A 559,012-nucleotide genomic window follows, 5' to 3' on the forward strand; every position below is an offset into this window, starting at 1 on the left:
CTCGAAGCCCCCCCTTCCCCCCTCCCCCTCTTCTGGCGTGGGTTCTGGGTGCTCCAGTGTTGTGGGGGTGAGTGCAGGATACAGTTCTTCCCCCGCGGTGTGCCTCCAGCCGGTTAGATCCGGCCAGTCCTTAACGGGCTCGTCGACGTCGATCTCCTCAGCTTCCATCTCTCTGCCGGTGTGTTTGAACCCCGGATCCTCCCCCAACACGTCCATGACTCCCTCTCCCCCTGTCGCCTGGGGTGACGCTGCGTGCGCGGGCCCGCTTGGCAGTTCTCTGCGCGACCCCACCTCAGGTTGATCTTCCCACCAATAAGAGCCGCCTGTGCCAAACCCTGAGAGGGACCCCTCTGGGGAGCTAGTCTCCGGCGCCGTGTCCTCATCTGAAGAGAAACGTGCTGGCTGAAAGTGTGGGTGTGAAAAGATATTTGTCGAAATAACCCTCCGGCATGGGCCTGTGTGGGAAGAGTGTGTGGAACTCGTCTTTGAGGTAATGCTCCTACACCGCATAGTACGGTACCCAGCTGTTGGCGCTGGCCGGGGTACCTTCCCTGGCGAGGAGATATTCAACCCCCTCTTCCCCCCATCTTGAGTCCAAATTCTCCGTGACCTCGGTGAGCGGCTCCGCCCTCGGCGACCCCCGTGTCGTGGGTGCGTCTCTAAGCGGGCTAGGAGCTGTCCCTGGCGCCTGAAACCTGTGAGGTGCCTTGTAGGGCGTTAGCACCGATCTATGAAAGACCGGGTGCATTCTGGATCCCTCCGGTAGTGTCAACCGGAAGGCCACTGGGTTGATCTGTGCCTCGACTAGGTAAGGGCCTAGCTGCTTGTGTCCGAGCTTCTTCTTAGCTAAGGATCTGGCCGGCACTGCCTGGACTGCTAACCAGAACCAGTCCCCTACCCGTATGTCCTCCCCAACTCTCCTGTGTCTGTCTGCCTGCATCTTGTACACGTGTTTTGCTAGCTCTAACTGCCTTCAGAGCTGTTCATGGACCTCCTGTAACTCCTCTGCCAATGCCTCTGCTCCCTGCGGCTCCCCTTCCCCTCTTTCTCTAAGCCCGGGAAGGTCCTGGGATGTCGCCCATTGTTGGCGAAAAACGGTGTCACCCCCGTGGACACGTGTTTGGTGTTGTTGTAGGTAAACTCGGCCAGCGGTAGGTAGTCCACCCAGGTCGAGGGCTGCTGGTTCGCGTAGCATCTCAGGTACTGCTGCATGATGGCGTTGACCCTCTCCGCTTGTCCGTTGGTCTGCGGGTGTCTTGCCGACGCTAGGTTGACCTTGACGTTCAGGATTCCCATCAGCTTCTGCCAGAAACTCGAGATGAACTGGCGCCCCCGGTCAGACAGGATAGACCGTGGCAGGCCGTGCACCTTGAACACGTGGTCTATGAACAGCTTGGCTGTCTGTTCCCCTGTAGCCACCTTCGCGCAAGGAATGAAGTGCGCCATCTTGGTGAACATGTCGACTACCACGAGTACTGCTGTTTTGCCCCTCGAGCTGGGCAGATCAGTGACAAAGTCCAAGGCCACCCTCTCCCACGGTTCGGATGGGGTCTGTAGCGGTTCCAACAGTCCCGCCGGCGGTCTGTGTACTGGCTTGGCCCTTTGGCATGTGTCGCACCTCGTGACGTAATCCGCGACTTCTCCCCGCATCTTGGGCCACCAGAAGTCTCTGGCTACTAATTCCACCGTCTTGTCGTTGCCGAAATGTCCGGCGCTGGGTGCGTCGTGTAGCTGTTGCAGTACTGTCACGCGGAGTTCATCTCCCGGCACGTAGATGGCCCCCTTGCGGAGGAGCAGCAGCGGCACTAGCAGAAGCCCAGGCCTTAGAGGCTCAGGCTGCGGAGGCACCAGCAGCAGCGGCCCAGGCAGTAGAGGCTCTGGCGGCGGAAGTACCAGCGGCAAGGGCCCAGGCAGTAGAGGCTCAGGCTGCGGAGGCACAAGCGGAATCGGTAGAAGCCCAGGCGGTAGAGGATGTGGCAGCGGAAGCACCAGCGGCAAGGGCCCAGTCAGTAGAGGCTCTGGTGGCGGAGGCACAAGTGGCACCGGCAGAGGCCCAGGCGGTAGAGGCTCGGGCTGCAGAGGCAGCAGCGGCAGCGGCTCAGGCAGTAGTGGCACCAGCGGCAAGCGCCCAGGCGGTAGAGACTCAGGTTGAGGAGGCACCAGTGGCACCGGCAGAGGCGGCGGAAGTACTAGCGGCAGCAGAGGCAGCAGCAGTAGCGCAGGCGGGCTTGGCTGAGGCGGCATAGGCCCAGCCAAGTGGAGGCCTAGGCGGTAAAGGCTCGGGCTGTGCAGGCAACAGCGGCACCGGCAGAGGCCCAGGCGGTAGAGGCTCAGGTTGTGGAGGCACCAGCGGCAACGGCAGTGGCCCAGGCGGTAGAGACTCTGGCGGCGGAGGCACCAGCCGCAGTGGTAGAGGCCCAGTCTGTAGAGGCTCTGGCTGCAGTCACCAGCGGCACCGGCAGAGGCCCAGGCGGTAGAGCCTGTGGAGGCGGAAGCACCAGCGGCAAGGGCCCAGGCAGTAGAGGCTCTGGTGTCGGAGGCACCAGCGGCACCGGCAGAGGTCCAAGCAGTAGAGGCTCTGGTGGCGGAGGCACCAGCGGCAAGGGCCCAGGCAGTAGAGGCTTGGGCTGCGGAGTCACCAGCGGCATTGACAGAGGCCTAGGCGGTAGAGGCTATGGAGGCAGAAGCACCAGCAGCAAGGGCCCAGTCAGTAGAGGCTCTGGTGGCGGAGGTACCAGTGGCATCGGCAGAGGCCCAGGCGGTAGAGGCTTGTGCTGCGGAGGCAGCAGCGGCACCAGTAGAGGTCCAGGCGGTAGAGGCTCAGGCTGCAGAGGAACCAGCGGCAGCGGCTCAGGCAGTAGAGGCACCAGCGGCAAGGGCCCAGGCGGTAGACGCTTGGGCTCTTGAGTAACCAGCGGCATCGGCAGAGGCCCAGGCGGTAGAGGCTGTGGAGGCGGAAGCACCAGCAGCAAGGGCCCAGGCAGTAGAGGCTCTGGTGGAGGAGGCACCAGGGGCACTGGCAGAGTCCCAGGCGGTAGAGGTTCAGGCTGCGGAGGAAGCAGTGGCAGCGGCAGAGGCCCAGGCAGTAGAGGCTCTGGCGGCGGAAGCACCAGGGCGGTGGCAAGGGCCCAGGTCGTATAGGCTCTGGTGGCGGAAGCACTAGCTGCAGCGGCCCAGGCAGTGGAGGCTCAGGCTGTGGAGGCACCAGCGGCACCGGCAGAGGCCCAAGCGGTAGAGGCTCTGGCGGCGCAGGGACGCGTGTAAGCGGCAAAGGCCCAAGCGGTAGAGACTCAGGCTGGGGACGCACAAGCGGCACCGGCAGAGCCCAAGTGGTAGAGGCTCGGGCTGCGGAGGCACCACCGGCACCGGCAGAGGCCCAGGCAGTAGAGGCTCAGGCTGCAGAGGCACCAGCGACACCGGCAGAGGCCCAGGTGGTAAAGGCTGTGGTGGCGGTAGCACCAGCACCAGCGGCAATGGCAATGGCAAGGGCCCAGGCGGTAGAGGCTCTGGTGGCAGAGGCAGCAGCGGCAGTGCAGAGGCAGAGGCGGTAGAGACTCAGGCTGCAGAGGCAGCAGTGGTACCGGTAGAGGCTTGGGCTGCGGAGTCACCAGCGGCAGCAGCAGAGGAATAGGCGGTAGAGGTACTAGCAGCAGCGGGAAGGGCCCAGGCGGTAGAGGCTCTGGCGCCGGAGGCAGCAGTGGCAGTGGCAGAGGCCCAGGCTGTAGAGACTCAAGTTGAAGAGGCACTAGCTGCAGCGGCAAGGGCCCAGGCGGTAGAGGCTCAGGCTGTGGAGGCACCAGTGGCACCGGCAAATGCCGAGGCGGTAGAGGCTTGGGCTGCGGAGGCGGCAGCGGCAGCGGCAGAGGACCAGGCGATAGAGGCTCTGGCGGCAGAGGCACCAGCAGCAGCTACAGAGACCCAGGTGGCAGAGGCTCTGGCAGCAAAGGCACCAGCCGCAGTGGTAGAGGCCCAGTTGGTATAGGCTCAGGCTGCAGAGGCACCAGCGGCACCGGCAGAAGCCCAGGTGGTAGAGGTTCAGGCTGCGAAGGCAGCAGCGGCAAAGGCCCAGGTGGTAAAGGCTGCGGCGGCGGAAGCACCAGCACCAGCAGCAATGGCAAGGGCCCAGGTGGTAGAGGCTGTGGCGGCGGAGGCACCAGCCACAGAGGCAGGGGCGTTAAAGAGTCAGGCTGTGGAGGCAGCAACGGCACCGGTAGCGGCCAAGGCAGTAGAAGCTCGAGCTGCAGAGGAAGCAGCAGCAAGGGCCCAGGCGGTAGAGGCTCAGGGTGCAGCGGCACCAGCGGCACCGGCATAGGCACTGGCGGTAGAGTGGCACAGGCAGTGGCAGAGGCCCAGGCAGTAGAGGCTTAGGCTGCGGAGGCAGCAGCGGCACCAGTAGAGGTCCAGGCGGTAGAGACTCAGGCTGCGGAGGCGGCAGCGGCAGCGGCGGAGGCACCAACGGCAAGGGCCCAGGCGGTAGAGGCTCTGGCAGCGAAGGCGACAGTGGCAGAGGCAGAAGCGGTATAGACACAGGCTGCGTAGGAAGAACGGCACCGGTAGAGGCCAAGGCAGTAGAGGCTCGGGCTCCGGAAACACCAGCGGCTGCGGCAGAGGACCAGGCGGTGGAGGGTTTGACGGCAGAGGCACCAACAGCAGCTACAGAGGCCTAGGCGGTAGAGGCTCGGGCTGCGGAGGCAGCAGTGGCAGTGGCAGCGGCACCGGCAGAGGCCCAAGCGGTAGAGGCTCTGGCGGAGTAGGCACCAGCGGCACCGGCAGAGGCCCAGGCAGTAGAGGCTCAGGCTGCAGAGGCACCAGCGACACTGGCAGAGGCCCAGGTGGTAAAGGCTGTGGCGGTGGAAGCACAGGGACCAGCGACAATGGCAAGGGCCCAGGCGGTAGAGGCTCAGGTGGCAGAGGCAGCAGCGGCAGTGCAGAGGCGGTAGAGACTCAGGCTCTGGAGGCAGCAGTGGCACCGGTATTTTATTTTATTTTTTAATTTCTTTTTATTGAGTTTCTCTTACAACATACACACAAGAAAAATAAATTAAAAGAAAAATACAACTACACATCGTACAAAAAAGAAGATAAGAAAAAGAAAAAAGAAAAAAGAAAGAACAACTAATGTACATAACAAATTTAAGTACATAGTTTAAATACACAAACTGACCTCCTTCCCTGCTGATTTCGGGTTTCTTAATTTAAAAATTTCATCTTCTACAGCTGGTATTTATTACTGATTTATACATCGTAAGTTTTATAACAGATCTGCTATAGTTGGTGTCAGAGCTGCCTTGAGGTCCCAGCTCACAGAGGACCAACGCTAGGCTGTAGTTATGTACAAAAGTCTTTATTGAGGTTCAGTTTCCATTTTAAAGCCGCAGCGCGCAGCTCTACGTCTCGACCTTAGACCGGCGAAGTCCCGTCTGAGTCTCCTCCCCTTCCACACCAGTTTAAGACTCTCGCCTTGCTCCACCTCTTCCTAAGTTCCTTTCTCCTCTGGGCCCTCCTGCCCGCTAGGGTTTCATCCTTTCTGGACTCCTCTGACGCTGACCCTGATGATTCTTCCCCCTCCTTCCGGTGGGCTTTAGGACCTGGTTCCCTATCCGGGCTACCTTCTGTGCCGCTCGCCTGTACATTTGAACTTGGCGCGCGCGCCCAGCCTGCAGCTTTCCTCTTGACCGTTCCCTCGCTCTCCGATGGAGGCGTGGCCAACCCTGACTCATCTGCTCTCGCTGGTGGTACATATGTGGGCTCTGATACCTGGGACTCCTCCCCCCCCACTACGCTCTGGTGGGGAAGCTGGTCCTGACTTCCAACTGCTGCTCTGGGAGTCCCCGCTGGCCCCTTGCTTCTGGGGTGTCCCCCTTGGGTCCCCCCTTGCCCTGCCCATCGGCGCCCCCTTCTGCGAATCTTCCGATTCGCTGGAGAGGCTCATGGAATCTATCGGGCTGCTGTCATCTTCTCCTACGCTGCCCTCAGATTGCTCCCCCTCGCTCTCCATCTCCTCTCCTCCCTGCGCTCCCGCTGAGTCCCTGACATCCATCCCCCCTCGAAGCCCCCCTTCCCCCCTCCCCCTCTTCTGGCGTGGGTTCCGGGTGCTCCAATGCTGTGGGGGTACATGCCGGATACAGTTCTTCCCCCCCTGGCATGCTGCCAGTCCGTGACGGGTACATCGACGTCGCTCTCCTCCGCTTCCATCTCGTTGCCTGTGTGCTCGAACCCAGGGTCCTCCCCCAACCCGTCCATGCCCCCTTGTTCCCCCATTTCCTCTGGGGAGTCTGCGTGCCAGGGCCCTCTGAGCAGTCTCCTGCGCCACTCCTCCTCAGGTTGAGTGTCCCACCAATAAGAGCGTTCTGCACCCAAGTCTGACATCGACCCCTCCGGCGAGGTAGTCTCTGGAGCCGTTTCCTCAGCCGAGGAGAACCCCTGAAACGTACTGGCTGAGAGTGTGGGGGTGAAAAGATATTCGTCAAAATAATCCTCCGGCATGGGCCTGTGTGGGAAGAGTGCGTGGAACTCGTCTTTGAGGTAGTGCTCCTCCACCGCATAGTACGGCACCCAGCTTTTGGCGCTGGCCGGGGCACCTTCCCTTGCGATGAGATATTCGACCCCCTCTTCCCCCCATCTCGAGTCCAAAATCTCCGTTACCTCATTGAGTGGCTCCGCCCTCGGCGACCCCCCTGTCATGGGTGCATCTCTAAGCGGACTGGGAGCTGTCCCTGGCTCCTGAAACCTGTGAGGTGCCTTGTAGGGCGTTAGCACCGATCTATGAAAGACCGGGTGCATTCTGGAACCCTCCGGTAGTGTCAAACGGAAGGCCACTGGGTTGATCTGTGCCTCGACTAGGTAAGGGCCTAGCTGCTTGTGTCCTAGCTTCTTCTTAGCTAAGGATCTGGCCGGCACTGCCTGGGCCGCTAACCAGACCCAGTCCCCTACCCGTATGTCCTCCCCCACTCTTCTGTGTTTGTCTGCTTGCATCTTGTATACGTGTTTTGCTAGGTCTAACTGCCTACGGAGCTGTTCATGGACCTCCTGTAACTCCTCTGCCAATGCCTCTGCTCCCTGCGGCTCCCCCTCCCCCTCTTTCTCTAAGCCCGGGAAGGTCCTGGGATGTCGCCCGTTGTTGGCGAAAAACGGTGTCACCCCCGTGGACACGTGTTGTGTGTTGTTGTAGGCAAACTCAGCCAGGGGCAGGTAGTCCACCCAGGTCGAGGGCTGCTGGTTGGCGTAGCATCTCAGGTACTGCTGCATGATGGCGTTGACCCTCTCCGCTTGTCCGTTGGTCTGCGGGTGTCTTGCCGACGCTAGGTTGACCTTGACGTTCAGGATTCCCATCAGCTTCTGCCAGAAACTCGAGATGAACTGGCGCCCCCGGTCGGACAGGATAGACCGTGGCAGGCTGTGCACCTTGAACACGTGGTCTATGAACAGCTTGGCTGTCTGTTCCGCTGTGGCCACCTTCGCGCAAGGAATGAAGTGCGCCATCTTGGTGAACATGTCGACTACCACGAGTACTGCTGTTTTGCCCCTCGAGCTGGGCAGATCAGTGACAAAGTCCAAGGCCACCCTCTCCCACGGTTCGGATGGGGTCTGTAGCGGTTCCAACAGTCCCGCCGGCGGTCTGTGTACTGGCTTGGCCCTTTGGCATGTGTCGCACCTCGTGACGTAATCCGCGACTTCTCCCCGCATCTTGGGCCACCAAAAGTCTCTGGCTACTAATTCCACCGTCTTGTCCTTGCCGAAATGTCCGGCGCTGGGTGCGTCGTGTAGCTGTTGCAGTACTCTCGCGCGGAGTTCATCTCCCGGCACGTAGATGGCCCCTTTGCGGAGGAGCAGTCTGTCGCGTATCTGGAACTCGTCGTCCTTCGCTCCGCCGCTGCGCACCTCCTCCATCTTGGATCGTGCGAAGGAATCTGTTTGAAGCTCGCGCCGTATTGCTTCCAGGTCCACGGTGGCCGAAGCACATCTCCCGGGAGATGTCAGTTTGTGTATTTAAACTATGTACTTAAATTTGTTATGTACATTAGTTGTTCTTTCTTTTTTCTTTTTTCTTTTTCTTATCTTCTTTTTTGTACGATGTGTTTTAATTTATTTTTCTTGTGTGTATGTTGTAAGAGAAACTCAATAAAAAGAAATTAAAAAATAAAATAAAATACCGGTGCCACTGCTGCCTCCAGAGCCTGAGTCTCTACCGCCTCTGCACTGCCGCTGCTGCCTCCGCCACCTGAGCCTCTACCGCCTGGGCCCTTGCCATTGTCGCTGGTCCCTGTGCTTCCGCCGCCACAGCCTTTACCACCTGGGCCTCTGCCAGTGTCGCTGGTGCCTCTGCAGCCTGAGCCTCTACTGCCTGGGCCTCTGCCGGTGCCGCTGGTGCCTACTCCGCCAGAGCCTCTACCGCTTGGGCCTCTGCCGGTGCCGCTGCCACTGCCACTGCTGCCTCCGCAGCCCGAGCCTCTACCGCCTAGGCCTCTGTAGCTGCTGTTGGTGCCTCTGCCGTCAAACCCTCCACCGCCTGGTCCTCTGCCGCAGCCGCTGGTGTTTCCGGAGCCCGAGCCTCTACTGCCTTGGCCTCTACCGGTGCCGTTCTTCCCACGCAGCCTGTGTCTATACCGCCTCTGCCTCTGCCACTGTCGCCTTCGCTGCCAGAGCCTCTACCGCCTGGGCCCTTGCCGTTGGTGCCTCCGCCAGGGACGGAGGGTGTCTGGGACTCTACCGCCTGGGACAAACCTCTGGACCTCCTTCCGATTGCGCGGGCTTTTCCAGTCCAGTACCGAGCATACCTTGGCGCTGTCCATGGCGAGTCCCTTGTCGGACAGCTTGTAGCCCAGGAAATCCACCTCTGTCATGTCGAACTGGCACTTCTCCAGTTTGGCGTAAAGTCTGTGCTCCCGTAGTCTCTGCAGGACTTCCTTGACATCTCTCTCATGAGCCTCTTGCGATTCCGAGAAGATCAGAATGTCGTCCAGGAAGCAGACGCACTTCTTGTAGAGGAGCCCCGCTAACACGTGATGCATGAAGGCTTGGAAGCAGTGGGAGCCATTTTGTAAACCGAACGGCATAACCCTATATTCATAGGTGCCCAAGGGCGTAAACATAGCCGTCTTCCACTCGTCGCCCTCCCGCATGCGTATAAGATTGTACGCCCCTCGTAGATCCAACGTGGTGAAGATGCGTCCTTTCCTCACCGTCGCGAGCAAGTCGTCGATCTTGGGTATCGGGAACGCCGTGGGCTTGGTTTTCGAATTTAAAATTCTGAAATCAACTACCAACCTCTTTTGGGGTGTGTCTTTTTTCTTCACGAAGAACACAGGACTGCCCCCCACTGCTTTGGATTCCCAGATGAATCCCCGCTTCAAGTTGTGATCTATGAACTCCCTGAGCTCTTGCAGTTCGTCTTTAGACATGGAATACAGTTTTCCCGTCGGCAGCATCGCCCCTGGCAGGAGGTCAATCTTGCAGTCGTATGGTCTGTGGGGGGGCAGTTTGTCCGCCTCCTTCTCGCAGAAGACCTCCAAAAACCCTCTGTACTTGTCGGGTACCACTTGCAACACGCTCAAGTGTAACTGCGGTCCATCTTCTTGCCCCTCATCTTCCTGGGTAGGCAGTATGCAGTTTGCTGCGCAGTAGGAGGAGCCGAAGGTCAATTGGCGCTGGTACCATGCTAATGCCGGACTGTGCCTGTCCAACCAACTCATGCCCAACACTATGGGGGTGTCCGACAGTTGGGTGACGTTGAAGCTGATGACTTCGCGGTGATTTCCAATTTGCATCACCATTGGCGGTGTTTGCTGTACCACTTGTCCTCCCAGTAGCTCTCTGCCATCGACCGTGACAACGTGCAGGGGCACCGTGGCCGGCAGGAGTGCTACGCTATGTTGCTTGACAAAGTCCACTCCTACAAAGTCCGCATTACTACCAGAATCAATGGTGATAGGAACTTCCATGGTTAGTCCATTGGGTAGCAGGAGTGGTGCAGTGAGTTGCACCACCGGTTTGGGCGGGAGGGGGTCTGTGGGCTGTAAGATCTCTGGGGACTTCTTCATTGACTCGTCTGACTGGGCCCCAGTGCCTGTGCCTCCAGCCAGACTCCGTCGTTTCCGTGCAGTGGTTCCTCCTGGTGAACTGTTCCCTTTACTGTTGCTGAGGCTGCAGTGTGCTTGTGGAGCCTCTGGGGACACTCTTTCGCCATGTGCTGAGCACTGTCACAGACGTAACACTTCCTGTTCCCTCTAGGAGCCTTCGTTTTGACTGCTCCCGGTGTGAGGGCTCTGGCTGCTGACTGAGCCCTGGCACCACCTATCTCCATCGGCTCCTCTCCCCCTCCCAGTGGAGGCGTGGACTGAACGCGCACTGTTTCTTCGGGAAAGAAAGGAGGTGATCTAGCTGGCCGCGTCCCCAACGCCCTTCGTCCTTGCTCCCAGGACGTTCTTCCAGCCTCACTCCAATCGCCAGCGCTTTCTGGACCACTTCTTTAGTGCTCTGGGGTCTCTCCCCCCTTGCAATTTCGTCTTTCACAGCCCCATTTAGCCCCTCCCAGAACAGGTCCCGGACGGCAGCTGAGTCTTTCTCCCATCCCAGCGCGTTGACCAATGCAAAAAAGCGGGAGTGATATTGTCTTACCGTGGCTTTGCCTTGTCTCAGTCCATGTATCTCTCTTCTGGCGACATCTACATCTACTGCTGATAAAAAACAAGCGTCCATCGCCTTAATAAAGGCATCCGCATTTCTGAGGGCTGGGTCATTATCTCGCCACAGATTGCGCAGCCACGCTTTTGCTTCTCCATGGAGATGAGTTAGTATGAAGCCCACTTTTTCCTCCTCATCTCTAAAGTCCTTCTGCAGTAACTTGAGCGCATAAACTACGTCTGCTCTGAAGTTAGGATACTGCTGCAGGCTCCCATCGAAATGAGACACGAGGCTTCCTCCCCTCTTTCCTAGACCAATCCCCTCTGGTCTGGCACCCGGTAGCCCCTGTTTGGTCAACATTTCCAACCTGGTTTGCAGATCCCGGCAGGCAGCGGCTGCTTCGTCTTCTCTCTTTCTGGATGCTAATATCTCCATGTTAAGCCTTGTCACTGCGTCTTGCAGGGCTGCCATTTGTTCTTCGGTCGTCATCCTGTCCTGCTTCCGTGAGCTCGCAAAGCACCAATCTTCGCCCCTCGCTTCGTCCACTCACGGTGCGAGGTATAGAGGAGACGGGACTTACTGTCAGAACTGTCTCCAGGTCCCAGCTCACAGAGGACCAACGCTAGGCTGTCGTAATGTACAAAAGTCTTTATTGAAGTTCAATTTCCATTTCAAAGCTGCAGCGCGCAGCCCTACATCTTAAACCCTAGATCGGCGAAGTCCCGTCTGAGTCTCCTCCCCTATGACACCAGTTTAAGATCCTAGCCCTGCTCCACCTTTTACGCTGCTCTCTCCTCCTCTGGGTCCTCCTGCCCGCTGGGGCATTGCCCTTTCTGGACTCTTCCGACGCTGAGTCGCTTAGCTCCTCCCCCTCCCTCCGGCGGGCTTTAGGACCCGGTTCCCAATCCTCATTCTCTGCTGTCCCGCGCTCCTGTACATTTGAACTTGCCTCTCGCGCCAACCCAGTGACCTTTCTCCTAACCGTTACACTAATTCGGTCACTGCTTCCCTCTTCCGGGATACTGGCCGGATCTGACCTCCCCTCCGTTGTCCGACTTTCTGATGGAGGCGTGGTCAGCCCTGCCTCATCTTCTCTCCCTGGTGGGGAATGCACTGGCCCCGATCCTTGGGACTCTTCCCCCCCCCCCACTCTGCTCTGGTGGGGAAGCTGGTCCTGATTTCCAACTACTGCTCTGGGAGTCCCTGCTGCCCCCTTGCTCCTGGGTCGTTCCCCTTGGGAACCCCCTACCCCTGGCCACTGGCGCCCCCTTCTGTGAATCTTCCGATTCGCTGGAGAGGCTCATGGAATCCCTCTTCTCCTACGCTCCTCTCGGATTCTTCCCCTTCGCTCTCCATCTCCTCTCTTCCCTGTGCCTCTGCTCCTGAGCCCCTGACAATAATAATAATAATAATAATAATAATAATAATAATAGGTGCCTCTTATCGCTCCGTCCAAGGAAACAAGCCATGGATCTTGCTGCCTCGCAGGAAAGGCATCCGCCTCACCATCGCCGAGGAGCAAGACGAGCGGCCGGTGGCCAAACAGAGCAGCGGATGAAGACGTGCGCGGAGGAATGAGGAAAGCAGAATTATTTTTCGCCAATAAAAGCATCCTGCAATGTGGCTCTGGGGCTCCTCTTCTTTTGAGTGGCTTTATTCTTATTTCTGCCTAGAAACATTTGGGGCTGGCTCGAATAATAATTTCAATTATTACAATAACGGTCGCAGTTATTACAATAATGGTGGCAGGTATTATTACAAAAATAATTGCATAAAATAACGATTGCCATTATTATCGCAGTAATGATCACCATTAGTACTACAATGATGGTTCCCATTATTGCAATAATTGCAGTTATTATACAGTAACTATTGCAATGGCACCGGCAGAGGCCCAGGGAGTAGATGCTCGCGCTGGGGAGGCACCAGCGGCAGCGGCAGAGGCCAGGCAGTAGAGGCTCGGGCTGGGGAGGAACCAACGGCAGAGGCCCAGGCAGTAGAGGCTCTGGCGGCGGAAGTACCAGCGAAAGCAGCAAGGGCCCAGGCGGTAGTGGCTCTGGTGGCGGAGGCATCAGCGGCAGCAGCAGAGGGCCAGCCGGTAGAGGCTCTGGCGGCGGAGGCACCAGCAGCAGACGCCCAGGCAGTAGAGGCTCTGGCGGTGGAAGCGGCAGTGGCAGCGGCAGAGGACCAGGCGGTAGAGGCTTTGACGGCAGAGGCACCAGCAGCAACTACCGAGACCCAGGTGGCAGAGGCGATGGCGGCGGAGGCACCAGTGGCAATGGCAGAGGCCCAGGCAGTAGAGGTTCGGGCTGCAGAGGCACCAGCGGCAGTGGCAGAGGCCCAGGCGGTAGAGGCTGAGCCTGTGGAGGGACCAGCGGCACCGGCAGAGGCCTTGGCGGTAGAGGATTTGACGGCAGAGGCACCAGCGGCAGAAGCTCAGGTGGTACAGATTCGGGCAATGGAGGCACCAGCGGCAGCAGCAGTGGCGCAGGCGGGCTTGGCTGAGGCGGCATAGGCCCAGGCGGTAGAAACTTGGGAAGTGGAGGCAACAGCGCCAGAGGCCTAGGCGGTAAAGGCTCGGGCTGCGGAGGCACCAGCGGCAGTGGCAGAGGCCCAGGCGGTAGAGGCTGAGACTGCTGAGGAAACAGCGGCAGCAGCAAAGGCCCAGGCGGTACAGGCTCAGGCGGCGGAGGCACCAGCGGCAGCGGCAGATGCTCAGGTGGTACAGATACGTGCAACGGAAGCACCAGCATCAGCAGCAGTGTCGCAGATGGCATTGGCTGAGGCGACACAAACTCTGGAAGCAGTGGCACCAGCGGCAGAGGACCAGGCGGTAGAGGCTCTGATGGCGGAGGCACCAACAGCAACTACAGAGACCCAGGTGGTAGAGGCTCTGGCGGCAGAGGCACCAGTGGCAGTGACAGAGGCACAGGCGGTAGAGGCTCAGGCTGTGGAGGCACCAATGGCACCGGCAGGGTCCCAGGGAGTAGATGCTCGCGGTGAGGAGGCACCAGCGGCAGTGGCAGAGACCAGGCAGTAGAGGCTCGGGCTGTGGAGGCACCAACGGCAGAGGCCCAGGCAGTAGAGGCTCTAGCGGCGGAAGCACCAACGGAAGCAGCAAGGGCCCAGGAAGTAGTGGCTCTGGCGGCAGAGGCACCAGTGGCAGAGGACCAGGCGGTAGAGGCTCTGATGGCAGAGGCACCAGCAGCAGCTACCAAGACCCAGGTGGCAGAGGCAATGGCGGCGGAGGCACCAGCGGCAACGGCAGAGGCCCAGGTGGTAGAGGTTCGGGCTGCGGAGTCACCAGTGGCAGTGGCAGAGGCCCAGGCGGTAGAGGATCTGACGGCGGAGGCACAAGCGGCAGAAGCTCAGGTGGTACAGATTCGAGCAACGGAGGCACCAGCGGCAGCAGCAGTGGTGCAGGCGGCCTTGGCTGAGGCGGCATAGGCCCAGACGGAAGAGACTTGGGAAGTGGATGCACCAGTGCCAGAGGCCCAGGCGGTAAAGGCTTGGGCTGTGGAGGCACCAGCAGCAGTGGCAGAGGCCCAGGCAGTAGTGGCTCTTGCGGCGGAAGCAGCAGTGGCAGTGGCAAGGGCCCAGGCGGTAGAGGCTCAAGCTGCGGAGGCACCAGCGAAATCAGCAGAGGCCCAGGCAGTAGAGGCTGTGGCGGCGGAAGCACCAGCGTCAGCGTCAAGGGTCCAGGCAGTAGAGGCTCTGGTGGCAGAGGCACCAGCGACACTGGCAGTGGCCAAGGTGGTAAAGGCTATGACTGCGGAAGCACCAGTGGCAGCGGCAAGGGCCCAGGCGGTAGAGGCTCTGGCGGCGGAGGCAGCCGCGGCACTAGCAGAAGCCCAGGCCTTAGAGGCTCAGGCTGCGGAGGCACCAGCGGCAGCGGCCCAGGCAGTAGAGGCTCTGGCGGCGGAAGTACCAGCGGCAAGGGCCCAGGCAGTAGAGGCTTGGGCTGCGGAGTCACCAGTCGCACTGGCAGAGGCCCAGGCGGTAGAGGCTGTGGAGGCAGAAGCACCAGCGGCAAGGGCCCAGGCAGTAGAGGCTCTGGTGGCGGAGGCACCAGTGGCACCGGCAGAGGCCCTGGCGGTAGAGGCTCGGGCTGCGGAGGCAGCAGCGGCACCGGTAGAGGTTCAGGCGGTAGAGGCTCAGGCTGCGGAGACACCAGCGGCAGCGGCTCAGGCAGTAGTGGCACCAGCGGCAAGCGCCCAGGCGGTAGAGGCTTGGGTTGCTGAGTCACCAGCGGCATCGGCCAAGGCCCAGGCGGTAGAGGCTGTGGAGGCGGAAGCACCAGTGACAAGGGCCCAGGCGGTAGAGACTTGGGAAGTGGAGGCACCAGAGCCAGAGGCCCAGGTGGTAAAGGCTTGGGCTGCAGAGGCACCAGCGGTAGTGGCAGAGGCCCAGGCGGTAGAGGCTCAGGCTGTGGAGGCTCAGGCTGTGGAGGCACCAGCGCCAGAGGAACTGGGGGTAGAGGTTCTGACGGCGGAGGCACCAGCAGCAGCGACAGAGACCCCGGTGGCAGAGGCTCAGGCTGTGGAGGCACGAAGGGCACTGGCAGAGGCCCAGGCGGTAGAGGTTCGGGCTGCGGAGGCCGGCACTAGCGGCGCCGGCAGAGGCCCAGGCAATAGAGGCTCATGCTGCAGAGGCACCAGCGACACTGGCAGTGGCCAAGGTGGTAAGGGCTATGACGGCGGCAGCGGCAAGGGCCCAGGCGGTAGAGGCTCTGGCAGCGGAGGCAGCAGCAGCAAGGGCCTAGGCAGTAGAGGCTTGGGCTGCGGAGTGACCAGCGGAACCGGCAGAGGCCCAGGCGGTAGAGGCTGTGGAGGCGGAAGCACCAGCGGCAAGGGCCCAGGCAGTAGAGGCCCTGGTGGCGGAGGCACCAGCGGCAGTGTCAGAGGCCCAGGCGGTAGAGGCTCAGGCTGCGGAGGCAGCAGCGGCAGCGGCAGATGCTCAGGTGGTACAGATACGTGCAACGGAAGCACCAGGATCAGCATCAGCAGCAGTGTCGCAGATGGCATTGGCTGAGGCGACACAAGCCCAGGCGATACAGACTCTGGAAGCAGAGGCACCAGCGGCAGAGGACCAGGCGGTAGAGGCTATGATGGCGGAGGCACCAGCAGCAACTACAGAGACCCAGGTGGTAGAGGCTGTGGCAGCAGATGCACCAGTGGCAGTGACAGAGGCACAGGCGGTAGAGGCTCTGACGGCGGAGGCACTAGCGGCAGTGGCAGGGGCCCAGGCGGTAGAGGCTCAGGCTGTGGAGGCACCAATGGCACCGGCAGAGGCCCAGGGAGTAGATGCTCGCAGTGAGGAGGCACCAGCGGCAGTGGCAGAGACCAGGCAGTAGAGGCTCGGGCTGTGGAGGCACCAACTGCAGAGGCACCAGCGACACCGGCAGAGGCCCAGGTGGTAAAGGCTGTGGCGGCGGAAGCACCGGCACCAGTGGCAATGGCAAGGGCCCAGGCGGTAGAGGCTCTGGCTGCAGAGGCACCAGCGGCACCGGCAGAAGCCCAGGTTGTAAAGGCTGTGGCGGCGGAAGCACCAGCACCAGCGGCAATGGCAAGGGCCCAGCTGGTAGAGGCTCTGGCGGCGGAGTCAGCAGCGGCAGAGGAAGAGGCGTTAAAGAGTCAGGCTGTGGAGGCAGCAGTGGCAGTAGAGGCTCGGGCTGCGAAGGCAGCAGCGGCAGAGGCCTAGGCAGTAGAGTCTCTGGCGGCGGAGGCACCAGCGGCAGTGGCAGAGGCAGAGGCGGTAGAGACTCAGGCTGCGGAGGCAGCAGTGGCACCGGTAGAGGCCATGGCAGTAGAGGCTCGAGCTGCGGAGGCGGCAGCGGCAGAGGCCCAGGCAGTAGAGGCTGTGGCGGCGGAAGCACCAGCGGCAGAGGCTCAGGCTTCGGAGGCTCCAGCGGAATCGGTAGAAGCCCAGGCGGTAGAGGATGTGGCGGCGGAAGCACCAGCGGCAAGGGCCCAGTCAGTAGAGGCTCTGGTGGCGGAGGCACCAGCGGCAGGGCCCAGGCGGTAGAGGCTTGGGCTGCAGAGTCACCAGCGGCATCGGCAGAGGCCCAGGTGGTAGAGACTGTGCAGGCGGAAACACCAGCAGCAAGGGCCCAGTCAGTAGAGGCTCTGGTGGTGGAGGCACCAGTGGGACCGGCAGAGGCCCAGGCGGTAGAGGCTCGGGCTGCGGAGGCAGCAGCGGCACCGGTAGAGGTCCAGGCAGTAGAGACTCAGGCTGCGGAGGCACCAGCGAAATCAGCAGAGGCCCAGGCAGTAGAGGCTGTGGCGGCGGAAGCACCAGCGTCAGCTTCAAGGGTTCAGGCAGTAGAGGCTCTGGTGGCAGAGACACCAGCGACACTGGCAGTGTCCAAGGTGGTAAAGGCTATGACTGCGGAAGCACCAGCGGCAGCGGCAAGGGCCCAGGCGGTAGAGGCTCTGGCGGCGGAGGCAGCAGCGGCACTAGCAGAAGCCCAGGCCTTAGAGGCTCAGGCTGCGGAGGCACCAGCGGCAGCGGCCCAGGCAGTAGAGGCTCTGGCGGCGGAAGTACCAGCGGCAAGGGCCCAGGCAGTAGAGGCTTGGGCTGCGGAGTCCCCAGCGGCACTGGCAGAGGCCCAGGCGGTAGAGGCTGTGGAGGCAGAAGCACCAGCGGCAAGGGCCCAGGCAGTAGAGGCTCTGGTGGCGGAGGGACCAGCGGCAGTGGCAGAGGCCCAGGCAGTAGAGACTTAGGCTGCGGAGGCAACAGCGGCACCGCCAGAGGCCCAGGCGGTAGAGGCTTTGACGGCAGAGGCACCAGCAGCAGCTACCGAGACCCAGGTGGCAGAGGCGATGGCGGCGGAGGCACCAGTGGCAATGGCAGAGGCCCAGGCGGTAGAGGCTTGGGCTGTTGAGTCACCAGCGGCATCGGCAGAGGCCCAGGTGATAGAGGCTGTGGAGGCGGAAGCACCAGCAGCAAGGGCCCAGGCAGTAGAGGCTCTGGTGGCGGAGGCACCAGGGGCACCGGCAGAGTCCCAGGCGGTAGAGGTTCGGGCTGCGGAGGAAGCAGTGGCAGCGGCAGAGGCCCAGGCGGTAGAGGCTGTTGAGGTGGAACCACCAGTGGCAAGGGCCAAGGCAGTAGAGGCTCTGGCCGCGGAAGCATCAGCGGCAGCGGCAAGGGCCCAGGTCGTAGAGGCTCTGGCGGTGGAAGCAGCAGCGGCAGAGGCACAGGCAGTAGAGGCTCAGGCTGTGGAGGCACCAGCAGCACCGGCAGAGGCCCAAGCGGTAGAGGCTCTGGCGGAGCAGGGACGATTGTAAGCGGCAAGGGCCCAGGCGGTAGACTCAGGCTGAGGAGGCACCAGCGGCACCAGCAGAGGCCCAGGTGGTAAAGGCTGTGGCGGCGGAAGCACCAGCGGCAATGGCAAGGGCCCAGGCGGTAGAGGCTCTGGCGGCGGAGGCAGCAGCAGCAGTGCAGAGGCAGAGGCGGTAGAGACTCAGGCTGCGGAGGCAGCAGTGGCACCGGTAGAGGCCATGGCAGTAGAGGCTTGGGGTGCGGAGGCGGCAGCGGCAGAGGCCCAGGGAGTAGAGGCTCTGGCGGCGGAAGCACCAGCGGCAGCGGAAAGGGCTCATGCGGTAGAGGCACCAGCAGAATCGGTAGAAGCTCAGGCGGTAGAGGATGTGGCGGCTGAAGCACCAGCGGCAAGGGCCCAGTCAGTAGAGGCTCTGGTGGCGGAGGCACCAGCGGCAGGGCCCAGGCAGTAGAGGCTTGGGCTGCGGAGTCACCAGCGGCATTGGCAGAGGCCCAGGTGGTAGAGACTGTGCAGGCGGAAACACCAGCAGCAAGGGCCCAGTCAGTAGCGGCTCTGGTGGCGGAGGCACCAGTGGCACCGGCAGAGCCCAGGCGGTAGAGGCTCGGGCTGCGGAGGCAGCAGCGGCACCGGTAGAGGTCCAGGCGGTAGAGGCTCAGGCTGCGGAGGCACCAGCGGCAGCGGCTCAGGCATTAGTGGTACCAGCGGCAAGCGCCCAGGCTCTAGAGGCTGTGGAGGCGGAAGCACCAGCAGCAAAGGGCCAGGCGGTAGAGGCCCTGGCGGCGGAGGCACCAGGGCAGTGGCAAGGGCCAAGGCAGTAGAGGCTCTGGCCGCGGAAGCATCAGCGGCAAGGGCCCAGGTCGTAGTGGCTCTGGCGGCGGTGGCACCATTGGCAGAGGCCCAGGCAGTAGAGGCTCAGGCTGTGGAGGCACCAGCGGCACTGGCAGAGGCCCAAGCGGTAGAGGCTCTGGCGGCGCAGGGACGAGTGTAAGCGCCAAGGGCCCAGGCGGTAGAGACTCAGGTTGAGGAGGCACCAGTGGCACCGGCAGAGGCGGCGGAAGTACTAGCGGCAGCAGAGGCAGCAGCAGTGGCGCAGGCGGGCTTGGCTGAGGCGGCATAGGCCCAGCCAAGTGGAGGCAACAGCACCAGAGGCCTAGGCGGTAAAGGCTCGGGCTGTGGAGGCAACAGTGGCACCGGCAGAGGCCCAGGCGGTAGAGGCTCAGGTTGTGGAGGCACCAGCGGCAACGGCAGTGGCCCAGGCGGTAGAGACTCTGGCGGCGGAGGCACCAGTGGCAAGGGCCCAGGCAGTAGAGGCTCTGGTGGCGGAGGGACCAGCGGCAGTGGCAGAGGCCCAGGCAGTAGAGGCTTAGGCTGCGGAGGCAACAGCGGCACCGCCAGAGGCCCAGGCGGTAGAGGATCTGACGGCGGATGCACCAGCGGCAGAACCTCAGTTGGTACAGATTCAGGCAATGGAGGCACCAGCGGCAGCAGCAGTGGCGCAGGCGGCCTTGGTTGATGTGGCATAGGCCCAGGCGGTAGAGACTTGGGAAGTGGAGGCACCAGAGCCAGAGGCCCAGGCGGTAAAGGCTTGGGCTGCAGAGGCACCAGCGGTAGTGGCAGAGGCCCAGGTGGTAGAGGCTCAGGCTGTGGAGGCTCAGGCTGTGGAGGCACCAGCGCCAGAGGAACTGGGGGTAGAGGTTCTGACGGCGGAGGCACCAGCAGCAGCGACAGAGACCCCGGTGGCAGAGGCACGAGCGGCACTGGCAGAGGCCCAGGCGGTAGAGGTTCGGGCTGCGGAGGCCGGCACTAGCGGCGCCGGCAGAGGCCCAGGCAATAGAGGCTCATGCTGCAGAGGCACCAGCGACACTGGCAGTGGCCAAGGTGGTAAGGGCTATGACGGCGGCAGCGGCAAGGGCCCAGGCGGTAGAGGCTCTGGCAGCGGAGGCAGCAGCGGCAAGGGCCTAGGCAGTATAGGCTTGGGCTGCGGAGTCACCAGCGGAACCGGCAGAGGCCCAGGTGGTAGAGGCTGTGGAGGCGGAAGCACCAGCGGCAAGGGCCCAGGCAGTAGAGGCCCTGGTGGCGGAGGCACCTGCAGCAGTGTCAGAGGCCCAGGCGGTAGAGGCTCAGGCTGCGGAGGCAGCAGCGGCAGATATTCAGGTGGTACAGATACGTGCAACGGAAGCACCAGGATCAGCATCAGCAGCAGTGTCGCAGATAGCATTGGCTGAGGCGACACAAGCCCAGGCGATAAAGACTCTGGAAGCAGAGGCACCAGCGGCAGAGGACCAGGCGGTAGAGGCTATGATGGCGGAGGCACCAGTGGCAGCGTCTCAGGCAGTAGAGGCACCAGCGGCAAGGGCCCAGGCGGTAGAGGCTTGGGCTGTTGAGTCACCAGCGGCATCGGCAGAGGCCCAGGTGATAGAGGCTGTGGAGGCGGAAGCACCAGCAGCAAGGGCCCAGGCAGTAGAGGCTCTGGTGGTGGAGGCACCAGGGGCACCGGCAGAGTCCCAGGCGGTAGAGGTTTGTGGCTGCGGAGGAAGCAGTGGCAGCGGCAGAGGCCCAGGCGGTAGAGGCTGTTGAGGTGGAACCACCAGTGGCAAGGGCCAAGGCAGTAGAGGCTCTGGCCGCGGAAGCATCAACGGCAGCGGCAAGGGCCCAGGTCGTAGAGGCTCTGGCGGTGCAAGCAGCAGCGGCAGAGGCACAGGCAGTAGAGGCTCAGGCTGTGGAGGCACCAGCAGCACCGGCAGAGGCCCAAGCGGTAGAGGCTCTGGCGGAGCAGGGACGAGTGTAAGCGGCAAGGGCCCAGGCGGTAGAGACTCAGGCTGAGGAGGCACCAGCGGCACCAGCAGAGGCCCAGGTGGTAAAGGCTGTGGTGGCGGAAGCACCAGCGGCAATGGCAAGGGCCCAGGCGGTAGAGGCTCTGGCGGCGGAGGCAGCAGCGGCAGTGCAGAGGCAGAGGCGGTAGAGACTCAGGCTGCGGAGGCAGCAGTGGCACCGGTAGAGGCCATGGCAGTAGAGGCTCGAGCTGCGGAGGCGGCAGCGGCAGAGGCCCAGGCAGTAGAGGCTGTGGCGGCGGAAGCACCAGCGGCAGAGGCTCAGGCTGCGGAGGCACCAGCTGAATCGGTAGAAGCCCAGGCGGTAGAGGATGTGGCGGCGGAAGCACCAGCGGCAAGGGCCCAGTCAGTAGAGGCTCTGGTGGCGGAGGCACCAGCGGCAGGGCCCAGGCGGTAGAGGCTTGGGCTGCGGAGTCACCAGCGGCATCGGCAGAGGCCCAGGTGGTAGAGACTGTGCAGGCGGAAACACCAGCAGCAAGGGCCCAGTCAGTAGAGGCTCTGGTGGTGGAGGCACCAGTGGGACCGGCAGAGGCCCAGGCGGTAGAGGCTCGGGCTGCGGAGGCAGCAGCGGCACCGGTAGAGGTCCAGGCAGTAGAGGCTCAGGCTGCGGAGGCACCAGCGAAATCAGCAGAGGCCCAGGCAGTAGAGGATGTGGCGGCGGAAGCACCAGCGTCAGCTTCAAGGGTCCAGGCAGTAGAGGCTCTGGTGGCAGAGGCACCAGCGACACTGGCAGTGTCCAAGGTGGTAAAGGCTATGACTGCGGAAGCACCAGCGGCAGCGGCAAGGGCCCAGGCGGTAGAGGCTCTGGCGGCGGAGGCAGCAGCGGCACTAGCAGAAGCCCAGGCCTTAGAGGCTCAGGCTGCGGAGGCACCAGCGGCAGCGGCCCAGGCAGTAGAGGCTCTGGCGGCGGAAGTACCAGCGGCAAGGGCCCAGGCAGTAGAGGCTTGGGCTGCGGAGTCCCCAGCGGCACTGGCTGAGGCCCAGGCGGTAGAGGCTGTGGAGGCAGAAGCACCAGCGGCAAGGGCCCAGGCAGTAGAGGCTCTGGTGGCGGAGGGACCAGCGGCAGTGGCAGAGGCCCAGGCAGTAGAGACTTAGGCTGCGGAGGCAACAGCGGCACCGCCAGAGGCCCAGGCGGTAGAGGCTTTGACGGCAGAGGCACCAGCAGCAGCTACCGAGACCCAGGTGGCAGAGGCGATGGCGGCGGAGGCACCAGTGGCAATGGCAGAGGCCCAGGCGGTAGAGGCTTAGGCTGTTGAGTCACCAGCGGCATCGGCAGAGGCCCAGGTGATAGAGGCTGTGGAGGCGGAAGCACCAGCAGCAAGGGCCCAGGCAGTAGAGGCTCTGGTGGCGGAGGCACCAGGGGCACCGGCAGAGTCCCAGGCGGTAGAGGTTTGGGCTGCGGAGGAAGCAGTGGCAGCGGCAGAGGCCCAGGCGGTAGAGGCTGTTGAGGTGGAACCACCAGTGGCAAGGGCCAAGGCAGTAGAGGCTCTGGCCACGGAAGCATCAGCGGCAGCGGCAAGGGCCCAGGTCGTAGAGGCTCTGGCGGTGCAAGCAGCAGCGGCAGAGGCACAGGCAGTAGAGGCTCAGGCTGTGGAGGCACCAGCAGCACCGGCAGAGGCCCAAGCGGTAGAGGCTCTGGCGGCGCAGGGACGAGTGTAAGCGCCAAGGGCCCAGGCGGTAGAGACTCAGGTTGAGGAGGCACCAGTGGCACCGGCAGAGGCGGCGGAAGTACTAGCGGCAGCAGAGGCAGCAGCAGTGGCGCAGGCGGGCTTGGCTGAGGCGGCATAGGCCCAGCCAAGTGGAGGCAACAGCACCAGAGGCCTAGGCGGTAAAGGCTCGGGCTGTGGAGGCAACAGTGGCACCGGCAGAGGCCCAGGCGGTAGAGGCTCAGGTTGTGGAGGCACCAGCGGCAACGGCAGTGGCCCAGGCGGTAGAGACTCTGGCGGCGGAGGCACCAGTGGCAAGGGCCCAGGCAGTAGAGGCTCTGGTGGCGGAGGGACCAGCGGCAGTGGCAGAGGCCCAGGCAGTAGAGGCTTAGGCTGCGGAGGCAACAGCGGCACCGCCAGAGGCCCAGGCGGTAGAGGATCTGACGGCGGATGCACCAGCGGCAGAACCTCAGTTGGTACAGATTCAGGCAATGGAGGCACCAGCGGCAGCAGCAGTGGCGCAGGCGGCCTTGGTTGATGTGGCATAGGCCCAGGCGGTAGAGACTTGGGAAGTGGAGGCACCAGAGCCAGAGGCCCAGGCGGTAAAGGCTTGGGCTGCAGAGGCACCAGCGGTAGTGGCAGAGGCCCAGGTGGTAGAGGCTCAGGCTGTGGAGGCTCAGGCTGTGGAGGCACCAGTGCCAGAGGAACTGGGGGTAGAGGTTCTGACGGCGGAGGCACCAGCAGCAGCGACAGAGACCCCGGTGGCAGAGGCACGAGCGGCACTGGCAGAGGCCCAGGCGGTAGAGGTTCGGGCTGCGGAGGCCGGCACTAGCGGCGCCGGCAGAGGCCCAGGCAATAGAGGCTCATGCTGCAGAGGCACCAGCGACACTGGCAGTGGCCAAGGTGGTAAGGGCTATGACGGCGGCAGCGGCAAGGGACCAGGCGGTAGAGGCTCTGGCAGCGGAGGCAGCAGCGGCAGAGGACCAGGCGGTAGAGGCTGTGGCGGCAGAGGCACCAGTGGCAGTGACAGAGGCACAGGCGGTAGAGGCTCTGAGGGCGGAGGCACTAGCGGCAGTGGCAGGGGCCCAGGCGGTAGAGGCTCAGGCTGTGGAGGCACCACAGGGAGTAGATGCTCGCGGTGAGGAGGCACCAGCGGCAGCGGCAGAGGCCCATGTGGTAAAGGCTGTGGCGGCGGAAGCACCGGCACCACTGGCAATGGCAAGGGCCCAGGCGGTAGAGGCTCTGGCTGCAGAGGCACCAGCGGCACCGGCAGAAGCCCAGGCGGTAGAGGTTCAGGCTGCGAAGGCACCAGCGGCAGCGGCAAAGGCCCAGGTTGTAAAGGCTGTGGCGGCGGAAGCACCAGCACCAGCGGCAATGGCAAGGGCCCAGGTGGTAGAGGCTCTGGCAGCGGAGTCAGCAGCGGCAGAGGAAGAGGCGTTAAAGAGTCAGGCTGTGGAGGCATCAGTGGCAGTAGAGGCTCGGGCTGCGAAGGCAGCAGCGGCAGAGGCCTAGGCAGTAGAGTCTCTGGCGGCGGAGGCACCAGCGGCAGTGGCAGAGGCCCAGGCGGTAGAGGCTCTGATGGCGAAGGCACCAGCGGCAGCGGCCCAGGCAGTACAGGCTCTGGCGGTGGAAGCACCAGCGGCAAGGGCCCAGGCGGTAGAGGCTGTGGAGGCGGAAGCACCAGCATCAAGGGCCCAGTCAGTAGAGGCTCTGGTGGTGGAGGAACCAGTGGGACCGGCAGAGGCCCAGGCGGTAGAGGCTCGGGATGCGAAGGCAGCAGCGGCACCAGTAGAGGTCCAGGCGGTAGAGGCTCAGGCTGCGGAGGCACCAGTGGCAGCGGCTCAGGCAGTAGAGGCACCAGCGGCAAGGGCCCAGGCGGTAGAGGCTTGGGCTGTTGAGTCACCAGCGGCTTCGGCAGAGGCCCAGGTGATAGAGGCTGTGGAGGCGGAAGCACCAGCAGCAAGGGCCTAGGCAGTAGAGGCTCTGGTTGCGGAGGCACCAGGGGCACCGGCAGAGTCCCAGGCGGTAGAGGTTCGGGCTGCGGAGGAAGCAGTGGCAGCGGCAGAGGCCCAGGCGGTAGAGGCTGTTGAGGTGGAACCACCAGTGGCAAGGGCCAAGGCAGTAGAGGCTCTCTCCGTGGAAGCATCAGCGGCAGCGGCAAGGGCCCAGGTCGTAGAGGCTCTGGCGGTGCAAGCAGCAGCGGCAGAGGCACAGGCAGTAGAGGCTCAGGCTGTGGAGGCACCAGCAGCACCGGCAGAGGCCCAAGCGGTAGAGGCTCTGGCGGAGCAGGGACGAGTGTAAGCGGCAAGGGACCAGGCGGTAGAGACTCAGGCTGAGGAGGCACCAGCGGCACCAGCAGAGGCCCAGGTGGTAAATGCTGTGGCGGCGGAAGCACCAGCGGCAATGGCAAGGGCCCAGGCGGTAGAGGCTCTGGCGGCGGAGGCAGCAGCGGCAGTGCAGAGGCAGAGGCGGTAGAGACTCAGGCTGCGGAGGCAGCAGTGGCACCGGTAGAGGCCATGGCAGTAGAGGCTCGAGCTGCGGAGGCGGCAGCGGCAGAGGCCCAGGCAGTAGAGGCTCTGGCGGCGGAAGCACCAGCGGCAGAAGCTCAGGCTGCGGAGGCACCAGCGGAATCGGTAGAAGCCCAGGCGGTAGAGGATGTGGCGGCGGAAGCACCAGCGGCAAGGGCCCAGTCAGTAGAGGCTCTGGTGGCGGAGTCACCAGCGGCAGGGCCCAGGCGGTAGAGGCTTGGGCTGCGGAGTCACCAGCGGCATCGGCAGAGGCCCAGGTGGTAGAGACTGTGCAGGCGGAAACACCAGCAGCAAGGGCCCAGTCAGTAGAGGCTCTGGTGGCGGAGGCACCAGTGGCACTGGCAGAGGCCCAGGCGGTAGAGGCTCGGGCTGCGGAGGCAGCAGCGGCACCGGTAGAGGTCCAGGCGGTAGAGGCTCGGGCTGCGGAGGCACCAGTGGCACCGGCAGAGGCCCAGGCGGTAGAGGGTCGGGCTGCGGAGGCAGCAGCGGCACCGGTAGAGGTCCAGGCGGTAGAGGCTCAGGCTGCGGAGGCACCAGCAGCGGCTCAGGCAGTAGTGGCACCAGCGGCAAGCGCCCAGGCGGTAGAGGCTTGGGCTGTTGAGTCACCAGCGGCATCGGCCAAGGCCCAGGCGGTAGAGGCTGTGGAGGCGGAAGCACCAGCAGCAAAGGGCCAGGCGATAGAGGCTCCGGCGGCGGAGGCACCAGGGCAGTGGCAAGGGCCAAGGCAGTAGAGGCTCTGGCCGCGGAAGCATCAGTGGCAAGGGCCCAGGTCGTAGAGGCTCTGGCGGCGGAGGCAACATCGGCAGAGGCCCAAGCAGTAGAGGCTCAGGCTGTGGAGGCACCAGCGGCACTGGCAGAGGCCCAAGCGGTAGAGGCTCTGGCGGCGCAGGGACGTGTGTAAGCGCCAAGGGCCCAGGCGGTAGAGACTCAGGTTGAGGAGGCACCAGTGGCACCGGCAGTGGCGCAGGCGGGCTTGGCTGAGGCGGCATAGGCCCAGCCAAGTGGAGGCACCAGAGCCAGAGGCCCAGGCGGTAAAGGCTCGGGCTGTGGAGGCAACAGCGGCACCGGCAGAGGCCCAGGCGGTAGAGGCTCAGGTTGTGGAGGCACCAGCGGCAACGGCAGTGGCCCAGGCGGTAGAGACTCTGGCGGCGGAGGCACCAGCCGCAGTGGTAGAGGCCCAGTCTGTAGAGGCTCTGGCTGCGGAGTCACCAGCGGCACCGGCAGAGGCCCAGGCGGTAGAGCCTGTGGAGGCGGAAGCACCAGTGGCAAGGGCCCAGGCAGTAGAGGCTCTGGTGTCGGAGGCACCAGCGGCACCGGCAGAGGTCCAAGCAGTAGAGGCTCTGGCGGCGGAGACAGCAGCGGCAAGGGCCCAGGCGGTAGACGCTTGGGCTCTTGAGTAACCAGCGGCATCGGCAGAGGCCCAGGCGGTAGAGGCTGTGGAGGTGGAAGCACCAGAAGCAAGGGCCCAGTCAGTAGAGGCTCTGGTGGCGGAAGTACCAGTGGCATCGGCAGAGGCCCAGGCGGTAGAGGCTTGTGCTGCGGAGGCAGCAGCGGCACCAGTAGAGGCTCAGGCTGCGGAGGAACCAGCGGCAGCGGCCCAGGCAGTAGAGGCACCAGCGGCAAGGGCCCAGGCGGTAGACGCTTGGGCTCTTGAGTAACCAGCGGCATCGGCAGAGGCCCAGGCGGTAGAGGCTGTGGAGGCGGAAGCACCAGCAGCAACGGCCCAGGCAGTAGAGGCTCTGGTGGAGGAGGCACCAGGGGCACTGGCAGAGTCCCAGGCGGTAGAGGTTCAGGCTGCGGAGGAAGCAGTGGCAGCGGCAGAGGCCCAGGCAGTAGAGGCTCTGGCGGCAGAAGCACCAGCGGCAGAGGCCCAGTCAGTGGAGGCTCAGGCTGTGGAGGCACCAGCGGCACCGGCAGAGGCCCAAGCGGTAGAGGCTCTGGCGGCGCAGGGACGCGTGTAAGCGGCAAGGGCCCAGGCCTTAGAGATTCAGGCTGGGGACGCACAAGCGGCACCGGCAGAGCCCAAGCGGTAGAGGCTCGGGCTGCGGAGGCACCACCGGCGCCGGCAGAGGCCCAGGCAGTAGAGGCTCAGGCTGCAGAGGCACCAACGACACCGGCAGAGGCCCAGGTGGTAAAGGCTGTGGTGGCGGAAGCACCAGCACCAGCGGCAATGGCAATGGCAAGGGCCCAGGTGGTAGAGGCTCTGGTGGCGGAGGCAGCAGCGGCAGTGCAGAGGCAGAGGCGGTAGAGACTCAGGCTGCAGAGGCAGCAGTGGTACCGGTAGAGGCTTGGGCTGCGGAGTCACCAGCGGCAGCATCAGAGGAATAGGCGGTAGAGGTACTAGCAGCAGCGGGAAGGGCCCAGGCGGTAGAGGCTCTGGCGCCGGAGGCAGCAGTGGCAGTGGCAGAGGCCCAGGCTGTAGAGACTCAGGTTGAAGAGGCACCAGCTGCAGCGGTAAGGGCCCAGGCGGTAGAGGCTCAGGCAGTGGAGGCACCAGTGGCACCGGCACATGCCGAGGCGGTAGAGGTTTGGGCTGCGGAGGCGGCAGCGGCAGCGGCAGAGGACCAGGCGATAGAGGCTCTGGCGGCAGAGGCACCAGCAGCAGCTACAGAGACCCAGGTGGCAGAGGCTCTGGCAGCGAAGGCACCAGCCGCAGTGGTAGAGGCCCAGTTGGTATAGGCTCAGGCTGCAGAGGCACCAGCGGCACCGGCAGAAGCCCAGGTGGTAGAGGTTCAGGCTGCGAAGGCACCAGCGGCAGCGGCAAAGGCCCGGGTGGTAAAGGCTGTGGCGACGGAAGCACCAGCACCAGCAGCAATGGCAAGGGCCCAGGCGGTAGAGACTCAGGCTGCGGAGGCGGCAGCAGCAGCGGTGGAGGCACCAACGGCAAGGGCCCAGGCGGTAGAGGCTCTGGCAGCGAAGGCGACAGTGGCAGAGGCAGAGGCGGTATAGAGACATGCTGCGTAGGAAGAATGGCACCAGTAGAGGCCAAGGCAGTAGAGGCTCGGGCTCCGGAAACACCAGCGGCTGCGGCAGAGGACCAGGCGGTGGAGGGTTTGACGGCAGAGGCACCAACAGCAGCTACAGAGGCCTAGGCGGTAGAGGCTCGGGCTGCGGAGGCAGCAGTGGCAGTGGCAGCGGCACCGGCAGAGGCCCAAGCGGTAGAGGCTCTGGCGGAGTAGGCACCAGCGGCACCAGCAGAGGCCCAGGCAGTAGAGGCTCAGGCTGCAGAGGCACCAGCGACACTGGCAGAGGCCCAGGTGGTAAAGGCTGTGGCGGCGGAAGCACAGGGACCAGCGACAATGGCAAGGGCCCAGGCGGTAGAGGCTCAGGCTCTGGAGGCAGCAGTGGCACCGGTATTTTATTTTATTTTTTAATTTCTTTTTATTGAGTTTCTCTTACAACATACACACAAGAAAAATAAATTAAAACACATCGTACAAAAAAGAAGATAAGAAAAAGAAAAAAGAAAAAAGAAAGAACAACTAATGTACATAACAAATTTAAGTACATAGTTTAAATACACAAACTGACCTCCTTCCCTGCTGATTTCGGGTTTCTTAATTTAAAAATTTCATCTTCTACAGCTGGTATTGATTACTGATTTATACATCGTAAGTTTTATAACAGATCTGCTATAGTTGGTATGTTTCTATAATTTCCTTCAATATAGACCATAAATTTATTCCAATCATCAATTAACTTTGTATTTTTTTGATTTCTAATTTTTTGCGTCATTTTTGCAAATTCGACAAATTCAAATAATTTTGTTTGCCAATCCCTCACCGTTGGTATATTTGTGCTTTTCCAGTTTTTTGCAATTAATATTCTGGCCGCTGCTGTTGAATATTGAAACAGGGTTTTATCTTCTTTCCTTATTTCTTCTCCAATGATACCTCTGGCTTTTTAGGGAATGTGTACTTGAATATTTTTTTTAATTCGTTGTAAATCAAATTCCAGAATTTCTTGACCTCCTCGCATGTCCACCACATCTGTATGTGTCAGAACTGCCTCTAGGTCCCAGCTCACAGAGGACCAACGCTAGGCTGTAGTAATGTACAAAAGTCTTTATTGAAGTTCAGTTTCCATTTCAAAGCCACAGCGTGCAGCCCTACGTCTTAAACCCTAGATCGGCGAAGTCCCGTCTGAGTCTCCTCCCCTATGACACCAGTTTAAGATCCTAGCCCTGCTCCACCTTTTACGCTGCTCTCTCCTCCTCTGGGTCCTCCTGCCCGCTGGGGCATTGCCCTTTCTGGACTCTTCCGACGCTGAGTCGCTTAGCTCCTCCCCCTCCCTCCGGCGGGCTTTAGGACCCGGTTCCCACTCCTCATTCTCTGCTGTCCCGCACTCCTGTACATTTGAACTTGCCTCTCGCGCCAACCCAGTGACCTTTCTCCTAACCGTTACACTACTTCGGTCACTGCTTCCCTCTTCCGGGACACTGGCCGGATCTGACCTCCCTTCCGTTGTCTGACTCTCCGATGGAGGTGTGGTCAGCCCTGCCTTATCTTCTCTCCCTGGTGGGGAATGCACTGGCCCCGATCCTTGGGACTCTTCCCCCCCACTCTGCTCTGGTGGGGAAGCTGGTCCTGATTTCCAGCTACTGCTCTGGCAGTCCCTGCTGCCCCCTTGCTCCTGGGGCGTTCCCCTTGGAAACCCCCTACCCCTGGCCACTGGCGCCCCCTTCTGTGAATCTTCCGATTCGCTGGAGAGGCTCATGGAATCCCTCGGTCCACTGTCCTCTTCTCCTACGCTCCCCTCGGATTCTTCCCCTTCGCTCTCCATCTCCTCTCTTCCCTGTGCCTCTGCTCCTGAGCCCCTGACATCCACCCCCCTCGAAGCCCCCCCTTCCCCCCTCCCCCTCTTCTGGCGTGGGTTCTGGGTGCTCCAGTGTTGTGGGGGTGAGTGCAGGATACAGTTCTTCCCCCGCGGTGTGCCTCCAGCCGGTTAGATCCGGCCAGTCCTTAACGGGCTCGTCGACGTCGATCTCCTCAGCTTCCATCTCTCTGCCGGTGTGTTCGAACCCCGGATCCTCCCCCAACACGTCCATGACTCCCTCTCCCCCTGTCGCCTGGGGTGACGCTGCGTGCGCGGGCCCGCTTGGCAGTTCTCTGCGCCACCCCACCTCAGGTTGATCTTCCCACCAATAAGAGCCGCCTGTGCCAAACCCTGAGAGGGACCCCTCTGGGGAGCTAGTCTCCGGCGCCGTGTCCTCATCTGAAGAGAAACGTGCTGGCTGAAAGTGTGGGTGTGAAAAGATATTTGTCGAAATAACCCTCCGGCATGGGCCTGTGTGGGAAGAGTGCGTGGAACTCGTCTTTGAGGTAATGCTCCTCCACCGCATAGTACGGTACCCAGCTGTTGGCGCTGGCCGGGGTACCTTCCCTGGCGAGGAGATATTCAACCCCCTCTTCCCCCCATCTTGAGTCCAAAATCTCCGTGACCTCGTTGAGCGGCTCCGCCCTCGGCGACCCCCCTGTCGTGGGTGCGTCTCTAAGCGGGCTAGGAGCTGTCCCTGGCGCCTGAAACCTGTGAGGTGCCTTGTAGGGCGTTAGCACCGATCTATGAAAGACCGGGTGCATTCTGGATCCCTCCGGTAGTGTCAACCGGAAGGCCACTGGGTTGATCTGTGCCTCGACTAGGTAAGGGCCTAGCTCCTTGTGTCCGAGCTTCTTCTTAGCTAAGGATCTGGCCGGCACTGCCTGGACTGCTAACCAGACCCAGTCCCCTACCCGTATGTCCTCCCCAACTCTCCTGTGTCTGTCTGCCTGCATCTTGTACATGTGTTTTGCTAGCTCTAACTGCCTTCAGAGCTGTTCATGGACCTCCTGTAACTCCTCTGCCAATGCCTCTGCTCCCTGCGGCTCCCCTTCCCCTCTTTCTCTAAGCCCGGGAAGGTCCTGGGATGTCGCCCATTGTTGGCGAAAAACGGTGTCACCCCCGTGGACACGTGTTTGGTGTTGTTGTAGGCAAACTCGGCCAGCGGTAGGTAGTCCACCCAGGTCGAGGGCTGCTGGTTCGCGTAGCATCTCAGGTACTGCTGCATGATGGCGTTGACCCTCTCCGCTTGTCCGTTGGTCTGCGGGTGTCTTGCCGACGCTAGGTTGACCTTGACGTTCAGGATTCCCATCAGCTTCTGCCAGAAACTCGAGATGAACTGGCGCCCCCGGTCAGACAGGATAGACCGTGGCAGGCCGTGCACCTTGAACACGTGGTCTATGAACAGCTTGGCTGTCTGTTCCCCTGTAGCCACCTTCGCGCAAGGAATGAAGTGCGCCATCTTGGTGAACATGTCGACTACCACGAGTACTGCTGTTTTGCCCCTCGAGCTGGGCAGATCAGTGACAAAGTCCAAGGCCACCCTCTCCCACGGTTCGGATGGGGTCTGTAGCGGTTCCAACAGTCCCGCCGGCGGTCTGTGTACTGGCTTGGCCCTTTGGCATGTGTCGCACCTCGTGACGTAATCCGCGACTTCTCCCCGCATCTTGGGCCACCAGAAGTCTCTGGCTACTAATTCCACCGTCTTGTCGTTGCCGAAATGTCCGGCGCTGGGTGCGTCGTGTAGCTGTTGCAGTACTGTCACGCGGAGTTCATCTCCCGGCAGGTAGATGGCCCCCTTGCGGAGGAGCAGCAGCGGCACTAGCAGAAGCCCAGGCCTTAGAGGCTCAGGCTGCGGAGGCACCAGCAGCAGCGGCCCAGGCAGTAGAGGCTCTGGCGGTGGAAGTACCAGCGGCAAGGGCCCAGGCAGTAGAGGCTCAGGCTGCGGAGGCACAAGCGGAATCGGTAGAAGCCCAGGCGGTAGAGGATGTGGCAGCGGAAGCACCAGCGGCAAGGGCCCAGTCAGTAGAGGCTCTGGTGGCGGAGGCACAAGTGGCACCGGCAGAGGCCCAGACGGTAGAGGCTCGGGCTGCAGAGGCAGCAGCGGCAGCGGCTCAGGCAGTAGTGGCACCAGCGGCAAGCGCCCAGGCGGTAGAGGCTTGGGCTGTTGAGTCACCAGCGGCATCGGCCAAGGCGGAAGGACCAGCAGCAAAGGGCCAGGCGATAGAGGCTCTGGCGGCGGAGGCACCAGGGCAGTGGCAAGGGCCAAGGCAGTAGAGGCTCTGGCCACGGAAGCATCAGCGGCAAGGGCCCAGGTCGTAGAGGCTCTGGCGGCGGAGGCACCATCGGCAGAGGCCCAGGCAGTAGAGGCTCAGGCTGTGAAGGCACCAGCGGCACTGGCAGAGGCCCAAGCGGTAGAGGCTCTGGCGGCGCAGGGACGAGTGTAAGCGCCAAGGGCCCAGGCGGTAGAGACTCAGGTTGAGGAGGCACCAGTGGCACCGGCAGAGGCGGCGGAAGTACTAGCGGCAGCAGAGGCAGCAGCAGTAGCGCAGGCGGGCTTGGCTGAGGCGGCATAGGCCCAGCCAAGTGGAGGCCTAGGCGGTAAAGGCTCGGGCTGTGGAGGCAACAGCGGCACCGGCAGAGGCCCAGGCGGTAGAGGCTCAGGTTGTGGAGGCACCAGCGGCAACGGCAGTGGCCCAGGCGGTAGAGACTCTGGCGGCGGAGGCACCAGCCGCAGTGGTAGAGGCCCAGTCTGTAGAGGCTCTGGCTGCAGTCACCAGCGGCACCGGCAGAGGCCCAGGCGGTAGAGCCTGTGGAGGCGGAAGCACCAGCGGCAAGGGCCCAGGCAGTAGAGGCTCTGGTGTCGGAGGCACCAGCGGCACCGGCAGAGGTCCAAGCAGTAGAGGCTCTGGCGGCGGAGGCACCAGCGGCAAGGGCCCAGGCAGTAGAGGCTTGGGCTGCGGAGTCACCAGCGGCATTGACAGAGGCCTAGGCGGTAGAGGCTATGGAGGCAGAAGCACCAGCAGCAAGGGCCCAGTCAGTAGAGGCTCTGGTGGCGGAGGTACCAGTGGCATCGGCAGAGGCCCAGGCGGTAGAGGCTTGTGCTGCGGAGGCAGCAGCAGCACCAGTAGAGGTCCAGGCGGTAGAGGCTCAGGCTGCGGAGGAACCAGCGGCAGCGGCTCAGGCAGTAGAGGCACCTGCGGCAAGGGCCCAGGCGGTAGACGCTTGGGCTCTTGAGTAACCAGCGGCATCGGCAGAGGCCCAGGCGGTAGAGGCTGTGGAGGCGGAAGCACCAGCAGCAAGGGCCCAGGCAGTAGAGGCTCTGGTGGAGGAAGCACCAGGGGCACTGGCAGAGTCCCAGGCGGTAGAGGTTCAGGCTGCGGAGGAAGCAGTGGCAGCGGCAGAGGCCCAGGCAGTAGAGGCTCTGGCGGCGGAAGCACCAGGGCGGTGGCAAGGGCCCAGGTCGTATAGGCTCTGGCGGCGGAAGCACTAGCTGCAGCGGCCCAGGCAGTGGAGGCTCAGGCTGTGGAGGCACCAGCGGCACCGGCAGAGGCCCAAGCGGTAGAGGCTCTGGCGGCGCAGGGACGCGTGTAAGCGGCAAAGGCCCAAGCGGTAGAGACTCAGGCTGGGGACGCACAAGCGGCACCGGCAGAGCCCAAGTGGTAGAGGCTCGGGCTGCGGAGGCACCACCGGCACCGGCAGAGGCCCAGGCAGTAGAGGCTCAGGCTGCAGAGGCACCAGCGACACCGGCAGAGGCCCAGGTGGTAAAGGCTGTGGTGGCGGTAGCACCAGCACCAGCGGCAATGGCAATGGCAAGGGCCCAGGCGGTAGAGGCTCTGGTGGCAGAGGCAGCAGCGGCAGTGCAGAGGCAGAGGCGGTAGAGACTCAGGCTGCAGAGGCAGCAGTGGTACCGGTAGAGGCTTGGGCTGCGGAGTCACCAGCGGCAGCAGCAGAGGAATAGGCGGTAGAGGTACTAGCAGCAGCGGGAAGGGCCCAGGCGGTAGAGGCTCTGGCGCCGGAGGCAGCAGTGGCAGTGGCAGAGGCCCAGGCTGTAGAGACTCAAGTTGAAGAGGCACTAGCTGCAGCGGCAAGGGCCCAGGCGGTAGAGGCTCAGGCTGTGGAGGCACCAGTGGCACCGGCAAATGCCGAGGCGGTAGAGGCTTGGGCTGCGGAGGCGGCAGCGGCAGCGGCAGAGGACCAGGCGATAGAGGCTCTGGCGGCAGAGGCACCAGCAGCAGCTACAGAGACCCAGGTGGCAGAGGCTCTGGCAGCAAAGGCACCAGCCGCAGTGGTAGAGGCCCAGTTGGTATAGGCTCAGGCTGCAGAGGCACCAGCGGCACCGGCAGAAGCCCAGGTGGTAGAGGTTCAGGCTGCGAAGGCAGCAGCGGCAAAGGCCCAGGTGGTAAAGGCTGCGGCGGCGGAAGCACCAGCACCAGCAGCAATGGCAAGGGCCCAGGTGGTAGAGGCTGTGGCGGCGGAGGCACCAGCCACAGAGGCAGGGGCGTTAAAGAGTCAGGCTGTGGAGGCAGCAACGGCACCGGTAGCGGCCAAGGCAGTAGAAGCTCGAGCTGCAGAGGAAGCAGCAGCAAGGGCCCAGGCGGTAGAGGCTCAGGGTGCAGCGGCACCAGCTTCTTCTTCTTGGAGCTGAGGGTGTCTGTGATGGACCTGAGGGTGGCCTCCGCCACCAGAGCCTCTACTGACTGGGCCCTTGCTGCTGGTGTTTCCTCCTGCACAGTCTCTACTACCTGGGCCTCTGCCGATGCCGCTGGTGACTCCGCAGCCCAAGCCTCTACCACCTGGGCCCTGCCGCTGGTGCCTCCGCCACCAGAGCCTCTACTGACTGGGCCCTTGCCGCTGGTGCTTCCGCCGCCACATCGTCTACCGCCTGGGCTTCTACCGATTCCGCTGGTGCCTCTGCAGCCTGAGCCTCTACTGCATGAGCCCTTTCCGCTGCCGCTGGTGCTTCCGCCGCCAGAGCCTCTACTGCCTGGGCCTCTGCCGCTGCCGCCTCCGCAGCCCGAGCCTCTACTGCCATGGCCTCTACCGGTGCCACTGCTGCCTCCGCAGCCTGAGACTCTACCGCCTCTGCCTCTGCACTGCCACTGCTGCCTCCGCCGCCAGAGGCTCTACCGCCTGGGCCCTTGCCATTGCCGCTGGTGCTGGTGCTTCCGCCGCCACAGCCTTTACCACCTGGGCCTCTGCTGGTGCCGCTGGTGCCTCCTCAGCCTGAGTCTCTACCGCCTGGGCCCTTGCCGCTTACACTCGTCCCTGCTCCGCCAGAGCCTCTACCACTTGGGCCTCTGCCGCTGCTGCTTGCACCGCCAGAGCCTCTACGACCTGGGCCCTTGCCGCTGACGCTGATGCTTCCGCGGCCAGAGCCTCTACTGCCTTGGCCCTTGCCACTGGTGGTTCCACCTCAACAGGCTCTACCGCCTGGGCCTGTGCCGCTGCCACTGCTTCCTCCGCAGCCCGAACCTCTACCGCCTGGGACTCTGCCGGTGCCCCTGGTGCCTCCGCCACCAGAGCGTCTACTGCCTGGGCCCTTGCTGCTGGTGCTTCCGCCTCCACATCCTCTACCGCCTGGGCCTTGGCCGATGCCGCTGGTGACTCAACAGCCCAAGCCTCTACCGCCTGGGCGCTTGCCGCTGGTGCCACTACTGCCTGAGCCGCTGCCGCTGGTGCCTCCGCAGCCTGAGCCTCTACCGCCTGGACCTCTACCGGTGCCGCTGCTGCCTCCGCAGCCCGAGCCTCTACCGCCTGGGCCTCTGCCGGTGCCACTGGTGCCTCCGCCACCAGAGCCTCTACTGACTGGGCCCTTGCTGCTGGTGTTTCCTCCTGCACAGTCTCTACCACCTGGGCCTCTGCCGATGCCGCTGGTGACTCCGCAGCCCAAGCCTCTACCGCCGGGGCCCTGCCGCTGGTGCCTCCGCTACCAGAGCCTCTACTGACTGGGCCCCTGCCGCTGGTGCTTCCGCCGCCACATCCTCTACCGCCTGGGCTTCTACCGATTCCGCTGGTGCCTCCGCAGCCTGAGCCTCTACCGCATGAGCCCTTTCCGCTGCCGCTGCCGCCTCTGCATCCCGAGCCTCTACTGCCATGGCCTCCACCGGTGCCACTGCTGCCTCCGCAGCCTGAGTCTCTACCGCCTCTGCCTCTGCACTGCCGCTGCTGCCTCCGCCGCCACAGCTTCTACCGCCTGGGCCCTTGCCATTGCCGCTGGTGCTGGTGCTTCCGCCGCCACAGCCTTTACCACCTGGGCCTCTGCTGGTGCCGCTGGTGCCTCCTCAGCCTGAGTCTCTACCGCCTGGGCCCTTGCCGCTTACACTCGTCCCTGCTCCGCCAGAGCCTCTACCGCTTGGGCCTTGTCACTGGTGGTTCCACCTCAACAGCCTCTACCGCCTGGGCCTCTGCCGCTGCCACTTCTTCCTCCGCAGCCTGAACCTCTACCGCCTGGGACTCTGCTGGTGCCCCTGGTGCCTCCGCCACCAGAGCCTCAACTGCCTGGGCCCTTGCTGCTGGTGCTTCCGCCTCCACAGCCTTTATCGCCTGGGCCTCTGCCAATGCCGCTGGTGACTCAACAGCCCAAGCCTCTACCGCCTGGGCTCTTGCCGCTGGTGCCTCTACTGCCTGAGCCGCTGCCACTGGTGCCTCCACAGCCTGAGCCTCTACCGCCTGGACCTCTACTGGTGCCGCTGCTGCCTTCGCATCCCGAGCCTCTACCGCCTGGGCCTCTGCCGGTCCCACTGGTGCCTCCACCACCAGAGCCTCTACTGACTGGGCCCTTGCTGCTGGTGCTTCCGCCGCCAGAGCCTGTACTGCCTGGGCCGCTGCCGCTGGTGCCTTCGCCACCAGAGCCTCTACCGCCTGGGCCTCTGCCACTGCCGCTGGTGCCTCCGCCACCAGAGCCTCTACTGCCTAGGCCTCTGCCGCTGCTGCCTTCGCAGCCCGAGCCTCTACTGCCACTGCTACCTCCACAGCCTGACTCTTTAACGCCTCTTCCTCTGCCGCTGCTGACTCCGCCGCCAGAGCCTCTACCACCTGGGCCCTTGCCATTGCCGCTGGTGCTTCCGCCGCCACAGCCTTTACAACCTGGGCCTTTGCCGCTGCCGCTGGTGCCTTCGCAGCCTGAACCTTTACCGCCTGGGCTTCTGCCGGTGCCGCTGGTGCCTCTGCAGCCAGAGCCTCTACCACCTGGACCCTTGCCATTGCCGCTGGTGCTGGTGCTTCCGCCGCCACAGCCTTTACAACCTGGGCCTTTGCCGCTGCCGCTGGTGCCTTCGCAGTCTGAACCTCTACCGCCTGGGCTTCTGCCGGTCCCGCTGGTGCCTCTGCAGCCAGAGCCTCTACCGCCTGGGCCCTTGCCATTGCCACTGGTGCCGGTGCTTCCGCCGCTACAGCCTTTACCACCTGGGCCTCTGCCGGTGTCGCTGGTGCCTCTGCAGTTGGTGCCTCCACAGCCCGAGCCTCTACTGCCTGGTCTCTGCCGCTGCCGCTGGTGCCTCCTCACCGCGAGCATCTACTCCCTGGGCCTCTGCCGGTGCCATTGGTGCCTCCACAGCCTGAGCCTCTACCGCCTGGGCCCCTGCCACTGCCGCTAGTGCCTCCGCCCTCAGAGCCTCTACCGCCTGTGCCTCTGTCACTGCCACTGGTGCCTCTGCCGCCACAGCCTCTACCGCCTGGTCCTCTGCCGCTGGTGCCTCTGCTTCCAGAGTCTGTATCGCCTGGGCTTGTGTCGCCTCAGCCAATGCCATCTGCGACACTGCTGCTGATCCTGATCCTGGTGCTTCCGTTGCACGTATCTGTACCACCTGAGCATCTGCCGCTGCTGCCTCCGCAGCCTGAGCCTCTACCGCCTGGGCCTCTGACACTGCCGCTGGTGCCTCCGCCACCAGGGCCTCTACTGCCTGGGCCCTTGCCGCTGGTGCTTCCGCCTCCACAGCCTCTACCGCCTGGGCCTCTGCCGGTTCCGCTGGTGACTCCGCAGCCCAAGCCTCTACTGCCTAGGCCCTTGCCGCTGCTGCCTCCGCTGCCAGAGCCTCTACCGCCTGGGCCCTTGCCGCTGCCGCCGTCATAGCCCTTACCACCTTGGCCAATGCCAGTGTCGCTGGTGCCTCTGCAGCATGAGCCTCTATTGCCTGGGCCTCTGCCGGCGCCGCTAGTGCCGGCCTCCGCAGCCCGAACCTCTACCGCCTGGGCCTCTGCCAGTGCCGCTCGTGCCTCCACAGCCTGAGCCTCTGCCACCGGGGTCTCTGTCGCTGCTGCTGGTGCCTCCGCCGTCAGAACCTCTACCCCCAGTTCCTCTGCCACTGGTGCCTCCACAGCCTGAGCCTCCACAGCCTGAGCCTCTACCACCTGGGCCTCTGCCACTACCGCTGGTTCCTCTGCAGCCCAAGCCTTTACCGCCTGGGCCTCTGGCTCTGGTGCCTCCACTTCCCAAGTCTCTACCGCCTGGGCCTATGCCACCTCAACCAAGGCCGCCTGCGCCACTGCTGCTGCCGCTGGTGCCTCCATTGCCCGAATCTGTACCACCTGAGGTTCTGCCGCTGGTGCCTCCGCCGTCAGATCCTCTACCGCCTGGGCCTCTGGCGGTGCCGCTGTTGCCTCCGCAGCCTAAGCCTCTACTGCCTGGGCCTCTGCCACTGCCGCTGGTCCCTCCGCCACCAGAGCCTCTACTGCCTGGGCCCTTGCCGCTGGTGCTTCTGCCTTCACAGCCTCTACCGCCTGGGCCTCTGCCAGTGCCGCTGGTGACTCCGCAGCCCAAGCCTCTACTGCCTGGGCCCTTGCCGCTGGTACTTCCGCCGCCAGAGCCTCTACTGCCTGGGCCGCTGCCGCTGGTGCCTCCGCAGCCTGAGCCTCTAAGGCCTGGGCTTCTGCTAGTGCCGCTGCTGCCTCCGCCGCCAGAGCCTCTACCGCCTGGGCCCTTGCCGCTGCCGCTGGTGCTTCCGCCGCCACAGCCTTTACCACCTGGGCCTCTGCCAGTGTCGCTGGTGCCTCTGCAGCCTGAGCCTCTACTGCCTGGGCCTCTGCTGGTGCCGCTGGTGCCTACTCCGCCAGAGCCTCTACCGCTTGGGCCTCTGCCGGTGCCGCTGCCACTGCCACTGCTGCCTCCGCAGCCCGAGCCTCTACCGCCTAGGCCTCTGTAGCTGCTGTTGGTGCCTCTGCCGTCAAACCCTCCACCGCCTGGTCCTCTGCCGCAGCCGCTGGTGTTTCCGGAGCCCGAGCCTCTACTGCCTTGGCCTCTACCGGTGCCGTTCTTCCCACGCAGCCTGTGTCTATACCGCCTCTGCCTCTGCCACTGTCGCCTTCGCTGCCAGAGCCTCTACCGCCTGGGCCCTTGCCGTTGGTGCCTCCGCCAGGGACGGAGGGTGTCTGGGACTCTACCGCCTGGGACAAACCTCTGGACCTCCTTCCGATTGCGCGGGCTTTTCCAGTCCAGTACCGAGCATACCTTGGCGCTGTCCATGGCGAGTCCCTTGTCGGACAGCTTGTAGCCCAGGAAATCCACCTCCGTCATGTCGAACTGGCACTTCTCCAGTTTGGCGTAAAGTCTGTGCTCCCGTAGTCTCTGCAGGACTTCCTTGACATCTCTCTCATGAGCCTCTTGCGATTCCGAGAAGATCAGAATGTCGTCCAGGAAGCAGACGCACTTCTTGTAGAGGAGCCCCGCTAACACGTGATGCATGAAGGCTTGGAAGCAGTGGGAGCCATTTTGTAAACCGAACGGCATAACCCTATATTCATAGGTGCCCAAGGGCGTAAACATAGCCGTCTTCCACTCGTCGCCCTCCCGCATGCGTATAAGATTGTACGCCCCTCGTAGATCCAACGTGGTGAAGATGCGTCCTTTCCTCACCGTCGCGAGCAAGTCGTCGATCTTGGGTATCGGGAACGCCGTGGGCTTGGTTTTCGAATTTAAAATTCTGAAATCAACTACCAACCTCTTTTGGGGTGTGTCTTTTTTCTTCACGAAGAACACAGGACTGCCCCCCACTGCTTTGGATTCCCAGATGAATCCCCGCTTCAAGTTGTGATCTATGAACTCCCTGAGCTCTTGCAGTTCGTCTTTAGACATGGAATACAGTTTTCCCGTCGGCAGCATCGCCCCTGGCAGGAGGTCAATCTTGCAGTCGTATGGTCTGTGGGGGGGCAGTTTGTCCGCCTCCTTCTCGCAGAAGACCTCCAAAAACCCTCTGTACTTGTCGGGTACCACTTGCAACACGCTCAAGTGTAACTGCGGTCCATCTTCTTGCCCCTCATCTTCCTGGGTAGGCAGTATGCAGTTTGCTGCGCAGTAGGAGGAGCCGAAGGTCAATTGGCGCTGGTACCATGCTAATGCCGGACTGTGCCTGTCCAACCAACTCATGCCCAACACTATGGGGGTGTCCGACAGTTGGGTGACGTTGAAGCTGATGACTTCGCGGTGATTTCCAATTTGCATCACCATTGGCGGTGTTTGCTGTACCACTTGTCCTCCCAGTAGCTCTCTGCCATCGACCGTGACAACGTGCAGGGGCACCGTGGCCGGCAGGAGTGCTACGCTATGTTGCTTGACAAAGTCCACTCCTACAAAGTCCGCATTACTACCAGAATCAATGGTGATAGGAACTTCCATGGTTAGTCCATTGGGTAGCTGGAGTGATGCAGTGAGTTGCACCACCGGTTTGGGCGGGAGGGGGTCTGTGGGCTGTAAGATCTCTGGGGACTTCTTCATTGACTCGTCTGACTGGGCCCCAGTGCCTGTGCCTCCAGCCAGACTCCGTCGTTTCCGTGCAGTGGTTCCTCCTGGTGAACTGTTCCCTTTACTGTTGCTGAGGCTGCAGTGTGCTTGTGGAGCCTCTGGGGACACTCTTTCGCCATGTGCTGAGCACTGTCACAGACGTAACACTTCCTGTTCCCTCTAGGAGCCTTCGTTTTGACTGCTCCCGGTGTGAGGGCTCTGGCTGCTGACTGAGCCCTGGCACCACCTATCTCCATCGGCTCCTCTCCCCCTCCCAGTGGAGGCGTGGACTGAACGCGCACTGTTTCTTCGGGAAAGAAAGGAGGTGATCTAGCTGGCCGCGTCCCCAACGCCCTTCGTCCTTGCTCCCAGGACGTTCTTCCAGCCTCACTCCAATCGCCAGCGCTTTCTGGACCACTTCTTTAGTGCTCTGGGGTCTCTCCCCCCTTGCAATTTCGTCTTTCACAGCCCCATTTAGCCCCTCCCAGAACAGGTCCCGGACGGCAGCTGAGTCTTTCTCCCATCCCAGCGCGTTGACCAATGCAAAAAAGCGGGAGTGATATTGTCTTACCGTGGCTTTGCCTTGTCTCAGTCCATGTATCTCTCTTCTGGCGACATCTACATCTACTGCTGATAAAAAACAAGCGTCCATCGCCTTAATAAAGGCATCCGCATTTCTGAGGGCTGGGTCATTATCTCGCCACAGATTGCGCAGCCACGCTTTTGCTTCTCCATGGAGATGAGTTAGTATGAAGCCCACTTTTTCCTCCTCATCTCTAAAGTCCTTCTGCAGTAACTTGAGCGCATAAACTACGTCTGCTCTGAAGTTAGGATACTGCTGCAGGCTCCCATCGAAATGAGACACGAGGCTTCCTCCCCTCTTTCCTAGACCAATCCCCTCTGGTCTGGCACCCGGTAGCCCCTGTTTGGTCAACATTTCCAACCTGGTTTGCAGATCCCGGCAGGCAGCGGCTGCTTCGTCTTCTCTCTTTCTGGATGCTAATATCTCCATGTTAAGCCTTGTCACTGCGTCTTGCAGGGCTGCCATTTGTTCTTCGGTCGTCATCCTGTCCTGCTTCCGTGAGCTCGCAAAGCACCAATCTTCGCCCCTCGCTGCGTCCACTCACGTTGCGAGGTATAGAGGAGACGGGACTTACTGTCAGAACTGCCTCCAGGTCCCAGCTCACAGAGGACCAACGCTAGGCTGTCGTAATGTACAAAAGTCTTTATTGAAGTTCAATTTCCATTTCAAAGCTGCAGCGCGCAGCCCTACATCTTAAACCCTAGATCGGCGAAGTCCCGTCTGAGTCTCCTCCCCTATGACACCAGTTTAAGATCCTAGCCCTGCTCCACCTTTTACGCTGCTCTCTCCTCCTCTGGGTCCTCCTGCCCGCTGGACTCTTCCGACGCTGAGTCGCTTAGCTCCTCCCCCTCCCTCCGGCGGGCTTTAGGACCCGGTTCCCAATCCTCATTCTCTGCTGTCCCGCGCTCCTGTACATTTGAACTTGCCTCTCGCGCCAACCCAGTGACCTTTCTCCTAACCGTTACACTACTTCGGTCACTGTTTCCCTCTTCCGGGATACTGGCCGGATCTGACCTCCCCTCCGTTGTCCGACTTTCTGATGGAGGCGTGGTCAGCCCTGCCTCATCTTCTCTCCCTGGTGGGGAATGCACTGGCCCCGATCCTTGGGACTCTTCCCCCCCCCACTCTGCTCTGGTGGGGAAGCTGGTCCTGATTTCCAACTACTGCTTTGGGAGTCCCTGCTGCCCCCTTGCTCCTGGGTCGTTCCCCTTGGGAACCCCCTACCCCTGGCCACTGGCGCCCCCTTCTGTGAATCTTCCGATTCGCTGGAGAGGCTCATGGAATCCCTCTTCTCCTACGCTCCCCTCGGATTCTTCCCCTTCGCTCTCCATCTCCTCTCTTCCCTGTGCCTCTGCTCCTGAGCCCCTGACAATAATAATAATAATAATAATAATAATAATAATAGGTGCCTCTTATCGCTCCGTCCAAGGAAACAAGCCATGGATCTTGCTGCCTCGCAGGAAAGGCATCCGCCTCACCATCGCCGAGGAGCAAGACGAGCGGCCGGTGGCCAAACAGAGCAGCGGATGAAGACGTGCGCGGAGGAATGAGGAAAGCAGAATTATTTTTCGCCAATAAAAGCATCCTGCAATGTGGCTCTGGGGCTCCTCTTCTTTTGAGTGGCTTTATTCTTATTTCTGCCTAGAAACATTTGGGGCTGGCTCGAATAATAATTTCAATTATTACAATAACGGTCGCAGTTATTACAATAATGGTGGCAGGTATTATTACAAAAATAATTGCATAAAATAACGATTGCCATTATTATCGCAGTAATGATCACCATTAGTACTACAATGATGGTTCCCATTATTGCAATAATTGCAGTTATTATACAGTAACTATTGCAATGGCACCGGCAGAGGCCCAGGGAGTAGATGCTCGCGCTGGGGAGGCACCAGCAGCAGCGGCAGAGGCCAGGCAGTAGAGGCTCGGGCTGGGTAGGCACCAACGGCAGAGGCCCAGGCAGTAGAGGCTCTGGCGGCGGAAGTACCAGCGGAAGCAGCAAGGGCCCAGGCGGTAGTGGCTCTGGTGGCGGAGGCACCAGCAGCTACTACCGAGACCCAGGTGGCAGAGGCGATGGCGGCGGAGGCACCAGTGGCAATGGCAGAGGCCCAGGCAGTAGAGGCTGAGCCTGTGGAGGGACCAGCGGCACCGGCAGAGGCCTTGGCGGTAGAGGATTTGACGGCAGAGGCACCAGCGGCAGAAGCTCAGGTGGTACAGATTCGGGCAATGGAGGCACCAGCGGCAGCAGCAGTGGCGCAGGCGGGCTTGGCTGAGGCGGCATAGGCCCAGGCGGTAGAAACTTGGGAAGTGGAGGCAACAGCGCCAGAGGCCTAGGCGGTAAAGGCTCGGGCTGCGGAGGCACCAGCGGCAGTGGCAGAGGCCCAGGCGGTAGAGGCTCGGGTGGTAGAGGCACCAGCGGCACTGGCAGCGGCACAGGTGGTATAGGCTCTGGCGGCATAAGCACCAGTGGCAGCGGCAAAGGCCCAGGCGGTAGAGGCTGAGACTGCTGAGGAAACAGCGGCAGCAGCAAAGGCCCAGGCGGTACAGGCTCAGGCGGCGAGGGCACCAGCGGCAGCGGCAGATGCTCAGGTGGTACAGATACGTGCAACGGAAGCACCAGCATCAGCAGCAGTGTTGCAGATGGCATTGGCTGAGGCGACACAAACTCTGGAAGCAGAGGCACCAGCGGCAGAGGACCAGGCGGTAGAGGCTCTGATAGCGGAGGCACCAACAGCAACTACAGAGACCCAGGTGGTAGAGGCTCTGGCGGCAGAGGCACCAGTGGCAGTGACAGAGGCACAGGCGGTAGAGGCTCAGGCTGTGGAGGCACCAATGGCACCGGCAGGGTCCCAGGGAGTAGATGCTCGCGGTGAGGAGGCACCAGCGGCAGTGGCAGAGACCAGGCAGTAGAGGCTCGGGCTGTGGAGGCACCAACGGCAGAGGCCCAGGCAGTAGAGGCTCTAGCGGCGGAAGCACCAACGGAAGCAGCAAGGGCCCAGGAAGTAGTGGCTCTGGCGGCAGAGGCACCAGTGGCAGAGGACCAGGCGGTAGAGGCTCTGATGGCAGAGGCACCAGCAGCAGCTACCAAGACCCAGGTGGCAGAGGCAATGGCGGCGGAGGCACCAGCGGCAACGGCAGAGGCCCAGGTGGTAGAGGTTCGGGCTGCGGAGTCACCAGTGGCAGTGGCAGAGGCCCAGGCGGTAGAGGATCTGACGGCGGAGGCACAAGCGGCAGAAGCTCAGGTGGTACAGATTCGAGCAACGGAGGCACCAGCGGCAGCAGCAGTGGCGCAGGCGGCCTTGGCTGAGGCGGCATAGGCCCAGACGGAAGAGACTTGGGAAGTGGATGCACCAGTGCCAGAGGCCCAGGCGGTAAAGGCTTGGGCTGTGGAGGCACCAGCAGCAGTGGCAGAGGCCCAGGCAGTAGTGGCTCTTGCGGCGGAAGCAGCAGCGGCAGTGGCAAGGGCCCAGGCGGTAGAGGCTCAGGCTGCGGAGGCACCAGCGGAATCGGCAGAGGCCCAGGCAGTAGAGGCTGTGGCGGCGGAAGCACCAGCGTCAGCGTCAAGGGTCCAGGCAGTAGAGGCTCTGGTGGCAGAGGCACCAGCGACACTGGCAGTGGCCAAGGTGGTAAAGGCTATGACTGCGGAAGCACCAGCGGCAGCGGCAAGGGCCCAGGCGGTAGAGGCTCTGGCGGCGGAGGCAGCAGCGGCACTAGCAGAAGCCCAGGCCTTAGAGGCTCAGGCTGCGGAGGCACCAGCGGCAGCGGCCCAGGCAGTAGAGGCTCTGGCGGTGGAAGTACCAGCGGCAAGGGCCCAGGCAGTAGAGGCTTGGGCTGCGGAGTCACCAGTGGCACTGGCAGAGGCCCAGGCGGTAGAGGCTGTGGAGGCAGAAGCACCAGCGGCAAGGGCCCAGGCAGTAGAGGCTCTGGTGGCGGAGGCACCAGTGGCACCGGCAGAGGCCCTGGCGGTAGAGGCTCGGGCTGCGGAGGCAGCAGCGGCACCGGTAGAGGTTCAGGCGGTAGAGGCTCAGGCTGCGGAGACACCAGCGGCAGCGGCTCAGGCAGTAGTGGCACCAGCGGCAAGCGCCCAGGCGGTAGAGGCTTGGGTTGTTGAGTCACCAGCGGCATCGGCCAAGGCCCAGGCGGTAGAGGCTGTGGAGGCGGAAGCACCAGTGACAAGGGCCCAGGCGGTAGAGACTTGGGAAGTGGAGGCACCAGAGCCAGAGGCCCAGGTGGTAAAGGCTTGGGCTGCAGAGGCACCAGCGGTAGTGGCAGAGGCCCAGGCGGTAGAGGCTCAGGCTGTGGAGGCTCAGGCTGTGGAGGCACCAGCGCCAGAGGAACTGGGGGTAGAGGTTCTGACGGCAGAGGCACCAGCAGCAGCGACAGAGACCCCGGTGGCAGAGGCTCAGGCTGTGGAGGCACGAGCGGCACTGGCAGAGGCCCAGGCGGTAGAGGTTCGGGCTGCGGAGGCCGGCACTAGCGGCGCCGGCAGAGGCCCAGGCAATAGAGGCTCATGCTGCAGAGGCACCAGCGACACTGGCAGTGGCCAAGGTGGTAAGGGCTATGACGGCGGCAGCGGCAAGGGCCCAGGCGGTAGAGGCTCTGGCAGCGGAGGCAGCAGCGGCAAGGGCCTAGGCAGTAGAGGCTTGGGCTGCGGAGTCACCAGCGGAACCGGCAGAGGCCCAGGCGGTAGAGGCTGTGGAGGCGGAAGCACCAGCGGCAAGGGCCCAGGCAGTAGAGGCCCTGGTGGCGGAGGCACCAGCGGCAGTGTCAGAGGCCCAGGCGGTAGAGGCTCAGGCTGCGGAGGCAGCAGCGACAGCGGCAGATGCTCAGGTGGTACAGATACGTGCAACGGAAGCACCAGGATCAGCATCAGCAGCAGTGTCACAGATGGCATTGGCTGAGGCGACACAAGCCCAGGCGATACAGACTCTGGAAGCAGAGGCACCAGCGGCAGAGGACCAGGCGGTAGAGGCTATGATGGCGGAGGCACCAGCAGCAACTACAGAGACCCAGGTGGTAGAGGCTGTGGCAGCAGATGCACCAGTGGCAGTGACAGAGGCACAGGCGGTAGAGGCTCTGAGGGCGGAGGCACTAGCGGCAGTGGCAGGGGCCCAGGCGGTAGAGGCTCAGGCTGTGGAGGCACCAATGGCACCGGCAGAGGCCCAGGGAGTAGATGCTCGCAGTGAGGAGGCACCAGCGGCAGTGGCAGAGACCAGGCAGTAGAGGCTCGGGCTGTGGAGGCACCAACTGCAGAGGCACCAGCGACACCGGCCGAGGCCCAGGTGGTAAAGGCTGTGGCGGCGGAAGCACCGGCACCAGTGGCAATGGCAAGGGCCCAGGCGGTAGAGGCTCTGGCTGCAGAGGCACCAGCGGCACCGGCAGAAGCCCAGGTTGTAAAGGCTGTGGCGGCGGAAGCACCAGCACCAGCGGCAATGGCAAGGGCCCAGCTGGTAGAGGCTCTGGCGGCGGAGTCAGCAGCGGCAGAGGAAGAGGCGTTAAAGAGTCAGGCTGTGGAGGCAGCAGTGGCAGTAGAGGCTCGGGCTGCGAAGGCAGCAGCGGCAGAGGCCTAGGCAGTAGAGTCTCTGGCGGCGGAGGCACCAGCGGCAGTGGCAGAGGCCCAGGCGGTAGAGGCTCTGATGGCGAAGGCACCAGCATCAGCGGCCCAGGCAGTACAGGCTCTGGCGGCGGAAGCACCAGCGGCAAGGGCCCAGGCGGTAGAGGCTGTGGAGGCGGAAGCACCAGCATCAAGGTCCCAGTCAGTAGAGGCTCTGGTGGTGTAGGCACCAGTGGGACCGGCAGAGGCCCAGGCGGTAGAGGCTCAGGCTGCGGAGGCACCAGTGGCAGCGGCTCAGGCAGTAGAGGCACCAGCGGCAAGGGCCAAGGCGGTAGAGGCTTGGGCTGTTGAGTCACCAGCGGCATCGGCAGAGGCCCAGGTGATAGAGGCTGTGGAGGCGGAAGCACCAGCAGCAAGGGCCCAGGCAGTAGAGGCTCTGGTGGCGGAGGCACCAGGGGCACCGGCAGAGTCCCAGGCGGTAGAGGTTTGGGGCTGCGGAGGAAGCAGTGGCAGCGGCAGAGGCCCAGGCGGTAGAGGCTGTTGAGGTGGAACCACCAGTGGCAAGGGCCAAGGCAGTAGAGGCTCTGGCCGCGGAAGCATCAATGGCAGCGGCAAGGGCCCAGGTCGTAGAGGCTCTGGCGGTGCAAGCAGCAGCGGCAGAGGCACAGGCAGTAGAGGCTCAGGCTGTGGAGGCACCAGCAGCACCGGCAGAGGCCCAAGCGGTAGAGGCTCTGGCGGAGCAGGGACGAGTGTAAGCGGCAAGGGCCCAGGCGGTAGAGACTCAGGCTGAGGAGGCACCAGCGGCACCAGCAGAGGCCCAGGTGGTAAAGGCTGTGGCGGCGGAAGCACCAGCGGCAATGGCAAGGGCCCAGGCGGTAGAGGCTCTGGCGGCGGAGGCAGCAGCGGCAGTGCAGAGGCAGAGGCGGTAGAGACTCAGGCTGCGGAGACAGCAGTGGCACCGGTAGAGGCCATGGCAGTAGAGGCTCGAGCTGCGGAGGCGGCAGCGGCAGAGACCCAGGCAGTAGAGGCTGTGGCGGCGGAAGCACCAGCGGCAGAGGCTCAGGCTTCGGAGGCACCAGCGGAATCGGTAGAAGCCCAGGCGGTAGAGGATGTGGCGGCGGAAGCACCAGCGGCAAGGGCCCAGTCAGTAGAGGCTCTGGTGGCGGAGGCACCAGCGGCAGGGCCCAGGCGGTAGAGGCTTGGGCTGCGGAGTCACCAGCGGCATCGGCAGAGGCCCAGGTGGTAGAGACTGTGCAGGCGGAAACACCAGCAGCAAGGGCCCAGTCAGTAGAGGCTCTGGTGGTGGAGGCACCAGTGGGACCGGCAGAGGCCCAGGCGGTAGAGGCTCGGGCTGCGGAGGCAGCAGCGGCACCGGTAGAGGTCCAGGCAGTAGAGACTCAGGCTGCGGAGGCACCAGCGAAATCAGCAGAGGCCCAGGCAGTAGAGGCTGTGGCGGCGGAAGCACCAGCGTCAGCTTCAAGGGTTCAGGCAGTAGAGGCTCTGGTGGCAGAGGCACCAGCGACACTGGCAGTGTCCAAGGTGGTAAAGGCTATGACTGCGGAAGCACCAGTGGCAGCGGCAAGGGCCCAGGCGGTAGAGGCTCTGGCGGCGGAGGCAGCCGCGGCACTAGCAGAAGCCCAGGCCTTAGAGGCTCAGGCTGCGGAGGCACCAGCGGCAGCGGCCCAGGCAGTAGAGGCTCTGGCGGCGGAAGTACCAGCGGCAAGGGCCCAGGCAGTAGAGGCTTGGGCTGCGGAGTCACCAGCGGCACTGGCAGAGGCCCAGGCGGTAGAGGCTGTGGAGGCAGAAGCACCAGCGGCAAGGGCCCAGGCAGTAGAGGCTCTGGTGGCGGAGGGACCAGCGGCAGTGGCAGAGGCCCAAGCAGTAGAGACTTAGGCTGCGGAGGCAACAGCGGCACCGCCAGAGGCCCAGGCGGTAGAGGCTTTGACGGCAGAGGCACCAGCAGCAGCTACCGAGACCCAGGTGGCAGAGGCGATGGCGGCGGAGGCACCAGTGGCAATGGCAGAGGCCCAGGCGGTAGAGGCTTGGGCTGTTGAGTCACCAGCGGCATCGGCAGAGGCCCAGGTGATAGAGGCTGTGGAGGCGGAAGCACCAGCAGCAAGGGCCCAGGCAGTAGAGGCTCTGGTGGCGGAGGCACCAGGGGCACCGGCAGAGTCCCAGGCGGTAGAGGTTCGGGCTGCGGAGGAAGCAGTGGCAGCGGCAGAGGCCCAGGTGGTAGAGGCTGTTGAGGTGGAACCACCAGTGGCAAGGGCCAAGGCAGTAGAGGCTCTGGCCGCGGAAGCATCAGCGGCAGCGGCAAGGGCCCAGGTCGTAGAGGCTCTGGCGGTGCAAGCAGCAGCGGCAGAGGCACAGGCAGTAGAGGCTCAGGCTGTGGAGGCACCAGCAGCACCGGCAGAGGCCCAAGCGGTAGAGGCTCTGGCGGAGCAGGGACGATTGTAAGCGGCAAGGGCCCAGGCGGTAGACTCAGGCTGAGGAGGCACCAGCGGCACCAGCAGAGGCCCAGGTGGTAAAGGCTGTGGCGGCGGAAGCACCAGCGGCAATGGCAAGGGCCCAGGCGGTAGAGGCTCTGGCGGCGGAGGCAGCAGCAGCAGTGCAGAGGCAGAGGCGGTAGAGACTCAGGCTGCGGAGGCAGCAGTGGCACCGGTAGAGGCCATGGCAGTAGAGGCTTGGGGTGCGGAGGCGGCAGCGGCAGAGGCCCAGGGAGTAGAGGCTCTGGCGGCGGAAGCACCAGCGGCAGCGGAAAGGGCTCATGCGGTAGAGGCACCAGCAGAATCGGTAGAAGCTCAGGCGGTAGAGGATGTGGCGGCTGAAGCACCAGCGGCAAGGGCCCAGTCAGTAGAGGCTCTGGTGGCGGAGGCACCAGCGGCAGGGCCCAGGCAGTAGAGGCTTGGGCTGCGGAGTCACCAGCGGCATTGGCAGAGGCCCAGGTGGTAGAGACTGTGCAGGCGGAAACACCAGCAGCAAGGGCCCAGTCAGTAGCGGCTCTGGTGGCGGAGGCACCAGTGGCACCGGCAGAGCCCAGGCGGTAGAGGCTCGGGCTGCGGAGGCAGCAGCGGCACCGGTAGAGGTCCAGGCGGTAGAGGCTCAGGCTGCGGAGGCACCAGCGGCAGCGGCTCAGGCATTAGTGGTACCAGCGGCAAGCGCCCAGGCTGTAGAGGCTGTGGAGGCGGAAGCACCAGCAGCAAAGGGCCAGGCGGTAGAGGCCCTGGCGGCGGAGGCACCAGGGCAGTGGCAAGGGCCAAGGCAGTAGAGGCTCTGGCCGCGGAAGCATCAGCGGCAAGGGCCCAGGTCGTAGTGGCTCTGGCGGCGGTGGCACCATTGGCAGAGGCCCAGGCAGTAGAGGCTCAGGCTGTGGAGGCACCAGCGGCACTGGCAGAGGCCCAAGCGGTAGAGGCTCTGGCGGTGCAGGGACGAGTGTAAGCGCCAAGGGCCCAGGCGGTAGAGACTCAGGTTGAGGAGGCACCAGTGGCACCGGCAGAGGCGGCGGAAGTACTAGCGGCAGCAGAGGCAGCAGCAGTGGCGCAGGCGGGCTTGGCTGAGGCGGCATAGGCCCAGCCAAGTGGAGGCAACAGCACCAGAGGCCTAGGCGGTAAAGGCTCGGGCTGTGGAGGCAACAGTGGCACCGGCAGAGGCCCAGGCGGTAGAGGCTCAGGTTGTGGAGGCACCAGCGGCAACGGCAGTGGCCCAGGCGGTAGAGACTCTGGCGGCGGAGGCACCAGTGGCAAGGGCCCAGGCAGTAGAGGCTCTGGTGGCGGAGGGACCAGTGGCTGTGGCAGAGGCCCAGGCAGTAGAGGCTTAGGCTGCGGAGGCAACAGCGGCACCGCCAGAGGCCCAGGCGGTAGAGGATCTGACGGCGGATGCACCAGCGGCAGAACCTCAGTTGGTACAGATTCAGGCAATGGAGGCACCAGCGGCAGCAGCAGTGGCGCAGGCGGCCTTGGTTGATGTGGCATAGGCCCAGGCGGTAGAGACTTGGGAAGTGGAGGCACCAGAGCCAGAGGCCCAGGCGGTAAAGGCTTGGGCTGCAGAGGCACCAGCGGTAGTGGCAGAGGCCCAGGTGGTAGAGGCTCAGGCTGTGGAGGCTCAGGCTGTGGAGGCACCAGCGCCAGAGGAACTGGGGGTAGAGGTTCTGACGGCGGAGGCACCAGCAGCAGCGACAGAGACCCCGGTGGCAGAGGCACGAGCGGCACTGGCAGAGGCCCAGGCGGTAGAAGTTCGGGCTGCGGAGGCCGGCACTAGCGGCGCCGGCAGAGGCCCAGGCAATAGAGGCTCATGCTGCAGAGGCACCAGCGACACTGGCAGTGGCCAAGGTGGTAAGGGCTATGACGGCGGCAGCGGCAAGGGCCCAGGCGGTAGAGGCTCTGGCAGCGGAGGCAGCAGCGGCAGAGGACCAGGCGGTAGAGGCTATGATGGCGGAGGCACCAGCAGCAACTACAGAGACCCAGGTGGTAGAGGCTGTGGCGGCAGAGGCACCAGTGGCAGTGACAGAGGCACAGGCGGTAAAGGCTCTGAGGGCGGAGGCACTAGCGGCAGTGGCAGGGGCCCAGGCGGTAGAGGCTCAGGCTGTGGAGGCACCACAGGGAGTAGATGCTCGCGGTGAGGAGGCACCAGCGGCAGCGGCAGAGGCCCATGTGGTAAAGGCTGTGGCGGCGGAAGCACCGGCACCACTGGCAATGGCAAGGGCCCAGGCGGTAGAGGCTCTGGCTGCAGAGGCACCAGCGGCACCAGCAGAAGCCCAGGCGGTAGAGGTTCAGGCTGCGAAGGCACCAGCGGCAGCGGCAAAGGCCCAGGTTGTAAAGGCTGTGGCGGCGGAAGCACCAGCACCAGCGGCAATGGCAAGGGCCCAGGTGGTAGAGGCTCTGGCAGCGGAGTCAGCAGCGGCAGAGGAAGAGGCGTTAAAGAGTCAGGCTGTGGAGGCATCAGTGGCAGTAGAGGCTCGGGCTGCGAAGGCAGCAGCGGCAGAGACCTAGGCAGTAGAGGCTCTGGCGGCGGAGGCACCAGCGGCAGTGGCAGAGGCCCAGGCGGTAGAGGCTCTGATGGCGAAGGCACCAGCGGCAGCGGCCCAGGCAGTACAGGCTCTGGCGGTGGAAGCACCAGCGGCAAGGGCCCAGGCGGTAGAGGCTGTGGAGGCGGAAGCACCAGCATCAAGGGCCCAGTCAGTAGAGGCTCTGGTGGTGGAGGAACCAGTGGGACCGGCAGAGGCCCAGGCGGTAGAGGCTCGGGATGCGAAGGCAGCAGCGGCACCAGTAGAGGTCCAGGCGGTAGAGGCTCAGGCTGCGGAGGCACCAGTGGCAGCGGCTCAGGCAGTAGAGGCACCAGCGGCAAGGGCCCAGGCGGTAGAGGCTTGGGCTGTTGAGTCACCAGCGGCATCGGCAGAGGCCCAGGTGATAGAGGCTGTGGAGGCGGAAGCACCAGCAGCAAGGGCCTAGGCAGTAGAGGCTCTGGTTGCGGAGGCACCAGGGGCACCGGCAGAGTCCCAGGCGGTAGAGGTTCGGGCTGCGGAGGAAGCAGTGGCAGCGGCAGAGGCCCAGGCGGTAGAGGCTGTTGAGGTGGAACCACCAGTGGCAAGGGCCAAGGCAGTAGAGGCTCTCTCCGTGGAAGCATCAGCGGCAGCGGCAAGGGCCCAGGTCGTAGAGGCTCTGGCGGTGCAAGCAGCAGCGGCAGAGGCACAGGCAGTAGAGGCTCAGGCTGTGGAGGCACCAGCAGCACCGGCAGAGGCCCAAGCGGTAGAGGCTCTGGCGGAGCAGGGACGAGTGTAAGCGGCAAGGGACCAGGCGGTAGAGACTCAGGCTGAGGAGGCACCAGCGGCACCAGCAGAGGCCCAGGTGGTAAATGCTGTGGCGGCGGAAGCACCAGCGGCAATGGCAAGGGCCCAGGCGGTAGAGGCTCTGGCGGCGGAGGCAGCAGCGGCAGTGCAGAGGCAGAGGCGGTAGAGACTCAGGCTGCAGAGGCAGCAGTGGCACCGGTAGAGGCCATGGCAGTAGAGGCTCGAGCTGCGGAGGCGGCAGCGGCAGAGGCCCAGGCAGTAGAGGCTCTGGCGGCGGAAGCACCAGCGGCAGAAGCTCAGGCTGCGGAGGCACCAGCGGAATCGGTAGAAGCCCAGGCGGTAGAGGATGTGGCGGCGGAAGCACCAGCGGCAAGGGCCCAGTCAGTAGAGGCTCTGGTGGCGGAGTCACCAGCGGCAGGGCCCAGGCGGTAGAGGCTTGGGCTGCGGAGTCACCAGCGGCATCGGCAGAGGCCCAGGTGGTAGAGACTGTGCAGGCGGAAACACCAGCAGCAAGGGCCCAGTCAGTAGAGGCTCTGGTGGCGGAGGCACCAGTGGCACTGGCAGAGGCCCAGGCGGTAGAGGCTCGGGCTGCGGAGGCAGCAGCGGCACCGGTAGAGGTCCAGGCGGTAGAGGCTCGGGCTGCGGAGGCACCAGTGGCACCGGCAGAGGCCCAGGCGGTAGAGGGTCGGGCTGCGGAGGCAGCAGCGGCACCGGTAGAGGTCCAGGCGGTAGAGGCTCAGGCTGCGGAGGCACCAGCAGCGGCTCAGGCAGTAGTGGCACCAGTGGCAAGCGCCCAGGCGGTAGAGGCTTGGGCTGTTGAGTCACCAGCGGCATCGGCCAAGGCCCAGGCGGTAGAGGCTGTGGAGGCGGAAGCACCAGCAGCAAAGGGCCAGGCGATAGAGGCTCCGGCGGCGGAGGCACCAGGGCAGTGGCAAGGGCCAAGGCAGTAGAGGCTCTGGCCGCGGAAGCATCAGCGGCAAGGGCCCAGGTCGTAGAGGCTCTGGCGGCGGAGGCAACATCGGCAGAGGCCCAAGCAGTAGAGGCTCAGGCTGTGGAGGCACCAGCGGCACTGGCAGAGGCCCAAGCGGTAGAGGCTCTGGCGGCGCAGGGACGTGTGTAAGCGCCAAGGGCCCAGGCGGTAGAGACTCAGGTTGAGGAGGCACCAGTGGCACCGGCAGTGGCGCAGGCGGGCTTGGCTGAGGCGGCATAGGCCCAGCCAAGTGGAGGCAACAGCTCCAGAGGCCTAGGCGGTAAAGGCTCGGGCTGTGGAGGCAACAGCGGCACCGGCAGAGGCCCAGGCGGTAGAGGCTCAGGTTGTGGAGGCACCAGCGGCAACGGCAGTGGCCCAGGCGGTAGAGACTCTGGCGGCGGAGTCACCAGCGGCACCGGCAGAGGCCCAGGCGGTAGATCCTGTGGAGGCGGAAGCACCAGTGGCAAGGGCCCAGGCAGTAGAGGCTCTGGTGTCGGAGGCACCAGCGGCACCGTCAGAGGTCCAAGCAGTAGAGGCTCTGGCGGCGGAGGCAGCAGCGGCAAGGGCCCAGGCGGTAGACGCTTGGGCTCTTGAGTAACCAGCGGCATCGGCAGAGGCCCAGGCGGTAGAGGCTGTGGAGGCGGAAGCACCAGAAGCAAGGGCCCAGTCAGTAGAGGCTCTGGTGGCGGAGGTACCAGTGGCATCGGCAGAGGCCCAGGCGGTAGAGGCTTGTGCTGCGGAGGCAGCAGCGGCACCAGTAGAGGTCCAGGCGGTAGAGGCTCAGGCTGCGGAGGAACCAGCGGCAGCGGCTCAGGCAGTAGAGGCACCAGTGGCAAGGGCCCAGGCGGTAGACGCTTGGGCTCTTGAGTAACCAGCGGCATCGGCAGAGGCCCAGGCGGTAGAGGCTGTGGAGGCGGAAGCACCAGCAGCAAGGGCCCAGGCAGTAGAGGCTCTGGTGGAGGAGGCACCAGGGGCACTGGCAGAGTCCCAGGCGGTAGAGGTTCAGGCTGCGGAGGAAGCAGTGGCAGCGGCAGAGGCCCAGGCAGTAGAGGCTCTGGCGGCAGAAGCACCAGCGGCAGAGGCCCAGTCAGTGGAGGCTCAGGCTGTGGAGGCACCAGCGGCACCGGCAGAGGCCCAAGCGGTAGAGGCTCTGGCGGCGCAGGGACGCGTGTAAGCGGCAAGGGCCCAGGCCTTAGAGACTCAGGCTGGGGACGCACAAGCGGCACCGGCAGAGCCCAAGCGGTAGAGGCTCGGGCTGCGGAGGCACCACCGGCGCCGGCAGAGGCCCAGGCAGTAGAGGCTCAGGCTGCAGAGGCACCAGCGACACCGGCAGAGGCCCAGGTGGTAAAGGCTGTGGTGGCGGTAGCACCAGCACCAGCGGCAATGGCAATGGCAAGGGCCCAGGTGGTAGAGGCTCTGGTGGCGGAGGCAGCAGCGGCAGTGCAGAGGCAGAGGCGGTAGAGACTCAGGCTGCAGAGGCAGCAGTGGTACCGGTAGAGGCTTGGGCTGCGGAGTCACCAGCGGCAGCATCAGAGGAATAGGCGGTAGAGGTACTAGCAGCAGCGGGAAGGGCCCAGGCGGTAGAGGCTCTGGCGCCGGAGGCAGCAGTGGCAGTGGCAGAGGCCCAGGCTGTAGAGACTCAGGTTGAAGAGGCACCAGCTGCAGCGGTAAGGGCCCAGGCGGTAGAGGCTCAGGCAGTGGAGGCACCAGTGGCACCGGCACATGCCGAGGCGGTAGAGGTTTGGGCTGCGGAGGCGGCAGCGGCAGCGGCAGAGGACCAGGCGATAGAGGCTCTGGCGGCAGAGGCACCAGCAGCAGCTACAGAGACCCAGGTGGCAGAGGCTCTGGCAGCGAAGGCACCAGCCGCAGTGGTAGAGGCCCAGTTGGTATAGGCTCAGGCTGCAGAGGCACCAGCGGCACCGGCAGAAGCCCAGGTGGTAGAGGTTCAGGCTGCGAAGGCACCAGCGGCAGCGGCAAAGGCCCGGGTGGTAAAGGCTGTGGCGACGGAAGCACCAGCACCAGCAGCAATGGCAAGGGCCCAGGCGGTAGAGACTCAGGCTGCGGAGGCGGCAGCAGCAGCGGTGGAGGCACCAACGGCAAGGGCCCAGGCGGTAGAGGCTCTGGCAGCGAAGGCGACAGTGGCAGAGGCAGAGGCGGTATAGAGACATGCTGCGTAGGAAGAATGGCACCAGTAGAGGCCAAGGCAGTAGAGGCTCGGGCTCCGGAAACACCAGCGGCTGCGGCAGAGGACCAGGCGGTGGAGGGTTTGACGGCAGAGGCACCAACAGCAGCTACAGAGGCCTAGGCGGTAGAGGCTCGGGCTGCGGAGGCAGCAGTGGCAGTGGCAGCGGCACCGGCAGAGGCCCAAGCGGTAGAGGCTCTGGCGGAGTAGGCACCAGCGGCACCAGCAGAGGCCCAGGCAGTAGAGGCTCAGGCTGCAGAGGCACCAGCGACACTGGCAGAGGCCCAGGTGGTAAAGGCTGTGGCGGCGGAAGCACAGGGACCAGCGACAATGGCAAGGGCCCAGGCGGTAGAGGCTCAGGCTCTGGAGGCAGCAGTGGCACCGGTATTTTATTTTATTTTTTAATTTCTTTTTATTGAGTTTCTCTTACAACATACACACAAGAAAAATAAATTAAAACACATCGTACAAAAAAGAAGATAAGAAAAAGAAAAAAGAAAAAAGAAAGAACAACTAATGTACATAACAAATTTAAGTACATAGTTTAAATACACAAACTGACCTCCTTCCCTGCTGATTTCGGGTTTCTTAATTTAAAAATTTCATCTTCTACAGCTGGTATTGATTACTGATTTATACATCGTAAGTTTTATAACAGATCTGCTATAGTTGGTATGTTTCTATAATTTCCTTCAATATAGACCATAAATTTATTCCAATCATCAATTAACTTTGTATTTTTTTGATTTCTAATTTTTTGCGTCATTTTTGCAAATTCGACAAATTCAAATAATTTTGTTTGCCAATCCCTCACCGTTGGTATATTTGTGCTTTTCCAGTTTTTTGCAATTAATATTCTGGCCGCTGCTGTTGAATATTGAAACAGGGTTTTATCTTCTTTCCTTATTTCTTCTCCAATGATACCTCTGGCTTTTTAGGGAATGTGTACTTGAATATTTTTTTTAATTCGTTGTAAATCAAATTCCAGAATTTATTGACCTCCTCGCATGTCCACCACATCTGTATGTGTCAGAACTGCCTCTAGGTCCCAGCTCACAGAGGACCAACGCTAGGCTGTAGTAATGTACAAAAGTCTTTATTGAAGTTCAGTTTCCATTTCAAAGCCACAGCGTGCAGCCCTACGTCTTAAACCCTAGATCGGCGAAGTCCCGTCTGAGTCTCCTCCCCTATGACACCAGTTTAAGATCCTAGCCCTGCTCCACCTTTTACGCTGCTCTCTCCTCCTCTGGGTCCTCCTGCCCGCTGGGGCATTGCCCTTTCTGGACTCTTCCGACGCTGAGTCGCTTAGCTCCTCCCCCTCCCTCCGGCGGGCTTTAGGACCCGGTTCCCACTCCTCATTCTCTGCTGTCCCGCGCTCCTGTACATTTGAACATGCCTCTCGCGCCAACCCAGTGACCTTTCTCCTAAACGTTACACTACTTCGGTCACTGCTTCCCTCTTCCGGGACACTGGCCGGATCTGACCTCTCCTCCGTTGTCCGACTTTCTGATGGAGGCGTGGTCAGCCCTGCCTTATTTTCTCTCCCTGGTGGGGAATGCACTGGCCCCGATCCTTGGGACTCTTCCCCCCCACTCTGCTCTGGTGGGGAAGCTGGTCCTGATTTCCAGCTACTGCTCTGGGAGTCCCTGCTGCCCCCTTGCTCCTGGGGCGTTCCCCTTGGGAACCCCCTACCCCTGGCCACTGGCGCCCCCTTCTGTGAATCTTCCGATTCGCTGGAGAGGCTCATGGAATCCCTCGGTCCACTGTCCTCTTCTCCTACGCTCCCCTCGGATTCTTCCCCTTCGCTCTCCATCTCCTCTCTTCCCTGTGCCTCTGCTCCTGAGCCCCTGACATCCACCCCCCTCGAAGCCCCCCCTTCCCCCCTCCCCCTCTTCTGGCGTGGGTTCTGGGTGCTCCAGTGTTGTGGGGGTGAGTGCAGGATACAGTTCTTCCCCCGCGGTGTGCCTCCAGCCGGTTAGATCCGGCCAGTCCTTAACGGGCTCGTCGACGTCGATCTCCTCAGCTTCCATCTCTCTGCCGGTGTGTTTGAACCCCGGATCCTCCCCCAACACGTCCATGACTCCCTCTCCCCCTGTCGCCTGGGGTGACGCTGCGTGCGCGGGCCCGCTTGGCAGTTCTCTGCGCCACCCCACCTCAGGTTGATCTTCCCACCAATAAGAGCCGCCTGTGCCAAACCCTGAGAGGGACCCCTCTGGGGAGCTAGTCTCCGGCGCCGTGTCCTCATCTGAAGAGAAACGTGCTGGCTGAAAGTGTGGGTGTGAAAAGATATTTGTCGAAATAACCCTCCGGCATGGGCCTGTGTGGGAAGAGTGTGTGGAACTCGTCTTTGAGGTAATGCTCCTACACCGCATAGTACGGTACCCAGCTGTTGGCGCTGGCCGGGGTACCTTCCCTGGCGAGGAGATATTCAACCCCCTCTTCCCCCCATCTTGAGTCCAAATTCTCCGTGACCTCGGTGAGCGGCTCCGCCCTCGGCGACCCCCGTGTCGTGGGTGCGTCTCTAAGCGGGCTAGGAGCTGTCCCTGGCGCCTGAAACCTGTGAGGTGCCTTGTAGGGCGTTAGCACCGATCTATGAAAGACCGGGTGCATTCTGGATCCCTCCGGTAGTGTCAACCGGAAGGCCACTGGGTTGATCTGTGCCTCGACTAGGTAAGGGCCTAGCTGCTTGTGTCCGAGCTTCTTCTTAGCTAAGGATCTGGCCGGCACTGCCTGGACTGCTAACCAGAACCAGTCCCCTACCCGTATGTCCTCCCCAACTCTCCTGTGTCTGTCTGCCTGCATCTTGTACACGTGTTTTGCTAGCTCTAACTGCCTTCAGAGCTGTTCATGGACCTCCTGTAACTCCTCTGCCAATGCCTCTGCTCCCTGCGGCTCCCCTTCCCCTCTTTCTCTAAGCCCGGGAAGGTCCTGGGATGTCGCCCATTGTTGGCGAAAAACGGTGTCACCCCCGTGGACACGTGTTTGGTGTTGTTGTAGGTAAACTCGGCCAGCGGTAGGTAGTCCACCCAGGTCGAGGGCTGCTGGTTCGCGTAGCATCTCAGGTACTGCTGCATGATGGCGTTGACCCTCTCCGCTTGTCCGTTGGTCTGCGGGTGTCTTGCCGACGCTAGGTTGACCTTGACGTTCAGGATTCCCATCAGCTTCTGCCAGAAACTCGAGATGAACTGGCGCCCCCGGTCAGACAGGATAGACCGTGGCAGGCCGTGCACCTTGAACACGTGGTCTATGAACAGCTTGGCTGTCTGTTCCCCTGTAGCCACCTTCGCGCAAGGAATGAAGTGCGCCATCTTGGTGAACATGTCGACTACCACGAGTACTGCTGTTTTGCCCCTCGAGCTGGGCAGATCAGTGACAAAGTCCAAGGCCACCCTCTCCCACGGTTCGGATGGGGTCTGTAGCGGTTCCAACAGTCCCGCCGGCGGTCTGTGTACTGGCTTGGCCCTTTGGCATGTGTCGCACCTCGTGACGTAATCCGCGACTTCTCCCCGCATCTTGGGCCACCAGAAGTCTCTGGCTACTAATTCCACCGTCTTGTCGTTGCCGAAATGTCCGGCGCTGGGTGCGTCGTGTAGCTGTTGCAGTACTGTCACGCGGAGTTCATCTCCCGGCACGTAGATGGCCCCCTTGCGGAGGAGCAGCAGCGGCACTAGCAGAAGCCCAGGCCTTAGAGGCTCAGGCTGCGGAGGCACCAGCAGCAGCGGCCCAGGCAGTAGAGGCTCTGGCGGCGGAAGTACCAGCGGCAAGGGCCCAGGCAGTAGAGGCTCAGGCTGCGGAGGCACAAGCGGAATCGGTAGAAGCCCAGGCGGTAGAGGATGTGGCAGCGGAAGCACCAGCGGCAAGGGCCCAGTCAGTAGAGGCTCTGGTGGCGGAGGCACAAGTGGCACCGGCAGAGGCCCAGGCGGTAGAGGCTCGGGCTGCAGAGGCAGCAGCGGCAGCGGCTCAGGCAGTAGTGGCACCAGCGGCAAGCGCCCAGGCGGTAGAGACTCAGGTTGAGGAGGCACCAGTGGCACCGGCAGAGGCGGCGGAAGTACTAGCGGCAGCAGAGGCAGCAGCAGTAGCGCAGGCGGGCTTGGCTCTGGCGGCATAGGCCCAGCCAAGTGGAGGCCTAGGCGGTAAAGGCTCGGGCTGTGCAGGCAACAGCGGCACCGGCAGAGGCCCAGGCGGTAGAGGCTCAGGTTGTGGAGGCACCAGCGGCAACGGCAGTGGCCCAGGCGGTAGAGACTCTGGCGGCGGAGGCACCAGCCGCAGTGGTAGAGGCCCAGTCTGTAGAGGCTCTGGCTGCAGTCACCAGCGGCACCGGCAGAGGCCCAGGCGGTAGAGCCTGTGGAGGCGGAAGCACCAGCGGCAAGGGCCCAGGCAGTAGAGGCTCTGGTGTCGGAGGCACCAGCGGCACCGGCAGAGGTCCAAGCAGTAGAGGCTCTGGCGGCGGAGGCACCAGCGGCAAGGGCCCAGGCAGTAGAGGCTTGGGCTGCGGAGTCACCAGCGGCATTGACAGAGGCCTAGGCGGTAGAGGCTATGGAGGCAGAAGCACCAGCAGCAAGGGCCCAGTCAGTAGAGGCTCTGGTGGCGGAGGTACCAGTGGCATCGGCAGAGGCCCAGGCGGTAGAGGCTTGTGCTGCGGAGGCAGCAGCGGCACCAGTAGAGGTCCAGGCGGTAGAGGCTCAGGCTGCAGAGGAACCAGCGGCAGCGGCTCAGGCAGTAGAGGCACCAGCGGCAAGGGCCCAGGCGGTAGACGCTTGGGCTCTTGAGTAACCAGCGGCATCGGCAGAGGCCCAGGCGGTAGAGGCTGTGGAGGCGGAAGCACCAGCAGCAAGGGCCCAGGCAGTAGAGGCTCTGGTGGAGGAGGCACCAGGGGCACTGGCAGAGTCCCAGGCGGTAGAGGTTCAGGCTGCGGAGGAAGCAGTGGCAGCGGCAGAGGCCCAGGCAGTAGAGGCTCTGGCGGCGGAAGCACCAGGGCGGTGGCAAGGGCCCAGGTCGTATAGGCTCTGGCGGCGGAAGCACTAGCTGCAGCGGCCCAGGCAGTGGAGGCTCAGGCTGTGGAGGCACCAGCGGCACCGGCAGAGGCCCAAGCGGTAGAGGCTCTGGCGGCGCAGGGACGCGTGTAAGCGGCAAAGGCCCAAGCGGTAGAGACTCAGGCTGGGGACGCACAAGCGGCACCGGCAGAGCCCAAGTGGTAGAGGCTCGGGCTGCGGAGGCACCACCGGCACCGGCAGAGGCCCAGGCAGTAGAGGCTCAGGCTGCAGAGGCACCAGCGACACCGGCAGAGGCCCAGGTGGTAAAGGCTGTGGTGGCGGTAGCACCAGCACCAGCGGCAATGGCAATGGCAAGGGCCCAGGCGGTAGAGGCTCTGGTGGCAGAGGCAGCAGCGGCAGTGCAGAGGCAGAGGCGGTAGAGACTCAGGCTGCAGAGGCAGCAGTGGTACCGGTAGAGGCTTGGGCTGCGGAGTCACCAGCGGCAGCAGCAGAGGAATAGGCGGTAGAGGTACTAGCAGCAGCGGGAAGGGCCCAGGCGGTAGAGGCTCTGGCGCCGGAGGCAGCAGTGGCAGTGGCAGAGGCCCAGGCTGTAGAGACTCAAGTTGAAGAGGCACTAGCTGCAGCGGCAAGGGCCCAGGCGGTAGAGGCTCAGGCTGTGGAGGCACCAGTGGCACCGGCAAATGCCGAGGCGGTAGAGGCTTGGGCTGCGGAGGCGGCAGCGGCAGCGGCAGAGGACCAGGCGATAGAGGCTCTGGCGGCAGAGGCACCAGCAGCAGCTACAGAGACCCAGGTGGCAGAGGCTCTGGCAGCAAAGGCACCAGCCGCAGTGGTAGAGGCCCAGTTGGTATAGGCTCAGGCTGCAGAGGCACCAGCGGCACCGGCAGAAGCCCAGGTGGTAGAGGTTCAGGCTGCGAAGGCAGCAGCGGCAAAGGCCCAGGTGGTAAAGGCTGCGGCGGCGGAAGCACCAGCACCAGCAGCAATGGCAAGGGCCCAGGTGGTAGAGGCTGTGGCGGCGGAGGCACCAGCCACAGAGGCAGGGGCGTTAAAGAGTCAGGCTGTGGAGGCAGCAACGGCACCGGTAGCGGCCAAGGCAGTAGAAGCTCGAGCTGCAGAGGAAGCAGCAGCAAGGGCCCAGGCGGTAGAGGCTCAGGGTGCAGCGGCACCAGCGGCACCGGCATAGGCACTGGCGGTAGAGTGGCACAGGCAGTGGCAGAGGCCCAGGCAGTAGAGGCTCAGGCTGCAGAGGCACCAGCGACACTGGCAGAGGCCCAGGTGGTAAAGGCTGTGGCGGTGGAAGCACAGGGACCAGCGACAATGGCAAGGGCCCAGGCGGTAGAGGCTCAGGTGGCAGAGGCAGCAGCGGCAGTGCAGAGGCGGTAGAGACTCAGGCTCTGGAGGCAGCAGTGGCACCGGTATTTTATTTTATTTTTTAATTTCTTTTTATTGAGTTTCTCTTACAACATACACACAAGAAAAATAAATTAAAAGAAAAATACAACTACACATCGTACAAAAAAGAAGATAAGAAAAAGAAAAAAGAAAAAAGAAAGAACAACTAATGTACATAACAAATTTAAGTACATAGTTTAAATACACAAACTGACCTCCTTCCCTGCTGATTTCGGGTTTCTTAATTTAAAAATTTCATCTTCTACAGCTGGTATTTATTACTGATTTATACATCGTAAGTTTTATAACAGATCTGCTATAGTTGGTGTCAGAGCTGCCTTGAGGTCCCAGCTCACAGAGGACCAACGCTAGGCTGTAGTTATGTACAAAAGTCTTTATTGAGGTTCAGTTTCCATTTTAAAGCCGCAGCGCGCAGCTCTACGTCTCGACCTTAGACCGGCGAAGTCCCGTCTGAGTCTCCTCCCCTTCCACACCAGTTTAAGACTCTCGCCTTGCTCCACCTCTTCCTAAGTTCCTTTCTCCTCTGGGCCCTCCTGCCCGCTAGGGTTTCATCCTTTCTGGACTCCTCTGACGCTGACCCTGATGATTCTTCCCCCTCCTTCCGGTGGGCTTTAGGACCTGGTTCCCTATCCGGGCTACCTTCTGTGCCGCTCGCCTGTACATTTGAACTTGGCGCGCGCGCCCAGCCTGCAGCTTTCCTCTTGACCGTTCCCTCGCTCTCCGATGGAGGCGTGGCCAACCCTGACTCATCTGCTCTCGCTGGTGGTACATATGTGGGCTCTGATACCTGGGACTCCTCCCCCCCCACTACGCTCTGGTGGGGAAGCTGGTCCTGACTTCCAACTGCTGCTCTGGGAGTCCCCGCTGGCCCCTTGCTTCTGGGGTGTCCCCCTTGGGTCCCCCCTTGCCCTGCCCATCGGCGCCCCCTTCTGCGAATCTTCCGATTCGCTGGAGAGGCTCATGGAATCTATCGGGCTGCTGTCATCTTCTCCTACGCTGCCCTCAGATTGCTCCCCCTCGCTCTCCATCTCCTCTCCTCCCTGCGCTCCCGCTGAGTCCCTGACATCCATCCCCCCTCGAAGCCCCCCTTCCCCCCTCCCCCTCTTCTGGCGTGGGTTCCGGGTGCTCCAATGCTGTGGGGGTACATGCCGGATACAGTTCTTCCCCCCCTGGCATGCTGCCAGTCCGTGACGGGTACATCGACGTCGCTCTCCTCCGCTTCCATCTCGTTGCCTGTGTGCTCGAACCCAGGGTCCTCCCCCAACCCGTCCATGCCCCCTTGTTCCCCCATTTCCTCTGGGGAGTCTGCGTGCCAGGGCCCTCTGAGCAGTCTCCTGCGCCACTCCTCCTCAGGTTGAGTGTCCCACCAATAAGAGCGTTCTGCACCCAAGTCTGACATCGACCCCTCCGGCGAGGTAGTCTCTGGAGCCGTTTCCTCAGCCGAGGAGAACCCCTGAAACGTACTGGCTGAGAGTGTGGGGGTGAAAAGATATTCGTCAAAATAATCCTCCGGCATGGGCCTGTGTGGGAAGAGTGCGTGGAACTCGTCTTTGAGGTAGTGCTCCTCCACCGCATAGTACGGCACCCAGCTTTTGGCGCTGGCCGGGGCACCTTCCCTTGCGATGAGATATTCGACCCCCTCTTCCCCCCATCTCGAGTCCAAAATCTCCGTTACCTCATTGAGTGGCTCCGCCCTCGGCGACCCCCCTGTCATGGGTGCATCTCTAAGCGGACTGGGAGCTGTCCCTGGCTCCTGAAACCTGTGAGGTGCCTTGTAGGGCGTTAGCACCGATCTATGAAAGACCGGGTGCATTCTGGAACCCTCCGGTAGTGTCAAACGGAAGGCCACTGGGTTGATCTGTGCCTCGACTAGGTAAGGGCCTAGCTGCTTGTGTCCTAGCTTCTTCTTAGCTAAGGATCTGGCCGGCACTGCCTGGGCCGCTAACCAGACCCAGTCCCCTACCCGTATGTCCTCCCCCACTCTTCTGTGTTTGTCTGCTTGCATCTTGTATACGTGTTTTGCTAGGTCTAACTGCCTACGGAGCTGTTCATGGACCTCCTGTAACTCCTCTGCCAATGCCTCTGCTCCCTGCGGCTCCCCCTCCCCCTCTTTCTCTAAGCCCGGGAAGGTCCTGGGATGTCGCCCGTTGTTGGCGAAAAACGGTGTCACCCCCGTGGACACGTGTTGTGTGTTGTTGTAGGCAAACTCAGCCAGGGGCAGGTAGTCCACCCAGGTCGAGGGCTGCTGGTTGGCGTAGCATCTTAGGTACTGCTGCATGATGGCGTTGACCCTCTCCGCTTGTCCGTTGGTCTGCGGGTGTCTTGCCGACGCTAGGTTGACCTTGACGTTCAGGATTCCCATCAGCTTCTGCCAGAAACTCGAGATGAACTGGCGCCCCCGGTCGGACAGGATAGACCGTGGCAGGCTGTGCACCTTGAACACGTGGTCTATGAACAGCTTGGCTGTCTGTTCCGCTGTGGCCACCTTCGCGCAAGGAATGAAGTGCGCCATCTTGGTGAACATGTCGACTACCACGAGTACTGCTGTTTTGCCCCTCGAGCTGGGCAGATCAGTGACAAAGTCCAAGGCCACCCTCTCCCACGGTTCGGACGGGGTCTGTAGCGGTTCCAACAGTCCCGCCGGCGGTCTGTGTACTGGCTTGGCCCTTTGGCATGTGTCGCACCTCGTGACGTAATCCGCGACTTCTCCCCGCATCTTGGGCCACCAAAAGTCTCTGGCTACTAATTCCACCGTCTTGTCCTTGCCGAAATGTCCGGCGCTGGGTGCGTCGTGTAGCTGTTGCAGTACTCTCGCGCGGAGTTCATCTCCCGGCACGTAGATGGCCCCTTTGCGGAGGAGCAGTCTGTCGCGTATCTGGAACTCGTCGTCCTTCGCTCCGCCGCTGCGCACCTCCTCCATCTTGGATCGTGCGAAGGAATCTGTTTGAAGCTCGCGCCGTATTGCTTCCAGGTCCACGGTGGCCGAAGCACATCTCCCGGGAGATGTCAGTTTGTGTATTTAAACTATGTACTTAAATTTGTTATGTACATTAGTTGTTCTTTCTTTTTTCTTTTTTCTTTTTCTTATCTTCTTTTTTGTACGATGTGTTTTAATTTATTTTTCTTGTGTGTATGTTGTAAGAGAAACTCAATAAAAAGAAATTAAAAAATAAAATAAAATACCGGTGCCACTGCTGCCTCCAGAGCCTGAGTCTCTACCGCCTCTGCACTGCCGCTGCTGCCTCCGCCACCTGAGCCTCTACCGCCTGGGCCCTTGCCATTGTCGCTGGTCCCTGTGCTTCCGCCGCCACAGCCTTTACCACCTGGGCCTCTGCCAGTGTCGCTGGTGCCTCTGCAGCCTGAGCCTCTACTGCCTGGGCCTCTGCCGGTGCCGCTGGTGCCTACTCCGCCAGAGCCTCTACCGCTTGGGCCTCTGCCGGTGCCGCTGCCACTGCCACTGCTGCCTCCGCAGCCCGAGCCTCTACCGCCTAGGCCTCTGTAGCTGCTGTTGGTGCCTCTGCCGTCAAACCCTCCACCGCCTGGTCCTCTGCCGCAGCCGCTGGTGTTTCCGGAGCCCGAGCCTCTACTGCCTTGGCCTCTACCGGTGCCGTTCTTCCCACGCAGCCTGTGTCTATACCGCCTCTGCCTCTGCCACTGTCGCCTTCGCTGCCAGAGCCTCTACCGCCTGGGCCCTTGCCGTTGGTGCCTCCGCCAGGGACGGAGGGTGTCTGGGACTCTACCGCCTGGGACAAACCTCTGGACCTCCTTCCGATTGCGCGGGCTTTTCCAGTCCAGTACCGAGCATACCTTGGCGCTGTCCATGGCGAGTCCCTTGTCGGACAGCTTGTAGCCCAGGAAATCCACCTCTGTCATGTCGAACTGGCACTTCTCCAGTTTGGCGTAAAGTCTGTGCTCCCGTAGTCTCTGCAGGACTTCCTTGACATCTCTCTCATGAGCCTCTTGCGATTCCGAGAAGATCAGAATGTCGTCCAGGAAGCAGACGCACTTCTTGTAGAGGAGCCCCGCTAACACGTGATGCATGAAGGCTTGGAAGCAGTGGGAGCCATTTTGTAAACCGAACGGCATAACCCTATATTCATAGGTGCCCAAGGGCGTAAACATAGCCGTCTTCCACTCGTCGCCCTCCCGCATGCGTATAAGATTGTACGCCCCTCGTAGATCCAACGTGGTGAAGATGCGTCCTTTCCTCACCGTCGCGAGCAAGTCGTCGATCTTGGGTATCGGGAACGCCGTGGGCTTGGTTTTCGAATTTAAAATTCTGAAATCAACTACCAACCTCTTTTGGGGTGTGTCTTTTTTCTTCACGAAGAACACAGGACTGCCCCCCACTGCTTTGGATTCCCAGATGAATCCCCGCTTCAAGTTGTGATCTATGAACTCCCTGAGCTCTTGCAGTTCGTCTTTAGACATGGAATACAGTTTTCCCGTCGGCAGCATCGCCCCTGGCAGGAGGTCAATCTTGCAGTCGTATGGTCTGTGGGGGGGCAGTTTGTCCGCCTCCTTCTCGCAGAAGACCTCCAAAAACCCTCTGTACTTGTCGGGTACCACTTGCAACACGCTCAAGTGTAACTGCGGTCCATCTTCTTGCCCCTCATCTTCCTGGGTAGGCAGTATGCAGTTTGCTGCGCAGTAGGAGGAGCCGAAGGTCAATTGGCGCTGGTACCATGCTAATGCCGGACTGTGCCTGTCCAACCAACTCATGCCCAACACTATGGGGGTGTCCGACAGTTGGGTGACGTTGAAGCTGATGACTTCGCGGTGATTTCCAATTTGCATCACCATTGGCGGTGTTTGCTGTACCACTTGTCCTCCCAGTAGCTCTCTGCCATCGACCGTGACAACGTGCAGGGGCACCGTGGCCGGCAGGAGTGCTACGCTATGTTGCTTGACAAAGTCCACTCCTACAAAGTCCGCATTACTACCAGAATCAATGGTGATAGGAACTTCCATGGTTAGTCCATTGGGTAGCAGGAGTGGTGCAGTGAGTTGCACCACCGGTTTGGGCGGGAGGGGGTCTGTGGGCTGTAAGATCTCTGGGGACTTCTTCATTGACTCGTCTGACTGGGCCCCAGTGCCTGTGCCTCCAGCCAGACTCCGTCGTTTCCGTGCAGTGGTTCCTCCTGGTGAACTGTTCCCTTTACTGTTGCTGAGGCTGCAGTGTGCTTGTGGAGCCTCTGGGGACACTCTTTCGCCATGTGCTGAGCACTGTCACAGACGTAACACTTCCTGTTCCCTCTAGGAGCCTTCGTTTTGACTGCTCCCGGTGTGAGGGCTCTGGCTGCTGACTGAGCCCTGGCACCACCTATCTCCATCGGCTCCTCTCCCCCTCCCAGTGGAGGCGTGGACTGAACGCGCACTGTTTCTTCGGGAAAGAAAGGAGGTGATCTAGCTGGCCGCGTCCCCAACGCCCTTCGTCCTTGCTCCCAGGACGTTCTTCCAGCCTCACTCCAATCGCCAGCGCTTTCTGGACCACTTCTTTAGTGCTCTGGGGTCTCTCCCCCCTTGCAATTTCGTCTTTCACAGCCCCATTTAGCCCCTCCCAGAACAGGTCCCGGACGGCAGCTGAGTCTTTCTCCCATCCCAGCGCGTTGACCAATGCAAAAAAGCGGGAGTGATATTGTCTTACCGTGGCTTTGCCTTGTCTCAGTCCATGTATCTCTCTTCTGGCGACATCTACATCTACTGCTGATAAAAAACAAGCGTCCATCGCCTTAATAAAGGCATCCGCATTTCTGAGGGCTGGGTCATTATCTCGCCACAGATTGCGCAGCCACGCTTTTGCTTCTCCATGGAGATGAGTTAGTATGAAGCCCACTTTTTCCTCCTCATCTCTAAAGTCCTTCTGCAGTAACTTGAGCGCATAAACTACGTCTGCTCTGAAGTTAGGATACTGCTGCAGGCTCCCATCGAAATGAGACACGAGGCTTCCTCCCCTCTTTCCTAGACCAATCCCCTCTGGTCTGGCACCCGGTAGCCCCTGTTTGGTCAACATTTCCAACCTGGTTTGCAGATCCCGGCAGGCAGCGGCTGCTTCGTCTTCTCTCTTTCTGGATGCTAATATCTCCATGTTAAGCCTTGTCACTGCGTCTTGCAGGGCTGCCATTTGTTCTTCGGTCGTCATCCTGTCCTGCTTCCGTGAGCTCGCAAAGCACCAATCTTCGCCCCTCGCTTCGTCCACTCACGGTGCGAGGTATAGAGGAGACGGGACTTACTGTCAGAACTGTCTCCAGGTCCCAGCTCACAGAGGACCAACGCTAGGCTGTCGTAATGTACAAAAGTCTTTATTGAAGTTCAATTTCCATTTCAAAGCTGCAGCGCGCAGCCCTACATCTTAAACCCTAGATCGGCGAAGTCCCGTCTGAGTCTCCTCCCCTATGACACCAGTTTAAGATCCTAGCCCTGCTCCACCTTTTACGCTGCTCTCTCCTCCTCTGGGTCCTCCTGCCCGCTGGGGCATTGCCCTTTCTGGACTCTTCCGACGCTGAGTCGCTTAGCTCCTCCCCCTCCCTCCGGCGGGCTTTAGGACCCGGTTCCCAATCCTCATTCTCTGCTGTCCCGCGCTCCTGTACATTTGAACTTGCCTCTCGCGCCAACCCAGTGACCTTTCTCCTAACCGTTACACTAATTCGGTCACTGCTTCCCTCTTCCGGGATACTGGCCGGATCTGACCTCCCCTCCGTTGTCCGACTTTCTGATGGAGGCGTGGTCAGCCCTGCCTCATCTTCTCTCCCTGGTGGGGAATGCACTGGCCCCGATCCTTGGGACTCTTCCCCCCCCCCCACTCTGCTCTGGTGGGGAAGCTGGTCCTGATTTCCAACTACTGCTCTGGGAGTCCCTGCTGCCCCCTTGCTCCTGGGTCGTTCCCCTTGGGAACCCCCTACCCCTGGCCACTGGCGCCCCCTTCTGTGAATCTTCCGATTCGCTGGAGAGGCTCATGGAATCCCTCTTCTCCTACGCTCCTCTCGGATTCTTCCCCTTCGCTCTCCATCTCCTCTCTTCCCTGTGCCTCTGCTCCTGAGCCCCTGACAATAATAATAATAATAATAATAATAATAATAATAATAATAGGTGCCTCTTATCGCTCCGTCCAAGGAAACAAGCCATGGATCTTGCTGCCTCGCAGGAAAGGCATCCGCCTCACCATCGCCGAGGAGCAAGACGAGCGGCCGGTGGCCAAACAGAGCAGCGGATGAAGACGTGCGCGGAGGAATGAGGAAAGCAGAATTATTTTTCGCCAATAAAAGCATCCTGCAATGTGGCTCTGGGGCTCCTCTTCTTTTGAGTGGCTTTATTCTTATTTCTGCCTAGAAACATTTGGGGCTGGCTCGAATAATAATTTCAATTATTACAATAACGGTCGCAGTTATTACAATAATGGTGGCAGGTATTATTACAAAAATAATTGCATAAAATAACGATTGCCATTATTATCGCAGTAATGATCACCATTAGTACTACAATGATGGTTCCCATTATTGCAATAATTGCAGTTATTATACAGTAACTATTGCAATGGCACCGGCAGAGGCCCAGGGAGTAGATGCTCGCGCTGGGGAGGCACCAGCGGCAGCGGCAGAGGCCAGGCAGTAGAGGCTCGGGCTGGGGAGGAACCAACGGCAGAGGCCCAGGCAGTAGAGGCTCTGGCGGCGGAAGTACCAGCGAAAGCAGCAAGGGCCCAGGCGGTAGTGGCTCTGGTGGCGGAGGCATCAGCGGCAGCAGCAGAGGGCCAGCCGGTAGAGGCTCTGGCGGCGGAGGCACCAGCAGCAGACGCCCAGGCAGTAGAGGCTCTGGCGGTGGAAGCGGCAGTGGCAGCGGCAGAGGACCAGGCGGTAGAGGCTTTGACGGCAGAGGCACCAGCAGCAACTACCGAGACCCAGGTGGCAGAGGCGATGGCGGCGGAGGCACCAGTGGCAATGGCAGAGGCCCAGGCAGTAGAGGTTCGGGCTGCAGAGGCACCAGCGGCAGTGGCAGAGGCCCAGGCGGTAGAGGCTGAGCCTGTGGAGGGACCAGCGGCACCGGCAGAGGCCTTGGCGGTAGAGGATTTGACGGCAGAGGCACCAGCGGCAGAAGCTCAGGTGGTACAGATTCGGGCAATGGAGGCACCAGCGGCAGCAGCAGTGGCGCAGGCGGGCTTGGCTGAGGCGGCATAGGCCCAGGCGGTAGAAACTTGGGAAGTGGAGGCAACAGCGCCAGAGGCCTAGGCGGTAAAGGCTCGGGCTGCGGAGGCACCAGCGGCAGTGGCAGAGGCCCAGGCGGTAGAGGCTGAGACTGCTGAGGAAACAGCGGCAGCAGCAAAGGCCCAGGCGGTACAGGCTCAGGCGGCGGAGGCACCAGCGGCAGCGGCAGATGCTCAGGTGGTACAGATACGTGCAACGGAAGCACCAGCATCAGCAGCAGTGTCGCAGATGGCATTGGCTGAGGCGACACAAACTCTGGAAGCAGTGGCACCAGCGGCAGAGGACCAGGCGGTAGAGGCTCTGATGGCGGAGGCACCAACAGCAACTACAGAGACCCAGGTGGTAGAGGCTCTGGCGGCAGAGGCACCAGTGGCAGTGACAGAGGCACAGGCGGTAGAGGCTCAGGCTGTGGAGGCACCAATGGCACCGGCAGGGTCCCAGGGAGTAGATGCTCGCGGTGAGGAGGCACCAGCGGCAGTGGCAGAGACCAGGCAGTAGAGGCTCGGGCTGTGGAGGCACCAACGGCAGAGGCCCAGGCAGTAGAGGCTCTAGCGGCGGAAGCACCAACGGAAGCAGCAAGGGCCCAGGAAGTAGTGGCTCTGGCGGCAGAGGCACCAGTGGCAGAGGACCAGGCGGTAGAGGCTCTGATGGCAGAGGCACCAGCAGCAGCTACCAAGACCCAGGTGGCAGAGGCAATGGCGGCGGAGGCACCAGCGGCAACGGCAGAGGCCCAGGTGGTAGAGGTTCGGGCTGCGGAGTCACCAGTGGCAGTGGCAGAGGCCCAGGCGGTAGAGGATCTGACGGCGGAGGCACAAGCGGCAGAAGCTCAGGTGGTACAGATTCGAGCAACGGAGGCACCAGCGGCAGCAGCAGTGGTGCAGGCGGCCTTGGCTGAGGCGGCATAGGCCCAGACGGAAGAGACTTGGGAAGTGGATGCACCAGTGCCAGAGGCCCAGGCGGTAAAGGCTTGGGCTGTGGAGGCACCAGCAGCAGTGGCAGAGGCCCAGGCAGTAGTGGCTCTTGCGGCGGAAGCAGCAGCGGCAGTGGCAAGGGCCCAGGCGGTAGAGGCTCAAGCTGCGGAGGCACCAGCGAAATCAGCAGAGGCCCAGGCAGTAGAGGCTGTGGCGGCGGAAGCACCAGCGTCAGCGTCAAGGGTCCAGGCAGTAGAGGCTCTGGTGGCAGAGGCACCAGCGACACTGGCAGTGGCCAAGGTGGTAAAGGCTATGACTGCGGAAGCACCAGTGGCAGCGGCAAGGGCCCAGGCGGTAGAGGCTCTGGCGGCGGAGGCAGCCGCGGCACTAGCAGAAGCCCAGGCCTTAGAGGCTCAGGCTGCGGAGGCACCAGCGGCAGCGGCCCAGGCAGTAGAGGCTCTGGCGGCGGAAGTACCAGCGGCAAGGGCCCAGGCAGTAGAGGCTTGGGCTGCGGAGTCACCAGTGGCACTGGCAGAGGCCCAGGCGGTAGAGGCTGTGGAGGCAGAAGCACCAGCGGCAAGGGCCCAGGCAGTAGAGGCTCTGGTGGCGGAGGCACCAGTGGCACCGGCAGAGGCCCTGGCGGTAGAGGCTCGGGCTGCGGAGGCAGCAGCGGCACCGGTAGAGGTTCAGGCGGTAGAGGCTCAGGCTGCGGAGACACCAGCGGCAGCGGCTCAGGCAGTAGTGGCACCAGCGGCAAGCGCCCAGGCGGTAGAGGCTTGGGTTGCTGAGTCACCAGCGGCATCGGCCAAGGCCCAGGCGGTAGAGGCTGTGGAGGCGGAAGCACCAGTGACAAGGGCCCAGGCGGTAGAGACTTGGGAAGTGGAGGCACCAGAGCCAGAGGCCCAGGTGGTAAAGGCTTGGGCTGCAGAGGCACCAGCGGTAGTGGCAGAGGCCCAGGCGGTAGAGGCTCAGGCTGTGGAGGCTCAGGCTGTGGAGGCACCAGCGCCAGAGGAACTGGGGGTAGAGGTTCTGACGGCGGAGGCACCAGCAGCAGCGACAGAGACCCCGGTGGCAGAGGCTCAGGCTGTGGAGGCACGAAGGGCACTGGCAGAGGCCCAGGCGGTAGAGGTTCGGGCTGCGGAGGCCGGCACTAGCGGCGCCGGCAGAGGCCCAGGCAATAGAGGCTCATGCTGCAGAGGCACCAGCGACACTGGCAGTGGCCAAGGTGGTAAGGGCTATGACGGCGGCAGCGGCAAGGGCCCAGGCGGTAGAGGCTCTGGCAGCGGAGGCAGCAGCAGCAAGGGCCTAGGCAGTAGAGGCTTGGGCTGCGGAGTGACCAGCGGAACCGGCAGAGGCCCAGGCGGTAGAGGCTGTGGAGGCGGAAGCACCAGCGGCAAGGGCCCAGGCAGTAGAGGCCCTGGTGGCGGAGGCACCAGCGGCAGTGTCAGAGGCCCAGGCGGTAGAGGCTCAGGCTGCGGAGGCAGCAGCGGCAGCGGCAGATGCTCAGGTGGTACAGATACGTGCAACGGAAGCACCAGGATCAGCATCAGCAGCAGTGTCGCAGATGGCATTGGCTGAGGCGACACAAGCCCAGGCGATACAGACTCTGGAAGCAGAGGCACCAGCGGCAGAGGACCAGGCGGTAGAGGCTATGATGGCGGAGGCACCAGCAGCAACTACAGAGACCCAGGTGGTAGAGGCTGTGGCAGCAGATGCACCAGTGGCAGTGACAGAGGCACAGGCGGTAGAGGCTCTGACGGCGGAGGCACTAGCGGCAGTGGCAGGGGCCCAGGCGGTAGAGGCTCAGGCTGTGGAGGCACCAATGGCACCGGCAGAGGCCCAGGGAGTAGATGCTCGCAGTGAGGAGGCACCAGCGGCAGTGGCAGAGACCAGGCAGTAGAGGCTCGGGCTGTGGAGGCACCAACTGCAGAGGCACCAGCGACACCGGCAGAGGCCCAGGTGGTAAAGGCTGTGGCGGCGGAAGCACCGGCACCAGTGGCAATGGCAAGGGCCCAGGCGGTAGAGGCTCTGGCTGCAGAGGCACCAGCGGCACCGGCAGAAGCCCAGGTTGTAAAGGCTGTGGCGGCGGAAGCACCAGCACCAGCGGCAATGGCAAGGGCCCAGCTGGTAGAGGCTCTGGCGGCGGAGTCAGCAGCGGCAGAGGAAGAGGCGTTAAAGAGTCAGGCTGTGGAGGCAGCAGTGGCAGTAGAGGCTCGGGCTGCGAAGGCAGCAGCGGCAGAGGCCTAGGCAGTAGAGTCTCTGGCGGCGGAGGCACCAGCGGCAGTGGCAGAGGCAGAGGCGGTAGAGACTCAGGCTGCGGAGGCAGCAGTGGCACCGGTAGAGGCCATGGCAGTAGAGGCTCGAGCTGCGGAGGCGGCAGCGGCAGAGGCCCAGGCAGTAGAGGCTGTGGCGGCGGAAGCACCAGCGGCAGAGGCTCAGGCTTCGGAGGCTCCAGCGGAATCGGTAGAAGCCCAGGCGGTAGAGGATGTGGCGGCGGAAGCACCAGCGGCAAGGGCCCAGTCAGTAGAGGCTCTGGTGGCGGAGGCACCAGCGGCAGGGCCCAGGCGGTAGAGGCTTGGGCTGCAGAGTCACCAGCGGCATCGGCAGAGGCCCAGGTGGTAGAGACTGTGCAGGCGGAAACACCAGCAGCAAGGGCCCAGTCAGTAGAGGCTCTGGTGGTGGAGGCACCAGTGGGACCGGCAGAGGCCCAGGCGGTAGAGGCTCGGGCTGCGGAGGCAGCAGCGGCACCGGTAGAGGTCCAGGCAGTAGAGACTCAGGCTGCGGAGGCACCAGCGAAATCAGCAGAGGCCCAGGCAGTAGAGGCTGTGGCGGCGGAAGCACCAGCGTCAGCTTCAAGGGTTCAGGCAGTAGAGGCTCTGGTGGCAGAGACACCAGCGACACTGGCAGTGTCCAAGGTGGTAAAGGCTATGACTGCGGAAGCACCAGCGGCAGCGGCAAGGGCCCAGGCGGTAGAGGCTCTGGCGGCGGAGGCAGCAGCGGCACTAGCAGAAGCCCAGGCCTTAGAGGCTCAGGCTGCGGAGGCACCAGCGGCAGCGGCCCAGGCAGTAGAGGCTCTGGCGGCGGAAGTACCAGCGGCAAGGGCCCAGGCAGTAGAGGCTTGGGCTGCGGAGTCCCCAGCGGCACTGGCAGAGGCCCAGGCGGTAGAGGCTGTGGAGGCAGAAGCACCAGCGGCAAGGGCCCAGGCAGTAGAGGCTCTGGTGGCGGAGGGACCAGCGGCAGTGGCAGAGGCCCAGGCAGTAGAGACTTAGGCTGCGGAGGCAACAGCGGCACCGCCAGAGGCCCAGGCGGTAGAGGCTTTGACGGCAGAGGCACCAGCAGCAGCTACCGAGACCCAGGTGGCAGAGGCGATGGCGGCGGAGGCACCAGTGGCAATGGCAGAGGCCCAGGCGGTAGAGGCTTGGGCTGTTGAGTCACCAGCGGCATCGGCAGAGGCCCAGGTGATAGAGGCTGTGGAGGCGGAAGCACCAGCAGCAAGGGCCCAGGCAGTAGAGGCTCTGGTGGCGGAGGCACCAGGGGCACCGGCAGAGTCCCAGGCGGTAGAGGTTCGGGCTGCGGAGGAAGCAGTGGCAGCGGCAGAGGCCCAGGCGGTAGAGGCTGTTGAGGTGGAACCACCAGTGGCAAGGGCCAAGGCAGTAGAGGCTCTGGCCGCGGAAGCATCAGCGGCAGCGGCAAGGGCCCAGGTCGTAGAGGCTCTGGCGGTGGAAGCAGCAGCGGCAGAGGCACAGGCAGTAGAGGCTCAGGCTGTGGAGGCACCAGCAGCACCGGCAGAGGCCCAAGCGGTAGAGGCTCTGGCGGAGCAGGGACGATTGTAAGCGGCAAGGGCCCAGGCGGTAGACTCAGGCTGAGGAGGCACCAGCGGCACCAGCAGAGGCCCAGGTGGTAAAGGCTGTGGCGGCGGAAGCACCAGCGGCAATGGCAAGGGCCCAGGCGGTAGAGGCTCTGGCGGCGGAGGCAGCAGCAGCAGTGCAGAGGCAGAGGCGGTAGAGACTCAGGCTGCGGAGGCAGCAGTGGCACCGGTAGAGGCCATGGCAGTAGAGGCTTGGGGTGCGGAGGCGGCAGCGGCAGAGGCCCAGGGAGTAGAGGCTCTGGCGGCGGAAGCACCAGCGGCAGCGGAAAGGGCTCATGCGGTAGAGGCACCAGCAGAATCGGTAGAAGCTCAGGCGGTAGAGGATGTGGCGGCTGAAGCACCAGCGGCAAGGGCCCAGTCAGTAGAGGCTCTGGTGGCGGAGGCACCAGCGGCAGGGCCCAGGCAGTAGAGGCTTGGGCTGCGGAGTCACCAGCGGCATTGGCAGAGGCCCAGGTGGTAGAGACTGTGTAGGCGGAAACACCAGCAGCAAGGGCCCAGTCAGTAGCGGCTCTGGTGGCGGAGGCACCAGTGGCACCGGCAGAGCCCAGGCGGTAGAGGCTCGGGCTGCGGAGGCAGCAGCGGCACCGGTAGAGGTCCAGGCGGTAGAGGCTCAGGCTGCGGAGGCACCAGCGGCAGCGGCTCAGGCATTAGTGGTACCAGCGGCAAGCGCCCAGGCTCTAGAGGCTGTGGAGGCGGAAGCACCAGCAGCAAAGGGCCAGGCGGTAGAGGCCCTGGCGGCGGAGGCACCAGGGCAGTGGCAAGGGCCAAGGCAGTAGAGGCTCTGGCCGCGGAAGCATCAGCGGCAAGGGCCCAGGTCGTAGTGGCTCTGGCGGCGGTGGCACCATTGGCAGAGGCCCAGGCAGTAGAGGCTCAGGCTGTGGAGGCACCAGCGGCACTGGCAGAGGCCCAAGCGGTAGAGGCTCTGGCGGCGCAGGGACGAGTGTAAGCGCCAAGGGCCCAGGCGGTAGAGACTCAGGTTGAGGAGGCACCAGTGGCACCGGCAGAGGCGGCGGAAGTACTAGCGGCAGCAGAGGCAGCAGCAGTGGCGCAGGCGGGCTTGGCTGAGGCGGCATAGGCCCAGCCAAGTGGAGGCAACAGCACCAGAGGCCTAGGCGGTAAAGGCTCGGGCTGTGGAGGCAACAGTGGCACCGGCAGAGGCCCAGGCGGTAGAGGCTCAGGTTGTGGAGGCACCAGCGGCAACGGCAGTGGCCCAGGCGGTAGAGACTCTGGCGGCGGAGGCACCAGTGGCAAGGGCCCAGGCAGTAGAGGCTCTGGTGGCGGAGGGACCAGCGGCAGTGGCAGAGGCCCAGGCAGTAGAGGCTTAGGCTGCGGAGGCAACAGCGGCACCGCCAGAGGCCCAGGCGGTAGAGGATCTGACGGCGGATGCACCAGCGGCAGAACCTCAGTTGGTACAGATTCAGGCAATGGAGGCACCAGCGGCAGCAGCAGTGGCGCAGGCGGCCTTGGTTGATGTGGCATAGGCCCAGGCGGTAGAGACTTGGGAAGTGGAGGCACCAGAGCCAGAGGCCCAGGCGGTAAAGGCTTGGGCTGCAGAGGCACCAGCGGTAGTGGCAGAGGCCCAGGTGGTAGAGGCTCAGGCTGTGGAGGCTCAGGCTGTGGAGGCACCAGCGCCAGAGGAACTGGGGGTAGAGGTTCTGACGGCGGAGGCACCAGCAGCAGCGACAGAGACCCCGGTGGCAGAGGCACGAGCGGCACTGGCAGAGGCCCAGGCGGTAGAGGTTCGGGCTGCGGAGGCCGGCACTAGCGGCGCCGGCAGAGGCCCAGGCAATAGAGGCTCATGCTGCAGAGGCACCAGCGACACTGGCAGTGGCCAAGGTGGTAAGGGCTATGACGGCGGCAGCGGCAAGGGCCCAGGCGGTAGAGGCTCTGGCAGCGGAGGCAGCAGCGGCAAGGGCCTAGGCAGTATAGGCTTGGGCTGCGGAGTCACCAGCGGAACCGGCAGAGGCCCAGGTGGTAGAGGCTGTGGAGGCGGAAGCACCAGCGGCAAGGGCCCAGGCAGTAGAGGCCCTGGTGGCGGAGGCACCTGCAGCAGTGTCAGAGGCCCAGGCGGTAGAGGCTCAGGCTGCGGAGGCAGCAGCGGCAGATATTCAGGTGGTACAGATACGTGCAACGGAAGCACCAGGATCAGCATCAGCAGCAGTGTCGCAGATAGCATTGGCTGAGGCGACACAAGCCCAGGCGATAAAGACTCTGGAAGCAGAGGCACCAGCGGCAGAGGACCAGGCGGTAGAGGCTATGATGGCGGAGGCACCAGTGGCAGCGTCTCAGGCAGTAGAGGCACCAGCGGCAAGGGCCCAGGCGGTAGAGGCTTGGGCTGTTGAGTCACCAGCGGCATCGGCAGAGGCCCAGGTGATAGAGGCTGTGGAGGCGGAAGCACCAGCAGCAAGGGCCCAGGCAGTAGAGGCTCTGGTGGTGGAGGCACCAGGGGCACCGGCAGAGTCCCAGGCGGTAGAGGTTTGTGGCTGCGGAGGAAGCAGTGGCAGCGGCAGAGGCCCAGGCGGTAGAGGCTGTTGAGGTGGAACCACCAGTGGCAAGGGCCAAGGCAGTAGAGGCTCTGGCCGCGGAAGCATCAACGGCAGCGGCAAGGGCCCAGGTCGTAGAGGCTCTGGCGGTGCAAGCAGCAGCGGCAGAGGCACAGGCAGTAGAGGCTCAGGCTGTGGAGGCACCAGCAGCACCGGCAGAGGCCCAAGCGGTAGAGGCTCTGGCGGAGCAGGGACGAGTGTAAGCGGCAAGGGCCCAGGCGGTAGAGACTCAGGCTGAGGAGGCACCAGCGGCACCAGCAGAGGCCCAGGTGGTAAAGGCTGTGGTGGCGGAAGCACCAGCGGCAATGGCAAGGGCCCAGGCGGTAGAGGCTCTGGCGGCGGAGGCAGCAGCGGCAGTGCAGAGGCAGAGGCGGTAGAGACTCAGGCTGCGGAGGCAGCAGTGGCACCGGTAGAGGCCATGGCAGTAGAGGCTCGAGCTGCGGAGGCGGCAGCGGCAGAGGCCCAGGCAGTAGAGGCTGTGGCGGCGGAAGCACCAGCGGCAGAGGCTCAGGCTGCGGAGGCACCAGCTGAATCGGTAGAAGCCCAGGCGGTAGAGGATGTGGCGGCGGAAGCACCAGCGGCAAGGGCCCAGTCAGTAGAGGCTCTGGTGGCGGAGGCACCAGCGGCAGGGCCCAGGCGGTAGAGGCTTGGGCTGCGGAGTCACCAGCGGCATCGGCAGAGGCCCAGGTGGTAGAGACTGTGCAGGCGGAAACACCAGCAGCAAGGGCCCAGTCAGTAGAGGCTCTGGTGGTGGAGGCACCAGTGGGACCGGCAGAGGCCCAGGCGGTAGAGGCTCGGGCTGCGGAGGCAGCAGCGGCACCGGTAGAGGTCCAGGCAGTAGAGGCTCAGGCTGCGGAGGCACCAGCGAAATCAGCAGAGGCCCAGGCAGTAGAGGATGTGGCGGCGGAAGCACCAGCGTCAGCTTCAAGGGTCCAGGCAGTAGAGGCTCTGGTGGCAGAGGCACCAGCGACACTGGCAGTGTCCAAGGTGGTAAAGGCTATGACTGCGGAAGCACCAGCGGCAGCGGCAAGGGCCCAGGCGGTAGAGGCTCTGGCGGCGGAGGCAGCAGCGGCACTAGCAGAAGCCCAGGCCTTAGAGGCTCAGGCTGCGGAGGCACCAGCGGCAGCGGCCCAGGCAGTAGAGGCTCTGGCGGCGGAAGTACCAGCGGCAAGGGCCCAGGCAGTAGAGGCTTGGGCTGCGGAGTCCCCAGCGGCACTGGCTGAGGCCCAGGCGGTAGAGGCTGTGGAGGCAGAAGCACCAGCGGCAAGGGCCCAGGCAGTAGAGGCTCTGGTGGCGGAGGGACCAGCGGCAGTGGCAGAGGCCCAGGCAGTAGAGACTTAGGCTGCGGAGGCAACAGCGGCACCGCCAGAGGCCCAGGCGGTAGAGGCTTTGACGGCAGAGGCACCAGCAGCAGCTACCGAGACCCAGGTGGCAGAGGCGATGGCGGCGGAGGCACCAGTGGCAATGGCAGAGGCCCAGGCGGTAGAGGCTTAGGCTGTTGAGTCACCAGCGGCATCGGCAGAGGCCCAGGTGATAGAGGCTGTGGAGGCGGAAGCACCAGCAGCAAGGGCCCAGGCAGTAGAGGCTCTGGTGGCGGAGGCACCAGGGGCACCGGCAGAGTCCCAGGCGGTAGAGGTTTGGGCTGCGGAGGAAGCAGTGGCAGCGGCAGAGGCCCAGGCGGTAGAGGCTGTTGAGGTGGAACCACCAGTGGCAAGGGCCAAGGCAGTAGAGGCTCTGGCCACGGAAGCATCAGCGGCAGCGGCAAGGGCCCAGGTCGTAGAGGCTCTGGCGGTGCAAGCAGCAGCGGCAGAGGCACAGGCAGTAGAGGCTCAGGCTGTGGAGGCACCAGCAGCACCGGCAGAGGCCCAAGCGGTAGAGGCTCTGGCGGCGCAGGGACGAGTGTAAGCGCCAAGGGCCCAGGCGGTAGAGACTCAGGTTGAGGAGGCACCAGTGGCACCGGCAGAGGCGGCGGAAGTACTAGCGGCAGCAGAGGCAGCAGCAGTGGCGCAGGCGGGCTTGGCTGAGGCGGCATAGGCCCAGCCAAGTGGAGGCAACAGCACCAGAGGCCTAGGCGGTAAAGGCTCGGGCTGTGGAGGCAACAGTGGCACCGGCAGAGGCCCAGGCGGTAGAGGCTCAGGTTGTGGAGGCACCAGCGGCAACGGCAGTGGCCCAGGCGGTAGAGACTCTGGCGGCGGAGGCACCAGTGGCAAGGGCCCAGGCAGTAGAGGCTCTGGTGGCGGAGGGACCAGCGGCAGTGGCAGAGGCCCAGGCAGTAGAGGCTTAGGCTGCGGAGGCAACAGCGGCACCGCCAGAGGCCCAGGCGGTAGAGGATCTGACGGCGGATGCACCAGCGGCAGAACCTCAGTTGGTACAGATTCAGGCAATGGAGGCACCAGCGGCAGCAGCAGTGGCGCAGGCGGCCTTGGTTGATGTGGCATAGGCCCAGGCGGTAGAGACTTGGGAAGTGGAGGCACCAGAGCCAGAGGCCCAGGCGGTAAAGGCTTGGGCTGCAGAGGCACCAGCGGTAGTGGCAGAGGCCCAGGTGGTAGAGGCTCAGGCTGTGGAGGCTCAGGCTGTGGAGGCACCAGTGCCAGAGGAACTGGGGGTAGAGGTTCTGACGGCGGAGGCACCAGCAGCAGCGACAGAGACCCCGGTGGCAGAGGCACGAGCGGCACTGGCAGAGGCCCAGGCGGTAGAGGTTCGGGCTGCGGAGGCCGGCACTAGCGGCGCCGGCAGAGGCCCAGGCAATAGAGGCTCATGCTGCAGAGGCACCAGCGACACTGGCAGTGGCCAAGGTGGTAAGGGCTATGACGGCGGCAGCGGCAAGGGACCAGGCGGTAGAGGCTCTGGCAGCGGAGGCAGCAGCGGCAGAGGACCAGGCGGTAGAGGCTGTGGCGGCAGAGGCACCAGTGGCAGTGACAGAGGCACAGGCGGTAGAGGCTCTGAGGGCGGAGGCACTAGCGGCAGTGGCAGGGGCCCAGGCGGTAGAGGCTCAGGCTGTGGAGGCACCACAGGGAGTAGATGCTCGCGGTGAGGAGGCACCAGCGGCAGCGGCAGAGGCCCATGTGGTAAAGGCTGTGGCGGCGGAAGCACCGGCACCACTGGCAATGGCAAGGGCCCAGGCGGTAGAGGCTCTGGCTGCAGAGGCACCAGCGGCACCGGCAGAAGCCCAGGCGGTAGAGGTTCAGGCTGCGAAGGCACCAGCGGCAGCGGCAAAGGCCCAGGTTGTAAAGGCTGTGGCGGCGGAAGCACCAGCACCAGCGGCAATGGCAAGGGCCCAGGTGGTAGAGGCTCTGGCAGCGGAGTCAGCAGCGGCAGAGGAAGAGGCGTTAAAGAGTCAGGCTGTGGAGGCATCAGTGGCAGTAGAGGCTCGGGCTGCGAAGGCAGCAGCGGCAGAGGCCTAGGCAGTAGAGTCTCTGGCGGCGGAGGCACCAGCGGCAGTGGCAGAGGCCCAGGCGGTAGAGGCTCTGATGGCGAAGGCACCAGCGGCAGCGGCCCAGGCAGTACAGGCTCTGGCGGTGGAAGCACCAGCGGCAAGGGCCCAGGCGGTAGAGGCTGTGGAGGCGGAAGCACCAGCATCAAGGGCCCAGTCAGTAGAGGCTCTGGTGGTGGAGGAACCAGTGGGACCGGCAGAGGCCCAGGCGGTAGAGGCTCGGGATGCGAAGGCAGCAGCGGCACCAGTAGAGGTCCAGGCGGTAGAGGCTCAGGCTGCGGAGGCACCAGTGGCAGCGGCTCAGGCAGTAGAGGCACCAGCGGCAAGGGCCCAGGCGGTAGAGGCTTGGGCTGTTGAGTCACCAGCGGCTTCGGCAGAGGCCCAGGTGATAGAGGCTGTGGAGGCGGAAGCACCAGCAGCAAGGGCCTAGGCAGTAGAGGCTCTGGTTGCGGAGGCACCAGGGGCACCGGCAGAGTCCCAGGCGGTAGAGGTTCGGGCTGCGGAGGAAGCAGTGGCAGCGGCAGAGGCCCAGGCGGTAGAGGCTGTTGAGGTGGAACCACCAGTGGCAAGGGCCAAGGCAGTAGAGGCTCTCTCCGTGGAAGCATCAGCGGCAGCGGCAAGGGCCCAGGTCGTAGAGGCTCTGGCGGTGCAAGCAGCAGCGGCAGAGGCACAGGCAGTAGAGGCTCAGGCTGTGGAGGCACCAGCAGCACCGGCAGAGGCCCAAGCGGTAGAGGCTCTGGCGGAGCAGGGACGAGTGTAAGCGGCAAGGGACCAGGCGGTAGAGACTCAGGCTGAGGAGGCACCAGCGGCACCAGCAGAGGCCCAGGTGGTAAATGCTGTGGCGGCGGAAGCACCAGCGGCAATGGCAAGGGCCCAGGCGGTAGAGGCTCTGGCGGCGGAGGCAGCAGCGGCAGTGCAGAGGCAGAGGCGGTAGAGACTCAGGCTGCGGAGGCAGCAGTGGCACCGGTAGAGGCCATGGCAGTAGAGGCTCGAGCTGCGGAGGCGGCAGCGGCAGAGGCCCAGGCAGTAGAGGCTCTGGCGGCGGAAGCACCAGCGGCAGAAGCTCAGGCTGCGGAGGCACCAGCGGAATCGGTAGAAGCCCAGGCGGTAGAGGATGTGGCGGCGGAAGCACCAGCGGCAAGGGCCCAGTCAGTAGAGGCTCTGGTGGCGGAGTCACCAGCGGCAGGGCCCAGGCGGTAGAGGCTTGGGCTGCGGAGTCACCAGCGGCATCGGCAGAGGCCCAGGTGGTAGAGACTGTGCAGGCGGAAACACCAGCAGCAAGGGCCCAGTCAGTAGAGGCTCTGGTGGCGGAGGCACCAGTGGCACTGGCAGAGGCCCAGGCGGTAGAGGCTCGGGCTGCGGAGGCAGCAGCGGCACCGGTAGAGGTCCAGGCGGTAGAGGCTCGGGCTGCGGAGGCACCAGTGGCACCGGCAGAGGCCCAGGCGGTAGAGGGTCGGGCTGCGGAGGCAGCAGCGGCACCGGTAGAGGTCCAGGCGGTAGAGGCTCAGGCTGCGGAGGCACCAGCAGCGGCTCAGGCAGTAGTGGCACCAGCGGCAAGCGCCCAGGCGGTAGAGGCTTGGGCTGTTGAGTCACCAGCGGCATCGGCCAAGGCCCAGGCGGTAGAGGCTGTGGAGGCGGAAGCACCAGCAGCAAAGGGCCAGGCGATAGAGGCTCCGGCGGCGGAGGCACCAGGGCAGTGGCAAGGGCCAAGGCAGTAGAGGCTCTGGCCGCGGAAGCATCAGTGGCAAGGGCCCAGGTCGTAGAGGCTCTGGCGGCGGAGGCAACATCGGCAGAGGCCCAAGCAGTAGAGGCTCAGGCTGTGGAGGCACCAGCGGCACTGGCAGAGGCCCAAGCGGTAGAGGCTCTGGCGGCGCAGGGACGTGTGTAAGCGCCAAGGGCCCAGGCGGTAGAGACTCAGGTTGAGGAGGCACCAGTGGCACCGGCAGTGGCGCAGGCGGGCTTGGCTGAGGCGGCATAGGCCCAGCCAAGTGGAGGCACCAGAGCCAGAGGCCCAGGCGGTAAAGGCTCGGGCTGTGGAGGCAACAGCGGCACCGGCAGAGGCCCAGGCGGTAGAGGCTCAGGTTGTGGAGGCACCAGCGGCAACGGCAGTGGCCCAGGCGGTAGAGACTCTGGCGGCGGAGGCACCAGCCGCAGTGGTAGAGGCCCAGTCTGTAGAGGCTCTGGCTGCGGAGTCACCAGCGGCACCGGCAGAGGCCCAGGCGGTAGAGCCTGTGGAGGCGGAAGCACCAGTGGCAAGGGCCCAGGCAGTAGAGGCTCTGGTGTCGGAGGCACCAGCGGCACCGGCAGAGGTCCAAGCAGTAGAGGCTCTGGCGGCGGAGACAGCAGCGGCAAGGGCCCAGGCGGTAGACGCTTGGGCTCTTGAGTAACCAGCGGCATCGGCAGAGGCCCAGGCGGTAGAGGCTGTGGAGGTGGAAGCACCAGAAGCAAGGGCCCAGTCAGTAGAGGCTCTGGTGGCGGAAGTACCAGTGGCATCGGCAGAGGCCCAGGCGGTAGAGGCTTGTGCTGCGGAGGCAGCAGCGGCACCAGTAGAGGCTCAGGCTGCGGAGGAACCAGCGGCAGCGGCCCAGGCAGTAGAGGCACCAGCGGCAAGGGCCCAGGCGGTAGACGCTTGGGCTCTTGAGTAACCAGCGGCATCGGCAGAGGCCCAGGCGGTAGAGGCTGTGGAGGCGGAAGCACCAGCAGCAACGGCCCAGGCAGTAGAGGCTCTGGTGGAGGAGGCACCAGGGGCACTGGCAGAGTCCCAGGCGGTAGAGGTTCAGGCTGCGGAGGAAGCAGTGGCAGCGGCAGAGGCCCAGGCAGTAGAGGCTCTGGCGGCAGAAGCACCAGCGGCAGAGGCCCAGTCAGTGGAGGCTCAGGCTGTGGAGGCACCAGCGGCACCGGCAGAGGCCCAAGCGGTAGAGGCTCTGGCGGCGCAGGGACGCGTGTAAGCGGCAAGGGCCCAGGCCTTAGAGATTCAGGCTGGGGACGCACAAGCGGCACCGGCAGAGCCCAAGCGGTAGAGGCTCGGGCTGCGGAGGCACCACCGGCGCCGGCAGAGGCCCAGGCAGTAGAGGCTCAGGCTGCAGAGGCACCAACGACACCGGCAGAGGCCCAGGTGGTAAAGGCTGTGGTGGCGGAAGCACCAGCACCAGCGGCAATGGCAATGGCAAGGGCCCAGGTGGTAGAGGCTCTGGTGGCGGAGGCAGCAGCGGCAGTGCAGAGGCAGAGGCGGTAGAGACTCAGGCTGCAGAGGCAGCAGTGGTACCGGTAGAGGCTTGGGCTGCGGAGTCACCAGCGGCAGCATCAGAGGAATAGGCGGTAGAGGTACTAGCAGCAGCGGGAAGGGCCCAGGCGGTAGAGGCTCTGGCGCCGGAGGCAGCAGTGGCAGTGGCAGAGGCCCAGGCTGTAGAGACTCAGGTTGAAGAGGCACCAGCTGCAGCGGTAAGGGCCCAGGCGGTAGAGGCTCAGGCAGTGGAGGCACCAGTGGCACCGGCACATGCCGAGGCGGTAGAGGTTTGGGCTGCGGAGGCGGCAGCGGCAGCGGCAGAGGACCAGGCGATAGAGGCTCTGGCGGCAGAGGCACCAGCAGCAGCTACAGAGACCCAGGTGGCAGAGGCTCTGGCAGCGAAGGCACCAGCCGCAGTGGTAGAGGCCCAGTTGGTATAGGCTCAGGCTGCAGAGGCACCAGCGGCACCGGCAGAAGCCCAGGTGGTAGAGGTTCAGGCTGCGAAGGCACCAGCGGCAGCGGCAAAGGCCCGGGTGGTAAAGGCTGTGGCGACGGAAGCACCAGCACCAGCAGCAATGGCAAGGGCCCAGGCGGTAGAGACTCAGGCTGCGGAGGCGGCAGCAGCAGCGGTGGAGGCACCAACGGCAAGGGCCCAGGCGGTAGAGGCTCTGGCAGCGAAGGCGACAGTGGCAGAGGCAGAGGCGGTATAGAGACATGCTGCGTAGGAAGAATGGCACCAGTAGAGGCCAAGGCAGTAGAGGCTCGGGCTCCGGAAACACCAGCGGCTGCGACAGAGGACCAGGCGGTGGAGGGTTTGACGGCAGAGGCACCAACAGCAGCTACAGAGGCCTAGGCGGTAGAGGCTCGGGCTGCGGAGGCAGCAGTGGCAGTGGCAGCGGCACCGGCAGAGGCCCAAGCGGTAGAGGCTCTGGCGGAGTAGGCACCAGCGGCACCAGCAGAGGCCCAGGCAGTAGAGGCTCAGGCTGCAGAGGCACCAGCGACACTGGCAGAGGCCCAGGTGGTAAAGGCTGTGGCGGCGGAAGCACAGGGACCAGCGACAATGGCAAGGGCCCAGGCGGTAGAGGCTCAGGCTCTGGAGGCAGCAGTGGCACCGGTATTTTATTTTATTTTTTAATTTCTTTTTATTGAGTTTCTCTTACAACATACACACAAGAAAAATAAATTAAAACACATCGTACAAAAAAGAAGATAAGAAAAAGAAAAAAGAAAAAAGAAAGAACAACTAATGTACATAACAAATTTAAGTACATAGTTTAAATACACAAACTGACCTCCTTCCCTGCTGATTTCGGGTTTCTTAATTTAAAAATTTCATCTTCTACAGCTGGTATTGATTACTGATTTATACATCGTAAGTTTTATAACAGATCTGCTATAGTTGGTATGTTTCTATAATTTCCTTCAATATAGACCATAAATTTATTCCAATCATCAATTAACTTTGTATTTTTTTGATTTCTAATTTTTTGCGTCATTTTTGCAAATTCGACAAATTCAAATAATTTTGTTTGCCAATCCCTCACCGTTGGTATATTTGTGCTTTTCCAGTTTTTTGCAATTAATATTCTGGCCGCTGCTGTTGAATATTGAAACAGGGTTTTATCTTCTTTCCTTATTTCTTCTCCAATGATACCTCTGGCTTTTTAGGGAATGTGTACTTGAATATTTTTTTTAATTCGTTGTAAATCAAATTCCAGAATTTCTTGACCTCCTCGCATGTCCACCACATCTGTATGTGTCAGAACTGCCTCTAGGTCCCAGCTCACAGAGGACCAACGCTAGGCTGTAGTAATGTACAAAAGTCTTTATTGAAGTTCAGTTTCCATTTCAAAGCCACAGCGTGCAGCCCTACGTCTTAAACCCTAGATCGGCGAAGTCCCGTCTGAGTCTCCTCCCCTATGACACCAGTTTAAGATCCTAGCCCTGCTCCACCTTTTACGCTGCTCTCTCCTCCTCTGGGTCCTCCTGCCCGCTGGGGCATTGCCCTTTCTGGACTCTTCCGACGCTGAGTCGCTTAGCTCCTCCCCCTCCCTCCGGCGGGCTTTAGGACCCGGTTCCCACTCCTCATTCTCTGCTGTCCCGCACTCCTGTACATTTGAACTTGCCTCTCGCGCCAACCCAGTGACCTTTCTCCTAACCGTTACACTACTTCGGTCACTGCTTCCCTCTTCCGGGACACTGGCCGGATCTGACCTCCCTTCCGTTGTCTGACTCTCCGATGGAGGTGTGGTCAGCCCTGCCTTATCTTCTCTCCCTGGTGGGGAATGCACTGGCCCCGATCCTTGGGACTCTTCCCCCCCACTCTGCTCTGGTGGGGAAGCTGGTCCTGATTTCCAGCTACTGCTCTGGCAGTCCCTGCTGCCCCCTTGCTCCTGGGGCGTTCCCCTTGGAAACCCCCTACCCCTGGCCACTGGCGCCCCCTTCTGTGAATCTTCCGATTCGCTGGAGAGGCTCATGGAATCCCTCGGTCCACTGTCCTCTTCTCCTACGCTCCCCTCGGATTCTTCCCCTTCGCTCTCCATCTCCTCTCTTCCCTGTGCCTCTGCTCCTGAGCCCCTGACATCCACCCCCCTCGAAGCCCCCCCTTCCCCCCTCCCCCTCTTCTGGCGTGGGTTCTGGGTGCTCCAGTGTTGTGGGGGTGAGTGCAGGATACAGTTCTTCCCCCGCGGTGTGCCTCCAGCCGGTTAGATCCGGCCAGTCCTTAACGGGCTCGTCGACGTCGATCTCCTCAGCTTCCATCTCTCTGCCGGTGTGTTCGAACCCCGGATCCTCCCCCAACACGTCCATGACTCCCTCTCCCCCTGTCGCCTGGGGTGACGCTGCGTGCGCGGGCCCGCTTGGCAGTTCTCTGCGCCACCCCACCTCAGGTTGATCTTCCCACCAATAAGAGCCGCCTGTGCCAAACCCTGAGAGGGACCCCTCTGGGGAGCTAGTCTCCGGCGCCGTGTCCTCATCTGAAGAGAAACGTGCTGGCTGAAAGTGTGGGTGTGAAAAGATATTTGTCGAAATAACCCTCCGGCATGGGCCTGTGTGGGAAGAGTGCGTGGAACTCGTCTTTGAGGTAATGCTCCTCCACCGCATAGTACGGTACCCAGCTGTTGGCGCTGGCCGGGGTACCTTCCCTGGCGAGGAGATATTCAACCCCCTCTTCCCCCCATCTTGAGTCCAAAATCTCCGTGACCTCGTTGAGCGGCTCCGCCCTCGGCGACCCCCCTGTCGTGGGTGCGTCTCTAAGCGGGCTAGGAGCTGTCCCTGGCGCCTGAAACCTGTGAGGTGCCTTGTAGGGCGTTAGCACCGATCTATGAAAGACCGGGTGCATTCTGGATCCCTCCGGTAGTGTCAACCGGAAGGCCACTGGGTTGATCTGTGCCTCGACTAGGTAAGGGCCTAGCTCCTTGTGTCCGAGCTTCTTCTTAGCTAAGGATCTGGCCGGCACTGCCTGGACTGCTAACCAGACCCAGTCCCCTACCCGTATGTCCTCCCCAACTCTCCTGTGTCTGTCTGCCTGCATCTTGTACATGTGTTTTGCTAGCTCTAACTGCCTTCAGAGCTGTTCATGGACCTCCTGTAACTCCTCTGCCAATGCCTCTGCTCCCTGCGGCTCCCCTTCCCCTCTTTCTCTAAGCCCGGGAAGGTCCTGGGATGTCGCCCATTGTTGGCGAAAAACGGTGTCACCCCCGTGGACACGTGTTTGGTGTTGTTGTAGGCAAACTCGGCCAGCGGTAGGTAGTCCACCCAGGTCGAGGGCTGCTGGTTCGCGTAGCATCTCAGGTACTGCTGCATGATGGCGTTGACCCTCTCCGCTTGTCCGTTGGTCTGCGGGTGTCTTGCCGACGCTAGGTTGACCTTGACGTTCAGGATTCCCATCAGCTTCTGCCAGAAACTCGAGATGAACTGGCGCCCCCGGTCAGACAGGATAGACCGTGGCAGGCCGTGCACCTTGAACACGTGGTCTATGAACAGCTTGGCTGTCTGTTCCCCTGTAGCCACCTTCGCGCAAGGAATGAAGTGCGCCATCTTGGTGAACATGTCGACTACCACGAGTACTGCTGTTTTGCCCCTCGAGCTGGGCAGATCAGTGACAAAGTCCAAGGCCACCCTCTCCCACGGTTCGGATGGGGTCTGTAGCGGTTCCAACAGTCCCGCCGGCGGTCTGTGTACTGGCTTGGCCCTTTGGCATGTGTCGCACCTCGTGACGTAATCCGCGACTTCTCCCCGCATCTTGGGCCACCAGAAGTCTCTGGCTACTAATTCCACCGTCTTGTCGTTGCCGAAATGTCCGGCGCTGGGTGCGTCGTGTAGCTGTTGCAGTACTGTCACGCGGAGTTCATCTCCCGGCAGGTAGATGGCCCCCTTGCGGAGGAGCAGCAGCGGCACTAGCAGAAGCCCAGGCCTTAGAGGCTCAGGCTGCGGAGGCACCAGCAGCAGCGGCCCAGGCAGTAGAGGCTCTGGCGGTGGAAGTACCAGCGGCAAGGGCCCAGGCAGTAGAGGCTCAGGCTGCGGAGGCACAAGCGGAATCGGTAGAAGCCCAGGCGGTAGAGGATGTGGCAGCGGAAGCACCAGCGGCAAGGGCCCAGTCAGTAGAGGCTCTGGTGGCGGAGGCACAAGTGGCACCGGCAGAGGCCCAGACGGTAGAGGCTCGGGCTGCAGAGGCAGCAGCGGCAGCGGCTCAGGCAGTAGTGGCACCAGCGGCAAGCGCCCAGGCGGTAGAGGCTTGGGCTGTTGAGTCACCAGCGGCATCGGCCAAGGCGGAAGGACCAGCAGCAAAGGGCCAGGCGATAGAGGCTCTGGCGGCGGAGGCACCAGGGCAGTGGCAAGGGCCAAGGCAGTAGAGGCTCTGGCCACGGAAGCATCAGCGGCAAGGGCCCAGGTCGTAGAGGCTCTGGCGGCGGAGGCACCATCGGCAGAGGCCCAGGCAGTAGAGGCTCAGGCTGTGAAGGCACCAGCGGCACTGGCAGAGGCCCAAGCGGTAGAGGCTCTGGCGGCGCAGGGACGAGTGTAAGCGCCAAGGGCCCAGGCGGTAGAGACTCAGGTTGAGGAGGCACCAGTGGCACCGGCAGAGGCGGCGGAAGTACTAGCGGCAGCAGAGGCAGCAGCAGTAGCGCAGGCGGGCTTGGCTGAGGCGGCATAGGCCCAGCCAAGTGGAGGCCTAGGCGGTAAAGGCTCGGGCTGTGGAGGCAACAGCGGCACCGGCAGAGGCCCAGGCGGTAGAGGCTCAGGTTGTGGAGGCACCAGCGGCAACGGCAGTGGCCCAGGCGGTAGAGACTCTGGCGGCGGAGGCACCAGCCGCAGTGGTAGAGGCCCAGTCTGTAGAGGCTCTGGCTGCAGTCACCAGCGGCACCGGCAGAGGCCCAGGCGGTAGAGCCTGTGGAGGCGGAAGCACCAGCGGCAAGGGCCCAGGCAGTAGAGGCTCTGGTGTCGGAGGCACCAGCGGCACCGGCAGAGGTCCAAGCAGTAGAGGCTCTGGCGGCGGAGGCACCAGCGGCAAGGGCCCAGGCAGTAGAGGCTTGGGCTGCGGAGTCACCAGCGGCATTGACAGAGGCCTAGGCGGTAGAGGCTATGGAGGCAGAAGCACCAGCAGCAAGGGCCCAGTCAGTAGAGGCTCTGGTGGCGGAGGTACCAGTGGCATCGGCAGAGGCCCAGGCGGTAGAGGCTTGTGCTGCGGAGGCAGCAGCAGCACCAGTAGAGGTCCAGGCGGTAGAGGCTCAGGCTGCGGAGGAACCAGCGGCAGCGGCTCAGGCAGTAGAGGCACCTGCGGCAAGGGCCCAGGCGGTAGACGCTTGGGCTCTTGAGTAACCAGCGGCATCGGCAGAGGCCCAGGCGGTAGAGGCTGTGGAGGCGGAAGCACCAGCAGCAAGGGCCCAGGCAGTAGAGGCTCTGGTGGAGGAAGCACCAGGGGCACTGGCAGAGTCCCAGGCGGTAGAGGTTCAGGCTGCAGAGGAAGCAGTGGCAGCGGCAGAGGCCCAGGCAGTAGAGGCTCTGGCGGCGGAAGCACCAGGGCGGTGGCAAGGGCCCAGGTCGTATAGGCTCTGGCGGCGGAAGCACTAGCTGCAGCGGCCCAGGCAGTGGAGGCTCAGGCTGTGGAGGCACCAGCGGCACCGGCAGAGGCCCAAGCGGTAGAGGCTCTGGCGGCGCAGGGACGCGTGTAAGCGGCAAAGGCCCAAGCGGTAGAGACTCAGGCTGGGGACGCACAAGCGGCACCGGCAGAGCCCAAGTGGTAGAGGCTCGGGCTGCGGAGGCACCACCGGCACCGGCAGAGGCCCAGGCAGTAGAGGCTCAGGCTGCAGAGGCACCAGCGACACCGGCAGAGGCCCAGGTGGTAAAGGCTGTGGTGGCGGTAGCACCAGCACCAGCGGCAATGGCAATGGCAAGGGCCCAGGCGGTAGAGGCTCTGGTGGCAGAGGCAGCAGCGGCAGTGCAGAGGCAGAGGCGGTAGAGACTCAGGCTGCAGAGGCAGCAGTGGTACCGGTAGAGGCTTGGGCTGCGGAGTCACCAGCGGCAGCAGCAGAGGAATAGGCGGTAGAGGTACTAGCAGCAGCGGGAAGGGCCCAGGCGGTAGAGGCTCTGGCGCCGGAGGCAGCAGTGGCAGTGGCAGAGGCCCAGGCTGTAGAGACTCAAGTTGAAGAGGCACTAGCTGCAGCGGCAAGGGCCCAGGCGGTAGAGGCTCAGGCTGTGGAGGCACCAGTGGCACCGGCAAATGCCGAGGCGGTAGAGGCTTGGGCTGCGGAGGCGGCAGCGGCAGCGGCAGAGGACCAGGCGATAGAGGCTCTGGCGGCAGAGGCACCAGCAGCAGCTACAGAGACCCAGGTGGCAGAGGCTCTGGCAGCAAAGGCACCAGCCGCAGTGGTAGAGGCCCAGTTGGTATAGGCTCAGGCTGCAGAGGCACCAGCGGCACCGGCAGAAGCCCAGGTGGTAGAGGTTCAGGCTGCGAAGGCAGCAGCGGCAAAGGCCCAGGTGGTAAAGGCTGCGGCGGCGGAAGCACCAGCACCAGCAGCAATGGCAAGGGCCCAGGTGGTAGAGGCTGTGGCGGCGGAGGCACCAGCCACAGAGGCAGGGGCGTTAAAGAGTCAGGCTGTGGAGGCAGCAACGGCACCGGTAGCGGCCAAGGCAGTAGAAGCTCGAGCTGCAGAGGAAGCAGCAGCAAGGGCCCAGGCGGTAGAGGCTCAGGGTGCAGCGGCACCAGCTTCTTCTTCTTGGAGCTGAGGGTGTCTGTGATGGACCTGAGGGTGGCCTCCGCCACCAGAGCCTCTACTGACTGGGCCCTTGCTGCTGGTGTTTCCTCCTGCACAGTCTCTACTACCTGGGCCTCTGCCGATGCCGCTGGTGACTCCGCAGCCCAAGCCTCTACCACCTGGGCCCTGCCGCTGGTGCCTCCGCCACCAGAGCCTCTACTGACTGGGCCCTTGCCGCTGGTGCTTCCGCCGCCACATCGTCTACCGCCTGGGCTTCTACCGATTCCGCTGGTGCCTCTGCAGCCTGAGCCTCTACTGCATGAGCCCTTTCCGCTGCCGCTGGTGCTTCCGCCGCCAGAGCCTCTACTGCCTGGGCCTCTGCCGCTGCCGCCTCCGCAGCCCGAGCCTCTACTGCCATGGCCTCTACCGGTGCCACTGCTGCCTCCGCAGCCTGAGACTCTACCGCCTCTGCCTCTGCACTGCCACTGCTGCCTCCGCCGCCAGAGGCTCTACCGCCTGGGCCCTTGCCATTGCCGCTGGTGCTGGTGCTTCCGCCGCCACAGCCTTTACCACCTGGGCCTCTGCTGGTGCCGCTGGTGCCTCCTCAGCCTGAGTCTCTACCGCCTGGGCCCTTGCCGCTTACACTCGTCCCTGCTCCGCCAGAGCCTCTACCACTTGGGCCTCTGCCGCTGCTGCTTGCACCGCCAGAGCCTCTACGACCTGGGCCCTTGCCGCTGACGCTGATGCTTCCGCGGCCAGAGCCTCTACTGCCTTGGCCCTTGCCACTGGTGGTTCCACCTCAACAGGCTCTACCGCCTGGGCCTGTGCCGCTGCCACTGCTTCCTCCGCAGCCCGAACCTCTACCGCCTGGGACTCTGCCGGTGCCCCTGGTGCCTCCGCCACCAGAGCGTCTACTGCCTGGGCCCTTGCTGCTGGTGCTTCCGCCTCCACATCCTCTACCGCCTGGGCCTTGGCCGATGCCGCTGGTGACTCAACAGCCCAAGCCTCTACCGCCTGGGCGCTTGCCGCTGGTGCCACTACTGCCTGAGCCGCTGCCGCTGGTGCCTCCGCAGCCTGAGCCTCTACCGCCTGGACCTCTACCGGTGCCGCTGCTGCCTCCGCAGCCCGAGCCTCTACCGCCTGGGCCTCTGCCGGTGCCACTGGTGCCTCCGCCACCAGAGCCTCTACTGACTGGGCCCTTGCTGCTGGTGTTTCCTCCTGCACAGTCTCTACCACCTGGGCCTCTGCCGATGCCGCTGGTGACTCCGCAGCCCAAGCCTCTACCGCCGGGGCCCTGCCGCTGGTGCCTCCGCTACCAGAGCCTCTACTGACTGGGCCCCTGCCGCTGGTGCTTCCGCCGCCACATCCTCTACCGCCTGGGCTTCTACCGATTCCGCTGGTGCCTCCGCAGCCTGAGCCTCTACCGCATGAGCCCTTTCCGCTGCCGCTGCCGCCTCTGCATCCCGAGCCTCTACTGCCATGGCCTCCACCGGTGCCACTGCTGCCTCCGCAGCCTGAGTCTCTACCGCCTCTGCCTCTGCACTGCCGCTGCTGCCTCCGCCGCCACAGCTTCTACCGCCTGGGCCCTTGCCATTGCCGCTGGTGCTGGTGCTTCCGCCGCCACAGCCTTTACCACCTGGGCCTCTGCTGGTGCCGCTGGTGCCTCCTCAGCCTGAGTCTCTACCGCCTGGGCCCTTGCCGCTTACACTCGTCCCTGCTCCGCCAGAGCCTCTACCGCTTGGGCCTTGTCACTGGTGGTTCCACCTCAACAGCCTCTACCGCCTGGGCCTCTGCCGCTGCCACTTCTTCCTCCGCAGCCTGAACCTCTACCGCCTGGGACTCTGCTGGTGCCCCTGGTGCCTCCGCCACCAGAGCCTCAACTGCCTGGGCCCTTGCTGCTGGTGCTTCCGCCTCCACAGCCTTTATCGCCTGGGCCTCTGCCAATGCCGCTGGTGACTCAACAGCCCAAGCCTCTACCGCCTGGGCTCTTGCCGCTGGTGCCTCTACTGCCTGAGCCGCTGCCACTGGTGCCTCCACAGCCTGAGCCTCTACCGCCTGGACCTCTACTGGTGCCGCTGCTGCCTTCGCATCCCGAGCCTCTACCGCCTGGGCCTCTGCCGGTCCCACTGGTGCCTCCACCACCAGAGCCTCTACTGACTGGGCCCTTGCTGCTGGTGCTTCCGCCGCCAGAGCCTGTACTGCCTGGGCCGCTGCCGCTGGTGCCTTCGCCACCAGAGCCTCTACCGCCTGGGCCTCTGCCACTGCCGCTGGTGCCTCCGCCACCAGAGCCTCTACTGCCTAGGCCTCTGCCGCTGCTGCCTTCGCAGCCCGAGCCTCTACTGCCACTGCTACCTCCACAGCCTGACTCTTTAACGCCTCTTCCTCTGCCGCTGCTGACTCCGCCGCCAGAGCCTCTACCACCTGGGCCCTTGCCATTGCCGCTGGTGCTTCCGCCGCCACAGCCTTTACAACCTGGGCCTTTGCCGCTGCCGCTGGTGCCTTCGCAGCCTGAACCTTTACCGCCTGGGCTTCTGCCGGTGCCGCTGGTGCCTCTGCAGCCAGAGCCTCTACCACCTGGACCCTTGCCATTGCCGCTGGTGCTGGTGCTTCCGCCGCCACAGCCTTTACAACCTGGGCCTTTGCCGCTGCCGCTGGTGCCTTCGCAGTCTGAACCTCTACCGCCTGGGCTTCTGCCGGTCCCGCTGGTGCCTCTGCAGCCAGAGCCTCTACCGCCTGGGCCCTTGCCATTGCCACTGGTGCCGGTGCTTCCGCCGCTACAGCCTTTACCACCTGGGCCTCTGCCGGTGTCGCTGGTGCCTCTGCAGTTGGTGCCTCCACAGCCCGAGCCTCTACTGCCTGGTCTCTGCCGCTGCCGCTGGTGCCTCCTCACCGCGAGCATCTACTCCCTGGGCCTCTGCCGGTGCCATTGGTGCCTCCACAGCCTGAGCCTCTACCGCCTGGGCCCCTGCCACTGCCGCTAGTGCCTCCGCCCTCAGAGCCTCTACCGCCTGTGCCTCTGTCACTGCCACTGGTGCCTCTGCCGCCACAGCCTCTACCGCCTGGTCCTCTGCCGCTGGTGCCTCTGCTTCCAGAGTCTGTATCGCCTGGGCTTGTGTCGCCTCAGCCAATGCCATCTGCGACACTGCTGCTGATCCTGATCCTGGTGCTTCCGTTGCACGTATCTGTACCACCTGAGCATCTGCCGCTGCTGCCTCCGCAGCCTGAGCCTCTACCGCCTGGGCCTCTGACACTGCCGCTGGTGCCTCCGCCACCAGGGCCTCTACTGCCTGGGCCCTTGCCGCTGGTGCTTCCGCCTCCACAGCCTCTACCGCCTGGGCCTCTGCCGGTTCCGCTGGTGACTCCGCAGCCCAAGCCTCTACTGCCTAGGCCCTTGCCGCTGCTGCCTCCGCTGCCAGAGCCTCTACCGCCTGGGCCCTTGCCGCTGCCGCCGTCATAGCCCTTACCACCTTGGCCAATGCCAGTGTCGCTGGTGCCTCTGCAGCATGAGCCTCTATTGCCTGGGCCTCTGCCGGCGCCGCTAGTGCCGGCCTCCGCAGCCCGAACCTCTACCGCCTGGGCCTCTGCCAGTGCCGCTCGTGCCTCCACAGCCTGAGCCTCTGCCACCGGGGTCTCTGTCGCTGCTGCTGGTGCCTCCGCCGTCAGAACCTCTACCCCCAGTTCCTCTGCCACTGGTGCCTCCACAGCCTGAGCCTCCACAGCCTGAGCCTCTACCACCTGGGCCTCTGCCACTACCGCTGGTTCCTCTGCAGCCCAAGCCTTTACCGCCTGGGCCTCTGGCTCTGGTGCCTCCACTTCCCAAGTCTCTACCGCCTGGGCCTATGCCACCTCAACCAAGGCCGCCTGCGCCACTGCTGCTGCCGCTGGTGCCTCCATTGCCCGAATCTGTACCACCTGAGGTTCTGCCGCTGGTGCCTCCGCCGTCAGATCCTCTACCGCCTGGGCCTCTGGCGGTGCCGCTGTTGCCTCCGCAGCCTAAGCCTCTACTGCCTGGGCCTCTGCCACTGCCGCTGGTCCCTCCGCCACCAGAGCCTCTACTGCCTGGGCCCTTGCCGCTGGTGCTTCTGCCTTCACAGCCTCTACCGCCTGGGCCTCTGCCAGTGCCGCTGGTGACTCCGCAGCCCAAGCCTCTACTGCCTGGGCCCTTGCCGCTGGTACTTCCGCCGCCAGAGCCTCTACTGCCTGGGCCGCTGCCGCTGGTGCCTCCGCAGCCTGAGCCTCTAAGGCCTGGGCTTCTGCTAGTGCCGCTGCTGCCTCCGCCGCCAGAGCCTCTACCGCCTGGGCCCTTGCCGCTGCCGCTGGTGCTTCCGCAGTCATAGCCTTTACCACCTTGGCCACTGCCAGTGTCGCTGGTGCCTCTGCCACCAGAGCCTCTACTGCCTGGACCCTTGACGCTGACGCTGGTGCTTCCGCCGCCACAGCCTCTACTGCATGGGCCTCTGCCGATTCCGCTGGTGCCTCCGCAGCCTGAGCCTCTACCGCCTGGGCCCTTGCCGCTGCCGCTGCTGCTTCCGCCGCAAGAGCCACTACTGCCTGGGCCTCTGCCACTGCTGCTGGTGCCTCCGCCGCCATTGCCTCTGGTGCCTCCGCAGCCCGAACCTCTACTGCCTGGGCCTCTGCCGTTGCCGCTGGTGCCTCCGCCGCCATTGCCTCTGCCACCTGGGTCTTGGTAGCTGCTGCTGGTGCCTCTGCCATCAGAGCCTCTACCGCCTGGTCCTCTGCCACTGGTGCCTCTGCCGCCAGAGCCACTACCGCCTGGGCCCTTGCTGCTTCCGTTGGTGCTTCCGCCGCCAGAGCCTCTACTGCCTGGGCCTCTGCCGTTGGTGCCTCCACAGCCCGAGCCTCTACTGCCTGGTCTCTGCCACTGCCGCTGGTGCCTCCTCACCGCGAGCATCTACTCCCAGGGACCCTGCCGGTGCCATTGGTGCCTCCACAGCCTGAGCCTCTACCGCCTGGGCCTCTGTCACGGCCACTGGTGCCTCTACCGCCTGAGCCTCTGCCGTTGCCGCTGGTGCCTCCGCCGCCATTGCCTCTGCCACCTGGGTCTTGGTAGCTGCTGCTGGTGCCTCTGCCGTCAGAGCCTCTACCACCTGGGTCTCTGTAGTTGCTGTTGGTGCCTCCGCCATCAGAGCCTCTACCGCCTGGTCCTCTGCCGCTGGTGCCTCTGCTTCCAGAGTTTGTGTCGCCTCAGCCAATGCCATCTGCGACACTGCTGCTGATGCTGGTGCTTCCGTTGCACGTATCTGTACCACCTGAGCATCTGCCGCTGCCGCTGGTGCCTCCGCCGCCTGAGCCTGTACCGCCTGGGCCTTTGCTGCTGCCGCTGTTTCCTCAGCAGTCTCAGCCTCTACCGCCTGGGCCTTTGCCGCTGCCACTGGTGCTTATGCCGCCAGAGCCTATACCACCTGTGCCGCTGCCAGTGCCGCTGGTGCCTCTACCGCCTGAGCCTCTACCGCCTGGGCCTCTGCCACTGCCGCTGGTGCCTCCGCAGCCCGAGCCTTTACCGCCTAGGCCTCTGGCGCTGTTGCCTCCACTTCCCAAGTTTCTACCGCCTGGGCCTATGCCGCCTCAGCCAAGCCCGCCTGCGCCACTGCTGCTGCCGCTGGTGCCTCCATTGCCCGAATCTGTACCACCTGAGCTTCTGCCGCTGGTGCCTCTGCCGTCAAATCCTCTACCGCCAAGGCCTCTGCCGGTGCCGCTGGTCCCTCCACAGGCTCAGCCTCTACCGCCTGGGCCTCTGCCACTGCCGCTGGTGCCTCCGCAGCCCGAACCTCTACTGCCTGGGCCTCTGCCATTGCCACTGGTGCCTCCGCCGCCATCGCCTCTGCCACCTGGGTCTCGGTAGTTGCTGCTGGTGCCTCTGCCGTCAAAGCCTCTACCGCCTGGTCCTCTGCCGCTGCCACTGCCGCTTCCACCGCCAGAGCCTCTACTGCCTGGGCGTCTGCTGCTGGTGCCTCCGCCGCCAGAGCCTCTACCGGCTGGCCCTCTGCCGCTGCCGCTGATGCCTCCGCCACCAGAGCCACTACCGCCTGGGCCCTTGCTGCTTCCGCTGGTACTTCCGCCGCCAGAGCCTCTACTGCCTGGGCCTCTGCCGTTGGTTCCTCCCCAGCCCGAGCCTCTACTGCCTGGCCTCTGCCGCTGCCGCTGGTGCCTCCCCAGCGCGAGCATCTACTCCCTGGGCCTCTGCCGGTGCCATTGCAATAGTTACTGTATAATAACTGCAATTATTGCAATAATGGGAACCATCATTGTAGTACTAATGGTGATCATTACTGCGATAATAATGGCAATCGTTATTTTATGCAATTATTTTTGTAATAATACCTGCCACCATTATTGTTGACTTCAGGATAGAATATATCCCCGGAGACAACAACATCATGGCTGATGCGCTATCCAGGAAGCCGCAGTATCTGGAGGAAGCAGCACCGGTAGCGGCCAAACACATTTTCGCACCCAAGGCGTGGGCATGCGCTTCAGCCACCACAGACATGGAAGCGATACAACGCGAGCTGCGAACAGATTCCTTCGCGCGATCCAAGATGGAGGAGGTGCGCAGCGGCACGGCGAAGGATGACGAGTTCCAGATACGCGACGGACTGCTCCTCCGCAAGGGGGCCATCTACGTACCGGGAGATGAACTCCGCGCGACAGTACTGCAACAGCTACACGACGCACCCAGCGCTGGACATTTCGGCAAGGAAAAGACGGTGGAATTGGTAGCCAGAGACTTTTGGTGGCCCAAGATGCGGGGAGAAGTCGCGGATTACGTCACGAGGTGCGACACATGCCAAAGGGCCAAACCAGTACACAGATCGCCGGCAGGACTGTTAGAACCGCTACAGACCCCGTCCGAACCGTGGGAGAGGGTGGCCTTGGACCTTGTCACTGACCTGCCCAGCTCGAGGGGCAAAACAGCAGTACTCGTGGTAGTCGACATGTTCACCAAGATGGCGCACTTCATTCCTTGCGCGAAGGTGGCCACAGCGGAACAGACAGCCAAGCTGTTCATAGACCACGTGTTCAAGGTGCATGGCCTGCCACGGTCTATCCTGTCCGACCGGGGGCGCCAGTTCATCTCGAGTTTCTGGCAGAAGCTGATGGGAATCCTGAACGTCAAGGTCAACCTAGCGTCGGCAAGACACCCGCAGACCAACGGACAAGCGGAGAGGGTCAACGCCATCATGCAGCAGTACCTGAGATGCTACGCTAACCAGCAGCCCTCGACTTGGGTGGACTACCTGCCCCTGGCCGAGTTTGCCTACAACAACACACAACATGTGTCCACGGGGGTGACACCGTTTTTCGCCAACAACGGGCGACATCCCAGGACCTTCCCGGGCTTAGAGAAAGAGGGGGAGGGGGAGCCGCAGGGAGCAGAGGCATTGGCAGAGGAGTTACAGGAGGTCCATGAACAGCTCCGTAGACAGTTAGACCTAGCAAAACACGCATACAAGGTGCAAGCAGACAAACACAGAAGAGTGGGGGAGGACATACAGGTAGGGGACTGGGTCTGGTTAGCGGCCCAGGCAGTGCCGGCCAGATCCTTAGCTAAGAAGAAGCTAGGACACAAGCAGCTGGGCCCTTACCTAGTCGAGGCACAGATCAACCCAGTGGCTTTCCGTTTGACACTACCGGAGGGTTCCAGAATGCACCCGGTCTTTCATAGATCGGTGCTAACGCCCTACAAGGCACCTCACAGGTTTCAGGAGCCAGGGACGGCTCCCAGTCCGCTTAGTGACGCACCCAGGACAGGGGGGTCGCCGAGGGCGGGGCCACTCAACGAGGTGACGGAGATTTTGGACTCGAGATGGGGGGAAGAGGGGGTCGAATATCTCATCGCAAGGGAAGGTGCCCCGGCCAGCGCCAACAGCTGGGTGCCGTACTATGCGGTGGAGGAGCACTACCTCAAAGACGAGTTCCACGCACTCTTCCCACACAGGCCCATGCCGGAGGATTATTTTGACGAATATCTTTTCACCCCCACACTCTCAACCAGTACGTTTCAGGGGTTCTCCTCGGCTGAGGAGACGGTTCCAGAGACTACCTCGCCGGAGGGGTCGGTCTCAGACTTGGGTGCGGAACGCTCTTATTGGTGGGATACTCAACCCGAGGAGGAGTGGCGCAGGGGACTGCTCAGAGGGCCCTGGCACGCAGACTCCCCAGAGGAAATGGGGGAACAAGGGGGCATGGACGGGTTGGGGGAGGATCCTGGGTTCGAGCACGCCGGCAACGAGATGGAAGCGGAGGAGAGCGACGTCGATGTACCCGTCACGGACTGGCAGCATGCCAGGGGGAAAGACCGGTATCCGGCATGCACCCCGACAGCATTGGAGCACCCGGAACCCACGCCAGAAGAGAGGGAGGGGGGAAGGGGGGGCTTCGAGGGGGGATGGATGTCAGGGACTCAGCGGGAGCGCAGGGAGGAGAAGAGATGGAGAGCGAGGGGGAGCAATCCGAGGGCAGCGTAGGAGAATATGACAGCAGCCCGAGAGATTCCATGAGCCTCTCCAGTGAATCGGAAGATTCACAGAAGGGGGCGCCGATGGGCAGGGCAAGGGGTGAGCCAAGGGGGACACCCCAGAAGCAAGGGGCCAGCGGGGACTCCCAGAGCAGCAGTTGGAAATCAGGACCAGCTTCCCCACCAGAGCGCAGTGGGGGGGAGGAGTTCCAGGTGTCAGAGCCCACATATGCACCACCAGTGAGAGAAGATGAGTCAGGGTTGACCACGCCTCCATCGGAGAGCGAGTTAACGGTCAAGAGGAAAGTTGCAGGCTGGGCGCGCGCGCCAAGTTCAAAGGTACAGGCGAGCGGCACAGAAGGTAGCCCGGATAGGGAACCAGGTCCTAAAGCCCGCCGGAAGGAGGGGGAAGAATCGTCAGGGTCAGCGTCAGAGGAGTCCAGGAAAGATGAGACCCTAGCGGGCAGGAGGGCCCAGAGGAGAAAGGAACTTAGGAAGAGGTGGAGCAAGGCGAGGGTCTTAAACTGGTGTGGAAGGGGAGGAGACTCAGACGGGACTTCGCCGGTCTAAGGTCGGGACGTAGAGCTGCACGCTGCGGCTTTAAAATGGAAACTGAATCTCAATAAAGACTTTTGTACATAACTACAGCCTAGCGTTGGTCCTCTGTGAGCTGGGACCTGGAGGCAGCTCTGACAATTGTAATAACTGCGACCGTTATTGTAATAATTGAAATTATTATTCGAGCCAGCCCCAAATGTTTCTAGGCAGAAATAAGAATAAAGCCACTCAAAAGAAGAGGAGCCCCAGAGCCACATTGCAAGATGCTTTTATTGGTGAAATATAATTCTGCTTTCCTCATTCCTCTGCGCACGTCTTCATCCGCTGCTCTGTTTGGCCACCGGCCGCTCGTCTTGATCCTCGGCGATGGTGAGGCGGATGCCTTTCCCGCGAGGCAGCAAGATCCATGGCTTGTTTCCTTGGACGGAGCGATAAGAGGCACCTATTATTATTATTATTATTGTCAGGGGCTCAGGAGCAGAGGCACAGGGAAGAGAGGAGATGGAGAGCGAAAGGGAAGAATCCGAGAGGAGCGTAGGAGAAGAGGACAGTGGACCGAGGGATTCCATGAGCCTCTCCAGCGAATCGGAAGATTCACAGAAGGGGGCGCCAGTGGCCAGGGGTAGGGGGTTCCCAAGGGGAACGACCCAGGAGCAAGGGGGCAGCAGGGACTCCCAGAGCAGTAGTTGGAAATCAGGACCAGCTTCCCCACCAGAGCAGAGTGGGGGGGAAGAGTCCCAAGGATCGGGGCCAGTGCATTCCCCACCAGGGAGAGAAGATGAGGCAGGGCTGACCACGCCTCCATCAGAAAGTCGGACAACGGAGGGGAGGTCAGATCCGGCCAGTATCCCGGAAGAGGGAAGCAGTGACCGAAGTAGTGTAACGGTTAGGAGAAAGGTCACTGGGTTGGCGCGAGAGGCATGTTCAAATGTACAGGAGCGCGGGACAGCAGAGAATGAGGATTGGGAACCGGGTCCTAAAGCCCGCAGGAGGCAGGGGGAGGAGCTAAGCGACTCAGCGTCGGAAGAGTCCAGAAAGGGCAATGCCCCAGCGGGCAGGAGGACCCAGAAGAGGAGAGAGCAGCGGAAAAGGTGGAGCAGGGCTAGGATCTTAAACTGGTGTCAGAGGGGAGGAGACTCAGACGGGACTTCGCCGATCTAGGGTTTAAGATGTAGGGCTGCGCGCTGCGGCTTTGAAATGGAAATTGAACTTCAATAAAGACTTTTGTACATTACGACAGCCTAGCGTTGGTCCTCTGTGAGCTGGGACCTAGAGGCAGCTCTGACAGTAAGTCCCGTCTCCTCTATACCTCGCAACGTGAGTGGACGCAGCGAGGGGCGAAGATTGGTGCTTCGCGAGCTCACGGAAGCAGGACAGGATGACGACCGAAGAACAAATGGCAGCCCTGCAAGACGCAGTGACAAGGCTTAACATGGAGATATTAGCATCCAGAAAGAGAGAAGACGAAGCAGCCGCTGCCTGCCGGGATCTGCAAACCAGGTTGGAAATGTTGACCAAACAGGGGCTACCGGGTGCCAGACCAGAGGGGATTGGTCTAGGAAAGAGGGGAGGAAGCCTCGTGTCTCATTTCGATGGGAGCCTGCAGCAGTATCCTAACTTCAGAGCAGACGTAGTTTATGCGCTCAAGTTACTGCAGAAGGACTTTAGAGATGAGGAGGAAAAAGTGGGCTTCATACTAACTCATCTCCATGGAGAAGCAAAAGCGTGGCTGCGCAATCTGTGGCGAGATAATGACCCAGCCCTCAGAAATGCGGATGCCTTTATTAAGGCGATGGACGCTTGTTTTTTATCAGCAGTAGATGTAGATGTCGCCAGAAGAGAGATACATGGACTGAGACAAGGCAAAGCCACGGTAAGACAATATCACTCCCGCTTTTTTGCATTGGTCAACGCGCTGGGATGGGAGAAAGACTCAGCTGCCGTCCGGGACCTGTTCTGGGAGGGGCTAAATGGGGCTGTGAAAGACGAAATTGCAAGGGGGGAGAGACCCCAGAGCACTAAAGAAGTGGTCCAGAAAGCGCTGGCGATTGGAGTGAGGCTGGAAGAACGTCCTGGGAGCAAGGACGAAGGGCGTTGGGGACGCGGCCAGCTAGATCACCTCCTTTCTTTCCCGAAGAAACAGCTCGCGCTCAGTCCACGCCTCCACTGGGAGGGGGAGAGCAGCCGATGGAGATAGGTGGTGCCAGGGCTCAGTCAGCAGCCAGAGCCCTCACACCGGGAGCAGTCAAAACGAAGGCTCCTAGAGGGAACAGGAAGTGTTACGTCTGTGACAGTGCTCAGCACATGGCGAAAGAGTGTCCCCAGAGGCTCCACAAGCACACTGCAGCCTCAGCAACAGTAAAGGGAACAGTTCACCAGGAGGAACCACTGCAGGGAAACGACGGAGTCTGGCTGGAGGCACAGGCACTGGGGCCCAGTCAGACGAGTCAATGAAGAAGTCCCCAGAGATCTTACAGCCCACAGACCCCCTCCCACCCAAACCGGTGGTGCAACTCACTGCATCACTCCAGCTACCCAATGGACTAACCATGGAAGTTCCTATCACCATTGATTCTGGTAGTAATGCGGACTTTGTAGGAGTGGACTTTGTCAAGCAACATAGCGTAGCACTCCTGCCGGCCACGGTGCCCCTGCACGTTGTCACATAGCATAGCGCTCCTGCCTGCCACGATGCCCCTAAAAGTAGTGACAGTCGATGGAAGAGAATTGCTGGGGGGGACAGGTGGTACAGCAAACGCCGCCAATGGTGATGAGAATTGGAAATCACCGCGAAGTCATCAGCTTCAATGTCACCCACCTGTCCGACACGCCCATAGTATTGGGCATGAGCTGGTTGGACAGGCACAGCCCGGCATTGGCATGGTACCAGCGTAAATTGACCTTCTGCTCCTCCTACTGCGCAGAACATTGCATCATGACTAACCAGGAAGACGAGGGGCAAGAGGATGACCCACAGCTACAACTGGGCATGCTACAAGCGGTACCTGACAAGTACAAGGCGTTTTTGGAGGTCATCTGCGAGAAGGAAGCGGACAAGCTGCCTCCACACAGACCCTACGACTGCAAGATTGACCTCCTGCCGGGGGTGACGCTGCCGACGGGAAAACTGTATTCCATGTCTGAAGACGAACTGCAAGAGCTCAGGGAGTTCATAGATCACAACTTGAAGCGGGGATTCATCTGGGAATCCAAAGCAGTGGGGGGGGCAGTCCTGTGTTCTTCGTGAAGAAAAAAGACACGCCCCAAAAGAGGTTGGTAGTTGATTTCAGAATTTTAAATTCGAAAACCAAGCCCACGGCGTTCCCGATGCCCAAGATCGACGACTTGCTCGCGACGGTGAGGAAGGGACGCATCTTCACCAAGTTGGATCTACGAGGGGCGTACAATCTTATACGCATGCGGGAGGGCGACGAGTGGAAGACGGCCATGTTTACGCCCTTGGGCACCTATGAATATAGGGTTATGCCGTTCGGTTTACAAAATGGCTCCCACTGCTTCCAAGCCTTCATGCATCACATGTTAGCGGGGCTCCTCTACAAGAAGTGCGTCTGCTTCCTGGACGACATTCTGATCTTCTCGGAATCGCAAGAGGCTCATGAGAGAGATGTCAAGGAAGTCCTGCAGAGACTACGGGAGCACAGACTTTACGCCAAACTGGAGAAGTGCCAGTTCGACATGACGGAGGTGGATTTCCTGGGCTACAAGCTGTCCGACAAGGGACTCGCCATGGACAGCGCCAAGGTACGCTCGGTACTGGACTGGAAAAGCCCGCGCAATCGGAAGGAGGTCCAGAAGTTTGTCGGCTTTGCCAACTTTTATCGCAAGTTTATCAAGGGTTTCGCTATGCAGACGGCGGCCATCACAGACACCCTCAGCTCCAAGAAGAAGAAGTTCATCTGGACGGAGCAGGCGGAGCAGTCCTTTCAGAAACTCAAGCGTCTCTTCGCTTCCGAAGAACAACTGCTACATGTGAACCCCAGCAGACCCATGAGGGTTGAGACGGATGCCTCCGACAGAGCCGTGGGGGCAATCCTGTTGCAGCAAGACCCGCAAGGGGATTGGAGGCCGTGTGCTTTCTACTCCAGGAAACTCAGCAAGTCGGAGCAGAACTACACCATCTGGGACAGAGAGTTGCTGGCCATTCATGCAGCCTTCAAGGCGTGGCGGCACTTCCTCATCGGAGCCAAACACACAGTGCAAGTTCAAACGGACCATAAGAACCTGGAATACTGGCGCACGGCGCGGTTCCTGAACCAGAGACACATCCGCTGGGCGGAGTTCTTTGCGGATTTCGACTTCAGGATAGAATATATCCCCGGAGACAACAACATCATGGCTGATGCGCTATCCAGGAAGCCGCAGTATCTGGAGGAAGCAGCACCGGTAGCGGCCAAACACATTTTCGCACCTAAGGCGTGGGCATGTGCTTCGGCCACCGTGGACCTGGAAGCAATACGGCGCGAGCTTCAAACAGATTCCTTCGCACGATCCAAGATGGAGGAGGTGCGCAGCGGCGGAGCGAAGGACGACGAGTTCCAGATACGCGACAGACTGCTCCTCCGCAAAGGGGCCATCTACGTGCCGGGAGAAGGCAACAGGCTTTACGCCAAACTGGAGAAGTGCCAGTTCGACATGACGGAGGTGGATTTCCTGGGCTACCAGCTGTCTGACAAGGGACTCGCCATGGACAGCGCCAAGGTCCGCTTGGTGTTGGACTGGAAGAGCCCGCGCAATCGGAAGGAGGTCCAGAAGTTCGTCGGTTTCGCCAACTTTTATCGCAAGTTCATCAAGGGGTTCGCGATGGAGACGGCGGCCATCACAGACACCCTCAGCTCCAAGAAGAAGAAATACACCTGGACGGACCAGGCGGAGCAGTCCTTTCAGAGACTCAAGCGTCTCTTCGCATCCAAAGAACAGCTGCTACACGTCAACCCCAGCAAACCAATGAGGGTGGAAACGGACGCCTCGGACAGAGCGGTGGGGGCGGTCCTGTTGCAGCAAGATCCACAAGGGGACTGGAGGCCGTGCGCATTCTACTCCAGGAAACTCAGCAAGTCGGAACAGAACTACACCATCTGGGACAGGGAGTTGCTGGCCATCCATGCAGCCTTCAAGGCGTGGCGGCACTTCCTCATCGGAGCCAAACACACAGTGCAGGTCCGCACGGACCATAAGAACCTGGAGTACTGGCGCACGGCGCGGTTCCTGAACCAGAGACACATCCGCTGGGCGGAGTTCTTTGCGGATTTCGACTTCTGGATAGAATACATCCCAGGAGACAACAACGTCATGGCGAATGCGCTATCCAGGAAGCCGCAGTATCTCGAGGAAGCGGCACCGGTGGCGGCCAAACACATTTTCGCATCGAAAGCGTGGGCGTGCGCTTCAGCCACCGTGGACCTGGACGCGGTACGTCGCGCGCTGCAGACGGATTCGTTCGCACAATCCAAGATGGAGGAGGTGCAAAGAGGCACAGCGAAGGACGACGAGTTCCAGATATGCGACGGACTGCTCATCTGCAAAGGGGCCCTCTACGTGCCGGGAGACGAATTCCGCGCGAAAGTACTGCAGCAGTTACACGATGCGCCCAGCGCCGGGCACTTCGGCAAGGACAAGACGGCGGAATTAGTGGCCAGAGACTTTTGGTGGCCCAAGATGAGGGGAGAAGTCGCGGATTACGTCACTAGGTGTGACACATGCCAAAGGGCCAAACCAGTACACAGACCGCCGGCGGGACTGCTGAAACCGCTACAGACGCCGCTCGAGCCATGCGAGAAAGTGGCCCTGCACTTTGTCACTGATCTGCCCAGCTCGCGGGGCAAAACAGCGGTACTCGTGGTCGTAGACCTGTTCACCAAGATGGCGCACTTCATTCTTTGCGCGAAGGTGGCCACAGCGGAACAGACAGCCAAGCTGTTCATAGACCACGTGTTCAAAGTTCACGGCTGTCAGAGCTGCCTCTAGGTCCCAGCTCACAGAGGACCAACGCTAGGCTGTCGTAATGTACAAAAGTCTTTATTGAAGTTCAATTTCCATTTCAAAGCCGCAGCACGCAGCCCTACGTCTTAAACCCTAGATCGGCGAAGTCCCGTCTGAGTCTCCTCTCCTCTGACACCAGTTTAAGATCCTAGCCCTGCTCCACCTTTTCCGCTGCTCTCTCCTCCTCTGGGTCCTCCTGCCCGCTGGGGCATTGCCCTTTCTGGACTCTTCCGACGCTGAGTCGCTTAGCTCCTCCCCCTGCCTCCTGCGGGCTTTAGGACCCGGTTCCCAATCCTCATTCTCTGCTGTCCCGCGCTCCTGTACATTTGAACTTGCCTCTCGCGCCAACCCAGTGACCTTTCTCCTAACCGTTACACTACTTCGGTCACTGCTTCCCTCTTCCGGGACACTGGCCGGATCTGACCTCCCCTCCGTTGTCCGACTTTCTGATGGAGGCGTGGTCAGCCCTGCCTTATCTTCTCTCCCTAGTGGGGAATGCACTGGCCCCGATCCTTGGGACTCTTCCCCCCCACTCTGCTCTGGTGGGGAAGCTGGTCCTGATTTCCAACTACTGCTCTGGGAGTCCCTGCTGCCCCCTTGCTCCTGGGGCGTTCCCCTTGGGAACCCCCTACCCCTGGCCACTGGCGCCCCCTTCTGTGAATCTTCCGATTCGCTGGAGAGGCTCATGGAATCCCTCGGTCCACTGTCCTCTTCTCCTACGCTCCCCTCGGATTCTTCCCCTTCGCTCTCCATCTCCTCTCTTCCCTGTGCCTCTGCTCCTGAGCCCCTGACATCCATCCCCCCTCGAAGCCCCCCTTCCCCCCTCCCCCTCTTCTGGCGTGGGTTCTGGGTGCTCCAGTGTTGTGGGGGTGAGTGCAGGATACAGTTCTTCCCCCGTGGTGTGCCGCCAGCCGGTTAGATCCGGCCAGTCCTCAACGGGCTCATCGACGTCGATCTCCTCAGCTTCCATCTCTCTGCCGGTGTGTTCGAACCCCGGATCCTCCCCCAACACGTCCATGACCCCCTCTCCCCCTGTCGCCTGGGGTGACGCTGCGTGCGCGGGCCCGCTCGACAGTTCTCTGCGCCACCCCATCTCAGGTTGATCTTCCCACCAATAAGAAACGCCTGTGCCAAACCCTGAGAGGGATCCCTCTGGGGAGCTAGTCTCCGGTGCCGTGTCCTCAGCTGAAGAGAAACCCCGGAATGTGCTGGCTGAAAGTGTGGGTGTGAAAAGATATTCGTCGAAATAATCCGCTGGCATGGGCCTGTGTGGGAAAAGTGCGTGGAACTCGTCTCTGAGGTAGTGCTCCTCCACCACATAGTACGGTACCCAGCTGTTGGCGCTGGCCGGGGTACCTTCCCTGGCGAGGAGATATTCAACCCCCTCTTCCCCCCATCTTGAGTCCAAAATCTCCGTGACCTCCTTGAGCGGCTCCGCCCTCGGCGACCCCCCTGTCGTGGGTGCGTCTCTGAGCGGGCTAGGAGCTGTCCCTGGTGCCTGAAACCTGTGAGGTGCCTTGTAGGGCGTGAGCACCGACCTATGAAAGACCGGGTGCATTCTGGATCCCTCCGGTAGTGTCAACCAAAAGGCCACTGGGTTGATCTGTGCCTCGACTTGGTAAGGGCCTAGCTGCTTGTGTCCGAGCTTCTTCTTAGCTAACGATCTGGCCGGCACTGCCTGGGCTACGAACCAGACCCAGTCCCCTACCCGTATGTCCTCCCCAACTCTCCTGTGTCTGTGTGCCAGCATCTTGTAAGCGTGTTTTGCTAGCTCTAACTGCCTTCGGAGCTGTTCGTGGACCTCCTGTAACTGCGCTGCCAATGCCTCTGCTCCCTGCGGCTCCCCCTCCCCCACTTTCTCTAAGCCCGGGAAGGTCCTGGGATGTCGCCCATTGTTGGCGAAAAACGGTGTCACCCCCGTGGACACGTGTTTCATGTTGTTGTAGGCAAACTCGGCCAGCGGTAGGTAGTCCACCCAGGTCGAGGGCTGCTGGTTCGCGTAGCATCTCAGGTACTGCTGCATGATGGCGTTGACCCTCTCCGCTTGTCCGTTGGCCTGCGGGTGTCTTGCCGATGCTAGGTTGACCTTGACGTTCAGGATGCCCATCAGCTTCTGCCAGAAACTCGAGATGAACTGGCGCCCCCAGTCGGACAGGATAGACCGTGGTAGGCCGTGCACCTTGAACACGTGGTCTATGAACAGCTTGGCTGTCTGTTCCGCTGTGGCCACCTTCGCGCAAGGAATGAAGTGCGCCATCTTGGTGAACATGTCTACTACCACGAGTACTGCTGTTTTGCCCCTCGAGCTGGGCAGATCAGTGACAAAGTCCAAGGCCACCCTCTCCCACGGTTCGAACGGGTTCTGTAGCAGGTCCAACAGTCCCGCCGGCGGTCTGTGTACTGGCTTGGCCCTTTGGCATGTGTCGCACCTAGTGACGTAATCTGCGACTTCTCCCCGCATCTTGGGCCACCAAAAGTCTCTGGCTACTAATTCCTCCGTCTTGTCCTTGCCGAAATGTCCGGCGCTGGGTGCGTCGTGTAACTGTTGCAGTACTCTCGCGCGGAGGTCGTCTCCCGGCACGTAGATGGCCCCTTTGCGGAGGAGCAGTCCGTCGCGTATCTGGAACTCGTCGTCCTTCGCTGTGCCGCTGTGCACTTCCTCCATCTTGGATCGTGCGAAGGAATCCGTTCGCAGCGCGCGACGTATTGCTTCCAGGTCCACGGTTGCCGAAGCGCATGCCCACGCCTTAGGTGCGAAAATGTTTTTGGCCGCCACCGGTGCTGCTTCCTCCAGATACTGCGGCTTCCTGGATAGCGCATCAGCCATGATGTTGTTGTCTCCGGGGATATATTCTATCCTGAAGTCGAAATCCGCAAAGAACTCCGCCCAGCGGATCTGTCTCTGGTTCAGGAACCGCGCCGTGCGCCAGTACTCCAGGTTCTTATGATCCATGCGAACTTGCACTGTGTGTTTGGCTCCAATGAGGAAGTGCCGACACGCCTTGAAGGCTGCATGAATGGCCAGCAACTCTCTGTCCCAGATGGTGTAGTTCTGCTCCGACTTGCTGAGTTTCCTGGAGTAGAAAGCGCACGGCCTCCAGTCCCCTTGCGGATCTTGCTGAAACAGGACTGCCCCCACGGCTCTGTCGGAGGCATCCGTCTCAACCCTCATGGGTTTGCTGGGGTTCACATGTAGCAGTTGTTCTTCGGACGCGAAGAGACGCTTGAGTTTCTGAAAGGACTGCTCCGCCTGCTCCGTCCAGATGAACTTCTTCTTCTTGGAGCTGAGGGTGTCCGTGATGGCCGCCGTCTGCATAGTGAAACCCTTGATAAACTTGCGATAAAATTTGGCAAAGCCGACAAACTTCTGGACCTCCTTCCGATTGCGCGGGCTTTTCCAGTCCAGTACCGAGCGTACCTTGGCACTGTCCATGGCGATTCCCTTGTCGGACAGCTTGTAGCCCAGGAAATCCACCTCCGTCATGTCGAACTGGCACTTCTCCAGTTTGGCATAAAGCCTGTGCTCCCGTAGTCTTTGCAGGACTTCCTTGACATCTCTCTCATGAGCCTCCTGCGATTCCGAGAAGATCAGAATGTCGTCCAGGAAGCAGACGCACTTCTTGTAGAGGAGCCCCGCTAACACGTGATGCATGAAGGCTTGGAAGCAGTGGGAGCCATTTTGTAAACTGAACGGCATAACCCTATATTCATAGGTGCCCAAGGGCGTAAACATGGCCGTCTTCCACTCGTCGCCCTCCCGCATGCGTATAAGATTGTACGCCCCTCGTAGATCCAACTTGGTGAAGATGCGTCTCTTCCTCACCGTCGCGAGCAAGTCGTCGATCTTGGGCATCGGGAAAGCCGTGGGCTTGGTTTTCGAGTTCAAGATTCTGAAATCAACTACCAACCTCTTTTGGGGCGTGTCTTTTTTCTTCACGAAGAACACAGGACTGCCCCCCACTGCTTTGGATTCCCGGATGAATCCCCGCTTCAAGTTGTGATCTATGAACTCCCTGAGCTCTTGCAGTTCGTCTTCAGACATGGAATACAGTTTTCCCGTCGGCAGCGTCGCCCCCGGCAGGAGGTCAATCTTGCAGTCGTAGGGTCTGTGGGGAGGCAGCTTGTCCGCTTCCTTCTCGCAGAAGACCTCCAAAAACGCCTTGTACTTGTCGGGTACCGCTTGCAGCATGCCCAGTTGTAGCTGTGGGTCATCCTCTTGCCCCTCGTCTTCCTGGTTAGTCATGATGCAATGTTCTGTGCAGTAGGAGGAGCAGAAGGTCAATTTACGCTGGTACCATGCCAATGCCGGGCTGTGCCTGTCCAACCAGCTCATGCCCAATACTATGGGCGTGTCTGACAGGTGGGTGACATTGAAGCTGATGACTTCGCGGTGATTTCCAATTCGCATCACCATTGGCGGCGTTTGCTGTACCACCTGTCCCCCCAGCAATTCTCTTCCATCGACTGTCACTACTTTTAGGGGCATCTTGGCAGGCAGGAGTGCTATGCTATGTTGCTTGATGAAATCCACTCCTATAAAGTCTGCATTGCTACCTGAGTCAATGGTAATAGGGACTTCCATGGTGAGCCCATTGGGAAGCTGGAGTGCTGCGGTGAGCTGCACCACTGGTTTGGGCGGGAGGGGGTCTGTGGGCTGTAAGATTCCTGGGGACTGCTTCACTGACTCGTCTGGCTGGGCCCCAGTGGCTCTGCTTCCAGCCAGACTCCGTCGTTTCCCTGCAGTGGTTCCTCCTGGTGAACTGTTCCCTTTACTGTTGCTGAGGCTGCAGTGTGCTTGTGGAGCCTCTGGGGGCACTCTTTTGCCATGTGCTGTGCACTGTCGCAGATGTAACACTTCCTGTTCCCTCTAGGAGGCTTCACTTTGGCTGCTCCCGGTGTTAGGGCTCTGGTTGCTGACTGAGCCTTGGCACCACCTATCTCCATCGGCTCCTCTCCCCCTCCCAGTGGAGGCGTGGATTGAGCGCGCGCTGAGTCCCTGGGAAAGAAGGGAGGTGCTCTCGCTGGTGTGTGTCCCCAACGCCCTTCGTCTTTGCTCCAGGGACGTTCTTCCAGACGCACCCTAATCATCAGCGCTCTCTGGACAACTTCTTGAGTGCTCTGGGGTCTCTCCCCCCTTGCGATTTCGTCTTTCACAGCCCCGTTCAGCCCCTCCCAGAACAGGTCCCTGACGGCCGCTGAATCTTTTTCCCATCCCAGCGCGTTGACCAATGCAAAAAAGCGGGAGTGATATTGCCTCACAGTGGCTCTGCCTTGTTTCAATCCAAGTATCTCTTTTCTGGCGACATCCACATCTATCGCTGATAAAAAACAAGCATCCATTGCCTTAATGAAGGCATTCGCGTTTTGGAGGGCTGGATCATTATCTCTCCACAGATTGCGCAACCACGCTTTAGCTTCTCCATGGAGATGCGTTAGTATGAAGCCTACTTTCTCCTGCTCATCTCTAAAGTCCTTCTCCAGTAACTTTAGCGCAAAAACCACGTCTGCTCTGAAGTTAGGATAGTGCTGCAGACTCCCATCAAAATGAGACACAAGGCTGCCTCCTCTCTTTCCCAGCCCAATCCCCTCTGGTCTGGCTCCCGGTTGCCCCTGTTTAGTCAACATTTCCAACCTGGCTTGCAGATCCTTGCAGACAGCAGCTGATTCCTCTTCTCTCCTCCTGGACGCTAGTATTTCTGCGTTAAGTTGTGTCACTGCGTTTTGCAGGGCTGCCATTTGTTCTTCGGTAGTCATCTTGTGCTGCTTTCGTGAGCTCGCAAAGTACCAATCTTCGCCCCTCGCTGCGTCAACTCACGTTGCGAGGTTTTTAGAGAGAGCTGCCTCTAGGTCCCAGCTCACAGAGGACCAACGCTAGGCTGTAGTAATGTACAAAAGTCTTTATTGAAGTTCAGTTTCCATTTCAAAACCACAGCGTGCAGCCCTACGTCTTAAACCCTAGATCGGCGAAGTCCCGTCTGAGTCTCCTCCCCTATGACACCAGTTTAAGATCCTAGCCCTGCTCCACCTTTTACGCTGCTCTCTCCTCCTCTGGGTCCTCCTGCCCGCTGGGGCATTGCCCTTTCTGGACTTTTCCAACGCTGAGTCGCTTAGCTCCTCCCCCTCCCTCCGGCGGGCTTTAGGACCTGGTTCCCAATCCTCATTCTCTGCTGTCCCGCGCTCCTGTACATTTGAACTTGCCTCTCGCACCAGCCCAGTGACCTTTCTCCTAACTGTTACATTACTTTGGTCACTGCTTCCCTCTTCCAGGACACTGGCCGGATCTGACCTCCCCTCCGTTGTCCGACTTTCTGATGGAGGCGCGGTCAGCCCTGCCTCATCTTCTCTCCCTGGTGGGGAATGCCCTGGCCCCGGTCCTTGGGACTCTTCCCCCCCACTCTGCTCTGGTGGGGAAGCTGGTCCTGATTTCCAACTACTGCTCTGGGAGTCCCTGCTGCCCCCTTGCTCCTGGGGCGTTCCCCTTGGGAACCCCCTACCCCTGGCCCCTGGCGCCCCCTTCTGTGAATCTTCCGATTCGCTGGAGAGGCTCATGGAATCCCTCGGTCCACTGTCCTCTTCTCCTACGCTCCCCTCGGATTCTTCCCCTTCGCTCTCCATCTCCTCTCTTCCCTGTGCCTCTGCTCCTGAGCCCCTGACAACTGGCGACCCCAGTCGGACAGGATGGACCGCGGTAAGCCGTGCACTTTGAACACGTGGTCTATGAACCACCGCCACCTGAGCCTCTTCCACCTGGGCCTCTGCCACTGCAGCTGGTGCCTCCGCCCCCTGAGCCTCTTCCGCCTGGGCCTCTGCCACTGCCGCTGGTTTTCTGCAGCCTGAGCCTCTACCGCCTGCGACTCTGCCACTGCCGCTGGTGCCTATGCCGCCAGAGCCTCTACCGCCTGTGCCCTTGCTGCTGCCGCTGCTGCTTCCGCCGCAAGAGCCACTACTGCCTGGGCCTCTGCCACTGCTGCTGGTTCCTCTGCAGCCCGAGCCTTTGCCGTCTGGGCCTCTGGCGCTGGTGCCTCCACTTCCCAAGTCTCTACCATCTGGGCCTATGCCGCCTCAGCCACGGCCGCCTGCGCCACTGCTGTTGCCGCTGGTGTCTCCGTTGCTCGAAACTGTACCACCTGAGCTTCTGCCGCTGGTGCCTCCGGCGTCAGATCCTCTACCGCCTAGGCCTCTGCGGGTGCCGCTGGTGCCTCCGCAGCCTGAGTCTCTACCCCTGGGCCCCTGCCAGTGCCGCTGCCGTCTCCCCCACCAGAGCCTCTACCGCCTAGGCCTCGGCCGGTGCCGCTGGTGCCTCCACAGCCTGAGTCTCTACCGCCTCTGCATCTGCCACTGCTGCCTTAGCCACCAGAACCTCTTCCACCTGGGCCCTTGCCGCTGCCGCTGCCGCTTGCACGGCCAAAGCCTCTACTGCCTGGGCCTTGCTACCGCCACTGGTGCTTCCGCCGCCACAGCCTTTACCGCCTGGGCATCTGACGCTGGTGCCTCTGCAGCCTGAGCCTCAACCGCCTGGGCCCCTGCCACTGCTGCCTCCACAGCCCAAGCCTCTACCGCCTGGGCCTGTGTCGGTGCCGCTGGTGCCTCAGCCGCCAGAGCCTCTACCGCCTGGGCCCTTGCTGCTGCCCCTGATGCTTCTGCGGCCAAAGCCTCTACTGCCTGGGCTCTTAACCGCTGGTGCTTGCGCCGCTAGAGCCTCTACTGCTTGGGCCATTGCCACTGGTGGTTCCGCCTCCACAGCCGCTACGGTCTGGGCCTCTGCCATTGGTGCCTCCACGGCCCGAGACTCTACCACATGTCCCTCTGCCGCTGGCGCTGGTAACTCCTCACCCTGAGCCGGCGCTGGTAACTCCTGACCCTCAGCCTCTATTGCCTGGGTCTCTGCCACTGCCGTTGGTGCCTCCGCAGCCCGAACCTCTACCGCCTGGGACTCTGCCGGTGCCCCTGGTGCCACCGCCACCTGAGCCTCTTCCACCTGGGCCTCTGCCACTGCAGCTGGTGCCTCCGCCCCCTGAGCCTCTTCCGCCTGGGCCTCTGCCACTGCCGCTGGTTTTCTGCAGCCTGAGCCTCTACCGCCTGCGACTCTGCCACTGCCGCTGGTGCCTATGCCGCCAGAGCCTCTACCGCCTGTGCCCTTGCTGCTGCCGCTACTGCTTCCGCTGCAAGAGCCACTACTGCCTGGGCCTCTGCCACTGCTGCTGGTTCCTCCGCAGCCCGAGCCTTTGCCGTCTGGCCTCTGGCGCTGGTGCCTCCACTTCCCAAGTCTCTACCATCTGGGCCTATGCCGCCTCAGCCACGGCCGCCTGCGCCACTGCTGTTGCTGCTGGTGTCTCCGTTGCTCGAATCTGTACCACCTGAGCCTCTGCCGCTGGTGCCTCCGGCGTCAGATCCTCTACCGCCTAGGCCTCTGCGGGTGCCGCTGGTGCCTCCGCAGCCTGAGTCTCTACCCCTGGGCCCCTGCCAGTGCCGCTGCCGTCTCCCCCACCAGAGCCTCTACCGCCTAGGCCTCGGCCGGTGCCGCTGGTGCCTCCACAGCCTGAGTCTCTACCGCCTCTGCATCTGCCACTGCTGCCTTAGCCACCAGAACCTCTTCCGCCTGGGCCCTTGCCGCTGCCGCTGCCGCTTGCACGGCCAAAGCCTCTACTGCCTGGGCCTTGCTACCGCCACTGGTGCTTCCGCCGCCACAGCCTTTACCGCCTGGGCATCTGACGCTGGTGCCTCTGCAGCCTGAGCCTCAACCGCCTGGGCCCCTGCCACTGCTGCCTCCACAGCCCAAGCCTCTACCGCCTGGGCCTGTGTCGGTGCCGCTGGTGCCTCAGCCGCCAGAGCCTCTACCGCCTGGGCCCTTGCTGCTGCCCCTGATGCTTCTGCGGCCAAAGCCTCTACTGCTTGGGCCCTTGCCACTGGTGGTTCCGCCTCCACAGCCGCTACGGTCTGGGCCTCTGCCATTGGTGCCTCCACGGCCCGAGACTCTACCACATGTCCCTCTGCCGCTGGGGCTGGTAACTCCTCACCCTGAGCCGGCGCTGGTAACTCACCCTGAGCCTCTACTGCCTGGGTCTCTGCTGCTGCCGCTGGTGCCAACTCAGCGCGAGCATCTACTCCCTGGGCCTCTGCCACTGGTTCCTCCGGAGCCCGAGCCTCTACCGCCTTGGCCTCTACCGGTGCCGCTGGTGCCTCCGCCACCAGAGCCTCTACCGCCTTGGCCCTTGTCGATGCCGCTGTTGCTTCCGCCGCCAGAGCCTGTACTGCCTTGGCCTCTACCGGTGTCGCTGGTGCCTCTGGAGCCTGAGTCTCTACCACCTCTGCCTCTGCCACTGCAGCTGCTGCCACCGCAGCCTGAGCCTCTACCGCCTGGGCCTCTTGCACTGCTGCCTCTGCAGCCCGAGTCTCTACTGCCTCTGCCTCTGCCACTGCCGCCTTTGCTGCCAGAGCCTCTACCGCCTCGGCCTTTCCCGGTACCACTAGTGCCTCCGCAGCCTGAGCCTCTACCGCCTGGGCCCTTCCCGCAGCCGCTTCTGCTGCCTCTACCGCCTAGGCCTCTGCTGCTGCCACTGGTGACTCCGCAGCCCAAGCCTTTACCGCCTGGGCCCTTGCCGCTACGGCTGGTGCTTCCGCCGCCAGAGCCTCTACTGCCAAGGCCTCTGCTGCTGCTGCCTCCGCAGCCCGAGCCTCTACTGCCTTGGCCTCTACCGGTGCCACTGCTGCCTCCACAGCCTGACTACTTAACGCCTCTGCCCCTGCGGCGGCTGCCGCCGCCGCCAGAGCCTCTACCACCTGGGCCCTTGCCATTGCCGCTGGTGCTGGTGCTTCCGCCGCCACAGCCTTTACCACCTGGGCCTTTGCCGGTGCCGCTGGTGTCTCCGCAGCCCGAGCCTCCACCGCCTGGGCACCTGCCAGTGCCGCTGGTGCCGCCGCACCCTGAGCCTCTACTGCCTGGGCCCTTGCCTCTGCTGCCTCTGCTGCCCGAGCTTCTATTGCCTTGGCCTCTACCAGTGCCGCCTGAGTCTCTACCGCCTCTGCCTCTGCCACTGCTGCCTCCGCCGCCAGAGCCTCTACCGCCTATTCCACTGCCGCTGGTGCTTCCGCCGCCACAGCCTTTGCCACCTGGGCCTCTACCGGTGTCGCTGGTGCCTCTGGAGCCTGAGGCTATACTGACTAGGCCTCTACTACTATGGCTGGTGCATGGGCCGCTGCCGGTGACGCTGGTGCCTCCGCAGCCCGAGCCTCTACCGCCTGGGCCTCTGTCGGTGCCACTAGTGCCTCCGCAGACTGAGGCTATACCGACTAGGCCTCTACTACTATGGCTGGTGCATTCGCTGCCAGAGCCTCTGCCACCTGGGTCTCTGTAGCTGCTGCTGGTGCCTCTGCCGCCAGAGCCTCTACCGTCTGGTCCTCTGCCGCTGCCGCCTCCGCAGCCCGAGCCTCTACCGCCTCGGCCTTTGCTGGTGCCACTGGTGCCTCCGCAGCCTGAGCCTCTCCCGCCTGGGCCCTTGCCGCAGCAGCTGGGGCCTCTGCAGCCTGGGTCTCTAACGCCTGGGCCTTTGCCACTGCTGCCTCCGCCGCCAGAGCCTCTACCGCCTGGGCCCTTCCCGCTGCCGCTGGTGCTTCCGCCGCCTCAGCCGCCTACTCCTCTGCTGCTGCCGCTGGTGACTCCGCAGCCCAAGCCTCTAACACCTGGGCCCTTGCCGCTGCCGCTGGTCCTTCCGCCGCCAGAGCCTCTACTGGCTGGGCCTCTGCCGGTGCCAGTGGTGCCTCCACAGCCTGAGCCTCTACCACCTGAGCCTCTGCCGCTGGTGTCTCCGCCGCCAGAGCCTCTACTGCCTGGGCCCTTGCTGCTGGTGCTTCCGCCTCCACATCCTTTACCGCCTGGGCCTCTGCCTGTGCCGCTGGTGACTCCGCAGCCCAAGCCTCTACTGCCTAGGCCCTTGCCGCTGCTGCCTCCACTGCCAGAGCCTCTACCGCCTGGGCCTGTGCTGCTGCTGGTGCCTCCACCGTGAGATCCTCTATCGCCTGGTCCTCTGCCGCTGCCGCTGTTGCCTCCGCCACCAGAGCCCGTACCGCCTGGGCCCTTGTCGATGCCGCTGTTGCTTCCGCAACTGAGCCTCTACCACTGCGGCTGGTGCCTCCGCCGCCAGAGCCTCTGCCACCTGGGTCTCTGTAGCTGCTGCTGGTGCCTCTGCCGTCAGAGCCTCTACCGCCTGGTCCTCTGCCGCAGCCGCTGGTGCCTCTGCAGCCCGAGCCTCTACTGCCTTGGCCACTGCTGCCTCCGCAGCCTGAATCTCTACTGCCTCTGCCTCTGCCACTGCTGCCTTCACTGCCAGAGCCTCTACCCCCTGGGCCCTTATCGCTGCCACTGGTGCTTCCGCCACCACAGCCTTTACCACCTGGGCCTCTACCGGTGTCGCTGGTGCCTCCGCAGCCCGAGCCTCTACTGCCTTGGCCGCTGATGCCTTCGATGCCAGAGCCTCTACCGCCTGGGCCCTTACTGCTGCCACTGCTGCTTCTGCCACCACAGCCTTTACCACCTGGGCCTCTACCGGTGTCGCTGGTGCTTCTGGAGCCTGACTCTCTACCACCTCTGCCTCTGCCTCTGCCACTGCAGCTGCTGCCTCCGCAGCCCGAGCCTCTACCGCCTGGGCCTCTGCCGGTGCCGATGGTGCCTCCACAGCCCGAGCCTCTACCGCCTGAGCCTCTGTCGGTGCCGCTGGTGCCTCCGCAGCCTGAGCCTCTACGGACTGAGCCTCTACTACTGCGGCTGGTGCCTCCGCCGCCAGAGCCTCTGCCACCTGGGTCTCTGTAGCTGCTGCTGGTGCCTCTGCCGTCAGAGCCTTTACCGGCTGGTCCTCTGCTGCAGCCGCTGGTGCCTCCGCAGCCCGAGCCTCTACTGCCTTAGCCGCTGCTGCCTCCGCAGCCTGAATCTCTACCGCCTCTGCTTCTGCCGCTGCTGCCTTCGCTGCCAGAGGCTCTACCGCCTGGGCCCTTACCCCAGCCGCTGGTGCTTCCGCCGCCACAGCCTTTACCACCAGGGCCTCTATCGGTGTCGCTGGTGCCTCGGCAGCCTGAGCCTGTACCGCGTGAGCCTCTACCACTGCGGCTGGTGCCTCCGCCGCCAGAGCCTCTGCCACCTGGGTCTCTGTAGCTGCTGCTGGTGCCTCTGCCGTCAGAACCTCTACCGCCTGGTCCTCTGCCGCAGCCGCTGGTGCCTCCTCAGCCCGAGCCTCTACTGCCTTGGCCACTGCTGCCTCCGCAACCTGAATCTCTACCGCCTCTGCCTTTGCTGCCTTCACTTCTACCGCCTGGGCCCTTACTGCTGCCACTGGTGCTTCCGCCACCACAGCCTTTACCACCTGGGCCTCTACCGGTGTCGCTGGTGCCTCCGCAGCCCGAGCCTCTACTGCCATAGCCGCTGTCAGGGCTGCCCAAGGTCCCAGCTCACAAAGGACCAACGCCAGTCCGTTGTTATATACAAAAGTCTTTATTGAAACGCAGTTTCGATTTCAAAGCCGCGGCGTGCAGCCCTACGTCTTAAACTCTAGACCGCTGAAGCTCCGTCTGAATCTCCACCCCCCAGACACCAGTTTAAGACTCTAGCCTTGCTCCACCTCTTCCTTTGCTCTTTCCTCCTCTGGGTCCACCTGTCCGCTGGGGTCTTGTCCTTTCTAGACTCTTCTGACGCTGAGTCTGGGCCGCAGCCGCTGGTGCCTCCGCAGCCTGAGCCTCTACAAGTGCCGCTGCTGCCTCCGCAGCCTGAGCCTCTACCGCCTGGGCATCTGCTGCTGCGGCTGGTGCTTCCGCCGCCATCGCCTCTGCCACCTGGGTCTCTGTAGCTGCTGCCTAGGCCTCTACCACTGCTGCCTCCGCAGCCTGAGCCTCTACTGCCTTGGCCTCTACCGGTGCCACTGCTGCCTCCACAGCCTGACTCTTTAATGCCTCTTCCTCTGCCGCTGCTGCCTCCGCCGCCAGAGCCTCTACCAACTGGGCCCTTGCCATTGCCTCTGGTGCTGGTGCTTCCGCCGCCACAGCCTTTACCACCTGGGCCTTTGCCAGTGCCGCTGGTGCCTTCGCAGCCTGAACCTCTACTGCCTGGGCCTCTGCCATTGCCACTGGTGCCTCCGCCGCCATCGCCTCTGCCACCTGGGTCTCGGTAGTTGCTGCTGGTGCCTCTGCCGCCAGAGCCTCTACCACCTGGTCCTCTGCCGCTACCGCTGCTGCCTCTGCAGCCTCAGCCTCTACCGCCTTGGCCTTTGCCAGTGCCACTGGTGCCTCCACAGCCTGAGCCTCTACCGCCTGGGCCCTTGCCGTTGCAGCTGGTGCCTCTTCAGCCTGAGTCTCTACCGCCTGGGCCTCTGCCACTGCTGCCTCCGCCGCCAGAGCCTCTACCGCCTGGGCCCTTCCCGCTGCCGCTGGTGCTTCCGCCGCCTCTACCGCCTATTCCTCTGCTGCTGCCGCTGTTGACTCCGCAGCCCAAGCCTCTACCGCCTGGGCCCTTGCCGCTGCCGCTGGTGCTTCCGCCGCCAGAGCCTCTACTGCCCGGAACCTCTACAAGCCTCTACCGGTGCCACTGCTGCCTCCAGAGCCTGAGTCTCTACTGCCTCTGCCTCTGCACTGCCGCTGCTGCCTCTGCCACCAGAGCCTAACCGCCTGGGCCCTTCCCGCTGCCACTGGTGCTTCCGCCGCCTCTACCGCCTATTCCTCTGCTGCTGCCACTGATGACTCCGCAGCCCAAGCCTCTACCGGTGCCACTGCTGCCTCCGCAGTCTGAGTCTCTACCGCCTCTGTCTCTGCACTGCCGCTGCTGCCTCTGCAGCCTGAGCCTATACCGACTGGGCCTCTACCACTGCGGCTGGTGCCTTCGCTGCCAGAGCCTCTGCCACCTGGGTCTCTGTTGCTGCTGCTGGTGCCTCTGCCGCCAGAGCCTCTATCGCCTGGTCCCCTGCCGCTGCTGCTGCCGCCTCCGCAGCCCAAGCCTCTACCGCCTCGGCCTTTGCCGGTGCCACTGGTGCCTCCACAGCCTGAGCCTCTACCGCCTGGGCCCTTGCCGCTGCAGCTGGTGCCTCTTCAGCCTGAGTCTCTACAGCCTGGGCCTCTGCCACTGCTGCCTCCGGCGCCAGAGCCTCTACCGCCTGGGCCCTTCCCGCTGCCGCTAGTACCTCTCCCGCCTATTCCTCTGCTGCTGCCGCTGGTGACTCCACAGTCCAAGCCTCTACCGGTGCCACTGCTGCCTCCGCAGCCTGAGTCTCTACCGCCTCTGCCTCTGCACTGCCGCTGCTGCCTCCGCCACCAGAGCCTCTACCGCCTGGGCCCTTGCCATTGCCGCTGGTGCTGGTGCTACCGCCACCACAGCCTTTACCACCTGGGCCTCTGCCGGTGTCGCTGGTGCTTCTGCAGCCTGAGCCTCTACTGCCTGGGCCTCTGCCGGTGCCGGTGGTGCCTCCGCAGCCCGAGCCTCTACCGCTTGGGCCTCTGCCGCTGCCGCTTGTGCGTCCCCAGCCTGAGTCTCTACCGCCTGGGCCCTTGCCGCTTACACGCTGTCAGAGCTGCCCAAGGTCCCAGCTCACAGAGGACCAACGCCAGGTCGTCGTTATATACAAAAGTCTTTATTGAAGTTCAGTTTCCATTCCAAAGCTGTAGCGTGCAGCTCTACGTCTTAAACCCTAGACCGCCGAAGCTCCATCTGAATCTCCTCCCCCTCGACCCCAGTTCAAGACCCTAGCCTTGCTCCACCTCCTCCTTTGCTCCTTTCTCCTCTGGGTCCTTCTGCCCGCTGGGGTGTCGCCCTTTCTGGACTCTTCTGATGCTGATTCCCCGGATTCTTCCCCCTGCTTCTGGTGTGCTTTAGGACCTGGCTCCCAATCCGACCTCCCTGCTGTCCTGTGCTCCTGTACATTTGAACTTGGCGCGCGCGCCCAGCCGGCAACCTTCCTCCTGACCGTTACACTGCTCCTGTCACTGCTTCCCCCTTCGGGGGGGGGGGTTAGCTAGGTCTGACTTCCCCTCCGTTCCCTCACTCAGCGATAGAGGCGTGGTCAGCCCTGCCTCATCTTCTCTCCCCACTGGAGTGGAAGCCGGCCCTGACACATGGGACTCTTCTCCCCCACTACGCCCTGGTGGGGAAGCTGGTCCCGATCTCCAGCTGCTGCTTTGGGAGTCGCCGCTGGCCCCTTGCTTCTGGTGCATCCCCCTTGGGACCCCCCTTGCCCTGGCCATCGGCGCCCCCTTCTGGGAATCTTCTGAATCGCTGGAGAGGCTCATGGAATCTCTCGGGCCACTGTCATATTCTCCTACGCTGCCCTCAGATTCTTCCCCGTCGCTCTCCATCTCCCCTCTTCCCTGTGCTTCTGCTCCTGAGCCCCTGACATCCATCCCCCCGTCGAAGCCCCCCCTTCCCCCCTCCCCCTCTTCTGGTGTGGGTTCCGGGTGCTCCAGTGTTGTGGGGGTGAGTGCAGGATACAGTTCATCTCCCCTGGTATGCAGCCAGCCGGCTGGCTCCTGCCAGTCCGTGACGGGCTCGTCGACGTCGATCTCCTCTGCTTCCATTTCTCTGCAGGTGTGCTCGAACCCAGGATCCTCCCCCAACACATGCATGAAACTCGTCTTTGAGGTAGTGCTCCTCCACGGCATAGTACGGTACCCACCTGTTGGCGCTGGCCGGGGTACCTTCCCTGGCGAGGAGATATTCAACCCCCTCCTCCCCCAATCTCGAGTCTAAAATCTCTGTGACCTCGTTGAGTGGCTCTGCTCTCGGTGACCCCCCCTTCGTGGGCGCCTCGCTGAGCGGGCCTGGTGCGGTCCCTGGCGCCTGAAACCTGTGGGGTGCCTTGTAGGGTGTGAGCACTGACAGGCAGACAGGCAGCGGCTGCTTCGTCTTCTCTCTTTCTGGATGCTAATATCTCCATGTTAAGCCTTGTCACTGCATCTTGCAGGGCTGCCATTTGTTCTTTGGTAGTCATCATGTCCTGCTTCCGTGAGCTCGCGAAGCACCAATCTTCGCCCCTCGCTGCGTCCACTCACGTTGCGAGGTATAGTGGAGACGGGACTTACTGTCAGAGCTGCCTCTAGGTCCCAGCTCACAGAGGACCAACGCTAGACTGTCGTAATGTACAAAAGTCTTTATTTAAGTTCAATTTCCATTTCAAAGCCGCAGCGCGCAGCCCTACATCTTAAACCCTAGATCGGCAAAGTCCCGTCTGAGTCTCCTCCCCTCTGACACCAGTTTAAGATCCTAGCCCTGCTCCACCTTTTCCGCTGCTCTCTCCTCTTCTGGGTCCTCCTGCCCGCTGGGGCATTGCCCTTTCTGGACTCTTCCGACGCTGAGTCGCTTAGCTCCTCCCCCTGCCTCCTGCGGGCTTTAGGACCCGGTTCCCAATCCTCATTCTCTGCTGTCCCGCGCTCCTGTACATTTGAACTTGCCTCTCGCGCCAACCCAGTGACCTTTCTCCTAACTGTTACACTACTTCGGTCACTGCTTCCCTCTTCCAGGATACTGGCCGGATCTGACCTCCCCTCCGTTGTCCGACTTTCTGTTGGAGGCGTGGTCAGCCCTGCCTCATCTTCTCTCCCTGGTGGGGAATGCACTGGCCCCGATCCTTGGGACTCTTCCCCCCCACTCTGCTCTGGTGGGGAAGCTGGTCCTGATTTCCAACAACTGCTCTGGGAGTCCCTGCTGCCCCCTTGCTCCTGGGGTGTTCCCCTTGGGAACCCCCTACCCCTGGCCACTGGCGCCCCCTTCTGTGAATCTTCTGATTCACTGGAGAGGCTCATGGAATCCCTCGGTCCACTGTCCTCTTCTCCTACGCTCCCCTCAGATTCTTCCCCTTCGCTCTCCATCTCCTCTCTTCCCTGTGCCTCTGCTCCTGAGCCCCTGACATCCATCCCCCCCTCGAAGCCCCCCTCCCCCCTCCCCCTCTTCTGGCGTGGGTTCTGGGTGCTGCAGTGTTGTGGGGGTGAGTGCAGGATACAGTTCTAATAATAATAATAATAATAATAATAATAATAATTTATTATTTATACCCCGCCCATCTGGCTGAGTTTCCCCAGCCACTCTGGGCGGCTCCCAATCAGTGTTAAAAACAGTACAGCATTACATATTAAAAACTTCCCTGAACAGGGCTGCCTTAAGATGTCTTCTGAATGTCAGGTAATTCTTTATCTCTTTGACATCTGATGGGAGGGCGTTCCACAGGGTGGGCGCCACTACCGAGAAGGCCCTCTGTCTGGTTCCCTGTAGCCTCACTTCTCGCAATGAGGGAACCGCCAGAAGGCCCTCGGCGCTGGATCTCAGTGTCCGGGCTGAACGATGGGGGTGGAGATGCTCCTTCAGGTATACAGGACCGAGGCCGTTTAGGGCTTTAAAGGTCAGCACCAACACTTTGAATCGTGCTCAGAAACGTACTGGGAGCCAGTGCAGATCTCTCAGAACCGGTGTTATGTGGTCCCAGCGGCCACTCCCAGTCACCAGTCTAGCTGCCGCATTCTGGATTAATTGCAGTTTCCGGGTCACCTTCAAAGGTAGCCCCACGTAGAGCGCGTTGCAGTAGTCCAAGCGTGAGATAACCAGAGCATGCACCACTCTGGTGAGACAGTCCGCGGGGAGGTAGGGTCTTAGCCTGCGTACCAGGTGGAGCTGGTAGACAGCTGCCCTGGACACAGAGTTAACCTGCGCCTCCATGGACAGCTGTGAGTCCAAAATGACTCCCAGGCTGCGCACCTGGTCCTTCAGGGGCACAGTTACCCCATTCAGGACCAGGGAATCCTCCACACCTGCCCGCCTCCTGTCCCCCAAAAACAGTACTTCTGTCTTGTCAGGATTCAACCTCAATCTGTTAGCCGCTGTCAGGGGTTCAGGAGCAGAGGCACAGGGAAGAGAGGAGATGGAGAGCGAAGGGGAAGAATCCGAGGGGAGCGTAGGAGAAGAGGACAGTGGACCGAGGGATTCCATGAGCCTCTCCAGCGAATCGGAAGATTCACAGAAGGGGGCGCCAGTGGCCAGGGGTAGGGGGTTCCCAAGGGGAACGCCCCAGGAGCAAGGGGGCAGCAGGGACTCCCAGAGCAGTAGTTGGAAATCAGGACCAGCTTCCCCACCAGAGCAGAGTGGGGGGGAAGAGTCCCAAGGATCGGGGCCAGTGCATTCCCCACCAGGGAGAGAAGATAAGGCAGGGCTGACCACACCTCCATCGGAGAATCAGACAACGGAGGGGAGGTCAGATCCGGCCAGTATCCTGGAAGAGGGAAGCAGTGACAGAAGTAGTGTAACGGTTAGGAGAAAGGTCACTGGGTTGGCGCGAGAGGCAAGTTCAAATGTACAGGAGCGCGGGACAGCAGAGAATGAGGATTGGGAACCGGGTCCTAAAGCCCGCCGGAGGGAGGGGGAGGAGCTAAGCGACTCAGCGTCAGAGGAGTCCAGAAAGGGCAATGCCCCAGCGGGCAGGAGGACCCAGAAGAGGAGAGAGCAGCGTAAAAGGTGGAGCAGGGCTAGTATCTTAAACTGGTGTCATAGGGGAGGAGACTCAGACGGTACTTCGCCGGTCTAGGGTTAAGACGTAGAGCTGCGCGCTGCGGCTTTGAAATGGAAACTAAACCTCAATAATGACTTTTGTACATAACGACAGCCTCGCGTTGGTCCTCTGTGAGCTGGGACCTAGGGGCAGCTCTGACAGTAAGTACCGTCCCACTAAAAAACCTCGCAACGTGAGTGGACGCAGCGAGGGGCGAAGATTGTTACTTCGCGAGCTCACGAAAGCAGCACAAGATGACTACCGAAGAACAAATGGCAGCCCTGCGAAACGCAGTGACACAACTTAACGCAGAAATACTAGCGTCCAGGAGGAGAGAAGAGGAAGCAGCTGCTGTCTGCAAGGATCTGCAAGCCAGGTTGGAAATGTTGACTAAACAGGGGCAACCGGGAGCCAGACCAGAGGGGATTGGGCTGGGAAAGAGAGGAGGCAGCCTTGTGTCTCATTTCGATGGGAGTCTGCAGCACTATCCTAACTTCAGAGCAGACGTGGTTTTTGCGCTAAAGTTACAGGAGAAGGACTTTAGAGATGAGCAGGAGAAAGTAGGCTTCATACTAACGCATCTCCATGGAGAAGCTAAAGCGTGGTTGCGCAATCTGTGGAGAGATAATGATCCAGCCCTCCAAAACGCGACTGCCTTCATTAAGGCAATGGATGCTTGTTTTTTTATCAGCGATAGATGTAGATGTCGCCAGAAAGGAGATACATGGATTGAAACAAGGCAGAGCCACTGTGAGGCAATATCACTCCCGCTTTTTTGCATTGGTCAACGCGCTGGGATGGGAAAAAGATTCAGCGGCCGTCAGGGACCTGTTCTGGGAGGGGCTGAACGGGGCTGTGAAAGACGAAATCGCAAGGGGGGAGAGACCCCAGAGCACTCAAGAAGTTGTCCAGAGAGCGCTGACGATTGGGGTGCGTCTGGAAGAACGTCCCTGGAACAAAGACGAAGGGCGTTGGGGACGCACACCAGCGAGAGCACCTCCCTTCTTTCCCAGGGACTCAGCGCGCACTCAATCCACGCCTCCACTGGGAGGGGGAGAGGAGCCGATGGAGATAGGTGGTGCCAAGGCTCAGTCAGCAACCAGAGCCCTAACACCGGGAGCAGCCAAAGTGAAGCCTCCTAGAGGGAACAGGAAGTGTTACATCTGCGACAGTGCACAGCACATGGCAAAAGAGTGCCCCCAGAGGCTCCACAAGCACACTGCAGCCTCAGCAACAGTAACAGAAGCAGTTCAGCAGAGAGAACCACAGCAGGGAAGCGACGAAGTCTGGCTGGAAGCAGAGCCACTGGGGCCCAGCCAGACGAGTCAGTGAAGCAGTCCCCAGGAATCTTACAGCCCACAGACCCCCTCCCGCCCAAACCAGTGGTGCAGCTCACCGCAGCACTCCAGCTTCCCAATGGGCTCACCATGGAAGTTCCTATTACCATTGACTCTGGTAGCAATGCAGACTTTATAGGAGTGGATTTCATCAAGCAACATAGCATAGCGCTCCTGCCTGCCACGATGCCCCTAAAAGTAGTGACAGTCGATGGAAGAGAATTGCTGGGGGGACAGGTGGTACAGCAAACGCCGCCAATGGTGATGCGAATTGGAAATCACCGCGAAGTCATCAGCTTCAATGTCACCCACCTGTCAGACACGCCCATAGTATTGGGCATGAGCTGGTTGGACAGGCACAGCCCGGCATTGGCATGGTACCAGCGTAAATTGACCTTCAGCTCCTCCTACTGCGCAAAACATTGCATCATGACTAACCAGGAAGACGAGGGGCAAGAGGATGACCCACAGCTACAACTGGGCATGCTGCAAGCGGTACCCGACAAGTACAAGGCGTTTTTGGAGGTCTTCTGTGAGAAGGAAGCGGACAAGCTGCCTCCCCACAGACCCAACAACTGCAAGATTGACCTCCTGCCGGGGGCGACACTGCCGACGGGAAAACTGTATTCCATGTCTGAAGACGAACTGCAAGAGCTCCGGGAGTTCATAGATCACAACTTGAAGCGGGGATTCATCCGGGAATCCAAAGCAGTGGGGGGCAGTCCTATGAATATAGGGTTATGCCGTTCAGTTTACAAAATGGCTCCCACTGCTTCCAAGCCTTCATGCATCACGTGTTAGCGGGGCTCCTCTACAAGAAGTGCGTCTGCTTCCTGGACGACATTCTGATCTTCTCGGAATCGCAGGAGGCTCACGAGAGAGATGTCAAGGAAGTCCTGCAAAGACTACGGGAGCACAGGCTTTACGCCAAACTGGAGAAGTGCCAGTTCGACATGACGGAGGTGGATTTCCTGGGCTACAAGCTGCCCGACAAGGGAATCGCCATGGACAGCGCCAAGGTACGCTCGGTACTGGACTGGAAAAGCCTGCGCAATCGGAAGGAGGTCCAGAAGTTTGTCGGCTTTGCCAACTTTTATCGCAAGTTTATCAAGGGTTTCGCTATGCAGACAGCGGCCATCACGGACACCCTCAGCTCCAAGAAGAAGAAGTTCATCTGGACGGAGCAGGCGGAGCAGTCCTTTCAGAAACTCAAGCGTCTCTTCGCTTCCGAAGAACAACTGCTACATGTGAACCCCAGCAAACCCATGAGGGTTGAGACGGATGCCTCTGATAGAGCCGTGGGGGCAGTCCTGTTGCAGCAAGACCCGCAAGGGGATTGGAGGCCGTGTGCTTTCTACTCCAGGAAACTCAGCAAGTCGGAGCAGAACTACACCATCTGGGACAGAGAGTTGCTGGCCATTCATGCAGCCTTCAAGGCATGGCGGCACTTCCTCATTGGAGCCAAACACACAGTGCAGGTTCGCACGGACCATAAGAACCTGGAGTACTGGCGCACGGCGCGGTTCCTGAACCAGAGACACATCCGCTGGGTGGAGTTCTTTGCAGATTTCGACTTCAGGATAGAATATATCCCCGGAGACAACAACATCATGGCTGATGCGCTATCCAGGAAGCCGCAGTATCTGGAGGAAGCAGCACCGGTAGCGGCCAAACACATTTTCGCACCTAAGGCGTGGGCATGTGCTTCGGCCACCGTGGACCTTGAAGCAATACGGCGCGAGCTTCGAACGGATTCCTTCGCACGATCCAAGATGGAGGAGGTGCGCAGCGGCGGAGTGAAGGACGAGGAGTTCCAGATACGCGATGGACTGCTCCTCCGCAAAGGGGCCATCTACGCAAAGGGGCCGGCAGGACTGTTGGAACCGCTACAGACCCCATCCGAACCGTGGGAGAGGGTGGCCTTGGACTTTGTCACTGATCTGCCCAGCTCGAGGGGCAAAACAGCAGTACTCGTGGTAGTCGACATGTTCACCAAGATGGCGCACTTCATTCCTTGCGCGAAGGTGGCCACAGCGGAACAGACAGCCAAGCTGTTCATAGACCACGTGTTCAAGGTGCACGGCCTGCCACGGTCTATCCTGTCCGACCGGGGGCGCCAGTTCATCTCGAGTTTCTGGCAGAAGCTGATGGGGATCCTGAACGTCAAGGTCAACCTAGCGTCGGCAAGACACCCGCAGACCAACGGACAAGCGGAGAGGGTCAACGCCATCATGCAGCAGTACCTGAGATGCTACGTGAACCAGCAGCCCTCGACCTGGGTGGATTACCTACCGCTGGCCGAGTTTGCCTACAACAACACCAAACACGTGTCTACGGGGGTGGCACCATTTTTCGCCAACAATGGGCGACATCCCAGGACCTTCCCGGGCTTAGAGAAAGAGGGGGAAGGGGAGCCGCAGGGAGCAGAGGCATTGGGAGAGGAGTTACAGGAGGTCCATGAACAGTTCAGAAGGCAGTTGGAGCTAGCAAACACGTGTACAAGATGCAGGCAGACAGACACAGGAGAGTTGGGGAGGACATACGGGTAGGGGACTGGGTCTGGTTAGCAGCCCAGGCAGTGCCGGCCAGATCCTTAGCTAAGAAGAAGCTCGGACACAAGCAGCTAGGCCCTTACCTAGTCGAGGCACAGATCAACCCAGTGGCCTTCCGGTTGACATTACCGGAGGGATCCAGAATGCACCCGGTCTTTCATAGATCAGTGCTCACGCCCTACAAGGCACCTCACAGGTTTCAGGCGCCAGGGACAGCTCCTAGCCCGCTTATAGATGCACCCACGACAGGGGGGTCACCGAGGGCGGAGCCGCTCAAGGAGGTCACGGAGATTTTGGACTCAAGATGGGGGGAAGAGGGGGTTGAATATCTCCTCGCCAGGGAAGGTACCCCGGCCAGCGCCAACAGCTGGGTACCGTACTATGCGGTGGAGGAGCATTACCTCAAAGACGAGTTCCACGCACTCTTCCCACACAGGCCCATGCCGGAGGGTTATTTCGACGAATATCTTTTCACACCCACACTTTCAGCCAGATGAGGACACGGTGCCGGAGACTAGCTCCCCAGAGGGGTCCCTCTCAGGGTTTGGCACAGGCGGCTCTGCTGCCTCCGCTGCCAGAGCCTCTACCGCCTGGGCCCTTGCCGCTACCGCCGTCATAGCCCTTACCACCTTGGCCACTGCCAGTGTCGCTGGTGCCTCTGCAGCCTGAGCCTCTATTGCCTGGGCCTCTGCCGGCGCCGCTAGTGCCGGCCTCCGCAGCCCGAACCTCTACCGCCTGGGCCTCTGCCAGTGCTGCTCGTGCCTCCACAGCCTGAGCCTCTGCCACCGGGGTCCCTGTCGCTGCTGCTGGTGCCTCCGCCGTCAGAACCTCTACCCCCAGTTCCTCTGGCGCTGGTGCCTCCACAGCCTGAGCCTCCACAGCCTGAGCCTCTACCGCCTGGGCCTCTGCCACTACCGCTGGTGCCTCTGCAGCCCAAGCCTTTACCGCCTGGGCCTCTGGCTCTGGTGCCTCCACTTCCCAAGTCTCTACCGCCTGGGCCTATGCCACATCAACCAAGGCCGCCTGCGCCACTGCTGCTGCCGCTGGTGCCTCCATTGCCCGAATCTGTACCACCTGAGGTTCTGCCGCTGGTGCCTCCGCCGTCAGATCCTCTACCGCCTGGGCCTCTGGCGGTGCCGCTGTTACCTCCGCAGCCTAAGCCTCTACTGCCTGGGCCTCTGCCACTGCCGCTGGTCCCTCCGCCACCAGAGCCTCTACTGCCTGGGCCCTTGCCGCTGGTGCTTCTGCCTCCACAGCCTCTACCGCCTGGGCCTCTGCCAGTGCCGCTGGTGACTCCGCAGCCCAAGCCTCTACTGCCTGGGCCCTTGCCGCTGGTACTTCCGCCGCCAGAGCCTCTACTGCCTGGGCCGTTGCCGCTGGTGCCTCCGCAGCCTGAGCCTCTAAGGCCTGGGCTTCTGCTAGTGCCGCTGCTGCCTCCGCCGCCAGAGCCTCTACCGCCTGGGCCCTTGCCGCTGCCGCTGGTGCTTCTGCAGTCATAGCCTTTACCACCTTGGCCACTGCCAGTGTCGCTGGTGCCTCTGCCACCAGAGCCTCTACTGCCTGGACCCTTGACGCTGACGCTGGTGCTTCCGCCGCCAGGGCCTCTACTACCTGGGCCCTTGCCACTGGTGCTTCCGCCTCCACAGCCTCTACTGCCTGGGCCTCTGCCGATTCCGCTGGTGCCTCCGCAGCCTGAGCCTCTACCGCCTGGGCCCTTGCCGCTGCCGCTGCTGCTTCCGCCGCAAGAGCCACTACTGCCTGGGCCTCTGCCACTGCTGCTGGTGCCTCCACAGCCCAAGCCTTTACCGCCTGGGCCTCTGGCACTGGTGCATCCACTTCCCAAGTCTCTTCCGTCTGGGCCTATGCCGCCTCAGCCAAGGCCGCCTGCGCCACTGCTGCTGCCGCTGGTGCCTCCGTTGCTCGAATCTGTACCACCTGAGCTTCTGCCGCTTGTGCCTCCGCCATCAGATCCTCTACCGCCTGGGCCTCTGCCACTGCCACTGGTGACTCCGCAGCCCGAACCTCTACCACCTGGGCCTCTGCCGTTGCCGCTGGTGCCTCCGCCGCCATTGCCTCTGCCACCTGGGTCTTGGTAGCTGCTGCTGGTGCCTCTGCCGTCAGAGCCTCTACCGCCTGGTCCTCTGCCACTGGTGCCTCTGCCGCCAGAGCCACTACCGCCTGGGCCCTTGCTGCTTCCGTTGGTGCTTCCGCCGCTAGAGCCTCTACTGCCTGGGCCTCTGCCATTGGTGCCTCCACAGCCCGAGCCTCTACTGCCTGGTCTCTGCCACTGCCGCTGGTGCCTCCTCACCGCGAGCATCTACTCCCTGGGACCCTGCCGGTGCCATTGGTGCCTCCACAGCCTGAGCCTCTACCGCCTGTGCCTCTGTCACTGCCACTGGTGCCTCTGCCGCCAGAGCCTCTACCACCTGGGTCTCTGTAGTTGCTGTTGGTGCCTCCGCCATCAGAGCCTCTACCGCCTGGTCCTCTGCCGCTGGTGCCTCTGCTTCCAGAGTTTGTGTCGCCTCAGCCAATGCCATCTGCGACACTGCTGCTGATGCTGGTGCTTCCGTTGCACGTATCTGTACCACCTGAGCATCTGCCGCTGCCACTGGTGCCTCCGCCGCCTGAGCCTGTACCGCCTGGGCCTTTGCTGCTGCCGCTGTTTCCTCAGCAGTCTCAGCCTCTACCGCCTGGGCCCTTGCCGCTGCCACTGGTGCTTCCGCCGCCAGAGCCTATACCACCTGTGCCGCTGCCAGTGCCGCTGGTGCCTCTACCGCCTGAGCCTCTACCGCCTGGGCCTCTGCCACTGCCGCTGGTGCCTCCGCAGCCCGAGCCTTTACCGCCTAGGCCTCTGGCGCTGTTGCCTCCACTTCCCAAGTTTCTACCGCCTGGGCCTATGCCGCCTCAGCCAAGCCCGCCTGCGCCACTGCTGCTGCCGCTGGTGCCTCCATTGCCCGAATCTGTACCACCTGAGCTTCTGCCGCTGGTGCCTCTGCCGTCAAATCCTCTACCGCCAAGGCTTCTGCCGGTGCCGCAGGTCCCTCCACAGGCTCAGCCTCTACCGCCTGGGCCTCTGCCACTGCCGCTGGTGCCTCCGCAGCCCGAACCTCTACTGCCTGGGCCTCTGCCATTGCCACTGGTGCCTCCGCCGCCATCGCCTCTGCCACCTGGGTCTCGGTAGCTGCTGCTGGTGCCTCTGCCGTCAAAGCCTCTACCACCTGGTTCTCTGCCGCTGCCACTGCCGCTTCCACCGCCAGAGCCTCTACTGCCTGGGCCTCTGCCGCTGGTGCCTCCGCCGCCAGAGCCTCTACCGGCTGGCCCGCTGCCGCTGCCGCTGATACCTCCGCCACCAGAGCCACTACCGCCTGGGCCCTTGCTGCTTCCGCTGGTACTTCCGCCGCCAGAGCCTCTACTGCCTGGGCCTCTGCCATTGGTGCCTCCCCAGCCCGAGCCTCTACTGCCTGGCCTCTGCCGCTGCCGCTGGTGCCTCCCCAGCGCGAGCATCTACTCCCTGGGCCTCTGCCGGTGCCATTGCAATAGTTACTGTATAATAACTGCAATTATTGCAATAATGGGAACCATCATTGTAGTACTAATGGTGATCATTACTGCGATAATAATGGCAATCGTTATTTTATGCAATTATTTTTGTAATAATACCTGCCACCATTATTGTAATAACTGCGACGGTTATTGTAATAATTGAAATTATTATTCGAGCCAGCCCCAAATGTTTCTAGGCAGAAATAAGAATAAAGCCACTCAAAAGAAGAGGAGCCCCAGAGCCACATCGCAAGATGCTTTTATTGGCGAAAAATAATTCTGCTTTCCTCATTCCTCTGCGCACGTCTTCATCCGCTGCTCTGTTTGGCCACCGGCTGCTCGTCTTGCTCCTCGGCGATGGTGAGGCGGATGCCTTTCCCGCGAGGCAGCAAGATCCATGGCTTGTTTCCTTGGACGGAGCGATAAGAGGCACCTATTATTATTATTATTATTATTATTATTATTACTATTATTATTATTATTATTATTGAAAGGGGCTCAGGAACAGAGGCACAGGGAGGAGAGGAGATGGAGAGCGAGGGGGAGGAATCCGAGGGGAGCATAGGAGAAGAGGACAGTGGACCGAGGGATTCCATGAGCCTCTCCAGCGAATCGGAAGATTCACAGAAGGGGGCGCCAGTGGCCAGGGGTAGGGGGTTCCCAAGGGGAACGCCCCAGGAGCAAGGGGGCAGCAGGGACTCCCAGAGCAGTAGCTGGAAATCAGGACCAGCTTCCCCACCAGAGCAGAGTGGGGGGGAAGAGTCCCAAGGATCGGGGCCAGTGCATTCCCCACCAGGGAGAGAAGATAAGGCAGGGCTGACCACACCTCCATCGGAGAATCAGACAACGGAGGGGAGGTCAGATCCGGCCAGTATCCTGGAAGAGGGAAGCAGTGACAGAAGTAGTGTAACGGTTAGGAGAAAGGTCACTGGGTTGGCGCGAGAGGCAAGTTCAAATGTACAGGAGCGCGGGACAGCAGAGAATGAGGATTGGGAACCGGGTCCTAAAGCCCGCCGGAGGGAGGGGGAGGAGCTAAGCGACTCAGCGTCAGAGGAGTCCAGAAAGGGCAATGCCCCAGCGGGCAGGAGGACCCAGAAGAGGAGAGAGCAGCGTAAAAGGTGGAGCAGGGCTAGTATCTTAAACTGGTGTCATAGGGGAGGAGACTCAGACGGTACTTCGCCGGTCTAGGGTTAAGACGTAGAGCTGCGCGCTGCGGCTTTGAAATGGAAACTAAACCTCAATAATGACTTTTGTACATAACGACAGCCTCGCGTTGGTCCTCTGTGAGCTGGGACCTAGGGGCAGCTCTGACAGTAAGTACCGTCCCACTAAAAAACCTCGCAACGTGAGTGGACGCAGCGAGGGGCGAAGATTGTTACTTCGCGAGCTCACGAAAGCAGCACAAGATGACTACCGAAGAACAAATGGCAGCCCTGCGAAACGCAGTGACACAACTTAACGCAGAAATACTAGCGTCCAGGAGGAGAGAAGAGGAAGCAGCTGCTGTCTGCAAGGATCTGCAAGCCAGGTTGGAAATGTTGACTAAACAGGGGCAACCGGGAGCCAGACCAGAGGGGATTGGGCTGGGAAAGAGAGGAGGCAGCCTTGTGTCTCATTTCGATGGGAGTCTGCAGCACTATCCTAACTTCAGAGCAGACGTGGTTTTTGCGCTAAAGTTACAGGAGAAGGACTTTAGAGATGAGCAGGAGAAAGTAGGCTTCATACTAACGCATCTCCATGGAGAAGCTAAAGCGTGGTTGCGCAATCTGTGGAGAGATAATGATCCAGCCCTCCAAAACGCGACTGCCTTCATTAAGGCAATGGATGCTTGTTTTTTTATCAGCGATAGATGTAGATGTCGCCAGAAAGGAGATACATGGATTGAAACAAGGCAGAGCCACTGTGAGGCAATATCACTCCCGCTTTTTTGCATTGGTCAACGCGCTGGGATGGGAAAAAGATTCAGCGGCCGTCAGGGACCTGTTCTGGGAGGGGCTGAACGGGGCTGTGAAAGACGAAATCGCAAGGGGGGAGAGACCCCAGAGCACTCAAGAAGTTGTCCAGAGAGCGCTGACGATTGGGGTGCGTCTGGAAGAACGTCCCTGGAACAAAGACGAAGGGCGTTGGGGACGCACACCAGCGAGAGCACCTCCCTTCTTTCCCAGGGACTCAGCGCGCACTCAATCCACGCCTCCACTGGGAGGGGGAGAGGAGCCGATGGAGATAGGTGGTGCCAAGGCTCAGTCAGCAACCAGAGCCCTAACACCGGGAGCAGCCAAAGTGAAGCCTCCTAGAGGGAACAGGAAGTGTTACATCTGCGACAGTGCTCAGCACATGGCAAAAGAGTGCCCCCAGAGGCTCCACAAGCACACTGCAGCCTCAGCAACAGTAACAGAAGCAGTTCAGCAGAGAGAACCACAGCAGGGAAGCGACGAAGTCTGGCTGGAAGCAGAGCCACTGGGGCCCAGCCAGACGAGTCAGTGAAGCAGTCCCCAGGAATCTTACAGCCCACAGACCCCCTCCCGCCCAAACCAGTGGTGCAGCTCACCGCAGCACTCCAGCTTCCCAATGGGCTCACCATGGAAGTTCCTATTACCATTGACTCTGGTAGCAATGCAGACTTTATAGGAGTGGATTTCATCAAGCAACATAGCATAGCGCTCCTGCCTGCCACGATGCCCCTAAAAGTAGTGACAGTCGATGGAAGAGAATTGCTGGGGGGACAGGTGGTACAGCAAACGCCGCCAATGGTGATGCGAATTGGAAATCACCGCGAAGTCATCAGCTTCAATGTCACCCACCTGTCAGACACGCCCATAGTATTGGGCATGAGCTGGTTGGACAGGCACAGCCCGGCATTGGCATGGTACCAGCGTAAATTGACCTTCAGCTCCTCCTACTGCGCAAAACATTGCATCATGACTAACCAGGAAGACGAGGGGCAAGAGGATGACCCACAGCTACAACTGGGCATGCTGCAAGCGGTACCCGACAAGTACAAGGCGTTTTTGGAGGTCTTCTGTGAGAAGGAAGCGGACAAGCTGCCTCCCCACAGACCCAACAACTGCAAGATTGACCTCCTGCCGGGGGCGACACTGCCGACGGGAAAACTGTATTCCATGTCTGAAGACGAACTGCAAGAGCTCCGGGAGTTCATAGATCACAACTTGAAGCGGGGATTCATCCGGGAATCCAAAGCAGTGGGGGGCAGTCCTATGAATATAGGGTTATGCCGTTCAGTTTACAAAATGGCTCCCACTGCTTCCAAGCCTTCATGCATCACGTGTTAGCGGGGCTCCTCTACAAGAAGTGCGTCTGCTTCCTGGACGACATTCTGATCTTCTCGGAATCGCAGGAGGCTCACGAGAGAGATGTCAAGGAAGTCCTGCAAAGACTACGGGAGCACAGGCTTTACGCCAAACTGGAGAAGTGCCAGTTCGACATGACGGAGGTGGATTTCCTGGGCTACAAGCTGCCCGACAAGGGAATCGCCATGGACAGCGCCAAGGTACGCTCGGTACTGGACTGGAAAAGCCTGCGCAATCGGAAGGAGGTCCAGAAGTTTGTCGGCTTTGCCAACTTTTATCGCAAGTTTATCAAGGGTTTCGCTATGCAGACAGCGGCCATCACGGACACCCTCAGCTCCAAGAAGAAGAAGTTCATCTGGACGGAGCAGGCGGAGCAGTCCTTTCAGAAACTCAAGCGTCTCTTCGCTTCCGAAGAACAACTGCTACATGTGAACCCCAGCAAACCCATGAGGGTTGAGACGGATGCCTCTGATAGAGCCGTGGGGGCAGTCCTGTTGCAGCAAGACCCGCAAGGGGATTGGAGGCCGTGTGCTTTCTACTCCAGGAAACTCAGCAAGTCGGAGCAGAACTACACCATCTGGGACAGAGAGTTGCTGGCCATTCATGCAGCCTTCAAGGCATGGCGGCACTTCCTCATTGGAGCCAAACACACAGTGCAGGTTCGCACGGACCATAAGAACCTGGAGTACTGGCGCACGGCGCGGTTCCTGAACCAGAGACACATCCGCTGGGTGGAGTTCTTTGCAGATTTCGACTTCAGGATAGAATATATCCCCGGAGACAACAACATCATGGCTGATGCGCTATCCAGGAAGCCGCAGTATCTGGAGGAAGCAGCACCGGTAGCGGCCAAACACATTTTCGCACCTAAGGCGTGGGCATGTGCTTCGGCCACCGTGGACCTTGAAGCAATACGGCGCGAGCTTCGAACGGATTCCTTCGCACGATCCAAGATGGAGGAGGTGCGCAGCGGCGGAGTGAAGGACGAGGAGTTCCAGATACGCGATGGACTGCTCCTCCGCAAAGGGGCCATCTACGCAAAGGGGCCGGCAGGACTGTTGGAACCGCTACAGACCCCATCCGAACCGTGGGAGAGGGTGGCCTTGGACTTTGTCACTGATCTGCCCAGCTCGAGGGGCAAAACAGCAGTACTCGTGGTAGTCGACATGTTCACCAAGATGGCGCACTTCATTCCTTGCGCGAAGGTGGCCACAGCGGAACAGACAGCCAAGCTGTTCATAGACCACGTGTTCAAGGTGCACGGCCTGCCACGGTCTATCCTGTCCGACCGGGGGCGCCAGTTCATCTCGAGTTTCTGGCAGAAGCTGATGGGGATCCTGAACGTCAAGGTCAACCTAGCGTCGGCAAGACACCCGCAGACCAACGGACAAGCGGAGAGGGTCAACGCCATCATGCAGCAGTACCTGAGATGCTACGTGAACCAGCAGCCCTCGACCTGGGTGGATTACCTACCGCTGGCCGAGTTTGCCTACAACAACACCAAACACGTGTCTACGGGGGTGGCACCATTTTTCGCCAACAATGGGCGACATCCCAGGACCTTCCCGGGCTTAGAGAAGGAGGGGGAAGGGGAGCCGCAGGGAGCAGAGGCATTGGGAGAGGAGTTACAGGAGGTCCATGAACAGTTCAGAAGGCAGTTGGAGCTAGCAAACACGTGTACAAGATGCAGGCAGACAGACACAGGAGAGTTGGGGAGGACATACGGGTAGGGGACTGGGTCTGGTTAGCAGCCCAGGCAGTGCTGGCCAGATCCTTAGCTAAGAAGAAGCTCGGACACAAGCAGCTAGGCCCTTACCTAGTCGAGGCACAGATCAACCCAGTGGCCTTCCGGTTGACATTACCGGAGGGATCCAGAATGCACCCGGTCTTTCATAGATCAGTGCTCACGCCCTACAAGGCACCTCACAGGTTTCAGGCGCCAGGGACAGCTCCTAGCCCGCTTATAGATGCACCCACGACAGGGGGGTCACCGAGGGCGGAGCCGCTCAAGGAGGTCACGGAGATTTTGGACTCAAGATGGGGGGAAGAGGGGGTTGAATATCTCCTCGCCAGGGAAGGTACCCCGGCCAGCGCCAACAGCTGGGTACCGTACTATGCGGTGGAGGAGCATTACCTCAAAGACGAGTTCCACGCACTCTTCCCACACAGGCCCATGCCGGAGGGTTATTTCGACGAATATCTTTTCACACCCACACTTTCAGCCAGATGAGGACACGGTGCCGGAGACTAGCTCCCCAGAGGGGTCCCTCTCAGGGTTTGGCACAGGCGGCTCTGCTGCCTCCGCTGCCAGAGCCTCTACCGCCTGGGCCCTTGCCGCTACCGCCGTCATAGCCCTTACCACCTTGGCCACTGCCAGTGTCGCTGGTGCCTCTGCAGCCTGAGCCTCTATTGCCTGGGCCTCTGCCGGCGCCGCTAGTGCCGGCCTCCGCAGCCCGAACCTCTACCGCCTGGGCCTCTGCCAGTGCCGCTCGTGCCTCCACAGCCTGAGCCTCTGCCACCGGGGTCCCTGTCGCTGCTGCTGGTGCCTCCGCCGTCAGAACCTCTACCCCCAGTTCCTCTGGCGCTGGTGCCTCCACAGCCTGAGCCTCCACAGCCTGAGCCTCTACCGCCTGGGCCTCTGCCACTACCGCTGGTGCCTCTGCAGCCCAAGCCTTTACCGCCTGGGCCTCTGGCTCTGGTGCCTCCACTTCCCAAGTCTCTACCGCCTGGGCCTATGCCACCTCAACCAAGGCCGCCTGCGCCACTGCTGCTGCCGCTGGTGCCTCCATTGCCCGAATCTGTACCACCTGAGGTTCTGCCGCTGGTGCCTCCGCCGTCAGATCCTCTACCGCCTGGGCCTCTGGCGGTGCCGCTGTTACCTCCGCAGCCTAAGCCTCTACTGCCTGGGCCTCTGCCACTGCCGCTGGTCCCTCCGCCACCAGAGCCTCTACTGCCTGGGCCCTTGCCGCTGGTGCTTCTGCCTCCACAGCCTCTACCGCCTGGGCCTCTGCCAGTGCCGCTGGTGACTCCGCAGCCCAAGCCTCTACTGCCTGGGCCCTTGCCGCTGGTACTTCCGCCGCCAGAGCCTCTACTGCCTGGGCCGTTGCCGCTGGTGCCTCCGCAGCCTGAGCCTCTAAGGCCTGGGCTTCTGCTAGTGCCGCTGCTGCCTCCGCCGCCAGAGCCTCTACCGCCTGGGCCCTTGCCGCTGCCGCTGGTGCTTCTGCAGTCATAGCCTTTACCACCTTGGCCACTGCCAGTGTCGCTGGTGCCTCTGCCACCAGAGCCTCTACTGCCTGGACCCTTGACGCTGACGCTGGTGCTTCCGCCGCCAGGGCCTCTACTACCTGGGCCCTTGCCACTGGTGCTTCCGCCTCCACAGCCTCTACTGCCTGGGCCTCTGCCGATTCCGCTGGTGCCTCCGCAGCCTGAGCCTCTACCGCCTGGGCCCTTGCCGCTGCCGCTGCTGCTTCCGCCGCAAGAGCCACTACTGCCTGGGCCTCTGCCACTGCTGCTGGTGCCTCCACAGCCCAAGCCTTTACCGCCTGGGCCTCTGGCACTGGTGCATCCACTTCCCAAGTCTCTTCCGTCTGGGCCTATGCCGCCTCAGCCAAGGCCGCCTGCGCCACTGCTGCTGCCGCTGGTGCCTCCGTTGCTCGAATCTGTACCACCTGAGCTTCTGCCGCTTGTGCCTCCGCCATCAGATCCTCTACCGCCTGGGCCTCTGCCACTGCCACTGGTGACTCCGCAGCCCGAACCTCTACCACCTGGGCCTCTGCCGTTGCCGCTGGTGCCTCCGCCGCCATTGCCTCTGCCACCTGGGTCTTGGTAGCTGCTGCTGGTGCCTCTGCCGTCAGAGCCTCTACCGCCTGGTCCTCTGCCACTGGTGCCTCTGCCGCCAGAGCCACTACCGCCTGGGCCCTTGCTGCTTCCGTTGGTGCTTCCGCCGCTAGAGCCTCTACTGCCTGGGCCTCTGCCATTGGTGCCTCCACAGCCCGAGCCTCTACTGCCTGGTCTCTGCCACTGCCGCTGGTGCCTCCTCACCGCGAGCATCTACTCCCTGGGACCCTGCCGGTGCCATTGGTGCCTCCACAGCCTGAGCCTCTACCGCCTGTGCCTCTGTCACTGCCACTGGTGCCTCTGCCGCCAGAGCCTCTACCACCTGGGTCTCTGTAGTTGCTGTTGGTGCCTCCGCCATCAGAGCCTCTACCGCCTGGTCCTCTGCCGCTGGTGCCTCTGCTTCCAGAGTTTGTGTCGCCTCAGCCAATGCCATCTGCGACACTGCTGCTGATGCTGGTGCTTCCGTTGCACGTATCTGTACCACCTGAGCATCTGCCGCTGCCACTGGTGCCTCCGCCGCCTGAGCCTGTACCGCCTGGGCCTTTGCTGCTGCCGCTGTTTCCTCAGCAGTCTCAGCCTCTACCGCCTGGGCCTTTGCCGCTGCCACTGGTGCTTCCGCCGCCAGAGCCTATACCACCTGTGCCGCTGCCAGTGCCGCTGGTGCCTCTACCGCCTGAGCCTCTACCGCCTGGGCCTCTGCCACTGCCGCTGGTGCCTCCGCAGCCCGAGCCTTTACCGCCTAGGCCTCTGGCGCTGTTGCCTCCACTTCCCAAGTTTCTACCGCCTGGGCCTATGCCGCCTCAGCCAAGCCCGCCTGCGCCACTGCTGCTGCCGCTGGTGCCTCCATTGCCCGAATCTGTACCACCTGAGCTTCTGCCGCTGGTGCCTCTGCCGTCAAATCCTCTACCGCCAAGGCTTCTGCCGGTGCCGCAGGTCCCTCCACAGGCTCAGCCTCTACCGCCTGGGCCTCTGCCACTGCCGCTGGTGCCTCCGCAGCCCGAACCTCTACTGCCTGGGCCTCTGCCATTGCCACTGGTGCCTCCGCCGCCATCGCCTCTGCCACCTGGGTCTCGGTAGCTGCTGCTGGTGCCTCTGCCGTCAAAGCCTCTACCACCTGGTTCTCTGCCGCTGCCACTGCCGCTTCCACCGCCAGAGTCTCTACTGCCTGGGCCTCTGCCGCTGGTGCCTCCGCCGCCAGAGCCTCTACCGGCTGGCCCGCTGCCGCTGCCGCTGATACCTCCGCCACCAGAGCCACTACCGCCTGGGCCCTTGCTGCTTCCGCTGGTACTTCCGCCGCCAGAGCCTCTACTGCCTGGGCCTCTGCCATTGGTGCCTCCCCAGCCCGAGCCTCTACTGCCTGGCCTCTGCCGCTGCCGCTGGTGCCTCCCCAGCGCGAGCATCTACTCCCTGGGCCTCTGCTGGTGCCATTGCAATAGTTACTGTATAATAACTGCAATTATTGCAATAATGGGAACCATCATTGTAGTACTAATGGTGATCATTACTGCGATAATAATGGCAATCGTTATTTTATGCAATTATTTTTGTAATAATACCTGCCACCATTATTGTAATAACTGCGACGGTTATTGTAATAATTGAAATTATTATTCGAGCCAGCCCCAAATGTTTCTAGGCAGAAATAAGAATAAAGCCACTCAAAAGAAGAGGAGCCCCAGAGCCACATCGCAAGATGCTTTTATTGGCGAAAAATAATTCTGCTTTCCTCATTCCTCTGCGCACGTCTTCATCCGCTGCTCTGTTTGGCCACCGGCTGCTCGTCTTGCTCCTCGGCGATGGTGAGGCGGATGCCTTTCCCGCGAGGCAGCAAGATCCATGGCTTGTTTCCTTGGACGGAGCGATAAGAGGCACCTATTATTATTATTATTATTATTATTATTATTACTATTATTATTATTATTATTATTGAAAGGGGCTCAGGAACAGAGGCACAGGGAGGAGAGGAGATGGAGAGCGAGGGGGAGGAATCCGAGGGGAGCATAGGAGAAGAGGACAGTGGACCGAGGGATTCCATGAGCCTCTCCAGCGAATCGGAAGATTCACAGAAGGGGGCGCCAGTGGCCAGGGGTAGGGGGTTCCCAAGGGGAACGCCCCAGGAGCAAGGGGGCAGCAGGGACTCCCAGAGCAGTAGCTGGAAATCAGGACCAGCTTCCCCACCAGAGCAGAGTGGGGGGGAAGAGTCCCAAGGATCGGGGCCAGTGCATTCCCCACCAGGGAGAGAAGATAAGGCAGGGCTGACCACGCCTCCATCAGAAAGTCGGACAACGGAAGAGAGGTCAGATCCGGCCAGTGTCCCGGAAGAGGGAAGCAGTGACCGAAGTAGTGTAACGGTTAGGAGAAAGGTCACTGGGTTGGCGCGAGAGGCAAGTTCAAATGTACAGGAGCGCGGGACAGCAGAGAATGAGGATTGGGAACCGGTTCCTAAAGCCCGCAGGAGGCAGGGGGAGGAGCTAAGCGACTCAGCGTCGGAAGAGTCCAGAAAGGGCAATGCCCCAGCGGGCAGGAGGACCCAGAGGAGGAGAGAGCAGCGGAAAAGGTGGAGCAGGGCTAGGATCTTAAACTGGTGTCAGAGGGGAGGAGACTCAGACGGGACTTCGCCGATCTAGGGTTTAAGACGTAGGGCTGCACGCTGTGGCTTTGAAATGGAAACTGAACTTCAATAAAGACTTTTGTACATTACTACAGCCTAGCGTTGGTCCTCTGTGAGCTGGGACCTAGAGGCAGTTCTGACACATACATATGTGGTGGACATGCGAGGAGGTCAAGAAATTATGGAATTTGATTTACAACGAATTAAAAAAAATATTCAAGTACACATTCCCTAAAAAGCCAGAGGTATCATTGGAGAAGAAATAAGGAAAGAAGATAAAACCCTGTTTCAATATTCAACAGCAGCGGCCAGAATATTAATTGCAAGAAACTGGAAAAGCACAAATATACCAACGGTGAGGGATTGGCAAACAAAATTATTTGAATTTGTCGAATTGGCACAAATGACGCAAAAAATTAGAAATCAAAAAAATACAAAGTTAATTGATGATTGGAATAAATTTATGGTCTATATTGAAGGAAATTATAGAAACATACCAACTGTCAGGGACTCAGCGGGAGCGCAGGGAGGAGAGGAGATGGAGAGCGAGGGGGAGCAATCCGAGGGCAGCGTAGGAGAAGATGACAGCAGCCCGATAGATTCCATGAGCCTCTCCAGCGAATCGGAAGATTCACAGAAGGGGGCGCCGATGGGCAGGGCAAGGGGGGACCCAAGGGGGACACCCCAGAAGCAAGGGGCCAGCGGGGACTCCCAGAGCAGCAGTTGGAAATCAGGACCAGCTTCCCCACCAGAGCGTAGTGGGGGGGGAGGAGTCCCAGGTATCAGAGCCCACATATGTACCACCAGCGAGAGAAGATGAGTCAGGGTTGGCCACGCCTCCATCGGAGAGCGAGGGAACGGTCAAGAGGAAAGCTGCAGGCTGGGCGCGCGTGCCAAGTTCAAATGTACAGGCGAGCGGCACAGAAGGTAGCCCGGATAGGGAACCAGGTCCTAAAGCCCGCCGGAAGGAGGGGGAAGAATCATCAGGGTCAGCGTCAGAGGAGTCCAGAAAGGATGAAACCCTAGCGGGCAGGAGGGCCCAGAGGAGAAAGGAACTTAGGAAGAGGTGGAGCAAGGCGAGAGTCTTAAACTGGTGTGGAAGGGGAGGAGACTCAGACGGGACTTCGCCGGTCTAAGGTCGAGATGTAGAGCTGCGCGCTGCGGCTTTAAAATGGAAACTGAACCTCAATAAAGACTTTGGTACATAACTACAGCCTAGCGTTGGTCCTCTGTGAGCTGGGACCTGGAGGCAGCTCTGACACCTGTGCTCCCGCAGTCTCTGCAGGACCTCCTTGACGTCTCTCTCGTGAGCCTCCTGCGATTCCGAGAAGATCAGGATGTCGTCCAGGAAGCAGACGCACTTCTTGTAGAGGAGTCCCGCTAACACGTGGTGCATGAAGGCTTGGAAACAATGGGAGCCATTTTGCAAACCAAACGGCATAACTCGATATACATAGGTGCCTAAAGGCGTGAACATGGCCGTCTTCCACTCATCGCCCTCCCGCATGCGTATAAGGTTGTAGGCCCCTCGAAGATCCAACTTGGTGAAGATGCGTCCTTTCCTCACCGTCGCGAGCAGGTCGTCGATCTTCGGCATGGGGAATGCTGTGGGCTTTGTCCTGGAATTGATGATTCTATAATCAACTACCAACCTCCGTTGGGGCCTGTCTTTCTTCTTCACGAAAAACACGGGACTGCCCCCCACTGCTTTGGATTCTTGGATGAATCCCCGCTTCAAATTGTGATCTATGAACTCCCTGAGTTCTTGCAGCTCGTCTTCCGACATGGAATACAGTTTTCCAGTCGGCAGAGTCACCCCCGGCAGGTCAATCTTGCTTTCGTAGGGCCTGTGGGGAGGCAGCTTGTCCACTTCCTTCTTGCAGAAGACTTCCAAAAACGCCTTGTACTTGTTGGGTACCGCTTGCAGCATGCCTAAGTGTAGCCGTGGTTCATCCTCTTGCCCCTCATCTTCCTGGCTGGGTAGGATGCAGTGTTCTGCGCAGTAGGAGGAGCAGAAGGTCAATTGACGCTGGTATCATGGTAATGCCGGGCTGTGCCTATCCAGCCAACTCATGCCCAACACTATGGGCGTGTCCGACAGGTGGGTGACGTTGAAGCTGATGACCTTGCGGTGATTTCCAATTTGCATCACCATTGGCGGTGTTTGCTGTACCACCTGTCCTCCCAGTAGCTCTCTGCCATCGACCGTGACGACGTTTAGGGGCATCGTGGCTGGTAGGAGCGCTATGCGATGTTGCTTGATGAAATCCACTCCTACAAAGTCTGCATTACTACCACAGTCAATGGTAATAGGGACTTCCAGGGTGAGTCCATTGGGCAGCTGGAGCGATGCGGTGAGTTGCACCACTGGTTTGGGCGGGAGGGGGTCTGTGGGCTGTAAAATCTCTGGGGGCTGCTTCACTGACTCGCCTGGCTGGGCCCCAGTGCCTCTGCCTCCAACCAGGCTTCGTCGTTTCCCTGCAGCTGTTCCCCCTGCTGAACTGCTCCCCTTACTGTTGCTGAGGCTGCAGTTTGCCTCTGGAGCCTCTGGGGACACTCTTTGGCCATGTGCTGTGCACTGTCACAGATATAACACTTCCTGTTCCCTCTAGGAACCTTCGTCTTGACTGCTCCTGGTGTTTGGGCTCTGGTTGCTGTCTGAGCCCTGGCACCACCTATCTCCATCGGCTCTTCTCCCCCCCCCCCCCAGTGGAGGCGTGGATTGCGCGCGCGCTGTCTCTCTAGGTAGGAAAGGAGTTGTTCTGGCTGGTGTGCGTCCCATACGTCCCTCATCCCTGCTCCAAGGACGTTCTTCCAGGCGCACCCCTATCGCCAGCACTCTTTGGATGACTTCTGTGGTGCTGTTGGGTTTTTCCCCCCTCACCAGCTCATCTTTCACTGTCCCATTCAGCCCCTCCCAGAACAGATCCCTGACGGCAGCGGAGTCCTTCTCCCAGCCCAGCACATTTACTAATGCAAAAAAGCGGGAGTGATATTGTCTCACAGTGGCTTTGCCCTGCTTCAGCCCATGCATTTCCCTCCTGGTCACATCCACATCTACCGTTGATTTAAAGCAATCGTCCATAGCCTTGATAAAGGCTTTAGAATCTTGGGGGGCGGGGTCATTTTCGCGCCATAAATTGCGCAGCCACGATTTTGCTTCCCCATGCAGATGCGTTATTATGAAGCCTACTTTCTCCTCCTCATCTCTAAAGTCTTTCCGAAGCAAATTGAGCGTGAAAACTATGTCTGCTCTGAAGTTAGGATACTGCTGCAGGCTCCCTCCCCTCTTCCCGAGGCCGACTCCCTCCGGCTTGGGTCCTGGCATCCCCTCTTTGCCCAAACGTTCCAACCTGGTTTGCAGATCCTGGCAGAGCGCTGTTGCTTCTTCCTCTCTCTTTCTGGAAGCTGCTACTTCTGTGTAAAGCGCCGAGACTGCTTCTTGCAGCTGCTTCACCTTGTCCTCTGTGGTCATCTTTGCCGATTTTCGTGAGCTCGCAAAACACCAAGTTTTGCACCTCGCTGCGCCAACTCACGCTGCGAGGGTTCAATGGAGCTGCCCGAGGTCCCAGCTCACAAAGGACCAACGCCAGTTCTTGTTATATACAAAAGTCTTTATTGAAGATCAGTTTCGATTTCAAAGCCGTGGCGCGCAGCTCTACGTCTTTAACCCTAGACCGCTGAAGCTCCGTCTGAATCTCCTCCCCCCAGACACCTGTTTAAGACTCTAGCCTTGCTCCACCTCTTCCTTTGCTCTTTCCTCCTCTGGGTCCTTCTGCCCGCTGGGGTGTCGCCCTTTCTGGACTCTTCTGATGCTGATTCCCCGGATTCTTCCCCCTGCTTCCGGCGGGCTTTAGGACCTGGTTCCCAATTCGGGCTTTCTGCTGTCCCGCACGCCTGTACATTTGAACTTGGCGCGTGCGTCCAGCCGGCCACCTTTCTCCTGACCGTTACACTGCTCCTGTCACTGCTTCCCCCTTCAGGGGGCTAGTTGGATCTGACTTCCCCTCCGTTCCCTCACACTGCGATGGAGGCGTGGTCAGCCCTGACTCATCTTCTCTCCCTACTGGAGGGGACGCTGGCCCTGATACATGGGACTCTTCCCCCCCACTACGCTCTGGTGGGGAAACTGGTCCTGATTTCCAGCTGCTGCTTTGGGAGTCTCCGCTGGCCCCTTGCTTCTGGTGCATCCCCCCTGGGACCCCCCTTGCCCTGGCCATCGGCGCCCCCTTCTGGGAATCTCCTGAATCGCTGGAGAAGCTCATGTCATCTCTCGGGCCACTGTCATACTCCCCTACACTGCCCTCAGATTCTTCCCCTTCGCTCTCCGTTTCCTCTCTCCCCTGTGCCTCTGCTCCTGAGCCCCTGACAAATGTTAACTCAGTTAAAAGTTCTTTAGATAGCCACCCTGGCTTCTTTAGGCACCTTCCATGTTTCCGTCTCATTGGTATTGCCTGAAGTTGTGCTTTTACTATCTCCCTCTTAACAAACTCCCAGCCATCATGAACTCCCTTTCCTTTTAGTATTACTGTCCATGGATCTCACCCAGCACTTCCCTAAGTTTTATGAAGTCGGCTTTCTTAAAGTCAAGAAATTGAGTCCTAGTATGCTTGGCTGCTCCTTTCCGCTGTATAGTAAACTTCAGAAGAGCATGATCACTTGCGCCTAATGATCCTTCCACTTCTACCCCACTAACCAGGTCATCAACATTGGTTAGGACCAGATCTAAAATGGCTGTTCCTCTTGTTGCTTCTCCCACTTTCTGGACAACGAAGTTGTCTTCAAGGCCAGTGAGGAATCTGTTTGACCTTATGCTCTTGGCTGAGTTTGACATCCAGCAAATATCCGGGTAATTACTATTTTCTCCCTTCTTTTGCATACTTGGCCATCTGTTCCAGGAAGGCTTCATCTATGTCCTCCGTTTGGCTTGGGGATCTATAGTAAACTCCCGCAGAGGCTCGGGCTGCGGAGGAAGCAGTGGCAGCGGCAGAGGACCAGGCAGTAAAGGCTGTTGAGGGGGAACCACAAGTGTCAAGGGCCCAGGCAGTAGAGGCTCTGGCGGTGGAAGCACCAGCGGCGATGGCAATGGCCCAGGCAGTAGAGGCTCTGGCTGCGGAAGCATCAGCGGCAGCGGCAAGGGCCCAGGTCACAGAGGCTCTGGTGGCGGAGGCACCAGCGGCAGAGGCCCAGGCAGTAGAGGCTCAGGCGGTGGCAGCACCAGCGGCACCGGCAGAGGCCCAAGCGATAGAGGCTCTGGCGGCGCAGGCACGAGCGTAAGCGGCAAGGGCCCAGGTGGTAGATACTCAGGCTGAGGAGGCACCAGCGGCACCGGCAGAGGCCCAAGCGGTAGAGGCTTTGGCATCGCAGGCACCAGCAGCACCGGCAGAGCCCCAGGCAGTAGAGGCTCAGGCTGCGGAGGCAGCAGAGGCAGAGGCGGTAGAGGCTCTGGCGTCAGAAGCAACAGCGGCATCGGCGGAAGCACCAGTGGCAAGGGCCCAGGCAGTAGAGGCTCTAGCAGCGGAAGCACCAGCGGCGGCGGCGGCAAGGGCCTAGGCAGTAGGGGCTCTGGCCGTGGAAGCATCAGCGGCAGCGGCAAGGGCCGAGGTCGTAGAGGCTCTCGCGGCGGAGGCACCAGCGGCAGAGGCCCAGGCAGTAGAGGCTCAGGCGGTGGCGGCACCAGCGGCACCGGCAGAGGCCCAAGCGATAGAGGCTCTGGCGGCGCAGGCACGAGCGTAAGCGGCAAGGGCCCAGGTGGTAGATACTCAGGCTGAGGAGGCACCAGCAGCACCGGCAGAGGCCCAAGCGGTAGAGGCTTTGGCATCGCAGGCACCAGCAGCACCGGCAGAGCCCCAGGCAGTAGAGGCTCAGGCTGCGGAGGCAGCAGAGGCATAGGCGGTAGAGGCTCTGGCGTCAGAAGCAACAGCGGCATCGGCGGAAGCACCAGTGGCAAGGGCCCAGACAGTAGAGGCTCTAGCAGCGGAAGCACCAGCGGCGGCGGCGGCAAGGGCCTAGGCAGTAGGGGCTCTGGCCGTGGAAGCATCAGCGGCAGCGGCAAGGGCCGAGGTCGTAGAGGCTCTCGCGGCGGAGGCACCAGCGGCAGTGGCAGAAGCCCAGTCGGTAGAGGCTCAGGCTACGGAGGCACCAGCGGCAGCGGGAGATGCAATGGTGGTAGAGGCTCGGGCTGCGGAGGCACCAGCGGCAGCGGCAAGGCCCCAGGCAGTAGAGGCTCTGGTGGCGGAGTCACCAGCGGCACCGGCAGGGCCCCAGACGGTAGAGGCTCAGGCTGTGGAGGAACAAGCGGCACCGGCAGAGGCCCAGGCGGTAGAGATTCGGGCTGTGGAGGAACCAGTGGTAGCGGTAGAGGCCCAGGCGGTAGAGACTGTTGAGGCGGAACCACCAGCGGCAAGGGCCCAAGCAGTAGAGACTCTGGTGGCGCAAGCACCAGCGGCGGTGGCAAGGGCCCAGGTCGTAGAGGCTCTGGTGGCGGAGGCACCAGCGGTGGTGGCAGAGGGCCAGTCGGTAGAGGCTCAGGCTGCGGAGGTACCAGCGACAGTCGTAGAGGCAATGGGGGTAGAGGCTCGGGCTGCGGAGGCACCAGCGGCAGCAGGAGAGACCCGAGCGGTAAAGGCTCGGGCTGCGGAGGCACCAACGGCACCGGCAGAGGCCCAACTCGTAGAGGCTCTGGCAGTTGAGGCACCAGCTGCAGCGGCAAGGGCCCAGGCGGTAGAGGCTCAGGCTGCAGAGGCACCAGCGGCAGCGGCAGAGGCCGAGGCGGTAGAGGATCTGGCTGAGGAGGCACCAGCGGCAGCGGCAGAGGACCAGGCGGTAGAGACTCTGGCGGCAGAGGCACCAGCAGCAGCAAGAGATCCAGGTGGCAGAGGCTCTGGCGGCGGAGGCACCAGCCTCAGTGGCAGAGGCACAGTTGGTAGAGGCTCAGGCTGCAGAGGCTCTGGCTGCGGAAGCATCAGCTTCAGCAGCAGCGGCAAGGGCCCAGGTCGTAGAGGCTCTGGCGGCGGAGGCACCAGCGGCAGTGGTAGGCAATGGCGGTAGAGGCTCTAGCCGCGGAAGCAGCAGAGGCAGCGGCAAGGGCCCAGGCGGTAGAGGCTCAGGGTGAGGAGTTACCAGCGCCAGCAGCAGAGGGCCAGGTTCAGGCTGTGGAGGCACCAATGGCAGATGCCCAGGCAGTACAGGCTCTGGCAGCGCAAGTACCAGCGGCAGCGGCAAGGGCCCAGGGGGTCCAGACTAGGGACTGGAGGCACTAGCGCCAGAGGACCAGGCGGTAGAGGCTCGGGCTGCGGAGGCACCAGCAGCAGAGGCCCAGGCAGTAGAGGCTCTGTCGGCAGAGGCAGCAGTTGCAGCGGCAAGGGCCCAGGCAGTAGAGGCTCAGGCTGTGGAGGCACCAGCTGCAGCTACAGAGACCCAGGTGGCAGAGGCTCTGGCGTCGGAGGCACAAGTGGCAGTGGCAGAGGCCCAGGCGGTAGAGGCTCAGGCTGCGGAGGCAGCAGCGGCACCGGTAGAGGCCCAGGTGGTAAAGGCTGTGGTGGCGGAAGCACCAACGGCAGCGGCAAGGGCCCAGGCGGTAGAGGCTCTGGTGGCAGAGGCAGCAGCGGCAGAGGCAGAGGCAGAGGTGGTAGAGACTCAGGCTGCGGTGGCAGCAGCGGCACCAGTAGAGGCCAAGGCAGTAGAGGCTCCGTCTGCGGAGGCACCATCGGCAGCGGCATAGGCCGAAGCAGTAGAGGCTCTGGCGGTGGAAGCAACAGCGGTATCGGCAAGGGCACAGGCGGTAGAGGTTTGCGGCAGCAGCGGCAGTGGCAGAGGCAGAGGTGGTAGAGACTCAGGCTCCAGAGGCGGTAGAGGCTGTGGAGGGGGAAGCACCAGCAGTAAGGGCCCAGGCAGTAGAGGCTCGGGTGGCAGAGGCACCAGCGGCACCGGCAGAGGCCCAGGCGGTAGAGGCTCGGGCTGCGGAGGAACCAGTGGCACCGGCAGAGGCCCAAGCGGTAGAGGCTCTGGCGGCGCAGGCACGAGCGTAAGCGGCAAGGGCCCAGGCGGTAGAGACTCAGGCTGAGGAGGCACCAGTGGCACCGGCAGAGGCCCAGGCAGTAGAGGCTCAGGCTGCAGAGGCACCAGCGACACCGGCAGAGGCCCAGGTGGTAAAGGCTGTGGCGACGGAAGCACCAGCGGCAGCGGCAAGGGCCCAGGCGGTAGAGGCTCTGGCGGCGGAGGGAGCAGCGGCAGAGGCAGAGGCGGTAGAGACTCTGCCTGCGGAGGCAGCAGTGGCACCGGTAGAGGCCAAGTCAGTAGAGGCTCGGGCTGCGGAGGCAGCAGCGGCAGAGGCCCAGGCAGTAGAGGCTATGGCGGCGGAAGCACCAGCGGCAGCGGCAAGGTCCCAGGCGGTAGAGGCTTGGGCTGCGGAGTCACCAGCGGCAGCAGCAGAGGCCTAGGCGGTAGAGGCGGCGGAAGCACCAGCGGCAGTGGGAAGGGCCCAGGCGGTAGAGGCTCTGGTGGCGGAGGCAGCAGTGGTAGTGGCAGAGGCCCAGGCGGTAGAGACTCAGGCTGCGGAGGCACCACCTGCAACGGCAAGGGCCCAGGCGGTAGAGGCTCAGGCTACGGAGGCACCAGTGGCACCAGCAGAGGTCCAAGCGGTAGAGGCTCTGGCGGCGTAGCAACCAGCGTCACCGGCAGGGGCCCAGGCATTAAAGGCTCAGGCTCCAGAGGCACCAGCGACACCGGTACAGGCCCAGGTGGTAAAGGCTGTGGCGGCGGAAGCACCAGCGGCAGTGGCAGAGGCCCAGGCGGTAGAGGCTAAGGCTGCGGAGGCACCAGCGGCAGCGGCCCAGGCAGTAGAGGCTCTGGCGGTGGAAGCACCAGCGGCAGCGGCAGAGGACCAGGCGGTAGAGGATCTGACGGTGGAGGCACCAGCAGCAGCGACGGACCCAGGTGGCAGAGGCTCTGGTTGTGGAGGCAACAGCGGCAGCAGCACAGGCCCAGGCGGAAGAGTCTCAGGCGGCGGAGGCACCAGCAGCAGTGGCAGAGGTCCAGACAGAAGAGGCTCAGGTGGCGGCAGAGGCTCAGGTGGTACAGATTTGGGCAACAGAGGCACCACCAGCAGCAGCAGTGGTGCAGGCGGCATTGGCTGTGGCAGTAGTGGCCGAGGCAGTAGAGACTCTGGAAGTGGAGGCACCAGCACCTCTACTGGTGGTAGAGGTTCTGACGGCGGAGGCACCAGCAGCAGCGACAGAGACCCCGGCGGCAGAGGTTCTGGCGGCGCAGGCACCAGCGGCAGTGCCAGAGGCCCAGGTGGCCAAGGCTCTGGCGGCGGAGGCAACAGCGGCAGCAGCAAAGGCCAAGTCAGTAGAGGCTCAGGCTGCGGAGGCAGCAGCGGCAGAGGCCCAGGCAGTAGAGGCTCTGGCGGCGGAAGCACCAGCGGCAGCGGCAAGGTCCCAGGCGGTAGAGGCTTGGGCTGCGGAGTCACCAGCGGCAGCAGCAGAGGCCTAGGCGGTAGAGGCGGCGGAAGCACCAGCGGCAGCGGGAAGGGCCCAGGCGGTAGAGGCTCTGGTGGCGGAGGCAGCAGTGGTAGTGGCAGAGGCCCAGGCGGTAGAGACTCAGGCTGCGGAGGCACCACCTGCAACGGCAAGGGCCCAGGCGGTAGAGGCTCAGGCTACGGAGGCACCAGTGGCACCAGCAGAGGTCCAAGCGGTAGAGGCTCTGGCGGCGTAGCGACCAGCGTCACCGGCAGGGGCCCAGGCATTAAAGGCTCAGGCTCCAGAGGCACCAGCGACACCGGTAGAGGCCCAGGCAGTAGAGGCTCTGGCGGTGGAAGCACCAGCGGCAGCACCAGAGGAACTGGCGGTAGAGGTTCTGACGGCGGAGGCACCAGCAGCAGCGACAGAGACCCCGGCGGCAGAGGTTCTGGCGGCGCAGGCACCAGTGGCAGTGCCAGAGGCCCAGGTGGCCAAGGCTCTGGCGGCGGAGGCAACAGCGGCAGCAGCAAAGGCCCAGGCGGTAGAGGCTTTGGCGGCGGAAGCACCAGCGGCAGCGGCAGAGGACCAGGCGGAGGAGGCTCTGGCGGCGGAAGCACCAGCGGCAGCAGCAGCGACAGAGACCCGGCGGCAGAGGCTCTTGCGGTGCAGGCACCAGCGGCACTGCCAAAGGCCCAGGAGGTAGAGGCTCTGGCGGCGGAGGCACCAGCGGCAGTGGCAGAGGCCCAGGTGGTAGAGGCTCAGGCTGTGGAGGCACCAGCGGCACTGGCTGAGGTCCAGGCAGTAGATGCTCAGGCTGTGGAGGCACGAGCGGCACTGGCAGAGGCCCAGGCGGTAGAGGTTCAGGCCGCGGAGGCAGGCACCAGCGGCACTGGCAGAGGCCCAGGCAGTAGAGGCTCAGGCTGCAGAGGCACCAGCGACACTGGCAGTGGACAAGGTGGTAAAGGCTATGACGGCGGAAGCGGCAGCGGCAAAGGCCCAGGCGGTAGAGGCTGTGGAGGCGGAAGCACCAGCGGCAAGGGCCCAGGCTGTAGGGGCTCTGGTAGTGGAGGCACCAGTGGCAGTGGCAGAGGCCCAGGCGGTAGAGGCTCAGGCTGCGGAGGCACCAGCGACACCGGCAGAGGTCCAGGCAGTAGATGCTCAGGCTGTGGAGGCACGAGCGGCACTGGCAAAGGCCCAGGCAGTAGAGGTTCGGGCCACGGAGGCAGGCACCAGCGGCACTGGCAGAGGCCCAGGCAGTAGAGGCTCAGGCTGCAGAGGCACCAGCGACACTGGCAGTGGCCAAGGTCGTAAAGGCTATGACGGCAGAAGCGGCAGCGGCAAAGGCCCAGGCGGTAGAGGCTGTGGAGGTGGAAGCACCAGCGGCAAGGGCCCAGGCAGTATGGGCTCTGGTAGTGGAGGCACCAGCGGCAGTGGCAGAGGCCCAGGTGGTAGAGGCTCAGGCTGCGGAGGCAGCAGCGGCACTGGTAGAGGTCCAGGCGGTAGAGGCTCAGGCTGCAGAGGCACCAGCGACACTGGCAGAGGCCCAGGTGGTAGAGGCTGTGGCCGGGAAGCACCAGCGGCAATGGCAAGGGCCCAGGCGGTAGAGGCTCTGGCAGCGGAGGCAGCAGCGGCAGAGGCGGTAGAGACTCAGGCTCTGGAGGCAGCAGTGGCACCGGTAGAGGCTTGGGCTGCGGAGTTACCAGCGGCAGCAGCAGAGGAATAGGCGGTAGAGGCGGCGGAAGCACCAGCGCAGCGGGAAGGGCCCAGGCGGTAGAGGCTCTGGCGGCGGAGGCAGCAGTGGCAGAGGCCCAGGCAGTAGAGGCTCAGGCTGCGGAGGCACCAGCGACACCGGCAGAGGCCCAGGTGGTAGAGGCTGTGGCCGGGAAGCACCAGCGGCAATGGCAAGGGCCCAGGCGGTAGAGGCTCTGGTGGCGGAGGCAGCAGCGGCAGAGGCAGAGGCGGTAGAGACTCAGGCTGCGGAGGCAGTAGTAGCACCGGTAGAGGCAAAGGCAGTAGAGGCTCGGGCTGCGGAGGCAGCAGCGGCAGAGGCCCAGGCAGTAGAGGCTCTGGCGGCGGAAGCACCAGCGGCAGCGGCAAGGGCCCAGGCGGTAGAGGCTTGGGCTGCGGGGTCACCAACAGCATCAGCAGAGGCCTAGGCGGTAGAGGCGGCGGAAGCACCAGCGGCAGCGGGAACGGCCCAGGCGGTAGAGGCTCTGGCGGCGGAGGCAGCAGTGGTAGTGGCAGAGGCCCAGGCGGTAGAGACTCAGGCTGCGGAGGCACCAGCTGCAGCGGCAAGGGCCCAGGCGGTAGAGGCTCAGGCGGCGGAGGCACCAGTGGCACTGGCAGAGGCCCAAGTGGTAGAGGCTCTGGCAGCGCAGGCACCAGCGTCACCGGCAGGGGCCCAGGCAGTAAAGGCTCAGGCTCCAGAGGCACCAGCGACACCTTTAGAGGCCCAGGTGGTAAAGGCTGTGGCGGCGGAAGCACCAGCGGCAGGGGTAAGGGCCCAGGCAGTAGAGGCTCTGGCAGCGAAGGCAGCAGCAGCACCGGTAGAGGCCAAACCAGTAGAGGCTCGGGCTGCGGAGGCACCAGCGGCTGCGGCAGAGGACCAGGCGGTAGAGGCTCTGACGGCAGAGGCACCACCAGCAGCTACAGAGATCCAGGAGGCAGAGGCTCTGGCGGCGGAGGCACCAGCCGCAGTGGTAGAGGCTCAGTCCGTAGAGGCTCAGGCTGCGGAGGCATCAGCGGCACCGACAGAGGCCCAGGCGGTAGAGGCTCGGGCTGTGGAGGCACCATCGGCACCGGCAGAGGCCCAGGCGGTAGAGGCTCGGGCTGCGGAGGCAGCAGCTGCAGTGGCAGAGGCAGCAGCTGCAGTGGCAGAGGCAGCAGCTGCAGTGGCAGAGGCAGAGGCAGAGGTGGTAGAGAGTCAGGCTGCAGAGGCACCAGCGACACCGGTAGAGGCCCAGGTGGTAAAGGCTGTGGCGGCGAAGGCAGCAGTGGCAGAGGCAGAGGCGGTAGAGACTCAGGCTGCGGAGACACCAGCGGCAGAGGCGGTAGAGGCTCTGGAGGCGGAAGCACCAGCGGCAAGGGCCCAAGGAGTAGAGGCTCTGGTGGTGAAGGCACCAGCAGCACCGGCAGAAGCCCAGGCGGTAGAGGTTCAGGCTGTGGAGACACCAGTGCATGTAATGCCTTAAGAGAGAATATTATGAAAATGATTTACAGGTGGTACATGACCCCAGTCAAGCTTGCAAAAAATTATCATTTGCCCGATAACAAATGCTGGAAATGTAAAGAGTCTGAAGGTACATTCTTTCACCTTTGGTGGACGTGCCCAAGGAATAAGGCTTTCTGGGAAATGATTTATAATGAAATGAAAAAGGTATTTGTCAGAGCTGCCTACAGGGCCCAGCTCACAGAGGACCAACGCTAGGCTGTAGTTATGTACAAAAGTCTTTATTGAGATTCAGTTTCCATTTTAAAGCCGCAGCGTGCAGCTCTACGTCTCGACCTTAGACCGGCGAAGTCCCGTCTGAGTCTCCTCCCCTTCCACACCAGTTTAAGACCCTCGCCTTGCTCCACCTCTTCCTAAGTTCCTTTCTCCTCTGGGCCCTCCTGCCCGCTAGGGTCTCATCCTTCCTGGACTCCTCTGACGCTGACCCTGACGATTCTTGCCCCTCCTTCCGGCGGGCTTTAGGACCTGGTTCCCTATCCGGGCTACCTTCTGTGCCGCTCGCCTGTACCTTTGAACTTGGCGCACGCGCCCAGCCTGCAACCTTCCTCTTGACTGTTAACTCGCTCTCCGATGGAGGCGTGGTCAACCCTGACTCATCTTCTCTCGCTGGTGGTGCATATGTGGGCTCTGACACCTGGAACTCCTCCCCCCCACTACGCTCTGGTGGGGAAGCTGGTCCTGATTTCCAACTGCTGCTCTGGGAGTCCCCGCTGGCCCCTTGCTTCTGGGGTGTCCCCCTTGGGTCGCCCCTTGCCCTGCCCATCGGCGCCCCCTTCTGTGAATCTTCCAATTCGCTGGAGAGGCTCATGGAATCTATCGGGCTGCTGTCATATTCTCCTACGCTACCCTCGGATTGCTCCCCCTCGCTCTCCATCTCCTCTCCTCCCTGCGCTCCTGCTGAGTCCCTGACAGTATTTAAGTATACCTTCTGGAAGAAACCAGAGGCCTTTCTCCTGGGCATGGTCGGCCAATGGTGCCAAAGAAGGACAGAACATTCTTTATGTATGCGACAACAGCAGCAAGAATACTCATCGCAAAATATTGGATCTACCCACTCTAGAAGAATGGCAGATGAAGATGATCGACTACATGGGACTGGCGGAAATGTTATGTTGTTATGTATTAACCATGAAAATCTTAACAAATATTTATTATTTAAAAAAAAGAGACACCAGTGCCACCGGCAGAGGCCCAGGCGGTAGAGGCTCAGGGTCAGGAGTTACCAGCGCCGGCTCAGGGTGAGGAGTTACCAGCGCCAGCGGCAGAGGGACATGTGGTAGAGGCTTGGGCTGTGGAGGCACCAACGGCAGAGGCCCAGGCGGTAGAGGCTGTTGAGGCGGAACCACCAGCGGCAAGGGCCCAAGCAGTAGAGGGTCTGGCGGCGCAAGCACCAGGGGCGGTGGCAAGGGCCCAGGCAGTAGAGGCTTTGGCCACGGAAGCATCAGCGGCAGCGGCAAGGGCCCAGGCGGTAGAGGCTCTGGCGGCGCAGGCACCAGCGGCACCGACAGAGGCCCAGGCGGTAGAGGCTTGGGCTGCGGAGGCAGCAGTGGCAGGGGCCCAGGCGGAAGAGGCGCAGGCTGTGGAGACACCAGCGGTGTTGGCAGAGGCCCAAGCTGTAGAGGCTCAGGCTGAAGAGGCACCAGCGACCCTGATAGAGGCCCAGGTGGTAAAGGCTGTGGCAGCGGAAGCAGCAGCGGCGGTAGCAAGGCCCAGGCAGTAGAGGCTCGGCCTGCGGGGGAACCAGTGGCAGCAGCAGAGGCCCAGGCGGTAGAGGCTGTTGAGGCAGAACCACCAGCAGCAGCAGCCCAGGCAGTAGAGGCTCTGGCGGCGGAAGCACCAGCGGCGGTGGCAAGGGCCCAGGTAGAGGCTCTGGCCACGGAAGCAGCAGCGGCAAGGGCCTAGGCGGTAGAGGCTCTGGTGGCGGAGACACCAGCGGCAGTGGCAGGGGCCCAGGGGGTAGAGGCTCAGGCTGTGGAGGCACCAGCGGCACCAGCAGAGGCCCAGGGAGTAGATGCTCGCGCTGAGGAGGCACCAGCGGCAGCGGCAGAGACCCAGGCGGTAGAGGCTCAGGGTGAGGAGTTACCAGCGGCAGAGGGACATGTGGTAGAGGCTCAGGCTGTGGAGGCACCAATGGCAGATGCCCAGGCAGTAGAGGCTCTGGCGGCGGAAGTACCAGCGACACTGGCAGTGGCCATGGTGGTAAAGGCTATGAGGGCGGAAGCACCAGCGGCAGCGGCATGGGCCCAGGCGGTAGAGGCTCTGGCAGCGGAGGCAGCAGCGGCACCAGTAAAGGCCCAGGCGGTAGAGGCTCAGGCTGCGGAGGCACCAGCGGCAGCGGCCCAGGCAGTAGAGGCTCTGGCGGTGGAAGCACCAGCGGCAGCGGCAGAGGACCAGGCGGTAGAGGATCTGGCTGAGGAGGCACCATCAACAGCTACCGAGACCCAGGTGACAGAGGCGATGGCGGCGGAGGCACCAGCGGCAATGGCTGAAGCCCAGGCGGTAGAGGTTCAGGTTGTGGAGTCACCAGCGGCAGTGGCAGAGGCCTAGGCGGTAGACGCTCAGGCTGTGGAGGAACCAGTGGCAGTGGTAGAGGCCCAGGCTGTATAGGGACTGGCGGCGGAAGCAACAGCGGCAGCGGTAAGGGCCCTGGCAGTAGAGGCTCTGGCGGCAAGCCACCAGCGGTAGTTGCAGAGGCCCAGGCGTTAGTTGCTCCGGCTGCGGAGGCACCAGAGGTACTGGCAGAGGCCCAGGCGGTAGAGGCTCAGGCTGCAGAGGCACCAGCTGCAGCGGCAAAAGCTCAGGTGGTACAGATTTGGCCAATGGGGGCACTAGCGAGAGCAGCAGTGACGCAGGCGGCATTGGCTGAGGCGGTAGAGGCACAGGCGGTCGAGACTCGGGAAGTGGAGGCACCAACGGCAGAGGACCAGGCAGTGGAGGCTCTGACGGCGGAGGCACCAGCAGCAGCTACAGAGACCCAGGTGGCAGAGGCTCTGGCGGACGAGCCACCAGCGGCAGTTGCAGAGGCCCAGGCGGTAGAGGCTCTGGCGACGGAACCACCAGTGGCAGCGGCAGAGGCCCAGGAGGTAGAGTCTCAGGCGGCGGAGGCACCAGCGGCAGTGGCAGAGGTCCAGACGGAAGAGGCTCAGGTGGCGGAGGCGGCAGCGGCGGCAGCGGCAGAGGCTTAGGTGGTACAGATTCGAGCAACGGAGGCAGCAGCGGCACCGGCAGAGGCCAAGGCAGTAGAGGCTCTGGCGGCGGAAGCAACAGCGGCCTCGGAAAGCGCCCAGTCCGTAGAGGCTTGGGCTGCGGAGTCACCAGCGGCAGCAGCAGAGGCTTAGGTGGTACAGATTCGGGCAACGGAGGCAGCAGCAGCATCGGCAGAGGCCAAGGCAGTAGAGGCTCTGGCGGCGGAAGCAACAGCGGCCTCGGCAAGCACCCAGGCCGTAGAGGCTGTGGCGGCGGAAGCACCAGCAGCAGCAGGAAGAGCCCAGGCGGTAGAGGCGGTGGTGGGGGAGGCACCAGCGGCAATGGCAGAGGCCCAGGCGGTAGAGGTTCGGGCAGCGGAGTAACCAGCCGCACCGGTAGAGGCCAAGGCAGTAAAGGCTCAGGCTGCGGAGGCACCAGCAGCAGTGGCAGAGGCCCAGGAGATAGAGGCTCAGGCTGTGGAGGTACCAGTGACACCAGCAGAGGCAGAGGTGGTAGAGACTCAAGCTCCAGAGGCACCAGCGACACTGGTAGAGGCCCAGGTGGTAAAGGCTGTGGCCGCAGAAGCACCAGCGGCAGCGGCAAGAGCCCAGGCGGTAGAGGCTCTGGCGGCGAAGGCAGCAGTGGCAGTGGCAGAGGCGGTAGAGATTCGGGCTGCGGAGGCAGCAGCGGCACCGGTAGAGGCCAAGGCAGTAGAGCCTCGGGCTACGGAGGCACCAGCAGGAGCGGCAGAGGCTGAGGCAGTAGAGGCTCTGGCGGCGGAAGCAACAGCGACATCGGCAAAGGCCCAGGCAGTAGAGGCTTGGGCTGCGGAGTCACCAGCGGCAGCGGCATAGGCTGTAGTGGCTGTGGAGGCGGAAGCACCAGCGGCAAGGGCCCAAGGAGTAGAGGCTCTGGTGGCGGAGGCACCAGCGGCACCGGCAGAAGCCCAGGCGGTAGAGGTTCAGGCTGTGGAGGCACCAGCGCCACCGGCAGAGGCCCAGGCGGTAGAGGCTCGGGCTGCAGAGGAACCAGTGGCAGCGGCAGAGGCCAAGGGAGTAGCTGCTCGCTCTCAGAGCTGCACGAGGTCCCAGCTCACAAAGGACCAACACCAGTTCGTTGTTATATACAAAAGTCTGTATTGAAGTTCAGTTTCGATTTCAAAGCCTCGGCGCGCAGCTCTACGTCCCAAACTCAAGACCGCTGAAGCTCCATCTGAATCTCCTCCCCCCAGACACCAGTTTAAGACTCTAGCCTTGCTCCACCTCTTCCTTTGTTCTTTCCTCCTCTGGGTCCGCCTGTCCGCTGGGGTCTTGTCCTTTCTAGACTCTTCTGACGCTGAGTCCCCTGAGTCTTCCCCCTGCCTCCGGCGGGCTTTAGGACCTGGTTCCCAATCCGGGTTTTCTGCTGTCCCGCGCACCTGTACATTCGAACTTGGCGCGCGCGCCCAGCCGGCAACCTTTCTCCTGACCGTTACACTGCTCCTGTCACTGCTTCCCCCTTCGGGGATGCTAGCTGGACCTGACTTCCCCTCCGTTCCCTCACTCTCCGATAGAGGCGTGGTCAGTCCTGACTCATCTTCTCTCCCTACTGGAGGAGACGCTGGCCCTGATACATGGGACTCTTCCCCCCCACTACGCTCTGGTGGGGGAGCTGGTCCTGATCTCCCGCTGATGCTTTGGGAGTCCCCGCTGGCCCCTTGCTTCTGGTGCATCCCCCCTGGGACCCCCCTTGCCCTGGCCCTCGGCGCCCCCCTCTGGGAATCTTCTGATTCGCTGGAGAAGTTCATGGAATCTCTCGTGCCACTGTCACACTCCCCTACGCTGCCCTCAGATTCTTCCCCTTCGCTCTCCATTTCCTCTCTCCCCTGTGCCTCTGCTCCTGAGCCCCTGACAGCAACACATTCATTTTAATCACTGATATTTTTCCTAACATTGAGAGATTCATTCTGCTCCATATTTCTAAATTTCTTTTTACCTCAAGCCAATTTTTTTCATAGTTATTTTTAAATTTCTAATTCTTGATGTTAAGCAAATCCCTAAATATTTAAACATTTTATGGACTTCTATCTCAATATTTTGTTCTAATTCGGTTCTTCTTCCTTCATGTTTTTAACTAATAATTTAGTTTTATTCCTATTTAGCTTAAATCCTGCCACTTCCCCAAAATTCAGAATTTTTTCTATTACTTTAGGGAGTGAAGTTTTAGGTTCTTCCACTGTTATCACTAAGTCATCTGCATACGCTTTTAATCTGGCGCTGGTGCCTCCGCCGCCAGAGCCTCTACCACCTGGGCCTCTACCGTTGCCGCTGGTGCCTCCACCGCCAGAGCCTCTGCAGTAGAATGTCTAACACCTGTGCTTCTGCCGCTGGTTCCTGCTGCTGCCACTTCCGCTGGTGCCTCCGTCGCCAAAGTCTCTACCGCCTGGGCCTCTGCCGGTGCCGCTGGTGCCTCCACAGCCTGAGCCTCTACCGCCTGGGCCTCTGCCACTGCCGCTGCTGCCTCCGCCGCCAGAGCCTCTGCAGTAGAATGTCTAACACCTGTGCTTCTGCCGCTGGTTCCTGCTGCTTCCACTTCCGCTGGTGCCTCCATCGCCAAAGTCTCTACCGCCTGGGCCTCTGCCGCTGGCGCCTCCATCGCCTGAATCTCTACCACCTATGTTTCTGCCGCTGGTGTCTCCGCCACCTGAGCCTCTAAAACCTGGGCCTCTGCCGCTGGTGCCTCCTTCACCTTAGCCCCTACCGCCTGGGCCTCTGCCGCTGCTGCTGGTGCCTCTGCCGCCAGAACCTCTTCCGCCTGGGCCTCTGCCGCTGCCGCCTCTGCGGCCAAAGTCTCTTCTGCCTGGGCCTCTGCCGCTGGTGCCTCCGTCTCCCGAATCCCTACCACCTGCGTTTCTGCCGCTGGTTCCTACCGCTACCGCTGGTGCCTCCGCCGCCTGAGCCTCTACCGCCTTGGCTTCTGCTGCTGCCGTTGGTGCATCCTCGCACTGAGCCTCTGCCGCTGCTGCCTCTGCCACCTGAGCCTGTACCACTTGCGCCTCTGCTGCTGCCGTTGTTGCCTCCGCCAGAGCCTCTACCACCCGTGCCTCTGCCACTGCCTCTGGTCCCTCCACCACCTGAGCCTGTACCACCTGCGCCTCTGCCTCTGCTGCTGGTGCCTCCACAGCCTCTGCCTCTACCACCTCTGTCTCTACCACTGCCTCGGGTGCCTCTGCCACCTCTGCTGCTTGAATCTCTACCGCCTGCATTTCTGCCGCTGGTTCCTACCGCTACCGCTGGTGCCTCCGCTGCCTGAGCCTCTGCCACCTGGGCCTCTGCCGCTGCCGCTGATGCCCCTTCACCTTAGCCCCTACCGCCTGCGCCTCTGCCACTGCCGCTGGTGCCTCCACCGCCAAAATCTCTAACGTCTGGGCCTCCTCTGCTGCCGCTGTACAACCGCAGCCTCAGCCTTTTCCACCTGGGCATCTGACGCTGGTGCCTCTGCCGCCTCCGTCACCTCAGCCTCTGTCGCCTGGGCCTCTGCCGCTGCTGCTGGTTTTCCGCCTCCTGAGCCTCTACCACCTGGGCCTCTGCCACTGCCGCTGGTGCCTCCTCAACCCGAGCCTCTACCGCCTGGGCCTATGCCACTGCCGCTGGTGCCTCCGCCGTCGGAGCCTCTGCCACTGGGCCCTTGCAGCTGTCGCTGGTGCTTCTGCTGCCAGAGACTCTACCGCCTGGGCCTCTGCCACTACCGCTGGTGCCTCTGCCACCAGATCAGGAGGGGGAGGCACCAGCGGCAGCGGCAGAAGTCCAGACAGAAGCAGCTCAGGTGGAGGAGGCACCAGCGGCAGCGGCAGAGGCCCAGGCACTAGAGGCTCTGGCGGAAGAGGCACTAGCGGCACCGGTATAAGCCCAGGCGGTAGAGGCTCGGGCTGCGGAGGGACCAGCAGTAGCGGTAGAGGCCCAGGCAGTAGGGGCTCTGGCGGCAGAGCCACCAGCAGCAGCAGCAGATGTGCAGGTGGTATAGGCTCAGGCCACGGAGGCAGCAGCAACAGCATCAGAGGCGCAGGTGGTAGAGGCTCAGGTGGTGGAGGCACCAACAGCAGCAGCAGAGGAGCAGGTGGTAGAGGCTCAGTTGGTGGAGGCGGCAGCGGCAGCGGCTCAGGCCACAGAGGCACAAGCGGCAGCAGCTGATGCACATGTGGTAGAGGCTCAGGCGGCGGAGGCACCAGCGGCAGCGGTAGAGACAGAGGTGGTAGAGGCTGAGGCTGTGGAGGCACCAGAGGCAGAGACGCAGATGGTAGAGGCTCAGGCGGTAGAGGGACCAGAGGCAGAGGCAGAGGCGCAGGTAGTAGAAGCTCACCACCTGTACCTCTACCACCTGTGCCTCTGCCGCCTGTGCCTCTGCCTCTGCCTCTTGTGCTTCCACCACCTGTGCCTCTGCCACTTATGCCTCTACCACCTGTGCCGTTGCCGTTTGTGCTGCTGCCGCTTGTGCTTCCACCGCCTGTGCTTCTACTGCCTGTACTGCTGCCCACCTGTTTATCTACTGCCTCTGCATCTGCCACTCCCACCTCTGCCTCTGCCACTGCCGCTGATGCTTCCACCGCATGTGCCTCTACTGTCTGTACCGCTGCCACTGCCATCTTTGCATCTACCGCCTGTGCATCTACCGCCTCTCCCACCTTCACCTCTCCCACCTGTGCTGCTGCTTCTTGTGCTTCCAGCGCCTGTGCCTCTACTACGTTTACCACTGCCACTGCCACTGCCACCGCCTGTGCATCTGCCTCTCCCGCCTGTGCCTCTGCCACTGCCACTGATGCGTCCACCGCCTGTACCTCTACCAAATGCCTCCACTGCCTGTGCCTCTGCCGCCTGTGCCGCTACCCGCCTATGTCTCTTCTGTCTGAGCTGCTGCCACTGCCACCTATGCCTCTCCTGCCTCTGCCACTGCCTCTTGTGCTTCCACCACCTGTACCTCTAGTGCCTGTGCCTGTACTGCCTGTGCCGCTGCCGCTGGTACCTCTACCACCTGTGCCTAAGCCTAAGCCTATGCCACTGCTGCTGATGCATCTACCTCCTGTACCTATACTGCTACCACAGCTGCTGATGCCTCCACCGCCTGTTCCTCTACACCTACCGCTGCCGCTGATGCCTCTACTGCCTAAGCCTATTCAGCAGCCGCTGATGCCTCTACTGAAAGTGCTTATACTGCTGCTGCTGCTACTGCCGCTGATGCCTCTACCGCCTGTGCCTATACTGCTGCTGCCGCTGCTGCTGCTGGTGCCTCTACCCCCTATGCCTATGCCTATGCCGCTGCCACTGGTTCCTCTACCACTTGTGGCTATGCTGCGTGTTCCTTTTATGCCTGTGCCTATGCCTATGCTGCTGCTGCTGCTGTCACTGATGCCTCTACTGCCTAAGCATATGCCGCTGATGCCTCTACTGCCTAAGCCTATGCAGCAGCTGCAGGTGCCTCTACTAACAGTGCTTATACCGCTGCTACTACCACTGAGGCCTCTACTGCCTGTGCATATGCCGCTACTGCTGCCGCTGGTGCCTTTACTGCCTGTACCTATATTACTGCCTCTGCTGCTGGTACCTCTACCGCCTGTGCCTAAGCCTATGCTGCTGCCGCTGGTGCCTCTACTTGCTGTGCCTATACTGTTGCCAGAACCGCTGTTGTCTCGACTGCCTGTGCCTCTACCACCTGTGCCGCTGCCACCTGTTCCTCTGGCATTGCCACCTGTACCTCTACCACTGAAGCTAATGCTTCTACTGCCTGTGCCTCTACCGCCTGAGACTCCACTGCCTGTGCCGCTGCCGCTTGTATCTCTACCACCTCTGCCTCTGCCACTGCTGTTGATGCCTCCACCACCTGTGCCTCTACCAAATGCCTCTACCAAATGCCTCTATCACTTGTGCCTCTACCACCTATGCCTCTACCGCCTGTGCTGCTGCCGCCGCTGCCTCTTCTGTCTGAGCTGCTGCAACTGCTACCTGTGCCTCTGCCGTTTATGTTTCCACTGCCTATGCCTCTACTGCCAGTGCCTCTGCCGCTTATGTCTCTGCTGCTGCTGCTTGTGCTTCCACTACCTGTTCCTTCACCACCTGTGCCTCTACCACTTGTGCTGCCGCGTCCACTGCCTGTGCCTCTACCACCCGTGCTACTGCCTGTGCCGCTTCCTCTGCTGCCTGTACCTCTACTGCCTATGCCTCTACTGCCTGTGCCTATACTGCTGCCACTGCTGTTGATGCCTCTATTGCCTGTGTCTATACTGTTATCACAGTACATGCCTCGACTGTATGTACCTCGACCGCCTATGCCACTGTCAGTACCGTTGATGCCTTCACTGCCTGTGCCTCCAGAGCCTGTGCCACTGCCGCTGCTGCTTGTGCTTCCACTGCCTGTGCCTCTACCACATGTGCCTCTAGCGCCTCTGCCACTGCCACTGATGCCTCCACCACCTGTGCCTATGCTGCTACCACAGCTGCTGATTTCTTGACCGCCTGTGCCTGTACCACCGATGCTGATGCCGCTTGTGGTTCCACCGCCTGTACCTCTACTGCTTGTACCGCTGCCACTTCCGCCTGTGCCTCTACCACCTTTGCTGCTGCCACTGCCGCTGATGCCTCTGCCACCTGTGCCTATGCCTCTACTGATGGTGCCTTTTATGCCTGTGCCTATGCTGCTGCTGCTGCTGGTGGTGGTGCCTCTACAGCTTGTGCCTCTGCCACTGCTGCTGATGCCTCTACTGCCTGTGCCTCTACTACCTTTGCCGCTGCCACTACCGCTTGTGCTTCCTGTTGAATGGTCTCTTTAAATTTGAAGGTTCATTATTGTTCCACAAGATGTGTATTTCATAGAATCATAGAATCATAGAGTTGGAAGAGACCACAAGGGCCATCGAGTCCAACCCCCTGCCAAACAGGAAACACCATCAGAGCACTCCTGACATATGGTTGTCAAGCCTCTGCTTAAAGACCTCCAAAGAAGGAGACTCCACCACACTCCTTGGCAGCAAATTCCACTGTCAAACAGCTCTTACTGTCAGGAAGTTCTTCCTAATGTTTAGGTGGAATCTTCTTTCTTGTAGTTTGGAACCATTGCTCCTTGTCCGCTTCTCTGGAGCAGCAGAAAACAACCTTTCTCCCTCCTCTATGTGGCATCCTTTTATATATTTGAACATGGCTATCATATCACCCCTTAACCTCCTCTTCTCCAGGCTAAACATGCCCAGCTCCCTTAGCCATTCCTCATAAGGCATCGTTTCCAGGGCTTTGACAATTTTGGTTGCCCTCCTCTGGACACGTTCCAGTTTGTCAGTGTCCTTCTTGAACTGTGGTGCCCAGAACTGGACACAGTACTCCAGGTGAGGTCTGACCAGAGCAGAATACAGTGGCACTATTACTCCCCTTGATCTAGATGCTATACTCCTATTGATGCAGCCCAGAATTGCATTGGCTTTTTTAGCTGCCGCGTCACACTGTTGTCTCATGTCAAGTTTGTGGTCAACCAAGACTCCTAGATCCTTTTCACATGTACTGCTCTCAAGCCAGGTGTCACCCATCTTGTATTTGTGCCTCTCATTCTTTTTGCCCAAGTACAATACTTTACATTTCTCCCTGTTAAAATTCATCTTGTTTGTTTTGGCCCAGTTCTCTAATCTGTCAAGGTCGTTTTGAAGTGTGATCCTGTCCTCTGGGGTGTTAGCCACCCCTCCCAGTTTGGTGTTGTCAGGGGTTCGGGAGCAGAGGCACAGGGGAGAGAGGAGGCGGAGAGCGAAGGGGAACAATCCGAGGGCAGCGTAGGAGAATATGACAGTGGGCCGAGAGATTCCATGAGCTTCTCCAGCGATTCGGAAGATTCCCAGAAGGGGGCACCGATGGCCAGGGCAAGGGGGGTCCCGGGAGGGACGCACCAGAAGCAAGGGGCCAGCGGCGACTCCCAAAGCAGCAGCTGGAGATCGGGACCAGCTTCCCCACCAGAGCGTAGCAGGGAGGAAGAGTCCCACGTGTCAGGGCCGGGTTCCCCTCCAGTGGGGAGAGAAGATGAGTCAGGGCTGACCACGCCCCTATCGCTGAGTGAGGGAACGGGGGGGGGGGGAGTCAGACCCAGCTAGCCCCCCTGAAGGGGGAAGCAGTGACAGGAGCAGTGTAACGGTCAGGAGGAAGGTTGCCGGCTGGGCGCGCGCGCCAAGTTCAAATGTACAGGCGCGCGGGACAGCAGGGAGCTCGGATTGGGAGCCAGGTCCTAAAGCACGCCGGAAGCAGGGGGAAGAATCCGGGGAATCAGCATCAGAAGAGTCCAGAAAGGGCGACACCCCAGCGGGCAGAAGGACCCAGAGGAGAAAGGAGCAGAGGAGGAGGTGGAGCAAGGCTAGGGTCTTGAACTGGTGTCGAGGGGGAGGAGATTCAGATGGAGCTTCAGTGGTCTAGGGTTGGGACGTAGAGCTGCACGCCACGGCTTTGAAATGGAAACTGAACCTTAATAAAGACTTTTGTATATAGCAAGAACTGGCGTTGGTCCTTTGTGAGCTGGGACCTTGGGCAGCTCTGACAGGTGCCATCTGCAAATTTGATCAGGATGCCCTTGAGTCCATCATCCAAGTCGTTGATAGAGATGTTGAATAAGACCGGGCCCAAGACAGAACCCAGTGGCACCCCACTAGTCACTTTTCTCCAGGATGAAGAGGAACCATTGATGAGCACCCTTTGGGTTCGGTCAGTCACCCAGTTACAAATCCACTGAGTGGTAGCATAGTCAAGTCCGCATTTTACCAGCTTCTTTACAAGAATATCATGGGGCACCTTGTCAAATGCCTTGCTGAAATCAAGGTAGGCTACATCCACTGCATTCCCTTCATCTACCAGGCTTGGTCAAAAAACGAGATCAGGTTCGTCTGACATGACTTATTTTTCAGAAATCCTCATAGTCTCTTTAAGAGCAAATATTTATTTCTTTAAGAGCAAATAACCTGACCTAGTTTTACAGCTGTGAGGCAGGTACTGTTAAGTTGTGGTGATTAAGCAGTTGGGTATAGTATATAAAGAGCAGCACGTAGCTCTCTCAGTACCCTGGTGGTTGGGTTGGTGGTCGGGCCATGCTTATTGATATAATTAATGTAAAAGGAGTTTTTGTTATTGAAACCTAGCAAAAGTTATTCTTGCGTTCCTTGTAATGTGTAGTCTCCCCAGCACGCCTTCTGTAGCGCAACTAATCTGCAAATAGCCAAAACTTACACCCCCTGTGCCTCTACCTCCTGTGCTGCTGCTACTGCCACTGATTCCTCTACTGCCTGTTCCTATGCCGCTACCGCTGGTGCCTTTTATGCCTGTGCCTATGCCGCTGGTGCCGCCGCTGCCTGTGCCTCTATCACCTCTGTCACTGCCGCTGATGCCTCCACCGCCTGTGCCTCTACTGCCTGTTCCGCTGCTGCCGCTGGTGCCACTAGCACTGCTGCCCAGAGGCAGATTCTACTTCCTGTGCCTCTGCCCCTACTGACTGTGTCTCTGCTGTCTGTGCTGCTTCCTCTACCATCTGTGCTGCTGTCACCTGTGCCTGTGCCACTGCGACTGATGCCTACACCACCTATACCTCTAATGCCTGTACCTCTGCCACTGCCACCTGTGCCTCTAGCACCTGCACCTCTGCCACTTCCACCTCTGTGTGTGCCATCGCCGCTGATGCCTCTGCAGCCTGTGCCTCTGCCACAGCTGCTGCTGACTTCATCGCCTGTCCATCTACCACCTGTGCCACTGCCGCTGCCTTCTGTGCCTTTACAGCCTGTGTCGCTTCTACTTCTGCCTGTAACTCCACCACCTGTGCCTCTACCACCTATGCCGCTGCCACCTGTGCCTCTTTCACCTGTGCCTCCACCACCTGTGCCTCTACTGCCTGCTGGTGCCTCTACCGCCTGTAGCTATACTGCTACCATTGCCACTGTTGCCTCTACCGCCTATTCCTATGCCGCTGCCGCTGCCACTGCTGCTGGTGCCTCTACTGTCTTTGCCTATGTTCCTGCCGCTGGTGCCCCTAGCGTCTATGCCTCTGCCTCTGGTGCCTTTACCGCCTGTACTTATACTGCTGCCTCTTTTGCTCGTACCTCTACTGCCTGTGTCTAAGCCTATGCAGCGGTGTAGCATGGGTTGTCAGCACCCGGAACAAGGCAAGTAATTTGCGCCCCCTAACCCATAGCCTGCCACCGCTGCCAGCTTCTTCTTGCTGCTGCCTGGGCTGGGGTATTTACGGTAAGGTAGCCACGGTGGCGGTGGCGGGTCCGTGTCAGGTGATCAGAGGCGAGTTGCCGCTGGCGCTGCCGCCCAAACGACGCCGCTTGCCCGGAGGAGGAGGGCAGAAAGGCGAGGAAAATGCAACATGGCCCAGCAGCTGCAGCAGCAGCAGCGGGGCTGTGAGGAGGGGCTGTCTGGCGCGCCCTCCGTGGCCCTGACGCGCGGGGACCGCGGCAAGCGCTGAGAGCCGCTGCCTGCCAGACGCCTTCAGCCCGGACGCGTGCACAGCTCGTCGGTTTCGCGAGTGTCAGAGCTGCCCGAGGTCCCAGCTCACAAAGGACCAACGCCAGTTCTTGTTATATACAAAAGTCTTTATTGAAGATCAGTTTCGATTTCAAAGCCGTGGCGCGCAGCTCTACGTCTTAAACTCTAGACCGCTGAAGCTCCGTCTGAATCTCCTCCCCCCAGACACGAGTTTAAGACTCTAGCCTTGCTCCACCTCTTCCTTTGCACTTTCCTCCTCTGGGTCCGCCTGTCCACTGGGGTCTTGCCCTTTCTAGACTCTTCTGACGCTGAATCCCCTGAGTCTTCCCCCTGCCTCCGGCGGGCTTTAGGACCTGGTTCCCAATTCGGGCTTTCTGCTGTCCCGCGCGCCTGTACATTCGAACTTGGCGCGCGCGCCCAGCCGGCCACCTTTCTCCTGACCATTACACTGCTCCTGTCACTGCTTCCCCCTTCGGGGGGGGCTAGTTGGATCTGACTTCCCCTCCGTTCCCTCACTCTGCGATGGAGGCATGGTCAGCCCTGACTCATCTTCTCTCCCTACTGGAGGGGACGCTGGCCCTGATACATGGGACTCTTCCCCCCGCTACGCTCTGGTGGGGAAACTGGTCCTGATTTCCAGCTGCTGCTTTGGGAGTCCCCGCTGGCCCCTTGCTTCTGGTGCGTCCCTCCCGGGACCCCCCTTGCCCTGGCCATCGGTGCCCCCTTCTGGGAATCTCCTGAATCGCTGGAGAAGCTCATGGAATCTCTCGGGCCACTGTCATACTCCCCTACGCTGCCCTCAGATTCTTCTCCTTCGCTCTCTGTTTCCTCTCTCCCCTGTGCCTCTGCTCCTGAGCCCCTGACAGCGAGACATGGGGCTCTGCTACAGCCTGCGCCTGAGGCTCTTCGGCAACTCCGGAGGCGGCGAGCGCGCCCCCCCAGATGTTGGGCCCGGTGCGGCAGGCCCCCCTGCACCCCCACGCTACGCCACTGAGCCTATGCAGCAGCTGTTGGTGACTCCACCACCTGTGCCTATGCCACTGCCATCTGCCACTGCCGCCTGTACCTCTGCCATTGCTGCTGATGCCTTTACCACCTGTGCCTCCACCATCTCTGCCGCTGCCGCTTTTGCCTCTATCAACTGTCCTGCTGCCTCCACATGTGCCGCTGCCGCCTATGCCTTTACCACGTATGCCTCTGCCACAGCTGCTGATGCCTCCATCACCTGTGCCTCTACTGCCTGTGCCACTACCGCCCGTGCCGCCTATGTCGCTGTAGTAGATGAAGCTGGGTGAAGGGCAGGGAGTCGGGTGAAGTCAGGGACAAGCATGCAAGCAGGGAGCCAGGGCGGGTCAGGAGGTCAGGCAAGTAAGCAGGACAGGGTTCAGGCAGGAAGTAGCAACCAACAATGTTGCTCCCGCAACTTGGGACTGGCCGGCTTTTATCTGCCCCGAGGCTTAGGGCAGCCCCGATCCTCTGGTGACTCGCCTCTCCTGGCCTGGAGGTGAGCACTCCTCCTGCAGGAAGTTAGTTCCCTCCACCTCTCTGCAGCTCAGGAGAGGCTGGAGGGTTACCGGACCCAGAGGCAACCTCAGCTTCCTCTGACGGGGCTGAGAGTGGAGCACCTGCAGGCAATGGGTCCTCCATCACCTCAGGAGCCAGAGCAGACTCAGCTGGTGCCTGCTCATCCAGCACAGGTGAGGACCCTTCAGGCTCATGCCCCAGCCCCGGCTCAGCTGGTTCTGGAAGCAGGGACTCCTGTGCAGGCTGGGATCCCTCAAGTTCAGCATCCAAGTCTGAATCCCAGGCCATCACACCACCCTTGCCTCTACTGTCTGTGCTGCTGCTGCCTGTGCTGCTACCACTGCTGCCTCTGCCTCTACCGACTGTGCCTCTGCCCCTAGCAACTGTGCCTCTACAGCCTGTGCTGCTGTGCTTCTATTGCCTGTGCCTCTGCCACTGCCGCTGGTGCCTCCACGGCGTGTGCCTCTACTGCCTGTGCCGCTGCCACTGATGCCTCTATCACCTGTGTCACTGCCACTGCCGCTGATGTCTCCACCCCTGTGCCTCTACGGTCTGTGTAGCTGCAGCTGCCACCTTTGCATTTACCGCCTCTGCATCTGCCTCTCCTGCCTGTGCCTCTGCCACTGCTGCTGATGCCTCCACTGCCTGTGCCTCTACTGCCTGTGCCGCTATCGCTGCCACCTGTGCCTCTACCACTAATGCCGATGCCGCTCGTGGTTCTACCACCTGTACCTCTACTGCCTGTACCGCTTCTGCTTCCGCCTGTGCCTCTACCGCCTGTGGTGCTGCTGCTGCCTCTACTGCCTGTGCCTTTAATGCTGCCGCCGCCGCTGATACCTCTACTGCCTATGCCGCTGCCGCTGGTGCCTCTACCACCTGTACCTCTGCCACTGCCACTGGTGACTCCACTGCCTGTGCCTATTCTGCAGCCGCTGCTGCCTCTACTGCCTGTGCCTCTACCACCTATGCCACTGCCGCTTGTGCCTATACTGCCTGTGCCTCTGGCACTGCCGCCTGTACCTCTACCATTGCTGTGAATGCATTTACTGCCTGTGCCTTTATCGCCTGTGCCTCCACCGTCTGTGCCTCTGCCGACTGTGCCTGTACCGTCTGTGCTGCTGCCCTGGCCTCTTCTGCCTCCACCGCCTATGCCTCTACTGCCTGTGCCGCTGCCGCCTGTGCCTCTACCACGTATGCCTCTGCCACAGCTGCTGATGCCTCTACTGCCTGTGCCCGTACCGCTGCCGCCTGTGCCTCTACCACCTGTGCCTCTGCCTCTGCCTCTGATGCCTCCATCGCCTGTGCCTCTACTGCCTGTGCCACTGCTGCCTGTGCCGCCTGTCTCTCCCCTCACAGTTCTTCCTCCAGGAACTTATGAGGACTCTAGGGCCGGAGGGTGAGGCAAGGCAGGTGGAAGGAGGCCTTGCCTGATGGAGTCTCTCCCCTCCACTGATGCCTCCACTGCCTGTGCCTCTACTGCCTGTGCCGCTGCCACTGTGCCTCTGCCACCCCTGCCACTACCAATGCCTCCTCTGCCTCCTGTGCCTCTACCCGTCCCTCTACCACCTTTGCCGCTGCTACCGCCTGTGCCTCTATCAACTGTGCCTCTGCTGTCAGTGCTGCTGCTGCCTGTGCCGCTACCGCCTGTACCTGTGCCACTGATGCCTCCACCACCTGTACCTCTAATGCCTGTACCTCTGTGTGCTACTGCCACTGATGACTTCATCTCCTGTCCCTCTACCACTTGTGCTGCTGCCACTGCCTCCTGTGCCTCTACCGCCTATGCTGCTGCGACCTGTGCCTCTACAGTCTGTGCCTCCACCGCATGTGCCGCTGCCACCTGTGCCTCTACCTACGGCCTGTGCCACTTTCACTGCTGCTGATGCCTCTACCGCCAATTCCTATGCCGCCGCCGCCGATACCTCTACTGCCTTTGCCTATGCCGCTGGTGCCTTTACCTCCTGTACCTATACTGTCTTTGCGGCCTGTCCCTTTGCGGCCTGTGCCTATGCCGCTGCCTCTACCTCCTGTGCTTATATTGCTGCCGCTGCCGCCTCTACTGCCTTTTCCTATACTGCTGCTGCTACCACTGAAGATATCTAATACGGGAGTCTGTTGCTAGCATATAATGTGGTTTATCCAGGTACTAAAAGACCTCGATTTGCCCATCCAAATGTATGAAGATAGTCAATCGTGCACTGCATTAGTGAGCTTGGAAATAATGAAATCCGCATCAAAACAAACACGTGTACAGAATGGGGTAATCAATCACAAGATAATACTTCGGGTTACAGACGCTTCAGGTTACAGACGCTTCAGATTACAGACTCCGCTAACCCAGAAATAGCACCTCGGGTTAAGAACTGTGCTTCAGGATGAGAACAGAAATTGCGCGGTGGCAGCAGGAGGCCCCATTAGCTAAAGTGGTACCTCAGGTTAAGAACAGTTTCAGGTTAAGAACGGACCTCCAGAACAAATTAAGTTCTTAACCTGAGGTACCACTGTATTGATTTGTTTACCAAGCCGTTGCCAGGAACATGCCATAATGAATTGATGACAAAACTGGGTTTATGCATATAAGAAACAGAAGGGGTGTCATGGCTTAAAATTAGTCAATGCATGCATATTCACCCAAAAAATGCAAAATGAAGTGAAATAAGCCCAAAACAAAACACGTGTTTTTTGGGTTAATATGCATAGAAAGAAGACGAATTAGCTTATTTCACTCCATTTCGTGTTTTTTGGGTGTGCATGCATATTCACCCCAAAATACAGTAAGCCCAAACAAAGCAAAGCACGTGTTTTTTGGGTAAATATGCATAGATCGAGCACAAATAAGCTTTGTTTGTGCTTATTTCACTTTGTTTCGTGTTTTTTGAGTGTGCATGCATATTCACCCCAAAAATGCAAAACGAAGTGAAGTAAGCCCAAAAAAAGCAAAATGTGTTTTTGGGTCAACATGCATAGAAAGAAGACAAGTAAGCTTTGTTTGAGCTTATTTCACTTCATTTAGCGTTAACACAAAACTAAGTGAAATAAACCAAAAGAAACCAAACAAGTGTTTTGAGAGGAACAGCCACTTCGTGTCCCTCTCACCAGGAATGAAATGACCCAAGACATTTTGGCACCTGAGGTGAACCACAAGATGGCGCCTCCCCACCAGGAAACAAGGCAGGAGTGAAGATTTCCATCGGGAAGAAGTGGGAGAATCAAATCACCCTCATCTTTTGGTTGAAGGGGGACTCAAGGGCCTCATCTTTTGTAGGTAAGGGGTCCACTCTGAATCATGCGAGGCGGGTGCAGACCCCTGGAGACCCTAGAGAGCAGTTCCTGCCATTTCCTCCTTAAGGGGGAGAGGACACCAGCAGCACCTTTCCCCCCAAGAGGCTGCATGGGGGACAGAGGGTGCTGCGGTGGAGGAGGAATGTTCAGCCTCCATGGAGCGCACTGCAGCTGTCACTTTTATTGTGGCGGCAGCAGTGGGTGATGGTGCAGAATTTTCAACCTTTTGCTCTCTTGGCAAACTGTATTCTTTCTGTGGCATCAATGTCAGGAGTCCCGCTTCCCAGCTTGATCACACAGTAAGCGTAGGTGATTAAAAAGGAGGATTTATTACCAAAACGAACCGCTATCTCCAGATGCTCCAACGAAGCGTCTTGTACCATCAATCTCCTGATTTTGAGGTGTCAACAATTTTGGTCAGCCCTCATGCATTTTTCCTTCATGAAATCCAGCCCTCTTTGGGCACCCCTATTGTAGGCTCTCTGCCGAATGCTTTGCTGGGCAGTCAACTCTAAATGCTCTATCCCTATCCCTAACGCCAACTGTCAGAGCTGCCCGAGGTCCCAGCTCACAAAGGACCAACGCCAGTCCGTTGTTATGTACAAAAGTCTTTATTGAAATGTAGTTTCGATTTCAAAGCCGCGGCGTGCAGTCCTACGTCTTAAACCCTAGACCGCTGAAGCTCCGTCTGAATCTCCTCCCCCCAGACACCAGTTTAAGACTCTAGCCTTGCTCCACCTCTTCCTTTGCTCTTTCCTCCTCTGGGTCCTCCTGTCCGCTGGGGTCTTGTCCTTTCTAGACTCTTCTGACGCTGAGTCCCCTGAGTCTTCCCCCTCCCTCCGGCGGGCTTTAGGACCTGGTTCCCAATCCGGGTTACCTGCTGTACATTCAAACTTGGCGCGCGCGCCCAGCCGGCAACCTTCCTCCTGTCCGTTACACTGCTCCTGTCACTGCTTCCCCCTTCGGAGAGGCTAGCTGGACCTGACCTCCCCTCCGTTCCCTCACTCTGCGATGGAGGCGTGGCCAGCCCTGATTCATCTTCTCTCCCTGCTGGAGGAGAAGCTGGTCCTGATACATGGGACTCTTCCCCCCCACTACGCTCTGGTGGAGGAGCTGGTCCTGATCTCTCGCTGCTGCTTTGGGAGTCCCCTCTGGCCCCTTGCTTCTGGTGTGTCCCCCCTGGGACCCCCCTTGCCCTGGCCGTCGGCGCCCCCCTCTGGGAATCTTCTGATTCGCTGGAGAAGCTCATGGAATCTCTCGGGTCACTCTCATACTCCCCTACGCTGCCCTCAGATTCTTCCCCTTCGCTCTCCATTTCCTCTCTCCCCTGTGCCTCTGCTCCTGAGCCCCTGACACCAACCTTAAACTTAACCCCTAACCCTAGCTGCAGCCCTAGCCCTAACTTTCGTTCTAACCCTAACCCAGGGGTCAGCAAGGTTTACCTCGCCTGGGCTGGTTCACTCCAGCGATCCCTCTGTGGGCTGGATTGCGTACGCATGTGAGCACACACGCACGCCTGCGATTTCCAGCAGACATTTCTGGTGTCTGAACAGACATGATTTTTGCACTGCAGGAGTACCCAAACATTGATTTCTAAGGGACAAGGGGGTTGTGTTTAAATCCTTGTACCGACAGCATAACAGTATTTCTAGTCCTAATCACCTCAATTTCCAGACTGCTGGATCATGTGCTCCCCTTGTTGCTGGATCAGGCTGAAGAACGGTGCGCACAGAACCAGTTTGCATGCAATGCTGCTCTGCTGGCCAGGGATATTCCTACGTGTGCATGGTAAACCCTTGCCATTCAAACCCATCCAAGCTGGACAGAAACCTTTCTTGCTCACCACTCCTTTGTGGAGAAATTGGCTTTTGGTACAGCAGTTTGAAGCCACCAATGAGTAATTTTTATTTACGGCCATAGGCCCATACAGGTAAAAACGACACATAAATAACAACTTGTGCACGTGGGGAAAGCAGCCACTAAAGCACCGCTATAACAATAAAATACTATAGAATAGAATGGCATACTACGCCTTAGTTAGCTTGTAGTGCTCCTTGGTGTCGCTTTTGGGTAAGGACAGCGACCAGGAACCTTGCCACTTTCAGGGTCGTATGAGTATCCTTATCCTGCAAGATTTGGGCAAGGTGGAATTTTGGTGGGGTGCCCTCTAGTTTCTGTATGATTGATCCCAACAAATTTGCCCGTGGCACATTAAACAGGGGGCAAGTGAACATAATGTGCTGGAGCGACTCCGGTGTCTCCTTATCACATTTGCACATGGCGGGGGCTTGGCCCTTTCAGAATCTATGTCTCAGGACGTTGGAGGGAAAAACGTTGAACCTCGCTTTGGTGAAGGCCAGTCTATGGGCAACAGTCTAAAAGGGAGGAGAGGTATGATGGAACGCAGTAAGTTAATGTGATACCAATGTTCTGAGGCGAACAAACACCTCCCCCCAGCATATAATTTCGCTGTAGATCGATGTCATCCAGTCTTTGAAGCCACAAAGACATTTGGTGGCTGTGAGTTAGCCCGTCTCTCTGAGGCTCAGCTTCCCTAACATCATAACCTATATGTCAGGGAACTGCCATCAGAGCTAGAGGAGGAGGGAAGGCTCCAGAGCAATGCCGGAGAGGGCCCCAGCAGGGGGAGAGGCAGCCCAGCTGCTGGGGAAGGAAATCAGCATAACACCAGGAGAGAAGGGGGGCAGATGGGGGAATCGGAGAAAAGGCTCCAGGACTCTTCAACGGAGACTAGTGGGGAGGGCACGAGTACTCCACTGCCCACACCCTCCCTGCGCAGAAGACTTCCGCGCAGGGAGAGTAGGAGGAGACTTGGCGTCAAATAACTTTTTTGCGGGAAGAAGTTTAAGAAACGCCCACTGACGGATTCTGCCAGCGACTGAGACAGCCACAAAGTGAAGGGCTGTCCAGACAGAAAGGGTTCAACCAGGCAACCAAGCCAAGAGTGGTGGCAACTTACGCATGAGCAACCCCTAGAACCATCACACTATACTAGTAAAACCTTTGCCTCACAGGAGTTTACCACAATGACACCAGGTAAAAATGCAAAACATTTATTGGAGTGTTTCGTACAAAAGGTTTCCAGTCAGAAAAGGTATATTACAAATCCTTGAAAAAGACAATTTGGCATGCATATCCATAATAAAGCAAAACAAATTTGAAATGCTAACGTCTAGATCAGTTTCCTCCAAAGGATGGGCAACGCCAACGCCATCTCTTCTGCAGCATGCACTCCGAGTCTTTCCTGCAGAACAGCTGCTTCATGAACAAAACCTGCAAGTCAGAAATCCACTCTACAAAAATAAAAGTTATAATAAGGAAATCCTTTCTGAATGAAGAGAGGCAAAGTTTGCAACACTTCTTTAGAGTTTCAAATAGATTATTGCTTGTGGATTTAGTGTCAATTGACAGGGCATGGGGCAGGCAGGTGTGTTTCGCCCACAGAGCAGTCTGCTCAAGACATCAGGAAGTGGAAACATGCTCAGTCATCCTACTGCTATGGTGATAAGCAAAGATTCACCCCCACCCCCCAGCAAGCAACCCAGAGGTTTTCCACATCTTTTTAAGGGTTTGCTCTCTAGACTTTAGCATTTCAAGGCATTAAAATTTTCTAATAACCATATGTGAATAACAGCTCAGAGAGAATATAAATTTGCTTTTTCTAAGGGCAACCCCGCCCCCGAACATTCTGTCTCTCAGGTTGCAGCCCAACACCTCCACTCCCCAGTGGGAGCAAACAGAGTGGAAACTGAGGCTGGGAGGGAACTGGCCTCTCAGATGGGCTCCCACCTAGAGACAGAAAGTGGGATTTGGGGACCACTGGATTGGTGGGACAAGATCCATCCGGGCTGAACAGAGCTCAAAGTGAGGTGAGGGACATCAACCTTGTGGGACCCTAGCCAAGGTCGTCCTGATTGTAAAGGCTGGATGCTGCTGGGCTCGGCCCTTTGAAGGCTTTTCACAGCGCTCAGCTCCTGGTTCTGGTTCTGCACTCCCTGACACAGCCCGAGCCCGAGGGAGACAGTGCAAGGAGCGGTTGACACTGGCCTTGGCATTTTCACAGCAACTGTTCTGGAATGGCAGTTTGGGGGGGGTGTTCAGGGAGACCAAGAGGAGGGTGCCCTCCACAGCCGGTGGCCACCCTAAGTGCATGGCAAACAGCAGCACTTGGGGACTCTGCTCAGGTCCCTGACTCAGCTTTGCAGAGCAGTCAGGAACCCCCCTCCTCCTCCCCTCTGGCTCAGGCCAGCACAAGAGCAGCCTGCTTAGCCCAGTAGCACATTTGCACCTTCACATCTTTAGTATTCACAGGAACAAGGAGACTGGCCTTGGAAGAGCAGCTGTGAGCACAGCAGGTGGCCAAGAAGCTTGTAAGCCAGACCTGAGAAACAGAATTCAGAGGGACAAGAGAGCAATGTCTATGGCAAACACCCTCAGCCCCCTGGTCAAGCTGAGCAGAAGGAGCGTCATGCGGTAGAGGGGGAGGCAGAAGCCATACTTCCAAAAGGAATGCTTTCCACAAGTGGCTCCATGAAACAGAGTTCAACTTCTAAATCTAATATGCTTCTCTACCAAGTGGCATCATTAAAATACCTGTGGAATATAAGCACCTCTGGTTTTTTTGTTTTTATTTTTAAATATAAAGTAGGACATTTTGTTCCCCAACCCATCTGTTCCCACCCAACTTGCTCTGCACCAAAGCCTTGCCCAGCAACCCTCCCACCCTCCCCACAAGACCCTATGAACCAGAATATCTGCAGGGCTGTATCTCCTCTCTGTACACGTGCCATCATGGGCTGAGCCAGAGCCCTGGGGTCCCAGGAGTGGGTGGCAGGAGCTCTGACCCCTCACTGCTGCTTGCTGGCACCACTAACTCTGCCCCAGATGCAGCCCTGCTTGCCCCTCAAGGGGATCCAGGGCTGCCAGGAGATCACACACCACCTTTGGACAGGTGCTGAGCCAAGGCAGCTTCTTTGGTGGAGAACAGCTGTGCCAAGGATTCTGCAAGACCAAGGGTGGGGTGGGGAGAAGCTGAGCTGCCCTAGGAGGGGGTCACTGCCCACCTGCTCCAAATACTTATCACCTACCTGCCCATACCTTGTCCTCTCACTCTGGGAGGTGGTGCAGATCAGGGCAGAGTAAGCAGCGGCAGCATCTTCCGTAAACTCCCCTTACAAACAAAGCACCCTGGAACTTGCAAGGCTGCCCAATGGGAGGGACCCATTGAGGCATGGGGCAACACTGCTCACAGTGCAACACTGAACTTGCCTCTGTCCCCTCTGGGCAGTGTGGAGCGAGCTGCAAGGAAGAGGGACTCGGCAGAAGACGTCCCACATCCCCACCCACCACTGGTCTCCAGTGGCAAGACAAGCAGACAAGTCGCTTCTGGTTTTTTACTGCAGAGGATGGAGCAACACAGACCTCCAAGTGGAATCTCAGCATCCAACACGTCTTGTGTGAGGGCTCAACTCTGGATTTTGAGGGCAGAAACAGTTCCCACAAAATCTAGACTTCGTAAGGGCTGGCCTTCAAGTGAGTTGCATCCATTGGATTCAGTGGGCCTTTGACTTGATTTGATATAACCCTGTTTCTAGGGTCATTCCGCAAGGAAGCAGCAATCTTAACCTCACTTGGGGAGTAAGCCCCACTGAAATCAACAAGACCTACTTCTGAGTAGACATGGTTAGGATTGTTCCCTGCTTGAAAGCATGGCAGCAGAACTTAGGCAGAGGAAGTTCTGCAATGACTTCAAACAAGCCTTGCCTTGAATCAGTGCTTCTCACTTCATCTCAGCTTCTGAGACCTCCATGCTCCACAGAGCTGCCCAAACTGTTTCAAGAGTCATTCTGTCCTAGGAGCTCCAGGCCTTCTGAGGCACACCTAGGGTCAATGGCATGAAAATATCATTAATCCTCACATTTGCCACCTGGTTTTATCTGCACAATCACTGGGGTTGCCCCTGAGGGCACAGGCAGGTTTACACCCAGGGTCACCGCTTGACCACCTCCCCCAGTACAAGAACAGGAGGGCCACAGAAGCAGACTGTCCACTCCAGAGTGACAACTTCAGCCATGCTTTCTCTTCCCTGGAAACTCCTGGAGCTGCATCACTCTTTGGCTTGCAAGTAAGACAACAAAGTAGACCATAGGCATTGCAAAGGGAAAGCAAATCTTCAAAAGATGGTGGCAGTTCTGGCTGATTCAAGTTCTCTCTTTAAGAAGTTTACTAAGGAACCATCTCCAAGAAAGAAAGAAAAAAAAAAGGAGTGATCATATGCAATGTATAAAAATAGTTTCAGTGACTCTGGGCAGAGTCCCTGGGCAGAGCAAAAAAAGGGAAGAAGATGAGCAGTCGGTTTCCCTTCCTCTCACATGACGGTGCAGCCCCTGGAGGTGGTCCTGGGATCCCCCTGGAGATAGAGAAGGAAGGAGGGGCATCAGGAAGCTCCCCAGGTGGCCCTGGCAGAACCCTCTCTCCTGCCCTGGCTAAAGATCAGAGAGGCAACTTGGATAGAGCTCAGCCTAGCTGTCCTCTTAGCAGCTTCTACCACTTGGGGACCGACCACCCTAGAGAGAGGCAGGGTGTGTGTGCCACAGCCAGTTGGGTGCAGGAAGGAAAGAAGAGCAGCTCCTGGGCACCACCCACAGCAGAGATGAGCAGCTGGGAGTCCCTCCCTCCAAGAATCTACCCTCACAAGTCCTCCCCTTTTCAAAGTGAGTCAGGACCCAGGAACACTCCCTCTGCCACCCCAGGGAGGAAGAGACTCCTGACTTGGCTAATTTCTTCACTTTCCCTTCTTGAGCAGAGTCAACTCCCAACTCCTTTAGTTACCTTTGATAACTAAAAGGCTGGGCCTAAGCTGCTCAGCCTCGCTGTGTGTGTGTGTGTGTGTGTGTGTGTGTGAGAGAGAGAGAGAGAGAGAGAGAGAGAGCGCAGCTGCCCCTTGAGAGAGACCAAGGTACCCCGTTGTCCCCTTGGAACCACCCCCAAACCATGGCTGCAGTCAGGCCCCAATCAATTCAACCCTTGGTGGGTGGGTGGAAGTGTTTTTTCTTCCAGCTACCTGCTGGTGAAAGAGGTCTTCCTCCCTAAACTCTGCCTCCTCATCTTCCTCCCCGTTGTTCTGCAGCACAGCAGACGACTGAGTCAAACTCCTCACAGCAACTTCCTGAGAAGAAGTAGGAGAAACACAGCTCATGTTGAGTGTAGCAGGTGCTCAGTGAATGCTCAAAGGCGGCTTCTTTGTCATGTCCTTGCATCAAAAGCAAGGCAACCTTTTCTTCACTATTTGGCTTCTCCAGCACCTCCACCCCCCACCCCTTCGGAGGACCTACCTCTCCATCAGAGTTCACCAGGTAGGTGCAGACACTGGTCCCGGTGCCCCAACTGGTCTGGTGCTTCCACACAAGGACAGAAGGTGGGCTGTGGGCCACCCCAGCATCAGCTGCCCAGATCTAGCAAGAAAGAGACTCCCTCATTCACAGGCAGGGCACCCTTGATCCTTCACCATGCCAGAGGGAGCAGCAATCCAAGCTGACCCCAATGGCCAGCCCTCCAAGTGGCAGAGGCATCTGGGCTTCCTGCAGGGAGCCTTTTCTCCACAGGCTGCAGAACCAAGGAGGTTCTGCGTCGGGCACGGAAGGTGGGCAGAGCGTGATCAGGTCTCTGGATACTGGGCAACCAATACCCTCCCTTCCAATGAGGAGGCCTTTTCTCCCGAGGAAAGAGCCATGACTTACTGTGACCGCCTGCCCAGCCCGGAGGACATATTTTGGGGTAAATTTGTAAGCCACCTCTTCTCCCTCGCCAATCTTTTTCTTCAGCCTCCAGTTCCCAAGAGATTGATCCTGAAGAAGAAGCAGCGGGACTCAGGGAGCAGCAAAACCAGCCCCAGGGCCAGGCCAGTCAAGGAGGGAAGCCTGAAGGCCCCAACAGTGCTTCTGAGCCAAACCTCTTTTCCCGCAGCCTACCTTGTCAGAGCAGTTCTTCAGCTGAACATACTTCCCCTCTGGGTCCACGTCCTCGATGCTGATGCTGCCCTTGGCAGAAGCCTGCTGGGAAGTCTGGAAGGCGCTGCTACTGCTGGCACTGCTGCTCCAGGTGCCCAACCCGCTGGAGCCACTGCCAGAGAGCTCCTCTGCTATTTCCAGGCGCTTCCGCTTCCCCCGGGAGGAGCGGGTGGCGGAAATGCCGCTGCTGGACGAGGAGGTGGCCCGCGAGACAGTGATACGGGCTGAGGGGCTGGGGGACAGCTTCAGCCTGGAGGGGAAAGGCAGGCGAGGGTCAGTGGGCAAGAGCAGTGAGGGAAGGGCCTGCAGCCCAGCCAGCCAAAGAACCAAGCTGCTGGCGCCACTGCCCAACACAGAGGAGCACCCATGTGCGCTCTGCTCCTCCTTCCTCCCTCCATACCTCTCCTCTTCCCCTTCGAGGAGCTTCCGGTAGGCGCTGATCTCCATGTCCAGGGCCAGCTTGACATCCAGGAGCTCCTGGTACTCCATCAGCTGCTGCTGCATCTGGTCCCGCATCTCTGTCATCTCCCTCTCCTTGGCGTCCAGCATCTTCCGGAACTTCTCTCGCTCACCAGCCATCAGCTCCTCCAGCTCCCGTATCCGGTCTTCTGCGGCGTTCGCCTGCATGAGAAAGAATAGCGCTGGCCTGGGACCCTGAGAGAGAAAGCCTCCCAGATGGAAGGGCACTGTGAAATGAAAGGGGGGCTAGGGCCAAAGCACTGTGCAAGCACCCCCTCCCTCACCCAGCCCAAGGGCAGGGCCAACCCCACAGGGAAGGCCTGGCTCAGAAACAATCAACTGGAAAGGAACACTTGAACAATCCTATACGAGAAACACCTGTCCTGAGCTGAAAGGAGTTACTACAAATAAACACAGGAGCTTCTCCGGGAGGTATAAAAGGGCACACGTAGTACAAGGTAGCTTTGTGAGACCAGGACAGCCCCGGGCAGTCCAGAGCTGAGACTGGAAGGCAGAAGGGGGTGTGAGAGGCTGCCTTTACCTCACCTGCTTCTGCAGCCCTGAAAGCTGGTAGCTGAGGGATTCAATCCTCACGCGGGCCTCCTTCAGCTCCTCCCGAGCAGCACTGGCAGCTTTGTCGTTCTGATCGGAGCAGAGTTTGGCATTCTCCAGCTGAAGGGAGATGGAGGAAAGCGTCAGGCTGCTCCCAGGGCTCTTCTGCCTGGAGATCTGCTGTACAAGGCACTGGGCACTCCCCAGCCCCCAACACCAAGGAGCACCACAGAGAGCAACAGATTCCAGGAGGAGGGAGCTCCTGAAGCACAGAGCTGCCCAGAAGCACTCCTGGCCGCTGACGTGGAAGGAGTGCAAGGCCAAATGGACAGCAGCCCCCTCCCACGTCAAGCCTTTCCCAGCCCCCTCAGCATCTGCCTCCTCCCTCACCTTGGCCTGGTAGGTCTGCTCCACCTCCAGCTTGTAGAGCCGGACCTGCTCGTCATGCTGCCGGCGAAGGTCTTCTAGCGTCTGGGAGAGTTTGGACTCGCACTCCTGCTGGCGGCTGCTATCCACCTCCACCAACTGGCGCTCGTGCCGCTTCCGTGTCTCCCGCACCTCCTGCGAGTGGGGAGCAAACCCAGGCCAGGGCTCAGACTCGCAAGACCCCTTGCAGGAACCAAGGCCCTCAAGGCCCCCGTCCAGGAAACACCAGCCCAAACACAACAGGAAGACTGAGAGGTACATCATCACACTCACTTTCTCACGCCCATTCGGTGTGGAGAGTGCTGGCAAATGCCTATTCCAGGAAGATTCATAAAATGCAGGGAAACCTCAAGAGGGAATGGGGTGGTAGGAGAGGTCTCCTGCCTCCCAGCCCCAAAGCAGCAGGTCCCAAGGGTGGGCATGACCCACTGCAGACATCCAGGAAATCCAGTCATCAGGTGCCACCGTCCCCACTTCACATCCAGCCCCAAGATCTGGGCTGGGGAGTGATCTGGGTGCTGGACCAAGCCTGCCCTTTGCACCTCTGAGCTGCCAGTACAGGGTCACACGAGTGCCTCCAGCATAAGAGAGGGACTTGGAGGAAAGGAATGAAGCTCCTTGGGTGCACACCCTGCTCCCTGGTGACCAGAGCAAAAAAGGCATCAGGGAAAACGCTCCTGGTGGGGACAAATGTGAGGAACACCAACAGCAGGATAGGTGGCTACTTTTCCCTGGCATGCTCAAAGGGACCCGACCCTTCTCCTTCACAGCTCAAACCCAGCAGGACCGTGATGGAGAAGGGGGCCCTGTCTCCTCTCCCTCCCTGCCTACTCACCCCACCCCACCCAATGGCAGCCACAGCCCAAGCAACCCAGCAGCAGCAGCAGCAGCAGCAGCAGCAGCAGCAGCAGGTTCTACCTCTTCAAAAATGTTCTTCCTGAAGTCAAGCTCCTCTTGCAGACTCTGGCAGCGATTCTCCAGGTCCACCCGCATCAGAGTCTCCTTCTCCAGCTGCTTCTTTGCCACAGCGTGACCATCTTCTGACTGGAAAAGGCATTGAAGGCAGAGAGTGTGAAAGGGGAGCAAGTGTCCAAATGTCCAGGGGAGTCGTGCTGGAGATGGGTCCTGCACACTTCCCACTGCCTGCCCAACCTCTTGGCTCAACACAAGACATGGTCAGCCTCAACTCACACATGCTTTTCTAGCAGCTGCATTGGGGCCTAATTCTGACTGTGCCTTTTCCAAGCCCATTCAGAGCCAAGGCCTCTGCAGCCTTGCTGGATGCAACCAAGCAGGGTGGCTGGGGGCTCTGAGAAGGCACTTCGCACAGCACCTTATGCTGTTGGCAGCACTGCCGCAGACTGGCCTCCCAATTTAGACATGCAAATACTGACTATGAGTACTCCTTGTGGAAGGAGTTACACTTCAACCATGTAGGCGGAGGGAGTCCCAGATAGTGTGCTTCCACCCCCAAAACAGACACCAGCAGTCAGCAACTCCTAGAGAAGTCCTGTCCCCGTCCAAGATGAGCCTCATGTGGCACATTAGCACCATCAGAGCAAACAGGAGGACAAATTTCAGCACCTGACAAAGAATAATTTGGTCCAGAGAGGAACAGCTTCCACACAGCTCCTGGAGTGAGAAATGGTGGGGGGGAGGGATGAAACCTGCCAACGTGTCCCTTCGGCTACAGGCAGGTGCTGAAACGCCAGCATTTCTTGGGCCTTGTTCAAGTTTCTTAGGCCTTGTTCAAGTCCCCAAGGACTCAGCCAAGGACTCCCATGGTTCCAAGTAGGCCATGAGGGAAACAGCCTCTGGCTTCCTCAGGCTGCCAGACTACTGGAGCCAAGGAACCTGGTGCCAGGACTTCATTTTGGCATCTTAGCATCAGCAAGAGACTCAAAGCGGCAGGAGCTCAGCCCAGAGACAAGCTGACCCGCAGCCGGGCTATTCTGGGATCAGGAAATCGGGAACCAGGGATGAAGATGACTGCAGACGGCCCCTTCCCTGCTGCTTCTCAGGATGCTCTCTGCCTCTGCTGTGGTAACCCCCCCTTTACCTTGGCTAGCTGTGCACGCAGGTCGGCCACCTCCACCTCCAGGTTGCGCTTCTCTGTCAGGGTTGCCGTGAGTTCTGCTTCGCTCCGATGGAAGAGGACTTCCAGCTCCTTGATGCGGCCCTGAGATGTGGACCACTCCCCATCTTTCTTTTTGTAGCTAAGGAAGGAAAGAAAGGAAGACTCAAAAGCAGCTTCCGCTGTCATCCGAGTCGTAACAAACTCCTGCAAGATCTGGCCCCTCCTCACCCTGGGGCTATGGGCAGAGCACCTCCTCAAAGCATTGCAGCACCAGGTCGTTCTGCCTCTAGCAATCAGAGCCGAACTGACAGACAGCAAGGGAAGTGTTCCTGCATAGCAAACATGTGACCTCTGTGTCTTTCGCGTGCATATATACACGCACACAAAGGGAGACAGGAAAACTACCGCCTAGATTTGTGGGGAACGGCTACATTTGGAAATTACCGGGGGGTTTTTTCCAATAGATTTTTATTAAGATTTTAAAAATGACATGAGTAAAAAAAGAATAAAAAAGACCCAGTTAAACAAAAAAGAAAGCAAAAAAATGCGTAAAAACAAATCACATCACAAAAAAGTAAGAAAAACAGACAAAAAAAGAACAAATCAAACCTTTACATAACTTTCTTTCTTTAGCTTTTTTCCTTGACCTCCTCACACCTCCCCTCTTTGTATTCTATTTTTTTAAAAAATACATTTTTATTAAGATTTTAAAGGTTACAAAAAAGAATAAAAAAGACAATCAAAGAAAAAACAAAGAAAAAACAATGCATATAAAAAGAACATCATCAAAAAACAGAAAAAAGAAAAAGAAGAAGTAAAAAACAAGTTAAACCTTTAACTCACTTGCATGCTGTAATGGGATAAGGGGTTGCTTGTGCGTAAGCGCTAAAACGCTCCCAGTTTTGTAGTTAGTTTTAAATTCTCCCTAACCGGACAGCCATAAGTGCGTGGCTGCCTTAATCACTGGCAGAATCCGTCAGTGGGCGTTTGCTGAATTTCCTCCAACATAAAAGTTCTTTGACAGAAAGTCTCCTCCTTGATTCCCTGCGCGACAGCTTTCTGCGCAGAGTGGGCGTTCCAAGGGGAGGTCCTGAGCTCTCACCACTGGTCTCGCTTGAAGCGTCTCTGAGCCTCACCTCCGACGCTGTCTCCTCCTTCCCTCCTTCTTCAGCGGAAACTCTCCCTCTCCCCCTGCTGGTTCCCTCCTCAGCATCCGAGGGTCTCCCAGCATCCGAGAGCCTCTCCACCACCCTGAGCTCCGATGGCAGTTCCCTGACACATACATTCACTTATTTCCTTGACTTCCTCACACCTCCCATTTTTGTATTCTAATTCAATTTGGATATTTCAGCAAATCCTTCCAACTTTGTTTTTATCCTACTAATTTATCTTAACATACTATAATTCCCCTCGTTATATTCTAATTCATATAAATATTTCAACAAATCCTTCACCTTGATTTTATCCTTATATCTTATCTTAAAATACTGTAATTTTCCATTCTTTCTTTCACCAAATAACCATCCCTTTTACTTTATTTAATCTTATTTCTCATTAAAACTGTACTTATTCTTAACACATTTCCCCTAGGGTCAAAGGAAGATTCAATTCCACGATTTCCCCATCTCTCTTTAAAAAAACAAAACAAAACAAAACAAAACAAAACAAAACAAAACAAAATTATATTGTATACACTTTAAATTCCCCATTTTTCATCCACCAGATCCCCTCCCCGGTTTCAGCCTCTAGCAATAGTTCCATAAATCTCAGAAAACCATCAACCCGGAGATCTTAAATCCGAAGCTCTTAAGTCTCTTTTGTGTCCCCTCTGCCGATCTTTTTGATAGTCTTTGATGTTGAAAAACAAATCTCGGGGGAGCTCCAACCCAACGGTAATCATGTTCTTTCCTACCAAACTTCCATAGTTAAGGATAGGGCCTGTAAAATATTCCAAATCTTGTTTCACACATTTTTCAAATCCAAAGGCCCCCAACGCTCCAACCTTCACCTGGCTCAGCTTTATATCCCAAAGGTCATTTGATCTCCACATAGGATGATCTTTCCATCTTTCATTTTGTAAACCGAGCCAGGCTTCCATCTCCAAAAATTTGCTTCTCTTAGTTGCCATCATGTTGGGCCTCAAGTTGTAATCCACCATTTGCCTCTGTAGGGTTACGGCTCCCCCTTTCATCTCTTTACTCACAACAAGGTTCTCCTTCTCAAATTTTCCAGTCTGTTCAATTGGAAGAGGTTCCTGTGCCGAGTTCTTGTCAACTTCTTTTCCAGTACCCATCTTTGTTTCCAAAATTATTACATTCGTAGCCATAACATTTATCTGGACTTGCAATTTCCCCAAAAGATAAAATGCCCTGTTCAGCTCACATTGAATTTCCTTCCCAACTGCCATCCTTAAACAGTCCAAGGTCAAAGACTAGTTTCTCAGGGTTTTTATCTTTAAAAATAATTTCCCAGCTGCATCCTTACGACAATATCCCAAAGCTCCCTCTAGAGTGATTCTGGGTTTTTTTCACTCCTTCCAGCACGGACCCAAAGGTCCCATACGTTAAATTGTAACAAATCCTTCTTTCCTTTTAGACGTAAGATTATAACAAAGACAAACAGTAGATTGTAGCAAAAACAAACAGTAGAAAAAAGTCCTTCTTTTATATCTTGACAGCTGTCAAGTTTATCTATTCACCGTCAGCGAGCTCTCACAGACCACTCCCGGGTTTGGGGAAGTGGCACTTCAATTCCCAAATTAGCCTTCTCCTGCAGGCTCCCCTGCTTCCACAGAAAATATGATGGTAATTGCAATCAGTGGAATTTAAGTCCTTTACATAAAAATCTCCACAACCTTAGTTAACAGGTTCTTTGCTTCAGTTTATATACAGAAAGGGGAGGCGGACTTCCTGTTTAGACCTTCCCCGACAAGTGCCAATTAAAAAAATTTTTTATAGTACTTTAAAAGTCCAATTTCCGTTTACTCACGGGTTGTTGTTTCAAATCCAATTGTCCACAAGAAAAAGTCAGCGCTCTCCGGCAACGGCTACGCGGCTTCACTCCGTAAAAAATAGCGGTCGATTCAAAACACCGCGTCGCTCACCCGTCACTTCGGAACCCCAAAAAAGGGGTTTCCCTGTGGGTAGGGGGGCGCTCCTGGTGTCAGCCGAATCCCATGTTCCCAGGCTTCCTCCGCCTGGGATTTTTAAAGGGTCTCCGCCTTTGCCGCAGCGGCACGACCCGAATTCCATGGAGCGGGTTCCTCTCAGTCAGAGGAACGCCGCCATTGCCGATGGCGCTAACCCAGAAGTCCCCCTCTTTGTATTCTAATTCAGACAGATATTTCAGCAAATCCTTCATCTTTGTTTTTATCCTAATAATTTCTCTTAATATACTGTAATTTTACATTCTCTTCTTTCACCAATTAGCCATCCATTTTTACTTTATTTAATCTTACTCCTCCTTAAAAATGATATATTTGAACTTAATCTCTTAAGACATTTCCCCTAGGGTCATAAAAATTTCATTCCACTATTTTTCCAACTCTCATCAATTTTTTTTTCTTTTTTAAAGATCTCCATATATACATTTTAAATTCCCAATTTTCTTCCACCGTTCCCCCTCCCCGGTCTCGGCCCCTGCCGTCAGTTCCATCAACCTCCAACAGTCCATCAACCTGGAGATCTCATGTCCGAGGCTCCTAACTCTTCTTCATGTCCCATCTGCCAATCTTCTTGATAATCTTTGGTGCTAAAAAGCAGATCTTGGGGGAGCTCCAACCCATCGGTGCACATATTCCTTTTTATCAGATCTGCCAGATTTCCATAGTTAAGGCTAGGGCCCATAAAGTATTCCAAATCTTGTTTCACAGTTCTTCCAAATCCAAAGGCCCCAAAAGCTCCAATCTCCTCCTGGCTCAAATTCATATCCCAAAAGCCATTTGATCCCCGTATAAGGGGATCTCTCCACCTTTCATTTTCCAAATCAGGCCAGGTTCCCATCTTCAATAACTGGCTTCTCCTATTTACAGTCATATAAAGCCTCATCTTGTAATCCTCCATTTGCCTCAGTAGGGTTAAGGCTCCCCCTTGTATTGCAACAGCAACTTTCTCCTTTTCTAATTCATCAATTTGCTCAATTAAGAAAGATTCCTGTGCCGGGTTCTTGTCAACTTCTATGCTGATGCCCACTTTTGTTCCCAAAATATCAATACTGGTAGCCATAGCATCCATCTGTTTATGCAGCTTTCCCAACAGATAAAACGTCCTATTCAGTACAGACGCTACTTCTTCCTTAGCCGACATTCTTGATATGTTCAAGGTCAAAGCTAGTTTCTCACGGTCTATCTTTAACTTAAAGTCAATATCCTAGCTGCACTCTTGTAACAATGTCCCAAAACCCCCTCTAGAGGGAAACAGTCTCCATTTATCAATCCTTTCCAGCACAGTTCCAAAAGTAAAATAGTAACAGTTCCATTTACCTTTTCTTCTTTTTTAAACGCAGAAGCGGATGATAGAAACAATGTCTTTCTTTTATGTCTTGACAGCTAGCTGTCAAATTTATCCTGTTTACCGTCAATGGACTTTTTACAGACCGTTCCGAGGTTCAGAGATGTGGTGCTTCAATTTTTAATTTTTCACCTTCTCCTGCAGACTTCCCCTGCTTCCAAGGGGAGTAGTAATAAAAGTTTCAATCAGTGGAGTTTTAATCCTTTGCGTAAGACTTTCCAAGACCTTAGTTAACAACTTCTTTGCTTCAGTTTATTTACAGAAAGGGAAGGTGGACTTCCTGTTTAAACCTTCCCCGTTCGATGCAAGATTAAATTATTTTAGGAGTCCAATTTCCCGTTCTACTCACGGGTTGTTGTTTAAAATCCAATTGTCCACAAAAAGAAGTCAGTGCTCTCCGACAGCGGCAATGCGGCTTTGCTCCGTGCAAAAAGTGGTCAATTCAAAGCACCGTGCCGCTCACCACCACGTCGCTCTGGATTCCCAATACCGGGTCTCCTCGCAAGTAGGGGGCGCAAAAGGTGCCAGCCGAATCCCAGGTTCACAGGCTTCTCCACCTGTGATTTCTAAGGGTCTCCGCCTTCGCCGGAGGCGGTCAGACCCTGTTTTTCACGGAACCGGTTCCTCCGCTCGGGAGGAGCTCCGCCATTGCTGGAGGCGCTAACCCAGAAGTCCGGAAAATTACCGTATTTTTCGCCCTATAGGGCACACTGGCCCATAGGACGCACCTCGGGTTTTTTTGGGGGGGATGAATAAAAAAAAATTATTCCCCCCCAGCCGCGGGGCTGGTGTGGGGGAAGCCTGAGCTTCCCCCGACCCCAGAACAGACTGCTATCCGCAAGCCTTGCGAGCCCGGGACCTCCCACCGGGTACGGAAGGCTTGTGGACATCTGGATATAATATACAGTTTAATGACTGGGTTAAGGTATGGAAGGAAAATTTAAATTTACAGCATGTACTGCATTAAATGAAAATGGTATGAAAATGGTATACAGATGGTACATTACACCGGCAAAATTAGCGAAAATGTTTAAGACATGTAATAAAGTAAAGAAAAAGAAGGGACATTCTATCATATGTGGTGGGATTGTAAGAAAGTGAATGGCTTCTGGGAGACGATATATAATGAATTGAAAAAGATGTTAAAATATACATTTGTAAAGAAACCAGAGGCTTTTATTTTAGGAATGGTAGGAAATGAAATAAATAGAAAGGACTGTAAACTTTTCCAATACGCAGTAACAGCAGCAAGAATATTATTGGCCCAAAAATGGAAACAGGAGGAATTACCGACGCTCGAAGAATGGAGAATGAAACTGATAGGACTATGCAGAACTCGACAAATTAACTGGGAAGATCAGATATCTACGTGACCAAAAGTTCATCGAGGACTGGGGAAAATTTGTCGAGTATCTGAAAAGTATATGTGATGAGCAAACAACGCTGGTGGGGTTTCAAGAAGTTCTGTGAAATTTGAGGAGTATTGTCAAAATGAAATATGATTGGGAGGGTATACAGTGGTGCCTCGCAAGACGAAATTAATCCGTTCTGCGAGTCTCTTCGTCTAGTGGTTTTTTCGTCTTGCAAAGCACGGATATTAGCGGCTATTAGCGGCTTAGAAAAAGGGGGGGAAGGAAAAAAACTCGCAAGACGTTTTCGTCTTGCGAAGCAAGCCCATAGGGAAATTCGTCTTGCGAAGCACCTCAAAAATGGAAAACCCTTTTGTCTAGCGAGTTTTTTGTTTTGCGAGGCATTCATCTTGCGGGGCACCACTGTACTTAAAGGCAATACTAAATAAGGGAATGTGTAATCAAAAATTAAATATGGATGATTGTCTGAGAAGCTGAAGGAAGTCCAAAAGAGATAAGTTTGTGAAAAATTTTGATATGGAATTAGATGTATATTTGAAAATCAATAAAAATTTGTATAAAAAAAGAAAGGAGAGCCTGTGTGTCGGTCTGTTTTTGAAGGGGGAGCCCTTTCTCCCCCCCCACCCCCTCCTTTAAAACAAAAATTTTCCCCACACCACTGCCACAGCTAGTTACCTCTCCCTCCCTACCCCCTCTTCTTCTTCCCATGTCTCCTCTTCCTTCTCTCTTTTTCTCTCCCCCTCCCTCTCTACATCCCCGCCCCCTTTCCCCCTCTCTTTAAAGAAAACATACACTCTTACACACATACCACTGTAGTATACTTTCCTCTCTCATACTATAGCTAAATCACTGCAATCTACAACCACTGTTATTACTCTACTTTCTCTTCTTCTCTCTTTCTTTCCCCCTTTCTGTCTTCCCCCTCCCTTTTATTTTACTCTAATCTCCCCTTCTTTTCTTTTTCTTTGTTTCTTCTCTCTTTTCTCTTCTTTCTCTTTTCCCTCCACCCTTTGCCTATATTCTGTTTTGTCTGGTCCTGTTCCTGTTCTTAACCCCGCCTTCCACCTTCACTGAACCCTAGTATCCCTTTAGCATATGTAAGTGTGCAGGTGTGTACACATGGGTGCACCCACAAATAACCCCCCTCAAACACACTTTTCCCTTGGCCCACTCCTCTGGTCTCTCGCATCTCTGTCTGTTAACCCACCCCCTTTTTATGCGACTGTCTGTCTGTTGGTCTACACGCCTGTCGGTTTACCTACCCCCCACTCTGGTGGCACTGCTGAGGTGACCACGTGAACCCCAGAAAAGTTCTTAAAACACAGCCTAGACTCGACACAAACGGCCCGAGCGCTCTGTAAAAGCCACCAGTCAACACCTGTTCAGCTCAGCAACCCAACAACATCCAGGAACCATCACCACCACAACTCCTAACTGCAACACACCCTACTCCAAGAGGATGCCAAGTAGACTCAAACCAAAACCATTAGGGAGATTGAGAGGACACCAACCAGGGAGATGGCAAATAGCGCTGAGACTGCAACACCCCTTCAAGATGATGACCACCCAGCAACTAAACGAGATTTGAGGGAAATGGAAGCGAGATTAGCAGAAACACTGAAGGCCACAGTGGCTCCCCTGCAGATATTAAGCAACAATCTAACCTCCAAAATGAAAGCTCTAGAGAACAAGAACCAAATGCAAGAAAGAATAGAGCAATACTGGGAGGAGAACGCATGCATCAATAAGAAATTGGATGAACTGGTAAGCCACCTGGAAATAGAAAGCAGAGAGATGAGAATCAAACAAGCAGACATTGAAGATTGCGACAGACATTTGTTACAGAACGGAAGGGGGGACATATTGATGAGGTCTTACTTCCAAGGATGACTTTGGAGGGCTTGAGGCAATGACTTCAAGGACACCCTGCCCTGCAGAGATCCCCTAATCCCTTCACTGTATTGCACCAAGCACCACACGAAACCCAAGCCCTGAAAATAAATGTGTCTTTTCCCTCCCTGCGCCCCATTCTTTCAATGAGTAGACAGGATAAACAGCCAGTGTATTTTGTGAATGAACATTCTATTTACATGAGGATGCGTTCTAACCAATCAGACCACGCCGAATGCAGCCTCCAGCCAATCAATGTAATGCTTTGGTTCTGCAGAAGCAGCTCACCTCGAGCTCTTGCACGCCTCATTTGCTCTCTGATAAGCTGTTGACAGCTCCCCGCTGAGAGAACAATGGACTGAATCTATTGAAACCTCATAACCTTGTTAATCCAATCAAACTTGATACAGCATAACCAGTCATTTCTGAATGGACAGCTATCATATTTAAAAGCCTAAAAAACACATAGAAATTCATAGAAAATCACTAGTTTCACCAATTCTTTCGCTTCCACCGCCAATCTGCTTTATTATCCGAGGACTTGGAAACCACCTGGTACTCGCCATAATCCCCAAAGTGAGAGAACACGTACACACAGGAAAGACCCTATTGATGCCAAATTCACCAGCCAAGCCCTTCCTCCGCGCTTGCAAACCAAGTTCCTATTGTTTTCTTATTGTAGGTACTTAGAATGTGTTTCTCAATACATATTCTGTTTTTGCATATTTTCCCCTCGTACCCCATATGTTAATCATGTTTAACCCTCCCCTTTTCTGATGTAGTGATGATGTAATAGCGATGATGTTTTTCAAACTGTATCTTGGGAGATAGTGTGAAGTTTTAAAAAGTCCTTGTCACCCCATCCTTGAGGTTCAATCTCCTTTTGAACCTGTTGCTCAGTAAATGTGTATCTTCACCAATTTGCTCCGGTTGTTGGCTGAGCTCCTTCTTTGCTCCGCAGGGACCCACGGGCTCTGCCCGACGAGCTAGATGGCTGACCAGCCTCGCACCTAGATTTTTCCATAACAGTTTGGCACCCAATGTGGGGCTGCGGTTCTCCTGTGTGGCTGAAATCTTCATCCGGCACCGGGCCCCTTTTGCCTGGGAAGATCCCTTTGGACCCCCGGCCATCTTCAGGGGCGGTAATCAATTAGCCTCGAGAGGCCAAACCAGGGAGCAAAGGGAGATCCGGCTGGCTTATTCATCAATCCCGGGATCACAACAGAAGACGTGTGAGTATAGGTTAAAATCCAGTGCACTGGTGGGAAGGGGGTGGTGATCTCCTGGCAACTGAATTCTCTGCCCTCTTATCTATCGTTCTTCCTCACCTTTCTCTTGGTACAGTTTGTGAGAGAGACCATGGACCACTGCTCAACTCGAGGGGGGAGTTCTGAGCTCCATCTCTTTATCTTAAAACCTCCAGCCAGCCGCACCAATCGAGAGCCCAAAAGTAAGACGGAGAGGACTGGCTCAAAAACCCACCTCACCGCAATGGGCATCTCATTGAAAGCAAGGGGCTGGAGCTCTTTTTCTGAACTTTCAGCCAGCTGCCCCATTAGGAGCCTGAAAATAAGACGGAGAGGACCGGCTCAAAAACCTACCTCTCTGCAAACGGGTGTCCTATTGAAAGCAAGGGGCTCGAAGGGACTGCCTTTTCTGTCTGAACCCCAGCCGCACCAGTCGTGCCATGTAACGTGTCTCATGCATGAGCCTGCTTCTGAAAGCAAGGGGGGTATTCCGGATCAAAAATCCATCCAGGGGTTGCCAGAGCTGGCACCGCAAGGCGCGGGCATCCAGTAAGGTCCCTTTTCTTAAGCTTGCAATGATAGGTAGGAGATTACCAGGAGGGATAACCTGGGAGGAACTGGGCAGGACAGGGCAGAGTGAGAAAACACCCTGGGAATAAGGAAAAAGGAAAGATGAGTGCCGAAGGTCTGGGGAAGAGGCCAGATAGCTCAGGACTCGAGGGAAACCCTGTGAAACTTGTTAGTTAATGGAGGATAGAATAATCAGTGAGAAAACCCCTATACAGGTTAACTGGAGCCCTTACCGACCCCCTTTTCTTTTCTCCTTTCTATCCTAGACATGCATGAATTAAGAAATGGGTACCCAAGCTTCCAAACATGAGTGGGCTCCCTCCAGGAGGAAGGCTTCACGGAAGCCATCCCAATCCCAGAGGGACCCTGACTCCCCTCTTGAATTTGTACTAACTTATTGGAAATTGATACTGGGACATAGGCTATTGTCTAAGCAGAAGTTAGAAGATCTATGCAGAGTCCAGGCCCACCGGTATAGCCTCCACGAAACCCGAACTGCACTGGCCACAGGATGGATCCTTTAACAGGGACCACTTAAATTCCCCAAGGAAGCACTTGATGGAAGAGAAACCTTGCCAACTAGAGTACCTAGCCGCCTTTGAGGCAGTTAGAGGAATACTTCAGGCTCCTCACGAAGCTCCATCACTACAACTATCCTGCTAAAACCAGAAAAACCTTCCCCCCCCACGAGGGACTCCTGACCGATGACTCCATCGAACAGGCTCTGATCCCCTTTTATTACCAAGGGGCAGCACCATCAGCCCCTACCGATGACTCAGACAGTGACCCTGAACAAAGGGGAGGAGGAGCATGGGGCACCAGCAAGGTACTCACTTGCTAACAAACCAAGGCAAAAAAGGGTGCCACGCCAGAAAACCTTATCCAATGAGAAGAACCAATTGAGCCACCGGGAACCTCTAGCCAGGCAGCGGTTCAGATGCCTCTAAAGGCACTACCAATCCCACCTTTAGAAGCTAACGGACCTCCTTGAATGGTATATACACACCACCCCTTTTATACTGCAGACCTAGTCACCTGGTCAAACCAAATGCCCTCCTTAAGAGACGACCCAGATAAATGCCACCGGCAAGTGAGCACCATCTTCTCCACTCATAAACCCATGTGGCCAGACGTTCATGTTCTCTTGAACGCTCTCTTTAATGAAGCTGAGAAGGCAGACATCCTAACAAAGGCAGGAGAGGCACTAGAACTCCCAGACTATCAGACAAACCGACCCCAAGGGGTGAAGGCACTCATGACTCAAGTTCTGCGAAATGAGCCAACCTGGGACTACAACACTGAAAATGGGATCTGGTGTTTAAAGGTAAAGGTAAAGGTACCCCTGCCCGTACGGGCCAGTCTTGACAGACTCTGGGGTTGTGCGCCCATCTCACTTAAGAGGCCAGGGGCCAGCGCTGTCCGGAGACACTTCCAGGTCACGTGGCCAGCGTGACATCGCTGCTCTGGCGAGAGCCAGAGCCAGAGCCAGAGCCAGAGCCGCACACGGAAACGCCGTTTACCTTCCCGCTGGTAAGCGGTCCCTATTTATCTACTTGCACCCGGAGGTGCTTTCGAACTGCTAGGTTGGCAGGCGCTGGGACCGAGCAGCGGGAGCACACCCCGCCACAGGGATTCGAACCGCCGACCTTTCGATCGGCAAGCCCTAGGCGCTGAGGCTTTAACCCACAGCGCCACCTGCGTCCCCTATCTGGTGTTTAGATATCTCCCAAAAAAACTATATTAGACAGTAAAAAGCTGTTGGGCAGCATACTGTCAATTGGACCAATGTCCAATCCGTCCTACAAGGACCAAATGAACATCCCTCTGACTATTATACGAGGCTTGTATCAGCTATTAAGACTTGGGGATGAATAGACCCGGAAAACTCCCAGCATGAAGTCATAGTGAAGGGTTTCTTCAAAGATCAAGCCAACACAGATATTAGAAAGGCTCTCAACCTGCAGATTGGCTACGATGGAAAAACTATAAGCGAGATTCCATCTATCAATAGCAAAATCTATCTTTAACACCCGCAACGAGAGAAAAAGAGCCCAAGCAGGAGAGTGAACATGTGCTAGCCCTGAGCATGGAACCCACTTCCTACTAGGGTAGGGGTACCAGACGATGGAGAGGGACGAGGAGAACCCCCTAGTATACACAGATCCTGAGGCCCTTCCGGAGGGGGTTGCTATCATTGCCAAGAAGAGGGACACGTAAATAAGTTCTGCCCATACCTCAACACAGGAAACTTCCGGGGCAGGAATTTAAATCTCCCTATGAGAGGCAATAATTATGCCTCTTTCCCATCCTGTCCTCATACCACTCAGGGATACGGAGGCCATTCGGCTGCACCCTATCACCAACAAGCATCTCCATTCCCAGATCTGCCACCTCCTCCTTTCGATATAATGAGGAGAGTTTTATTGATAATTAGCGGGGTATCCCAACTGAACCCAAACCATCTGCCCCATCTGTGCACTATCACCTGAAGACCCTATTTGCACGATTGAGATCAATGGGCATCCCTACGAATGGCTGCTGGATACGGGAACCACATACTCAACCCTAGCAAACAGTCACCTTGAACCTGAATTGGAGACCAGGAAGGTTATGGGGCTGGACGGGATACCCTGCACGTGTCCACTCTCCCACCCAGCAAAGGTTACTTTGGGAACCTTACTAGCGGAACACACCTTCCTTCTAACCAGTAGCCTGGTAAACCTCCTTGGCAGAGAATTACTTGACTCAACTTAAATCAACTTGTAATACGCCACCTGCTGTTGGGCAACCCAAATTCCCTCCTAAATGCCATCCAAGCAGGAACCACATTGTACAGCGCTGCTGATCTATGTTCTGCATTCTTCAATATCCCTCTAGCCCCTGAAAGTCAATTCCTCTTCACCTTCACCTCGGGGCCAAGCCAATTGACCTGGACAAGACTACCCCAAGGGTATGCAGAATCACCCGCTATATTTTCCGCAATATTACACCAAGATCTACAGGGCGTACTTCTGCCTGCTGGGTCCACGTATCTATTGTATGTAGATGATAGTTTATTATGTTCTAACAGTGAGGAAGCATGCAAATTAGACACTAAACACCTCTTCATAGAGCTAGCATACAAAGGACATAACGTGTCCCCCAAGAAGTTACAATACTGCAAGCAAGAAATAAAATATATCGGACATATCCTGGGGGTAGGCACCCGAAGCCTAGTAACCGATAGGATAGAAGCTGTCACCAAGATTCCCCTCCCCAAGACAAAAGAGTCAATTGCAGGGCTTCCTTGGTAAGGCAGGTTTCTGCAGGGTGTGGATTGCTGGCTACAGTGAGATAACCAAGCCCCTGTCTGCTATAACACAAGATCATCCTGATGAATTAGTCGGGGAAGAGAAAGCATACCAGTCCTTTGAACGTCTTAAGAGGGAATTACGATCTGCCCCCGCCTTAGGCCTCCCAGATTATTGTATTCCTTTCAATCTATTCATCCACAAGCAAATGGGGGTAGCCTCAGGGGTCCTCACCCAGCCCTTCCAGGATCAGGAAAGACCAGTGGCCTATTACAGCTTACAACTTGATAATACGGCAAAGGGGGCAGTGATTTGTTTGAGAGCCATCGCTGCTGCTGCAATCCTTCTCCAAAAGGCACAAGAGATAGTATTGGGACACGAGAGCACAATCCATGTCCCTCATGCTGTCTCCACTCCTCTAACCTTAAGAGGCTGCCACCACTTTTCAAATCCATGTCTAAATCATTATGAAGCCCTCCTGTTAACCCCATCCAATGTCACCACTAAAAGAATCAATTCGCTAAATCCGGCAACCCTGTTACCTCTGCAAGAGGCTGGCACCCCACACCACGATTGTGCAAAGATAGTCCGACAAGATGAGAAACCCCGAGAAGATTTAGACCACCTCCCTCTGGAAAACCTTGATCTCATACATTACACAGACGAGAGATCCAAGGTAATAAACGGGGAAAGGAAAACCGGATATGCTGTAGTCTCTGACTTTAACGTGCTAGAAGCCAATCCCATAAACCCTCAATAGAGTGCCCAGGCAGCGGAATTGCCCTCATCAGGGCTTGTGAGATTAGTGAAGGACAAAGGGCATCCATTTATACTGATAGTAAATATTGCTTCGGATTAGTACATACTACTGGGAAGATTTGGCTTCAGATAGGCTTCCTGACCGCAGCCGGCTCAGATTTCCCACACCACCCTAGTGGAGAGATTATTAACAGCCATCCACATGCCCAAAGCAATAGCGGTTGTCCATTGCAAAGCACCTACAAAGGGGAGGGACCCAGTCTCCAAAGGGAACAGACGAGCAGACAGGGCAGCTCAAATGGCTGCAATACGCCCCCAGGGGATGAAACTGAGTTTCAAGGCATAGAGCTCCTTGTCAACATTGACTTTGAACAAATGTACCAATCAGCCACCAAAGAGGAAAAATCGGTGTGGGAATCCATTGGCGTTAGCAAAACGGGCAGGATTGGTTCCTCCCAGACGGCAGAGCCGTCATGCCAAAGGCCTGGATTCCAAAATTTGTGAGGGTCCTCCACCAGCGAACCCATTGGGGAAAGGGGAGACTAATAGACTATGTCCAAAGGTGCTGGTATGCTCCAGAAACAGCTACTGTGGCCACAGCGGCTTCAAAGAACTGTATAGCATGCCAAAACTTCAACCACAAACATGAGCCAGTGCCAAGGGCTCAAACAAGCTCTAATCAGAGACTTCCGGGTTAGCGCTATCGGCAATGGCGGAATTCCTCTGATTCAGAGGAACCCGCTCCGCGAAAATCGGGTCGTGCCGCCACGGTGAAGGCGGAGACCCTTTAAAAATCCCAGGCGGAGGAAGCCTGGGAACGTGGGATTCGGCTGACACCAGGAGCGCCCCCCACCCACCCACAGGGAAACCCCTTTTCGGGGGTTCCGAAGTGACATGGGGTGAGCGGCGCGGTGTTTCGAATCGACCGCTATTTTTTCGGAGTGAAGCTGCGTAGCCGTTGCCAGAGAGTGCTGACTTTTTCTTGTGGACAATTGGATTTCAAACAACAACCCGTGAGTAGAACGGAAATTGGACTTTTAAAGTATTCTTAAATTGGCACCGATCGGGGAAGGTCCAAACAGGAAGTCCGCCTCTCCTTTCTGTAAATAAACTGAAGCAAAAAACCTGTTAACTAAGGTCGTGGAGAGTTTTATGTAAAGGATTTTAATTCTACTGATTGAAATTACCATAAATTTTTCTTCGAAGCAGGAGAGCCTGCAGGAGAAGAACAAAATTTGGGATTTGATGTGCCACTTCCCTGGACCCGGGAGTGGTCCGTGAGAGCCCATTGACGATGAATAGATCAATTTGACAGCTGTCAGCTAGCTGTCAAGATACAAAAGAGGACTTTGTTTCTATTGTCTATCTTTGTTACAAGCTTATGTTTAAAACGAAGGAAGGACTGTTACAATTTAACGTATGGGACTTTTGGGTCTGTGCTGAAAGGAGTGAAAAGGAACTTGAATCCCTCTAGAGGGAGCTTTGGGACATTGTTTTAAGGACCAGCTGGGAAATTGTTTTTTGACCTTGGATTGTTTAAGGATGGCGGTCGGGAAGGAAATTGAGTCTGAACTGAACAGGACATTCTTTCTCTTGGGAAAGCTTGCAAGACCAGATGAATGTTTTGACTACTAATGTTATAACTTTGGGAACAAGAGTGGGTATTAGTAAAGAACTCGATAAGAATTTGGCACAGGAACCTCCTTTAATTGAACAAACCGGAAAATTTGAGAATTATGTTGTTATTGAAGCGAAGAAAGGGGGAGCCGTAACCCTACAGGTGCAAATGGTGAACTACAATTTGAGGCCTGACATGATGGCAACAAGGAGAAGCAAATTTTTGAAGATGGAAGCCTGGCCTGGATTGGAAAATGATAGGAGAGATCACCTTATGTGGAGATCAGATGACCGTTGGATTACAAATCTCACCCAGGAGGAGGTTGGAGTTCTGGGGACCTTTGGATTTGAAAGGAGTGTGAAACAAGATTTGGAATATCTTATAGGCCCTATTTTTAACCATGGAGGTTTGGTAGGAAGGAATGTGGTTGCCGTTGGTTTGGAGCTTCCCCGAGGTCTGGTTTTCAACACCAAAGACTATCAAAAAGACCGGCAGAGGGGACATGAAAGAGACTTAAGAGCCTCGGATTTAAGATCTCTGGGTTGATGTCTTTACGAGATTGATGGACTTTTGCTGGGGACCAAAACCGGGGAGGGAATCTGGTGGAATGGAAATTGGGAATTTAAAGTGTATATAATATAATTTGTTTTTTGTTTTCTTAATGAGAGATGGGAAATTCGTGGAATGGAATCTTTTTTGACCTTAGGGAAACGTCTTAAGAATAAGTATAGATATATAGGTTTGGATGAGAGTTAAGACTGGATAAAGTAAAAGTGGTCTTTAAAAATATTGTAAAATTAAGGATTGTTAGAAAGATGTTGGAAAAAGAAAATTATGTGGTTTTGGCAGAAATGACATAAAGGATTAAGTAAAAAGGAATTGATGAAAGAGAGAACGTAAAATTATAGTATATTAAGACAAATTATTAAGATAAAAACAAGGTTGGAAGGATTTCCTGAAATAACAATTTGAATTAGAATACAAAAATGGGAGGTGTGAGGAGGTCAAGGAAATAAGTAAAGGAAAGAAAGCTATGTAAAGGTTTGATTTGTTCCTTTTCTTTTCTTTTTTAAATTGACTGTATTTTTTCTGTATTTTTTATTTTTCTTTTTTTTCTTCTTTTTTTGTAACCTTTAAAATTTGAATAAATATTATTTTTTTAAAAAACCAAACAAGCTCTAATCATAGTGGATAAGTTCTCTTCCTGGGATTCCCTTGCAGGAAAGCAACCGCTTCAATAGTCACCAGGGCCCTTTTACAGAACATCATTCCCCGATATGGGGTACCCCATCGACTGGACAGCGACAGAGGAACCCACTTTACTGCAGAAGTAATCCAACAGGTGGCCTGAACTCTTGGGATAAAGCGGGAGCTCCATACACCCTACCACTCAGCCTCATCAGTGCAAGTAGAGTGCATGAACCAGGAGGTAAAGGTTCAACTGGAAAACCTTTGTAGTACCACCGGACTAAAATGGGTTAATGCGCTCCCACTAGTTCTCCATACTATTTGGAGCGCTCCCACGTAACCTTTGAAACTATCCCCATTTGAACTCTTGTTTGGGAGACCCTCCCCTGTTTTGCTGTTGTTGTTGTTTAGTCGTTTAGTCGTGTCCGACTCTTCGTGACCCCATGGACTAGAGCATGCCAGGCACTCCTGTTTTCCACTGCCTCCTGCAGTCTGGTCAAACTCATGCTGGTAGCTTCGAGAACACTGTCCCACCATCTTCTCCTCTGTCACCCTCTTCTCCTTGTGCCCTCCATATTTCCCAACATCAGGGTCTTTTCCAGGGAATCTTCTCTTCTCATGAGGTGGCCAAAGTATTGGAGTCTCAGCTTCAGGATCTGTCCTTCCAGTGGGCACTCAGGGCTGCTTTCCTTCAGAATGGAGAGGTTTGATCTTGCAGTCCATGGGACTCTCAAGTGTCTCCTTCAGCACCATAATTCAAAACCATCAATTCTTCAGCGATCAGCCTTCTTTATGGTCCAGCTTTCACTTCCATCCATCACTACTGGGAAAACCATAGCTTTTACTATACGGACCTTTGTTGGCAAGGTCTCCCCTGTTTATAACACGCTATTTCCCCTCTCATAACTTGATGTGGGGGAAGCAGAACTTAGAATCATAGAATTATAGAGTTGGAAGAGACCACAAGGGCCATCAAGTCCAACCCCCCGCCAAGCAGGAAACACCATCAGAGCACTCCTGACATATGGTTGTCAAGCCTCTGCTTAAAGACCTCCAAAGAAGGAGACTCCACCACACTCCTTGGCAGCAAATTTCACTGTCGAACAGCTCTTACTGTCAGGAAGTTCTTCCTAATGAAGAACTTATTAATTATTATGTTCAGCTTAAGAAATGGTTGCAACATCTCCACAAGTATGCTGCCGCAGAGGGACAGAATCAATCGACGTCCCAGAACACTCCTTCCACCCAGGGGACTGGATCCTGGTAAAGGTGTACCAGAAGCTATTTTGGGAGGGTCCGTTCCAAGTGCTTCTTACCACACCCACTGCCGTGAAGGTTGGAGAAAAAAACGCTTCGCTACACAACACGAGGTGCAAGGCAGCCCAACCACCCCAGGAGGTGCAGGAGAGCCAGGGAGAAGACTACACCTTTGTCACCCCGCCTCCTGCTGCAACCTCCTAGACAAGAAGGAAGAGACCGGACCAGGTTGGGGTCAAGATCGGGCCCTACAGATGAGACCAGATACCACCTCCGAGCCCATCAGGACCTCCAAAGTTGTCCCAGACACGACTGCGATCAAGCTACGCCTCAAACGCCAGTGACAGCTCGCCGCTTCGTTTGCTTCATTTGACAGCTGCTTCGCTTGACAGCTTACCGCTTCATTTCCCCGCTTTGTTCTGACAACTCGCCGCTGCATTTCCCTTGTTTGACAGCTTACCACTTCGTTTTGACAGCTGCATCGGTTGACCGGTCGCCACTCCATTCTCCTTGCCTTGCCAGCTAAACGAACATGGAACTGATCCTCGGCCTTTTAATCAGATTCAGAGGACAAATCCAATCCTGACTGAATGGGGGACTTTGCCTTCTGTCTCCCTGAATCACAAACTCTGTTGCGCCACTCATTACTACCCAAACTTAGTAGTACCCAGTACTGGGAACTCTTTATACAGGGGTCTGCCATTCTCACCCTTGACCATCAGTATTACCACCTGAGGTGCACCAACGGGACCTATCTACTTTATGGTCAGGGGGAGATCTCCAAACACCCGAATTGGACTAAGGTTGAAACCGGAGGGGCTACCCACGCTTATACAGATTCTCACCACCCCTCCAAAAATCTGATCTTTGGCTTCCAATGCCTTTATATGACCCCTGAACTAAGGAAACCTCAGCTGCAAGGACTTTGCCTAAGACGATTCTGTTGCTTATGGAATCTCGGACTTACTCAGGACTGGAAAGGGGCAGAGTACTTAGAGGGCTGATACCACCCCATAACAAATGACAAATGGTGGAGGAAAAGGAGAAAGCTGTTGTTTTTGAACCTAAAGTAACACAAGCGGGATCCTTAATTTTACAGAAGCAAATTGAGGACTATAAATTGAGGCCTTTTATGTTTGAATCTAGAAAAAGTCAGATTTTGAGGATTGGATCCCGGCTTGGACTGAAGAAGGAAAGTTGGAATGATCCCTCTATCCAGGGATTAACTGACTTCTGGGACATGGATTTGGAGGAGATTGAAGTTTTGGGGGCCTTTGGATTTGGAGGAATCTTGAAATACATCCTGAAACACTTTATGGACCCCAGCCTCAACTATGGAAATTTGGCTGAACTGTCCAGAAGGAATAAAAGTATTGTTAGGTTGGAGTTTTCCCGAGATTTGCTCTCTAGCATTAAAGAATATGAAGAAGATCTGCAGAAGGGACCTGGAAAAGAGTTAAGAGCCTCGGTCATAAGATCTCCAGGTTGATGGACTATATGGAATAGGAGTTAAGCATATATGAGTATTTTAGTTATAATGGAAAATAAGGTTAAAATATATTATTTATAATATGATAGAGAATAGAGAAAGATGGAAAGGATTTGCTGAAATAATTAGTAGAAGTGGGATACAAAAAGGGATGTGGGAGGAGGTCGAAGAAACAAGGGAATGAAAGAAAGAGTATCGAAAAGGGGGGTGTATGTTTTTAAATTGTTTTTGTTTTGTTTTATTTAGGGTTAGGGAGTGGGTTTTGTTTAGTTTAGTTTAATGTGTTTAGGTTGTGTTTGTATTGTCTATATATTGTATTGTATTGTCTTTTTTCCCTTTTGTTTTCTCTCTTTTGTCTTCTTTCCTTTTAAAAAGTAATAAATATTATTTTTTAAAAAAAATAGAGGGCTGGTACCACCCCATAAGCCCCTCCCACACACCTGTGTAGGACAATGCTGGCCCTTTGAGGTATGGGGGAATTGCTAAGGACAGACACCTCCTGAACACCACCGACGCATTACACCCAAATGAATCATAGAATCATAGAGTTGGAAGAGACCACAAGGGCCATCGAGTCCAACTCCCTGCCAAGCAGGAAACACCATCAGAGCACTCCTGACATATGGCTGTCAAGCCTCTGCTTAAAGACCTCCAAAGAAGGAGACTCCACCACACTCCTTGGCAGCAAATTCCACTGTCCAACAGCTCTTACTGTCAGGAAGTTCTTCCTAATGTTTTGGTGGAATCTCCTTTCTTGTAGTTTGGAACCATTGCTCCGTGTCCGCTTCTCTGGAGCAGCAGAAAACAACCTTTCTCCCTCCTCTATGTGACATCCTTTTATATATTTGAACATGGCTATCACATGCCCAGCTCCCTTAGCCGTTCCTCATAAGGCATCGTTTCCAGGCCTTTGACAATTTTGGTTGCCCTCCTCTGGACACGTTCCAGTTTGTCAGTGTCCTTCTTGAACTGTGGTGCCCAGAACTGGACACAGTACTCCAGGTGAGGTCTGACCAGAGCAGAATACAGTGGCACTATTACTTCTCTTGATCTAGATGCTATACTCCTATTGATGCAGCCCAGAATTGCATTGGCTTTTTTAGCTGCCGCGTCACACTGTTGTCTCATGTCAAGTTTGTGGTCAACCAAGACTCCTAGATCCTTTTCACATGTACTGCTCTCAAGCCAGGTGTCACCCATCTTGTATTTGTGCCTCTCATTTTTTTTGCCCAAGTGCAATACTTTACATTTCTCCCTGTTAAAATTCATCTTGTTTGTTTTGGCCCAGTTCTCTAATCTGTCAAGGTCGTTTTGAAGTGTGATCCTGTCCTCTGGGGTGTTAGCCACCCCTCCCAGTTTGGTGTCATCTGCAAATTTGATCAGGATGCCCTTGAGTCCATCATCCAAGTCGTTGATAAAGATGTTGAATAAGACCGGGCCCAAGACAGAACCCAGTGGCACCCCACTAGTCACTCTTCTCCAGGATGAAGAGGAACCATTGATGAGCACCCTTTGGGTTCGGTCAGTCAGCCAGTTACAAATCCACTGAGTGGTAGCATAGTCAAGACCGCATTTTACCAGCTTCTTTACAAGAATATCATGGGGCACCTTGTCAAATGCCTTGCTGAAATCAAGGTAGGCTACATCCACTGCATTCCCTTCATCTACCAGGCTTGTAATTCTGTCAAAAAATGAGATCAGGTTAGTCTGACATGACTTATTTTTCAGAAATCCATGCTGACTATTGGTGATCACAGTATTCCTTTCTAGGTGCTCACAGACTGTTTGCTTAATGATCTGCTCCAGAATCTTCCCTGGTTTTGATGTCAGACTGACTGGGCAGTAATTATTTGGGTCCTCTCTTTTCCCCTTTTTGAAAATAGGGACAACATTTGCCCTCCTCCAGTCTGCCGGGACTTCGCCTGTTCTCCAGGAATTCTCAAAGATGACTGCCAGTGGTTCTGAGATCACATCTGCCAGTTCTTTTAATACTCTTGGATGCAGTTCATCTGGCCCTGGAGACTTGAATACATCTAAACTAGCCAAGTATTCTTGAGATAGTTCCTCAGTTATTCTGGGCTGTGTTTCCTCTGCTGAATCATTTGCTCCAAATTCTTCAGGTCGGGCATTGTTTTCTTTATCGGAGAAGACTGAGGCAAAGATGACATTGAGGAGTTCAGCCATTTCTGTGTCCCCTGTTTGCATTTCACCATCTTCTCCTCTGACTGACCCCACTGTTTCTTTGTTCTTCCTTTTGCTACGAACATACCCATAAAAGCCTTTTTTGTTGCTTTTAACCTCTCTAGCAAGCCTGAGTTCATTCTGTGCTCTAGCTTTTCTGACTTTGTGTCTACTCGTGCTGGCTATTTGTTTGAATTCCTCTTTGGTGGTTTCCCCCTTTTCCATTTTTTGTACACACCCTTTTTTAATCTTAACTCAGTTAAAAGTTCTTTAGATAACCACCCTAGCTTCTTTAGGCACCTTCCATGTTTCCGTCTCATTGGGATTGCCTGAAGTTGTGCTTTTACTATCTCCCTCTTAACAAACTCCCAGCCATCATGAACTCCCTTTCCTTTTAGTATTACTGTCCATGGGATCTCACCCAGCACTTCCCTAAGTTTTATGAAGTCGGCTTTCTTAAAGTCAAGAAATTGAGTCCTAGTATGCTTGCCAGCTCCTTTCCGCTGTATAGTAAACTTCAGAAGAGCATGATCACTTGCGCCTAATGATCCTTCCACTTCTACCCCACTAACCAGGTCATCAACATTGGTTAGGACCAGACCTAAAATAGCTGTTCCTCTTGTTGCTTCTCCCACTTTCTGGATAACGAAGTTGTCTGCAAGGCCAGTGAGGAATCTGTTTGACCTTATGCTCTTGGCTGAGTTTGACATCCAGCAAATATCCGGGTAATTGAAGTCCCCCATTACTACTATCTCCCTTCCTTTTGCATGCTTGGCCATCTGTTCCAGGAAGGCATCATCTATGTCCTCCGTTTGGCTTGGGGATCTATAGTAAACTCCCACAATGAGGTCACTGTTATTCTTCTCTCCCTTAATTTTGACCCAAATGCTCTCACTTTGGCTTTGAGGTCCTAAATCTTGGATCTCTTCACAGGTATACACATCCCTGACATATAACGCCACACCTCCTCCTTTCTTGTCTGGTCTGTTTCTCTGAAATAGATTGTATCCCTCCATTATTACATTCCAGTCGTGGGACTTATCCCACCAGGTTTCAGTGATGCCTATTATGTCATATTTAGTTTGCTGTACCAAGAGCTCACTGCACCTTGACAACTTGGCGCTGACCCTTCTTTCCTAGGGCAAGACCTCCTTTCGTCCTGGAAACAGAACGCCTACATCCAACTTCTTGGTCAGGTGGCTAAGGAAACTCCCTACCAGAACTGTTGGATCTGCGCTCACGCACCCAGCCACCTCCAACAAAGTCTTCCGCTAGTACCAGTAGCTGTAATGGTGGAACAATACCGCTCCGGGTTAGCGCCATCGGCAATGGCGGCATTCCTCTGATTGAGAGGAACCCGCTCCGTGGAATTCGGGTCGTGCCGCCGCGGCGAAGGCGGAGACCCTTTAAAAATCCCAGGCGGAGGAAGCCTGGGAACGTGGGATTCGGCTCACACCAAGAGCGCCCCCCCTACCCGCAGGGAAACCCCTTTTTGGGGGTTCCGAAGTGACGTGGGGTGAGCGGCGCGGTGTTTTGAATCGACCGCTATTTTTACGGAGTGAAGCCGCGTAGCCGTTGCCGGAGAGCACTGACTTTTTCTTGTGGACAATTGGATCTCAAACAACAACCCGTGAGTAGAACGGAAATTGAATCTTCAAAGTACTTAAAGTATTTTTAAATTGACACCGATCGGGGAAGGTCTAAACAGGAAGTCCGCCTCCCCTTTCTGTAAATAAACTGAAGCAAAGAACCAGTTAACTAAGGTCGTGGAGAGTTTTATGTACAGGACTTAAATTCCACTGATTGAAGCTACCATCAATATTCTTTTTGGAAGCAGGGGAACCTGCAGGAGAAGGTTAAAATTCGGGAATTGGAGCACCACTTCCCCAAACCCGGGAGTGGTCTGTGAGAGCCCGCTGACGGTGAATAGATAAATTTGACAGCTGTCAAGTTAGCTGTCAAGATACAAAAGAAGGACTTTGTCTCTACTGTCTGTTTTTGTTACAACCTTACGTTTAAAAGGAAGGAAGGAACTGTTACAATTTAACGTATGGGACCTTTGGGTCTGTGCTGGAAGGAGCGAAAAGGAACTTGAATCCCTCTAGAGGGAGCTTTGGGATATTGTCGTAAGGATGCAGCTGGGAAATGGCTTTTAAAGATAAAAGCCCTGAGAAACTAGTCTTTGACCTTGGACTGTTTAAGGATGGCAGTTGGGAAGGAAATTCAATGTCAGCTGAACAGGACATTTTATCTTTTGGGGAAATTGCAAGTCCAGATAAATGTTATGGCTACGAATGTAGTAATTTTGGAAACAAAGATGGGTACTGGAACCGTAACCCTACAGAGGCAAATGGCGGACTACACCTTGAGGCATTACATGATGGCAACTAGGAGAAGCAAATTTTTGGAGATGGAAGCCTGGCTTGGTCTGGAAAATGAAAGATGGAGAGATCACCCTATGCGGAGATCAAACGACCTTTGGGATACAAATCCGAGCCAGGTGGACGTTGGAGCTTCGGGGGCCTCTGGATTTGAAAAGAGTGTGAAACAAGATTTAGAATATTCTATGGGCCCTATCTTTAACTATGGAAGTTTGGCAGGAAGGAATATGATTACTGTTGGGTTGGAGCTTCCCCGAGATCTGGTTTTCAATACCAAAGACTATCAAAAAGATCGGCAGAGGGGACATGAAAGAGACTTAAGAGCCTCGGACTTAAGATCTCCGGGTTGATGGTTTTCCGAGATTGATGGAACTATTGCTAGGGGCCAAAACCGGGGAGGGGGTCTGGTGGAAGAAAATTGGGAATTTAAAGTGTATATAATATATTTTTTTTAATTATTTTTTTCTCTTTTAATGAGAGATGGGAAAATCGTGGAATGGAATCTTTTTTTTGACCCTAGGGGAAATGTCTTAAGAATAAGTACAGATATATAAGTTTTAATGGGAAATAAGATTAAATAAAGTAAAAGTGGATGGTTATTTGGTGAAAGAAAGAATGGAAAATCACAGTATATTAAGGTAAGATATAAAGATAAAATTAAGATGAAGGATTTGTTGAAATATCTATATGAATTAGAATACAGGGGAATTATAGTATGTTAAGATAAATTATTAGGATAAAAACAAAGTTGGAAGGATTTGTTGGAATATCTAATTGAATTAGAATACAAAAATGGGAGGTGTGAGGAAGTCAACGAAATAAGTGAATGTAAGTAAGTGAGTTAAAGGTTTGACTTGTCTTTTTTTTCTTTTTTTCTTTTTCTTTTCTTTTTTCAGTTTTTTGATGATATGTACTGTTGTTGTTTTTCTTCGATTGTTTTCCTTTTATTTTTCTGTAACCTTTAAAATCTTAATAAAAAATTATTTTTTTAAAAAAAGAGAGATTGCCTCCTGGAACTAACTGCTTTGAACCTTACTCACCAATACTCACCTAACAGGTCCAACAAAAGGACCTCTTTGCCGCCGCTTCACCGGAAAGGGGACCTCCACAGAAACTAGTACCTGTAACATCAACCTTGAGATCCTAGCTACTGGGAAAAGTAACTGTCGCCGACCCAACAGATTCCCAGACCTTTCCAAACCTCACCCTCACCTGGGCTGCCACAGTGGGTCACCCATCCCCATGGAGGCCAGAGCACTCGGACCTTATGCTTTTACAGACTTTTGCATCTGGTAGAATAGTGTCATTCCTCAGTAGTTTGTTCTGGGTGTGTGGACATAGAGTATATACAGTGCTACCTCGGGTTAAGTACTTAATTCATTCTGGAGGTCCGTTCTTAACCTAAAACACCGCTTTAGCTAATGGGGCCTCTTGTTGCCATTGCACTGCCGGAGCACGATTTCTGTTCTCATCCTGAAGCAAGGTTCTTAACCCGAGGTACCACCGTACCTCGATAAGTCCACACGTGTCAGGATCCTGCTTTGTGGGGTACATTGTCCAAGAGAAGGCAGGGTCCTGCTGGATAGTGGAAGGATCCCGAGTGAGAAGCAGGGAAGGGAAGACCTCCCAAGGTCAAAGACTGTCCCTTAGAGGGTGTAAGAGAACTTATGATAATCCTGAAGGACTTTAAAGAGGGGTCAGGATTGGGAGTAAATCTGGAGAAGTCTGAAATTTTATTTTGGAATGTAAATAAAGAGAAGGAAATTGCAAAAATGAGAAAGATGGATATCAATAGGGGGGAAATTAAATACTTGGGGGTAAATATTATTAAAAATATTACAAGGATTTCAGATGTAAATTACAAAAAAGCGTGGAGGAAGATCAAGAAGGATATAAAATCATGGCAAAATAAGAATTTATATATTCTAGGTAGGGTTAGAGCAGTTAAAATCTTTCTGGTACCGAAATTATTATATTTATTTCAAGTAATTACACTACCCATTAGGAAAATATGGTTCAAAACATAGAATAAGGTATTTAAAAATTGGAATTTTGGAAGTAAAAGAGTTAGAACCTCAGACATAGTAAATTATTCATCTCAAGAAGAGATGGGATGGGGAATACCGAACTTAAGAATTTTACTATGAAACGTTCCAATTGAAAAATCTAATAGATATTGGATATAAGAATGGGATTAAATGGATAAGGCTAGAGAATGAAATAAATGAAGGAATAGGAAGAGAAGGGATATTTAATAGAGATATTAAAGCGGCTTTTAAGAAGACAATAGGACCAAGGAAAACTGGGTTAGGAATCTGGAAGAACCGGAATATGAAATGCATGCCAACATACTCAAGGTGGATGCTGTTAAAATATATGCAGGGGTGTTATATAAACTGATGATAGGCGGCAAAGAATGAAAAGGATAATTCAGATTAAATGGGGGCAGGAAGGTATGAGCCATCCAAACAAGGCCCAAGAACTGATGAAGAATATAAATATTAAAATAGAAAAGTATAAAGTATAGAACTCCAGCAGGAATGGTGTATACAGTGGTGCCCCGCAAACTCGCTAGACGAAAGAGTTTTCCGTTTTTCAGGTGCTTCGCAAGACGAATTTCCCTATGGGCTTGCTTCGCAAGACGAAAACGTCTTGCGAGTTCTTGCGAGTTTCCCCCCCTTTTTTTCCTTTTTCTAAGCCGCTAATAGCCGCTAAGCCGCTAATAGCGCTAATCCGCTAATGGCCATGCTTCGCAAGACGAAAAAACTGCTAGACGAAGAGACTCGCGGAACAAATTATTTTCGTCTTGCGAGGCACCACTGTATAGTGAAAGGGTTTAGTCCCGAATGATGGCATTGTGATTTTGATTTTGTTATGTAAGCCTTTTTTCAGAAACCATATATATTAACGTTATGTAGTTATGCACTGTAGTATGAATTTTGTTTTATATTCTTAGTCTTATAGAATATATATAATAATGTTACGTTACAAAGCAAATTTAATAAAACAGGTTAAAATTTAAAATGCTGGAGGAGACTCTTGAGAGTCCCATGGACTGCAAGAAGATCAAACCTCTCCATTCTGAAGGAAATCAGCCCTGAGTGCTCACTGGAAGGACAGATTGTGAAGCTGAGGCTCCAGTACTTTGGCCACCTCATGAGAAGAGAAGACTCCCTGGAGAAGACCCTGATGTTGGGAAAGATGGAGGGCACAAGGAGAAGGGGGCGACAGAGGACGAGATGGTTGGATAGTGTTTTCGAGGTTACCAGCATGAGTCTGACCAAGCTGCGGGGGGCAGTGGAGGACAGGAGTGCCTGGCGTTCTCTGGTCCATGGGGTCACGAAGAGTCGGACACGACTAAACGACTAAACAACAACAAAATTTTAAAAAAAATTCAGGTAAAAGATTGTGAGAAGCAAAGCTCTCGGGGGCAAGCTGGGAAGGCTGCTCACTTTCTGTGTGAGACAAGAGTTAAGGGTTGATTTTGAGAAAGGACACTGTGATTTCTTTCCCCTTTCTGTTTTGTTCTTATTTAGATTAGGTTCTTTTATCTTAATGTATTTTTTAAAACTATTATTAAAATCTTATTTTTTTAGAAAAGGAAGGCAGGATCCCATCAGAGGACTGACTTGGAAGGACCTGGCAAGTAACATGTGCATCATTTTTAAAGTGCATGTTTCTTTGTTTAAAGGGCAGAAAACCTCGTTCTTCCTCCAACCAATATCTGATCTGAGTCCCAGGCAGTGCAAGGCAGAGGGCAAAGTATTTGGAGCCTCATTCCAGGTTTGCAGAAAGCAAGACCTTGATATGCTAAGCATCTGGCAGCTGACCAGAGCAGAATTTCACTTTCAGATGCAGCAGCAAACCACTGAACGAGCGCAGGATTTTAAAAGCTCATATCCAGGACAGTAAAAATGGCACTGGCCACAAGCAGAGCAGCCAAACTTACACATCAGGGAGAAGTCAATGGTTTGTCAGCAACTCAGTTTTATTCAGAGGAGACCCACGACCAAAGTCAGCCATGTCTTTTACTTTCAGTGGGTCTACTCTAAGCAACACTAACCCTGGATAAACCCTAGCGTCCATGCTCCATTGTCTTGCAACTTTAGCTCCAAGCAGAGAATGTTTCATTCAACGTGGAATCCTGAAAGAAACAGGAAGATCTGCACCCACTGGGTCCCAAATCTATTCACCATGTCAGAATGAAGGCTGGCTAACGAACTCACCAAGAGCTTGTGAGCACTTTGGTCCTAACTTCATGTCACACGCAAAAGGTGTGCAGCAAACAGTTCCAGAGAGCCACACCTTCTGCAGGGAAGCAGCTCCTGGAATGGGGGTGTAATTTGGAGCAAAAAACAGTGTATGTGCGGGGTGGTGGGCTCTTAGCATCCTTTTCTCCAGCCTGCTTCCCCCCCCCCCCCCGCCCACCAGATTCTTTCCACAATATTTAAGGAGAGGGAATGCTTTCCTGCTGGAAAGCAGCAGGCAGGGAAAGCAGATAGCCTCAAGACCAGCCTTGGGAAGCCTGCAGCCTGGGGTCCAAATTCAGCCCTCCAGATCTCTCTCTGTGTCCCTTGGGAATCTCTCCCTGGGTGGCCAGCCCCTCCCACCACAGGCGGCTCCCTCAGAAGGTGGTTTGTGGCCTGAAAAGGGTTTTCCACCCTGCTTCCTTCCCCTGAAGCTGGTGGGCGGGGACAAGCACATCACAGTAGCTTGTGTGCAACACGTGTTCCGGCCCAGACATGCTCACTCCTAAGCATCTTGGCAGCATGGCTTCCCTTACCTCTTGGCAAGCTCATCAAGTTCTGCTCGCAGCTTCCCAATTTCAATCTGCAGCTTGGCCCTCTCTCTGGCCGTCTCATCAAGAACTCTCCGGGCATCCGCCAACTCTGACTCATAGAGGGCCTTGATGCCGGTCACCTGCACAGAGGGGAGAATCAGGTACCCCCACCAGCCTCTGGGGAATATACAGAGCAGCAGAAGGGTGGGTGCCATTTGCCCCCCTCCAAAGCATGGAGAAGAGCCCCCCCCCCCCAGGCCACAGCAGGAAAGGGGCAAAAGAGGCCAAGGCCACAGCAGAAGAGCAGTGTGGAAGCCACTTTCTCCTCCCAGAGCAGCAACATCTATTAGCTTCATCCTCCTGCCCCTATTTCTCCAGAAATGCTTTTTCCTGCTCCTTTCTGAACAGCCTACCTCTCAGCAACTCTGCCATTTTGGGGGGTCCTGCCCATAGAATGATTCAGTGTCATTAGAAGCAACATAAAGCGCTCAGCCAACCACTAAAAAGAAATGTTGCCCTAGCAATAGGATTGGGTCCTTATTTGGCGCTTTGGACGCCTCGGGAAAAGCATACCAAGCGAGAGTGCTGTCCATATTCCAGCCACTCTGGAAGGGAGGCCAAGGACATCCCTGCGCAGAACTGAAGCTCTGAAATGGCGCAGTTCAAGACTGCCCCAGGAAACAGGACACTTTGCCACAAGGCTTTGTCCACAGCCAGAGGAGCGGGAAGCCCAGCCCCACCTGCAGGGCCTTTGGGTCCCCATCTCTGCTCAAGCAGGAAGCTGGAAGGAAGGCAAGGGAGCAGCTGAGCTAGGGGCATGCAGGCGATGACAGATGCCTCCCGACAAAGGAGGCAGCGGCTTCTTCTTTTCTTGTTCCACTAGGCTTTCCGAAGTTTTTGAAGGGACCAGCACCGAAAAGGCTCTGGGAGGCCGCTGGGGTAAGAGGGGCCTCCCAAGCGCTTTCGACCAGCTCTCTCACCCAAGCCCCGAGGCAGGAGGGGGGAAGAAAAGAGCTAGAGCGGAGCGGAGCAACAAGAGGCAGCAGCTTCTCTGGCGGCAAGAAGCCGGGAGGGAGCGGCTGAGAGGGAGCGGCAGCGGGGAGAAACCGACGCGAGGGGAGATCCTGCGATCCCCGAGGACAGCACACATGCACACCCACGCCCCCCCCTTAGGAAACCGCCAGAAGGTTCCGCCCCTTCTGCTCCTGGGACTCCCGGGGTGAGCTAGATGCCAGCAATGGAGAGCCGCCTGGCGTGGCGAAGCGAGGCTGCCGGGGCGGCGGCTCTTCCCGCCCCCACCGCCGGGCTGTCGCGACCCGCTGGATGGCCGAGGTCGCCCTCGCGAACCCCTCCCGAGGCGCGACAGCCCCGCGAGGTGGGCCGCCAGAGGGGCGGGACTCTCTCGCACAACAGCCCGGCCAGGTAGGCCGCCCCTCCTCCCTCCGTGGCGCACCTCTCTCGTGACCACCTCCTCCTTCTCGGAGACGCGCAGCAGCAGCCGGTCGTTCTCGAGCTCGAGGGCGCGCACCCGCTCGATGTAGTGGGCCAGGCGGTCGTTGAGGTGCCGCAGCTCCTCCTTCTCCTGCAGCCGCGAGATGCGCGTCGGCGACAGGGGGGTTCCGGCCGGCGGCGGCGCTCTGGGGGTGCCCAGGGAGGGGGCCGGAGGGGCGGCCGAAGGCGGAGAGGAGGACATGGCGGCGACTCCTCATTCAATCCGCCCGGGACTTGGCAGGAAGGCGAGAGCGAGGGCGGCACAAAATGGCGGGCCCGCGCGCCAAGCTCGGAGGAGTCACCGCCTCATGCGGTGCACCACGGGAAATCGAGTCATCCGCTCGGGCCAATCGGAGGCGGCGGTGGAGCTTCGCGGGCCTTCCGCAAAGCACCCTGGGGAACGTAGTCCTCTCCCTCATGGCCCTCGCAGCCGCCATTTTGTCGCCTGGAGGCGGTTTTGTGTGTTTTCTCCTCGCGCGCTCGCCTCGAAACGCGTTTGTTTGTTTCGGTACGTAAGTTTAAGAGACACGCTATGGCGCAATGAAAGTGGTCTGTTGGTGGAGATGAAGTTTCCCGCCTTCCCCGGAAAGAGCGAGCGAGGCTGGCTCCTCCTCCCGTGCCTCCTCTTTGGGCGCCCTTCTCCACGTTGTCCCTCAGGCACGGGCTCCGCTGGAGGGGCCTCCTATCCAGCCTCCTGGTGAGGGAGCTGGCCTGGGGCCGAGTAGAGAATCCGGCGGACTTTCCTGGGGGAGCCGCTCATAGAATCCCCTGCGGAGCAGCCGCGGCTCTTCCGCCCAAAGGAGGCTCCGCAGGCGAGGCGGGAATGGCGGCCCCGATCCCGCTTGACCCGTGGAGCTCGCAAGGAGGAGGGAGGGACTCCCGAGGCCGCGTCTGGCCCAGCCGAGAGAAGGGCCGGAGCTCGCGGGGACGGCGGCGCCTCCGCTCCCTTTTATGTTTTTTTTTTTTAGCAAAGTAATAACAATAAATAAATGGAAATGTGCACCCCACCCCGAGACCATTCCATGGTAATTATTCATCCTCCCAAAATTTCAGCAGTTCTTGCGATGGCCCCTTACCGGTTTAACAGCACAAATTCTACAGACACCTTCCATGGGCTACTTTTAAAATTGCATTTTAACCTGTATTTTAAATTGGTTTGTTTTTTCCTATTATGTTTTTACTGTAATTTTACTGGTGTTAGCCGTCCTGAGCCCGGCTCTGGCCTGGGAGGGCGGGGTATAAATAAAATTTATTTATTATTATTATTATATCTCCTCCGCCCTGCGGCCTCTGAATCGCTCAGGCTCACCCACTTTAGCTTGGGGAGGACAGGCGGAGCCGCCTAGCGCCTGGTGGGTGTGACACTGAGGAGCAGAGGGAGCTCCTTGGTCCAGGATCTGCCCTCCAGACAAGGAGTTTGTACAGGTCCGAAAGAAGAAGTCCTGGGGACAGAGGCGCTTGGGTTGCATTTGCCAAGGAGAGCAGTGCATGGTGAATGCCGGCTCTGCTTGCCAACCTGCCCTGAAAAGAGACCTAACAATTTAACCCCCGTGTTGCAAACAATAGTCAGTAATCTCCAAGGCAACACGATGACTAAAGACAATGATACAATATCAATATACACTCTTTATATAGTAAGAAATCACATAAACAGAAAACTTATGAATCTCTGAAAGTCACAAAATATCACTCTTAATGGATTCTCTTGAAAACATAAAACCTTATCTGGTGAAAACTTTCATAAACTAAGCTGTACAACCTGTTTTCACCAGATAAGAATCTGATACATTGCTGCTTTCAGAGTTGCATAGTCTTCAAAGACTTTTGGAGACTTATAAGACATGTTTATTTGGTTTTATTTCCTATTATATAAAGAGTGTATATTGATATCATATCTTTGCATTTGGTTATCGTGTTGCCTTGGAGATTACTGATTGAAAAGAGACCTGGCAGAGCAGTCATGTCCCCAAGAGGAGTGCTGTGCAAAAGGTCCCTCTGGTCTTGTGCAGAGGACAGCACCCCCAGAGTCCATCCCCACAGTTTTGCCTGCCAAAGCTCCGTCTGCTGCTTCAAGACAGCAAAAGGGAGCTGAGTGCGCAGCAAAATTCCACATGGTGCCTGATGGGCACCAACCTAGGCCTGTTTCCCCACCCCAAAGTCTGCAAGAGCCGCTTTCTGTTTCTCCTGGGCAAGGCAGGCTTATGCCACGGGTTGGCTAGTCTTGGTGTGCAAATTGTGCTTTTCGCAACAGTTTCACAGGCTGCACGGGGGTGGGTGGTTCCTGGTGGGGACCAGGCTCACTGTCCCGCAGTTGGGCTCCTCCATAAGGAAGAAGCCTTCGGTGGCGGCTTCCTGCCATGTTGGGCCAAGCAAAGACATCCGCTTTCCTCTGCTTTCCATGCCAGCATTTGACCTCCCTGCTTGACATTTGGCTCCACACCTGCTTTTCCTAGGCTATCAGGGGCGAGGGAGCTTTCTTGGGGGGGGGGGCATCTGCAGCTGGACATCAAAGGTGCCCCCCCAACTAGTCCAACATTGAGAGTGCCACTGGGGCCAACTAGATGCACACAAGCATAGCAGCGTAGCAGCATCAACTCTCCCCCCACTCAACTTATATAAATCTCTGTAATCTTTGTGCAGTTGCCTTTGGCACCAGATAGCGTCAACCCTTGTGGCCAGGAGGCATTGGTAGCCTTTTGGATTTGCCAAAGCGCAGCTTAAAGCAGTTCTCCAAATTGCTCCTGGTCATTTCTGGCTGTTGGAGAAGCAAATTCTAGCATTTCACCATGTGCTGCAGCATGTGCACAGGACAGGGGGGCTGCAACATGTGCAAAGGGCAGGGGGGCAGCTGTCCCACCCCATCAAGTACAGTAAAACAATAGAAATACTTAACTAACTAACCAATCACCCCTAACAAAAGTCCTCCCAACCAAGTAACACCCCCCCCCCGCAAAAATCCTGACTATGCCCATGTGTTGCAATATATCTGCCCTGAATCCCCCAACATTCAGTTTCACTGGGTGCGGTTTGCAAGGAAGGGAGATGCAGCCCCCTTTCTCCAGCCACACGCCCTGAGGCACTTTCCGGTCCTCCTGGTCCCTCTGCCATCCCTTGCCTTCCTTCTAAGCTATCGTAATTTACTCCTGTCTTCAGGCCCCATCCAGGCTTTCCTCTGCAGTTGGGTGCTTTGGCTTGTACCCACCATTGAAATTAATGGACCATAGTCATGTCCGTTATTTCCAATGGGTCTACTCAGAGTAGGGCTAACACTGGCTAAACCTCCTTGGCTCAGTGTCTTATCAAAGCTGAATGATGCCAAACCATCACAGCCTCTTGAGCAGCCTTATTTTAAGTTGGAGCACACATTTGTCCAAAGGTCAGGCCAGCGAGGTAACCGTTCAAGGCTGCTAAGGGTGACTGGGGCGGAGTCCTGTATAGAACAGAAGTCGAGGGCTTGCAGCTCCAGCCCAGTGCAAGAGGCAGGCTCTCCTCAGTGCTGGCCCCACTCCTCTCTGGGGAGTGACGCAGAGCCTTTGCCCTCTCTGCTTTCTCTGTTGAATGGTCTCTGTAAAATGTAAAGGTTCATTATTGTTTCACAAGTTGTGTATATCTTTCAGGGCCAGGGCCAGGGCCAGGGCAAATAACGGGACCCAGTCTTGCAGCTGTGAAACATAGCAGGTGCTGCTGAGTTGTGTTAATCAAGCTGTGTCAGCAATTGGGTATAGTATATAAAGAGCAGCACCTAGCTCTCTCATCACCCTGGGGGATGGGTTGGTGGTGTGGTTGGGTCTGGTTTGTTGTTGTTATCTTTAGTGTAAAGGGAGTTTTTGTTATTAAAACCTTGTTAAAGTTATTTTTTAGTTCCTTGTCATGCATGGTTTTCCCAGCAAGCTCTCTGCAGCGCTACTAACCTGCAAATAGCCAATATTCTCCACTTGCTGCCCCCCCCCCCCGCTCCAGCATCTGACCACGTGCCATTCTTTGTAAATAGCAGCCTGTCTGGGCAGCAGAGGCTCCTTGAGCCTTGTGGTGGCTGCTGCACACCGAGGCAGCTGGGGTTCTGAGCTTTGGGGCTGAATGACTGTGGGGTGTAGTTGGGGGTGTGAAGGCTGAGCTGGAATTGATCACCAGACATGAAACCAGACAGGGCTTCCTGTTTCCATGGCACAAAAGTCAGTACCTGTGTCCTTGACTGACAGCTTCTATGCTTCTGTGCAGCATCTGCATGTGGCTTAAACCATAGATGGGGACTCGTTGCACCCCTTCCCACTGTGAAAATTACCTCCAGTTTGGGATTCTGTGACCAGGGCTGTGTGCTCTGGGCAGCTGTGAAGAAATAATTGTGGCTGCGCTGCTGCGAGAGGCCTCTGGGCAGAGCCCAGGGAGGCCAGAGACCAAGCTGCTCCAGTCCCACCGGCCTGTGTTTTCTGAAACCAGCTTTCAGTTGAGCCTTTCTCCCTCGCCCTTGCCAACAGTTGGGACAAAGGCCTCTCTTACTGACTGGGGAGGCAGAGGGAGCAGCTGAAGGCCCTGTCAGACAAGGGGCAACAAAAGGAGCACAAAGTTCATGTGCCTCCTTTTAAAGAGGCAATTTATCAAGGCAGAAGCTTTCATGGGCCAGAGCCCACTTCCTCAGACACACATAGGGCAAGTTGGCATTGGACTCCAGGCCTCTGATGTTCCTACATAAGACATTTGTAAGGTGCCCTGACTCTGCTGGCTTCCCTCGTCATCCTCGGGATGGTGCCCTTGCCTCACACAGAAGGCATGGATGCTCCAGATCCACTGCCATTCAGCAAAGGTTGTGTGTGTGTGTGTGCGCGTGTGTGTGAGCGTGAGAGAGAAGTGGCATCCAAAGGGGGGTGCCAGGGGGTATTCACAGGAATGTCTGTAGCAGGGAATTGCATCAGGAACCCACCTCCTTCCTTCTCTCCTCTCCACACCCACCCACCCCATAGGCAGGGTCTGATCCTTTCACATAGACATGCAAAAACACACAGCCTGTGTGCTTGGCGGTGGCTGGTATTCTTTTTGTAGAACGTGCTAGCAGAGGAAGGCCCGGCTCAGGTGCTGTGAATCTGCCTAAATAATAAATAGCGTTTAGATCTCTCAGCCAGCACAGCTTATACAAGCCCACATGGCTGACTGAGAGAGACTCCCACTTCCACAAAGGGGCTCAGATTGTGCAAAGGATTCTGTTCTCATCATCATATAACTGAGAAGAGGCACCAAAGCATAAAACAAACAGGAGACGGAGGCGATTATGTGATACATTGCTGAATTGTACATGCAGTCATACATATTAAAAAATGTGCACATTCTGTATAAACAAGGTATTCCATGGGGACAGTGAATGACTTTCCCACTCTTGGTTTTTTGAGCATCCACCACCCCAAACTCCAGCAAATTTCATCCACCCTCAAAATCAGTGCTGGGCTCCTTTCCTACTTCTTGGGCGGGGGGAAGAATGAAATAGTTTCATGGTTGTGATTTCCCCCTTGCCCCTTCCCTGTGTAAGATCTTACATCTCTGTCCAGTGTTATTCCACCAAAATGGAAGGAAGGGCCAAGTGATTGGGACTGTTGGAGAAGTTGTTTTTGAAGTGAGCAGGGTGCGGTGGAGAGGAGTCCAGAAGATGCAGAGGGGGAAGATGCAGAGGGGGCCTCCAACTCAGAGATCCAGAGAGCCAAAGGCTACTCTGCCCAAAGCTGACTGCTCCCCCCCCCTTTTGTCAAACACATTATTGGAGCTCAAATCTTTGTGGTCTGATGCAAGTGGTCTCTAGACGCCAAGAGCCAACGTTGTGTGGTGTTTAAAGAGCCACAGACTGGGCAGATACAGTTTCAGCCCGCTTGGCCAAACTCCACCTCTGAGCCTAGCCTACTTTCACAGTGTTGGTGAGGATAAAATCGGTGTGGGGAGAAACATGTACACAGTTTGGACCTCCCTGGCCAGGCAATAAATAAATGTCATAAATTAATTGGTCTATGGAAACTCATGCCACACTAAATCTTGATCTTTAAGGTGCCTCCAGACACATACAGTCCATGGCTGCTCAGTGCCCTCGGGCCAGCACTGCAAAGGAAGCCACTTTTGGACTCTCCGCTTGGCAGTCCACAAGCCAGGATTTAGCTATGTATTCAGCACTCCTAGTCACACTTGTGTTGGCCCTCAAAATAGCTACATGAATTAGCTGCTGTTGCCATTTTACAGGTGGGTGAGAGGAAGAGGGCCAAATGTTTGAGGGCCAGGCAAACACACCCGAGAGCTTGGAGAGGTCCCTATTGCCAAGAGGTCACGGGGAGCAGGCTGAATTTCCCCTGCAAAATCTTTCTCTAGCCAAGCTTCTGTCTTTTCAGCATGCCCTTCAGTGGCGCACTGTCCCGACCCCAACTTTCACGCCTTGTGCTACCCTTTAGAGCAGACCAGGTGGTGGGAGGAGGAACAGACGGAGCGGAACTGAGTGGCAGCCTTCCCTCTATTTTATTAGCATTGATCCAGCAGCATCTCTGAGGAGTTCTGGCTGACAGACGCCTCCACATCTCTTGCCCTGGAAGGTCCAATCAGCACCATCCCAGCAAGCAAATGCGCACTTCTCCATCGCTGACCTGCCTTGCTCTCTAAAATACTAATTTCCTGTTGTCAGGACGATCCCAGTCTTCCCTGCCAGTTGGTGTTTTCATTGGAAACGAAAACAGATGCCAGTAAGTATGTCAGCCAAAACCTCGTTTAGCAGAAATAATACATTATCATCAACAAGCATAATCTTCTAGCTCATGCGTGGATGGATGTGCAACCACACACACATACCACTTCCCTTGGCAGGCAGAGCCTCGGAAGATTCTCCTCTCCTGTGCGGCAGGCAGGGAAGGCGCAAAAGGGACCCTGTTCTTGGGATTTGCTGTAAAGCGCCAGCGGCTCCTGACTGCTCAGGCTTCTTTTGCAGCTGGGATCTGCCAGCCAAGGAGGGGAAGGGGAAGGTGACCCAACTGGAACCTGCCATGGGGCTGTGCCTATTTGGGAGAATCAGCCCCAGAACACATCCATCAGGGCCCTGGGCCAGCCACCTTCTTGCAACCTTGCCCACTTCACAGGAAGGTTGTAGGGATGGCAAAAAGCACTTTGTACACATCCCTAACTGGGGCAGCTCAACCCCTTGCTCTGCCTTGGCCTTGGTCCAGCCACCCTTGGCCTTCCTCAGAGTTCACCTCAAGCCACCAGGACTTAGAATCATAGAATCATAGAACTGTAGAGTTGGAAGGGACCCTGAGGATCATCTAGTCCAACCCCCTGCAATGCAGAAATATGCAGCTGGTCCATACAGGGATCGAACCTGCAACCTTGGTGTTATTAGCACCATGGTCTAACCAACTGAACTATCCAGGCTCATCACTTGTAGTGGGGCCCTTGGTGGGGCTCAAAGGTGGCAATGGATTCTTTCTGTCCAGAGTGTTCCTTCCCCCACTAAACCAGCTAACACTCCTCCAAGTGGCTTCTAGCCTTATTCAATGAAAAGAAGAGGGCAGCCAACATTTCACTTTACCTCTCTCTCTCTCTCTCTCTCTCTCTCTCTCTTTCTCTCATCTACACACTCAAAGCTTGGCTCTCCCTTGGGGAGAGTGCAGGACAGTGCACAGCGCAGGAGCTCAGCCTTCTTGGGTCCGTGTACTGGGCCCTATCCTAGCCAGCCAAGTGGAAGAAGCAGGTTATTGCTTTGTTGAGGAGGGTCTCGGCACAGAGGGCAGTTGTCTGCCAACATACTCCTCATTATTATTAAAAATGTTAGACAGGGTTCTTACAAGGCACTGCGTCTCCCCCACCATAGCCTCCACCTTGCTGGCTCTGGTCTGGCGGGCAAAGGTGGGTTGGTCTCCCTCTTCCCTCCCTGCACAGGGAGTCCTCAGCCGCACAGGAAGATGCCTCTGACAGGCGTGCATATAAATGGTTTAAAAACAAGCACTCAGCTCAACAGAGATTTCCAAATATGTCACTTAGAAAAATGAGAGAGAGGCAAGGTTCTTTAAAGCCCAAGAGTAATGCTCCCGTTACTTGAAAGATGCATAGTTGATGAAACAAAGGACAAAAGTCAGCTACAGCAAAAAGACCTGAACAGCCCCCTGTGTTGTTTTTGTGGAGCACGTTGTCCATGGGGGATAGAAGCCCAGAGACAGGAAGAAAAAGAGAGAGACAGAAGCCCCTGGCCAGGGCTGCCCTTCAGCCTGGGGGAAGTCGCATGCAGTGCAGTGCCTGCCAGTGAACAGTGCAGGCTGTGGCACTGAGTGGAGGAGCTCCCAGCTCACTCGGCATGTGGATGGTGCTAACCAAACCCACCCTGCTAATGATGCCGCTCCCATCCACATGCGAGCATCAGGACCAGGGCGGTGCTAGGTGGCCACTTGGTGCTTTCCAGGCGAGCTGGAGCTCTGTCCGGTGCTGCTACCACCCGGCCGAGCCGCATCAGGAGGCTCTGCTGGCAGCAGCAGGCTCTGCCAGGGTGCCAGGGTCTTCCCCACCTTGCTGGGTGCTGGCACTGGGCCAGCCACGATGGGCAATGCTGCCACTAGGTTCATGGCACCCTTGGCAAGTGTGGTGTGACAGAGGTCCCTCAGCACGGTCACTGCTTGCCTGGTCTAAGCCCTTGAAGTTGAACTGAACTGATGGCAGAGGAGGGGCAGCAGCACCCACAGCCCACTTGGTTCTCCTTGCGGGTGCTCCCAGCAGGGCCCCCCTCCCAGCCTGCCAGCAGTTCAGATCATCTTCATGTTGAACTTCCTGGCGCCCCCTTGCCCAGCCGCTGTGGTTGGGCCGTCCACCTTGCGGAAAGAGTACTCCACAGAGAAGTGGTTCTTGTGCTGCCCACGGCCTCGACTCCAGACAAAGAGGAGGAGGAAGCAGAAGAGCACCACGCCCAGGAAGGTGATGCACCCCATGGCAGTGGACACCAGGATAGTCTTGAGGTCAAGTGTGAACTTCAAGAAGACCTGTGTGCTGTTGTGCAAAGTGTCGTTGAAGTCACTGAGGTGCAGGGTCTGGTTTGCATAAAGGGCTCCGTTGGCCAAGTGCCCCTTGATGGTCAGCGTGGCAAAGTATGTGTCGTTGCCACCAGCATTGCTGGCGATGCAGATGTAGGTCCCACTGTCTTGGACCTGTGTGTAGCGGATCTCCAGCGTCCCACTGGGCAAGACGGCAACTCGCCCAGTGTTCCTGGTAGTGATCATCCGATGCTGAGGAGAAACCCAGACAATGGAGGGGGTGGGCTCTCCGTCCGCCCGGCACAGGAAGGACACAGCCTGCCCTTCGTAAGCAGTGATGTGCTGGAGCTTCCGGTCCCTGATTTTTGGCTTTTGGCAGGTGAAGTACTCAAAGAGCACAGAGTCTGGGAAGTCGCGCAGGGCGTCACCCTGGATCTCGGGTGGTGACGAACACATTGGCGGTTGGCCATTGAAGTTGAGCGTCTTCCGGCGCTGGAGGATCCAGAGGAGGCGGCAGTCGCAGACTAAGGGGTTCTGGTCCACCCTGAGTGTCTCCAGAGTGTTGACAGAGTGGAAGCTGCTTTCCTCCAAAGTGGACAAGTAATTGTTGGAGAGATTGAGAAGGCGGATTTGCCTCAAGCCATACAGTGCCTGGGGCTCTACCAAGGCCAACAAGGCACCCACCATGTGGAGCTCTCTGAGCCGGATGAGGTCCCGGAAGGCGCCCTTGGGGACTGTGCTGATGGGGTTGTAGGAGAGGTTCAGGTACAGGAGATGCCCCAGGTTCCTCAAGGCAGCTGTTGGGACAGCAGTGATGTTTGTGTACGTGATTGAGAGTGAGGTGAGGTTGAGTCCTTGGAAGCCATTTGGTGATATGTCCTCCAGGAATGGCCAGTTGTCAATTTCTAGCTGCCAGAGGTTGCAAAGCTTTTTGAAGTTTTGGTCTTCCACTGTGGCAATGCTCAGGTGCCTGAGCCGGAGGGCCTGTAGGTTCTGGAGGCGAGAGAGCGACTCTGCGGAGATGTCTGTCAGGTTGCATTTTTCAATTGTCAGCTGCTGCAGGCCCAGGAGGCCGGAGAAGGCCTTCCGAGAGACATAAACCAGGTCATTGTCCCCAAGGTCCAGGATCCTGAGGCTCCTCAGGTCTTGAAATGTGTAGTCCAGGAGGATGACAATCTTGTTCTCGCTGATGTCCAGGACGGTGAGGTTGGAGAGCTTGGTGAAGACGCCCGGGGGGAGCAGCTTGAGCTGGTTGCCACGAAGACGCAAGACCTGCAGGTTCAGGAGGTTGCTGAAGGCACCCGGCTCTACACTGCCGATGATGTTCTCACTGAAGTCCAGCTCCTCCAATAGTGGAAATGGGGACAGGTCCCCCGAGTTCAGGCAGCGGATGCGGTTCTTGTTAAGCTCCAAGATCTTGGTCTCCGTGGGAATCCCCTCAGGGATTGCGGTGAGGCGCTTGCGGTGGCAGCTGACAGACTTGATCTGGGGGATGCAGTCACAGCGTGCTGGGCAAGCCGCCACTGAGGCTGTATTCAGGAGGACACAGTGAAAAACCAAAACCAGAAAACAGCAGCAGCATGTCATGGTGCAGTGCATGGTCCTACGGACATCCTACCATCTTCCCACACACCTGCAAGAGAGAGGGAGAGGAGGGAGTTACAGACATAGATGCAGCTGCTCTGGCAGGCCTCTGCCATGGGAGCCCCTGCCCCCCCCACTGGCAATTGCACCAAGGCCATTGGCATAGCCAGGATTTTTGTTATGGGAGGCAGGACTTACTTAGGTGGGGCAGGACTTTTCTGGTGGGTGGCAGAACCAATGGGATTGGGCAGTGAAATATTTCTTTTGTTTTACTTGATCTAGGGGGCAGTTGCCCCTCTGACCCCCTTGGCTACTGAGACACATAGCAGCAAACAGGCCATGGAGGAGCAAGGAAAGGCAGGTGAGTTGGTGGGGATGAGACCAAGCTGAGTAATATGAATCATTAAAACTAAAGTGTGCATGAGGCCCAGGCGAGAAGAGAAGAGCCTTCTTTAGCCTACCAGTTTCACTTCCTTTGAGGAAGAAGCCCCTCCCCCCCGGGCTCTCGAGAGGGGAGCTGCCCTTGCCCTGTTCTGCAAGTCCCTTTGCATATGGGTGTGCCATGGCCTTGGGATGACAGCCACTCTCCCCACAGGCAGAGCAGAGAAGATGGGAGGTGCCTTGGGGCAGAGACCCTCCTTTCCTTTGCTTGTGCCCTGTACAAGCAACCTAGCTTACACACACAGCCGCTGTACAATGCTGGCTTTGCTCTTCTGGAAGAAGCAAAGACTTTGCAGGTGTGTGTGTGAGAGAGAGAGAGACACACCATAATTGGGATGCCCACCTGCGTGTTGAAGAGCCCCCCCCCCCCATCTTGCCCCCTCCCCAGAACAGAACCAAACACTTGCACGTTTACATGTAGCAAAGAGGATTTTCCTTTTCCTGCAGATCACAAAATATCCTTGGCAGATTTCACATTTAAAAAACTGGTGATTGCAGAATCCATTCTTTGTAGATTATGGATTAATAGCAGCAAGAGCAGCAGCAGCAGCAGCAGCAGCTCACCCTTGAGGAATAATAATGCAAAGCCCCCTCTTTAGGCAGCTAAAAATAAATTGGACTCATTTTTTCTTCTCTTTTCAGGGAGGGGAAGAGAAGCAGGAATTTGTTTTGCAGCCATTTAATTTCCTCCTCCCTTTCTTATATAATAACTTAGTGTACACTGAGGTCTTGAGGGTGGGAAGCAGAGGGGACTCAGGTGGTTCTGACTCAAGTGCAGTCCCTGTGGCAGAAGGGAGGACCCCTCCCCAAAGAATCTCACTGAGTTACCCTAGAAAAGTATCTCTCTTCCTCAGTGGTCCTCTAATGTAAAATCAAAGGGCAGGAACTGATCTCCCAGCACTGCATATTGGCTCCCACACTCTTAAACTTTTACATAAATTATATGGCACCACACGTAGCACTGGTGCAATCCCCTACCCCATCGATTAGCAATAGGAAAATACCTTGTCTGCTGTATGCCAATGATGTGGTGCTCCTATCACTCCCAATTAGGTCTTAACAATCTGCTTAGCATTATTGCAAGCAGGAAGACCTCGCCATGAATTACCCCAAGACCCAAATTATGGTCTTTGGGAAGCGTAGTCCCAGATTCAAATGGAAAATGGATCAGCAGGATCTGGAGCAAACACACTCCTTCAGATATCTGGGAGTTCTCTTCACTGAGACGCTATCGTGGAAGGGGCACATTGAGGCTACGAAACTCAAAGCTCAGAAAGCTTGTGGCCAGTTACTAGAACTGTGCTGAAAATCTTTGCCAGCAAAGTGGTTTCCCAGATGCTCCATGGAGTAGCGATATGGGGCATGGACCTAAAGGCTAACAAAGCCTTAGAAATAGTGCATAACAAATTCCTCAAGAAAGTGTTCTCACTCCCCAACGGGACCCCAGCTGCTGCTCTTCTTTGTGCTAAAGCTGACATGACAACAATACAGGCTAGAATTGCGTAAATTTGCCTAAATTATGTGAAAAGACTTCAGTCTCTTTCGGAGGAGAGATTCCCCGCTATGTCTTACACAGAACGGGAACAGACCAAATGCTGGAAGGTTGGCATCCAATGCCTCTTGTCCCAATATCAATTACAAATCTTCAGGTGACCACAAAGATGGATAAGAGGCACTTAAGAGACTGTCTCCTTAGGTCCGATGCAGAAAGCAATCTAACCATGATTGCTTCTACCAAGAGCTCACCATGGTTTCCACTTATCAAAACCGAGCATGCCTGAGCCAGATACCTGACAAAGTTCCCACTTGCTGTACTAAGAATCACTTTTACAGAACTACGATTCCAATCGATGCCCTCGGTGGTGTTGAATGGGTGGTACGGCAAAGTACATTATGAAGAGAGATTCTATCCATGTGGACAACCCTGCGTCGAGGACCTGTGCCATTATTTATTGCAGTGCCCGTTATACATAGACCCAAGAGACCGATTTATAAAACCTGTTTACGAATGGAAGACATTTGAATAGGTTGGAAAGGGTGAAATAGCTGCTGAGTGACACCAACGACTTTGTTACCTATAAAGCAGCACTTTATGTGCTGGCAGCTAAGAAGATCAGGAGGAAGGAACTAGACACAATAGCGATCAACTGCAAAGGGGATTCGGATATTTAATTTGGCACATCTTAGCTGAGAATCTTCTGCTATTCTATTCCATTTAATGCAACAAATAATTTTAGTAGCCATGACCATGGTTTTATTGTATATCAGTGCCTGAATATTTTTATGGTTATTGGTGTGTGTGTGTGTGTTTCGTTCTCCTTCTGAATGATGCCATGGCCTATGGCTAATGCAATAAAAAGTTTAATTGGAGATCTCCCAGCAAGAGCATCAGAGATGGGAGAGACTTCTAAGGGGGGGGGGGGTCAAGAAGAGCCCAGGAACACGAGACGGGGTGTGTGTGTCAAGGGCCAGGAGCAACTAGATGTTATGCACTTGCCCCAAGGTGACTGGCTTCCTGCCTCTACCCCCTGATGTGGCTGAAGGATGGTGGGGAAGAGCTTGGTGTTGTGCACTTGGGCCTTAGTTGTTGTCAGACAGTGTGGGGGGTTGTTAACGACTCACAATATCTTTCTCTTTCCTTCATTGCCTGCATTTAAGCTGCCAAATCTCCCTCTACCACCCCACACAACTGTGTTTTCCTAGGAATGGTAAAAAGTGTTGCAAATACAGACTGGAAGCTGCAGAATTCCTCTGCAGATGATTTGGCTGCTAGAGCCATGAATATTAGTCTTTAAAATAAATCTTATGACTAATTTTCTGAGCTCCAACCAGGGTAGTTGCCACAAACACTGCATTTCTGGCCCCATCACCTCCTGGCAAATAGAAGGGGAAGAAATGGAGGCAGTGAGAGATTTTACTTTCTTGGGCTCCATGATCACTGCAGATGGTGACAGCAGCCACAAAATTAAAAGACGCCTGCTTCTTGGGAGAAAAGCAATGACAAACCTAGACAGCATCTTAAAAAGCAGAGATATCACCTTGCTGACAAAGGTCCGTATAGTTAAAGCTATGGTTTTCCCAGTAGTGATGTATGGAAGTGAGAGCTGGACCATAAAGAAGGCTGATCGCCAAAGAATTGTTGCTTTTGAATTATGGTGCTGAAGGAGACTCTTGAGAGTCCCATGGACTGCAAGAAGATCAAACCTATCCATTCTTAAGGAAATCAGCCCTGAGTGCTCACTGGAAGGACAGATCCTGAAGCTGAGACTCCAATACTTTGGCCACCTCATGAGAAGAGAAGATTCCCTGGAAAAGACCCTGATGTTGGGAAAGATCGAGAGCACAAGGAGAAGGGGACGACAGAGGATGAGATGGTTGGATAGTGTTCTCGAAGCTACCAGCATGAGTTTGACCAAACTGCAGGAGGCAGATGAGAGGAGTGCCTGGCGTGCTCTGGTCCATGGGGTCATGAAGAGTCAGATACAACTAAACAACAACAATGGGACAACAAACATACATGCCCAGGTCATTATGGCCAATGAAAGGATCCTGGATCTGCATTTGAATTGAGGTTGGCTGCTGTCCCATGAAACTAATGCTCCGGAGATGCTTTAAAGAGGAATTGCAGGAAGGGGTGTCATTAGCAGTTTTCGGGGTTACCAGCATGAGTCTGACCAAGCTGCGGGGGGCAGTGGAGGACAGGAGTGCCTGGCGTTCTCTGGTCCATGGGGTCACGAAGAGTCGGACACGACTAAACGACTAAACAACAACAACAACCCATCAGAGTACCGTACTTAGCTGCCCTTTTGCAGAACAGCCACTTCTTTGGTTAGGAGCCATGGCAGTCAGAACAGGTTCAAAGGCAGATTCAATTTGTTTTGGCCACCTCAGAAGGACTCAAATCGAAGGATCCCCAAAGGCAAAGCATTATTCTTGAACAAAGGAGGTGTCTATTTGCTTCTCTGGTAATAGGGAAATTCCCCCCCCCAACCTCATTTCCTCCTCCTTCTCCTCACCCACAGCCTGCTCATCTGTTCTACTCTTGGTTTTGAGCTCTCCAAGCATGTAATATGTTCAAGAGAATTGGTCCTCCGGGGTCAACAACACTTTGCTTCCAACAGAATGTGCTTTTCTGCCTTTTAATTCATATTAACATTTCTCTTGGTGTCCAGGCAAGAAAAGGCCCTTAGGGGCTTCCTGGCCAGTGGGAAGAGGGGCTGGAATTTGAGCGGGGGGGGGCAGTTGGGGAGGCTTCTCAGCCCCACAGGCTCTTCTGCCTTTTATCTGCACCAAGTATCTGGTGGGGGAGGAGCAGGGAGGGAGAAAGCAAGGGAATGCACCTAAGCAAAATTTTCTGTCGCAAAAACAAAACGAACCCCCCCACTAGGTACAGATGTCCTTCCTGCTTCTTAAGTGCAGCCTTGTGCTTACATTTTGCTGACTTCCTGGAAGGAATCCCAAGGTGGGTCCACCTTTTCCAAGGCAGGGTGAATGTCAGCTAGCTTGATAGGCTAGGCTTAAGTAGAGGAAGAGGATGTGGCTCAGCAGTTACCAGATCTGGAGCGAGCCTCTGTGGGCCCTCCCTCCCTGGGATTCCCTCCCTGTTGAAGCCCTCGTCTCCCATAGGTGTCTATCCTAAAGGTGGAGAGTGAGGACCAGGAAGGCATCCTGCATTTGTCATCCAGAGGGGCTCAGGTCCCAAATGCTGCCAAGGGGGCTGCACTCCAGGTGGAATGGGCTGTGGTGCCTGAAGGAGCGCACCCCCCCCCCCGAGCCCTCATAGCACCTGGTAATGCAGGCCTTTATCCAGCAAGTGAATGATGGGGGGGGGGGGTTGTGCCCCCTGGATCTTTGCTGGAAGGAAACAAAAGTGGGCTCAAGTTCTAGAAAGTCACCCTTTGATCACCCCTTCAACTCCTAGCCAGGGACTCTCACATTCTTGGCTGAGACTGGAAGCTGTTGCTTTCATTGCCCCCCCTCTTTGGAGTTCTGAGACGGGAAGGGTCTTGCCTCTCGCACTATGATTTGGGTTCTGGAGGACCTTGCAAGCAGCAAAAGCCCCTTGGGCAAGCAGTGATGGTTCCTGGCATTATTCCTGTGGCCACCATCTGGGACCCGGGTGCTGCATTTGTGGAGACACCCCACCCCGTCTCTTGAATCAAAGATGGATATACGGAATTTGCTTTGCTTCCCCTGCAGCTCCTCCTCCGCTGCCATTTTACAGTACTGTTGCTTCTTATGTATTTAATGTTTCTTTTAATTATTTGGTTTTATATTGCTAGCAGTTTGCTTCTCAAATTCCTCCTCTGTCACTGTAACACACACTCTTCTTAATGGTGCCCTCGGGTCTCATTAAAAAGTATTTAGCTTATTTGTTCCATTTGTCATACAGCTGAGCAAAGCAGTGAGAAAGAAAACCAGAAGCAGGGAAATGGAGCCAGGCTGCTTCCTGGAGCAGCAAACTTTCTTGTGTCCAAGCACTCAAGTCTGCTCCTTTCCCCACTGGGAAGCCTCAGAGCAGAGACCCAACCAGGCCCTTGGGCTCCCTGGAAAGCCCCCCCCCCGCCCAAACTGGGGACGGGCTCCTGTCCCCTCCAGCTGCCTCCTCCTCTCATGCACACAATGAGGCAGCACCCCATTGACAGCTCCAGCTCTTTGGGGGCGTCCTGTCTCTAGCTCCCTCCACTCCCTCTCTGTCTCCTTAGCCTTCTTTTTGACACACCACAAATACCTCCCTGGGTCATATTTAATGGAAAAAGCAACCGCGTCCCCCTTTCTTTGGGCAGGACATTCCGCAGCTCACATTACGGCTAAACAAGGCGAAGGAATTGAATTAGGAGGCCGGCTGCTCTGGGAAGGGGCTTTGCGGGCGGCAGGGATTCTTTGCAAAGCCTCCACTGAGCCTTCATTGATTAAAAGCTAAAAGAGGGGATGGTCCGCCTGCCTTCGGCCAGGCTGCTCCTGATCCCGGGGCGGAGGGAGGGGGCCAAAAGCCGTGGCGCCTCCCCACCAAGCCTCTATATTCTGCGCTTGTCAGGCTTGGCTGCTGGCCTGGCAACGGACTCAAGAGACCAGCCGTGGCGGCGCTGGAGGGCTGGTCTGGGGCCCGAGAGAAGCCTCGGAGAGTTCTCGCTGGGTTGACCTCGCAGCCTGGGCTACCCTGCGGGGCTGTTGTGAAAGGCGAAGGCGAGCGGCAGCGTGGCTCGCAGCGGAGCAAAGGGCACGACCACGGTGGCGGGACGTGCCCTTTGCTTGTGCCCCTTTGCTGGGTAGGCTGAGAAGGGCGCCCCTTTGCTGCGCTCCTTTGCGGGTCCCCGTCGGAAGGTCCCCCGGGAGCAGAGCCCGCCGCCTGCGCTGGCAAGGAGGATGAGCCCAGCTGGCAGGCCGGCCAGAGAGGAGCCTCGCGGGCAGCGAGTGGCTGGCTCCTTGCGGGCGGCGGCGGCGGCGGCAGCGCAACTCCCTCCGGCCGCGAGAGGCGGGCAGCAGCCGGGCCTCGGACCTGCGGCCAGGAGCGCTGCCTCTTCCCGCGCCCAGCAACCCGGGGAAAGCGCCGCACCACCTGTGGGCCCGCCGCCTCGCATCCGCTCACCTTAGTCGCCTCGCATCCGCCTCGCATCCGCCGGCCAGGCCCTGGGGCGGGGGCCGCTCCCTGGTTCCACCACTGGCCCCTGAACCCCAAGGCTGGGGCTCATGGCGCGCACCCCGCCTTGCAGCTCCTCCGCCGCCCTTCCAGTGGGGCAGCGGCGCGCAGGGAAGAGCAGGCGCGCTCTCTGTCCCTAGTCGAAGCCGAGGGGGGCTTCTGGTAGCCCCGGGGCGGGCGGGCGGCGGAGGGGGGTCGCTGGCTGCAGCCGCCTCGCCTCGCCTCTGTTCTCCTCTCGAATCAGACACAGACGGCTGCTGACAGCGAGGAGAAGCGGCGGAGGCGGAGAAGCGCGGCGTGGGCAGCGGGAGGCGGCTGGGGGGGGGGGGCTCGCAAGAGAAGCGCGCCCCGCGGGACTGAACCAGGTGCCTCTCCTCGGCTCCCGCAAGGCGACATGCCCGTCTTGTGCTCTCCGCAAAAGGCGCCAGATCAAAGCGGCGAATGGTACAGATCCACGCCACGCCCCCCGCGGAACAGTCGTGCCCCCCACATCACAGGCAGCTCAGAGTTAAAGTCTGGAACTAACTCCCTCCCACAGGAGGCAGCGATAGCCACCAATCTGGATGGATAAATTCATGGAGGGGGAAGAGGGTTATCGAGGGCTTCTAGCCACAGTTGTCTCTGCCCTACATCCAGTTTGAGGCAGCAAAACTTCCAAACACCATTTGCTGGAAACCACAGGAGGGATTCCCTTGCGAGCATCTGGTTGGTCCCTATGAGAACAGGATGCTGGACCAGGTGACCCCTCTTTGGCCTGATCCCGTAAGCGCTTCCAACGTTCTTGTGCCCCAGAAGTGTCACACACACCCTCTGTAATATGGACTCTGCGTTTGTGAGCAGGGGCTGGGCGGTCTGGATTTACTGGGTGATTTTGGAGTAGGTTAGGACGACTCCCACTTGTTGAACAAGAGGAACTGTTCGCAGCACACACACGTTCCAGATTGTGCTGCTGAAAATAAGAAAGTTTCATGGAGTCAGAAGTGGAAGGAACAGGGGATTCCGATTGTCAGGCTCTTAATGCTAAATGTATAGTGTTAGTCCTACTCTGAGTAGACCCATTGAAATTAATGGGCACGGCCTGGAGATTGTTTCAGAAAAGAAAACTGAGCCATTGCTTCTTCAGGTAGCTGTTCCATGGCTGTGCAAAGCGAAACACAGGATTCCTCTGGGGTGACCCAGAACTTAGCTCAGACATCAGTGCTTCTTCCTTCCTCCTCATCCTGGACCATTTTTCTCCATTTACTGCCAGAAACATGGAAGTTGGGTCCAAGCATGGCAGGTGCCTGGGGCAGAAGCACTGAGGATGTAGCTGTGGGCTGCTCTGGCCTGGCAGGGGCCTCCACACAAGACAGCTTTGTATTCTGGATGTCTGACATCCCTCCTGCCATGTAGCATCTTGTTCTCATGCTGTGACAAACCCAGGGAAATCATTTTGAATTGAGCCCCAGCTCCTGGGAGGCCCAAACAGCAGCTGCTCCCCATATGGTCCGGACCACTGATGGGTCGATGATCCTTTCCAGTCAAATGTGGTGGGACACATTCCTTGAAGGGATGCCACAGGCCCCTCAAGAGCAGTCATCTTGCAGCACTTCTTAGGTCTCTCCCCATCACACACACCTTTGCCAACTTGATGCTGGCCATCTGCTACACTGGCTGTTTGCACATTAGATCTGAACTCTACAGCAGTAGAAATTTAACAGTTTATTGCAATGAATATACACAGAGTAGGTGACGTCTTCTAAAGAGACACATTTCAGGAGGGATCAGCACTAAAACCAGAAGCAGTGGCAGATCAGGGGAATGAATCATAAAGATCTGTCATCTCAAGCACTTTAGCTGAAGCAGCAGCAAGGAGGAGAGACAGATTGACAAGGCCAGGCAAGGGAAGGCTCCCTCATTTGTAACCCTGAAATGCTGGGCTTGGCTGCAGCCTGAGGTGGCCTTGAAAACATCAGCACTTGCCCCCTAGAGCCCCGCCCCACAAAGACCACTGTGCATAGGAGACCAGGAACTCAGAGCAAGACAGTGATGGCTAGGAGGGGTCCTATGATAGTTGCCCTCTGCTTCTGCTGAGTCTGGAAGGGAAGAAATTGAAGGGTGGATCTCTCCCAACACCTCACCTTGGTGTGCCAACAAACTCTTGGCTGAAGTGGTGATGGCGGAAGCTGGAGTAGAGTTACGGCAGTTCATCCATTATGCAGACACCAGAACTTGGCACATGGCAGGACAGAGGGAAGGCAGAGAGGTCCCTCATTACGCTCTCCTTGTAATGGAGACCATTGGAAGGGAGCCCAGCAGGTTCTTCGGCAGAGAGAACAAGCAGCTCTTGCAACGTGTGCAGAGCAGGGAGCGAGTGTCCACCTAGGCACAGCCGTGCATGCTTGAATCTTTGGGAACAGGAAAGAATCCAATGTACAAATACCATTATTGTCATCACCCACTGTGCTTTCGCTGGGGCATGGACCAGAATTTAGCACCTTGAGAAACTCAGCGTTTGCATTTCACAAAGAACATTTAGAAATTCACCAATTTCCCAGCCCTCACGACTGTAGAGAAACAAGCCGGAAACTTCAGCTGTGTGAGATCACAAGGTGGATATCCATGTGCATGTGTTTTTGATGCCCAGAAAGCCAAAGCAGCGTCACACCAAGTGGAGTGCAGACTCCTTGGGGGAATGGCAAAGAGCCACCAAAGAACAGCCAAGCCATCCTTGGCCACAGGCACTGAGGCTCACAGTCTTGGAGGCTGTCTCCCCGCTCCCGTCCAAGCCAGCCTCAGCAAGTCATGTTCCTTCTCCCTCCTGCCATGAGCAAAAGTCAAGGGGAGATGAGAGGGTCCAAGACCACAATAACAGACTACCAAGTGAGGAAAACATCCTTGTGGACAGGGAATGTTTGAACAGGACACCCTTAACACGCTGAATGATTTTTTTTTCTTCTTTCTGTTTTATTAAATTTACTTAGTAACATAACATTAATATATATTATATATATTCTATAAAACAAAGAATACAGAACTACAATGCCTAATTACATAACATTAATATATATGGTTTCTGAAAAAAAAGGCTTACATAACAAAATCAATTCAAAAATACCATCCAGTTTACTTTTTCTTTTTTTCTTTTCTTTTTTCTTTCCCCTCCCTCCTCACTCCAGCCCTCCCCACCCCGTCAGGCCTTCCTTCTTCATATCTTTATCCTTGTACACAGTCTGTTTATTCAAGCTTGTATGTTAGGGTTGGCTTCCCCTCTTTCTATCCAGTTCCTGTAAAATGCCCATTTATTTGTGATTCTTTGGCATTTACTTTCCCATCTATCCTCTACCACTATCTGTGCGAATATTTCTGACTGTACGTATTCAAAAACATAATCATTCCATTTTTCCATATTCCAATTGGCCTTTTCTTTCCATTCCAAAGCAATAACTGCCATTCCAGCTAGAATCATAATCTTGTACAATTCTTGCTTATTACTCTTTACTTTGTTATTTCCCAGTATTCCCGAAAATAACAAATCCCTATTAACTTCTATGTTTATTTGAAATAGTCCAGAAATTACCTTTATAACCTTTTGCCAATATTCCTATATTCCACATGTGTGAATATAGTCCTTTTTCCTGACCACAATGCCAGCATTTGGGACTAAACCCTTTCACTATATACGCCATTTGTGCCAGAGTTCTATACCATTTTAATAAAAATTTTCTACTTAATTCTTTATACTTTTCTATTTTAATATTGTTTATATTCTTCATCAGTTCTTGAGCCGTGTTTGGAAGGATCGTACCTTCCTGCTCCCATTTAATCTGGATTATCCTTATCATTTTTTCTTTGTCGCTTATCATCAGTTTATATAACACCCCTGCTATCCCTTTCTCCGTTATTTGTCTTTTATTCAGCACCATATCTATTTTCATTTCTGTCCTCATCGTTTCCTCTATTCTTTCCGTTTTTATTAAATCATAAAGTCGTTGCACTTTCAGGCAATTTTGTTTTCCTATTTTTTCTAAAAAAACTTTTTTTGTAATCAAATTCCCTTCTTCATCAAACATATCTTTTAATTTATAAAATCCCTGATCTTCTAATTTCTTCCACCAACCCTTTGACTCTCCTGCATATATTTTAATGGCATCCACCTTGAGTATGTTGGCATCCATTTTGTTTTCCAATTCTTCCAAATTCCTAACAGAGTTTTCCTTGGTCCTATTGTCTTCTTAAAAGCCATATTAATATCTCTATTAAATATCCCTTCTCTTCCTATTCCTTCAATTATTTCATTCTCCAGCCTTATCCATTTAATCCGATCCTTATATCCAATATCTATTAGATTTTTCAATTGGAATGTTTCATAATAAAATTCTAAATTCGGTATTCCCCATCCCATCTCTTCTTGAGATGAATAATTTACTATGTCTGAGGTTCTAACTCTTTTGCTTCCAAAAATCCAATTTTTAAATACCTTATTCCATGTTTTGAACCATATTTTCCTAATGGGTAGTGTAATTACTTGAAATAAATATAATATTTTTTAAAAAAATAAATTTTTATTAAGATTTTAAAGGTTACAGAAAAAAATAAAAAGAAAACAATCAAAGAAAAAAAAGAAAAAACAGTACATCAAAAAACATCATCAAAAAACAGAAAAAAGAAAAAGAAGTAAAAAACAAGTCAAACCTTTAACTCACTTACTTACATTCACTTAATTCCTTGACTTCCTCATGCCTCCCATTTTTGTATTCTAATTCAATTAGATATTCCAGCAAATCCTTCCAACTTTGTTTTTATCCTAATAATTTATCTTAACATACTATAATTCCCCTCTTTGTATTCTAATTCATATAGATATTTCAGCAAATCCTTCATCTTATTTTTATCCTTATATCTTATCTTAATATACTATAATTTTCCATTCTTTCTTTCACCAAATAACCATCCACTTTTACTTTATTTAATCTTATTTCTCATTAAAACTTATATATCTGTACTTATTCTTAAGACGTTTCCCCTAGGGTCAAAAAAGATTCCATTCCACGATTTTCCCATCTCTCATTAAAAGAAAAGCAAAAAATAAATTATATTATATACACTTTAAATTCCCAATTTTCTTCCACCAGATCCCCTCCCCGGTTTCGGCCCCTAGCAATAGTTCCATCAAGCTCCAACCCAACGGTAATCATATTCCTTCCTTCCAAACTTCCATGGTTAAAAATAGGGCCTATAGGATATTCCAAATCTTGTTTCACACTCCTTTCAAATCCATAGGCCCCCAAAGCTCCAACCTCCACCTGGCTCAGATTTGTATCCCAAAGGTCATTTGATCTCCACATAGGGTGATCTCTCCATCTTTCATTTTCCAGACCAAGCCAGGCTTCCATCTCCAAAAATTTGCTTCTCCTTGTTGCCATCATGTAAGGCCTCAAATTGTAGTCCACCATTTGCCTCTGTAGGGTTACGGCTCCCCCTTTCATCACTTTAATCACAACATGATTCCCCTTTTCAAATTTTTCAATTTGTTCAGTTGGAAGAGGTTCCTGTGCCGAGCTCTTGTCAACTTCTTTACTAATACCCACTTTTGTTCCCAAGATTACAACATTAGTAGCCATAACATTTATCTGGTCTTGCAGCTTTCCCAAGAGATAAAATGTCCTGTTCAGTTCACACTCGATTTCCTTCCCAACCGCCATCCTTTAAACAGTCCAAGGTCAAAAACTAGTTTCTCAGGGCTTTTATCTTTAAAAGCCATTTCCCAGCTGCTTCCTTACGATAATATCCCAAAGCTCCCTCTAGAGGGATTCAAGTTCCTTTTCACTCCTTCCAGCACAGACCCAAAGGTCCCATACGTTAAATTGTAACAGTTCCTTCCTTCATTTTAAACGTAAGCTTGTAACAAAAACGGACAGTAGAAACAAAGTCCTTCTTTTGTATCTTGACAGCTAACTTAACAGCTGTCAAATTTATCTATTCACCGTCAGCGGGCTCTCACAGACCACTCCCGGGTTTAGGGAAGTGGCGCTTCAATTCCCGAATTTTAACCTTCTCCAGCAGGCTCCCCTGCCTCCAAAAAGAATATTGATGGTAGTTTCAATCAGTGGAATTTAAATCCTTTACATAAGACTCTCCACGACCTTAGTTAACTGGTTCTTTGCTTCAGTTTATTTACAGAAAGGGGAGGCGGACTTCCTGTTTAGACCTTCCCCGATTGGTGCCAATTTAAAAATACTTTAAAAATCCAATTTCCATTCTACTCACGGGTTGTTGTTTGAAATCCAATTGTCCACAAGAAAAAGTCAGCGCTCTCCGGCAACGGCTACGCGGCTACATTCCATAAAAATAGCGGTCGATTCAAAACACCGCGCCGCTCACCCCACGTCACTTTGGAACCCCTGAAAAGGGGTTTCCCCGTGGGTAGGGGGGGGCGCTCCTGGTGTCAGCCGAATCCCACGTTCCCAGGCTTCATCCGCCTGGGATTTCTAAAGGGTCTCTGCCTTCGCCGCGGTGGCACGACCCGAATTCCACGAAGCGGGTTCCTCTCAGTCAGAGGAACGCCGCCATTGCCAATGGCGCTAACCCGGAAGTCTTCAAATAAATATAATAATTTGGGTACCAGAAAGATTTTAACTGCTCTAATCCTACCTAGAATTGATAAATTCTTATTTTCCCATGATTTTATGTCCTTCTTGATCTTCCTCCATGCTTCTTTGTAATTTACATCTGGAATCTTAGCAATCTTTTTAATAATATTTACCCCCAAGTATTTAATTTTTTTCCTATTGATATCCATCTTTCTCATTTTTGCAATTTCCTTCTCTTTATTTACATCCCAAAATAAAATTTAAGAGTTCTCCAGATTTACTCCCAATCCCGACTCCTCTTTAAAGTCCTTCAAGATTATCATAAGTTCTCTTACACCCTCTAAGGGGTTTGTAAATAATAATAATAATCCTTTCTTATATCCTTTTATCCTTACTGAGTTTCGTATTCTATCTGCCAAGCACTCCATACCCAATACAAATAGTAGTGGTGAGAGTGAACATCCTTGTTTAACTCCTCTTTGTATATTGAATTGATCTGAAACCCCCTCATTCACTCTGACCACAGCCTTCCCTTCTCTAAACAATTCCTGGATTGCTTCCACAAAGTTCTCTCCTAATCCTACCTCCCACATAATATTCCATAAGAAGGCCTTATACACATCCAATTTTAAGACCACCGATTTTCCTTTTACCCTGCTTGTTAATTCGTTTAGCACATTTCTTATAGGATGGCCTATGTATCTTCCCTTAACAAATCCACATTGATCTTCCTTAATTATTTTAGGTAGTACCTTTTCCAGTCGCCTTGCCAGGATCTTTGTAAATATCTTATAGTCTTGATTTAATAGGCTAATTGGTCTGTATGACCCCACCTCTGTAGGGTCCTTTTGCGGTTTTTCAATCACTACTATTTCCGCTAGTTTCCAAGTGTCTGGGGCTTCCCCCCCTTCTAAGATATTATTAAATACTTTTTTAAGTTCTGAGCCCAGGATATCAGTTGTTTCTTTATAACACACTGAATGATGTGCCCCATTTCCAGTCAGATTTCCAGTGGGTCTGAGTGGCCAGGAGAGAACCTGGCAGGGATTGAAGGAGCTTCAGAGCTGCTCTGGGGCACAAAGAGAGAGGCATCTTCCTGTGACACCTCACGCCTGGGCCTTTGATTCTGTGGCCAGGCTACAGCATCAGACGGCAGATTCCAGCAGAGAAATCCAGCAACTGACAAATTAAGTGGGTCTCTCTGCCCCGGGCTTCCCTTTCAAAATAGATTGCCAGTCCCTTTCTGGCTAATGAGGGAAGCACCCTGGGGGTGATTTGCTCTGGAAACCAAGCAGGGCGGGGGAGCTCCTCTGACACATCTGCTGCGGTTTCTGATAACCTCATTAAAGGTAAAGGTACCCCTGCCCGTACGGGCCAGTCTTGACAGACTCTGGGGTTGTGCGCCCATCTCACTTAAGAGGCCAGGGGCCAGTGCTGTCCAGAGACACTTCTGGGTCACGTGGCCAGCGTGACATCGCTGCTCTGGCGAGCCAGAGCCGCACACGGAAACGCCGTTTACCTTCCCGCCGGTAAGCGGTCCCTATTTATCTACTTGCATCCGGAGGTGCTTTCAAACTGCTAGGTTGGCAGGCGCTGGGACCGAGCAGCGGGAGCGCACCCCACCGCAGGGATTCGAACCACGACCTTTCGATCGGCAAGTCCTAGGCGCTGAGGCTTTAACCTTTAGCGCCACCTCATTACCCAGCTGTTATTAAGGCTCCTCTTGCTTCAGGAGAGCAACCAATGCACACTGGCTTTCTATCTGGTCCCCCAGTGCTTAATAACAACCACCACAAGAGGGTGCCTTGGAAACCACACCAAGCCACAACCAGGAAGCAGAGCTATGGAGATCCCTGCCACCTCTTCCTCCCGCTGATAGACAGGAAACAACTGGCAACTTGTGGCAGCTGCAGCAACCTTCTTGCTCAGCACAGATCCCTAGGCCAACCCTATCCCTTAGGGAAGAGTCTGGTTCAGAAGCAGGTCACCTGCTTTGTATGCAGAAGTCCTGGGTTCAATCCCCAACAGCACCTCCAGGTGGGGTTTGGAGAAACCCCCTCTCAGAAACCCCAGAGAGTTGGTTGCGCTGAGCTGGGTGGACCAGTAGTTTGGTTCTGTTTCTATGCTCCCTTCAGGCAGTGGCTCCTTGAAGGACATCAGAGGGCAGCATCTGCCTAATTTTACACAACTCTCACCTTTTTTTTGTCAAAAGTAAAAAAAACAAACCGTTTCCAGAATGAGATGTGCTGGAGCTGCAGCCAATGCTGGAAACATTCTCAGCCCTACCTAGAGATGCCGGGGGTTGATGCTCTCCACCCCAACCCTTTGTCCTAGAACCCCAAACATGCACATGCTCAGAAGGCCTTTGTTGCATTCGCTCACAGCTGAGCCGGACTGCAGAAATAGGCTGATCTAGTGAGCATAGATGGCATCTTTATTTTGATGGAGAGATGCTTCCCCTCCCCTTTCTGATTTAGAAATGGAGGAGGAAGAGAATTAAATTACACTGGCAGCAAGAGGTCCAGAGTTGCTTAGCAACCAGAGGTTGTGGGTCTGTGATGCTAGAGCAACAGGCACCTTCTCCCACCAGGTGAGCACTGGGTGGGTACAAGGAAGAGGCAGGCATTTTTACCTGGTGCATCACTCTGTGACCAACAAGTTTCTGTGGATGGCCCATTTGAGTGCCTGCTGTCCCCTGGGATACTTACAAGGCAAATGCCATGCAATTACACCCCCACCCCTCACCGATATACCACCCTAGATTCACAGAAGGCCAGTCTCACACCAAACCCAAATCCCATGCAGTCAGCTTTCTCTATGATCATATCCAGGTACAAACAGGTCATGGAAACCAAACCAAACCTATTATTCCAAACAAAAGGAGACTTCCGGTGAGGCAGCATGGCGGCTGCAACAGCAGAAAAGAACTCCTGAAGCCAGCCAGAGTAAAAGGCTCTGTCTGGCCGACTCCCGGACTCCCAGGACTGCTGCCGCCAGCACTGCCAGCGGAGAGGAATTGGGGGTGCCCGGGGGGTCTATCAAAGGAGCCAAAACACCCCCCACAACCTTGATTGAGCCGGAAAGGCACCCGACCACCCCCCCAAACAGCCGAGAGGAGCTCCAAAACCAGGAGGACAGTGGAGCTAACGCAGAGAGGGAGAAAAAGAAAAGGGGGAAAGAAGAAAAAGAAAGAAAGAAAAAGGAGCCCCAACTTTACCGCTGCTGCCCCCATCTCTGCCGACGGGAAAGAAGAGGAGAGGTAGGTGAGCACGGGAAGGCAAAAAAGGCTCCAAAAAAACACGATGGCACAGTGGCTGAGCCGACGACGGGAGCCTACCCCTCCAGTGGCAAGGAAAACAGAGGAAAGCCGCATGACAAAGGAGATCGCAGAAAGGAAGAAACTACCCTTCCCCCCTTTTTTAAAAAAATAATAATCCTTTTTTTAACCCCTTCCTCCCCCTCTCTCTTTTTTAAAAAAAAATAATTCCTTTTTTATTCCCCCCCCCCAATATACCTACTTTTATCATTTTTCTTTTTAAAAGAGGGGCCACTGCTGCAGCAGCCTTTTTTACAAACAAAAAAAATTAATAATAATTAGGGGGAAATAGTTTTTTTAAAAAAACAAAACAAAACACAATCCCCCCCTCTCTTTTTAAAGCCCTTTCTATTCTATTTGTTAGCTTGTTCTTGAGGGGGGAATCTTTCACCCCCAGCTACGACCACCACTCTATTTGTAAACAAAAATTTCCTCCATATCACTGCTATTGCTATTGATACTCTCCCCCCCCCGTTTATTTTTCTCTCCCTTTTTGCTCTCCTCTCTCTCTCCCTTCACCCCCCTTATTTTTTCCTTTTATCCCACCTTTCCACTTTCCATCCCCAATTTTGTTTTCTATCCCCTTTATTTTTTAAAATCAACTCCCCCTTTTTAGCCTGTTCGTCAGTTTGTTTTTGAGGGGGGAGCCCTATCCCCCCACCCCCTCTTTTAAAATAAGACTTTCCCCCCATACCATTGCCACAGCTCACCCTCCCCCCTCCCTTCTCTCCACCTCTCTTTTCTTCTCCTTCCTTTTCCCACCCTTCCCCCTCCTCCTCTCCTTTTCTCTCCCTCCTCCCTCTCTCCATCCCCCCCTTCCCCTAAAGGAAACACATACACACATTCATATCACCATATCATACTTTGCCCCCCTCATACTATAACTAAAACTACTGCTGCAATCTAATACCGCCGATATTACTGTACTATCTCTCCTCTCTCTTTCAACTCTCTTTTTGTCTCTCTCTCTCTCTCTCTCTCTCTCTCTCTCTCTCTCTCTCTCTCTCTCCTCTTTTACTCCAATCTCCCCTCTCCCCCCATCTCCCCCCTTCTTCTTTCTTTCTTCTTCTTCCTTTTTCTCCCTCCACCCTTTACATATAGCCTATTTGTCTGTCTCTGTTTCTGAGCGCACTCCCAACCCCAACCTCAACCTTAACTGGACCCCAATACCCCTTTTGGGTATATACAACCCCCTCCTAAACACATATTTCCCCTGGCCCCACGCCTCTAATCTCTTGCATCTCTACCTGCTAACCCCCCCCCTTATATGAACTGTCTGTCCGTTAGTCTACCCATCTCTGCTTACCTGCCCCCCCCCCCGCTTTGGCGGCACCGCTGAGGCAACTACAGAAACCCTAGAGAAGTTCTTAAAACAGAGGCTAGAAGTGACACAAATGACCACTTAATCCAAACGCTCTGTAAAAGCCACCAGCCAGCAACGCCTGATCAGCCCAGCAACACAACAATACCCAGGAACCACCACTGCCACAACTCCTAACCACCGCTCTACTCCAAGAGGATGCCAAGCCAACCTCAAACCAAAACCATTAGGGAGACTGAGATGACACCAACCAGGGAGATGGCAAACAATGCTAAGACCATAACTCCCCTCCAAGATGATGACCACCCAGTAACGAAACGAGATCTGAGGGAAATGGAAGCAAGATTAGAAGCACGATTAGAAGAAACACTGAAGGCCACAATGGCTCCCATGCAGGTACTAATCAACAATCTAACCTCCAAAGTGGAAGCTCTAGAGAACAAGAACCAAATGCAAGAAAGAATAATAGAGTAATACCGGGAGGAGAACGCACGTGCGAACAAGAAACTGGACGAACTGGTAAACCAAATGGAAGCAGAACACAGAGAGATGAAAATTAAGCAAGCCGACCTTGATTTTTTTTTTTATAGTAATTTTTATTGTTATACATTTTATAAATTTCCATCCAATTTTTCATTTAATCCCGCATACAACAAATCATAGTTATTTTTTGACTTCCTTCAGCGTCTCTGACAATCATCCGTGGTTATACCTTTAATACACATTCCCTTCTTTCGTATTGCCATTTTTCCTCCTTACTCCCATTATTTCTAATAAACAATACTTATTTTCTTTTTTTACAGTGCCTCTTTAAATCCCACTAGCGTTGTATTCACACCACATATATTTTTCAGATAATCCACAAATTTCCCCCAGTCTTCGATGAACTTTTGGTCTTTAGTATATCTGATTTTCCCAGTTAATTTGTCCAGTTCTGCATAGTCTGTCATTTTTAATCTCCATTCTTCTATCGTCGGTATTTCCTCTTGTTTCCACTTCTGGGCCAACAGGATTCTGGCTGCCGTTACCGCATACTGGAAAAGCTTACAGTCCTTTCTTCTGATGTCCTTTCCTACCATACCTAAGAGAAAAGCTTCGGGTTTTTTCACAAAAGTATACCTTAACATTTTTTTCAACTCATTATATATCATTTCCAAAAAACTTTTCACTTTCTTACATTCCCACCACTGATGAAAGAATGTCCCTTCCTTGTCTTTACACTTCCAACATTTGTTATCAACCTTATACATCTTTGCTAATTTTACAGGTGTCATATACCATCTATAAAACATTTTCATCACATTCTCCCTCAGTGTTGTACATGCCGTAAATTTTAAATGCTCTTTCCACAGTTTTTCCCAATCTTCAAATTGAATATTGTACCCAAAATCCTTTGCCCACTGTATCATTACCGATTTAACCTCTTCATCTTTCGTATTCCATTCCAGCAATATCTTATACATTTTTGACAGAGTTTTATACTCATTATTTATAATGTCCTTTTGGAAACTTGATTCTTTTTCCACATAACCCTTTTCCTTCAGATCTTTTTTAAATATTTCATTTACTTGGTAGTGGTGCAACCAATCATAAACTAAATCTTTAACTTGTTCATATGGCTTCAATGTCCATTTTCCTCCCTCATTAGTTATCAATTCCCCATAGGTGGCCCATTTGTTTCTCATATTAGTCTTCTTCACACTTATTACCTCTAACGGGGACAGCCAGTGTGGAACTTTTGGTTCCAGTATATTTTTGTATCTCTCCCAAACCTCTATTAATGAACCCCTGAAGATGTGGTTTCCAAATCCTTTGTGAACCCTCTTTTTGTCACACCAAAGGTATGCGTGCCACCCAAATCTGTTATCAAATCCTTCAAGATCTAATAATTCATTATTTTCTAACTTTATCCATTCTTTTAACCAACATAGACAGGCTGCTTCATAATACAGTCTCATATCTGGCAGGGCGAAGCCTCCTCTTTCTTTTACATCCGTCAGTAATTTAAATTTTATTCTAGGCTTCTTCCCCTGCCAGATATACCTTGAAATCACTTTTTGCCATTCTTTAAAAATTCCTATACCCTTTAGTATGGGTATGGTCTGAAATAAAAATAACATCTTAGGTAGCACCGTCATTTTTATCGTAGAAATTCTTCCCCAAAATGATAATTTCATTCTGGCCCACACCTCCAGATCCTTCTTTATTCCCTTCCAAACCGGGATATAATTATTTTGGTATAAACCAATATTCTTGGCTGTTACCCAAATTCCCAAATATTTAACCTTTTTCACCACCTCTATCTCTGTTCGTTGTTGCATTAATTCAATCATATTTTGATCCATATTTTTTACAATCATTTTTGTCTTTCTTTTGTTCAATCTGAATCCTGCCACCATACCAAATTGGTCCATCTCATCCAATACCTCCTCTATACTTTCTGTTGGTTCTTCCATAGTCAGTACCAAATCGTCGGCAAAGGCTTTAACTTTGTACTCATTTTGACCTACTGTTACCCCCTTTATTTGCTTGTTTTGTCTAATTGCATTTAAGAAGACTTCCAGAACCGTTATAAATAACAATGGCGATAGTGGACAACCTTGTCTTGTTCCTTTAGATATTTTTATATCTTCAGTAATGACATTGTTCACTATTAATTTTGCTCTCTGTTCTGTATAGATTGCCTTTATGCCATTGAAAAACTCTTGTCCAACCTCCATATGTTCTAAATTTTTCAACATAAATTCCCAAATTATATTGTCGAAGGCCTTTTCTGCATCCACAAACATTAAAGTCGCTGGTTTATCACACCTATCAGACAGATATTCTATGACATTAATTATATTTCTTATGTTATCTCTCAGTTGTCTGCCTGGTAGGAAACCTGCTTGGTCTTTGTGAATAATCTTTATTAATATCTTTTTCAATCTCTTCGCTAGGATTCCTGCAAAGATCTTATAATCTGTATTCAGAAGTGAGATAGGCCTGTAATTTTTAACTTGTGTTAAATCAGAGTCTTGTTTTGGGATTAATGTTATATATGCTTCTTTCCACGTTTCTGGAATGTCTCTTTCTTTTAAGATATTGTTCATAACGGTGGTCAATGGGGTCGTCAGCACCTCTTTCATTTCTTTATAATAACTAGATGTGAACCCGTCCGGGCCTGGGGCTTTCCCTCTTTTCAATTCCTTTATCGCTTCTTTTACTTCTTCTTTTTCTATTGGGGCATTCACCTTGTCTTTTTGGTCTGTCGGGATCTTTTGCACCATTTTCTTTCTTAGATATTGTCAGAGCTGCCCGAGGTCCCAGCTCACAAAGGACCAACGCCAGTCCGTTGTTATATATAAAAGTCTTTATTGAAGTGCAGTTTCGATTTAAAAGCCGCGGCGCGCAGCTCTACGTCTTAAACTCTAGACCGCTGAAGCTCCGTCTGAATCTCCTCCCCCCAGACACCAGTTTAGGACTCTAGCCTTGCTCCACCTCTTCCTTTGCTCTTTCCTCCTCTGGGTCCGCCTGTCCGCTGGGGTCTTGCCCTTTCTAGACTCTTCTGACGCTGAGTCCCCTGAGTCTTCCCCCTGCCTCCGGCGGGCTTTAGGACCTGGTTCCCAATCCGGGTTTCCTGCTGTGCCGCGCGCCTGTACATTTGAACTTGGCGCGTGCGCCCAACCGGCAACCTTCCTCCTGACCGTTACACTGCTCCTGTCACTGCTTCCCCCTTCGGAGAGGCTAGCTGGACCTGACTTCCCCTCCGTTCCCTCACTCTGCGATGGAGGCGTGGCCAGCCCTGATTCATCTTCTCTCCCTGCTGGAGGAGAAGCTGGTCCTGATACATGGGATTCTTCCCCCCCCCCACTATGCTCTGGTGGAGGAGCTGGTCCTGATCTCCCGCTGCTGCTTTGGGAGTCCCCGCTGGCCCCTTGCTTCTGGTGCGTCCCCCCTGGGACCCCCTTGCCCTGGCCATCGGCGCCCCCCTCTGGGAATCTTCTGATTCGCTGGAGAAGCTCATAGAATCTCTCGGGCCACTTTCATACTCCCCTACACTGCCCTCAGATTCTTCCCCTTCGCTCTCCATTTCCTCTCTCCCCTGTGCCTCTGCTCCTGAGCCCCTGACATCCATCCCCCCCTCGAAGCCCCCCCTTCCCCCCTCCCCCTCTTCGGGTGCGGGTTCCGGGTGCTCCAGTGCTGTGGGGGTGAGTGCGGGATACAGGTCTTCCCCCCTGGTGTGCAGCCCGCCAGCTGGATCTGGCCAGTCCGTAATGGGCTCGTCGACGTCGATCTCTTCTGCTTCCATCTCTCTGCAGCTGTGCTCGAACCCAGGATCCTCCCCCAACACGTCCATGTTCCTCTCTCCCCCTGTTGCCTCGGGTGATGCTGCGTGTAAGGGCCCCCTCAGTAGTTCCCTGCTCCACCCCACCTCTGGTTGATTGTCCCACCAGTAAGAGCGGTCTGTGGCAAACCCCGAGAGTGATCCCTCTGGGGAGCTGGTTTCTGGCGCCGTTTCCTCAGCTGATGAGAACCCCTGGAACGTGCTGGCTGAAAGTGTGGGTGTGAAAAGATAGTCGTCGAAATAATCTGCCAGCATAGGTCTGTGTGGGAAGAGTGCATGGAACTCATCTTTGAGGTAGTGCTCCTCCACGGCATAGTACGGTACCCACCTGTTGGCGCTGGCCGGGGTACCTTCCCTGGTTAGGAGATATTCAACCCCCTCTTCCCCCCATCTCGAGTCTAAAATCTCCGTGACCTCGTTGAGTGGTGCCGCCCTCGGTAACCCCCCCCTGTTGGCGATTTGCGGGGTGGGTCTGGTGCGTTCCCTGGCGCCTGAAACCTGTGGGGTTCCTTGTAGGGTGTGAGCACTGATCTATGAAAGACCGGGTGCATTCTGGAGTCCTCCGGGAGTGTCAACCGGAAGGCTACCGGATTGATTTGTGCCTCGACTTGGTAAGGCCCTAGCTGCTTGTGTCTGAGCTTCTTCGTAGCTAACGTTCTGGCCGGCACTGCCTTGGCTGCTAACCAGACCCAGTCCCCCACTTGGATGTCTTCCCCAACTCTCCTGTGTCTGTCTGCCTGCAGTTTGTAGGCGTGTTTTGCTAGTTCCAAGTGCCTTCGGAGTTGCTCATGGACCTCCTGTAATTCCGCTGCCAAGGCCTCTGCTCCCTGTGGCTCCCCCTCCCCCACTTTCTCTAATCCCAGGAAGGTTCTGGGATGCCGCCCATTGTTGGTGAAGAACGGTGTCACCCCCGTGGACATGTGCTTCGTGTTGTTGTAGGCAAACTCGGCCAGCGGTAGGTAGTCTACCCAGGTCGAGGGCTGTTGATTCGCGTAGCATCTCAGGTACTGCTGCATGATGGCGTTGACCCTCTCCGCTTGTCCGTTGGTCTGCGGGTGTCGTGCCGACACTAAGTTGATCTTGACGTTCAGGATGCCCAGCAGCCTCTGCAAGAAGTTTGAGATGAATTGGTGACCCCGGTCGGACAGGATGGACCGCGGTAAGCCGTGAACCTTGAACACGTGGTCTATGAACAGCTTGGCAGTCTGTTCCGCTGTGGCCACCTTCGCGCAAGGAATGAAGTGCGCCATCTTGGTGAACAGGTCTACGACCACGAGTACCGCTGTTTTGCCTCGCGAGCTGGGCAAATCTGTGACAAAGTCCAGGGCCACTTTCTCCCACGGCTCAAGCGGCGTCTGTAGCGGTTCCAGCAGTCCCGCTGGCGGCCTGTGTACTGGTTTGGCCCTTTGGCATGTGTCACACCTAGTGACGTAATCCGCGACTTCTCCCCTCATCTTGGGCCACCAAAAGTCTCTGGCTACTAATTCCGCCATCTTGTCCTTGCCGAAGTGCCCAGCGCTGGGCGCGTCGTGTAACTGCTGCAGTACTTTCACGCGGAGGTCGTCTCCCGGCACGTAGAGGGCCCCTTTGCGGATGAGCAGTCTGTCGCATATCTGGAACTCGTCGTCCTTCGCTGTGCCTCTTCGCACCTCCTCCATCTTGGATTGAGCGAACGAATCCGTCTGCAGCGCGCGACGTACGGCGTCCAGGTCCACGGTGGCTGAAGCACACGCCCACGCTTTCCGTGCGAAAATGTGTTTGGCTGCTACCGGTGCCGCTTCCTCCAGATACTGCGGCTTCCTGGACAGTGCATCCGCCATGACTTTGTTGTCTCCTGGGATGTATTCTATCCGGAAGTCGAAATCCGTAAAGAACTCCGCCCAGCGGATGTGTCTCTGGTTCAGGAACCACGCCGTGCGCCAGTACTCCAGGTTCTTATGGTCCGTGCGGACCTGCACTGTGTGTTTGGCTCCGATGAGGAGGTGCCGCCACGCCTTGAAGGCTGCGTGAATGGCCAGCAACTCCCTGTCCCAGATGGTGTAGTTCTGTTCCGACTTGCTGAGTTTCCTGGAGTAGAATGCGCATGGCCTCCAGTCCCCTTGCGGATCTTGCTGCAACAGGACCGCCCCCACCGCTCTGTCCGAGGCGTCCATTTCCACCCTCATTGGTTTGCTGGGGTTTACGTGTAGCAGCTGTTCTTCGGACGCGAAGAGACGCTTGAGTCTCTGAAAGGACTGCTCCGCCTGGTCCGTCCAGGTGAACTATTTCTTCTTGGAGCTGAGGGTGTCCGTGATGGCCGCCGTCTCCATCGCGAACCCCTTGATGAACGTGCGATAAAAGTTGGCGAAGCCGACAAACTTCTGGACCTCCTTCCAATTGCGCGGGCTCTTCCAGTCCAACACCGAGCGGACCTTGGCGCTGTCCATGGCGAGTCCCTTGTCGGACAGCTTGTAGCCCAGGAAATCCACCTCCATCATGTCGAACTGGCACTTCTCCAGTTTGGCGTAAAGTCTGTGCTCCCGCAGTCTCTGCAGGACCTCCTTGACGTCTCTCTCGTGAGCCTCCTGCGATTCCGAGAAGATCAGGATGTCGTCTAGGAAGCAGACGCACTTCTTGTAGACTAGTCCCGCTAACACGTGGTGCATGAAGGCTTGGAAACAATGGGAGCCATTTTGCAAACCAAACAGCATAACTCGATATTCATAGGTGCCTAAAGGTGTAAACATGGCCGTCTTCCACTCATCGCCCTCCCGCATGCGTATAAGGTTGTACGCCCCTCGAAGATCCAACTTGGTGAAGATGCGTCCCTTCCTCACCGTTGCGAGCAGGTCATCGATCTTGGGCATGGGGAATGCTGTGGGCTTTGATCTGGAATTGATGATTCTATAATCAACTACCAACCTCCGTTGGGGCGTGTCTTTCTTCTTCACGAAAAACACGGGACTGCCCCCCACTGCTTTGGATTCTTGGATGAATCCCCGCTTCAAATTGTGATCTATGAACTCCCTGGGTTCTTGCAGTTCGTCTTCAGACATGGAATACAGTTTTCCAGTCGGCAGCGTCACCCCCGGCAGGTGGTCAATCTTGCAGTCGTAGGGCCTGTGGGGAGGCAGCTTGTCCACTTCCTTCTCGCAGAAGACTTCCAAAAACGCCTTGTACTTGTTGGGTACCGCTTGCACCATGTCTAAGTGTAGCCGTAGTTCATCCTCTTGCCCATCATCTTCCTGGCTGGTCAGGATGCAGTGTTCTGCGCAGTAGGAAGAGCAAAAGGTCAATTGACGCTGGTACCACGCTAATGCCGGGCTGTGCCTATCCAGCCAACTCATGCTATGGGCGTGTCCGACAGGTGGGTGACGTTGAAGCTGATGACTTCGTGGTGATTTCCAATTTGCATCACCATTGGCGGTGTTTGCTGTACCACCTGTCCTCCCAGTAGCTCTCTGCCATCGACCGTGACGACGTTTAGGGGCATCGTGGCTGGTAGGAGCGCTATGCGATGTTGCTTGATGAAATCCACTCCTACAAAGTCTGCATTACTACCACAGTCAATGGTAATAGGGACTTCCAGGGTGAGTCCATTGGGCAGCTGGAGTGATGCGGTGAGTTGCACCACTGGTTTGGGCGGGAGGGGGTCTGTGGGCTGTAAAATCTCTGGGAGCTGCTTCACTGACTCGCCTGGCTGGGCCCCAGTGCCTCTGCCTCCAACCAGGCTTCGTCGTTTCCCTGCAGCTGTTCCCCCTGCTGAACTGCTCCCCTTACTGTTGCTGAGGCTGCAGTTTGCCTCTGGAGCCTCTGGGGACACTCTTTGGCCATGTGCTGTGCACTGTCGCAGATATAACACTTCCTGTTCCCTTTAGGAGCCTTTGCCTTGACTGCTCCTGGTGTTTGGGCTATTGACTGTCTGGCTCCGAAGCGCCCTCTCCGATTGCATGGAGCCCGGACAGCCCCGTGGTTCTCCCCGGAGCTGAGGGTGATGAAACAATCGTTGAGACGGCTAGAGCGCCGGTGGCGGAAAACTCATTCTGAATCAGACCGGACACGGGTTAGAGCTCAACGTCGAGCCTACCAAGTGGCAATGGCGACGGCGAAGAGGGCCTTCTTCGCCGCCTCCATTGCATCTGCAGAAAACAGCAGCAGGAGACTTTTTCAGGTGGTTCGCAGTTTATCGGAACCACCTGTACCACCGGGGCCTGGTAGGGACCCCAAGATCTCCTGCAATGCTTTTGCAAAGTTTTTTGCAGATAAAATCGCTCAGATTCAGAAGGAAGTAGACTCCACAGTGGGAGCAGGGCCAGGGCGGGAGAGTGCTAGAGTTCTGTCTGGTCCTGTTATATGGGATCAATTCCAATCTGTTACCTCCGAGGATGTGGACAGGCTGCTTGGACGAGTGAAACCGACCACCTGTCTTCTTCATCCTTGCCCATCCTGGCTGATAAAAGCGAGCCGGGAAGGGCTGGGCGATGGGCTTTGCGGGGTGGTGAATGCTTCCCTCTGTGAGGGAGCCTTCCCAGACCCGCTGAAAGAGGCGGTCATTAAACCGCTTCTTAAAAAAACATCTTTAGACCCGGCCAATTTGGCCAACTATCGCCCAGTCTCAAATCTTCCATTCTTGGGCAAGGTGATTGAGCGGGTGGTTGCTGAACAACTCCAAGCACGCCTGGAGGAAACGGACCATTTGGATCCCTTCCAATCGGGATTCAGGCCTCACCATGGGACTGAAACTGCCTTGGTCGCGCTGGTTGATGATCTCCGGCGGGCTAGGGACAAAGGTGAGAGCTGTTTCCTAGTTCTGCTGGATCTCTCAGCGGCCTTTGACACCATCGACCATAACATCCTTCTGGACCGTCTAGAGGGGCTGGGAGCTGGGGGCACTGTTATACAGTGGTTCCGCTCCTTCCTCCTGGGCCGTGTTCAGAAAGTGGTGGTGGGGGATGAGTGTTCAGACCCTTGGGCCCTCACTTGTGGGGTACCTCAGGGTTCCGTCCTCTCCCCCATGCTTTTTAACATCTATATGAAGCCGCTGGGAGAGATCATCAGGGGGTTTGGACTGGGTGTTCATCAGTATGCAGATGACACCCAGCTCTACCTCTCCTTTAAATCAGAACCAGTGAAGGCGGTGAAGGTCCTGTGTGAGTGCCTGGAGGCGGTTGGAGGTTGGATGGCGGCTAACAGATTGAGGTTGAATCCTGACAAGACAGAAGTACTGTTTTTGGGGGACAGGAGGCGGGCAGGTGTGGAGGATTCCCTGGTCCTGAATGGGGTAACTGTGCCCCTGAAGGACCAGGTGCGCAGCCTGGGAGTCATTTTGGACTCACAGCTGTCCATGGAGGCGCAGGTTAAATCTGTGTCCAGGGCAGCTGTCTACCAGCTCCACCTGGTACGCAGGCTAAGACCCTACCTTCCCGCGGACTGTCTCGCCAGAGTGGTGCATGCTCTGGTTATCTCACGCTTGGACTACTGCAACGCGCTCTACGTGGGGCTACCTTTGAAGGTGACCCGGAAACTGCAATTAATCCAGAATGCGGCAGCTAGACTGGTGACTGGGAGTGGCCGCCGGGACCACATAACACCGGTTCTGAGAGATCTGCACTGGCTCCCAGTACGTTTCCGAGCACGATTCAAAGTGTTGGTGCTGACCTTTAAAGCCCTAAACGGCCTCGGTCCTGTATACCTGAAGGAGCATCTCCACCCCCATCGTTCAGCCCGGACACTGAGATCCAGCGCCGAGGGCCTTCTGGCGGTTCCCTCATTGCGAGAAGTGAGGCTACAGGGAACCAGGCAGAGGGCCTTCTCGGTAGTGGCGCCCGACCTGTGGAACGCCCTCCCATCAGATGTCAAAGAGATAAAGAATTACCTGACATTCAGAAGACATCTTAAGGCAGCCCTGTTCAGGGAAGTTTTTAATATGTAATGCTGTATTGTTTTTAACTCTGATTGGGAGCCGCCCAGAGTGGCTGGGGAAACTCAGCCAGATGGGCGGGGTATAAATAATAAATTATTATTATTATTATTATTATTATTACTGGTTGCTGTCTGAGCCCTGGCACCACCTATCTCCATTGGCTCTTCTCCCCCCCCCCAGTGGAGGCGTGGACTGCGCGTGCGCTGTCTCTCTGGGTAGGAAAGGAGTTGTTCTGGCTGGTGTACGTCCCATACGTCCCTCATCCCTGCTCCAAGGGCGTTCTTCCAGGCGCACCCCTATCGCCAGCGCTCTTTGGATGACTTCTGTGGTGCTGTTGGGTCTTTCCCCCCTCGCCAGCTCATCTTTCACTGCCCCATTCAGCCCCTCCCAGAACAGATCCCTGACGGCAGCGGAGTCCTTCTCCCAGCCCAGCACATTTACTAACGCAAAAAAGCGGGAGTGATGTTGTCTCAGTGGCTTTACCCTGCTTCAGCCCATGCATTTCCCTCCTGGCCACATCCACATCTACCGTTGATTTAAAACAATCGTCCATAGCCTTGATAAAGGCTTTTGAATCTTGGAGGGCGGGGTCATTTTCGCACCATAAATTGCGCAGCCACGATTTAGCTTCCCCATGCAGATGAGTTATTATGAAGCCTACTTTCTCCTCCTCATCTCTAAAGTCTTTCCGAAGCAAATTGAGCGCGAAAACTATGTCTGCTCTGAAGTTAGGATACTGCTGCAGGTTCCCGTCGAAGTGGGCTACGATGCTGCCCCCCTCTTCCCGAGGCCAACTCCCTCCGGCTTGGGTCCCAGCAGTCCCTCTTTGCCCAAACGTTCCCACCTGTTTTGCAGATCCTGGCAGAGCGCTACTGCTTCTTCCTCTCTCTTTCTGGATGCTGCTACTTCTGCGTAAAGCGTTGAGACTGCTTCTTGCAGCTCTTTCACCTTGTCCTCTGTAGTCATCTTTGCCTATCTTCGTGAGCTCGCAAAACACCAAGTTTTGCCCCTCGCTGCGTCAACTCACACTGCGAGGGTTCAATTTTATGGAGACGGAGCTTACTGTCAGAGCTGCCCGAGGTCCCAGCTCACAAAGGACCAACGCCAGTCCGTTGTTATATATAAAAGTCTCTATTGAAGTGCAGTTTCGATTTCAAAGCCGCGGCGCGCAGCTCTACGTCTTAAACTCTAGACCGCTGAAGCTCCGTCTGAATCTCCTCCCCCCAGACACCAGTTTAAGACTCTAGCCTTGCTCCACCTCTTCCTTTGCTCTTTCCTCCTCTGGGTCCGCCTGTCCGCTGGGGTCTTGTCCTTTCTAGACTCTTCTGACGCTGAGTCCCCTGAGTCTTCCCCCTGCCTCCGGCGGGCTTTAGGACCTGGTTCCCAATCCGGGTTTCCTGCTGTGCCGCGCGCCTGTACATTTGAACTTGGCGTGCGTGCCCAACCGGTAACCTTCCTCCTGACCGTTACACTGCTCCTGTCACTGCTTCCCCCTTCGGAGAGGCTAGCTGGACCTGACTTCCCCTCCGTTCCCTCACTCTGCAATGGAGGCGTGGCCAGCCCTGATTCATCTTCTCTCCCTGCTGGAGGAGAAGCTGGCCCTGATACATGGGACTCTTCCCACCCACTACGCTCTGGTGGAGGAGCTGGTCCTGATCTCCCGCTGCTGCTTTGGGAGTCCCCGCTGGCCCCTTGCTTCTGGTGTGTCCCCCCTGGGACCCCCCTTGCCCTGGCCATCGGCGCCCCCCTCTGGGAATCTTCTGATTCGCTGGAGAAGCTCATGGAATCTCTCGGGTCACTCTCATACTCCCCTACGCTGCCCTAAGATTCTTCCCCTTCACTCTCCATTTCCTCTCTCCCCTGTGCCTCTGCTCCTGAGCCCCTGACAGATATCTTTCTATTTTCTTCTTATTGTTCCTTTCTTTATTTTTATATAATTGCTTATAAAAGTCCAAGAATCCTTTTCTTATTTCTTTTGGGTCGGCTGTCTCTTCTCCATTTATCTTGATTTTGTTAATTGTGTTCTGCTCCTTTCTTTTTTTCAGTTGCCACGCAAGCCATTTTCCTGATTTATTTGCTGATTCAAAGTTTTTCTGTCTTAACCTTTTAATGTTCCACTCAACTTCTTTGTTTATTATCATCGCAAATTGTGTTTGTAAAGTCTTTATTTCCTGCTTTATTTTCAAATTGTTGGGTTTTTTGATCAGTTTTTGCTCATAGTCCATGATCTGTCTTGAGATTTCTTTTATCCTTTTTTCCTTATTGTTTTTCTTCAATGCATTCTGTTGAATCAGTAAACCTCTCATTACTGCTTAAGCAAGCCGACCTTGAAGACCGCAATAGACGTTGTAACATCCGCTTCTGCAACTTTCCTGAAAAAACAGAGGAGAAAAGCCCAGCAGACCTAATTATACGCTGGCTGAAAAACACAATCCCAAGCCTGAAACTTGAGGCCGATGACTTGGAGAGGGCTCACAGAGCCCTAAAACCTATGCCAAAACCCAGCGCGCCCCCAAGAGACATCATTGTATGCTTCACACGCTACAAAAAGAAGGAAGAGGTATGGAACAACCTCAGAAACTCAACCAACCTTCGATATGGAGAAACCCCCATACTGGCCTTACAGGACTTATCCCAGGATACCCTAAACTGGAGGAAAAGCCTGCGCCCATTCACCCAGCGTCTCCAACAAGCAGGGATCAAATACCGATGGGGCTTCCCCTTCCGTCTCATTGTAACAACCAATACAACACAACACATGGCTACCAACATACCTGAGGCCCTGCAACTACTAAAGAACCTTGAACTCGACCTCCCACCGGAATGGCAACCGACAAACCCACCAAGTGACAGCCCCAACCACGAGGAAACAACAGCAAACAACTGGACGACGGTACAGAAGAAAAAGAAACAACAGAAGCGGCACAACAAGGCAAACCAATACAGACAAGCATCATGCTCAGAACCGTCCCACTGGCCATACGACACAAGGAACCAGACCAAGATTAACCAAACCAATTCATCGCAGATGGACAACCCTACAACAACAACAACCGCAGCTTAATGAAGCAACCAGGAAAAAACCACAAACTGAAGGACTGGTGATTCCCCCCCCCCCCGTTCCCCCTCTCCCCCCAAAAAACATAGGTTTAGTTAACACCATCAACATCCCCCCCAGCCCCGCACCCCCCAGAAAACCCCCACCCCAACACCAGTCCAGACGACCTCAACCACATTCCCCACCTTCAACATCCCCACACTCCATACTAAGGAAAAACAACTCCTCCAACCTCAATAACACAACCCACAATCAGGCTAAAATCTGATACCCAACCAGCACTATGGTGGCACCAGAGCGTACCAGCACCCACATCCCCACCCCAACACACCAACAATGTTGCTCATAACATTGGCAACATTGCTTATGAACCTTATACTTGACAGCGACGTTACAAAGTCACTTCACACTGTCTCACTGATCTCCCCCTATCGCAAACAACAGGGGGGATGGCCTGTCCTTGAACACGGCCTTCCACACCAGCTGAGACCTAGGACCAACCGGCTAAATGCCAGATGGCCTAAAATACCCCAAACAAACACCTATATGACTACATATAGGAAACTCTCTACAACTTACCCCCTACTCTTTAACCCAAATCTTACTCTAATCCCATTAGCCCCCCACCCACCACACCCTGGGTCAGCACAACCCCACTGGTTCTTTAAACAACACAAAGAGAGAGACACAAGACAACCCGAACAGGTTGGCAGGGAATCGCCCCACATAATAGATAAGCAAGATGGCTAACCTAAAAGCAATTACATTAAACGTGAGGGGGCTGGGAAACCCCATCAAAAGAAAACGCATCACCTCATACATAAACACCATGAAACCACACATCACCTTCCTACAAGAAATACACAACCCACCCAAAGGCAGCAAACTCCTGAGCGACCCCCGCTTCAGTCAGCAGTGGGTCGCACGAGGCTCAGGGAAAGCTCGCGGTGTAGCCATAATACTCAGTAGAGACCTGAACTTCACTGCCACAACAGTGAACCAAACCAAATTAGAGAGAGTCTCACAAAAACCCTCCAAAACTACTTCAAGGAAAACAATGTAGACAATATAACAACCCCCCTCCTATGGGACACAATGAAAGCGGTCACCAGAGGAGCTTGCATAAAAGAGAAAACATTCCTTAAAAAACAAACCTCCTCAAAAATTAGCAGAATAGAACAAGACATCACAGCCCTCTCAACACGCTACAAACAAACAGGACCTAAAAAACTCCTTAAACTTATAGAACAAAAAAGGAGAGAACTAGACTCCCTAGAAATTAACAAAACAATGATCAACATTCTATATTCTAAACAACGTTTCTATGAATATGGAGGGAAAAACTCCAGATTACTAGCAAATAGATGTAGGAAAAAAGCACTCAAAACAAGAATACACTGCATCACCAAAAAAGACGGCAACATAACATTCTTCCCTGAAGAAATAACCTCAGAATTTGCAGAATTCTACTCCAACCTCCCATAACCCACCAGAGAAGGAAATCAGAACATTTCTAGCAGGACTGACCATGCCTACCCTGATGAGGAACAGGAATTCATGGACAGCCCTATCACCCCAGAGGAAATAGATGTGGTCCTCAAAAACCTGAAACCACACAAAGCCCCAGGCCCAGATGGCTTCACAGCAGAATTCTATAGGAAATTCAAAGAACCCTTGATGCCCTACATGACCCGCCTATTCAATGACATCATAAAAGGGGGCCCCATCCCCAAAACCTGGACCCACTCCAAAATAGTCTCCATCCCAAAACCACTAAAAGACAGCCTCAAAGTAGAATCATACCGCCCAATCTCATTAATAAACCAAGACTACAAGATATTCACATCAATCTTGGCCAACCGCCTAAAAATCTTCCTACACAAGTTAATAGCCCCAGACCAGACTGGCTTTGTCCCTGGCCGCAATATAACAGACCCCATCAGGAAACTACTGAACCTGATCAAACACAGCAAGGCAACAAAACTCCCGTTGACAATTATGTCCCTAGACATCCTCAAAGCCTTTGATTGCTTAGAGTGGAAATACATATTAGCAGTACTAACTAACATGAGATTTGGCCCCAACTTCCTACAAATCCTCAAACAAATATACTCCCAAGCCTCAGCAAGATGCAGAACTAATAATATGGATTCTAATACTATAGCTATCCAAAGAGGCACGAAACAAGGATGCCCATTGTCTCCCTTCTTATTTATCCTGGCTCTGGAACCATTAGCAATCCACATCCGAGCAGCCACAGACATCAAGGGAGTGGAAATAAAAGGCAGAACCTATAAATTAGGGCTCTTTGCAGATGACCTAATGGTCACAACACCAGACCCCATAAGCACAGCAACCTCCCTAATCAGAGAACGCAACACATTTCCAATGGTGTCGGGCCTACAGGTAAATTTTACAAAGTCAGAAGCTATGTGCTTCAACACCCCTCCTCACACCCAAAAAGAACTCACGAAGGTCACCAAAATAAAACTTTGCCACACCAAGTTCAGATACCTAGGGGTACAAATAACCAGAAACCTCAATAAATTGTACCTCCACAACTACAAGCCCCTGTGGCGACAAATTAACAAAGACCTAAAGAGATGGAATAACATGAATTTCACTGTCTCAGACAAAATAGCCATGATCAAAATGATCACACTCCCAAAACTAACCTACCTATTCCAAACCCTCCCAATCTGGATCCCCTCAACCCAACTCCGCAGTTGGCAGAGAAAACTACACTCTTTCATCTTCTCACATAAAAAATCAAGAATAAGCTCCAAATACCAGCACCTCCCCACCTCAGAAGGAGGATGGGGAATCCCCAACATAGAAGCATATTACATTGCCAACCAAATATGCCATATAATCCCATATATACTAGAAGATGAGACAAAACAATGGGTACACCTAGAGAGGGACACAATTGAAAATACCTGCACCACAACATACCCACTCCTCCCAAACAAACTAAAGAAAATTCCCACAACACTTAACAGGTACACACAGACCATGCTCAAAGCATGGAAAACACAAATAGGCAAACTATCCCCAACCCCATCCCCACTAATCCCCCTGGTGTACCACCCATTATTCCACCATGCAGCACAAAACCTCCAGATAAAAACCTGGCGAACCAAAGGCTTATATCGCCCAATAGACTTTTATAAAAATAACAAACCCTTGTCAACACAAGAAATACAAGACAAACTAGAAGACACCCAAATGCCCTGGTTAACACAACACCAACTACATGCCCTCTTAAACAACCCAACAGTAAAATCAGCAGCAACTAGGCCCCTGACAAGCTTTGAAAACCTCCTCCTAACAAAGGGAAACGGTAAAGGGACGGTATCCACAATATACAAAATACTACTCCAAAATCCCGCAAATCCCCTAGATGCAATCAAAAAACAATGGGAGAATGACATAGGCTATGAGATTAACCCCACTCAATGGACCAGAATGTGGTCTAAACCCCCCTTTAAATCCATATCAACGAAAAGAAAAGAACTCACACTGAAACTCACCTACAGGTGGTACCTAACACCAAGGAAACTAGCGCTAATACACCCAGGAACCTCACCAAAATGCTGGAGAGGGTGCACCTCCACAGGCACATACCTCCACATGTGGTGGGAGTGTCCCAAAATCCAACTATTCTGGACAACAGCCATACAAGAAATATGTAAAATAACTAAGCAAGTATTAGACTTCACCCCAGAATTGGCCCTACTAAACATCTTCCAAGACAACAATGCCTATTTTCACCACAAAGAACTCATAACCCACCTTCTTTCAGCAGCCAGAAACACCATAACCAGACACTGGAGGGACCTAGAATCATAGAATCATAGAATCCTAGAGTTGGAAGAGACCACAAGGGTCATCGAGTCCAACCCCCTGCCAAGCAGGAAACACCATCAGAGCACTCCTGACATATGGTTGTCAAGACTCTGCTTAAAGACCTCCAAAGAAGGAGACTCCACCACACTCCTTGGCAGCAAATTCCACTGCCAAACAGCTCTTACTGTCAGGAAGTTCTTCCTAATGTTTAGGTGGAATCTTCTTTCTTGTAGTTTGGAGCCATTGCTCCGTGTCCGCTTTTCTGGAGCAGCAGAAAACAACCTTTCTCCCTCCTCTATGTGGCATCCTTTTATATATTTGAACATGGCTATCATATCACCCCTTAACCTCCTCTTCTCCAGGCTAAACATGCCCAGCTCCCTTAGTCGTTCTTCATAAGGCATCGACCTGTCAGGAGTAAGCATGGATCAATGGTACCAAATAGTATGGGAAACAGCCCTACTAGAAAAATTAACTAATAAACTGAAACTGGCACGAGGACAAACAGAAGAAGACACCTTCACCCCGGTATGGCTCCCCTTTATCACATACACAGCCCAACAGGACAATGACAATAATCCACCAGCAGCATACAAATCAATATGGCTAACCTGATCCAAAACACCCACCCACCTCACTCACACACGAAAACAAAGATCACCACAGCCAATCACAAACAAACAATCACACTCTAGGCCAACCCCAACCTCTCTCACCACCAAAGGAACACAAGTGAACAACACAAGCACGCTGACACCAAACTCTACATACATTAAGCATAATAGAAACACCGCTACCCGACCCCACCCCCATCCATCTCCCCTCCCTCCACCCCCTTTCTTTTTTTCTTTTATTTTTTTCTTCTTCTCCCCCTAATGCCTCAACAAATGAAACGGATTTGTAAAAATGTTACATGGAGAAAAAAAATACGAGGCATTACACTCACACTATAAAACAAGAAAACCCTTAATAAAATATTATTCCAAACAAAACCAGCCTTGCTGAAAAAACAATTTACAGATCAAACAGCCCCAAATTCATCCAAACAAAAGGGCAAGTGTTCTGGATGAGCAATGATGCTGTAACTGTTAGAAAATCAGGAGTCTGTGACTCTTGCTTGGTCAGTTTAAAATACTTCTGTTGCCCACAGTGAGGCAAAGAAAGATTAAACTGCAGAGCAGACCCTGCAAGCCTGGATCCAGCCCATGCGTGCCCGGCTGAAAATCGGCTGCCCAGATAAATTTGTGAACATCTTTCAGCTCCTCCATGATAATATGACACCAACAACTAAAGATTACAATGGCTCTCAGTGATCAATTCACAGTGAGATCAAGTGTTAAACAGGGTTGTATTATTGCCCCAACTCTATTTTTTATCTTCATTGCCATGATCCTACACATTGTTGAAGGGAAACTCCTCACTGGGGTAGAAATCATATATCAAACAGATGGAAAGCTCTTGAGTAGGCTGAAAGCAAAGAGTAAGGTTACCATAACTTCTGTCATAGAGCTTCAATATGCTGATGACAACATAGTGTGTGCACACTCAGAGGATGACCTCCAAACCATCCTAAATATCTTCGCAGACGCTTATGAAAAGCTTGGCCTATCGCTCAATATCCAAAAAACCAAAGTGCTGCACCAACAAGCACAAAACAACCCCTCTGCAGCGCCAGAAATCCAGCTCAATGGTGTAACACTGGAAAACGTCAATCACTTCACCTACCTGGGCAGTTACTTTTCCACAAGGGCCGACACTGATGCCAAAATCCAGCAGTGCCAGAGCTCTGCAAGTGCAGTTTTCTTCTGATTGAAGTGCAGAGTGCTTGAGGGACATTTGCAGGGAAACCAAAATGCTTATTTACAAACAAAGCAAACTAACAACCTTACTGTATGCTAGTGAAACATGAAACTTATAAATGCCATCTCCAACTTCTTGAAAGATTCCATCAACAGTGTCTCCAAAAATTTTTACACATCACTTGGAAAGACAGGCAAACTTGGAAAGACAGTGTGCTGGAAGAAGCAAAGATCACCAGCATCAAAGCAATGTTTCTTCAACATCAGCTTCGTTGGACTGGTCATGTTGTTCGGATGCCTGATGATTGTCTTCCAAAGCAACTACTTTATTCTGAACTTAAAAATGGAAAGTATAATGCTGGTGTTCAACAAAAGAGGTTTAAAGACTCAAGGCAAATCTTAAAACATGTAGAATAAACACCGACAATTGGGAAACACTGGCCTGCGAGTGATCCAGTTGGACAACAGCCTTTACCAAAGGTGTCATAGACTTTGAAGACACTTGAACTCAGGACGAAAGGGAGAAACAAGCTAAGAAGAAGACACGCTTGGCAAACCCACACCGTAATCAACTCCGACCCAGAAACCAATGTCCCCACTGTAGAAGGACATGTGGATCCAGAATTGGCCTCCACAGTTACTTATGGACTCACTCGGCTATGAGTGATCGCCGAAGAAGTTGCTTTCTCCATGAAAATCAAAAGAAACATTTGCAGATCAGCTTTGTTCATCCAAACAATGCAATCAAAAGCCAGTTTTAGTTAACCCTTTCATCAGGATAAATGAAATGGTTGCAATAGTAGTGAGCTCTTATTTCTGCTTGTTGTTAAGCAGAAACAACAAACTGGTGGAGGCTTCTGGCCTCTTATCATCATGAGAAGAGACTTTGCCAAATAAAGGCAGCATCAAAAACTGCTGGGTCAGAGGAAAAGCATTGGCTGCGCCCACTGAAAATATAAAAATCAGGCAGTTCATTGAACTTGTCTCCAACACACCCAGGTGGGGATGCTTGGAGAAACATAGGCATCAGTGGCGTAGCGTGGGTTGTCAGCACCTGGGGCAAGGCAAGTAATTTGCGCCCCCTAACCCATGGATTTGCACCCCCTAACCCGTGGATTTGTGCCCCCTAACCCTAACCCCCAGATGTTGTGGCCGGTGCGGCTGGCCCCCCCCTGCACCCCCCACGCTACGCCACTGATAGGCATTCAAGGACCAGGCAGACCTTTCAGCTCCACCCAATGGAAGCCTCCAATTTCCCTCCCTCCTGTCCCCTTTGAAATCTGATGTTGCACACTTTTCGCTTTGAGAGGTTCAACTCCTTTTAGGGAAGGAAGTGCAGGATTGGCACACAGGAAGACTCACCTTTTGTTGCATTCTCCAAGTGGAAGTTTTCATCTTAGGAAAGCAGGATGACAGAAGGGAAGGAAGGAGAGATGTGTTGGGAAGATTTCTGAATTGGTTTTCTTTAAAAAATGAAATCAGAGATGTTTTGCATGTAGGACACTTCCACGTCTGGGCCACAAAAGATACATGCCTCTTTGCCATCACAAAGTATCATTCTCAGGGTCTGTGAGCTGCCCCCCCCTCCCGCATCACTAAAAGGAAGATAGCAAAGCCCTCAAATGACTCTACAAGCTGCAGGCGAGAACAGATGTTCTGCCTGGGAGGTTTAACATGCCTGGAACTGATACATAAAATAGGAATGTATTGCCAGGTCAGCAAAGCAGGTTGAGCTCCGTGGAGCGAATGGGCTGAAGCAGCCATGGACAGGCTTGTGAAATGGAGTCTGCATGGAATTATGAGTTAAGGCAGAGGGGCTCTCTGGGTGAATGGAGATCTTGAGCCAAGCCATTCAGGCGGACAGCTGCCTGCTCTGCACCTCCCTGTCATGCAGGATTTGCCCAGCCAGAGCACAGGGCGGAAGTAGCACCACCAGCATGCTCATCACGTACCACCCCAGCCCAGGCGCATGGAGACGTATTTGGCGCATGGGCCTCTTTCTCCACATGCACCCCACTAGCCACCCTAACTGGGTTGTGCAAATTGCCCGATAGCAAATGCAATCAGCTTCCACCACTTATGTGAGAGGAGGAATTTGCTTTGCAAGCCAGCCTGAGCATCCAACACCTCTCTTCTGAAAACACTCACCGCTGAACTGACCAAACATTTTATCCGCTTGACCACATACAGAGGAGCCCTAAAGCCAGATGAGGGAGAGGGTGCCTTTCTTTTTCCTATGCATCACAATCATTTATCCAGTCACTATAAAAAGAAAGGAAAGTAAGACAACTCTGTGCTTATTTTCCATGCTTGGGGGTGGGGTGGGGGAGGCAGCCAATGTCTGCCAACCTCCAGTAAGGAAGAAAGGCAGCAGACTGAGAAGTTGGAGGAGGATTTGCATAAATCCATGCAAGAGCCAGCCTCAGATTTATGCTTTGGAGACAGCGCCATGGGAAAAGGCTGACTGAAATCAGGACAAGTCTTTTGGGAGTGAGGGATCCAGGCACTGCTTCTTCCCACCACCACTCTGATAAGAAAGCTCTGCAGCTTCAAACTGGAACCATCACTGAGGCACCAGAGATCCATATTGATCAGGATGTTTGAAGGGTGGGGAGGAGAACTAGGCTTCCAGTGGCCTACTTGTCGCTGGATTTTGAAAACCTGCAAAGACACAACAGCCCTTCAAATTAGGCATGTGCTTTTTACAAAAATGCTTCCTTAAGTTTTTCTCTGCTCTGCTACATCAGGAAGCCCCCAGTTCTGATCTTGGTTCTGTCGCTAGGTGGCTGTGGGTTCAGCCCTTCCCTCTGCAATATGGGGGTAACATAACCCTGACCCACATTACAGAAAGGGGGAAATAGAGGAAGGTTTAAGCAAGGGCTAGTGGTGGGGTCCTCTCTGACAGGAGTGCCCAGCCAATTTAAGACACTGCTTCTGAGTTGCTGCTTTAATGGAAGGGTGTGTGTGTGTGCTCATGTGCCTTTCAGAGAAGCTGTGCCTTACTGACCAAGAATAGGACATTGAGCGCTCTCCTTTCCGCTTGTTGCAAGACTTCACACACACAAAACCACAAAGCCTTCCAGGCAGATGCCACCTTGGTACTTCTGGAGTGATGGAAGCAGGCAGCACAAAGGTGGCCACTTTGAGAGACCTGGATGGAGATCTTGGCCCTGGCAGGCCATGTTCCCCAGCTCAGCCAAGCCCCATGGCTACTTTCCTTTGTGGGCAAGCACATCCTTCCAGGATGTGGGGTCAAAAGGGCCTCCCTACCCAGAGCTACTGGCTGACATCTCCCAGCTGTGACCAGCAATGTTTCCAGAAAGTTGTGTTTGGGAGCCCCTAAGGTTGGAACTACATGCACTGCATAGTTTTCACCCACAGAAGCGGATGCCAGGACATCCCGGACGAGTCAGCTGGCCACCCCTCAGGAAAGCAACACTCAGGAGATTCTTCACTGGCTGATAGTTCTGGGAGGGGAGGAGGGTATATTTAATGCTAAGCATTCCAAAATACATTTGGCAGCCCAAGGGCACCTTTAAAGAGAGGTTTGCTTCTTATTCCCAGAATGCAACAAAATGTTGCCAGTTTCCCTAAGAATTGTTATCTGTGCTGGATAACACATATATAGGCGATGGCTGATATAGCCTCAGCAGGTACCTCTGGTCAGGAGAAGAGCCTCCCCCAACAGAGCCATCAACTTGCAAGGAGGGGGTCCAAGGGGCAGAAAGGGGTGTACTTAGGAGAGGGTGAATTTGGGAGCCAAGTTCAGCAGCTTCTGTGCTCCATTTCCTTCTGGAATGCTCTGCTTGACTACTAAAATAAAAGTTATCACCCACCTTTTGACTGCAAAGTCTCCAAAGGTAGAAAGCAAACATGCCAAAATTTCATGAACTCCAGTAAGAACTACTGTATTTTTCGCTCTATAACACGCACCAGACCATAACACGCACGTAGTTTTTAGAGGAGGAAAACAAGAAAAAAATATTCTAAACGAAATAGTGATTTTTGTGGTTCATGCTGTGGCCACAGACATGTGATCTGACAGTGAGTTTGGAGTAGCCCAATGCAAAAATCCTGAGGATCCTTGTGGATCCATGCTTTGTAACCACAGAGGAGGGAAGGAAGGGGAACCATGGATCCTCTGCTCACGACTGCAGCAGATCCCCCCCGCCACCCGCAGGCATTCGCTCCATAACACGCACAGACATTTCCCCTTACTTTCTAGGAGGAAAAAAGTGAGTGTTATGGTGCAAAAAAATACGGTAATTGGAGCAAGGGGGGGATGGCTCTGTGGTCCTCTAGATGCTGTTCAACTACACTCTCAAAGCAGTGATTTTACATAAAGCAGTACAAATTATGCCTAGGCCCTAGATTTGGACTCCCTGGCCTTTATGACCACCCGGATGACAAGAACCAGGCAGCTGGTTGCTGTTGCTTGAGTCAAGGAAGCAGCACATTAAGCGTGGCACATTTACTAACTTTGCCTGCAACACTGAATACTCTGCAGGCTCAAAAAGATTATTGATCATTAGCTCAAGCTAAAGGCACCACAGAATTGCGGGACCCTGGCAAGGGTCTCCTGCCATGGGGAGGAGTCTTCAAGAAGTCCCAGCCAGTCTAACTGTTAAACTCTGCAGTTTGGGCCTTGGGTGTGCAGCCACTGGGGGCCAAGCCTCCTGCCCAGGTTCCACCTTTTTCCTGCAATGCAAGATTCTGCTCTCACTTCACTGACCTGATCCTGCATCAAAAGCCAAAAAGGGGCGCAGCAAATCCAGGTCAGGGCAAAGGTCCTGGCGCAGCATTGCACACATCGGATGTTAGTGAAAAGAAGCAGCCTTTGTCCTCCCCTTGCAAATGCCCATGGTTAGGGAGTCCTACCCACCCCACCCCCAGCACTGCAACTCAACAGCAGCCAAGGCCCACAACTCAGCAGGGCCCTCTCCGAAAGCCCACCCCAGGTCAAATGGCCAGTCTCAGCCATCCAGAATAAGCCTAATCCCTGGAGGCAGAGAGCTGGCCTGAGATAACGAATGGTTCACACCACAGCAAGCCTCATACAGCCCACCCCACAAACAGCCTTCCTGCTACCCCCACAGCAAAATGCTCTAAGCCCTGAACTATTACTGGGAGCTATTACTGAGGGAACAGCGTGCAAAAACACATTCTGGATTTCCAGGTCTCTCTTCAAGCACGAGGAGCCACTCCTGGTGTCCCAAGCCATCCTTGCAATTTCCTGGCAGCCATGGTGGGATGGCGGGGGGGGGGAGCAGTTTCTTCCCCTGCTGCCTGTGCAGGAGCTCTTTTTTTGTCCCCAAAGAACACTGGCTGCTGGTGGCCTGCTAGCTGCCGTCTCCAAGTGAGGCAGGGAGCCCAGAGGAGAGCCAGGAGGAGCATCCATAAGCAAGCAGTTTACAGCTCCTGATACTGTTAGTCGAGGCAGCGTGCTTTTCCACAGGCCTGCCGGCAGCTGTGCCTCCATGGATGTTTTGCAACTCCAAGGGTTCTGTCTTATTCAACATCTTTATCAACGACTTGGATGATGGACTCAAGGGCATCCTGATCAAATTTGCAGATGACACCAAACTGGGAGGGGTGGCTAACACCCCAGAGGACAAGATCACATTTCAAAACGACCTTGACAGATTAGAGAACTGGGCCAAAACAAACAAGATGAATTTTAACAGTGAGAAATGTAAAGTATTGCACTTGGGCAAAAAAAATGAGAGGCACAAATACAAGATGGGTGACACCTGGCTTGAGAGCAGTACATGTGAAAAGGATCTAGGAGTCTTGGTTGACCACAAACTTGACATGAGCCAACAGTGTGACGCGGCAGCTAAAAAAGCCAATGCAATTCTGGGCTGCATCCATAGGAGTATAGCATCTAGATCAAGGGAAGTAATAGTGCCACTGTATTCTGCTCTGGTCAGACCTCACCTGGAGTACTGTGTCCAGTTCTGGGCACCACAGTTCAAGAAGGACACTGAGAAACTGGAACGTGTCCAGAGGAGGGCAACCAAAATGGTCAAAGGCCTGGAAACGATGCCTTATGAGGAACGGCTAAGGGAGCTGGGCATGTTTAGCCTGGAGAAGAGGAGGTTAAGGGGTGATATGATAGCCATGTTCAAATATATAAAAGGATGTCACATAGAGGAGGGAGAAAGGTTGTTTTCTGCTGCTCCAGAGAAGCGGACACGGAGCAATGGTTCCAAACTACAAGAAAGAAGATTCCACCTAAACATTAGGAAGAACTTCCTGACAGTAAGAGCTGTTTGACAGTGGAGTGTGGTGGAGTCTCCTTCTTTGGAGGTCTTTAAGCAGAGGCTTGACAACCATATGTCAGGAGTGCTCTGATGGTGTTTCCTGCTTGGCAGGGGGTTGGACTCGATGGCCCTTGTGGTCTCTTCCAACTCTAGGATTCTATGATTCTAAGAGCATGATGGGAGAAGGTTTGGGCTCCTCCCACCAAGCTCAAGCTGTCCCCATTTCTTTCTCCAAGCCATTTCTAGGCTGTTTCTCAGGATCGCTGATCCAAAGAGACTTACATCGTAAAAAAAGACAAGCGGCAACCACAAGGCATAGGTAACTATAAAGTCAATTAGAAAAAAGAAAGGGAGAAAAGGGCAGTTGCTGAAACCATGGCAGATATCACAGACAAGCCCCTCAGAGGACAGCAGCTGACCCCACAGAAGACCCCGGGGATCAGCCTCTCCTGGCTCTACCATCTCCTCAGATAAAGGTCTGAGCCACCAGTCAGAGCATTTGAGGGGGGGTTGTGGGGAGGCAGAGGACTATGCAGCTCATGGCCAAAATAGTCACAGCTCCACACACATTGCACACACCTGCGAGAGGCACCTGGATGCATCACGACCCAAGGACTGCCCGAGCCCTTGGAAGCCCACCACTGCCAAGGCCTGTGGCTCGGCTTGTCTTGCTCAGCTCCATTTTCTACTTCTTGCTTCCAGTGCTTCAAAGAGGCACCGCTGGTTCCCTGCCTGCTTTCCACATTTCAGCTCCCACCTGAAAACTGTCTCTCCTGCCACCGCTTCCTCTGGGAACATTCATCTGGAGGTGGCAGTTAATACCCAGCCTGCAATCAAAGGTGGAGTAAGAGGCATCACAATGAATCACAGAGCAATGGCTTCTGCCTCATAACACACACACACACACACACACACACACACACCAACATCCCTCCCCATCTCCCTTAGGGAATCCAAGCCTAATTGCTTTATGGGGAGGATCTCTGATACCAACTCTGGACTCTCCTTCCACTGCCGCCACCATCCGCCCTGCCAGAAAATGTCTGCTTCAGCTGTGCTCCCCCCCCCCCCCAGCAAGTCCCAGGCAGGCAATGCATCAGAAAGACCTGATTCAGGGGTTCAGCCAAGGAGATGAATGGGCTGGACAGGTGGGCTGGCTCTTTGGACTACCCCTTGGAGTGGTTGGGCCAGTCCTAAGGCCACTACTCAAGTCCCCTCCATCACTGGAAAGATGGCAGCTGAACTGCCTCTCCCAAGGAATAGCACAGGCCTTGGGGAGGGGGACACTATTGCCTTGCAAGGCTTGCAGTGAATGAAGTGAACCTCCCAGAGTTCACACCCACCATTTTCCAGAGGTGTAGCCATGTTGGTCTATTGCAGCAAAAGCACCAGGAGCCACGGAGGCTCCCTCCCAACCATGGGGCACCTGCAGGGCCCCCCACCCCAGTCTCAGCACCCCCTGCACATCCTCAGCGCTGACCAGATAAGCCACATCAATGCTGACATTTCCACAGCAGTACCTGAAAGACCAACCAGTTTAACAAATCAGCTTTTGGCGGGGGATGAAGGTTTTCCGACAGCTGGCAAGTATTTGTTTCATACATTTATTTACTGCAAATAAATGTAAAATACTTGGGAGTGCAAAGGATTCCAGGGTGTATACACATAGGTGTAGCATGAAGGAGGAAATTAAAAGGAACTGACATACAAAAAATACAATCTGTCACCATTCACAAACCATCTAGCTAATTAACATCCAAAAACTGGAATAAAACCTGCTATCCTGATTCAGGCAGTGGGTGATAGGACTTCAGTCTTGCAATTCAAGCCCCTGAAGTGATGCCCTCCCAAAGATTTGCTAGTCTTTCAGGAGTCAAGGCAAAACTCTTGCCTGACTCAGCCTGCCCCCAAGGGCTGCTCATCATGAACATCTCTGGGCTGCTCCAAACTGCTTGGCGTAATGCTAGCTGGTTCTGGTGCTGCAAAGACTTGACTCCGGGCAGGAGGAGGAGGAGCCCGCCCCCTGCCATCCCTCAGCCTGTGAGGGGAACATGGAAGGGGAAATGGAGACCAGAATAGCATCATCCAGTGACAGAAAGTATATTTGGTTTTTCAGAAGCGTTTCTTCAGGTGGGTGTCAGCTTGACAGGCTCAGTGTGGCAGGGAGGGAGGGAGGGAGGGAGGGAGGGAGGGAAGGAAGGAAGGAAGGAAGGAAGGAAGGAAGGAAGGAAGGAAGGAGAAGAAGAAAGGGGATGCTTGTTTGGCAGCAGACCCAGGGCCTCTTCCCTGTACCTGCTGCCACAAACTGCCGAGAGAGGAGACGTGGCAGCAGGACCCATGCTCTTTGAGGGGGGCAGGAGCCCCTCTGCCCACCTCCAGCTCCTGCAAAGCAGCTGATCTGTCTGCCTGCCTCCCCTTTCACCTTGCAGGAATCTGTAAGAAATGCGACTTGACAGGCAGTGTTCCAGCATGGAAGAGCTGCTCTCCTCAGGCCTGGGGGGGTGTCTTTGTGGGGCTCCAAGGGAAGTGCACTGATGTGATCAGAACAGAAAGGCGGAGAGAAGGCAGTGGGGGAGGCTGTGACGGTGCAGGCTAGAGGCCTGGCTGTTGGGCAAAGGGAGGGCGGAAGTGTGAGGAGCTCGTTCTACTCTCGAGTAGGACCCTGGCAGAGACACATGCCCGACTGGCATGTTCCCTCCCTCCTGGTCAATCGTTCGGGAGCTTCAAAAGCTTTCTTCTGCCCAAACATCACAACGACTGATGCCAACAGACACCGGCACAGGGATCCGCAGAGTTCTTGCAGTCTGTGTAACAGACCTCAGTAACTCAGCATTTTGGCTAACCTACTTTATTTACAGGGACGCGGGTGGCGCTGTGGTTTAAACCACAGAGCCTAGGACATGCTGATCAGGTCGGCGGTTCGAATCCCCGCAACGGGGTGAGCTCCCGTTGCTCGGTCCCTGCTCCTGCCAACCTAGCAGTTCAAAAGTACGTCAAAGTGCAAGTAGATAAATAGGTACTGCTCCGGCGGGAAGGTAAACGGCATTTCTGTGCACTGCTCTGGTTCGCCAGAAGCAGCTTAGTCATGCTGGCCACATGACCCGGAAGCTGTATGCCGGCTCCCTCGGCCAATAAAGTGAGATGAGTGCAGCAACCTCAGAGTCGGTCACGACTGGACCTAATGGTCAGGGGTCCCTTTACCATTACCTTTACTTTATTTACATATAAACACACACAGAGCACTGGAACACAGTAACACAAACATCCTGTCTCCGATCTCTTCCCACACTGTGGAGTCAAAACCTACACCGTCATGTGATAGACAACAATCCCATGACTGCAATCATGAAGCAGGAATTCTAACAAGGTCCTTAGCCCTTGGATGAGAATACCAAGCGTGGGGTGGGGGGCAGACACCGTTCCTTCCACGCTCATGGGTCAGTGAGGGGGGAGGGTTGGCATCCTGAGACTAAGGACTCCACATGCCAAGACAGTGGGAATCCAGGGCCCAGACTTAAGAGGGGCAGAACCGTGACCTCCCTGCCAATTTAGATACAGTGACTGAACTGGAGGCCCCTCGTCTGACTTCAGGTCCAGTGTTGGACCATTTCGATCGGATACTCCCTGCTGATGTGGATAGATTCCTCCAAGTTGGTAGGCCCACCACCTGCCTCCTTGATCCGTGCCCATCTTGGCTGATTAGGGAGTGTCCAGATGTTGCGCGGGCCCCCCCCAGGTTGAAATTATCAATTTGTCTGGCTTCATTATTATCAAATAAGGGAGGTTTATAATTTGGACAAGAAAATTGGCTTTCAGGTGGAAAAATCGAAATTGGAAACAGAATTGTTAGATCCTAAAACTAAGAATTTATCAAGAATGTATAACTTGCTGTTGAAATGGAATACACAAGATGAAACGGTTAAATCTGTTATGATTAAATGGGCACAAGATCTCGGACACAACATTATGATGGCTGACTGGGAAAAGTTATGGACCACAGGTATTAAGTTTACGGCGTGTAATGCCTTAAGAGAGAATATAATGAAAATGATCTACAGGTGGTACTTAACCCCAGTCAAGCTGGCAAAAATTTATCATTTGCCCGATAATAAATGTTGGAAATGTAAAGAGATTGAAGGTACATTCTTTCACCTTTGGTGGACATGCCCAAAGATTAAGACCTTCTGGGAGATGATCTATAATGAAATGAAAAAGGTATTTAAATATACCTTCCAGAAGAAACCAGAGGCCTTTCTCTTGGGCATGGTCGACCAATTGGTGCGAAAGGAGGATAGAACTTTTTTTATGTATGCTACAACAGCAGCAAGAATACTCATCACAAAGCATTGGAAAACACAAGATCTACCCACCCGGGAAGAATGGCAGACGAAGGTGATGGAATATATGGAATTGGCTGAGATGACTGGCAGAATACGGGACCAAGGAGAAGAGTCGGTGGAAGAAGATTGGAAAAAATTTATTTTTTATTTTTTTATAATATTTATTAAATTTTAATTTAACAATAAAATACATAGATAATAACACAATCTTTTCCAATTCCACATTTCATATTCATCTTTGGACTTCCTCACAACCCTTGTTCCTGCTTTCTAAACTCATAAATTTTACCAGCAAATTATTAACTTGGTTTAATTCATATAATATAATTTTCCAATATTAATATCTCAAATTTTGGGATTTAACATACTCTTATTGAAACTTAATCATAAAATATTACTTATCCAAAATTTATCTTTTCGTCTTCCAATTAAATTTAAATTTATATTCTTTATAACTAGTTTGTTGAAGCCATGTTTTTGCTAATCTTACATCTTTCTTAACATTCATACAATTTACAATATTTTTGTAGATAGTCCTTAAATTTCTTCCAGTCTTCCTCCACCAGTTCTTCTCCCAGGTCTTGGATTCTGCCAGTCATCTCCGCCAATTCCATATAGTCTATCAGTTGCATCTGCCATTCTTCCAGTGTGGGTAATTCTTGAGTTTTCCAGCTTTTAGCGATGAGTATCCTTGCTGCTGTTGTAGCATACATAAAAAAGATTCGATCCTTCTTTTGCACGCTCTGATCAACAATGCCTAAGAGAAAGGCCTCTGGTTTCTTAAGGAAGAAGATTGGAAAAAATTTAAAGTATATCTTCAAAAATATTGTAAAATTAAGGATTGTTAGAAAGATGCTGGAAAAAGAAAATTATATGGTTTTGGTAGAAATGATAAATTATTAAGTTAAAAACAAGGTTGGAAGAACTTGCTGAAATAACAATTTGAACTAGAATACAAAAATGGGAGGTGTGAGGAGGTCAAGGCAATAAGTAAAGGAAGAAAGTTAAGTTAAGGTTTAATTTGTTTGTTTTTTTGTTTTTTTAATGATTGTATTTTCTCTTTGTAATTTTTTTTCTGTTTTTTGTATTTTTCTTTTTTCTTTTTGTAATTCTTAAATTCTGAATAAATATTATATATATATATAAAATATTTAAAGAAATTATCAATTTGTCCCTTGGTACGGGGACATTCCCAGGGGAACTGAAGGAAGCAGTGGTGTGTCCACTTAAAGAAAATTTCATTAGATCCCTTAGACCTATCCAATTACCGCCCAGTTTCAAATCTTCCATATCTGGGTAAGGTAATTGAGAGAGTGGTTGCTGAACAGCTTGGTAGGTTTCTGGAGGAAACATCGGCATTAGATCCATTTCAGTCTGGTTTCCGTCCTGGTTTTGGGACGGAGACGGCTCTGGTTGCCCTAACAGATGATCTCCGTAGACAACTGGATCGAGGCGGGTCAGGACTGATCCTTTTAGATTTGTCAGCAGCCTTTGACATGGTCGATCATGATCTTCTGGACCACCGCCTCGCAGACGTGGGGATACAGGGCATAGGCCGTAACTGGTTGTGCTCTTTTATCTCTGGTCGGGGACAGAGGGTGGCACTAGGGAGGGAAATGTTGTCGCGCCACTCCTTGGTGTGTGGAGTGCTGCAGGGTGCAATCCTATCCCCGATGCTTTTTAACATCTTTATGCGCCCCCTTGCCCAGATTATCCGGAGCTTTGGGCTGGGCTGTCACCAATATGCTGATGACACTCAGCTCTATCTGCTGATGGATGGCCACACTGACTCGACCCCGGACACACTGACCAGATGCTTGGAAGCTGTGGCTGGATGGTTTCGTGGGAGCCGATTGAAACTAAATCCTTCGAAGACAGAGGTCCTATGGCTGGGTCGGGATGGCATGGGGATGAGGGACCAACTTCCCTCTCTTGCGGGGGCCCAATTAGTGCCATTGCCTTCCGTTAAGAGTTTGGGTGTAATTCTTGACACCTCCCTGGCTCCCGGTAGAGTACAGGGCCAGATTTAAGGTGCTGCTTTTGACCTTTAAAGCCTTTTAAACCCTTCACGGCCTAGGACCCTCGTACCTAGGGGACCGCCTCTCCCGGTCGGCCCCACGGAGAGCCTCAAGGTCCATAAATAGCAACACCCTAGTGGTCCCGGGCCCTAAGGAAGCTAGATTGGCTTCAACCAGAGCCAGGGCCTTTTCAACTCTGGCTCCAGCCTGGTGGAACGCTCTGCCTCATGAGACCAGGGCCCTGCAGGATCTGATTTCTTTCCTCAGGGCCTGTAAGACAGAGTTGTTCCACCTGGCCTTCGGCTTGGAGCCAATTTGATTCCCTCCCTCTCTTTCTTTTTTCCTTTCCTTCTCCTCCTGCAATGAGGCTACATTTTAATATTTTAATGTTTCAATATTTTAATGTTTCAATATTTTAATTTTGTTTTTAAGTTGTAATCATTCAACTTGTTTTTATTATTGCTTGTAAGCCGCTCTGAACCCGGCCTTGGCTGGGGAGGGCGGGGTATAAATAAAAATTATTATTATTATTATTATTAGAAGCCTGGCGAAAGGTGGATTTTGGGGAGCAGCTAAGAAAAGAAAGTAAGTTCATTGGTCCTGTTCCAGAGCCACAGGCATGGCTGCCTGCTGGGGGTGCAGCTGTGGGCCAGATGGGCGCAGGGGGGGGGCTCTGTGTCCCACGGGGACTCCTGCATCTTTTGCATGCCGGAAACTGGCACCTCCTGTTTCAAAGGCTGAGAAAGGAGGTGTCTCTGCCCTCCTCCCCCACAGAGACTGGCAGCTGCCTATTCCCAAAATGGTACGAGTGGGGTGGATGGAACAGTGGAAGCAGCACCTCTAAGGGGTCTTTGGGGCCTCTGCTCAGGTGATGGTGGGAGAGATGCTCTTGAGAGTGGGGGCCCAAAGGCATGGCTGGGTGCTAGATGGCTCACGGATTCAGAGAAGTCACCCAGGGGGAGACCCTTGAGGGACACCATTGAATTGGTACTTTGTGCTCTGTGAAGGAAGGAGACTCTTTGCCATTTGGGATTGGGTGCCAAAGCCTGGGTTGCAAAATGGTTGGTTTTTGCTTTAGCAGTGGAGAAAGGATTCTGAGCAACGGTTTGCAAGCACTACGCTGAAAGGAGAGCTTGCAATCTCTATCACATTTGCCCTTCCAACAACCTGGTGAGGTAGACCATTAACCAACATCTCCACTTGGCCCATGAAGAAAAGGAGGCTGCCCCATGCACAGCATCCAGGTCCCACTTGCTCCCAGTAGAGCAGGCTGGGGATCAAAGCCTCTCAGAGAGGAAACAGGGTGAAGTTCACAAGTAACTCAGAGCTCTTTGTCATGGCTAGCAGGGCAACACTTTGGGAAATTGCCATGCTGAAGTACAGTGGTACCTTGGGTTACATAAGCTTCAGGTTACATATGCTTCAGGTTACAGACTCCACTAAGCCAGAAATAGTACCTCGGGTTAAGAACTTTGCTTCAGGATGAGAATAGAAATCGTGCGGCGGCGGCAGCAGGAGGCCCCATTAGCTAAAGTGGTGCTTCAGGTTAAGAACAGTTTCAGGTTAAGAACGGACCTCCGGAACGAATCAAGTACTTAACCTGAGGTACCACTGTATTTGTTTTGTCAGAAGAGGTAAACTGCAGATAAACACTTTAAAAATAGCCTTCCATAAAGCTTAGGCAGTCATGGCCAGAAGTCAATTTGATGTTCTCAGCTGAGCCATCCATCCCATCCCTCCCCTCCCCTTTTTTGCAGCACTTTCACCTGATGTGATGCTTTCACTGCTGCTCTAAGCAGAGATTTGAAAGAGATATCAAGTGAATATGAAATCTAGTCTGTTTCCATCTCCCCTACTTCCAAGACACTTACACTCGCTGGTCTCTTCCCAGACTTCTTGTTTTTCAGAATACATTTTTTAAAAAAGACATAATACTTGGACAAAAGCATAGGTCAAGAGAGCCGGTGTACAGCTTCTGGGTCATGTGGCCAGCATGACTAAGCCGCTTCTGGCAAACCAGAGCAGCGCACGGAAACGCCGTTTACCTTCCCACCAGAGCGGTACCTATTTATCTACTTGCACTTTCATAAAATCATAGAATCATAGAGTTGGAAGAGACCACAAGGGTCATCGAGTCCAACCCCCTGCCAAGCAGGAAACACCATCAGAGCACTCCTGACATATGGTTGTCAAGCCTCTGCTTAAAGACCTCCAAAGAAGGAGACTCCACCACACTCCTTGGCAGCAAATTCCACTGTCAAACAGCTCTTACTGTCAGGAAGTTCTTCCGAATGTTTAGGTGGAATCTTCTTTCTTGTAGTTTGGAACCATTGCTCCGTGTCCGCTTCTCTGGAGCAGCAGAAAACAACCTTTCTCCCTCCTCTATGTGACATCCTTTTATATATTTGAACATGGCTATCATATCACCCCTTAACCTCCTCTTCTCCAGGCTAAACATGCCCAGCTCCCTTAGCCGTTCCTCATAAGGCATCGTTTCCAGGCCTTTGACCATTTTGGTTGCCCTCCTCTGGACACGTTCCAGTTTCTCAGTGTCCTTCTTGAACTGTGGTGCCCAGAATTCATGCTTTCGAACTGCTAGGTTGGAAGGAGCAGGGACCAAGCAATGGGAGCTCACCCTGTCACGGGGATTCGAACCGCCAACCTTCTGATCAGCAAGTCCTAGGCTCTGTGGTTTAACCCACAGCACCACCCAACAAAAGCATAGAGGTCTTTAAAAAGTGCAAGACAAATTCATGGGGCAAGCAGGTCAGCCAGTGCTGACGTCAGCTGAAACAAGAGACTCCCAATTCAGGGAGAGCCTAAAACTTCATGGCGAACCAACAACAAAGCAATCCATCTTCCTTTGGCCCACCATGATTTCTGCCAAGGCAAGTGCAGGGCAAATTGGGTCTTGGTTCTAAACCAGGAAGGAGCTGGTGTTCTCCCCACTCCTTGGTTCCTTGGCCAACTGAGATATCCCCCATCAGAGGGGGCTGTACTGGTCTAGGCAGACCCTCACTCAGATGGTGTCCACCACTGTGGTCTCCTTTATTCCTCTCCTCCACCAGCTGCCAGCTGTCCTGGGTGAGGTTCACTGGTGTTGCCCATGGCTCTTAGGAATAACGGAAGTGGCCTTATTCCAAGTCCATCTTGCTCAGCACTGCCAAAACTGACCGGCGGCAGCTCTGCTGGTTTTCAGCACTGAAAATCTCACCATCAGGATTGAATCTGGGATCTCCTGCATGCAAAGCAGAATGCCCCCCTGATTTGGATGCTTTAGCTGTGATTTCTGCATTGCAGGGAGTGGACTAGATGACTCTTGCGGTCCCTCCCAATTCTACAATTCTATTATTCGAAGACAGAATGAAGTACAAACAAGCAGGAAATGGCCTCCTCCTCCTTTGTGGCCCCAGAGCTGCAAGCCGGCTTCCATACAGAGGAGGCCCTAAAGCTGCCCACTGTGGGGGTCCTATAACAGGCTTGCCTCTGCATTTCCTCATTTCTCCAGACCAAAAGATTTCCCAAAAAGCAGAAGCAAGTCCTCCAGACTGCGAGGAGCACAAACCAGCCATGAAAAAGACCTCACCGGAAGGATCCACTCAAGCCCTCACTCTCTCCTGCTTCTAAATACCAAACACAACTTCATCCAGACAGGCCTGTCTCTTTCCAGGCTTACAAATTAAAAGGGAACTTCTCAGCAATGGGACACCCAAGAAACAGAAATGTGTCCAGAAATGATTAGCGAGCAAAAAACGATGCTGGGGTCCAAACAAAAAAGCCACAAAGCATCTCAGGGAGGAGGTGACAGGAATCAGAGGAGAAGATGTGGCAAGCGATGGGCTGCACCTCACAACGGTTGGGAGGAATGTTTTTGCCAAAAATCTCAGAAACCTCATCAGGAGGGCTTTAAACTGACTAATGTGGGGGAGGAAGACAGTGCTCCTGAAGGTAGGAGTCTATCAATTGATGAACATGATCATCCAAATGTCATAGACCAAATGGAGCAAACAGCACGCAGACCTAGTGGTGGGAGGAAAAAATCCTTAAATAAGAGACACGGGGGAATGATTAATGGACTTCAATGTCTGTACACTAATGCGCAAAGCATGGGAAATAAACAAGATGAGCTTGAGCTCTTGGTACAGCAAACTAAATATGACATAATAGGCATCACTGAAACCTGGTGGGGTAAGTCCCACGACTGGAATGTAATAATGGAGGGATACAATCTATTTCAGAGAAACAGACCAGACAAGAAAGTAGGAGGAGTGGTGTTATATGTCAGGGATGTGTATACCTGTGAAGAGATCCAAGATTTAGAACCTCAAAGCCAAAGTGAGAGCATTTGGGTCAAAATTAAGGGAGAGAAGAATAACAGTGACCTCAGTGTGGGAGTTTACTATAGATCCCCAAGCCAAACGGAGGACATAGATGATGCCTTCCTGGAACAGATGGCCAAGCATGCAAAAGGAAGGGAGATAGTAGTAATGGGGGACTTCAATTACACGGATATTTGCTGGATGTCAAACTCAGCCAAGAGCATAAGGTCAAACAGATTCCTCACTGGCCTTGCAGACAACTTCATTGTCCAGAAAGTGGGAGAAGCAACAAGAGGAACAGCCATTTTAGGTCTGGTCCTAACCAATGTTGATGACCTGGTTAGTGGGGTAGAAGTGGAAGGATCATTAGGCGCAAGTGATCATGCTCTTCTGAAGTTTACTATACAGCGGAAAGGAGCTGGCAAGCATACTAGGACTCAATTTCTTGACTTTAAGAAAGCCGACTTCATAAAACTTAGGGAAGTGCTGGGTGAGATCCCATGGACAGTAATACTAAAAGGAAAGGGAGTTCATGATGGCTGGGAGTTTGTTAAGAGGGAGATAGTAAAAGCACAACTTCAGGCAATACCAATGAGACAGAAACATGGAAGGTGCCTAAAGAAGCCAGGGTGGCTATCTAAAGAACTTTCAACTGAGTTAACATTAAAAAAGGATGTGTACAAAAAATGGAAAAGGGGGAAACAAATAGCCAGCACGTGTAGACACAAAGTAAGAAAAGCTAAAGCACAGAATGAACTCAGGCTTGCTACAGAGGTTAAAAGCAACAAAAAAGGCTTTTATGGGTATGCTCGTAGCAAAAGGAAGAACAAAGAAACAGTGGGGTCACTCAGAGGAGAAGATGGTGAAAATGCAAACAGGGGACACAGAAAGGGCTGAACTCCTCAATGCCTTCTTTGCCTCAGTCTTCTCCGATAAAGAAAACAATGCCCGACCTGAAGAATTTGGAGCAAATGATTCAGCAGAGCAAACACAGCCCAGAATAACTAAGGAGATAGTAGAAGAATACTTGGCTAGTCTAGATGTATTCAAGTCTCCAGGGCCAGATGAACTGCATCCAAGAGTATTAAAAGAACTGGCAGATGTGATCTCAGAACCACTGGCAGTCATCTTTGAGAATTCCTGGAGAACAGGCGAAGTCCCGGCAGACTGGAGAAGGGCAAATGTTGTCACTATTTTCAAAAAGGGGAAAAGAGAGGACCCAAATAATTACCGCCCAGTCAGTCTGACATCAATACCAGGGAAGATTCTGGAGCAAATCATTAAGCAAACAGTCTGTGAGCACCTAGAAAGGAATGCTGTGATCACCAATAGTCAGCATGGATTTCTGAAAAATAAGTCACGTCAGACTAACCTGATCTCGTTTTTTGACAGAATTACAAGCCTGGTAAATGAAGGGAACGCAGTGGATGTAGCCTACCTTGATTTCAGCAAGGCATTTGACAAGGTGCCCCATGATATTCTTGTAAAGAAGCTGGTAAAATGCGGTCTTGACTATGCTACCACTCACTGGATTTGTAACTGGCTGACTGACCGAACCCAAAGGGTGCTCATCAATGGTTCCTCTTCATCTGGACATCTTTATCAACGACTTGGATGATGGACTCAAGGGCATCCTGATCAAATTTGCAGATGACACCAAACTGGGAGCGGTGGCTAACACCCCAGAGGACAGGATCACACTTCAAAACGACCTTGACAGATTAGAGAACTGGGCCAAAACAAATAAGATGAATTTTAGCAGGGAGAAATGTAAAGTATTGCACTTGTGATATTTTGTGATAATCTGTGATAATTTTAGTGTATTTTGGGTTTCTATGGAAGCCGCCCAGAGTGGCTGGGGAAACCCAGCCAGATGGGCGGGGTACAAATAATAAATTATTATTATTATTATTATTATTATTATTATTATTGGGCAAAAAAAATGAGAGGCACAAATACAAGATGGGTGAGACCTGGCTTGAGAGCAGTACATGTGAAAAGGATCTAGGAGTCTTGGTTGACCACAAACTTGACATGAGCCAACAGTGTGACGCGGCAGCTAAAAAAGCCAATGCAATTCTGGGCTGCATCCATAGGAATATAGCATCTAGATCAAGGGAAGTAATAGTGCCACTGTATTCTGCTCTGGTCAGACCTCACCTGGAGTACTGTGTCCAGTTCTGGGCACCACAGTTCAAGAAGGACACTGAGAAACTGGAACGTGTCCAGAGGAGGGCAGCCAAAATGGTCAAAGCCCTGGAAATGATGCCTTATGAGGAACGGCTAAGGGAGCTGGGCATGTTTAGCCTGGAGAAGAGGAGAATAAGGGGTGATATGATAGCCGTGTTCAAATATATAAAAGGATGTCACATAGAGGAGGGAGAAAGCTTGTTTTCTGCTGCTCCAGAGAAGCGGACACGGAGCAGTGGTTCCAAACTACAAGAAAGAAGATTCCACCTAAACATTCGGAAGAACTTCCTGACAGTAAGAGCTGTTTGACAGTGGAATTTGCTGCCAAGGAGTGTGGTGGAGTCTCCTTCTTTGGAGGTCTTTAAGCAGAGGCTTGACAACCATATGTCAGGAGTGCTCTGATGGTGTTTCCTGCTTGGCAGGAGGTTGGACTCGATGGCCCTTGTGGTCTCTTCCAACTCTATGATTCTATGATTCTAAGAGGCCGTCTCTGTAGCAAAAGCCTAAGGGGGCAAAGGAAGGCTGCTCACAGCACTTCCTTGGAGATCAGACACAACTCAGGCAATCTGCAGTGAGGGCTCTGGAGGGTTCCCCTGCCCCAACTCCGCCATGGGTTCTCCCAATCTCCACCAGAGCAGTAGCTCTGAGGAAGGGGTGCTGAAGCCACACACAGCATCCTGAACAGCTCTTTGCACACCAAATGCAGCATCTTATCACCAACAGTAACACTCAGGCTTGGAGTCAACAAGCTCTCCTGGAAGAGAAGTGCTTGCTCATTTCAGCTGAATCAGTTTCCAAAGGAAGCTGCCAAAATAACCTGGAAAGCTGGACAAGTTGCCAAATGAGAAACAAACCCAAGGCCATCTTCTCACCATTAGAGCAGGTTGGCAGCCCTCAACACTGGAAGGTGCTAGTCCAGGACCACTGGATGTGGAAAGGAAGCCAGAGGAAGCACTTGGCCAGGTAAGGCCATCCAAGAGGCAGGAAACGAAGACCCTGAGCAAGAACAGTGACAGCAGCAGCATCTACCAAAAGGCCAGAAGGCACAAATATTCTCCACTGGGGAACAGGAAACCAAACATCTGTTCCAGCCTTCAGTTAGACTGTGTGGGGGTAGGTAGGTAGGTTGGAAGGTATGTATAGATGCAGAATAAAAAAGCAGCCATAAATATCTTTATCAAGGCATCTTAAAATGAAACTTGGAGGGAACCATCTGTCCCCTAATTCACAATTTGCATGCCTCACAAGACTGTCTTGCAGCTCTTTATAACTCACAGGGATTCACAGGGACTCTCACACATGCACCAACCCCTCCAAAAACAACAACTGTTAAGCACACTTGTGGCCTGTTTTATGGCACTTCCTGGTGTACTAACTGTTTTGGGTCCTTCAAAATTCAGTCTTAAATGAAGAAGGGAAGCCACCAGGACCCATGAACATCAGCAATTCAAACTCGACCAGAGGGTCTGATGACTTCCTAGTTCAAGTTATTCTAATTGCAGAAAATGCCACAATCACCAAGAGGCTTGTGGCAGGCAGTTCAGGATGACTGATACACTGCAGGAGAGGGATTATGGGCTGTATGGGGAGGGGCACGTCCTGCTCCTTTTGGGGGTTATTGTCCACTTTTGGTCGTCGTCGTCATCGTCCCCCCGCTCTCAGCTCTCACCTGTGGCTTCTGGCAGGTGTCTGCATGTGACAGAGGTCACAATTCCAAGAACGGCCTAGGGAACACAGTGGGACTTAGGGAGGCAAGCATGCAAGCAAGCAAGCAAGCAAGCACCATGTTGATGATATTGGGAGAGTCTGGATCAGGGCAGATTGTGCCCAGCTGTGACCCCCTCAGTGCACAATTAAAAGAGGTTCCACACAGATTAGAAACTGTTACTGAAGAAAAGTGTGCGCGTGTGTGCGCTCACCCCGCGCACAAGGGGAGAGCTCCCCTTTCACGTCCGCAGCGCAGACTTGCTCAAGATGAGTCAGGAGCAGGACCCAGGAGTTCTGTCTCTCCTCTCCCCTCCCCATCACACCATGTGCATTGGAGCGCACGAGACGCCACAGAGAACAACCATCTGTGTGCAGGGAGAGAAAAGACCAAGTATTTGCAAGGGGAAGGGGGGGAGCACTCAAAGGAGGCAAGAGGGTCCTCCGTCTGAACAAATGGCAGGGAGAATCTGGAAGACCAGAAGAGCCCTGCAGCAACCGAATGAGGCCAAAGGAGGCCCACTTCGGCCAGCACCCTTCATCTCCCCATGGCAAATCACTGGGACGCCTACAAGCAGACACGAGGGCAGCAGAGGCGCGGGCAGGCGGCCCTTTCCTCCCTGCGGTTGCGCAGTCGCCTCTCCTCAGATGAGCGCCCCCTTTGAAGCGTGGTGACGCTGCTCAGGATTGCACCATTTAAAAAGAGCAGGAGAAATGAGCGCCAGATCTGCGTTGCTCGACCAGAAGACCAAGGAGCAGTGGCGTAGCGTGGGTTGTCAGCACCCGGGGCAAGGCAAGTAATTTGCGCCCCCTAACCCGTGGATTTGCGCCCCCTAACCCTAACCCCCAGATGTTGTGCCCGGTGCGGCCGGCCCCCCCTGCACCCCCCACGCTACGCCACTGCCAAGGAGGAGGCCTCACCAAGTCGCAGGGACGCCGATTCCCGACTGAGGTCCCTGGGAACCCTCACCGATCACCAGGGAAAGCAGCTCTCCGAGCACATGCGAACGAGGAGCCGGCACAAAGCGAGGCCTGGACAAGGCACCACGCCAGTGGCGTAGCGTGGGGGGGGGCAGGGGGGCCCGGCCGCACCGGGCGCAACATCTGGGGGTTAGGGTTAGGGGGCGCAAATCCACGGGTTAGGGGGCGCAAATTCCTTGCCTTGCCCCGGGTGCTGACAACCCACGCTACGCCACTGCACCACGCTCCCCGCTCTCGCCGCATCGGGGCTTTTCTCCTCCAGGCCGCTTTCTAAGTCCGCTTCAGCGGTCCAAAGAGCCGGAGCCGCTGCTTCCAGGCCCTGTCCGAGGCCCGAGTTGTGGCCTCACTTCGAGGAGCGCCTGTTGCGGGAAGGGGCTGCATCCCCCTCCGCCGCCTCGCTTCCTTCCAGGAGACCCCCTCGTGCGCCCCCGCCCGGCTCGGCCCTACCTGGGCGGCTGCTCCCCGCCGGCGCCCCCGAGCCCGGCCGGCCTGGCCCTCCGCGTCGCGCTCCACGCCGGGCGGCTGCAGCAGGGGCTGCGCGGGGGCGCGCGGCGGCCCGGCTGAGCGCGCCCCGGAGCCGCCGCGCCGTCGCTCGCTGGCGAGTCCCTCCGAGAGCCCAGGGAAGGGGCGGCTTCCCACAAACACGACGCTCCGGAGCAGGTTTGAGGGGAGCGAAAAGAGCACAGCAGAGCGCGCGCCCCGGAGGACTTGCTTGGGGGGGGGGTCTATAGGGCATCAGTGGCATTCAGAATTCTGCCCGCCCCTCACCCCGCTTGCTCCAGATTTAGCCTCTGGGGAGAACGAGCCTCGTCGGCAGGAGCCCAAGCCCCGCCCAGCAGGGGGCGCCCTCGCTCCGTCCTACAGAAAGCAAACCCATTGCAGCGGGTTGGACTAGATGACGCTCGAGGTGGTTGACCTATGCCCCTGCCTTCCCAGCCCCCCAAGTTGACTTCCTGTGGGCCTGTGCTGAGAAGTGGAAGCAAGCTTTAGGTAGAGGGGGCCAAGCTAGGTGTGCCCTGCAATTTAAAATCCATTTTGGGGCTCAATCCGGGTCCTGTGGCAGTTTATGTCTTGGGATCAAATCCCAAAAAAAGCAGCTCAACAACTTGAATCCCCCAAAAGTTCAGCAACTTTGGGGTAAAATCATAAAAAAAGCTCAACAACTGCAACCCTAAAAAAACTCAACAATTTTGGTCTGCCCTCACTCATGTTCACGTAATCCAAAGTTTGGCCACCCCTGCTTTAGGAGAACTGGGTCCTAGTCAGCCCCACACCTGGGCACAGTGCCATGACAGGGAGGACTTACAGGGGCACCGCCCACTGCTTGGCTGAGTCGCCCCCAGGGCTTGTGTAGTGGGCAAGGTGCCCTTGCCCCCAGACCAAGCCAGATGAAGGGATGCAGGCATCACCCTGCTGGTGGTGCACGGGGAATGAACAAAGTTAGGTTGGGGGCAGGTGATAGGGCAGGCCTGAACCAAACTGTGCTGAGAAAGAAGCCCTGCCCTCTGAAAACAGACGCTTGGCCGCTTCTCCCTGACATGCTGGATTTCTACAAGAAGGGACCTTTCCCCTCTTGCACAGGGGAGCATTTAGGTGGAGGCCCAGGGAACCTCTTCCAGTTGAGCCCAAGGCCTCGTGCTGCTCGTGAAAGTGGGGTGTGTGTGGTCTCTGTGGATAGCAGGGGAGACATTCCCACCCCGTTTCTGCAGATTTTGGGACTGGCTTTGTTTTTAAGGGTAGCTGGGAGAAAGAATCTTTGTTTGCGTAGCACAAAATCCCCAGCACACACCAAACTCCACAAAGGGGTTTGTTTAATTGTCCGTTGCTCTGGCCTCCTCCGAGCGCTTCTCTTGCTCACTTTGCACAGAGAAGGCTTGAGGCCACCCCACATCCAGCCCTTCGGCACAAGGCAGAGCCCCCCACCCAGGGGCCAAGCTATGGCGGGAAGGGAAGTCGAGGCAGTGTCTCTGGCCAGACTGTCCAAGGGAAACGCTTTCTTCCTGAGGCAAGGATCCCTGTCTGTCCATCCGTCCTTCAGCCTGTGTCCCCAAGAGGCGGCTCGGGGTCACCTGCCCTCCCTTCCACGAGGGCCATGGCCAGAGATCATGGGGTGATAGAGTGGACAGGCCAGGAGATGAAGGGGGAACCTCCTCCTGCCTTTTTGTGAAGTCCAAGTGAGGCAGGCGAGCCTCTTTATTCAGAGAAAACATGTTCTAAAAGTGTTTCTGTTGGTTTATAAGGCATAGGGTCTTCCAAAGGAGAGTTGCTTTCCGTCTCCCGGCCAGGCCCCACTTCCCTGCCTCTTCCCCGAGTCACGCCTTGAGGTTCTGCGCAATCCAGCCCCGCACGGCTGTCACTCGGGCGTAGACCCCCGGGAAGTAAGGGCGGGCACAGCCGTAGCCCCAGCTGGTGATGCCTGCCAGGAACCACCTTCCCGAAGCCTCTTTGCAGGCCAGGGGGCCGCCAGCATCACCCTGCAGAGGAGGGAGAAGGCACTGAGTGTCCTTGGGAGCAGGGACGGGGCTCTGGGGCAAGGGGACCCCCCAGGCCCTGCAAACTGCCTTTCTCCCTCCTCCCCTCTCATAAGCACCCCCAGCTCCAGCCATTTCTGGCCAGCTGTGGGCTTCCCTCCCATCCCACCTGATGTAGCCAGGGCTGAGGGGGAGGTGGTGTGGGCCCTCCAGGAGGGGCGCCCAAGACTCACAGAGCAGCTGTCAACGGACCCCTGCAGGAACCCGGCGCAGACCATCCGGCTGCTGATCTGGACGGGGTAGAAGCGGCGGCAGTCCTGCTCCGCGATGAGGTTGACGGACGCCTTCTGCAGCTGCCTCGCCATCAGCCCTGCAAGGGAGGGCAGAGTGGAATTGGGCTTCCCGGCAGCGAGAGGGGGCAGGAGACTCACAGCAAGGAAGGCCCAGGGCCCAAACCTGCCCTTTGCCTGTGGGCACCCCATAGAGCCAGCCAGCTGATCTGAGGCTGCTTGGCTGTCTGGGTTTTGAGGGAAGCCAGAGTGGTCCGAGGGCCAGAGCTCCCCCACCCAGCCAGGAAGAGGTTCCCTCCTACCTCCCTCCTTGGTGGAGCCCCAGCCAGTGATGACGCAGCGGGCGCCCTGGCCGAAGAGGTGGGCGTGGTCTGGCAGGCAGATAGGCTTGACGGTGCTGGTGAAGCTCAGCGGGGAGGCCAGCTCCAGCAGCGCCACATCGTAATCCAGTGTGTAGATGTTGTAGAAGGGGTGCTTGTGGATCTGGAACACCTTCTCCACCCGCCCGTCCAGGCCGCTCAGGAAGGGTGTCCCCAGGACGGCCACCCACATCTTGGGGTCGCTGTAGCTGAGAAGGATGGTGCACCTGGGACCCTTGGCCAGCCCAAGGCCTGCCCCGTCTCCCCAATCTCCAGGGAAAAGGGGGGCAGGGCTGGCCCAAGACATTTTGGCACCTGAGGAGAACCACCCAGTGGCTCCCTCCACTTCCCAGCCAGGAGTAAAGATCTACATCAGGAGCAAGGGTGGGAGGAGACCAGCAGCCCCTCCCCTTCACCTTGGTGCATTCCTTGCAGACTGCACCTGCTGCCCCAATGGATCCTGCCACCTGAGGCAGTTGCCTCATCTCACCTCTTGAGTGCACTGGCCTTGGTTGGGGGCTCACAGGAAAGGGGGTGCCTGGGATCCAAAGGGAGGGAGGTCTGGCAGTGCCCTCCTGTGCTATGAAAACATTGCTGGCTTGGGGAGGCACAGAGGATGGGGTCCTCTTCTTCACCAGCAAGGAGCTTGTTCCTGGAGCAGGGGAGCAATGGCTGCAGAAAGACCCCCTCCCCCCCGACTCACATGCCACCTCTCCCCACCCCCAGCGCTCATCCCAGCCCCCCAACTCACACATCAAAGCAGTGGGCAGCCGAGAGAAGCCAGCGGTCAGCCACCACCACTGCCCCACACTTGTGCTCCTTCCTCCGCAGCCACAGGCTCGCTTGCCACGGCCACTCCCCTCGTGCTGCGCCACTGCCCCCCACGATCTTGCTGAAGGCCAAAGCTGAGGTTGAGCCACAGTCTAGGTGGGTGGGAAGAGAAGCAGGCTGAGAGGACACCCTTGTGAGCCCCCTGCCACGCTGCTTGCCCCCCACACCGTCTGGTTGGGGGTGAGCAGAGCTAAATGTGGACTAGGGGAGAGGGGAGGTCACTTACTGCAGTTGGCCTCGTCCCTGCCGTTGCTGCAGTCCATGACGCCGTCACATTCGGGGTTCGCTTTCCCAATGCAGACTTTGCCAGAGCACTTGAAGGTGGATGGGGTGCAGGGCACAGCTGGGTGCAGGGAGGGTGGGGAGCAAGTTAATGGGGGAGCTGAGACCCTCCACCCTCTTGGCCTGCACAGGGGTCCCCCAGCTCGCTGGGCACAGCTGTGTGGGCCACAAAAGGGCTGGGCACAGTGACAGGCCCAGCCCAAAGGAGAGGCTTCCCAGTGGGGCAGCGGCCATGTTTAGTCTCTCACAGAAGAAAGATGACCCCTGCAGTGTCCTGCACCCCATGCCTTGGAGGGCAGGCTCCTGAGGGCATCAGCCTTCACCTGGCACCCTGCTAATAATCACAATAATTTATTATTTATATGCTCAGCCTCTGCCCATTTGTGTCCTCGCCATGTACCTGCAAACTGGGTGGCTCTCGGTGTGTTGGTTGGTGGCCTGGCTGTGCTGGGGGTGACCCTGAGGCTGGCCTGGGTGGTCCTTTGACTAGCCAAAGACAGGCTGGGGGAGGAGGAGGCGCTGCCACTGGTTGTGGCCTTGGTTGTGGTGCTGGATGTGGTCGCGGCCTTGGTTGTGGTGCTGGGACATGGTGAGATAGTTTCCAGGATCCAGGCCTTGAGCTTGGTGATGCGGGCATAGACACCGGGTCTCCTGGCCTGCGCACAGCCGACCCCCCAACTGACCAGCCCTGCCAGGTAGAACACACCTGGCGTCTCCTCACAGGCCAGGGGCCCCCCCGAGTCGCCCTGTGGGGAGAGATGGGAGCAACCAACTCAGCAAGGGCTAACAAAGCTTCCCAGACAGGAGAAGCTCCCTCTGGAGTCTTACAGCGGTCTCTTCTCAACTCCGCCCTCACCAAGTCCCAGAGGCAAAGTGGCCCCTAGTGTGTCTGGAAAAGAGCCCTGGGGCCCCCAAAAAAGGTCCTTTTAACCAGAGTGGCCCGCTCTGCAGGGGGAATGTTACACTTCAAAACAGGGGCCTTCCAATGAGCACCCAGCTCTGTGATCAGGTGCACTTTGGAAGCTGAGTGGGAATGGGGCATCCCAGGCTGGCCACCCTCAGTCACCCTCACCTGACAGGAGTCAACCTTCCCGTCCAGGAACCCAGCACAGATCATCTGCTCTGTCAGGGAGAAGTTGTAGAGGACGTTGCAGGTTTTCTGGTCAATTATTCCCACAGAGGCTCTCTGGAGGTTCTCTGGCTTGGAGGCTGCAGGGAGGGGAGGAGCAAAGGTCAGACCAGGGGGCAGAGCAGTGTCCAGTAGCTCCTGGAGGGAAGTTTCCCGGACACCCATGAAAGGAAGAGGGAAGAAATATGGGGGTGGCCATCTTCAAATATCTGAAGGACTGCTGCATGGAAGGTGGAGCCAGCTTGTTTTCTGCAGCTCTGAGGGGCAGGACTCGAACTGACAGGTTCAGCTTGCAGGGAAGGCAATTCTGACTAAACATTAGGAAGAACTTTTTGAAGACATGAGCCATTTGATGGTGGAACAGACTCCCTTGGAAGGCGGTGGAGGTTTTTGATCAGGGATCTGTCAGGGATGCTTGAGTTGAGATTCCTGCATTGCAAGGGGCTGGACTAGTGGCATGCCTCAGAACCTCTTCCAACTCTACAATTCTGTGAAACGGCCTGGGTAGACTGCTCCTGCACATGGAGGATCCACATGCAAAAGTGCGTGTCTGACAGCGTGTGTTGTTTTTAAAGCTGAACATTCTGGAATATCCCTTCCCTACTAGCTCAGCAGCCTGATTTGCATGCAGAAAGGTTCAGTCATGGAAGGAAGGGACCCTGAGGGTCATCTAGTGCAATTCTGTGCAATGCAGGAATCTTTTGCCCAATATGCGGCTCAAACCCATGAACCTGAGATTCAGAGTCTCATGCTCCACCCACTGAGCTATTTGTCCTCTGCAGCATCTCCAAGCGGGGTTTGGAAAAGGCTCCCTGCTTGAAACTGCTGCTACCAGTCAGTGTAGACTGCAGGGAGCTAGATGGATCCAACGGCCTTGGCTCCTGCGCTGCCTGCAAGGGGGAGGGGGAAGTGCTTACCATTGCCTTCCTGGAGGCTCCCCCAGCCGGAGATCATGCACTTCCTGCCCACGGGGAACTTGTGGACGGCCAGAGGGAGGCAGATGGGCTGGATGACCTTGCCGAAGGGGAGGGGGCGCTCCAGCTCCAGGACGGCCACGTCAAAGTCCAGCAGGGCCGGGTTGTAGGAGGGGTGCAGCACCACCTGCCTTACGCTCACCTTCACAGAGCTGCTGTCTGCTGCCGACAGCCAGATGGTGCCTGCAAAGGCTGTCAGGTACTCCACCTTGGTGCTACCAGCAGGAGCAGAAACGAGACACAGGCGCAGACATACCATTAGTGGCAGCCAGGCCAGGGGCAGGTGGGTGAATGGGGAGGCTCATCTCTGGGGGTCACCATGCTCACAAAGGGGTCTCTCCCCCACCCAGCTCCTTCCTCTCCTCCCGAGTCACAACAGCCTGTCAGTCAGTAATCAGCCAGTTCAAAGTTGGAGAGAACTCTTTCTTTGCAAAAACACAACCTCCACAAACTTGGCTGAACAGGATCCCAGTGGTCTCACTGCATGAAAATCAGTTGCCAAGACTGAAAGTCCCCACAGCTTTCAAGCAATTGGAAATTGCCCACTAAGCCGCCTCCACCCAACCCAGGACCCTCTTGCCGTGGGTGGAATTTCTCCTGGTTCTGGGGAAATGGGTGGTTTGGTGTCCCCCAGTGCCAACCAATAGTGCGGATTGGTGACATCAATTGCCCTTAAGGTGCCACACTAAGCTACAACCATTACAGCACCTGAGTCCCCATTTGCAGAAGTTCCCAGGATCCATTTCCCAATTTCGGAGAGCGGAGGGCGCTGATTGGAAAGTGGGGCACCCTTCTTCCTCCTTTTAAGCAGAGAGTGGGCAGGCATGGAAACCCAGAACTGTAGAGCTGGAAGGGACCCTGCTCCTCTATGCCAACCCCCTGCAATGTAGGAAGAGGCAACTGTCCCAAACGGGGATCAAACCTGCAACCTTAGTGTTGTCTGGGATTCTTTAGCTGCAGTTCCTACATTGCAGGGGGTTGGCCTGGGTGGCTCCTGGGGGTCCCCTTCGAACTCTACAATTTGGACCTGAGGCAACCACCTTTCTCCCTACTTACTGGTTGAAGCAGTGGGCAGCTGAAAGGAGCCACCGTTCCCCGATGATGGTGGCCCCACAGAAGTGGTGCAGCCCCTCCTTCAGGCTGACCTGCCAGGGGACCTCCCCGCGAGAGGCATCCAGGCCCCCCACAATCTTGATGGGCTTGGAGAAGCCGGGCCGGTGGCCGCACTCTGCACAAAGAAAAAGATGGGTGAGCTTGTGACGGCTGTGCCCCAAGCCCCAGGAGCAGTCCAGTTGGGCCCTGTGCAGGGCAGGGGGCTTTCTACCTTGGGGCCATGGTACCGTGGCAGCTGGCCTGCCCCCGGCTGTGGTGGTGGTGGTGCCCTTGGTGGACGCCAGAGGCAGGAGGGTGGTAGAGGCCGTCGAGGGGAGGGTGAGGCCTGGTGGGGCCGTGAACGTGGTCATGGTGTCGTGGATCCAGTTCCGCAGCCTGGTGACCCGGGCATAGACCCCTGGGCGCTTGGCCTCCGCACAGCCGATGCCCCAGCTGACGATTCCGGCCAGGAAGAAGCGGCCTGAGGGCTCCTCACAGACCAGTGGGCCCCCAGAATCCCCCTGTAGGTGAGAAGAGGAGAGAAGAAGGGCACTGTGGCATGCCAGAGGCCTCTTCCCGGAGCTCCCGCTGCAGCCCGACACACCCTCTCCCAGAGGCTGCTTCTGGCCATACCTGGCAGGAGTCAACCTTGCCCTCCAGGTAGCCGGCACACAGCATCCGGTCGGTGAGGGCGTTTCTGTACAGGCTGGCGCATAGTGTCTGGTCCAACAGCTCCACCGCGGCCTTCTGCAGCAGCTCTGGCTTCACCACTGAGGAGAGAGGGAAGGTGGAGCCCAGTGGCAAGGCCTGAGGGCAATTCAGGTGGACACATCCTGACAGTTCCAGGCACCCTGAGCTCTCCAGGGCAGGGCAGCTGAGGGGCAGGCACTGAACTGAATGGCCATGGGGTTGTTGAATTGCATTCCACACAGGTCCCACTATCAGAATGCACAGCATTCTCACGAAATCATTTGCTAGGTCTGCGTTTGCATAACAAGGCAATGATTTTCATCAGTTCCTATGGGTTCATTTCTAATTTTGACCCAAAAATCATTAGAAAACGCAGTAGGAAATCCTGAAACTTTGCAAAAGGCAAACAAGGAAGCAGGAAATGCTCTCTTTAAATCCACACCATGTTTTCTGATGGAATGGCTGCTGTGGACAAGCAAGACAAAAGAAGTCAGGATTCTTTAAGGCTGCTTGTTTCCTTGAAGTACAAAATGCAGCTCTGGCTGTTTGGATATTTGAATCCACAGCTTGTATGGTTGAGGTTTTGGTATGAATTTGTCACGTTTGGACAAGGATTTTTTTTTACTTTTTTTTGTCTGAAGGAGAGTTTGGATAACTGGACCTGTGTGTAATTCTTCTGATGAACTTGTTGCTGCTCTTCTTTTCAAAATGTTGCTGTGCTTTCCCTTATAGTAATTGCAATGTCTGTTCACTCGCTTTTTAAAATGCTGCTGCTATTGCGAGCTCCACATTTCTTGCTGGGAAAGGAGAAGAACAATCTTAAACCAAACCAAATCTGTGCTAAGGGTTGGCTGGTATCTCAGGATTAACAGAGAAAATGGGGGTGCTCAGTTCCTCCTGCCCCAAACAATGTTCCTTTGGGTGAAGCTGGCCAGGGGCAACGAGAGGGAAGAGGAGGTGGGGAAGGAGGTGGAGCAGCAGCAACTTCAACCTTTGTGCAGAAAAGCAACCTTAAGGTCCCCACCTGCCCCCCAGTAGGGAGCAGCACACTGAGGGAACAACTGAGGCTGGAGTGCTCAACCACACCAAGGCTCACCTTTACCTCCCTGCCTGTGGCAAAACTATCCACCGTACAATGCTGTCTGTGAAGCCAAGGAGAGCTCCTCCTCAGATGGATCCCTCAGGGGGACAGTTGCCCAATTCAGTGCAGAGCTCAGCCCCTTTTGCCCCCTGTAGTAGCCCTGCCTGAGCCACACCACCCCCATCTCCACAGGAGCCCGGTGAGGTAGGTTCAGCTGAGCCATGGCCCCCACTCCTTCTTCCACTTTTGCCTCGCCAAAGGTGGTGCTTACAAAAGTCCTCCTTGAGGTAACCCCAGCCAGAGATGGAGCACTTCTTGCCAGAGGGGAAGATATGGCTGGAGGCCGGCAGGCAGGCGGGCTGGATGTACTTGCCGAAGGGCAAAGGCTCAGAGAGCGCCAGCAGCGCCACATCATAGTCGGCCGTGTCTGTGTCATAGGAGGGGTGCTTGAGGATGTGGCTCACACCAGTCTTCACTGCACTGCTCTCGCTGCCGCTCAGCCAGACGGTGCCTGCATGGGCCGTCCAGGTGCCCGGATCCTGGAACCTGTTGGCAGCAGGAGAGCTTCAGGGCACATCAATGAACTCCTTGCACCCTTCCGTCTGCCAATAGACTGATATTGATTCAATGGGGAGATTTTGACATGGGCCACTTTGAACAATGGATAGGAGATGGCAGCTCTTGCAGATACTGTGTGGATAAATACAAATATATCTGGAATGTGTTTATTAAAAGCACCGTGACGTTTCTGTTGAGGCGGGTGATTAGCTGTGGGAGGAGCTTATCAGAGCTTGCAGGGCAGCGGCGCACACCTAGCGGCGCACGCAGTTTGATCCATCTTTTAGATTTAGGAGAGCTAGTCTCATACGTTTGTTGGGGGAGACCTATGGTTTTTTTTTGGGGGGGGTTATTTGTCCTGTCTGCACGCTTCTTATGATGGAGGACCGCTGTAGCCACCCCCAACGACACATTCTCAAGATGGAGGGTGAGGGAAGAGCTGCAGTCGCCTGCGGAATTTTAACAGGGAGAAATGTAAAGTATTGCACTTGGGCAAAAAAAATGAGAGGCACAAATACAAGATGGGTGACACCTGGCTTGAGAGCAGTACATGTGAAAAGGATCTAGGAGTCTTGGTTGACCACAAACTTGACATGAGCCAACAGTGTGACGTGGCAGCTTAAAAAGCCAATGCAATTCTGGGCTGCATCAATAGGAGTATAGCATCTAGATCAAGGGAAGTAATAGTGCCACTGTATTCTGCTCTGGTCAGACCTCACCTGGAGTACTGTGTCCAGTTCTGGGCACCACAGTTCAAGAAGGACACTGAGAAACTGGAACGTGTCCAGAGGAGGGCAACCAAAATGGTCAAAGGCCTGGAAACGATGCCTTATGAGGAACGGCTAAGGGAGCTGGGCATGTTTAGCCTGGAGAAGAGGAGGTTAAGGGGTGATATGATAGCCATGTTCAAATATATAAAAGGATGTCACATAGAGGAGGGAGAAAGGTTTTCTGTTGCTCCAGAGAAGCGGACACGGAGCAATGGATCCAAACTACAAGAAAGAAGATTCCACCTAAACATTCGGAAGAACTTCCTGATAGTAAGAGCTGTTGGACAGTGGAATTTGCTGCCAAGGAGTGTGGTGGAGTCTCCTTCTTTGGAGGTCTTTAAGCAGAGGCTTGACAACCATGTGTCAGGAGTGCTCTGATGGTGTTTCCTGCTTGGCAGGGGGTTGGACTCAATGGCCCTTGTGGTCTCTTCCAACTCTATGATTCTATGATTCTATGAATAGCCACACTTCCCTCACCGGAACAGGCAGAACCTGCCTTCTTGGCTGCTGGACCCACACTCGGTCTCATCTGCTCTGTCCATTGGAGTCTGTCTTTGCATGCAGGGTGAGCCCCTGACACACCAAAGGCCTGAGACCCAGCAGCTGCCCCACGTGCCACCCACCCACCTCCAGTCTCTTTCCCTAACCCTGCAAGGTTCTCAGCACCAGAGAGCTGCCCACTTGCCACAACCCAGCAAGGCATGGTGCACTCAGTCTCTTGCGGGAGAAGCAAAGAAATGGGTCCGGCCGGGCTTACTCGTTGAAGCAGTGTGCTGCAGACACCAGCCACTTGGCAGCCAGGATTGTGGCCCCACAGAAGTGCTCGTTGTTCTCCCACAGACTGACTTGCCAGGGGAACTCCCCCCGAGTGGCCTCCGACCCCCCGACAATCCGGTTGGCTGCTTGCATGGCCGGCCGAGACCCACAGTCTGCAAAAGACAAGGGGGGGTTGTCAGCAGTCCCCACTCAGGGGTAGAAATGGTCTGCAGTAACTCCAACATGCCACCAGGTAGCAGCAGAATGGTTAAAAAGAGGCTGCAGGTACAATTATCTGCCCCCAGGTGGCAGCAGTAAGCAGAGGGATTCAGAACCCATAGAAAGAAAATCCTTCACTTGGTGAAACTATGGACTGCGGCCGCCAGCTTGGACGGCTGTCAAAGGGCTGTTCTTATGTTCATTGATACAAGGAGGTGCCAGCAGCAGGCAGTAAGAAGCATTCTCCTGGATGGGGAGTCCGTTTCTGAGATGGCAGCTCCCACCTGGCACTTCCAGTGTTCATCTTAACGCCTTCCTTTTTGCACATTTAATTGTTTAATGCAGGGGTCAGCAACCTAAGGCCCATTGGCCAGAAGCAGCCTGCAGAGGTCGTTTGACAGGTCCACGAGCTGCCCGCTCACATGCTGCGCTAAACTGGCGCAGCACAGTGCAGGGACTCGCTTCCACGGTGCCGAAAATTGCATCTGCGCAATTGTGGGTGCATGTCCTCATGCACACGCACGATCCAGCCCACAGAGGGATCTCTGCAGGACCAATCTGGCCCAGGCAAGGTAAACCTTGCTGACCCCTGGTTTAATGCAACCACCAAAGTGGCCCCTTTGCTTCACCCTTGAAACCATGTGGGGGAAATCCCCGCCAGGATATGGAATGAAGAGAGAGACCCAGGGGAGACCACCCCTGGATGGGAATGTCCCAGCACCCCTAGAAGAAGGAGGGGCAAAGGAGGAAGGAGAAGACTAGGACCCACCGCACTCTGCCTCATCGGAGCCGTCCAGGCAGTCACTCCGGTCATCGCACTCCACGTTCTCATGTGGCACACACTGGCCGCTGTGGCAGGTGAAGGCTGTCCCTGGGCAGGTGCCTGCAAGGGTGGTAGCAGGATGGGTCCCAGCCTCTTTCCCCCGAGGCAGCTGCTCTTTGGGGAGGGCCAAGGTCCTCGGGGGAGCCCTGTGGAAGCTGGACCTCGCCTTGCCATGGGAATCCCCAAGCAGGTCCTGAGCACAACAGCCTTTTCTCCTGCCTGCTTAAGATGCCCAGCAACTGGCCGTCTGCTTCCCGCAGAGCCAGCATGGCCAGAAGCCACAGATAGCCCCTTCCTACTCCTCCCCCATGGCTTTGCAGAGAATAAAACTGTTTTGCTCTCCACCCACGTCCTGAGCTCACAAAATGTTAAAAGAAGCCTACCTGATTTCAGTCCTGTTCCTGAAGGGGAGTCGCTGCTCAGCCCTGTGTGAGAGAGCGGGGGGTGAAGAACGGGGGGTGAAGAATGGGGGCTGGTCTCCAAAAGCCCATTTAGGCCACTCCGGCCCAGAACTGGGACCCCTCCTCTCCTGAAATCCCCAGCAAGTCTCTTGAACCCACAGGGCTCTGGACCCATGCCTGACCCCTTAGAGTACATGGCTCCCTGCCCCCCCAAATCCTGGGAGCTGTAATTTAAGGAGGCTGGGGTTGTACCTCCATGAGAAACAAACTGTAGTTCCTGGGTTCCTTTGGGGGACAACTTGTGCTTAAGGGGAGATTATTGGGTTGTCTTGGTTTTTACTTTTATCATGTATTCTGTGTTTTTATATTGTAACTTTATCTTGTGCACTGCCCTGAGAAGTATAGGGCAGTATACAAATATTTAACAATATCATGATGAGGAAAGGTGTGTGTGTGTGTGTGTACAAAGCCCCCGCATTCATTGCCACGGCTCCCCCTACACAGAGTGCAAAGATTTTCTAAGCTCCCTCTGGTCCAGCAAGGCCAAACCTTTTGGCTACCATCCAATGAGGAAGCCTCAGGTCTCCCCTCACCTTCCTTGCTGAGATGCAAAAGCTGCCATCTCACCCCCAGGGTGAGAAGGTTGCAGTGACTGGCAGGAGGAGTAGGAGTTTCTGCACTCAGGCAGGGACTGATCTTGCTTGCATCCTAGCCTACCTCACAGGGGGGTGATGAGAAGGCGGCGAGGCCACCTGCATGCCTGCCCTCCCTACCTCTGGACAATGGGCGAGGGATGATGCCATGCTACCTGTGAGAGAGGCTGCCCAGATGGTGCCGTAGGAGGGCAGGGCGATTCCTCCATTGCCCAGCGCAGCTGCGAGGCCCCTCTCCAGCGCCTGCTCTTCTGCGTCTGGGCTGAGCGGCTGCGAGGAGAACCATAGGCGGAAGTGGACCAGGATGCTGGCATTGCCCTTCCTGCCAAGTGGAGACACAAGCGCAGGAGGTGGGGGCCAGGCTGCTACTCCTCACCTGCAGCACCAGGGCAGGGCGGGGCCGGACACACTTCATGGCTTAGCCTACCTGTATTGCAAGACGGAGCACCTGTCACAGGTCCCTTCCAGGGCTGAGTTCTGAAAGCTGCTTTTAAACTGAGACGGGACAGAAAAGGGGGGGGGCAAACGGGTGACTGTCATGAACTGGTTGAATGCAGAGGAATGGTGGGAGGAACCAGCTGGGGGAACCCCCAAGAAAGAAGGCCCAGAGCCTGGGGGGACGAGGACGAGGTAGAAGAGGGAGAAGACGAGGAAGAGGTAACAGGGCTTTGTGAGCGGGGAGAGTCTGTGGCAGAGAGGAGTCCAGAATTGGAGGCAGAAGCTGAAACAGGAGAGGAAGGAGGCCAAGAGGCAGGAAGGAGGCCAAGAGGCAGGGAGGAGTCTGTCTGGGAAGTCAGGGGGGGTGCCAACAAGCTCCCCTCCCCGCTGTTCTCCCAGAACAAGAAGAGGCATGAAGAGGGCAGGGGAGAGGTTGGCTGCATGCAGGTACAGTCTCTGATTGCTTGGGGGAAACCCTGGGGTGGAGGAGGTTTAGATAGATGTGGGGAGATGGGGACCTTTAGCCTCAGCAACCGCTTCATGGGAGCAAGACCTACCAGAGGTGAGCTGCTGTGTTCATTAGGCCTGACACTTCTGTTTTTGCTAAGAGAGCATGAACTCCAGCTTGCTAAGTGTGATTTACAGCTGGCTCCACACTGTCAGCGAACCTCCCCCCTGCACCCCCAGCAGGAAAAAGTGGTGATATGGCGCCCTGTGCAAGGCCAAAATTTGGCGCCCCCACATGGATCTTATCAGTGATTGATGTTTTCAATTTTGTGTTGCCTCGCTTGCAGCCCCCTAAATCCAGTATTGCTCCTGCCTTGAAGGGATCAAAGCCTGCCATGGCCACCCCAAACCCCCAGCTCCTCCAGTGCTTCATCTGCAGAACCACCCACCCACCCACACCCCACAGGGGCTCTTCTCTCTGCCCTCACCAGCCTCTCCAGGACGGGGGTCAAGGTGCGGCGATAGTTGGAGCTCGGGCACTGCAGGCTGCTCTCATAACGGAGGCCCTGCAGCTCCACCAGGTGATCTGCCAGGAACTCCTGCTTCACCAGGAAGGCTGCAGAGAGGAAGAGGCACAGGGTGGGTTGGTGTAAAAGCACCAGCGTTGGGGGGGGCAGAAGCCAGGACAGAAGCACCCCAATCTGCACCTGTTGGATAGGCTGCCAAGCAGCACAAACATTACAAAATGAATGAAGTACAGTGGACACTTGGGTTGCGATCCATGCTGGAGGCAAGTTTGCAACCCACAGCATTCGCAACCCGCAGGGTCTGCACACGCGCAGGTTGTGATTCGGTGCTTCTGCGCATGTGCGACTGCCAAAACCCAGAAGTAACCCGCTCCAGTACTTCCGGGTTTCAGTGCGTCCATAACCCGAAAAAACACAACCTGAAGTGTCTGTAACCCGAGGTATGACTGTAATGCTAATGAGATATTGCAATGAATTCAGGTGTAAACGCCTGACAAAGAAGGGAAGCAGGGTACACAAATTTAAGAAAGTAAGGCAAGTTTGAGAAATAAATCAAATTTCCGCAGGGATGGACTCACCCATCAGGATCCCACCACAGCTGGCCGTGATGGCACCCAGGAGGATGGAGACCAGGGTCAGCCTGCAGCGGGTGCTGCCTCCCCCAGCAACAGGGCGGCACTTCTCTCCCCCCAGCACTGGTTTCCCAGCAGGGACTACTGGCGGCTCCATGCTTGTGCTGCAGACTGCAGAAGTTCTACATTGGGGGAAGAAAACAGGCTAAAATGGTTTTGGCAAGGGATTCTTGACCCTTTCAGATTTCAAGTATTCAGATTTCTGGAAGATTTGGTTAGACACTGTGTCCCTCCCACTTAGGTCCACCTTCCCCTTCCCGTTTTGGACACATGCCAGTAAGACATGTGGAAAGGATCCTGGGGTCTAAAGTGGACCACGAGTCCACAGGGTGATGCAGCAGCAAAAAAAAAGCCCTAACATTACTCTAGGCTGCATACGCAGAATACAGTGGTACCTCGGGTTAAGTACTTTATTCATTCCGGAGGTCCGTACTTAACCTGAAACTGTTCTTAACCTGAAGCACCACTTTAGCTAACAGGGCCTCCTGCTACTGCCGCGCCGCCAGAGCAGTTTCTGTTCTCATCCTTAAGCAAAGTTTTTAACCTGAAGCACTATTTCTGGGTTAGCGGAGTCTGTAACCTGAAGCATATGTAACCTGAAGCATATGTAACCCAAGGTACCACTGTAGTGTCCAGATCAAGGGAAGTCCTAGTGCCGCTCTGTTCTGCCTTGGTCAGACCACACCTGGAGTCCTGTGTCCAGTTCTGGGCACCACAATTTAAGAAGGATGTTGACAAGCGGGAAGGTGTGCACAGGAGGGTGACGAAGATGATCAAGGATCTGGAAACCAAGCCTTATGAGGAATGGTTGGAGGAGCTAGGTATGTTTAGCGTAGAGGGGTCTGAGAGGAGATAGGAGAGCAATCTTCAAATATCTAAAGGGCTGTTCCATGGAAGAGGGAGCAAGTTTGTTTTCTGCTGCTCTGGAAGGGAGGACCTGAACTATTGGCTTCAAGTTACAAGAAAGGAGATTCTGACTCAATATCAGAAGATGCGGTGCTGACCTGGTTGCATCTCAATGAGCCGCTTGGCGCTCAGCCCTTCGGTTCAGCCCTTCTCTTGTCCCTGGGAGAATCTGCAGGTGCTGCCTGGGGATGGGGAGCCTTGGGATTGGGGCCCCTGACAAGGCAGCCGAGGAACAATTCTCCTTGAGCCATTTCTTGTGGAAAGCAAAGGAGAAATGGAACAAAAGCCGTCCTGATCATTGGCTGCTGCAGCCGTTACTTGGGGCTGAGAAGAATTCGCTTCTTCGGAAACTGTGGGGTTGTTATCCTGCACTTTCATTGTGAAAGGGTTGGGGAAATGCTTCTACTTCTGGGAAGATACTGGGATTTCATGGGGGGGGCTGCTTTCAACTAAATGACACAAACAGACAACTGCAGTTTGGGACTAATCCTTGGGAGAGCCTCCAACTCCTAGGGGCTGTGGGGGCTTCAGCCCCCACAATAGAATATTTCAGGGAGCTGGGCCCCCACAAAGTGGATGGGCATTCCTACTCAGATGGTGTGCACACACTGCATCATGTGGGGAGGGGCTTACCTGGGTCCCCACAATATTTTACTCAAGTTGGCACCCCTGCCTCCAACACATGACAAGCTTGCTGGATCAGGCCAAAGGGGGCCCATCTAGCCACCGGCCACAGCAGCCAAATACCCCGAAAGACCTGGAAGTTCAGATGTTACATAAGGACATCAGAAGAGCCTGGCTGCTGGATCAGGCCAAAGGGGGCCTGTCTAGCCCAGTATCCTGTTCTCACAGTGGCTGACCAGGTGCCCAAAGGGAAATCTGCAAGCAGGAGCCAAGCACAAGAGCAACTCTCCCCTCCTGCGGTTTCCAGCAACGGGCACTCAGGAGCCCCCCAGAGCCCTCTCCTCCTCCATGAACTTGTCCAGTTCCTCTTTTAAAGACAGCCAGATTGGTGCCATCCTTCTCTCCTGTGGGAGGGAGTTCCAGAGTTTAACACTACGAGAATGGCCTTTTCTTGAGTGTGAGATTGAGGAGCTGTCGGAAAGCGGACCCTCCTCACCCACAGCTCCCTGCATCTAAGGGGAGGGACCCAATGTGAGATGGGGGGGGGGGATCAGAAGGAATCAGAGCCCCCAGGGGAAACTTGGGGAAGGCTGGGAGGGCATACCCTCCAATGAAACAACATCTGAAGGCAGCCCTGTTTAGGGAGATTTTTAATGTTTTATTGTGTTTTTAATATACTGTAGGGAGCCGCTCAGAGTTGCTGGGGAAACCCAGACAGATGGGCGAGGTATAAGTAATAAATTATTATTTATTCTTATTCTTATTAGAGACATCCTATTCCATAACAACAGCAACAATACCCGCCTATCTGACTGGGCTGCCCCAGCCACACCGAGCGGCTTTCAACATATATAAAAACATAAAAAGGTAAAGGTACCCCTGCCCATACGGGCCAGTCTTGACAGACTCTGGGGTTGTGCGCCCATCTCACTTAAGAGGCCAGGGGCCAGCGCTGTCCGGAGACACTTCCGGGTCACGTGGCCAGCGTGACATCGCTGCTCTGGCGAGCCAGAGCCGCACACGGAAACGCCGTTTACCTTCCCGCCGGTAAGCAGTCCCTATTTATCTACTTGCACTCGGAGGTGCTTTCGAACTGCTAGGTTGGCAGGCGCTGGGACCGAGCAGCGGGAGCGCACCCCGCCGCAGGGATTCGAACCGCCGACCTTTCGACCTTTTTATTATGTTTTATATAAAAACATAAGACATTAAACATTTAAAAAACATCTCTAGACAGGGCTGCCTTCAAATGTTTTCTAAAGGTTGTATTATCTCCTTGGCTCAGGGCTCACATAACTAATCATACCCTCCAACATTTCTCTGTTGAAAATAGGGACGTCCTAAGGAAAAGCGGGATATCCCAGGATCAAATTAGAAACCAGGACGGCGTCTGTATATCTGGGATGTCCCTGGAAAATAGGGGCACTTGGAGGGTCTTTGAGGCCAGGCAAATGGAAGCGCTCAAACATCCTCTGGCACCTGCAAAGTAAGCGCAGAGGATCCCTGGGCACCGTCTGGAACTCTGGTAGTGAAACAGCCCTCTCTGTGTGCAGGCCTCTTGGCCTCCCCCAGGTTTAGCTCCATCAGCGCCAGAAGAAAGGCCTCTCTGATTTCTCTGCCCAGCCCTGCCAGGGATCTCCCCAGAGAACAAAGCCTTTGTGGTTTCTGCTTTGTGAGAAGCAGCAGTTTCGGCCAGAGCAGACTGCTTGGCATGTGAAGGCTGGCCAGAGGGCGGAGTGGGCAGCCCCGCTCTTGCTTTTGCCTCCATCTTCCAGATCTGCCAGGTGGGGCTGGCGATGCCCCTGCAAGGGGCGCTGGAGGCACTTCTTGGCGTACGCTCCCTGAACTGACTGCCAAACAGCCATGGCCCTCCTGGGTTTGGAAAGCCCTTTGGGCAGCAAAGCATCCCTTCATGAAAACCAACTTGCCATTGCCAGGAGGCATGGGAGGTCGCTAGTAGTTTAACGTGCAAATGAGTGTGCCTGCATGCATCCCCACCAGGTGGGATCCCCTGTCCCAATTCATAATCTACAGTCACACCCCAACTCTAGCCTTTTGCCTCCCCTTGCTAAAATTCCTCCTGGCCAGCTATATGGCTCAGTTGCTTTTGCATCAGCACAGCAAGTTTTGTGGACCCTGATCTGTGCTCAGATTCTTCCCCCACGTTCCAGGGGCTTCTTCCTGACCCTTCAGGTACTGAGTCCATTACCTTGATGGACTTTACCCTACTAGGTAAGGTAATAGCTCTGGTCCAAGATGAGTCCAGAGTCAGGGTCACAAGGATGTCAGGAGAGCCCTGCAGAAGCAGCAAGCAGCTGGATCAGCCCCAAAGTGGGGTCGGCTGCTCCAGCACCCTATTTTTGCACACAGTGGCCACCCAGTGCCCTCCAAGGGGAAGAAGCCCCCAAGCAAGGCCTGAGCGCAGCAAAAAACCCCATGTGTGGCTTGCAATAATAGATGGAAGGATATTTTGAACTTTTAGAACACTGTGACGTTCAGGAAGGTTTTTGATTTTAAGTAGTGGGTCTTGGCAGGAAGAGCTGGATATAAAGTCAACCAGCAAACAAACATTGTTTGCAATGAGGCTGACTAGCTTGGCTGCCCTTTTGGAAACTGTCCTGGACTGGAGCAAAGCACCGTCTGTCTCTGTCTCAAAATGTTAGTTTCCTGATTTGCCATCAAGAACAGTAGAGTCTGACGATCCACCCACTGTTCTCTCTTGCAACCATCCTTCAAGCTTTTGGGAAGGTGAGAGCCTTCTAAGGCAACGGAAACAATTCCTGGCTTCTGATGAAATGTCTGAAGGCACCACCAACAGCTGGATCAGGCCACAGGAGGCCCCTCTGTTCCCGCACCGTTTTCACAGTCACTGGCCAACCAGTTACCTCTTCTGGGAAGCCCCCAAGAGCAGTAACTCTCCCCCCAGCTACGATTTCCAGAAACTGGGATTCCACAGGCTTTGGCACTTAGAGTCCTCCTGGCTAGTAGCCACCAATAGCCTTAGGCCCCATGAATCTGTCTGAGTGTCAGAAGTTGGTGGCCATCGTTGCGTGAAGATAGACTTCCTTTGGCCTGTCCTGAGTCTCCATGCCAGGCATCGTGTCATGCCAGCGGTTCTCCCAGGGTGTGGCACGAGAGGATGGCAAGTGTGACAGCAAGATTCCAGGCCAATCCAAGAAACACTGAAACTTTTCTGTGTACGACGGTATCAAAATAATTTTGTTTGCTCTACAGAGAGAAACAGGATCCATGCCTCTTGTCAAAAGCATTGACTATTCTTCCACAGTTCTCCGCAGCATATTGCTGGAAACAAGAATTTCCAATTCTGACAACTATGCAAGGTCAGAGATGAGAAAGGCTTCTTTGTGTTGACAAGAGGAGAGCTTGCTAGTCTCAAATTAGACCTGATATAAGTGAGATTGCCTAGCCAAAGGAAGCTCACACTGAGTTTGTATTCACACTTAAAGCACACCTGTAAGAGGCTGGTTTATAACTGCATTAGGGGAAAGGTTCTTGTTCTTATGTAGCCACGTTGTTTTTTTACTTTCTGGATGTGCCATGATCATGTTATAAAGAAGTTGCGTTCTAGGTTATAAATCAAGCACTGCTAGTTGATACGCTGGAAAACAAAACTAAGCAGAAATAATTTCTGTGGCGCGAGCAAATTGTTATTCTGAAAGTGGCCCAGAGAGAAAAGTTTGAGAACCACCAGATTCTGAGGCAATTCTCTCCTGCCTCTGCTTCCTCGCCTTTCCTTTCAGCTGAAAAGCCCCCCAAAGGGGCAACTTTTCCTTGAAGGGGAAATCAACCAGAGGTCCTTGCCGTACATTTCTGTCTCTCTTGGGCGCACCGCCCCTCCCCCCACCCCCATGAGCCTCCCCAGCACCCAAGGGTGGTCTTTAAGGGAGTGAGGCAGGACGCCCTCAGGTCGGGGACTCACCTGCCTGGCCCAGGGCGGTCGTTTCAGCAGAGCTCACCTGGCTGCAGCCACCGGCCATGCTCCATCCGCTCCCCTCTGCCTCTGTCTCTGTCTCTGTCGGGGAGGTTTTGTTGGGCAGGGAAGGTGAGAGGAGGAGGGGGAGGGGGAGGGGGAGGGGGAGGGAGGTGTGGGTGGGGGAGCTTAAAGGTACAGGCCAAAAAGAGCAGAGCAGCAGATCCCAGGTGAGGATCCTTCCCTGGCAGCGCCTGGCCACGTGGGGTGCCATCTGCAGAGCGCAAGTCCATGGGGCTGCTGCAGCTGCTGCTTCCAAAACACCTTTGTTCTCCTGAGCATTGATTATGGAATTTCCCATGCTCAAGGAGGATGGAGGGACAGTTTTCCCTCAAGGGAGGGCTGAAGATTCTTGAGTGCTTCATTTGGGGATAGGGATGGAGTTTGCGAAGGAGGGTGGGGCGGGGAAGGAGCCACTACAGAAGGTCCCAGTTTCAGTCCCCACTGGCATCTCCAGGTCAGGCTGGGAAACCCTGGAGAGCCTCTGCCAGTCAAGGAATCCTAGAACTGTGGAGTTGGAAGGGAGCACCAAAGGTCATCCAGTCCAACCCCCTGCAATGCAGAAATCTTTTGCCCAACATGGGGCTCTAAACCATGGCCCTGAGATTAAGAGACTTACGCTCTACTGACTGAGCTATCTTACCAGCATAGACAATGCTGAGCTAGATGGACACTGTGGTCTGGCTTGAACCAAGGCAGCATCCTAGGTTCTTGTTTCAACCAGTCTTTTGTTCAGAACCATGATGACTAGAATCTTTCTCTCCTATAATTCTATTTCAGGAGAGTTATAGTCCACTTGATTGCAAAAAACCCTCTTCAAGTCTTTGCCTGCATCATGTGTGGACTGGGGGCTGCCCTGCCCTGCACTTCGTATCAGCACCCACTCACTCACTATATCATCACCTTGTCGTGGGGAGTGGGCTTGCACGTTTCTAGGACCCTTGTGAGTGCAGCCATCAGGAGTCTCATACTCCCAGCAGGGTCACCCAAGGCAGTAAGGGAAGGAGCTAGATAAAGCATGATCCAAGAAGTCCTCAATGGCAGAACAGGCAGAAGATAACAAGTGGTATGTTATAAAGGTTGTGAAGGCAGATGGAGGCTGCAGCAGAGGTCGTCATGATCCTCATGCCATCAGAACAGAGCCTTACTGTGCGTTGGTCAGTGTGCACTGATCTACACACACAAAACAAATTCACACACAGGCATCTTCCAAAAACTCATCCCAAACCCAAACCCCAAAAGTCCCATGGCGATTGGCAAATGGTAACGAGGGCAGGACTGTGAAGTCTGGAAGCCCCAAGTCATGAACCTTAAGGAATGAGACAGTTGAGCAGCTTGGCAGCTTTATCCACGACTGAGCAGCCCTATTTAGGACCAACTCTGCTCACCCCAAAAAGGGGGATGGGCTAGAAAAGTTGCCCTAAACACAGTCTGCCTCCCTTTTTCCCTGACTGGATTACTGCACCCAGTGAGGTCACCACCCAGAGGTTATAAAAGACAATTGAACTTTGGAACATGGAATATACAGATAATGAGCATCTCAAACGCAGAACTGCTATCATTGCACGAGAGCTGCAATGTTTTAACATCGATATTGCAGCACTTCAAGAAACTCAAAAAGCAGGTGAGGGACAACTGAAGGAAGAAAAAGGAGGGTACACTTTCTTCTAAATACATGGAGCAGGCATTGCTATCAAAAATGATCTTGTGAAGCTCTTGTCAGCATTAATGAGTGACTTTCAACTCTTTGAATAAAACTCACCAAAAACCAGCAGGCAACTATTCTAAGCACTTATGCACCAACACTGGATGCTGACGAAAACATTAAAGAAAAAAATTACTCTCAGCTGCATACCATCCTATCCGAGATGCCTAAGGAGGATAAAATTACCCTCCTGGGTGATTTTAATGCAAGAGTTGGGCGAGATTTTGATCTGTGGCCTGGGACTATTGGGAAAGAAGGAATTGGCAACAGCAACCAGAACGGAATCTTACTTTTGACAATATGTGCAGCACACAACCTGGTTATTGCCAACACACTCTTTCGACAAACAAATAAATTAAAAACATCATGGAGGCATTCTCAGTCAAACCACTGGCACCTCTTAGACTATTTAATTGTCCAAGCTGAAGATTGCCGTGATGTGCTCCTTACCAGGGCTATGATGAATGCTGACAACTGCTAGACAGATCACAGATTAATACACTCCACGATGGCTATCAATATTATACCTCAATACAGGCTTCAAGGAAGGAAACCAAGACTCAAAATGAACACTCAAGCCCTTCAAGATCCCATTAAGCGGGATTGTTTCCACACAACCCATAAAGACCATCTGCTTTCAGATTTCCCAGATAAAATTGAGGAACCAAGCTAAAAACATCCATTATTGCAGCCTGTGAACAAACTATTGGTTACCAAACCAAGAAACACCAGGACTGGTTCGATGAGAATGACGATGAGATTGAACACATTATTGACAAGAAAAGGAAGGCCTTTCAGATCTGGCAAAGAGATAGAAACTGTGCCACTAAGGAAAAAAACCAATGCTAAGGTTGAGGTTCAAAGAACCAGACAACTGAAAAAACACCTGGTGGATAAAAAAAGCTCAAGAGTGCTTAGCCGACACTCATGATGCACAGTTTCTTTAAAACCAGAAAGACCATCTATGGGCCAATAAATCATGGCATATGCCCCCTATGCCCAGCAGACACTACCACACTTCTAAAAGATAATGAAACTATTGCACTGCGCTGGAAAGAACATTACCAACATCTCCTTAACCGCAACTCCCCTGTAGCTGCTGAGGTCCTCTCAAAAATTCTGCAAAAAAATTAAAATAGAGATGAGCTTGCAGTATCTCCAAATCTGGAGAGTTGTGTACAGCTATTAACCAAATGAAAAACAACAAAGCCAGCGGACCTGATGGGATACCTGCCCAAGTCTTCACAACAACTTCACATGCTCATCGAAAAAATATGGGAGAAGAGATCCCAGCAGACTTTAGGGATGCCAATATTATCAATCTCTTTACAAAAGGAGACAGATTGTGGAAACTATTGAGGCATATCTCTACGGCTTGCAAAATTTTTGCAAGGATTTTAGCAAACCATCTCTTAACAATATCCGAGGCGACCCTTCCTGAATCCCAAAATGGTTTTAGACCTTCTAGGGGGACAGTGGACATGATTTTCACCACTTGACAGCTTCAAGAAAAATTCAGAGAGCAAAACCAACCCCCATATATGGTGTTTATTGACCTGACTAAGGCCTTCAACACTGTAAATCACACTGCCCTGTGGTCTCTCCTTCTGAAAATAAATTTGTGAACATCCTTTGGCTCCTCCGTGATATGACAGGCAGATTCACAGATAACAATGACTCTCAAAGTGAACAATTCACAGTAGGATCAGGTTTTAAACAGGGTTGTGTTATCACCCCAGCTCTATTTATTATTTTAATTGCCATGATCCTACACTTTGTCAAAGGGAAACTCCCCACGAGAATAGAAATCATACCATATTGGCCCAAATATAAGCCGCACTCGAATATAAGCCACACCTTTAAAATTGGAGGGGGGGAATAAAAAAAGGGGGGACCCAAATATAAGCCGCTCCATTCCTCACTGCTCCCGGCTGCATACTGGGGGTGGGGTGGGGAGTCATGCTGTGTTGCCGTCAGCCTTTCCCCTTCCTTGCTCTCTCCCTTCTCTGGAGGACTACCAACGGGGTGGGAGCCGCTTTGCCGAGCTGCTGGCACTGTTTGCTCCGCACTCCTGGCTGTATACTGTAACGTCGTGAATATAAGCTGCACTTTACCTTTTCGCAGTCAGAATTTCAGAAAAAAGTGAGGGTTATATTCAGGCCAATACGGTATATTGAACAGATGAAAAGCAACTTGAGTAGGCTGAAAGCAAAGAGTAAGGTTACCATAACTTCTGTTATAGAGCTTCAATATGCTGCTGCTGATGCATACTGAGAAGACAACCTCCAAACCATCCTAAGTATCTTCGCAGAAGCTTACAAAAAGCTTGGCTCATCGCTCAGCATCCAAAAACCCAACGTGCTGCACCAACAACTACAAAACAACCCCTCTGCAGCACCACAAAACCAACTCAATGGTGTAACATTGAAAAGTGTTAATCACTTCTCCAATCTGGGCAGTTATATTTCCACAAGGGCTGACATTGAAGCCAAAATCCAGCTTCGCCTAAACTCGGCGAGTACAGCTTTCTCCTGATTAAAGTGCAGAGCGCTTGAGGACCGGGACATTCGCAGGGAAACCAAAATGCTTGTTTACAAAGCTATTGTACTACCAACCTTACTGTATGCTTATGAAGCATGGACCACATATAAGTGCCATCTCCAACTCCTCGAAAGATCCCATCAACAGTGTCTCTGAAAAAATTGACACATCACTTAGGAAGACAGGCAAACTAATGCCAGTGTACTGGAAGAAGCAAAGATCACTAGCAATGATTCTTCAGCGTCAACTTTGCTGGACAGGTCATGTTGTGCGGATGCCTGATTATTGTCTTCCAAAGCAACTACTCTATTCTGAACTTAAAAATGGAAAGTGTAATGCTGTGGTGTTCAACAATAAAGGTTTAAAGACTTTCTCATAGCAAATCTTTAAAAAAAAATAATGCAGTATAAGCATGGATGATTGAGAAACATTAGCCTGAGAGAGCTCCAATTGGAGAACAGCCTTTACCAAAGGTGTCATGGACTTTGAAGACACTCGAACTCGGGACAAAAGGGAGAAACATGTTAAGAGGAAAGCATGCTTGGCAAACCCTCACCATGAACAACTCCTGTCCGGAAACCAATGTCCCCACTGTGGAAGGACCTGTGGATCCAGAACTGGCTTCCACAGTCACTTACAGACTCACTGTTAAAACCATGTTCATGGAAAACAATCTTCCTTAGCTACAAGGGACTGTCAAAGTACTGTAGGTCAGCACCCACTGGTTGATCCCCCTTCCTTTCCTTACTATGGCTGGAGCTGAGTCAGGGTCTCCAGCCTCCAGGATGCTGCTATTTTGCAGAGGAATCCAAGCACAACTGGGCACAATGCAAGCAACCTGAAGCACCTGTCACTTGAGCAGAGCCAATTCCCTTTATCTGTCCTTTAAAGAAACCGCGAAAACCAGTTTGGAAAGTCGAATGCCCTGGGAAGTGTGGGGTGAGCTGCTGATTTGATCAGAAGATGGAGAACCGCCCTGTAATTGGATGGAGAAGGGTCATTGTGAAAAAGATGGTTTTGAGCAAGTAGGCATCAGCTGGTGCAGAGGGAGGAGGATGTGCCCCCCCCAAAGAGCCTCTTGCTGCCAGAGCAGAGACAGAGGCCACCTGTGTTACCTGCTTATCATTATGGATGAGAACAAGAGATCATTGTCATCCGGCAGCCTTTGATTCTCTGCAGCTGAGATGAGTCACATTCAGGTTCCACCAGTGGAGCCTTTGAACTGGCTGGGATGGGAGCCCCCCCCCCACCCTCTCTGGGCGCCCTGCCAGGCCACCCATTGTCCATTTCCATTTCGCTGCCAGAAAAGGGACCCAGCAGCCCCGAGGAGCCCAGGAGGCTCCCTGAAGAGTTGTAGCACCAATAGCTGAACACTGGGAGCAAGACAGAAGTGCCCCCCCCAGAGGGAGGAAGGGCCCCCTGGATGCACTAGGCCAGGATCGGGGGGAAACCTCACAAAAAAGAAAGCCATGCTTCTGCAAATAAGCAATTTCCTGGCATGGGAGAAGTGGTTGAAGGTGCTGCTGTCTGAATGTGGAACCTTCTGCTGGCAACATAGTCCTCTCCCCAGGGCCACAGGACGTCACCACATCCTTGTCCAGGAACTCACAAACCTGCAAGCCTGGGTCACAGCTTTCATCTGTGAAGCTCTCAGGAGTGCATTTTGGGGTGCGGTGATTTGTTTCTCCAGAAACCTGTATCAATGCTGGCTCCTTTCCAAATCTCCTGCGGACACCCCCACCTGCAAACAACACTGTGCTCCATGGCTCTGATAAGCAGCTAGGCCTGAAAGAGGAAGTGGAAGATGGCAGACAAGTCCCTAGCTGAGTGTTGCCGTTTCCCCCTCCCTGGACCCTTCCTTCTCCTGCAAAACTGGCATTTCTGGTTTCAGGGCTCCCCTGGGCCATGGCGGTACCAGTGGGGCTGCCCTGAACATCCCATTCAAAAGCCAGGCAGTAACCCAAGAAGAGAGCTCAGCTTTGCGGAGCTGCTGCCTAGAGCCAGATTTGAGAGGTGGCGGCGGGACGGGGAGCACAGCGTGTACCAAAGGACAGCTGCAGTCACGTAGCACCCTCCCTGGGACGAACGGGATCTTTCTCCGGGGTTCCCCCTTAAACCTGGGCTGTGGTTGCCACAATAGAATGCCTACTCGCCATTATTGCCCCAGTGAAATTTTTTGTTGTTGAATTCAGGGCTTCCTGAGCAGGAATAAATGGGGCCCAGAGAAGACGCTGCCGTGGGGAATCCCAGCAGAAGAGGCAGCTGCTGGATGAGGCCAAGGGGGGTCCTGCCTCACCCAGCGGCCGACCAGGTGCTTCAATGGGAACCCTTCCAGCAGGATCAGAGCCACTGCTCTCCTGTGACTTCCAGGGATTATTAGGTTGTCTTTGTTCTCATTTCTATTCTGTACTTTGTTTGTTTAAATGGCAATTTTATATTGTGAACAGCCCTGCAATCTACAGGTACAGGTCAATAGACAAATTTGGCCAAGAGTTAAAATAAAAAATGCAGCTCCCCTTTGCCAGTCAAGGCAGGGGGGAATTGAGTGGGCAGGGGGGAATTGAGTGGGCAGGGGGTAATTGAGTGGGAAGGGGTCCCAAAGGCCAACGCACTAAGACCACTTGCCCTTGTGGGAAAACTCCACCCCCCTCCCATTTGCAGAGGCCAACGTCCCCTCCCTGCCTGACGCAGGAGAGGGGGCCTCTGCCTGCGTGGCGCCTGGGGGTGTCCCAGCAGCCTAGACCACCCCCTCCACCTCCCTAGGAGATGCTGAGAGGAGCTTCAAGAACCAGAAGACCCCCAGATGGGATGGAGGGGGTGAACAAACAGACTCCGGAGCCCAGACTGTGTCCACGACTGATGCTTTGTCAAGTTTATTCTCCCAACCGGCTTTTGTAAAATAAAAGTCCCATATACGTTATTTATAAAATGGCTTAAATTAAGGCATAATCCTGCAGTGTCTAAGACAAGCGTCCATCATTCTGCACAAGCAAAAGGGGAGGGGAAGGAAGCCCCCCCTCCAGACCCAGGAAGGGGGAGGTGGTGGCTGCAGCCCCCCTGAGATGTGCTCTGCAGAAGCCGGGAGATGTGGCAGAGCTGCTGTGTCTGAGTCCAGAAAACAAAAAAGGGTCACCAACAACACGCGACGCGATATAATAGGAGGGGAGAGAGATACACAGAAAGACCCACAGAGGGGAAAGGGCCCCCCCAAAAGAGACCCAGATAGGAGGGAGGGGGTATCCACACACGATCAGCCCCCTCCTTCCCCAGGGCTGGGCTGCCCTGTTGCCAAGGGTGGGAGAGGGGGGTGTCCCACGCAGAAGATTCCCAGAGCAGCTCCAGAGTGGACCAGCGCCCCCCACAGCACAAGCTCTGAGGTGGTGCCCCCAAAAGAAGGTGGAGCAGACCCTTCCCAGTGGCCTTTGCTCCTTGGCGCATTTGTAGCCAAAGTGTGCGATGGGAGGGCAAATGAAGCAAAGCAAATGGCAGAAACCAGAGATCCTTGGGGGGGGGGGGAGAGAAGCTCTTTTGGAAGCAACAGAATCCAGCCCAGACACGGCCAGAAAAGAAGCAGGAAGTGGGGTGGGGGTCCCCTCCTCTCTTCACCACCCAGTGATCCTAAAGCAATGCCAGCACAATCCGTCCCCCCAAGCTCAAAATACTGCCTATGTTTTCCTAGGAAAAGTTATCTGAATACTATCCCAGCATCATGAAACAGGAAGGGAAAGGCGTCTGCTATTTTGCTTTTAAACTATCGCTGAAATTCTAACCGGGACCTTCATTAAGCACCATATTTGGGGAAGGGGGGGATGCCAGAAGAGAAGCGCCTCTCCTCTTCTTCGCACGCAGTTTCCCGGCGCTCGATGGCCAAAGGGACGTGGTGCGCGTCGGTGCTGGGTGCGAAAGGCGGCAGAGTCCGTCTCATAGTTAGTCTCAAGTTAGTCTGTGATGGGGAAGGGAGGGAGGGATGGGGGCGAAAGGGGTCTCCTAGTCAGAGGGGCTCTTGATCCCGTCCTCCCAAGCGCCAGGCTCTTCTATATGGGGCGGCTGTGGGGAAGCCTCTGTGGGCTCAGTCTGTGCAGCTACCGCCTTCTCCTGCTCCTCTCCCAGGAAGGGGACAGAGCCAGACGCCTCTCCTCCGTCGTCCGCGGGGCTGCCGCCACCGACCATCTCTTCCACGGGAGTCGGGGTGGCTGGTTGGTCCTTGGCTTCTGGGCGAGACGACAGAGAAGCCTCCTCCTTGGGGGCCGCAGGGCAGCTGACTGGGGAGATCACCAAGGGGGGCTGAAGTAGGTCTTTCTATAAGCAGGAGCAGTCCCACATTACAGGGGAGGGGGGGGAGGGGAGAGAGAGAGAGAGAGAGAGAGAGAGAGAGAGAGAGAAGGGTAACTACAACACAGCCGTGCTTTTGTACAGATGCTCCCCTCATCCAGCCCAGGACACCCAGGAGTGTCCAGCTCCCCTCTAGACTGGCCCAAATGGAACCAGGGGGGCTGCCAGGATAGGCCTGAGATCATGCAGTTCACCTAGGCCAACCCCATCTCCACTTCCAAGCCTGACACCAGCCTTTTGAGGGCATCTGAGGAGTCCAGTGGCTGGATCCTGCCCCAGGCCCACCCAGCTGAGCATTCAGTCCCGCCCCCCAGAGGAAGCCCCCCTCCCCCCCGTGTGACAGCAGCAACTCTCCCCACATGGGAGCCCTGGGCAGTGGAACTACAGAGGCAGCTGGACTCTGGAAGGCGGAAGGGCTCCTGCTTGCGGGCTTCCCTTGCGGGCTTCCCTTGCGGGCTTCCCTTGGGGGCATCCAGCTGGGCTCAGGGGGAGCCCTCAGGCCTGATCCAGCAACACCCATGAATGCCTCTTGCCCCTTTCCAAGACGGCACCCCTCTGCCCCCTGCCTGAGTGACAGAGAAGAACTGTGGAGCTGGAAAGGGACCCTGAGGGTCGTCTAGTCCAACTGCATGCAATGCAGGAATCACGACATGTGGGGAGGAAAGCTGGTCATTTGTGGCTTCTCTGCCCCCCGTGCCATCCTCCCTCACCCCCAGCCATGAATGGTGGCCTCCTTTTTGGGGGAGGAGGGAGGTCTGCAAAAGCCACTTCCAAAAAACTCCCTTTTGGGGGGTGGAGGATAATGCCAACAAGAGTTTTACTCAACTTTAATTCTAGTTAGGGGGCTTTTATCCTAACACTGGCCTTTTCTGGAGGAGACTCATATCAAAGTGGTATTCACCGCAAATCCGCTGCCCGTCCAGAACATGGGCAGCTCCTTGCGCCAGAGCGCCACCACGAAGCTGGTGAGGAGTGTGGACGGCACCAGGTACAGCAGCGCCGGCTGCCCCTTCTGCATCAGAGCGAGCGCCACAAATGTCACCAGGAGGCCCAGGCCGTAGGCTGCAGTGGGAGACAGGGGAGAGAAGGCGGGGGCTCCTTTTCAGCTGGCAGTCACCCAGAAAGTGCCCCCCTGTCTTTCTCATCTCATCTCATCTGTGGGTAAATTCTCACATGGGAATAAACACCTCTGCCCCTTCCAGCTCTGCTTCAAGGATTTATGGAACATAATAAATTATAATGGAAAAGGCAGGAAAACTCAGCACAGAGAATCGTTCCTCCTCTCTGCTCTTCAGCCATCTGGGCAGAGGAGCAGTTAGGGCTGGGCAATATTTGGCTTTCAATTTTGTGATGTATCACCAGCTAAATATTGTGACAGACTGATGTGTTATGATGTCTGAAATGAGGATGGAGCTACGGAGAGGCTTCGGCTGGTTTTACAGTTTTTCCCCCATCAGGATTTTTTGCATAGCTATGCTATGCATACACCCACATCATGATTTGTAATATATTGCCAGGTCAAAAATTATGGAACCGATATCACGAGAAGAATGTCAAGCTGATTTTGGATGTTATATCAATTATCACCCAGCCTATAACAGTCACCGGCTCGCTGGTCGGCTCGTTGGTCTAGGGGTATGATGTTGGTCGGCTCGTTGGTCTAGGGGTATGATTCTCACTTAGGGTGCGAGAGGTCCTGGGTTCAAATCCCAGACGAGCCCTGTTTTTCCCTTCATGGATCACTGCCTTGCCGTGGCGAAGGGGCTTGAATAACTCAGAGAAGCTATGAACTATGCCTAGCAGGGCACCCAAGATGAACAGGTCATAGTGGAGAGTTTTGACCAAACGTGATCCACCTGGAGGAGGAACCGGCAAGCCACTCCAGTATACCTGCCAAGAAAACTCCATGGACAAAGACAATAGGCATATAAAAGTTATGACGCTGGAAGATGAGCCCCTCAGGTTGGAAGGCGTCCAACATGCTACTGGGGAAGAGCGGAGGACAAGTACAAGTAGATCCAGAGCTGATGAAGCGGCTGGGCCAAAGCCGAAAGGACGCTCAGCTGCGGATATGCCTGGAAGCGAAAGGAAAGTCCAATGCTGTAAAGAAAAATATTGCATAGGAACCTGGAATGTAAGAACCATGAACCTGGGTAAGTTGGATGTGGTAAAAAATGAGATGGCAAGAATAAATATTGATATCCTGGGCATCAGTGAACTAAAATGGACGGGAATGGGCAAATTCAGTTCGGATGACCATCGTATCTACTACTGTGGGCAAGAAACCCGTAAAAGAAATGGAGTGGCCCTCATAGTCAACAAAAGAGTGGCGAAAGCTGTACTGGGATGCAATCCCAAAAATGATAGAATGATCTCGATACGAATCCAAGGCAGACCTTTTAACATCACAGTAATCCAAGTTTATGCACCAACTACTGGTGCTGAAGAAACTGAAATTGACAAATTCTATGAAGACTTACAACACCTTATAGAAGTGACACCAAAGAAGGATGTTCTTCTCATTATAGGGGATTGGAATGCTAAAGTAGGGAATCAAGAGATAAAAGGAACAACTGGCAAGTTTGGCCTTGGAGATCAAAACGAAGCAGGGCAAAGGCTAATAGAGTTCTGTCAAGAGAACAAGCTGGTCATCACAAACACGCTTTTCCAACAACACAAGAGACGACTCTACACGTGGACATCACCAGATGGGCAGCATCAAAATCAGATTGATTATATTCTCTGCAGCCAAAGATGGAGAAGCTCTATACAGTCAGCAAAAACAAGACCTGGAGCTGACTGTGGCTCAGATCATCAGCTTCTTATAGCAAAATTCCAGCTTAAACTGAAGAAAGTAGGAAAAACCACTGGGCCGGTAAGATACAATCTGAATCAAATCCCTTATGAATACACAGTGGAAGTGAGGAACAGGTTTAAGGATTTAAATTTGCTGGACAGAGTGCCTGAAGAACTATGGGTGGAGGCTCGCAACATTATACAGGAGGCAGCAACGAAAACCATCCCAATGAAAAGGAAATGCAAGAAAGCAAAGTGGCTGTCCAACGAGGCCTTACAAATAGCAGGCGAGAGAAGGCAAGCAAAATGCAAGGGAGATCGTGAAACATACAGGAAATTGAATGCAGATTTCCAAAGAATAGCAAGGAGAGACAAGAAGACCTTCTTAAACAAGCAATGCAAAGAAATAGAGGAAAACAACAGAATGGGAAGAACCAGAGATCTGTTCAAGAAAATTGGAGATATGAAAGGAACATTTCGTACAAAGATTACCATAATAAAGGACAAAAGTGGTAAGGACCTAACAGAAGCAGAAGACATCAAGAAGAGGTGGCAAGAATACACAGAGGAATTATACCAGAAAGAAACAGATGTCTCATATACCCCAGGTAGTGTGGTTGCTGACCTTGAGCCAGACATCCTGGAGAGTGAAGTCAAATGGGCCTTAGAAGGCACTGCTAATAACAAGGCCAGTGGAAGTGATGATATTCCAGTTGAACTATTTAAAATTTTAAAAGATGATGCTGTTAAGGTGCTACACTCAATATGCCAGCAAATTTGGAAAACTCAGCAGTGGCCAGAGGATTGGAGAAGATCAGTCTACATCCCAATCCCAATGAAGGGCAGTGTCAAAGAATGCTCCAACTACCGCACAATTGCACTCACTTCACACGCTAGCAAGGTTATGCTTAAAATTCTACAAGGCAGACTTAAGCAGTATGTGGACCGAGAACTCCCAGAAGTGCAAGCTGGATTTCGAAGGGGCAGAGGAACCAGAGACCAAATTGCAAACATGCACTGGATTATGCAGAAAGCTAGAGAGTTCCAGAAAGACATCTACTTCTGCTTCATTGACTATGCAAAAGCCTTTGACCGTGTCGACCACAGCAAACTATGGCAAGTTCTTAAAGAAATGGGAGTGCCTGATCACCTCATCTGTCTCCTGAGAAATCTCTATGTGGGACAAGAAGCTACAGTTAGAACTGGATATGATTGGTTCAAAATTGGGAAAGGAGTACGGCAAGGCTGCATATTGTCTCCCTGCTTATTTAACTTATATGCAGAATTCATCATGCGAAAGGCTGGGCTGGATGAATCCCAAGCCGGAATTAAGATTGCCAGAAGAAATATCAACAACCTCAGATATGCAGATGACACAACCTTGATGGCAGAAAGTGAGGAGGAATTAAAGAACCTTTTAATGAGGGTGAAAGAGGAGAGCGCAAAATATGGTCTGAAGCTCAACATCAAAAAAACCGGAGGCAGTGAGAGATTTTACTTTCTTGGGCTCCATGATCACTGCAGATGGTGACAGCAGTCACGAAATTAAAAGACGCCTGCTCCTTGGGAGAAAGGCGATGGCAAACCTAGACAGCGTCTTAAAAAGCAGAGACATCACCTTGCCAACAAAGGTCCGTATAGTTAAAGCCATGGTTTTCCCAGTAGTGATGTATGGAAGTGAGAGCTGGACCATCAAGAAGGCTGATCGCTGAAGAATTGATGCTTTTGAATTATGGTGCTGGAGGAGACTCTTGAGAGTCCCATGGACTGCAAGAAGACCAAACGTATCCATTCTTAAGGAAATCAGCCCTGAGTGCTCACTGGAAGGACAAATCGTGAAGCTGAGGCTCCAATACTTTGGCCACCTCATGAGAAGAGAAGTCTCCCTGGAGAAGACCCTGATGTTGGGAAAGATGGAGGGCACAAGGAGAAGGGGGCGACAGAGGACGAGATGGTTGGATAGTGTTCTCGAAGCTACAAACATGAGTCTGACCAAACTGCGGGAGGCAGTGGAAGACAGGAGTGCCTGGCGTGCTCTGGTCCATGGGGTCACGGAAGAGTCGGACACGACTAAACGACTAAACAACAACAACAACAACATAACAGTCACCACCCTTCTCTCCTTCAGAGCCTAATAAAGAAGTCTGATGCTATGGGAACCCCGTTGCTGGGAGAAAACTTGCTGCTAGGGGCAAAACAATGCAGGGATCCTTTCCAGACTGCACTAACACTGTCAGTCCTGTTGCACACGTGGAGATGGGCTCCCAGAGGGCTCCCAAGGGACCTGATCCACCCACAAGAGAGCCACTTCTCAGGACAAGAGCTGAAAGGCGGCACTATCGCTGAATTTACTGGCAGGCTCTGCAGTTTGAGGCTCTGCACAGCTGCTGCTTTCAGCACAGCTCATGGCAGGAACGTGGCACATAAATGAACTCCGCCAGTCCAGGGTGGGGCGAGAGGTAAGAAGAAGGGACTGCTGGGTTTCCCAAGGGTGGAGGAGGAGGCAGGTGATGGCAAGGATGGGGGGGGGGAGCCAGACATACCAATGGTGCAAGCGACAAAATAGACCCGGGAGGACTGGACCTGGATGTCAAAGCGATGGCAGTAGGCTACCAGGAGCCCTGGGGAGGAAAGAGGAGGGAGCCTGAGGCAAGGGAAGGATTGACAAGGCCAAGCAGGGACACTCCCTGGAGGCCCCCCCCCCAGCATCCTCCAAGTGGGGCAGCAGGGAGGCTGTGTCCCTCTGGCCTGGCCCTCAAAGGTAGACTGCCTCTAGGGGCAGCTGTTCCCTTGAGCTGCCTCAAGGGGGAGGGCAGCATCCCCACTGGACCAGCCCCAAGGGACCCTGCCCTCTCCTCTGCCAGTCCTTCTCTTAGGGCCAGGCTGAGGGGCTCTTCTTTGCCTTCTGCAGGCCGAGCGGGGGCTCAGCCCCAAAGCCACGTCGCCCCCCAGCAAGGTGGGAAGGGAGAGGGCCTACCTGGAACCAGAATGTCCCCGAATCCCAGGAGGGAGAAGGGTCGGTCACACAGTGCCAGCGGAGAGAAGTTGAGTCGGGGCACCTTCAGCACCATCGGAAGCTGCCGGGGGAAGGGGGTCCATCCATCCAGGTCAACAAGCAGCACCTCTGCTGTCCCAAATGGGGCCAAAGCTCCCACAAGCCCTTGCCCCACAGAGGAGGGTATCTGGCATTTGAGGCAAGGAGGGGGCGACAGGGGATGGCACAACCCAAAGCCCCCCAGGCATGGGGAAAGCACCCTGCGCCCAAGGAGAAAGATGGAGGAACCCCAGAAGTGCCTCTTCTCAGGCCTGACCAGAACCCAAAACTGAACCTGCCTGCTCTCCAGGGGGGCTTCCCGACACCTCTTCCCTCATGGCTGAGGAGTCTCTGGGCCATTCTGGCTCTAGATCCGACGGGGTGGGGATATCCTGGACCCACTACATGTTTGGACCATGACCCCCCCGACCCCTGGGCTTCTCCCAGGCTCATCCTGCATCACCTCCATTTTGACCAACCAAGAAGAGGCCATCTCCCCCTACCAAAACCCGGGACGCTCTGGCAGCCCCTCACCTTTTCGTGAGTGGCGGAGTCTGTTGGGCCAGCAGCCACTTCCACCATGATGCTCTCTCCTGTCTGGAAGGAAAATGTGAGGAGGGGCAAGAGGACAAAAAAAAGAAAGAGGCCTGGGGAAAGAGGAATGTTTTTGCCTGGTGCCTGAAGACATGCAATGAGGGTATCAGGGGAGCCTCTCTGGGGAAAGAATCCCCATCGGAGAATCGGGAAGGGGCTTCCGATGGCCCCAGTGGAAAGACCCAGCCCAACTCTGACTCCTCCCGATCAGCCCCGCACCCCCATTTGCAATGCCCACCCTGTCAGGCCAATTATGCACCTTCGTCAAGTATGGCGTGATGAAAACGAAGAAGACGTCGTAGACAAAGAGGACCAGGAGGAGCAGCGTGCAGCCCTGGGGGGCAGGAGGGAAAGGGAGGGGTGTCATTCCCAGAGGCTCACTGTTGATTCTGCCTTCCCCCCTCACCCAGGTTGGCTTTCTTCTGGCTCTTGAGTCGCAGAGTACATTGAGAGGTAGCCTCAGGCCAAGCCAGGAGGCCCATGTCAGCCTCCCTCCCCACCATCCTGGGGATGAGCCCCCCCCCAAGCTCCCCCCCCCAAGGCCTTACCTTGAAGGTGGGCAAGCGGATGGTCTTGAGCATGTAAAGGCAGAAGGCAACTCCCAGGGCGTCCTGCAGAATCCAGGCCCACCTGGGGGAGGAATGGCCATGGCTCAGGGCAGAGGGCAAATAGCCCTACCCCCTCCAACAGCCGAGGGAGAAGGGTCAAGCCACTTCCCCTTGGGCTCTCTCCGGTCGCCCTTCCTCCCCCCATCCCACTTCCTCCCAAGAAAGAGTCCCCATGGCCAGCTGGGGTGGGGGGTTCTGGACATTCCCTCTGCCCTGCGACACCTCCCATTTCGCCCTGTGCCCAAGAGGACACTGCAGAGCTGGAGAAGGGGAAGAGCAGAGGAGGAAGTTGCTTTCTGGAGCAACTGATGCAGCTGAGGGGTGCAAAATAGCATGGGGGTGGGCTCTTCGAAGGGACAGGTGCCCCACCACCACCAAGGGGAAAGCACGAAAAGCACCGAATCACTCACTGGTCCTCATTGCGGAAGATGCCCCAGACCAGGCTGACGGCGACGCAGAAGACAGCCAGGAGCAACATGCGCACTTGGGGGCGCTTGTGGAAGTAGGGCAGGTTGTTGTCGGGGACCCTGAGGACAAGAGGCGGGGTGAGAGGCCTGCACCCCACTTGGCAAGTGGGAGAGGGACCTCTTGGAGCCTCCACCCCAGAGAGCTGCCTAACGCCGAGTCAGGCCTGCTCCATCGAGCGCAGATCTGCCCCCACAGGCTGGCAGCAGCAGGTCTCCAGGGAAGGAGTCTTTGCTCAGCCTGAGTTGGAGATGCTACTACTGGGGAGCCTGACACCTTTTGCATGCCAAGCAGGTGCTCCATGCCCACGGGCAGTCTCCAGGGGAGGAGGTGCTGGGGAAAAGCCTTCCCTGCCCGAGAGCTGCTGTCAGTCAAGGTCACCAAGCCAAGGTCACCAAACTCAGCAGACAGACTATTTTTTTCTATTCTATGGGCTCAGGGATGCTTAAAAAAGACGACCTTCCTTCCTCTTAAGTTGCTCAGTGCCACCCACTCAACCCCCCTCCCCCCACGCTTGGTGTGGAGGCTTTTGAAAACCAAAGGAAAAGGGGTTGGGGGCCAAATCCAGAAGCCCCCACAAACAGCTCTGACGTCTGCAGATATAGGGCAATACACACATTTAATAAATAATAATAAATTGCTGCGCTCAGGGTTCATGCCCTTCATTTTTTGTCCTGGGGCAGGACTTTCAGCTCTTCTACGTAGCTCAGAACAGCCCCCACCACTCTCTTTGTCTGACCTGTGCAAGAAAAAGCCAAAAAGATCTCAGAGTTCCCCGCAGAAGGAAGCAAATACAGCCAGACCTGCCTTGCACCGATTCAAAACCCCACAAGTCAACTGCTCTTGGAAAGGGCATTTGTGCACTTGCAATACGCAGAGGGTGGGTTTTCTGCCTGATTGCCAGGGGCGAGATCTGATGAGGCACTGTCTTTCATTGCTTTCATCTTTCTGCAGTGGAAGTGAGGACCTTTCTACAACAACAAGGTCCCTTTTCTTGTCCAGATGAGTCAGCTGAGAGTCGGGAGGGAGCCCAGAGAGCCACGGAAGAGGGGATCCCGCCCTGCCCCACATCTACAAGGAGGAGCAAGAGATCCACGTCTTGCCCATCTAATGCATTTAAGAATTCAGAGCTTGTTTCCTAGATACTGGCTGCTAAACAAGACCAGCAGCAACAAAAACCAACAGCCCACACACATTAATATTTTGCAGCCCAGGAAAATAAAAATATATCGGAGAGGGAAGGATAAAGCACAGCTGCTCCCAAGTCCCAAAGGAGGAGGGTTTGGGGTTCTGTCCAGCCCCCCACTAGCATTCATGCTCTGATAACCTGATTCTTTCCACGGGGGGGGGGGGGTGTCTATGGCCAGGCAGGATTTGAACCCAGTCCACTGGCCCCCGCAAGCTTCATGTGCCAGGGCCACTTAGCCAAAGGTGGCAAAGCAAGACTGTCTTCTGCCTCCTACCTGCATTTCCCCAGAGGAAACCTTCGGACAAACGGGGAGAGGCAGCTGTAGAGGCCGATGGAAGCCGCCAGGCAGAAAATCCCAATGATGGCATACACTGCAGGGGGGAAAGGGGACAAGGAAAGATGAATGAAGACAAGGGGCTGGAGAGAGGCTGAACAGCACCGAGAAGCCAGTGCAAGTACCTAGGTGGTCGTAGAAGTAATAGAGCAGGACGAGCATTGAGCAGCACATGACCACGAAGACGCAGATCATGATGGGGGTGACGTCCACTGTCTCGTCCTCGTGCTTCTCCACTCCGTCATCCCGTTTGTGCTTCATGTACCGCCTGCAAGGGAGATGAGACGAGGTCATCCGAGGCTGGAGGCGCTTGCTGGTACTGCAACACTCATGGAGGGGCCAACTGACAAGAGGGGAGGCATCCTACAAGGGCTCAGCAACCCTAAAATGATGTTCAGGGCTGCCGGCCTCTCTCTCCTCTCCCCCCCCCCCCCAGCAAAGCAGGGCCTGTCTCCACGCTTCATGAAATCATTTGCAGCCATGAGATGTGGATGGTAGCCAATGGCTCCATGGGAAACACATGGAGGAGGCAACCTATCAGGCTATTTGAGAAGTCATGAGAGGAACACCTAGCAGTGACTCCCTCCAAGAGCTCAATGATTGGGCATGGATGCAAGGAATCCTACGAATCCTGGATCCTGTGCTGCCTCGACCGCACCAAACACCTGGTGCCTTGGACTTAGCAGGTGGCAGCTTCTTCAGAGGTCCCCCATGTTTTGATTCCAGAGAGAGCAGCTCTGAACAGCCAAGAATGCAGGATGAGCCCCATGGCACTGCAGGGAGCTGGGCTGGATGACCCTCAGGGGCTTTTACTGGCCCCCTGCCCCAACTCACTTCTTGACATCCCTGCTCCCTGCCCAGTAGCCTCCGACGGCCACTGTCCCCACAGCCATCACGAAGATGATCACCATGTTGTAGTCCAGGACTGGCTCGTTGGGGGCATACATGGCCACCTTGACCGAGGGCCCAAAGCTCTGAGGAAGAGGGAGAGAGAGAAGGGAGCTCAGCTGACCCTAAAAAAGAGTTGCCCCAGGAAAGAGCTACCCTCCGGGGAACAGGACGTCCTCCAGGAAATGCCAGTGTGTGACCAGCCTTGGGGGCCCCAAAAGCAGTGCTGCCCCCAATGCCCCTGTGACCCTGACTGGGAACGCGGACGGGGTCTCACCCTGCCAATATCCAGCATGTCCGCGTAGCTCAGCAGAGCCACTGGGATGTCGATCTCCTCATACTGACTGCGGTTGCCGGCCGGCGGAACCTGGAGGGAATGAGGGGGAAGAGCAAAGTGATGCCACACACGCCCCACCCTCCCAGCCTGCCCATCCCCAAAGCCAAATGGTGTGTCAAACTCAGAAGTGCATGCAGGCCCCAATCCTCCTCTCTTTACCCCAGGCCACCCAGCTCACATGACTCCTCCCCAGCCTAGCGCATCAATGGCTGCTGCGCATTTGGGGGCAAAACGCATCACAAGAGCAGCAACAGCAGGAGGGGGGAGGGTGCCTCCCAGCCCCAGAAGAGGAGATGAACGGCTTCCTTAGAACTCTTGATTGTGCAGAAAAGATTTTGGGTTTTTTTAAGGTTTTTTTTATAATAATATTTATTAAAGTTTCAAAAGAATTACAAAAATGAAAGAAAAAGAAAACAAAAAATACAAAATACAAAATAAGTATAAAAAACAATTAAAAACATTTCAATCTTTCCATATCTTATCTTTCTTTTACTTATTTCCCTGACCTCCTCACACCTCCCTCTTTTGTATTCTAGTTCAATTGTTGTTTCAGCAAGTTGTTTTTTGCATTTATCTTGATACCTTATGGTAATATATTATAGCTTTGCATTTTTACATGTTAACAATCCATTTTTACATACCCCTTAACCACCTTATTGCTAAAACCACTTAGCTTCATTCCAACCTCCCTCTAACAAGTTCAGAAAAGATTTTGAAGGGGGACATTAATCTCAGAAGAAGGGACATCATGCAGAAAGCGAAGAAAATTAAAAAGGAAAGTCAGATGAGTAGAACCGCACAGCCAAGGACAAGGCAGAGATGGAGCTGAATGCCCAGGAGGGGGCAGAATGCCTGCCAAGCCAGGGATGGGAGATGCACTTGCAACCTGAAGAAGGGCTTCAGAAAATAAGAAACTAGGCCAAGAATTTGTCTCCTCAGGTATTAAAAAGAAACTATATGGGATGCAGGTAAAGCCTTCATAAGAGGTTTTTATGAAGCACTCAGCCAGTATCGTAACACATGGCTACAATACTACCAAATTGATCACCTATTCAAGAAGGATAAAATCATTGGATTTGGCAAAGAATAATCAAAATTACAAACAGAATTACTAAAAAATCCCCAAAAAGGTATTATATAAAATATACAATTTGTCATTAGAATGGGAATTAAAAGATGAAAAGGTGAAGGAAGTTATGATTAAGTGGGCCAGAGACAAAGGCCACAGGATCCGATTAGACCAATGGGAGAAATTATGGAGAAATGACATCAAATTCACAGCTTGCTTCACAATCAGAGAAAATATAATGAAAATGATGTATCAGTGGTATTTACCGTATTTTTCGCCCTATAGGGCGCACTGGCCCATAGGGCGCACCTCGTTTTTTTGGGGGGAAATGAATAAAAAAATTTATTCCCCCCCCCCCAGCCCCCAGAACAGGCTGCTATCTGCAAGCCTTGCGAGCCTGGCGGCAACTCCCGCCGGGCTCGCAAGGCTTGCGGATAGCTTCCTGAAGCCTGGAGAGTGAGAGGGGCCGGTGCGCAACCGACCCCTCTCGCTCTCCAGGCTTCAGCGAAAGCCTGCATTCGCCCCATAGGAGGCACACACATTTCCCCTTCATTTTTGGAGGGGGGAAAGTGCATCCTATAGGGCAAAAAATACGATAACTCCGGTCAAATTGGCAAAAATTTATAAATCAAAATCTAATTTGTACTGGAGATGCAAAACAGAAATAGGAACAATGTATCATATGTGGTGGGAGTACATGTATATCAAACAATTTTGGAGTAACATCCAAGAGAAATTTTTAAAAATGCTTAAAATATCATGTAATAAAAAAGGGCTTCCTCTTGGGAATTATATTGACTGACATTCCTGCTGCTAGGAAAAAAGTTTTCTTATATGCAACTGCTGCTGCCAGAATTATTACAGCAAATAATTTGAAGGAAGAAAAAAAAACCTCAATAAGAGAATGGCAAATAAAATTTTGTGAATACATAGAACTGGCAAGACTTACAGCAGTGATAAGAGGACAATCAGATCAAAAACTGATAGATGAGTGGATCTGTGTGAAGGAGTTCTGGTATAATTCTGGTATAAATATATCAATACACAATGAATGAAATTTATAGAGTAAAGGACAAAGAAGAAATGGACATAAGAGGAGGTAGTTAAAAATAATACTGATAGCACAGCGAAAAGAAGAAAAGAAATAAAGGAAGTCACACACGAGTGGAGGGGAGTCAAGATTTATGTATTCATGTTTAGTTTGTTTTGTAATTTAAGTTGATTTTTTTGTTATTGTATGTTTAATTGTTTTCTTTTTTAGGTATTAAGTAGCTGTATGTATAATAGGTTTGTTTTGTGTTTGTGAGTATTGCATTTACCAATAAAAAATCTATCTATATTTATATATAAAAGCAATTGCAACCTGACTGGGCAGGGGAGGTGAGAAGGAATAGTGCAGGGGGTGGGCAGGGGTCCTAGCCACAAGCCTCAGGCCATGGCAGCTAACAGAGCCTCCAGCTTCAGAGGCAGAATGCCTGGGGGCAGCAGAAAGCTGCTGCCTTCGCTCTCATCTGAGGCACGGAAGTAAGAGGGTGCTTGAGTAGATTCTGAGCACAATTCAAAGTGTTGGTGCTGACCTTTCAAGCCCTAAGTGGCCTCAGCCCTGTAGACCTGAAGGAGTATCTCCACCCCCATCATCCAGCCTGGACACTGAGATCTTCTGGGGGTTCCCTCACTGCAATTAAGTGAAGCCACGGGGAGCCAGTGGTTGGATAGTTTCGCGAAGCTACCAGCATGAGTTTGACCAAACTGCGGGAGGCACTGGAAGACAGAAGTGCCTGGCATGCTCTGGTCCAGGGGGTCACGAAGAGTCGGACACGACTAAACGACAACAACAACGGGGAGCCAGGCAGAGGGCCTACTGAGTTGTGGCGCCCACCCTGTAGAACACCCTCCTGTCAGATGTCAAGGGAATAACTACACAACATCTGAAGGCAGCCCTGTATCGGGAAGATTTTAATGTTTTATTGGTTGGGATCCGCCCAGAGTGGCTGGGGAAACTCAACCAGATGGGCGGGTACAAAGAAGAAGAAGAAGGAGGAGGAGGAGGAGGAGGAGGAGGAGGAGGAGGAGGAGAAGAAATGGGTCCCATTAGGAGGAAAGGTGGAAAGAATGCCCTAATTCCCGCCAGGCTGGCAGCAGGAAGAAGTGTCGCCTTCTCTCCCCGCCCCTCCCCGGGGACTCACCAGCCTCTCTCGACTGACGATCAGCAGCCCCCTTGCCCCGTTGATCTGGGCCAGCCGGACTTTCTCATAGAAGGTGCAGTTGCCCCGCATGACCATGGGGATGGTGCTGCTGAAGCCGCCGTCGGGAACGTCTGAAGGAGCACACAGGACGGAGACCGTCTGGTCCTGCAGCTGCAGCAGAGACTGGAGGAGGAAAGGAGGAAGAGAACATGAGGAGAGGAAAACGGAGCCCTCTAAGCTGCTCCTCGCCTTCAGAGGAACAACAAAGGAAGCTCAGAATGCCCAAAATGCAACAAAACAGCTCCAACAGGCCTGAGCAAAGAAAGGTGATTCACCCCAGGGCCAAAATGATCACGAAGCAGGCGCCAGCTGAGGCCCAAGGGGAGGGTGCTCTGATTCATGGAGTTGGTGCTAGCCTACAAACTCCTAAATGACTTAGGAGGCTAATCCTTGAAGGACCAGCTCCTGCCACATCAGGAAGCACGTGTGCCAAGATCTGCAAGGGAGAAATTGAATTTGACTGAAATGATCACTAGTGTTTTTTGTCCAAAATTAATGCTACTGAACTGTTTTTATGATAGATTGCCAGAAGAATTGGTCCCATATAGGATTTTGGCAGATCGAATTGTCATTGCAACTTAATGGAAAACAATCCTAATTCTTACACTATGTGCTTGGCACCTCTCTGGTATATCACGTGTAATTTGAGATTTCAGTGAGGACTAGCATCTTCAGACACTTTCAATATGATTTGGCATTCCTTTATTATGCATGTACAACGGAATCATCATTTTCAAGGCAACCCTCATCCCCAGGCATGCAAATCTTGAACTAGGCTTAATAATCTGATAACATTGTGATAGTCTTCACTTGGACTTTGTTACTTTAACCCATGGGCAATGGGACTCATCCTACATGGCTGCTTTGTAGTTTGGATTCTCACCTTTCAATTTTCATCTCTTGTTATAATTGTTCTCCGACAAAACGAAATAATATGTTTACACAAACACACAAAAGGTTTTCAAAGTTATGTGTGGCACTGCATGTGACTCTTAATCTCAGAGTTACTGAGTTGGAAGGGACCTTGAGGGGCTGGCTTTCAACCTGTGTGCTGTGGCACCCTGGGGTGCCTTGAAGGTTGGTTAGGGGTGCCTTCCCTCCTTCCTATGATGCCCTCTTGCATCCCTGTCTCCCAAAAATTGGACAGCTGTTTGCTGCAGCAGCTCTGGCAACAAGTTCCCCAGGTGAATGGTGCCTCTGGGGCTGGTTCCTTGTGGGGCGGGGGGGCAGCTCAAGAGACCAGGGGCGGCAGCTGTTTCTGCCCAGAGGACTCCCGAGCAGAGGGGGCTGAGGGAACACTCCATAAGGGAGGGTGTTTGATAAAGGGTGAGAGGTTGCCCGCTCAGCAGGCAAGGGGTGACACAACTGGGCTCCTGAGCCCCACAGGGGTGCTACAGAAAGAATGTAGTTGGTCAAGGGAACTGTGGACTCAAAAAGGTTGAAAACCTCTGGACTAGATGACTCTTGCAGTCCCTCCCAACTCTGTACTTCTATGACTTTCTGTGACTAATCATTAACTTGACCAAGGATGGGCTAGAGATGTAAACAGTGATAAGAAGGGCAGGTGCCACCCTGGCAGCTGAGGTGCCGCAGGAGCCACTCACCGCCTTGCCCAGGTCATGGGGCAGATGAGCCCATTGGGAGTTGAAGAGAATGCAGTAGTCCTTCCCCTTGGAACTCCCCTTCTCGGAGAAGACGCGGACCATGCCAAACTCACAGGAGACCTGGAAAACAGAGGGAGAAGACTTGTTTCCCATCACTCCGGCAGCATCCGGGCTCACTTCCCATAAGAATGAAAGAAAAGCCTCCAAAGGCCAAAGGGAAACCAGCAAGCAAGATTCAAGCACAAGAGCCCTCTTTTGTGGCTTCCAGCAACTGGGATGAAGAAGCATTTCTGCCTCCAACCCCAGAGGTTGGCTAACAGCCATTTATAACCTTATTCTCCTCCATGAATTTGTCTAATCCTCTTTCAAGGTCATCTAAGTTTGGTGGCCATCACTACCTCCTAGGTAAGGGAGTTCTACAGATGGTGTGAATAAGTCCTGTCTTTCACCTGCCTGAATTTTCCAACATTCAGCTTCATGGGAGGCCCACAAGTCCTAGTGTTACAAGGGAGAAAACTCTCGGCACAGGACTGAATGAAAACCCAAAAGGGGCCAGAACTAGGCAGCAAGAGGAAAGCGAGGGGGTGTTGCACATCACTCCAACTTCCCATCAACTTTGCAGGCTCCCAGGTGCCCACACGATCTGGATGCAGGATGCTTTTGAAACTTCCCACACTGCTGCCCACCAGGATTCATGGGCAGACCCCCCGTCAGCCAAGAGGGGGGGTGCAAGGACATCGTGACCGGAGTTGGCAACTTGGGCTGGGAATCTATCTCTCCTTCACTAGGGAAGAACCGGCCACTCAACTGCTGTGGGTGTAAGATTAGAGGGCTCAGGTCTTCGTCTCCATCTGGAGGAAGGGAGAGTCAGAAAGTCACTCCCAAAAGCACCACAAGCGACAAAGCCTGGCTCACCAGAGCTGGATGCTGCAGGGAATCCCTTGAGGGCAGGGCCCCATCCCGCTGGGGTCTTCCAAGGCATGCCGTTTCTGCAGCCACTGCACCCGAGGTGCACGATCCTGTCTCTCAGGGGGCTTCAATACTCTACCCACTGCCTGCTCTCCAACAACCGGGGGGGAAGGGGGCCCTTTGGGATGCGTGACTTTGTGGTGGTTGCTATCACACCCTTCTCTCCTGAGATTCTTTGAGGCGGCTCAGTTCTTCGACCACACCTTACCTGGCGCCAGTAGGGATATCACCAGTTCTCTTCTCACCCTAGCAAAGTATCTACTTGCCAAGAGGGTCACAACAGCAGCTGCAAAGGACTTTGAATGTCCTGAATGAGGTTTTTGTTTTGCAGAAGAGGCTGTTTAACTACAGGTGAGGGCAGTCACTGGCACATGCTGGCACCCCTAAACAGCTGGATGGGGGATCCCTACCAGTTGCTAAATGCAAAAAGGCAAATTAAGTTCATTGCAGCAAAAAGGCCAGCTTTCCCCTCAAGCATCCCCCACAAGATTAAGTCCTACCACCACCTTTCCTGGGAAGGTGTATCCAGGATGGGTGGCCATGGCAGCGTTCTCATGACCCAGGAGGGCCACTAGGCTAGCTAACAATTCACAGGAACAACAATTTTAAACAGAGTGTCTTCCCCCACCCAAGACAAAGATTAGGTGTTTTTATTTTTGCTTTTATCTAGCTTTTAACTTTCTTTGATGCTATTTGGTTCCACTTATATTGTCACAAACCACTGTGGTATAAGTTTATGAAACAACGGTATATAGTTTTAATAAATTATTAAGTAAGAGGGCAAGGGACAAAAATAGGTTCTCTCCTTGCCTAAGGAGCCTCCCTGGGGCGTCTCCTGGAGAAAGCGGCTGTGTTCACCTTCTGCCAGTGCAGAAACAAGATTTTTGGGCTGAGCAACCCATTTGGGCTGACCCTGCAGACCTCTTCCTAGTGCGCTGAGGCTGTGACAGCAGCAGCAGCACCATCACCAAGGCACAGGGCACAGGCCAACCTGCATCATTGGGGCAGCAAGTCAGTTCATACACTTGTCAACACCCAAGCACTATGTCCTATTTCTTTCTCTCTCTCTCTCTCTGAATATGTTTCACACTTCCCTCCCTCCTGGTCAAAGCATTTGCCAGCAGACTTTTCCACACAGCAACTCCTAAGCCCATTACTGCTGGGGACCTAACAAAAAATGACCCTCAAACCCCAAAAGCTACCTCACCAACAGCAGGGAAGGACTGCATCCCAATGATGGCATGCTTGCTGTGCATGCAGGATCCAGAATCAGTCCTTCCTGGAGAGCCATTGGCTGCCAGCCTGTGCGGAGGTGATGCTGAGCTGGGGACTAGCAGCCCTCTTTGTTTCAAAGGGAAAGGTCCTGCAGCTCAGCAGGGCAGAGCGCCCTGGCTCCACACCCAAAGACTGAGCATAGCAAACCAGCTTCCTGCACAACTGTTTTCATGGAGTTGCAAGGGACCAACCCTCTGCAGCACAGGAATATGACGCTGTCGAAGCGGGGATCAAACCTGCAACCTTGCCGTTATCAGCACCAGGCTCTAAGAAACTTGGCTTTCTAAGCCGTCTTGTGCATTAGCTAGAGGACTAGCGCTCCGCTTTGCTCCAAGGGAAGTGGTGTAGCATGCGAAGCCAATCTGGGGATCCCGGGCCAAGAGATTCCTGCCTTGCAGGGGGTTGGGCTGGAAGACCCTCGGGGGTCCCTAGCACCCCAGGTGGAAATGGCCCGCTTCCTACGCCTCTGGGGCGCCGCGGAGAGCGAGGCGGCGGGGCCTCGGCCCATTTCGCGGAGGGGGCAACTGAGACGCCCCCCCCGGGAAGAAGCCCCGCCTCCCACTGTGGAAGAAGGGCAGCCGAAGAGCCGAGCCCCAACCCCGCCTCTCGGACCCGAGGGAGGACTGGAGAGGAGGAGCCCCACCCCCTGCATGAGAAGAGCCTCCTCTTCCTCCTCCTCACCTGGACCGCCAGGAGCAGCCACGACCCGAGCAGGGCTCTCCGCCCCAGAGAAGCCGCCGCCGCCGCCGCCATCGCCGCCTTTTGTCCTCCCTGGAACCCGGGGGGGGGGCGAGAGGGGAGGGAGGAGGTTCTGCATCCGGTACACACCGGAAGTTAGCGCCCGGTTACCCAGCAACCCGGAAAGGAAGCCGCTCTCTCCCTCGCGCTCTCTTTCTCTGGGCGCATAGGGATGGCGGGAGCGGAGAGTCACACAACCACGTTATAGACAGGGACGTTTAAAAAGCGCCGAAAGGTAACTTGGCGCCCTCAGGGCCGCTCGCGAGAGACCCTTCCGACGCTCCAGCCCGGTCTCCGCTCGCGGCGGGCGACACTTCCGGTCTGGGGCGGAAATAGGCTATCGAAATCCCCGCCTCCCTCTCGCTCTTAGGGCGACAAAGGAGTGGAGTCGGGAGCCCGAGGTCTAGAGTGGCAAGACAGCGCCAGCAGGAAGAGGCGGGGCTCGCGGGTTGGTTTCTTGCCGCTACCATTGGAGGAGCGCTGAGGCGGGGCCTGTTTGAAAGCGGCCGGAAGTGGCGCGGAAGCGGGATGCCTGTGGAAAGCAAGATGGCGGTGAGTAGAGCGGAGGGGATGGGGGGGGAGAGGGAATGTATGCAGATTTATGCAGGCGGCGCAACGACCAGGTGGGCGAATGAGGCGCTGACGTCATGCAGGCGAGGCCCGCCATCATCCAGCGGGCCGGATAGGCTGCGCCTGAAGCGGGAGGCTCCATCGCGGCTCCTCTCCTCGTGCGGGGGAAGAGCAGGTGTCGCAGGCCGAGGCCCGGGGGCTGGAGATCCCGCGTCGTTCGCCTCTCGGGCCCTTGGAAGAGCCGCTGCCGGCCAGCGAGGACGCAGGCGGAATAGAGCCGCAGAGTTGGGGGGCCCCCAGGGGTCATCCAGCAGAACCGCCCTCGAGGCAGGAATCGCAGCAGCTGAAGAAACGCTGAGAGGCGCCCAGATCCAGATTCTCCTTGAGAACCTCCCAGGAAGTCCTGCCTAGGCCTCTGGAGCAGCAGCAGACCGGCCTTTCCGATGTGGCCAGTGGCTCTCCAGTCTGAACACCCTGGACTCCTCCTGTGTTCAGAGCAGCTGGGCAAAGCCGGCAGGGTTGTTTTAAGGTCAGGAGGAGGCAAAGTGCGGAGGCGTCTCTTGCCTGGGCCTCCTCCCTTTGGTGCACCCACTTGGTGGGAGTTTCCCAAGGCAGGCAGGATGAGAAGTGGCCCAGTGCAGGAAGGCTTTTGGCTCTGGCACACTGTGGCAAGGAGGACGGGGAGGAAATCAGAAAGTGTTGGTTTCGGCTCTGGCCCCACTCACTGGCTGGCCAGTCCTGATGAACACCCACTTCCTCTGTCCCAGCTAGCTCAGTACTGTTGACTGGCAGCTGCCCTCCAGCATTTTAAGCAGGGAGCATTCGCAGCCCAACCCGGCGATGCCATGGGGAGGGGGTTAAACCTGAGCCCTCAGTGGGCTAAAATGATGACTGTTTGATTCCCCCAATTTACTTTAAAACAAGCTGGAAACTGAGTTCACCTGAGCCCCCATTTCTCCCACCTTCATTTAGGACAAAGAGAAGAAGAAGAAAGAAAGTATATTGGATCTGTCTAAGTACATTGATAAAACCATCCGTGTGAAGTTCCAGGGTGGCCGGGAAGGTAAGCAGAGTCTCCATAGCACCTCTGCTATTGGGGACCCGACACTGTGCCTGTCACCACCTCTTCATGATTCAGGTCTGAGGACGGATCTGTTCTCCTTTGCGGCCAGATTACATCGCTGGTGTGCTTCGTCCCTGGCATAATCCTGCTTGCTAGGGAATCACCACTGTAATATGCAGAATGTAACTGTAACATCACAGCTTTCTGCGTTCAGTCTTGGCGTGGTTCCCGATGGCTCCTGACTGTTTTTCCTTGTTTTCCCACAGCTAGCGGTGTCTTGAAAGGATTTGACCCCCTTCTAAACCTGGTGCTGGATGGGACCATTGAGTATATGAGAGGTGCGTTTAAGACCCCATGACCCCCCTGTCAGAAGTTCAGCCTACACCCGACTGGCATGTTCCCTCTCTTCTGGTTGATCATTCGAGAGCTTCATAAGCTTTCTTCAGCCCAAACATCACAGCGACTGATGCCAACAGACATTGGCACACTTATGGATCCACAGAGTTATCGCAGCATACACGGGACAGACCCCAGCAATTCAGCATGTTGGCTAATCTAATTTATTTACATATAAACACACACGGAGCATTGCAACATGGCTCCCTCTTTCTCTAGCATCAGACAGCAAAGAGAAAAGAACAAAGGACAATAGTCCCACTTCACGGAACACAGTAACACAAGCATCCTGTCTTCTTCACTTCCCACTCTGTGGAGTCAAAACACACTGTCATGTGATAGACAACAATCCCATGACTGCAATCATGGAGCAGGAATTCTAACACCCCCCACAGCAAGCAGGTGACAGGAAAGGAGCAGGCTCTTCTCCATGAATTTTCCTCATCTTCTGCAGGATCAGGCCATGGTCCTGCTCCCCCTTTTCTGTCATGGCCAACTAGATGCGCCAACAGACAGGAGAACAAAGGCTCCCAACTAACTGGGCTGGTTCTGTGTATCACCCATGGCTAACAATCAAGGAGACCTGTCCAGTCACAGGTTCTGTTCTCCACCTGCTCCTACTCAGAGTAGACCCACTGCGATTCAAGGGCACAGCTGGCTTGGGCCCAGTAATTTCTGTAGTTCTGAGTGGGATACAGCCTAGCGCTGCTGCCACAGCTGATCCCAGGGGGCCCTTGTCTTGCTGAGGGATGTTGAGCCTTGGCTCCTGTCTCTGGCTGCCACCTGGCTCCCGGGTCTGAGTTCCAGACACTGACTTTGGTGCAGAAAAGCACCCCCAAGGCTTGAGAGCAGGATAGCTGGCAGGACCCAGTGTTGTAGCTATTTCTGGGCTTTTTCCTTTGCAGATCCAGATGACCAATACAAGCTCACAGAGGACACCCGTCAGCTGGGACTGGTGGTCTGCCGAGGGACCTCGGTGGTCCTCATCTGTCCCCAGGATGGGATGGAAGCCATTCCCAACCCCTTCATTCAGCAGCAAGACGGCTAAGCCACTCTGGGCTCTTTCTGCAGCTAAAATCTTGAGAGGACTCGGAGGGCCAGCCCTCGCTGACAAGAATGGACTTTCCTGCAAGGGGAACATATTTTTGTATGCTATGTTTATACTGGCAAAGGACCTTGTTAACTTATGTAAGGTGGTTGTTACTGCGTTTTAGTTATCTCCCCCCCCCCCCATTTTGACACTGTGTCTCACAAGGAAGAAGGCGTTTTGTCAGGAGATGCCCTGAAAACTATTTCAGAAAATAACCTTGTTTTGCTGTGAACTTTTGACTCCAGTCTAGAGCCACTGAAATAGTGTGCTGTGTTTATGTAAAATATTACACAGGAAGATGAGGTTTTTTGTTGTTGTTCCTTTTACCTCTTTGGCAAAGGCCACAGCTGTTCCTACATTGGCTTGCTGTTCTGTTCTCAGAGCTTTGGAGGGGACTGCCCAGGAGGGGTCAAGCGCTTTGCCAAATGTCAAGAACTGTAATGACACCTGTGTCCAACTCCTCTTAATTTCCAGGCGGCGACTCTTTCCTTTTTAGGAGAATTCCTGAAAATCCATGAATAAAAAGCTATCAAAAACTGACCTAGAATTTGTTAGACTCTTCTGCTTTGAAATGTGATACCAAAACTCAGAACGACAAAGCAAGTTTATTTGGGAGAGGATGGGAGCCATCTTTAACCTATCACCAATCTCTTTGAATTGAGTGTAGATGCCTGACGTGCAGCCACAATGAAAATGTAGCAACTACTTCATTCTCTGCTTAAGCAGCACTTCCCTTTACTTGGCTTCTTTAGTTGCAGACATCAGTAGCACAGCAAGGAGACCTATGAGGAGTGAGTGTGTACCCCAGGAATGAAGACGTCCGAAGATACTGCAGGATCAGGCCCATCTAGCCCAGCTTCCTGTCTTTGCAGTGGTCAAGCTTCCCTAAGAACCCAGGAATCCAGACAAGGCAGCAATGCTTCTGAATACCAGTTGCTGGAAATCACAGGAGGGGAGAGCTGCTCTCTTGCTTGGATCCTGCTTACAGGTTTCCCACCTGGTTGGCCACTATGAGAAGAGTAGGCTGGGATAGATGGACCTGATCCAGCAGCCAGGCTTTTCCAATGCTGCTGTGGAATATCCAGTTTCAGAGGATCCCTAGGTTTTTTGGGGCACCTATGACATGGTCTGGCACCCACACTCTTCAGACATTCTTGTGGAACCCCCAGGTGCAGGGAAAGAGGGACGTTGGGCTTGGCCTGATCCAGCAGCTCTTCTTACATCCTGACAATGCCTCACTAGCTGCCTGGGCAGCTGAGGGAGCCAGAAGGGAGGGATCTATTTTTAGGGGCTGAGTTGCTGCTATATCCGTCTTGGCTGCCTGGCCAAAGCCCTCCTGCGCAGCCCAAAGTGTGGCCTGCTTGCACCCAGTGAACATGGCTGGCCTGGAGGGGGCGTCTTCTGGGGCCCAGTCAGGAGGCCACGTGGTCCTGGAGGTGGGCGACAGGCAGTTCCCTGTCGAGCGCTGGGCGTTGGCCCGCTACAGTTGCTACTTCGAGGCCATGTTCTTTGGGGGCACACGAGAGCGCACAGCCCCTCGGATCCGGATCCAGGGCCTGGACCCCACTGCCTTCCAGGCCCTGCTGGCCTTCACACAGACGGGCAGCCTCCTCCTTGACCGCAACAATGTCACAGAGCTGCTGGAGGCAGCTGACTTCCTGCAGCTGGACTGCGCCAAGCGGCTCTGTGAGGCATTTCTGGAGAGGGAGCTGCACGTCTCCAACTGCCTTGGTTTCCTGGCCTACGCGCAATGCTTCTCCTGCACCCACCTGCAGGCGGCTGCACTCTCTGTGGTGCTCTCACACTGGGCCGAAGTGGCTTCCGGCGAGGAGTTCATGGAGGCCCCTGCAGAGATGCTGCGGGTGCTGCTGCGGAGCGACGATCTCTTTGTGAGCCGCGAGGAGGCAGCCTTTGAGGCGCTGCTGCAGTGGGCAACTGCCGACCCTGCTGGGCGGGAAGCAGTCTTCCTGGAGCTGGCAGGCCTCATCCGCGGACCCTTCCTGAGCCTGCCCTTCCTGGAGCAGCTGGTGCGGCGATGCAAGAGCCCCCCAGGGCAGGACACCTCGGGACAGCTGCTGCAAAAGCTGGATGCTTGTCTGCCTGCCAGCTGGAGACAGGCAGGCCTCTCACCTTGTGTGGGGCGCAGCCATGAGGTCCTCTTTGTCCTGGCTGGCAAACACGACCAAGAGCAGCAGGAGCTTTTCCAATTCCAACCAAAGACGGAGGTGTGGCAGACCCGGGCGCCCCTCCGGCGCAAGAACCTCACCCAGTATGCTGTGGCTGCCATCGGTAACTCTTCTGGCTTCTGAGCATGCACAGAGTGCGAGCCAGCCTGCAGGTGGCTGGCATTTTCCCCATGCCATTGAGAGTGTGCTCTCTGCTTTGGTGCCCTCTGGGTTGGTGTGGGCGGGCAGAGGGTTTCACCTTGAAGTTTGCGTCTAGTGGAATGCTAGGTGGGAGAGAGTGCCAGCTGTGGCTACCTGGTGCCAGGAGGTTTGGCTGCACCCTGCACATGCTCAGAGGTTCCCTTTTCTTTATAATTGCTTCCTGCTTTGTAAGAAGCCTGGGGGGGAAAGCTTCTACAAAGTGTACTGCTGTGCCATGGCCTTGCCTGATGTGGGTGGTGCTGCAGTCTAAACCACTCAGCTTCTTGGGCTTGCCAATCAGAAGGTCAGCAGTTCGAATCCCTGTGATGGGGTCCTGTTGCTCTGTCCCAGCTCCTGCCAACCTAGCAGTTCAAAAGCAAGCTGGTGCAAGTAGATACAGTAAATGGGTACCACTGTGGCAGGAAGGTAAATGACATTTCTGTGTGCTCTGGTTTCTGTGACAGCGTCCCGTTGCACCAGAAACAGTTTAGACCCAGAAATAATAATAACTATAATGATGATGCTCCTGTAACTGGGTTACCCCGGCCACTCTGGGTGGCTTCCAACAAAATGCTAAAACACAGAAGTCTCCAAACTCCCTGTTTATTTCCTAGTCATGTCTCCTTCAGCCTCAATTCGCCCTGTCTCATACCTCTTTGGGGCATCAGGGAACCCCAATGGAAATGGGGGCAGAAATAGCCATTGTCCCCCAGTTCTATGTAAGCAGTTGGTTGTCCCCACCTCATCCTTGTTGCTTTTGCTTCACACCGAAACAAATGCAGGATGTGAAATATCACCCCTTGGAGACTAACTGCTTTGCTTTCATCAGGAGGCAATGTGCAGTGGAAGCGAAGCCTCTGTGTGGTGGGACCATGGTGGAAGGGGAAACGGCATCTCTTGCGCTCTCTCCACAGGCAACTTCCTCTTTGTGACGGGCGGCTACTTCCGCGAGGAGTTCTCCTGGTGCAGCGTGGACTGGGTGCTGATCTACAACAGCTGGGACGACAACTGGCTGGATGGCCCGGCCATGAAGACGGCACGCCACAGCCACTGTGCTGTGGGGGTGGGCTTCCACCTCTACGTGATGGGTGGCAGCACTGAGGAGGGGGCTGTCACGCCTAAGGTGGAGCGCCTGGCGCCCACAGACTCTTCCTGGGAGAGCACCAGCCCCCTGGCCCACCCCGTGGAGAGGGCCGGAGCGGTTAGTGTGGGGACTCGTGTCTACGTCGTCTGTGGCCTAGACGAGAATGGAGATGTCTGCCATGCTGTCCAGCGGCTGGACGTGGAAACAGACATCTGGGATGTGGTCTCCTTTTCGCCTCTCCCTAGGTGAGGTGGCTCTGGCGGTTGGGATGTTAGAGGTGCTCCTTGCCCCCCCCCCCCCCCCGCACTCAGCTCCCACCTGTGGCTCCTAGAAGCTTCTCCTAGGCTTCTCCTGCATGTGAAGACAGGCTTTGGTGGGCAGAGCGGACATGACCAAGAGGGGATCCAACGGACAAGCAGGCAATTTCTGCACATGCTGTAGAGAGAAGTGAGGGGCCGGCGGAGCTCGTCCTCCTGGGAAGGAAGCCCATTGGGAAGGAAAACTCTGGTCCTCATCCTCCGCTGTGTTGTTAATGGGGCAGGAGATCTGGAAAATAATTCACATCTGGCAACCAATGCGCCGTTTTGTTTTCAGATAGTAAATGGGGTAAAGGTAAAGGGACCCCTGACCATTAGGTCCAGTCGTGACCGACTCTGGGGTTGCGGCGCTCATCTTGCTTTACTGGCCAAGGCAGCCGGCGTACAGCTTCCGGGTCATGTGGCCAGCATGACTAAGCCACTTCTGGCGAACTAGAGCAGCGCACAGAAACGCCGTTTACCTTCCCGCCAGAGCAGTACCTATTTATCTACTTGCACTTGGACGTGCTTTCGAACTGCTAGGTTGGCAGGAGCAACGACCGAGCAACGACCTTCTGATCAGCAAGTCCTAGGCTCTGTGGTATAACCCACAGCGCCACCCGTGTCCCTAGTAAATGGGGTAGACAAGTCCAAAAAGCCCAGGACACAAATTTTCATGGCCCCCTCGCAGCTGTGGTTGCTCATGTTTAAACTTATCTATCCACGTACTTGTATCTGAAACCAAAGAGGCCCATTGGTTGTCAGGTGGGAAAAATATTGGCTTTACAGTGGTACCTCAGGTTACATACGCTTCAGGTTACATACACTTCAGGTTACAGACTCCGGTAACCCAGAAATATTACCTCGGGTTAAGAACTTTGCTTCAGGTTGAGAACAGAAATCGTGCTTCTGCGTCGCGGCAGCAGCGGGAGGCCCCATTAGCTAAAGTGGTGCTTCAGGTTAAAAACAGTATCAGGCTAAGAACGGACCTCCGGAATGAATTAAGTTCTTAACCCGAGGTTCCACTGTACTGTATTTTCAGCTCTCTGAATGCAATACGTGGAATATCTTCATAACCCTCTACAAATCCAGAGCAGAGCCCCTAAGGTGGTTGGATGGCACCTGGTATGCTTCCTTCTGGCAATCTGAAAATTCAAAAGAAAAATCTTAACTTTAATAATCGAAATAGAAAATGTTAAGATAACCAAAATAATTGAACAGAAAATAATCAAACTCTGCAGTTGTTGTCCTCTCGCTGATGCCTTCCTCACCTGCCTCTGCCCCAGAGACCTGCAATGGGCGCCTGCGCTTTGGGGCTTTCACCCTGATTGTGACAGCCTCCCCCCCTTGACCCTGGGCCAAGACGGCCTCTTCTGAGCCACGATGCGCCTTCAGAACTTGGAGGCACCTGCTGTCCGTCTGCAGATTTGCCAGTCATCCCTCACACTGTCCATTCCCCCATTTCTCCATCAAATTTGGCTCTTCCTCAGCGCCTAGGACTTGCCGATCGAAAGGTCGGCGGTTCGAATCCCTGCGGCGGGGTGCGCTCCCGCTGCTCGGTCCCAGCGCCTGCCAACCTAGCAGTTCGAAAGCACCTCCGGGTGCAAGTAGATAAATAGGGACCGCTTACCAGCGGGAAGGTAAACGGCGTTTCCGTGTGCGGCTCTGGCTCGCCAGATGCAGCTTTGTCACGCTGGCCACGTGACCCGGAAGCGTCTCCGGACAGCGCTGGCCCCCGGCCTCTTAAGTGAGATGGGCCCACAACCCCAGAGTCTGTCAAGACTGGCCCGTACGGGCAGGGGTACCTTTACCTTTACCTTTTACCCCATTCCCAAAGGGAGCCCAGTCTCCTTCTAAATGCAGCAGTAAACTCGCGACTGCCTAGGCTGAGGGATGTCCAGAGCTGCTTTGCACCTGGGACACCTCCAGGCAGGCAAGCCCAAAACATTTGGGCACCTGAGGCATCTCCCCAAATGGCACACACCCCACTCCCCACCAGAGGCAGGGGAAGATTTGCCTCAGGAGGAGGAGAAGGAAGATCTGCCTTGGGATCAGCTGCCCCCTGGCAGTCACCTCCCCATGCCTCCTGAGGTGTAGGCATCTGCCTGATGCTCTCCTCTCTCCATCCCCAGGTATGACCTCTGCGTTGTGGCTCTGAATGGGGCCATCTACACCGTGGGAGGGGGCGCCTTCCGCTTTGATGTGGACTCGGGAGAGTGGACACCGGTGGAGGAGGAGTGCCTGGCGCGACGGTTCTTCACAGGGTGCAGCGCAGCCAATGGCAGGATCTATCTCCTGGCGCAGAGACAGGGCAACACTGCACTCCCCAACATGGTTCTCTTGGACCCTTACCTGGAGATGTGCCAGGAGGTGGACAGCAAGCTCCCCTGCCCACTGCCCATCCACGGGACAGCCTCCGTGCGGAGATTTGACATTTGCGCATAACGTGGTATGCCAACACCCTCCAAGGCAGCAGTGTGGGAGACGGAGAGCGGGAAAAGTTGGCTGCCCTGTTCTTTTTCTCTCCTTCATTTTGGAACGAAAGAGACCGTTTGGGTATCCAGCCATCTGTGGTGAAGCCTCGCCCACCGCAGGAGTGGAGTGCAGATAGCCTGCTCCTGCAGAGGGGGCTCAGTGGGACTGGGCCTCCCCTCTTTGTATGGCGGAGGCAGAGCTGCACACCACCTACTGGCCAGCGCTCCTGTTCCTGGCAAAGCTGCCTCTCTGCTCCCTCTCTGAGCTGATTTCAAATGACAGGGAGAGGAACTTGAACATAATAAGAGTAAATGCAAGTTGCCAACCAGCACATTGATGGGATCAATCAGTGAGTTTGGGGAAAATGAGTGAAACGAAGTCAGGATGTTGGAGACATGTGAGATGGCAGTGATACTGATGTGGCCATCGGGTTTCAGTCCTGATCCAGATTGTGGTGTGTCAGGGCCAAGGTAGGGGTGGGGGCTGCATGGGGGTCATTTTGCAGCAAATCCCTCCAACTTCTGTTTCCTTGCCTGAAAGCACAGCTGGAGGGGGGGAGGAATCTGGGCAGGTGGCCCACGTGGAAGGGAATGTGGTGGAGATGGGGGTCCCCAAAACTGCCCCCATTGTGGGGGTCCCTATGCTCCTCCTACCTGTGAAGATATCCTATTTATTAGTTGCATTTACTGCTCTCCCTCACCTGGACTAGGCTACAGAGCGTTTGCAAGTTCTCCAAGTAAATCATCGGGCTGCCTCACGCTTCGCAATGCACCTCCCCAGGGACCCCGAGGGACTTCTTTTCCAACCCCCTGCAATGCAGGAATCACAGCAATGGAATCCCTAACAGATGGCCATCCAACCTCTGCTTAAAAACCTCCAAAGGAGGAGAATCTACCTTCTTCTGAGGACAACAGAGCAGTCAAACAAACCTAAATTTGGCATTGGACTCCTTCCTGCAAAATACTAACCCCACCATAATTGCTGCACCACAATTGTCCAGGAGAGGGAGCCATAGGCTGCCTGTAGCCTGGATAAATGGAGGATGAGGCAGGATGGTTTGGGGAGTGTGGGGTGAGCTGCCTTCCCCTGAGGCCATGGACACATTAGCACCTTAAAAAGCACCAAGGTCCTTTCCACACACACCCTCTTCTCCCCACTGCTGCATTGTAAGTCGCCCCTTGCTGTCCATATCTGCAATCACTGCCCATCACTCCTGCTCACAAGTTGGCGTCTCTGCATGTGTAAAGACTGTGTCAAATGTTTGCTTTGCTGAAGCTAGTTTGAGGGTGGCTTGGGAAGTTTATGTGTGTCATTAGAGAGCCAGAGTGTTGGATTGGGACCTGTGAGACCTAAGTTCAAATCCTCCTACCTCGCCCCTAGAAAGCTCCCTAGGTGGCCTTGGAGGCCAGGCGCTGCCTCTCAGCCGATATCCCAGTGTGGTTTTGCCATGTGCACCATGTTACACTCCCAGGAGATATAAACACAATCAATGAATGAATCAATGCAGCATGTCAGACCGTAGAATACCTTTACTGGTTTTGAGGAGCAGAAATGAAGACTGAGCTTACGAGGCCAGAGGGACTCTGTATATGCCCCAGAGTCCTCTTGCAGGCAGCGTCCTCTGAGATCTTGGGCAGAGTCAGCCATGGTGGCGCTGTGGCTTAATGTGTCCGGGAGATGGGTGGAAGTGCAAGTCAGGCCACCAATGCCCAGGCGATCTTGGCCTCCTGATTTTGGCAAGGGGAAGGAGAGCATAGCCATTGGGGGCAACCCACCATGCCAGTAGCTGCATCTGTCGTGAATTCTCTTTCAGAGCAGATGAGCGGCTGCCACTGCAGGGAGTTCCACAGCTTAACACAACCCCCTCTGTGAGAAGAAGACCTTTCTTTTGTCCTCCCTGAATCTTCCAATGTTTTCAGTCAAAACCTGAGCATGGCAGGGAAGGGGATCCTAGGAGCAACTGTTAGGGAGACGCAGAATCCCACCCCCCTGGGACTGAATGAAGGCAAAAGCGCTCGAGCTCAGATCTCCCTGGCCAATCACGTTGTGGGAGAAGAAGAGTCTCCCTTCCCTTGAATTCGCCCTCGTTCGCAGACGGCAGCTGCGAAAGATCCGTGTGGCGCACCCGGAGGTCCGCAGAGGGTCCGGACTCCCGGCCGTTTTCACGGCACTCCGGTGGTAGGACGGTGGACGCGGCAGAGACAGGGACCCCCACCTTAGGACGGGGTCCCACCCCGGGAGCAGTGCTTGGGGGCGTCCCTGAGCTGCAGGTCCTCGTGGGGCGTCCAGGGCCTGGCGTAGCCGCCCCGGGGCAGCAGCAGGCGGTTGAGGGTGTGCTCGTAGTTGACGTGGCGCCGGGCCATCAGGACGTACTCGCGCTGCTCGGCCAGCAGCGGGCAGTCGCAGGCGTCGGGCACCCAGACGAACTCGCGGCGCACGACGGGGAAGCGGTTGCGGTAGGTGTGCAACACCTGCACGTCGTAGCGCGTCTCCTGCCCCACCCGGCGCTTGGAGAGGATTCGGGCGCGGAAGACTGCGCAGGCAGGGGAGAAAGGAGGTCAGGAGGGGGGCTCTCCTGCAGCGGCCCCCCAGGGGAAGAGCCCCTCGAGGGAGGGCTCTCCTCATCCAGCTCCCCTCTCCACCCGCAACAACATCCCAAGAACTCAGGAGCTTCGGGGATAACAGGAAAGGGGGTGGGGGTTCCTTGGCATGGGACCCTCTACGCTCCTCCCCACCTTGGCCCTGGAGGGAGGAGGGAGACTGCGGCAGTTTGGACTAGATGACCCTTGAGGTTCCCTTCCATGCGGAGGGGCCACGTACCAAAGTCGCTGTTGCAGTAGTGGTGGATGCGCTGGGATTTTCCCCTGGGAGAGTCGCACGCCCCGCACAGCCCTGCAGGATGAGGAGAAAGCATTTTGTGGGGGGAAGGGGGGCACTGACCGCCTTCTATTTTATGAGTAGTCCTTCCTACACTTCAACCCAGCCCTCTTTCCCCCTACAAGTGCGGGGCGGCGTCTGGGGCTCTGGCAAAAGCCCTGCGAAGTAAGTCCGGCCGAGAGGTGGTGGCTGGTGGGATTTGGAGAGTTGCATGTGGCCTGGAAACCCAGTTCCAGGCAAGAGGCATGCACACAAGCCCACCCACCCCGCCCCCCAAAGAATCCTGGGAACTGTAGTTTGCACAGCGCTGAGCTACAGTTCCCAATACCTGGGGTTCTGGTCAGGGGCTTCTCCTACTCCTCAGGCTTTTCTTTTGCTGGGTTGGGGGGAGAAGAGGTGGCTCTGCCTGGGCTTGGAGGTATCTTCCTGCGACATCAAAGGCTGCCAGAAACCAGCCTGGGCTTTGTGGGTTCTGTGGCAAAATGTTGCACTAATGAACTCACAAGCTGGGGAGCTGCCTGCGCAGGCCGAGAGCCAGGAATCCCACCTCAAATTATGGGGTGGGAGCAGCCCAGGGCTCCCAGGGGGCCTGGAGGGTGCGAGCTGCTGAAAGGAGCAGAATCTGTGGAGAAATTTATTCATTTCATGGTACTTCTATCCACCTCTTCCTCCAAGCAGCTCCAGGAGGCTCCTGTGGCCCTGACCCCCCTTCTCATTTAAATCCCACACCAGCCCTGTGAGGTAGGCAAGACAGAGAGAGGCAGGGACTGGCCCCCAAGGTCACCCAGGGCGCTTGGGTAGCTCAGTCATTCCTCCATCGCTGGGGGTTGGGCTAGATGACCCTTGGGGTCTCTTCCAACTCTACAGTTCTATGATTCTATGAAAACAGGACATTGGAGCTGGAGGAGAGGGAAAGCAAGGGGACGGCAGACATGGGATCAGGGTCTGCATGGGTGGGTACCTTGGAACAAATGCTACCAAATCCCTCAAATCTCCTAGATTTCCAACAAGAAAATGTTTCTTTCTAAGAGCACTCCACTCCTGCACCCTGAAACTATTGTGGGGGTGAAGGAAGGAGAGATGGACAGAGAATGGGGGGGAGAGAGATAGATTTGAGGATACCTGAGCTCCCTGGGGGCACTTTGGCTGGCAAGGGCATTCCCTCCCGCTGAGGCGTCTTCCTGGCGATGTCGTTTTGGGAGGGCGGGGCTGGCAGGATGGCTGGGTGCTCCCTTGGTGAGCCATCCCCGACTTCCCTGGGCTGGGGCTGGCGAAGGGGGCTGGCGTCACTCTGGATGGGGTGGAAGTGCTTTTTCGGGAGCCAGAACTGGAATTCAATGCCCGCGTTGGGCTCCTGGAAAAGGACCTGAGGCAAGAAACAGGCATTGGGTGCATGGGCGAGACCCAGTTAATATCCTTTGCACCCAGGTGGAAAACCCCCAAACAATTCCCTGGCCCATCTCACCATGACCAGCAAGTCCTCCTGGGTGGGTCCGGCTGCCTCAAGGCTCTCGTGGGCGTCCGCTGTGCGAGTGTAGCGGACTTGGGTGCCTGCTGCCTCGTACATCCCTGGCCGGTCAATGGCCCAGTCACCGTTGATGACGTAGCGCTGGTTTGCAGTCATTAGAGCTGGGGAGGGGAAGGAAGGACGTTTGGGGGAAGCTTTTGGGGGGAGTTTTTGGCTGGCCCCCTCCTCCCCAGCCAACCACCCCAGAACCCCCAAGGGAGCCTCTGGGTGACTCCAGTTTCAGAGGAGGCGTGGGGAGCTTCCACAGGCAGGGCCTGCTTGGGGGTGGCCCCTCAGGGCAATGCCACTGTCCTTGGAGCTCAAGAGGGGTATTTGTGCAGAAAGTAGCTGTTCAGCAGCCGAACTCTCTTGGAAGGTGGTGGGCTCTCCTTCCTTGGAGGCTTTTAAAGAGAAGTTGGGTGTCCATCTGTCAGGGATGCTTTTGTTGCAATTGCTGCATCACAGGGGGTTGGGCTAGATGACCCTTGGGGGGCCCTTGCAATGCTTCTAGGATTCATGAGAGGTTTTTAAATGGAAGATGGGTGGCCACCTGCCAGGGTTCCTGAATGTGTGTCCATTTTGTAAAAGTGCAGTTTCAAAATAGGCAGTTGGTAGGATGCAATTCTTGGGGCCCCCACCACCACAAGGCGTCAGCAACAGGCATGGGGGTGGGAATAGGAACCTGCCCAGCAGCCCCTCCTACCGAGGTAATTGCGGCTGCTGTCTGTCACCTTGATGTGTCTGGCGCCTGCCGGGATCTGAGTGACATTCTGGTAGCCAAAGTAACCTGTGAAGCAATCAGAGGAGAGCAGGTCAAGTGCAGGGGGGAGAGAGAGAGACCACTGGGGAGGGAGGGGGAGGGGCTGCCCAGGGGGAGGCAGCCAGGGGGTGAAGGGGAACTGCATGTTTTTTTAGGGGGGAGGCTCAGAGTGTGACGTGCAGCGCTGGACAGAGGGCTTCCTCAGACATACTACTTGAAATGTCAGGAGTTGGATGGACACCTGTCAGAGATGCTCTAGCTGAGATTGCTGCCCTGCAGGGGGTTGGGCTGGATGACCCCCAATTCTGCTATTCTGTGATCTCATGCTTTTCAGTGATTTTGGGATAATTTTGGGATCTAACAATTCTGTTTCCAATTTTGATTTTTCCACCTGGAAGCCAACTTTTTTATCCAAGTTATATGCCTCCATTATTTGGTAATAAGGAAGCCAATCTCACACTTTGTTTTTTAATTTTTCAAAGCTCTGCAGTTTTACTCTGTCTCCATCTTGTTCCAAAATTTCCCAATATTTCGGCCATTTGGCCTCCATATTGAGTTTTTTCTGTGCCTTCGCTTCCATTGGTGACAACCATCTTGGCGTTTTATTTTCTAACAAATCCTTATATCTTATCTAAACATTAAACAATGCTTTTCTAACAATATGGTTTTTAAATGCTTTATGTGCTTTTACCTTATCATACCACAAATATGCATGCCAACCAAATACATTGTTAAAACCTTCTAAATCCAGCACATCAGTGTTTTCAAGAAGCAGCCATTCTTTCAGCCAGCAAAAAGCAGCTGATTCATAGTAAAGTTTAAGGTCTGGCAGGGCAAATCCACCTCTTTCTTTAGCATCAGTTAATATCTTAAATTTTATTCGAGGCTTCTTGCCCTGCCAGACAAATCTGGAAATATCTCTCTGCCACTTCTTGAAACAGTCCGTCTTGTCTATAATTTGCAATGTTTGAAACAAGAACAACATCCTTGGCAATACATTCATTTTTATCGCAGCAATTTGACCTAACAATGATAACTTCAAATTTAACCATATTTCTAAGTCCTAAATTCCCTTTTTTTATTTCTTTCCATGTAACAATTTAGGAACTTTCACCACTTTTTACTGCCTGTGCCACTTTCATGAATCTGACCTTTGGAGAGTTAGTAAGTAAATCAACTTTTAACTCACCAAAGGGAACTTGGGAACTCACTGAGAAGGGCATAATTTGAAGGAATCACAGTCCACATTTCCATGCTTTACTTTGCTGCGTAGTTTGTGATTTTAAATCTATGCTTGGGTCCCCTCACCAAAGAGAACTTGCCCCAAACTTGGATCTTGGCAGCCAGGGAATTCTCTTCCTACATAGATTTTGATCCAACAGGAAATGTATGTATATGTGTGTGTGTGTGTGTGTGTGTGTGTATATATATATATATATATATATATATATATATATATATGTGTGTGTGTGTGTGTGTGTGTGTGTGTATATATATATATAGTTCCTACAGTGTTGGCAGGGGAAATCAAGAGTGGCTTGTGAGAGCTGGAGCAACCAGCTGAAACCTCTTTGCACTTTGAGCTTCTCAGCAGGATGGAGACCCGAGCTCTTCCCAAGGGGAGTGGAAGTGGTCCTAGCTAAGTGTGGACTCTGTGGTATTACTCCCTTCGTGTGTTGATTAGACTTAAGCCTGTTGGTTATAGGAGGCTGGTTACCTCACCATTTTGTCTGCACTTTCCTAGCTGCAAAAAAGGACACCTCTTTTCTTTGTTGTTGCTCTGGGGCAACCACTTCTGTTCTGCTGACTTCAATCCCTGACAAAGTGGCATGTGCGTTTGCCCAAAGCGGGGAAGGTGCTGGGGAGGGGGGGAGGAGGAGGAGGAGGTGCTTGGGGTGAGGAGGAAGAGCATGAAAAGCCAAAAGCCAAAGCATTCACCCACGGAGAACGTCAGGGCATTGAATCACCAGAGCTGGGAAAGGCTGCCCGGAAGACATGGTGCACCAGGACGCACGACTCGTTCCTGCCTCCGCAGACACCGCAGGCATCCGCCTGAGACTCTGAGCCCAGCAGCCCATCGCAGCCGGCTCTCTGGAAGGGAGACCAAGAGGGGGGAGCATCAGGCACCAGATTGGGGGTGGGGGATTTGATAAATCTGTGCATCTCCAGCAGAAGTCTAGCACAGAGTGGCTGGGGAAACTCAGCCAGATGGCCGGGGTATAAATAATAAATAAATAAAAATTATTATTATTATTATTATTATTACTACTACTACTACTACTATTCAGAAAGCAATCAGAGCATAAAATTACCCTGGACGCTGGATACCCCAAAGGGATCCCCCCAGCTAGCATCCCTGTGCACCCCTTATGTGCCCACCTGACTGTCATGTTACTGGTACCACATAAGACCCATTTTCCACATTAGGGTGGCAGCACCTACACTTTGGAACTCACTGACTATTGATATCAGGCAGCTGCCTTCCCTGGACTCTTTTGGGATCCTGCTGAGAAACATTCCTGTTTAGACAAGTCTACCTGCATGTTTGGAAAGTTGAAGTGAGTTTTAATCTGCTTTCAGTCTATTCTTGTTTCAGCTTTTGGGGTTTGCCTCAGGCCCTGACCCAAATCTGACTGGACTTACCAAACAACGGCCGCTGATGCAGAGGTCCCGGGAGTCTGGGCTGCAGCGGGTCCCATCCAGGACCCTCCCAAAGGTGTAGTAGAAATTGTGCCCTACAGCCAGGCAGTTCAGGTCGCAGAGGTTGGGGGCTGGCAAAAAGGGAAGAGGAGGAAGGGGGTCAGCTGAGACACAGAGATCCAGCTCCAAGGGTCTTCTGGCGATTCCCTCACTGTGAGAAGTGAAGTTGCAGAGAACCAGGCAGAGGGCCTTCTTGGTGGTGGCGCCCGCCCTGTGGAACGCCCTCCCATCTGATGTCAAGGAGATACCATATTTTTCGCTCTATAGGACGCACTTTTTCCCCTCCAAATATGAAAGGGGGAAAGTGTGTGCGTCCTATGGAGCGAATGTAGGCTTTTGCTGAAGCCTGGAGAGTGAGAGGGGTCGGTTGGGAACTCCCTCTGGGCTCCGCAGGCTTGCGGATAGCTGCCTGCAGCCCGAAGCCCGGGGAGCGTGGTGCTGCGCACCCCTGGCTTCAGGCAGCTCTCCGCAGGCCTGTGGAGCCCGCGGGAGTTCCCGCCGGGCTCTGCAGGCTTGCGGACAGCTGCCTACAGCCTGAAGCTGTTCTAGCTTCGGGATGGCTGCGGAAAGCCTCCGCAGGGCGGCAGGGTGAAGGCACCCCAACGCCCTGCGGAGGCCTGAAAGGCTGTCCCCAAAGCTGCGCTCCAAAGGCTTCAGGGATCTTAGAGGTTGGTGGTGGGGGAAAGCAGCGCTTCCCCCCCACCGCCAGCTCCACAAGCTTGGGGGCAGCGGCAAGGCTGCGCGCAGCCTTTGCGCTGTTCCCCGACCTGCTCTTGAACGCACCTTGTTTTTGAGAGGGAGAACAAATCTCCCCCCCCCCCCCCGTTCTCCCTCTCCTATTGTCCGGTGCATCCTATAGAGCGAAAACTACGGTAACCTATTACATGACTTTCCAAAGACACCTGAAGGCAGACCTGTATGGGAAAATTTTTTATGTGTTGTGTTTTACAGTGGTTTTATAATTTGTTGGGAGCCACCCAGTAATAATAGTAATAGTTGCTGTTGTTGTTAATGAGTACTATCAGGGGAAAACACCCACTTGCCCCCAATTCACACTCACCAGAGCAATAAAATGAACCGGAATGCAGCTAATTTGCACTTCTATGAATTTTTCAATGCCATTTCTCGACAACCCTCCCCAAACCCAAAATGCATATTTTGTAGGAGGGGAAATGTGAATTAAAATAATATATTCATGAAAATACCATGTAGAAATACATTGTATAATAGGGGGAATTGCTTGATTGGGTATTTGCACTAAAATCCTGCCAAATTTTTGTGAGGATAGATAGATGTGTGAGTGTTGTGAGATTATGAAATGGAAATGGGAAGATTTGTTCCCCAACTCCTTAAAGGACAGCACAAGAGGGGGAAACCCCAAAACCTCCCCTTGGGCTTTGGACTGAGCTCACCTCCATGGAAGGGGACCCATTGGTAAGGTGTCTGGCTGTCCAGGACAGGCTTGCCGTCGTAGAGGGAGCACTGGACAGCCCGGAAGGGGACGGATCCAGGAAGGCACTCCTGCAAGAGAGGAGGAAAGCCACAGTGTGAAAGGACAATGAGATGCAAGGAAACGGAGATCCAGCCTAAACTCTCTGGCCACTGCCAGAATTGGGGCCCTGATGTCACCCATGGGGGGCAGGGCTTGCACAAGAGGGCTGGAAAGATCTGGCTTTCAATAATAACTTTCACTTCACCACCCACAGTAGAGCCACCTCTGCCTTTCAGCCAAATGCTGGTGACAACTGCTAGGTGATGCTGGACTTCCTTCCCAGCCCATTGGTGGTTGCTAGGCAATGCCAGCCCTTGACCCCCACTCCCCAAAGCATCCCTTGACAGTGGTCCAAAGCAGGGACCCTCAAACCTCTCTGCATTTTTAGGACCCCTGCTCCTTATTTTTGCAGTTGTAGATTGCTTTCAGCTCTTTTTTTACCATTTTGCATTCATTATTTTCATTATGTATTCTATGTTTTGTATACAGTGGTACCTTGGTTCTCGAACTTAATCCGTTCTGGGAGTCCGTTCAACTCCTGAAACTGTTTAAAACCAAGGAGCGGCTTCTGGTTGGCTGCAGGAGCTTCCTGCACTCAAATGGAAGCCTGTCGGATGTTTGGCTTTCAAAAAGCATTTGCAGACTTTACTTCCGGGTTTGCAGCGTTCGGGAACCTATTTGTTTGACAACTAAACTGTTTGAGAACCAAAGTACCACTGTATTTTAATGTTATGTTGTGAACCACCCTGAGATTTACAGGTTTAGGGTGGCATGAAAATAAATAATAAATAGTATTGTAAATGAATTGTAACCAGCCCTGGGACTTTAGGGTGAAGGGCAGGTAATTAATAATCACTCATCATCAGTAATAACAATGAAGAATAGGGAGCAGGAGTGCAAGGCAAGCTGAAGATTATATTTATTGCTGTGTTGGGAGTCCACCTCCTTTCCTCCACAAAGCTCAAGCGTAATTCTCCCCACCTCTGTATATCATCCTATATCAGTCCAAGGGATACAGAGGCTGGAGACTCTTCCAAATGGCTGATTTGAACCCTGGCTCGACCCTTTAACCTGGACCTGATACAAATGCAACCTCGAACACAAACCCCGCAATAAGTGTGTGCAGCACTTTATTCTTTGACAAGGCAAGTACTCACATCCAGTTCACACACCCGGTACTGCCTGAGAGGCCCCTTGCACATTTCCTCCTCAGGGAACCTGTACGTGAAGAGGAAACACCTCCTTGAGAGATTCATCCTATGCAGAAGGAAGCCCCTTTGGGTGCAGCAGGGCTTACTCCCAGGTAAGCAGCAAGAGGATTGCTGGGCATGCATTCTCAAGGTGCTGGGGCTATATACTGGTGAAATGTTATATTGGCAAAGCATGGCTAAGGCAGTTTCCTGATGAATTCAGCCTTTTGGCTCAAAAGGTGGCACAGAGGTATTTTCTTATACAGTCATACTTCATGTTACATTTGCTTCATGTTACGTTCTTTCAGGTTATGTCCCGCGGCGACCCAGAAGTACCGGAAAGGGTTACTTCTGGGTTTCACTGCTCGCGCATGCGCAGAAGCACTAAATCACGCAGCACACCTGCACAGATATGGTGCTTCAGGTTGCGCTCTTTTCATGTTGCGAATGGGCCTCCGGAAAGGATCCCGTTCACAACCAGAGGTACCACTGTACATGCTACCGAAAGGCATCTATGAGCCAAGCAAAGAAGAAAAAACACCCTCCCATTTTCCAGGGACAGTCCCAGAATTACAGAAGCCATACTGATTTGATCCCGAAATATCCCAATTTTCTTTTCTCCTCCCTGTCTCGGAGAACAATTAAAAGTGGTGTGTGAAGGTTCAAAAACTGAGTCCTGTTTATCCTGAAAATAAAATCCCTGCACCAAATGAAGGAAACGATGACGCTGGCATACAAAGCCCTTCCTACAATTTTGAAGGAAAAGATCACCAATCCACTTTCAAGTCTTTCATTGCGATGCTTCCGCAGCTAGCCAATTCTTAGAAAATGTGGGGAGTGTTTATTCCTTTATTGTCAATGGAGCCTGGCACTGCCTACTCAGAAGTAAGTCCCACTGTAGTCAATGGAGCTTACTCCCAGGTAACTGGATCAAGACAGTTCAGCCTTACTCTGAGCTCTTGAGTTAATAATTAACTATTGGTTTTCTGCTAGGTAACACATGAGTGTTTAACCTTCAAAGGTGGACAATTGAATTGCCAGTTTGCCATCTTGGAAGGGTGATGCCTGTTTCTCCGGCTCTGTGAGGATGTAAATGAAGCTCTCCAGGAAAACAGCTCCAGGAGAAATGGATGCTGTCAAGATAGGCAGACATCTGCTTCTAGGTCTGTTGGGATCATTTCATATTTTGTAAAATGCTGAGTCTGTTTCAGTCCACAGGTTAGTTTTGAAGAAAGTTCTGCAAGTAAGTGTCAATTAAACTTATAGGCCTTGTTTTCATTCCAAAAAGGAGTCTATTTTTATGTGTCCAGTTGCTTCAAATGGAGCAATATTAATATCGGCAATATTCCAATGTGGGAGAGCCTCCAGGTTGGCCGCCAGGGGAGACCGAAAGCAACTGCTGTGATTTGAACCCAGGTCTCCCCCACCTGAAGCCCAGCAGGCCAACCACAACCCCTATGCTAGCACCCCCGGTGTTATGTAGTGAAGTTTCACCCTGGGCCAGCAGGGGGATACTGTATATAGTTTTCACTCAGGTCTGTAGATAGTTTTCACTCAGGTCCACATCAGTTATTTTAGGCGGGAAACGCTGGGCTGTTGTTGCTACAGTGTTGACAGCCGGCTGCCTATAAAAGCAGGCCGGCTGAGCTGTTTGCAGTCAGTTCTATTCCAGCTTACAAAATAAAGAGCTACTTGGAGAAATCGCTGTGTCGTCTGCTATGTCAACCCACAACTTAACACTGGCGACGAAGGTGGGATCGATGGACATCAGAGCACAGCCAGATGTGGCCAGCCTCTGAACTGAGCTGAATCACTGAGCTGAATCACAGAGCGAAATCACTGAGCGAAATCACTGGACAGAACCAATTCAGAGCTGACTGTTCTGGCTAAGAGCACTGTGTTCCATCCATCGCCCTTCACGCCGGCATCGGAATCATGGCTTCACTTGTGCCTCTACCGCCGTTTGTGCCAGCCTCTGAATCATGGGACTCCTACCTCGCTCGGTTCGACTGCTACCTCCAAGCCAACGAGCTGACAGCAGTATCAAAGGATCGGAAGCGGGGCCTATTCCTCAGCCTCTGTGGGCCTGAGGTGTTTGAGACGGCCCGAGCATTGGTTGCGCCTGAAGCAGTCCAGGCAACACCATGGGACACGATCCAAGAGAAGCTCCGCAACCACTACGCACCAAAGCCGTCCAAGATTGCTGCCCGCCATGCGTTCTACCACCGGAACCAGGCAGAGGGGGAGTCAATCAACAACTACACCACCGCCCTGCGACAGGCTGCAATGCACTGTGAGTTCCGAGACTTAGACGATGCCCTGATGGATCGAATCGTCTGTGGGGTCCGGGACATCCATCTGCAACAGCGTCTCCTCGCCAAGCCAGACCTCACGCTACAGAAAGCCATTGAGGAGGCTGTGGCCTCAGAAGCTGCTGAACGCTCCGCCCAGGAGATCCGCAAGTCCAGCAGCCCGCGTCTTGCTAGGGAGCCAGTTCCGGTGCATTATGAAGAAGCCAGCAGTGATGAGGCATCCTCCAGAGAAGACGATGACGTGCACCAGACAAAGCGGGAGCGCAGGAAGTTCCAACAGAAGTCCAAGGGCCAACCGGAATGTGCCGGCTGCGGAAGCAACCATTCCCGTGCCAAGTGTCGATTCAGAGACGCCATCTGTAGGAAGTGTTCCAGAAGGGGCCACATCGCTAAGGTCTGCCGATCGGCTCCGTCTGACAACCCCCCTTCATCGACTCGCAAGTCCAAGTCTTCACTCCAGTCTGCCAAGGAAAGTTTTTTCGCTCTCACCAACTGCCGCTGCCCGTCTGGAACCACGATTGGCCAAACCAACTCGCCTACGCGACGCAAGCTGAACGTCATGGTGCTCATTGAAGGAGCTCCATGTGACATGGAGATCGACACCGGGTCTGCCCTGTCCATCGTGTCATGGAGCACCATCAAAAGACTGGTACCCAGAGTGTCCAAAAGGCAACTCGACTCTCACCGCGTACACCTGAGAGACTACCAGGGAAACGACATTCCCGTGGTAGGCGTTGGCCGGTTCCGGATTGCCTTCAAGGATTTTTCGGGCCTGCTCCGGTTGGTGGTGGTCGAAGGTCAGCGGCCAAGCCTCCTAGGGCTAGACTGGTTTGATGCCCTCGGCCTGGAAGTCACCGGCATCAACTGCATCTCTAACGCAGAGACTGAGGGTCTGGTCAAAGACTTTGCCGAGGTTTTCGACGGCACCTTGGGGCAATATACAGGTACGCCCATCTCCTTTAGCCTTGATCCACAAGTCGCCCCCATCAAGCTAAAGCCACGCCAGGTTCCCTTTGCTCTCAAGGCTAAGGTGGACGAACAACTGGACAAACTGATCGCCCAAGGAGTTTTGGAGCCGGTTGACCACGCCAAGTGGGAAACCCCCATCGTCACGCCTGTCAAGCCAGATGGGTCAGTGAGAATCTGCGCTGACTACAAGTGCACGATCAACAAGGCACTTCAGCAGCACGCTTATCCGGTTCCTGTTGTCCAACACCTGCTGCATTCCCTGGGTGAGGGTAAGGTCTTCGCTAAGCTGGACCTTGCCCAAGCCTATCAACAACTGCCCATCGATGATGCCACTGCTGAAGCCCAGACGATCGTCACCCACCAGGGGGCATTCCGTTGCCGCCGGTTGCAGTTCGGGGTGAGTGTGGCTCCTGGCATCTTCCAAAGCCTTATGGAGCGTCTCCTGCAAGGGCTTCTGGGCGTGGTACCATATTTTGATGACGTCTTGGTGTCTGCAGACTCACAGCAGCAGCTGTTCGAGCGCCTCCGTGCCGTGCTGACCAGGTTCCAAGAGGCTGGGCTCAAGGTAAAGAGGGAAAAGTGCCAGATAGCCGTTCCACAGGTAGAGTTCCTGGGCTATCTTATTGATGCCTCCGGCCTTCACCCGACCACATCCAAGATCCGCGCTATCCAGCAGGCCCCCACCCCAAAGAACAAGACGGAGTTGCAGGCGTTCCTGGGGCTGCTGAACTTTTATAACATGTGTCAGGGGCTCAGGAGCAGAGGCACAGGGGAGAGAGGAAATGGAGAGCGAAGGGGAAGAATCTGAGGACAGCGTAGGGGAGTATGAGAGTGGCCCGAGAGATTCCATAAGCTTCTCCAGCGAATCAGAAGATTCCCAGAGGGGGGCGCCGATGGCCAGGGCAAGGGTGGTCCCAGGGGGGACACACCAGAAGCAAGGGGCCAGCGGGGACTCCCAAAGCAGCAGCGAGAGATCAGGACCGGCTCCTCCACCAGAGCGTAGTGGGGGGGAAGAATCTCATGTATCAGGACCAGCTTCTCCCCCAGCAGGGAGAGAAGATGAATCAGGGCTGGCCACGCCTCCATCGCAGAGTGAGGGAATGGAGGGGAAGTCAGGTCCAGCTAGCCTCTCCGAAGGGGGAAGCAGTGACAGGAGCAGTGTAACGGTCAGGAGGAAGGTTGCCGGCTGGGCGCGCGTGCCAAGTTCAAATGTACAGGCGCGCGGCACAGCAGGAAACCCGGATTGGGAACCAGGTCCTAAAGCCCGCCGGAGGGAGGGGGAAGACTCAGGGGACTCAGCGTCAGAAGAGTCTAGAAAGGACAAGACCCCAGCGGACAGGCGGACCCAGAGGAGGAAAGAGCAAAGGAAGAGGTGGAGCAAGGCTAGAGTCTTAAACTGGTGTCTGGGGGGTGGAGATTCAGACGGAGCTTCAGCGGTCTAGGGTTTAAGACGTAGGGCTGCACGCCGTGGCTTTGAAATCGAAACTGCGTTTCAATAAAGACTCTTGTATATAACAACGGACTGGCGTTGGTCCTTGGTGAGCTGGGACCTCGGGCAGCCCTGACAGTAAGCTCCGTCTCAACTGAACCCTCGCAGCGTGAGTTGGCGCAGCGAGGTGCAAAACTTGGTGTTTTGCGAGCTCACAATAATCGGCAAGGATGACTACGGAGGAGAAGGTGAAGCAGCTGCAAGAAGCAGTCTCGGCGCTTTACACAGAAGTAGCAGCGTCCAGAAAGAGAGAGGAAGAAGCAACAGCGCTCTGCCAGGATCTGCAAACCAGGCTGGAATGTTTGGGCAAAGAGGGGATGCCAGGACCCAAGCCGGAGGGAGTTGGCCTCGGGAAGAGGGGGGGGAGCATCGTAGCCCACTTCGACGGGAACCTGCAGCAGTATCCTAACTTCAGAGCAGACATAGTTTACGCGCTCAATTTGCTTCGGAAAGACTTTAGAGATGAGGAGGAGAAAGTAGGCTTCATAATAACTCATCTGCATGGGGAGGCTAAATCGTGGCTGCGCAATTTATGGCGCGAAAATGACCCCGCCCTCAAAGATTCAAACGCCTTTATTAAGGCTATGGACAATTGTTTTAAATCAACAGTAGATGTGGATGTCGCCAGGAGGGAAATGCATGGGCTGAAGCAGGGCAAAGCCACTGTGAGACAATATCACTCCCGCTTTTTTGCGTTAGTAAATGTGCTGGGCTGGGAGAAGGACTCCGCTGCCGTCCGGGATCTGTTCTGGGAGGGGCTGAATGGAGCTGTGAAAGACGAACTAGCGAGAGGGGAAAGACCCAACAGCACTACAGAAGTCGTCCAAAGAGCGTTGGCGATAGGGGTGCGCCTGGAAGAACGTCCTTGGAGCAGGGATGAGGGACGTATGGGGAGCACACAAGCCAGAAGAACTCCTTTCCTACCCAGAGAGACAGCGCGCGCGCAGTCCACGCCTCCACTGGAAGGGGGAGAAGAGCCGATGGAGATAGGTGGTGCCAGGGCTCAGACAGCAACCAGAGCCCAGACACCAGGAGCAGTAAAGGTGAAGCCTCCTAGAGGGAGCAAGAAGTGTTATATCTGCGACAGTGCACAGCACATGGCCAAAGAGTGTCCCCAGAGGCTCCAGAGGCAAACTGCAGCCTCAGCAACAGTAAAGGGAGCAGTTCAGCAGGGGGAACAGCTGCAGGGAAACGACGAAGCCTGGTTGGAGGCAGAGGCACTGGGGCCCAGCCAGGCGAGTCAGTGAAGCAGTCCCCAGAGATTTTACAGCCCACAGACCCCCTCCCGCCCAAACCAGTGGTGCAACTCACAGCATCACTCCAGCTGCCCAATGGACTCACCCTGGAAGTCCCTATTACCATTGACTGTGGTAGTAATGCAGACTTTGTAGGAGTGGATTTCATCAAGCAACATCGCATAGCGCTCCTACCAGCCACGATGCCCCTAAACGTCGTCACGGTCGATGGCAGAGAGCTACTGGGAGGACAGGTGGTACAGCAAACACCGCCAATGGTGATGCAAATTGGAAATCACCGCGAAGTCATCAGCTTCAACGTCACCCACCTGTCGGACACGCCCATAGTGTTGGGCATGAGTTGGCTGGATAGGCACAGCCCAGCATTAGCGTGGTACCAGCGTCAATTAACCTTCTGCTCTTCCTACTGCGCAGAGCACTGCATTCTGACCGGCCAGGAAGCTGAGGGGCAAGAGGATGAACTACGGCTACACTTAGGCATGGTGCAAGCGGTACCCAACAAGTACAAGGCGTTTTTGGAGGTCTTCTGTGAGAAGGAAGCGGACAAGCTGCCTCCCCACAGGCCCTACGACTGCAAGATTGACCTCCTGCCGGGGGCGACGCTGCCGACTGGGAAACTGTATTCCATGTCTGAAGACGAACTGCAGGAACTCAGGGAGTTCATAGATCACAATTTGAAGTGGGGATTCATCCAAGAATCCAAAGCAGTGGGGGGCAGTGTTTTTCGTGAAGAAGAAAGACACGCCCCAACGGAGGTTGGTAGTTGATTACCGGATCCTCAACTCCAGGACAAAGCCCACAGCATTCCCCATGCCCAAGATCGACGACCTGCTCGCGACGGTGAGGAAGGGACGCATCTTCACCAAGTTGGATCTACGAGGGGCGTACAACCTTATACACATGCGGGAGGGCGATGAGTGGAAGACGGCCATGTTTACACCTTTAGGCACCTATGAATATCGAGTTATGCCGTTTGGTTTGCAAAATGGCTCCCATTGTTTCCAAGCCTTCATGCACCACGTGTTAGCGGGACTCCTCTACAAGAAGTGCGTCTGCTTCCTAGATGACATCCTGATCTTCTCGGAATCGCAGGAGGCTCACGAGAGAGACGTCAAGGAGATCCTGCAGAGACTACGGGAGCACAGACTTTACGCCAAACTGGAGAAGTGCCAGTTCGACATGACGGAGGTGGATTTCCTGGGCTACAAGCTGTCCGACAAGGGACTCGCCATGGACAGCGCCAAGGTCCGCTCGGTGTTGGACTGGAAGAGCCCGCGCAATCGGAAGGAGGTCCAGAAGTTTGTCGGCTTCGCCAACATTTATCGCAAGTTCATCAAGGGGTTCGCGATGGAGACGGCGGCCATCACGGACACCCTCAGCTCCAAGAAGAAGAAATTCACCTGGACGGACCAGGCGGAGCAGTCCTTTCAGAGACTCAAGCGTCTCTTCGCGTCCGAAGAACAGCTGCTACACGTAAACCCCAGCAAACCAATGAGGGTGGAGACAGGCGCCTCGGACAGAGCGGTGGGGGCGATCCTGTTGCAGCAAGATCCGCAAGGGGACTGGAGGCCGTGCGCATTCTACTCCAGGAAGCTCAGCAAGTCGGAACAGAACTACACCATCTGGGACAGGGAGTTGCTGGCCATCCATGCAGCCTTCAAGGCGTGGCGGCACTTCCTCATCGGAGCCAAGCACACAGTGCAAGTCCGCACAGACCATAAGAACCTGGAGTACTGGCGCACAGCGCGGTTCCTGAACCAGAGACACATCCGCTGGGCGGAGTTCTTTGCGGATTTCGACTTCCGGATAGAATACATCCCGGGAGACAACAATGTCATGGCGGATGCACTGTCCAGGAAGCCGCAGTATCTCGAGGAAGCGCCACCGGTGGCAGCCAAACACATTTTCGCACCGAAGGCGTGGGCGTGTGCCTCAGCCACCGTGGACCTGGACGCAGTACGTCGCGCGCTGCAGACGGATTCATTTGCACAATCCAAGATGGAGGAGGTGCGAAGGGGCACAGCGAAGGACGACGAGTTCCAGATACGCGACGGACTGCTCATCCGCAAAGGGGCCCTCTACGTGCCGGGAGACGACCTCCGCGCGAAAGTACTGCAGCAGTTACACGACGCGCCCAGCGCTGGGCACTTCGGCAAGGACAAGACGGCGGAACTAGTAGCCAGAGACTTTTGGTGGCCCAAGATGAGGGCAGAAGTCGCGGATTACGTCACTAGGTGTGACACATGCCAGAGGGCCAAACCAGTACACAGACCGCCAGCGGGACTGCTGGAACCGTTGCAGACGCCGCTAGAGCCGTGGGAGAAAGTGGCCCTGGACTTTGTCACAGATCTGCCCAGCTCGCGGGGCAAAACAGCGGTACTCGTAGACCTGTTCACCAAGATGGCGCACTTCATTCCTTGCACGAAGGTGGCCACAGCGGAACAGACCGCCAAACTGTTCATAGATCACGTGTTCAAGGTTCACGGCTTGCCGCGGTCCATCCTGACCGGGGTCGCCAATTCATCTCGAGCTTCTGGCAGAAGCTGCTAGGCATCCTGAACGTCAAGATCAACTTAGCGTCAGCACGACACCCGCAGACCAACGGACAAGCGGAGAGGGTCAACGCCATCATGCAGCAGTGCCTGAGATGCTACGCGAATCAACAGCCCTCGACCTGGGTGGACTACCTACCGCTGGCCGAGTTTGCCTACAACAACACGAAGCACGTGTCCACGGGGGTGACACAGTTCTTCGCCAACAATGGGCGGCATCCCAGAACCTTCCCGGGATTAGAGAAAGTGGGGGAGGGGGAGACACAGGGAGCAGAGGCCTTGGCAGCGGAATTACAGGAGGTCCACGAGCAGCTCCGAAGGCACTTAGAACTAGCAAAACACGCCTACAAAGTACAGGCAGACAGGCACAGGAGAGTCGGGGAAGACATCCAAGTGGGGGACTGGGTCTGGTTAGCAGCCCAGGCAGTGCCGGCCAGAACGTTAGCTAAGAAGAAGCTTGGACACAAGCAGCTAGGGCCTTACCAAGTCGAGGCACAAATCAATCCGGTAGCCTTCCGGTTGACACTCCCGGAGGGCTCCAGAATGCACCCGGTCTTTCATAGGTCAGTGCTTACACCATACAAGGAACCCCACAGGTTTCAGGCGCCAGGGAAAGCACCAGACCCACCCCGCAAATCGCCAACAAGGGGGGGGTCACCGAGGGCGGCGCCACCCAACGAGGTCACGGAGATTTTAGACTCGAGATGGGGGGAAGAGGGGGTTGAATATCTCCTCGCCAGGGAAGGTACCCCGGCCAGCGCCAACAGGTGGGTACCGTACTATGCCGTGGAGGAGCACTACCTCAAAGACGAGTTCCATGCACTCTTCCCACACAGACCTATGCCGGCGGACTTTTTCAACGACTATCTTTTCACACCCACACTTTCAGCCAGCACGTTCCAGGGGTTCTCATCAGCTGAGGAAACGGCGCCAGAAACAAGCTCCCCAGAGGGATCACTCTCGGGGTTTGCCACAGACCACTCTTACTGGTGGGACAATCAACCAGAAGTGGGGTGGAGCAGGGAACTGCTGAGGGGGCCCTTACACGCAGCATCACCCGAGGCAACGGGGAGAGAGGGACATGGACGCGTTGGGGGAGGATCCTGGGTTCGAGCACAGCTGCAGAGAGATGGAAGCAGAGGAGATCAACGTCGATGAGCCCATTACGGACTGGCCAGATCCAGCTGGCGGGCTGCACACCAGGGGGGAAGAACTGTATCCCGCACTCACCCCCACAGCACTGGAGCAACCGGAACCCGCACCCGAAGAGGGGGAGGGGGGAAGGGGGGCTTCGAGGGGGGGATGGATGTCAGGGGCTCAGGAGCAGAGGCACAGGGGAGAGAGGAAATGGAGAGCAAAGGGGAAGAATCTGAGGACAGCGTAGGGGAGTATGAGAGTGGCCCGAGAGATTCCATAAGCTTCTCCAGCGAATCAGAAGATTCCCAGAGGGGGCGCCAACAGCCAGTGCAAGGGTGGTCCCAGGGGGGACACACCAGAAGCAAGGGTCCAGCGGGGACTCCCAAAGCAGCAGCGAGAGATCAGGACCGGCTCCTCCACCAGAGCGTAGTGGGGGGGAAGAATCTCATGTATCAGGACCAGCTTCTCCTCCAGCAGGGAGAGAAGATGAATCAGGGCTGGCCACGCCTCCATCGCAGAGTGAGGGAACGGAGGGGAAGTCAGGTCCAGCTAGCCTCCCTGAAGGGGGAAGCAGTGACAGGAGCAGTGTAACGGTCAGGAGGAAGGTTGCCAGCTGGGCGCGCGCGCCAAGTTCAAATGTACAGGCGCGCGGGACAGCAGGAAGCACGGATTGGGAACCAGGTCCTAAAGCCCGCCGGAGGGAGGGGGAAGACTCAGGGGACTCAGCGTCAGAAGAGTCTAGAAAGGACAAGACCCCAGCGGACAGGCGGACCCAGAGGAGGAAAGAGCAAAGGAAGAGGTGGAGCAAGGCTAGAGTCTTAAACTGGTGTCTGGGGGGTGGAGATTCAGACGGAGCTTCAGCGGTCTAGGGTTTAAGACGTAGGGCTGCACGCCGCGGCTTTGAAATCGAAACTGCGTTTCAATAAAGACTCTTGTATATAACAACGGACTGGCGTTGGTCCTTGATGAGCTGGGACCTCGGGCAGCCCTGACAACATGTTCCTGCCCCACAAAGCCACAGTGGCTGAGCCTCTTCACCGACTCCTTAGCACAAAGACGCCTTGGGCCTGGGGTCATCGGGAGACGACGGCCTTCAACGCGGTCAAGGCTCTCCTTTCATCAGACAGTGTGCTGGTACAGTACAGTGAATCCAGGCCGCTGGTCCTTGCCTGCGACGCCTCACCTTTTGGCATCGGTGCTGTCCTTAGTCACCGTTTTCCAGACGGAAGAGAAGCACCGCTCGCCTACTTTTCCAGGACGCTATCTCCGACGGAACGGAATTACAGCCAGCTCGACAAGGAGGCACTGGCACTTGTGGCTGGAGTGAAGAGGTTCCATGAATACCTCTATGGCAGGACTTTTGACCTCATCACTGACCACAATCCACTCCTGGGCCTCCTCGCCGGTGATCGTCCAACTCCACCGGTCCTCTCGCCACGCATGCTGCGATGGACTGTTTTCCTGGCTGCCTACCACTACCGGCTCATCCATCGCCCCGGGAAATCGATGGGCCATGCCAACGCCCTCAGCCGTTGCCCTCTTCCAGCATTTGTGGAAGACCCGGCTCCAGCTTCATCGCTCCTTCTGATTGACGATCTTCCGGCAACGCCTGTATCGGCTGCCACTGTGGCCTCCGCGTCTGCCCAGGATCGCACCATCAGCCGGGTGCTCAACTGGGTGTGGAGGGGGTGGCCACAAGGGCCTTTTGCATTGGAGTTCCAGCCCTTCGCAACCAGACAACATGAACTCTCAGCTCATCGCGGCTGTCTGCTGTGGGGAGACCGCGTCGTGATTCCCTAGGGACTCCGTCAGCGCGTCCTGGAGGCTCTGCACGTTGGCCACCCGGGAATTGTCAAAATGAAGGCGTTGGCTCGGTGTTACGTCTGGTGGCCTAATATGGACGATGCCATCACTGCCTGGGTGTCCGCCTGTCAAGCGTGCCAAGAGTCGAGGCCTGCACCACCGGCAGCTAAGGGACACACCTGGGAGATGCCAAAGACACCCTGGTCGAGGGTGCACATCGATCTGGCTGGCCCCTTTCACGGCCGGACCTTTATGGTAGTGGTGGACGCCTATTCCAAATGGCTGGAGGTCGCCCTGATGCCCTCCACCACTACCGAAGCCGTCATCCGGGTGCTGCGAGGCCTGTTTGCAACGCATGGGTGTCCTGATGTCCTTGTCTCTGACAACGGACCGCAGTTCACGTCAGGCATGTTTGAGCGGTATTATTTGGGACTGGGCATCCGCCATGCCCTAACGGCACCCTTTCATCCATCCAGCAACGGGCAAGCGGAAAGAATGGTGCGCTCGGCAAAAGAGGCACTGGCGCGCCTGGACCGGGGAGACTGGCATGAGCGGGTCGCCGAATACTTGTTCGTGCAACACATCACCCCTCATGCGGCCACAGGGCGGAGTCCTGCTGAACTGCTTACGGGCCGCCGCCTCAGGTCACCGCTCGACCGGCTGCACCCGGACTTTGCCGTGGCTGAACCCCCAGGCTGTGCCAACGCGCCACGGTCATTTGTCCCAGGAAACCAGGTCTTTGCCCGGAACTATGTGGGGGACATTCCTTGGGTGCCAGCCACAGTAGTGGGAGTCACTGGACCTCGCTCGTACCAGGTGGCACTCGAAGACGGACGCTTGTGGCGACGGCACATAGACCAGCTTAGGCGCAGGGTTGGGGACATGGACACTACCGAGGTGCCCCCAACTGCGCTTGCGGCTCCAGAAGAGACACGTACAGATGGCGAGGCCCCACCTACACCTCCCTCGCAAACTGCCAGCGTGGAGCCGAACCAAGCCGCTTCAGAGGGTCTGCCAGACTTACCACAGACTCAGACCACTCCACTTGCGGAGGCTCCACCCACAGCAGCGGATCCAGGGGAGTTGGTTCCAACGCCACCTAGGGTCGCACCACAACCTCAGCAAGAACTGTGTGGCCCTCCGGACTTGGCTACCAGTCCCCGGCGGTCTGGCAGAGTTCCCAAGCGCCCAACTTATTTAAAGGACTATGTTGTTGGACATGTATCACTGTTGGTCTAAGTATGGGAAATGTAACCGATATGCTTTTGTGCCTAATTGAACCATTACGCGTAGTGCTGTATATAAGGAAACCATTACGATTGTAACTAACGCCTTATCTCGGTGGGGAGGGGTGTTATGTAGTGAAGTTTCACCCTGGGCCAGCAGGGGGATACTGTATATAGTTTTCACTCAGGTCTGTAGATAGTTTTCACTCAGGTCCACGTCAGTTATTTTAGGCGGGAAACGCTGGGCTGTTGTTGCTACAATGTTGACAGCCGGCTGCCTATAAAAGCAGGCCGGCTGAGCTGTTTGCAGTCAGTTCTATTCCAGCTTACAAAATAAAGAGCTACTTGGAGAAATCGCTGTGTCGTCTGCTATGTCAACCCACAACTTAACACCCAGGCAGTCACATCCCATGGCCCCCTCCCCGACAAACAGGGCAGGCCAGCTCACCTGATGCATCGTCGTGTCCGAAAGGAGGCTCCGTCCCCGCAGGTACTGGAGCAGGCACTCCAACCGCCCCAGTGCGTCCATGCCCCGTAGCCCAGCTGGCGTCTCTGGCGGGGCCGGGGGCCCATGTGGTCTGTCCCCTACTTAAAGGAAGATGTCAAAGTCACCAGGCTCTGGCAGGTGCGGGGGCAAGAGGGCAGCTTTGGGTATTACCTTACCAATTCCCCTAGTCATGAGACGCAACATTTTTGGGAAGCAGCTACGCCTCGTAGGGCCACCATGGAGAAGGTCCTGTCTTGAAGGTCGTCCTTGAAAGTTTTTAAGTAGAGGTTAAGATGCTGTAAGTCCTCAAGCATCCATGGCCATCCAATCTCTGCTTAAAAACCTCCAGGGAAGGAGAGTCAACCACCTTCCATTCCACATCTGAACAGCTCTTACTGCCAAAAATTTCTTCCTGACGTTTTGGTGGAATCTCTTTTTTTGTAACTTAAAGCCATGGGTTCAGGTCCTACCCTCTGAAGCAGAAGAAACCAAGCTTGCTCCATTCTCCATGTGGCAACCCTTGGAGGCAAAACATCCCCAGTTCAAAACATGTCCAGTTCTGGGCACCACAGTTCAAGAAGGACACTGACAAACTGGAACGTGTCCAGAGGAGGGCAACCAAAATGGTCAAAGGCCTGGAAACGATGCCTTATGAGGAACGGCTAAGGGAGCTGGGCATGTTTAGCCTGGAGAAGAGGAGGTTAAGGGGTGATATGATAGCCATGTTCAAATATATAAAAGGATGTCACATAGAGGAGGGAGAAAGGTTGTTTTCTGCTGCTCCAGAGAAGCGGACACGGAGCAATGGTTCCAAACTACAAGAAAGAAGATTCCACCTAAACATTCGGAAGAACTTCCTGACAGTAAGAGCTGTTTGACAGTGGAATTTGCTGCCAAGGAGTGTGGTGGAGTCTCCTTCTTTGGAGGTCTTTAAGCAGAGGCTTGACAACCATATGTCAGGAGTGCTCTGATGGTGTTTCCTGCTTGGCAGGGGGTTGGACTCCATGGCCCTTGTGGTCTCTTCCAACTCTAGGATTCTATGATTCTTAAATTGTGGCGCCCAGAACTGGACACAGGACTCCAGGTGTGGTCTGACCAAGGCAGAATAGAGCGGCACTAGGACTTGATCTGGACACTAGACTTCTGCGGATGCATCATTAGTTCTTTTTTCGCTGCTGCATCACATTCTGTGCAACAACAAGGTCCTTTTGTATTGTTTTTATTAAGGATTTTCTTGAGTTACAATAGTACAAACATCATCTCTATTTTCAGATAATAAAGATCGTGACCAAGGTCTTTTAGATGTATGGCTTAGTCATTTGGGAATATCCTGAGCAATAAGCCAGAGAAATTGGGGTGGAGGTTATTTGGGGTGGGGGCCCCACCTGCCTCCATGCATCACCCCCTCCTTTTTTTGTGAAGTCTTCCTCACTGCCCAGTGAAAAGGGGGGGGCTCTTTCAGCCTTCACAAAACACTCCAGCCATTGTCTTGGTAATTGTCTGTTTCTCATCCTTTCCACTCCTCTGAAGGAAAGTCTGGAGCCTCCTTCCAAAGTCTGCTTTATCTCTTCCCAGACATTTGGAAAGGGCTTTCAGCGCACCATGAAGAAACCTTCCCCACAGTGTGAAGGAGCCAAGCTCTGCCTGAGCATGCAATGCACACACAACACACAGAGGAAAGCTGCTTCCCCAAAGCTCAGGCTGCAAGCAGGAGGGGAGATAAGATCAGCCTTTGCTAAATAGCCCAGATGCAGGAGGGGTTTTTTGGTGGGGGGAGATCCTCCTCTCCGTCCTCCTTCCAGCAGTGGAGCCTGGGAAGGCCCCACTCTGTTTACAAAAGGAAGGTCAAGGGAATTAAATGTTTATTGTGGCGCTAAGCAAGGGGCAGGACCACAAGGTGGAGGCGTCCCCAGTTGTGGCAGGGTGACCGCAGTGACCACAAGGGAGGAATGACTGAGGATGAAGAAGGGGGTGCATGGGGACAAAAGGAGAGGGTGGGTGGGTGGGAGCAGCTGGCCAAGAGCATTGGGGCTGCATCGGAGCAGGTGGGCAGTTAGCTCATATCTTGCACAAAAATCTGCTTTTTTAATTTTTAAAAAAACCACCTCTCGGAAATCCCCCAAAGCTCACAGGGATCCTGAGCCTGCCTGTCTTGCTTCAGAAAACAAAGAAGCCCTTTGCACAGACAGATGCAGGCCCCCCTTCTCCAGCAGAGCATCCATGTGGTATGCAGAAGGCTCCAGGCAGGACTGGGAGAGACGCCCCCCCCCCCCCCGAGTCTCAAAAACCTGGAGAGTTGCTGCTGGTCAGTGCAGACAATACTGAACTAGGTGAGCCAAAGTTCTGGCTCGTGATTGAAGGGGCCATTAGAATATTGTTCTCTATATGATCCCCTTTGTGTGAATCTGTGCTTCAGGGACCCATTAGCAGATATGTGTGGTCCATCATGATAACGCTGCTTCGTAAGAAACTAGCAACCGAGATAGACTGCCTCTGGTGCTGGAGGTTCCATAAGGGCCTAAGCAGAGTCAAGCCAAAGGGGGTGCGTTTGGCCCACTCCTGAGAAGGGAGCCCAGAAAACCAGAGGGAGATCTTTGCTCTCCTAATGGGTTTCATGAAATTGATGGTTAAACATCCAGGGAGAGGGTGGAATAAACAGGTTGGTGGCCAGCAGACTGGAAGCTGGGGGGGAGGGGGCGGCGGCTGAGCATTACTTCCATCACCAAAGCAAGCAAAGGCAGGCCTGGGATGGGATGCTTCAGCTGAGATTCCTGCATTGCAGGGAGTTGGACTAGATTAAGGTTACCAGATTTTTTTCAGTGAATCCAGGGACACTTTTCAACTTCAGTTGATTTTGTATGGGGACTGATTTGTAAATCCGGGGACTGTCCCCGGGAAACGGGACGTCTGGTAACCTTAGACTAGATGACTCTCAGGGATCCCTTCCGATTCTACGATTCTAGGATTCTAAGATTCTTTCTTGTCTTGGATGGAAACTTTCCTTGCAGCCATTGCCCCGCCCTCTCTTACTCCTAGCTCCACCCATCAATGGCCTCTGGCCGCCAGAAGGAGATGTGGCCCCCGGTCCCCTTTGCGTGCTCTCCTCCGTTGGCGTCAAAGATCCCAAGGGAAATCGTAATCTGACATCATCCTGCTCCCGCCAAGGGTCCTGGGAAAGGGGCCGGGATGATTGCCTTGCCTCTGGACATTTTCAGCCTAATTGCATTAAAACTACAGTATTTACAAATTGGATGGTCTCAAGGCTTCCTGTTGACGTCAGAGGCAGCACTCTCCCCTCCCAGAACCCCCCAGAACCCCAACTCTGTTCACTAGGCCTCACTTCCCCACAGCCACCGGTCCCAGCCGCCTCCCAATCTGCTGCCCCAAGCAGGATCCTGAACCTGGGGAAGCAAGGGGGGAGCAGCAGCAGGACCCCTCAAGGAAGCGCAAGGCTGACCATGCAAATGTCACCTCCTCTGCCCAGACGCTGACTTTTGGAACCGGGAGACTGAACTTCCACCTGCAAATCTTGCTCTCTGCCAAGCTTGGCTGGAGGCCAACCAGTTGAGCCATTGCTTGGGCTGGCTGCCAGTCCAAACAAAGGATGCTGTCAGAATCAGACCCACACAGGCCCATCTGGTCCAGCCTCCTCCCCTCACAGTGGCCTAATACCCCTGAGAACCTAGGAATCCAGATAGACTGCCTCTGGACCTGGAGGTTCTTCTGGATCAGGCCAAAGGGGACCCATCTAGTGCAGCCCCCTGCTCTCACAGTTGCCTGTGGAAAACCTCCAAGGGAGATCCCAGCACAGGAGCAGCTCTCCTGTCCTGCGGTTTCCAGCTGCCTCCAAATATGGAGGAAGAGCAGAGCCTCCCCTCTCCTCCTCCTCCATGAATTTGCCCAGTCCGCTTAAAGCCATTGCTGCCTCCTGGGGGAGGGAGTTCCTCATGTGAATTTTGTGCTGCGTCAGGAAGTTCTACCAAGCCAGATTTGGACTCTCATCTTCCCTCCCTCCCCACCACCTTAAAGCTTTGCTTCACACCCCACCTGCTGAAGAGTTATGGAGAGCAACAAATCAGCCTTAACAGCACAACCTGGATCTGCCAGCATGTGGGGGCCGGGGGGGGGCCTCTGGGGCTCCCAGTCACCTGCTCTCCAACTTACCTGAACGGTGCACAGGAAGGTCAGCCAGATGAGGAAGACGGTGGTCAGGGGAGAGGTGCTCCTGCAAGAAAGAGAAGGAAATACTCTAACGAGGGCCTATTGCCAGCTTCATTAATGGCTGATCCTGAAATGTAGGATCCCCTCCAAACTGGTGCCAATGTTTTGTGCTAGTTTTGTGCCGTGAACCCCTCATTTTGTGCCACCGCCCCAGCTGAGTAATTGACACTCAAAGCAGAGAGGGGGGTAGGAATACCCCAAAACCCAACATTGTCTGATTGAAGCTTCTATGGTCCAGAAATCAGGGGAAGGAGAGAGACAGACAGACAGACAGACAGACAGACAGACAGACAGACAGACAGACAGATGGACAGGTCAAGTTGGTGGCCATTGCTACCGCTTGTGGCAGGGAGTTCCACAATTTAACAAAAAAGTCCTTCCTTTTCTCTGTCCCAAATCTTCCAACCCTCAGCTCTGTTGGATGTCCATGATTTCTAGCAGGAGGAGAGAGAGAGGAAAACTGCCACTCTCCCCATTCCAGGCATCATTTATAACTTCCTACCCGGTCACATCTGCCTCATTTTTTATTGAAACTCAAAAGTCTCAAACACTTCAGCCTTTCTCCATTGGCTTAACTGCAGCCTCAGTTTGCAGAGGCCCCCCCCCCCATGGCCAGAGGACCTCTGGGCATGTGCAGAGGGCCTTTCCCCTTATGGTTTCCCCCCCAAATCAGTCCCCTGGGCAAGGAGAGGAGAACACCAAGCTGCCTGTTCTGGACACCACCTGACGCTGCCAGATATATTTATTCTGACATTTCGATCCTGTGGGTGGATGAGAGGGTGAGAGGCAGCAGCGATAAGGGGCTCACGTGCCCTGGAAAAAGAATAGGGGGGGAGAGGGAGGGGTCCCCTTGGAGGGTGTCAGTTGCATCCAGGGCCGACAGAAAATTATGAATTATGCAGAAGAGAGGAAATGGCGTGGGGGGGGGGAGAGAGAGAGAGAGAGAGTTTTCCTCCCTCTCTCTAAACACTACACCGCGCCTGGGCAGCCAACATATGTGGAAGATTCAGGGCAGAGAAAAGGAAGGCTTTCTCAGTTGAAGTGTGGAACGCCCTCCCACAGGAGGCAGCACTGACCACCGGCCTGGACAGCTTTAAAAGAAGGGAGGAAAGGGCTATGGATTTCTACTGGCCAGGATGGCTCGGCTCTGCCTCAACAGATGGAGGCAGCAATGCTTCTGAATCTCAGTTGCTGGAACTCCCAGGAGGGGAGATGGTTGCTCTTGCACTCAGCTCCTGCTTGTGGGTGTCCCAGAAGAGGTCTCTAGTTGGCCACTGGGCTAGACAGGGGTGGGGGGTGGCTTTGGCCTTTGTATGCCCTCATGGAACCTCCAGGCTCTGAGGCAGTCTACCTGGATTCCTAGTTTCTTAGGGGTATTTGGAGCCCGTGAGAGGAGGATGCTGGGCTGGGTGGGCCCCCTTGGGCCTGATTCAGCAGCCAGGGCCTTTGTATGCCCTCATGGAACCTCCAGGCTCTGAGGCAGTCTACCTGGATTCCTAGTTTCTTAGGGGTGTTTGGAGCCCGTGAGAGGAGGATGCTGGGCTGGGTGGGCCCCCTTGGGCCTGATCCAGCAGCCAGCTCCCCTCATGTTCTTAATCAAAGTGGAAAAAAGAAAACCCAGACTCTCCGGAGAATCAAGGGAGAATCAAGGGCGCAGGCGGGCAGAACGCCAGGGGTTCCCCCGTCCACCCTGCATGAGCCGTGAGTCACCCAGAGCCATATGTGGGAGTAGAATCATAGAATCGCAGAATCATAGAGTTGGTAGGGAGCCCCAGCAGTCATCTAGTCCAACCCCCTGCCATGCAGAAATCTCAGCTAAAGCATCCCTGGCAGATGGCCATCCGACCTCTGCTTAAAATCTCCAAGGAAGGAGAGTCCCCAACCTCCCAAGGAAAACTGTTCCACTGTCAGACAGCTCTTAGTGACATGAATTTCTTCCTGATGTTGAGACGGAATCTTCTTTCTTGCAACTTGAAACCATTGATTCGAAAAATAATTATTGACATTGATTCAGGGCTGGAAACCTCTTATGGACTTTTTGCATGAAAGAGAAAACGAACCTGCAATATTGTGACTTAAAGATTGAAAAAATACTGATTATGGGAGATAGGAAGCTTGGATGTTAAGGAGTGAATACTGCACAGTGGTACCTCAGGTTAAGAACTTAATTCGTTCTGGAGGTCCATTATTAACCTGAAACTGTTCTTAACCTGAGGTACCACTTTAGCTAATGGGGCCTCATGCTGCCACTGCACGATTTCTGTTCTCATCCTGAAGCAAAGTTCTTAACCCGAGGTACTATTTCTGGGTTAGCAGAGTCCGTAACCTGAAGCGTCTGTAACCTGACGCGTCTGTAACCAGAGGTACCACTATACTATGCTTAGGTGCAGGACAAAAAACTGGAAGTCTTTATCTTTCTTTATTTCCCCCTCTTCTTTCTCCCCTCTTTTTTAAAAAAGTCTCTCTGGATTGGTTCTTTTTTAGATAAAGTATGTAATGTATTACATACTTAGAGTCCCATGGACTGCAAGAAGAACAAACCTCTCCATTCTGAAGGAAATCAGCCCTGAGTGCTCACTGGAAGGACAGATCCTGAAGCTGAGGTTCCAATACTTTGGCCACCTCATGAGAAGAGAAGACTCCCTGGAAAAGACCCTGATGTTGGGAAAGATGGAGGGCACAAGGAGAAGGGGACGACAGAGGACGAGATGGTTGGATAGTGTTCTCGAAGCTACCAGCATGAGTTTGACCAAACTGCGGGAGGCAGTGGAAGACAGGAGGGCCTGGCGTGCTCTGATCCAGGGGGTCATGAAGAGTCAGACACGACTAAATGACTAAACGACTAAACAACAACAAAAACACATACTGGTATTATAAAAATATATTTTGTGATGGGTATGATTTTTTGCATATTTTTAGACAAGTATCAACAAAAATACTATTAAAGAAAAAAACAATTAAAAAGGAAATGCTGGGACTGGGCCACCAATTCCTGGAATGGCTCCCTGCAAGTTGAGCCACGCTATCATTCCCCTGATATGAACAAAGCAGGAGGAGTGGATATCAAAGCCGTGGTCCCCTTCCTGCTGTGTCTGCCCTGCCTCACATCCCTTCCTATGCAGGGCAGAGCGAGCACTTGCTGAGATGCTCCCCCTTCTTTCCAGGCCTTCAGGGCAGGAGCAATTCTTGGGTTGGGATAGATGACCCTTGGATCCCTTCCAACACTACATTTATTTGATTCTACAGGGCAGGGACAGGCGCTCCCTTTCTGAGCACCTGGAGATGCCAGACGGCACTTAAGGCTGTCTGACGCTTGCATGCCTCACTCAAAAATGCCGGAGGCAGCAAACAGGGGCGGGGAAACATCAACAAGATTTAAGGGGCATCCCATGAAGTTCTGGCGCAGCAGGAGCGAAGCCAGACTCGCTTCCCATTCTCCTGCCTAAGCCTGGGGGGAGAAGCAGCTCTGCTGGAGCCAGCAAAGCTCAGCTTTGGCCCTCTGAGCATTCACAGAGTGGCTTTTCCTCAGCCTATTCTCCAGTGTCTGATAGGCCTACATGGCCCTAACAGCCACCCAGCCACCAGGCCTCCTTCTCTCTTAAATTGAGAAAGTGCAGCTCACAGGAACTCCCTGGGCATGGAATCATAGATGCATAGATTTGGAAAAGACCCCAAGGGTCATCTAGTCCAACCCCCTGAAATGCAGGAATCTCAGCTAAAGCCTCCATCACAGAGGGAGGGTCATTCAACCTCTGCTTTAAAAGCTCCAAGGATGAAGAGTCCACTACTTCCCAAGGAAGACCGTTCCACTCTTGAATAGCTCTTACTTTCAGAAAGTTCTTCCTGTTGTTTAGTCAGAATCTCCTTTCTTGTCACTTGAAGCCATGGGTTCAAGTCCTACCCTCCAGAGCAGGAGGAAACAACCTTGTTCCTTCTTCCAGTGGCAGCCCTTGAGATATTTGAAGATGGCTCTCCTATCTCCTCTCAGTCTCCTCTTTCCGAGACTAAACCCAGCTCCTTCAACCGTTCCTCATCACACTTGGTTTCCAGACCCTTGATCACCTTGGGCACCCTCTTCTGCACGCCTTCCAGCTTGTCAATACCCTCAGGGTCCCATCCAACTCTATGCTTCTATGATTCTGTTAAGGGCTGCAAATCCAGCACAGAAGTCCAGAATCCTAACGGGGGTGGGGGTGGGGGGTGAGGTGGAGGGTATCCAGTTGTCTTTGTTTGCCTGTAAGCAGCTTAGGAACAGGGCAAAATGCAAGTAAATAACGTCAATGAGAAGTCAGAGAACAGGGCAGCCTGCAAAAAACTGAGCTGGCTGAAGCTCTGTATTGTCTACACTGGCCGGCAGCCAGCAGCGGCTCTCCAAGGTTTCAGGCTCAGGGGTCTCTCCTAACTGGAGAGGCCAGCGGGGATTAAACTAGGGACCCACAGAGAGGTTGAAGTCAGGCACCCAAGGGAGATCCCTAAAACGTCGCCCCCCAAAAGTCTGGGGAGATACATGCGTTGGCACTTGCGATGGCCTCGATGTGCCTTTTCCACCCCACAACTCCGGGAACGGCAGCCTGTCTGCGACCCCCCTCCCCACAGCACCTTAGCCAGAGCCATTCCGGCCCGAGCCTCAGTTTCCCCCATCTCCAGCGCGCCCCGCCGATTAGCCCCCCTCACCCGGCGCCGTCGGCAGCGGCAGCGGCGCGCTCCTGGCCCGCGGGCCTCGCCATCCCGCCCGGGGCCGCGGCTCCTCTTCTCCCCGCCCGCCTGGCGGCGCCGCGGCGTCGCGGGACCTTGGTGGAAAGGGGGCGCCCGGGGGCGCCCGAGGGCCAGGCGGCTGGAGCGAGCGGGTCCCCCGCGCCGAGACGCATCCTTCCCGGGCTGCTTCGTCGGCTGCGAGGGAGCGGGGCCCGGCGGGGCTTGGACGGCGTCCCGGCGAGGGAGGAGGGAGGGAGGGAGGGAGGGAGGGAGGGAAGGAGGGGGATCCCCCCCCCACTTGCTGCTGCCTCTTCCCCAGAAAGGCGGCCGCCGTCCTCGGGTTCCTGAACATGTCAAATTCCCCTCCAGCGGGCAAGAAGGGGCGGGGCGCGCGGAATTGAGGGCTCTGAAGCCTGAAAACGGGGCGGAGCCCATTTCAAGAGCAGGGCTAAAAATACACCCCCCCCCAGGCAGCTCAGCCCACGCGCGACACCCCTCTAATATTGCCCCGTTTTATTGGAGGCGCAAACTTTTATTAGGGTCGCAAAGGGTGAATTTCTAGGGCGGGGGGAGGATTAATATTAACCCCCTCGGTCTCCTGCCTCATTTTCCAGGCCGCCTGCCAAAGCCACGGCGGGGAGGGCCAGGCTATAAATAAATGCGCACTCTTTGGGGGGAAGGTGTCCAAAAAGCAGAGAAGGGGGGCAGGTAAAGGAGGGGGCAGGACGGTGGGAAGTCGGGGGTCCGTCCACGACACACACACACTAACACTGGGGTGTCCCCCCATGGCAGCGTGGCATAGTGGTTAGAGTGTCGAACTAGGAGCTGGGAGACCTCAGGGTTCAAATCCCCATTCGGTCATGAAGCTCACTTGGTGTGACCTCGGGGCCAGTCCCTGCCTAAGCTACTTCGAAGGGTTGTTGTGGAGGTTAAATGAGGAGTCGGGGAACCATGTGAGCTACCTTGAGCTCCTTGGAGAAAAAGGGGAGATCTAATAGTAACAAAAATGAGTCAAATAATATATTTTTTTGCTTTATGCATGGCATATCTAATCAATATTATAATAGCAATCAAAAGAACCATTAAAGTTAGAAGATAATGAGAATATAATGACTTGAGTAAAAAATGGGTTTTGTATCATTCTGCCCCACCTACGGGGCACTTAGATACATTGGATGGGGCACTTTGTTACAAAGCATAAATTGTATTTGCAAAATTTTAATGGAAAAACCACATTTTTTATTGTGAGATATCATAATCAGCCTTACAATATGTTCCTTAAAATCTAAATTACATATCAAAACTAACAGTGTTTCACACATATCATAGACTTTATGGCAGGTTTTCTTAACAAAACATCAAAACTTATATTAATGTTTCCTCAAACACCTATGCATTAAAAAAAAAAAACAATTTTGGAAAAACTTTAAAAAGTATGAGAACTCACATTAGGTAGTCAAAAAATAGTAATTTAAACAAAATGCTTATAAAAAATAAGATAATTACTTAACGTTTAGCGTCTATTGCACATTATATCCATTGAAGTCAATAGAAAAAGTATGAAGAGATGGTGTTCGAGATGTGCCCTTTGAGAAATTTGGTTTTGGCAACTGCAAAACAACATCCTTGAAATCAGCTCATGCCTTATCTTCTACAATGGGGAAGACAAACATACAAAATCCTGTTACAGGTAGGTAGCCATGTTGGTCTGCAGTAGTCAAAACAGAATAAAAAAATTCCTTCCAGTAGCACCTTAAAAAGGTAAAGGGACCCCTGGCCATTAGGTCCAGTCGTGACCGACTCTGGGGTTGCAGCACTCATCTTGCTTTATTGGCCGAGGGAGCCGGCGTACAGCTTCCGGGTCATGTGGCCAGCAGGACTCTGGCGAACCAGAGCAGCGCACGGAAACGCCGTTTACCTTCCCGCACTTTGACGTGCTTTTGAACTGCTAGGTTGGCAGGAGCAGGGACCGAGCAACGGGAGCTCACCCCGTCGCGGGGATTCGAACCGCCGACCTTCTGATCAGCAAGTCCTAGGCTCTGTGGTTTAACCCACAGCACCACCCATGCTGCACCACAAAGTGTGCATGCACACAAAAGCTCATACCAATAACAAACATAGCTGGTCTCTAAGGTGCTACTGGAAGGAATTTTTTTTATTTTCTTTCGAATACAAGATCCTGATTTTTTCCCTGAGATATGACACTTAATTATTGGTCATATTATATTTAGAAACAACAGTTTTTTTTCTTTTCAGATTTAATGAGTAGGAAATCTCCAGCATTTATATTTTCAGGATTGGGAACATCAACATTTACACTAGCAGGGCACTTTTATACATATCAATGTGCCCTGTGTCTTAGTGCATCAAAGTACCCCAACAGACATTTTCAAAAAACTAAAAATTATTAATAAAACCATTGAACTTATTTAAAAATCGTGTGTAATCCTGATTACTGAGTGGAATAACTTACCTTTGGTATTTTTAAATCTTAACTAAACGACGTAAAAGAACGTTGGAGCACTTTTACATTTCACGTAACTTTTTAGTTGGCTGCGCTAAAAACACACCTACTCTTGTCAAACGCCAACAGTTAACTGGTGGGCGGTGCGGTCGCAACTGTTGTACTCACACATGTATAGACACGTTTTAGTGATGTAACGACACAAATAACATTTCTCGAAACTGAAATATTGTTGGTGTATCAATGTGCCCCGCCTCCCCCCTATTTATTCATTGATTGCCAGCCCTTCTCCCTAAAGTCCCAGGACGGGTTGCAACCATCAGAGCACCATGTTTGTAAAAACGTTTATTAAAGTTTATTATTAATTATAATTAGGTGCTACCTTTATTGTCTTCCAAGGCTCTCAAGGTGTATCTGGCTCTCCTCCCCCCACATTTCATCCTCACAACAACCCTGTAAGGTAGGCTAGGCTAAGAGATGAGGACTGACTCCAAGGTCACTCAAGAAGCTTCAGGGCGAAGTGGCAATTCGAACCCTGGTCTCTCTCAGGTCCTAGTCCAGTCCAGCCCACTAACTCTTAGGCTACACCGGCAACTGACAATCACAGAAAGGAGGCGGGTCCTAAAACTACACCTCTCAGGTGCCCGCAAACCCCCCTCACCTCCCAGGCGAGCTTCTGGCGGAGGTTTGGGCGCAGATCCACGCCAGACGTCTCTCCCCCCTCCCCGCTCCCCAAGAATCCTGGGACCCGTAGTTTGCTAAGGACACTGGGAACTTTAGTTCTGCAAGGGGTGGGGGGAACTACAGCTCCCGGGGTTCTTTGGGGGGAAGTCATGCGCCCTGGAGGTTTTTTCCAGGAAGGGGAACTCCGTTTGATTTCAAAGCTTCCCGAAGCTTCGGGGCCAAAGGCCCGCTGCGGGAGAGTTCGAGTTGGTCTCTGTTGTGCTGTTGTGGAATTGTCGTCTTTTCCTTTCCTTTCTTCTCCGGAAGGGAGAGACCTCCGTCCATCGGAGGGTGTTTGTGGGGAAATCGGGACCCCTTCCTCCCCTTGGCAGTCAGAGCAGCTCGAGACAGAAATCCAACAGGTCAAGCCACCTCGGGAAGCTGCGGATTTCTTGCTGCTCTTAAGGTGAAAGGCAGCACCCCCGACTGCGGACCAGAAAGACCCCGAAGTGGAAGAGGCATTTGGGAAGAAGGCGCTGATCCCGGAGGGCAGCGGACGCCACTAGTTTTCACTCCGCCCAGCCTGGAAGGTCCAGAGGACCACCAGGGCGTGCCGGATCGTTGTTCCCCATCGTCTGGTACTCGCACAGGTAGACTGCCCCGGGCATGGAGGTTCTGCTGCCACAGCGGACCTCCGCGTGGCGAGCCCGGCCATTGGATCAGGGGCAAAGGGGGAACCCCCCAAGCAAGAGCCGGGCGCAAGGGCAGCTCTCCCCCCCCCCCCCGCGGCTGCTCTCCAGAAGCATCTCTGCCCTGGGCGCTCGAAGCCCTCGAGAGCCGCCTCCCCTTCCGTGAGTCCGTCTAATCTTTCCTCTTGGAAAGGCACCCAAGTGCGGGAGGGCGGCAGCGTCTCCAAATTTGGTTCCCACCGAGAACCGAAAAGTGCGTCACTCTGCAGCCCATTGACTTTGTTTTGGAAAAGGCTCCCGCTGAGACAGCTTCCAATTTTTTATTTTATTTTTGCCCCAGGCTCAGGACAGAGAAAGAGCGAGCGAGAGAGAGCGCGCACTTCTGTTTTCCAGAGAAGTCTTGGACTCTGTCCTTTGGCACAGGCAGCAGTAGAGGGGGGAGAGATGGACAACAGGCACCCCGCCGTTTGCAGATGGACACTCTGTCTCTCTCTCTCTTTTGGGGTGGGGCGCTCTGGGGAGCACGGAACAAAGAACATTTAAGGGCACGTAGGCTGTCTGTCGCCGAGCAGGCAAGAAATGCAGCCTTAAAAGCCCTTGCAGGACATGTGCGGGGTTTTTAAAAAGTAAAAATAAAAATCAATCAAGGACCAGGCAGACAGAGGTGGAATTGCAACCCCACCCCTGTCCTTTGGCGGTGCTTTGTGCCACCTGGGCACAGGCAGGTTCTGCCCTGTTCCTAGAATCATAGGATTGTTGAGTTGGAAGGGATCCCAAGGGTCATCTAGCCCAACCTGCCCCGCCTCCCGCACAATGCAGGAGTCACAGCTAAAGAATAATCAAATGGCAGAGTTGGGTTACTGGCTTTCCTCAGACAGTATGGCAAATGGGTTTATGAGGTTCTTATTTTTATTATGCATTTTGTGTTTTTTATGTATTGTGATTTTATAATGGTATCTGGCAGTATACAATTTTTAACAATAACAATGATAATGATAATGATAATAATACAAAAAGAGGGATCCCCCTCAGAATTGGCATGCCGTCAGCTCCTGAAGATACACAAACACACCTGTGTAGAAGCCAGCAGTCACCTGAGCTGAACTTCTTCTTTATTGTTTTAACTGGGTGTTCTTTTTTTTAAAAAAAGTTCTTACTGTCAGAGAGTTCTTGGTATTGAGTTGGAACCTCCTTCCTCATAGCTTGAAGCCATTGGATTGGGTCCTGCCCTCTGGAGCAGGAGGGAACAAGCTTGCTGCCCCTTCCCTGCAACAGCCCTTAAGATATTGGAAGATGGCTATCATATCTCCTCTCAGTCTCCTCTTTTCCAAGCTAAACATATCCAGCTCCTTCAACCGTTCCTCATAAGGCTTGGTTTTCAGACCCTAGTTGCCCTCCTCTGCACATGTTGCAGCTTGTTAACGTCCATCTTAAATTGTGGTGCCCAGAACTTGACGCAGTCTTCCAGGTGTGGTCTGACCAAGGTAGAATAGAGTGGGACTATGACTTCCCTTGATCTGGACACTAGACTTCGGTTGAATAGCATTAGCTTTTTTTGCTGCTGCATCACACTGTTCACTCATGTTGAGATTGTGGTCCACCAAGACCCCTTGATCCTTTTCACATGTACTACTAGTAAGCCAGGTGTCCCACATCCTATGTTTGTGCATCTGGTTCTTCCTGCCTAAGTGCAGAACCTGACATTTGTCCCTATTGAAACACATTTTGTTAGTTTCGGCCCAGTTCTCCAATCTGTTATGGTCATTTTGAATCCTGATTTTGTCTTCAGCAGCATTAGCTCCCCTTCCCAGTTTGGTGTCTGCAGATGACACCAAATGAGAGAGAAGGAAGAGGAGGAGAAGTAGAAAAAGGTGAAAGAAAATACTGGTTTTATAGTTGTTAATTTCCTAGCAGTCATTTCAGCACCTAAATAGCATATAAATCCTTTTGTCTTAGCCTCTGTGTGCTTCCACGTGACGCTTTCCTGGGTTACTCAGGCACTGCACATGTTTGCATAGTTCGTTCAGTGCCTACACATGTCCCTCATCAAAATGCCATCCCATATAATTCCCACCATTTAAGGCAGAATCTCTGTTTCCATGGAAAATCCTGTAAGTTGAGAAAACAAAAACAAGACACACACACACACCCAGTGCAAAAAGCAACCCCAGATTATTATTATTTTAGCACTCTCTCTGTGTGTGATAAGGGGATGGCATTTTGATGAGGACAATATTGTCCACACTGTGCGAGGGGGGGGGCTCTGCCTGCCTGAGCAGGGATGAATTGGCCCCGAAGGGCCATGTGGAGGAGCCCCCAATGATCCCAAAGCAAGGTTTCCCCATTGCAGGTTTCCTTTGCTTGCTTTGAGGAACATCATGTCCTGAGCCAGGACATGAGCTATGTAGCTCAGTGTTGCCCACACAGGCTGGCAGACGCTCCCTAAAGGGCTTTCCAGGCTCAGGGCTCTTCCTTCCTTTCCCAGTCCTGAGAGAATCATGGTATCTTAGCGTTGGAAGGAACCTGGACAAATAGGAGAGGAGACAAGATATAGGAGAGCCCTCTTCCAATACACCCCGGAAATGATCTCTTTCAGCTTCTGCCTTCTGGAAGAAGGTAACAGGGTTATAAAGACTAGGACTAGCCGCCTGAGAAACAGTTTCTATCCAAATGCGATTTTGGTTTTAAACACAGTGTAAGGAGTCTCTATGGGAGTGTATTGTATTTTGAAATTTGGGTTATCAGAGTTTTTAGGGGGCTAACCAGGTTGGGATAGCTGGGGTAGCAGGCTTGTTGGTTTTGAATGTCTTATGTAGATTTTTTTTTTCAATTTCATTATTCTGCATGTGACAATGACAATAAAGATTATCGTATCATAGCATGCGCACAGCCTGACTCACGGGGAGATGTGGCCTCCTCCTCTTCCTCTCCCCTTTTCTCCCTGGGGGTGTGCCTGAAAAGCAAGGGCTGGCAGGCAGAGGGGGGAGCTGGGAGCATCCTGGTTGGATGCCAGTCCCAGGAGGGAGGGCCGTAACTTGACAGAACAGCTGCCAGGTGAGATAACAGCCCCTGCCTTGCAATAAGAGGGATGAAAGGGAACTGGGGGGGGGGCTGATGGCAGCTCCTCGCCTTCACCTGCCTCTGCCAGTTCAGGTGTCCCAGCCAGTCTGTGAGGCAGGAACTGTCCTGGGGGCAACCCCACCGTGATGTTGTGCTGGGGGGGGGGGGCTTGTTAGAGCAAGGAAACATCTGGGGAACTGCTCTTCATACCAAGCCTAACGAGGAGGGAGCCCATGGCAGATGGAAGGCACCCGAGAACACAGAATTCATGAAGAGGGATTTTTCTTTCCATGGCTGTGTGGCCGGCCTCTTTTTGCAAACACATTTAATTTATGTTGCTTTTAACATGCTAGTTTGTCATAGAATCATAGAATGGTGGAGTTAGGAGGGACCCCGAGGGTCATCTAGTTCAACTCCCTGCAATGCAGGAATCTTCGCTAAAGCCTCCAGGACAGAGGGCCACCCAACCTCTGCTTAAAAACCTGCAAGGAAGGAGAGTCCATGAACCGCTTTGAGTTGCTTTTAATTTTTCTCGTGCTATATTCTTTAAGTTCTCATGCTGTAAGAGAAGAACTCCCCTCCCTCCACTTTCTCTGGGCCATGCATAGAATTGCAGAGGAGGAAAGCACCCCAGGGTCATCTAGTCCAACCCCCTGCAGGGGGGAATCTCAACACATTGCTTCTCCCCTGCCTTTTCTCTAAGCTAAGGGGATGCTGCAACTTTTCCTCCTGGGGGCATCTCTCCATCCCCTTGATCATTTTGGGTGACCCATTTTTTAACCTTCCCCCATCTTCACATCTCCTTTTTGACAGGAGGTGACCAGAACGGCACACCATCTTCCAATGGACTATTAGTATAACGGCATCTTGTGACTGCCAGTTCTATTCCTAAGGACCTTCTCTTTCTCTCCCTCTTTTTTTCATGCTGACGGAAGGAGAATCCAGCTCTGCGAACAAGTCACGCTTTCGAGTGCAAAATGCTTCCTTGGCAGTAATTTATGATGACTGCAGGCCACAGGGTGTGGGTTTTTGCCTTCTTTGGTTTGGCCAGTTGGGGGGGCAGTATGTGTGTCCGAGATGAGAGACGTGGTCTCTGTGCATGCCGGACATGTGCAGACGCCCAGGCTCTCCGTCGGGGTGGCGGTACACCTCACAGCTGCCTCGTACCTTGAACTGCCACCCAGTGCTCACACTTCCTATGACCCTCTTTGGGGGCTGTGGCTGGGTGGGGAAGAGGCCTCCCTTCCCAAACAGCTGTGGGGAGGAGGGGGCTGCTTTGGCCGCCTTCCAGAGCTGCAGGGCTCAGTCCCAGCTGTGGTGACATCAGTTCCTGGAGGGGAAACACTCAGGAGAAAGGGGGGGGGGAAGCCTTTGAGCTGCACCCTGTTCAATCAGGCTCCTCCAAGCCCTCAAATGTCTGCATCAATTCACAGGGGGACAATTCCTCCCCTCCTAAAATCCTTCCAGATGTTTTGCAGATGCAGCAGGAGGGATAGATTTGTGGGAAGCAGGCAACCAGTCAGCGAGTTGGAAGGGAACCCCCAGGGTCATCTAGCCTAACCCCCCCAATGTGGGAATCGCAGCTAAAGAACTGCAGAATGGCAGGGTCGGAAGGGTCCCCTGAGGGTCATCTAGCTCAACCCACTGCAATGTGGGACTCAGAGAGGCTCAGCAGGGGACCAAAGGATATGTGTGTTTGTGTAGTGTAGGAAGGAAGGAACACACACCACTTGCAGAACTGCTCTCTCGGCGCTGAAACTGTACGGAAACAGCTGCAGCCGTGATGGGCTCTCCGAAAGGAGGACATTTTGCAGAGATGGTTGGAAGCGATCAAGCAGGCAGTCTTGAGGGCCCTGCCAGGCCCCTGAAGGGAAACACAAACAATGCATTTAGTTTTGGGCAAGTAATAATAGGGTCATAGCATTGGAAGGTAGTCTCACCCCCTGCAAGGCAGGAATCACAGCTGAAGAATGGGTCAGGGAGGGGGAATTTCCCCTTTGGAAAACCCACAACTGCTCATCAGGGACAGCGCTGGGCCCGGTGGGGTAGTTTCCTATGCCTTTCTTCTCCTATAGGATGCTCAGTGCTAGAGATGGAATCACACCTTGTAGGGCTGGATGGGACCCCCAGCCCCCTGCAATGCAGGAAGACCAGCTAAGGAATCCCTGGCAGATGGCCATCCGACCTCCACGGAAAAACCTCCGGTGGGTAACAGAATCATAGAATTGCAGGGTTTTTTTTTTTTTTTTTAAATGATTTTTATTAATTTCCAATTTTTTATCACAAACAAAAGAAAAACAACATAAAAACAAACAAACAACAAACTCATATTTTCTTAACCTTATTCTCATAACCCTCTTTTCCCGGACTTCCCCATACCTTTCCCTTTTTGCATCCTTAGTTTAGTACCATTATTCAGCAATCTATCTTACCCAATTAAATATAAATTTGTCCTCTTTCTCTATTCCACCCTAAATTTTTAAACCCAATTATCGCTGCAATTCTACGTCTTCTTTTCCCTCAGCATTTTAACACTCCTCAGTTTTATAATAATTCTTAAGATACATCTTAAATTTCTTCCAATCTTCTTCCACAGTCTCTCTCTCTTGGTCGCGGATTCTGCCGGTCATTTCTGCCAGTCCCATAAAGTCAATCACTTTCGCCTGCCACTCCTCCAGCGTGGGTAGCTCTTGTGTCTTCCAATACTTTGCTAGAAGAATCCTTGCTGCCGTAGTAGCGTACAAAAAGAAATTCTTATCCTTCTTCGGCACCAACTGGCCGACCATACCCAAGAGAAATGCCTCTGGTTTCTTGTTAAAGGTGCACTTAAGCACTTTCTTAATTTCATTATAAAGCATTTCCCAGAAGGCCTTAATCTTTGGGCAGGTCCACCAAAGGTGGAAAAAGGTACCCTCAGTCTCTTTACATTTCCAGCATTTGTTATTGGGCAAATGGTAAATCTTCGCAAGCTTGACTGGGGTCATGTACCACCTGTAAATCATTTTCATAATGTTTTCTCGTAAGGCATTGCATGCCGTAAATTTAATACCTGTGGTCCATAACTGCTCCCAGTCAGCAAACATAATGTCATGACCTATGTCCTGTGCCCATTTAACCATAGCAGACTTCACTGTCTCATCTATTGTAGTCCACTTCAACAGCAAGTTGTACATTCTCGATAAATTCTTAGTATTGGGTTCTAACAATTCTGTTTCCAATTTCGATTTCTCCACCTGGAAACCAATTTTCCTGTCTTGTTTGAAAGCCTCCATTATTTGAAAATAATGGAGCCAATCTCGTACCTTGGACTTTATTTTCTCATAACTAGAATTGCAGGGTTTGAAGTACTTCCAAGGCTCATCTAGTCTAGCCTCGTGCAATGAAGGACTTGCAGCTCAAGAATCGCTGACAGACGGCCACCCAAGGAAGAAGAGTCCACCACCTTCCAAGGGCGTCCGTTCCTCTGGCAAATGGCTGCTAGCAGCATTTAAATCTGTTGGCTCACATCTTTTCTTCCAGAGCAGCAGAAAACCAGCTTGCTGCATCTTCCACAGGACAGCCCTTCAGATATTTGAAGGTGGCTCCCATTTCTCCTTTCCAAGCTAAGCATCCCCTGTTCCCTCAATTGTTCCTCATAAGGCTCACTTTCCAGACCTGGATGGGCCAGGATGTTGTTGAAAAGATCAACAGCCCCCCCCAAACCCCCCTCAGCCTGCCAAATGCACACAAATAACAATTTGGGACCACTTTTTCCAGACTGTCAACAACATACCTGCTCATTCAGGATGTGCAATTAAAAAGAAGTTTTTCCTTCCTGCTGCAACCAAACCACATTTCTCTGCCTCCCGCACCCCCCAGCTCGAGCTTTTTGCAGAATTTTTGGGAAATGCCCTGGAAACAGCAAGAGAAACTGGCTCAACTCAGTCCTGTGTAACTTCCCCATAGACAAATCAGAAAGAAGGTGCAATAAATTGAGATCTTCCTTTCACCTCCCCATAACTTTCTACAGGCAAATCAGATGGAATCTGATTGTCTGGGGATGGTGAAAACAGAAGCATAGAACTATAGAGTTGGAAGGGACCCTGAGGATCATCCAGTCCAGCCCCTGCAATGCAGGGATTTAGGCAGTAGGGAGATCGGAACTGCAACCTTGGCATTGTCAGCACCACGCTCTAGGTACTATTTCTGACTCTAGGTACTATTTCTGGGTTAGCAAAGTCTGTAACCTGAAGTGTCTGTAACTTGAAGAAGTGTCTGTAACCCAAGGTACCCCTGTATTCATAGAATCATAGAGCCATACAGTTGGAAGCGGCACCCAAGGGTCATCTAGTCCAGCCCCCTGCAATGCAGGAATCTCAGCTGAAGCATCCCTGACAGGTGGCCATCCAAGCTCTGCTTAAAAAGGTTTCTAAGCATTCCTGCAGCAACATTGATGTTCACTGCTCTGCTCTGGTCCCATTCTGATGTTTCCACTGCAGATGCAGCTCTTTCTATGTGCTTCTCTCATTCACTGTTTTTCAGCCACTCACCTCTTTGCGTACTTGGGGGTCCATATTGCCATGTCTAGTGGCACAGAGAAGGCTCTGCCCCTCGTTGGCTGACATCCTGTGTGGGGCACAGACTGCTTCCCAACATGCCTGGGATAGCTCAGTCATCCACCCATTATCCACAGATCTCTGGGAGATTCACGATGGAGATTCCCTATGGTTCGAGTCCCTCATGGGGCAAAAGATTTCTGCAGGGGAATCTCTACACTTCTTTGATTCTATGATCCCAGCAAAGCAGCAGGTGCTTTCGATATTCCTTCGCAGGACACTGGACTGTCTTTTCTGCTTCATGTAACACTTTGAAACTTTGTCTATTGTCTCTGATTTCTATTGGGAGTCTTTTGAATACGAAGCAGAGAAAATTCATAACCAAAGAAATAAACGGTCCACAACTCTGGTTATGCTCTCTATGCAAATGGGTCACCTAGAGTTGGAAGGGACCCTGAGGATCATCCAGTCCAGCCCCTGCAATGCAGGGATTTAGGCAGTAGGGAGATCGGAACTGCAACCTTGGCATTGTCAGCACCACGCTCTAGGTGACTGCACTTGGTGATGGTGGTAACTGTTAACGGGAAAATCCGAGGGCTCCCTTGGGCAAAAACAAAGACTCCAACCAGGATTACTTGTAGCAAAACAGCAGCCTGCAGGCTTGGCCTTTATTGATCTGTTGCAACAGGGTGCTCCTCTCACTTGCAGGAGAGAGGAGGAACCCAGAAAGATGGTGTGCAAGGCCTTATTAAAGACTTTTGAAATTGCCACCCTGTAGATCAAGACCACCCCCAGAAACATCATACATACATCACAGAAAGGAGGGGTGTAACCTAAGACCACCCCTCAGATACATCACAGCTACATCACAGAAAAGACAGTCTAAAACAAAAATTTGAATGTTGTTTATCTCCTGTCTGGCAGGTTCCTTGATTGGATTTCCTGGGTAGCCTGGCCAGTCTTTTGTAATGATAAATACTTAGTTCCTGGGCCAGGTCACAGGCTCACACCCTATTCAAACACAGACATGCCCTTAAGACAGGCTTTGTGAAGGAAAAGACAATGGGGAGGCTTTTCCATTTTGACCTTGCAGAGAAAAGATTTGGTCAGTTTAGGAATCAAAATGGTTCCAGGCTGGCCTTCCTGTGCTGATCTATGTATGTGCTTGGTTGGTACACTTAGGAACATTACTATATATCTAAGACCATAAAGTTCCTATCACATAATGATAATAAAATATATTTTGTGTCCTGCCATCTGACTAGGTTGCCCCAGACACACGGGGACGCCTTTAAAGCACATTCAACCCCTCCTCAGTGAATCCTGGGAACTGAGGGTGCTGGGAGCTGTAGCTCTGTGAAGGGGCAAACTACAGTTCTCAGCATTTTTGGTTGGGGGGGGGTGGAGAGGGAATGTATGATGCGTACACAGCCTGCAAGTGTCCCAGCAAGAAGAGAGTGGGTGGGTCCCTTTCCACTGTCTCCCATCTCTGGTGCTGGGGCGCCCCCTAGAGGCACACAGGCTATACTGGTCTCCCGTCATGGTCATTGGATTTGAGGAGGAGGGCTTTTCCAATCACACACTTAACAGGGGGGTTGGCACTCTTGTGCAAGAACCACTTCCGGGCAGGGGGATGCATCCAAACTGTCACAGGGAAAGGGAAATGAAGAAAAGATCTCCTGGGAAGTATGGGATAACAATTACTCAGTGCAACATCCTCACAAGCAAATCAAGATGAGTCCTCCAGGAGACACCCAAGGAAGGGGCCTGAGGCAAGTCAGACTATGGCTCCTTTGGCATGCCAAGCAGGGCTTCCACGTCACTCGCACACTAACCACCTGGCCTCGGTGCTTAGGGTGGGACCTCAGGTTAAGAACTTAATTCTGAAGGTCCGTTCTTAATCTGGAACTCTTCTTAACTAGAGGTACCTCTTTAGCTAATGGGGCCTCCTGCTGCCGCCGTCGTGCAATTTCTGTTCTCATCCTGAAGCAAAGTTCTTTTTATATATATATATATAAATTTTTATTAAGATTTTAAAGGTTACAGAAAAAAAAGAATAAAAAGAGAACAATTGAAAAAGAAAAAACGAAAAAACAGTACACATACAAAAAAGACATCAAAAAACCGAAAAAAACTTATATATCTGTACTTATTCTTAAGACGCTTCCCCTAGGGTCAAAAAAGATTCCATTCCACGATTTTCCCATCTCTCATTAAAAAAAACAAGAAACATATTATATACACTTTAAATTCCCAATTTTCTTCCACCAGATCCCCTCCCCGGTTTCGGCCCCCAGCAAAAGTCCACCAATCTCGGAAAACCATCAACCCGGAGATCTTAAGTCCAAGGCTCTTAAGTCTCTTTCATGTCCCCTCTGCCGGTCTTTTTGATAGTCTTTGGTGTTGAAAACCAGATCTCGGGGAAGCTCCAACCCAACGGTAATCATATTCCTTCCTGCCAAACTTCCATGGTTAAAAATAGGGCCTATAGGATATTCCAAATCTTGTTTCACGCTCCTTTCAAATCCAAAGGCCCCCGAAACTCCAACCTCCACCTGGCTCAGATTTGTAACCCAAAGGTCATTTGATCTCCACATAGGGTGATCTCTCCATCTTTCATTTTCTAGACCAAGCCAGGCTTCCATCTCCAAAAATTTGCTTCTCCTTGTTGCCCTCATGTAAGGCCTCAAATTGTAGTCCACCATTTGCCTCTGTAGGGTTACGGCTCCCCCTTTCATCACTTTAATCACAACATGATTCTCCTTCTCAAATTTTTCAATTTGTTCAGTTGGAAGAGGTTCCTGTGCCGAGTTCTTATCGAGTTCTTTACTAATACCCACTTTCCCCCCCAAAATTACAACATTAGTAGCCATAACATTTATCTGGTCTTGCAGCTTTCCCAAGAGATAAAATGTCCTGTTCAGTTCACACTCGATTTCCTTCCCAACTGCCATCCTTTAAACAGTCCAAGGTCAAAAACTAGTTTCTCAGGGCTTTTATCTTTAAAAGCCATTTCCCAGCTGCTTCCTTACGATAATATCCCAAAGCTCCCTCTAGAGGGATTCAAGTTCCTTTTCACTCCTTCCAGCACAGACCCAAAGGTCCCATACGTTAAATTGTAACAGTTCCTTCCTTCATTTTAAACGTAAGCTTGTAACAAAAACGGACAGTAGAAACAAAGTCCTTCTTTTGTATCTTGACAGCTAACTTGACAGCTGTCAAATTTATCTATTCACTGTCAGCGGGCTCTCACAGACCACTCCCGGGTTTAGGGAAGTGGCGCTTCAATTCCCGAATTTTAACCTTCTCCTGCAGGCTCCCCTGCTTCCAAAAGAAATATTGATGGTAATTTCAATCAGTGGAATTTAAATCCTTTACATAAAACTCTCCACGACCTTAGTTAACAGGTTCTTTGCTTCAGTTTATTTACAGAAAGGGGAGGCGGACTTCCTGTTTAGACCTTCCCCGATTGGTGCCAATTTAAAAATACTTTAAAAATCCAATTTCCATTCTACTCACGGGTTGTTGTTTGAAATCCAATTGTCCACAAGAAAAAGTCAGCGCTCTCCGGCAACGGCTACGCGGCTTCACGCTGTAAAAATAGCGGTCAATTCAAAACACCGCGCCGCTCACCCCACGTCACTTCAGAACCCCCGAAAAGGGGTTTCCCTGTGGGTGGGGGGGGCGCTCCTGGTGTCAGCCGAATCCCACGTTCCCAGGCTTCATCCGCCTGGGATTTCTGAAGGGTCTCCACCTTCGCCGCCGCAGCACGACCCGAATTCCACGGAGCGGGTTCCTCTCAGTCAGAGGAATGCCGCCATTACCGATGGCGCTAACCCGGAAGTCCCTGAAGCAAAGTTCTTAACCTGAGGTACTATTTCTGGGTTAGCAAAGTCTGTAACCTGAAGTGTCTGTAACTTGAAGAAGTGTCTGTAACCCAAGGTACCCCTGTATTCATAGAATCATAGAGCCATACAGTTGGAAGCGGCACCCAAGGGTCATCTAGTCCAGCCCCCTGCAATGCAGGAATCTCAGCTGAAGCATCCCTGACAGGTGGCCATCCAAGCTCTGCTTAAAAAGGTTTCTAAGCATTCCTGCAGCAACATTGATGTTCACTGCTCTGCTCTGGTCCCATTCTGATGTTTCCACTGCAGATGCAGCTCTTTCTATGTGCTTCTCTCATTCACTGTTTTTCAGCCACTCACCTCTTTGCGTACTTGGGGGTCCATATTGCCATGTCTAGTGGCACAGAGAAGGCTCTGCCCCTCGTTGGCTGACATCCTGTGTGGGGCACAGACTGCTTCCCAACATGCCTGGGATAGCTCAGTCATCCACCCATTATCCACAGATCTCTGGGAGATTCACGATGGATAGCTCAGCCCCTATGGTTCGAGTCCCTCATGGGGCAAAAGATTTCTGCAGGGGAATCTCTACACTTCTTTGATTCTATGATCCCAGCAAAGCAGCAGGTGCTTTCGATATTCCTTCGCAGGACACTGGACTGTCTTTTCTGCTTCATGTAACACTTTGAAACTTTGTCTATTGTCTCTGATTTCTATTGGGAGTCTTTTGAATACGAAGCAGAGAAAATTCATAACCAAAGAAATAAACGGTCCACAACTCTGGTTATGCTCTCTATGTAAATGGGTCTTCTTGGCCATGATTGTCCACTTTAATGCCTAGTTTTAAATAGAATAATAGAATTGCAGAGTTGGAAGGGACCCCCAAGGGTCATCTAGTCCAACGCCCTGAAATGCAGGAATCTCAGCTAATGCATACATGACAGATGGATTGTTTTTGCGTTCTTAGCAGTTTTTAATTGTGGTATAAGATTAAGGAACCTTGGTATCTTTGGTAATCACAACTTTATTGTATTATGGGAAAATCTCAATAAAATAAATCTCACTAGGTAAAAAGAACTTAGGAGACCTTGCAAATGGGGAAAGGTTAACCCACAAGATTTGCATGATGAAAGACTCAGGAGAACCATTTTCTGCAATTGGGTGGGACTTTTAAAATCGTACGTTTCAAACAAGGACCTGCACGGCTCCCAAAACAGAAATACCGTCCTCCTAAATTACGTGTTCGTTTACTATCCTTTTGTAGAATTATTTATCGTAGAAGCATCTCTCTGACGCTCTCCAATCAATAAAGGGTTAACGAAGGAGGGGGCGCAGGTGCCGCATCAGCCACAGGCACCATGTGGGTCCATCAGCACCCCACCCACCCCCCGACAGTTTATGGGGGGAGAAGTCCCACCCAGCCCAGAAGGCGAAACCCCCGCCCACCTCTGGGCAGGCAAACCCTTCAACTCAGACCTGGCGGAACCGACACCTGGCTGGGACGTCGCCTGGGAGACACTGGGGTTCCACTGCCCACGGGTGGGGGGCACCTACCTGGACCTCGCCTGTCCGTGGACTTTCAGGGTGCTGGAGCAGGTGCGCCCACACCCCTTGGACCTAATCCGGATGCTGGAAGTCCGCCGAAGAACCAAGCGCAGCTCTTTAAACCGATTCCTTTCGCTCCAGTTTGCGCTTCGACGTTTCTCCGCCCTCCTCCCGGCCGGCGTCTCGTGCGGGTGCTGCGCCGCTTCTGCTCCGGATCGCGGATCCCCGGCCCTCCAATGGGCAGAGGAGGCTGCCTGGGCAGCAGAGGGCCCCCCTGGCCGGCCCCCCTTTCCCTCCACCCCCAACCCCGCCTTATAAGAGGACCTGGCATCGGCTCCCTCCTGGCCAGAGACTCTAAGGAGCAGCCGGAGGAGTTTGCAAAGAGGAGGGTGGGAGGAGGGTGAGGGGCACCCGATGGGGCGGATGGAGCACCCGGCCTGGAGGAGGGCAGAAGGCGAGAGCCTCAAATACTTCATAGAGGATCCGAGCACGGGGACGCTTTACAAGAGAGGGCAGCTTTTGGGAAAGGTAAATAATTCTATGGTTGCTTTGCAATTTCCTTTCCTTTTCGCTTGCCTTAGGGATTTTGCAACCTCGGTTAAGAATTGCAATTCTAATTTTTTGGTATTTTTAGATGACGTTTGTGGGATTTTCTGCCCTCTTAGCTCGTACACAGGGATGCGTCGGGTGGAAATGGGCCTGTTGGAACAGGCGCAGACAGAGACCCCCCACTTTCAAAGCGGTGTGGGGTGGCGGCAGCAAGAAAGTTTCCTCTCTTTGGGGGGGATTTGCAAGAATGACGGCTCCCCGTTGGGGGAAACTGAGTCACCAGGTGAAGAGGCGAACCAAGTTCACGCAGGAAGAACTCTTGTGGAGAATCAGGCGCCCCCTTTTTCTCTCAGGTTTGAGCACAGGACCCAGGCGTCCGGGTCCTAGATCTGATCTGATTCTGATCTGGTTCCTTCGTCTTCCTCCTTCCACTGGTCTCCCCACGCCGAAGGAGTTCAGGGACCATTTTTGCTAACGGAGTTTGCCCCTTGCGCGTCTGTCTTTGTAGCGCCCGGAGATCTGGGTAGAGCCGCGACGAGGCGGCGCTCTCGGTTTTTCCGGAGCTCCGAGCCCGGGACAGGCTATTTGGGGAACTGCGGGGGTCAGAGGCGCAAAAGACAACTATACCCCTCCAAATCCACAGCAAGGCAATTCTGCTGTCAGGATCAGATCGGTTTTTCTCCCCAAGCACCCGGCAAGCTTCGGAGTCTCACAGAATCCTTCATCATCCAGCTTTGTTTTGCAAATACATGATGAGAAGTGCAGGGGCTACACGTGCTTAATCCGGAGTGGGTCGATGTTTTGCATTTGGGGAGCCGGGACTCCCGCTCCGCCCCCAGCAAGTCACAACACCCACCCACGCCCCCAGGACTCAGGAGTCCTGCGCGTCTGAGCCCCTTTCCCAGCTTGAGCCCAGAGACATCCGGATCGGGGGATTTCCCACCCGCCCCTTTCTCGCTCTGGGTCTGCTCCGCTTTCTCCCGGATGGGGTCGGGCATGCCCGGGCTCGCTACAGGTGGGGGAGAAAGCCCCGCCCACTCGAGGCGCCAGCCAATGGGGGGAGCGGGAGAAGCAGTCTGCTTTGGTTTTTGAGCAGAAGGTGCCCTTTGATCGGGCCGAATCCTGACCCGGAGACGCCAGCGGGGCTTGAACCTGGGTTCTGCTGCGGCCATGCCTCTGGCGCCCTTGTTCCACGGGAGGTGGGGATGTTAAGCCTGGAGAAGAGGAGGCTGAGGGGAGATATCTGCCTCATGGAAGATGGAGCCAGCTCGGAAGAAGGTGGAGGACTCTCCTTCCTGGAAGGTTTTTAAGCAGAGGCTGGGTGGCCTGGATGCTTGAGTTGATATTCCTGCCTTGTGGGGAAGGGGGTTTGAAATAATAATAATAATAATAATAATAATAATAATAATAATAAATTTATTACTTATACCCCGTCCATCTGGCCGGGACTCCCCAGCCACTCTGAGCGGCTCCCAACAGAATATTAAAAACACGATAAAACATCAAACATTAGAAACTTCCCTAAACCTTCAAATGTCTTCCAAAAGTCAGACAGTTCTTTATTTCCTTGACATCTGACCGGAGGGCATTCTACAAGGCGGGCACCACCACCAATAAGGCCTTCAGCCTGGTTCCCTGTAACCTCACTTCTTGCAGGGAAGGAACCGCCAGAAGGCCCTCGGAGGTGGACCTCAAACTATGGGTCTGAATTGATGGCCTCAGAATTTTGGGACCTCAGAGGCCATCCATGTGAGGCAGCAGGACAAGCCTGTGACCAGAGGGAAGCAGCAGCACAAACCTGGCTTAGGAGCCAGGAAATGAATCATAGAATTGTAGAGTTAGGAGGGATCCCGAGGGTCATCTAGTCCAACCCCCTGCAATACAGGATTTGCAACGAATGAAGCTTGTGTCTGCGTGTGTGTTTTAGGGGACACACAGCCCACCCACGCTCCCTGCAACAAATGGAGTTCCACACCTGCCCCGGTTCCTGGCTGACCCCCACCCGCCACCCTCCTCCTCTCTTTCCCCTCAGGGCGCCTTTGGGAGATGCTACAAGTTCACAGACACCTTCACCAACAAGGTCTATGCCGTGAAGGTCGTGCCTCAGTCCCGGGTCTCCAGGCTGGACAACCGAGGGAAGGTGAGCCCAGATATGATTATTGATTATTGTAGTTGGTGCCTTCTTTAGCTGGGTTCCCCTGTGGGAGGAGGACCCTTCTTCCCTCTCCAATGCCATTAAGCACCCCACCTCCCTTTTTTAAATTCGCTGCTAAGAACAGGTTCCTTCATTTGCCCTCCTCCCTCCCCACCATTTTTCCTTTCATGCTATGTTTTCTCGATTGCAAGCCTCTTTTTTGTAGCTGGAGAGTAGGATAAAAATGGTACATGGGTGGCGATGTGGCCTAGGACTTGCCAATCAGAAGGTCAGTGGTTCGAATCCCTGCGAAGGGGTGAACTCCCATTGCTCGGTCCCTGCTCCTGCCAACCTAGCAGTTCGAAAGCACCTCAAAGTGCAAGTAGATAAATAGGGACCACTGCAGTGGGAAGGTAAACGGTGTTTCCGTGCACTGCTCTGGTTTGCCAGAAGTGGCTTAGTCCTGCTAGCCACATGACCCGGAAGCTGTATGCTGGCTCCCTTGGCCAGTAAAGCGAGATGAGCGCCGCAACCCCAGAGTTGGCCACGACTGGACCTAATGGTCAGAGGTCCCTTTATCTTTACCTTTAGGATAAAAATGCTTTAAGGAAGGCCCTTCCTCTCCTTTTTCAATATTGGGGGACACACACTTTTCTTTTCCTGACCCCTTTATTCCCACCCAAAGGGTGGCGTTCCTCTACACTTGAGCATTTAAACAAGGCTTAAAATCATGCAAAGTAGAAGAAAGTGGGCAAAAGGAAGCTTTTCTTCCTCTCCTGACGCTGGAATTCATGGGCAAAGCTGAAATTCCAGTAGATTAAAGAAGGCAGCACAGAGTTAAACTGTGGAACTCCCTCCCACAGGAGGGACTGACGGCCACCAGCTTGGATGGCTTTGAAATGAGGATTGGACAAATTCAAGGAGGAGGCGTGGCTTTGGATGGCTATCAGCCACAATGGCTATGCTCTGTCCTGACAGTCAGAGGCTTCCGAATCCCAGTTGTTGGAACAGTGGCGTAGTGTGGTGGGTGCAGGGTGGGCTGGCCGCACCGGGCGCAACATCTGGGGGTTAGGGTTAGGAGGCGCAAATCCATGGGTTTGGGGGCGCAAATTACTTGCCTTGCCCTGGGTGCTGACAACCCACGCTACGCCACTGTGTTGGAAACTGCTGGAGGGGAGAGTTGCTCTTGTGCTCGGATCCTGTTTGTAGGTTTCTCATAATGGTTGGCCACTCTGAGGACAGGATGCTGGGCAAAATGGGCCATTGACCTGATCCAGCCGGCTCTTCTTACATTCTGATGGAACCTCCAGGTCCAGAGGCAGTCTATCTCGATTGCTTGGTTCTTAGGGGTATTTGGTCACTATGAGAAGAGAAGACTGGAATCGATGGGCCCCCTTTGAGTCTGATCCAGCAGTTGAGCTCTTTTTAGTTTCTTATGATTCCTCAATGGAGCCTCCATGGACAAGCCAGCCTATCTTAGAACGCTGGAGTGGGGGAAGGCTGCTGCTCTCAGGTCCTGCTAGTGAGTTTCCCTTTGGGGTGTCTGGTTGGCTCCTGTGAGGGCAGGATGCTAGCTGCGATGGGCCTGATCCGTCTGCTGCAGGGTTTTTCTCAAATCTGAGAAAACCTAGCCAGATGGGTGGGGTATAAGTAATAAAATTATTATTAATTATTATGATTATCTGTGAAGCAAATGCATCTGGGGGATCTGATCTGTGACGGATGTGTGACCCTGCCCCTCCTGATCCCAGCGCAGCTCTGTGCCTCCACTTCCCCATGACATTTTACCCAGCCAGTGGCTTAGCGTGCATTGCTGGTGTCCAGGGCACTGCCCACCTGTGCAGGGGGGAGTCCAGCCAGCTGACGTGGCCCATGGCGGGCAAATCCCCCCAATGCCCGCAGAGAGGAGTGCTGCACCAGGCCATGCCGAGGCTGCCCCTTGTCTGCCTCCCTCTGTCCTCACCATCCAAGAGCAAGTGCTGCCAGGTGGCCCTTCGGCAAGGGACCCGGGGACATGGTGGCTGGCCCAGGCTGGGCTCTGGGGACTTTGGCAGACAGGGAAGGACAGGGATTCCCTTGGAAGCCAGCGCCTGTTTTGCACCCCTCAAAATGGTGTGCCCAGGGCCACGACCCCCCAGTCCCCACACTACACCCTTGCCATCCTGGGATCAGAAGCTCCTTGGGGCAGGGAATATTGCAAAAAGCACCCAGTCACATAGGATGTGAGCTAAGCGGCCGCCAGGCGCCATGCAGCCAAAGGGATCCTGCTCCAAAGAGCTTCCAGTCTAAGGTTCTGGAAAGTGGGGAGACTGCCAAAATAGGGGGGGGGGGGCAAAGGGCAACGGTCTCTAGCAGAGGCAGAGGCCAGCGCCTTCCTTTCTCATTGCAGATTCTCCATGCGCTTTGCTCTCCTTTGTCCTTGGATGTCGTAACTCTATATACTGTAGATATTGCTGAGTTTCTCGCTGACTCCAGCACCTGCACCTGTGGCTCCTCTCCTCTCTGCTGGCGCTGGGTGGGGGGGTGTCTCTGCTGGCGCTTCAGCAGGAACCTCGTGGCTTTCTCCCCCCACCCCCTGCAGGTCGAGCGCGAGATCGAGCTGCACAGCCATCTCAAGCACAGGAATGTTGTCGGCTTCCACCGGCATTTTGCTGACCAGGAGAACATCTACATGGTCCTGGAGTACTGCAGTCGGAAGGTGAGAAAAAGAGAGAGAAAGGGAGAGCCAGAGCAGAGAGGGAGCTGACAGGCTGGGCCCTCAAAGGCTTTCCTTCCTTCCTTCCGCCTGCAATGGAATACAGAAAGTTGTCCATAGAATTGCAGGGTTGCAATGCAGGAATTGGAGTTCAAGAATCCCTGGGAAAAAGTGACTCAGTTTACTCCTGTGTTTCTGACAAATGCCCAGTCTGCTGAAGTTGGCCATTGGAGCTTCTCCACAGCACCACCCCTTGCTCTGAGGTCCAGCTCTGAGGGCCTTCTTGGTGGTGGCGCCCTCCCACCAGATGTCAGGGAGATAAATAACAGTTGTTAGAAGACATCTGAAGGCAGCCCTGTATCAGGATGTTTTTAATGTTTGATGTTTTATAATGTTTTCATATTCTGCTGGAAGCTGCCCAGAGTGGCTGGGGAAACCCAGCCAGATGGGCACGGTATAAATCATAAAATTATTATTATTATTGTTATTGTTATTTGTTCAGAAGGTGCTAATAAGTTAGCACCCTGAAGCTTTATTTGCTGTTCTGACCCGCCTGCCATCTCCTAGAAGAGGCTTGCAGTTGCATTGCTGCCTTGCAGCAAGTTGGACTAGATGACCCTTGGAGTTCCTTCCAACTTTACACTTCTACAATTCTTTGCTGGCCTGGCTAAAGCCACTCCCTCCCCAACAGAATCTGGCACCAGTATTGTCCCCGGCTGCCCACCCCATGCTTTCCCCGGCGCAAAACCAAACAGAGCTTCTGCCCCTTGAGTAATGAATTTCACCAGGGGCCCCATCCTTTTCTGCCATCTCAGGCCACGTTCTTTCACATTCCACAAGCATTGCACAAAAGGGCAGGCAATTCAACAGATGCAGCTGTCCCCATAAGATTTTTTTTTTTTTTGGGAGGGGTGCAATTCAGCCCCCATGACCTGTGGGGAGTGGCACCCTTTGGGACCCTGGGATTTGGAGTGAGGCTGCTAAAACCCTGGTGTTCTCTCTCTCCAGTCCCTGGCCCACATCCTGAAAGCCCGCAAGACGCTGACGGAGCCTGAGGTCCGCTTCTACCTCAAGCAAGTCATTGCTGGCCTCCAGTACCTCCACCAGCAAGGCATCATTCACCGCGACCTCAAGCTGAGTAGGTGTCTGGCGGCTGGGGGAGGGGGCCTCCAATGGGCCCGTGCTGGGTGTGCTGCGGTCGCACCCGTGGGACCTGTATGGGGTACTAGGGGAGGAGTCGTACCTCCGATGGGGTACCACCAGGCTCATAGCCCATGCTCCACACCACTACCAGACATCAGCTCCGCCCCAATGGCTCAGAGCAACAACCACCGCCGCCCCCCCCCCCCACACCAGTGCACAATCTGTAGATTTTTAAGGTTCATGACAGGGTGTGTCATTTTAGAGGACAAAACTTAATTTTTGCAAATTTGTTCAGTGATGGGTCTTAGAAATATGCTTTGGGGCCTGAGGAATTCTGCTGGGACAACATTTTGTCATGGGACAACATTTAACTTGGCAAGTTTATGTTTGATGAAGATGCACCTAAATGTCTTTTGGAAAACCAAAAAACAACAACAATCTATAATAATCTATAATATAACTGCAAGTACTTGGCAGTCATTTTTAATTACTTCTATGCATTTTTATGCACATTTCGCTTACCAGGCGAAATTAAACTATGTTCACTTAAACAAAACATCTTTCAAATCATGTTGCAACTTTTTAGCAGCTCTTGTTTTTGGAATGTGAAAGCTGAGAAATGCATGGAAGGTGTGAAGGGTCCTTTCTCTGCTTCATCGCTGGGAGAGATCCACTCCCTGTTTCTGCACCAGAAGAGCCGATTTGCTCTCACACCCGCCAGGCCAAGGGATGGGATGCCGTTATTGGCACTGCAGCGCAGGAAGAGTTAATCACCCAGTGCCCCCAATTCGCTCTCTGTCCCGGGACCCTCCTGGGCTTTGGAGAGGGGGTTAAAAATACACACAGCAGCCCAGGATGACTCTGGTGGGGGCAGAAGGAATGCCTGCAGGGTGACCTCATGGCAGTATTGCCAGGGGCGGGAGGCTCTGAGTGCGAACGCTGATCTGATTTAGCCTGCAAGGGCAGAGCAAGGATCTCTCTCACACACATGCACAAGCGTCTCTGCATCCTGAGCCTCCAGCCGACATCATGCATTTGCAAAGAGCCCGAGGTCTTCCAGACAGCTTGCTTATCAAGAAATCGTGCTTTTGCAAAATTTATTTTTATTTGCAAATTTAACAAGGGAAAGGTGGGAGGGGAGATGAAGACCTTTCCTGGCAGACCACAGCACCCATCCTGGTTTGCTTCTGCAGAGGTCTGCAGGGCCTCCAGACCAGACTGTCACTATTTTGGGATAGGATTCAGTCCCATGCCCGCCAATTGAGGTCACAGGCCATTCTTGCACAAGGAAACTCATTCTTTGAAAAAGTGAACTTGTTGTAACACACACTTCCCTTTTCCAGTCATAGAATTATAGATTTGTAGAGTTGGAAGGGACCCTGAGGGTCATCCAGCCCAAACCACTGCAATGCAGGAATATGCAGCTGTCCCTGACGGGGGTCAAACCTGCAACCTTGGCATTGTCGGCACCAAGCTCTCACCAACGGAGCTCTCCATAATGTTATTGTTTGTACCCCACCCATCTGACTGGGTTGCCCTAGCCGCTCTGGGCAGCTTCCAGCAGATATAAAAACATGCTAAAACATCAAAGGTAAAAAAGGGCCCCCACTGACCCCCCCAGTTGTTGCCCAATGCAGCCTCCAAGTTTATTCTTCATTCTGTTCCTTCTGTTCTGAAAGGAGTGCACACAGCACAAACTTTGGCCCGCTTTGTCCTCACAAGAGCCCTGCGAGGCAGGCCAAGCTGACTGGCCTACAGGGAGTTTCATGGCTGAGTGGCGAGATCTGAACCCGGATCTCCCAGGACCCCACTGGCTCTTTTCTGGGAGCAACTGTCCAGCACTTAGTGTGGGAAAGGATGGGACTCTCTATACCTCTGAACTCTTCATGTGCTCAGGTAACTTCTTCATCACGAAGACCATGCAGGTGAAGATTGGGGACCTGGGGCTGGCGACTCGTGAGGAGCAGGCCAACCGGAGGAGAGGGTGAGTATTATGGGGTGGCTGGGCAGAGAAAGGGAGCCTTGGATTTCCTGGTGGGGTAAAGGCAGACATTAAAGCCTTGGAGTTGCAGTATTTAGTTATTCCTTCCTTTGATGCATTTGCATCCCACCTTTCTTAACTCCAAGGACCTCAGGGGACCCCATGCCTCTTCTCTCCCCTCCCTCCCCACTTGATCCACACAATGGCCACTGGGTAGGCCAGACTGAGGGGCAGCAACTGGTCCCCAAGCTCACCCAGTGAGATTCCTGCCTGAGGGGCAAGAGTTGAACACTGGTCTCTCCCAAGTCCTAGTCTGACACTTTTGTAGGTGTCCTCGGAAGGGAAACCTCTTGTTCCAATGGGGATTACTCCTGAGTGATTCTGCAGCCTCTGTTTCTGATGGGGCACAGAAGGATCCCTAATTTCTAGCAGGGTGGGGAGGAAAGCCAGCTTCCTTACACAGTGGTACCTCGGTTTAAGAACAGTCCTGTTTACGAATAATTCGGTTTACAAACTCCGCAAAACCGGAAGTAGTGTCCCAGTTTGCAAACTTTACTTCGGTCTCAGAACAGAATCCAGATGGTGGAAGGACACCGGCACGGGAGGCCTCATTATGGAAAGCACGCCTGAGTTTAAGAACGGTTTTGGTTTAAGAACAAACTTCCGGAACAGATTAAGTGCATAAACCGAGGTACCACTGTATATCCACCCAGATCCATCAGCTTTCCAGAGCAATCCCTGCCCAGACCTCCATGGAGGAGGAGTCTGCAGCAAATCTGATTCAGTTTTTCATCTGGTTGTGGGTTCAAATCTCCTACCTTCTTGCTGGTAGAAGCCTCATAGGCTGCAGCCCAGGGGCAGAGCAGCTGCTAGGCATGCAGAAGGTGGCAGGGTCCACAGCAGGGATGACTGAGAGAGATGGCTGAGTCTGAAACCCTGGACAGTTGTTGCTGCCAGTCAGCGCTGGGATAGATGGAGCAATGGCTGGACTCGGTATAAGGAAAATTCCTCTATTCCTGTTTAATTCAGAACGATGCGGACTAGCATCTTGCTGGATTTGCAGCTCTAGAGCACCTGTCCTGCATGCAGAAGGGAAGCCTGGCTTCCTCAGTGTTGCTGTTGCTTTCCCCCTTCCCTAAAGGGCCTTTCCTCTCCCCACAGAGTGGTCTGTGGGACCCCCAATTACCTGGCTCCTGAAGTCATTGCCAAAAAGGGGCACTCGTTCAAGTCGGATGTCTGGGCTCTTGGCTGCATCATGTAAGTAACTCTGGTGGAAAGGAATACTAGAACTGCAGAATTGCAGAGTTAGAAGGGACCTCCCAGGGTCATCTAGTCCAGCCCTCTGCAATGCAGGAATCTTTTGCTCATGGTGGGGCTCGAACCCACGACCCTGGCATTAAGTCTCCTGCTCTACCAGCTGAGTTAACCTACATGCCTCTAGGTCTGTTTTTGTTTTTTTGCCGGTCATTCTCTATGTTTTATGTACAAAATGAAATAAAGGATCTATGGGGTCCCCTCCTTGGCTCTCTGGCTGACCCACTGCTTCTTTTTCCTCACCCCCCCCCCCAGGTACACGGCCCTCACGGGCTGCTCCCCCTTTGAGATCACCCACAAGCAGGAGATGTACCGCTGCATCCGGGAAGGGCGCTACCCCACCCCCAGCCGCCTCTCACCCAGGGCCAGGAGCCTCATTGGGAAGCTGCTGGCCCCCGATCCTGAAGCACGGCCCACCCTGGAAGAAACCCTCGCCCACGAGTTTTTCACTCAGGTGGGTGCCCAGGGGCAAAGCAGCTCCCAGACGTAGTGGCTCTGCAGGGTCTCTGACTTGGGATCTCTTCCAGCAGGCTGGGCAAAGGAACATGAGCTAAGATCCTAGTTCTCATGAGGCCATGGGAAACTAGCTTGCACCCAGGGAGAATGCCCAGACCCTGACTGGCAGAGTCTTAGGCTCTACTCCCATGCTGCAGTTCAAAGTTGGAGTGAACTGTTTGCTAGCAAAACCACCACCTGCACAGACTTGGCCTAGTGAGTAGAGCAGCTCCTTCCTGGTGGTCTCGCTGCATGAAAGTCAGTTGCTGAGATGGAAGCTCCCTGCTTCCTCTCCAGGGTCTTTCCCAAGCAATCAGAGACTAAGCCAACCTCTGCTCCACCCTTTTCATGCCTCTCCTGGTCCTGGGAGACCAGCGGGGAGGGGAGCTTCTCGTAGCAGGAGAGGGAGACCCCCATGGCTCTTCCCCTCTCTGCCTCTTGGCCTCCTTCCTCTCCTGCTTCAGATCCTGCCTCTGAGTCTGGACTGCTCTCTGCCATAGACTCTCCCCGCTCACTAAGCCCTGTTACTTCTTCAGTTTTCAACACCTCCTCCTCCCCGTCTTCTCCCTCTGACCCTTCATTGCCATCCCACCACCCCTCTCCAAGCTCTGAGCCTTCTTCCTGTGTGGAGAGAAGAAAAGGAAAAGAGGGAAAGGGAAAAAGAAGGGGAAAGGGGAAAGGGAAAGGGCCCCATTTCCAATCCAGGTCGACATTTCTCACCCACAAGCGACTCTGCTTTCGCCTTGAGCAGCCAGGATGTTCTCTCGCATTCTGCTGCTTCTCTGTTTTGCAAGTGTGGCTTGGGAGCGTGAAGGGACTCATCCTGCTCTCTCTCTCGCCAGGGCTTCACCCCGACCCAGCTGCCTTCCCGCGCCTGTCATTCTGCCCCGCTCTTCATGCTTCCCAACCCACTGAGGAAGTTCTTCCAGAAAGCAGCAAAGGTTTTCCTGCGTGGCTCCCTGTGCCAGGAGACCCGGACAGGTGAGCCTTCGCTTGCGAGGGGTGGGGTGAGGAGGCTGCCAGGAACTCTCCCCCAAATGGAAGACCATCCTCCACAGTCTAGCAGAGAGGGGACAGTGCTCTCCAAGTACTCAGAGGGAACCTCGCTTTTCACTGGAGCCCTGGCAATGTAACAGTAGAATCGCTGGATCAGGCCCAAGGGGGCCCCTCTAGTCCAGCGTCCTGTTCCCACAGTAGCCAAATTCCCTAAAAATCTAGGAATCATGATAGACTGCCTCTAGACCTGGAGGTTCTCTCAGAAGAGCCATGGCTGTCTCCTGTGGCAGCAAGTTCCACAGTTCAAAGATGCACTGTATGAAGAATGGGACAGCGCTCTCCACAGGCTCAGAGGCAACCTTGCTTTCCTCGATTAATCCTTCAGTCCCACGTAAGGGGAGAGTCAGGTGCCATGCAAAAGGGCAGGAATGTGTGCGCCCCAATTTTGAAACAAATTGAAATGCAAAATCTATTTCGGTTTTAAATTGGCATTACTGGGCATGACCCCATCCTCTTTCCCCTGCACGGCTGAGCCATCAGGGAGTAAGCCCCCCCCCCAAGGCTGCGAATCTAATGGGGCCCCTCTTCTGCCTCTCCCCCAGTGAGCCCCCCACCCCAGGAAGCGGAAGGGATGCCACCACTTGGGATGCCTGCCGAGACCCCCAGCCTGGTAAGAAATGGCTCTGTGTGTGTCAATCAATCCGGGTCGGACTTTGGTAGTCTTGGGTAATAGGGCACCCTGAGTGAGGCCAAAATCTGGTGCCCCCAAATGGATCTTCCTGGTGTCCTTGTGCATGGGAACTGCCCGTATCACGGAGACTGATCAGCTGATGGATTGATTTGTGAGACTTAGCAGCCAGGAAGTCCCTGGCTAGAATCCCACTGGACTTACATGACTGGCTGGAGGCAAGCCCAGGCTGCCCAGCCTCTGTTGTTCCTTCTGCAGTAAGGGGAGAGCAGCTATGGCCGCTAAGGTGAGCAAGAACATGCCCCACCCGGGGCATCCCTAAGCGGCATCCGTAAATAGTCTGGAAAATCATTTGATCTGAAAAACCAGAAATGGAACATAATGAAATTATAGCTCCGTTGGTTGGAGTATGGGGCTGATAACTCCAAGGATACAGGTGCAACCCCCCATATTCCTTCATTGCCGGGGGTTGGACTAGATGGCCCTTGGGGACCCCTTTCCAACTCTACTATGATTCCTTGAGGAAAGGTAGACTATGAATGTAATGAACACAAGCACACCGCAGATACAAATCTGGTGATTCAAAATGGCGCCTAGTGATGTCCAGGCGCAAACAATCTCTGAAGTTCGTAGGGGAGTGGCCCACCCTCTTCCCTCCAAGATGTCCTCCGTGGGGGCTGCAGGGGGGCTTCCCAGTCCACCCTGTTCTGTGGGCTTTACTGGCTGCTTCTTTCTTCTTGTCCTCTGGAAGGAAGTGGAAGAGGACAGCCAGAATGCCACTGAGGACACAGCCACCTTCCCCGTCTGCTTGCTCATGAGGGGCTCCTTGAACGTCAGCCGGGAGGCGGGTGAGTGGCACCACCGAGGCCAAGAACTGGGGTGCTTGCGGCTGAGAGTCTGGGGGATCTTCTGAAGCAGCTCCTTTTTCCAGCCTGAGGGCCGCTTGCCAGAGACCCAAACAGACAGGATGACAGGACGCTGTCCTCTGTTTCTGCATTGCAGGGGGTTGGGCTGGATGACCCCTGGAGTCCCCTTCCAGTTCTACCATTCTGTGGTTCCAGGGGTTATCAGAGCTGAAAGATGCAGAAAAATTGGGCCACAGAGCCAGAGGGAGGTGTGAGCTGGGAAGAAGCGGGTAGCCTGGGGAGGCTTGTGGGAGTGACAAAGGCAAACCCAAACTCAGCACCCTCCTTCTGTGCTGCTCTGGGGTGGCTCCAAGAGGCCTCCAGAAAGGGAGCTGCAACATTTGAACCCCAAAACCTCTAATTTGGAATTTGGGGCAGGAAGGGAGGAGAAGAGGGGTGGGGCTGGGACGTACCTTCATATCCAGGCCCAGCCCAGCTCAGCTCAGGACAAGGCTGCAGCAGCTTCCCATCTCGGCTGTCCCATGTAGGAATGGAGCTAAGCGCTCAGGAAATGGGGGGGCCAGGAACCTGCAGGGTTTGTAAGGCTGTGGGGGGCAGAGATGCGGGTGGAGAGTCTGCCCCCAGCGCCTGCTGCTTCTCACTCCATCTCTGTCTCTCCTCCAGCCGATGCCGAGAGGAGCATGATGGCCAAAGTGGATGAAGTTCTGCGGACCTGCCTGAAGACCATCCCCTTGGGTGAGGCTCCCTATCGTTTGCATGCCCAGGCCCAGGAACTGGCTGTGTTCTGACCTCCCACCCCCTGTCCCTGGAAGGGACTGTCTCTGCCTGCCTTAAATGGCCACCTTTGGGGTCACCCTCATGTCATCACGCAGCCTGGAAATGTCTGCGCAGCACCTTGGAGGAGTGAGAAACTGGACCTCTTGGAAAGGAAGGTTGAGGGTCCAATCTTCAGACTTTCTTCCAGATTGGGGGGGGGGGGTGTCAGTAAAGGAGCCCCTTATTATTCTGACCTGGGAGAGCTCGAGACTCTTAATCTCAGGGCCGTGGGTTCGAGCCCCACGTTGGGCGAAAGATTCCTGCATAGCAGCGGGTTGGGCTGGATGTCCCTCGGGGTCCCTTCCGACTCTGCCATTATTGGATTCAGGTCGGAAGCAGCAGTCGTGCAGCAGAATTCTTGTTATTTAAATTTGTATCCTGCCCTTCATCTGCAGATCTCAGGGTGGTCAGCTATGTTAAATTATAATATAATAACCACGGAATACATAACAAAGTAAGCACAAGAAAGAACTATTTTCCCCTTGAACGACACATCAGAAGGGTCCCCTGAGGGTCATGTAGTCAAACCCCCTGCAAGGGAAGAATCTCAACTTGCATCCCCCCCACCCAATTTGAAACCACAGCAGACCCTGCTTAGCTTTGCAAATAGGCTGGCAGGTTTGTTTGTTTTTTACTGCACCCCTAGGAGGCTATAAAGTACAGACCCAATTTTAGAAAATGCAGGGAGATAAAACCTAAAGGAGGTTTTTTTTGGGGGGGGGAGTTGAGCTCCTCCCTCCACCCCCCTTCCTGCCTTCTCTGCAGCGGAAGAGGATCCCGAGGGGCCCCCAAGGGCTGGACCCATCCAGATGGTCACCAAGTGGGTCGACTACTCCAACAAGTACGGCTTCAGCTACCTGCTCTCGGACGGCTCCACCGGAGTGCTGCTGGCCGATGGGACCCACATCGCGCTTTGCCCGCAACACCAGTGAGTGCCGCCCCACCCTGTTTCCTGCTCTCTTCGTGAGCGCAGAAGGGGCTGAGGAGGGCAGAGGAAAAGAAGCTGGCTTGAGCTGCCTGCTGGTTTCTTAAAAATCTCTCCTCCCTGCACACACCCCCAGGCGCGTCTGCTACTGCCCCGAGCTCCACAAGGCCTCATCCTTCCTGCGGAGAGACGTGCCGCCTTCACTGACCATGAAAATGGGGGTTCTCCACTTCTTCAGCCGGTACATGCAGCAGCGACTCCTGGAGGTGAGCAGAGCAGGATGGGAGGCGAGCAGCCAGGAGATGAGAGCTGGTGCCCCCCTGAACCCGTTCTTTTTAAATTGTATCCAATATGAAATAAACTGCTGTAGAGTTGGAAGGTACCCATAATTTCAGGGTTGTGGGTTCAAGCCTCATTGGGCAAAAGATTCCTGCCTGGCTACATGACCCTCAGGGGGCCTTCCATCTCTTGTTGTTGTTGTTGTTTAGTCATTTGGTCGTGTCCGCTTCTCCGTGACCCCCTGGACCAGAGCACGCCAGGCACTCCTGTCTTCCACTGCCTCCCTCATGCTGGTAGTTTTGAGAACACTGTCCCACCATCTCGTCCTCTGTCGTCCCCTTCTCCTTGTGCCCTCCATCTTTCCCAACATCAGGGTCTTTTCCAGGGAGTCTTCTCTTCTCATGAGGTGGCCAAAGTCTTGGAGCCTCAGCTTCAGGATCTGTCCTTCCAGTGAGCACTCAGGGCTGATTTCCTTCAGAATGGAGAGGTTTGATCTTCTTGCAGTCCACGGGACTCTCAAGAGTCTCCTCCAGCAGTAGAATTCAAAAGCATCAATTCTTCGGCGATCAGCCTTCTTTATGGTCCCACTTTATGGTCCCGCTCTCACTTCCATACATCACTACTGGGAAAACCATAGCTTTAACTTCCATCTCTGCCATTCTACAATTTCCCCTCCTCCTTCCCCAGGGGGGTCACCAGCAGGCAAGTCCCACCACCTCGCTGGACAACCTCTGCCTCCTGCACTTTGCAAAGTCCCAGGAGGCACTTTTGATGCTCTTCAGCGACGGGACCCTGCAGGTAAGAGTCACCTGGGTGGGGTGGGGTGGGGTGGGGTGGGGAGGAGGGGTCTCCATCTTACGATTTTCTTTCCCACCAAGTTGTTTTCCACACACCCCTCACTTCCTCCCCTTTCTGCCCCCCATTCCCAGGTCAACTTCTACCACGACCGCACCAAGCTTGTGCTGAGCCCCACGTCAGCTGGGGGGTACCTCCTGACTTTCGTGGACCGGCAGCGCCAGAGCAGGACCTTCCCACTGGAGACGCTGGTCCTGCGAGGTTGGACGATCCCCTTGCGAGAGCGCCTCAGCTATGCCCTGAGCATGCTGCACTGCCTGTAGCAGACCCCTCCCAGCACCCCCCCCCTTTCCCTGAACCCACTTACACTCCCTGCCCTGTCACTCACAGGCTGCTGGCCAGATCCTGCTCTGCCCCCACGTGGGGTTGGGGCCAGGTGGTGGTGGTGGGGCTCTGTGCAAGGGTTGGAAATCCAGACAGCATCCTTGTGTCTTGTAAGGAGCAGCCTAGGAGCAAGCAGGTGGTGAGGGCAGGATGAAGCCTGAGGCTGCGGAGATGGCAGATTGGGTTGCAGGTTCGAATCTCATGTTGGGTGGGATATTCCTGCATTGCAGGGTATTGGGCTGGATGACTCTTGGGGTCCCTTCCAACTCTATAAATCTATGAGGATAATAAGCAAGTGGTACAGAAAGGGGGCAGCTGTGGGTCCCAGTGGGGTTGGACAGCCAGTGGTTGGGGGCAAGGGTGGTTGGGGTTGGGGTGGGGCTTCCCACACATTGCCGTGCTGGTTGTGGGGGCTGGAGGGTGGTGGTTCTGTGGAGCTGGTGAGGAGGAAAAAGTAAGGGGACCCCCAAGATGCGGGAAGGGAAGGAGGGTCTCTGGTGGCTGGAGGGTTTTGATCTGTGGGGTGCAAGCTGAGTATGGGAGAAATGGGGGGAGGGTGGTTAGTGGGCAGAGCAGGATTCTTGCCCATGGCCGACCTCAGGCAAGCAGCGGCGATGACGACTGCGGCGAGTGCTAAGCTGTTCCCTGTCCTGATACAGCAGCTCCCTCCCAAATTCCTGTTTTTAATTAAAGCAATGTGACTCAGACCATGTGACTCAGGCTTCTTTCTCCTGTTTTGTCCCCACAACAACCCTATGAGGGAGGTGAAGCCGAGAGCCAGCGACAGGCCCCCAAGGTGGGGCTACACAACTGAGTTGGGATTCGAATCCAGGTCTCTCCCAGGTCCACTGCCTCTCATTCCATATTGTCTACACCGCCCAGCAGAGATGGCTCAAAAGGACTGGCCAACAAGCTGCCACTTGGCTATGATAGCTCAGTCAGGAGACTTAATCTCAGGGTTGCAGGTTTGAGCCCCACATTGGGCAAATGGTTCCTGCATTGCAGGGGGTTGGACTAGATGACCCTTGGGGTCCCTTCCAAATCTATCATTCTATGGTTCTCTGAACATTTACTTTTGGGCAAAGCAAGATTCTAGTCCTGTTTTGAAGACAAACTTGTATTTATTCCCAAAGGTCTACTAAGATTCAAGTCCTCAGCGTTCTGACTTAAAGGGCGGATTTGCAGACATCCCATAATCTCAAAAGTACAGACCAATGGGGGGCGGATCCTTCCTCCTCAGCAGAGAAGTGGGGCTCTCTCTGGCTGTTGGCTCTATAGGGTGATGCTGTGCACCCTCTGTGGAAAAAAGTCACTCCACCCAAGGTCGCCTGCCCACCCCCCATCGCTGCCCCCCCCCCCCCGTTGCAGATTAAACCTCCAGGAGCGACAAGGTCCTTGGGACAAGCATGTCACCACCCCCTGGGGAAACACAGCGCAGGAATGTGACTGCCGTGAGGCACGTGCATTGGCTGCTCCACTGAGGATCAGGCCCTGCCCCCCCCCCCGGCTTGGTCGGGATCTTTCTGGGGGTTTCAGAGGAGCAACAGTCAACCCCGGGACCTGCATGCAAAGCCAGGTGCTTGTCCACCAAGCTTGTCTTTGGAAATAAAGATTCTGGTCCTCATGGTCTTAACACAAAGCTGTGGAGTCGGGTTCCATATTGTCTGCACAGGCCAGCAGCAGCTGTCCAGGCTTTCAGGCAAGGAGATGTCAGGAATCAAACCTGAGACCTTCTGCTTCTACCCCAGGCAGGGAGACACGTCCTGCTCAAGCCCTTCTTGTCCCCAGGCTGCATTTCTACCAGCTGCCTCCCCCCTGTAACTGCAGCCCCCCCCCCCGACTTGCCCCTTGCCCTCCACTCTGTGTGGAGCCAAAACCAGGGACCAGCTTGGAACCTGCAGCTACGTAGCTGTGATGGCACTCACCCTCCCCTGTTGGAGACAGCAAATGCTTCCGAATGAGACCAGGATGGGATAGTAGAGCCTCCAAGCCCAGGGGCAGTCTACCACTGAATACTAGACAATGGGAAACAAGCACTGGGCAGTGCCTGGCACTCAGGTCCTGCTTGGTGGCTTACTAGATGGGCCCCCTTTGACCATATTGTCTTCTATGGAACCTCCCGCCCCAGTGTGACGCGGCAGCTAAAAAAGCCAATGCAATTCTGGGCTGCATCAATAGGAGTATAGCATCTAGATCAAGGGAAGTAATAGTGCCACTGTATTCTGCTCTGGTCAGACCTCACCTGGAGTACTGTGTCCAGTCCTGGGCACCACAGTTCAAGAAGGACACTGACAAACTGGAACGTGTCCAGAGGAGGGCAACCAAAATGGTCAAAGGCCTGGAAACGATGCCTTATGAGGAACGGCTAAGGGAGCTGGGCATGTTTAGCCTGGAGAAGAGGAGGTGAAGGGGTGATATGATAGCCATGTTCAAATATATAAAAGGGTGTCACATAGAGGAGGGAGGAAGGTTGTTTTCTGCTGCTCCAGAGAAGCGGACACGGAGCAATGGATCCAAACTACAAGAAAGAAGATTCCACCTAAACATTAGGAAGAACTTCCTGACAGTAAGAGCTGTTTGACAGTGGAGTGTGGTGGAGTCTCCTTCTTTGGAGGTCTTTAAGCAGAGGCTTGACAACCATATGTCAGGAGTGCTCTGATGGTGTTTCCTGCTTGGCAGGGGGTTGGACTCCATGGCCCTTGTGGTCTCTTCCAACTCTAGGATTCTATGATTCTATGATTCAGAGGCAGTCTCTCAATTCCTAGGTGCTTAGATGTCACTGCAAAGGCCACTGCAGAGAGCCTCTTTGGCCTGATCCCACAACCAGGCTCTTCTTATGGAACCTCCAGGCCCACAGGCAGTCTATCGGGATCCCAAGGTTCCCTGTGAGGACAGGGCCCTGGGCTGGATATGGTGTGGGGCTCTGTGCACCCAACAGGCTCAGACACGCGGCCCATGCCTCCCCTTCCAGGATAGTAAACTATGCTAAATGTGTTCTGAGTTTACAGCTGCCCTGAAATAAGTATGACCAGACGCAGCGGGACATTGAACATTCTCTGGGTTAAAAAGGAGGCCAGAGGCCCCGTCCCTCGTCTCCCACCCCGCCAGTCTTGGCTGCTGGAACTGTGGCAACAGATGTTGGCGGGGGGGGGGCTTTTGTGGGGCTTGGTGCCTCCTGCGTTGGCACATACGGGGCAAGGGCCTCCACGTCCCCTGGTGAGATGCACCTGACTCACTCCTGGAACCTGCAATTCCATAGAAGCAGCACTGTAGAGTTGGAAGGGCCCCCCAAGGGTCATCCAGTCCAACCCCGTAATGCAGTGCTTTCAAGGCATTCTCTATGCACACAGAGCAGGTGGCCAAGCTGCCCCTGCACCACCCTGTGAACTCCTGCCCGAGTGCAGTTAATTTGGTCCTGCTATTTAAGCCTGAGAAAGGCATGGGGAGAGAAAGGAGCAGACACAATCATTTGCGCTCAAGGCAGGGCGAGAAGAGAGATGCAGCAAAGCCCCCTCCCCAAGGCCTATGAAATCATAGAATGGAAGGGACCCCTGAGGGTCATCCAGCCCAACCCTCTGCAATGCAGGAGTCTTTTGCCCAACATGGTGCTCGAACCCACGACCCTGAGATTAGCGACTGAGCTGGCCCAGGCCCCCTACAGAAGGGGGGGGGGGAGCAGAGCTGCTGGAAGAGGCCAAAGGGGGCCCATCTAGCCCAGCATCCTGTTCCCACAAGGGCCCCGCAGATGCCAGCTTTCCATTGCAGAAGGTCGCCAGTTCAATTCTTGACAGCACCCCCAGAAAGAAGGGTGAGGGCTTTTTACAATTTCTGGCCTGCTCCTTCACTGCAAGAAGTAGCTCTGTTGGTGGGAACCTGGCGCTGACAAGGCCACGGTGGCCGGTTCAGTCCCCACAGGGGACAGCTGCATATTCCTGCCTTGCAGGGAGTTGGACTAGATGGCCCTCAGGGTCCCTTCCAACTCTACGATTCTGTGATGCCGATGTGTGTGGTGAGCTCAAATGTGCCAGAAGCTTCCTGATGGAGAGGGTGTCCTGATTTTTATAGGAGAAATGCTGGCGGGGCTGATGGAATCAAGGACCCTCACCCAAAATAAAATAATTTGGTGTTTAAGAGGCCAAGATGACAGTCAGGAGCTGCAGGGCATGCCAACATTGCGGGGACAACCCCCCCCCCCCCCCGCTTCAATCCTGTGCCCTAATAAGGTCACACTTGTTTTGGACCTGATATGGACCCCCCCACCCACTTGCCTGCACCCCCCACTCTTCCATCTCCAGGGGTCCAGGCATGAAATGTAAGCTGGGAGATGATTGCAAGGCCCCCCAAGGAGAGCAGCATGCGGAGACCCATGGGCCAAAAATAGTGGGGGGTTTTGGGGGCTAGAAGTGGAAGCGCAGAGATTTGGCCAAAATGCTAGGAAGGGCAAGGCATCCAGAGGCAGGCGAGACAGACGAGGAGGCCGGCAGCCCAGGAATCTGACCCCCACCCCAGGGACAAATTTAGCCCCGTCTGCGTGCCCAGAATAAGGCGCCCTGGGCCCACTCCAGCACACAGTGGTGCTCCAGCCACAAACCTAATCCTCCCCCCTGTGTGCACGAAGAAACACCCCCCCTGGCTTTTAATAAACAGTTTGTAAATGGAGCCTGGCCTAAAATTAACGCCGACCTTCTCCCCTCCTCAGAGATCTGGGTCTTTGCAGACAAAAGATGCACAGCACCCCCCCCCCCCCAGATGTCTCTGGAGCACATGGAAGTGCCCGGACTGCCCCCTAAAGGGCAGTGGTGGGCATTGCAGCTGGCACTGGAGCCAAGACGCCTGCACTGCAGCGGGTTGGGCTGGATGACACTTGGGGTCCCTCTCAGCACCACGCTTCTATGAAAAGGGCGCAGTGCTCTGTGCATGGGGATCAGGTCTATTGCAAGGAAGTACAAGAGGGGAACTCGGACAATCTGGGGGTTTAGAGGCTCCCCTCTTTCTTCCTTCTCTCTCTTTCCTCTCCCTTACACACACAAACACTCTCCACAGAATCACACCCAAGACAACATGGTCTAGCACCTTTGTAAGCTGCCTTCTCCCCTCCATCAAGAATGCCAAGTCCAGCCCCAAACGAAAATCTCAAAAACCCTTTATTGGCCGTCCAACCTCAGCCCCGGCTGCTGCTGCTGCTAAGAAGACGAGCTGTGTCCACAGGACCCCTTTGCTTCCGCCGGGAGAGAACTCGATCCGCAATCCACGTTAGACGGATATGAAAATAGGGGGCCCAGACAGCTGCTGCATGGAGTGGCTGGCCGGGCCAAGGCAGAGATTGGGGGGTCCCCTTCAGGATCTCAGTTGAGACCAGATCTCTGCACCGCAATGGCTTCCGTCCCGCCTAAAAAACCGTAAGGGTCTTTTGATTTGATAGACGGCCGCTTCCTGAGAGGCGATGATTGCCCTCCTTTGGAGAAGAGGGGCTATTTTGTGCTGCACAAAACCCCACGGGGTTATGTCAACTGGGGTTTGCTCCCTGCCCCCCCCAAATACCCAGCATTGAGAACAGCCTCAAATGAACGGTTGTGAAAGCTGCATCAAACCTGCACTGCTAAATTGATACACAGAGCTAAGATTTGGGAATTAAGATCGATTCCGAAGGGTGTCAAAGCAAGAATAGGAATAATTTTAGCCCCATGGAAATCAGAGAAATGGAGGGAAGGAAAGAGCAGCCCCCCTCCCCCGCTGCAATAATGCATGCAGCCTTCCACCATGCACTGTGCACTGCGGCTGGAGCTCTCAGGAGGCAGCAAACCCAGGGGGTGCCTCTGCAAGTGAATGTCCCCCGCAGGAAAATCGAGAAGGGGCTGCAGCAGAAGACACAGGGCAGGGCAGCACCTTCCCGTCTTGTCTTCAGCAACTCTGCTTTACACTTCTACAAGAGCCCTGGATCTGACTGATCTAGGCCAGGGATCCACTTGCAAGCGGCAGGAAGCCAGGAGCCTGACTGCAAGCAGCAGCAAGCTCCAGCCTCCACCCAAGGGCAGGAAAGAATCAGAGCTCCAAACCAATCGTTAAAAGCACAATCCTTTTCCTTGCAAACTATATTTTCCCGGGGGGGGGGGAGCAAAGGAGTCAGATGGGTTTAGAGAAATTTTGTTTGTTGGGGCTCTGGGGGTGGGCCAAGGAGGGAATCAGGAAGCCAGAGACCCCTTCCCTCCAGAACTCTGGGTGGGAGGCAAGGTGGACCCCTCCCCACTCCCAAGGCTATTTCTACAAGCAGGCTGCCAGGCAGGACTTGCAAGTGCCCCCCAGCTGGGAAGCGGGCAGGACGTCTCAGCAGGACGAGGGGGGGCTGGTGGGGTCGGCGGCAAGACCCTTGCTGGCCAGGAAGGCATCCTGCTTGGGATTCCGGCCAAGGAAGCGGAGCAGCATGTCAGAGGCATCAAGGGAGCCGCCGGGACGCAGGATGCAGTTCCGGTAGTCCATGCCCACCTAGAAAGGAGCCAGAGAGAAGCCGGGTCAAAATCAGAGACTCAAGAGTTGGAAGGGGCCCCCAGGGGTTATCTAGCCCAATCCCCGGCAATGCAGGAATCTCAGCTAAGGCATCGAAGACAGGCGGCCACCCAGCCTCTGCTGAAACACCTCCAGGGAAGGAGAGTCCAGAAGCTCCTGAGAAGCCATGCAATGAACTGCCACTTCCGGGACATGCAATGGGAAAAGCAGCGGGTGCCAAGGCTCTGCCCTCTCCGGCATAAAAGTATTTGCACACTGCTTATTTCTCTCTCTCTCTCTCTCTCTCTCTCTCCCCCACACACACACTTTTCTACTCCTCCACTTTTTATGCTTTTATTGTACCTAGGGGGAAAGATATTGTTTTGTATTTTTCTCTATTAACCTTAATAAAATTTATTTATATAAACTTCCCTTTTCAGAGAAGTTTTTAATATGTGACATCTTAGTATATTTTTTGTCTTTGTGGAAGCCGCCCAGAGTGGCTGGGGAAACCCAGCCAGATGGGCGGGGTACAAATAATAAATGAATAATAATAATAATAATAATAATAAAGTAAAGGTACCCCTGCCTGTACGGGCCAGTCGTGTCCGACTCTAGGGTTGTGCGCTCATCTCACTTAAGAGGCTGGGGGCCAGCGCTGTCCGGAGACACTTCCGGGTCACGTGGCCAGCATGACGAAGCTGCTCTGGCGAGCCAGCACCAGCGCAGCACACGGAAACGCCGTTTACCTTCCCGCTATAAAGCAGTACCTATTTATCTACTTGCACTTAGGGGTGCTTTCGAACTGCTAGGTGGGCAGGAGCTGGGACCGAACGACGGGAACTCACCCCGCCGCGGGGATTCGAACAGCCGACCTTACGATCAGCAAGCCCTAGGCGCTGAGGTTTTACCCACAGCGCCACCCGCGTCCAATAATAATAATAATAATAATAATAATAATATTGTTATTATATATAAAAATGCATAAGGCTGTCTCATAAAACTTCATAAAGTTAAATATGGTTGTCCATTCACCACTGTTAACTGTAATAGTCCTGGTGGAGTAGAAGGGTTTTCACTTTGATACTCAGTGGCAGGGAGTTCCACGGGACCCGGTGCTTGGCGGAGGCCATTCCAGGCTCTTGGCTGGCAGGTGAGCGACACAGGCAGCTCTGGTTGGCTATGCACAAGCAGCAGAGGCTTGAAGGACGAGAGGTGGTGGGAACAGAGGGCTCCCTGCCTACCTTGTGGTTCATGACGCCTTCTTTCTTGAAGCGGGTGTAGAACATGTCCATGGAGTAGACCTCGCTCCAGAGGTAGCCGTAGTACTGGGCATCGTAGCCCCCTGCCAGGTGGCCAAACGTCGCCGGCATGTTCGTACCTTGCAAGGGGCAATGCAGGGAGAAGGTTAGGAGAGCCTTGGGGGACGCTTCCCTTAGACACAGAATTGTCGGGTTGGAAGGGACCCCCAAGGGCCATCTAGTCCAACCAATGGTCTGCGTGGGGCATTGCATCTACATGGGAAACAGCCCAAATCCCACCACAGAATCTCCCTGGAAGAGAAAATATAATGGAGAAAAGGAGGTCTCGGTGGAGAGGTCAGCGAGGACTAGAACCTACAGGTGCTTCTTCCAGGGTTTGGCATTCCTTTGTGACACATACTCTGACTACGTGGATGGTCTTCCTTCACTGGGACTTGGCTGTTTTCACCCTCCTGCAACGAAACTTGCCCTACGTGCCCATTTTGCGGTTTAGCTCTCCATCTTTTCGTTTCCATGCGTCATTCTCACGGACCCACAACATAAAAGGATATAATAATAGAACTTTGACCAAAAGGAAACATTGGAATGGCAAAAGAAAAAAAAGTCAAGTAAAAACAAAAGATTGCCACCCAAGACCAAAGAGGAGGAGAGCATCAGGCCCCATTGGGATTAAGAGGGCAGGTGAAACCTTTCAAAGCGGCACAGAATCCGACCAGATTTCTAAACTGCACTGATCTTGACCAGATTTAGCTGTTCCCCACAGCCTCCTCTGCCCGCTACCTGGGGTTGCAGGGACGCCCAGGATCTTGTCACACTGCCGGGCATACTCCTCCGCAGGGTCGGCGTCCATCTGTGTGTGCAAAGCCTGGTCGACCTTTGCCAGGACGATCTGCCGCAGGTTGAAGAGTCCTGGAGAGAGAGGAGGAGGAGGAGGAGGAAGAAAAGGAGAAAGTGGGGCAGGGGGCTCTGGGGTCCCCAACAACTGAATTAAACCAGAGGAAGGTTCAAAAAGCTAAGAACAAAAGCTAGAGGACTCGCTTTGGGTTAGGAATTTCCTGGTTCCAGGAAACTGTGTGTCGGAAGCTGATTAACTATTAAATAAATAAATAAATGAAACAAAATAAACTAATCAGTCTTGCATGTATTGCCTAAAGACCGGCTTCTGGGTTAAAGGGGATATTTCCTTGCTTATCTGTATGGTGCTGCTATTATGCATCAAAAGGATTTAATTTGAATTAGTACACACATACAAACGTTTTAAATGGAGAAAGAAAGCTACTGGATAGTTCAGCATCCAAGATTCTTTCCCAGCAAGTTATTTTTTATTGATAAGCTTTTGATCTGGGAGAGCTCAGTCAGTAGAACCTGAGGCTCTTAATCTCAGGGTTGTGGGTTTGAATCTTGCGTTGGGCGAAATATTCCTGCCTTGCAGGGGTGTTGGATGGATGACCCCCTGGGCTCCCTCCAATGCTACGATTCCAGGCATGCTTTTGCAGGTGTTATTGCTCCTTCCCGCCCTTCCCGTGCAGCCACCTGGGGACGCTGCCTACCTGTGTTGGCCTGTCGGGACTCGAGGAGCTTCTCCAGCAGCTGGTCTGGGATGGGCACGCCGTTCTTGTAGTGCGTGGACATCCGCCGCAGGGGCTCCTTCTCCCACACCCAGTTCTCCAGCATCTGCGACGGAGCCTCTACGAAGTCCCTCTCGACGTGGGTCCCACTGAACATGGCAAAGTCCGCCTGTCCGGGGGCAGAGAGGAAGGGGCTGAGCAAAGGGCTGCAGGACTGTCCTCAAAGTTACCCAGTGAGCTTCCTAGCTAAGTAGGAAGGATTTGAACCCTGGTCTCACTCAGGCCTCACACTGTGAGGCAGGTTGGGGCCGAGAGAGGGGCTCTGACTAACTCCAAGGTTAGTCATTAAGCTTCATGACCAAGGTGGGGGAATTCGAACCCTGGTCTCTCCCAAGTCTTTGTCCTGTTTTCATCCCTACAACCATGTGAGGCAGGCTAGGCTGAGAGGTCACACAGTGGGCTTCAAGGCTGAGTGCGGGGGATTTGAGCTCTGGTCACTTCCAGGACCTAGTCCGACACTATAACCACTATGTGATGCTGCCGTGGGGGGGCACCTGCCATGGATACTTGTGTACCTGCACGGGGTTGGACTAGATGACCTTGTGGTGTCCCTTCCAACTCTGCCATTCAATACTTGGCAATCATTTTTAATGATTCCTACACACTGTTTCACACGTTTTACCCAACAGGCAACACTAAATCACACTAATTTAGCCCAAATACCTTTCCAATCCCAGGTTGCTTCACCGCTTTCTAGCACCCCTCATTTTCAAAGGTTGGAAAAATCAGAAACTTGACCTCGGACCCATTTTCCAGCCCAGAAGACCGAGGCCAAGGGCTCCCGGGTCTGCCTCTCACCTGTGAGCAGAGCTGGTGCATGACGTGCCCAAACTCGTGGAAGTAGGTCTCCACCTCGTCGTGCTGCAGCAACGAAGGCGCGTCCTGCGTGGGCTTCGTGAAGTTGGCCACCATGGCTGCCACCGAGATCTGGCGGCTGCCGTCGGGGAGAAGGCAGCCGGGCTGCAGACCAAAGCAGGCTGCGTGGCCATACTTCCCCTCCCTGCTCCGGGGACAAAGGAGAGCCTGTGGCAGAGCAGCCGGCTGGGCTAGGGGTCCCTTTCCACGCTGTGCTTCTGATACTCTCTTGGGGCTGGAGCCTCCAGGGCCAAGGACAGTCTATTTGGACTCCAGCCAGGACAGGAAACAGGGCTGGACTTTGGCCCGAGGCAGCAGCCAGGCTCTTCCTTGAGAGGCCTCCTGGGATGGCAGAACCTCTCTGCCCTGGGGAACCAGAAGGCGGGGACAGCAGCTGGGGACAGGGCTGGTGTGCTCAGGACCCCTTGGGGGCTTCTGGACTGATTGCTAGATTTTATTTCTTTGCCAGTTCCCATCCTGATGAATCCCTAACCTTTTACAACCATTAACTGGTGAACGTGTAAAATAACATCCTAAATGCAGCACAAGTCTTAGAAAATAGGTAACAAATAATCAGTGAAGCAATTACAAATCATTGATGAAACAATTGCTGTTTAGCAAAAAACAGAGCAACCAAAATTCTTCCCTTGGAGGGCATCTGGTCAGCTCCTTTGGGACCAGGGTGCTCTGGGCCTGATGCAGTGGCGGGAGTCTTCGGATGCCTTGATGGAGCCTCCAGCTCCAGAGGCAGTTGATCTGGAATCCTGGGTCTTTGGGGGCACCTGGCCACTATGAGGACAGGAGGCCAGGCCAGTTGGGCCCCCTTTGGGTCTGGTCCAGCAGCAAAGCTCTTTTCTGGAGCCTCCAGCTCCAGAGACAGCAACTCTGGATTCCTCGGTTCTATGGGGCATTTTGCTGCTGTGAGGTCAGGATGTTGGGCTGCTGGGCTGATCCAGCCCCTGGGTTCTTACTATGGAGCCTCCAGCTGCAGAGGCAGTCTACCCAGCTTCTTTGGCTCTATGGGCTGCTGGCCCATGAAGACTAGAAGCCCTGGACCTGGGACCTTCTGCATGCTCTTTGACCCTCCGCCCCCCGGGACTTACCTTGGGTAGAGGTCCAGGTAGAACTTCCCGACGGCCTGGCCGGAGTGGGCGTCCTGCACGGCGTAGAGCTGGACGTCGGGGTGCCAGGCCGGGGCCCCCTCCTCCAGGCGGAAGGTGAGCCCCAACAACTCCTGGTAGATACCCAGCAGGCCGGCCGTCACCACCTCCATGGGGAAGAACTCCTTGAGCAGGTTCTGGTCCACCTGGTAAAGCGTCTCCTGAACCCGGTTCATGTAGAAGCGCAGGTCCCAGGCATGGAGGCAACCGTCAAAGGGCAGGCTGCGCTGCTCGCACTCCTGGCGCTTCAGGGACAGCATCAGGGCCCGCTCCTGCTCGCCCAGCACACGCAACTTGGCTGCCAGCTCATCTGTGGGGGGGGGGGGGAGAAGAGTGCAGGAGGGTTGCAGGGTCCCCCGGGGGTCATCCAGACCAACCCTGTGCTGGGCAGGAAGCTCGGCCGAAGAACCACAGACACCCCAGGGTCAACTAGATCACGCCCCTGCCAAGCAGGAAGCTCAGCTGAAGAACCACAGAATGGAAGGTTGGGAGACCCCCAGGGGGCATCCAGACCCACCCCCTGCGAGGCAAGAATCTCAGCAAAAGAATCCCTGATGGACAGCTGCTTAAAATCCTCCAAAGCAGAGTCCACCACCTTCTGAATCTGTTGGTTCGGGTCCTGCCCTCCGGAGCAGAAAAGCAGGGGAGGGGTCTGTGAACCTCCTCTGGCTTTCAAAAATAACTATTGTTAATAAAGAATTTTAGTCAAAGGTTTTCTAAACACGCAAATAAGAAACACAAACAATGGAGGGACTTCCTTGCACCTATTGGAAGGCCTCTACTTCTTTGGAGGTTTTTAACAGATTCTTTAGCAGAGATTGCTGCCTTGCAATCTGGGGTCCCTTCCACCTCTGCAGTCCTAGGAGACCCTTCAACCGTCCGCTTTCTTTGGGGCTGAAGCCATGTGCTTGCCATCTGCAGAAACGCCATACCCAGGAAAGAGGCCACCGTCTGGCAGTCCTTGGCCATGTTCATCTCCAGGACGAAGTCGGCGTGCGTCTCAAATCCCAGCAGAGCCGCCTTCTTCGCCCGCAGATCCACCAGTTCCTTCAGGATCAGGCAGTTCTCCTGTGGCAACCGGAGGGAGGGGGGAGGCGGTGAGGCAGCCAGTGGGGGAGACCGCAAAGGAGCCCCTTTTATTCCCCCCCTTTCAGAAAAGGCCTTTATCATCAACTACATGGAGAAACAGACATTCTGAGAAATGTAAGGAAACACGAGGCTGCAGCAAAACCCTCAACAAAGAAAATTGAATTGTGCAGGGAGGTTTTCCTCCCTGTATCGTAAACTCGAACTCGTGACATGCAAGGAAGCGGAACGCCAGGAGGGTCAGGGCGGGCGGAACGGCACAGGGTCCATCTGAGGAACTCACTGCCACAGGACACCAACTCAGACGGCTTTTAATGAGCGAAGGACAAAATTTGAATTGCAAGTTTGCTGAAACAAGTCCCTGATGAGTTTTCATGTGACAGCAGAGATATGCAGGGAGAAAGGGAGCCGTTCTCCGAGCAGAAAGCAGAAAAGGCGTTCATTTGTTTGGTTTGTGCTGCCTTCTACCTCCTTGCAGCGGGAGTTGAACTGCTTCTCCACCAGCCTCCGCGTCTCTGGAACGTGGCACTTCTTCATCAGGGGGAAATAGTGGGGGTACTTCAGGGTCACCTTCAGGTTCCCCTCCTCAGTCTTCTCCAGGGAACTCAGGAAGTCCTCAGGAAGACCCCCTGCAAGGAAGGACAAGGGCACCCATGGGTGGCGGGCAAAGGGGCCCAGGGGGTGAGACCCACAGAGGGCTAGACGCTTTAACTGTACAAGTTTCATGCGAGGATTGCAGGCTTCATGGCACCTGGCGTCCATTATTGGGTTACTGGGATTATTTTATTATTACGCTATGCACTGATGCTTTTATACACTTAATCTGCTTCTGGAGATTGTGTCCTCTGAAAAGGTCAGGAATAAAAATAATAAATGACAAAATGAAACTGTAATATAATGGCGAGTACTTGGCAATCATTTACCCTTTCTAAGCAAAGTAACATTAATCTGTAATCTAACAACAAGTATTTTAAATTATTTCTATGCATACCTGGGAGGAACGGTTGAGAAAATTATTGGGCTTGGCTGAGAGTTGGAAGGGACCCCTGAGGGTCATCCAGCCCAACCCCCTGCAAGGCAGGAATCTTGCCTAAGGTGGGTTTTCAACCCACAACCCCAAGATTTAGAGTCTCCTGCTCTACCGAATGAGCTATCCCAGATATGAAGAATCATGGAAAGGTAGAGTTGGAAGGGAACCCCAAGGGTCATCTAGTCCAAAGCGCTTTGCCCCCAATGGCACCCGAGGGACACCCGTTGCCCCGCCCTTACCCAGCTCTTCCCGGGAGAAGGGCAGGACGGTCGTGTCCTCATTGAGGTTCTTGTTGAAGTCGATGCAGAGGACGCTCAGCCTTTTTTTTATCTCTTTGATTTTCTGGGCGAAAAGGGGGAAATGGGGTTGGAGGCAGCAAAAGGCCCCGAGCCGAGTTGGCTCCCCCCCCGCCCTCACCCCTGGGTTCCCGATCCCACGTATTCCCATGATCCACGCAGGGCAGTTTACTCGCTAAAAGGCCTCCGTGAATCCACGAGAGGAAGAAGGGGTCCCTCTTCTCAGGCTGCGCATCATCCTCCCAGGCCTCTTTCGACCTGGCAGGGGCGTCCCTCCAGCCCCGCTGGGATGAGAGAATGGGGGGGCTGGAAGGGACCCCAAGGGTCATCCAGTCCAACCCACTGCAAGGCAGGAATCACAGCGTTCAGCCAGCTCCGTTCCCTTCGCTTCCAAGCCTCCCCAAGAGGAGCCACGGATTTGCCTCTTGAGTCCAGCTGTGCCCCTGGGAGGCCAGGTGACCCTCAGGGCCTCCCCCCCCCCGGGCAAATGTCTCCCACCTCCTGCGTCTCCTCGGGGAGATGGAGGCCACTCCGCCGGCCCAGCTTGATCAGGCGCTCAAGGTATCGCTTCGCTTCCGGCTTCAGGGAGGTGTTCTCCAGCTTTTCCTGCAAGGAAGCAACAAATCAAATAATTACAGTGGTACCTTGGTTCTCAAACTCCAAAAACCAGGAAGGAAGTGTTCTGGTTTTTGAACGTTTTTCGGAAGCTGAACATCCGATACAACTGTCGGCTATTGTTTCTGGGGCTCCTGTGCCAATCAGAAGCCGTGCCTTGGTTTCCCGAATGGATTAAGTTTGGATTAAGACATTTCAGAAGTCAAACGGATTTCCCGAATCGATTAAGTTTGGCACTTTTGTTTTTGGTATTTATTTTGCATTTTTGTTTTTGAGACTTTTTCGGTTCATTTGTTTTGGTGACTGTGCGGAACCCAGTTCAGCTCCTGATCGATTGTGTCTCTGCAGAAATGGATAAAAGCCTCCCATCCAAACAATGACTGTCATCAGTGCAGGTAAGAAAAAAAATAATTTTCATTTTTATCATCTGCAATACTGTCTTATTTATTTTATAGTACAGTACATTGATTATTGCTTTCATTTTATGGATCAATGGTCTCGTTAGATAGTAAAATTCATGTTAAATTGCTGTTTTAGGGGTTGTTTTTAAGGGATTAATTTGTTTTGCATTAATTTCTATGGGAAAGCATGCCTTGGTTTTGGAACGTTTTGGTTTTGGAACAGACTTCTGGAACGGATTAAGTTTGAGAACCAAGGTACCACTGTATTACTAATAATAATAATTATTGTTGTTATTATTTCATCTCTAAACCACTTAAAGCAGTTCAGAAAATAGGCCAGGACTTACAACAATAACAGCTATTATTATTAATATTATTATTTCATCTCCATAAGGTTGAGAAAAGTTGGTCAGGAGCTCTGAGCCTACCCAGCCAAAGAGCGAAGATGGATCTTCAGAGGAGAGCTGCTTTGCAAACTGGATTCCACGCTCTGCACTGCTGCCCCACACTAGCTCTGCCCCGAGGGCTGAGAGCAACACCTACACCCAGTTTACTTGATGCACCTGCAGATTTTAAAGCTCATGGTAGGGCAAAACTTAATTTCTGTAAACTGAGCTGCAGCCTGAAGCCTACCAATAAAGCAAGACTCTAGTCCTCATGCTTCCATATGAAAAGCTGATTTAAACTTAATTTTTGCAAATTTCTTCAGGGAGGGGTCTTTAAAAAACAGGGTTTTGGGTGTGAGCAAATCTGCTTGAATTTTTGTGGTTGACCAAGAAACACCAAAACTGCTTCTGGAAAACCAAAGAACATTCATTTTACCATCTGAAAAGATCATGGAACACAAAACAACAAACAAACATAATAACTGCAAATATACAGCAATCATTTTTAGAGAAATTTTACTTCCTAATCAAAACCAAGTATCCTCTTTGCCTTCTAAAAATGTCAGGTAAAACCAAGTAATTCTAATAATAAATAATTTTAGTAATCTACCATATAACTGCCAGACTCAGCTGTCATTTTTAACGATTTCTATGTATTGGACAACATTTAGCTAGGCAACTCTAGGTTAGATGAAGAAGCACCAAAACATCTTTTGGGAAACCAAAGAATTTCCATTTTACCTTCTGAAAAGGGAAAATAAAAATATCTTTCAATTTCCCAATTCATGTTACAATTTTTTAGCACCTCTCATTTTTGGAAAGCTGAAAAACTCAAGACGCCTGACTTGTGCAACTCCGATATTTTAGGCTAATGGCCAAATATAAATCAGTTTAATAAAAATTGATTGAGTGGTGGACTCTCCTTCCTTGGAGGTTTCTAAGCAGAGCTTGGGGGGCTTCTGTCAGGGATGCTTTGGCTGAGATTCCTGCATTGTGAGGGGTTGGGCTGGATGACCCCTGGGGGTCCCTTCTAGGATACAGATGCCTGAATACCAAAACAGGCATCTGTGAGGCCTGACAGCACAAAAATGAGTTGGTTAAATTAATACAATTTAGTTTTACTTAGAAAGTTAGATGTGTGTAAAGTTGCATGGAAATAATTGCCTAGGACTTGCAGTTATATTAGAGATCAATAACTGCAAGTGCTAGGCAATTAATTATTTCCCCCAATAAGTGTTGGAAATGTGAAGAAAAAGAGGGTACATTCTTTCATATGTGGTTGAATTGTAAACTAATTTAAAAATATTAGGAAATGATTTATAATGAATTGAAGAAAACGTTTACGCTAACTTTTGTGAAAAACCCAGAAGCCTTTTTGTTAGGCATTTCAGGTCAAGATTTGCTAAAAGAGAAGAAAAAACTTTTCATGTATTGTAATGGTTCTAGGGGGTTGCTCGTGCATAAGTTGGTGCCACACCTGGCTGGGTTACCTGGGTGAACCCTTTCTGTCCGGACAGCCACCCATCCGTGGCTGTCTCAATCGCTGGCAGAATCCGTCAGTGGGCGTTTCTTGAACTTCTTCCAGCAAAGAAGCTCTTTGACGCCTAGTCTCCGCCTACTCTCCCTGCGCGGAAGTCTTCTGCGCAAGGAGGGTGTGGGCAGCGGAGGACCCGTGCTCTCCCCGCTGGTCTCCTGCGAGGAGTCCTGGAGCCTTCTCTCCAATTCCCCCATCTGCCCCCCTCCTCCACTGGTGCTACGCTGATTTCCTTCCCCACCAGATGGGCTGCCTCTCTCCCTACTGGGACCCTCTCCAGCATCCCTCTGGAGCCTTCCCTTCGCCTCTGGCTCCGATGGCAGTTCCCTGACATGTATGCTACAACTACGGCTAGGATGTTGCTAGCACAAAGATCAGGCTTCCTCAACCTCAGCCCTCCATATGGTTTGAGACTACAATTCCCATCATCCCTGACCACTGGTCCCGCTAGCTAGGGATCATGGGAGTTGTAGGCCAAAAACATCTGGAGGGCTGAGATTGAGGAAGCCTGACAAAGAAGGAAAAGTGCTGAAATACAAGCTAAAGAAGAATGGAAACTCACGGAATACGCTGAAATGGCAAAACTAATGGAAAGACAAAGACAATAGAGATTTTAAGAAAGACTGGGAACCATTTGTATAAACTTTACAGAATCAATGTAAAGAAATGGACTCACTTGCAAGGTTTGATTAAACACTTGCAATCAACATAAGAAATGTGAAATAGAAATAGGTTGTTAAAATGATAAGAGAATAATAATTACTTTAAAATTTTTAAAGAATAACCAATAAGCAGGGAGATATAATATGCCAAAAAACCAGAAAAGGAAGTTGAGGGAAGTCACGGGGGGGGGGGGGTGTTTGAGGATTTGTAATGTATTTTGTTTTTGAAATAATGATTCTGATGATGAAAAAAATGTAACATTCAATAAAAAATAAAAATAAAAAAAGAAACCTGGAGAGGCCAGCCAGAGGGAGATGTCAGTCGCCAAACTGGTGCCCAGAGAACTCTGCATGGTTGCAACTGGGCAAGCGCCTGGCACCTGGGGGAGTTCTAGCACCAGTCCCACCCCCTCCCCGCCCCACTTTGGGGCGCCGCCTGCATCCTGACCTGCAGCCAGATGATGCGCTGGTAGACGTCCCGCCGCATGCTCATCTCCACGTCAAACTCGGAGAGCTTCTTGTCAGCCTCAGTGCTGGCCGCACGAACCTCCTTGCAGGGAGACACGTGTTGCGGGAAGTCTAGCATGTTCCGCTGAACTGGGAGGGGAAGAAGGAAAGGTGGCTGTCAGGCAAACCTCTCGGCCCCCTACCCACCCATGCAGAGAGCACTCTGTGCCCCAGAGCTACGCTCACTTTGACTAACAATGGGGCTTTTAGTATCACGGCTCCAGCCCCCTGGAACCTAGTGCATTTCATTTCATTCTTGTCTCCCATCCTCCATCCATAGAGCAAAAGGAGGATACAGCAAGAGACTTTTCAGCTCAGGGTCATGGGTTCAAGCCCCAGCTTGGGCAAAAGGTTTCCTCCATTGCAGGGGGTTGGACTGGATGACCTCTAGGGTCCCTTCCAACAATATTCTCCTGTGATTCTACCTCCAGGAGGCTTGCACCATAAAAATACAAGATAGAAACACAATACACATACTAAAAAGTAGAGCAAAAACACACAAATCAATACATAATTATATATCCTAACTGCCCTGAGATCTATAGATGAATAGTATACAAATTTAACTATTATTATTATTATTATTATTATTATTAAGAATCTTCCTTCCCCCCCCCACCCCTTCCCACAAACACTTTTGAAAGGTTATTGTATCCTTAGCATCGGTTTGGCTCCTTAAGAATTGCATTGGATAAGGCAGATCCACACAAAGAATCCCAGTAACCGCAGCTTCTCCCAGTGCTGAAGTTCCTAGCACTCCCAGCAAACTACAGCTTCCAGGATTCCTATTGTGTGGAAATGATGCGCCTTCTTCTGGACTTACCCGTGTACTCCACCTCCACGGCGGCCAGGGCGCCCAGCGTGTTCTCGTAGGAGATGTCGCCCTGCGCCAGGGCACCCACCGTGTCGTACACCCGCTTGGTCTTCTCGATCAGCTTGGCCGTAGCGTCCTGGATCTGTGCGGCCGTCAGGTCCCAGCGGAGGTGGCTGGCCGGGCACGGGGGGGCTGCAGCCTCCATGGCGCTGTCTGGGTAGGGAAGGGGCAGAGAGGGGGCTTTTTGTATGCCACAACTGCAGCAATAATTTTGTTAGCCAAAAATTGGAAGCTACAAGAAATGCCAACAGTGGAGGAATGGCAGATGAAGTTGGTGGACTTTTTGGAGCTGCCTGACCTAACTGGAAGAATCCGTGATCAGAAGGAGGAGGAGCATCAAGAAGAATGGAAGAAATTTAAGCACTAGTTGGCTAGATATTCTAACATAATTTAAGTAGAACTACTTGTAAGTACCAAATTGGCCTAGGAGTAAAATAGATTGATTGTATAACATTGTGGATTGAGAACATTATGAAAAGAAAGATAGATATTAATGGAATAAGTTAATTCTATTTGAAAGTGGATATTGGAAAACTGCTAAAATGAGTATTGTGGAAACACAGGGGGGATCTGAGGAAGTCACTTAACAATGTTATTTAAATTGGGATTTTGACAGTTAAGATATATGTTTGTTTGTCTATTGTATTGTTTTTCTTTTGTGTTTATTATAAATTTGGAAAACAAAATTATTATTTTTTTGAAAAAAGGGGGCAGAGAGGGGGCATCAAGCAAGCAGGAATGGGCCAAGAAAAGGGCCAAGGCTAGTAGGATCCTGAATATCAGTGGCTGGGAATCTGCCGAACTCTCCGCCCCAGGAGGCAGCCACCAGCCTAGACAGCTTAGAAACAGGGTCAGACAAATTCATGGAGAGGACAATGCCAGGATAGCTCTGCTGTGCCTCCACAGTTGGAGGCAGCAATGCTTCCAAGTGCCAGTGGCCGGGGATCTGCGGAACTCCCTGCCAAAGGAAGCAGCAGCAGCCAGCAAACTAGACTGCTTTAAAAGAGGACTGGACAAATTCATGCCCTGTCAATGGCTCTTAGCCACAATACTGTATCTCTGCTCTGGCCTCCCCAGTTGCTTCTGAATCCCAGTTGCTGGAAACCACACAAGGAAGGGGAAAGTCACTCGTGTGTTCAAATCCTGCTGGCTGAGTTCCCCTTTGGGGGCATCTGCTTGGCCCTGTGAGAAAAGGAACCTGGGCTACACGGTTCTGACATTCTTAGGCGGTCGGCACATTGCTCATGCTCGGCATCTGGTGCCCCTCAAGGGCTCCGCGGTGCCCAGCATAAGCCCAGCGCTCCCTCCCCACTCCCAGCCCCTGCCGATCCTGGGCTGCTCCCCTCCCTCTGCCAACTCCCAGGGCGGCAGGGATGGTGCCAGCCAACCCCACCCAACCCAGGACGGGGTGCCAACGAGCGACCTGACGGGAAAGGGAAGGCCCTGCGCACCTCAAGCATAGCAGACAGATCTCCAATCGGTGAAGTTTTGGGGCACGAAGTGTGGAAAGACAGAGAGAGAGGTGGAAGGAAGGAAGCTTCTTGGCAGGTAAGGCTGAAATTCACCCGGGCAAGTCCAAAGGGGAAGATGGGGGGGGGACCCCAGCCTTCCTGGCTCTGACCCCCGTCCCCGTCCCAGACCCGCCTTCCCGGCCTTTCTACTGCCGCCCCGGCGCGCCTGCTTTGCACCCCCACAATCACCTGTCGGAGGAGCCATCCGCTTGGTCGGCTGCGAGTCCCGCTGCTCCTGCTCAGCACATGGAGGTTCCCAGAGCAAAGGCAGGCGGGGGAGGAGGAAGGAGCGGAGAGCCAGGGGGATTGTGGGATGGGGCGGGGCCAAGGAAGGCGAACTCAGAGGGCGGGGGGTTGTCGCCTGCTTTGCATGCGCAGATTTCCTCCATTGCAAACCCCACAAGGAGAAAATCTCGTATAGAATTGGAAGGGGTCCTGAGGGTCATCCAGCCCAACCCGCTGCAATGCAGGAATATGCGCGGGTCCTTCCTTGAGAAGCATGAGGACAAGCAACCTCTTCTTTTTTAAGGAAGGTGGCAGGCTGAAGGGTCCCTGCTTCTCTCCCTGGCCGCACCTTCAGGGGCCCGCAGCCTCTTTCCTTCAATAGAGAGCCGGAAGTCGTCTTGTAGAGACTCGATTCCCGCATCCCCTTTGGGCCAGGAGCGGACAAAGGCGGGGGCAGCTTCTCCGCCTTTGCGCAGGCTCCACCTCCCGCTCCCACAATCCACCGCTCTCCCATAGCAGCGACTCGCCTGCTTTCCGCCCTCAGTTGCTGGAAAGGGAGCATAGACCTACGAAACGGAAGAGAGAACGTTTCGTTGTTGGATAAGAACGGTCAAACGTGCCGAGTGATTTTTTTTGGGGGGAGGCGCAATTTAAGGAAGGCGTCCTTTGCTGCTCACTGAACCGGGAGCGTTTCGTGATTGGAAGGTTGGCTGGAAATCCGCTCCATCTCCAAGCCTTTCATAGTAACATGGACCACTTATAAACGCCATCTCCAACTCCTGGAAAGATTCCATCAACAGTTCTCTCCCTAGAGTCGTAGAAAAGATTCAGAAATTTGGGGAAGTGGCAGGATTTAAATTAAATAGGAAGAAAACTAAATTATTAGTTAAAAATCTGAAGGAAGAAGAGAAAAAAGAGTTGGAGCAAAGTATCAAGATAGAAGTTCATAAAAAGGTCAAATATTTAGGGATATGGTTGACATCAAGAAACAAATATCTACAAAGACAATTATGAAAAAGTGTGGCTTGAGATAAAAAGAAATTTAGAAATACGGAGCAGAATGTTTTTTTTTTACAAGATATTTATTAAAGTTTTCAAAAATAGTACATTGTGAAACAAAAAGAAAAGAGAAACAAAAATACAAAAGTACAAAAATACAAAAATAAAAACAATTTTAAAACACATAAAATTTCCATTTACTTATTTTCTTTTAACTTATTTTCCAGACCTCCTCTTACCTCCCTTTCTTATATTCCAATTCAATTTGTTTAGCAAATCCTCACCACTGATTCTTTTAATTATTTTAAAGCCTTATTTTCCGAAATACGGAGCAGAATGAATCTTTCCCTGCTAGGAAAAATAGCAGCAGTAAAAATGAATGTTTTGCAAAAAAATGCTATTTCTTTTCCAATCACTCCCAATAATGGTGGAAGATGATTGCCTTAAAAAATGGCAGAAGGAGATTTCAAAGTTTATCTGGGGGGGGACGGGGGGACAAAAGGCCAAGGATAAAGCATAAGTTACTTACAGATATAAAAGAAAGAGGCAGTTTTGCCAAACCTTAAATTATATTATGGGGCTGCATGTTTGGTATGGATTAGGGACTGGATAATACTGGAAAATCAAGAAGCATTGGATTTGGAAGGTCATGACAATAGATTCTGATGGCATGCATATCTATGGTATGGGAAAGGAAAAGTACATAAAGGATTTTATTATCATATAATTAGGAAATCATTAATGAGGGTTTGGGAGAGATATAAAGATAGAACAGAAGACACCCTGGTGGCTTTCACCACTTGAAGCTTTGCTGCTCAAGCCACTTGGTAAAAAAGGAAAGTGGCTTACATACAGTGACTTACTAAAGGACCAAGAAGGAAAATGGAAGCTAAATTTTGATGACGTCTTGGTGTCTGCAGACTCACACCAGCAGCTGTTCGAGCGCCTCCATGCCGTGCTGACCAGGTTCCAAGAGGCCGGGCTCAAGGTAAAGAGGGAGAAGTGCCAGATCGCCGTTCCACAGGTAGAGTTCCTGGGCTATCTTATCGATGCCTCCGGCCTTCACCCGACCACATCCAAGATCCACGCTATCCAGCAGGCCCCCACCCCAAAGAACAAGACGGAGTTGCAGGCGTTCCTGGGGCTGCTGAACTTTTATAACATGTTCCTGCCCCACAAAGCCACAGTGGCTGAGCCTCTTCACCGACTCCTTAGCACTAAGACGCTGTAGCACCCTGCTTATGGTTAACGCTTAGCTGGAATGAAATATTCAACGCAGCAATAGAGAAATTAAAATAATAATTTATTTGTCAGACAAATAAATATGAGGCACAGTGGTATATGATTACCAAGCTCCGGCCTGGCCTCCTGCCATTCTGGCCAGCACTTATATTTCCTTAATCCAGCCCCCTTGCTCCTCCTGTGGCTGCCTCTGTCCAATCAGCCTGGTTGAAATTCCTATTGGCTGTTTGCTAGAACCAATCACAAAAGATACACCCATTTCCTCTTGCCCTTTTATGGGAATCAAAAAGCTATATATTCTTCTATCTATAAATGACAAATAAGTAGTAATATATCTTACATGTGTCTCAACAAGGAATCTTAATTACCAGCTCACCTCTTGCCCTCCTTGCCCTATTGCCTTCCAAAACAGATGGTTAATCTTGAATTTTTATCTTAAACATATGTCAAGGATTTTGAGCTCACATCAACATTGAGAGATCTCCTTCATTTGAAGGTTTCTAAACAAAAGGCCTGACAACCATATATCAGGAGTGCTCGATGGCGTCTCCTGTCTGGCAGGAGGCTGGTGGCTGATGGCCCCTGTGATCTCTTCCAACTATATGAAATAAGAATCTAGCATTTCTTAAATCCTTTGCATAATTATATTTAAACTAATATATTTAATACATAAATAACCTTTTAAAAGGAAAAGAAATCTTAAAAGGATCTTAGTTTAAGAAAGAAACAGCTTTAGAAAAGACTTCCCAAAAATGTTCTCTTTCTGCCAGCCAGACCAGTTGCTTTTTCACTGCTCTTGACCTTTTTAACCTTAGGAAGAAGATATGGCTCATTTTACTATTTATCCACCCTTAATTTGTAGGGTCAGTGTAACCTTGGCTCTCAGCCTGTAATTCCCTTTTTACGACTTTGAGAATTGTTTTCTGCTATAAATCAGGGGGCCCCCTTGTCTAGGAGAAAAAACATTTTGCCAAGGTTCTTATGCAGCTGGTCTTCTGCCTGGCATAAAACATTTGAAAATCTTTAAGCTCATTTTAAAATACAAGCCCTGATTAAACATATAAGCTTTAATAAAAATGCAGGCTTATGATTAGATGCCTCAACGCCTTGGGCCTGGGGTCATCGGGAGACGGCGGCCTTCAACGCGGTCAAGGCTCTCCTTTCATCAGACAGTGTGCTGGTACAGTACAGTGAATCCAGGCCGCTGGTCCTTGCCTGCGACGCCTCACCTTTTGGCATCGGTGCTGTCCTTAGTCACCGTTTTCCAGACGGAAGAAAAGCACCGCTCGCCTACTTTTCCAGGACGCTATCTCCGACGGAACGGAATTACAGCCAGCTCGACAAGGAGGCACTGGCACTTGTGGCTGGAGTGAAGAGGTTCCATGAATACCTCTATGGCAGGACTTTTGACCTCATCACTGACCACAAGCCACTCCTGGGCCTCCTCGCCGGCGATCGTCCAACTCCACCGGTCCTCTCGCCACGCATGCTGCGATGGACTGTTTTCCTGGCTGCCTACCACTACTGGCTCATCCATCGCCCGGGGAAATCGATGGGCCATGCCGACGCCCTCAGCCGTTGCCCTCTTCCAGCATTTGTGGAAGACCTGGCTCCAGCTTCATCGCTCCTTCTGATTGAGGATCTTCCGGCAGCGCCTGTATCGGCTGCCACTGTGGCCTCCGCATCTGCCCAGGATCACACCATCAGCCGGGTGCTCAACTGGGTGTGGAGGGGGTGGCCACAAGGGCCTTTTGCATCGGAGTTCCAGCCCTTCGCAACCAGACAAAATGAACTCTCAGCTCATCGCGGCTGTCTGCTGTGGGGAGACCGCGTCGTGATTCCCCAGGGACTCCGTCAGCGCGTCCTGGAGGCTCTGCACGTTGGCCACCCGGGAATTGTCAAAATGAAGGTGTTGGCTCGGTGTTACGTCTGGTGGCCTAATATGGACGATGTCATCACTGCCTGGGTGTCCGCCTGTCAAGCGTGCCAAGAGTCGAGGCCTGCACCACCGGCAGCTAAGGGACACACCTGGGAGATGCCAAAGACACCCTGGTCGAGGGTGCACATCGATCTGGCTGGCCCCTTTCACGGCCGGACCTTTATGGTAGTGGTGGACGCCTATTCCAAATGGCTGGAGGTCGCCCTGATGCCCTCCACCACTACCGAAGCTGTCATCCGGGTGCTGCGAGGCCTGTTTGCAACGCATGGGTGTCCTGATGTCCTTGTCTCTGACAACGGACCGCAGTTCACGTCAGGCACGTTTGAGCGGTAACTTTTGGGACTGGGCATCCGCCATGCCCTAACGGCACCCTTTCATCCATCCAGCAATGGGCAAGCAGAAAGAATGGTGCGCTCGGCAAAAGAGGCACTGGCGCGCCTGGACCGGGGAGACTGGCATGAGCGGGTCGTCGAATACTTGTTCGTGCAACACATCACCCCTCAGGGCGGAGTCCTGCTGAACTGCTTATGGGCCGCCGCCTCAGGTCACCGCTCGACCGGCTACACCCGGACTTTGCCGTGGCTGAACCCCCAGGCTGTGCCAACGCGCCACGGTCATTTGTCCCAGGAAACCAGGTCTTTGCCCGGAACTATGTGGGGGACATTCCTTGGGTGCCAGCCACAGTAGTGGGAGTCACTGGACCTCGCTCGTACCAGGTGGCACTCGAAGACGGACGCTTGTGGTGACGGCACATAGACCAGCTTAGGCGCAGGGTTGGGGACATGGACACTACCGAGGTGCCCCCAACTGCGCTTGCGGCTCCAGAAGAGACACGTACAGATGGCGAGGCCCCACCTACACCTCCCTCGCAAACTGCCAGCGTGGAGCCGAACCAAGCCACTTCAGAGGGTCTGCCAGACTTACCACAGACTCAGACCACTCCACTTGCGGAGGCTCCACCCACAGCAGCGGATCCAGGGGAGTTGGTTCCAACGCCACCTAGGGTCGCACCACAGCCTCAGCAAGAACTGTGTGGCCCTCCGGACTTGGCTACCAGTCCCCGGCGGTCTGGCAGAGTTCCCAAGCGCCCAACTTATTTAAAGGACTATGTTGTTGGACATGTATCACTGTTGGTCTAAGTATGGGAAATGTAACCGATATGCTTTTGTGCCTAATTGAACCATTACGCGTAGTGCTGTATATAAGGAAACCATTACGATTGTAACTAACGCCTTATCTCGGTGAGGAGGGGTGTTATGTAGTGAAGTTTCACCCTGGGCCAGCAGGGGGATACTGTATATAGTTTTCACTCAGGTCTGTAGATAGTTTTCACTCAGGTCCACGTCAGTTATTTTAGGCGGGAACTCTGGGCTGTTGTTGCTACAATGTTGACAGCCGGCTGCCTATAAAAGCAGGCCGGCTGAGCTGTTTGCAGTCAGTTCTATTCCAGCTTACAAAATAAAGAGCTACTTGGAGAAATCGCTGTGTCGTCTGCTATGTCAACCCACAACTTAACAAAAAGAGAATGAGGAAATAAAAGATCATTTTCAGAGTTGGTTGGTACATTACAGGCAATTACACGAGATATACAAGGATTTAATTATACTACTTCTAGATTTCAAAAGGAAGTTATAGAAGGGAAAGTGAAGTTGCTGAAGGGTGCATATATTATTCTGCTAGAATGGGAAACAAAAGATGAGGTGAAACAGGTCATTATCAAATGGGCACAAGATATAGGGCATAACATACAATTTGAAGATTGGGAAAAATTGTGGAGAATAGAATTAAAATTTACAGACTATTCTCTTTTGAAAGAAAATTATATGAAAATCATGTATAGATGGTATAGAAGAGGAAGAGGAGGAAGAAGAGGAGTGTGGATTTGATATCCCGCTTTATCACTACGCAAAGGAGTCTCAAAGCGGCTAACATTTTCCTTTCCCTTCATCCCCCACAACAAACACTGTGAGGTGAGTGGGGCTGAGAGACTTCAAAGAAGTCACCTAGCAGCTGCATGTGAAGGAGCGGAGACGCGAACCCGGTTCACCAGATTACAAATCTACCGCTCTCAACCACTACACCACACTGGCTCTCTATAACACCAGTACAGATTGCAAGAATGTACAAAACCGGGTCAAACGTATGCTGGAAGTGTAAAGAAAAAGAAGGGACTTTTTACCATATGTGGTGGGAATGTAGAGAAATTAAAAATTTTGGGGAAATGATATATAATGAGTTGAAGAAAATGTTTAAATTAACATTTGTAAAAAAAAACCCAGAAGCATTTTTGTTAGCGATTGTAGGGAAAGACCTGCCAAGGAAAATAATGAGCTTAATAGCACAAGGATGGAAGAACAAGGAAATCCCGACAAAAGAACAGTGGCAAGAGAAATTGATGGATTATGCAGAATTGGTGAAATTGGCATAAAAACTGTGAGACAAGGACAACTGTGACTTTAAAGAAGAATGGGAACTTTTTACAAACTACTTAAAAAAAACCCAAAATGAATTGGACTCCTTGGCAGGTTTTGAATAAGCATACACAAATTTATTGATTATTAACATAATAAATAGATAACTTAAGGATCTTTACAATTTTTACAATATGCAGAGAATAACGTGTTGAAAAATCAGAGAGAGGAGCTGAGGGACGTCTTTGAGGGGAGAGGAGGAAGGGTTCTTCTTGGGGAGGGGGGAGGGAAAAATGGGGGGAAATGAAGACGATATGTTTTGATAATTTGTTATGTCGAAAATTCTTTTAAATTATTTTAAAAAGAAAAGAAAGATTCCATCAACAGTGTCTCCGAAAAATTGTACACATCACTTGGGAAGTCAGGCAAACTAATACCAGTGTATTGGAAGAAGCAAAGATCACCGGTGTTGAAGCAATGATTCTTCAACATCAACTTCGTTGGACTGATCATGTTGTGCAGATGCCTGATGATCGTCTTCCAAAGCAACTACACTATTCTGAACTTAAAGGGAAAGCGTAATGCTGGTGGTAAACAAAAGAGGTTTAAAGACTCTCTCAAGGCAAATAATGCAGTATAAGCATGGATGATTGAGAAACATCGGCCTGTGAGAGCTCCAATTGAAGAACAGCCTTGACCAAAGGTGTCATGGACTTTGAAGACACTAAACTCAGGACGAAAGGGAGAAACATTTTAAGAGGAAAGCATGCTTGGCAAACCCTCACCGTGATCAACTCCCGCCTGGAAGCACTGGTGGATGAAGGGGGGGGAGCGCACCGCCCCCGGCAGCGCAATCCTGGCAGGATGCCATGGCGGCTGTCCCCCCCCCCCCCCCGCGCGCTGGGCACCCCGCCCCCACAGGCAGTGCCACCGTTGAAAGCATGTTTATGGAAGATAATCTTAGCTATGAGGGATCGTCAAAGAAGAAGAGTAGCTGCGTACTGCCTCACAAGGTTGTTGCACCTTGCAACAGTGGTTCCGCTCCTTCCTCCTGGGCCGTGTTCAGAAAGTGGTGGTGGGGGATGAGTGTTCAGACCCCTGGGCCCTCACTTGTGGGGTGCCTCAGGGTTCCGTCCTCTCCCCCATGCTTTTTAACATCTATATGAAGCCGCTGGGAGAGATCACCAGGGGGTTTGGCCTGGGTGTCCATCAATATTGTTGTAAATAAAAATATGCCCTTTTCCCTTATGGGGTATCCAAGAGCCCATATAGAGTCCTTACATAGGTTCCCTATTGGTAGGAGAAGATAACAGAGGCCAACCAGAGAATATTGAGAAGCAAAGCAGCTAGTAAGCCTGATCTTTATTGATCTGTTGCAACAGGGTACTCCCCTCACACGCAGGAGAGGAGGAGGACCCACAAAAATGCTGTGCAAGGGCTTATAAAGACTTTTGAAATTCCCATCCTCTAGATCAAGATCACCCCCAGAAACATTATGCATACATCACAGAAGGGGTGTAACCTAAGTCCACCCCTCAGATACATCCCACCTACATCACAGAAATTTAAATGTTGTTTTTCTCTTGTCCTTGTTTATCTCCTGTCTGGCAGGTTACTTGATTGGATTTCCTGGGGAGCCTGGCCATTCTTTTGTAGTGTTAAAATACTTATTTCCTGGGCCAGGTCACAGGCTCACACCTTTATTCAAACACAGATTAAGACAGGATTTGTGAAGGAAGAGACAATGGGGAGGCTTTTCCATTTTGACCATGCAGAGAAACATTTGCTCAGTTTAGGAATCAAAATGGTTCCAGGTTGGCTTTCCTGTGCTGATCTATGTACGTGTGGTTGTGAACGTTGCCATATATCTAAGACCATAAAATTCCTATCACAATATGCAGATGACACCCAGCTCTACCTCTCTTTCAAATCAGAACCAGTGAAGGTGGTGAAGGTCCTGTGTGAGTGTCTGGAGGCGGTTGGAGGTTGGATGGCGGCTAACAGGTTGAGGTTGAATCCTGACAGAAGTACTGTTTTGGGGGGACCGGAGGTGGGCAGGTGTGGAGGACCCCCTGGTCCTGAATGGGGTAACTGTGCCCCTGAAGGACCAGGTGCTCAGCCTGGGGGTCATTTTGGACTCACCGCTGTCCATGGAGGCGCAGGTCAATTCTGTGTCCAGGGCAGCTGTTTATCAGGTCCATCTGGTACGTAGGCTGAGACCCTATCTGCCTGCAGACTGTCTTGCCAGAGTGGTGCATGCTCTAGTTATCTCCCGCTTGGACTACTGCAATGCGCTCTACGTGGGGCTACCTTTGAAGGTGACCCGAAAACTACAACTAATCCAGAACACGGCAGGTAGACTGGTGACTGGGAGTGGCTGCCGAGACCATATAACACCGGTCCTGAGAGATCTGCATTGGCTCCCAGTATGTTTCTGAGCACAATTCAAAGTGATGGTGTTGACCTTTAAAGCCCTAAACGGCCTCGGCCCAGTATACCTGAAGGAGTGTCTCCACCCCCATCGTTCTGCCCGGACGCTGAGATCCAGCGCCGAGGGCCTTCTGGCGGTTCCCTCATTGCGAGAAGCAAAGCTACAGGGAACCAGGCAGAGGGCCTTCTTGGTAGTGGCGCCTGCCCTGTGGAACGCCCTCCCAACAGATGTCAAAGCGATAAACAACTACCTGACATTCAGAAGACATCTTGAGGCAGCCCTGTTCAGGAAAGTTTTTAATGTGTGATTTTAGTGTATTTAGTGTACAAATAATAAATTATTATTATTATTATTATCAGATGCCCACTTGGTAGCGCTTGCTGCTAGTCTTAGGCCAGCTGTAGGTTCGCAACACGTTTATGACAACTACAGTGGACAACATTGCAGGGCCCTTGTGTGCCAGTTTTTCAGATTCAGCCTGGTCTTCCGCAAACATTGGACAACGTAGCAAGTCTCTTGTAACTCACAGCTTGAGCTCCTTTTTACTGAGCTGCCCTGGGATGTTTTCTAAAAAATATAATCCTTAAAAACCACAAGACTGCAGTCCGAGGTGTGTCCAGTCTGAAGAAAGTGTTCAGCGGGACTTTGATACATTTCCCCAAACTTAACAGACTTGGGTCTCCAGCTGTTTTGGGACTACAACTCCCATCATACATACATCGATACACTCATAGGTGGATGAACCGCGACAAATTACTATGTCCTTGTCTCAGCTCCTGAATTACCATTACCGAAATGTAGATCTAGAAAATTTCCACTTCCTGCCTACCTTGAGAAACACCATGCGCCTATTTATGACCTTTAGGTCATCAACCCTCCCATCTCGACTAATGGAGATAAAGGATACCCTATGGTGGTTCCATTCTCTCCGCCCAGTGAGGGTATTTAAGGACGAAACTAGGAGGCAATTGGTCCCTTGCATAGAGTCAAAGCTAATGCGGATAAAGGAAACCAAGCTCAACACTAGAAATACTAATTGCCCGAAGGAAGAAAAGAACTCTGTAAGCCTAGAATTACAAGACCTGAAGAAGAGGCTAATGAGTATAAAGACTGAGATTTCTACCCAAAATATAAGGACAGTAGAGCCTAGAGCACAATATTTAAAGACGTCCAATAGCTCTTTATCCCATCGAAAGACATCAGTGCAACTCCCTGTTCCCTTTTCAAACGACACCAAATTAGATGAGGAATTTGGCGCCTCCGACATTTCTATGGCAACAACACATAAAGAACTCTATGTTGCTGACAATCTGGAGACATCCAGCACCAAATCTACATCTGGACCTTTGCCTAATGTTCCAAAAACTTACCAGAATGATCAGCCTTCTCTACTGTACTCCTGGCGAGACAGGATGGACAGATCTTCCGAATTCGAATCTGGCTCTTTGTTGGCCAGTGATCCACATTTTATAACACATACCTCATTAATACTCCCACAGCCACAGATAGAACCAACAATCCTCCAATTAACCCAGGAGGGAGAGGGGGATTGACAGTTAATGAAACACCATGGGACTGCCCCCCCCCCCCCCCGCTTGGGGTGCGGTTGGTTGGGTTTTATCTTCTAGGGATACTTACCCTATCAGACCTCCACCTCTTTCCCATACCATTTTGACCCATGAGTCCTGGCCCAAGGATGACTTGTTATTGAGGGAATGTTACCCATCTATTGGGGAGGCTAGTATGGGATCTGGGATTTCCATAATTGAAGGGCTAGGGAGGAATGGCGGTGGGGCTAGGTATCTCTATCGACGAAGGGTTTTGAGATGCAGTGATCCTCGAACCCCTTCCAATCTACGCCCCATCCCAAGGGATGAGAGTAGGGAGAGCAAGGATTACACACCTCCGTCATTGGTGCTGTGCAATGCCAGGTCCATAGGCAACAAAACCGCCACCATGCGTGACTTTTTTGTCTCGCAGGGGATTGACCTGGCTTGCGTGACCTGGGTACGGGAAGGCGAAGTAGTCTCCCTACATGAGATAACACCCCCAGGTTTCTCTGTCCTCCATCAATCACGGACTGTGGGTCGGGGGGGGGGGAGGAGTAGCGTTGTTATTCCGGGAGGATTGCTCTTTCAGAGCTCTGCCATCTCCGGCATTGAATGTGTTGGTCTCGTGTGGGGCACCAAGGAGAGCTTGGCTGTCTGGCTGGTGTACCGACCACCCAGCACACCTGCAGCCACCCTGTCAGACCTGCTGGAGGTGGTGGCGGGCTGGGCCTTGGAGTTCCCAAGCCTACTGGTTTGGGGAGACTTCAACGTCCATGCCGATGCCGCTCCCTCCTCACAGGCTCTGGACCTAGTGACTTCCATGGCAACACTAGGGCTCTCCCAGGTTGTTTTGGGCCCCACTCATCAAGCAGGCCACACGCTGGATCTGATCTTTGGTGCTGGCATAGATGTGATCATGCTCCCCGCTGTGGAAGTGCCATGGTCTGATCACTACGCCCTGAAAGCCAAGATTGACTTCCCACTCCTCCCTGGCTCGGGTGGCGAACCTATTTGGGCTCGTCCACGAAAACTGATGGATCCTGATAGATTCCGACAAGCCTTGCGGAACCCTGCTCCTCCTGGCGACTCATTAGATGACCTTGTTGAGGACTGGAATAACCGGCTCTTGGCAGCCATTGATGAGATCGCACCTAAGCGCCCTCTGCGACCCCGTCGAAACCGGGCCCCTTGGTTTACTGAGGAGCTCCGGAAAATGAAGCGGGATCTCAGACGGCTAGAGCGAGTATGGCGACGGACTCGTGACGGAGCCTCAAGAACATCTTATAGGACGCTTATGAAAGCCTATGAGACGGCTATGAAAGCTGCTAAGAAATCTTACTTTGCAGCTTCCATTGCATCCGCTAGCTCTCGCCCGGCACAACTTTTTAGAATAATTAGGTCAATAACGTCCTTAGGAGGACAACCAAATTTAAGCACAAATTCGACCCACAGCTGTGAGGCATTCGCGAGTTTTTTTGCGGAGAAAGTCCTGTTGCTCCGCCGTGACCTCCCTGCCAATTTAGATACAGTGACTGAACTGGAGGCCCCTCGACTGACTTCAGGTCCAGTGTTGGACCATTTCGATCGGATACTCCCTACTGATGTGGATAGATTCCTCCAAGCTGGTAGGCCCACCACCTGCCTCCACGATCCGTGCCCGTCTTGGCTGATTAGGGAGTGTCCAGATGTTGTGCGGACCCCCCTGGTTGAAATTATCAATTTGTCCCTTGACACGGGGACATTCCCAGGGGAACTGAAGGAAGCAGTGGTGTGTCCACTCTTAAAAAAAACTTCATTAGATCCCTTAGACCTATCCAATTACCGCCCAGTTTCAAATCTTCCATACCTGGGTAAGGTAATTGAGAGAGCGGTTGCTGAACAGCTTGGTAGGTTTCTGGAGGAAACATCGGCATTAGATCCATTTCAGTCCGGTTTCCGTCCTGGTTTTGGGACGGAGACGGCTCTGGTTGCCCTAACAGATGATCTCCGTAGACAACTGGATCAAGGCGGGTCAGGACTGCTGATCCTTTTAGATTTGTCAGCAGCCTTTGACATGGTCGATCATGATCTTCTGGACCACCACCTCGCAGACGTGGGGATACAGGGCATAGGCCGTAACTGGTTGTGCTCTTTTATCTCTGGTCGGGGACAGAGGGTGGCACTAGGGAGGGAAATGTCATCGCGCCACTCCTTGGTGTGTGGAGTGCTGCAGGGTGCAATTCTCTCCCCGATGCTTTTTAACATCTTTATGCGCCCCCTTGCCCAGATTATCCGGAGCTTTGGGCTGGGCTGTCACCAATATGCTGATGACACTCAGCTCTATCTGCTGATGGATGGCCACACCGACTCGACCCCGAACACACTAACCAGATGCTTGGAAGCTGTGGCTGGATGGTTTCGTGGGAGCCGATTGAAACTAAATCCTTCGAAGACAGAGGTCCTATGGCTAGGTCGGGATGGCATGGGGATGAGGGACCAACTCCCTTCTCTTGCAGGGGCCCAATTAGTGCCATTGCCTTCCGTTAAGAGTTTGGGTGTAATCCTTGACGCCTCCCTTTCCATGGAGGTGCAGGTTACAGCAACAGCCAAGGCGACATTTTTCCACCTTCGCCGCATCAAGCAGTTGGTCCCTTACCTTTCCCGCCCCGACTTGGCCACAGTGATCCATGCGACGGTCATCTCCAGGCTTGACTACTGTAATTCGCTCTATGTGGGGCTGCCCTTGAAGCTGTCCCAGAAACTCCAGCGGGTACAGAATGCTGCAGCAAGGCTCCTCACGGGGTCTCTGCCATGGGAGCATATTCACCCAGTGCTTTTCCAGCTGCACTGGCTCCCAGTGGAGTACAGGGTCAGATTTAAGGTGCTGCTTTTGACCTTTAAAGCCCTTCACGGCCTAGGACCCTCGTACCTACGGGACCGCCTCTCCCGGTATGCCCCACGGAGAGCCTCAAGGTCCATAAATAGCAACACCTTAGTGGTCCCGGGCCCTAAGGAAGTTAGATTGGCTTCAACCAGAGCCAGGGCCTTTTCAACTCTGGCTCCGGCCTGGTGGAACGCTCTGCCTCATGAGACCAGGGCCCTGCAGGATCTGATCTCTTTCCGCAGGGCCTGTAAGACAGAGTTGTTCCGCCTGGCCTTTGGCTTGGAGCCAATTTGATTCCCTCCCTCCCTCTCTCTCTCTCTCTCTTTTTCTTTCTTTTCCTTCTCCTCCTGCGATGAGGCTACATTTTAATATTTAATGTTCCATTATTTTAATGTTGTATTTTATTTTTGTTTTTAAGTTGTAATCATTCTTCTTGTTTTTATTATTGTTTGTAAGCCGCTCTGAGCCCGGCCTTGGCTGGGGAGGGCGGGGTATAAATAAAAATTATTATTATTGTTATTATTATTATTATTATTATTATTATTATTATCATCCCTAGCTAGCAAGACCCGTGTATACATACAGCATGCATTTAAAGTACACCCCCCCACGCCCCAAAGAATCATGGGAACCGTAGTTCGCCCCTCACTGAGCTATAACTCCCAGTACCCTCTTCGGAGGAGGAGGAGAATTTCTCCACTGTGAACCCGAAAACGCCCTATGCAGACAAGGAGTTGTGTCACTCTAAATGTTCTCATCCCCTTCATGGATCACTGCCTTGCCGTGGCGAAGGGGCTTGAAGAACTCAGAGAAGCTATGAACTAGGCCGAGCAGGGCACCCAAGATGAACAGGTCATAGTGGAGAGTTTTGACCAAACGTGATCCACCTGGAGGAGGAACCGGCAAGCCACTCCAGTATCCCTGCCAAGAAAACTCCATGGACAAAGACAACAGGCATATAAAAGTTATGACGCTGGAAGATGAGCCCCTCAGGTCGGAAGGCGTCCAACATGCTACTGGGGAAGAGCGGAGGGCAAGTACAAGTAGATCCAGAGCTGATGAAGCGGCTGGGCCAAAGCCGAAAGGACGCTCAGTTGCGGATATGCCTGGAAGCGAAAGGAAAGTCCAATGCTGTAAAGAAAAATATTGCATAGGAACCTGGAATGTAAGAACCATGAACATGGGTAAGTTGGAGGTGGTCAAAAATGAGATGGCAAGAATAAATATTGACATCCTGGGCATCAGTGAACTAAAATGGACGGGAATGGGTGAATTCAGTTCGGATGACCATCATATCTACTACTGTGGGCAAGAAACCCGTAAAAGAAATGGAGTGGCCCTCATAGTCAACAAAAGAGTGGCAAAAGCTGTACTGGGATGCAATCTCAAAAATGATAGAATGATCTCGATACGAATCCAAGGCAGACCTTTTAACATCACAGTAATCCAAGTTTATGCACCAACTACTGGTGCTGAAGAACTGAAATTGACCAATTCTATGAAGACTTACAACACCTTATAGAAGTGACACCAAAGAAGGATGTTCTTCTCATTATAGGGGATTGGAATGCTAAAGTAGGGAGTCAAGAGATAAAAGGAACAACTGGCAAGTTTGGCCTTGGAGATCAAAACGAAGCAGGGCAAAGGCTAATAGAGTTCTGTCAAGAGAACAAGCTGGTCATCACAAACACGCTTTTCCAACAACACAAGAGACGACTCTACACATGGACATCACCAGATGGGCAGCATCGAAATCAGATTGATTATATTCTCTGCAGCCAAAGATGGAGAAGCTCTATACAGTCAGCAAAACAAGACCTGGAGCTGACTGTGGCTCAGATCATCAGCTTCTTATAGCAAAATTCAAGCTTGAACTGAAGAAAGTAGGAAAAACCACTGGGCCGGTAAGATACAATCTAAGTCAAATCCCTTATGAATACACAGTGGAAGTGAGGAACAGGTTTAAGGATTTAGATTTGGTGGACAGAGTGCCTGAAGAACTATGGATGGAGGCTCGTAACATTATACAGGAGGCAGCAACGAAAACCATCCCAATGAAAAGGAAATGCAAGAAAGCAAAGTGGCTGTCCAATGAGGCCTTACAAATAGCGGGGGAGAGAAGGCAAGCAAAATGCGAGGGAGATAGTGAAAGATACAGGAAATTGAATGCAGATTTCCAAAGAATAGCAAGGAGAGACAAGAAGACCTTCTTAAACAAGCAATGCAAAGAAATAGAGGAAAGCAATAGAATGGGAAGAACCAGAGATCTGTTCAAGAAAATTGGAGATATGAAAGGAACATTTCGTACAAAGATTTCCATAATAAAGGACAAAAGTGGAAAGGACCTAACAGAAGCAGAAGACATCAAGAAGAGGTGGCAAGAATACACAGAGGAATTATACCAGAAAGAAACGGATGTCTCATATACCCCAGGTAGTGTGGTTGCTGACCTTGAGCCAGACATCCTGGAGAGTGAAGTCAAATGGGCCTTAGAAAGCACTGCAAATAACAAGGCCAGTGGAAGTGATGGTATTCCAGCTGAACTATTTAAAATTTTAAAAGATGATGCTGTTAAGGTGCTACACTCAATATGCCAGCAAGTTTGGAAAACTCAGCAGTGGCCAGAAGATTGGAGAAGATCAGTCTACATCCCAATCCCAAAGAAGGGCAGTGCCAAAGAATGCTCCAACTATCGCACAATTGCACTAATTTCTCACGCTAGCAAGGTTATGCTTAAAATTCTACAAGGAAGGCTCAAGCAGTATGTGGACCGAGAACTCCCAGAAGTGCAAGCTGGATTTAGAAGAGGCAGAGGAACCAGAGACCAAATTGCAAACATGCGCTGGATTATGGAGAAAGCTAGAGAGTTCCAGAAAGACATTTACTTCTGCTTCATTGACTATGCAAAAGCCTTTGACTGTGTCGACCATGGCAAACTATGGCAAGTTCTTAAAGAAATGGGAGTGCCTGATCACCTCATCTGTCTCCTGAGAAATCTCTATGTGGGACAAGAAACTACAGTTAGAACTGGATATGGAACAACTGACTGGTTCAAAATTGGGAAAGGAGTACGACAAGGCTGCATTTTGTCTCCCTGCTTATTTAACTTATATGCAGAATTCATCATGCGAAAGGCTGGGCTGGATGAATCCCTAGCCGGAATTAAGATTGCCGGAAGAAATATCAACAACCTCAGATATGCAGATGACACAACCTTGATGGCAGAAAGTGAGGAGGAATTAAAGAACCTTTTATTGAGGGTGAAAGAGGAGAGTGCAAAATATGGTCTGAAGCTCAACATCAAAAAAACGAAGATCATGGCTACTGGTCCCATCACCTCCTGGCAAATAGAAGGGGAAGAAATGGAGGCAGTGAGAGATTTTACTTTCTTGGGCTCCATGATCACTGCAGATGGTGACAGCAGCCACGAAATTAAAAGACGCCTGCTTCTTGGGAGAAGGGCAATGACAGGCCTAGACAGCATCTTGAGAAGTAGAGACATCACCTTGCCAACAAAGGTCCGTATAGTTAAAGCTCTGGTTTTCCCAGTAGTGATGTATGGAAGTGAGAGCTGGACCATAAAGAAGGCTGATCGCCGAAGAATTGATGCTTTTGAATTATGGTGCTGGAGGAGACTCTTGAGAGTCCCATGGACTGCAAGAAGATCAAACCTCTCCATTCTAAAGGAAATCAGCCCTGAGTGCTCACTGGAAGGACAGATTGTGAAGCTGAGGCTCCAGTACTTTGGCCACCTCATGAGAAGAGAAGACTCCCTGGAGAAGACCCTGATGTTGGGAAAGATGGAGGGCACAAGGAGAAGGGGGCGACAGAGGACGAGATGGTTGGATAGTGTTTTCGAGGTTACCAGCATGAGTCTGACCAAGCTGCGGGGGGCAGTGGAGGACAGGAGTGCCTGGCGTTCTCTGGTCCATGGGGTCACGAAGAGTCGGACACGACTAAACGACTAAACAACAACAACAAATGTTCTCATCTATCTCTTGAATGCAATGCGCTGGAGATGATAGAGTCAGTGACGTCACTCTCCCGCGCGCGGTCCTGAGCGCGGCGAGGGGCCTCTTTGCGCATGCGCTTTCATGAGCGCTTTGCCCGGCGGGACTGAGAGTTGGGCGTCGGCGACTGGCGGAAGCTGCTCCAGAGCGCAGGCGCAGTCCTTTCTCAGCCACGCCTGCGCAGTTGGACCGGGAGGCCGGAGAACAAGGGAAGGGGACCCATTCGCGCATGCGCACCCGGGGGAGGCGGACTCGCTGGCTCTTGCGCTGCTGGGGGGCGACGGAGGGCTGGTGAGTGGGGGGGGGCGGGGGTCCCGGGGAAGGGCCCCCTTTGTTCCCAGGAGGAGGGGCCGCCCTGAGGCTTGGGGGGGGGTTGGTGGCCAGGGTGCTGTACCGGTTGGGTTTCTGCCTCGAAGCAAGTGGGGAGCTGCCCCTCCTCCTCCTCCTCCGCCCTGGAGGCAGCCGGGTCCTTGAGAGGGGAAGGGGGGTCTCTCTCTGTGTCCGGGGCTGTACCTGTTGAGTTCCTCCCTCTCCCCGGAGAAAGAGTTGGGGCGCGGAGGGGGGCATCCTTTCCCCTTCCCCAGAACATAATGGGGGGGGGGGCAGAACAGGCAGAAGTCCAGCAGGTGCAGCCCTTTTCCATGCCTGCATCTCCACATGGTACATGGGGGGGGGGGGGGGAGAGAGGGACGTGCCTGTTGGATGCATGCCTGTCCAGCCAAAAGCCCTGTGAGAAACCATGAGGTCCCAGTTTTCACTGTTTCACTTTATGCTATGTTCCTTCCTTCAACACAAGCCCCTCAAATCCCATGAGACGGGGGGCTGGGCTGCAAAGCCTGCCTTTCTGGGTGCCCATCCCAGAAGGTCGAGGTGTTGGAGGGACCCCTGTGCAGACCCCTTCCCTTGTGAGGAGGGTCTTTCTGGGGAGTGGGGGCACCAGCATGGCTGGTTTTATTGATGCAGCACCACCCATGGGCTGGAGAGCTTTTGGGGTGGGGGAAGACGCTCCAGGGAAGACCCTCTCCCTAGGCTGGAGTGGGGAGCAGAAGGATAGGTGATATGGCCTCAGCAATTCTGAGAAACAAGCAAAAATCAGGGCAGTTTTGAAATCGGTGGTGAAATCAGTGCACTTTGGAATCCGTTTTTTAAAAGTGTGGTGGTTTTGGAGTCAGTGGTTAAAATTAGTGCACTTCGAAATTGATTTCTGCAGAGTGGCTGGGGAAGCCCAGCCAGATGGGCATGCTAAAAAAAATGAATTATTATTATTGTTATTAAAAGCAGCATGATTCTGGAATCGGTACTCAAAATCAGTGGGCTTTAAAATAAGTTCAGTTTTGGAATCAGTGGCTTAAAATCAGCTCAGTCTTTGCACCAGCGGTTAAAAATCAGCACTGTTTTGAAATCAGGGGTTGAAATCAGTGTGTTTTAGAGTGGTGCAGTCCTGAGTCTTGATCCAAAATGTCACCTGACGGGATCCAAGCCCAGAGGTACAACTTGCTCCTTGATTTGGGGAGCTGCCCTGCAGAATCTGGAGATGATTTCCAAAGAGGCATCCGAATGCAAACAGACAAGCCTTCCGTCAGTTCTACAAGCGTGACCATATCGGAGAGAAAGGAAGGCATAGAAGGAAATCCAATGATGTCCTGGTTTTTGTCAGCTTCAAGGAGAATATTTCAGGACCTTCTCTAAGTGACATTTGGCTTTCCCCATACAGTGGTACTTTGGATTACAAACACTTCGGGTCACAAACTCCTCTAACCCGGAAGTAGTGCCTAGGGTTAAGAACATAATTCGTTCTGGAGGTCTGTTCTTAACCTGAAACTGTTCTTAACCTGAGGTACCACTTGGGGCCTCCCGCTGCTGCCACACAATTTCTGTTCTCATCCTGAAGCAAAGTTCTTAACCTGAGGTACTATTTCTGGGTTAGTGGAGTCTGTAACCTGAGGTACCACTGTATTTATTTACTTGCAGAAGTGCTCTGGCAAGCCAGTGAGGGTGTAATGGTGAGAATGTCGGATGGGGACCTGGGAGATCAGAGTTCGATCCCCACTCTGTCATGAAGCTCGCTGGGTGACCTTGGAGTCAGTCACAACCTCTTCGCCTCCTTCGCAGGGTCGTTGTAGGGATTAACAGAGGAGGGGGTGAACCATGGACTCCTTGGGATAGAAATGAGCTCTTCTGCTGAACCGCTTAGGGGCAGCCAGATGGAGATGCCCATCTCCAACCTGGTGCCCAGAGATCTCCCTGTGGCCCCAGTTGGACCTGGCAGAGTTTGAATGCTGACCGTGAACCCTTTGTGTGCTGCTGTTCTTTTCTAGCCACCAAGAGGAGTTCCCTGGAGCCCCAGCATGGCCGAGAAGAGGCGCCTGGCTTTCTCCATCATCCAGTTCCTCCAGGACCAGCTGCATCATGGCGGACTCTCACCCGATGCCCAGGAGAGCCTGGAAGGTGGGGGGGGGGGGACGGAAGACGGGCAAATGGGAGCTGGAAAAAGCTCAGTTTGATTCTATGTTTTCCTGTTTAGGCATCGGGGGCCCCTTTGGCCCAACCTTCTCGCCCAACATTTGACTCTTAAAAATAATAACAATAATTTATACCCTGCCTTTTGCCACAACAGGACACAAGGCAGCTTGCAGATAAAACAGAAACTGCTAAAAGCAAAGGAAAACAACAACAACAAATTTATTATTTATATGCCACCCATCTGACTCGGTTACCCCGGCCACCCTGGGCAGCTTCCAACAAATTAACAAATTAAAAAGTGATCTAACATTGTTGAAATTGAAACTACATCTATGTAGCTGTCGATCGATCAATCTAATCCATTCAAACACACAACGCGGCACCACTGCTTCCTTAAAAGTGGACTGTTTTGCAGGGTGGGCTGCAAATGTGATTAATAATAACCGTCATCATAATTTTATTATTTATACCCTGCCCATCTGGCTTCGTTGCCCCATCCAGGCTTGTCTTTGCTGAGTGAGCACAGGCGTTTGAGATTGGAAGCTGAGTGTCTCTGCCACCCTGGGACCTTCTGCATGCCAGAAACGTGTCCTGCCACCAACCCCCCCGCCTCCCTGTGGAGCCGTAAATGAGGGGAGCAGGGTTAACGGGGCCCTTTGTCTCTCCTGCAGTCGCCATCCAGTGCCTCGAGACAGCGTTTGGTGTCTCCACGGACGACCGCAGCCTCGCCTTGTCCCAGACCCTGCCGGAGATTTTCGAAGCTGCTGCAGCAAAGGTAAGTGTTTGTGGGAGCAAGGGGGTGTCTTTGCATCGGTGTTGCTGGCAGAGTGGGGGGAGACTGGGTGGGGGGAGCAGGTAGTCTGTAGTGGCAGCATGACTGGGTTGGATTGGATGAGTGCTGGAGGACCCTCCTGGTGATCCTGCCTACCCAAGAAGGGTCCTTTGGGCAGGCACCTCCTGAGCTCTGACTTTCTTCTCTCTTTCTGCCCTGGTGCGCCTCAGGAGCCACAGCCAAGCCCACCCCCCTCAGAGCCGGTCACCCCCTCAGAAGAAGAGGCCGCAGAGGCTGAAAGGCTGAAGTCCGAAGGTGAGACCCTCCCTCCGGGCATTCCATGCCAGCTCCAGCCGGGCTGCCACACAGTGAGGGGGCCAGACGCGTCTCCGTGGGGAGGGAGCCCCGCAGCTGAGGGCCTGCCAGGGATCATCACCCTCATCCTCAGTGCTTTTTTCCAGGCGGTTCTCAAGGATCTGCAGTACCGCACCTCTTTCTTTGGGTTAAAAAGTGTGGCACTTACTGAAACAACTACATCGTGAGCTCCAGCACCTCTTTTTCTCGAAAAAAAAAGCATCGATAGTGGTGCTCTGGATGCTTTAGCGGAGATTCCTGCCTTGCAGGGGGTTGGGCTGGATGACCCTCGGGGTCCCTTCCAACTCTAGGATTTCCTTGTTCCCTTCTCAATAGGAAATGAGCAGATGAAGGCAGAAAACTTTGAAAGTGCCGTCTCCTTCTATGGGAAAGCCATTGAGTTGAATCCGTCCAATGCAGTTTACTATTGCAATCGGTGAGCTGGTGGGGGATGGGCAGATCTTTCTCTCTTTCTCCACTTTTGTAGGGGTGTGTGTGTGTGTGTGTGTGTGTGTGTGTGTAATGTTCTCTGTATGTTTGTTTCTCTCTATATTCCCCCTTCCTGTCAGCCTGGAGGGCTCCATTGCTTAGAGTGTGGTGCTGAGAATGCCAGGGTTGCGGGTTTGATTTCCGCATGGGACAGCAGGGAGTTGGGCTAGATGGCCCTCAGGGTCCCCACCAACGCCATGATTCTAGGGTGCCATTTGTGTGAGCGCTGAGCATCTTTCTTTCTCTCCTCCGCAGGGCTGCCGCTTACAGCAAGCTGGGGAACTATACCGGGGCCGTCCGGGACTGCGAGCGAGCCATCCACATCGACCCCAAATACAGCAAGGCCTATGGCAGGATGGGGTGAGCATCTTGGGGGGCAGAAGGTGGGGCGGGAGAGGTAATTCCCCCTCCCCACTGGCCCCTCCAGCCTAAGTGGGGGATCCAGGATGTGGCCTGTAAGGGAGAAGCCAGGGAACGGCTTTTGGACCTCAGGGTGCTCCTTCTCGGTCAGGCAACCTTCTCTCTCTCTCTCTCTCTGCCTCCTGCTCCCAGCTTAGCCCTGTCGAGCCTGAACAAACTCTCAGACGCCGTTGTCTACTACAGAAAAGCTCTGGAGCTTGACCCAGATAATGAGACATACAAGTCCAACCTCAAAGTCACGGAGCAGAAAATGAAGGAGGCTCCAAGCCCGGTGAGAAGGAGAGGCTGCAGTGGTGCAGTGGTTAGAGCACCTGGACAGGGCCCACGAGGGAATGGTGTTCCCCCCCCCCTCTTCCATAGAGCCTCCAGGTGACCTAGGGGGCCAGCCGCTGACTCTCTTGGTCTGGCCTCCCTTGCAGGGTGGCTGTGAGGATTAAACGGGAAGAGATCAAGGTGTAAATCACCACCTCTCAGAGTCACCTGCCTTGCAGGGTCATGGCAAGGATGTCAACGGAGGGGGAGAACTTTGCACACCACCTTCAGCTCCTAGGAGGAAACAGTGGTGTGTAAATCCTCCTTTTGCTCTTACACTGAGCAAAAGGTTCCTGCTTTGCGGGGGCTGGACTAGATGATCCTTGGCAGTCCCTTCTGACTCTACGGTTCTGTTTGCCTTTCAGACAGGAGGTGCTGGAGGCTTCGACTTAGCCGGCTTGCTCAATAACCCCGGGTTCATGAGCATGGTGAGTCTAGCCTTGCTTCCTGAGCTGGTGTTTTAATTTATTGGAGGAATAAGGATCTCGTTGTTGTTGTTAAAATTTGTATGCTGCCCTCTAACCATAGATCTCAGGGCACTTCAAAACATAAAACTGCAATAGAAAAAAAGACAGAATTCATAATAAAAATTTAATAGTAAAAAGAAGACTCCCCAACCACTCTCTCTTTCTCTCCCCTCCACTTTTCTCCTTTAAAAAAATTTTTAAACAGGCATCAAACCTGATGAACAATCCGCAGGTACAGCAATTGTAAGTATGGGAAACACCTGATTTTTAGGGAAGGGGTGGGGTGGGGTCTTTTTTTAAAGCTTCTTCTGACACCCCCGAATGGCAGCGTCCCTGCAGATTTCAGAATTGCTGGAAGGAGAGCCAACTTGCCATTCAGAAGAGTCTCCGAGGATTGCTGCACTCCCTGCCTTGCCGAGGGTTGGGCTGGATGACCTTTGGGGGAACCCTTCCGACTCTCGCAACCTGTGACAATGACCTCTTTTCTTTTCTCCTGCCCTCTTTGCTGGAAGGATGTCTGGGATGATCTCGGGTGGCACCAACCCCATGGCAGCGCCAGGAGCGGGCGCATCCCCCAATGACCTCGCTAGCCTTATTCAAGCGTGAGTAGAAAGGCCTGGGGGGGGGTCTCTCCCTTCCCGGCTCTGAGCAACAGCACCTGGCCAGCAGCCTTGCATCTGCCTCCCTGCTTTTCCTCTCAAGGATCTCCAGCTGGTTCTCCCTCCCTCCTCATTTAATCCCCCTCACAGCAACCCTGCGAGGTTGGTTAGGCTGAGAGGTAGCGGCTGGCCCCCGAGTCCAAGTGGGCGGGATCTGAACCCTGGTCTCTCCCAGGTCCCAGTCCCACGCCCAAAACTTTTTTCTCCAGGCCGCATTTGCAGAACAAAAACTTGCTTGCACCAACCAGTCTTTTTTATTGGTAAGATATGCATTGGGGAAAATAGTGAAGATAGTCTTAATTTTGAAAAGATATCCATCCATATTCTGCAAATGAAAACATGATTTTGGTAGTTCCCTGGACTGAAATCTTTGAATGGGAAATGCTTTGAGATCTTATGATGAAGGGTGGTATATAAGTCAATAAAATAAAATAAAAAATGTTTCTTGGGTTGCCCCTGAACCTTCCTGCCACAATCTTGGAGAACTGCTGCTAGTTTCTCCCCTTTTATTTTTAAATCTATTTTTATCAGATGGACCTGCAATAATTTGACCACAAATACGTGCTTCCCATTCAAATATTTTGGCAGGTGGTGTCCCCGAATTCAAGCCACAATATTGCAGAGTCTCTGCCCGCATTTGTGGTATGAACTCTTTACCCTTCAGTAGGGAATTCAAGTTGCGCAGAGTCTCCTGGCTATGGATTTATTGAGGTTATTAAATCTTTCGAAGACCCCGGGACAGGTGGCCGGCTATGAATTTATTAAATTGAACAGATTGCCTGGATATTCCGGCGCATTTAGCAGTGGGAAAATGCCCGGCATCCTGACCAGGGGCCCTCCCTGACGTGCCTCTCTCCCTCTGCAGGGGCCAGCAATTTGCGCAGCAGATGCAGCAGCAGAACCCGGAACTCATTGAGCAGTTGCGCAGCCAGATCCGCAGCCGGACGCCCAGCGCCAGCAACGAGGAGCAGCAGGAATGAGGCGGGTCAGAAGGTGTGTGCCGGGGACCTTGTGCGGGGCTCCGGGGGGGGGGGGCTGACGTGCTAGCTGTCGCAGGGTGAGATGGTCTCTGGTGTTCCCGGAAAATGATCAGACGCAGGAGCAGACAGCCTGATGTGGCAGGGCTTCTTGTGGAGGCTCCAGCTCCAGAGACAGTCTACCTGGGCTCCTAGGTCCGATGGAGCGTTTGCCCAGTGTGGGGACAGGAAGCTGGGCTGGATGCGCCCCCTTGCACCTGATGCGGCACCCAGGTTCTTACTGTGGAGCCTCCAGGTGCAGGGGCAGTCTATCCAGACTCCTGCAAGGACAGGAAGCCTGGCCAGATGAGCCCCTTTTGGCCTGATCCAAAGGCTGGAAAGCCTGGCCACTCCAAGGACAGGAAGCTGGGCTGGATGGATCCCCTTGGGGCCTGAACCAACAGCCCAGGCTCCGTTCCTGTACATGTGGAGCCTCCAGCTCCAGAGGCAGTCTATCCGGATTCTTAGGTTCTATGGGGCATGTCCCTTTTTAAAGAACAAAACCACCTGCTTTCCTTCCAGGGGTGCCCTTTGTCGGAAGATGACCTTCCTTGGCTGGACAGGAAAGAAGATTTGAAACTGGAAAAGCCATGTTTGTGTTGCTGTTTCTCCTGCTCATGGAGTGCGGGGGGGGGGGGGAGCAGGAATGGGGGGGTTGGGGGGGACCCCCGAACCTGCATGTTAGAGAGGCAGCCCCTCTCACCCCAGTAGTCTCCCCTTCCTCCTCCTGCTCCTCCTCTTCTTCCTCCTGCCCCCCCCCTTGAGACCCCCGGGAAGATCCACGACAGGTGCGGCAGTTTTTAAATCCCATTTTCTCCCGGGGAGATGCTACGTTTCCAGGGAAGAAGCCTCACTCCAGAACCACGGCCTTCTTTGGGGGCGGGGGGGGGCAGCAAACCCTCTCTCTTTCTTTATTTTTGCAAAAAAACACCAACCCCCCAAAAAATGGATTTCTGTGTCCACCTCCCTGGGTTGTTGTCTCTGTTTCTTTCTCCCTTTGCCAGGCTCTTCTCTGGTGCCTTCGTCTGGGATCTCTAGCGCAGGGCAAAAACCGGGGGGGGGGGGGGAGGGATTTTTTCATGGGATCATGTGTGTTTTGCAGGGTGGGGGGGGGCCATAACTTTGGGAAATTGCAGCTAAGGTGAAAAATAGAATATTCTTTGTTTCCTCTCTTTCTTAAAAGATCATGGCGATATGCGTAGATCTCTTTGTGGAGGGAGCACAGGTTAGCAACGTCTCGCCCCCCTTTTGGCTTCCAGAAGGTTTTTAATTCAAATATTGGGAGGGGAGATTTGGGGGGATTCTTGCATGTTTGTGAGCTTAGCAAAAGGAAATTTGTCTTGGGGGGGCTGAGTTGGCTTTAGTGTAGGAAGGGTGTGTGAATGCCCCCGGGGCGTCGCCCTTAAGCACCCCCACCTGCCCCACGGAGGGTCGCCATGAATCCGGTGCCAAGAAAGTTGCTTTGCAAGGGGGGGATTGCCCTCGATATTTTACAAGGTCTCTGGGATAGACGGACAGACAAGCTTCCTGCATCCCACCCCCAATTCGAATAGATGTGCACCCCCAAGCTGCATTTCTAGAAACAGGGTCTGATTTCTAAAGATGAGTGGCTCAGCAGAAAGGAGGACCCTCTCTTCCTCTCCCCGCTGCAAGGCCAGGTCAGGGCTTCCTCTTACAGTTGGGGGTCTCTAGCGACACCCCAACCCCACTTTTCTGCTCCTGGTTTGCCCAGCCTGCAACCCGCCTTCTGCAGACCCTCTTCAGGATTAGGGGTGGGGGCAAATGGGCACTCAGAAACTTGCCGTTCTATCCCACCTCCTTGGTACCCCACATCTGGAGAAGGGGGTCTCAAAAAAGGGGGCATTGACAATTTTTGAGATGCCTTGTTGGGAATAAATGATCCCTGGGGGGTTAAAAGGGGGAAAGGGGTTCGGAGACCTCCCCCCCGCCACCCCCTAAGACCTTTTCTTTGGATTCCTTCAAAATGTTTTTTTAAAAAAATTACTATTATTATTAAAGAAATTGGCACTGTTTCCGTTTTCCTTTTTTTAACGCAGAAAATAAAATCCTTTGGACACTGTTGCTTGCTGTTGTCCCCCTCTCGATTGGCCCCCGTCTAACCTAAAACAGGGAATTATTATTATTATTAATAATAATGATAATTAATTACAGTGGTACCTCGGGTTAAGTACTTAATTCATTCCGGAGGTCCGTACTTATCCTGAAACTGTTCTTGTTGCGTTCGCAAAGTAAAGGAAGGATTGAACCCTGATTAATTAGAATACACACAGAGGCTTGAACCAGCAAGACTCTGGGAAGGGAGCGTATAATCGTGTCTCTCTCTGCAGCCCCTGGCCCAGGCCGTTTTATTCACAAAAGAACTTTTTACAGAGTGTTGGTAAGAACCAATCAGATTTCCTCTGAGCATTTAAACAAACCCACCTGGGGGAAAAGTTAGATCAAAAGAAATTCTTTTAACTACAAAGACTACTACTCTGAGCATGCATACATAATCTGAGAGTAAATAAAAGAGGACTAGAGATCACAAACAGGAGTAAACAAGAGAGGATGGCAAGGAGATAGGCATCTTTATCACCTTCCTGTGAAACTATTTCCAGGCCCTAAGATTAACATCCTGCATCAAAGAAACTTGCCCACTATCTTTATGACCCAGGATGCCTGCCTGGCGAAGCAACTGCTGTGTACGTGACATGTGAGGAGAGAAAAATGGGCAGTAGAGTCAAAAGGGCATGAATGTAGAATCTTATGGGATTTAATCAGAAATTATCGTCAATATATCAAACCCAGTCAACACAATGCTTTCATCGTGGACACTATGGCTTGATGTATATTTTATAATTCCTCATGGTAATCCCATCTGATCCCTACATCTCACCCTTTTTTATTTATTTATTATTTATGTATGTACAGGAATACTTAAGAGAGGAGAGGCATTGTGTCCTCATAATCTGCCTGCATGTGTTTCTGTATCACATAAAGATGTCTAGCAGACATTCCTAAAGAGAGCGTAATAACCTTTGCCTATTCTTTTCTAAAACTGAGCAACTAGGCTGGACCCATGTCAGTCTGTTGAGGCAGCATTGAGCATCAGATAAATTTGCGGGAATGTAGTTATAACTTTTTGATTACACATGAAAAACCAGCCATCTGGTAAACGCACATGAGCATAATTAAAAGTAATCTGCTGAACACGTGAACAATTCCAAGTTGGCCTTCCTGTGTCCAGACAGTGAGTTGCCCCAGCTGCACTGGGCAGCTCCCAATGAAATATTAAAAGCACAACTTGGTGCAGGGGACAGTGTGGGGGGAGGTTGCAGAGAAAAGTCACAAGGAAAAGAATGAGCAGCAACTGACAGCTGCAGAGTTGGGAGGGAACCCCAGAGGTCCTCCAGCCCAGCCCTCTGCAAGTTGCAGGAGGCGAGTCAGCATACATGAAAAGGAGCAAGCCACGTTTCCTTCTGGGAGGAAGGATCGTCCTTTTCTTAGCCACAGAAAAGTTGGACTAGGTGGTTCTTGGAATCCCTTCTGACACGGCTCTTTTTAAAAATCCAGCAAACACCTGGCTCAGAGCCAGAGGCGGCTTCACCTCGCTCCGCATCCTGGTTTCAACTGGGAACAGCCCAGTTTGGAGAGAGGGCAGGAAGGAGCTGCTGCTTCCCAGGAACCGGTGCTTCAAGATAGACTGCCCCTAAACTGGGAGCTCCGGGGTCATCTAGTCCAAACCCAGGCCACCTCCCAATCAATGCTTCTTTCTCCCCAACTTGTCTGATTCTGACTGGCAGTGGCCCCCTGGGCACTCTCTTCCCTTGCCCTTCATGGGGAAGCTGCAGATGGTACCTGGGCTCTATTCCTGCGTTAAATGAAAAGAAAGGTGCCAGTCCTCATGGGGGTTTTGTTTGGCGGTGATGTCTTGGGGTGGGGATTAAGCAGGGATCGGAGAACCTTGCCCCTTCCCAGCCCCATTTGGGGAAGCTGCCAGGACACAACCCTTTTTGCAAGCAGGGTATGTGCATTAGGGTTATAACTTTTTTTACTCATGTAAAAAAACAAAACCTGTATCAGAACTTTTCTCTGAAAGGCACTGAAAAAGGGACCCCAAAAGGAACAGTTGGAATCACTGTACTATGTAACATTACTACTCCATGAAAATCATTTCAAGAACTTGTCAGAAATGTTGAAACCTTGCAAAAAAGCCTTGCGGGTTTGGGAGAATCCCTGGAAGCAGGAAGAAGAAGAGTTTGGATTTGATATCCCGCTTTATCACTTCCCGAAGGAGTCTCAAAGCGGCTAATATTCTCCTTTCCCTTCCTCCCCCACAACAAGCACTCTGTGAGGTGAGTGGGGCTGAGAGACTTCAGAGAAGTGTGACTGGCCCAAGGTCACCCAGCAGCTGCAGGTGGAGGAGCGGAGAAGCGAACCCAGTTCCCCAGATTAGGAGTCCACCACTCTTAACCACTACACCACACTGGCTCTCAGGAGCCATCCACCCTCCAGATCCCAAGAAGGGATTGGTGTGCAGAAGGCGCAAGCAAAGTGGTGTGGGAACATTTTGCTTCCTGCAGCAGAAGCAAAGACCAGCTGCAACTTCGCTTGATTGTAAGCAGTAAAGTGGGTTGTGCAACGTACAAAATGTTGTACGTACTAGTATTAGAAAATCTGAAATCTCTGTTTTTTCCTGTATGCATGCTATGCATATGACATAATACATTATGCAGTTCCCTAGGCAAAAATCGCTTTATTGCTTTTGGGGTGACCTTTTTCCAAAATATTTGGAAATGACCATTCATTCCTTTGCTTTAGGCAAACTTTTCTCTAACCTGGCTCCAGGAATAGGAGGTTGTAGAAAAGCTATAAGCTTTGTGCGGATCCTGCTGAGCTGCATCCCTGCCCCCCTAACACAGGGTGCTGTTTGGGACAGAGTGAGGCCCTTGAGCCATCCAGCTCGGTGTCGTCAGCACTGGCTGGCATCAGCAGTGGCTCTCCAGGGCGTCAGGCAAAGGGGATTTGTAGCCCTGCCAGGAGACGCTGCCTGGGATTGAACCAGGAACCTTCTGGATGCCAAGCAGGTGCACTGCCATGGAGCACCAACCTGTCCACTTCTCTCTCTGTGTGTGATTTTAAATGCATTTTACACATCTTAATACATCCGTTATACAATTGTCATTGTTTATCTTACACTCTTTGGCTTCCACACACATCCCTCAGGGGTGGGTTCTAACTTAGTCCTTGTTTAGCTGCATCTCCTTAATTACCATCCCTCTTCTGCTTATTTTTAACTGCTGCTCCTATACTATATCTAACCCCACTTGGAAGCTTATCTGATCGTTATATTTCTTTAAATATTTGCCAAGTATTCCCACTCTTTTATATCTGACTCATCTTGATTTCTTATCTGTTCAAATTATTCCGAGGTAGACTGCCTATTGTCACTGCAGATGGTGACAGCAGTCACGAAATTAAAAGACGCCTGCTCCTTGGGAGCAAGGCGATGACAAACCTAGACAGCATCTTAAAAAGCAGAGACATCACCTTGCCAACAAAGATCCTTATAGTTAAAGCCATGGTTTTCCCAGTAGTGATGTATGGAAGCGAGAGCTGGACCATCAAGAAGGCTGATTGCCGAAGAATGGATGCTTTTGAATTCTGGTGCTGGAGGAGACTCTTGAGAGTCCCATGGACTGCAAGAAGATCAAACCTCTCCATTCGGAAAGAAATCAGCCCTGAGTGCTGACTGGAAGGACAGATCCTGAAGCTGAGGCTCCAAGACTTTGGCCACCTCATGAGAAGAGAAAACTCCCTGGAAAAGACCCTGATGTTGGGAAAGATGGAGGGCACAAGGTGTTCTCAAAACTACCAGCATGAGGGAGGCAGTGGAAGACAGGAGTGCCTGGCGTGCTCTGGTCCAGGGGGTCACGAAGAGGCGGACACGACTCAACAACAACAGACTGCCTATTGACCTGGAGGTTTTATTTATCTCATGGCTCCTGATCAGAACAGACTATAGATTAATATAAAACATATATATTCAAACAAACAAACAGATATTCCTAGGAATCTTAGTGTAGCAGGAAGCCCCCCCCCCTCATTGTAAAGTATTGCACAAGCCCCACACGCCCCCCTCCCGCCTTCCCCGACCCCGGAGATGCCCCTTTGAGAGGGGCATCCCCTAAAAGCCTTCCGTAAATAAGGAAGCGCTAATTTGACAGCTCTCCGTATGGAACCCTTTTTCCTATATATTTCTCGTGAGTTGACCGTAAAACTCTTCTTCGCTGAATTCCGTTCATGGGTAGCCCACTTTCCTGAACCCGAGGTCAATCGGCCGCCGCTTCAGCCAATCAGCGATGGCTGCTCAGCCAACGGGCGGGTGGCTTTCTCCCAGCACACGCAAAAGTCGCCGGAACCAGGCATGTCGCGGCCGCTGTTCCGCGCCGGCCGCCGTTCGGCAGGCACAGCCACTTCCCTGAAGGTTGGAGGACACCCTTACTTGCTGCACAGCAGAAAGGCGACTGTGGGAGGGCGGGGCGAGAGGGAGGAAAAGGCCCGCCTAAGGGGCGGGGTCCACAGCGGGCGGACGGGTTGTTCAGCCAACGGGCGCCGCCATGACGTCAGTGGCAGCCAATAGGCGTCGCTTCGCCGCGGTTGCCAAGGGAGGCAGGCGAGGTGGGAAAGGGGCGGAAGGAGGAAGGACGGGAAGCGGCCGCGCAGGTGAGGAGGGGGCGGGGAGGAAGAGGAGAGGGGGCTCCCGCACCCCCCGGGGGCCCGGCGCCCAGGACTGCCGGAGGGGGCGGGGCCTGGGGCCAGGGGGCGGGGCTCCTCCCGTCGCCGCCTCCATGAGGACTAGCCGCTTGGGTCTGCAAATGGCTTTGCCCAACTGCAGCCAGGGATGCGCCGTCGGGGTGTGGGGCATGAAAGGAGGAGGAGGAAGAAGAAGAACAGCGGTGATAATCGTCATAATAGCAGGCTATTGCATAGGGTTCTGCAATCGAAGGGGCCGCCAGGGGCCATCTAGTCCAGCCCCCACTTGGGCACAAAGCAGTCGCAGGGCTGCAGGATTGCCAGCAGACGGACCTCTGCTGAACAGCCTCCAACAAAGGAGAGGGAGAGAGAGAGAGAGAGAGAGAGCTTGTTTGGTTTGGAGGGGTCAGAACTTCATCATCATCATCTTTGAACTGTCTTCGAGGACATGAAGAGCAGGTTGTGGTACTCTATCCGGGGCATAACTTATTAATAATAATAATAATAATAATGGCACCCAGTCTGACCCCTGCAACACAGGGATCCCCAACATGTGGCCATCCCAACTCTGCTTAAAAACTGCCAGTGAATTGTAGGATCCTAGATTTGGACTGTTAATGGAGAAATCTGAGGGCTCCCTTGGACAAAAAAAAACAAGGACACCAGCCAGGAATAGCAGAGCAAAACAGGAGCCAGGAGGCTTGGTCTTTTGAAGACTGTCGCTACAGGACTCCCACCTGCCACCAGGTGGAACAAGATGGAAGCCCCAAACAAAAGAGCACCCAAACTTTTATTAGCTGCTAATCCCCATGTTACACCCCCCCAACTACATCACGGTTACATCATGAAAGGGGAGGTCTGGGGGCAGTAATCTGAGCATCCTGGACCCTGCCCCATGGTTTCCCTTGCCCTCCACCAAACACCCATCAAGTGAAACAAAAGAGATATTTACATTTCTCTGTTTCTCAGCCAAGTTAATCACACCCTTTTGTCTTCATCTGAGTTTGGTATTTCTGGAATGGCTACCTGTCTGGCACTCAGGTATCAGGATGCCAGGGATTATCCCTCAGGCAGAGGGGCTGCTGAGGAGCTGAGCTCACATGTCTATATGAATTTCTAAAGTTTTCCCAGTGAGCCAGTACATAGATACATTTATCAGTGAATTGTTACATTTGGTATCACGCAGCAAAGGCCCTTTGAATAGATAGGAAGAAACTGTGATAAAGTGTTTTGTGGGGACAAATCACAAAAGTCACAAAAGTGATTGTGCTGATTTTGGTAGTGGGCTGCATGTGTGTGATATCCGCTGGAGGGGCAACCCCCCCCAACCTATACATAAATTCCTGCAAGAGGCTCCCCCAAGGGTCATCCTGTGCAACCTCCTCTGCAATGCAGGAATCACATGGCTAAAGTATTCCCAACAGAAGTCCATCCAAATTCTGTTAAAAAACCTCCAATGAATCATAGAATTGTGGGGTTGGGAGGGTCAGCCAAAGGGCATCCAAGTCCAGCTGCCTGCAAAGCAGGGATCACAGATCAAGGATCCCTGACGGGGCTGCCCAAACTGTTTAAATTTAGATTGGTCTCAACTAGGGCCAGGGCCCTTTCAGTACTGGCCGCGATCTGGTGGAACGCTCTGCCTCATGAGACTAGGGCCCTGCAGGGCCTGCAAGACAGAGCTGTTCCACCTAGCCTTTGGTTTGGACTCAGTCTGACCCTTATGTTTCCCTCCCCTTATGGTTTTGATCTATGAGCTACTTTTAAAATGAGGCTACATTTTAAATTGCATTTTAACCTGTATTTTAAATTAGTTTTTTTTTTTCCTTTTACGTTTTTACTGTAATTTTACTAGTGTTAGCCGCCCTGAGCCCGGCTCTGGCTGGGGTGGGCAGGGTATAAATAAAATTTATTATTATTATTATTATTATTCAAGACCTCCAAGGAAGGAGAAACCCAGGAATAACAATGAAATGCATTTGTGAGCATAGATCCGCTCCATGCCTTCAAAGCATGAAATCCCCCTTGCCAAATATTCTTGGGAGCTGTAGTTTCTCTTCGCAGAGCTGCATTTCCTAGCACCCTTAACAAACTAACTACAATTCCCAGGATACTTCTGCAAGGGGGAAGCCATGTGACTCTGCTCTTAAGTCTTCTTAGAGCGCCAAGTGATTCTCTGCTTTTCTAAATATTAGTATTATTGGTGCTCTCTTGAATTACACCCTGGACAGAGTATCGCAATCTATTCTTTGTGGGGTTGGCCTTGAAGATGTTGATACGGAAGGGGGCGCATGTCTTCTTCACATTCTTCTTCGCTACAATATATCCATTTATTTCCAATTGTCAATGTCAAAAGGGACTAAAATCTATAAAATTCATATAAAATCAATAATTAATAATAATAATAATTTCAATTATATTTATATACTGCCCTTTATCAGAAGATCCCAGGTGGTGTTCCACATTAAAAACACATTACAGAACATCAAGGATAAAAACATAATAATAAGAATACTGACAGGAAGCCTATTAATGAAACAGTCATCATAATAACTAGTTATTACTGATACATTCTTTTTATGAAATTGCTTATTTATTTAGTCAAATTTATACACATCTTGATAGTTAAAAACAAACAAACCTCAAAGCAGTTTAGAAAATAATAACACCGTAAAATCAAGAAAAATACGCAAGCTTTAAATGAAACAAAACTTTCTTTCAAGTACTAAAACAGATTCCGATTCCCCCCCCCCCCTTTCCAAGCATCCGAAGAGGCTGGACTAAATGGGAAGATGCCTGTCTGATCTCAAGAGGCAGGGAGTTCTAAAGTCTAGGTGCTGCCATACTAACTGATCGAGTTCTTACTGTTGCAACTGGTGCATTGAGCTGAATTGAACCTGGACAAATATTTCACTGCCGGTGTGTTTTTCCTGTGTCTTGAGGGCAGCATGCCCCAAAAGTCTGCTTTAAAGTATTTTACATAAACAAGAGTTTAGTAGTAGTATGGGGGTTATTAGGTTGTTTTTCTTCTTTTTATTGTCTTTTGTGTTTCTTATACTGAAATGTGATGTTGTGAACTGGATCTAGGGAGGTGTACAAATTTTAATAATAATAATAATAATAATAATAATAATAATAATAATAATAATCCAGTGGTACCTCGGTTTTCAAACATCTCCGTTGACGAACATTTCGGTTTTTGAATGCCGTAAACCCGGAAGTACAGTCATACCTCAGGTTACGAACACGGCAGGTTGTGCATTTTTGGTTGCGGACTGCGCCGAACCTGCAAATATCGGAACGGGTTACTTCCAGGTTCGGCGCTTGCACGTGCGCAGAAGCACAAAATGATGTCACATGCATATGCAGAAGCGCCGAATCGCGTCACGCGTGTACACAGATGCGGCACTTCACACTGCGGGTTGCAAACGTGCCTCCCACATGGATCACATTTGCTTCGGTTTTCGAACACACCTTGGAAGTTGAACATGCCAAGCGGCTTCCACTGAGTGCAAGATCCTGAGGCCTAGCTGTTGGCTATTGAGTTTTCGGTTTTCAAACATTTCAGAACTCGGAATGGTCTTCCGGAACAACATACGTTCAAAAACTGAGGTACCGCTGTAATAGTCATGAGTAATCATTTGTCTATTTATAGAAAGGATCTGTTTTGTTGCTGCAGGAAAACCTGCATCCTGGTTCCTTCTCTCCAGAAAAAGGAGTTTCTCAGAGCTGCTAACAAGGTATAAACCACAGTGAAAATTAAACCGCAGAATTCTCCCTCTCCAAAAAGAGAAACACACAAGCAGGATTCGAACACAAGAGCAATTCTCCCCTCCTGCAGTTTCCAGCAACTCTGATTCAGAAGCATTGGTGCCTCTGACTGTGGGTGCAGGTCATAAACATCCTGGCTAGGAGCCCTCCAGAGCCCTCTCCTCCTCCGTTTATTATTATTATTATTATTATTATTATTATTATTATTATTTTATGCCACCCATCTGACTGTATTGCCCCAGCAACAGAATAGTAAAATTCGAAACCCTCCAGCATTAACAAAGGAATGTGTCCCGTTTTCTTTTAAAGCCATCCAGGATGGTGGCCTTTCTCCTGTGGCAGTCAGTTCCACAGTCTCACTGCCAAGTTGTTTCAATCCCATCTGTTTTTCTCTCATCCCCCCTTGCAGAGCTCCATGGGTTTGGCGGCCGCCCCCTACGCCTGCCGCCCGGAGCCCCTGGCACCCTCCTAACAGATGCCCCCGGGCACCACGCCACCATGAATCTCCTGGTGACCAAGGTGCTGTCCCTGGTGGGGGTCTTTGTGCTGATGCTGGGGGGGTCCTTGCTGCCTGTCCGCTTCATTGCCACCGACGGTGAGAAGGCAGAGCGCTCCCAGCGCATCATCTCCGTCTGCAACTCCTTCGGAGGCGGCGTCTTCCTGGGCACCTGCTTCAACGCCCTGCTGCCGGCTGTGCGAGAAAAGGTGGGGCGCAAATCGGGGGGGGGGGCGATGCCATGTGGAAAGGACCTTGAGGGCCACGTTGAGCCTCCCAGGGCCTGAGGTTTCCCCATCCCGGATCTGTATGGCCATGGAATGGAGCCCCCCTATTCAGAGGCACTCTACCTTTGAATAAATAACTTTACTCAATCTGGGCTTCCCTCCCTGTCCATTTGTGGAGGGCAGGATCAACACAACCCAGCAGCCACTGCTGTGAACGTGTGTGTGAGGGGGGTTCCCAAGGGCCGCCTCCCCTTCTACGCAGCCTTCTGGGGGCCATGGAGTGGGCAGGGCTTGGCCAATCTTCTTTTAAAGCCATCTCATTTGGTGGCCATTTGTGCTGCTGCCACCAAGGCGGCCCTGAGACCCTCCTCCCCTCTCCTGGCTGGGAAAGAAGGTGCCAGTCCCCGCTGAGGATGCCGAGGGGCGATCCTGGGGGTTTGTTCCTATAACGGTTCCCACCTTGTTAGCGGGTCTGAGAAACTCCTCCTGGGAGACCAGGATGCGAGTTTCCCTGCAGCCAAGAGACACTTGACCTTTCCATATTGCTTGGCTGTGGTGGGCAAAGGAGAGGGAGGGGCTTTCCTTTGCAGGCTCCCCAGACGCTCGTAGGTGACCCCCAGGTCTAGGGTGCCATTGGCCTGATCCAGCCAAGCTGATCTCCACTGAGCTGGGCAGAGGGGATATTTGGAGAGACAGCAGACAATTGGCTCCGTCTGCAGACCATGAGACTCTTAATCTCAGGGTTGTGGGTTTGAGTCCCATGTTGGGCAGAAGATCCTTGCCTTGCAGGGGGTTGGGCTGGATGACCCTCAGGTTTCCCTTCCCACTCTACAATTCTATGCTGCCTCCCCCTTGTGGCAGGGAGTTCCGCTGCTTCACAGCCTCTTCTCTCCCCTCCGCAGCTGGCGGAGGTGCTCAAGGTGGGCAACGTGGTGACTGACTACCCTCTGGCTGAGACCATCATGCTGCTGGGCTTCTTCATGACAGTCTTTGTGGAGCAGCTGGTGCTGACAGTGCGCAAGGAGCAGCCGTCCTTCATTGACCTGGAGACCTTCAATGCCGGCTCGGACGCGGGCAGCGACTCTGAGTTCGAGAGCCCCTTCCTGGAGCCGCCCTCCAAGCGCCACCACTACCACCAGGGCAGCTCGACCAGCCACAGCTCCAGCCAGTGCGGCCTCAACGTCCACGAACTCTCGCGCTCGACTCCGCTGCGCCTCTTCAGCCTGGTCTTTGCCCTCTCAGCCCACTCCATCTTCGAGGGGCTGGCGCTGGGCCTGCAGGAGGAGGGGCACAAGGTCATGAATCTCTTCCTGGGCGTGGCCATCCACGAAACGCTGGTGGCTGTGGCGCTGGGCATCACCATGACCAAGACGGGCCTCACCCTGCGCGAGGCAGCCAAGCTGGCGGGCGCCGTCAGCCTCATGATCCCACTGGGCATCGTCATTGGGATGGGCATTGAGAGCCGCCACAGCGTGGCCTCCAGCGTGGCCTCGGTGCTCCTGCAGGGCATTGCCAGCGGCACCTTCGTCTTTGTCACCTTCTTTGAGATCCTGGCCAAGGAGCTGGAGGACAAGAGCAGCCGCCTCCTCAAGGTGCTCTTCCTCGTCCTGGGCTACGCCGTCATGGCCACCCTTGTCTTCTTCAAGTGGTGACGCCGTGGCCTCCAGGCGGGGAAGCTCTTCCCCACCGCTGCCACCCTCAGCCACGCCCCAAGCCACACCAAAGAGTTTGGAGGGCCGCGCACAGTTTGCACGGCGTGATGTGGCATAGGCTCCGTGGCCTCGAGGCCGGATGGAGGAACGAGACGCTTCCCACTGCCCCCTTAGACACACACACTCCGGACCAGGGGGACCAAGATGGGACATGGCACTGCCTTGCTCAACTCCCCTCGCTCTCGGGGAGACCCGAGTCCCCGAGGCAGCTTGGCACTCATGCTTTTCTCCTCCCCAGATCCTGGGCAACCCCTCTCCTGCAAGGCACGAACCAGTCAGGAGCAAGGTGGCAAGGGCCACGGAAGGTGGCAGAGCCACAACAGGACCTGGGCCTGATCAGTTCCCGCTCCTTTTTCTGCCCTCCTGGCAAAGCTCTTGGCAGCCGGCTAATCTGTGGCGCCTCTTCAGGGTCAAGGGCGCAGAAAGGGCGTCTTTCCCCCCTCTGGCTCCCCCCTTCTTTTCCTGGAGGTGAGGATTGTGGCGGCAAGAGGGGAGACCTGGCTGCACAGAGTTTCCCTCCAGGCCTGTGCAGTTTCCCCACAGATTTTGCTCTTGTGGACGCAAAATCCCGCTGGGACGTTCGTTGGGTTTCTTAGGGGGCGCAGGGAGGAGATCCCCTTGTGGGCTTTTGCCAACGGTTGGCTGGTGGTCTGGCCCAGCCAAAGCTCACTGGCTGCCAGGAAGCCAACATTCGCAGTCTCTCTCCCTGCAAAAGGTTCACTTCCCCCTCTCTCCAAAAGGCTCATTTTTTCCTTCTCTTTTGCTTTGAGCAGATTTGCCAGGGAGCCCAAGTCCACAGTCTCAGTCTCTCCTTTTTCATTTTCCTTTGATTCCCACCTTGCCAAAGCCAACCCCCTCGTCCCCAGCCCCCCTTGGAGCCTGAGTGCGCAGGTGACACCTGAGCCCCTCCTTCCTTCTTCGCAGTCGAGGGGACCTGCTGCTCCCGGGGTGTCATGCGCTTTCCTAATCTCTCCAGCAGCCGGGGATTTGCAGCACAGACAGAAATCTCCTCCTGGCCCCCAAATTCTCTGCCTCGGATTTCTAACGCTTTCCTTGAAGGGGAAGGGGTGGTGGAGCAGGGCTGAACCCCAAAAAGGTGGAAAGCCGGTTTGCTGGGACCCTTGTGGGCTGCAAGGAGGAAAGTTGCCATTGCTGTTCCTTTCATTTATTTGTTCATCTGGGGTCTGAAGCCAGAGAGAGAGGCCTCTCGGCTGCTGAGTCCAGAGGCTTGGAGGGGCTAATGGATCCCTGGAGCACAAAGAGGAGGTGGCATGCAGACTCTTTCCTGCACTGCTTTCAGGGTGGAAGGACATGCAGGAGGCGAGGGGGGCGAGGGGGGTCTCAGTCTTCCTGCCACTGCTTCCCACCCCCAGCTCTGGCACCAGAGTTTTGGCTTTGATTCATGTCGGGGTAGAGACTCGAACACGAGGCTCAGAAGTAGCAGCTGGCATGTGCCAAGGCCTCACTCTTCTCCTGTGACCACCCTTCAGTTTCTGCAGTGGGAAAGGGAGCTGTCCTCAGCTGCCAATCCCCTTCTTGCTGACCCAAAAGGATCCGGCAGAGCTGTCTTGTCAAAACAACATTGCGCTGGGGCTTTTTGCCACCTGACGAAAGAGGCTGGTGTGACCCAGAAGCTTGCACTGTCCTTTGGCCCCACCAAATGAAAGAGCGGCCATATTTCTGGCGGATCTCTCTCTTTTTCTTAGGGGTCTGGGATTAGGGTTCCATCGCCCCCCAACCAAGTCTGCAGGTATCCTGTGTTGACTTAGCTTGGCTGTGCACTTTCTGCAGAGGATATGCTGCCCAGGCCCACGTTTGGCAAGGGGTCCAAGTGCCTCCCTGGCTTTCCTTGGGTGTGGTGAGAGAGGGAGCCTTGGACTCTGGGGCTTCAAGGCTGGGAAAAGTTACCTGCTTGTGAGCAGAACACGTTGACGCTGCTTTTCCATTTAAATCCACATCCTTTCCCCCCACCAGGACTTTGAATTTAGCACAGAGGAAATTGTGCACATGTGATATTTTTGCATTCTGCTCTGGGGACAGGGTTTTTATTTTATTTTAATAATTCAGTGTAATCTCCACTGTGCTAAAAAATGATAATAACAGTCACCGGCCTTTTATTCAGCCGCTCTTTAAATAAAACACCTTTCAAATTTCGCCACTTTTCTCTGGCTCTGTTTATTGGGGGGAGGGGAGCTGTACTCTGTTCCAGGCCAATTTTTGCAAGTATAAAACTCCCAAACCAAAATTCCTCTGGAGATGTTTGGGTTCTTCTTTGCAGCGCGATTTCCTGCAAGATGATGTTGGGGTAGGAATAAGTGCACCAGCGGTGGATTTACACTGGACTGTCCAGACTCCAACCTGCTTTATTCGTTTTTCTGCAATGCTCCCCCCAAACATGATCCCATTATTACATGGGCTTAAATGGCCCAGTTCTGCAGCAAAAAAGTGGGGCCAGAAAAATAAACAGGAGCATTTGCGGCCTGGTTGAAAAGCTACCGGTTTTCACCTGGAAGTTACCGAGCTCCCCAACAACTTTGCATGTGCAAAGAGATTTCAAAAAGTGTTAAATTTATACCACACTTTTGGGGGTTGTTTAGAGGCACCACAACACCATCCTGAGCACAATAGAAAGCGAAATTTATCCTAAATTGATGGGGTCCTGCAGTTTTTGTGGGGGGTTGTGAATTCTGAGCTGCCCCCTGTGGAAGTGACTGTCGGACAGAGCTGCACCCCTTCCTTTTTTCTTGAGGGGGGCTCTGGAGTCTCATCCGGCTCCCCTAAGAACTCGGGAATCCAGATGGACTGCCTTTGGGCCTGAAGGCTCCATAAGAGCATAGGAAGAGCCTCTGTCAAATCTTCGTTCATCTGCTGGAGCCGGTTCCCACCAGGTACACTTTCTCTGAAGTAAACCTTCATCCCAATAACCTTTTTGGTGGAACTGCGAACAACAACCCTGCGAGGAAGCAGGGGCACCCAGAGATTGCAGGGCCCACCCCCATCTCCCTCCATCCCCAGCAGACGGCACAGTCAGGGGCAATGGAGGCAGCACAGCCTGACAGCTGGAAGGTTGCAGGTGTTCCTTGCGCACACACAAGTCTGGCTCCTTGCCCACTCCCCGCTTGGCTTCCAGAGCTGTTGACACACACGCGCGCACACACACACACACACACCCCGCCAGTGCGAGGCTGCTGAGCAACACAGGTGTCCCACAGGGGGCTTTGCTCAGACCAGTGGGCCGCCTTGTCTTCTGCCTGTTGCGGGGAGGGGCTCCCCGTTGCTCCCCGCAGCTGGCTGCTATATTAATAACAATCCCAGATATTAATTAATTGGCTGCATGAGTCACCCGGCCACCCGGCGCTCTGGGAGGAATTCTGCAAAGAGGTACAGTGCATCCCCAGAGTCTGGCTTCCGCCTCTCCAGTTTGGGAAGGCATTGCCACCCAATGGTTACTGCAAGGGGGGGAAAGGGGAGTAGGGCAGAAGGCCTGGCCTTGTACGTCACAGTGGCATCTTTTAAGCCCAGAATTTGGGGGTTTGGTTGGGCTGAGAGTCTGGCAGAAGTACCATAGAATTGTAGAATTTGAAAGGGACTCCCCAGGGTCATCTAGTCCAACCCTGTGGAATGCAGGAATCTCAGCTAAAGCATCCATGACAGATGGCCACCAGAAGTGCCCACACTGGCTGGCAGCAGCAACTCCCTAGCTCCCAGGCACCTTTGGAACTCCTTGCCCAGGGAAACCAGGCAGGATCCCTCCTTGTCCTTCTGGGAGGTGGAGAGGCCGCTCAATCCCTTCTTCACTTTTACCTGTTCTAAGTTTTTGGCTTTCTGCATTTTATCAGTGTTTGCTTTAGTTGTTGTTGTTTTTTTAGCCCTGCTGAGTCCAAATTCTGGCAGAAAAGTGGGGTTTTAGTAAGAGCAGGGTGGTGCCGCCTCTCTCAACCCTGGCGCCCTTGAACTACAACTCCCACCACCCCTGACTGCTGGCTGTGCTGTCTAGGAAGGATGGGAGTTTTAGTCCAGCAACATCCTGCCTTGCGGGGGCTGGACTCGATGACCTTTGGGGGTCCCTTCCAACTCTACAATGCTATGATTCGAGGGAAAGGGTGGGATGGGTCTGCATCTCCTCGGCCCGGACACTCCCTGGCTGCGACCATGGGTGCGGGTTGCTGCCTTTCACCCTGGCCCACCTGGCAGCTCTGTTGTGGGGAAGAAATGCGGAGGGAAGAGCCATGCAATGGGGCAGAGTTTGTGTATGGCCCAGACGCAAGCTGGGGCTGCCTGGGAAGCCGAAGGCAGCCCTGAAAGCCTTTCCTAAGTCACAGTTGCCACACTTTGCACGAAAGTGGGGTTGAGAGGCAGTGTGGTGTAGTGGTTAGTGCTGGAGATGGGGGACCACAGGGGGTGGCGCTGGGGGTCAGCTGCTGCCTCTCAGCCTGGGTGTAGGAGCCAATTCCTGGGGGCCGAGGTCCCTTTGGTCCCCCCAATAAAATAACTGACATTCAAATGGAGTGTCTTGTGATCGATTATGCAGGGTGGGGCATACCTGGTCCTGCCCAGTATTTTATTCAAGTTGGCACGCTTGTCCTACCTGGCAGGGCTGTCGTTGCAGGGATGCCCCTTCGGAGTCCAATGCGGCGGGAGAGGAACGCAAAATGAGCTAACTAGCCATGACAGATGGAAGAGATGGAAGCCCCGAGGTGGGGGCCCTGCGAGGGGCGGGGCGTGAGGCGAGACCCTCCCCTCCTCCCCTCCCGCCCCATATCGGCGACGTTCACACGTGACGCGCCTCCTCCTCCTCCGCGGCGTCTCCGGATGGCTGCTGGGCGGCCGCGCTGCTGCTGCTGCTGCTGCTGCTCTGGTCCAGGCTGAGCCCCGCCAGGCAGGTAAGGGGGATGCAAAGCGGGGGGCTGGGCTGGGGCCTGGGGGGAGGGCTTTATTTGGGGGAGGTCGGGGGTTCCTCTGGGGTCGCCCTCTCCGCAGCCGCCCCTCCATCTGCATGCAAGCGACCCCCTCCCCGGGGATGCGTAAAAATATTCTCCCCTCGCGCCCCGGATGCATTTGGGGGGGGGGTGCGAGGGATGACGCTAGTGATGCAGGCAAGCCAGCGGGGGGGGGGGCGCTGTTGGAGGAAAAGGGTGGGGAGGGGGCTCGGGCACCTGCATTGCCCCCCATTGAATGTCCTCATTGGGGGGACTCTTTGGGGGGGAGCAGAAGCAGCCGCAACATCTCCCATTTGGAGGCAGCAGGAAAGGGTCCCCTCCGCGCACTGCAGAAAGGGGAGGACCCCCAAACACAAGACGCCGCACCCCATAGCCCAGCTGCCTGCCACTGAGGAGGGGCAGCCGGCTGCCCCCAGGGTGGGGGGCAAAGGGGGCGGAAGCTGCAGCAGCTCCCTCTTCCCCCAGTGAGATGCTGCTGCTCCTGCTCATGGAGGTTCTCTTTGGAGAGACCTGGCCGCATCTGACTCAACAGCTCTCCCCCCCCCCCCCCCCAGAACTGCCCAGGACCTGGAGGCTGCCGGCCAGTGTTGGTTGTGTAGCTTCTCCCCTTGGGGTGCCTCCATCTTTCGAGTGGGCAAGAGAAGGACATGGGGTGACCCTTGGAGATACAAACAGCAGCCCCCACCAGGGCCAGGAGAGGGGCTATCTGAGGCCACAAAGGCAGCTGCTGCCTTATTGCCAAGTGTCCCAGCACGGACTGGCATCAGCGGCTGTGTGGGATTTCTGACAGAGAGGTGCCGCTGAGGAACCTCTTCCTAAAGAATCAGGTAAGATGGTGGTCCTCATGATTTGGGAAGGAAACCAAGGCCAGCCCCTGCTCTGACTGGCCCAGGGTCACCTGACAGGCACATAGGAGCAGGGGGGCAGCAGGCCTCTCCCCCCTCCCACATGCTATCCCAACTGGCACTTGGAGGCAGACTTCTTCAGGGCCTCTACAGACAGCCTTTCTCTCCTCCGTGAACTTGGCTGGTTCTGTTCAAAGAAGGGCACCCTGGGCTGGGTCAGCCTCCTCTTCGCCACAGGCCCCACCCCTAGAGATTCCCCCATGGCCCTCTCCCTCCCACACCCTCCAATACCAGTTTGTGACTGACAGCCCTTGATAGCTCTACTCCCCCCCCCCCCGCTGCCTCTCCTGCATTAGTTTTCCTGATCCCCTTTCACAGCTGCTCAAGCTGGTGGCTGTCATTAAATCTTGTGGCAGTGAGTTCCACAGCCCATGTGAATAAGTCCTCCTTGCAATGCAGGGGGTTGGACTAGATGGCTCTTGGGGGTCCCTTCCAACTCTACAATAGGAGAAAACCCTATTTCTCTATCCGCTTTTCCCACCCACAATTTCCCACCCCTCTTGCCCCATCCTCTGTCCCAGAAGCATGTTCCTTGCAGGGAACTATCTGTGGTGCCAGATTCTTCACAGGGTCCTCTTGGGAGAGTTTCCCAGCACCCATCCAGATCCTTTGGCCCTCATTTTTCTGCCGCAAAATGCCGCGTTTGCACCCACATTTAACCTTGACATGACGCCCTCCAGAGGTTTTGCCTGCCAGTCCCAGCAGCCAGAGAAGAAGAAGATGGTGATACAGACACTCTGCTTGAGCTCAGAGGCACTGTTGTTCTCCCAAACAACAATCCCAACAAAGCCAGAAGAAGCAGGGAGCAATTCAGGTGGATAAGAGAAATCGGATCTGCAAGAAGCATTTAAATCGCTCTTAATTTTTTAATCTGGGGGAGGGGAGGGGGACGGTGACTGAATGTTATGTCAACAGGTCCCCACTTGGGGGTTGGGAGAGTGTTAATGAGCGCCTGAAGACCCCCTTTCCCCTTCCAGAAGGCCGATCTCTTGGCTGGCCTCCCTCTCTCGCAGCTCTGGGGCTTCTGAGAGCGCAAAAGCTCTCCCTCGCCCGAGAGCCGAGAGCGAAACTCCTGCTCCGTAATTAATTGCTGCTGAACGGGGTCCAAGATATGGCCCGAAACATTGCAGTGCCTCTGCTTGTGTTGCAGTGCAATCTGCTGCTGCTGCTGCTGCTGCTGGGGTGCCCTGCAAATCTCAGCACCCCTTTTGTGCAGCGGGAAAGTGCATGCCAAGAGTGGCTGGGTAAGCGAGCCAAATGGATGGGGTATTATTATTATTATTATCATCATCATCATCATCTTGCTGGACCCTCAAGAGTTAGTGAGCAGAGGCGGAAAGGCTTGCAGAACTAACTCCAGGACCTTCATTCCAGCTCACTCCTGGAGGGCGCAGTTGGTGCCGGGGCCCCTCAGAGAACCTGTAGACCAGCCCTTGCTTGCTGGAGCCTCCTGTAGAGGAAGGGACAGGATCTGCCACTCGGATCCTGACTCTGCACAGCTTTTGGGGCAATGCTGAGCCAGACGCCACTTAGCCTGTCCTGGTCACTGGCAGACTCTCATTCATCTGCCAGACAGGTGCAATGCGATCTCTGCATTGCAAGGAGTTGGGCTGGATGACCCCTGGTGGTCCCTTCTAACTCTGCGATTCTGATTTTCAGAGCTGTTGCTACCCAGCCAACATTTCTGGGCCGTGTTCCAGGCAGATAGGGAAGGGGTTCAGCCCAAGACCCCTGGCTCCCCCTCTTCCCAAATTCAATCCGGCTGCCTTGCTGGACTGTGGTGATAGCACTGCAGGGAGGTCACTGGACTCACACATTCATGCACTGAGAGTGCCCACCTCTCAGGACTGTTGTGCATTTGAGTCCCCCTCAAGGACACATAAGAGGAAGTCCATCTTGACACAGAACAGAGTTAATCTGTGGAACTCCCTCCCACAGGATTGGGCAAATTCATGGTGGAAAATGAGGCTGCTGTGATGGTGGTGGTGGCGGCTTTTTCCAGCTGGAACTCTAAGGGGTCGCCATTGCCAGGCTCAGAGGGAGGCATTCATGGAGACTTCCAGCACCTCCTTTTCTAGAAAAATAGCACAGATTATTATTATTTACTACGTTTGCATGCCATGCTTCATCTGAAGATCACGGGGGGGGGGGGCGTTTCACAACATAAAAATGCAAAATGAGAACACAAAATACATAATAAAACGAAAATGAACCAATAATCCCCCCTCCCATAACACATTTAAAAAGGCATCGGATGTCAATCAGCCAAAGGCCTGGAAGAAGAGGAATGTTTTTGTCTAGTGCCTAAAGATCTATAATGAAGATGGCAATTGAGCCTCGCTGGGGAGAGCGTCCCAGAAACGGGGAGCCACTGCAGAAAAGGTCCCGTTCTCTGGACCTCTTGTGGAAGGAGGCTCATGAAGAAGGGCCTCAGAGGATGATCTTAGGGTCCCAGTTGGTTGATATGGAGAGAGGCAGCCATAGAATCATAGAATTGTAGAGTTGAAAGGGATCCCAAGGGTCATCTGGTCTAACCCCCTGCAATGCAGGAATCTGAGCTAAAGCACCCTTGAGGTATTGCGATCCTGAGTCATTTAAGGCTTTATAGGTCAAAACCAACACTTTGAATTGGGCCCAGAAACTAACTGGTAGCCAGTGCAGTCAGACCAGTATTGGTGTAATATGCTCAAACTGTCTTGCTCTGGTGAGCAACCTGGCTGCTGAATTCTGCACCAGCTGAAGTTTCTGAACCGTCTACGTATAATGCACTGCAGTAGTCTAACCTTGAGGTTGCCAGAGCATAGACAACAGTAGTTAGGCTGTCCCTGTCCAGATAGGGGCGTAGCTGGGCCACCAGCCGAAGCTGATGGAAGGCACTCTGGGCCACTGAGGCCACCTGAGCCTCAAGCGACAGCAAAGGATCTAGGAGGACCCCCAAGCTATGAACCTGCTCCTTCAGAGGAAGTGTAACCCCATCCAGAGCAGGCAATCTCCTCCCCATCTGGTCTAGGGAACCCCGCACTAACAGCGCCTCCATCTTACCTGGATTGAGCTTCAGTTTGTAGGCTCTCATCCAGTCTGTGAGGCAAGACACTGGTCCAGCACTTCCACTATCTCACCTGCAGATGTAAAGGGGAAGTAGAGCTGAGTGTCCTCAGCATACTGCTGACAACATACTCCAAACCTTCAGATAACCCCACCCAGCAGTTTCATGTAGATGTTAAACAACGTGGGGGGGTAGAATTGAGCCCTGCGAAACCCCACATTGAAGGTTTCACGGGGCTGAAAAGCATTTCCCAAGTAACACCGTCTGGGAACGACCATCCAAGTAGGACTGGAACCACCACAGAGGAGTCCCACCCACCCCAGACTCAGACAGCCATCCTAGAAGGAGACCCTGGTTGATGGAATCGAAAGCCGCTGAGAGGTTGAGGAGAATTGAGAGGGGCACATTTCCCCGTCTGTCTCCTGACAAATGTCATCATGCAGGGTGACACTGTGGTCTAAACCAATGAGCCTTAGACTTGCTGATCAGAAGGTCGGCGGTTCGAATCCCTGCGACGGGGTGAGCTCCCATTGCTTGGTCCCTGCTCCTGCCAACCTAGCAGTTCAAAAACACATTGAAGTGCAAGTAGATAAATAGGTACCACTCTGGTGGGAAGGTAAACGGTGTTTCCGTTCACTGCTCTGGTTTCGCCAGAAGCAGCTTAGTCATGCTAGTCACATGACCCGGAAAAACTGTCTGCGGACAAACATCAACTCCCTCGTCCAGTAAAGCAAGATGAGTGCCGCAATCCCAGAGTCGTTTGCGACTGGACTTAACTGTCAGGGGTCCTTTGGGTGACCAGTTTCTGTGCCAAAACTGGCCTAACCCCTTCCAGATTTTCTGGAAATGGATCCAGAAAATCAGTTTCCTCCAAGAGTGCATGGATCTGGTCTGTGATCACCTGCTCTAGAACCTTGCCCAAGAAAGGGAGATGAGCAACTGATTGGTAGTTAGTTAGGTTTTCTGAATCCAGGGAAGGTTTCTTAAGAAGTGGTTTTACCTCTGCCTCCTTCAAGCAGGCAGGGACCACCCCCTCTCCTAAAGAGACCTTGATCACCTCCCTGGCCCAGCCAGCTGTTCCCTCCCTACTGGTTTCTATCAGCCAAGAGGGGCCGGGGCCAGAGCACAAGTGGTCACCCTGACTGATCCAAGCACCTTGTCCACATCCTCAGGCCTTACAGACTGAAACTCGTGCAACACAACAGGCCTAGACTGTGCTCTGGACCCCCATGAGATTCATCTGCTATAACAGCAGTCAAGGTCTTGGTGGAGGCAAACAATTTTATCCTCAAAATGTTTTGCAACCAAGTCACAGCGAGCTGCCGCTGGCTCTGTCACCTCCTTTGGGCCAGCCTGTAAAAGGCCCCGTATAACCCGGAAGAGCTCTCCCAGATGACATGATGAGGATGCCATGAGAGCAGCAAAGTCGGCCTTCTTTGCTGCCTTCACTGCTACTAGGTAGGCTCAGTAAGGAGCCCTTACCAGTGTTTGGTTGTATTCATTCGCATCTTTCCTCCCCTTGCGTTCAAGCCATCTCCCAGCTTGTTTCCTCGCCCTAAGCTCTGGAGTATACCAGGGGACCAGTCGGGCTCCACAAAGTAGGAGAGGGCGCTCAGGGGAGATCATGTCAATAGCCTGAGCTGCTCAGGTGTTCCAGAGGTCGGCCAGGGCTTCGAAAGGAGCACCAGCCATATCAGCCAGAAATGCCCCCCGAGCTGTTTGGAATCCCACTGGCTCCATCAGCCTCCGAGGGCGGACCTTCCTAGAATCATAGAATCATAGAATCCTAGAGTTGGAAGAGACCACAAGGGCCATCGAGTCCAACCCCCTGCCAAGCAGGAAACACCATCAAGCACTCCTGACATATGGTTGTCAAGCCTCTGCTTAAAGACCTCCAAAGAAGGAGACTCCACCACACTCCTTGGCAGCAAATTCCACTGTCAAACAGCTCTTACTGTCAGGAAGTTCTTCCTAATGTTTAGGTGGAATCTTCTTTCTTGTAGTTTGGAACCATTGCTCCATGTCCGCTTCTCTGGAGCAGCAGAAAACAACCTTTCTCCCTCCTCTATGTGACATCCTTTTATATATTTGAACATGGCTATCATATCACCCCTTAACCTCCTCTTCTCCAGGCTAAACATGCCCAGCTCCCTTAGCCGTTCCTCATAAGGCATCATTTCCAGGCCTTTGACCATTTTGGTTGCCCTCCTCTGGACACGTTCCAGTTTGTCAGTGTCCTTCTTGAACTGTGGTGCCCAGAACTGGACACAGTACTCCAGGTGAGGTCTGACCAGAGCAGAATACAGTGGCACTATTACTTCCCTTGATCTAGATGCTATACTCCTATGGATGCAGCCCAGAATTGCATTGGCTTTTTTAGCTGCCGCGTCACACTGTTGGCTCATGTCAAGTTTGTGGTCAACCAAGACTCCTAGATCCTTTTCACATGTACTGCTCTCAAGCCAGGTGTCACCCATCTTGTATTTGTGCCTCTCATTTTTTTTGCCCAAGTGCAATACTTTACATTTCTCCCTGTTAAAATTCATCTTGTTTGTTTTAGCCCAGCTCTCTAATCTGTCAAGGTCGTTTTGAAGTGTGATCCTGTCCTCTGGGGTGTTAGCCACCCCTCCCAGTTTGGTGTCATCTGCAAATTTGATCAGGATGCCCTTGAGTCCATCATCCAAGTCGTTGATAGAGATGTTGAATAAGACCGGGCCCAAGACAGAACCCTGTGGCACCCCACTAGTCACTCTTCTCCAGGATGAAGAGGAACCATTGATGAGCACCCTTTGGGTTCGGTCAGTCAGCCAGTTACAAATCCACTGAGTGGTAGCATAGTCAAGACCGCATTTTACCAGCTTCTTTACAAGAATATCATGGGGCACCTTGTCAAATGCCTTGCTGAAATCAAGGTAGGCTACATCCACTGCGTTCCCTTCATCTACCAGGCTTGTAATAGGTCCCCTGCCTCTGTGGAGGGGAAAAGGTGCTGACAGCCTAAATCTCACAGGAAAGCCATCTGCAAGTATCTCAGGATCTGTCCTGTGGAAGAGGGAGCAAGCTTGTTTTTTTCCTGCTCTGGAAGGTAGGACTCGAACCCATAGCTTCACATTACAGGAAGGGAGATTCTGACTCAACATCAGGACGAACTCTCTCTTAGGAAGAGCTTTTCTACCATGGAAAGGAGGTGGTGGACTCTCCTTCCTTGGAGGTTTTTAAGCAGAGATTGAATGGCCATCTGTCCTGGAGGCTTTAGCTGAGTTTCCTGCATTGCAGGGGGTTCGGCTGGATGACCCTCAGGGGTCCCTTCCACCTTTATGGTTCTATGATTCTATGATTCCGCGAAGTGATCTGGCCATGACAAGGGACTGGCATCAACACCCTCCATTTTCAGATCACCCTGTCTAGTCAAGAGAGCAAGGAGCAGCGTGTGGCCTGACACATGTGTTGGGCTCGGGACATGTTGTCACAGCCCCATGGCAGCCACGGAGTCCTGAGCCCCCCAGAGCTGGTTGCCTCAGCATGGATGGTCAAGTTTGGGGTCCTCCACACACCCCTCCAAGACTCTGCCAGCTCAGACAGGGAGACTGGCGGGCGATAAAGCAGCACAATCCCAAATCTGTCCAGCCCCAGGAACACCCCCTCTAGATCTCCCCCAAACTGGACACTCTCACACACGGAGAGAATTCCTCTAGGCCATGGCCAATTCCCCTCCCTGACCCCCAAGTCTCGCCAGATGCTGCACACAAGACCCAGGTGGGCACAGTGGGGTGAGACCAATGCCCAGGCCAGATGGGCCACAGTCAGATCACGAAGGAGGGGGTCTTAGTCCAAGCCAACCTGGCATTCATCAGCCACAGACAAGAGGAGGGGCGCTTTGAGTTAGGGGGGTTGGGGTGGGGTAGCTGAGCCCCCAATTCCCAGAGGTCCCCCAAACAGCGGCAAGCCACTCAGGCACCAAGATTGCAAAAGACCAGCTCCGCTCAATTGCTCTTGCTGGTGTGTCAAGGGTGCCATATGGTCGCCCGGCAGCTCTGTCCAGAAATAGCACGGTATGCTGATCCTATTATGGGATGTCCACCTGGGGCAGCCAAGCCGAGTCTGCGCTCGGCCTCTGCCAAGGCCTGATCCTGCAACCAAGGACAGCTGGCATCCGGTGTCCGAGGGCTCAGCTGGGCATGGGGAGAGAAAGCAGCCCAGATTTTGAGAGCGGGAGAGGACAGCTTGCCTTTGGCACAGGCAGGCTCTTGGTCCAGGAAGCCCAGTGATGCCCACACAGGCCAGCAGCAGCTCTCGGGGTTTCAGACTCAAGGAGATGTCCCCCGCCTGGAGACACCACCTGGGAACTGTTTTGGAGGAGGAGCACTCACACCAGGAATCGAACCCAAGCCTCTGCTCGAAGCACCAGAGGAGTAAAAGGAGAGAGTGTGGCCTAGTGGGAAGAGTAGGACAAGAATGATGTCGAGGGTCATCCAGTCCAAGGCAGGAATATGCAGCTGCCTCATATGGGGATCAAACCCGCAACCTTGGCATTATCAGCACCATGCTGTAATCAACTGAACTATTCAGGCTGGTGGAGGGCACTGGTTAGCTTAGACGGGTTTTGCACCCGTGCCCCTACAATAGCCGTGCAGGCGTGGGAGGCAGGAGTGCTGGTCGGGAGCTGCTTGCGCCAGGTTTTTATAGAATCGTAGCACTTGAAGGGATTCCCAGGGTCTAGTTCAACCCCCTGCAGTGCAGGAATCATTTGCCCAACATGGGACTTGAACCCACAACCCCGTGATGAAGAGTCTCATGCTCTACGGACTGAGCTATCCATTGTGACCCTCCCAGAGATCTGTGGATGACGGGTGGTATACGCATAATAATGGTCATGATAACAACAACATTATTATTATTATTATTATTTATTTATTAGGGTAAAGGGGACCCCTGACCGTTAGGTCCAGTCGTGACCAACTCTGGGGTTGCAGCGCTCATCTCGCTTTATTGGCCAAGGGAGCCGGCATACAGCTTCCGGGTCATGTGGCCAGCATGACTAAGCCGCTTCTGGCGAACCAGAGCAGCGTACGGAAACGCCGTTCACCTTCCCACCGGAGTGGTACCTTATTTATCTACTTGCACTTTGACGTACTTTCGAACTGCTAGGTTGGCAGGAGCAGGGACCGAGCAACGGGAGCTCACCCCGTCGCGGGGATTCGAACCGCTGACCTTCTGTTCGGCAAGTCCTAGGCTCTGTGGTTTAACCCACAGCGCCACCAGCGTCCATTATTATTATTATTATTATTATTATTATTATTATTATTACTACTACTATTACTAAACCCGCCAGTGCCTGGGCAAGGAGATGTGTTTCTGGCATTTGACTCCCTTTGCAAAAAAGCCTATCCTTCCCAAATAGTCTCTGCCAACTGCTTTTTTATAATCCCACTGAACCTCCCATTTCCCCTTTACATTTCCCCTTCTTTTCTCCACCATCCACCCATTTCCTTGACAGGAACTAGAGAGGACAAGGCTTTTGGCAGCTGCTATGCTCTGCCCTCTGCCGTTGGAGGCAGGATATGGCTCTTGTACCCGGATCCTGCTTTTGGGTTTCCCCTGCTGGGCCGCTATGAGAAGAAGGGGCTGGTCCCTTTGGCCCGGTCCGGGTGCCAGACCCTCCCCTGCGGAGACGTGCTGTGGCAGCAGAGCCTCCATGCCCAGCGGCAGTCTATCCCCAAAAGCCGGTCGCTGGCAGCTGCAAGTGGGGAGAGAAGTACTGCCGCCCTCAAGTCCCTGCGAGAGGCTAGGTGGGCTCCCTTGGGCGAGCCCCCAGCTCCAGAGGCAGTCTATCTCAACTTTTAGGCTCTCAGGGGGCATTTGGCCTCTATAGCCCAATCCAGCTGACATCCTCATACCAAGGCTGGGACTTGTGGCATTCTACAGCTGCATATTCCTGCATTGCAGGGGGTTGGGCTAGATGACCCGCAGGGTCCCTTCCAACTCCATGATTCAGGAAGAGGCTTTTTCTGACAATCCCTGCCTCCTCTGTGGCGGTGAGTTCCCCTGCCCACTGTGTCTCCCAGGGTCGGGGGGGGGGACACACCCACCCACACCCACACCCATCAGGGCTTCTTGTGCCCTGATAGATGCCTCCAGAGGGCAGAAGCCACCTCTCTCTATCTGCCCCCCCCCCAATTCTGCACTGCGGGTTTTCTCCCTGTTGCCAAGACGGCTCCTGCTTTGTGCTGGAATGATGAACCACCCTCCGCTCTTCCCCACCTTCTCCTCCATTGTCAACCCCAGAGAACGACCCAGTTTTTTGGGGAGGCAGAAAAAAATGGGGGGCGGGAATGAATGGGGAAACAATGAATGGGCGAACAATGAATGGGAAATGCAGTCTCTGTGTTTGCTTCCTGCCTTTTCCTCTTCCCCATTTCAAGAGGAGCAGCTGCCAAGGAAGCGAGTCCCCCCTCTTTTTGCAAATGCCTCCCAGAGATTAGTCAGTGGGGCTTTTGTGGGGAGGTTGGGTTTTTTTCTGGCAGACAAGCTGCTGGCTCTTTCTCTCCCCGTCCCCCTGCAATGGTGCCAGCAGGAGAGGTCTGCTCCGAGGGGCTGCCGTAGGTCAGGATCCGTCCTGGCCAAACCCCTGACTCCTTGCAGCTGCCCGTGAGAAATTGCAGTATTCTGTTAGGGGGGATTGCTTACCCCAAAATGCACCTATTAGGGGATTACACACTTGAAATGCAGAAATGTGATGCATTGGACTTAGATGGGGGGGGGGGCGGTGGCTGTGAATTTGCCCAATGAATTTGGAAGAGGAGGGGGGCTCTTTCACTTTGACCTGCCTTGAATCTTTGCTGGGGTTGCGGGGGAAGCATATCCTGAGCCTTATTTACCCCATTGTTTTATTTATTGCAATTTATATCCCCACTAAAGGGTTGTTTGCATGGTCCTGCCTCCTCCTTGTTTTAATCACTATTCCTGCATCACAAGGGGTTGGACTGGAAGACCCCCTATGATTTTGGCTGCTTTTCCAAGCCTGTCAGACTCCTGCACCCCTTGTCCCTCCCCCTCCCGCCTAGCTAACCCCCCTGCTCTGACCGCTATGCCCTGCTGCCTCTGCTCCTTGAAGCTGACCTTGCCTGCCCTCCTCCTCTCTCCTGGCGCAGGTGCTGCCAAGATGCCCGAGCAGAGTAACGACTACCGGGTGGTGGTGTTTGGCGCGGGGGGCGTGGGCAAGAGCTCTCTGGTGCTGCGCTTCGTGAAGGGCACCTTCCGCGACACGTACATCCCCACCATTGAGGACACGTACCGGCAGGTGATCAGCTGCGACAAGAGCGTGTGCACGCTGCAGATCACCGACACTACGGGCAGCCACCAGTTCCCGGCCATGCAGCGCCTCTCCATCTCCAAGGGCCACGCCTTTGTGCTGGTCTTCTCCATCACCTCGCGCCAGTCGCTGGAGGAGCTGCGCCCCATCTACCAGCAGATCGTGCACATCAAGGGCAGCGTGGAGAGCATCCCCATCATGCTGGTGGGCAACAAGTGTGACGAGACGCAGCGCGAGGTGCCCACGCAGGAGGGAGAGGCCACTGCCAAGGAGTGGAAGTGCGCCTTCATGGAGACCTCTGCCAAGATGAACTACAATGTCAAGGAGCTCTTCCAGGAGCTGCTCAACCTGGAGAAGAAGCGCAACATGAGTCTCAACATCGACGGCAAGCGCTCCTCCAAGCAGAAGAGGACAGACAAAATCAAGGGCAAGTGCAGCCTGATGTGAGGAGGCCACGCCCACCCACCAAGCCCCACCCCACCCGCCCCTCTGCTTGGCTCCGCCTTCCCTGCTCCTCCTCCTCCTCCTTGGTGGCGTCCTGGTGGCGCTATGGGAACTGTGCCGCGTCCAGGTGCTGCTCTGCGTCTCGGTGGCGCTTGGGGAGCTGGACTATATCCCAGCAGCACTATGGGCACTGCACCACCTCTTCCTAGCACCATGGGGACTGTGCTACATCCCGGCAGCGCTATGGGAGCTGCGCTGCCTCCTAGTGGTGCTGTGGGCGCTGTAGAGCCTCTTAACAGCACAATCTGCTACGTCTGAGCTGCGCTGTGGGCGCTGCTCTGCCTCTCTGCAGGGCTATAGGAGCTGTACGACATCTTGGCAACAATATGGAACTGTGCTGCCTCCTCGTGGCGCTATGGGCGCTGTAGGGCCTCTCAGCAGCGCAGGGGGAGCCGTCCTACATCTTAGCAGGGGAGCTGTATGACGTCCCGGCAACGCAGCGGGCACCGGGCGGCCTCTCGACAGCACCATGGGAACTGCGCTACGTCCTGTCAGTGCTATGGGCGCCGCACTGCCTCTCGACAAGGCACTGGGAACCGCAGGAGACCTTAGCAGCTACGGGAGCTGCCCCTCCGACCCACTGGCTCCCCACAAGTGGGAGACGAGATCCGCTCCGCTTCCCTGCCCCACCTCCCACTTGTTCCCCTTGAACACAAGGACTTTTCGGCGTGGGGGTCTCTTGGTGCTGCCACTCGGGAAGGCTTCTGCAACCAAGGCGGGGCTGCTGCAGCAAACTGGGGGGCCAGCAGGACCAAGGAGGTTGCCCCCCAGACTCACCCATTTTGAGTCCCGAATCTCCTTGCTGGACTGGAGGGGGGGCGAAGAAAAGAGGATCTTCTGTGACCTCCCCATCCCGCATTTATTGCCCCCCCCCCCCCCGCTCACCCTCTAGACTTTGGCCTGCAAAGATGTTGGGGGCAGCCAGCGGGCTGCCACGCCGCTGGGTTTCCCTGCCCTACCTGCTTCGAAGGAAACCCCCGGTGGAGATGACTGCTGCTCCAGGGCCCTCCTCACAGGGACGTCGCGGGGTCTCCTTTGTGGGCTTGTGGAGGCGCAGGGGGAGCGTCAAGGGGAAGGGGACCTCCCGGCCTCTCCTGCAGCCCAGAGGCCTGGCCAATGGGCGCCCAGCAAGGCCACAGAGGAGAAACTGAGGTTTCCGGGGGCACACAGAGCAGCTTCCCCTTCCCCAAGGAAGGGCCCTTATCAACATGCCAAACACTGAACGTGGCAAACGTCCCCGTGAACTTTTGAACATGTCATTTATTTTTTATTTTCAGGGTGGGTGAGTGGGTGGGGGAATGGGCTTGATTTTTTAAAGCTGCATAAAACCATAAGGCACAACAGAACATTTCTGCCAGTGAGGTGAGTACGGAGGAGAGTGAGGAAGGGAGAGGGGTCTGGGGTTGGGTTTGAGAAGGGGCAATGGAGGCGCCAGCCCGGCCTTAAGATGGACTCCCCAAACCTGGTTCTCACCAGGCGCTTCCTTGCCCGTTCATTTTCTTGCACCTTTTCTCTCCAAGGAGCTTGCAGGGGGTTGGGCTAGATAACCCCTGGGAGTCCCTTCTGACTTGGCAATTCTGCGATTCCAATCCCCGCAGTGACCCTGCAAGGTGGGCTAGGCTAAGAGAAAGCGAGTGTCCCCCAAGGTCACCCAGCAAGCTTCCTGGCCGAGTGAAAGGGATCTGTTTTATTTATTTTCATTTATTCAGTTTATGGACTGCCGTTTATCAAAAGATCCCGGGTCACTCTCCAACATTAAACACACATTGCAGAGCACCAATAATAAAAATGTAATAAAAAGTGTAATAGCAGACAGCAGAGTAATCAAATAATCAGGCAATAACAGCCCCATTCCCCAAGCTTTAAAAGGCCATAGATTATTTAATTTGAACCCTAGTCTCTCCCAGGTCCTAGTCTGGTGCTCTAACCATTGCACAATCACTCCTTCTCAGTGTTTATTTTCTTTTTATCTTCAGCTCCTGTCTTTTTTTTCCTTTCAAATAATATTTATTCAAGTTTTAAAAGGTTACGAAAAGGAACACAGAATACAAAAACAAAACACATCCAAGAAAAAATAAAAAAAGAAATAAAAAAAGCAAAAACATCTAAAAAGAAAAAAAAATACAATCAAAAAACGACAAAAGAACAAATTAAACCTTAATATAACTCCCTTTCTTAACTTATCTCCTTGACCTCCTCACACCTCCCCTCTTTGTATTCTAATTCAAATAGATATTTCAGCAAATCCTTCATCTTTATTTTTATCTTTATAACTTGTCTTAATATACTGTAATTTTCCATTCTCTCATTCGCCTATTAGCCATCCACTTTTACTTTATTTAATCTTATTTCTCCTTAAAACTTACATATCTGAAATTATTCTCTTAAGACGTTTCCTCTAGGGTCACAAAGATTCCATTCCACGATTTTCCCATCTCTCATTAAAAGAAAAGATATTTTTTTTTAATATCACAATATATACACTTTAAATTCCCAATTTTTCTCTCACCATCTCCCCTCCCCAGTCTCGGCCCCTGCCAACAGTTCTCCAAAAGCCCATCAACCCGGAGATCTTAAGTCCGAGGCTCTTAACTCTCTTTCATGTCCCCTCTGCCGATCTTTTTGATAGTCTTTGGTGTTAAAGAACAAATCTCGGGGGAGCTCCAACCCAACTGTAGTCAAATTCCTTCTTAGTGAGTCTGCCAGACTTCCATAGTTAAAGGTAGGGCCCATAGAATATTCCAAATCTTGTTTCACACTCCTGCCAAATCCAAAGGCCCCAGAGGCTCCAATCTCCACCTGACTCAGATTCAAATCCCAAAAGTTATTCGATCCCCACATAGGGTGATCTCTCCATCTTTCATTTTCCAAACCAAGCCAGGCTTTCATCTCCAAAAACTGGCTTCTCCTAATTGCAGACGTATAAGGCCTGAAGTTGTAATCCACCATTTGCCTCTGTAGGGTTACGACTCCCCCATGCATCACTTTAACAACAGCAACTTTCTAATTCTCTGGTTCTTCAATTTGTTTAGTTAAAAGAGATTCCTGTGCCAGGCTCTTGTCTACTTCTTTACTGATACCTACTTTTGTTCCCAAAATTTCAACATTGGTAGCCATGACGTTTATCTGTTCTTGCAGCTTTCCCAGCAGATAAAATGTCCTATTCAATTCAGACGCGACTTCCTTCTCATCCGCCATCCTTGAAATGTCCAAGGTCAAAGCTAGTTTCTCAGAGACTTTATCTTTAAAATCAATTTCCCAGCTGCATCCTTGCAACACTATCCCAAAGCTCCCTCTAGAGGGACACAGTTTCCATTTACACTCCTTCTAGCACAGTCCCAAAAGTCCCAAACGTAAAATTGTAGCAATTGCCTTCCTTCTTTTTAAACACAGAAACACAGAAACTGACAATAGCAACAAAGTCCTTTTGTATCTTGACAGCTAGCTGTCAAATTTATCTCTTCACCCTCCATGGGCTCTTGCAGACCGCTCCCGGGTTTAGGGAAGTGGCGCTTCAATTCCCCAATTTTGACCTTCTCCTGCAGGCTTCCCTGCTTCCAAAAAGAGTATTGATAGTAATTTCAATCAGTGGAGTTTTAATCCTTTAGGTAAGACTCTCCACAACCTTAGTTAACAAGTTATTTGCTTCAGTTTATTTACAGAAAGGGGAGGTGGACTTCCTGTTTAGACCTTCCCCGATCGGTACCAATTTAAAAGTACTTTAAAAGTCCAATTTCCGTTCTACTCACGGGTTGTTGTTTGAAATCCAATTGTCCACAAGAAAAAGTCAGCGCTCTCCGGCAACGGCTACGCAGCTTCACTCCGTAAAAAATAGTGGTCGATTCAAAACACCGCGCTGCTCACCCCACGTCACTTCGGAACCCCAAAAAAGGGGTTTCCCTGCAAGTGGGGGGGGGTGCTCCTGGTGTCAGCCGAATCCCACGTTCCCAGGCTTCCTCCGCCTGGGATTTTTAAAGGGTCTCCGTCTTCGCCGCGGCAGCACGACCCAAATTCCACAGAGCAGGTTCCTCTCAGTCAGAGGAACACCGCCATTGCCGATGGCGCTAACCCGGAAGTCCTTATCTTCAGCTCCTGTCAGTATGGCTGTGTCTCCCCCAGGAGGAGGCGCTATGGGAGAAGTCTGATCTGCAGCTGGGTTATTATTATTATTATTATTATTATTATTATTATTATTATTAGATGATGATGATGATGATGATTATCATCATCATTATTAATAGTATCCCACCTCACCCACCCCAAATTGGGACTCAAGGCGGCTGATGCCAGTTAAAACAGTGCAGATAAAATCCAGAAACACACAAAGTATAACTGATAAGGAGTAATTGAAGCTTTGATGGAATTAGAGCAGCAGGAAAAAAATACATGCAGTAAAAACTGCACTGGCCCATTTGAAATCTCTTTCCCCAAGGCCTCTAGGAAGAAGGATGTCCACAGCTGCAAAGGAGAAGCAAGGAGGGAGCTAGGCGGTTTCCCCAGGCAGGGAGTTCCAAAGTTGCCTGCAGGGGCAGATTGAGGGGAGTGCGAGTCAACGGCCCTGCATGCAAGGAAAGGCAGGAAGGAGCCAGGTGCTGGTGTCATGCGGGGCGCTGCTGAACATTTAAAAGCCCCCCAATCCACTGCTGTTGCTTAGAAGGAGCCACCACCGAGATAGCCCTGTCCTGTTTCCCCAACAAGTGATCCTAGGAGGATGGCAGGAGAGAAGATCTCAAAACCTGGGCAGCTTCGTTTGGGGCGAATATGGCCGTCTAGACAGCATGGACCTCTGCTCTGTAGGGCTTTAGAAGGCATAATCAGAGTTGGGCCTGGAAACTGACCGCTAGTCGGTGGGGCTATTAATAATACTAATTATTACTATTATTACTATTTATTATTTCTTTGCCACCAATCTGACCAGGCTGCCCCTGCCACTGTGAATGACTTACAACAAATTAAAAACATCCAACACAGCAAAACATCCAACATCAGAACATTTTAAACTTCCGAAAGTAAGAGCTATTCAGGAGTGGAACGGTCTCCCTTCCTGGGAGGTTTTTAAGCAGAGGTTGGACGGCCATCAGTCCTGGATGCTTTCGCTCAGATTCCTGCATTGCAGGGGAGGACTAGATGACCCTCGGGGTCCCTTCCTACTACAATTCTGTGATTCTATGACCCTTCCTATACAGGCCTGCCTTCAGATGTTGTCTAAAAGTCAGGTGGCCGTTGATTTCCTTGACATCTGACGCAAACAAGGGCTCGCCTGCTCTCTCTAACCAGCCCCAGTCAGCAATCTGGCTGCTTAATAATAATTCATTTATTTTCTTTCCTTAGATTAATCCCAAAGATCTCTGGGCAGTTCATGAGATGAAATTGCGGGCAAAGTCCCTCCTGTACAAAGAAGCTGCTTTAGGTAGCTACAGACAGGCTTTGCATTTTACAGCATTGAGAATTCCTCCGATGGCGCCGCGCTGGCCTTTATTCTAGAGAGCAGGAAATATCAGGAGCGGTCATTGAAAAGTGACTTTTGCGAGGAAAAGCGATCCTTGGCTTCGGCTCCAATTCAGGGTTCTGCAACTCTGTGCAGACTTTGGAAATGGTTCCCAGGAAATGTGTGGCAGTGTTTTTGTCCCAGAGGCAGTGACGTGCTGTGGAGGGCGAGGGGGCCGCGGGGCAGCCGGAGCCGGGACTTTTCCTGGCCCATACTGGTACTTCCCCAGGACCTCCCTCCTGGCGGGTGTCCTTGGGCAAGGGGTGCAAGGGGCAAGCGGAGCGGAGTTGCCCGCTTGCCTGGCACCTGCCGGTGCCCGCCCATGTGTTGCACGTCTGGGGAAGGGTTGCGCTTGGCCCCTCGGCCTGCCCTCTTCCGCCTTCTCCCGGGCCCTCGAAAGAGTGCCAGCTGCTGCTTCCGCCGAGCTGAGGGCCAACGCGGCCCCTGGCAGGCGACCTCCGCCAGGCACAGGAGCCACGGGGCACAGTGACACACATCCACCTGTTGCCTCCTCACGCCCCCCACAAGGAGGCCTTGCCCTGGGCGCTGGCAACACATGCTGTGCCATCAAAGCTACACCAGACTAAGAGAAGCCTGCGAGTGAGATCCTGAAGACGTCTTCCGGAGGGGTCTGGACAGGGATTGGCCCTCAGCAACATCACCTAGCTAAAATGTGCCTGGGGAGGTTTCGTTCCCGAGCCCTTTTCAAAGGCAGCCCCATGTGGAATGCGTTGCAGTAGTCCAGATGGGGTGCAAGGGAGGTGTGGCCATCCCCTCAAGAACCCTCCCCAGTGCAGACCCTGAGGGGAGCCACCCTCACCAACATCTTTTTTATATATAAGTTTTTTATCGGTTTTACATAAAGATTGTACACAACAAACATAACCATTCCAAAAATAAAAAAGAGGTTCTTTCGAACCTTCAGACCTCCTTCCCTCCCTCCATGGATTCCATTTCTAAATTTTATTCCTGTATCTTTTACTGTAATCTATCTATTATATAATCAAGGTATCCAAAGTTCATGTTACTCTACAAGCGTCAATGTGTTCCTGCCAATGATTTCAGCTGTTTACAGTTGTCTCTCAAATATGTTAGAAAGTTATTCCAGTCTTTTAAGAATGCTTGGTCTTCCTGATTCCTGCTCTTTCCCGTCAGTCTTGCCATTTCAGCATGTTCCATCATCTTGCTCTGCCACTCTTCTCTGATCTCCTTCTTTCCATCTCTGGACTACAGGCATCCTTGCTGCCGTCGTTGCATACAGAAACAGTCTTGTTTTCTTTTGGTAGTTCTGCACCTACAATACCTAGCAAAAACTCTGGCTTTTTCAGCTCGTTGTATATCATTTCCCAGAAAGCTTTTACCACCCCACATGACCACCACATATCATAAAAAGTACCCTCTTTCCTTTTACATTTCTAGCACACACTTGAACTGGTTCTATACATTTTCGCAATTTTACTGGTTGTCAGATACCAATGGGACATCATTTTTTTAAATAATTTTTATTAACAGGCCAATCAAATCACATAAATTCAAAATCACATTAATTCCAAATTACACAGCCAAATTTTAAAATTTTTGTTGGGGGTACCCATACTTTGAGCTCCGAAAGGGATCCAAACATCTCTCTTGCTGCTGCTTTAATATACACAGTTCTGTCCAAATAGTATTCACAGTTCTAATCAAAATTCTCTTTGTTGTTTTCCTCATCTTCTTGTTGTTATCATATATTCCTTTCTTTATGATCTCTGATAGTTTCCACAAGCGGGTTGAAAACAAACGTTGTTATATCCTGTGTGGATTTTACACTCATCCAAGAGCCATATCAAAATAGACAGACATCATTTCAACACCTCCGTACAAAAACGTTTCCCACAGTCTGTCCTGGTTTCCACAGGCCTGCCGCTCTCATAAATTTTCTCAGGGGGCTCTGCCAGGCCGATCTCACATTCCAATATAGTAACGGCCATAGTCCTCCTCCCCCTCAGTCCTCCTGCGGGCAGGCCTGCCATAACACTTTCTTTTTATGACTGCATCACAAAGAACTCCCTTTCCTTTCCCGATGTTTCCACAAGCCATGTCCTTGATTAGTAATCAATTTCCACACAGTTCCCAATCCTCCTGCTTGTGATCAGTAATTGCAACGATTCTTTCTTAGGAGGGAGGGTTATTGGGTACTCACATAAGACAAAAAAAGAATCTTCTTCTTGATTTATTGTTGAATCCAGCCCGTCGCTCCACATCCCAGAGATCCCTTTAATTAGCAGTCTTTACTCCCGATCTTCACTCGAAGTATGTGCATTTTCTTCTTTTCTAATTATATATTTCGAGCTTCTGCAGCCAGTGCGCGATCAGAGACAGCCAGACACCACACAAGGGCTTTGTGCCTAGTGCCCTCACCCCCTTCTTTCGAATCCGGGGGTGATTTATGGCCACAGCAGGCAAGGCAGTGTTCCCCATTCCCTTGGGGCAACAAGGGAGGCTGCATGCTCCCATATCAGCCTCTTAATTACCTCGTGTGAGCCGGAGAGATGGTATTGTCAGCCATCTTCCAATGCGCCCCTAGCAGCCCCCCTTTTTTTATTTATACAAAATCTCAGCCTTTAAAAAAATACATAGTTTAGTTTGTTACTTATAAATCATATCCAACTAATTAATAAAGACAATACCAATCACAAGCTGACATACAAAAATGTACAATAAAACTGAGGTATCACAACTATATACTGATAAAATTGGATATAGATTTATATGACACTCTACATAATATGAAAGCTGATCCTGACAATGCTTTTCTTAATATCATTTTAAAAGTCATTCTTTAGTAATAAGGAATTCCAAGTGTATCCAATACCATCTGAATTGCTTGCAGAGGATCAACAATCTCTTTTATATTATCTTTCCTTAAAATCCATTCTGGTCTCTGCCTTGTTGTCCTTAGAGGAGTTGCTGGGACAGAGAAATGCCCATTTTTGTATGCGGCCAACTTCTGTTTGGCAAGCATTCTTCGTGCATCCATTTGATGTTTCCGTGCTGGGAGTTTAAACAGGCTCTGAAGGCGAGTACCTACTCGTGAGCTGCCTCGGATCTCAGAAGCTCTTCTTGAGTCCTTTGAAAGAAGAGCAAGCAGGCAGGACGTCTTGGTAAAAATGCTTCCACCTTTCTCTGAAACTTTGTCGCCAGCTCTCTCTCTGTACATCTGAAGTAGGTCCAGTAAAGTATCAACACAATTCTCCACTGTGTAAATGGCTTCACTTGTCTTTTCATACTTTGACAAATTAAGCAGGACCTGGACAGAATAACGGATGACATCCATGCTAGGGACACTGCAATTACAACTCCGTATCAAAGTAAAAATAGTGGATACTGCTTCATTCTGGACCATACTTTTACAGCAAACTTGTGACAGTCGGGTAACAACCTCCAAGTCTTTTAAAGCTGCCAGAATGTAAGAAAAGTGTTTATATTTGAGAAGCCGATCAATGGCAAGTGCTGTTCTGTACATCATTTTCATGTAATTTTCTTTCAACGAGCAGCAGGCTGTAAACTTCAGATCCTCGGCACTTCCGGGTTGGCGCCTTCAGGCAATGGCAGAGTTCCTCCGATCGGGAGGAATTTGCTCCGTGGAAATCAGGGTCTGACCGCCACAGCGAAGGCGGAGACCCACTGAAATCACAGGCAGGAGAAGCTTGTGAACCTGGGATTCGGCTGGCACCTTTTGCGCCTCCCCTACTCACGGGGAAACCCTGATTTGGGGATCCGGAGTGAAGTGGGGTGAGCGGCACGGTGCTTCGAATTGACTGCTTCTTTCACGGAGTGAAGCCGCATCGCTGTTGCCGGAGAGCACTGACTTTTTCCTGTGGACAATTTGACTTTAAACAACTACCCGTGAGTAGAACGGAAAATTGGATCTTTAAATTCATTAATTTGGCATTGAAACGGGAAGGTTTTAAACAGGAAGCCCGCCTTCCTCTTTTGTAAATAGATTGAAGCAAAGACGTTGCAAGTTAAAGCCTTGGAAAGTCTTTTGTAAAGGATTAAATCTCCATCGGTTAAAACTAGTAAACCCCCCTTGGAAGCAGGAGAAGAGGGGGGAAATTTTGGACCTAGCGAGCCTGCAGGAGAGAGTGAAAAATTAAATTACCACTGCTCTGAACCTGGAAACGGGCTGCCAGCAGAATTGACATTTTGGGAGAGTTCATTGACTGTGAACAGAAAGCATCTTGACAGATGGCTAAATAAGAGAAATATATTGTTTCCATTGTCCTCTTCTGCGTTTAAAAAGGAGGAAAAGTAACTGAAAATTGAAACTAACTTTATAGTTTAAAATGTGCTTGAAAGGGTTGATACAAGTGGAGACTGTTTCCCTCTAGAGGGAGCTTTTGAAACTGTTACAAGAGTGGAGCTGGGGTTTTTCCAGCTGCAAGGTAAGAGCTGTGAGAATTAGAGATTGACCTTGGATTTTAAGAATGTTGACAGAAGGAGCCTTAGTGACTATTTTATGTAAGATAAGCTATTCGTTGGAACAGCTTCACAAGAAGACAGATGTTATGAATACCAAACTTGAGAAATTGGAACAAAAAGTGATAAATTTGGGACAAAAAGTGACCATCAATACAGAAATTGTTCAGGATTTGACACAGGAACCTACTTTGACAGGACAAACTGGGGAGAAGACGAAGGAGAAAGTTGTTGTTGTTGAACCTAAAGTAATACAAGTGGAAGCCCCAGCCTTACAGAGGCAAATCGAGGACTATAAGTGAAGGCCATTTATGAATGAATATAGAAAAAGTCAGAATATGAAGATTGGAGCCCTGCTTGGACTGGAGAAGGAAGGTTGGATAGACTCTTTCATGCAGGGATTTACTGACCTTTAGGTCCTGAATCTGGGTCAGGAGGTGATTGGAGTTGTGGGGGCCTTTGGATCTGGAGGAGCCTTAAAACATGATTTGAGATATTGTATGGACCTTGGTTCTAGCTGTGGAGAGTTGGCTGGCCTGTCGAGAGGGAATGGGGGCATGGCTGGGTCGCCCCCCCCCCCCGAGACTTGCTCTTCAGCATCAAAGAATATGAAGAAGAATTGCAGAAGGGACTTGGAAAAGATTTAAGAGCCTCGGACAGATCTCCAGGTTGATGAACTATATGGAATGGATGGAAATGACTGGCAGAATCCCAGACCAGGGAGAAGAGATGGTGGTAGAAGATTGGGAATTTAAATTTTGTATATAGAAATATTGTAAAATTAATGAGTGTTTGAAAATTGTTGGAATGAAATTTTATGGCTTTAGCAGAAATGTTATAAGGAGTTAAGTATAAATAAGTACTTTAGTATTAATGGAAAATAAGGTTTAAAAATATGTTAAGATATTCAGAATGATGAAAATAGAGAAAGATGGAAAGGAATTGCTGAAACAAGTAACAGAAGTGGAATACAAAAAGGGAGGTGAGAGGAGGTCGATGAAATAAGGGAATGAAAGATAGAGTAATGAAATGGTATGGTATATGTTTTTTAAATTGTTGTTGTTTTGTTTTGTTCAGTTTAGTGTTAAGGTTGTGTTTTGTATTGTTTCTTGTATTTTTTTTTATTTTTTCTTGTCTGCTCTACTTTGTCTTTTTCTCCTGCTTTTTCTTTTCATTTTTCTTTTCCTGTAAGTTTGAAAAGTAATAAAGATTATTTAAAAAAAAATAAACTTCAGATCCTCCTTCCATAACTTTTCCCATGATAAAAACTGTATATTATAACCAAAATCTCTTGCCCAGTGTATCATTATTGATTTAACTTCATCTTTAGTGAGCCTTTCTAAAAGTAATTTATTCATTTTTGAAAGTAATTTCACATTATTTTCCAACAGATCTTTTTCAAACATTGACATCTCTGTACCAAAACTTTTTTTTATCCAGTTTGAAGGCATCATTTAATTGATGGTACTGTAACCAATCTGTTAGTATCTCTCTAATGTCTTCAAACTTTTTCCTTTTTTTAAAAAAATAATATTTATTACTTTTCAACATTACAAAAAAAGAAAAAAGGAAAGAAAAGAGAAGAGAAAAAAAGAAAATACAATACAATACAATGTATAAACAATACACAACACAACCTTAACACAATAAACTAAACAAAACAAAGCAAAAACAATTTAAAACACACATTATACCATTTCAATATCATATCTTACATTCACTTGTTTCAACGACCTCCTCACACCTCCCTTTTTGTATTCCACTTCTATTAATTGTTTCAGCAATTCCTTTCCATCTTCCTCTATTTTCTGCCATATAATTGTCTTAACATATTTTAACCTTATTTTCACTTTAATACTCCAATAATCCATTTGTACTTAATTCCTTCTAACATTTCTACTAAAGCCGTATAACTTCATTCCAACATTTTTCTAACACTCATTAATTTTACAATATTTCTATAAATAGTCTTTAAACTTTTTCCAATCTTCTTCCACCGTCTCTTCTCCCTGGTCTCGGATTCTGCCAGTCGTTTCCGCCAATTCCATATAGTCCATCAACCTGGTAATCTTCTGTCCGAGGCTCTTAACTCTTTTCCAAGTCCCTTCTGCAAGTCTTCTTCGTATTTATACATGCACTTTACTTTGTCTTCTACTGATCTTATTTTTATTTTCCTTCCTTTGAGACTGAAGAGTAGATCTCGGGGAAACTTCCACCTAGAGATGATTTTATTCCTTCTCGACAGGGCAACCAAATCTCCATAGTTAAAACTAAGATCCAAAAGATATTTCAGGACGTCCTTCAAGAGTTCTCCAAGTCTGAAGGGCCTCACAATTTTAATCTTTTCTTGACCCAAGTCCCGGTCCCAAAAATCATCAAATTCCTGTGTGGGGAAATCTATCAAACTTTCCTTCTCGAGTTCAGGTAGGGCTCTGATCCTCAAAATCTGACTTTCTTTAAATTCAATCATAGAAGGCATCAACTTATGGTCATCAAGTTGCATCTGTAAGGCTGGGGCTCTCTCTCTCTCCAATTGTGTTCCTTTAGGTTCAATGGCAACAACTTTCTCCCTAGCCTTCTCCGCAGTTTGCCATGTCAAAGTAGATTCCTGTATCAATTTCTGAATAGTTTCTGTATTGAGGTTCACTTTTTGTCCCAAATTATCGATGTTGGTAGTTACCACATCCACCTTCTTGTTGAGCTGTTCCAGTGAGTCATTTATCTTACTTAATGCAACCACTAAGGCCTCTTCTGTCGACATTCTTAACCGATTCAAGGTCAGTCCCAGAATCTCACAGCTTTTTATCTTGCAGCTGGAAATTCCCCCAGCTCAGCTCTTGTAACAGTTTCAAAGGCTTCCTCTAGAGGGAAACAGTTTCTATTTGTATTGGTCCTTTTAAACACAGTTCAAACAATAAAGTTAGTTTTCAGTTACTTTTACTCCTTTTTAAATGCAGACGGAGACAATGGAAACAATATATTTCTCTTATTTAACTAGCTGTCAGTGAACGTTCTAATCATGGTCAATGAGCATTCTAAAGCACGTCAGTCCTGCTGGCAGCCCGTTTCCAGGATCGGAGCGGTGGTATTTTAATTCTGTTCGCTCTCTCCTGCAGGTATATTCAGTCCAAAACTTTCCCCCCTCTTCTCCTGCCACCAAGGGGGGTTTAGTAATTTTTACCAATGGAAATTTAGTCCTTTACAATGGGCTTTCCGCGACTTCAGCTTGCATCCTCATTGCTTCAGTCTATTTACAGAAGGGGAAGGTGGACTTCCTGTTTTGGACCTCCTCGTTTCGACACCAAATCAAGACGTTTAAAAATCCAATTCTCCACTCTACTCACGAGTAGTTGCTTTAAGATCAAATTGTCCACAGGAAAAAGTCAGCGCTCTCCGGCAACAACTATGAGGCTTTGCTCCGTGGAAGATGCAGTCAATTCGAAGCACCGCGCCGCTCACCCCACGTCGCTCCGTATCCCCGAAACCGGGTTTCCCTGCGAGTAGGGGAGGCGCAAAAGGTGCCAGCCGAATCCCACGTTCACAGGCTTCACCCGCCTGTGATTTTTAGTGGGTCTCCGCCTTCGCCGTGGCGGCCAGACCCGAATTCCACAAGGCAAATTCCTCCCGATCAGAGGAATTCCGCCATTACCGGAGGCGCCAACCCAGAAGTCCCAAACTTTTTCCATTTTAATTGATCTTCCACTTCTGCTAACAGCTCTATTTAGATTGCCCAGTCACCTCTCATGTTTAATTTTTTAACAGATATTGCTTCTAACAGAGAGAGCCACCAGGGTGTCTTCCGCTCTAATAGATTTTTATACTTCTCCCATACCTCATAAATTGATTTTCTTACCAGGTGGTTCAGGAATCGCTTATGTCCTTTCGTTGTTTTCATACCATAGCTATGCCTGCCCCCCCATACCTGCTATCATGACCTTCTGGGGTGCCCTGGAGTGGGGCAGGGGCAGGACGAGCTCAAGGAATGGCGTTGGTGAGGTGCAGTGCCAGGGCTGTGGGTGAAGGGGGGCTCCTGGGCCTGGGCGGGCTCCTGCCCTGCCCTGCCTAGGGAACAGCACCCGTTTGCCCTTCTCCTGCCCCTTTTCAGCGGCCCTTCCGTCCCTTTTTTTTGAAAGTGCATTTTGAAATATACACATTCCTAGATCTATAACTATATAAATAATTGCAGTAAGAAACGGATGTTTTCAAAAGGGGTTTGTTGTTGTGGTGTCCAGGGGGATCTATAAATTATTTTTCTGTTTTGTTTTTTAATTATTTACTTGTTTCTGTCCTGTATTTTGTTCTGTGAACCCCCTTGAGATAAGGGCGGTATAGAAATCTTAATAATAATAATAATAATAGGTCTAAGATATCTGTATTTTTAAACAATATCCTCACCAAAATCTTAGTACTGTGAATTTTAATTGATTGTAGAATTGTAGAGCTGACGGGGACCCCAAGGATCATCTAGTCCAAGGCAGGAATCTCTTGCCCAACATGGGCTCAAACCCATGGCCCTGAGATTGAGAGTCTCATGCTCTTATCCACTGAGCTCACTAACCTCTCTCTCTCTCTGTCTCACTCACACACCCAGCAGGAGGAAACCTCTGAATCCCAGTTGGTGGAAACCGCAGGGGGGAGAGCTGCTCTTGTGCTCAGGTCCTGCTTGGAGGTTTCTCCAAAGTGACCATTGTGGCCACAGGCGACTGCCAGGTTGACCTGGCCTGATCCCGCAGGGCTTACGCTCTCCCAGTGCCATCAACGTCGGTTTCCATTCTTTTAAACAACCACCACCAAGTCTCTAGTCCCTATTGATTTTGGAAATGTAAAGGGAGGATTCTGCACAAGGAGAAGCTGCGCAGTCTGTCAGGTCCTGCTTGGGGGCATCTGCTTGGCCCCTGTGAGGCCATGGGCCCCCTTTGGCCTGATTCGGCAGCCAGGCTCTTCTGCTATCCTCGTGGACAGAGGCAGTCTATCTGGATCCCCAGGTTCAGAGGAGCATTTGGCCAGTGCGAGAAGAGGAAACTAGGCTAGTCAGACCTCCTCTTTCAGTGCTCTTATGTTCTCACCCCCAATGGCCCTGGGTCAAAGCCTGCAGTCTTTGCTGCTACCCAGGGATGCTGGCTTTTCCGGGGTGGGCCTGGGGAAAAAATTCTGGTGTTTCTGCATTTGCCAAGGGTTCCTGTAACCAGGCAGCTCCTTCTCTCCTCACTGGCAGAAACAGAAGCAGTGGAGCGACTTTCTCTGCTGCGTTGGCACAATTTATATTGGATATTTGAAAAGCACCAGGGTTTGGACTCAGCAGCACAATTCCACGATCCCGGCACAGGGCGTGCAGTGCCCGGTCCCTGCGCTGTTCGTGTGCCTGTTTGCCCCTGTGCCGCTGCCAGCCATAGACCTTCAGAGGCTCCTTCGGGCAGCGGCAGAGAGCTCAGGACCAGCACAAGCCTTGGGGGTCTGGGGAGCTGCTCTGCTTTCTCCCTGGTTGTGGGTCGCTCAGATCCGTCATCAAGGGGGTGAATTTTAATTTGAGTTGGATGTGTTCGTTGCTTGGAAGCTGGTGCTCCTCTGGCTCCCTTTGGTCTCCCCACCCCGTGTGTGTGTGTGTGTGTGTGTGTGTGTGTGTGTGTGTGTGTGTATCTGCCCCATCTTCTTTGCTGGCCCAGGAATCGCACAATCCGCTCTCTTGTCTGCTGGCCCCAGGACAGCGAAGGGGGTCTCTTCTCCCTCACCCACTGCCTCCTCTCCATCTTTGCCGGCTGGGATGTCTTGTCTTGGATCATGAATGGTGCTTCTTTAAAATTTTGAATGGAGGCAGTCCTTTGCATTGTAAATAAATTGAAAAACAATCCCTCTCACCCACGTTCCCTCTTGACGATGGCAGCATGACAACATCAGCTACTGTGCATAACTGGCTTTTTCCAGAGAAAAAAGATAGCAAAAAGGGAAAATAAAAGACGACCATATTATAATAATGTAATCCAACAAAACCGATGGTACAATATGTAGCTTTTATCCTAGAAATAGTCTTCCTTGAATGAACGAATAAAAATGGATTTATTGTATCCCATTCCTTCCCCGCTCCCCTCGCCTGGTGTTGTTCTTTGGTCAAGTCGGGACCCTGCAGGGAGGTGAGGGGATCTGATCCTATCCAGGGGTGACGGGGGGGGGGGCGAACTTGCCTGCCCTCCACCCAGCGGCAGCTCCCATTGCCACCATCCCTGGCCATACTGGGAGCAATGGGCAGCCATGGAAAAGGCTTTAGAATCATAGAATCATAGAGTTGGAAGAGACCACAAGGGCCATCGAGTCCAACCCCCTGCCAAGCTTTGGATCATCAGAGAAGGAAATGGAAGCAAAACTGCCAGGATTATAAATGCCATTATACAAATCTATGGGGCAACTGTATTTGCAGTCCTGTGTCACCTCGCCTCAAAAAGGATATGTGTAACTTGCAACTTATGCAAATTTAAGATTTACGCACTCGGAGAACTAAAAAAACAAATGAGTAGTGTTGGAAAAGTTGTGTGCTACGCTACTCTCTGCAAGATCCCAGGGGGTTCCAGGTGCTCACCCAGGGTCTGTGGTCCTTTGGAGAATTGAGACACGCCAGAGACAGTTGCAGCTTTAAGAAATACGGTTTATTTCCCTATTTACACCTTCTGTCTGCATAGAGAGAGTCCAGATCTTACAGCGTGGTCATTTCAAGAGGGGCTGCCCAAGGTGGATCCCAGTCTTTCTTCCTCCTCCTCCTTCCCAGAACACCTTGCCAAAAAGCTCTCTTACCCTGGCAAACCCCCAGTCTCTGTTCACACCTCAGGGCAAGGGATGAGGACAGTTTTCTGGACTTGCCAATGGCCTTTAATTGCCCTCTGTTGTTTCTTAATGGCCCCAACTTGGCCACCTCCATTTGCAGAGACTCCCTCAGCAGCTTCTCTTCTCCCTTCATCCCCCAAGTAATCAAAATCCTTGCATTTGTTAATTTCTAGGGTTGAGGGTCATGCCACCCCTTAAGCCAGGAAAAGGCCACCCTGGAGGGCATAGGGGTGGGGGCCATCTGTGGGAGCAGAACTGGGCACCCCCGTCTCCCTTCTCACTGCAGCAGCCCGGAGTGATGCTTGGTGTGGGGCAATGTGGGGGCCTAAAAGGGGGGGTTGAGCTGCCTGCTTGACACAGACACAGAAGATGAAGGTGGGGGAAATAAAGTTGGTGGAACAGGGCACTTGGGGGCAATGGAAGACCTACATAATGAGAAGTTTTTAATGTTTGACATTTCATTATGTTATTTGTGTGCTGGATGCCACCCAGAAATGTAGCCCGATGGGTTGTTGTTGTTGTTGTTGTTAGCCCTGAAGCTTGGTCATGGGGGCCCCTTCGCAACCAGCAGCCAGGCCTCTTCTTCAATGGGGCTGTCCTACAACAGATCACTCTGCCCTGGCAACCTTTGTGTAATGGACTCTCATACTTTGGGGTTGTTGAAATACATACAACAAAAAATTAATGCATTTGAGTTGGGCAACTCAGCTGGCGTCTACAAGAACCCAGATTTTTAAGCAATGTGGACTGAAGTTGCTTCTGGGGCCCTGAAACATCCCCTTCATTTGTTTCATGGGAGATCTGCCCCGGTGGGTGGCGACACCAGCGATGCATCCGTCTCTTTTTCCCAAAGGGGGATTCAATGCTCCTTGAGATTCTGCCTGAGCCACGGGCACTGTGCTGCGAGCCATGCCCATGCCGATGATTCCAGATGGAGAGGGACGGACATGGCAAGCATCTCCTGCACCAAATAGGCTGCATCGCTCGGGACTCTGAGGGGTGTTTGCAGAGGGTGGGTGCGTGTGCAAATGCGTGAAAGGCTGCGTCATCTGTGTGTCTTTGTCTCTTGAAAAAGCAAAAGTGCCATGCCTCTCCCTTCCCTCGCTTGCTGTGCTGGAGGGTCCTGCATTTGAGGCCTGCGTTTGCACAAAGGTGCGTCTGCGCATGAAGGTCACCAGAAGAGCCTGGCTGCCTGTCCTCAACTAATCAGGATAGACTGCTTCTGGGCCTGGAGGTTGCATAGGGACACAAGAAGAGCCTGGCTGCTGGGTCAGGCCCCAAGGGGGTCCAGCATCCTGTCCTCACAGGGGCCAGCCAGACCCCCGTTATGGGACACCTGCCAGCCTTGCTCCCTGGGTGTGTGGTGCTTCTGTGGTGCATCTATGTGTGGATCTCACAGTGTCTCTGCCCCCCTCACAATCAGAAATGGCAAGTCCCCCTTAGGCCCTGCATGGCAAATCCCGAAATGCGTCATTCACAGGGTTGCTGTGGAAACCGTTGGCTCTCTGCTGGCGTTTGGGAGCGGAGGAGACGGGGAAAGGGAGGGGAGAGCTGCAGCCCCCTTGGAAAAGGGGGACACCCCCATGCCTCTCCCTGAGCCCCCTTTCTCCGATGGAAATAGGGACGCCTTATGCGCTGCAACCTCAGCCACCTTGAGCCAAGGGCAGCCTCTGCTGAACTGACCTCACAGGGTTGTTGTAAAGGAAAAAGGTGCAAGGGAAGGAATCGTGTGCAACATCTTCTACAGATAAATGAAATGAAACAATATTTCAGCTGTAAGCAGCCCTGAGTCCCGGGGGGGGGGGGGGACGGGGACGCAGGAAATGATAATAATAATAATACTGGAAACAGAATTATTCCAGAGAGTAAATGCTATTGCTATTGAACTCAGTGGGACTTAGTTCCAAGTAAAAATGCTTCAGGTTGCAGTGTAAAGCTGCACAATCTTTATACCCAATTACTTGGTGATAAGCTCCATTGACTACAGTGGGACTTACTTCTGAGTAGGCAGAGTGTGGCTCCATTTACAATAAAGGAATAAACCTTCTCTGTGCTTCCTAAGAAATGGCAGGCTACAGAATGACTTGCAATGAAAGACTTTGAAGTGGATGGGTGACCTTTTCCTTCAAAATTATAGGAAACTTCACCATTTCCTTCATTTGGTGCAGGAATTTTATTTTCCGTATAATCAGGACTCCGTTTTAGTCCCTGCACACACCACTTTTAATTATTCTCCAAGATGGGGAGGGAAAAAGGAAAGCGGGACATTCCAGCATCAAATCAGGAACCGGGACATCTTCTGTAATTCTGGGACTGTCCCTGGAAAAGCAGAGCCCTCGGAGGGCCTGACAGGCGTTTGCTTTCTCCTCCTGCCATGGGCTTTGAATTCACACCGGCCTTCAGGAAAGCTCTGTGTTAGCTCTGTTTCTAATGTGTCACGAGATTATAAACTATGTCTCATGCAAGAAAAGATCTTATTTTGAGTTTATTGGACTCCATCACACGATGGCATAAACATCCGTTGATGACAACCTGCTGTTGGAGATGCAAAAAGGAAAATGCTTCTTTTAAACTTATGTTTTTTACAGTGTCCATTGGCGAATTTGTGTGTGTGTGTGTGTGTGTGTGTGTGGAAATTAGGATGTATAAATGCTGTTGTGGGGAAAGAGCTAAAAATTTCAGAAGATATCATTCATATACCTAACCTATGGGGCTTGACAGATGGTCAGCAAAATAGAGTCTCTGGGCCCACACATCTGCAAAAATATTTATATTTATACATTGGAAGGGCAAAAATATGTCCCCCTTCGATCGATGGATAGAGGACATGAAAATTATTGCAACTAATGAATGGACAAAGATTATGCACAATCAAATTTAATGATATTTGGAATGTATTTGTCAAAACCACAGTTAATCAAGTATTTGAGGGAAACAATGAGTTTATTCATCTACATAGATACTATATAGTTATATTTTATGGTTCTTTTGTTATTTAAAATGCTTTTTAAAATTTTTTATGTATTCTCTTCCTTTTTTCTATTTCTCCCTTCTTATTTATTTTAATTTACTGTAATAATCTCAATAAATTTATAAGCAAACATTTTAAAAAGGAGAGGCCAGTGTTGACCTGGAAGCTTGCAAGGTTGCTGCACCCGCAAGGTCTGGAATGGCACCCATTTCGTGCCGTTTTGGGTGACACAGGCTCCCCATCAATGGGTGCCCCTCCACCAATGCACCACCTGCCCTTGGCCACCAGGGGGCACCCCACACCCAAAAGATAAACTGGCTTTGCTCCTTTGCCTGGAAGAATTGGGAGTTGGGGGCTGAGGGTGACTTGCCCAGGGGGTGCTCTGGGGTGGGGGGCCTAACGGACCAGGGTGCTCCCCCCCCCGATCAGCGCCTGGATCAGGCCCAGGTGGGCAGGCCTAGTCTGGCCTCCTGCGTCCGACAGTGAGCAGCCCATCCCTACCCAAAGGCAGCCTTTGTGGCAGCTGCTCTCTCTCGCAGGGCTGGCTGTCCCTGTTGAGGCTTCATCTCTTCGGCATGAGCTGCCTCTGCCCAAAATTAAGAGATAAAGGTTGCTTTCTCTCCAAGAAGAAGCAACTGGTCCCCTCGCTGAGCTGAGTGTACACTTTCATAGAACTGTAGAGTTGGAAGGGACCCCCAGCGGTCATCCAGCCCAACCCCTGCAATGCAGGAATCTCAGCCAAAGCTTCCCTGGCAGATGGACATGCTTAAAAACCTCCAAGGAACTAACTTGCTCCGGCCACAGCCAGAGTCCAGCTTCGTTCCACTTTAAAATGGTTCTGATAATGGATCATTCAATTTCTCCTGAAGCATTCTCTCCCTGCAAAGCATGTTTCTGCCTTAATATCTCAGTGCAAATCCCTTTGGCAGGAACACTTGTGCCCACAGCCCTGCAAAGGGAGCCTGTCTTCCATTTCCCTTCATTTTCCCATGACAAATCAAATATCCCTAAAGCCTTTTGCATTCAGCTGCAGCAATTTTGTTCTGCACCCAGCTGGTAGAAATCACCATTTCCTTTTATTCTGCCCCTCTCTCTGCATGCACATGGGCACAAAAGTATGTCTCCACAGCAAAATGTTACGGCACGTTCCTGGCATGGACGTATTTCTGCAGCAGGGGGCTGAGGAGGCTGGAAAAATTATAGTTTTTGTGGTCCAGGATACCAGGCCACTCGCCGATAAGTCAGGAAAAGCGAAGACGGGATGGGAGTTCCTCATCTCTTGCGGGAGTCTTTCTCCATGTGCAAAATGTGTTCATTTAAATTTTCTTTTTGGACATCTAAAAGTGCAGCCAGTCAAGAGGCAAATCTGGGAGTGGGCACTGAGCTGAATCTTTGATTTGGGCTGCAAAGAAGTCCAACTTGAGCAAACTCATTTATTGCAATAAGTTTATTGTCTAATTTATTGCCATCTAAGACAGGGGGCAGCAACCTTTTTCAGCCGTGGGCTGGTCCACCGTCCCTCAGACCACGTGGGGGCCCGGACTATATTTTGAAAAATGGTATGAACAAATTCCTATGCCCCACAAATAACCCAGAGATGCATTTCAAATAAAAAGACACTTTCTACTCATGTAAAAACATGCTGATTCCCGGACTGTCTGTGGGCCGGATTGAGAAGGCAATTGGGCCGGATCTGGCCCCTGGGCCTTAGATTGCCTACCCCGATCTAAGAGATCTCGTTGGGGGATTGGAGATTGAGAGATTTCTCCAGGGCTGCAGGCTTTGAGGGATCCACAAAATGGCCGCAAACGGCTCTATCCTCCCTTCCTCTTTTACCTGAAGTTTAAGGGCATTTTTTAAATCTGAAGGTATTTAATGTTTGGCATTTATTTTGTTTTTATATGTGCTAGAAGCCACCCAGAGTGTTCTGAATCTCATTTTAAAGAACCACCTTGCATTTGGCAAGACAGATGGGAGATGTACAAACAATAAAATTATTATTATTATTATTATTATTATTATTATTATTATTTTATTGCTTTGTGGAAGGGCTTTTCTTAAAAAATGAAAAGAACCTTTTATGCATTAAATTTATACACCACTGAAGCTGATTGTCTGCTTTGTTTGCCTAATGAATCTCAAGAGGTTTTTCTTCCTGTTTGGGTTCAATATCCTCCCAAGTTTGCACATATTGGTTGCTGTCCAAATACTGGAATATATATATATATATATTGGGCCTCAGCTTCTGTCTGCGTTTCAAGGGTTGCCTTCTGGTTTTTACTTCTCTGGGGATTATTGGGTTGTTTTCGTTATTTCTAGAATGTATTTTGTGTTTTTCCTATCATGATTTCATTGCAAACTGCCCATGAAAATTTAATAAAATAAAAATAAATAACATTATTTGGCGTTTTTTGGGTCAGTTGTCATTCTTCAAATGACACTGCCAAATTGGGAGAAAGGTGGGAGGCAAATGCAGTAATGATTTTATGATTATTATTTGTTAAAGTTTAATAATAATTGGTATTATTTTCTCGTTTTTGAGGTACTGATGCTTTTAAATAATAATAGTTAAATTATTAATATTTTTAAAAGGCTTTATTATGGAAACTGAATACAGTGGTACCTCGGGTTACATGCGTTTCAGGTTACAGACTCCGCTAACCCAGAAATATTACCTCGGGTTAAGAACTTTGCTTCAGGATGAGAACAGAAATTGCGTGGCGGTGGCACAGTGGCAGCGGGTGGCCCCATTAGCCAAAGCGGTACCTCAGGTTCAGAACGGACCTCTGGAACGAATTAAGTTCTTAACCCGAGGTGCCACTGTCCATAAATAGACAATCGACGTTGATCCTCGTTCTGCATTTCTGGCTCTTCTCTCTTCGTCCTCCTTCCGCCTCGCCCCGCCCCTCCCCTTTCCCGCCTTTTCCACTCATGAATAATGCAAAGCAGGAACATGCGCAGTCTGGCCCACCTCCGCAATCTGCATACGAGTCGAGGCCCCGCTCCCTTCCCCCGCGCCGCCGCCCGTCCTCGCGGGCCCTGATTGGCCGCTTCTGCGCTCGCGCTCTCTCCCCCCGCCCTCGCCCGCGGGGACAACCTAACGGCGCAGCTGAGCGCTCGTCCCGCCTCCGCGCTGGGGGGACGCGCCGCGCGTATTGGCCGAGTGGCGCCGTCGGTCATCGCCCCTTTGACGGAGGACGGGAGCGGACGGCGGGGGGGGGGGCTGCCCTGCCCGCCTTCGGGACTTGGCAGCAGGTTGGGTTGCGCGGCAGGGCGAGGGAGGAGGCGGCGGCGGCGGCGGCGGCTTCGGCAGCAGCGGGGGAAGCGGCGAGGCGGAGCGGCCGAGAAGGAAGGCAGAGAAAAAGGCGAGCGGGGCAAGAGGGTAAGAGGCGCCCGGCTCGCAAAGCCGCCACCGCCGCCCTCAGGGTGACGCGGAGGGGGAGGTCACGTGGGCACCTGTGAGGGGCGGGGCCGAGGAAGGAAACGCCCCTTGCGGTGGGGTCTTCAGGGGCGGGGCTTATGTGGCTCCGCCCTGTGATGCGAGCGGGCGGGGCCACGGAGGAGGGGCGTGCAGGGAAAAAGGGGAGGAGACAATGGAAGGTGGGAGGGGCTTGCACGGTATTTGAGGGGGAGGAGCTGAGAGGGGCGGGACCATAGGAAGTGGGAGGGGCCTTAAGAGGAGGGAGGCCTTTCCATGGGAGGAGCTGCTTCTGTGCTGGTCAAAGTAGGAGGGGCCTATCAAATGAAGGAGGGGCTTCTGTACAGTTCAGTGGGCAGGGCTTGCATGTTGATTGAGGGGCTTCTGTGCTGATCCCAAAAGGGTGCTCAAAAGGAGGGCAAGGAGTCAGCAGCCTCCTCCACATTGCAGGCACAGCATGAGCTTCTGGAACTCCCCGCCACAAGACGTGAGGTGGACTGCTTTTTGGGGGGAAGGGGCAGGTTTCACTGGCGGGGTGGGGATCTGTAGCTGGAGCTCCGCCTGCCTGGCCACTGAGGTGAAGAACAGGGCCTGGGCCGTTGGGCTTTCCGTTGTGGTATCTGGCTTCTCACTTTTGGTGAGAAGGGTCTCAGCGGGGCAGCGTGGGGAAGAGTATCTTGCCATTTAGATAGCAGACTGGAAGCACCGTGCAGGGAGGGCGGGGGGACTCTTGGGGCTTGGAACACGTAAGTAGTCATTGCAGAAGGTGCTTGAGAAGGGCAAGTGGTTCCTGTGCATGCACAGAGCGCCTTGATGGGTGAGGGTCACTGAGGAATTCCAGCGGAGAGGGTCTGGCCAGCTTCTGGACTCTACAGCAGCCTGTCTCCACTTTGGGTCCCCAGGCGTTGTTGGACTCCTACTCCCATCATCTCTAGCTAGTGGTCAGAGATGATAGGAGTTGTAGTCCAACAACACTCGTCTAGCTCAGTTGCTTAGAGTGTGGTGCTGATAATGCCAAGGTTGCAGGTTCGATCCCTGTATGGGATAGCTATGCATTGCAGGGACTAGATGGCTCTCAGGGCCACTTCCAACTCTACAATTCCATGATTCTGTTATTGTGTCTCATTTATTCATATACCACTTTTTGGGCCCAATAATTCTGGCAGTGTTAGAAACTCACATATACAGTCAAACCTCGGTTCTTGAATGGCTCCGTTTTCTAACGTTTCGATTCCCGAACCTGGAAGTAAAGGCTCCGGTTTCCAAACGCTTTTCGGAACCCGAACATCTGACGTGGCTTCCGCTTGAGTGCAAGAAGCAGTTCCTCGGTTGTCAAACGTTTCAGAAGTGAAATTTATTTTTTGTTATTATTCATTTCATTTCTATACCACTTTATATTTTAAAGAAAGAAACCTCAAAAGCAGTTTACAACACATTAGAACATCAAATAAAACAATACAGAATCCAAAAAAGCTTCAAGGGGAATATTCCAGATCCTTCTCTAAGTAGCAATTTGCTTTTCCCACTTCTGTTTTACCTACTTAATTTCTAGATCTGCCCCATAGCAGAAGTAGTGTCAGCTAGGACCTCGGAGATCAGGGTTCAAATTCCAGCTGTGTCCTGAAGCTCACTGGGGGACCTTGGCGTCAGTCATGGCCTCTTAATCTACCTCACAGGGTCATTGTAGGAATTAATGGGGGGGGGGTTACCCATGGACTCCTTGGAGAAAAAAGTGGGATACAGAGGCAGTGAACAAGCTCTTCTGCTGACCTGCTTAAGAAAGCTGGAGGGACCAGAGTGTTTGGCAGAGTGGGGCTGTTTGGCAGAGTGGGGCTGCTGTTAACACACGTTGCCAGCATTAGAAACTGAGATAAGAAAGCTAGGAGCTAAAGGGCACCTTAAACCTCCGTTATGGGTGCAACAACAGAATTTCTAGGCATGCTTTTTTGATAACAAGAATACAAAGCTGAAAATCAATGAACTGCAGCTAAAATATTATGTTCATTTTTCACATGGTCTAGTCCTTTCCCTGCCCACCCTCCTAATATCCTTAAGAGGGACTCTTCTCCAGTCTTCAGGGAGTAGCTAGAAGGGGGAAGGCAGAAAAGGGTCCTCATTTCCTTTCACTTTGCAGTTTTAATCTGAAATCTTAGGCGCAATACTGTGCTCAGAAACTGCTTGCTCTAATGGAATTCCCTGTTGCAAAAATGCGCCTAGAACAATGGGAATTCCCAACACCAGTTATTGCTCTTCCAGAAATGAGCCCCTTGAAATGATATGCAGGAAGGTCTTGGGGGCTGGTGCTCTCTAATTAATGCCGGGGAAAACACTATTTGGACAAACAACTCATTGCCACTGGGTGCAGTCTCCTCGTGACTTGGCTTGCTTGCAAGGGATATGATGGAGCCAGAGGGGTTGTGTGGGGCTTGGAGAGGGAGGGGGGCTGGAGCTGTCATTCCTGAGCTGAGGGGCTGATGCTGGGGTCTGTTCTCCTCTTCCTGGATGGGCGCCATGAGGATGGGAAATGGGTGCTGGAGTCCCATGGGGAGCCAAGGTCGATTTGGCTACTCCCAGCCCTGAAAGCTGCTGCAAAAAGCTGCATTTTACCTGCATGGCAAAAGCTTTATTTTGGTTAATTTTCTGCAAAGCAGCAAGGAGCATGCCTTGCTGTGTGCCAAGTGCTTTTTCTCTCTCGACTGCTTTCAGAATGTTATTAATTGTGTTTGGTTTTGGAATATTTTGATCTGTTTCAAGACATCATTGCTGCTTTTCCAAGTTGTGGAGGAAGGGCAGGATATAAATTCAGTAAGCAACAATAAATAGACATGCAGGTGTTTGGCTTGTCTAATGCAGAAGGAAACTGTAAATTCTGTCACTGCATCCACTGGTTTATTTTGTGTCAAATCTCCATAGAAGATTTATACTTTGCTTTTCTTCCTTGGTCACTTGAAGCAGTTTACAGTGCAATATAACGCTTTTAAAAATTGATCACTTTATATTCTTCTCATCTCCCTGTTTCCATAGCTGTACTGTTGGTGTAATTTAATTTTAAGGGGCAGCCTAGGCATGCTTCATCTGCTACATCCCACGATATGGCATATGTGTTGTATGTGCATGTGATGCCATGGCTCAGGCAATGGTGCGATATCTGGCCTTTGGAAAATTCGGGCTTATTCTTTTTGCTGTGGATGGAGAATTCGTAGGGAGTCTGAAGCAGAGGAAGACTCAGTAGCACAGAAAGAAAATTATACTCTTTCAGAGGTGAGAAACATGAAAATTGGAGGCCAGTTGAAACTTCTGTCTGAATGGAGTGTACTGAATAGGATGGAGTGCAGAACCTAGCCCAGTTCTGTGGGCAACACTTGCTCTTTAATAAAAAAACCACCTCTTTACATCTGCTTCCGTGGAAGGCATTATTTGCATCGGATGGTTGTTGGAGAAAGAAATCTTTTCTCTTGTTCAGAGTTGGTTCCAGGATCTGCGTGGTTTGTGCGCTCACAGTTGTGTCAACAGAGTTTGGGCCTCATGGCAGGCAACAAGATCTCGATGAGGAGATGTGTGCATGCAATAAAGGAGTTTGTGTTTCGCCACAGCTTCAGTCACCAGCAGCATCTCTTGGCAGCGACAGTAGGGCACTGATGGATCCATGGGGTTGAAAGCAGCCCAATGCAGCCTTCCCTGGCCTGGTGCTTTCTGGATATTGTTGCAGCCAACAGTCCCCCAGGTTTGGGAAAGACCTCTGCACACTTGCAGTCTCGCACCGCCCAACTTGTTGGAAATCTGCACGACTTTGCCTCTCCTTCTCTTTCTGGGGGACTCTGAAATGCACCGCCAGAGTGGATTTCTATCTGATTACAGATAAATTACTTTTATACTATTTTCCCCCTATAATTACCGGTACTTTCCTAAATTACTTTTATACTATTTTCCCCCTACGATTACTTTCCTAAATTACTTTTATACTATTTTCAGGTTCCCAGGTTGGTGAAATGCCACCCTGCCCGCCTGGGGCTGCATCACTTCAGTGATTTCCAAGTGTTACTCGTTTCTTAGAAGGAAGTTGGCCTAAATTTAGCGCTTGCCTTTTGTGACATCCGCTGTTTGTCCTTTGAGGAGGTGTGGAGCCCTTCTGCTCCAAAACGTTTTCTGAAATACTGCCTCTGTGATGTAACAAGAGGAAGGGAAGGTGTCCTTAAAGACAGCTTTAAGGAAGTGGGGTTTGTTTTGAAACCAGGATCTTGTTCTCGGGATGCAAGAAATGACACCCCCTTTGGCACATGGTAGGATTTCTCTTTTTAAAAAGTTAAATGGTCCAAATAGACTTGCTGCTGGAAGTCAGTTGCCTGGGCCTTGTGCAGATTTGCAGAGTTTGTCTTGGGGTTAAAAGTAATTGACAACTGAGTGTGGTTGCTGGGAGGACAGGAGCTTCCAAGGGAGCAAGAACCAGCTAGAGGCCAGCCTTTCAATTTGCCCTTGTGCAGAAGGACAACACAAAGAGTTGGCACATTTCTGTACCAAGCGCCACACCTTTCCTGTGTTTTCATGACAGCCCTGGGAAGTCATTCAGGGAGTGATGTGGGGCTGTTTGGATGAGGTTCCCAGTGAATGCCACCTCTGAAGGCAGCTTCCACCATTGGCATTGAGGGAGAGAAGTTAGGTGGAAGGGGGCCACATGAATCACTTGGAGGCCAGTGAAGCCTTTCTGCAAGTGCACTGCTTGGGGGGTCCTCCTGGATCCATTGCTGTCGCCTGAGGCTCAGGTGGCCCAGAGTGCCTAAAACCTTCAGCTTTGGCTGGTGGCCCAGCTACACCCCTGTCTGGACTGGGATAGTCTACTGTCTATGCCCTGGCAACCTCAAGGTTTGATTATTGCAATGTCTTATACGTAGGGCTACCTCTGAAGATAGTTTGGAGACTTCAGCCATTGCAGAATTCAGCAGCCAGGTTGCTGACCAGGACAAGACTGTTTGAGCATCTTACACTGATCCTGCTCCGACTGCACTGGCTGCCCAATTCAAAGTGCTGTTTTTGACCTCTGAAGCCTTAAAAGGCTCACGACTGCATTACCTCAAGGACCGTCTCTCCCTGTATAAACCGACACAGACACTGAGATCATCTTCTGAGGCCCTTCTTCATGTGCCTCCTCCATGAGAGGTCCAGAGGGTGGCACATGAGAACGGGGCCTTTGTTTGTGGTATGCTCTCCCCAAGGAGGCTCTCCTGGTGCCTTCATTACATATCCTTAGGCGCTGGCCAAAAGCATTTCTCTTCTCCCAAGCCTTTGGCTCATGGGACCATTTACGGCCTTTTAAACTCACTGTGTGTGTGTGTGTGTGTGTGTGTGTGTGTGTGTGTGTTTGTGTGTCACCCACATATATAAGGGGGTGGTATTGTTTTTGTCTGTTACTATGGTATCTGTTTTTGTGTCTTTATATTGTAAACTGCCCCGTCATGCTCTGATGAAGGAAGGTATAGAAATTCAGTAAGTAAACAAATAAGATTAATAATAAATAATATTCCAAAGCCATGGCATCAACACAGAGGTCGCCCTGGCCTGGGAGGGCTCTGCAGAGATGCCATTTATTATTTGCAGAGCAAACATGGACACAGGTTGCAGGGGGAGAGAGCAGACCCTCCAAATGTCCCTATTTTCTAGGGATGTCCCTGATTTAGAGAAGCCATCCTGGTTTCTGATTTGATCCTGGAACATCCCACTTTTCCTTAGAATGTCCCTGTTTTCATTGGAGAAATGTTGGAAGGTATGGAGTAATCTGACCCCCGAGCTGTTGGAAGGCAATTCTGTATAGGGAAGTTTTTTAAATGTGAATGTTTTACATCTGCCCAGAGTGCTGGGGCAGCCCAGTAAGATGTGTGGGGTATAAATAGCAAAATTATCATTATGGAACGGGACGTCCCTATTTTCAGCGAAGAAATGTGGGAGAACGAGAGAGGAGGGCAGTCGTAACTGGGGATAAAGCCGGCCCCTGCATACTCATTCTTGGAATCAGGAGGACAGGCCAGGAGCCGCCCTCAGTGAGCACAGAGAAAGCCTTTCTGTCAGCTGGGCAGAGTGGTTGAAAGGGGCGCAAGCTTTTCCCAGAGGCATCTGAAGGTAGCCCTGTTTAGGGAAGTTTTTAATGTCTGATGTTTTATTGTGCTTTTAATTCTGTTGGGAGCCACCCAGAGTGGCTGGGGAAACCCAGCCAGATGGGCGGGGTATAAATTATTTGTTGTTGTTGTTGTTGTTGTCTGCATCCTGCATCACTGCCCCTCTCTCTCGCCCCGATCGGTCTGCCTTGTTTTCATTATCAATGGAGCAGCTTAAAACCATGACTTCACCCTTCAGATATGTTCTTGGAAGTGCTGGAAAAAAGAAGTCCTCTCTCCTGCAGGGTTCAGTTGCTTTGACTTGGGGAACTCAAGGGTGGAGATAGGGTCCTTGGAGCTGAGGGGCATCAAACAGCCCCTGGGAGGGTCTTCTGGGCACAGTTTCCACAAGAAACTTCTCAGCTGCCGTGAATTATTTTTCTATGTAGTTCTGGGCGAGAAAAACTGCCAGGAAGTTGAAGTCGTCTTTCTTTCTAATTTATTGCCTCCTTGTGAAAAACCTCCGGGCTTTCTCTGCTGGAAATGAAGGCAGCAAACTGCAGAGGGCCATTGGTGTGCAAGTCAGAAAATGGAGCCTTCCTTCCCTGTTCAGCCTGGGTTTCTTGTCAGCGTTAGAAACACAGATATATAAGTCAGTTGCCAACCTTAAACCTAGATTAGGGTTGCCACCACGGAATCAGTATTAGACATTAGCCAGGCATGTTTTGCAGCTGGTGCGTCCAATTGCGACCACGTGGAGATACCTGGGTGCCGGGTTGGTGACTGGGCAAAGCAAAATGTCACTTAGAGAAGGATCCAAAACATTTCCCTTGAAGCTTGAGTTTGTTTCATTCTGGTTTGTTTTATTTGATGTTCTAGTGTGTTGCAAACCACTTTGAGTATTGTTCTTTGAAATACAGAGCGGTATAGAAATGAAATGAATCGTCCTCATCATCTTCAAAGTGTAAAAAATGGTGCCTAGGCATTCTATTGTGGCAACTGTAGCTTAGGTTTAACGAGATACAGATTTTATATATGAGTTTCTAACACCAAACAGAATGTCTAGGTGCCATTTCTTTTTCAATGAATTTAATTATTATGAGGTTGTTTATTTCATAAAATTTACAGAATCATAAAATTGTAGAGTTGGAAGGTATCTCAAGGGTCATCTAGTCCAACCTCCTGCAAGGCAGGAATCTCTCGCCCTATAGGACGCACTTTTCCCCCTCCAAAAATGAAGGGGAAATGTGTGTGCGTCCTATGGGACGAATGCAGGCTTTCGCTGAAGCCTGGAGAGCGAGAGGGGTCGGTGCGCACCGACCCCTCTCGCTCTCCAGGCTTCGCGGACCTCTCCACAAGCAGCGGGAGCCAGCGCTGGGCTCCCACAGCTTGCAGAGAGCTGCCTGTTTGGGGGCTGGGGCAGGGGAAGCTCGGGCCTCCCCGCCCCAGCCCCGCGCCTGGGGGAAAAGAATTTCCCCCCTTTATTTCCCCCCCGAAAAACTAGGTGCGCCTTATGGGACGGTGCGTCCTATAGGGCGAAAAATACGGTACTGCTTGATTATGTTTATGGGAGGGGATTTGGGGGGGGGGCAGGAACGCTGGCAATCTTGGTTCTCACCACTTTTTTTTGTACTAAAAATTTCCTGCACACAAAAAATTGCAGCTCAGGCCCCCAGTTTAGGGTTATCTCCCATTTATGTAACTGATGAGGAGGAATGGTTTGGAACTTGGGCGGCCAAAACATTTCCTCCTTTCTTGTCCTCTGCGACTTCTTTCTTCCTCCCTCCTTCCCTCCTGAAGCAAAATTGTCCTGGCAATACGACGGACGCTTAATGACAGTGGAAATAAATTCTTTGTTGTTACCCAGCTTGCTCTGGTCTTCCTGAGGGCAGCAGAGAGAGAAAGCGGTGGGGATGCGCATGGGGGAGTCCAAATCTCCCCCCCCCCGCCCCATTATGGGGGAACAAAGGCCCGTTTCTGCTCTGGCACATCTTCCTTCCTGCTCAGCATCTGATGTCCATTTCAGGAGGCTGGTGGAGCCTTGGGGGCATTCTGTCCATTACAGAGGCGTAGCTCTTTCCCTGTCAATGGGATTTTCTTTGGGTTGGGGGGCTTGTTCCCTTGCATCTTCTGCTAAGACTTCTCCTCCTGCATTTAAAACAAAACTTCACAGAAGTTCGTTAGGAAGCTCCTCCACACCTGTTTAATGATGCTTCTTCCCATGGTGCCTCCTGCCCCCCCCCCCCTTTTTGAATTTTATACAGCTGGTCTCAGGGCGCTTTGCAGCATAAAACCACAATATAAAAACACAAAATGCAAAATAAAAATAAAACAAGGGCATTGGGTGTCAATCAGCCAAAGGCCTGGTTAAAGAGGAACCTTTTTTGCCTGGCGCCTAAAGGTGTATAATGAAGGTACCAGGCAAACCTCCCAGGGGAGAGCATCCCACAGACAAGATGCCACTGCAGAAAAGGCCCTGTTTTCATTTTGTCACCCTTGAGATATTGGGGCCTTGAGCACTTTGAATTGGGCCTGGAAACTAATGGGCAGCCAGGGCAGTCAGGCAAGTATCAGTGCAAAATGCTCAAACTGTCTTGCCCTGGTGAGCAGCCTGGCCACTGAATTCTGCACTAGCAGAAGTTTCCGAACTGTCTCCAGAGGCAGCCCCATGTATAAAGTTTTGCAGTAATCCAACCCACTCTCCCCTACCACCATGCAAGAGTTTTCCTGCTCCCTGGAGGAATCCCCTCTCTCAAAACATGGCAGGCTGCTTCCAAAATCTCCATGTTACAGTCGCCAAAATGGAATGCCCAGCTACCATTTTGGGCCAGACGGCTGAAAGTCTATGCTGCTTTTGATTTTATTTCTTGATTTTTGTGTTTTGTGTTGTTTCCCCCATAGTTTTGTTTGTTTGCTGAGCTGCCCCAAGAACTTCATTACAGGGCAGTAAGGAAACCCTGTGAATAAAACAGTGACCAAATGCTAGGTCTTTTTCATGCCACCTGCAGTCTCTGAAAAAATGTGTGATATTCCGTCCCCTGAAGGTCACAGAGTTAAATGAAATCACTGGACCATCTTGATTGACACTGTGGCAGGAGCATATTTAAGAAGAGATCATATTAAATCAGATATTTAGCCTGTGAGTATAGCAGGAGTGATTTTTGATGTTAATGAAACCATGGTGTTTGGAAGTAGTTTTCCTCTGTTTTGCCCATTGCATGGAGAATTCTTTGAGGATTTATTTCGGTCATTCCTTCTACAACCTGGTGCCCCCACCTGCTCCTCAAATAGCGACCTGGATCCTCGCTTGTGGTTGTGGTGATGCAGAAACCCGGCCCCCTCTGCCTCAGAGCTGTTGTGAGTTGTGTACACTTCAACAGGTTCTTGTTGCATTCTTTCTCCTGCCCACAAACCCTTTGCAAGTTCAGATTGAGCAGGAGGTGTTTCTAAAGGTGGCTGCAGCGGCCCTCCTGTTCCAGAATTCCTGAGCAGGTGAACTGGGAGTCCCACAGGCTCACCTGTTGTGCAAGCTGGCCTGGAGGAGTTCTTATTTCGGAAGATGCACAGCCACCCTTCGCTCCCGGAGGGGTAGGCAGAGGCTTGCCAGAGGTTGTGTCTCTTTGTACCTGTAGGCTCCCTTCCAAATCCAGGTAAGACATTTGTACCTGGAGGCAGAAACGGCAGGTTGGAGGGAGCAGTGCTTCTGGATACCAAGTTTCTGGAGACCAGCGGGGACCAGGGGTAGACAGCTCTCATGCTCGAATCCTGCTTGTGCACTTTACATTGAGGCAGAGCTAGAAATGTGTGGTTTGCACCTGGTGTGGGTCCAATTGCAACCCTGTGAAGATCTCTGGCTGCCAGGTTGGCAACTGGCATCTCCCTCTGACTGCCCCTTTGGCTTTCTTAAGCAGATGCGCAGAAGAGCTTGTACCTTGCATTTGTATCACAAGGAGTGCATTGTTCACCCCCCCCCCATTAATTCCTACAACAACCCTGTGAGGTAGGTGAAGAGGCCATCACTGACTCTAAGGTCACTGACTCTAAGGTCACCCAGACGGAGTGGGGATTCGAACCCTGATCTCCCAGGTCCTCATCCAACACTCTCACCACTACACCCACTGGCTCCCTAGAGTCCTTCTGCTATGGGGCAGCTCTATAAATTAAGTTGGTAAGTAAATATGGAGAAAGCCAAATGTCACTTAGAGAAGGACCTGAAATACTCTCCTTGATGCTTGAATTTGTTTTATTCTGGATTGTTTTATTTGGTGATCTAATGTGTTGTGAACGGCTTTGAGGTTGTTTTCTTTAAAATATAAAGCAGTATAGAAAACAACAACAACAATATAATACCCCATTGGAAAAAGGTGCCTAGACATTCCATTGTGGCAACTGTAACTTAGGTTTAAGGTGCCATTTGGCAATTCTATTTTTTTAAAAAAATAATATTTATTAAAGTTTTAAAGGTTACAAAAAGAAAAAGTAAAAACACCATATTAAACAAAAACACAACAACACATCACAATAAAGAAAAAAAAGAAAAAGAAGAAAACAGAAAAATAAAATCCATTAAAAAACAACAATACAGCGAATCTTCCCATAACTTATCTTTCATTTGCTTGTTTCCTTGACCTCCTCACACCTCCCTTTTTTGTATTCTAGTTCGGTTAGCTATTTCAGCAAATCCTTTCCATCTTTTCCAATTTTTGTCCTGTAATTTATCTTAATATAATGTAACTTTACTTTCCCTCCTTTCACCAATTAACAGTTTGTTTTTTACATTTCTGCTAAAACCACATAGCTCCATTCCAACATCCTTCTAACATTCATTAATTTTACAATGTTTCTGTAAATAGTCTTTAAATTTCTTCCAGTCTTCCTCCACCGACTCTTTGCCATTGGGCAATTCTAACCCTGGGGGACAAAGAGAGGGTTTCTCCACGGATCTGCGCTCCCCAACCATCCCAGGTCTGGTGTATCAGCAAATGAATGCAAGCCCAGCCTTCTGTTTTGATGGGCACAGTGTGCCTCTCTCCCTGGAGGGGCACCAGGCATGCTTTCTCAAGGAGATGTATTTGTGGGTGCAACGCTCTTCCTCCCTCCCTCCCATGCCACAATATTCACACATGCATCCCCCTCTGCCCTGGTTTCCTGCAGAAGGGTCTTCCAGACTCTCCGAGAGGTCAGGCTCCCTGAGCCCACCTGCAATCCTGCTTACATGTCTCCCACCCTTCGCAACAGCGTGGGCATCTGCAGAATGAAGCCCACCCCCACCCCAGGGCCCAGCTCTTCCTCCGGAGACCCTGCTCTTGGGAACGTTGCTCCCTAGGGAAGGTTCCCCACTGGGTTGGGCCGGAGGATGGATAGACGAGTCCAAAAATGAAGGCCTTCTCTTCTCCTCTAGGGATGACCAATCGGCTTCTGCTCAGCTCGGCTTGTTGAGCTGCTGTTGGTTGTTTATGAGGAAAAGCTCCTGGAAGGAGGACGGGTAGCTGGCGATCTGTGACTTTTGTTCTCCCTGCCGGACTTCTTGGTGGTTCCCCCCACCTTGCAAAATTAGATTTGCAGAGATCCCCTACTAATCCTTTTTTCTGAAGGAATATTAGCTTCCTCAGTCCATAATCTGGCCTTGGTGGTTTTATCTTATTAACGGGTGTGCGAGCATCTGTCGGTGTGGCTTCTCCCTCCTCCTCTTCGGGAAGCTTAATCCGGTTTTACTACCTTGTTTATCCTCACGAGAGGCCCCAGATCGCCTTGAAAAAGCCTGCCTGCCAGATCTCACATTATTTATTTATTATTATTATGATTTGTATAAATATTGTTTGCATACATTGGTATGCCACTCTATACAGTGGTAGCTCAGGTTAAGAACTTAATTCGTTCCAGAGGTCCATTCTTAACCTGAAACTGTTCTTAACCTGAAGCACCACTTTAGCTAATGGGGCCTCCTGTTGCCACTGCGCCGCCGCTGCACGATTTCTGTTCTCTCTCTTTTTTTTAAATGATATTTATTAGAAGTTTCAAAAATTACAGAGAAAGAAAAAAGAAGAAAGCAACAACAACAAAAGAAAATTTTCAAAGCATATATAACAATACTTAAAAGAGGGAAAAAAGACTTCCGGGTTAGCGCTGCCGATTAATGGCGGATTCCCTCCGAGCTCCGGAGGGAATCGGCTCCGCAGGATCGGGTCTTGTCCGCGCCGGCGACGCGGGGACCCTTAAAAATCACAGGCGCGGATGCCTGTGAACGTGGTGACTCGGCGGGCACCATTTGCGCCCCCCCAAACCGCGAAGGAGCCTTTTTAAAGGCTCAGGAACGGGGACGGGGGACGGCGCGGTGCTGTGAGTCGATTGCTCCTTCTGCGGAGCGAAGCCGCATGCCATTGCCGGAGAAGCGCTGACTTTTTCCTTGAAACATTTGGACTCAAAAACAAGAACCCGTGAGTAAACATGGAATTTGGATTTTAAACAAATTTTTCCTGAATTGGGAACGAGCGGGGAAGGGTCAAAAAGGAAGTCGCCCCCCCCCTTTGAGTAGATATTCTAACGCAAAGAGCTTGCAACTTAAGGTCGAGAGAACTTTAAAAAAAAAAAAAAAAAAAAAAAAACTTCACGGCTTGACGCTATAAACTTTACCGGAGGATAAACTTGACGTTTGGAGCTAAAGTTTCACCCCCCCCAGAACCCGGGGACGCCCCGTGAGAGAACCTGTTGAGGAACTATTGAAGATTTTGACAGCTGTCAAAATAGCTGTCAAAAGGAAAGGATAAAGGGAACTTTGTCTTTGTCGCATCTGCTGGCTATATTTGTTGCAACTTCTAGAAAATAAGGGAGAGCAGCTACAAATTAACTTACTGACTGGTTTTTAAACTGAGAGACACTGTAAAAATGGCTGAAAGAAGCAATAATCAGACTAAACTCAACAAAATACTGGCTCTCCTGGGAAAGTTACAAGATCAGACAGATGTTTTGACTACAAATGCGAACACCCTGGCCCTGGCAGTAAACAACATTGCTGAAGCTGACAGGGAGTGGAGGCAGGAAGTTTATACACATCAACAACAAGAGGAATTTGAGAGTCACGAGACTGTGGATTGTGAGGAAAAGGAAGGTGGACTGGTAATTTTGCAGATGTCAAGGGAGAATTACAGCTTGGGGCCTGGCACGCAGACAACAAAGGAGAATAAAAACTTGAGGTGGAAAGTTTGGACTGAGTTGGAAATTGCAAATTTGAGAGTGGAACACCTCATTAGTATTAATCTTAAATATGGAGGGCCAACTGGAAAAATCATGGATCTTGTTGGGTCAGAGCCCCGTCGAGCCTTGGGGCTTAACCTAAAGGACTATCCAAGAGGCCGGCAGAGAGGAACTGAGGGTGACTTGAGAGCCTCGGACGTGAGATCTCCAGGTTAAACAGTATTGATTGATGAACATTTATTGGGGACTAAACCGGGAAAGGGGGGTTGGAGTTTGGTAATCCAAAGGGTACAGAATTTTTAATTACTTACTTTTAATTTGTTTTGATATTTGTATGGAAGTTGGGAAAGCTATGGAAGGGAAATATTGACTTTAAGAAATATGTTAAAGAATAAGAAATGATGTATAAGATGTTTAAGATTAGATAAGCTAAAATTGGTGTCTAAAATGGTTAAAAGGAAATGAAAATGAGGAATGTAATAATAATTTTATGGAAGAATGAGGAAAAGTAAAATTACAGTATGTTAAAATTATTAAGTTTAAGGTTGAGAATTAAGTAATAAGGATTTGCAGGACTAATAATTTGAACTGGAATACAAGAAGGGGAGGGGAGAGGAGGTCTAAGAAAGAAGTTATATGAAAATAAGCAATTGAAATTTCATTTGTTTGTAATTGTTTTCTTTTTCTAAATTTTTGTATTTTCTGTTATTTTTTCTTTTTTGTGTGTGTCTATGTGTATTATTGAAATGCTAATAAACATTTATTAAAAAAAAAATAAAAGAGGGAAAAAAGAAAAAAGAAAAAAAAACATAAAAATCAATACAACAACAATAATAAAAACACAATATTCCATATCTCCATCCTTTATTTACTTGTTTCATCGACCTTCTCACACCTCCCTTTTTGTATTCTAGTTATTTATTTATTTCATCAAATTCTTTACATCCTTCTAAATTTTTTTTAAAAAATAGTTTGTCTTAACAGTCTAACCTATTAATTAACTCAACAAATCCTTTCCATCTTTCACTATATTCTGTCATTCAGTTTACCTTAGTTTATTTTAACCTTATCTTCCCAAAAATACCTTAAGACTTAAAACTTAATATTTATTTATACATAATTCCTTATAACATTTCTGCTAAAGCCAAATATTTTCATTCCAACATTTTTCCTAATACTCATTAATTTTACACTAATTCCCAAAATAATTTTTTTAAAGTTTTCTTCCAATCTTCCTCCAGCGTCTCTTCTTCCTGGTCTCAGGTTATGTCAGTCCTTACTGTCCATTCCATCTAGTCCATCAACCTGGTAATCTTATATCCGAGGCTCTTAAGTCTTTTCCATGTCCCTTCTGCAGGTCTTCTTCTTGTTTGTACTTGCACTTTACCTTGTCTTTTGTAGATCTCTTTCTTAATTTCTTTCCTTTCTCATTGAGGAGTAGGTCTCGGGGATGTTCCAACTCAAAAATATCTCCATCTCTCCTCAGCAGATCGGCCCATTCCCCACAGTCCCATTCCCCACAGTCAACAGTATAGTTCAGAAAATATTTAAAAGCATGTTTCAAAGTCCCTCCAAACTTAAGGGCCCCCACAACTCCAGACCCCCCCTGGCCCACTTCAAATTCAGCCTTCAACAACAATAGCTTATGCTCCTGTAGGGCCTCTGGCCTCTCCATTTGTGTTACTTGAGGTTCAACAGCAGCCTCCTCCATTATCTTCTGCGTTTGCACTTGCTCTATCAAAACAGATTCCTGAGTTGGCTCCTGGATGGTTTCTGTATACATATTCACTGTTTGTCCAAAGTTTCTGACTGCAACAGTCATCAAATCCATCTTCTCATGCATCTGCTCCAACAAAGCGCTTGTCTTGCAAAAAGCAAGCACCAAAACTTCTTCCAAACACATTTTTGTTCAAGGTCACAGTCTGGTCCCACAATCCTAATCTCCACAGCTGTAAAATCCCCAGAACGACTCAAGCAACAATTTAACAAGCTCCCTCTAGAGGAGGCAATTTCTATTTGTATCCATCTTTTAAAAGCAGATCCAATAAAGAAAAATTACTTTCATTTTTCGGATTTTTTGTTTATTTTAAATGCAAAAGGCAGCATTGGAATCAATTTGTTTCTCTTCTTCAACTAACTGTCAAAAGATGTTCCATTCACAGTCAATGAACTTCACCAAAAATCTCCGTCTCTGACACCCCGTTCCCAGGTTTGAGACGGTGGAAATTTATCTTTCTTTACTCTCTCTCCTGCAGGCTTGAACAATCAAATTTCCCCTCTTTACTCCTGCTTCCAAGAGGGGTTTAGATGATCAAAACAGGAGGAATTTAAAACCTTTATGTACAACTTTCCAGACTTTGGCTTGCACGATTTTTGCTTCAGACTATTTACAAAAGCGGAAGGTCCTGTTTAGGACCTTCCCGCTGAGTGCCAAATTAAAGTATTTCTTAGCCCAATTTTCCGTTCTACTCACGGGTTCTTGTTTAGAGTCCAATTGTCCCCAGGAAAAAGTCAGCGCTCTCCGGCAACAGCTGTGCGGCTTCACTCCGTAAAAATAGCGGTCGATTCAAAACACCGCGCCGCTCACCCCACGTCGCTTCAGGTCCCCGAAAATGGGGTTTCCTTGCGTGTAGGGGGGGCGCTCCTGGTGTCAGCCGAATCCCACGTTCCCAGGCTTCCTCCGCCTGGGATTTTTAAAGGGTCTCCGCCTTCGCTGCGGCGGCAAGACCCAATTTTCGCGGAGCGGGTTCCTCTGGATCAGAGGAATTCCGCCATTGCCGATGGCGCTAACCCGGAAGTCTTCACGATTTCTGTTCTCATCCTGAAGCAAAATTCTTAACCCGAGGTACTATTCCTGGGTTAGCGGAGTCTGTAACCTGAAGCGTCTGTAACCTGAAGCGTATGTAACCTGAGGTACCACTGTACCAGTAGATCTCAGGGCAATTTTAATAAAGTGGTACCTTGATTTAAGAACATTTCTGTTTTCGAACAATTTGGTTTATGAACTCCGCAAAACTGTAAGTAGTGTCCTGGTTTGCAAACTTTACCTCGGTCTACAAATGGAAACTGAACGGTGGAAGGGCACTGGCAGTGGGAGGCCTCATTAAGGAAGGCGCGCCTCAGTTTAAGAATAGTTTCTGTTTAAGAATGGACTTCCGGAACGGATTAAGTTCATAAACTGAGTTATAGCAAAGCACTGGAAGACACAAGATCTACCCACCCGGGAAGAATGGCAGATGAAGTTGATGGACTACATGAAACTGGCGGAAATGACTGGCAGAATCTGAGACCAGGGAGAAAAGTCGGTGGAAGAAGATTGGAAGAAATTTAAAGATTATTTACAGAAACATTGTAAAATTAATGAATGTTAGAAGGATGTTGGAATGAAGTTATGTGGCTTTAGCAGAAATGTTATAAAGGATTAAGTAAAAATAGATTGTTAATCGGCTAAAGGAGGAAAAGTAAAATTAGATTATGTCAAGACAAATTATAGGACAAAAACTGAGAAAGATGGAAAGGATTTGCTGAAATAGCTAACTGAACTAGAATACAAAAAAGGGAGGTGTGAGGAGGTCAATGAAACAAGCAAATGTTTGTTTTGTTTTGTTTAATTTTGTGTTTTCCTTTTTTTTCTTTCTGTAACCCTTAAACCTTTAATAAATATTACTTTAAAAAAAAAGTTCATAAACCGGGGTACCACTGTATAAGAAACACAAAATACATAAGAAGAAGAAGAACAAAGACAATGCCCCCAGTAATGCCCCCTTCCTTAACACATTTAAAAGGACATCATTGTTTTCCCCTGGTGCCCAAAGATATATAATGAAGGCACCAGCCGAATCTTCCTGGGGAGAGTTTTTCACAAACAGGGAGCCATTGCTGATCTCAGAGCAGGGCTGAGAATTGGAGAGTTGGAAGGGAACCTACACCGCCTGCAGTGCAGGAATCTCAACTACAGCTTTCATTCCATCCACCCTGAAGCAGACTCACAGTTCTGCAGGCTCCGTTGCATTGGCTGTGAGGGTTCCCTGCACCTAGAAAGGCAGCTGGCCAGGGAGCAGGAGGAGCAGGGCTCTGGCCTAGCCTCCCTGGCAGGCTGGCTTTTTCTGTGTGGGGAATTGATCTTTCTAGCTTTCTCTATGTCAGAATGAGCTTTCACCCTGCAGGCATTTCTTTCCTAATTTGGATCATGTGGTATGAAGACCCCTGCGGGGGTCTTCCTCTTTTCCTGTCATCGCAAGATGAGCGCATTCAGCAAATAATGCTGCTCTTCTGGCTTGCTCTTGAACACTTGTGCATTTTACAATCATGAGTTATTTCATAAGATTTATACGCTACTTGATTGTAAAATAAGCAAAAATCTCAAAGCAGCTTATGAAAGGACCAACTGAGAATTACAAGTCACCTTGAGAACTTTTCTGCAGTAAGCCATTAATAAATGTAGTAATAGATAAATCATTTTGAAAGCAAACCCTGGATTTTGCCACTAGTGGTGCATAACCTTATTCCTGTTGATGGGAGGTTGTTTTAAACTGTTTTTAATATTGTGTTTTGATTCTTGAAGGGCAGGTAGTAAATAATGGTAATAATCATCATAATAAACTGCAGTTTGAAATTATATTGCTGAGATATCCTTCTGATGGTGCTTCAAATAAAAATGCTAGCACATTTGCAAACCCAGGCAGGGTCTGGTCTGGTTTCAGATTGGATTGGGGGGGGGGCTTAAGTTGAGAGTCCTGCCTTGCAGGGGATTGGACTAGATGACCCTTGGGGGTCCCTTCCAACTCTACAGTTCTATAATCCACACTGAGAACTAGGCCCTTGTTGTGTGGGGACGGAGGGAGGTTGAAATGCTGGTTGCCCACAGGCGGAGAAATGAGCAGAAGTGGTCCGGGGTGACGCTGGGTGGGTCGTGGGCAGGATAGGATTGACTGGGGTGCCATGGGCAGACTCTGCCCTGTCCCTCTTCACCTGTGGGTCCCTGAAGCACAGAGCCACCCTCTGGCTCATTCTTCTCAGTCCTTAGCTCCTTCTGATCTCCCTTGCAGGAAAAGTCTCCCCCTCCCACGGCGCTGTCCTTGCAGTGGGGAGAGCCCTAGCAGGAAAGGCATCAAACATCCTGCTCTTTCTGTAGCTGCGGCAGCCATTGCTCTTCATGATCACGTTTCTCTTCTCTTCTCATTGTCTCCCTCCCCTCCCCTCCCCTACAGCCCTGGGGTCCGTCCTTCCTTCCTTCCTTCCTTCCTACCTTCCTTCCTTTCGCAGCATCTGTGTATATGCCCCCCCCCCCCCACAGCAGTTGCCATGAAGACGGAGCTGGCAGCAGAGCCATAAATAAAAGTCCTGTTGAACTGCATCCATTGGAGGCTCTGTGCCAAGTGCAGGATTTTTTTCATGGGCTGGGGCTCCCCCTCACCCGGCTGGCAAAGCTCCCCGAGATTATTGAGCTGGGCTGAGCTTTCAGGACTGGGCGGGCTCCCCCCCCCCCAGTGCTTAGAATCCTAGAATCCCAGCACTGCTGAGTTGGAAGGGACCTTGAGGGTCATCTAGTCCAAGCCCCAGCAGTGCTGCACCCCCTTGGGGAGACCTCAGCGGGTCCCATGCCTTGGAAGTGCCAGTGGGGGGAGGGCTGTCGTCCTGCTGCACAGTGAAAAGGCAGGGAGCAGCCTTGCCCAAGTGGCCGCCTCTGGAGGATTCAGACAGCAGCTGCCCCCCCCCCCATCAGGCGACTAGGCTGGCCAAGCCTCTCGATGGGGAAGGATCCTGAGGACTGTGGGAAGCTGCATCCCAACTTGCCGAAGTAAAATATAAATAAATGAAATGTTACACGGATTCTCTTACAGCTCATTACGCAAAGGGCTTTTTTATGGATGGGCTGCTTGCTGGGGGGGGTCGTTGCTTAGACTCAGACCTGCAGTGTGTTGGGGGGGGGGGAACCGTGGCTATTCCCAATTTATTTATTTGTTTACATCAGTGTTAGAAACCCAGGTATATACATTATTTGCCAAAAGGCACTTTAAACCTTGGTTGCGATCACCACAGCAGAATGTCCAGGTGCCTTTTTATGGTGGGATTATTATTATTATTATTATTATTATTATTATCATCATTCGTTTCATTTCCATTCTGCTTTATATTTTAAAGACACAATCTGAAAGCGATTTACAACACTTGAAAACATCAAATAAAACACTCCAGAATAAAACAAATCCAAGCTTCCAGGAAAGTATTTCAGACCCTTCTCTAAGTGACATTTTACTTTCCCCATATTTACTTACCTACTTAATTTATAGAGCTGCCCCATAGCTGAAGAACTCTCGGAAGGCAGTGGGGTGTAGTGGTTAGAGAGTCAGATGAGGACCTGGGAGATGAGGGTTCAAATCCCCACTCTGTCATGAAGCTCGCTGGGTGACCTTGGAGTCAGTCACAACCTCTTCGCCTCCTTCGCAGGGTCGTTGTAGGGATTAACAGAGGAGGGGGTGAACCATGGACTCCTTGGGATAGAAATGAGCTCTTCTGCTGAACCGCTTAAGAAAGCCAGAGGGGCCAGCCAGCCTGAGAGGGGCCAGTTGCCAACCTGGCGCCAGAGATGTCGCGAAACGCACCTGGCAGCTTTCGAACACTGCTCCCAACCCCCTGAGCCAAAGCCTCCCTCCTCATTTCAATTCTGTACCCACATGTGCCTTTTCAGTATGGTTTAGCTCTTGTGTGGTTTTGCTTATATGGCTTCTACCTGACGAGAAGGAGCCTGATGTTGGGGAAGGAGTCTTCAGCTTGAGAACGGTCACTGTTAACGGGTGTGTTGGGTTGGGGATCAGGATCCTGCCCTGCCTTGGGCACTCTCTGCTCAGGGTTCCTTTCTTCCTTCCTGCAAAGGCCCCTATGCTGCAGCCTGGCCATGGAGCGGGGGGGGGGGGGGGGCTTGCATCAGGGCCATGGATTGCCAGCTGCCAGCCTGCCTTCTGTGTGTGTCTCTTGGGGAGGGCTGCAGCAAGGGAGACATCTGGTGGGGGCACTCAGCAACTGCACCCTCTCTCTTCTCTTGGCACATATGCTGGATTGCAATAACACCTCTCAGCAAAACCTGCATCTACCGCCAAAGTCAACGTTGCACATAGCTTTCACAAATCCTCCTTGTGTGTTGCGGAAACCTGGCTACTCTTTCCATGCCATCTCTGTCCTGATAAGGAAAGCCACCTTCTTTCGTCAGTCTGACATCAATACCAGGGAAGATTCTGGAGCAGATCATTAAGCAAACAGTCTGTGAGCACCTAGAAAGGAATACTGTGATCACCAATAGTCAGCATGGATTTCTGAAAAATAAGTCATGTCAGACTAACCTGATCTCGTTTTTTGACAGAATTACAAGCCTGGTAGATGAAGGGAACGCAGTGGATGTAGCCTACCTTGATTTCAGCAAGGCATTTGACAAGGTGCCCCATGATATTCTTGTAAAGAAGCTGGTAAAATGCGGTCTTGACTATGCTACCACTCAGTGGATTTGTAACTGGCTGACTGACCGAACCCAAAGGGTGCTCATCAATGGTTCCTCTTCATCCTGGAGAAGAGTGACTAGTGGGGTGCCACAGGGTTCTGTCTTGGGCCCGGTCTTATTCAACATCTTTATCAACGACTTGGATGATGGACTCAAGGGCATCCTGATCAAATTTGCAGATGACACCAAACTGGGAGGGGTGGCTAACACTCCAGAGGACAGGATCACACTTCAAAACGACCTTGACAGATTAGAGAACTGGGCCAAAACAAACAAGAGAGGCACAAATACAAGATGGGTGAGACCTGGCTTGAGAGCAGTACATGTGAAAAGGATCTAGGAGTCTTGGTTGACCACAAACTTGACATGAGCCAACAGTGTGACGCGGCAGCTAAAAAAGCCAATGCAATTCTGGGCTGCATCAATAGGAGTATAGCATCTAGATCAAGGGAAGTAATAGTGCCACTGTATTCTGCTCTGGTCAGACCTCACCTGGAGTACTGTGTCCAGTTCTGGGCACCACAGTTCAAGAAGGACACTGACAAACTGGAACGTGTCCAGAGGAAGGCAACCAAAATGGTCAAAGGCCTGGAAACGATGCCTTATGAGGAACGGCTAAGGGAGCTGGGCATGTTTAGCCTGGAGAAGAGGAGGTTAAGGGGTGATATGATAGCCATGTTCAAATATATAAAAGGATGTCACATAGAGGAGTTAGAAAGGTTGTTTTCTGCTGCTCCAGAGAAGTGGACACGGAGCAATGGCTCCAAACTACAAGAAAGAAGATTCCACCTAAACATTAGGAAGAACTTCCTGACAGTAAGAGCTGTTCGGCAGTGGAATTTGCTGCCCAGGAGTGTGGTGGAGTCTCCTTCTTTGGAGGTCTTTAAGCAGAGGCTTGACAACCATATGTCAGGAGTGCTCTGATGGTGTTTCCTGCTTGGCAGGGGGTTGGACTCCATGGCCCTTGTGGTCTCTTCCAACTCTGTGATTCTATGATTTGTCCGAATGCCACTCCCTGCTAACAACCGGCTGATGAATGAACTTGGATCGAATTGTCTGATTGCAGGGGCAGCGCAAAAGAACATAGATAATCAAATGGTGGAGTTGGAAGGGACCCTGAAGACCATCCAGTCTAACTCCCAGCAATGCAGAAATATGCACCTGTTCCTTACAGGGAACCTTGGCGTTATCAGCACCACACTCTCACCTGTGGAGCTCTCCACAGGGGCATCGTCTCTCTGCATTTTCTGGAATTTCCCCCTGTAGCATTGCCAAAGGGAGCATATTCGTTTCCCCAGCATGTGTCCCCCGTGTTGGTTCAGGTTGATCAGATGGGAGAGGCAAGTCGTCGCTCAGCAACTGCGCTCTGTGAGAAGAGCAGGATCAGAACTCGGTCAGTGCTTCTCTCCCTCTGCTTGGTAGGCAGCCCCTCACCCTTCAGCTGCCTCTGCTGCTGCTGCCTCCTCTTCCTCCACCTGCTCTCATGGATCTCTGCTGAAGCTGGCTTGGCTGTGATAGAATTATAGACTTACAGAGCTGGAAGGGGACCCCAGGGGACATCTAGCCCAACCTCCTGCAATGCAGGAATCTCCGCTAAAGCATCCAGGACAGATAGCCATCTGCTTAAAAAGGATAGAGAGTCCACTAGAGATCCAGAATACTCCAACACAGGGGTAGAACAGCTGCTTGGTGTGCAGAAGGTCCCAGTGCAATGCTGGGGAGACCCTCCTTCCATCTGCATTCCAAGCAGGTGTCCTACCGTGTCCTTTTAGAACTTGGCTGCCATGCTGCTTTCCCCCCTGGCAATTGTTTGCTGGCTTTATGATGTTATTAATTGTTGCAATGGCTTTATTGATTTGCTTTTATGTAAGCTGCTCTGGGAGAGGCTTTGTTGGCTGAAGAGCAGGATAAAAATATCTCCAGCAAACAAAGGAGTGGAGCCAATGGTGGCTGGGAGTCTTTTCCGCCCCCAGCTTTCCCCAAACTGGTGCCATCCAGAGGTTTTGGAGCGGAGCTGCTCTTGCCCCTGCAGGCAGCGTCCGGAGGGCGCATCAGGGTGGTTGCTGGGGCAGTGGATGCACCTGTCCTCTGAAACTGATCTGCCTCCCCTCCCTCTCTGGAGACTGTGCTTGAGGTCAGTTGATTGCCTTGCCCAGCCACTGGTGCCCCTCGTGCTGGCAGAGGCTGTTACGAACATCGGAGGAGCCGAGCTGCCGGATCAAGCCCCTCTTTGAGGAAAGCTCTTTGGGGAAACTTCTGCACACGAGAGCCCTCTCCCCTCCTGCAACCGGGTTTCGGATGCCTTGCTGCCTCCGACCGTAGAGGCAGAGCAGAGCCAGCCTGGCTAGGAGTCCTGGGTAGCCATTTCCTCCTCCATGAATTGGTCCCATCCTCTTTTAAAACCATCCAGGTTCGTGGCTGTGGCTGCTTCCTGTGGGAGTGCTTTCCGCAGCTTAAGTCTGTACTGCATGAAGAAGGCCCTTTTATCTGCTCCGAATCTCCCACTGCTCACGCGTTCCAGTGTGACAAGAGAGGGAGGGAAACTCTTCTCTGTCCTCTTTCTCCATGCCAGGCATAATTTTGCAGACTTACTGTCCCAGCAGCTCCCAATTTACGCAGGGGCTGCATTCCAAGGTATCTCACATGTCACTGCCTGTGTTGTAGTGTTGGCTCCTGTTGTCTTATTGTGCTTTTTGCTGTTTCTGTTTCAGGAAGCCAGGCCTTAGCCCCAGCCTCATCTAAGGGAGCAAGAGCCCTGGGATTGCAAGGAGGCCATTTTGCTGTCTGCTTAACAGGTAAGTCCTGGCGAGGCCACAATGAGCAGCTGTGCTGTAGCTTGGGCTCCACCACCGGAAAGGGCGTTTCTCTTGCCACCGCTGCCTGCATTTCCGCCGCCTGCAAAGGGACCGTGAGGAGAGCCTCGGAAAGCAAGTCCAGCTCCCGAAAAGGTGGCAACACGAGAACAGGCCTTTCCGGTGGTGTCTTCCTGATTGTGGGATGCTCTCCCCAGAGAGGCTTTCCTTTGGCTGTTAAATCTTCTGTGACCTGTCAAAGCTGTTACTATGATTATTTTATTATCATGCTGTTTATTACTTTTGTATTACTGTGCTCCATAAAATGTGTTTTTAATGTTGGGATCTTCTGGTAAAGGTATAGAAATCAAATAAATGAATTAAATAAAAGTGCACACCGGAACTTTAGGTTTGCTCAACTTAAGTGAGTTGGCGCTTGCACAATAAATCCTTGCTCCACAGCAGTAATGAAGGGCTTTTTGCAGCTAGCAGCCTAATGGGGGAAATGCAGAGCCAGCAAACAAGTTGTCTGAGATGCCAATTGCACATGAATATAACAGCAAAAAATAAAGATGGAACCAGTCACCTGAAGAGCAACATACCACAACAAAAAAAGATACTACAAAAAAACCAGATTAGACTGCTTTTTCTTTTTTTAAAAAAAGATATACATGCAACTCCCCATTTACATGGGAGTTATGTTCTGAGGCACTGTGTGTTTAAGTGAAATTGTGTACAGTGGTACCTCAGGTTACATACGCTTCAGGTTACAGACTCCGCTAACCCCGAAATAGTACCTCGGGTTAAGAACTTTGCTTCAGGATGAGAACAGAAATCGTGCTCCGGAGGCACGGCAGCAGCAGGAGGCCCCATTAGCCAAAGTGGTGCTTCAAGTTAAGAACAGTTTCAGGTTAAGAACAGACCTCCGGAACGAATTAAGTACTTAACCCGAGCTACCACTGTATATTGCATTGCAAACGGCATTGGGAAATCCTGCAAACACCCTCTAAATCTCTGGAAACCCTTGAAAATGCCTTAAAAAAACTAGCAGCACTCATCAAATCCACTACAATCCCTCCCCACAAGCCCCCTTGCTCTCCACAGGCCTCAAAATTCAGTGCAAAGGCTTGTGGGATGACTAGGTGCTGTTTTTGCACTGTTTTGCCGTTTTCGTGCTCTTTTGAGGGCGGTGTTTGCTCCTTTTTGTGCCACTTCCCGGTTTGTGGCAATGCGCCCATGCCTCAAGCGCGCATAAATAGGGAGCTGCCTGTACTCCAGTACTAAACAAAAAGAGTCTGAAGGAAGCGTTTTCATCTAAGGAAGACATTGCATGATATGAGTTTGGGATTTGAGAGTTCCTTTGCAACTGATTGCATTTGTTGCTCCATCAAGGAGTAGAGAGTCCCAAATCCTGCCAAACGTGATAATTAAGTCGGGAGGGGGGAGGGGGTCACCAAAGCCGCTTTTTATTGACCAAATGTCTGCAGTTTGTTTCTGATTTGCCTTCTTTTTCCTGATAGGGGAGTGGAGCTTGGGAATAAAAGGCGACAGCACTTCTAAGTGCTTTTCTTTTAGTGAGTGAGTCCCACCTTCAAGAGAGCTTTCCTGGGAAGCATTTTGGGCCCAGGAACAGGGCTGTCCCATGACTGTTGCGCTCCTTTATTTTGCATCAGCACGGAGTGGAATCACTTAGTGGAGTTTTTGTCCTGGGGGGAGCCCTTTCTTGGTCTTCCAGTTCTAGGTAGGGGGCAGAGCAAGCTTTTGTCATTGGGAGAATGGTGTACAGAGCCTACCATTGCCTCCTTCAGTGGTGTAGTGGTTGGGGGGGTCCATATAGAATCATAGAGTTTGAATGGACCACATGCAGTGGTGTCCCTGTCTCCAGCAGAGTAGGGAGGAGCTTCTTAGCCACTGTACGCTGCAGAGCTATTCCTCTTACAAACCCCTTTGTTAAAAACAACAACAACCAGAACACACCTCAAAGACGTAAATAAAGCTAAGCATTCGGGAACACTGAAAACACAGGGCACTCCAATCTCTAGCATGTGGGAGATTGTGGGCTCCAGCGAAGCCCCCCAGGCTATCCTTCCCTGAGTCCCTTTTGACCTGTAAAGATGGCAGCTTGTATCCTAGCTATGTTTCATGCCGAGCAAACCTATTGAAATAAAATCTCCACAAGCTAGGCTTGCCTGCTGATTTCCCTGGGTCTGATCCAGCAAAACATCTTCCTGCATATTCTGCACGCCTCCAGACCCGGGAGCCTGTGTCGGAAGCTGCCCTGTGCATAGTCAGACCCTTCACCCACCTAGCTGAAGCTTTGCTACACTGCCAAGGTGGCAGGCCAGGGGACGTTATCTGGTAGTGTCACGGGGGGTGGGGTGGACCAGGCAGCCCCCCCAGCAGGTGGTCCACTGGTGGTCCACTTTGCTTGGTACCAGGAAGCTGCACCATAAAGGGGAGCAATGGAGCATACCTTGCTGAGCACGGCTTCTTCCTCGAGAGGAGATCCCGGCTTCTCCTGAGCTGATCCTGAGGATGCCTCTGAGCTTGTCCTGGGTGCATCTGAGTGTACGATGGGGCTGGTGCCTGCTGGCTCAGGGGTAGGCTATTTTTAAGGGAGACCTAATTAGTATTTGGGTCTCAGTCGGCCACTACCAAAGTGCCCTAGTTGTGGTTCTTGCCCAGGCAGCAGCAGCAGCAGCAGCAGCAGCGGAGAGCGCCCACAAGAGGGCAGCAGACGCCCACGCAGTGCATGAAGGAAGATGCTCCTGATGAGAAGAGCTTCCCCTGCTTCAGTTGGGGTGGGGTGGGGGGGCTTTCTCTCCCTGTCTCCGCAAACAAGAGCCATGGGCAAGCCTGCAGCCACCACCAGGCACATGGCAGCCCTGAGGGTTTTATTGCAATATTTCACAAGGGTGAGGCTAAACCATTCAATTGGATCCAGGGTGTGTTTGTTGGTGTTCTCAAACCCCAGTGTAATGCTCGCCTTGCTGGGTGGCCTCTCGCCCTCTCAGTTCTCTCCCCGAAGTTGGGATGAAAAGGAATCTTAGAATGGAAGTGAGTTTGGAGGGACCCCCAAGGCTCATCCAGTCCAACCTCCTCCAAGGCAGGAATCTCAACTAAAGCATCCCTGACAGATGGCCGTCCAACCTCTGCCAATTCACCATGGTGTCTCTCCTCTTAGCGGTCATTCCTCCTCTGGTCACTGCTGTGGCTGCATGACCTGACCGTCTGTCTCCAGGCCCTGCGGTCGCCCGCAAGGGATTCCCACATGGCAGAGTTGGCGCTGCCAGCCTTCAGGCCCCACTGGCAGGCACCTTTGTTCTGCCCCTGAGCCTGGAGCTAGAAGCCAGCTCCCTGCAGAGCATGTCCTTGGCGATTCTGCTGTCCTCCGTTCTGTAGACACGACCAGGCCAGCTGGACGTTGTTGAGAGAGGAGTTGTTACTGGAGGCTCTGCCTGCCATGTGACGACCACAATCCTGACTCAGCGCATGTGGAAGCTGCTACATATATAATATTATATACACGATATAAAGCAGGATGCATTTGCCTTGGAAGACCACACTTTGTGTTTGGGAATTGTTTTTAAGATTTTCAGTAAAGGGGGGTGGGGAGAAAATAGGACCATGGCCCTCATGGATCTCTGGGGAACAGACTGATTTAAATATAACAACAACAACAACAACAACAACAACAATAACAATAATATTTTATTTATACCCCGCCCTCCCCAGCGAAGACCGGGCTCAGGGCAGCTAACACCAGTTATATAAACAATTGTTTAAAATACAACTTAAAAACAAGATTAAAATACAACATTAAAATGCAGCCTCATTTCAGTAGAAACTCAAATCAAAAACTTTTTGGGGATGAAAACATCAAATCTTCACCAAGGCCAAATATCCAGACTGGTTCCATCACAGGAGAAAGGAAAAAGGAGAGAGGGGAGGGGAATCAAGTTGATTCCAAGCCACATGGCGGGCGGAACAACTCTGTCTTACAGGCCCTGCGGAAAGAAATCAGATCCTGCAGGGCCCTGGTCTCAGGAGACAGAGCGTTCCACCAGGCTGGAGCCAGTGTTGAAAAGGCCCTGGCTCTGGTTGAGGCTAATCTGACTTCCTTAGGGCCCGGGACCACTAGGGTGTTGCTGTTTATGGACCTTGAGGCTCTCCGTGGGGCAGACCGGGAGAGGCGGTCCCGTAGGTACGAGGGTCCTAGAAGCATCCGAAGCTGCCATATCCCAAGCCAGACTATTGGTCTGCCTGGCTGAGCATTGTCTGCCTTGACAGTCATTGGCTGTCCAGGGTTTCGGGCAGGGGTTGTCTCTCCCAGCCCTACTGGAAGATTATTTAATCCTCATTGTTATTTATCAAATTTCTATAGACAGACAGTCATAGAATCCTAGAGTTGGAAGGGATCCCTGAGGGTCATCCAGTCCAACCCCTTGCAATGCAGGAACTTTTTGCCCCATGTGGGGCTTGAACCCACGACCCTGAGATTAAGAGCCCTATGCTCTACTGACTGAGCTATACGTTTATAGTACAAAAAACACAAAAATACAGTGTAGTAACAAACTGAAACAATACCCCCCCCCTGTTTAAAAGGCCATAAATTGTTTAATTAGCCAAAGGCCTTCAGGGGTTGAATCTGGGACCTTTGGCCTGCAGGGTGGGATATGATAGAGCCCAAATCTGTTATGCACTGTGCGCTGGGCAGTGCAGCCCCCCCCCCCCATTTTCCTCTGCAAGGGCTTTGTGAGATCTTCCACAACACTTTGTACAGAGGGATGTGGGGCCAAAGTTTTGCCTGGCAATCTGCCCTAACACTAACTGCCCCCCCCCCGCTCTTCGCTTCTCCTCCCACCCACCTCTTTGCAACAGGGAGGGGGTGCTGGCCTGCTGCTCTCGTTCATCTTCATCCCTCTAATTAGGATGAGTGCTTGCTAATGGAATCTCATTGCCCACTGGGGTTTTTTGCGTAGAAATTGTTCTCTCTGTCATTGCAGAGAGACGATGCTGGCAGAGGGCTCAACATAGGCCTGCAGGCTGGGACACCGGGGCTCCCTCTGAGACTTAGGCTGCCTCTGTCCCCGGAGGGAGGGCTGTGACTGGGGGTCCCCTGCCGTTTCAGAGACATCTGTCCCTGATTGTGCGTCCCCACAAAGGGGCGCATGGGACTCTGAATCTCAGGGCTGTGGGTTTGATCCCAGCGTTTGGCGAATGATTCCTGGGCTGCTGCTGGGGGTTGGACCTCCAGCTCTACCATTCTATGATTCTAAGCTGGAAAGTGAGCAGAGGAGGGCAGCTGAGATGGTGGAGGGTCTGGAAACTAAGCCTGATGAGGAACGGTTGAAGGAGCTGGGGATGTTTCGCCTGGAAAAAAGGAGGCTGAGATATGATGGTCATCTTCAAATATCTGAAGATGGGCTGTCACATGTAGAGTTGGAAGGGGCCCTGAGGGTCATCCAGCCCAACCCCCTGCGGTGAGCTATGTCAGGTCCTTGAGGTGTGCTGGGCGAGTGAGGTGGCCTCTGCAGCTGGGGGCCCCACAGTGGGTTGGTGTAGGGGGGCAGTGCCAACCTATCCCTCTTCCTTCCAGCAGTGGCACTCCTCCTGTTCCATCAAGGTTGGGTCACTCTCTGCGTCCCTCTCCCAGCTGAGCCCATGACCTTGTGGCCGCTGGTGAGCCACCCCGACACGCACTCCCTGGTGCATGGCTGCCTTGCGTAATGCACAGCGTTTCCCTTGCGAATCCCGTCAGGCGCTGCTACCTGTCCCTGCCTGACTCAGCTAATGAGGCCTCTGGCAATTAGCCTTCATGGGAACAGTATGCAACGATGTGCCGGGCGCGTTCCTGCGGAATGAGCCTGCCGTGTGCATGAGCGTCACATCAGCCCAGCTCCTGTGGGCACATCCATCGCTCTGGGATGCTGAGGGGCGGCGGTGGGAGGGCGGGGGCACAGCTGCGTTGCATAACTCATCCATCGGTTGCCTTCGGGGGGAACCTGACTCTCCCCAGCAAGGGGGCGGTTGCTGGGGGTTGACACTCGGGAGACTCAGGCCAGCAGCACCAAGAAGACGCTTCCCCCGTGGGAGCTCGTGGGCCCTTTTCAGGAAGCCCCAGGACCAAGCCATTTACTGTCGGAGGTGCATGCCGAGGTGTGTGTTTGGGTGTGGCGTGGTTTGCACCTGCCTTCTCCAGACTTATTAGGATTACATTTGTATACCGCCCTTAGGGGCAGATGGGGCTTGTCCACCTGGGAAGGAAGGAAAACTCTGACCCTAAACCTCCACTGCCTTGTGGCTATATTAATTTATGAGAAAGGATTTGGGAGTAAAGCCAGAGGAAGAATCTATACCTGCTGCCTTGTGGTACATTTTTGGGAGAAGAAAAGGCTCAGGAGTAAATCCTGCACAGATCTGGAGCAGAGCCCCTAAGCAGCTCCTGCAGCCAAGTGGTGCCAAACGTCTTGCTCTGCTTTCCTTTGGACCCCCTCAGCCAGGTTGAGAGGGGGCTCTTGTGGTCTGGGCAGCCCAGAACCCACAGACACATGGACAAACTTGCGCCCCAGGGAGGTAACTTGGGTGCTGCTCATGCAACAGGTTGGCTTCACCCCTGAAGGCGTACTCCGTTGTCTCTTGAGACAGACAGATGCCAACAATACAATACACAGTCGTACCTTGGAAGTTGAATGGAATCCGTTCTGGAAGTCTGCTCAACTTCCAAAACATTCGGAAACCAAAGTGCAGCTTCTGATTGGTTGCAGGAAGCTCCTGCAGCCAATCGGAAGCCGCGGAAGCCCTGTCGGATTTTCGGCTTCCAAAAATAGTTCGCAAACTGGAACAGTCACTTCCAGGTTTGTGGTGTTCGGGAACCAAAACATTCGAGAACTAAGCTGTTCTCGGTTTGACTGTACTGTCCTTCCTCCAAAAACCCCAGGGCAGTTCGTGAAAGAGAAATGCAAGGTGAGAATACAAAAACCAGAATAATACAGAAACAGAAGGAAACCAATTCCCCCCCCCCAAACCCATTTTAAAAGCCACCCGCCTGGCCCAGTTACGTTTATTGAGTGGGGCAGGAGAGGGCCCAAACAAGTGCAGCTCCTCCTGTGTCAGGATACAGGTGAGCCTGTGTGGAAATGGGCAGGGCCTTTCCCTGGCAGAAACGCCACTGCTGCGGGCTGGGGCAAGGGCCCTGCACCCCCCCCCAAAGTGCCTCACCCCCCTCCCAACACCCTGCAGGATGGGTGCTCCTCAGGGTGCCCTGGCCCATGGAGAGGGCAGCGACTGGATCAAGTTGCTGTTTACTGTGAGTGGCTGGGATGGCGCTGGCAGCGGAGGATTCCCCAGGAGGGTCACTGGGGTCATCCTTGGAAGACGAGGGCTTGTGGCAGGATCCTGTGAACGCGTGTGAGACTGTTCCTTGTCCTCCTCTTTCTCTTTGGCAGAGAGTCCTCTCTGCATCTGGGAAACAGAGGCTCTGAGCCTCTTCCCTGGCCTGGTCTCCTGAGTCACCCGCTTGGACTTCACCTTCGCTGTGATGGCGAGAGGAAGAAAACAGGAATCACGGGGTGGTGTTATTCTGCTTTCAGCTTTGCCCAAAAGGCCTGAGATGGGGGGCAGGAAGAAGGGAGGACTCGGACAGTCCTGTTTCCTGTCTCTGGTTGGCAGCAGCATCCTCCCTCCAGCTGCTCACTGTAAACAAAAGGGGTTCATAGATGGTCATCTGTCCTGGATGCTTTAGTTGAGGTTCCTGCATTGCAGCGGGTTGGACTAGATGACCCTTGGGGGTCCCTTCCAGCTCAACCATTCTAGGATTCTGATTTCTGGCTATGTCAAAAGGCAGGTCACTGAGGCGTCTCCAGGTCATCCTGCTTGTTCTTTCGCCCTCCTTTTGTGGAAAATGGCTCATGCATGACTCAGGCCAGCAGTTGGCTTTTGTGGTGGAATGGCCGGGGGGGGGTGCCTGGGTGTTTTGGGGACCCTTTTTTGCCCAAAGTGTCGCCCGCCCCATACCAAACCCAGCCTGGTTCCTGATACCATGGGAAGGTAGAGGGAGCAAAGCCTTGCCAGGAACGAGTCCCAGGAGGAACCTTGCCTCAAGCGAGTTGTGTGACCAAGTTCGAGCCTGAAATACCCATCTGCATGTGCAGGGGGTTTTATGTTTTCTAAGCAGTGTGCAGAGTTGCCTGCAATCTCTCTCTCTCTGCTTCCCAAGAAAAAGGGACTTCTCTCTGTATCATCTGAGCACCGCCTGGCTTGCTCTGGGAAGCAGAAGTGACTGCCATGCAGTTGACGCAAAGGGCTTGTGAAACGGGAGCCCCCGCAGAATTGCACCCCTGACTCGGCCATGGCGAGGAAGGGCGCAGCTGAGATAGCTCAGTCGGTAGAGCATGGGACTCTCAGGCTTGTGGGTTCGAGCCCCATGTTGGGCAAAAGGTTCCTGCATTGCAGGAGGTTGGACTAGATGACTCTGGGGGTCCCTTCCTTCCAACTCTATGATCCTGTGATTCTATCCCTTAGATGTGGCACAACTGGAGGGACTGAGAAGAGCTGTCAGGAGAGGGGAGCTGCGGGGCAAGCCTGGCGGGTGGAGCCTCTCCTGGGCCTGCAAAAAGCAACACGCAAGAACTGAGGAGTAGCTGCAGCTGGGGAGGAACCTCTGGCTTGGAGCTGGACTCCAGGCTCCTGGTGTCGCCTGCAAGGTGCTGGCGGGGGCCGCTGTTGGGAGGGCAGCTTTCGCCACCCCTGAGTTAACTCGGAAAGCCATCGGGTGCCTTCAGGGGGGAAGCCAAAGGACTGCACCTCACCGGGTGTCAGATTGCACTGAAAGGACCTGAGCTGGGCTGGGAGAGAGCCAGAAGGGCCTCGGCTGAGGCCAGGCGCTTGCTTTGGCCCTCCAGTGCGAGGTGGGGAGGGGCACAGCCCCTGCTCTGCCTGCAGAAGGCAGGGTGTGGGAGTCAGTGTAGGCACCACTGAGCTCTGGCTGTGTGTGGTCATACTGGGTTGGTTTTTGTGTGCAGGCGGGGGGAGAGGAGGGGCAGAGAGAGCTGGCTTGAATCCCAGCTCCACTCCGTTCTTGCAATGGACCTGCACAGGGCGCCTCAGCCTTACCCCCACCCCACAAGAGCCTGACCAGAGGGCTTCCTGGAAGGGAGGAAGTGGCTCTTTGGAAGAAGAGGAAGCACGCCAAAGAGCTTTCTACTCGCCTGCGCCTGCTCATTATCCAGCAGCCCTGCTTCTGGGGTGGGGAGCAAGATTTGGCTGTGATCCAGGGACTGGCAGTCATGCAGCCTCTCCTCTCCTCTCCCCCACTGCACCCCAGAGTCCATTTGGGGCTCTCCTTCAGATGCTTTCTGCTGTGGGTGCCGCTGGATCGAGGGGGGCAGCTTCACGGGGAAGCACATTGGGATGTTGCACTTTCCAGTGGGTGCGAGGGGGACCCCTGGATCCTGCTCTGCTGATTTTCTCGCTTCCTTGCCTGCAAATAGGGCAATGGTTGGGCGCCTCTGGTTATGCTGCTTGCTTCTAGGGCAGTTTGAAGTCCATCTCGTGATATCCTTTTCATAATAGTTGACCTGGCAATATATCACAAATCATGATATGTGTGTGTGTGTGGGGGGGGTGCTATTCAAAAATCACAATGCAGGAAAAACCGTGAAGCCAGCTAGTGCCTCTCTGTAGCTCCATCCTTATTTCAGACATTGTGATCTATCAGGCTATCGTGATGTTTAGCTGGTGATATATCACATTGTTGAAAACCAGACATTGCCCGGCCCTAATTGCTGCTTTGTACAACCAAAGCAAGCCCAGCTTGTGGGGCCTTGCAGCTTGTGTGCCTTATATGCTCCTCCCGCCATTCATGATTTCCAGGGTACTTTGCAATCTGGGCACGTGTGCCAACACAGCCCGGGCTCTCCCTCCCCTTTGATGCCAGGTAAGCCTCCCGCTGCTGGTCCTGAGGGAGGCTTTTCCCCAGGTGGAGATGCAGGGCACCCGCTTCCTCCTGCCAGCTGCAGCTTGTGCCAGGCGCCTGGGAGACAGAGGGCCCCAGAGCTGGTTTGGAGGCAGTGCCTGTGCCAGGCCAAGCCTGCCAGTGCGCAGCTGCCATGCATCTTCCCTGGCTGACTCAGAGGCGGCATCTCTCTTCCGTCACGACCTGGACGGACAGATTGCCAGCCCTGTGATCAGTGCCATCATCAGCCCCACCGCCAGTCCTTATGGAACAAGGCCAGGGAGGCTGACTCCTCTGTGGCCTGCAGTTTGATGGTGAGGATCGTTATGTAACTGCAGGATCTGCCTTGGCTCTTGACTTACCTTGTCTAAAAATCAGCCTGGCCAAGGTGTGTGGGCTTCCCAGACTGGCCCATGGACCACCTGGGCTCATCCAGCCTCGTTCAGGCAGTTTGTGGTACATTTCTCCTTCGTTCTGGTTCAAATGTGTGCCCTTAGTAAGCAGAACTCTAGGCCAGTCATAGTTGGAGACCCAGGTTCAATTCCCCACTCAGCCATGGGCTCGCTGGGCGACCTGGGAGCCAGTTGCTCACTCTTGGCCTAACCCTGCCTCACAGTGTCCTCAATTAGACTGGACTGGGTCGTTTCTTTGCTGTTCTCTTGCAAACAGCAGCAGCAGAAGAAGAGTTTGGATTTGATATCCCGCTTTATCACTACCAAGTCAAGTCAAGTTTTATTGCGGCAAAAGCCAGCAACACAGAACACCACAAGATCAAACAAAAGGAAATCAACAACAGCATCAAGAAAAAAAAATTACACAAGGGAACTTCGCAGTGTGCCATTCAACAAAAGAGATTTACACTTCCTGATTGCTAGAGTGCAAAATTTGGCCACCTCATATGATATTGAGCTTGAGGAATCTTCCAGAAGGTATTTTCGTAGAATTTCGGGGGAGGATTCCAAATAATGTTGAAGGGGTATAAATTTTGATAAAAGCAGCAAAATAAGTTGAACTCGTTCTTCACTATAGAATTCGCAAAATAGAAGGATGTGAGTGACAGATTCTACCTTATTAGACATACAGGGGCAGAGACACACATGCATTGGTGCCCGCGTAAATTTGCCGTACAGCACTGCTGAGGGCATTGTCTCAAAGCGGGCTCTGGAGAAAGCCCATCTAAAAGCTTCGTTAGTGATGTTAGTTAAGTAAGGGGCAGCTGCAAAATTAGACCAAGCTTTTAAACATCTATACGTCTCTGGGAGTAGGGCGTCTTCTTGTTGTAATTCGACATCGTAGAGTCTCTGAGTGATAATTACTTTTGCCTTGTTCAGAGTTCCATTAAAAAGATTTTCAGGGTTTAGGCCAATTTGTTTGATCTTGTTAGTTATTTGCATAAGCCAAGGAGGATAGGGAACTGCGGCCAGGAGGTAAGGTGACAGTCCCTTAGGATTGTAATGGATTTTCAGCCAGAGGAATATTGCTTGCTCCCAGACTTTTAGTTCCACTCTGGGCAGTCCTGCCTCTTGCCTTAAGACTGCATTAGGTGTACACTTTGGGGTAGCAAATAATGATCTTAAGAATTTTGATTGTACTGTTTCAAGGGTCTTAAGGTTGGCAGAAAGGCTAATTTGAGAGCCATACAGGAGTTGGGCTAAAGATTTTGCCTGGAAAACTTTAAGGGCCATCGGGAGGAAGCCAGCTCCTTTCCTTCTGAATAATCTAAGGGTGGCATTTGCACTTCTTCCTGCTGATATAGCTGATGTGGTCAGGTGTGTTGACAATTTGGCATTATAAGAGAAAGTAATGCCTAAGTATTGGAAGATCTTAGTCTGTTCAATGGCGTTTCCCTTTACGCTCCAATTATCTTTCCTGAAGGAGCGGTTAAAATGTACAATTTTGGTTTTGGCAAAGTTAATTGTTAACAGCTCAGTGTTACATTGGTCACTAAACTTTCCTAAGGCACGTTTCAAGCCCACTTTGGTTTGAGAGAGAAGAACAGCGTCATCCGCATACATTAAAACTGGTACTTTTCTGCCGTTAGAGAACACGGGGGGATGGGTTTCGATTTCACGGCAACATGTGACCAGGGAGTTAACATAGATGTTAAATAAAAATGGGGCTAATAGACATCCTTGTCTGACTCCTCTTTGGACTGGGATTTCTCTAGAGAGTCTGCCGTCCTGTGCGACTCTTATCTGGAGGGTATTGTTCTCATGAAGCTTAATCATCAGAAGTAATAACCTTCTGTTAATAACCATATTGGCCAATTTGGCCCAGAGCCTACCCCTGGATACAGAATCAAATACTGCCTTTAGGTCCACAAAGGCCGCATACAATGACTTTTTCCAATGTTTCACATACTTATAAACAAAATACCGTAATCTAACATTAAGCAGTGATCAGTGGTGGAACGTCCAGGTGTAAATCCTGCTTGTTCAATTTCTAGCAAATCATTATGGTCTAACCATTCACACAATTTTAGGCATAGGTGTTTTGTATAAAGTTTGCAGATCACATTCAGAAGACTAATTGGTCTATAATTAGATGGATCAGAGGGGTTGCCTTTTTTAAATATAGGAACAATTATAGCCAGTCCCCAATCTTTAGGGATTTCGGTTGTCTTATCTATATATGAGAATAGATTTGCAAGAACCGGGGCCCACCAGTTTATTTGTGCTTTCAGAAGTTCAGCAACAATGAAATCACTTCCTGGGGCTTTGCCAGATTTCATTTGTAGAATTAACGAAGTGATTTCAGTTTCAGATGTTGGGGGCCATGGTGTATCATTATCTAAAGGGATGTTAAGTAGCGCAGGAGGTTGATGTTCCCTAAACAGCACTTTATAGTGCTCTTCCCATGAATTTGCAGGGATTATTGTGCCCTTGTTAGGAGCTTTGGTTTGACTGGAGATAATTTTCCAGAAGGTGGTATTGTCTTTTTCTATTGATGCTTTTATGAGGGCCTGCCAGATGAGAGAGTCTGCGGTTCTTTTTTTGGTTTTTAGTAACTCTTTGTAGTTCTTTTTTTTAAGTTGTAACTCTAATTTAGTAGTAGGGTTAGAATTTTGCTGGAAGACCTTAAAGCGTTCCCTGAGTATAAGTTTAGCCTGGATGCATTCGCGGTCAAACCATTTCTTGTTGGTAGGGAATTCATTGTGGCTAGATCTCCTGAGTCTTGACAATAACGGTTGGAGTTTTCGGATTAGTGTATTATAATGGTCAATTGGGGAGGTCTCTTCAATATCGTTGGAGGTCAGATCAGCCCAGAGGAGTTGACCTTCCATTGATTGTGTCCAAATACTAAAGTTGTTATTAACATAAGGGGACCATTTAATTCTGGATCTGCCTATTTGTTGTAAAACATTAGGAACAGGTGTCTGTGGGGCGAGCCCAAATCTAGAGGGTTCCCAAAATTCAGTCCTTTTAAGATTCAGGGGTAAATGGTCACTTTCGGTTCTTATATCTACAGTAAATTCAATATGTTCATCAAAGAGTTCTTGGGAGACAAGAATGTAGTCAATAACAGAATGCCTTAAGCCTGCCCAGTAAGTAAATTGGCCAGGGCAGTCTCCCGAGGAGAGGCCGTTTAAAATAACAAGGTTTAATCTAAGTGCCATTAGAAAAAGACATGTACCAGCAAAGTTGGTGACTGGGTCAAGTGAATGACGTCTAAATAGGGGCCAATGTTCATCATTAGCATTTAGGGGACCCATTCCACTTTCGTTGATTAGCTGTTCGTCTGAATGGCCTAACCTTGCATTAAAGTCCCCACCAATAATTAAGGAGGCAGAGGGAAACTTATTTGAGACAAGGAGAATGCAGTCTTCCAGTTTGTTCCAGATGTTTTTAAGATCAGTTTGTTTCATAAGTGGGTGAATATAAACATTGATGCATATGATCTTAAAGTGGGTAGAGAATATTTTAACAGCCAAAACCCATTTTTTATCGATTTTCAATTGGGTAGGGGAGGTTCCTAGGTCTGTCGATACGAAGGTGCTCAGACCACCCGCCGGTCTTCCGCCTTTTGTGCCAATTGAGGCACAGGAGTGGAAAGCAAAATAATTGTGTAGTTCAAAAGGATTTTGCATCCTGGTTTCTTGGAGCAGGATGATCTTAAACTGTGATACGTAGGTTTGTCCATTGTTTTCGATTGCCATCCAGCAACGTTACAGGATAGTAATAGAGGTGAGAGTCATTTTGTCTCTTCAATAGCATCAAGGACTTTCCCGGAGTCGTGGAAGATGCATCCATTGGATGGTGAAGTCTCCGGTAATGTGATTAGGGGCGCCACAGAGATTTCAGCGTGGATTTCAGTTGGGCAGAGTAGGGGTGTGTGCTCTGACGTGACCTGAGGAGTTTCATATCCCATTTTTCGCTCCAAGTTAGGTGGAGTATTTGCCTCATTTGTGGGCGCTAGGTCTTCAGAGTTGCGAAGATAGAGTAATAACTCATCTAGTCTGTCCGTTATCTCTGTTTGTTCGGCTTTTGGCAGATGGGAGAAGGAAACAAGTAACTCCTGCTCCATCGAATTCTCTAGATGAGTAGCCTTTGATAGGAGGGGAGTGGGGGTCTCTGTCCAACTAATTAAGTCTGAGGGTGGAGATGTAGAGCTCGTAGTAGGTGGGGTGCCCTCATTTTTAATTGCTTTCCTTTTAGCTGGAGAGTAGGGTAGAAGAGGGCAAATCTTAGTGTTGATAAAGACTCTTGTAATAAAAATTCCATAGTCAGGGAGCTTCGTAGGGACATCATATAGGTTGGAAACTTTTTAGATTCGAAGGTGAGCAGTATCCTCTGCATGTGTGGCTTGCTGTGAATGTGGACAGTGGATTTCAGATCGATGGAAAGAGGATTTACGCCCAAAAGTTCAGCTAGATGTCTTCTTGCTAGTTCAGCTAGATGTCTTCATCCTCCGGTGAAGCATCTACGGGTCTGACATTAGCTTTTGGGGATACAAAGGATACAATCTTCTCTAAGGAGCCTTTGATTTCTCTTATATATATTATAGTCCACGGTTTTAGCCACTAGGTCTAATGTGGTAGAGTGTTCAAGTAGTAATTCAGAGAGATGGTTTTCTTGTTCTCTGATGCAGTCTTCCGCCTGAGTGGGCATAGCTGGAACCCTTTTAGGACCCTTTGGTCTCGTGATGGTGTTGCTTAAGGGGTTAGTGGGTTGTTTAGCAGATAGTTCCTTCGGTGTAGTTTCCTTATCCATTATCTCTGCTAGTGGAGAGAAGCTATTCGAAGTCGGTATATTATAAATGTCCTTTGTTTTTCCATAAAAGAATTCGCTGATTTTAGTTTATCACTACCCAAAGGAGTCTCAAAGCAGCTAACATTCTCCTTTCCCTTCCTCCCCCACAACAAACACTCTGTGAGGTGAGTGGGGCTGAGAGACTTCAGAGAAGTGTAATTGGCCCAAGGTCACCCAGCAGCTGCAGGTGGAGGAGCAGAGACGTGAACCCGGTTCCCCAAATTAGGAGTCTACTGCTCTTAACCACTACACCACACTGGCTCTCGCCAAACAATGGACTGCATTTCTAGGGGCTTTGGGAATCCAGAGGGCTTGAGCTGATGGGAGGGGATCTGTTTGCCTTCACCATCCAGGCAGTGGTAGGGAAGGTGGATGAGGAGGTGAGCAGAGCTGATTTTCATGGGCAGAGAAATGGCCAGCAACACTAGCAGAAGAGTTGCCAGGGAATGTCAGAAGACCTGGCCCACAGGGGGTCAGGCCCACAGGTCCAGCCCAGCCTCCTCTTCTCACCGTGGCCAACACCCCCAAGGAGCTCTGGTTCCAGATAGACTATCGCCGGGCCTGGAGGTTCCATACGGATGCAAGAAGAGCCTGGATGCTGGACGAGGCTGGGATGGGGCCAACCAGGTGCTCATTAGGGGAAGCCCGCAAGCAGCTCTCCTCTCCTGCGGAGGCCCCCAGCTGGGACCCATCTCTGCCTCCGGCTGGGGAGGCAAGGCAGAGCCCCCTGGCTTGGAGCCATTGGGAAGAACTTCCTGACAGTAAGAGCTGTTCGACAGTGGAATTTGCTGCCAAGGAGTGTGGTGGAGTCTCCTTCTCAGGCTTGCTAGAGAGATTAAAAGCAACAAAAAAGGCTTTTATGGGTATGTTCGTAGCAAAAGGAAGAAGAAAGAAACAGTGGGGTCACTCAGAGGAGAAGATGGTGAAATGCAAACAGAGGACACAGAAAGGGCTGAACTCCTCAATGCCTTCTTTGCCTCAGTCTTCTCCGATAAAGAAAACAATGCCCGACCTGAAGAATTTGGAGCAAATGATTCAGCAGAGGAAACACAGCCCAGAATAACTAAGGAGATAGTACAAGAATACTTGGCTAGTCTAGATGTATTCAAGTCTCCAGGGCCAGATGAACTGCATCCAAGAGTATTAAAAGAACTGGCAGATGTGATCTCAGAACCACTGGCAGTCATCTTTGAGAATTCCTGGAGAACAGGCGAAGTCCCGGCAGACTGGAAGAGGGCAAATGTTGTCCCTATTTTCAAAAAGGGGAAAAGAGAGGACCCAAATAATTACCGCCCAGTCAGTCTGACATCAATACCAGGGAAGATTCTGGAGCAGATCATTAAGCAAACAGTCTGTGAGCACCTAGAAAGGAATGCTGTGATCACCAATAGTCAGCATGGATTTCTGAAAAATAAGTCGTGTCAGACTAACCTGATCTCGTTTTTTGACAGAATTACAAGCCTGGTAGATGAAGGGAACGCAGTAGATGTAGCCTACCTTGATTTCAGCAAGGCATTTGACAAGGTGCCCCATGATATTCTTGTAAAGAAGCTGGTAAAATGAGGTCTTGACTATGCTACCACTCAGTGGATTTGTAACTGGCTGACTGACCGAACCCAAAGGGTGCTCATCAATGGTTCCTCTTCATCCTGGAGAAGAGTGACTAGTGGGGTGCCACAGGGTTCTGTCTTGGGCCCGGTCTTATTCAACATCTTTATCAACGACTTGGATGATGGACTCAAGGGCATCCTGATCAAATTTGCAGATGACACCAAACTGGGAGGGGTGGCTAACACCCCAGAGGACAGGATCACACTTCAAAACGACCTTGACAGATTAGAGAACTGGGCCAAAACAAACAAGATGAATTTTAATAGGGAGAAATGTAAAGTATTGCACTTGGGCAAAAAAAATGAGAGGCACAAATACAAGATGGGTGACACCTGGCTTGAGAGCAATACATGTGAAAAGGATCTAGGAGTCTTGGTTGACCACAAACTTGACATGAGCCAACAGTGTGACGCGGCAGCTAAAAAAGCCAATGCAATTCTGGGCTGCATCAATAGGAGTATAGCATCTAGATCAAGGGAAGTAATAGTGCCACTGTATTCTGCTCTGGTCAGACCTCACCTGGAGTACTGTGTCCAGTACTAAGGCTAAGGGAGCTGGGCATGTTTAGCCTGGAGAAGAGGAGGTTAAGGGGTGATATGATAGCCATGTTCAAATATATAAAAGGATGTCACATAGAGGAGGGAGAAAGGTTGTTTTCTGCTGCTCCAGAGAAGCGGACACGGAGCAATGGTTCCAAACTACAAGAAAGAAGATTCCACCTAAACATTAGGAAGAACTTCCTGACAGTAAGAGCTGTTTGACAGTGGAATTTGCTGCCAAGGAGTGTGGTGGAGTCTCCTTCTTTGGAGGTCTTTAAGCAGAGGCTTGACAACCATATGTCAGGAGTGCTCTGATGGTGTTTCCTGCTTGGCAGGGGGTTGGACTCGATGGCCCTTGTGGTCTCTTCCAACTCTAGGATTCTATGATTCTATGATAGCCCTCTCCGCCTCCTCCCTGGGTTTGCACAGCCATCCAAAAGTGGGTGGCCGTCCTGTAAAAGAGGGCAAGGGGTGGGCAGCCCCCTGGACGGGCACTTCGGAGGAGCTTCCGCCGCAGAGGCCCTGTCTCAGGAGGAGGCGAGCTTCACTCCCATGTTAAGGGGGGACTTTGGAGCAGCAGCGGGGCCTGTGCTGCTTTAAACCAGAGGAGCCACCGAAGAGACTCTGGACACTTTTGGAATCTCCTTGGAGCTGATGTGCTCAGGCTTCCTCCCAGGCGGCTTGCAGTGGCAGGTGCTGGCCACAAGGTGGCAGTGGTGGCATTTGCCTCCCATCCACCAGTGGTAAATTTTCCACCCTGTTATTTCTGGCTGGCAGATTCCACGCTCAGGCAGCCTCATCACCGCAGTCTAGACTGCCTGGCAGAGTTAATTCCTCCATGCTTAGGTAAGCGGGACGTAGACACCTGCCAGGCAGAGTCTCAGCTGTGGGCACCTTTAAAAATCACAAAATTCCCTCTCCCAAAACAAGGGATTTGCTGACATATCAGACATCTTAGCCAGTGTTAGAAACTCAGATATATGAGCTAATTGCTAAATGGCACCTTAAACCGAGGTTGCAGTCACCACAACGGAAGGTCTAGGTGATTTTTTGGCAGTGAGGATTATTATTGTTAGTAGTATTTTCATTTCTATGCTGCTTTATATTTTCAAGAAAACAGTCTCAAAGCGGTTTGCAACACATTAAGACATTAAATAAAACAATCCAGAATAAAGCAAATTCAAGCTTCAAGGAAAATATTTCAGATCCTTCTCTCAGGGACATTTTGCTTCCCCCCTATTTATTTACCAGCTTAATTTATAGAGTTTGCTCATAGCAGAAGTGCTCTAGGAACGCAGTGTGGTGTAATGGTGAGAGTGTTGGACGAGGACCTGGGAAATCAGGATTCGAATCACCCATCCATCCTGATGCTCACTGGGTGACCTTGGAGTAAGTCGCAGCCTCTTCACCTATCTCACAGGGTCCTTGTAGGGATTAACTGAGGAAGGATGTGAACCATGGACTCCCTGGAGAAAAAATGCAATCAGTGAGCTCTTCTCACCTGCTTAAGCAGGTCAACACCTGCTTAAGAAAGCTGGAGGGGCAGCCAGAGGGAGACGTGAGTCACTGACCAGGCATCTGGCGTGGTCACAACTGGACCTGCACCGGTCACAAAATGTGCCTGGCGCCTGGGGGATTTCTAGCACTGAGCTTAGCTATGCGTATGTTGCATGGTGCAATGGGGTCACTGAGTGCTCTTGCCAGCCTGGGTTGTGGCCTGCACATGGGATGCAATTTAGCTGACCACTTCCATACTCTGGGAAGGGCAGGGAGAGGTTGGTGGGGCACGGTCCACCAGCGGGCTCATGTGAAGTTCCTAGCTTCTCCCCTTGGGAGACTTGGCTGTTGACCCCTGATCAGATCATTGGAGCCTTCTTAGCAGGGCTGGGACCACTCCTCTTTGTTGCATATCCTTCAAGGTGGAGTCCATCTTTCACAGTGCCCATCTTTCTCTTCACTCACCTTCATCTGGGCAGTGCATATTTGAACTCCCTGCCACAAGAGGCAATTGATGGCCGCCAATCTGGATGGCTTTAAAAGAGGATTAGGCCACAAAGGCAATGCTCTTCCTTCCGTGGTCAGAGTCAGCAATTCTTCCAAATCCCAGTTGCCCAAAACCCCAGGAGGGGAGAGTTGCTCTTGGGCTCAAATCATTCTTAGGGGTTTCCCAAAAGAGGCATCTGGTTGGCAGTACTGGGTGGGCCATTGGCCAGATCCAGGAGCCTCTTCCTATGCTCTTAAGGAACCTCCAGCTCCAGAGGCAGTCTATGTGGACCCCTAGTCCTTAGGGGTATTTGGCCTCCGAGAGAACAGGATGCTGGACTAGGTGGGCCACTGAGAATTAAGGAGACGGGGCCTGAAAAGCAGCTCTGCTCACTACGTGGCGGGTGTTGCCCTTCCTGGACTTTGGCCCTGGCTTGTTTCACAGCGCTTTGTTGTTTTCGCCCTTGGCCTGTGTAAAGAGTGCCTCTGAGCATGTCGTTTGCCAGGCCGGCCTTTGATATCTGGGAGGACGAGGCTGACCTGCTGGCCCCAAAGAGGACCACAATCCTGACCGCACCACAGCAGCTGGAGGGATTGTGGTCCTGAGCCCTGCAAGGCGTTACAGGTCAGCAGCCAGGATAGATGGCATGGTTGCCTCCCCACTAGGGGTCAAGGTGATCCTGACCCCAAGCCCCCTCTCCCCCCCCCATGGCTCCCAGCACCTCAAGGGTCTCTGGAGCCCCTCGCTTTGCCCCCCCTTCTGGATGGAGGTGGCCTCCTCTTCTAGGAGAGGCATTGTTCTAGCAGGGGCCTCATCCCCCTTTGCAGGGGGTGGCGGCGGATGGTGCCTCCTGTGTGCCCTGCAGGGCCAAGGCGAGGGGGTGAGTGGCAGTACTGGGGGCTGAGTCTGTCCTCTGGCTGCTGCTGCCAACCAGCCTCCTCCGCTTTCCCTTTGCAGAAGGAAGTGGAGCAGGTTCTTTTAATGTGCATCCCCAAAACAAAAAGTGGTGAGGAGCAGCTGCAGCTCTTTTGCAGCCATGCCAGGCTTGGCCTTTGCCAGTTTGGGAAGAAAGAAGAGCCCTAACTTGCCTGGGCACTAAAACATCAAGGGAACCCCAAGGGGGACCCAGAGCCAGGGAGGAAGAGCAGAGCAGGGGCAGAGTTCGCCCCCCCCACCCCTTTTGCAAAGTGTCATTGACAATCCGTGGGTCTGGCCTTGCAACTGCAGGCATGGCGGGGCCTTGAGAGGATGTCCTCCCAGTTCCCGTTTGACCCCAGGAGGCTGGAGACACCCATTCCCCAGGCGCTGCTTGGATGTCTTTCTTCCCTTCCCCTGGGGAAGAGGTTTTCCAGGGGGAGATTCCCGGCAAGGGTTCCTCTTGCCCCTGCCCTGGAAAAGGGCGGCGTTCTTCTCCACCCTCGCTGGAGAGGGACGTCTATTCCGGCTTCCAAAAACTGCATTCTGTGCGTGCACTTTCTTTAAAAATACCTTCCAGAAATGGTTTGAAAATCCCCATCTGCTCCCCTCTTCCGTCTGTTCCACGCAGCCCCCCCCCCTCACTGCCAGCGCCAACGATGCCTCATCATCCCTTTTTGCTAATAAGGGAGTCGCACCCCCCCTTCCCTAAGCCCGTTGCCATGGCTCCTTTTTGGGTGTGGGTTTGACTTGGAAGCCCAAAATACCGTCTGATTCAGAGCCCGTGGTTGGAGCGTTGGGAGTTCTGCTCTTTGGACAAAGTGTTGTTTCATTCTCTTCAGCCAGGAGGAGGGGAGCTGGTGGAAGACCCCCCTGTACTCCTTGTGCCTCGTTGTGGGGGCCTTGCTACCTTTTTGGCCTTTTGGGAATCGTCTCCGTGGTGTTTTCTGAACTTGCCTTCTTCCATGTGCCTGGAGCAGTCCCTTCCCAGCAGCCGCTCCTGCTGTGCCAGTTCTCATCTAGAGGAACCCTTTGGCCTGTTCTTCCAGGGCAGGAACAGTCAGCTGGGGACAAGGGTGGGGTGGGGGAGCCCCCAAAGCTGCCCCCCACCTTCCAGCAGTGGCTTCCTGGCTGTTCCTTGCTGACCTCCTCCCTTTCTCTGTGCCAGCCTTGCTGTAGCTTCCCTGAGGTCGCGTAAGTTCAGGAGCAGCAGCTTTCTGCTCCAGAGCTATTCCAGGACATCCCGTTCCCTCAGCTTTCCTTGAAGGCTTCCCCAGCTGCCACCTTTGAGCCTCTGCTGCCCACCCTCCCACAATCCTGCAGCCAGCAAGCTGGAAGGAAACATTTCTTAGAAAACCTCAAGCATCCAGCCAGGCCTGCAGCAGCGCAGAGGCAAGGCTGAGGCTCCCTCTGCAAAAGTGGAGCTGCACAAGAATCACAGAATGGTAGAGTTAGAAGGGACCCCCAGGGCCATCCAGCCCAACCCCTGCAGTGCAGGACTATGCAGCTTTCCTGCATGGGGCTCGAACCTGCGACCTTGGCATCATCAGCTCCACCTCTAACCAACCAAGTCACCTTCAGGCCATTTGTCGGCGGCATTTGTGAAGTGCTTCCCACGAGGCCTCCCAAAGCGGTTTTTAATGCCATAAAAATGCATAAAAGCAGTTCAGAACACTTGCACGTATAACATAAGCTCGAACTGGCAATGCCTGGGGCTTTCAAGGTCAGAGCACAGGCCAGTAAGAGGAAACACAACAGAAGTCTTTCATGTTACGCACAGCATGGGGAAAGCGGGTGGAGAAAAGCCCCCCCCCCCCAGTGCTAGAATTCATCGGCACCCAATGGAGCTGGATGCTGGGAGAATCAGGACAGAGTGCCCTTGTTCATGCAGCGCAGAGTTTAACTGTGGAACTCCCGGCCACAGGAGGCAGTGATGGCCGCCAGCTTGGATGACTTTAAGAGAGGGGTTCCTGGGGGGCAGGGCTATCGATGGCTCCTAGCCAGGATGGCTGTATTCTGCTTCCACAGTCAGAGGCAGCCACGCTTCTGAATGTCCGTTGCTGGAAACCGCAGGAGGAGAGAGTTGTCCCTGTGCTCAGATTCTGCTTGCTGGTTTCTCATCATGGAGACCTGGTTGGCCGCTGTGAGGACAGCCTCATCCAGCAGCCAGGCTCTTCTTGCATCCATGTGTAGGGCCAGTCTCTTTGGATGCCTAGGTCCTTAGGGCTCACCCACACTCCTCTTTGTCTCATGAGGTTTTTCCCCTCTGGGAAAACCCACCGTTCACTGCTGAATCAGAACGTAGAATCATAGAGTTGGAAGGGGCTCTGAGGGTCATCTAGTCCAACCCCTGCAATGCAGGCATCTTTTGTCCAGCACACATCCAACGGGTTTTCTGCACATCGACACTTGTTCTAATTTTGCAGCAGACGGCAGGCTTTCCTGGGATGGAAGAACCTCTATTGCCCATGCCTGGAAGCCGCAGGACAAATGGAAGGAGGGAGGAGCGGTGGCCCAGGCACCCCCCTCCCTTGCGAGGCTCGCTCCAAGAGGAGTGTCTGTGGCAATGGAGCCTGCGCCTGCTTGATAGTCTCACAGGGGCACTTGCAGCCACACTTAAGGCCTGACCTGACATCGTGCGGGATGGGTGGGGGATTCTCCTGGTTCCCCGTCTCCACGACCAGAGCAGTGCAGGGTGCTGCCTCACTGGCTGCGCAAGCAGACTGATGCCTGAAGGAGCTGGGTATGTTTAGCCCGGTGAAGAGAAGACGGAGAGGAGATCCGAATGCCACCTTCAAATATCTCAAGGGCTGTCCCATAGAAGAGGGAACAAGCTTGTTTTCTCCTGCTCAGGAGGGTAGGACTTGAACCCATGGCTTCATGTCACAAGAAAGGAGATTCCGACTCACCCTCACTCTCCTTCCTTGGAGGCTTTTAAGCAGAGGTTGGGTGGCCATCTCTCAGGGATTTGTGCCTTGCAGGGGGTTGGACTCTTGGGGTTCCTTCCTACTCTACAATTCTAGGGTTCTAGGGTTTTGTGTGGCCTGGGCATCTCTTGGGACAGAAGCAGCCTGTGTGTGTCTGGCGCCTCTGCAGAGCCGGGCTTCTCTCCTGCCTTGTGTGCAAAGGCGCTGGGGGGCCTCCTTATTGCCCGCCCTCGGCTGCCCACGCCTCCCCAAGCAGCTTGGAGCTGCACGTCTTTCCGCAAGGAGGGAAAGCCCCTTGTGGCAAAGGAGCTCTTCTCAGAAACATCTGGAGGGCTCCCGGTTGGAGAAGGCTGCCCTCCTTCTCCCCAGGACAAGCCTGCCAGTCTCCAGCAGGCCTCGCTGGATCTCTGCCGGTCTTGGTGCTCACGCTGCCGCCTCCGCCCCCCCCCCTTGCGAGGCAGCGCCTGGCCCTCCTAGGGGCTGGGCTGCACTTATCTCATTCTTTCCAGGCCAAGCAAACCGCACACATGCCGTGTGTCTGTACGGTTGGTGCTGAGCACACCCCATCACGTCTGCCTGCCAGGGGGAGTCTGGCTCAGCGAGAGAGACCTCCTGCTCCTGGCTCTCAAGAGAAGCTCTTTGATCTCCACCTCTCCCCGCCTTGCTGGTGCCTTTCCTCCCTTTTGTCGCCATCCAGCAAGCTAAGTTCAGCCTGTGAGAAAGGCAAGCTCTTCTGTGCGGCGCAGTGCTCCTTCCACCCCCGACTGGCAGCTGTGCATCCTCAGGGACTCTGGAGGGAGGCTTCCTCCCTGACCCCTACCTGGAAAATCCAGCCAGATGGGTGGGGTATGAATAATAAAATGTTTATGGTCATGATTATTACTACTCGGAGGCACCAGGAATCGAACCTGCTGCCTATGGACAGCTGCTGCCCAACAGCGCAAAAGCAATATACAGTTACAGTCGAACTTATGCAACTCCCATTGCAAATTGGGTTTATTATTAACATTTACAGGCTTACACAGTTATATTTTCAGCTGAATTTGGGGAAACCACTAGAAGCATCCATTGCATTGAGCTAGTTCAATTGCTTTTCTTTGATTTGCTCATTGCAAGCTGCTGAAAGTCTGTACTGTAAATGTTGATAATAAACCAAATTTGCAATGGGGATTGAATAATTTTGATGGTAACTGTGGAGCTAGTCTGGTCAGTGGTCTCTCTGAGCCTTGAGCTTGGACGGGGGTCCCTAGGTGGGGCCTGGGGGGACTCTCCGGAGGGCTCCTGCCAGCATCCTGCTCGATGCCACAAGGGACAGGGCAAAGCTTTGCTGCCACTTCCTCCCCTCCTCTTCGGTTGACATTTTCCAGGCGCTTTGTTGGCAGAGCTGATTAAGGGCTTGATAAGAGGAAGGGACATTTGCTTCTCCCCAGCTGCCTCGGCTGCTCTGCAGACTTGGCTCTATCAGCTGCCATCTGTGGCCCAGGAGGTCCCTGAAGGAAGGGTGACAAGGGCCTTTCTGAGCAGGGGACTCTCCCTTCCCAGCTCTTCACATCAGCATCTGGGAGAGGAGGGGAAAACTGCATAGCACTTGCTCAGCATGCAGAAGACGGCAAGGTTGGGAGAGACCCCCGAGGAGTATTTCTCTCCGCCAGATATTTTGCAAGGCCCCCTTTTCCTGGCTGACTCTCAGGAGGCAAATAAACTCCCCCCCCTTTTTTTTTGCAATTTTCAAAGGAATGCTGGGTGCATGGAGGACAGGCTGGAACGGTTCTATTGGCGCCTGCCTCTTTCCAGGAGCTAGGCAGCATTGCGGATGGAACAGCCCTTCACAAGGCAGCTGCAATCCTCCGCTCTTGGCACTGGGCATGGCCTGGCAGAGTCCCTGAGAAGATAGACCTGCCTGCCCAGGAATGCTGTCTCTGCCCGTGCAACATGCCTCCTGCTCTCTCGCTGCCCCTTCGCCTGTGGCTGGTGCTGGCACCCCCTCTGCTTTTTCCTTCAGTGGCTCTTTTGCCAGTTTGCTTCTCGATGCCTCCATTCTGCACTGCTCTCCCCTCCAAAGAAGCAAAATTAATATTTTTTTGGCAACGATGCTGCCTGAGGTTCTGGCCTCAGCACCAGGCAGATGCCTCAGGCTGTGCTCGGCAGACGGCTCTGTTTGCAGGCCCGGTGCCAGCTTCTCCTACTCTCTCTGCTCTGCTGCATGTTTGCAGGATGAACCCTGCCCTGTCAGCACTGCAAGGCTGCTCTCCTTGTTTGTCCTTTGACCTGGGCAGGATCAAAAGGAGTGTCCAGAGTTACGTTTGGTCCCGTTTGCCTAGCAATTCTGATTCGGTAGCTACCGGCTGTTGGACAAGGCAGAAGCTGCATTATGTCTCTGGTTTCAGACCTTCTTGCTCAGTTTTGTTTGCGCTGACTGCCAGCCACGGCTCTCTCCCTTTCAGATCCACGACAGCGGCAATCCTTCAGGGGATTGGCCATCACAATATTTATATTTTATTGAAAATGTTCAGTGGAGAAACGTGAAGGAGGTGGAAAACCCCCCAGAAAAAGTGCTTGAAACTGCAATACAATGCATGGGTATAGACAGAAGTAGTGCAATTATTCTGATGTGTATAAACTTGTTAGCAAGTATTTGTGCTTTTTATAAATGCTTTCCAAATATCATTGTATTTATACATACACAATCTGTGCCTAAAAGCAAGACGTCTGTATGCTGCACGTCTCTGGTGTCAGACCTCCTTTCTCAGGTATATGTGCACTGACCGGCAGCAACAGCTCGGTTCCGATTAACGCCTTGCTTTAAATAGGAACATATGCCGAGTAAGACAGTGGGCCATCTAGCACTGTACTGCCCCCCACCCTCAGTGTTTCTCAACCGTGGGTCCCCAGGTGTTGCTGGACTGCAATTCTCATCATCCCTAGCTAGCAGGGGTGTTGGGAATTGTAGTCTAACCACACCTGGGGAGCCGAGGTTGAGAAACACGGGTGGGTTTCCGGGCAGGGCAGTTTCCCAGCCTGTCCTGGAGATTCCTCTGGGGACGGAACTTGCAGGCAAAGCTCTCCCTCTGATTCCCCTAAAGAGAAAGCCAGGTCCCAGCCTTCTTGGTTCAGCAAGGGGACATTCCCAGGCCTAGCGGGAGACTCTGGTGGGAATTGAACCCAGGGTCTCTTCCATGCAGGCACCTGCCTTAGGGCTCATTCAGACTTTTGCCACTGAATCAGAGCAAACGGCAATCAGATTCAACACGGGCTGCTGTTTGCTCCGGTTCAGTGGCAAAATATGCATGTTCCCGTTAACAAAAAAAACAGAAACAAAACCACCACTCAGACATGGCGATTGGCAGTGCGGACCTGTGCCTGCAAAAGGAGGTCTGGATGAGCCCGTAGACGTCGGATTGTGTTTACCTCCGTCTCTTTCACCTTTCCTTTGTGAAAAGATTGTTCCGCCCCACCTATATATAAGCCGAGACTCTAAATCCCAAGGCTGTGCTTTGAGCAAAAGATTTTTGCATCATGGGGTTGGACTAGATGGCCCTCGTGGTCCCTTCCAACTCTACAATTCTAGGATTCTATTAGAATGGTGCCTCCAAACCCCTGCAGTGCAGGAGTCGCAACAGAAGACTCCTTGGCAGGTGGCTTAAAGACCTCCAGTGAAGGAGATGCATGACCTTTTGCAGGTGAGTGGGAGTCTCTGTCTCTGTGTGTCCTCCCTGTTGGGTTGCATTTAAAGGCAGGAGGCCCCCTCCTCACTGAGAGTATCTTGCCAACCAGGCAAAGGCCAGCATGTCCCTAAGCGGCTGGCCAGGTGAGTAGGGCCCTTGCACACAAACCCTCTTCCACTTGCTGCCTGCTTGGGCGGCAGGGAGCCTCCCTCTGGCCAGATCCTTCCTTTGCAATCTCCCTCATGTCTCTCTGCAGGGAGGGGCTTACTTTGCCATGCGCGGAGATGGGGCGGGGGGGGGGGGTGGAGCTGTGCCTGCCATGTGCCATCCATATATGTTTGCGTCTGCTTTGTCTCCTGAGTGACTCAGCCTCTCCTCTGCTCTCCTGACTAGTTGTGCCAAGCGTCGGAAGGGATTCCTTTTTGGGTTAGGGTCTGTTTCTTGCTCTCCTGCTTTGCCAAACCAGGAGGCACTCTTTCCCCACAAATAAGATTTTTTAATTGAGATTTCCCCATGAGACAATAACATTTCAGTTCCAAAGATGCAAAACAAAGAAAAGAAACAAGAGGGAAAAAACAAGGGGAGCAATTCATGTGAGGAGAGAAAAGAGAGACAAAAGCAAACCGTTAGTAAGAATTACAGAAGACAAACTCCCAATTTTCCATCTGCCAGTTACATAAAATGAAAGAATGTGATTAATTTAAAACATCAGTCAATGCGGAACTCTATCTGCTCTGCTTTCTGTTAAGGTTAAGGTGCTTCAGAATCATTCGATCCACCGTCCTGTGATATCATATATGAGTTTGTACTACTGATGAAAGGATTCTGTGGAACTGTAACAACCTTTCATGTGGATTGTTGGACTTTATGAACCGACAGGTGGAATAGACACTTTCACATATATGGACCTTATGCATAAACAGATTAGAGAATGAACTGATCCACTGGTTCTTCTACTTTTTTCGTTGAACTTTATGAGCTACTTCTGTTGAAATCTACAATTCAATAACATGAATAGTATATCTTATTTTTTCAAACGTCTTGTGTGTTTATTGAATATCCAGAAAGGAGGGCTGCATTCTTTTCCAGTTGCTCCAGGATGGAGTTTCTCTTTCTTTCTCTCTTGGTCACAATTAGTTCTCACTGTGGCAGTTCAGTTGAATCATTAGTGAACTTTCCTGTAAAGGTGAGTTTCACTTTTCCTGGACAGGGAAGGCGTCTCTCTCTCTCTCTCTCTCTCTCTCTCTCTCTCTTGCAGCACTCTCTTGCATTCCTGGCATACCAATACATAGAATCACAGAGTTGGAAGGGACCCCGAGGGTCATCTAGTCCAACCCCTTTCAGTGCAGGAATCTCAGCTCAAGCATCCATGACAGATGGCCACCCAACTTCTGCTTAAAAACCTCCAAGGAAGGAGAGGACACAATCTCCCAAGAGAGACTTTTGTGTGTGTGTTTGTCCCACTGCTGTTCTGGACTGCCGGGGGGGGGGTGTGTGTGTCAGTCCCTGCCTCTCAGCCTAACCTACCTCGCAGGGCTGGTTAAATGAGGATGTGGAGAACCACACACTCCACCTCAAGCCCCTTGGAGGAAAAAGGAGGGATAAAAATGCAATTATTTCCTTTGAAGGTGGTGATGGGGCCTGCATTTCTCCTGGCAGAGATGATCATAGAATGGTAGAGTTGGAAGGGACCCTGAGGGTCATCCAGTCCAACCCCCTGCAAGGCAGGAATCTCAGCTGAAGCATCCAAGACCGATGAGCACCCGACCTCTGCTTAAAAAGCTCCAAGGAAGGAGAGCCCTCAACCTCCGAAGGGAGGGGGGATGAACAAGAAGGTTTCCAACTGATTGACACAAGCTTGTTGTTCTTGTTGTTTAGTCGTTTAGTCGTGTCCGACTCTTCGTGACCCCTGGACCAGAGCACGCCAGGCACTCCTGTCTTCCACTGCCTCCCGCAGTTTGGTCAAACTCATGCTGGTAGCTTCGAGAACACTGTCCCACCATCTCGTCCTCCGTCGTCCGCTTCTCCTTGTGCCCCCCATCTTTCCCAACATCAGGGTCTTTTCCAGGGAGTCTTCTCTTCTCATGAGGTGGCCAAAGTCTTAGAGCCCCAGCTTCACGATCTGTCCTTCCAGTGAGCACTCAGGGCTGATTTCCTTTAGAATGGAGAGGTTTGATCTTCTTGCAGTCCAGGGGACTCTCAAGAGTCTCCTTCAGCACCAGAATTCAAAAGCATCAATTCTTCGGCAATCAGCGTTCTTTAGGGTCCAGCTCTCACTTCCATAGAATCATAGAATCATAGAGTTGGAAGAGACCACAAGGGCCATCGAGTCCAACCCCCTGCCAAGCAGGAAACACCATCAGAGCACTCATGACATATGGTTGTCAAGCCTCTGCTTAAAGACCTCCAAAGAAGGAGACTCCACCACACTCCTTGGCAGCAAATTCCACTGTCAAACAGCTCTTACTGTCAGGAAGTTCTTCCTAATGTTTAGGTGGAATCTTTTTTCTTGTAGTTTGGAACCATTGCTCCGCGTCCGCTTCTCTGGAGCAGCAGAAAACAACCTTTCTCCCTCCTCTATGTGACATCCTTTTATATATTTGAACATGGCTATCATATCACCCCTTAACCTCCTCTTCTCCAGGCTAAACATGCCCAGCTCCCTTAGCCGTTCCTCACTACCATACATCACTACTGGGAAAATCATAGCTTTAACTATATGGACCTTTGTTGGCAAGGTGATGTCTCTACTTTTTAAGATGCTGTCTAAGTTTGTCATTGCTTTTCTCCCAAGAAGCAGGAGTCTTTTAATTTCGTGGCTGCTGTCACCACCTACAGTGATCATGGAGCCCAAGAACGTAAAATCTCTCACTGCCTCCATTTCTTCCCCTTCTACTTGCCAGGAGGTGATGGGACCAGTTGCCATGATCTTTGTTTTTTTGATGTTGAGCTTCAGACCATATTTTGCGCTCTCCTCTTTCACCCTCATTAAAAGGTTCTTTAATTCCTCCTCACTTTCTGCCATCAATGCTGTGTCATCTGCATATCTGAGGTTGTTGATATTTCTTCCAGCAATCTTAATTCCGGCTTGGGATTCATCCAGCCCAGCCTTTCGCATGATGAATTCTGCATATAAGTTAAATAAGCAGGGAGACAATATACAGCCTTGTCGTTACTCCAAAGTTAATTGGCTGTATTTGCATAAATTTGCATATGAGGAGCAAAGTGCAGCCCTGTGCCTTCCTCCCATCCTTTTGGAGGTGCCCTGGTGTGTCATCACGGATGGAGGCTCCTCCTAAGTGCCAAGTGTGAGGCTACTTCTGATTCTGCTAGATCTAAATCATTGCACCCTTTTCCCCATCCAGTAGCCTCTGGTCACCTCAACTCCCCCAAAAGGTTGGTGGGGAGGAGCTGGCGTGGAGCAGCCAGGTGGGCCAGTGAATCTGCCCTGGGCTGAGGAAAGAGAGGCAACCAGTGGCTGCCTGTTCACTCTGCAAGGTCCAAAGAGACCTGGATGATTGTGAGTTGCTAAGGTCAGGCAGGAGGAGCCCCAGAGCCCTAAGGAGAGCCACACTGGCCAACCAGAAGAAGCCCCCAAGCACGACTTGAGCGTGAAAGCAGCAGCTCCTTTCCCCCTTTGCAGTTCTCAGCAGCCGGTCTCATTCGGAGGCATTCACTGCCTCTGACTCCTAGCAGCCATCAGGGCTGGCTCCTTTGGCCTGGCGCTTGTGGGCTCCTTTGGCCCTCTGCAGGGTCTGGGGGCTGCTGGGGACCCTTCACCCCAGGACAGAGGAAGGGGCTGCTCCGTTTGCAGGGTGGATGGAAGCAGCAGGGCCCTGTGGAAAGTGCAAGAGGCACCGAGTGTGTGCGAGAGTGATCGCGTCTTGTGTGACTCACGCCTGTCCTTTTCCACGCTGGTGATAGGGTGATGCTGTCGCTATGGGGAACCCCTTGCTAAGCTGTGTTGGCTGCGTGGGCATCCCAGGGCTCCCCAGCTTAGCG

The 559,012-nt window shown here is 53.8% G+C and overlaps 13 protein-coding genes and 2 long non-coding RNA genes across 31 annotated transcripts; 8 read left to right on the forward strand and 7 right to left on the reverse strand.

The window, feature by feature from the left end:
- Positions 1-141,866: 141,866 nt before the first annotated feature.
- THOP1 (thimet oligopeptidase 1) lies at positions 141,867-427,489 on the reverse strand. Of its 3 annotated transcripts, XM_079960605.1 has the most exons (14): positions 427,349-427,489; positions 425,598-425,801; positions 424,716-424,864; positions 421,168-421,275; positions 420,613-420,715; positions 419,812-419,972; positions 419,190-419,325; positions 418,201-418,567; positions 417,041-417,242; positions 416,165-416,351; positions 415,395-415,523; positions 414,597-414,733; positions 413,191-413,352; positions 141,867-141,877 (listed from the first exon to the last, which is right to left on the reverse strand). In XM_079960605.1, the coding sequence occupies exons 1-13, from the start codon at positions 427,362-427,364 to the stop codon at positions 413,194-413,196; spliced, it is 2,058 nt and encodes a 685-aa protein (XP_079816731.1). In that variant the 5' UTR covers positions 427,365-427,489; the 3' UTR covers positions 141,867-141,877; positions 413,191-413,193. The 3 variants fall into 3 exon arrangements, with proteins under 3 accessions (XP_079816731.1, XP_079816730.1, XP_079816732.1); XM_079960604.1 differs by lacking the exon at positions 141,867-141,877 and having other exon boundaries at positions 411,996-413,352; XM_079960606.1 differs by lacking the exons at positions 141,867-141,877; positions 427,349-427,489 and adding an exon at positions 427,100-427,206 and having other exon boundaries at positions 411,996-413,352.
- Positions 176,233-215,075, reverse strand: LMNB2 (lamin B2). Its single transcript, XM_079960659.1, has 12 exons — positions 214,700-215,075; positions 213,250-213,386; positions 184,701-184,857; positions 183,560-183,685; positions 182,606-182,776; positions 182,210-182,335; positions 181,605-181,825; positions 181,166-181,454; positions 180,935-181,042; positions 180,530-180,649; positions 180,259-180,363; positions 176,233-179,604 (listed from the first exon to the last, which is right to left on the reverse strand). The coding sequence occupies exons 1-12, from the start codon at positions 214,937-214,939 to the stop codon at positions 179,563-179,565; spliced, it is 1,842 nt and encodes a 613-aa protein (XP_079816785.1). The 5' UTR covers positions 214,940-215,075; the 3' UTR covers positions 176,233-179,562.
- Positions 215,169-222,729, forward strand: LOC307207320. The gene is made up of 2 exons (XR_013834642.1): positions 215,169-215,245; positions 218,361-222,729. It is a non-coding gene; the product is annotated as an uncharacterized lncRNA (long non-coding RNA).
- On the reverse strand, positions 219,997-284,376 carry LINGO3 (leucine rich repeat and Ig domain containing 3). 3 transcript variants are annotated; one of them, XM_079960665.1, is made up of 2 exons: positions 284,274-284,376; positions 219,997-225,342 (listed from the first exon to the last, which is right to left on the reverse strand). In XM_079960665.1, exon 2 carries the CDS (start codon positions 225,306-225,308, stop codon positions 223,485-223,487), a length of 1,824 nt encoding a protein of 607 aa, XP_079816791.1. In that variant the 5' UTR covers positions 225,309-225,342; positions 284,274-284,376; the 3' UTR covers positions 219,997-223,484. The 3 variants fall into 3 exon arrangements, with proteins under 3 accessions (XP_079816791.1, XP_079816793.1, XP_079816792.1); XM_079960667.1 differs by lacking the exon at positions 284,274-284,376 and adding an exon at positions 263,881-263,913; XM_079960666.1 differs by lacking the exon at positions 284,274-284,376 and adding an exon at positions 233,237-233,513.
- TMPRSS9 (transmembrane serine protease 9) lies at positions 286,128-302,029 on the reverse strand. Of its 3 annotated transcripts, XM_079960449.1 has the most exons (18): positions 299,703-302,029; positions 299,086-299,213; positions 298,140-298,207; positions 297,868-298,034; positions 297,042-297,083; positions 296,605-296,718; positions 295,618-295,789; positions 293,804-294,078; positions 292,395-292,531; positions 291,726-292,282; positions 290,613-290,884; positions 289,639-289,775; positions 288,967-289,312; positions 288,511-288,627; positions 288,205-288,376; positions 287,397-287,662; positions 287,038-287,174; positions 286,128-286,807 (listed from the first exon to the last, which is right to left on the reverse strand). In XM_079960449.1, the coding sequence occupies exons 1-18, from the start codon at positions 299,851-299,853 to the stop codon at positions 286,646-286,648; spliced, it is 3,420 nt and encodes a 1,139-aa protein (XP_079816575.1). In that variant the 5' UTR covers positions 299,854-302,029; the 3' UTR covers positions 286,128-286,645. The 3 variants fall into 3 exon arrangements, with proteins under 3 accessions (XP_079816575.1, XP_079816574.1, XP_079816576.1); XM_079960448.1 differs by lacking the exon at positions 288,967-289,312 and having other exon boundaries at positions 286,681-286,807; positions 287,397-288,376; XM_079960450.1 differs by lacking the exons at positions 286,128-286,807; positions 287,038-287,174; positions 288,967-289,312 and having other exon boundaries at positions 287,486-287,662; positions 287,944-288,376.
- On the reverse strand, positions 312,366-332,158 carry SPPL2B (signal peptide peptidase like 2B). Of its 2 annotated transcripts, none has more exons than XM_079960664.1 (15): positions 331,942-332,158; positions 329,017-329,136; positions 327,353-327,535; positions 324,038-324,127; positions 323,707-323,846; positions 322,998-323,140; positions 322,813-322,909; positions 321,295-321,411; positions 320,825-320,906; positions 320,536-320,610; positions 320,217-320,279; positions 319,626-319,725; positions 319,192-319,269; positions 314,754-314,914; positions 312,366-313,819 (listed from the first exon to the last, which is right to left on the reverse strand). In XM_079960664.1, the coding sequence occupies exons 1-15, from the start codon at positions 332,011-332,013 to the stop codon at positions 313,508-313,510; spliced, it is 1,833 nt and encodes a 610-aa protein (XP_079816790.1). In that variant the 5' UTR covers positions 332,014-332,158; the 3' UTR covers positions 312,366-313,507. The 2 variants fall into 2 exon arrangements, 1 of the variants encoding a protein (XP_079816790.1); XR_013834553.1 differs by having other exon boundaries at positions 313,684-313,819; positions 314,679-314,914.
- Positions 332,381-335,657, forward strand: LSM7 (LSM7 homolog, U6 small nuclear RNA and mRNA degradation associated). Its single transcript, XM_079961063.1, has 4 exons — positions 332,381-332,550; positions 333,541-333,631; positions 333,898-333,969; positions 334,933-335,657. Exons 1-4 carry the CDS (start codon positions 332,527-332,529, stop codon positions 335,073-335,075), a joined length of 330 nt encoding a protein of 109 aa, XP_079817189.1. The 5' UTR covers positions 332,381-332,526; the 3' UTR covers positions 335,076-335,657.
- Positions 336,282-341,666, forward strand: LOC307207039 (ectoderm-neural cortex protein 1-like). The gene is made up of 3 exons (XM_079960715.1): positions 336,282-337,406; positions 338,398-338,812; positions 340,996-341,666. The coding sequence occupies exons 1-3, from the start codon at positions 336,494-336,496 to the stop codon at positions 341,306-341,308; spliced, it is 1,641 nt and encodes a 546-aa protein (XP_079816841.1). The 5' UTR covers positions 336,282-336,493; the 3' UTR covers positions 341,309-341,666.
- Positions 342,850-376,876, reverse strand: ADAMTSL5 (ADAMTS like 5). Of its 6 annotated transcripts, none has more exons than XM_079960705.1 (12): positions 376,858-376,876; positions 369,260-369,320; positions 365,057-365,193; positions 351,832-351,892; positions 350,595-350,703; positions 349,126-349,253; positions 348,450-348,573; positions 346,426-346,509; positions 345,681-345,844; positions 345,338-345,581; positions 344,159-344,230; positions 342,850-343,871 (listed from the first exon to the last, which is right to left on the reverse strand). In XM_079960705.1, exons 3-12 carry the CDS (start codon positions 365,179-365,181, stop codon positions 343,555-343,557), a joined length of 1,428 nt encoding a protein of 475 aa, XP_079816831.1. In that variant the 5' UTR covers positions 365,182-365,193; positions 369,260-369,320; positions 376,858-376,876; the 3' UTR covers positions 342,850-343,554. The 6 variants fall into 6 exon arrangements, with proteins under 6 accessions (XP_079816831.1, XP_079816833.1, XP_079816829.1 ...); XM_079960707.1 differs by having other exon boundaries at positions 365,057-365,196; positions 376,858-376,872; XM_079960703.1 differs by lacking the exon at positions 376,858-376,876 and adding an exon at positions 374,013-374,199 and having other exon boundaries at positions 369,260-369,321.
- On the forward strand, positions 377,627-407,216 carry LOC307207022 (serine/threonine-protein kinase PLK2-like). Of its 2 annotated transcripts, none has more exons than XM_079960669.1 (15): positions 377,627-377,788; positions 393,391-393,498; positions 396,074-396,190; positions 397,196-397,325; positions 399,227-399,314; positions 400,473-400,568; positions 400,881-401,079; positions 401,963-402,101; positions 402,719-402,786; positions 403,556-403,652; positions 404,334-404,405; positions 405,252-405,414; positions 405,548-405,677; positions 406,378-406,488; positions 406,620-407,216. In XM_079960669.1, the coding sequence occupies exons 3-15, from the start codon at positions 396,164-396,166 to the stop codon at positions 406,806-406,808; spliced, it is 1,509 nt and encodes a 502-aa protein (XP_079816795.1). In that variant the 5' UTR covers positions 377,627-377,788; positions 393,391-393,498; positions 396,074-396,163; the 3' UTR covers positions 406,809-407,216. The 2 variants fall into 2 exon arrangements, with proteins under 2 accessions (XP_079816795.1, XP_079816794.1); XM_079960668.1 differs by lacking the exon at positions 377,627-377,788 and adding an exon at positions 391,184-391,337.
- A 17,522-nt stretch (positions 427,490-445,011) lies between the features above and the next one.
- SGTA (small glutamine rich tetratricopeptide repeat co-chaperone alpha) lies at positions 445,012-453,814 on the forward strand. Its single transcript, XM_079960830.1, has 12 exons — positions 445,012-445,120; positions 447,148-447,277; positions 447,964-448,067; positions 448,295-448,379; positions 448,755-448,854; positions 449,163-449,267; positions 449,460-449,598; positions 450,005-450,067; positions 450,312-450,349; positions 450,619-450,708; positions 451,631-451,758; positions 452,304-453,814. The coding sequence occupies exons 2-11, from the start codon at positions 447,178-447,180 to the stop codon at positions 451,743-451,745; spliced, it is 939 nt and encodes a 312-aa protein (XP_079816956.1). The 5' UTR covers positions 445,012-445,120; positions 447,148-447,177; the 3' UTR covers positions 451,746-451,758; positions 452,304-453,814.
- Positions 453,779-455,397, reverse strand: LOC307207313. Its single transcript, XR_013834635.1, has 2 exons — positions 454,493-455,397; positions 453,779-454,460 (listed from the first exon to the last, which is right to left on the reverse strand). It is a non-coding gene; the product is annotated as an uncharacterized lncRNA (long non-coding RNA).
- A 3,041-nt stretch (positions 455,398-458,438) lies between these two features.
- On the forward strand, positions 458,439-466,894 carry SLC39A3 (solute carrier family 39 member 3). Of its 2 annotated transcripts, XM_079961113.1 has the most exons (4): positions 458,458-458,507; positions 462,214-462,274; positions 462,715-463,010; positions 463,931-466,894. In XM_079961113.1, exons 3-4 carry the CDS (start codon positions 462,804-462,806, stop codon positions 464,678-464,680), a joined length of 957 nt encoding a protein of 318 aa, XP_079817239.1. In that variant the 5' UTR covers positions 458,458-458,507; positions 462,214-462,274; positions 462,715-462,803; the 3' UTR covers positions 464,681-466,894. The 2 variants fall into 2 exon arrangements, with proteins under 2 accessions (XP_079817238.1, XP_079817239.1); XM_079961112.1 differs by lacking the exon at positions 462,214-462,274 and having other exon boundaries at positions 458,439-458,507.
- A 2,612-nt stretch (positions 466,895-469,506) lies between these two features.
- Positions 469,507-481,852, forward strand: DIRAS1 (DIRAS family GTPase 1). 2 transcript variants are annotated; one of them, XM_079961012.1, is made up of 2 exons: positions 469,507-469,623; positions 480,783-481,852. In XM_079961012.1, the coding sequence occupies exon 2, from the start codon at positions 480,794-480,796 to the stop codon at positions 481,388-481,390; it is 597 nt and encodes a 198-aa protein (XP_079817138.1). In that variant the 5' UTR covers positions 469,507-469,623; positions 480,783-480,793; the 3' UTR covers positions 481,391-481,852. The 2 variants fall into 2 exon arrangements, with proteins under 2 accessions (XP_079817138.1, XP_079817139.1); XM_079961013.1 differs by having other exon boundaries at positions 469,509-469,619.
- Positions 481,853-504,108: 22,256 nt separating this feature from the next.
- On the forward strand, positions 504,109-553,380 carry LOC307207189 (uncharacterized protein). 2 transcript variants are annotated; one of them, XM_079960978.1, is made up of 3 exons: positions 504,109-504,562; positions 528,085-528,168; positions 553,080-553,380. In XM_079960978.1, exons 1-3 carry the CDS (start codon positions 504,112-504,114, stop codon positions 553,229-553,231), a joined length of 687 nt encoding a protein of 228 aa, XP_079817104.1. In that variant the 5' UTR covers positions 504,109-504,111; the 3' UTR covers positions 553,232-553,380. The 2 variants fall into 2 exon arrangements, with proteins under 2 accessions (XP_079817104.1, XP_079817105.1); XM_079960979.1 differs by lacking the exon at positions 553,080-553,380 and adding an exon at positions 529,686-530,632.
- The last annotated feature ends 5,632 nt before the right edge of the window (positions 553,381-559,012 follow it).

This window comes from Podarcis cretensis (genome assembly GCF_951804945.1).
Source record: "Podarcis cretensis genome assembly, chromosome: 18".
NCBI lineage: Eukaryota > Metazoa > Chordata > Lepidosauria > Squamata > Lacertidae > Podarcis > Podarcis cretensis.

Coding starts and splice junctions, on each gene's coding strand:
- LMNB2 (XM_079960659.1), bottom strand. CDS start 214,939: ATGTCCTCCTCTCCGCCTTCGGCCGCCCCTCCGGCCCCCTCCCTGGGC. Junction 183,686..184,700: donor TGCGTGCACAGCTAGCCAAG/GTAAAGGGGGGG, acceptor TGCCTTTTCCAG/TCAGAAGATGGTCACGCTGT. Junction 181,043..181,165: donor TGAAGAACTGCTCTGACAAG/GTAGGCTGCGGG, acceptor CTTCTTCTTCAG/GATCAATCTCTTGGGAACTG.
- LINGO3 (XM_079960665.1), bottom strand. CDS start 225,308: ATGCACTGCACCATGACATGCTGCTGCTGTTTTCTGGTTTTGGTTTTT.
- TMPRSS9 (XM_079960448.1), bottom strand. CDS start 299,853: ATGGAGCCGCCAGTAGTCCCTGCTGGGAAACCAGTGCTGGGGGGAGAG. Junction 298,035..298,139: donor TGCTCCGTCTTGCAATACAG/GTAGGCTAAGCC, acceptor TCCACTTGGCAG/GAAGGGCAATGCCAGCATCC. Junction 287,175..287,396: donor GGGCTCCACCAAGGAGGGAG/GTAGGAGGGAAC, acceptor CCTCCCTTGCAG/GGCTGATGGCGAGGCAGCTG.
- SPPL2B (XM_079960664.1), bottom strand. CDS start 332,013: ATGGCGGCGGCGGCGGCGGCTTCTCTGGGGCGGAGAGCCCTGCTCGGG. Junction 320,280..320,535: donor TCACGCCATACTTGACGAAG/GTGCATAATTGG, acceptor TTTTCCTTCCAG/ACAGGAGAGAGCATCATGGT. Junction 319,726..320,216: donor ACTCCGCCACTCACGAAAAG/GTGAGGGGCTGC, acceptor TTCCCCCGGCAG/CTTCCGATGGTGCTGAAGGT.
- LSM7 (XM_079961063.1), top strand. CDS start 332,527: ATGCCTGTGGAAAGCAAGATGGCG. Junction 332,551..333,540: donor CTGTGGAAAGCAAGATGGCG/GTGAGTAGAGCG, acceptor ACCTTCATTTAG/GACAAAGAGAAGAAGAAGAA. Junction 333,970..334,932: donor GACCATTGAGTATATGAGAG/GTGCGTTTAAGA, acceptor TTTCCTTTGCAG/ATCCAGATGACCAATACAAG.
- LOC307207039 (XM_079960715.1), top strand. CDS start 336,494: ATGGCTGGCCTGGAGGGGGCGTCTTCTGGGGCCCAGTCAGGAGGCCAC. Junction 337,407..338,397: donor GTATGCTGTGGCTGCCATCG/GTAACTCTTCTG, acceptor CTCTCTCCACAG/GCAACTTCCTCTTTGTGACG. Junction 338,813..340,995: donor TCCTTTTCGCCTCTCCCTAG/GTGAGGTGGCTC, acceptor CTCCATCCCCAG/GTATGACCTCTGCGTTGTGG.
- ADAMTSL5 (XM_079960702.1), bottom strand. CDS start 374,184: ATGCGTCTCGGCGCGGGGGACCCGCTCGCTCCAGCCGCCTGGCCCTCG. Junction 345,845..346,425: donor CAGCAGCCGCAATTACCTCG/GTAGGAGGGGCT, acceptor TCCCCTCCCCAG/CTCTAATGACTGCAAACCAG. Junction 345,582..345,680: donor AGGAGGACTTGCTGGTCATG/GTGAGATGGGCC, acceptor TTCTTGCCTCAG/GTCCTTTTCCAGGAGCCCAA.
- LOC307207022 (XM_079960668.1), top strand. CDS start 391,224: ATGGGGCGGATGGAGCACCCGGCCTGGAGGAGGGCAGAAGGCGAGAGC. Junction 400,569..400,880: donor TGGGCTCTTGGCTGCATCAT/GTAAGTAACTCT, acceptor CCCCCCCCCCAG/GTACACGGCCCTCACGGGCT. Junction 402,102..402,718: donor GTGCCAGGAGACCCGGACAG/GTGAGCCTTCGC, acceptor CCTCTCCCCCAG/TGAGCCCCCCACCCCAGGAA.
- THOP1 (XM_079960605.1), bottom strand. Junction 421,276..424,715: donor AGCGCATCATCTGGCTGCAG/GTCAGGATGCAG, acceptor GCTTCCTTGCAG/GAAAAGCTGGAGAACACCTC. Junction 418,568..419,189: donor GACGGTGGCCTCTTTCCTGG/GTATGGCGTTTC, acceptor CCCCCCCCACAG/ATGAGCTGGCAGCCAAGTTG.
- SGTA (XM_079960830.1), top strand. CDS start 447,178: ATGGCCGAGAAGAGGCGCCTGGCTTTCTCCATCATCCAGTTCCTCCAG. Junction 448,068..448,294: donor TCGAAGCTGCTGCAGCAAAG/GTAAGTGTTTGT, acceptor GGTGCGCCTCAG/GAGCCACAGCCAAGCCCACC. Junction 450,350..450,618: donor AATCCGCAGGTACAGCAATT/GTAAGTATGGGA, acceptor CTTTGCTGGAAG/GATGTCTGGGATGATCTCGG.
- SLC39A3 (XM_079961112.1), top strand. CDS start 462,804: ATGAATCTCCTGGTGACCAAGGTGCTGTCCCTGGTGGGGGTCTTTGTG. Junction 463,011..463,930: donor TGCCGGCTGTGCGAGAAAAG/GTGGGGCGCAAA, acceptor TCCCCTCCGCAG/CTGGCGGAGGTGCTCAAGGT.
- DIRAS1 (XM_079961012.1), top strand. CDS start 480,794: ATGCCCGAGCAGAGTAACGACTACCGGGTGGTGGTGTTTGGCGCGGGG.
- LOC307207189 (XM_079960978.1), top strand. CDS start 504,112: ATGAATAATGCAAAGCAGGAACATGCGCAGTCTGGCCCACCTCCGCAA. Junction 504,563..528,084: donor AAGGCGAGCGGGGCAAGAGG/GTAAGAGGCGCC, acceptor TTTCTGTTTCAG/GAAGCCAGGCCTTAGCCCCA. Junction 528,169..553,079: donor TTTTGCTGTCTGCTTAACAG/GTAAGTCCTGGC, acceptor CAATTTTCAAAG/GAATGCTGGGTGCATGGAGG.